Source organism: Gymnogyps californianus, chromosome 1, assembly GCF_018139145.2.
Source record: "Gymnogyps californianus isolate 813 chromosome 1, ASM1813914v2, whole genome shotgun sequence".
Lineage (NCBI taxonomy): Eukaryota > Metazoa > Chordata > Aves > Accipitriformes > Cathartidae > Gymnogyps > Gymnogyps californianus.
In genome coordinates, this window is record NC_059471.1 from 1,622,495 (window position 1) to 2,195,116 (window position 572,622).

A 572,622-nucleotide genomic window follows, 5' to 3' on the forward strand; every position below is an offset into this window, starting at 1 on the left:
AAGCACTGGATTTGCGAGGGGCTGGCTTACAGGTACGGCTTACGGTGGACGAGCAGCTCGGCTGCCTTTAATGGAAGCCGCTTGCGGAGAGCGGCTGCACGTCTGGGAGCACGTTTGTTCAGTGGGCCCGTTCATAACTTGCTCTAAATAAAGGTCTAGAAAGGAGCGTGCCCACGAGCTCTGTGTTCAGCACAGCCCAGTGGTTGCAGGAACAAGGACGAGTCGGCAGTTGTTTGGCACTTATCCCCCAGGAGGAGGGCCCTGAGGTCTGCTCAGGACAGCCAGGTATGTTTAACGTATGTCCTTGCTGATGGTCAGTGCTTAACGTGACTACAGGACTCAATCCTGTCCTAATCCCAGTTTTCCAGAGAAAAGACACTTCCAAAGTGAGCACAGGAGCAACACGGTCTTAATTTTTTTTTTTTAAATTTTTTTTTTAAATTTTTTTTTTGCACCATAATTCCTCGCGCCATCCGTCTATCAGGTTTTAGGTTTTAATTTTATTTTGCTCCATCGACATGGCCAGTAGAACCACGGGAACAGACTTTTTTAATGATGATTTTGTAAACAGTGAAGGTTTCTGCTCTGTTTCTTTTCTCCTCCCCACTCTGGCTTGATTGTTGTACAGTACATTATGCAGCTATTCCATTACTCACTTTTTGTCTTGATACAAGTAGTTGAAGAAATTGTATAAGGGGAAAAAAGGTTCCTTTTCTTCATGTTGGAATGTCACTGGTACCTCAGCTCTGATAATATGAAACAACAACAACAACAACAAAAATCCTTAGCGCTTGAACTAAATAAATACCTGTCTCATTGGAAAGCTCTGGGTCTCTTCTCTAAGTATGTCCATCAGAACGCAGGCTCGGGGGGTGCAGGGCGTCAGGCTGCTGCTGCTTGCTCGCGCTTTTTGGGTTCAAAGTGCCGCAGGAGGCTTTTTTTAAGGGCAAGAGTAAGTTGTTTTGGGTTTGGGGTTGTTTTTTTGTTTTTTTGTTTTTTGGAGGAAAGCTGGTGGAGTTTGTATGCTTACTGTCCCTCCGGTTCTATACGGTGTCTCTGCGATTGTTTCCAGCGATCGACGAGTGATACCCGAGGACGGGTACAGAGAGCACGTCCTCTGCCTGCTGCAACCGTGCCTTTCTGGTCCTTCCTCGCTCTTGAAATCCAGCCGTTTCCTCCGTTCCCTTTCGCAAAGGTGATTCGGGCGCCTTGCGCGGCCTCACCGCTGCCTGCTTCAGCTTCCCTGGGTGCCTGCTCTGCGATAGTCGGTGAGCGCGGGTGGACCAACCCCACCTTCCTTGAGGAGGATCCTCCTTAAGCCTCCATCTTGCTGGAGATGGCAGACGAGGGCTGCGGGGACGGGTAGGTGAGTACCAGTAACAGATGCTCTTCGCCGGAGTTATCCTTGTCTAGTATTCTAGGGAAATTTAACTGGTTTTGGTCTGGTAACACCAGCGGCCTAACCTCGTGTCACTTGTTCAAGCTCTTCTACATTAAAAGGACCGATAATAAATCGGTCGTGAAATTTGACAAGGAAGAAACTTGAACGTAGTCTCGTCGCTGTGGAGATGCGTTGGAGTTAGTGATACAGGAACAGCCGTAGGGTGAGGCTGTACGGGGACAGGTCACTGGAGAAAGCTTTTGTCACTGGGGGGGGGGGGAAATGTCTGTTCCTTGTACCTGGCACCTCCGGGTCCTGCCCTGGGCGGGAGCATCTGAAAACAACACGTTCACCTCTCAAAAGCAGCTTTAGGATCGTTGGAAGGAGCCGAACTTAATATAAGCAGGCGTTGCCTCCCGGGTAGCACTGAACCGTGATGGTCTCGATTCCTCCTCGCTGCTCTCCGTTGCAGTCGCATTACCTTAATGCCGCTGCTGTGTGTAGCCTTGGGGCTGTCGCCTCAACTACTGCTATCCCCGTTTCCCACCTATAAAAGGGGGCCGGATTAAACTGCAGGGAAGGGGCTGCTGCTGCTGAGCAAGGCATGGTCTGGGGGCACCCGTCAGCTCCGGCTGTAGGATCCCCGTCCTGGCTGCTAGCTCGTGGCTGCAGCGGGTCGAGCTCGCTGCTCCCAGCCTTGCTGTGGCACTGGTTTTTGTTAGCTATGAAGTCAGATAGGGAGTGTCTGGCTCGGATTAGAGAGTGCCTCGTGCTGGCGTTTGCTGATGGCTTCTTTGTCTGCTCCGCTGGAAGGGTCAGCTCCGATTTTGCCCGGCTGGAGGAGCCGCAGCATCCTCCTAGCAGCGTCTGCAGAGCTGCTGCAGCAGCCGACGCTGTCCCCTCACTCCACAGCGTCGGTTTTGCTTCCAGCGCCCAAATCCGCAGTAAATTAGATGGTGAGAGGGCTCTACCTGATGCAGCAGCACCTTTTTCCATGCTGGGCATGTACCAGCCCCGAAAGGAAGATAAATGGGGGGTGGGCAGGCTGCTTCTCGCCGTGCTGCCTGCAACGGGGCTGCGGCAGAGGCTGCCGATGCTCCCGCAGTCGGGAAAGCAGCTGCAAACGCCCGGACCTCAAAACAGCCTCTCCCATCTGCGCTGCCGTAGCGCTCGGTGCTCAGCCTCCTCCTCTGCCGCTCCGTCGTTGCCTGAGCTGGGGTTTCCAGGCTTGCTGGGCTTGGTTTTTCATCGATTTGCAAAAGGACCTTTCTTTTCTTTTCTTTGTTTGTTTTTCCCCCCTCTTTAACCACCTTTCCCTTCCCCACCCTGCTCTGAGCGCGCGCCCAAATCCAACACGGCTTTTTATAAAGTATTTGGGATCCTCTTGTAGCGGCTGAACGTAACCGACTGCCCAGACTGACGCCGTAAACGCCTGGCTCAGGCGTGTCGGGCAGTTAAAACGCCAGCTCAATTGCAATGCCCTGAGCAGCTCTGCCGTTTTCCCTGGAGGATGAGGAGTAGGGCAGGGCTGAAGGCAGCTGGGGGTGGAGGCAGCTGGGTGATGCTCCTGCTGCCCGCTGGCTTTGCCCTGCTGGGTTCGGAGGGAGGAGGCTCTCCGCGAGTGCCGTTTCCAAGTCGAATCTTCCAGGCTTGCCACCTGTTTCCGAGGTTTTGGGTATAAATTAAAGCCATTTCGAGCGTTTGCTGTCGGCCGCCCGGAGAGCGCGTCTGGAACGAGGATTGTGTTAAAAGGCTTGATTAAAGTCACCGCTAATTAAAGCACTGAAATCGCTCTGTATCCCCCACTGCACAGCCAATCGGCCCATCCGCGGTGCTGCGTGTCCTCGGATACAGGGGGTTGGAAGGAGAAAATGGTGTTTAGCGATGCTCCCGGGGCTGGCGGTGGACTTGGCACTGACCTTTCCCGCTTCTATCTGAGCTCGGGAAGAGGGGACGGGTGGAAATTCGAGGCTCGATCCTGACATTTGCCGAGGCGTAGCGGCCCGCGATGCAGCTGCTTTATTTCCGGAGAAGTGGTTTTTGGTCGCAGTGAGGGTCAAGCGGCCTCCAGCTGATTTCTTTGCTGGGACATTCGGGGACGAATCTTATAAGGCTGTTGGTGGGCATGCTTGGACGTTAACCTCTTGAGCCTGGTCCTGCCACGTTAATCCTCGTTTGGGAGAGGTTTTTTGAGTTGTTCTGGGCTTCAGCCGGGGTTTGGGGCTTCGGCAGCTCTCGCTCCTGGGAGAAGAGGGGTCGTGCGAGTCTCTATTTGAGTATGAACGGAGTGGGTCAACTCTAATTTCTGTTTTTCGGCACTTCTTGTCCTTCTGGTCCTGCGCAGCCTCGGTCCCAGTCGGCACCAAAGGCCCCCGGGAAAGCCCCTCTCCTGCGGGCAAAGACCTGAGCGGAACGGAAACCAAGCCAGGTGGTTTTGCGGACGATGGTTTCTGTTGTTTGTGCTTCCAAATTTATTTTTAACCTATTTCATTGCTCCTTCGTTTAGCTTCCTAGCGAAGGGTCCGGCTGCCGTCAGCTGCTCCCGCCGACAGCGCGAGGGACCCCAGGAATCGCTGCTGGAGGCACGTGCTGGTCCGCCGCTGCCCTTCTCGGTGGCTTTGCCTGGATCACTTCGGTGTCCCCGGGTCTTCGGGAGACCGGCACAGCCGCGCTCGGTAGGAGAGAAGCAGGATCAGCCCTGGGATGTTCAGGTACCGCAGGGGTGGGGAGCGTGGGATTCTGTCGGAGCTGGGAAAAAAGGAGCTTTTGCAGGTCCGCAGCTCGACGTGGCGCGGAAGGGAGCGTCGATTTCCAGGTTGTTTCGCTCTTGGTGAAGCGTTTCCAGATGTTTCCATCTCCAGGCGTGTCTCACCCTTGGGTTATGCACCTTGTGTGGTAAACGCCTGCTAGCGGCTCCTGGCCCGGCGCTGGAGACGGGCTTGCCCAGGAAAAGCTCCGGCTTTTCCCAGATCTGCCAGCTCCCGGGCCGGCTGAAGTCCCTGAGAAAAGAGGGTTTAGGGGATGTCCCTCCGCTTGGCGAGTCCCTACAACCGCCTCTTCCCTGCCCAGCCCAAACCGTCTTGCACCCCCAGGTTATGCTGCTGAGACTCGGATGCTTTATTCCCACCGGAGCTGGGTTCAACCTCCCAGGGGGGTGCTCCGCATCCCAGGCTGCTTCGTTAGCAGCCGGCTGAGCTGCTCCGCTTCCCGGCGGATGGGACGGCACCGGGGAGTCTCCGTCGGTGCTAATTGGTGGCGGCGCCAGCCTGGGGCTGGTTCAGCCCCGGAGTCGAACCAGACTCGGGCCCTCCGTACCCTGATACCTTGGGACTTGGTGGTGGGGACGGGAGATGGATGCCGTCCCCGGCTGGCAGGGCCGCCCCATCCCTCTGCCCTGCAGCGGGTCCTGCTCCCCGGCTTGTTCCCAGCCACGTGGAGGAGAGAGCTGTTGCTCCCAAAGCCCTGCCTTTGGGGTCAGGGTGGGGGACACCCTGCAAAGGGTCCTCTGGTCCCGCAGGGACAGGTTGAGGTGGAGGTGACGGCGGAAAATAAGTCAGAAAGCGGGACAGCAGCCCTCCCCGCGTTAGACGGGGCCAAGTTGTGGATCCAGGAAGGGAGCGGGGCCAAGCGCTGTTCAGCCTCCGCGCAGCTCGTCTCCCATCTGACGTGCATCCTCCAAGCAGCCGTGGGTTTGTCGTTTCATTTCTCTGTTCCCCCCCTTCCCCGCCCCCGTTGCAGCAGGAATAACCGTGGGGGTCGCCGGGGATTGGCGGCGGAAAAGAGCACGGAGACGTAAAGGTGAGCGTGTGCCGTGTGCGGGACCTGGGCTGGCAACCAGGAGAAGGGAGGAGGGCGCAGAGGGGTGTACGGGGCCGGATCCTTCTCCTCTCCATCCCGTGAAAGCTGGGGTTTGCGTGCTGGGATAAAGGCAGCGATGGAGGGGCCGGGGCGGGGGGGGAAGCCTCAACCCCTGGCTTAGAAAATGCTACATTTTTTTCTAAAAGCAGGGGGCAGGCCAACCTCGGCTTCGATGATGTGCAAACGAAACAGAGCCAGTCACGCTTTTAAGTCATCTCGAGGCTTAAAACGGGGCTGGCAGGGCCCTTCGCTGCACCGGTCCCTTCCCGAACGGAGACGGCTCATCCCGCAGGGTCTGAATTTGGGATGCGAAGGCAGGAGCCGCTCTGCCAGCGCGCGCGATGGCGGTTCTCTGGCACCGCGACGGAGCCGCGGGGAGCGGGATTTCTGGGGCAGCTTCTGCCCTTCTGCGTCTGTTCGGGGCCGTCGTGGCGCGTTCAGAGGCTGCGAGCGGGGACCCCCCCGAGCCTGCGGTGCCGGGGGCCGCGCCTGGCTGCTGCGAGGTTTGCTCGAGCCCCGTTTTTGCGAGCGGCAGAGGGTGGTTTTGAGCTTTCCAGTAGCCCGTCCCTCCCCTCGAGCTGCCCTCGCAGCTCCCGGTTGAAAAAGGGAGCGAGGAAAAGGGGCGCGGGAGGAGACGGGGGAGCCGGTGACATCCACGCGCAGCTCTCGAGGGGAACCCAAACCTTCCCACCCCCTGGAGATCGGTGAGGATGAGCAGCCCCCTCCTCATCCTCACTCACCCGCAGGCTGCGTCTCATTTTTTCGCTGCCTTTATTAGACTGCGGATAGCTTTGCTTCCCCCCCCCTCCTTTTCTTCTCTCTCCAAAAATCGATGCAGCTGACGGGAGCGGGTTTGCAGCAGCAGCGAGGCAAGGGAGGCCGGGGGGAGGATGAGGACGGTGTTTTGGGATATCCCGATCCCCCGTCGGGCGCAGGGACAAACCGATCCGGGGCTTTAACGGCAAGAGCGGGCTGGGGTGCTGGTGTCACTGGGTTTTTTGTTTGTTTTTTTGTTTGGTTTTTTTTGTTTTTTTAAATCTAGCTGTGGTTTTTCTTTGTAATTCTTGAATTTGTTTAATATCGATGGTGTCTCCAGGATAAAATCGTGCCTCTAAGGGCGACGCTCGGCAGCTGCGCCTCTCCCCCTTCCCTCCACGACGTCTGCCTGGTGCTGCCCAAACATGTGAGCTGCTGCTTGTCCCCTGGCCTCAGGGCCACCCAAAGGGACCGTGTGTGTGTGTGTGTGTGTGTGTGTGTGTGTGTCCCAACTCAATCCCAAATCCCTGCTTCGAAGATCCCAGCTTGGCTGCCAGAAAGGGTCCCTGATCCCCAGGGAGAGCTGCTCTTGTCCCCAGGTGATTTCTCCCCCTCCCAAAAATCAGGGTGAAACTCGAGGTGCTGCGCGTCCCTCCCGCAGTGACCGCCGCTTGGCTGGGGAAGCTGTGATATTCCCAGGGCTCTTCCCAGCCCAATTCCCAGGGGTTTAGCCCCAATTCCCAGGGAGTTTCGCACCATTTCTCTAGCTTGGCCAGGCGCGGGGGACCGGTGCGAAGCTGGAAGCGGGGGGAAATCCTGCAAAGGTTTTCAGCCCCCTTAATCTTTAATCTAACCTGTCTCTGGAGCATCCCTGGGGTTGCCTCTCATCTCAGCATGCGCTCCCGCTCCGGTGCTGGAGCCTCCCTCCAAAAAAAAAAAAAACCCAAAACCCCTTAAAAAGCAGCGGTGCTGTGGGCTTCACCTGGCCAAGCCGGGGCTGCAAAAAAAAAAAAATTCAGCCACCTTCCCCCAAATAACTCCCCCTCAGTCCAAAAACCCCTGGGTATTTCTGCAGCCAGCTCCCCGCGGAGATTTGGGGTGGGGAATTGAGGCGGGTTTCGGGGCTGGGACACTGCGCCCTCCCCTCTGCCGACGGCCCCGGCAGCTCCCCAGGCCCTTTGCGGATGGGAATCGGGCGCTGTGGGGTTTTGGGGGGGGGGTCTCTGAAGCACGTGGGGGTTATTTAATGCAAAAGCCGGGGCTGGGAGGAGGTTACGGGATGAGTTTGGGGCTGGATCTCTGTCCCCAGGGTGCAGGGTGCCGAGCAGGATGGTTTTGGGAGACCGAGGGTGGCTCAGGGCGGGTACCAAGCCAGGGGTGAGTTAAACCAGGCTGGGGAGGCAATGGGGGCCGTGTCGGGGGGCTGCGACCCAGCATGGGGAAGGGGGGCCCCCGCATCTTGCGGGAGGAGAGCGCGGGGCTGCTAAAACCAGCACGGCATCCACATGAAGGAGCCCAGGGCAGCGCCGGTGGCGGCCCCCGCCAGCAGCCCCAAGGCCATCTGATCCCCGGAGACCCGGTAGGGATCCTCGCGCACGATGACGTGGGTCACCCCGGGAGCTGCAAGGCAAAAAGGGGGGGGGTGAGCTGGTGGGTGGCGAGGGGACACCGTCCTCCTGGCACCCCCCCCCACCGCGATGCCAACGGAGGGGCACCGCTTCCCCCAAGGGGTGCCGCTGGAGTGGGATGGAGGGGGGGGACACCCCCATTTTTGGCTGTCACCCCTGTCCCCTGCGTAGCCGCGGCTCCTTCCAGCATGCCCAAACAGCCCCCACCTTGAATGTGCCGCTGTGCACTGAGTTTGCCAGGTCTCAGCCCACCGGTTCCCAGAGCCGGGCATCGATCCCCAAACTGCAAAACCATCGCTCGGGGGATCCGTGTGCTGAGGGGGGAGCTGTGACACCCCCGCCCACACACACCCCCCGGCCAAATTAAGCATCCCCCGGCTGGTAATAAGGCGAAGCATCAAACGAACATTGGGGAGGGACGGGGTGAATCAGGATGCGGTCACCGGATGGGGTCACCCACCTCCGGACTGGTGGCCGTAGTGGCCGGAGCTGATGTAGGCGGTCTGGTGGGAGTCGAGGGGCACCGTCTGGTAGTAGTCGTCGTCGTAGGGGTCGTAGACGTGCACCTGGGAGCAGCGGGAGCGCGGCGTCAGGCTGGTTCCCAGACCGGGGCTGCACGGGGCACAGCGGAGCCGCAACCCGGCCGGTGTGGCCGTGCCGGTGCGGTGCCTCAGTTTCCCCCGTGTGTGACGGGGCCTGAATGGCTTGGGTTCCCCTGCACTGCTGCAAGGGGGGCCCAGAGTGTCCCAAATGCCAGGGGCAGCCTTTCCTCAAGCACCCGAATCACCTACCTGTGCTCAGGTCACCTGAACTGTCCCCCCTGTCACCTTAACTCTGCCCCCATCACCTTAACCGTGCCCCCGTCACCTTAAATTCTGTCCCTGTCACCTTAACTGTGTCCGATCACCTCAATTCTGCCTGCATTCCCCTTAACTGTGTCCCTCATCACCTTAACTGTGTCCCCATAACCCTGTGTCCCCCGTCACCTTAACTCTGCCCACCTAATCACCCTGTGTCCCATCACCTTAACTCTGCCCCCATTCCCTTTAACTGTGTCCCCTGTCACCATAACTGTGTCCCCCAGCACCTTAACTGTGTCCCCATCACCTTAACTCTGCCCCTGTCACCCCAGACCACTGAACAGGGTCACCCTCAGCTCCGTCATCTTCCGTCGGTGGCGTCACGAGCAGGCTGCTCTATCGCTGCCACTTCTCCTCGACCTTCTTCCCCGTCTGGCTCCAGGGGTTTTACTCCCTGTGCCCTGAGGCTGCCCGATGGGCGCAGGGTCTCGAGGGGCCACCCCAAGGCTGCCCGATGGGCGCAGGGTCTCGGGGGGGGGGCACCCCGAGCTCAGCATCAGCCCCGGGGGGGGCTGGGGTTGGTGTAACCTCCACCCACACCCTGCCCGAAGGCCGTGCCGGGACGGTGCCCCTCGCTTTGAGGGATGAAGCCTCACCGGCGTGGATTTAGCCTCCAGCACGGCCATCTTCCAAGCGCTGCAAACAAAACAGAGGGACCCGGTTTTGGGGTGTGCTGGGGGGGTGGGAATCGTCCCCCTGGGGCCGCCTGGCGGGACAGCAGCTCCGCTGGGCACACGCGTCCCCCTTCCTTCCCCCCGGTGACCTGGATGCGGCCGCGGGGCTGGCACTAATCTTTAGTTCCCTGTTAGCCAGCGCTGGGCTAATAGGTGGGGATGGGAGGGTGCCGGGAGGTACCCAGCGCCACGGGGATGGGCACAGGGCTTAAACGCTCTCCCTGGGAACGGCCCCGGCTCAAACAAGGGCAGCCAGGAAAATGGCATCTAAATTGGGGGGAAAAGGCGGGTAACGGATGGATTTCCATTCAGCTGGGCTCAAGCTCAGTTGATCAAGCTCAGCTTGGCCATGGCTGAACAGCTCCCTCCATCTAAGTTCAGCTGAAGGTTTCCCACTTTTTATTTTTTATAATTTTTTTGAATTTTTATTAAAAAAATCCAATTTTTATTAAAAAAAATATTTCTTAATTTTTATAGAAATAAATAGAAGGGGAACAGTGCTAACAGTGGGTGTTTCCTCCTGCTGGGCATGGTCTTAAGCCAATAAGGACTTCGCTTTCGCACTATTTATTGCTGAATACCGATGAAAACCCTTCCCCAGTGATCCTCGGTCAGGCCAAGAGGTGATTTCTCATCTGAGAGGGAAACCCGCCCCGCAGGAGACCGACTGCTTAAAAATAGCTGCTTTTGGCTCTGAATTATTCAGCAGGAAACCCAAATCTCCGCCTGCGCCTATCGCCCTGCGAGCGAACGCGGGTGTTTGAGAAAACAGGGGCTCTGTGGGGCGTTAGCCACGGGTGGGACGTAGTGGGAGCGGGACGGGGCTCTTTCTGGGCTCGGATAATTGGGATGAAAAAGCCGCCAAGGGGATTTCGGTGCCGCCGCGGCGGGATTTCGGCTTACACGGCATCGTCTTCGCTCTCGGCGCACAGCGTCGTCTTGGAGCCGTCCCGCAGCACGACAGTCAGCAGGCAGTCGCGGCTCCTTCCCTCAGGCGGCTGCACGTCTGGAAGCGGAAGGGGCAGGATCTGGCCTCAGCGAAAGAGAAGCCCCGGAGACCCTCCCCATCTGCCCACCGACCCTCTCGGGGGTCCAAATTATCCCTGGCACCAGCAGCCCCCCCCGCCGCGTGCCACTAACGGCTGCAACCATTAAAAAACCGCTGGGACGCCATGCTCGCAATTCGGGTTTGATTTCGGCTCCGTCTCCGCTTGCAAGATAGGGTGGGGATCTCAAAGGTTAAAAGGCAACACGAGCGAAGAGCTGGCGAGCAGGACCTTCCGCCCCCACGGCAGAAAGAAAATGGAAGGACGGAAAATTGCCCAAAATCTGATCGAGGGCACGAGGCCGAGGGACTTGAGGGAGGGGTTTGAATTCAATTTGCCAGATGGCAGCAAGCACCCCAATTTTGTCGAAACGTGAGATGCTCACCGCTGGAGTTGGATCGTGAGCTCGAGCAAGAACAAAATCTTAAATCCACGAGGCTTGCGCATCTTCCCCCAGCCTCAAAGCTCGGCGGGACCCTCCGGTGAGCATAAACCTTTGGGTTCGTGCTCCCACCGTGGCATCCCGGCTTCGCCGCCGCCGCCACCGCCGCTCGCAGCCCAAGAAAGGCGCTTTGTGCGGCGGCCGTGGGCTGCCGGGGCCGAGGCGAGCTGCTGTTTTGTTCTCCTTGTTTGTGCGAGACGGCGAGGGATGAGTCAGGGCCGTGGGATCGTGTTTTGAACAAGCACAAACCAGGAGGAGAGTTTCTCCTCCCTTCCTCGTGGAAAAGCAACAGAAGAGAAGATGCACCATGCATCTCGTTGGGGATGGCCTGGCGCTGGCTGGGAGCTGGGAAGGGGGTGAATTCGGCAGCCTGGATTATTTTGGGGGTATCCTAGACGTGCACAAGCAGAGCATCGTTTTAAAAGGGTTACAGCTCCGTGGAGAGCCCCGCACGGGATGGGGTTGGGGACGCGGGGCGTTGCTCACCTCTGCACTCGCGGCCAGTCCTCACATCCCGGCAGCTGTATTTGACGTGGATCCGGCCGTCCATGTCGCGCTGCGTCTCGTCGTGGTAGTAAACCAAGCTGCCGTCCAGGTAGAGGACGAACCAGTTTCTCTTCCAGCGGCGCAGGATGGAGCCTGACGGGATGGGGAGGAGGTGAAGGACCCCAGCGAGCCCGGTGGGATACGGCCAAGCACGCTCACGAGACTCAACGCAGTTCCCTAAATTTGCAGCCGGATCCCAGCACGCCCTGCAAGAGCCGCTGCATCCCGCAGGGCACCCGTGCCTGGCGTGAGCATCTGGGGCAGCGTGACCAGGTGGCTTTAAATTAAAAAGGGCTGCCAAAAAAGCCATCAGGGCATCGTGGTGCTGCCCCGCTGTGCGCGCGGGACCAGATCCAGCCCCGGATGTGGAGCTGCGCGTCTGTTTTCATGGCAGACGGCCCTTCTCTCCTCTTATGTAAATCCGTGAGCGGCTGAGCCATGATTTCCTCGCTGCCATGGATTAACCGCCCGGGTCAGGGCCCGTTCCCGCCCCGTGCCTCCTCCCGGCATCCCGTAGCCAAAACCTCTCTGGGTTTTTTTTGGGGACCTCCCAACCTGGAAAGCTCAAGGGTCGCACTTACTCTGCCGCCAAAGCCAACCGCTCTTCACCAGCGCCATGGCTGCGGGAGGGTTTTCCGGACCTGCTGGCACGGGAAAAGTAATGGGGTTAAAATAGCAGCTCCTGCCTCGCCTGCGGCTTTTCCCTGCGGCTCCGGGAGCGAAGTGGGATGGGGATTCACCCTCGTTGCCCCTTTTTGGGGGGGGGAATGAACCGAGCGCATGGGTTAATCAGGGTTAGACAGACAAGGGATTTCGTCATCTGGGAAACGTCGTGAAGGCAGGGAGGAGAACTCCAGCCACCTTTCCTTCTGCCTTTAATCTCATTGGGATTTAGGGATTATCATCCTGTGGAGGTAAGTGGAGAAATCCGGGCCACGTATGAAAACAGGCAGTAACTCCCCACGGCCCCAGTAACTTTCCACGGCCAACGACAGCCACGCTTGTTTATTTTCCCTGCCTGGATGGAAATTAGTCCTTAACAAGGCCATGAAGTCATCGCTCCCTGGGTCCCCAAGCAGCGCCAACACCCCAGGGCCAGGCAGGAGCGGTTCCCTGGCCGCAGCCCCCCCCCCATCCACCCATCAACCAGGGACCCAAGCGACCCGATGATGGGGACTCAGCACCCCAGGACAGCCTCCAGGACCGCCTGGCTGGGTCCCCTCCTGGTTTGGGGGTACGCCGAGACACAGACCCCCACCCAGTACCTCTGTGCCTTGGTACCTGCGTCACCCAGTGCCCAAATCCCCGGGTATCCACATCGCCCTGGAGTCCGCAGCCCCAGCACCCACATCCCCCTGGTACCTGCATCCCCCGGCACCCGCGTCCCCTGGTACCTGCATCCCCCTGGTACCACAGCCCCTGGGAACCTGCAGCCCCTGGCACCCTTGCCCTCCTGTCCTCGCACCCCGCAGGTACCCCCATCCCCTGGTACCCCCATCCCTCAGTACTCGCATCCCCGTGGCACCCTCGTTCCCCTGCATTTGCAGCCCCCCCCCCCCCCCATCTGGTGCCCTCATCCTCCTGTACCCACATCTCCTGGTACCCGCAGCCCCTGGCATCTTTTTCCCCCTGTACCCACGTTTTGGGGCACCCCCTTTCTGCATCCCTCTGGTACCCACATCCCTCAGTCCTGGCACCCCCTGCTACCCACATCCAGGTACCCCCCATCCCCCGGTACCCCGCATCCCCCGGTAGTCGCACCCCCCCCACCCCCTCCCCGTCTTCCCCCCATCCCGGAGCCCCCCCCCCCCTCCCCAGCCCCCCGGAGCCGCCCCCCGCATCCCTCACCGGGAGGAGGCGGCGCGGCGGGTCCCCGCTGCGGGCAGCGCTGCGCTCCGCTCCCGCTGCCCGGCCCTGCCCGGCCCTGCCCGCCCGCACGGCCCGCCGGGAGCTGTAGTCCGGTACCGGCAGGGGCGGGCAGGAGCGGGAAGGGCCGGGGCGGGGGGGGGCTCGGCTGGGTAGAAGCATCCTAAGGTACCAGGCCGGGGGGAAATGTCGCTTTTTAGCGATTTAGCCCCAAAAAGCAGATGCCTGGTGCCGGCGCGGCCGGGATGCTGTCAGGCTGGTGCCACCGGTGATGCCCATGGTTGATCCAGCCGCGACCCACCGAGGAGTCAGGATCCAGCACCTCTAAGCCCCACTTTCTCTCCAGAGCCCCCCTTTTCCTCCGGAGATGGAGGAGCCGCACGGTTGGGAGAAGCCGGGCAATCGAGGGGGTCCCGAGTCGGGGCTACGGGAGCCGTAAATAATCCACGCACGGGTGGCAGCAGCGTGAGTGCCCTTGGGAGGGCTTGGCCCAAACGGGAGCCCCAAAGCCGTGCCCGGGGCAGCGAGGGGATGCCCGGGGGTCTCCTGCCCCACACAGAGGTGGGACCGGAGCTAGGCACGGGGAGATGAGGTGCTTGGGGGATGCAGGACCCTCCTCTGGTGCTGGGAATGGGTCTGAGGAGGCGTTTAATACCACGACGGGATCTTGCCGGAGCAAGCACCAGGGCCACACCGCTGGCAGGAGCATACATCAGGAACAACCCAAACTTTGAGCAGTCAAGTGCTCGTCTGAATTGAATTTCTGAGTAGAGTGAATTATCCTCTGGGTGAAAATCAAGGTCTAACCTGGCTCCCGCCGGAGGTAAGAGCAAAACTATCGTCGGCTCTAGAGAGAGACGGGCTCGAGTCGCACGTGCTCAAAGGCTGCAGGGTTGGAAAAGCTTTTGGAGTTGTTGCTGCACATTACTGGAACCCTTCGCCCTGCTCGAGACAGCCGAGGCTTTGCAAACCTATTGGGAGCAAAAAAATGTGGAGGTTAGGAGCCGGGGAGAGCCCGGGATGCATCCCTGCGCCCAGCCGGCAGCCGGCGGAGACGTGGTCCCCGGCCCCCAGGCAGATTTGGAAATCACAGACTGGAGAACTGCGGGGAAAACGGGAGGTTGAATTATTCGGGGAGATCAAGAGCCAAGAATCACCCAACCCCTCTTTATCCACTCCTCTTCTTCCACAAAATAAAGGCCAGCAAGGAATAGCTACGTATTTTTTATATATATCTCTCCACACACATATGTGGGGCATGCCCAGGCAAACGTGCAGGCGTTAGCCACAGCAGGCAGGATTTGCGCGTGGGCAGGGATACGTTTCTATCGAGACAAGCCTGCGGTGGCAGCCCAGAGCCTCTCCCAAAGCCTTTTTTGCCGCCCGGGGAAGGAAATAGCACATTTCCTACGGCTCCGCTCGCGCACTGGAAACGGTCGGGCCCGAGACAACTTAGGGAGTGCAGTCCCCGCCGGCTGGCTGGCTTAAAATACACGTCAGGTTATTTATAGTGAAGGCTGGGCTGATAATAAAGATGTTTATTAAGTATATGGCAGCCCTTAATACAAAAACCCCTCATCTATTCCAGTAGGCTTTTTCAATGTAAAGCCCTTTCCCCTCCCCTCCCTCCAGCGCTGGCTTTACTGTGGCGAAGAGCAGAAGGAATTAAATTAATCCAGCAGCATGCAGATTGATTACAAAGGAGTTAAATTGCAATCGCCCCATCGGCCGGGGCACACTCACGCAGCCTTGCGCATCCCTCCACGCCGGTTATCGGGCTGCAAAACATCCTGGTCGCGCTAAATATTTCAGAGACGCGCATTTGGAAATCGGGGGCCAGGCCAGATACTTTGTTCTGTGATGAATTAACAAAAAAGTTCCCTTAGGAAGGGATTTGGGCTGAAATTTGGATTTACTCCGGGCTATCCACCAGTATCGGGCTGCCCCTCTGTAGGTAGACGTATGCCACAGTTTGGTATAAATTGTTCTCAAAGCTTTTCCGCCGCGTTATCATGAGCTCTGCCACAGGACCGGAATAATTTGTCTCCTTGACAGCAAAAGGACACGCCGCCGAGTGAAATAAATAGATGCTCTATTTAAAATGGCAGCAGATTTTCATGGGGTTGAAAATCTATAGTGCTGCACTAATGGGTTCTGCTTGGCTGCAGCCCCCGGTCGGCTGGCAGATAAGACATCAAGTTTATTCCAAGAAGGAGAGGAGGGACACAACAACAACAACAACAACAAAAAAGAGAGCAGAAATAAAACCCCCCAGGGAGCAAACATCAACGCAGCCCACGTATTTGTGATGGACGGGCTGAAATGGCAGGCGTCGGGGATTGCAAACCGAACGTGGTACCATTAAAACGTGCCCAAATTGCTCTGCTTTCCTCTGGGGAAGAAAATGATGCTGGCGCGGGATTTGGGGGGCTTGGTTTATTTATTTTTTGCAAACTGGGTGTGTGTGGGGGTTTTTTTGGTTAGATGGGATAAATTTGGGGCACACTGGGTGGAAACGGTGACCTGAGGAGCCAGGAGGTTATTTCCAGCCGGCAAAGGTGCGCAGGTGGAAGAAGGGAGAGGACGCAACGTGGGAACAGACTCGGCCCCTCGCTCAGGAGAGCCAAATCATGGATTTCCCCCCATTTTCCACAGCAATCGGGTGCTGCTCAGTAAAAGAGACGTATTTTGAAACTACCAGTTTGTTTTTCCTCCAGCTGGGCTCTGTCCGTGTCTCACCCGGGTGGTCGTTACAGCAAGAAGCTGTCACAGAGCGGTGGCTCGGTGCCTGGTGGAGATCTCCCCCGTCCTAGCCAAAGCCTTGGGTTTTGGGTACGAAACAAAGGATTTTTGAAACCCTTCCCACGTCTCACATGACGTAGGAAACCAGCGTCTCCCTCGGTGGGTCTCCCCTGTCTCCTCCTGCTGTGGAGGCAGATGGGCGGAAGCTCTGGGGGTTCGGACCCACTGTCCCCGTGCTTGAACCCAGGGAGAGCCACGGGTGAGGACACCCCAACATTTGCTCTTTCTTTTACTAACACACATCTGCTGTTGGGACAGGTCGGTACCTGGCTCGCAGGGGGGATAAAACCCCCATGGTGGGCTGTTAAAGAGCCCCCAAATCCTGCTGGAGGCTCCTTTTAACCGTACAACATCGGGCATCGCTGTGGCTGAGCACGTCCCATCCGTGCCGCCACCGATGAAGAGAAACGTGCAAGGAGAAATGTTTCCTTTGACACGGTTTTCACAACACCCCCCCCCACGCCAGCACGTCCAAGGGGTGAGAAACCGAAGCGAGCAGCTTGGGTGCGACCCTTGCCACCCCTGGGACACCCCGTCCCAATTCCCTCATTCCCCAGGGCGGTGTTCGACATCCATCGCTCAGGAAACAAAATTGCCAGCGCGAATCGTCACAAAAAGCAAAAGACTTCAACCAGCAATGAGTGTTGTGAGGGATCGAGGAGAGGATGCAGGGACGTACCCCTGTTGGTGTCAGTCCCTGGGAAGACCCATAGGAATTTAATTCTCCACCTCCCAGATACCAGCACTGTCCCAAAATACTCCTTTCCCGCCTTAAAACTGGGGCGCTGAGCTGCAGCGACGCAGTTTGCACCCACCTTGCAGCCGCACGCACCGGCGGGTGCTCCCGGTCCCTCCTAAAAGGTTTCACGTGAATTTTTCATGTCCGTTCCTGCATGAAAAATTAAAGCGCTCGTTTGCGTTCCCAGAGCAGGGCCCTTTCCCCCTCCCCGGGCCATGGCGGGGCCAGCAGCCGCTTTCCCCAAATATTGAGGGGGTGGCTGCCCCAACTCGAACGTGGGGCAAAGGGTTTCGGCAGGGAAGCGGGGAAGGGAGGAGGAGGAGCGGGCTGGGGTCTGCGCCCTGCTGCTGCCAGCGCCGGAGAGGGGGAGCGGGGAGGGTTTTTTTTGGGGGGGGGGGACGCAGCAGAACGGGCTGTTGGCGGGGAAGGCGGCGAGGGGCTGGTTTGGGGTGTGAGGAGAGGGGACGGGGCAAAGCCAGGCCGCGGCAGGAGGAGGAGGAGGAGGAGGCGGGGGGGCAAGGCCGGGCCCCGAAGCTCTCCCCTCTTCTCCCGCCGCGGGCCTGGCTGCTGTAGGCACCGGGGCCCGCACTCGCCGGGCGGCCCGCGGGCCACCTCCCGGAGCCGGGCCAGGCCCCGGGGCCCGCGGAGCCCCGCCTTGCACGGCCCGGTGGGGATCCCCGCCGCGGCCCCTGTCCTCCCCTCAGCCCGCGCGGACTACAACTCCCGTCATGCCCCGCCGAACTACAGCTCCCGGCATACCTTGCTGTTTCCCCCCGGCCCTCGCAGGGCCCCGCCGCACTACAGCTCCCAGCAGGCAGCGCGCCGGCACTACACCTCCCAGCGTGCCCCGCGGCCGCCCGGGCCCTGTCTCCCTCCCCGCCCGCCGCGCGGACTACACTACCAGCGTGCCCCGCGGAAGGCGGCCGGCGCCGAGCCGCGGCGGCGGCGCGCGGGGCATGCCGGGAGCGGTAGTCCTCGCGGCGGCTGTAACGGTCCCGCTGGTGGTACTCCCCCCCCCGCCTCTCTCCCCCCCCCCCCCCCCTCCCGCCCGCCGCCGCCGCCCCCTCCCCCACCGGCTGGCGGCTGCGGGCAGAGGCAGGAGCCGCGGAGCAGGCAGCGGGAGGAGGGGGAGCGTGCTGCCGCCGCCGCCGCCGCCGCCGCACCGGCAGAGGGGACGCCGCCGCCGCCGCCGCCCGAGCAGCCGCAGGTGAGGGGGGGACCCCCGGAGGGCGGCCGGCAGTGGCGGCGCTGGGGGGGGGACACACACACTGCGGACGGGGGGTGTGAGGCGGCGGGTGACAGCGGCGGGGGGGAGCGTGAGGGAACGGCGGGGGGGTGGCTGCGAGCTGCCCCCCCCCCCCCCCCCCCCCCGGAGGGGACAGGGCCGGGGGCGGCGGTGGCGGGGGGAGCATCCTCTCAGCACGGGGCTTTGCGTGTGGCCCCCTCGAGGGTGAGGGTCACGCGTGGCAGAAGGGGAGACCACCGCCCTGGGGAGGGCGAGACCCGGCCCCCAGAGCCTGTTGCCCCCCCACCCCGAGCCTGTTGTGTCGTGTCCCGTCCCCCCCCAAGCCTTGCTGGTGGGGTTTGCCTTCAGCCCCACGGGGAATGAGTGGGCTCGACGCCCCCCCAGGTTTGGGCGTGGGGGGCACGGCGATGGTCGGGGGGGGTCAGGGGGAAGCCTCGGTTCACCTCACCAGCCGCCCTTTGGGGTGCTTGGGGTCCAGGGAGAGCCCGCCGAGGAGCCACCACCGGCGGGTCCAAGCCAAGTTTCACCTTTCTCTTCGTGTGGCAGAAGGGAAATGGAGCGACCAGGCTCACGGGTGATTTTCTTCTGCGTGTCCAGCTCTCAACCCTCAGGAGATGTCGGTGTGGGGCTCGGGGATGTGGGTGCACCCCGGAGATGGGGGATGCCGCCGCTTCACGGCGTACCCACCGAAAATATCGAGAGGGGCACGTGGGGACGACGACGACGACGGTGGCGGGAGCAATATAGGGGAATATTAACGAGCCCGCCAGCAACTTCGTGGGATGGGAAGGGCCGAGTTACGGCCGTCTGCCCCGTCCCGCTCCCCTGTGCCAGGGGTTTAAAAATGGCCCGGGTTTGATGAGAGGGGGGGATGTCAGCGTGCAACATCTGTAGCCTGAAGGCAGAGAGCGCAAGGTTGTGAAATGTAAGGCGGCGTTATTTTTTCGGTCTATATAAAATAGTATATTCTATTCATTTTTATGAAAGGAGTGATTCTTTTCTTTTTTTTTTTTTTTTTTGGTAATAATTGCTTGAATACTTTGTTATTGGCATTGTGGTTTTCAGGGCAATGAAGTCCATCGCTATATCGTGGGTTAATAATGCCAAAAAGGTGCTTAGCTTCAGTCCTTTATAGAGAACAGAGGAGCCCTGAAGTATGGAAATGAAATAAATGTTCATTATCAAAAAAAGGTTTTGTACTGTGTTGGATTTTGGGGGGATTTTTTTTCCTCTTTTTTTTCCCCTTGCACATCATGATGATAAGCTTTCAGGTTACGGCTTGTATTTCCATAGACTGAATTTCATTCAAAAGGCATTCATTTAGTGCTGGATACTGTCAAATGTAGAAAAATGAGCAGGTTGAGGTTTTTTTTTTTTCCCCCTCTCCTGGACAAAGGCATGTTGTACTAACCAGAAAGAAACCCCAAGTGATTCTATTTATGTTTTAATCAAGATATGATTTAAGATGCAGTGGTGTGTTTATTCTTGCTGTTAAATAGCGATGGAGGAAGCTAAAGCTTTTTTTTTTTTTTTTTTTGAGGAATGTGAATGATGGAAACATCTTTAGGGAAACATTTTGCTGGACTTGATTGCATCAACCGCATTATTTCATGAAATGTTAACTGTGAAGTGGTTGTTGATTAGAACTCAAATTGAGGAGCGATGTTGAGCAATGTAAAGAAAAAGGAAATTAGTACTAGGAGGCCAAATGCTTTTTTTTTTTTTTTTTAGTTCTTCTGATTTTGATTTTGAATTTTAACTGTTTCATGGATTCTCTTGACCTTTATGGTTGAGTACATTAAAAAAACCCCAACCAACAACTACGGTCTGAATATTTATTCTTGCTGGATGTATGTAGTCATTAAAAGGACTGATACCAGTTAGCAATGTATTTTTTGGACGAAATATATATTAAATCTGATTAACTTTTGTTCTGGAAGTTACAAATATCAACTTACATAGTTATGCATCTTAACTTTTTTTTTTTTTACCAAAGTAAATGTTTACATTTTTCAGAAGGAATCTCTCTCTCCCAAATGATGTGCTTATAGCGGCCTTTCATTTTAGTGAATGTATGCAAAGTATTTCAGATATTATTGTTCAGATGTATGGAGTTTTTTGTATCCTCTTTAGCTGATTAAAATTCCTGGCTGTTAGTAAAGACACACTTTTTTGGAGAGGTAGATGTATAACCCTTCCCCTTTGGAACAAAGGGATCGGAAGCAAAATGACTGCGTGCCATGAAGGTGTGTTGAGTTTGTTCAGTAATGGGAAATATTGCTTGGAGTCAGAAACCTAAATGATAACACCCATACTGCGTCAAAATTCACGTGAAATAACTACGGGATACGGTCATTTAGGGAGAACATATCGTAGAGATCCTTTCTGATCTTAGGTGATATTCATCTGTCAAATTCAGTGATAAGTCTGCATTGCAGTAGGTGAACTATTTAGGGATTTTTTAAAACCCCCTCTTTGCAGTTAAGTTTTCATGCTCCCCTATATCAGTAACCCACCACACAGATAATGGGGAAAAACAGGAAAGAAAGGTGATACTGCTCTTGGTGCTCCCGAAAACACTTCTCAAGCAAGTGAAAATGCTTCGGAGAAGCATTTCTGCGAAAGGCCTTCAGTACCTCAACTGCAAGCATAATTAAAATGATAATTAAATTGAGTCTAAATTTAATTATCTGAACTGTCTAGAAGAGCTTGTGAGCCTCAGTTTGGACGTGTAGGTGCAAATGCAGCCACTTTAGGCAAGGGAAGGATGCCTTTAATCCAGGTTAGTGTCCGCTTTTGGTAAGTTTTCAAAGGCGACCGCCGTGAGATTGGCATTGATCTCCTTTTCTGGGAAGCGGGACATTCACGGCTGGGATGGAGCTCCTGGGTCACCAAGTCCTTCCCGCCACGAAAGCCAGCAACTGTGGCATAACCATAACTCGATCTTATTTTAAACCCAGGTGTTTTTCTGCTGCTGTCTGTGGCAGAGGAGCGTTTCAGACCTTTATCCTCTGGTAGTTAGAAACCTCCACGTTTCCACCCAGGAACTCTCTGCCGATTTCCAGCTCTCAAGGCGTTGGTAGCAGTTGATGAGGCTGTCAAAAGGCAAACACAACTTTTATATCTTCCTTTTTGAGCTCACTCTTTCCTTCAGTCCGGATTATGATCTTCATTTGTCTTCCAGTCATGCCTTTTGGGCTTGATTGTATCTGCGGAGGCCCCCGATTTCCCTTTCCGTAGCACAAGTGCTCCGTGTACTTTCTGTTTCCTCTGCAATTCATAAAGTCTCTCCTTAAACCGTGGCGTTCTTAACTGTGCATTTCGGTCCCGAATTAGCTCCTCTCGCGCTCGCTGACGTGCGGCTGGACGGTGCTCCGCTCGGCTGGCTTTTCCTCGGGCGGCTGTGGATGGTTGAGCGCCGTCTCCCCGCGCCGTGGAGTTGCTCGGGCTGACCCTTGTCACGAGGCGAGAGACGTGCGATGTCCTGCCAATCTCCTCCTCCCAACGCTGGTACGACAAAGAAGTATTTGAAGCATCCCCTAGAGAACCGTGTTATTAGCCAGCGTGCTAGGGAAGGAGTGACTCTTGCATCGCTTTCAAAGTGCAAATGAGGTGATTTTTGTACAGCGCCGTCTTTGATTTATTTGCGGGTGAGGTCGTGTGTCTGAGAAGAAGCTGGCTGTGAAGGAGAGGTTCGTAACTATTCACATTGGTCTCGTTTCTTAATGTACCGTGATCTTTCTAATCAATTAGACTCAATTTTGCTGCTTAAAATCTGTAAGTTGTCATGTTCAGTCCATAGAAATATTCGATCCAAAATGATTGAATGAGAAAAGTGTTCTCGTATTCTGCAGTATTTTTCCAAACTACCTAAACAGCATTTTTTTGCTGATTTCAAATGCAAATCGATTAGTCCCATCTGATGTTATTGGATTCTTGTATGCCGTCATGCATCTCTTCCATAAATAGATGAAGATTTTTGTTTCAGTGACAATAAATAAAATTCACCTATCCATTTTTTGCCTGTTGACAGTCTTTTAACTCTTTGAATGAAAAAATATTGGCTCTTAGTCTGTCACTTTTTAGAACTGGGAATAAATTTTCAAGAATTATTTCCGTGTGACTTGACTACCTGCCAGTCGAACGGATGCAGTTCCCCAGAGGTGTCTAAATTGTGTTACCTTCTTGTTCCTTCCACTCAACCGAATCATTCTGTTCCTATTTTTGTGTTTAAAACGTTGCTATCACTAAATATGAGAGGAGAATGTCAGTGGCAATGCTATGTTTATTTATGCAAATTCATGTAAACCCGATTTCTTGAGGAGGTAAGGATGATGTGATCGCACTATCTACCTGCCCACCAGTAATTCTGCACTCCCTTTGCACTTTGATCCAGATTTCAAAGGGCCGTAGATATAGAAGACAATCTAGCTTTATTTTTTTTTTAAAAGTTTTGACAAAGTTGACTGCTGGGCAGAGGGGAGAGAATAAAATCAGTGCTTCTACCCAGGGAACAGGGCTCATAACAGTTCCTCTTGTTTTTCTAGGAGACAGCATCTTGTTGGCTGGTTAGGTCATACGCAGCTGGAGCAGGTAGCGGTCCTTTGCCCAACCAAGAGATAGGGGCTGTGGGAGGGAGTTTGGGAGAAGTTTTGAGCAGGTGGGGAAGAGCTTGGAAGTATTATGTGGGTGGTGGTTGATGGCCTTCCCGTAAAAATCAATAGGAAGTAAGTGCTTGTTTCTCTTGCTGATTTTGGAACAACATATATAGGATATCTATTTTGTGGTGTTGTGCTCTTGATATATTGATGCTTCACTTTGTTGGGTGGATAATCTTGACGTGGGGATTTTATGTTTATTTACTTGTTGGCTTGGATCGGTAGCAACAGAAAGAGTTGTGAATTTTTAGGGTTTTCTTTTGTTGAGAGGCAGGTGTGCTTTGCGATGGGTGTCTGAAGCAAGAATCCCAGACCCGTAATTCAGATCGCAGTCAGGGAAGATCCAGCTCTTAAGGTATATCCAGCATTTGCAGATCTTCTGAAATTTGTGGAAGCTCTTGAGCATGAAGCAGCTTTTGAGAACCAGGCCATTTTTTTTTGTCTTGGGCTCCAAACAGGAACATGAATACACAAATATGAGTCATTTCCAGATAGATATTTAATATATAACTTCACTCAAGTATGAGCATTTTGTTATTTATCTTTTTTTCTAAAATCTCTTTCTCGCTGCCTCTCAGTCTGAAAGCAGATGACACGGTTCATCATGCTTGTATTGAAGTAAACCTTATATTTCTTCCCTCTTTCCTGTTGGAACCCTGTAGGGAAGCGATGATGATGATGTTCGTGGCATAATACTTTATTTTTCAAAGAACCGTACAGGGAACAAGGTTCTGTTGAGGATGACGGAGACGCATTGGTTTCTTCACAGTGTGAGTGGGACGTGAACAATTTTTTAAAAGTTCCTCCGAGTTTTGTTTACTATGGATGTGCTGAAAACCCTGAGCACTGCAAAGGAATTTCAAGTGACTGTGTGCTTTCTGGGAGGAAAAAATGCGGGCCTGTTGACACTCTCCAGCAAACCATTTAGGAGGTTATCACCATAGGATTTGTAAAAGCTGAAAAAACACGTTCGTGTCCTCTGTTGGAGATGCTGTTATGTATTTGGCCGTACTTTTCCCTGTCTTTCCTTCCTCTCCTTGAGTGAAACGGTCACGTGGAAAACTGGAAGGTGGGAAAATTAAAAATCAGAGCAGAAAAATGGTGTTTATCATAGCTTTCGTATGATAACTTTCCCAATAGGAAGATTAATGCTGAAGTGTATTTGTAGGCTGAACATTTTTGCCTTCCTTGTCTTAGCAAGGGTTAGAGATTTGGGAGGATTACTGGAGACAAGCTTAGAGTATTTTATGAGAGAAAAAGTACTAAACTGGCAAAAAAAGAATAGATGCCATCATGCCTGCTAGGCATGTCTAATTCTTTGATAAAATGGATAAAGATTGCAGACTGCAGCAAAAGTTAAAATAGACCGTAACATCTCAGTTCTGCAGGGTTTTTTCCTTGCTTCTAATTTGCTGTAGAACTTAATAAAAAAGATCTGCCTCTTTTATGGCATCAGACTCTTTAGTTTATCTGCCACGAATTAAAGCACAGTGTTTGGGCTTTTGCTTTCTTTGGCGTTAGATACCCAACTCTCTAAATTTGATAATGTGTGGGTTTTATCATTTTCATGTTGGAAATACATTTTGAAGACTAGTGAGAAGTTCTGAGCACGATCTGCTTTTTTCCCCATTTTCCTTTCAGTTCTTTATACTTGAATTTGTAGGCGATGACTACTTGCTTTTTTAATAGACAAGGGGCTTTATGTGGTTATTCATAACAAACTCCTAAGACTCGCCACAGTCCCAACAGATAAGTCTGCTCCTGTTCTGTGGGTCATCCTATTCAACACAAGATTTTGAACTTAATGGCATTCTGTGTGAGCAGATGTGTATATACATGTATTTTTTACATATGAGCAGATGTGTATATACATGTATTTTTTACATATGAGACACCTTGTTTTGTATTATTGACAAGACAGAGTTGGAGGTGATGTCTGGAAAACTACTTGTTTAAATGTCCCTAGATGGGTACTACTTGGCTTAACCTGTTTCTAGAGATACTTGGCCCTAACTGAAGGAAGTCTGCAAGCGTGTTTGATCTTCTCCTGCCATTTAGGTGCACAAAGTAAGATCACTCATTACAGTTGCTGATGATTTTTCAACCAAGATGAATGTAGTGTCTATACGGACAGGCAGGCTCTAAGGACTTGTCCCCATTGAAAAGTATTTTGAATTAAGCTTGTGAGCATTTAAAGTGCAATTACTTTGGAAGAGGTCCCCATATGAACATTTATTCTGTAGTAGTTTATTCTGCAAATAATTTTCTTCAGTTTCCTGTGTATGTCATCACTTAATGAGATGTTTAATGGCTTTTGCAAAAACTATGGCATTCCACATATTTTTCAGGTCCAACGTTGTGTGGTATACGCAGCTAGAATAAGGTTTCCAGTTGGCCTTGTGGTTGTTTGGACGAGGAGATCAGACTTGTTTTAAGTCTCCCCTACTCTTGTCCTAGAGTGGCCAGTGCCGTATTCAGAAGGTGGTCACTTGGCCACGAGAACAGGGTCACCTAAACGCTCTCCTGTCGGTCATGCTTGCCTCTTATCGTGGTGCGAGTGAGAGGTGAAACCAATGCAAGGGAAATTGGTTAAAGCTCAAGTTTGCTCTTGATTTGACTTGTATTCACAACAGAGTTTTTGAAATCTAAAATGCAGTGCCATAAATTTGAGAAATGGTTTCTTTTTCTTTACTGTAGCATCTGAATCCCGGCTGCTGAACTGGGCAGCTAGCTGAGTCTTCTGAATATGGACTGATCTCATTTGGAAGCTCTCTTTCCATATGAATTTTTTCATTGTCTGTATGTAACACACCCACACCCCCACACCCCCCAAATCGAAATTGTAGAGAAGATACTTGGTTTGAGTTGGCTACTTCTGTGGTAGTAGACTTATGTTGTGGGCTCAGTAGATAAATGTGGTCTCATATCTGTTCTCATCTGAGTTTCAGCTTTTCTTTCTTACTTCCTGGAGTTTGATTTTACTTATGTGTTTGCTAGCGTTACCATCAAGAAATAATGTCTTAAATTGCTTTAGGCTTTTTAAAATGATGTTGGAGTATTCTACAGCAGATTGGTGTTATCTAGAGTTTTTGCTGGTTTGTGAATCAAAGCCTTCATTTTATGTTACAAACAACTTCTGCAGAAAAGGCATAAAACCCTCAGAGTTCTTGGTTGCTTTTGGATTGCCATTCAGCAAAGTGTCCAGCACGAAGCATGTTGTTCTCTCCCTCTCTTCCACACCACCACTGCGAAGGTGGTCCAAGAGATGACCCCTTTCCTTTCTGATGCTGACTCTACCACAGTGACCTGCAGCTGTATATACCATTAAGGCTGCTTCTGTCCACGATTCTTGGAAGGTCTTTGCAGACCTCCCTGGGTTAAGCCTTGCAAGTTCCTTGTGCGTAGATGTACTATCTCTGTGTTTACCATGGGAAAATGGAGCCTGGAGATTTCTTGCTGACATTGCACAGCAAGGTTGGGTCAGATGCTGTGCTGCTTCTCCCTGTGCGGAGGCTGGGAGATGGATTTGATTTGCTTTGTGTGCTCTTGGGATGTGCTCAGATGCTGTGTTGGTGACTTTCTATATGGACTTAGAAGAGAGTTCCTAGAGTTTAAGGCTTAATTAGACTGACCTCCTTGAAACCTCAGATCCTTAGATTTTCCCTGGAAAAGGAGCCTAATGACTATTTATTTTGGGCTACTGTTTACCTTCTACCAGGACAGTCAGTCTTAGTTTGAAGATCTCAAGTTATGAAGAATCTGCACTTCTTTTGATATATTTTCAGCAATTAATTACCCTCTCTGATTAAAAAAAATTAGGTCTAATTTGAATTAGTTTCCAACTATTGCTTCCAAAAGCCTTTTCTTGGCTAAATTAAAAGGTCCTTTGATACCTGATAACTTTCCCCGTTGGAGGGAACTTATAATTCCATAACCAAATGGTCTTTCAGCTTTTATTTTGGGTGAGTTAAACATGTGGCATTGAGCTGGGGCATGCTGGGCAGTTTCTTGCCTGGCAGTACCTCAGATTGTGTTTCAGGGTCCCTGGCTTTCAGATTTTGTTTTCTGGATGTAGTACCTTGCATTTGGTTGTATTGAAATCTACTTTGAGTGGCCTTTGCAGTCTGAATTGCTGTGTCTGGTTGGCCTGTCCTCTTCGTCTGTCATCCAGAGGACCATTCACAGATCTTGTCTGTGATTATGTTAATTTTCAGATCTATAGTGGACCTCTTGAATCGTATCGGGCTTCGTATCAAGCCCAGCAGAACCCTACTCCAGCTAACTTTGTTGGCGGCGATTTTCCACAGATGACTGCTTTTAGTCATCTGTCAGTTGGCCAACTCAAAATCCGTTTAACATGCTTTGTTGACATAGTAGAGTGGTAATTTTTTAATCAAGATGTCATGCTCAACAAAAGTTTGCCTGTTACATTGCAGCAGTTACCTTTATCAACCTGATTTTGAATCTCATCTAAGAATGAAATCAGCTTTCTTTGACAAGGCCTATTTTCCATAACACTGCGTTGACTGTCATTAATTTTGTTCCTGTCCTTTTTAAGTCTAGATCAAGTCTGATTGAGTTTTCCCTTATTTTGTCCAGAGCTGATGTCTGGCTGATTGATAGTTACTTGAGTCATCTTTTTGCCCTCTCCTGATGTTGTCATGTTAGAGATGTTTGTCTTCCAAATTTTCTCCTGTGTTCCAAAAAATATTGAAAATGAACCCTCGGGGTCTTAGAAATGGTGGAGGACTCTTTGAGGACTCTCTGGTTAAACCACCTGGGCCTCTGAGGCACCTTTCCTTACTGAAATGCAGAGCTGGGAGAGAGCTCGGGAAACTCTCCAGTCCATTCCCCTCCTTGAGGCAAGATAAAGTGTCTCTAGAGCATCCCTGACAAATATGTTTCTAATTTTTCCTTAAAATCTTCCAGTTCAGGAGGTACCCAGCCTCCTTAGGTAGCTGGTAGTGGGTGATTAACCAATTTAGTTAAAAGCTTTTCCCATATCTTATTTCTCTGGCAAATTAAGACACTTCGCTTCACTCCAGAGGAGGTGCAAAATAACCCATCCCTGTTGTCTCCGTTGTCACTGATGGGAGCGTGTTACATTCTCCTTCAGTTTTCTTTCCTCTAGGCTGAACAAGGTCCTTTAATCTGTTCTCATGGATCATATTGTTTCTAAATCTCTTTATTATTTTTGCTGCTTTCCTCTGTACTCTGATGTGTTTACTTCCCTCTGTACACGGACTCGGTACTCTGTGGCCTCGTCAGCATTGTATAAAATGAAGTAATGCTATTTTCCACGTGGCACTCTATTAAAACAATCTGAATTGCCTTCCCCCCCCCCCCCAAATCCATTGTATCGTTGACTTATATTCATTTGTGATCCAATACACCCTCTAGGTTATTTTCTCTCGTCCAGCAGCCTCACTAATTATTCTCCTCCTGTGCAGCGTACGCTGCTCTTGCACTTGTCTTTATTGAGTTTCACCAGGCTATTTTGGTTTGACACAATTTGATCTTGACGCATCCGTGTTGTTTCATTTTTTGCTTTATCCTGTAGTTGCTTTTATATAGGTTGCTTAATAATTTTTCTAGTATCTTCCCATTGATTGCAAGGGGAGTTAAATCTCTAATTTGCTTTAGAAGCTTTTCCAAACTCCACTCTGTAGCTACTTCCTTTTTGATCCAAAAGCACTTTGAAACTTTGTGAGTGAATATAAGTGGATCATCTATATGCAAATTCCTTAATTTTTCCTCTGCTAAGTTATATTTGTGAAAAATCAACATCTTAAGTGAGGCCTATTTTCATTATGTTGATATTTCATTAAGATGATAACTAAAAAGTACAAACGTCATACAAGTTAAAATCAATTATTTAAATCAAGACATTTTGCAATCTTGATTGAATTACTAGACTTAGATATATTTAAATGCGAGTCTGTTCTTTTTCTCCCCTATCAAGATTTCCAGTCCAGTGATTACCGCAGCTTTATTGGTTGTAATGAGGTCCAAAATAGTTACTTTGTGTTATAAATTGTCACCTAGCATTTTGGGAAACTAATCCCCTATAATTACTTGCTGTGTGAGAGTTTCTGTACCCCTCCTATCTCCTCTGTAACCCCACATCTTTTTTTCCCCCCTTTATGTGCCTATGGAGTCACGTACCCTGCTCCCTGTCTTGGTGCTTCCCAGAACCTCCTCCTGGGCTTCACCCATTATAACACACCGAGTTACTGCCGAGTTGCCCTGGAAATTCAGTTCTTCCGTGGTACTGATAACTGTCAAAGAGGTGAGCCTTTTTTCCCCCTCTCTATGTAGGGGTATGTTGCAGCCATCGCTTCCCTTTCATATCTGAACACCGTCGAAATAATGATTTTAAAGTCCAGTCACATGCTCATTGCACCAGGCTTCATTTTTTTTTCTTATTGCCAGTCAGGATTTTATTTGTTCCTGCTTGTTATTCAGACTCCTTGCATCCATATATAGCAACAGAAAATTCATTTTCTTTATGGACGCTCTTGTCTGACTTTGAACCTCATTTCCCCTTCTAAGTGTCCTTCTCTTGTGTTTAGCTTATTCCTTTCCTGGATGCATCAGCAGTTTCATCTGGGAAGTTGTCTTATTAGTTGGAAAGATGCTGGCTCTGCAATTCATGATCTCTCTGTTCCCTGCAATATCGTTCCATCACTCAAATCCAAATATTCTCATCAGTCGTGCAGCCTTGTTCAGTTTGACCTTTTTTTGCCTTCTCTTGCATCTAGTACTGGATGCATGTTTTAGCTCGGGGATCAACAACCTGTGGATGTGCAATCAGACTATGAATGGGGTGCGGGGCTAACAGCATTGGCATTTTGAGGCACTCATTTGCAAAAGGCAGCAGTTTGCAATTTCTGACTCTCCCTGAGCTCTACGCTCAGCAAAAGCCGCTGTCTTGCGTAGAAGCAAGATACCATTGACTAGCAGATTCCTGCCTGTTCGAGAGGCAGCTTCTACCAGATCCTGCTAGGTTTCTCTTAGCACGCTCGAGCCATAGCATGGGGAAGAAAAAGCCTGGCATGGCACCATACAAAGATTGCCAAACCTTGACTTAGACTTTCCTTTTCAGTTCTTTTCCAGGATCCCTGAAATCTTTTCTCATCTGCTTAGTTCCAGCTGATGCCGAGTTGCTGCTCCCGGTATGCACGGTTACTTCTTTTGACCAGAGTGATTAGCCAATATTTGTGATCGTCTGTTGAAAGAGGAAATCGATGACAGCCAGGTATTTCTCAGAGGCAATCGTGCTGATTCACAGAGCATGTTTGCAGAGGTTGGTTTTTCCGAACGCAGTCTGAAGCAAACAGCAGGAGACCATTTTGCTCAGTATTCCAAGGTCGTTTTTTCCTGCCAGCACTAAATACATGTGCGCCCGCACGCACACGTACGCGCAGAGTTTTTCTGTGACTTACACCACGGGTGTTTCTCTGGCTGTCCTTGACTTTCTCGTGCTTTCCTGATGCTCTTCACTGACGTTTCTGGCTCTGTCAGTAGGCTCGACAGTGTGCGTATTCTCTCCTGTTCTCTGCGGTTTACATAGTTTCCCCTTCTACCAAAACAAAGCCTGATGCTCTGTGTTTGTGTTCAGCCCTTGGGAAGCTTTTTTTACTCACATCTGTTTAGGCCAGTTTGTGGCCAGCCTTGCTGGCTTTATCCTTTTAATCGAAAATTCCACGTAACAGAATCGTCTTCAATGGAGATTTTTTGGATGAATTCATAATCTGGTTCAGCCTTGTGCTTTCACTTCAGGGGAGATCTCTCTGCCGGAGAACCCAAATCTCCAACCTTTTTTGTTGTGACAGGTATTTTGCTAGCGATGAATGATGATCTCATGGTCAGATCGTGCGAGATCACCATCTGGTTCTTTCCATGCTCACAATTTCCCTTTAGTTCACAAACTGCGTAAGCGGTGCCTCGGTTTCCCATTTGGAATATGGCAAAAAGGGTTGGTAGTGCCTGTACTTCCCAAGATAGATAAACGAAACATTGGGAGATGCCATAGTGATGACTTCCCCCCTTCTCCAGCACATGAGGGAGTGAAAAGGTTGTTGACCCTGTGCTCGTGGTTGCCTGGTTGGGTTCCTTCATTGTGCCCTATATGGAGTTTTTCTTTTAAGTTTTGTACAGATTTCAAAGCGGCACCAAATTATTCTGCTTACATGGAAACGGCTCTCGTGGAAAGTGCGTAACATCAGTGCTGCAGAGACTATTCTGGTGCCTTACTCGTTTCAGTTTACAATTCAGGCTGGTGCCTTTGATCTGTGAAACTCTTGATTTGAATCTTATCTCCTTGTGAGACCTCTTTCCCCGGGACTGTGCTGGCAGTCAGGATTAGCTGGGCTTTACTTCGTTAACAATCTTGTTTTTAAATCTGAGAGGACTTCAGCAGAGTTTTCTCCTGGGGCAGGGGGGGCATTGATTCTGGAATACGTTTTTCTCGGTGTTAGGATTTTCTGGCTATCGAGATAAGCCGCAGGGCTTACGGATCACGGAGTTTTCTTCCTACAGTGGCAACTGGAGGAAGTCGTATGTGTCTTCAGTGGTTTTAGGTTTTATCTGACCTTCCTATGATTTTACCTTTTTATTACTATTTCATATTTCTTGCTTTGTATGTGTGTTTATATTAACCAAAAGATAGTGGGAAGAACATTGGGGAAAACAATCTCTTACTCTTTGGCTTTTCGTTTCTGTCTGCCCTCCTGAGATGCTGGCAGGGTATCAGAAGCATGGGCTGTCCTGAGGGAGGAGAAAACAAGGCCACACGGACTTGCTCAGTTAAGTTCTAGAAGCAGGAGATCTTTGTCTTCAAAGTTCATAACTTGTTCTGATTTAAAAAGAAAATAAAATTGGAAAATCTTAAGGACCAGCATGGCAACACACGTTTTCTGTATCCTGACAAGTTTCAAAACTGCTTCACTGTCAGAGTTAATAAATGTGAACTTCTGCAGGTGTCAGATCTGTGGGTCTGTATAAGCGTGGGCTGTTCTGGAGTGAGGTCACTCATCTAGACAGTTTGAATTATGCCCATTACTGTTACTTCTGGCTATAGGACATCCATAGGAAGAAAAATGTGAATCAGTAGCACCCAGCGGACATCAGATACTCATTTTCTTACTAGCGGCCATATAACTTCTCAAGCAATAACTGCTACCTGAAGGGCTAACCGTAAATTCTTGTTGACGCTAAAGCAATCTTGTTGATGATAAAAGGTACAACCCCAAACTCCGAGATACTGCAGTGCAAAATAAACTCGAAGACAAAGGGACCCTTGCTGCCACCTGTATCTATGTCTCAGCAGAATAAGAATCGTGATTGTATTTCGTGACTACAAATTCCTGAAGCGCTGGCACCCAAATCCAGAAATCCTGACGCTGTTCTTTGAAGGCAAGAAGTTTTGTGTAGGTGTCTTGCAGTAATTTTAGCTCATTCCCTTGATACAGCACATAGCCTCTCTGAACTAAGGCTTTTGCTTGCCTCCTGATGTAAAATATAGCATGCTCTAAAGGCTCTTCTGATAGCCAAGTATCAGGAGAGAGTATTTTGATGATATAGCATTTAGACTACGTACTAAAATCACCTGAAGTACTTTTATGGCTTTTCCTTCTCAGACCGTCTGAGCCACTTACAAACTGTAGTTAATGTTAACAGTGCTTTTAGAGGTAGTGTCGTTTACCCCAGTTCCCTCTCTGTAAAATGTGCATCAGATGAGCTGAGAGCCTGGTTTTGTCGCTGGTTTAGGCGGGTGCAAGTCCCCGGTGCTGCCAAAGGTGTAGTTCTGCCCTCCCTCCTGCCACACTCTCTAACGTGCCTTGTGCTGAAGGCATTGTTTCCTGAGATACTGATGGGACCAATATACCAATACCTTCTGCTTGGAGCTGCCCAGTTATGTCTCTACCTGGTGTGAACTTGTACTTGGGAACACATGGCCAAGGAGAAGGGAGGAAAGGTGAGGCTGCATCTTCTGGTAACACCATGAGTTTATTGACTTAAATGACCTTAAATTTGGCTTCAGGAACTGAAGCAGCATCCTCAGGGTGTACTTTTACGATGTGTCTGAGGTAAGGGGACTGGCCACCTTGCTACACCGCCTGTGATGCTTGTTTAACTGCATGGTGAGCTGACTCAATGCCCTGAGCTAGCAGGAAAATAACCTACAGGAAAACCTTGCAAAGCAAAAATTGGAAGGGGAAGAATAAGCTCGGGGATAATGTCTGGCATCTTCTGGGACTTCTAGCAGGACAACTCCCTTTTATTTTGTTTTAGAGTTGCAGTAATGCAGTGTTTCTTTTGCTGGCTCAAGAAGGTGGACAGCAGGAGCTGACTCAATCTTGATGTACTCTTAGGGATCTTGCCATTTAGTAAAGAGGGAGCGGAAAAAAACCTGGAGATTAAATTTACTTAAGACGTGTTCTCAAGACGAAATACGGATGCTTTGTTGGAGATCAGTAGTCTCTGCAAATCTTTTTATATTGAAATAATTTAATGGGAGTATCCATTTTGAGATTATTGGGGAGTATCCAGAGTCTATTCCTGGTACTGAGGGCGGAAATCTGTTTTAATTGGAGCAGCTTTCTGGGAGCCATGCTTCCTGCCAGAGTGGTAACAGTAGGAATGATCAGTAGCCTGAGAGATGATAAAAACCCCAGGCATTTTACATCCATGTCAGGTAGCCTGGGTGCAGTAAGAAACAGAACAAAAATTGGGCAGTGCCTGGGACAAGAGACTCTGTGCAGGGGATTCAGAGACTATATACTAAACCTCCCCCAAAAGTACCTGAATCAATGGGGACATAGTTCCCAGGTTCACCTTTTGTGGTTGTTTTATTGAATATCTCATACTTAGAGAGGGAATAAAAATCCACTGCTGCCACAAATAGCACTTGAGATTTCTTTGTTACTTATGTATAATTAACCCTGATGATTTCTTCCTGATTTGGTTCATTTCCGTATTCGTAGGCAACATACAAGAGTGAAGAAACAAAACCAATTAAAACTAGGAAACGAAGACAAAATGTTATCAGATAACCCAGGGAAGTTAGATAGCTGGAAGCCTTTAAAAATAGTTTTTTGAAGATAACTGTATCCCTATAATTTCAGAAGAAAAAAGTGTGCAGATACCTTATTTTTAAAACCAGTTCTGTTTTCCAGAATGCCTGGAAAATCGAGCTTAACCATTAAAAGTGCTGCTCCTTCAACATTTAGTCTTAGAAGTTTTTGTTTACAGGGATAATTTATTCCTGTTTGACAGTGTGCCTGTAATACGTATTAATAACAAAACCTCAGAATTTTGTTCTCACGTACCAAAATGAAGAGGAAAATGAAAAGACTGTATTCAAAAATAAATTTCAGATAATCTGGGACGATGGACATGAACATATCTCTGCTATAAACATACGTCTGTTACCACGGCAGGAAAGACTGTGTGCTGTAATCTTCATTTTCATACCCTAATTATAGTTTGAGTCCTTCTAAAATTTACCTCTAATTCTAAGTTTCCTTAACTTACTCTGTTTGTTTTCAGAATGATTGCACTATCTCTCTCTAATCTATCTGACCAGAAGCAGCTGATTTTTATCTTAACGCTGATTTTCATCTGGGTGACTGTCTTAAAGGCAACGATAGTGCAATATGTTCTTGTTCTCTGAAACTGCAGCTGTTTGAAGTGTCATGTATAGACTCATTAGCGAAGTGATATAGCACAGTCACACATTCTTGGACTAAATGCATATTATGGTTTAGCAAAGGATAAACTGAAATTTGCAGCGAATGCTCTAATTCTCTTTTTCTCTTTGGAAGTCTTGAATGCACTGCGTTTTTACTATATTTTTCATGTTTGATAGGAGAATCAGTGCAGTAAAATAAACCTGTATTAACGCGTGCTGTTATGACACAAGTGGTTAGTACAGGCACATAGCAGTATGTTCTCTTTTTTTTGGGACCCTTTTTGCAGAACACAAAGGGAGCGATAAGATGGAGGTCCGAACTGCAATTTCGTAGCAACTGCTGCTTGAAGGAAGTTATCATCTGGTTTGAACCTTTTTGCAGAAGTTGGATGCAAAATTGGATACAATAAAGCTATTTATCTGATAAGAGTTGTTTAAATAGGATGCTTGTCTTAATAGCGGTGTAATTTGCAGGACTCAAATTGCTGTGATTTTATTCTCATAGAAATAACGATATGTGTTTAGACTTGCAGGACTCCTGTTGTGGTGGATTTAGGTGGCAGGTTGTCTGACGTGTACTCTTCATCCTGGGCGGTGCTGGATCAGCGCCTTCAGTAGCGCTGGGCGATTAGTTTCGAGTTTTGAGCTGGCAGGTCATCACTGGGTAACTGGTTGGTGTTTGCGAAAGTGCACAGAATGGATGAGAACCCATCGTTAAAGGTTAAAGACACTATTGTGTTTTCATGTGGATTTTCACTTTGAGTTCTTTAGTTTCTCAAAACTTAGGTCTCTTAAAAGCGTAGATCAGGCCAGTTGTGAAAATCCATTTTTCAAAGGTTATTGTTTTCAACTTACCTGTTTGGGATTCTGCCTTGTATACATAGGCACGCAATAAACACTTCTTAAAAATGTCTTCATATAAGAACCCTGAGAGACATCCAAACCTCAAATAATAAAGGAGTGCTTAAAGACTTGAACTCAGTCTTGTTAGAACAGATCTACTTTGCAAGTTACTGTCAAGTTCATATTAAGTTAATAATGCCTAAATAGGCTGCCAGTTTATTTCTTCACTAGGCAATTGAGTTGACTGTGCTCAAATGACTGTTTGCAAATTAAGTAGCTCGAAGGAGAGCAGCAGCACCAAGAAGTAACCCTTGTCCTGCGGTGCCTGTGGACCTGGTGCTGTGCTAAAACCTCTGGGCATGTATCGACAAATGAAGCCGTTCTTTAAATTGTGTCCCAGCGAACTGTGACTTCTGAGGCATTTTAGTACCAAGTGATGTTCTGATTAAGAAAATTGGCAGTATATTATCGAATAAAGATGATATTAATCACATTAAGAGCAGCAGTTGGGTTTCAAACAATGGCTGTTGACAGGTTATCGTGGTCAAATGGATGGGGTTTTAGAAGGGTTTCAACGAACTAGCAGTGGACCCAACAGTGTTTTTATTAGTGCTCTTGAAGTAGCATCACCAGTACTGTTTGTGAATGACGTGTCATACAGGGGGGCAAAGCAATAAATCATGACCTGTTAAACATGGGGAGCGGATGGACGCCTTGGTGGAGTCTCCTGCTCCCCGACTGCCCAAGCTGGAGGGACAGTGGAGACCATTCAGCTCTCCCGCTTAGCTGTGCTCATCGAGGGCAGGTATCATCATACCGAGGTGGTTCTGATTGCTTGGTACCTTGGGCTTGGCACCTTTGTGTTTGATTTAAGCTATATTCAAACAGGAGAATAAAATAGACGCAAAGCAATGCTGCTGGAGGTAAGAGTTGCAAGCCATGCTTACAGAATGAGGTGGAAGGAGGAGAGAGTTGTATTACGAGTAGTAATGCTGAAAGGGATTAAAAGGTCAGTGGTGAGCAAAGCAGGTTAGTGTAAACACTAGGGTTGATGCTGTAGCAAAAAAGGGAAATGCGTATTTTTTTTTAGGTTTATGAGCAAGAAAATATTTAGAAGAGAACAAATCTCATTTCTGTATTTGGTACTCGTGACTTTCGTACGGGAAGATTGTATATGGTTTCCATTTCAACATCTTGAAATAGCTCTTGGATAAGTTGTAGGGGAACAGAAGAAATACAAAAATAGTCTGAGGACTAGAAAAAACACACACAGAGAAGCTTAGAACTAAGTCTGTTTAGTTTATCAGAGGGAGCGCTTGACTGCAGTAGCATCACAGAGAGAAAATTCCAGGCACTGAGCGTCCTCCTATGCATCCAAGGAAGTGGTACCTAAAATCAATGTTTTAAAGGGGGAATTGGGCAGTTCAGAGTTGAAGTGAGGCATGGTTTTATTAGGGAGGTGGACCGCCCATTGTAATGAATGATCAAACAAAAAAGAGCACTTTCCGTCTCTAGAAAATCCCTTATTTGATCGCTTTTCTTTTAAAACTGTAGAGGCCAATAAGAGGGTATGTTGTTCTCGAGTATTACGTTCAGTTTGTGGGTGATATTTAGTGGCATGTGGTAGGCAGGAGGGGGATTTCAGTGAAGCTGTGGTCTCTTCTTGGCCTTTAAATTGATGAAACTATGAACACATCTTTTCTTCCTGGGCAGAAAGAATTGCAGAAAGGCACCAGCCGCCGTTAACCTGTGGCTGTGTCACAGAGGTGGTGTTAGGAGGTGAAGGAGTTTGCTAATTGAAACATTAGTTTTTACGTAATGGGCCAACCTTCGCATTAAAATTACTGCCTCGTTCTAGTTAAAAATTTCTGTACAGGATGGCACTCTGGTAAGGGCCGTTTTGGGTTATAGCTCAAATTAACTGCGAGCTGAAGACAAGCCCTAAAAATGTCGTAGAGCACATGGTGACTATGGGAATGGAATTGTATTGCTGAGAGTTAAGGGTAAAAGTCTTATATTTATTTATAATGGGGAATCTCTAAAAGCTGTAAAATACACGTGGAACCCTGGACTGTTTTGAGATTTGATGATGCTGACAGGGCGATGGGTGGTGGCTGGTGATCTCAATTTAGGATCAGTTGAGGGAGGGATTTATGAAATGCAACCTCCTGTATAATTGCTATTTACAAACCATCTGTAAACTTTCTTTCTCCCCAAAGTGATCTCATCCTGAGTGTTTACCTCTGACTGCTGTGCCTTTGGAAAATAATTTAGAAAACTTTATAAAATGGAGTTTGAAGTGCATGTCAGCACCAGCTAAAATGATGCAACAGGAATACTGTAAGGCGCGTGAGCAGCAACACAAAGATTCTATTTAAATCCACTGGCTCCAGACGATGTATTATAGTATCTGGATGTCTCCAGATGATCTGTTGTGGTCATTGAAGCCAGGCTTCACCGAGGTACCGGTCGGACCCTATTCATAGCGGTTTTCAGAAAATATGCCACATGCATTGATCAGTCTTTGTTCTGCATCTAAAACCTATTTCTGCCAGTTCTGCCTCGCAATCAAAACTGCTGGTTTGAGTGATATTTGAAGTGATCTAAGAATACTTTAGATGTATTGTCAAGGGATTCAGTGCTAAATAAATCATAGGAAAGATGAGATCCTAGCAAGCGTTTGGATAACATAAGCAAGACTAATGGTTTTTAGCCTGTTTTCTGAACAGTGGGACATGATTGATCAAAGAAAAAAAATTTGGCTCAGTGGCTTCTTTGTACCAAAACTTTCAAGAGCTGAAAATGAGCAGATGAGGTAAGAGATTTAGGGCTTAGCGAAGAACCTATGTGATGAAAGAAACTGAGGTGGGAGGTTATGAAAGTACAGGTTGACAGCTCTGTCCTCTTTATCAACATTTCCCCATCGGGATCTGCTGTAGAAGACTTTAGACAGGCTAGCGTAGCCTGGATAGTTACTTTTTAAATTTTTTTTTTTTTTTTTAATCAAAGACCTTTATTGTGCTGTAAAGAAGATTTGAGTTTCTAGAAAGCTGGTCTCCTTTGCCATCTGGGGCAAAAAAGAGCTGAAGAGGTGGAAGGCTGATCGCCGAGGGGAGGTGACTGTGCTTGAGGAGCCTGAGAAGAAAGGCAAGTGCAAATTTTCATGTGCCTCCCTCCCTGCCCTTCCCCTGTCTCCTGCAAATAATGTTTCTTCAATTCCTGCCCATGTTTGCCCCTAAAGTAGGAATTTAGGAGTTTGTTTCCATACCTGATTCTCAGTCAGGGGAAGAAATTTAGAATTGCCCAACATTCAGTGTTGCCTGCAGCAGTGGCAACCAGATGTGGTGGTCTGGTGGTGACGATGCTCGCAGGGAGGAGGAAAGATGAGGCTGGAAATGAGCAGAAAGAGCTTGTGGACACAGTGGTGCTCAGAGTTACGCTTCCACAGAGGCACTTTAGCCGTGTCCTTTTTGCATGGCTGAGACACACCTATTTCTTGGTGTGGCATAAACACGCCGAGATGGTGAAGTTTAAATAAAAATAAAAAGGGTCACGTTTTGTTGCGGCAGGGCAAAGGCGGGGTGAGGAGCTGGAAGAATAGATCTGTGGTGCCTGGCACGCTACCCTCAGCTGGGCTTGCAGGTGGAAGCTGATAAAGGCTGTGCTTGGACCAGATTAACTAAACTGTCCATCTGTTTGGAAGCAGATTATTGGGCGGCGTACATGGGTTCTTTTTGCGTAGCTGAGCACGACTACATGCAAAGAGTGGGCCACCAGTGCTGGAAACATATGTGAGAAATCCCTTCTTCATTACGGTAGGTCCAAATTTGAGTGCGGGATCAGGCTGCTTCACAAGCAGGAGTGTGATAAATTAATTATAGGTCCCCATTATGCAGCAAAGGAACTGAGGTCCAAAGAGGGTAGTTAAGCATTTGTCAGAAAAATACACGCTCACGAATGTCACATTTCTTTCTTGAGATGCCTGAGGCATGTGTTTTGAGGGAATCTTTGCATCTTCGTATCACTTCATATATTCAATACAAAGCTCTGTTGACCACAGAGGTGACTGTCATGTCTCAGCATCTAACTTGCAGATTTGGCCTTGACTGTCCAGAAAATGAAGACTACACAATTAGTTAATCAGCTAGAAAGAGTTTTCAGTTGAGCATCATGGAGAATCTCTGTGGCAGAAGCTAGGAAAGAGCAGTTCCTGGGGGCAGTATTTGTCTTAATGCTTGATGGCAAGACCATACCTGCTGTTCTTGCAGTTTCTTGTCATCTATACTATATGCCATCCAACTTCTTCAGCTGAGAGGGCAAGAGTCCTGCAGACAACGGCTTTATTCACTCTTAAGGCTAATTTGGTTCTTGAACGGATCAAGATAGGTGTCCCAGCAAAAAAAAAAAGTGAGTTTGAAATATCAGTTCTAAAATATCATGTGCTATCAGTGCTGGAATTTCTCTTTTTGTTGTGCAGCTTTGCAATCACAAGGGTATATTCATGCCAGGCTTTCATGAACTAGAAATAGGAAAAATATAAATTTATAATATGGAACTATGTTTATCGTTAAGACTTTAAATAGGAAACACAGCTCTAACATAAATAGTCTGTGTGAGGTTGATACTATTTGTGCAAAGTAACTGTTAGAAGGGACTCATGCTATTTGATGTTTCTTACCATTTTATTTTATTTGATGTTGGAGGATGCCGAGATTGGAAAAATCCTGAATCCTGGGTACCAAAGAACGTAATGATGGGGAGTTACAAAGACCCCGTGTGCTGAGCCTGTGGGGATGGAGTAGCCTGCCTGTTGCTGGCGTACGTAAAGGGCCTGAGTGGAGGAGTAGGAAGATGCAATATTCTTTGTTTAATTGTGCAAATTAACCTGTAAAAGCTGCAGTTTTCAGAGATCTATAATTTGGCCAGTTAGGGCTGATTTTTATGAGCATAGTTAAAAACACGTCTTTAATGTCTCTTAACTTTGTCTTACCTTTTGGCCAAGTCCTGTAACCAAATTTTGGATACTAAATACTCAGATAAGGTCTGGACTTCCTTAGTCTCAGAAGAAGCAGACCAGTTCCAGCTTCTCATGTTGAAGTTCTGCAAAATACATTACGAATCAGACGCCAAAGGTAGAAAACTGTGGCTTGAACAATTAAAATTTATTCAGGTTGCTATGTCACTGAAACCAAGCAATGGAAAGTGGGAGATAACCTTTATTAAAGTTATCCATACCAGCTGCACTTTATGGATACACAATTTTACGTACAAAGAATGGTCCTATGCATTTAATGCATTGAAAGACACACGTCCACTTTATTTAGCTGGAGAAATTTGAGTACAAAACTACTGTACTTGATGAAAATGTCATTCTTTGCAGTTAAATTTTGCTGTTCTGCTTACTGAAGCGTGTAAGAGAGAGACCTAGGATGATAGCCTGACTTCTTCTAGTGTAATTTTTTTGCTGTAGCCTCTGTACGACATTGTCCTTGGCAGGCATCACGAAACATTAAAGATGCTGCACTGACTAATCTAACATTGCTAGCTATGATGGGGTTTCATTTAGCTCAACCAAAATAGCATAGCTATGTATAAGAAGAACAGTTTTATGCGAGTGTTTCAGATAGTATCTATAAATCTGTCCTTAACCGGTTTTTGAACTTAACTGTTTCTCTATGCGCAAATACACGCACACACCAACTCTTGGGGATGGCCTTCGCCTTATATAGACACACATATGTATCTATATATACAGCATTAGACCTTAAAAAGATCTTTTTGCTTCTTAGAAAAATAATGTCCATGCCTGTACTTTATAAGGGATGTATATGATTTGGGTAGAAGTTTCACAAATGAAAACTTTGTCCCTGTTTTGAAGAAAACTTTGTATTGAGTAGACAGCGTACAAAGGAAAACAGAAATAAATAGTGGAAAATACCATACCAGGAGGTGAGCATTACTATTGCTTATGTTTCGTGGTTTGGAAATATTCTTTTGTAGTGTGAGGATAGCAATGCGTCTCTGATCCAAGAAGCAAGAAAAATGCGTGGCTGTTGAAAGAAACTGGGCTTAAACCCCTGACGAGGTATCAGTCTCTCGTCTGTCTCCAGATAAGCTTGGATCTGAAAGATGGGCCAACTTCACTTCATCTCTTTACTGTCCATCACATGTTTAGTGATCCTGTAGCTATATAGGTCAGAGACAATGGATATGTAATATGGTCTTATGTTGGTGTTTTTTTAGTTGGTTGAGATAATGTTTTAAAATACACTGAAAAGCATCTGCCTAGAAATAAACACGAACGTGTTCATTCAATACCAATATAGGAGATTGGTTTTGAAAAAACATTGCAAGAAGAAAGATGATTTAAACCAATTTGTGAAAAACCGGGAATAACGATGTGCAAATTGTGATCACTTGCAACCGCTCTTTCACTCCAAATGTCAGTTTTAATTTTAATCTTTTATAAACCACTTGATTGTTGAATATTGCAAAGAAATGTAACCCCCTTGGAAGAAATCACAAAGAATCCTGCTATTGAGTTAATTAGATACAAATTTGAGTGGGTTTTTTTTAATAAAGATTAAACGACCTATGCAACTATTTCAGGCTCTACTTGAGATATACACACCTGTGTCTAGCTTGCAGAGGATCTTCCTCATTAATTAAGAGCACTTTCCTTGTGTTATTACTTAATTGGGTGTCACAGGGAACCTGATGAGACAATGAAACGGTCTTAATTGCGTACAAACTAAATGCATGATACTTCACGTACTGGAGTGTTCTATGACATGACCCCCAGCTAGTTATCATCTACTAATAGCGATAGTAATTGCTCAGTAAGAAAATGTAGCCTACTTGACTTAGTATAGTGTAAATTAAGCACTGTTCTTTCCTATAGTCAACTTTCGCCATTTATCAGACTTATTTAAGAAGTTTTCCAAGTTCAGTAACATACAGTTTGGAAACATCTAAACGATCTTGACTGTTGTTTTAAGCTTCGAAAGGGGTGTATGTATCCCTGCAGTTCCAAACCGATAACTGCAAAGGTAAACTTATTATCTTTAACTTTTAAAAATTACATGCAAGACTTGCTTTTTGTGAGTATGCATATGTGGGGGTGGACAGTTGCCAGCCGGGGGCTTGCACGGAAGACGGCTGCCCTCGTGGGGTGCGGGGAAATGATGCTTTAGTCAAAAAACCCACTTATCACCTCTGCCTTTCAGCTGCTTTGGCCACACATTTCTTGTCACCTCCATCTAAACCATATCAATCCATTTTTATTCCCTTTTGCTGGAAAAAAGCAGTAAGTTTTTCTTACACTTCTGGGATTAATCGCTATTTTGCTTCTTCAGCCTCTTCCATCTTCTCCCCCCTGCTTTGGGAGGGTGGAAACGAGAGTAAAAGAAATCTAAAACTCTTCCCATGTCATGTCTCTCTCCGCTCATCTTTCCCAAGCAGCAGGTAGATGTGTAATAGACATGAATTATGGATGTAACTGCTGTAGCCCACAGAGCGCTGAGTATCTGCAGTGGAGTTAACCAGTTTTATTCAGCACTAGACAGTAGAGCTACCTATGGGATTGGAAAAAACCAAAACCTTCACATTTTCAGTGCTCATTCAGCCACACTAACTAGATTCTTCCTTTTTCCCCACCCGTTTCCTCCCCTTAAACAGCAGGTCTACCTGAAAACCTTGCAGAAACTTTTGGGCTAGCCCCTATGGTTATTTGCTACTTTGCAGTTGTTTACAAGCTCTGCTTGGAAAGTTAGTCCTGAATAATACTGGTTAAAACTTAGCAAGAAGAAGCTGGAGAGCTTTCAAACCCTTTCATTGTGGAAAATTCTCTTGTTCAATAGGGTATTTCAATATAAAAAATCGTTGTTGGAGGCAAAGTTATGTTTTTCTCTCTTGGAATTGAACTCTTCTGCAGTCTGCTAAGGTATTTTTTTAGATTTAGGATGAAGAGAGACATCAAGACAAGGGAAAGACAAAAGCAGGGACCTAGACATGGACTGTGCATGGCACAGGAGCTGACTTCTTGTATGACTTCGAGCAAGACCTGTAGCTTGTCTGGATATTTGTTTTTCACATCCCTGAAATGGAATGATTGATATTCCCCTTGCAAGGCTGTTTTTAGGCTTCTTGGATAAAACTTTGCAGGGATCAATTATATAGAAGAAAAGTCCTGTAGCTCTGGGGTTTGGCATTGGTGCCACTTAAAAGTAATGGTGAGAACTGAAGAAAGAACTGATTTTTATAATGTGCTGAAGTCCTCGAGTGCCTTACGTAGTAAATACTAGCAAAGCTAAGAAGTGGCAGTGAACCTACATCTTATATCTTCTTGATTTTTGTACTTTGGGTTTATGTTAATTCCAACAATCGCCATCAAAGGATTTCGATAGTGGGAGGATCTGAATAGCTGCTTTTTTCATTCTGTTTGTTGTTGTTACACCCTGTTTAATTTTTCCTGTTGTATTTCTGCGTGTAGACACAGTCTGTGTGTGACTGCATTCTTGGTGGGGAAGGGTGGTAGAGTTGGATTTTAGCTTTTACTATCCTATTTCAAATATTTTTTGCCTTCCTTATATTGTTTTCCTTATAGAATAATTTGGATTATGAGACTACTCAGTATCTGACACATCTAGGCCATATATATATGCCCGTTTTACATGCCCAGTCAGTTGTCTTATGTTGAAGTAGGAAGAATTTTAAAGAAGTCGCTAAAGCTGTGTTATTGCCCTACTTATTTCTGGTCAGGATAAATGGGGAAGTGCTGGAAAATAGGAAACTGCCGTCTGCCCTGAGAAGTTATCTATGTTGCTTTAAGTCCACCTCTGGCTGTATTTCGATAATATTCTTAGAAAGTAACAATTGCTGTGGTAGGATCCTTAGGCTGATCTCTCTGCTATCCTTGGGTTTGCCTATGTATGCACAGCTTGATATTTGAAATTTCTGAATGAGGGTGAGGCCGTAAGCCTGAGATACGAGAGGTTGTAATTGTGGGGGACAACAGCAAGAAGTCTCGCCGGAATACCTCCTCTCTTCCATCCCGCGTGGCCCTTTCCGCTATGGCCAGCACAGGCAGGATTTACAAAACTCCTTAAGGTTTGCTGCAGCCGCAGACCTCCCTCTGCATCCCCTCTCCGGGCTGCAGTCGTGAGTGATGCTGCTCTTGCAGGCAGATTAGAAGTTACTCCTCTTCCTAGCGAAATACATCAAAGTTGAAAAATGACTGTGCAAATACTTAAGTAATAACCTTGTCAGGGAAGCTCGACTGCTTCTATTTTTAGGATTATTGTATTTTATATGAGAAAGGGCTGCAGTAGGCATAATGTATTTTAAATATTGAATTTCTCTTAAAATTTCCTATTTATTTGGCAAAGGGGATCTTGGAGTCTTGTCCGCTGGGAGAGGAAGTGATTATTTTTGCCTGTCCTCCTTTACCTACTTTTATAGATATGTTCTGTGTATCAAAGCTTGTTATTTCGTCGTCCTCTTCATCTTTCCTTCAGATTCAGATGCACCTTCATTTGTTTCTGGAGAGAGATTGGTTTTCCTGTTAATTTAAGAAAATGATGGGGGTTTTGCTAAAAAACAGTCTGCACATGTGGGATGGCTGCAGAACATGGGAAGCAAGAATTATGCCTGTCATGATGTACAAACAGCTCGTGTGAGGGTGTAACAGGGGCTGTTAGTGCAGAGCGGAGCTGGAAACGCATGCTGGGGCTTCGGGAGGACCACGGCACCTCTCCCAGCTGAGGAGGTACGGGACAGGACAGCGTGCCGTTTCCATCGCATTGAGGTGCTGACTTTAACATGAACAAGTGTTAGAAAATAAGACCAAGATTCCTATAACTTTTAGGCTTGCTTTGCTGTACCCGTGTGTTTATTTTATGCCTGCAGATTGTATCATTGTTGAGTGTAAACGCAATGCTTATGGCTTAATGAAGCAGGTGGTTTATGATGCGCAGGAATTTCCTTGGGCGAGTGCTGCTGAATCTTCAGTTTGTGTTGAATCTTCTTGGTTTGTATTTAAAGAAAAAATGAAATTTGTTGCGTCCTTGAAAATAACCTGTGCCAGTGTGAGACAACTGATGTCCTGCTGTCTGCCTGAGACCGCAGAGGCACGGCTCCATTTCACCCGTTGCATCCCAGAGCTTTCCTAGGGTGCAAAGGAGTCACGTAGGTACAGCAAAACAGTAAAAGCTTTGCCTGGGAAAGCTGCAATGAGGTGTATTACCTGTGAAGCTGGGAGTGCACCTATTTGCTAATATGATAGATTAATTTGAATCAGGTTGATATTATTGCTGATTTTAATTGTATTTAAGTCAAGGATCCCAGATTGCTGATTTAAAACATTTGATTGTAAACTTGTTTTTTTGATTTGTGCTTCTGTTTTCCTAAAAGAAGTTTGTACTCCCTGCTTGGTACAACCCTTCAAATATTAGTCATAAATTGTTGCCTTTTCATTTAAATTAGAACTCCTTTATTTTGGCCATTGCTTCTGTGCACACTTATTTAAACAATGACATCTAATTAGTAATTTGAGAGGCTTTGTTTAATTTTCTATTATGTAGGAAACAGAGAATGATACATTTCAGTGATGATGTGTGCTAGTAACTAATGTCGAACTTCCCTTGGAAACTGGAATTCAGTTTAATACAGTGTGGGATGCATGAGTGTTTACGTTAATAGAGCTACTTTCCATTTGATGGATTCCTGAGAAAAACAACAGACCTCTCTCAAAACGGACTGCGATGTTAACAGCAGGTATGAATTGACGGGGTGGCTTCTGGTCACTGTAGACTAGATTTTCAAAGTGTTTGTGTGGTCCTGTCCCTTTTCTGCCCTGCCTCATCCCCACTGGCAAGGAAAGATCTCGGCTTCGTCCTCTGACTGTTCAGCCCCTATTGGCATCCCCGTGCTCGCTACTTCGTCCACTGTAATTTTGCACAACGCATACAGGTGGGAGATGGTGGCTACCGGTGAGGAGTGCTGTCCTGGGGCTTGTGTAAGAAGATCCTGTAGGTAAGCAGAACCAGGACCTGGCGCAGGTATCCAACTGTTTGGGATCTTCAGGTCCTGTAGAATAAGCCTTTTCTCCCTCATCATGAGGCAGATGATATCTTCAATGCTTCTGGACTGTTTCAGAAAACTAAAGGGCGCATAAAAGTGTGAACCTGTCTCAGCTTGTTTGGTGTGGAAGATAAACATCAAGCTCACTCGAGTGAAAGATACTTCTTTTTTTCTTTTTCTCCTCAGATGCGTAAGTGCTCTCTTTGCACTTGGATTTTGCAGTAAATATTTTGCGTCCTCAAATATGTATGTACCCACTTTAAGGTTTTTATAACAGGCTGTGTGAGTGGAGAGCTGAGCAGGACAGCAGTAGGACTGAGATCAAGAATACAAGGCTGCATAAAAGCCCCACGCTTTGTCAGAAGGTGAATATTTTTCTTACGCAGCAGCAATAACAGCAACCACGGAAGGCAAAATAGTCGGGTGCTGTTCCGCTTTATTGACACCAGCGATTCCTAGGAGTATAAGCTGTGGAGCAGAAAACAATTTCAGCATCTGTTTGAAATGCAGCGTACAGATCTGTTTGTCATGTGTGATCCATCTAACCATCAAAACCCAGCCGGTGAATTTGTCTAGGCTGATGGCTTGTTTCCTCTGTGGAGAGGCACTTCAAAGGCTGCCGTACAAGTGGTTGACATTCTTCTTCACAGAGACGTGGTTGTTCCAGGAGGTCCATTAATGCAATGCTGCTTACAAGTTCTTTGGAATTTAAGGGTCCGATTCTCTCATTTACACCAGCACGGAACCGGATAGGAATTGTAATGACTCGAGCTTTTGTAGTCTGTGTACACGTCCAAAAGAAGAATTAATTTGATGGGTTTTGTGGAAATTAAGGTCAGAAAGGAATACTAGATCATCTGTGCTAATTATGAGTAAATTAGATGGCGCAAATTCTGAGTAGTAAACTAAATACACACTTTCAGTCCTTATGGGCTAAACTCTGTCACAAGTAAACTATGGGAGAGAAGAGGGTATTAATTGCCGAGCCTGCTTTGATGGGGCATTGCTGAAGGTTCACTTGAGCACAGTTCGTGCAGCAGAGGAAGAGGGAAGGGGATTCCTTCCTTCCTGGACTTAATCTGATACTCGGACTGATCCTGAACATGTCGGGCACGATGCTCTGGGGTGCCTGAGAAGAGGCTACTGCAGAGGTCACCCCCCAACGCTGTTGCTCTGTCATCTTTGTAGCTGTCTTTTAGGTAGCCGCAGGCTGCCGTTAGATTGTTCTTAGCCTCCTCTTGGCCAGATGAAACAAGCCCGCTTCCTCAACTTGTCTTCCTAAATCCTGTGCTGTATGCCCCGATCATCTTGGCAGCTCTCTGTTGGGTTTTTGTTGCTTTAACGTTGTTCTTGGACAAGGGTGTCCACCACCTGCCAGGTGCTGCCTCACCAGTGCCAAGTTGGGGACAATCATGACTTCTCTTGACCTGCTAGCCACATTCCTCCTAATGTGAGCCTGGGGTGTTATTCCAGTAAGCGATGAAGTTTTTGGACAACACTAGCCCAAGTATCAGCCCCACTTTTCTTGTTACTGGCTGCCAACTGGATGTTGAGCCACTGATTGCTGTCCTTTGAGCACAGTGGTCCAGATTGTTTTAAATCCATTTAGACACGTATCTTTGATTGTAATTATTGCCTTAATATGTAGCTGCAAGATTTTTATAGACGTGGTCAGAGTCTCCAGAAAAGAAAGAAAAGTAAAATGGATTTACAGGTTCCAAGATCAGGAAGGACTGACATAATCAGCTGGTTGGATGAAAAACCCTCCCAAAGCTTGGAACAGAGCTTTTTTTTTGTCTTTTGGAAACACTTAATATTCAAGTAAAGACACAAAGCAATGGTGAGCCCATCATTATTCCTAATAAATGTTCACAGTGTTTAATTGCTCTCCCTCTCCTTTTTTAAGGAAGTCCCAGTAAAGGATAGAAAACTACTTCTGGCAGGTTTGAAACAAGTGGAGACTTCGCAGGAGGTGTCTTTCAGGCAGGAGAACTGCAGGAAAGGAGCTTTGGCTTGCACTGACCAGGGTGGAGTGACAGAGCAGAGCCTGATGCTAGATAAAGAGTGGGTGGGAAGCGGGATAAGGTCTGAAGCTGGCAGCTACAGAAGGGTTGAGAAAGAAGGGGAGGAAATGAGAGTGGTTCCGAGATGAGTGAGGAACCGTGTGGGGGGCCTCTTTTTCCAGGGAGAAGGCAGACAGCTGCTGGTGCTTTCCACCAAGCCAAATTTCATGCCCAAAGAGAGGAAGCACAGATGCAGGAGGATGAAGAGGAGAAGGGGAGAAAGGTACGTGCTTTCACCCTTCTCCCTCCTGCATCCTCCTAGGGAGGGTAGCAGAGTCTAAGATTCATTAAATCTTGACAGGTCCTTCTGATGTACGCTTGGAAAGCTTTTCTGTGTTGGCTCGGCCTTTTATCTGCTGAGTCTTCAGATGCTTACATTTTATCTGCTTCTGAACTTTACAGAACTCCGAAAGCCTTTCAGCCCAATTTAATTTGGAATAAAAGAAAAAAGCATGGTTTGATTTCAGACCGAGTTGGTCAGGCAACAGTTAGAAAAGTATAATTAGACTTGTAATTGGAATGTGTCTTAGACAATTAGTTTTTGTAAATGTGTATAATTTAGTACAAAGTAAAGGGTCAGGAGGAACTTGCTGTGAAAGAGGTTAAGGAATAACGTATAATTTCTAGGCCTTTTGATGCTAATGTCTGACACTGCTGGAGAGGAGCATGTCCATCTTTTCAATGACAACAAAAATCCAACCTCCAGAAACCTGTAGGTGAGTCAGGGCTTCTGCTCTGACTGCGTCTCCCAGTATTCGTTCCAAGAACAGCCTTAACAAATCCATGGGGGATACTATAGCAGCAGTGATTTAGCAAATCCCCTGTTAAAAAAAAAAAAAAAAATTAAAAAATGCCTGTCTGTGAGGTAACGGAGACCCGCTCCGTGGGAGTCCATTCAGCTTTTAAGGAAACTTCTGAGAAATGGAGTATTTAAGGAGCTGAGCTGCGCTTACCACAGTTGGATCCGACCTTATCCCTAACACACGATGTACATTCTTTATGCCAAAAGGGACGCAGCGTCTTACCCGCGCGATTACATAGCGGTAGTCGGGATGTTTTTCTTTTTGCAATCCTTTTGTCAGGAAAGGGGCAGCCGTTCAGCCTCAGAGGTCAGCCCAGGAAAAGGGTCTGCTTCACAGACATGTGTTACTCATTTGCTTGGCATTTTTGACACCACTTACTACAATAGCGTGCAGCTGCTAGTTCCCAGTCTCTTGTTTTGGGGTAGGGATTGAATGGTAAGAGAGAAATGTCAAAACCTCTTACTGGAATCTTACAGCACTGCTTGCACATGTAGTGGAGTGTGCAGGGAATGCGTTCCCAAGACTTAACAGATCCTGCATAATTATGGTTGGCCTTTATAGCTTTAGAAAAACAACTTCAGTGTGTTCGAGTCCAAAAGAATTGATCAGTGGTGCTTGTGACCGGCTGCACCTGGGTTTTACCATAATTCTCTGCCCGTTATTTATGGTTCACAGTCTGCACTGTGCGTGACCCAAGTTTTGTCTGCACAGATGTTGGGGCTAGCGATGTTGCATAGAAGAAGTCTGCAAAGGAGACTTGCAGCACAATGTAAGGATAGGTGCGGTATCAGTCAGCTACAACAAATGCAAACCCTGAAAGAGTAGGTTCTTATTTCTTGCATTTTGCTGTAATAACAGTAGCAATCTAACCGTATGATTAACGGCGAGAGTCCAAAAGTAGCAGGCTAATAAAATACTGCGCCTTCAAAGAAAAGCCTCAGCTTCTTGCAATTATGAAGTCTGTGCACCAGATAGACGGATCTTCTGACTCCACTGTTATTTGTGACCTACTTGGAACTGAGATGTTTTAAGAGACTGTTTGTTCAATACTCAATTACTATTTTTTTTTTAAATTATACAGCATTTGGGTTTAATATAATCCTCTGAACATGGACTAACAGATAAACATTCCCTACAGAAAATTTCATCAGTTCCTGTTTTAATTTTTTCTGCTACCAAGTACTCGAGGTGTTCCTTCTTTTTCCATTGCAAAAAACCCCACCCCAAAACCCCATAACCTTTTCTATCATGTATCTAATATTTTATAGAGCAATCACAAAGGATAGTAAATTGAGTAAAACATACTATCCTTGGCAGGATTTCCCTTATGACTAAATTCAATATGAACAAAGAGGACAAGGGCAAATAACTTCACTTATTCAGGTCATTTTTCAAAAGAATCATAAAAGCTAGATAGAAAAGGCCTATTAGATTATCTCGTCTCTCTTCCATCTTGCCAATTCTGGGTTGTTCTCTACAGTAACCTTGTGAAATTTTACTTGTCCAAATGGAAGAAAGATAATTTGCCTGCTGATGATTATTTTTTTTTTTTTTGAGTGGAAAAGGATGGATGGTTTTCTATCTGGGCTAGCAAATACCTCTTACGCTTCTACAAGGCTCATTTTTAGTTTCTACAGCTGTCTCCTCTTCAGTAGTTTTATGTTCGTCTTTTTGAGCACCGTGATCTTATCGCGAGGCATGTTTCCTACTCTTTGGCCTACGTTTTTAATTCCACCCCGTTATTCTCGTTGTTCAAGTATTGGAATAACCCTGAGGCTATCTGTAACAATTTCACCCCATTGTGTTTCTGCCCTTCAAGTGCTTGCCAGGATTAATGTACGAACAACAACAGATTGTTCTTCCTGTATAGTGGGAAATGTTTATAGTGCTCTTCAGATAAAAATAATTTAAAATCCTCTTGAAGATAGGTTTTCCCCCCCTAAGAGAGCTACCAGGGAAGTATATATAAGATGACTTAAAAACCCCCAAAACAATACAAACAAAGCCTCTTAGCAATGGGAAAAGAACAGGAATAATTGGATAGAAGCTCATCAGCGTGGCAGCTATGAAGCTTGTGCTGCGTGGCTTTGTCGCAAACATGTTTAACTCCACACACGTGTTTTAATTGCTGTGCAGCTAACAAGGTTCTCACACACGTGAAGAAAGAAATGGAACATTTTTGACGTTTGTTGCTCTAAATTACAGTTGTATCAGTAGCATTCCTGCGAAATAATACTAAAATTAATATGCGAGTTTGGAAGGAATTAATGTATGAGAAGTGTATCTGCTTATCTGCGAGCTAAAAAGTCACTGAGCCAGTAATTTCTTCGATGATCACAGTGTTACGGTCGTGCGGAGGTGCTGGTGAAATGACAGATCTCGTCTTGTTTCCAAAAAAAGTCTGGGCTGTGAGTCTTGAGCGAATGGGGATGTGTCTCATGTCGTTGGGAAATAGGGAATCTGTACGGTTTGATGTAGTAAAATTGCTTGGCACAATTTTGGAGCATACACTGTGTGAGGTATGATCCTATACCAGCAGGTCCGGGGACCACACACGTGGGTCTTCATCATCTCTTCAGCACCTCAACTGTAAATTGCTAGGGGTTGAATTTTGGAGGGAGAATAAGAGAAAGGAAGGTGGCCAGCTCAGTCTGGGGGGAATTAGGTGCCTTAGTCTGTTAGCATCTTAAAAAAGTCCCAGCATGTATCCTTAGCATCTTAAAAAAGTCTCAGCATCCTGTATTTGGACCTCTCCAGCCTCTGCTGGGTTCCTGCATTACTGTAGACTCTTGGGTAGCGTTAGGAAAATCAGGCAAGTCTATAATTTATGAACATGAGATGTATTGAATGCGACAGGGAAAACAACTGAAAATTAGGATGCACAGAATCAACATTTGTGAAAGCAGCAGAGGATTCTTGGAAGCTGGTTGTGTATCTTAATGGAACTGGTATGCTGGTATAATGAAGGGAAATAAACCTTTAATATACAACAATATGGCTTTTTTGGATAATTGAGTTTTATGATACATGTATTTGGTTATATTTTAGTCTAAAACACGATACATATTGAGCTTGGGTCTCCTGGTCAGACACCTAAGAAAACAATGTTTTATGCTTAACAACACACATAATAGCCCTTCCTCTGTCTCCATGTCTGCATATCATGTCTTGATGCCAATCCTGGGCAGCCTGCATCCCGGTCCCCACGTGGGAGCACAGAGCTGAGGGATGTTGTCCCTGCTCTCCGTGGCTCTGTGTTGGGAAGTTTGTCTTTCAGAATGGAAGAGGGGACTACGGTCCGTGGCAACACACAGTGATTTTTATTTAAAAATACTCCTTTTTTGGGAGAGTGGTTTAACTGTGGGGTGGAATAAAACTATGACATCCTTTCTTTCGGTTCTCCATAAAATACACGTATGTAAGGGTGACCATGTACAGACTTGCAATAAATTAATTTTGTTTGCAAAAGCACTGTAATTATACAGTTCTCCTGCCAATTTGGCACAGGAAGACAAGTAAAATCTCAAGTGGAATGCTTTCCCCATGAAAAGTCTTTCTGTATGTTTTTTTTTCTTTAGCTTGAACATAATAATCTGATTGGCAAACCTTTTTAAAAATGAATTGCATAGCTTATAGCGTGAAATGATTACCGATATAGGAGTTACCGTTTTTGCATGCATGGGAGGGGAAAAAGCAAACTGTGTGCTGCTAAGATCTGCTGGGTTGTCGTCTTTGGGAGACTGACGGGCTGCAGTGACCTGGAAGGCATCCAGCTGGTGTGTCTCCTTTGCTACCAGCACTGCATTTCTTCATCTTTTAACTCAATTCCTACTCTTGGTGGCAGCTGTTTAATTCTTCTGCCAAAGATAGTTTCAGGGGGAAAAAAAAAAAAAAAGAACTGCAAAGGAAGGAATTGTTTAGAATATTGGGTCTAAACATAGATGATGGTGGTGATCGCTGGTTCCATTTTTAGCCTGGCTTCCTAAAGAAATGAAGCTTATGCAGCAGTGACATCTGTTAGGCTGCTGCTTCCTCACAGATTTTGAGCGCACGGGTCAAGTTCAACCAAATTTTGATTAAAAAATAAGTTTTGCTTCAGGTTTTGACGTTTGGTAGCTGGTGACATTTGGGGAAGGGCAGACTTTTGAGCTCAGCGGTGATCTCTTTTTGACCACCTGACTGCAGGCACTGGCAGTGGGGCACGGGAGGGAGAGGGAGTCTTGCAAAGCAGGGAAGCAAGAGAGGTGAAGGAGAACTGGGTGCCTCGCCGGTGAGTGAGCTGTGATACAACTATCAGGGTACAGAATAAAAATGATGGGAAAACCAGGTTGCGGTAGTTCCCTGGCTCAAAGAGTGGCCTGTCCTCTGTCACTAGGTAGGCTTCCACCAAAGAGATGTCTTCTCCTGCTCTGTTCCCACCTCTCCTTGTGCTAGCATGAACATTTGTGGATCACTACTACTTAGGAAATGTTTTTGGCCATGTTATTTGGAGCTTAGATCAGCTTAAAGCAATCGTGAAAGTGAAGCCCGGTGAGGCGGTGATGGGGGAAACCTCTTTGTGGTGCGAGTCATTCCTCCTGTCTCACAAAGCCGCTTTGACTTAATGAGCCTGGCTTTGGGCAGGATTAGTCCCGCTGGCTGTGCAAGTTGAGTGTGATCCAAGTGAGCAAGCAAATGTTATGGGGAGAGGAGTATCACACAACGCCTCAATGTCAACCGCGGTGGTTGAGCAGAGAATAGAAGTCGGTGGAGTCTGGTAGAGCTTCCCAGCTTGAGTCCTCTGCTGCTTTGTTCCACGCTATCCAACTTCTCCTGCTAATCTGTGGCTGGTGAAGACCACGTTCTCCTGCATCCATCCCCAGGCAGGCTTTGTGGGCATTCATTCCTGGTTCCACCGGCTGTGGGAAAGCAGCAAGGTTGTGTCTTTGGAAATCATAACCGACCTGGAGAATAAGAGCTGCGGCACTAGTTTTGGAGAGGACTTTGCCCCTGTTAGGGATCTGGCAGATGTGCAGAAACATTTTAAGGGGCCCTTAAGACTTTTGTAATGGGATGGTAAAATGCTACGACTGCAGAGAGTTCTTTAAGATGCCCTCCAGCAGTCTACGGGGAGCTCCCGGCGGAGGGGAGTAAACTGATGACCTGGAAAAAGAAAATGAAGGAAGCAAGATTAGTCTGCTCGACAGGGAATGCCATCGTGGGATTTATTTTGATTCCTGTTGAAGGTACCAGTCTGAAAGACTTTATACAGTGAAATTCTGTGTTTTATAGTTGGAGATAAAAACACCAACCACAAGTACGTTCTTTTTTTTGGTTGTTGTTTTTTTTTTTGGTTGTGCTTGGGTGGAGAATCTGTGAGTGCTTTGGAGAGGCTACTTTGCATGATATACTTTATTTAGCAACTGTCATGCCAGTTTGTACGATTTCTAATGATAGAGCCTGTCCTGGGAAATGTCTGAAATCCAGAATCATGAAATATTTAGTGGACAGTTCACTGCTAATGGGCTCCAGATTTGCGCCAGTACCACAGGATCAGTAACAAAAGGCTCTGTGTACCAGTGCCAAGTTGCCTGAGACTGCTCTGATTTTTTAAAGTTTTATTTCAGGTTTTATCAAAAGCAAAATCTGAGTTCAGCAAGGCAGGGTTTAGTTGGTTAAAACCAGCTAAAGCTTGTTTTATTTTCCCTGCTTGAAGGAAACCTTGAATATAGTACGCATAACATATGCAGAAGCTAGTTATTTTTTTCAGCAGTAGATAAATTGATGTGAGAAAAAATATACAGTATTGATTTTTCTTTTCCTGTGGCTTTTGAGAGGTTGTTAATGCAGCAAGTACACAAGAGCACTCGTATGTCTGTCTGCACAGTAATCTCTAATAAATTGAGTTTTTTAAAAACCATTTTTAGTCTGTAGTTTCAGTGACTTGATTTGTGGAATAGATGATATCTTCTGGCACATAATTACTCATTTTTGGGTTGTGTAAAAGGTTGGAGGATAAATTTTGATGCACTATCCGTAGCACTAAACATCTCTCCTATTACTCATACAAGTTTTTCCTCTCTGTCTTCTTCCTTATTGTAGCTGAGTAGAGAGGTTTTAGGGATCGGGTTTTTTTCAGTGTTAAAATTTATAGTACAGACACTTTCTAGAGCTAGTTCTTGCACATCATGACATGGCAATGGTCATGATCATGGCAAGGGCAATTATTTCTATTCAGGAGACCAACTATTTCTTTCTCTGAGGGTCACCAACTGTGTAAACAGGTTAGTGACCGTAATGAACTGCGACCTTCTGCTTCTTGTTTTCTTTTGGGAAAGAAATAAAAACCTGCAGCAGGACACATGGCGGTAATCATATTAACGATAAAATGAAAGCAATTTGATAACCTATAACAGAATTTGACATCCAAGGAGCTGTCAGACTGGTGGTGGTAATGATCTGAGGATGCCAAGGAAGGCAACGGGTAGATGCTGACATGCAGAGCTGTATGAGATGTTTGTCCATGGTTGGGTAATCGTGGGTGTTGGATGTCCAACAGAAGCACTTCTGAGACTGATGAACAGGTAGGCAGATGGTGACGCTTACGAATCACCGACGTTCAGGGACGCTTTCTCTGTGTGTGTTGCTCTTTGTTCATGCTGTTCTTGGCTTGCAGTCAAAATTTTGGGGTCATTAATATTTTCTTCCCATTATCCAGTGCAGGACTGCATTGTGTCCAATTTCTTATGGCCTTGCTGCACATATTCAGTGTTGCCTAGGATTTGTTGTCCCAAGCCACTAATGTTTTTCTTCTTTATATATTCTGTTCTCTCCATGTCTAAAGATTTGTAGGTTGCCAGAGTGGTACAGGGACCGTTTTGTCACTGCTATGAAAAGAGATGGATGCTGATTATGTTGCTCTGTGGTGGTTTATTCCAAATAACTCATTGTCTTGACAGTAATTCAGTGATCCCAGTTCTCATTACGGTGATGCTTCTTTACCATCGTTCCTCAGGCCACGAGACTGATAGGATTTTCACTTGGTCTTTGGTGTCCCCCTAACATATCACTTGTTCTTACCCAGTTTTCTAGTTTTTGATCTTGTGGTCTTCCCGTGGTGGTTCTCAAGGTCCTGCAAAATCACCGATCTTCACCTGGAAGCCTTGGTATGGAGGAGACTCCATATAAAGAGAGATTCCATATGGACTTCTGACCCAGAAGATTTTTTTTATCCTGTCCAGATAGGAGAATGGTTACCTTGAGCTTTCAAAGTCGTACAGCTCAACTTGAATTGGTAGAAACAAGAAACATTGCCTATGGTTAGAGCTGAGCTCAGATCAGCTGAAGAAAGACTGGTGTCCTTCTGTTAGCTATGGAAAAAGGATCCCAACAAAAAAGAAGAGGGGTAAATGCAAGTTGTGGAATCTGGCTCCCTCTCCTTCATGACACACACTATCGTGAATGCTGCTTGTGATGCTGTTGAGTTTACATGGTCTTTTCCTTTTGTATCCTTGCATCAAGAAGGAGCCAAAGGCTCGGCCTGGGATGCCGTGGCAACTTCAGATTGCAGGCACCCTTTGGCAGGCAGAAACTAACTGAAGCTCAAGGGACCAAAGGTTTCAAGAGCAGGAGACATTGCTGTTGCAGAGAGAGAAGGAAAAACAGTTGCTATTCCAAACTTGTGCTACTTGAGACTTCAGCTTTCAAGGCCACAAGCAGACCTTTTGCCATGTTAAATTATAGAATCAGAATCATTTAGGTTGGAAAAGACCTTTAAGGTCATCGAGTCCAACCATAAGTGTAACACTGCCAAGTCCACCACTAAACCATGTCCCTGAGGGCCACATCTACACGTCTTTTCAATACCTCCAGGAATGGTGACTCAACCACTTCCCTGGGCAGCCTGGTCCAATGCTTGACAACCTTTTTGGTGAAGAAATTTTTCCTAATATCCAATCTAAACCTCCCCTGGCACAACTTGAGGCTGTTTCCTCTCATCCCATCAATTCTGGTGTCATTACACAGGATCATTTTTCTTCCACTAGCTGAGGGGCAAACAATCTCTGTGAGTACCACTTTGACCTCACGAAGTCAGGAGACTCTGAGTTTCAGGGTCTCAGAATAGCTTGCAATTTATCTTCCCTATGCAGTCAATAAGACACTTAAAATTTTTATAACGTGATGCCCTTTTTTGACCCAGCAATGTTGGCCGTGGGAGCTGCTATGTGAAGAGTTCAGTGAGGATGGAGACTCTGTCACCAATGGTTTGTTCCAGTATTTTCACTCGGTTATGGGGCCCCTCTTTGAATTGTTGCCTGAAGATGATACCAGCCATATTAGGCGGGAATGTTATTTTACAAATGTGTGGATGTGTGTATTTATACATCACCACCCAGTGCAAATGGGACTGTTCTTTTTATACGTTGTAATTCATAATGATCTGAGAAATACATCAGAATTAATACAAAATCTCATTGTCCTTTTATAACTTAAAAATGGAGGGTGCTTGACATCTGGAAAGAGCCGTGCCATATTTGTCCTTTTTCATGAAACAATGACATTAATATTTTTCTGGCTTCTGATATTTTTTTAATATGCTTTTCAGGAGGCCTTTTCTTGCTTTAACAGACAAATGCATGATCCACGTGGCTTCTGTTTTCCTGATGTCTTTACTTTTCCTATACTTTCCTTTATATCTCCATCCAAGTGGTTGTTCTCACTCGACTGTTTATATTCCTCTGTATTAAGGAGCACCACTTTTTGTCTTCTTTCCCAGTTGTTGAACATCTCAAGGCACTGGATGCAATCTTCTGCAACAGTGTAAAAGGCATGAGGGTTTAACTTTTTTTCAGGAATCAGCTTTGGTGGACCAACAGTGGCAGTTTTGTGCATGACTCTCTCCCTCTTAATTTTTTGCTCAGTGTGCTGTAGTAAGATGTACTTTGTGTTTGTCTGAATTAAACCCAAAGACAAACTGCAGAAGATACTACGGTGTCTGAACAGCAAAGGTTGATAGAAAATGCGGAAGCCAAAAAGCCTTTCCCTCTGGTTTGAAGGGACGTTAAGTCTGCTTGGAGCATGTGTTGTGAGATATAAAGTGAAATTAAGGACTTGTAATTCTTGCAAGTTCACGGCACTTCTTTTTTTTTTTTCCCCGGAAACGCTGATCTTTATTTTTCACTTTTTATGTACTGTTTAGAAGGTAATGGCTTCCACGGGAGGGACTTGTACATTTGTATGGCTGGCTTTTTATTGCAGTAGGCTTTTAGTAGGTCAAGGAAGCACACATAGGGGGCCTTTAAAGTGGACTATGAAATGATTTTGCTTAGCTTTGTTTTATCACTTCTTCGACAAATGTCTCTCTCTCTCTTCCCTCAGGTTGCAGCTTTCTAAGGCGTGCCAGCAAAAGCAAAACAGTAATGCTCTGCCAGCACTACTAACTTCAAATAAAGCACGGAGCATATTTAATTTGCATTTGTGCAGAGGCGCTTGTTGCAAACACTTCTCTTCTTGCCACAGTACTCGTAATAGTTCCTTGATTGCCTCTGGTAGGGGGATGACCGGCTCTGCGGATGATGGGAGCGCAGTGGATGCAATTTACTTAGATTTAGCAAGTTTTTTTACATCCCTGTAGCCATACTGGGGAGTGGTGCACTACGAGATGGGTGGAAAACTGGTTGCAAAGGTCAGTGGTGTGATGTAACCAGAGGGCTGGTTATGTGTGGCCTCCCTGAGGACTGGTAGTGGGACCAACACTTTTTAACGTCTTTCTCGACAGCTTGGTAGATGGGGTAGGATGCACCTTTTGTAAATCAATGGATGGAGCTGAATCGGGAGTAATGCTTGTTGTGATTGTGGGCAGGACTTCCCATTCAGAAGGACTTTAACAAGGTGGAGACCAGAACTGATGGAAACCCATGAAGCTCAGCAGAGGAGTCCTTCACCTGGGATGGAATAATCCCGTGCAGGAGGCACCCTGGCAGAAGAAGGGCAGTGAAATGCTGGAGAAGCCTCCAAGGTGGTTGCAAGCTGGAATGCGTGATGTTAGAAGAGGTGATGAGCTAGGTCTGTTTAATCTGGAGAAGGTACAGGGGGAGCCTTATGACTGCCATTCTCTTCGTCTGCCCAAAGGGGAGGTTACAGGGAAGATGGTGTGTGCTTCTCAGAGGTGTGTAGTGAGAAGAGGCAACAGACACAAGTTTGATTTAGGTTACACATGAGGGGGAGGAAAAGCAACCCCAAACTCTGAACTATTGCCTGAGGAAACATTGGAATCTCCATTAGAAAGATTTAGATTAGATAGCACATCTGCCAGGAACAGTTCCAGTGTTGTTCTTGCCTTGAAGCTGGGAGTGAGACCATGACTTTTTCTAGTTCTGCTTTTCCCATAACCAGCCTGTTGGACTTCCATGAAGAAAGTCTCACCTTTTTTTCTTATAAAGATCGAAAGGACCCACCAAAAAAACATCCTGAAAATACGTTGCATGCCTGTATTATTTGTGCTTCTAGAACTGGGCATCTTCTTGCAGTGCATCCATATCTTCTCAGAGATGTGCACCAGTGTGTTTCAAGTCCTAGTTTGTTGGACACGCAAGCCTTGGATTCAACTTGAAAATCCTCAGGGAAGTATTTGCTACACATTTTTGCTGCACAGTGAAATACAAATAGCCCTTTCTCACTCCCTCAAGAAACATTAAAGTCTATTTGGAGGAATAAAAGTGCAGTGCAACATTTAGTCATAAACTGAAGATTTCCAACACCGTGTTGACTTAAAGCATATGTTAGTGAAACATGTCTCTGCTTTGCAGACAATTTTTGTACTTATGCTGTGGCAAGCACATTTAAAACAAGCACAGAGAATGTGCTGCCGTGAACAATCCAGCGGTGATGGTAGGGTCATTTAGATGATGTAATAGGTTTTTTTTTTTTTTTTTTCCTAGCTATCAGTATTAAATCAATGATTCATATAAATTATGCCAAAGGGAGTTAATTGTTATTACATGGTATAAAAAGCTGCCAAACTAAGGGCAAAACTCTCATTGCAGTGCATGAAATAAAATGGAGTTATGTTATGATTGCTGAAAGCATAAAATGGCTGAACCTTTCACCCCTACCAAACGGCATGAACTGAAACTGCCGCGATAACGGCGGGAGCGAAGAAATTTTGGAAGCAAAGGTTTGGAGGTTGTGGCGTGTTTGGAGGCTTTGGCACGTTTGGAGGTTCTCCAGAACATGCAACAAAAATTAAATGTGAAATACCCAGCTCAAGGAGAATACTGTACTTCGTTGCCCAGATCTGCAGAGGAATTTAGGAATTTAACTTCATTGGTTCAGTGGGAGTTGAGCTCCTAAATATCTTTGAGGGATTAGACTGTAGTCTGTGTAATATGGTTTATTTCTTATGTCTACAAGAGGGGCACTGCTACCATTCTCTCTTGCAGAAATGTTATAAAGAAAAATACTTCAGGTTGGGTTTTTTTTTTGTGGTCAGATACTGTGAAGATGAGGCTATGTAGGTATCTTAATTAGACAGCTATGGGCAGGGTAATAGCCTTGGCTCAGAATATGTTCTCCAGGCACATTTTCAGGGCTGTTTGAAGATGAATTGTAGCTTCTCTGAGAGAGGGTACAGCAAGGACGCTTGAGCAGAAGATGATAAGCTTTGGTGTTGGCCATTGCATGCTATTGCTTTGGAATATTTCTCACTGTAGTCAGTGGAGAGGAAAAAAAAATCCGTCACATGTTGCTTAATTTCAATAGGCACTTTGCACAAAATCTGACATGGCCCTTTGCCAGGGAAGTTGCATTTTAAACGGAAGAAGCTAATATAATGAGAAGAAAATGTGAGAGTGGAAACACTGGCTATTGTGTAAAGGAGAATGGGTAAAAGATACATTTTTAGGAATTGTTTAGAGGAAAGTCTGGGGGTTTTTGTGCAAGGAAAAGTAGTCTTCAAAGTAGGAGTCAGCATGGCAAAAAACAGGAGCAGGTGGAAAGCGTAGGGTAGAGAGGGGGTCTAGGGTGGGACAGAGGAGGACAACTGGAGTGGAGATGGCATGGCAGAGCTGCTGAGAGCAGCCTGGAGTAATTTGGAATGAGTACCTGTATTGATTAGAGTTAATGTGGAAGTTCAAGAGTACCATGACGCACTAGAAACTTAGGAAATGGCATTACTGAAAATGGGGAAACTCCACACTCTGTAGTTACTAGATAATTAATAATGGATAATTTCTGGCCTGCTTAGTGACCTGACCTGATTGCAAGAAACGAAATGTGTGGGGTAAGGATTAGAGTGCTATTAGGCATGCTCTTTGGTGTGATCGGCCTGTAGTGGAACAGTAAATGATTAAAGTCCTTTGCAAAAGCTGTTACAGAGCTGGAAGAAAGCTTTTTATTTTTCTCTAATATTATCAAGAATTTTTTTATCCATCCGCAGTATTCAAGAAGGTGAAGTACTGGGGGGAAGGGGATCCCCTATGATCTCTTCAAGAACTGGTGGATATTGCTCTAAATTTTGGCCAGCTTTTTCACTGGCATTGCTACTGTAATATCTGTGTCTCTCTGCATGGCAAAGGGAATCAAGTGAAGAAAAATTAATTCTGTGGTGACAGAAATAGCTAATGATTTCCAAAGGAAGGAGAGATTGGGACTGCTTTAAACAAGTGCTTAATAGGCCCTAGTGAAAGAAATGTTGACTTAACTCATTTTTAATTGCTGTTAAGCTTATTTAAAAGTGAAGTTGTTATTGAAAAGATAAGTAATTAAAGTCCTTGAAAAATGGTGGTGAACTTTGGAAGCGCCTTTATGGAAAAGCAGTTACCCACCTTAAAATTATTTTTATTGCTACCTAATCTATATGAATAGCTCAATTACTTGATTAAGTGTAGTTCAGTGCAGGGATGCTGCTCAGATATGTCAACATGTGTATGCTTTGGGTATAACGGAAGACAAAAGATCTGATACATAGTCAATTGTTGCTTTAGGAAACTTTATGGATAAGTAAACAAAAAATCACTTTTGTGACTCACTTTTTTGACCAGAACTCGTTCTCCCAAGACATACGGGACAGCAGAACGGGTTGTAGTTTCTAGAGGCAAAAGGATTGCTAGCAAAATCATTTGGTCAAGAAAGAGCTTATACTGGTAAACCAATGATTTCATCAATGTAGCTTAGCTGTTTTTTCACATGGAAATAACTACAGCAAGAAGTCTCTTTGTCAATACAACAATCTGCAAATTGATTTTGTTGTCATGTTTTTGTTGTCATGAGGACAGCGGAGAAAAGATCACAGCTCTGCCTTGTGTAGCTACATTAGCAAAACATCATGAAGAGATTCTTAACCTGTAATTTTGTTTTGGAATTTGACTACAAGCCAGTAGTTGGCTTTACAGGACAGGACAAAGGATGGATAAAACCATCAGAAGTGGTGAGAGAAGTGTGTGCAGGTCTTGTGCTATTGTTTTATCTCACTGTCCCTAAATATAGTATTCCACTTGACAAATAAATGTCTTGTTTTGGAAAGCTTGTCTTTTGTTTCTGGAAACATCTGCTTTTCTCCCAAGAGACAAGCCTCCGCTGGGAGATTTCATCCAACATCCTTCGGGCATGTTAAAGAAGCATCAGTGAAAAGCAGATTCTAAAACCCAAACCTCATAGTAAGTGTTTTGGGCACTTTCTTTTAGTAAATTTGTGCCATAGTCCCTTTTACTAAAAAGAGTATGTTCTCCGAAAGACTTTATGAAGCATGGTAGGTGTTAGCCCACCATGGGTTTATGGCTGATGATTCAAATGGGAAGATACTGAATGTGACTGTATTTGTTCCCCTGCTCTCAAAAAGGCCACAGGAGTAAGAATGCAGTTGGAGGTGGCAGTAGGTGAAAACCTAAGCCTAAAGCTTTTTGTGAAAAAATTCAACAGAAGTGCTTCCTGTGGCTTTCTAAAGCCTTCCCAGTGCCTGGCTGAGATAAAGACTTGAGGCGTAATGAGGTGGTTGAGGTTTTAGGTGGGAGAGAGATGTGATGCTGACAGTTTGGGATGACAAATGAAACATCTACTGAGAGTGGTACTTGTACCAGCTCCTGAGCCAAGGGTTTGCCCAGCCTCCCTGCCTAAGGCTGGATGACGCTTAAGGCCAAAAGCTTCCTTTTGCCTTCTAACCAGAAGTTACAGGCCTCTCTCTTGGGGTTTTTTTTCCCAGTTATTCTTGTTTTGGGGAGCCATGACCCGTGGTTTATTAGAATATATTTTGTGTGAGGTTGCCATTGAAGATCATTCAAACACACATTACCTTTTGTCCGTATGTGTTATTTAGTAGCTTCCAGAGGACCTAACTGAGTCTCTGTCCAGCTGCACTCAGACCTTTAAGATCTCAACAACTTCATTGGTTTTTTTAATGCATCAGTCTATAGATGGAGAGCAGTTGTAAGGATATTTGGGTGGCTTGGCTGGAAATATTGCATTTTTCAAGGGTAAATCAAAGGTTAACATTTAACGTTAGGGCCTCCAGTTTTTCATAAACTCTTGGCAATGATCTCTTAATATTTAGAGATTTGATAGATGATGATTTTCCACTTTGGAAGTTGCATGTTTGAAATGATGGTAAACAATGTTTAATGTGCTAGAGGATGAACTCTGCCCTTTGAAATCCTGGAGGATTGTGCAAATAAGAAATAACCTATTTGTTTCACCATCTGCTGCTTTAATACTAATTTAATAAATAAGAAAGTTAAAATCTATGTTCATAGAACCATAGAATAATTTAACTGGGACAGGTGTTCTGGAGAGCATCTAATCCAACCTCTTGCTCAAAGCAAGGGGCTAATTTTTTGATGCTAGCTTGAAAGTTAGGTGAGGTTGCTCAGGGCTTTGAGTTGGGGCGACTTCCAAGGATGGAGATTGCACCTCCTCTCTGGGCACCCCTTCCACTGCTGTTTAACTGCCAATATTGAACTTGTTTCTACTTTACACCCAGCTGGAATTCTCCTTGCTGGCACTTGGTCCTCTTGCCTCACTGTGCATCTCTAAGAGTCTGGCTCCATCTTCTCTGTAGGTACTTGCAGGCATCAAGAAGGACCCGCAAAACCTTACCTTCTCCAAGCTGAACAAACCTACCTCCTGCAGCCTTTCCTTATGTGCTTTGGCCACCTGACCCTCTCGATGGCCCTCCGTTGGACTCTCTCTTGTATTGGAGAGCCCAGTATTGCTGGTTTCCAAGAGCTAGTATTTCAGATGAAACTTCAGAAGTACCAAATCAAGGGGAATAATAACTTCCCATGCCAGTAAAACCCAGGATGTGGCTGGCCTTCACTGTTGCAAGGGCATGCTGACTCACAGGCCAGTTCTTGTCTGCCAGGAGCCCAGGTCCTTTCCTGCAGAGCTGCTCCCCACCGCATGCTCTTGCATGGGATTACTCCATCCCAGGTGCAGGACTCTGCAATTGCCGTTGCTGAACCTCCATGAGTTTCCCATTAGCTTATTTCTCCAGCGTAACAAGATCTCTCCAGACGTTAATGATTCCTCTAGTTTATCAGCCACTCGCCTTAATTTGATATGCTTTGTAAACTTGCTAAAAATATTTTCTATCCTGTCTACAAAGTTGTTGAGAAAGCTGTTAAAAAGTATTGGTCCCATGATCAGCCCTGAGGGATGCCACACGCCACCAGCTGAACTTTGAGCCGTGGACAATCTCCTTTTCAGTCTGACAGGCCAGCAAATCTTACATGCACCTTGTAGCCAAATTGGGGAGCTATGAAGGGAGCGGGTAGATTACAAGGATATAATGGTGGGAGATCACGTGGAAATGGTGGGAGACCATGTGGAAAACCTTGCTATAGTTGAGGTAAGTGCCACCCACTGCACTCTCATCGTACACAGAGCTGGTCATCCCCCTGCCAGAGGCAATCAGGGTGTGATTGCCATCATCCTTCAAATTTGATATCGAAAGGCCTTGCACTGATATTGGCCACCTTCTTCAGCATCCTCGGATGTGTCCTGTCTGGTCCTGGGGACTTCTGTGTCCCCACCTTATATAATTGGTCCTTAATTTAGTCCTCTATCCTCTATTGAGGGTAGCACCTGTCTCCCCAAACTCTGCTACTAGGCAGCGTATTGAGCCTAATATTCTGATAGAGTTTGGAGATTTAAGAAAAACCTTTCTTAAAAGATGGACTGTATAAATTGAAGTAGATTAATAAACTAGACTAGAACATAATGCCATTTGCTGTTGTAAACATAATGAAGTTAAAATCAAGAATGAGTGCATTTGTCTCTGGTGTGTATTTTTCTGGATTACAAAATGCAGCAGATGTGGTATATAGCAACAGTTCTTTGTAAACCGGCATGTTTGAAAGACTGGCCTTATAAGAATTAGTCTTTTAAAAATAGATATAAATATAAAAGCAAAACAGATCTCACTCTGTTTGTTTAAGTCTCTCTTATCTGCTGATGTGAGTTCAGATTAGAGTGGCTGACTTAAATATCTTGAATCCACCCATCCTGCCACCGTGTCGGCTCCCAGCTCTGCACCTGAATCCTCTCTGGCGCTGAAATCCAGAGCTCAACAGCAGCAGGGAGCTGAGCTGGCCAGGCAAAACGCTGCTGATATTTCAGTAGCAGTTGTCCTTTTCCCGATCTTTGGCTCTAAAAGCAACCCCTCCAGTTTTCCAGTGGATTAGACTTTTTTTTTTTTAAATCGGTAGCTGGTAAGTAAAAATGGGGATGGGATTTGCTGCTTTTCCTAATCTCATTCTGCCCTTATAGCCTTGATACGTCATCCTTCAAGCAGGAAAGTAATTCTAACAATATAGTGGAAGAAATGATGTAAAAGGGAGGTGTGGCCAGGGGTGATAGTCAGCAGATGAATACCGACGTTAGTCACTTGTCTGTCTTGCAAGCCGAGACAACAGGATGTTCCTGGAGGAAGGATGGTTCCCAACTTTGCCAGTTTTAATGACTTCCGCACTTTTCTTACATCTCTAGTTCACACTTATATCCTGTATGTATTTAAAAAATAGGTGGCTCTGTGTGATATTTAATACTCTTGACTTTAAAGAACCCTTTAATTTTAGAAACTCGTTGCATGCCTTGAGATGTTGAGTCGTTGTCTATCTTGACGTTGAGTTTTCATGGATGTGCATGACGTTGCTAGTGAAGCACGTGTGCGTGCTCCCGTGCTGGCTGGGGAGTTTGCTGCTTCCAGTCCCTTTTCACCCTCGTCCCCCCAAAACTCTCTCTCCCCTCCAGACTGGCCAAAGTCATCGCTGGTGATCCCCAACCTGCTTCCACCAGCTGAACAGAACAAGTGTCAGGGATGGGTCTTAGCTTGCCCAGCTCTTGGCAGGAGCAAGCTCAGGAGATGCAAGCAGTCCCGGTAGCCTTTCTCTCCTGACCGTCACCAACACACTGCGGCGTTTGGGGAGACCAGGAGTGAATTTCTGCTTGTGCTGTCCTTTTCGCTCGGTGCAAATTCTCTTGGCTGCATCTTGTATTTTCTTCCTTCGGGGTGAAGCATTTTTCTTGGGAGTTTTCACTCCTCCTCTGCTGCCTGTTCCCATTGCTGGGCTCCCTTAACTGTGCTGGTACAACTATCTGAGGGGCCATATGGCGAACCAGATCAGTGAACAGCAAAAAAGGTTATTTTTAACCCAGATCAGTTCACTAATCTGGTTCACTGTACAGCTCCGTAGCAGTCATGTTGGTACAAAGGCAACTGGCAATTTTTGAGGGGAGGAAAGACGGGAAGGCGCTTCCAGCCAGTAATGTCCCTGTGGTTTCCTGCCATGTTTTCTGCCTTCCAGAATTATTTCTTTCCATGCCTTTATTTCCTGCTAGGTATTTTCACAGATGTTTCAGCTTCCAATTCCTCCAGGTGGATCTCATCTGATTTTTTTTTTTTTGCCAATACCTCTGGTTTCTCAGAGTTTGTTTTTGTTTTTTTTTTTTTTTTTAGTGTGCCCTGAGAAGAACTGAACTCGGCTCCGTTCTGGATAATCTGTGTATATTCATTAACATTTTGCCCTATTCTTCTTTAGTTTAGATACTAAATGCGTTAGGGTCTATGACAAATGTCTCTGGTATCCTCTCTGTGGTATCTCCTTGCTCCCAACTCAATACCACACCCTTTATTATTGCCTTTAAGTTATAGTCCTTTAATTATATTCACTGTGGGAGTAAAGGTGTCTGAATTAACTTTCAGAATGAAACACTGTCAGTGCTTTTCCTAATGTCTGAATAGATTGTCTGTCATGTTCTCATTAATCCCTCTTTTGTAATGCTGTGAAGGCTTGTGTTAGAGTGTTTTTCTTAGAGTTTATTTTTTTTCAATAGAGGTAAAGGTCAAACTGAGGCTGCTATCGCTAAAAGGTTTATTTTTATTTTTAAGATGATGGCTGCATATAATTTTTTAGTACTGAAACTTTCCGAAGGTTGAGTATTGTCAGTAGTGCAGTAACTCATTTCCTTCAATTAACACTAATCTTAGATAATTAAATTGTTTTCTTTTGATTACAAAGTCGTCTGTGACTTAGAAACCTCCAAGTGTCTTATAATTTATAAATTGCACAAGGGAGCATAACTAATCCAGAATCAATACTTGAACAATTAGTTTTGAAAAATTGAAGAAAACAGGAGGTGAGTAACTTCAACATCTACTTTTGAAGAATTTTTCCTGCTGGAATTAGAAATGTGTTTGTTTTAAGGACAAGCCTGATGTACAAGGCTACACACGCTCAATGTCAGCCCTCCCTGCTGCCCCAAGGGACGTTTATTCTCTAATCTCAGTCAATTTAATTTTATTTATTGGAGCCCAGAAGATTGCTTTCCATTTTGCTGGGTTTGGATACGCAGAGGGTTAAACACAAAACATTGTGGAACAGGATTTAAAGGAAGGTGCCTGGCTCCAGTCAAGCATCATTAGACCTTGTCCGGTTGGATTTTAGCTGCTAATGTTTTTCTCTTCCTTCAAAAATCCCAGTCTCGGTGAATGTCCTGATGGATGGCTGTGCAATTCAAGGGACTCAAGCGGTACGGAAGGTTTTTGAGACGGAAAATTGGCTCATGAGGAAAGTTTTGCAGTGCTGTCCAACTGAATAAAGTTATTTTCTCAGTGGAGAATGCTGTATTTTTACTCTCCAGCATGTCAGACGCTTAGTGAATGTTTTTATCTTCATTTGATAAGTAGTTGTGGAGTGTATTTTTAAATGAATTATGCTAACACTATTTTATCATAACAATCTGCAATCTACCAAGGCAGGTTTTTTAATCACCACATTCTAATTAATTCTTAATCTATTTTATAATCTGTGTACCCAGCTCCTACCGCTGCAGTCCAGTTTTACAGAAAGAAGAACAAAAGGATAAAAAAGGGGAATTAAAGAAGAATAATTGTATTAAGATCATCATAATGGTGTAGGTACTAAAACAAAAGCAGCAAACTAAGTTTTGGTCATAGGAGGGGAGGATAGAATTAAAATGAAAAATATTGTTTCGCTGCTTGAAATACCACATGTAGTTGATGAAGATATTACAGAACAAGTTTTCGTACTAAAGAGCTGCAGTGATCTTATAAGGAAATGTTACGGGATTTAAACTTTTTCACACCAAGAAGAAAGTGGGAGGGGAGGGAGGACGTCATTATGGAGTAGGCTGGAGGAACCCTGTTAGGTTTCTTTGCTCAACTTGGTAGAGGTAAATTGCTTTAAAGGCTAGAGCATGTAATCTAATAATTAGGAAATTAGAAGTTAATGGGAAACTTGTGCAAAATGTATTCTACGTGAATTAATGAATTTATTCAGCAAGTTGGGGCAACTTTGGCTCTAGAAAAGAAGGAGTTGACAAGGGTTGGTAGTAAGTCAAAAGTAGTAAGCAGGAGCTGGAAGAGTCTTTGACTCTCAACTGAGATGGTTTTCCACTTGCAGTTGCAAAAATCTGGTGTTCAAGCAAAGAAGGCAAAAATCTGTGAGGACTGAAGAGAGAAGGTATAGCAACATTCCGTATCTCTCAAAAAACAAGCACCTCCCAACTTGATAAGGCATCCAAGCACCTTCTTCATACATCTCAGCTGTTTGTGGCTGGCAGTGCCGCTGCTCGTAGAGGGGGATGCCTGGTGGGTGAGTGGATGACGGTTCCAGCATCTCTTCCAGACCCTCTAATATCCAGATCATAACTTTAAAATAAAAAGAGCAATGATACTTGCCAAGCATGAAAGACTTTTCTAGCTAGTGAATATTTCTCCTTTTTTTCTTTCCATATTTAATTTTAGGAAAAACTGTAATTTTTTCAGGCAATCCTACCTATGGTAACGTTGTCAGCTCAATAACCGGGGGAGCTGGTGCTCTACCTTTAGTAAAGAAGGTGGATTCCAGCTTTCCATCGGTGTTTGCCTTGCTTGAGCTTGCCGGTGTGAGATCAGCATTTAGCTTCCCGTGGTACCAAGGGATGATGGCGATACCTCCGTCAGCTCTGCAACTGAGCCTGCAAGAGACCGCCGGGGTGGCAGGAGGGGGAAAAGGCACCCTGCCTCTCGCGGGGAAGGCAGGGTTGTTTTTTCTGTATTCTTGAAGTCTTCGTTCCCCGCTCCCTTTTCTTTCTCGGTTCTTTTAATAGGTGGAGCAATGAACCTGGTTTAGACTTAGAGACAACCAGGAAAAAAAGAATATTAACACTGAAGAGGAGATCCCTCTTCTTCCCTAATGCTCTTCCCCAAGGAAGCAGTAATAATATTTACTTGATAGGGACTCGTGTGCTGGATAACTGTTCCTGTGGACTTCTAGATGCTTCACATGAAAGCTCCAGCTAGCTCTTCAGGGAGTGGCACATAGTTTCTTCAGGTGTGTACTGAAGGACTTTTAACACATTGCCCAGAATTTTTAGGTTGGTTATTAAAAATGCCATGTTACAATTTAGATGTCCACCCTAGATACGTTGTATGCCTGATAGTCTTCAGCACTAAAATGAGTTTATTCCCTTTGCTTGCTTTTTTTTGTTGTTAATCTACCAAGAGGCAAGCTTTTCTCTTCCCTTTCTACCTGCTCCTGTCCTGCATGGAGGTGACTTCTGCAGATTTATTCAGCTTTCCGCAAGAGGCTGAGGTTTTTCCAGCTGCTGCTCCTCTCCCGCTGGTTTCAGAGAAGCAAGGTGTGCTGGTAGAGCTGCACCGGCGTGCTAAATGGCGGGGCTTTGATGGCATTGTGGGGTTAATCCGAGATCACGCTCTTGATGAACGTGGTCATGCCAGCAGAACTTCCCAGTGTTGTGCTATTTCCCTAAATTTTCTAAATTAATACCTCCTCACGTGTCATGTTTTCCCTCTTTAAAATATATTTTGTTTTTCTCATTCTCTAATGAATGTCTTCATACTTTTACTTGAAGGCCTTGATTGGGACTTACTGCATTTCTGCAAATATGTCTAAATTTTGCGTGTGTATGGCATTGCTGTGGTTAGAGAACGTGGCAGTCCAGGACTCCAGCTGAAGAGGGGTAGGAGATGGGGATATGGCACGAAGCAAGAGAGCACAGTGACACAGCTTCCCTTACATTTACGTCTTGCACCTTCTCATGCACTGAAGTTAAGAGAAAGCTCCATGTGAAACTGGATTTCTTTTGTGTTCCTACTCATTTGAATGATTTCTCTTAAATTCTGCCCATTTACGGCTGTTTTTTGAATGGTGACTGAGGGCAGTGATGTGTGTGTGTAGGCAGTTGGATAACCTCCGTCTCCATGCAGCTCATCACAACTTCTCTCTCCAGTAGCAGCATCCAGTTATTATGAACCTAATCGTTTTGACTTCTGGTCAAGAAAAAACAGAAAAGGGGCCAACCCCCCCCCCAAAAGGGTGATTCTACTGAGTGTCTGTGTGGCAGCACAATACAAGAAGGTATTGATGCTGTTGCAGCTAAAGAAAGATCCCACCGACAAGGTTAATGGGAGGCGGGTACAGTACTTCTCTCTGTCTCTTTAGCAGCTAGAGAACGAACAAAAAGGTGAACTTTCTGATAATCCCCCGGCATTAAAGGTTGCTGCGATACTGTCCTCCTGCTAAATTGAGGTGGTGCCTGGAAACCCTCGTGTATTCAGCACACGCAGTGGTGTTGGACACGTACGGGGAACCTTTAGTATTTGCTAAGCAGAGCTTAATGACTTCCTTGGCCGTACAAGTGTAAAGATGTAAAAATGTGCCAAAACTTGGACTTGAAGCAAATTTAGCTATTAAGCCAGCTCTACTAAATGAAATAGTGTCGTGGTTTAACCCCAGCCAGCAACTAAGCACCATGCAGCTGCTTGCTCACTCCTCCCCGCTCCCAGTGGGATGGGGAGGAGAATCGGAAAAAAAAAAGTGAGAAAACTCATGGATTGAGATAAAGACAGTTTGATAAGTAAAGCAAAGGCCGCGCGCGCAAGCAAAGCAAAACAAGGAATCCATTCACTCCTTCCCATCGGCAGGCAGGTGTTCAGCCATCGCCAGGACAGCAGGGCTCCATCACGCGTAACGGTGACTTGGGAAGACAAACGCCATCACTCCCAATGTCCCCCCCCCTTCCTCCTTCTTCCTCCAGCTTTATATGCTGAGCATGACGTCCTATGGTATGGAATATCCCTTGGGTCAGTTGGGGTCAGCTCTCCCGGCTGTGTCCCCTCCCAACTCCTCGTGCACCCCCAGCCTCCTCGCTGGTGGGGTGAGGAGCAGCAAAGGCCTTGACTCTATGTAAGCGCTGCTCAGCAGTAACTAAAACATCCCTGAATTATCGACACTGTTTTCAGCACAAATCCAAAACACAGCCCCATACCAGCTACTATGAAGAAAATTAACTCTATCCCAGACAAAACCAGCACAAATAGTAACGGCAAAGGCATCGAGATTCGAGGTGTAAAAGCAGTGGAAAGAAGGATCGTTGATCCCATGGTTGATGCTGAGCCTGGTGTAGCCGGCAAGGCGTGCTTTTCGTAAAATTGCTAAAGGGTGGAGGAAGACTTGGGGGAGGTGGTTTTCTCCCCCATTTGCTTGGACCCAGATTATTTTCTGCTTCTTTCTTGCCACAAAAGGAGTCATTTGTTTAATTTTACAAAATGTTACTGAAGCTGTTGGAACTGAAACTGCAGCCCACGTCGTCTTGATAAATGACTGTGTGTATTCCTGGAAGGAAGTTAAAACGGGGCTGTGTTATATTTGGTACCTCCCGAAGCACTGAGGCTACTTTGAGTACAGAATGTGCTCAAAGAGAGACTAATTTGCCACTGCAGAGCTTGATGTGATGAGATTTGTCAAGTCGTCGTTTCTGCTGGAATTCACTTACGCTTTCCTCTCTCTCCTCAAGATGTTTGCTTATATATTTTAGAGTTGTTATGTCTTTAAACTGGGGGACCGTAAAGGCAAGTCAAAAAGCCTAAAACAGGATTAAATTCCAAGCAATGAATATGCTTATTATAAGGTGGAAATACAGAAGTCAAGCACCCGTACAACAGGTGGAAATGTTACTGAGCCGTTTCCCTGAATGTGCTCACACTCTCGGTAGCAACAGCGTTGGGATTATCTGGATGTTTGAGCATCAGCAGGGTGGGTTTTGACTTCTCTCTAAGGATGCCATCTTGGATGGTATGGTGGTGGCTTCCTGCAGTAGGCGATTCCGGGAACTTCAGTAAAAATGAAGATTTATCTTTTTTTTTTTTTTCCTGTTCATTTCCGATTTCATGCTGTTTCCTTTGCTGGGCTTGAAGGGCCTCTTCGTGTAACACTGCAGGGAAAGGTGGGATGGATTGGCACTCCCAGAGAAACTCTCAGTTGGTTTACTGGCTTCGACATTTTCTGCGTCCTGTTTTCTCCCTGAGAGTGTTTTTTGAGTGAATGTAAACTAATACCGGATCAGTGGTTAGAAGCAATGAAAAAATATTTAATGTAAACCTTTTGGTACTTGGTTGATTAAAATAAACAGCTGTTATAAGGAGCACTGGTCCTGATTTGTGAACAGTAGGTTTTCTGTTCTTCTCTGTAATGTATAAAGCATGTGGAGCTGCTTGAGCTTTTTTTGTGTGCTGTACTTTATTTTGAGGTATTTTGTTTTCAGTTCTCTGAGCTTTTGTGTCAGCTGGGAAGGGAGGGCGTAGGAGTAACGTGTAAAACTTTGTTTGGCCTTTTTAGTCCCAAATCCTGACAAATAGCTGGTTAACAAGTATTTAAATGAAAACTTGAACTTTGTTTTCTCCCTTCTGAAAGCTGAGAAGATCCTAGTTCTGATTTCATCTGCTCCTGATGCTGTTTGTTTCTAGTTCATATGCAATTCTTGAGCAGAGCGTAGGCAAAGCATAGTTGATGTAGACTTTGTGCAAGACGCGCCATGTGAGTCTTCCACCCAGAGTCATTGAGCTGTAGCGTATAGCTGCAGAAAGATTTTGTGTCTTGATTTGAAGGTGCAGATGTTGAATTTTTGCTGTCTTTCTCCCTATACCTGTGCTGATGGAAAAATGTATCCTTGGTATTTTTAGGGGAAGGCAAATCGAGATATTTATTTGTAGGAGAGGTGCAGTAAATATGCTTATCTATTTGTTTAACGACAGCAGGTAGGAAGCCTGAGGGGCAGACCATTCACAGCACGCTGTCTTTTTTGCAACTGCTGGTCTTGTAGCCGGCTCCCATATCCCTTCCTTCTCCTCCTCTTATCCTGCATCTCCATCGCTCCTCCTTTTTTGACCGCATTTCTTAGATATACCCATTCCTCCTTTTGCTCCAGTGCAGATAAAGACCACTCTTTGCTAGAAAGAGCCGTGTTTTCTGTCCGACAGGTTTGCCCGCGGAGCCTCACGGGTCTCTCTCTTTCTCTCTGTTGGTTGCTGCTGCAGAGCTGTGGAATGCTGTGAAGACTCACTGCCCTGCAGCCGTAGGCAGACTCCTCTCCGGATTGTCTCCATCCGAAGGAAGCTCGTATCCAAGAGGTATCAATTCATGTTTTATGTGTGCCCTTCAGTTGTAGCGCTTGAGTTTAGATAGTCCTCCAAAAACCTTTTTCCCTACTCCCTCCACAGACAGAAAAGCTTTGGATGCCACGGAGGTTGCAAATGTTGATTAACAAGTGTTGGTGTTTGGTATGGGTTGGACCCTTGTTTATATTAAATGAACTTTGGTCCAGAATCACATTACATTTTAAACTAAGCAAGTAATTTCTGGTCAAGAAATGCATGAGCTGAAACTCCAGCAACGCTGTATGTCTGGTGTATTTTATTGTGTTGATTTTTAAAGTTAATAAACCTGAAGTAATCAGCAGACTGGAGTAGAACACACAGTAGGTATGTGCTGCTCCTGTAAAGAATTGTGAGAGTTAGGTTTTTTTTAGTGTTTATTAGTCCTAATATCGTCTTAGTAAATAATTTATTTTTGTTTTATATTAAAAAGAAGGCAAAAAGTACTGCTTGTGTTCACTAGCTGCGTCCAAATCACTGGGTTGGCAAAGGCATGATTCCTGGTGTAAATTTCTGTCATTTGTCTGTAGACAGGCAAAAGATTTTCTAATAGTTTATGTTGCAGCCTTTCATAAAAGAAAGCTAGAAACCATTTTTTAAAATATAAACTTTGCAGTGTAATGTGGTCTGTAATTGGTTGGAGCAGGTTCTATCTTAATTATTTGTTTTTGTATATGGTGCCTAACATTATGAGACCTGAACAGGTCAAGCCCTTTAAGCATTTATGTATAAGAAAATCAAATATGTTATTATAGTGGTGTAACATGATATACAGCTAGCTATTAAATATGGACGTACCACTTCAGGAAATCCCTGTGCTGCACATGGTTATGGGCTGGAAAGTATGCTGGGCAAATGTCGCTGTACGCCTGCCCTGTGCTTAAATTTTCCCCTAGGTATTCACACTTGGTTGTTGCTGCAGCGAAGACACTGGGATAGCTGAAGGGTCAGTCTGACCCCATCCAGCTGCTCTTGTGCAGGAGTACGGAAAAAACAGGGTTGACTTTTTTTTTTTTTTCCCTTCTCTTTTATATGTTTTGCTGCTTGCTTAGTAACATGAACTTTAAATGTCAGCTGCCAGGATACCCACTGAGCGTTCTGCTCCCACTGAAGTCAGATTTGCTAAAAACCAGATGCAGACTGACACCAGCAGTGCCGATGGGTGCTCTCTGCTCTTGGATCCAGGGCACTGCACCGGGATCAAACACTTAGGTATACTGTGACCCTTATCCTTCTAATATTTTAGCACGTAGAAGCGCTCCAGCCCTGCTTTAGGAAAAACCTGCCCTGATTAGATGCCTGCTCTTTGGGTACGGACAAAATCAGGCTGTTGTTTCTTCCTCATCCCACCCTCAGCAACTCAACCTGTCTTAGGTGGGATGGGACGGAAAGTACCAAGCATTTCAGAAAAGCTTTGCTTCCTCCTTGCTTGTGCCAGTCTTGAAGCAACAACGATGGGCCCCTTTCCATCTCCCTCTTCCCCTTTTTGTTGAATATCATGCTAGAAAAAAGGATAAAGAAAAAAAAAAAAGGACCTTTATGCTGCTCCTGTCCTCTTTTTCTGCACACTGCCCCCCATAACTCCAAGTTGAAGCAACAGTAGGAGACACAGTTGGGGCTATGCTGCTTTTTCTGAGCCTGAGAAACAGAGGTCCAGGGCTGCAGAAAGGAGAGAGGCAAAGCCAAGGGTGTGCATTTGATGGGTTGTGAGGTAGGGAGAAACCAGAGGTCGGGGCTGAGTTGCTTAGACTGGAGAAGTGGGACTAGCACTGATGGGAGATCTAGAAGACAAGATGTTTTTTCAAATGAGAATATGTTGTTAAGTGTTGGCTTTGCATGAGAAAGAGAGCTTCTGGTCCAAGGGGCTCCTGGTCCAATTCTTAAGATTGGTCCAATCTTGGAGGAGTCTGTAGGCAGACTCCTCTCTTGGCTCCTGGTCCAATAAACTTAAGATTAAGAACCTTAAGTTTAAGCTTTGTGTGTGCCAGGTGACTGAGCTTCCACCTGGTTCCTGGAGGTCTTGAGAATGGAATTGATGGAGCCTGGGAAGATTTGGCTGACTAGCTACTAGCTGTTGTCTTCAAGTCCATCAGCGTTGCTCTCCAGGCTGTGACTGCTCTGCTTAGGATCTCCATCAGCCACTTCAGCCATTTACTTTTCAGGTGTCTTTATCTTGGATTGAACCTCCCCCTTTTAGACTCGTGGTGGTAAACAGTGTTCAGAAATCAAAAGGCGGAAGAAATTGAGTTAAACTCTTGAATGTGTGTGTGTGCCCAACCTCTTAACTTAGTTTACTTAGGTTAGGTTATTTCCTGCTCGGGAAGTACCCCACTCCCCCAAATCCGAAGTGGAACTCCAGCAATTAAATAGTTAATCCCTGTGTGTGTGTAAAATCCATGTGTATCTAAAAATACCTCTCTTATCTGTGTAATGGTTTGGTGTGATGTAAATATTTTTAAATGTGCTTTTACATTAGGCTGGTTTTTATACAGTGTGTGTGAATGGAATTTGGCATGTGGTTAACTGGGCCTGGACTGTATATATTTGCTCCCTTTACCTCAGCGTTTCTGAACTCATACGGAGAATTTCTGATCTTTAGTCTCCTGACCATTTACGCCAGTTTGGTGGGGTCCATTTGGTGGTCTTCATTGGGCTGGGAATGTGCCAAATCCAGAGATGAAGTGAAGCATCTTCACTCCAGCAGGTGATGGACACTTCTCTGCTGTTGGGGCACGGGTATCTCACTTAGTGAATTTTTTTAGTGCATAAGCAAATCCTTTGTTCACAGATCCTAAGTTTTCTTGAATTGCCAGCTCTGTTTTGGAGAATAAATTTCCTTTCAGGGAACATATGATATGGAAAGTGATTTCTGTCAAGCCAAGTTATGTACTGCATCCAGCTCTGGGGTCTCCAGTACAAGACAGACATGGACCTGTTGGAGCGGGTCCAGAGGAGGCCACCAGAATGGTCAGAGGGCTGGAACACCTCTGCTGTGGAGAAAGGCTGAGAGAGTTGGGGTTGTTCAGCCTGGAGAAGAGAGGGCTCCGGGGAGACCTTATTGTGGCCTTTCACAGAGACTTTTCACCAAGGCCTGTAGTGACAGGACAAGGGGTAATGATTTTAAACTGAAGGAGAGTAGGTTTAGATTGGACATAAGGAAGAAGTGTTTTACGATGAGGGTGGTGAGACACTGGAAGAGGTTGCTCAGAGAAGTTATGGGTGCCCCATCATTGGAAGTGTTCAAAGTCAGGTTGGATGGGGCTTTGAGCAACCTGATCTAGTGGAAGGTGTTCCTGCCCATGGCAGGGGGGTTGGACTAGATGGTCTTTGAAGGTCCCTTCCAACCCAAACCATTCTATGATTCTGTTATTCTATGTAGGTCTCAGGATCCTATGAGACATCATATGATTATTTAAGAGTGAAAGGAGATCCCTGTCCCTTGTTCCTGGTGGAGTCTAATGATGGTGGTACCAAGGACAGTGGTTCATGTTCCCTTCTTTCCTTTGGATCATGTTTAGAGGAGGGAAATACATCATATTAGAACATTAACAAAGTTTTAAAACATAGCCTTCTATCTAGTGCGGACATGTTGTGGGTTTTTAGCCTGTTTATTTCCGTGTGCTCCATGACACAGCTGTGTCTACGAGCACGCCTCTGAGTTAGGAGCGTGCAGCTCATCCACACGACTTGGTGTGACTGTATCTACACTGCAGTAGTGTGTAAGTAGATGGAGCATAAACTGGGGCTTGGGAATGTTGCCTGTTGCTTCAGAGCTCTTTAATTTGGAGATATTTCAGTCTTACATTCTAAGAGCTGAAGCTAGTAGCTGGTGAGAGAATGGCTGACACTCTTAGCTTGAGGTTGCTGGTTTTCTGATTCAGATGGTGGGCTTGAGGGAAGAAAAAGCTTGCTGTTGTCTGTGGGCTGTAATCGGTTTGATTGTGAGGGCAAGTCAGAGGACCGCTGTTTTCCACCATACTGCATCACCAAATCTGTGCTGAGTGTGTGACATGCTTGGGCATTTCCTAAGGATGCTCTTACAGCGAGCGGGAACGGCTGCCTCGAGAGCAGAACCCTCCAACGTGTTTCTTCTGTTCTTGTTCCTTTCGGTTTTGCCCAGCAACCTCTTGCCGTATATTGGAAGAAACAGGAACGTGGACGCTCTTGGTCCATAGTGGAGAATGTAGGTACTCTTCTTTCTCTTAAGCTGTATCTCCTTCATCTTTACACACAGTCTGACAGTCATGGAGCAGCAAGGCTCTCTTAAATGTACCTCAGCTGAGACAGTTCCAAGTCCCACATGGTGTTGGATTTTGGTTAGATTCCCTTTCTTCCCTCTCTCCCATGCCAGTCACAACTATTATAGGGTTTGGAAGGTTTTGGGATCTGTAATTACTTTGCCCATCCTTGCTTCATGGGAATTTTCACTTCCTGAGAAGTTTTTTTATTCCTTTGTGGACACTACTGCAATGCTGGATGTATCAGTGAAAGGAAACCCCCTCCATGATGTACCTAAATATGCTGTAACATATCACATAGGGAAACTTCTTCCTTGCATAAGATGATGAATTTATAAAGATTAATAACCCAGCATTTCATCCTAAGTAGCATTCTTGCAAACACTTCTCTTAGTCAGGTCTACTCCCTTAAAAAAACCCCCTCTTTTAATGTTTTCGCCTCAGTATATCGTGGCGGTCAGAGTCACCAGCTAATCACACACACACACCAACTGTGACTGCGGGTCCCCAGCCTGGGCTGTGTCACTCCCCACCCTACCCACTGCAGCTCTCCCGATGAAACCTGCGGTGTCCTTTGCCTGTCTGTGGTGCGTGATGAATGCTGTGCCACAGGGATTCGTTGTAATCGAGCGTCAGGATAGGAACGTCAGCCTGAACATCTCACGATGATTAGTTTGGGGCGTAGAGGAACTATTTTATTGACAAAGCGGCTTCGTGATTCTTTATGGCTGAATACTGCTGATATACAGTAATTGTTAGAGGAGTGAGACATCGTTAGGGAGATGACATTTCCCATAACAAGGAAAAAAAATCAACTGTCAAAAACTGATTTAAAAACAAAGGAAGGTTTTAATAAGATTTATGGACATAAGCAGCAGACAGGATCTCTGACACCAGACTTTTCAAGATGCTCTGGACTGACTTTCTACTTTTGATCTATAAGCTTATGTGGTATATTAAAGTGTGCTGCAGATATTGCCCTAAGGTATGTGGAGAGTGGACCAAAATACTTTTTGTCTGTCTACTCAGCCAGAAAGATGCAGTTAGGGTCTCTTTTCTTTCTCTGAGTCTAGGATGTGAGTCGTATCTACATCTCTTCTTAAAAAAACAAAGTATGTATCTTGAAAGCTTTGTGGCCTTGACTTCTTTTTGGACTGAGGTTTACCATGTGGGTATCTTTTTGTAGCCCTGTGATAGCTGCTTCTCTTAGAGGCCAGACTGATGTCCAGGAGACTTCCAAAGCGAAAGTCCCAATTGGCTGCTGCACAGAGAGCAAAATGGATTTCAGAAGCAACACAAAAATGGAGATCTGTGTTTCCTGACGAGGGGAAGAAGCAAAAACCTAATGAGAACTCTTCAAATGATGCATCGAAACGAGCGCAGCATGGTACAGAGAAGCTGCTGAAGGGCCTAGCCAAGTGGGCGATGGTAGGAGATCTACTTGAGGACAGATTTTCTATTCCTGCTGAAGAAGTGCAATAGCGTGCTCAGTTCTTGCAGTCTCTGTGGCTGAGAAGAGATTATAGGGAAACATCCAGTATGTTCCCTACACCTTTCTGTAGCGCCTTCCCACAGTGTTTGCTCCACATTTTTGCTCTCTCAAAAGCCGTGCTGGAAGCAGTGGCCTTTCTTTCAGATGTATAATTTACCACCTCTTCCCGGTGTGCCAGCCTTGTTTGTATTGATAAATGAATGTTCTCTGTGTACAGCCTGCAGATAATTCTGCTCGTCGAGTACAATGCTGCTAAATATACCTGTTTCTGATTAAGTGCATTTGAATTTGTGAGTTTGGTTAATAAGCTACACCTTTCACAGATTCTTTTGTTAACTCATAAAAGCTGCGTGTTCTGATTTATAGTGCCAAAAGGGGTAAACTGACATTAAAAGCATTAATTAGTCTTGGTTGACTGCACAAAGAATAGAGTTGGTGGGAGCCAGCTTTTGATTTAGCCCTTTGTGGGCCTTTGATTTTTGCCTAAGCTTGTTAAAGGGTCTCTATCTCTGGCTTTTTCGTGCTAGATTGTATAATTAGAGTTTAGGGTGAAATACAGTGATTGGGCTTGAAGAGCAAGAGCCCTGTACAATTATAAGCAATGAAGTTGTAAAGCAATTGGCCAGAACTTTACATATATTTTAATAGAGAAATGTTCTTTTTAACATGTGGATGTGATAACTTGGTATGGTTAGATTTGCAGTAACGATATCCAGAGGATTTGCTGGAAGCTGTGAGCACCCTTGGTAAACCTCAGACAGGATCTATTCTCAAGAACCTTGGATTTGCCCGTTGTGCGGTACTTCAGCAGCACGTGAACGTAATGGAAGTTTTGTAAACGGCATCGCAGGTGGCACTGATGGTTTTTCTTTTCCCCTACATCTTCACCCATTTCGTACAGGCTAATAGGAAAAAAACACAGACCTTGCAGCATTGCCTGGGTTTTGTACATGGAATCCCTACATTATAACATTTATGAGCGTATTTCAGTATATGGTAGTTTTTAGCCATCTATTCTCCACACAGAAGTTTGAAAAGTGATTGAAACGCAAATCGTAGGCTAAGTTTTTTTTTTAAATAGACCTTTCATAGTTATGCTTGACTGCAAAAAAAGAATACCATTGCTATAATTTTGATAATTGCCTCTGGTTTGTTTGTGAATTAAGATTTCCCTCTGTCCGTATAAAGTTTCCTTCTGTCTTAGATATTATCACATTAACTGCTCTATAAAAAGAATGTTGGACTGGGTTTCCATCCAAACTTGCTAATACTTGTCATTAAAGAGCCAACAGTTGCCCAGTGTGGTACCTCCCATACTGCCTTCGTTTCCTTTGTGTGACAGTGTGTATTATAACAGTTGACTGTGGGACTTGCTAACAATAACCCACTGTAGAAATGTTTTTTAAACATGCAAATATCCAGCTGCATATGAAAATCTCCACATTTCGCACTGTTGAACATCAGAGCTCACAGAAGATTTTGAGTCCTTAGATGAGGGAGAACGGTGGAATAAATCTGAAGCTCCTCAGCTTAACAAAAAGCCTTTTTTGGTTTCCTAAATAGTTATATGTGTATAATGACATACTGATGTCTTCTATTGTAATTTGTATTTTAAAAGATGTTTGTGCCGTGAAGTTGTCTGACGTTCTCTGTAGGCCAGTTCAGGATTTGGCAGCTTTGAAAGCATAATAGCATCTTCTTTTCCCTCCTCTCACCGTTAATTATGTCAGTAGAAACCTAACAGCAACTGGAGACCTTCTCTGCAGGTAGACGTTAATGATGGTTTTATTAGAGGGTATCACGGGTCGCTGCTGGAGAGAGCCTCCTGGCTTCTGCTGGAGTTAGGACACAGTGAGAGCTGTCATCTCTCTCCAGATACCCTCGTGCCCGGCTCCTAAACCTATGGTGTACCATTCAAAATGTGTCCACGTGCTACCTTTGGCCCCATGGCCGAAAGCTGCCGGGCTGTGGACTAGCGCATGCCCACACTTTGCTGTCAAGGTGATGCCTTTTTCCAACCCTATGGAAAATTCCCTTCTGTTTTAAATAACCATGTTTCTATAAGTGAATGTGGAAAGGGACCTCTGATTTTTGGTACCAAAGTTGTAAGGCAATGCTAGGATGGGTTTGGGGATTTTTTAATCATCTTCCTTTTGTTCAGAGTCCTTGCTTGAATCCATTTATGAATGGCAATGGAAATGGAAATAGAGAGCCATTGCAAAGAATTGTGATTATCATTCTGCCTGGTCCAATAAAGGGTTGGGGTTAGAAATAAACCTGTATTATTTGTTAAATGACAAATTAGGATTGTTATTCTTTTTTTTTTTTTTAATTCTTTTGAGAAGTTGTAATTTAAAAATCAGACAGCTGCACAAATAGTTAAAATGCTGAACATTTAACCAAGTGTCAAATTTTGGCTACCCAGTACTTCATCATGGGTTTCCAGGTTCTTTATGGAGATAATATGACAAAACAGACATTGCGTGCGGGTCCCCAGAAGCTCTGCACTGCTGTGTCCTCTGCAGCAGGACAGTGGTTTGCACCTCTCAGTGAGGCTGAGGATGAGAACTGGTACTAAAGCTCGCCACTTGTGCTTGGGTGGGATTTTTGTGTTTGCTCAGAGGTGGATGCAAAAAGAAGCACTTTCAGAAGAGGATGTTGCAATTAAAATAAAAAGCATGGCCTGCCCAAGTACATACCTGTGTTAGTGCTGGCAAGTGCATGTGCTGCTTCACCACCAAATGAGTCTTTGTTCCTGAAGGATTTTTCTGAGCACTTGCCTTGCTGAGTACCATCCTCTCGCTCTTTATCATCATTGTTCCAGTGACGAGTGGTGTTCCTCAGGGGTCGGTATTGGGACCGGTGCTGCTTAACATCTTTGTCGGCGACATGGACAGTGGGATCGAGTGCACCCTCAGCAAGTTTGCCGCCGACACTGAGCTGTGTGGTGCGGTCGACACGCTGGAGGGAAGGGATGCCATCCAGAGGGACCTGGACAGGCTTGGGAGGTGGGCCCGTGCGAACCTCATGAAGTTCAACAAGGCCAAGTGCAAGGTCCTGCACGTGGGTCGGGGCAATCCCAAGCACAAATACAGGCTGGGTGATGAGTGGATTGAGAGCAGCCCTGTGGAGAAGGACTTGGGGGTGTTGGTTGATGAGAAGCTCAACATGACCCGGCAATGTGCGCTTGCAGCCCAGAAAGCCAACCGTATCCTGGGCTGCATCAAGAGAAGTGTGGCCAGCAGGTCGAGGGAGGTGATTCTCCCCTTCTACTCCATTCTGGTGAGACCCCACCTGCAGCACTGCGTTCAGCTCTGGGGCTCCCAACATAAGAAGGACATGGACCTGTTGGAGGAGGTCCAGAGGAGGGCCATGAAGATGATCAGAGGGCTGGCGCACCTCCCCTATGAGGACAGGCTGAGAGAGCTGCGGTTGTTCAGCCTGGAGAAGAGAAGGCTCCAGGGAGACCTTACAGCAGCCTTCCAGTACCTAAAGGGGGCTTACAAGAAGCTGGAGAGGGACTTTTTACAAGGGCATGTAGTGATAGGACAAGGGGTAATGGCTTTAAACTGCAAGAGGGTAGTTTTAGATTAGATGTAAGGAAGAAGTTCTTTACTGTGAGGGTGGTGAGGCACTGGCACAGGTTGCCCAGAGAAGCTGTGGATGCCCCCTCCCTGGAAGTGTTCAAGGCCAGGTTGGACGGGGCTTTGAGCAGCCTGGTCTGGTGGAAGGTGTCCCTGCCCATGACAGGGGGGGCTGGAACTAGATGATCTTTAAGGTCCCTTCCAACCCAAACCATTCTATGATTCTATGATTGTTCCCTCTTGCTCAGGCTTTTTCTTTCATAATGTAAACAATTTCTAATGGTTCCTTCCTTCTCTGCTATCAAATAATGGCAGAAGAGAAAATTAGTAATAGCTGAAGACTTATTTTTCATGAGGCAGGCTGAGTTTTATAATAAAAACGATTGTTCCTTGCCTGCTCAGTTAGACATTAATGATAATTTGTCATCTCTGCAATATTTGCTTTTCGGAAAGAGTTCAAAGCATGTGCTTCTGCTTCAGATATTAAGTTTGCTCATGATTATTAGTGTAAGACAAGGCACGTGATATGCTATGGGGACTGTCCAGGAGAAATTTCCCCTTTCCTGGGAAGCTTGTAATCTAGACTAGAAGAGGTGAACTAGGAATTTGGGCTCATTTATTGGAGTTTGGGGAAAAGCCAGTCTTTAACAGGGATAGGGGAATGCGGTAAGTCAGCAGAGGACTGTGCAGGCAGGGCAGGTAGAGGACGTGGGCAGAAGAACAGCGAGGAGGTCCTAGGATTGAGTCTTGGCAGGAGGATGCTTTTATTTTCATAAGCCTTGTAAACATTGCTAACCTAATTTCTTCAAATAAATTACAGAGCTAGGTGGTAGGGAAAGCAGAGCAATTCTGCAGGGAGTTTAGTTTTAGATTCATTTAGAATCAGGAGTTAGACTTAAAACAATAATTAGGATTTAACCATTTGTTTTAAAACCTCATATCCTAGGGAAATCAGGCTTATGCCTTATGCTCTCTGTGTGAGCGTTTCCATTCTGCAAACTTTGGAAGTCTGATAAGGGAAGGCGAAGTCTCGGAGATGGTTAAATTCTTCTAGGTCTCATGAAAATACTGCGAGTTAAAGGAAGAAGACTTTTTGTAAGTGGGTAAAGTGGCAACGTGTATTCACACACAAGGCGACAGAAAATCTTCAGTGATCTGATAAATGCCCTATCATGGGAGAAGCTTTGTTTTGAGTTTCCACTTGACCAAAGTCAATTGATTTGAGAAACAGCTCCATGGGAAACCAATGTTCAAGGAGCTCCTTGTTTTCCATTTTCTTTGGGGTTTTTTTTTTGCGTGTCATTGAATCAATTCATCATATGTCTCAAGCTTTTTTCTCTAGGGAAAAAGGTAAAAGAATATTTTGAGTGTTAAGGTAAGATTATTAGAGTTAGGAGTGGGGTAGTTGCATGTCATTTCAGAAGTGTTATAGCTATTCAAGATACACTCTCCAAGAAACCTTAAAATAGGTATTTACTCTTTCCTTTCCTGGAAAAACCAAAACTGAGACCTGCTGCTTGGCAATTTGTCCACTTGTCTTCAGGAAAGGGTAGTGGAAACAGAATTTCCAGAATTGTGTTTAATGGGTTTAATTAGACTGGTGAAGGGGTTAGGGAGGACTGGAGGCAGGATTAGGAAGCTGTGGTAACAGGTCCTGGACAACCTAGAGAGAGGGAAGTCTCTCTGCCTTGCTTTTGTTTTTGGTTGGGGTTTATTTACTTACTTATTTGAATTAAAACCATTTGGAAAAATCTGGTAGTGCGTTCATACCCTAGAAGAAATCCTATGCATGTGTTTGAATGGCTAAATACAGAAAATGAGACATCTGGGAATCCAGCTACGCACCTCGAGAGGTGATGGTGGTTGTGGAGGACTTTGGAGTATTGAACTGTAAACGTCCTCTGCATATTCAGAGAAATGGAAACTGCCTTTAAACTGCATTTTTAGCAAAACTTGGTTCCTAACAGCAACACAGACAGATCTAAAATAACAAATATCTTTAGCAGCACGGAGATATTTAAGAGCTGGTTCTTCCCTCACTTATCTGTCAGTTTGTTTAGGCTCCCAAGTTTGTTTCTGCTGCAGTTGATAACATCGTTAGCGCTTGAAGCAGGGTAAAGAATGCAGCTCCTTGATCCAGTGCAGTCGCTGTTGATACTCCTGCCTGGAGAAGCAGCAAAATGCTTCGGGCCCACGCTCAGGTTCTGACAGGTAAAAACATTTCCATTTGCTTGAAAGAGCTGTATGCCCTTCTGTCTTCCCCGAACACATCTGAGTCCTTGGGGCAGTGAGTTGCCGGCATCTGCCTTGTTTGGTGGACAGATTTTTGGGCAAGAATGAAAGCCTTTGAGCTTCTATTTTGTTTTTCACTCTCAGTCAGCACATCCTCAGGGATAAGTCCAGCGTGTTGGGACCACCGGTGCACAGGGCATCGTACCGTCTGCAGGTACAACCAGGAAAGTGTGAGCCCGTCATCTCTTTTAACAGCCGCAGCCTGAGGATGTTTATTCACAGCTACCACAAATGTTTCGGTCTTTGACTTGCCGTCATTTGTTTTCCTTCCCCACTTGAAGGAAGTGGTTCTTTCCAGTTTGAGAAGCATTAAATTGACTCAACTACTTTGTTTTCTGAAGTAGCACTTTGAAGTGAATCTTTGAAGTTTCTTATATGATCTGGGATTCGATTAGACCACTTTTACCCAGCAGTCTCATAGCAGGGATTTTATTTGGGAGAATCTCACTAGCTATGTCAGCTCCAACAAGTATAAGCAGCCCTTCCTTCAATTTTAAGGCTATTACCTGCTCAGACAGTGCAGTAATTGAGGGAGTGGAATCATACCGATGCCTAATAAAAACAAGTTCAAGCTACAGTGGAATCGATTCAAATACAGGAGGAGAGGCCCTCTTTCTTGAAAACATTATATAAAGTCTGCTCTGTCCTTCTTCCAGACATCTGTGCTTAGATTGCTGTTTTCAAGTTGAGATGTTGAATAACCTAATAACGCCAGGTATACAAAATATTTAGCTGTTTTTTTAAAATATATATATATTTTAATATAAGGGGAAGGAAGGAAGGAGAAGGCACCTTTTAGTTGTGCCGTTTTTGATCCTAACTCGCACGGTTTTCAACATTCACTTTTAATACTTGACTTGTGCTTGAGCATGCAGACGTTATGGGGTCATCCGTGGTATCAGCAGAATCTCGCTGGTCAGCTTTTCGAAGCATGTCTCTAGCGTTAAGTCTCAAACTGGAAAGGTAATCCCCTCTGGAGTCTTGACCTACTCTCAAAATTACTTTCTCCTGCTCTTTTGAGCCTTTGGGTTCTATTCCAATGTTTTTTTCCTCTTCATCAAGACAGCTTGCTTAATTGCTGTGACTGCTAGGGAGAAATCTTACTCTCCTGTCTTACAGACCTCCTTTTCTTCAGTTCCTTCATAATAAAGCAGTTTCTGGAACAGGGCCAGGCCTTTAGCCCAAAGTGTCTTCTAGCTTTCATATCAAACGAGGGATCAAATCTTGCACAGCCAGATTTCTGTCCTAATCCCTCTTCCCAAAGACAAAGACGTCGGCACTGTCTAGACATCGGTGTTCGAAAGATTTTATTCGCTTTTTCTCATGTGTTAATTCAAGGCTGAGGGTTCCCTCTTTCTCCTTTTCATCCCACGTAATAGTCCCCAAAGCCTCCCAATCTACCGTTGCTCGATGGATGAAATCCCGTGTACAATTTGGGACAGAAGCGTACAATTTGTGAGTAGGTGGTCTGTGCCCCTTTGGAGCAGAGTCAATGAAACAAGATGTGGTGAGTTCTGGCTGGTGGCCCTCGTGGCGTATGGACTAGGCGTTTGTCATTTAAAATCTCTTTTTTTTTTCATATCAAATGCTGTATTCAATCACAAGATATTACACAGCAGCTGCCAGCTGCTCTTAACCTTTTATACTTCTTTTATGGCTTGCTTAATGCAACAGCCTTTCCTTGGATCCACGTTGTACAGCTTTTCAGGGGGGGAGTGGATCCTTACAAGCTACAGATTTTGAGTAGGAAAAGCTAACAACTTAGCTGGTTTCCCGGTCCTTTGAAATTTTCCTTCTACTGATGGCAGGTTTTGACCTGTTTTTTCTTTGAAAGTGTTCTGCTGGGAAGTTTAGCTAATGAGAGATCATTAGGATCCTATTTACCCTTGGATGTGGTCTAGTTATGGAGGTCAGGTACAAAAACGTTGGGAAAACTGAAGACAAATTGGTAGGGGAGCAAAAGCTGCCTTAAGAATGTAGTCACAAATTCTTTTTGCTCAATGTTCTCCCTCGTTTTGGAGACGGGTTCCTTACGCATATTTTTTTTCCATTTTTTTATGTTAAAATGTGGAAATAATGGTCTCCACTTCAACCAAAACAGCCGATGGATTCTCTTGCAGATGTGAAAGGCTTTTCCCAGTTTGTCAACCTCCGTGAGGAGGTATGCGTTGGATCCGTGAAGGTGCTGGCCATACTGATCCCCGCACCGAGACCCATGGCTGGCATGAATCTGCAAATGAGTGAGATGCTGCTCTGAGAGGAAGAAGTGTAATTAGGTGAATTAGAAGTTTAAAGGCTGCAGTTAGACATAGTAAAAACGTAAATGGGAGAAAACCAAACAAACTTGAGGCCATCTTCCTTGGCGCTTCGGTGTGCGCCTCTTGCCTGTCTGCCAGTCTTTCTGGATGTCACAGCTGGGGACAAGGAGAAACGTTGTGTTTTGTGTCTTGTATACAGCTGAGTGTGTAACTTCTAGTTAAAAATAATAGACAGCTTAATGTCAAGATTGCAAGTTCAAAAAGCATAATGGGACCGTACATCGCTAACTGCACTTTCATTTTGTTCTGTATAGATGTGGGTCTTTATCAGCATTATTTCTGTGCAGGTTTCTCTCTCTTTAAAAACACCATTCGTTTTGTGAAAGGTGCCTTGGTCTGAGGGCTAGGGCAATCTTGGGGGAATTAATTTCTTATAACTTTAGCCACCTAAAAGTGAAACACCTTGTTTCTTGTCTAGGCTCCTCTCATAGTTCATGGGGACACATAGACATCTGCAGCAAATGGTTATCCCACCTACTACAGGCAGTTGTGTTAAAATGGGGTGAATTTGTCTTTGAAGTTTCTTCCAGCTGATGATGGAGGACATCTAGACCAGTAACGTAGCTTAGATACCAAAAATTTAAATGGAGATAGTTAGGGAAGATAGGTGGTACCCTGCGAGTGTTGCCTACCTTGATGGCTACTATTGGATATACACATGTGCTTATATAAGATATTTAATTAAAACTAGTCTTCTTTATAAGAACCTAAACCAAGTATTTTAGATCAAATGATCTATCTAGGAATTGTACACTGGCTTTGAACCTGTTTCGGGTGGCCAGTATCCTATTTCTCTTTTCTTAAAGGGGGCACTGAGAGGACTCTTAGCTCTTGCTCAGGGAAGGAAAGCTGATCATAAAAATAATGCACTATCCTCCAAAAGCTGTACAAGACAGATCTATTACCATAGCGTAAGCTGCAGTCTCGTTTCTGAAGGGACTTCAAAATAGGCATTTTGGAAACGATCGTGGCAGCACTCTACATTTGCAAAGATGCTATTGCCTTGTCTATGGGCAGATCAGGTTTGAAAGGTATTTCTTCAGCAAAAATGCCTGGAAAAGAACTGAACAATTTGCTATTCATCACAAGTTAACAATGAAAAGGTTTGTCGATGGACTGTGAGGGTTGTTTCACAGGTACTGCTTGAGGATTATTTTTGTCAGTTCATTAAAGGTTTTGATGGGGATTTATAAGCTGATAGCTTTGAGTGCTCTGGTGGACTTGGTTTTGGGTTACTAAATATTTTGCATTTAATGTTCAAATAACATGGGATTTCAGAATCGGTAGCCAATTCTCTTGTTGATTTAAAAAGGATTATAGGCAGAAAGCTTACAGACTACGGAAAGTAATTGAGTGTAATGATGTTGTGTAGGAAGACCACTGCAGCTTATTCACCATCACTTGCTTCCTTTGATGCCTTCCCTCCATTTAGCGGTCTCTCCGGTCGGATTGATAATGCTGGCATGTCACCGGAGCATCCTCGGACTCCCTTCCCCCAGCTGCCGGCGTGGAGGAATGGCGAGTTCTTCTTGTCAGCAAGCCTGCTCGTTGCCTTCCAGAGCGTCTCGCTGTAATTCAGTTATGAATCATTGCTTTATTTGTCATGTCAAGCTCCAGCAGGACGGTTTAAAGTGCTTTTAGTCGGCAGTAATTTGAGGCACTCTGCCAAACCGTTCAGTTGTTGTCAGAGCCGGCGGTGGCTGCAGCTGATACGATGATAAAACGCGTCCTGACTGCAGATTATTGCCGCGGTGGCAGGAAGGCTGTTCATTTTTACATGTGGCAGGCAATAAGAGCTAATGAACAAGCGTATGAATTTGTTGGGTTTATCCCTGGGGATTACAGAGTGGGTGTAGGTATTCGAAACTATTAATGTATATATTTTACTGTCTTTTATGTTTTTAAAAATTCATTTTCCTGAGTGTTATTTTATGCTGAAAGTGTATCAGCAGAATATGGGTTTCTGTAGTGCAATCAGAATATTTTCTACAGAAGAGGAAATATGTATTAAATTTTTCTCCTCAAACAGAAATACAGCTTGCTTTAAGGGAAAAAATTCCTTTTGCTACCTTAAAATAATTTGTTGGGGAAAAATTACTTTTTTTGTATGAAGGTTTTGTGTCTGCAGGATCCCAGCTGAATGCCACGTAGGAATCAGCTGCTGCTAATGTTGATTTAAAAGAAAAATCAGAATTGCTTGGGCACAGGAGGTTATCAGTCAAATATTATTTAGAGAAACTGTTCTGACGTGCTGCCTTTAATACCTCACCAAGGGGTATAGATGGGCAATAGTATGAGTAGTGTGGGCAACAGTAAAATCATTACTTTTCTCCTGATCATTTAACTAAATCAATTTAGAGTAGGAATATCCGTGTTGGTAAAATGGGAGGAAAAAATTATCCATACACATATGTTGTTCTTTTTATCATCCCTCAGTTCCAGACCTCGCTGCCGATGCAAGGAGAGCGTTGCAGGATGCCTTGCGGCTCTGCCTTCGACTATATGTATTTTTTAAAGAGTTCCTCCTCCTTTCTGCTGCTTTGATTCTGCTTTTTCCTTTGAAAGCCAGACACGTAGCTGAACCTTCAGTTCTCATTATCGTTGTCATCTTTTGTGTCCATCTTTTTTTATTTTTTTCAACGCCACCTGTGAAATAGGTGCGGTTTTAAAAAAGAAAACCCAAATGCCAGGTTTATGATCTGGTTTTTGTATCACTCTGCCATGGCTCGCAAATGAGTGTCGGCCTCAGAATGGACACAAACGGGTTCACTGGCTCTGAAATGGTTTTGCAGGATGATAAATTTAAAGCAGGGGGAATTAAAATGTAAAGGTAATGCATCTGAGAAAGGGTGTCTCGCATCTGGAAGAATCGGTTGTCTCTTGCTGGCGCGGAGCTACAGGCAATTTTATGAGAACCAAATCGGAGCTTCAGATGCTGCTGTCCTCTCATATTAGCTTTTTGCCAGTAATGCAACCCGATCAAAATAACAACCTGAAGCACCTCACGTTCAGTATTTATGCTTGGGAATATTCAGTATGGGATGATGTTAGACGGTTGGGTTTTTCCGTGTGGCTGTTTTCCTGCCTCCCGAAGTTGAATGTGCTGGGAGCTTGGGGAGTTGTCATCTCATGCTGAAGAATAAGGCACAGCTATGAAAATCTTCAGACTTAGTATTTTCCGGAAAGAAGAATTATAAGGGAAGAAACATGCCTTTTCTTGGTTAGGGTTAGGGTGCTGCCCAGACTAACTGGGCAGTAACATCTGAAGGGGGCAAACGTGCTCTTAGAAGTCCCCTTTCTGTCCTCTGTTCCTCCCCATGTTCTTCAAGGCAATGATGGGTTTAATGGAGAAATGCTGTTAACTTCCAAAAAAATGAAGTGCATTATTTAACGCAGGTTTTTAATCAGTCTTTCATCTGGACACTTGGTTTTTATTGCGTGGATACAAACATTGCAGCATTCAACGAAAGAAGTCAAGAAGCCCCATTGCGAGTGACTTTGGAATAACTTTGGAATAGCCTGCTTCTAGGAGACCCTTTTAATACGTTTGAGTTGATGTTTATAAGTCCTGATACTTCAGATTTTTTACCTTTAAAACATGTGCATGTGTATGTATGTGAATTGATTTTAAACTTCAAATCTCTTCTTGAATCACACTAAGCTTTTGCCTACAGTGTTTAGTAGTGAGTTTGGCAAACTTGGAGTAAATTGCAGTTGAATTTTAATTTGTTCTCTTATCCCTTGTTCCTGTAGTGTATGGTGGGGTAAATAGTGGCATTTAATTTCATTTCTTATATTGTCTTTTTTTTAAGATACTGCTTTCATGCATGGTATTTTTCTCTTGAATTTAAACTGATGCAAACCTTTGTTTCTTTACCTGGGTAAATTTTTCCTAGCATCCAATTCATCTCATCAGCCACTTGAAGTGGAAAAGGAGAAGAGGTAGGGGAGAAGGGAAGGGGGAAATGTGGGTGTGTTGGGGGTCAGTACGTTACGCAGCTTCTCTGGTCCATGACATTTGAGTTCTTTGTGCTGTCTTCCATGTTCCTCATCCAGTTGTTCTTGTCACCATTGCTTAATAACTTCATGTTTTGATAAACCTTTTGTAAAATTATTAAAAAAAATATAATTGAGCCCTTTATATTTGTTGTCAGCTGCCGGTGCAACCCAGTATTATGTAGGATTATTGCCCATGTGTTTGGGAGGCTGCCTGAATACTTGACCTTGAAAGCAGCTTGCACGCAGAGGTGCAAGGGGGTGGAAGGGCAATGAGCTGCAGTGTCGCTCAGCTTTCAGGGGAATTTTCCCTGCCGTGCACATCACTGTCCTGCTCCAATTGCCCGAAAATATCCACCTTTCATGAGCCTCTTGGACATTTGGGTGTCTAGTTGAGCAGCAGTGTTGTGCATACACTAGCATGCTCAGTTTGCAGAGATTTTGGAAGATGCTGCTACCCAAGTCGTTCCTGCGCAGCTGAAGTCCTCATTATATATGAGCGGGATATATTATTTTATTCAGTATACACACATACTACCTTGCATCTCTCAGCAGATGATTCCGCTGGCTGCACTTCTATCAGGGCTCTCTGAATCTCTCAACTTAATTATGACTATTATGAATAATTTCATCTCTGCAAACATCACCTTATCTCTTTCGCTGTCTTTTCCAGTTTTAGCGCCGTGCACGTAATACTGCTGGTCCTTGTAAAGGATCTTGGAGCACCTTGCTGTTACCCTTTCAGGAGCCTGAAAAGCCAATGTTTAATACTAGGCTGCTTCCCATAGCTTAGCTGCTCTCTAATCCATGACAGTCCCTTTTCCTCTTATCCTGTAACTTTAGTTTTTTAATAGTGTCTTGCTAAGGCTTTTGTTAATAGCTTTTTTAGGTCACCCCCCCCAATTATGGACTCTTTAGTCATTACTATATAGCCACAATCGAAAGATTTTGTCTGAGCTATTTTGTTTCCCTTGCTGTGTCTGTTTATCTGAGTGTCGTAGGGCAATGCATCATTACAGCGAGTTTGCTTCATGTGAAATAAGACATTGGGTAGTTCCATGATAATCCTTAATACACTTGTTAGAGATAAGTACAAGTCTTCTGCTGTTATGTAGTGAGCGATTTGAATATGATAGTGTATTTTTGTAAACATTATGGACAGGTCATTCTAAGTTCTTCCTGAATTGTTAAGTGAACAGTCTTTGGTTTTATTGACTTTAGTATATATTTACTTTTTCTTCCATGTTGTATTTCGGTTGTAGCTCTCTGGAGAGGCCTAATCTTTCTATACTTGAAAAATAATACACATGAAGTAGATTTGTAATTGGTATATGCACTTTCTAGGCTGTTTGTGGTATTTGGTCTGTTTATGCTGCTCTTGGTTTGGATCTTGACTCGTTTGCTTCCCATAATCTTGTTTTCTGATGAGCCTTCTCGTCCCTGCTGTCCTCTTCTCCTCCCATTGGAGGTTCTGTTACCTCTCCTCAGGTAGACGACAGGCGGAGTCTATTGTCTGTAATTTTCTCACCTTTTGACTTAAGGCTCTTGCATACTATTATCCTTATTTTAAAATCCCCCTGTAAACAAATGCATCAAATTTCCACATCACCGTGCTCATTTGTAGTTGAAAACATTGGCCTCCATGACATTGTGACTGTTGGTACTTAGTGACCATAACTGTTGGTATTTTCAAATCCAGTCTTGTTATTTATGTTGTTTTGGACATTAGATGAAAGTAGCCTCAATTCTTAAATGCAATAGAAAAAGCTATTTCAAGAAAAAAATGCTTAAGTAACTGAGAAATTGCTTCTCTGAACTCTGCTGTGACAGTTGACGCCATTTACCTCCTCCCGTGTCAACCAGCTGGATATCGCCAGACCTTGAGCAGTTCCTTTTCCCATAACCAGTTGATGGCATTGAAGAAGAAAGACTGTTCTTACGTGCTGCGGGATCTACTTATGTAGAGACACCAGAAAACAGACAAGCTCTCTAACGCTTTGAAGGCCAGTGTGCTGGAGAGCTGATCATGGGGTCTCACCTTGTCGTTGCGTTGTCCATCGTGAAGTCCACGCACTGGTTAGTCTTTCTCCTACCTCACCTCCATGAGACAATGAATACGCAGCCTTTGGAGGCGTGTGGTTGGCAGTATTTTGAAGTCTGCTTGGTCCAGGTAGGCATAGATCAGTGATCAGACCTTTGGGAAGATGAAAAAGAGAGAGCAAAGGCAGAACCAGTATGCTTAGAAATGAAACAGCCCAGGAAATGATCTGTACATGTCAGTGCTGCAGGTTGCCTTTCCCGGCTGTGACGATCGCCTCTGGTGCACCAGATCCCACAGGCAGGGCTCAGCAGATGGAAACTCAGCCAGGTCTCAGGAGTCATGGCTTTCAGAGACACGGAAAGGAAAAAAATAAATAAAAAAGAGATATAAAAACATAATTGAAATGTAGTTTTGAAATGGAGTATCTTAAAATGGAGTCATTTTATACTGCTTCACACCCAAAAAGCCCACGTGCACAAACATCGAATTGTGGAGATCAGAAATCTACTCATAAGATGCTTCTGAAAAGAGGGTAATCGAGCAGATATTTAAGAGATAACAAGACAACATGTAACCATGTCACTCCAAGTAGAAAGTCCTTGGAAACAGCTTCAATTGCAATTTTTTCCTGTCCCAAATAAGCTTTCATTATTGGCAGTGAAGATCTGAAGTGCTGTTTGTTAGCAGAATTCACGGATGACTGACAGCATGCTCAGTCCTCTGAGTCCTCATGTTAAAGACAGTTCTTGCTGTTGAAAAATATATAAGAAATCCAGAAAAAAAACCAGGGAGTGTACAATATTCCCAAGTTAGGAACAGCACACGTGACTTTTAATGGTAGTCTCTTTGATTCTGGGATATAGGAGAAGTGGTATCTTTCAGATGCATTTCAAGGAGAGCCAGAACATTTTTTTTTTCCTGTTTTCCTACTCATCCAGAAATGCTTAGAAATGAGCAATTCCCCCTCTTTGTCTTGTTGATGGCTATTTTCTTCTAGTATAAGGAAATAGTTTCCACTTATATTAGAGCATTATCTCATACGGATGTGAAGCAGATTTCCATTTGCTGCTCTTGGCTAGAGAGGAAATAGTGAAAGAAATCTGGGGGAAGTTGGGGGAAGAAAAGGAAAATTTTAAGTAACTTAAACCACTGAACTGTGTGTTCTGACTTAGCCTGAAAATTCCTCATTTTTGGGGCGACAGTGATGAGAATAACTAAGGAAAACGCTGTGCCAGGTCTCGCTGATGGTGGTAGGTGAGTGCTGCTGTACTAACATTTTTGCTTTAGGCTGGCAAAGTCTCTTACTGCCGATAAAATGTTGAGCTGCGGGATGTTGTAATGCCTTCTCTGACTCTAGCAGTGTTAATTTTTAATTTTTTAATTATTATTAATGGAAGTATATTGGGGAAAGAGGTCTTTGTCAGACTGGTTATACAAAGAGATAATGCTGGTATGAAGCATCAGATATACCAAACCCAGAAATATATCTATCCTTGCTATTATTGAACTTGGAAAAGATTCAGTAATTTGGGTGGCCTACAGCTGTTTGTAAATGCCTGAGTCTTTTTTTTTTTTTTTAAAGTGGTAGAAAATTGCAAAATACGTAGGCAAAACATTATTTTCCCTTAAGTATCATGTTTTCATAAGCCCCACTAAGTGATGGTCCATTGGCAGCATTAAGACTAATCTAATGACTCAAAGCTACCGATGCAATTAGAACACACGAAGGATCAGTTTTTAAAAATCATGCTAGCTAGGTGCCTAGCTATTTAAATAGCACATGTATATAGTAAAAAAACTAAATTAAAAAAATTAGTAGAATGCCTTTGGGGGCTCCCTTTTCCCCAGAACTGTTAAATCCCTCTCCTAGAATAACTTCCAGCTTTTTCACCTGTATTTCAGATAACCTTTGAAAAAGGGAACTGTCAGATCAGATTTTCTGTCTGCTGGATCCTGTTAATAACTAGAAACCCCCTGGAATTTCTTGGTACCGACTTGCAAGACATGCTTCTGGCATAGGGACCCAGCAAGCGCTAGCTTTGGACAACTGGAACAGTGAAAAAGGCATAAGTAAATATGTTATTGAAATTACATTTTAAAATTGGTTTAGGCAGTTTTCATCTTTAACTCATTTTGCAGTTAAAACCTAATTGTGAATAGTTAAATTCAGGTTAAAGAATCCAATTTTCTTCTAGTTCTGCATTGAACAAGTTGCCATAAATTACCTGGTGGTAATGGGTTAGGTAGGAAGCATTCTCTGAGGTGGCATTGCTAAACTGCAGACTTCATTTACACATGTAGCCTATAATAGTATTTTTAAAACATTAATTGCATAGAATGAAGTTACTGTCTTCCAGAAAAAAATAATTACCCCTCCCCCAACTGGACCTATCTATGATTAAACTGAAATGCAAAAGTAGGATTCATGCTTTTTGAAAAAACAGTGTTTGCCAGACTCTCATCTGAATTGTAAATAGCAGCTTTGGGTTTGAAATTAGTCATGGGCTTACAGTCCTGTTCTACAGATGAGTAAATGAAAGATGGATTTGCGTAGTGTTGTCTCTTTTTCCGGTAGTTTGTATGAAATGGGCAACTACTGAACATAAAAATACTAGCTTAAAATTCCTTCATGTGTTTTGTGTTGCTGAAAGTTCAGATTGTACTTGCTGATTTAAAATTGGACATTGAAATCATATGTTGGCAGCGGTTGAAAAGTACGGTGTTTACTTGTCACCAGAACTGGTTTCATCCTGGAGAACATCGACTATTTATTTTGCTCAAACCGCTGTCTAATAATTCTGAAGTAGGGGGGCTCTTGCGGCCTGGGTGGGGGCTGCAGCAGTGCGGGGGTCCCTTTGGAGCTATCCTGAACTGACATCTCAGTGAAGCACAAAGAAACATTATCCTGCCCAAGGTGATGTCTTGGATGTAATGTAGAAATTTTAGGTAATAGGGATCAGGCAGAGTAAATTCCCAACAAAGCCTTGACAACCCCAAGTCCTTTCTCAAATTATAGGTGATTTCTGAAATTGGGAACTTGAGAATGATGCTGTTGGCTGAGTTTGTCTTCAGATTATATTAGCTTAATTTAGTATGTGTTTTGTTCTTGGTTTTCTACTCTGAAGCAAGATCACTATGAAGGGAACGAGAATTAATTGTATAACAATTGTATTAATATTGTACATTAGAGTCTCTGTCCTCAGAGATGCTAAAATTCTGGCTGGATAGCCCATGAGCAACCTAACACAGCTTTGAAGTTGTCCCTGCTTGGAGCTGGAGGTTGGAGAAGGTCCCTGCTGGAGGTCCCTTCCAATGTAAATTATCCTGTGATTGTGTGATCCCAACAGAATTATTCACTAAGCTGCTGTCGATCGCTTCTCAGCAAACCGGTTGGAGATGGAGATAGTGGGGATTCGCCCCCAGAACTTCTATCGACTGTGACGTTGAACGCGTGTGTCATAGAATCACAGAATGGTTTGGGTTGGAAGGGACCTTAAAGATCATCCAGTTCCAACCCCCCTGCCATGGGCAGGGACACCTTCCACCAGACCAGGTTGCTCAAAGCCCCGTCCAACCTGCCCTTGAACACTTCCCATGATGGGGCATCCACAGCTTCTCTGGGCAAGCTGTGACAGTGCCTCACCACCCTCATAGTGAAGGACGTCTGATGGACAGGCACCTTGGCTCTTGGGTTGCAGATCGGACTTATACTAGCAATTAAATTTTTATATGTGAGAACGTGACCCATATCTTTCTTCAGTCCTCCGTTGGGGTTTCTGTGCAGTGCTGCTGTCCAGCAGCATCCCTGTTCAGTCCCAAAGGCATTTAGAAGAGGAGTCTTTCTCCATATGTGGAAAAGCTTTGGGATTTTGAATAAAAAAGGAAAAGGAAATGGACACACTCAGCATATAAATACTTTGTTTGCCAAACGTGCATCTTTTCTGCAATAATTAAATATCTTTAAAGGTCCCTTCCAACCCAAACCACTCTATGATTCTGTGATCCTATTAATGAGGAATAATCGACTCTGCTGTTAATGATAAAATACGATGGTACTTGAATGGGTGCAATCAGTTTGGCAATCTTAGAGATTGCTGCCCGAATAGTTTCATTTCTTTATTACAGGTCGCCTGAAAGCAGTTAATCTGGAGTAATTTAGTTGTGATATGACCTGGCTAGTCTCAAAATGACACTTTTAAAGAAGTTGCCAAATAGAGCCATCTGTTTTCTTATACTCTAATTGCTCATTCAGCCCAAACAGCTCAGCAGATCTAAGGAAACCAGTTAGCAGGGAGGGCCAAGTGTTGATGTGCTGTTCTGAAGCTATCTCGGTATGAATTAAGACTCCTTGTCAGGAGCACAAACCCAGAGCCTTAGAGTCCTTTTCTTTATTTTTTTTTTTATACTTCCGTGCTTATCTCGTTGTGCTTCTGTTCACATCACCTATTCTGCTCTACAGAGGAGGCTGGTGAGTTTTATCGTCTCTCCTGCTTCGTAAGAAGTGACCTTTAAATTGCTTTTCCTGCAGCTTTCCGGGCACTGCGAGCCTCCTCTGAAATGATTTTGTGAAGCCTTGGCTCTTAAGGCTTTCAAATTCTTCCTTAGGATGCACTTCTATTACAGAGGCTGGAAGAAAGGTGCTTCTCAAAGGGCAAAACCTCCATGCTAGGCTGTGTTTTATAATCTTACTGAAGTTTCAGTTGCTGCTTCCTTCAGTGTCCCTCTTTAGATGACGGGTTGCAAGGAGAGGCACCGCCAGAGATAGAAGCTCCGTGCACTCAGTCGTTCCCCAAAGCACGTGTTTTTCCAGCACGTAGGACTACGCAATCCCCAAGCCAACGTGAGCTTGCACTGTCCATGCTCAGAGCTGACCGAAAGCGCGCCGATGCCTTTAGTGCAGTCCTAGGAGCAAACGTCGTGGTTGGAGCAGGCACCGCACCAGCAACCTTCGTGCGGCTTTGAGTGGTTTGAGCATAAGCAGAGCAGCTTTGCGTCTGTCTGCAACATTCTGTCTAGAGATGGGCGCCCTCCCAGCTCTGTTGCTTCCTCCTTCCTTTGAGCAGCTTGCTGTGGAGTCCTTCGCCAGCTATAAACTATTTCGGCTCTCGGCAGGCTCTGCTGTTATTGCAAACAAGGAAGGGGGAATAAAAGCTCTCTGCATTTCATGTGTGTTTGCCTCGAAGCAGGGGAGGGAAGGAGAGGGCGCAGCAGGCGGCTCCAGGGTCAGCTGGCCCTCCCAGTTGCACCCGTTAGAGCCCATCTGCTTTATGGGGCACAAACTAGCCCTAGGGCTGTTGCTCCTTGCTGTGCAATGTTTGTTCTTTCTTTCTTCTGGGAACAAAGTTCATCATTGCTATTTTTATCTGTATTGTGTAGTGTTTAGTGGAGTTTTGGGTCCTGTAAGAAGCAATCAATAATACTTGTTGACTGGCCTCTGAACAAGGCTTCCTATTGCTCACAGAGAAACAAATGTTGTGAGCGACTTGCTAAAAGCAGCTCTAATTCAGCAGAAACCCTTGGGGAGAACTGCAGCAGAAGCTGCTACCAATTCTGAAGGGCGTCTCTCCTTGCTTGGCGAAGAAGAAGATACCAAGTGGAACAAGACTCGGATGTGTCCACAGGGTGGGTTCCTGTTGATAGGCTTCCTAGAATGACATCTCATGCTTTTGGAGTCTTTTTTTTGGTGGAGATGTTGACAGCTGGGGTAGAAATATAACTAGACTACCTAATCCATGCCTTCTTGGGTGAGAGCTCAGTAGCAGGTTGGGGATGAAGTTTAACTTGAGCGAAAGTGGCTGAAGAGAAAAAGATCACTTGGGATATCGTTGTGGCTGTGTTTTAGTGAATGCCCTCCTCTGCTGGCTAAGGAACTTGGGTTGTAAACTGCTCTAAAAGAGATGCAATCTCTTCTTTGGAAATAGGTTGCTCAGGTTTGCAGACATCTAGCCATACTTTGTTCTTAGAATCATAGAATGGTTTGGGTTGGAAGGGACCTTTAAAGGTCACCTAGTCCAACCCCCCTGCCATGGGCAGGGACACCTTCCACTAGATCAGGTTGCTCAGAGCCCCGTCCAACCTGGCCTTGAATGGTTCCAGGGATGGGGCATCTCCCACCTCTCTGGGCAACCTGTGCCAGTGTTTTACCACCCTCATTGTAAAAACTTTCTTCCTTGTATCTAGTCTGAATCTCCCCTCTTTCAGTTTAAAACCATTCCCCCTTGTCCTGTCACTTCAGGCCCTACTAAAAAGTCTGTCCCTAGCTTTCTTTTAAGCCCCCTTTAAGTATTGAAAGGCCGCAGTAAGGTCTCCCTGGAGCCTTCTCTTCTTCAGGCTGAGAAGAGCCACTGCCTTCTGTCTGTTATGACTGGGAAGATGTCTATCCTTGCACTTAAGTGCCGTTGGTATAGACATAGGGATACCATAGTGGCAGGCATGGCAGTATATATACCCTCCTGACATGTTTGAAGGTTGCATGCCTATAAAACCATGAGTAGCACGGGGAAGTTAAGCAATCGGTCCGTACTTGCTGTCTCTTTGGTACAAGAACTAGGGGATGTTGAGTGAAACAGGCAGGCAGCAGGCTTGTTAGAAAAGAGTTGTTCTTTGCATATGTGTGCTTCAGCAGTTGAACTCATAGCCCCACTGTGGTGCGGTGCGGAGGGTAAGAGCTTGTACTGGTTGAGAAGTGACTGGAAGAGTTCATAGAAAAGGTCTTCAAGGGCTGCTGAATCCTTCTTTCTCAGGCAATCTGTGAACAGCAATTTGCTAGAGGTGAGGAGCACTCTGTGAGGGAGCAGCACAGCACGCTTGTCCTTTCCATGTGTCCTTACATGCCTGGCCTCTGTCGGAGGTAGGATGCTGGTTTAAGTTGTCTTTTGGTGTCTCATTTTTTTGGTCTGACCATTAGGTTTTTATGTATTCCTATTCTCCCTGCCCTGGGATTCACCATGAGCAGGCATTGTTCTTCATCAAGCTCTCAGTGCATCATCAAGGATGCTTAACCCCTTTGCTTCAGGTTGGCCTAGTAAGGTGTGTGATCCATGTCCTCCAGAACCTCTGCTTGGCTGGTACTGGATGGGAAGAGCAGCAGGCACTTGGTGCTGCACTCATGGAGATCATCGCAATTACCGTTTCATTCTTAATAAGGAATAACCATGCCCTACTCCCGGATGGGTTTAGCTTAGGATACCATTTTTGAGCAGCCTCAGCCCTTGTTATGAGCTCCTCCAGGTTCCACCAGAGCTTCTGCTGAGTGGCCGTGGACACCTGGTTTGGATGCCTGAAAACAGGCCTTGAGCATGAGATTGAGCTGCGTCCTGCTTCTGTCCCGCAAAGCTGCCTGCCTGCATCCTGCGTAACGTTTCAAAGATCAGACATGGACCAAAATCCAGAGCTTGAGAGTTCAAATTGAAATGGAGTCAGAGCTACCGCTGCTGCCTGGTACAGCCTATTCGCTTGTCCAGGAGAATTAGTGGCATCCTCTGCAGTGATTTTTTGTTTTCTTTTCCAAACCTCATTCCACTGCCATGAAATTGTACCTGTGTTAAACAGAAAACAGTGAAGACACATTATTCGTATCTCCTGCTCTCAGTTTCTGTTTTCTCAACTCATCATCTTTCCTGCAGCTCAGGCTGTAGCTGCTGGGAGCCTAGGTCCATTTTATTTTCTGATGTATCTTTTCTTTCAGCACAATCCAGACTCTAAAACCGAGGATTTCATATTTTCACCTGAACAAAGGGAAAGTGGAGGTGTTACCTGAAAAGTGATGTGAAACACCTCTCCTCCCAAGCTCCCCAAATGCCGGAGTCATCTAGACATTTTCTAATGGGTACAACTTTGGGATGAAGAAGACAGGGACAGCAAGTCAGTGGTCCAGAGTGATTGTGCTGAGAGGGGGTTAGGCAAGGTTCCTGCAGCAGTCTGTATAATCCCTTTTGCAGTCTCTCTTTCTTTCCTGGAGGCAAGTTAAGGAGCTGTGGGTTAGACAAGGCATTCTCTGGTAAAAGGACATAGGGGGTGGGTTGCAGGGGTAAGGTCTGCCCCCTCGTCACCTGCACTAGCTCCCACGAGCTGACAGATGCATCTGAGCCCAGCAGGAACTGCTGATGCCTCCACGGCTGCCCGAGATCTCTGTGTTTGCTGCAGGAGAGAGCTAGCTCGTTGTGTTGAGTCTTCTTCATCACCCCTCTGCTTCTGCTGGGCTCCCACATGTTGCAGGTAAAACAATGACTAATATTGTGCTGCTGTTTCCCTGGCTGTCTGGGTGCAGCCACAGCTGCTAAGACTCCTAAAGCAAGGAATGGAAAATGGGGTTATTTTCTTCCCAGTTTAAAAAGTGAATCATTTTGTCTCCTTGTTGCTTAAGGGTTGCCATTGCCAGTTCACATTCCAGGTATGGTAACGAGAGATTCTGTGTGCGCCCCTCCTGGTGATGCTAATTGTGTCTGTGCAGTGGAAGAAGTCAGAAGTGGCCCACAGGGGTGGCTTCGTTGCTTGATGAGTGATTGACTGCTTTCTGGATCTTGAGATTCTCCAGGAATATGTGGGGTTGGGAGAAATCCTGGCCACCTGGAAAACTCCAGCCCTCCTTGTGTGGCCTCCTTGGCCAGGATAGTTTAGTCATCATTCCCATACTCCTGTTTACCCTCAGGGGAAGTGCATTGTCCTTGAACAGAGGTCACTCTAAAAACTCTTCCATAGTATCCCTTTTTTATTCCCAAACTGCTCATATGCAATTTCAGGAGGTGAGGGAGCTCGTTACAGGATGTTTGCCAGCTACAAGCCTTGAAGGACCCATTAATACCATTGGTACAGAGCCCAGCAGAGCCTTGGCTGGGACTGTGTGGAGCTCCAAGTCTGTTGGCAGCTCAGATGGGTACGTCCGTAAGGAATTGCTGTGGCGCCTTGTGCCATTCCATGTGCTCTTAATGTCTCTTGAAAAAAGCTTCCCTATCTCAGAATCAGAGATACCTCTGGGAACTAAACTCAGATCCCTTAGGACATAATTTGATATTTTAACCATAAATCTTCCTTTTTCTGTATCTTTTCTGATAGAGGTGGAACTTGTATCTCAGAAGGAGATAGATACCTGACTGTAGGTTTTATAGCAAGGCTGTTTGGATGATAATGTGCGTGTTATTACCTTCAGCTTGCCAACTCCTCTGTCAGTAGGACAGTGGCAGGTAATCCCATTTGTCACGTCTGTTAGCTCAAAGCCTGTGCGAGGGAGGTGACAACTTCTCCTTTCAGGTGGACAGGGGTTGCAGGATGTGTTTGTACCCACGGGGAAGAAATTGTAATGGTTGTGTTTGTTTATTCCAAATTACTCAGTTTCAGATCTGCTAGCTAACAGGCTAACGGTGGGGCTCCATCATGGTGATAGGCTGGAAGGGGACTCTGTAAGGTGCTATCTACGCTTTGGACCACAGAAATAATTTCCTTGGCTGTCCTTTGACCAGGTCATCCCTTTGTTTACATCCTTCTACTGTCTCCCCTCCTCAATCTTTTCACACATAAGCCCTTTGCAGCCTATCTTTGCCCTAAGTGTTATTTCTCAGTCTGTAGGAGAGGCTGTTGTCCACCTCCAGTTGTCCTTTAGTGGCTGCTCCCCTCCTCCTTCTCCTCCTTCACCATTTGGTTTCGTCATGCTGCCCTGATGGCCAAGAAGAGCTGCCTGTAGCCACCTGCATGAGTGCTACCTTTGCTCCTTGGATGTATCTCCTCCGCTGTGATACTGCCAGGGTACCAGTGGCCGGTGATGAGCACAGGTCGTGCTCCCCAGAGCTGCCTTGTTTTATACTCGACTGCTGTCTCCCATAAAGCTGGTAGGTGGTTTGGGTGTGACAGCTGTCACAGCGCTCCAGTACTGCGATGGAGAGCACTCTGCTGATGCAAACTCGAATAAGTACGATTTACTTTGCTTTTCATGCCTCATTTAATAATCAGTGCAAATCCACACATTAGCAAGTAAAAAGTTATTGTTCACAACACTGGAACCAAATTAAAAACATTCATAAGCTTATAGCAAAACTCTCCAAAAGAAATTACTGAGATTTGCTTTGAAAATTACAGAAACTTGGCTACTCCTAATGGGGTAGTTTATTTTGGGAGACAGATTAAAAGCCACGCTGGTTATGGGACGCGATGTATTTCAGGGCAGCACTGAGTGAAGAACTAGCGCTTCTTGTTGTCCTCCTCCTGAATCCAAGCCTGTAAATGTCTTTGTAGTATCTGTGGGTGAAATACCTGCTCTTGGCACAGTACTGCTGATCCAGCCAGCCAAAAGATACGGAAGATTGGAGCTGGAAAAATGATCCTTTGTTCTGAAAGTCCATGGATCCATAATGATTCATCTTCAGCTTGTTTGCAACTTAAGGAGCAGAACAAGCCCTGACAGTCGCTGACGGTGAGCATGGGTGAGCTGCCGAGGCGCAGGCAGTGGCATTCCCTTGCTTCCTTTGCGGGGAGGCTTTCCTCGGCCTCCCCGCTGAACAGATTTAATAGGTTTTTAGAGACTCGAAGGGCTCACTCAATGCATCTAGCCTGGCTTTCTCTCAGCCAGACTGTGGGACTTCACGCAGTAATGTTTCCATCAGGCCTGTAGCTTCCAGGTGAACTAGTGCCATGTGCTTGACAGAGATCGATATTCTTGATTTATTGCATATGTTTTCCTCAATAAAGGATTCATGACACAGTTCAGGAATTGGCACTAGTTTAATTATGTGGAGCAGCTTTGGATTAACCTGAAACCTCTGGTAGTTGGTGTCTTTGGATTGATCGGTGATGGGTCTGTCAGGAAATTATACAGACCCATGTGAAGTCGCCACCCTATGTCAGGAATATACGTAGGATATATAGGGCATGGACCAGCAGATCACCTCATTAACCAAATCACCTCAAGATCACCTCAAGTGGTCAGGAGGGAGCTAAACCCACCCTAGCTGCAGCACAACTTCCAGCCCTCTCTTGGGAAGTGGGACGTGGGGGTAGACATCAGGTTAACAAAACTAAAACAGAATAAGATGTATAATTGCTAAGAGTCTGATGTTGAGAAAGAAGCGATGTGTAGCCCTAATTAACAGCCAAATAATTGAGTGATTTGCCAAAGTCGTGCAGGATACGAAGCGTGATGTATGTGGAGAACATGCAGTGAAAGAAGTTTGCAGGAAATTATCTGAGGTCGTGGGCTGTTTCACGGCAGCCTCTGCTTGCTAAAAAGGCCACGCTTGTGGGGCAGAAGCTGCTGAAGCAGCTGTGAGCCCCATCTTTTTCAGAATATTGAGAGTTCCTAAACCTTTCCTGGGCTGCACATACTTTCTCGGTCTCATTACCCCTGGGAAAGTAAAACACCAGAGTTCATGCTGCATTCGTCTGAAGCCTTACTTTGTTTTTTTTGAAAAAACACTGAACAGCCTTAAAAAAAACCCGGGATGCTTTTTCTTTTCTAGTGAAAGCAAGTGTTAAATACTGGATTACAAGATTGGAAATAGAGTCGTATTTTTATGTGGCTCTTTTGTAATTCCAGGATTATGTTTAACAAAGATCCTCTTCAGCTACACCAGTGTTTCATTAGCTTTGGATGCTAGTGACCCCAGAACTTTTCCTACTGCATTAAACCCTCTGAGATGAAGTCTTCCTCTCTATATTCAAGATGGAATTTCCTTTTTCTCCTTCTTAGTATTTTGTTAACCTATTTTAGGAATGATTCTTCTGGATTTATACCAAATATAGCTGCTGTGACTCAGCCTCCTCTGTTCTTGGTTTTGGACTTGGAGAGCTACTTGCTGCTTTTGCATTTCGTAGCACTTCCCACCGCCTCTGTAATTTCCCCCTCTTCGTTTCTAATCCAGTCCTCTTGCATTCCTCAAGTAGCAATCTTCAGTTTAAATGGCTTTCCTGTGGATCCCAGGATTTTTAAGATTGTCACTATTTTTTTATAAATCAGCATCAGAAGAAGAATTCAGCACAGGAGATTCACCGTATCCAGTTGGCCATTAGATTGTCACGAAGCCCTCACCTGACATTTTAATAATACAAATGATAGATATGGAACTTAAGCGTGTTATTTTGGTTGTTCTAGATCTCTAGGGAGACTCCTCCTCCACGTAGCACCTATGGAGGGAAGTTCCTCATGAACTACATGCATGGACTGTCATCTGTTGAAGTCCATCGTGATGCTTGTGAAGGTTGCTGTCTCAACCGTGGTCCACATTGCAGGAAGGAAACTCCATCAGGGTTGAATGTTATTTTGCAATTTGTACGCGCTTCTGTTGAGGGCAGGGTGAATTTAATGGTGAGCAGTGGCTGATCTACAGACCTTGAAGCTACAAAGCACTCTTCATGTCGCAGAGTTGGGGCAGGATCGTGGCAGTTTTCTCCCTGCATGGCGGCTGTGGCTCAGAGTCGGTTGGTCGTTTGATTGTATGTGCACTGTCCCGTTAATGGCCAGTAACGGGGCAATTACTGCCCGTTGTGGATGTGAATGTCCATTTACTATGATGGAGACTGAAATCATTAACTCATTTCACACAGACTATTCAATAGCCATGAGATGGAGACGAGCAGGCTGGACACGACGTGATGCAGAAGGACGGAGAAGCATGGGAAGCTGACTTTGTCAATGATGTCAACTCAGATTTGCAAGATGGTACAGGGGCTGATGAGTATTTTTGCTTGCCCCTTAATTGCCAATAACTGGCAGCACAGACTTAGCGGTTCTCTCTCATGTGCAGTTTTCTATTTCCTCCCTCCCATGTCTGCAGAAGATTTTCAAAATCAGATGGCAACAGTGAATTGCAAATCAGGAGGATTAGCATTTGTATCAAACACACTCCAGCAGAAGGAGATTACAAGTCCTGGGTCAGCCGATAGCAAGAGCTCAGGAGCGTAGCTATGGAGCGGGTGCTGCTGGAAGGGATGAGAAGGAGCAGAGTTCAGTGACATTGGCCACGTGATATTCTGCTCTGGTCCTTCTACAAGGCTGCCTTGACAGATGTTTTGCCTCCGCCAAGATTTTGTGTTCTCCTATGGAAATGCTTGGAGGTTTCACCTCTCTCTGCAGAATAAAATCCTTCAAAAAATGTCATTTCTGTTCTTCAGTATCATACCTTTCCTTCTCTTTCAGCTAATAACAAGTATTTTGCATCAGATAAAAAACCAGTAGAGATGCGGGCACATGCTTCAGCTTTTCACGGATGCTTTCTGTGTAGGCTGATCTGAACAAAGAAGGGATGTGAGACCAGCGAGCATCAATGGCAGCTTCGCCAAGAGGTGAAAAAGGCCCTACCCATCCACGCGGTGCGCAAGTCTAAAATACCTGCGGTTTTGTATGCGCTCAGCGTGGTGTCATGTTAATTTGAAAACTAATAGTGCTAGCTGGGGGAAACCTGGGCTTCCTCTGCAAAGGGCTTAAACGCTGAAGGTACGCAGTCACTTAATTGCTTGCCTGTGGCAAACAGATTGCCTAAGGGTGAAATTAAAGTGCCACTCCTAGAAAGCTTTCTAATTACATTTCCGTAGCCTTCAGCCACATTAGGAGGAAAAGTCTGACACTGTTGTGCAGATATGTAAATCTAGGCACTATTGCTTTATTATTTCTGGAGAAAACGGGGGGGGGGGGGGGGGGGGGGGGGGAGGGGCGCGTGTGAAGTGCATCTTCCTCTCCGTGTGTCGTGCGTCTTCCTCTGTAATTGGAGTAGGAGCGTTTTGCACATTGAGGGATGCTGGTGGGGGAAGCACGACCCCAGTAATGCAGGGACCCCTGCGCCCTGGGAAATTTATATTGAGATACTTTATGGGGTGTCGTTCGCTGTGCTCTGACTTCTCAACACACGCACCATTCTGTTTAAACGCATTCATATAGGTAAGAAATTTAAATATAAAATTTATGTTTCAATAGAATATTTAAATATACATTATGAATTGAAAAGGAATAATCAGATTATTTTATAGTTATTGAAAGAGGTCTCTTTGGGGAAAAAAGAAAGAAAGAAAGAAAGAAAGGGGGGACCTTGGGGAAGCGTCTTGCTGTGTAATGCTCGTTCTTTATGAAGTGTATATTCCCAGGCTCTCCAGATCGCAGAGGTCATGATTACTCTCACAATTTGCCCTCCTCTTCTTTCCATCAAGGACATTTTTTTTCCCCCGTGTTGCCTGGCAATTCATGTGAAGATCGCTTAGGTCCTGCCCTGTGCTCTCCCTCTGTCTTCTGTGCCGGTCACATTGTCGAGTATTTTAGGACTGGTCTTCCAGAGGATGCACATCCAGCCTGGTTTCTGTCTTACTAATGGGGTGTGCTGCCTACTGGGCTGCGGGGGATTTTGCTACGCTTACTATATATTTGATTCTTTCTAGATCCCAGTTCCTTGTTAGCTCTCCAGGCATCATTCTTCCTTGCTGTTGGAATCGTCTCTTAAAACCAAATTAATCTTTGAACTGAAACCAGGAACTCGTTTTCTGTTGTTTTTTAAGAAAAAAACCATGCCACCCAATATTTCACAGAACACTGCCTGGGAATATTGAGTTTATTTTCCAAGCATGTAAAAACAAACCTGTGAATTCATTAAAAACTAGAGTAAATCTTACCAAAATTAGTCCCCTACCAGGCTGTGTTTCTCATCACAGGTAATATCAATTTGGGCATTGTCAGAGCAGAGAAAAATTTGGAGAAAGGAAATCTCTTGAGTAGGTGGTGTGCACCTGTTGTATGATTGATAGAGTTAATTTAAGACGCGAATTGAATTGTTATAAAGAATGATGGCAAAAAGGTTATTATGTACAGAGATGATGCTTATCAGCATGAAAATAAATGTGTCACAAATTGGTTGCAAATCAAAGGCCTGATTTTTTTTCTTTTTCAAAATGCATAAATAAGGGGTGTGCATCTGTAAATCATGTAATCACTGTCTAACGTATGCTAGGATCTTTGCAGAAGATACAAAAGACTGCTCTGTAGAGTTTATAATGTGAAGCTATGAGGCTACAGACATCTCTGTGTGCTTAAACCCAGGTGGGTTTAAGCATGCCTACACCTAAGTGTGTTGTAAAATAGCTGCAGCACTGAATTCTAAGAATAATTAAATTGTCGGTCACAGGTAAAACCTCCCTGACTATCTATCTGGACATGCACAAGCGATTGATTTGGTGTTGGCTTTGGTACAAGGCAGCAGCGAGTGTATGTTTTGGTGTCTTCTGTTACGTTATTTATGGTGCAAAGATGTAGGTAGATGTTAAAGTTTAATTTCAGTGTATTATGGAGAAGGCTGTTACCCAAAGGTTGTACGTTCTGTCTTCAGTTAAACTTTTGCCTTTGTACCTATAATGCTACTGAAATGATATTAAAAATGCAGAAAGCTTAGGCAAGTTGACAATTAAACAGATTTTGTAGAGACAGTCCGAGCCGTGGTGGCATGTGTGTAAAATTTGGGGTAACCTGTTGGCTGTAGGTGATATTTAAAAAACAGAAATTCACTGAATCTGTTAAATTACAACAGTGATTTCTTACAATAGGGATTAACATGAAATTAAACCATTTTGTGGCAAATGGAAACTTTTAGACATTTTTTTCGTCAGCGTGGGAGTCGTGGCATCAACGAGACACTAACTGATAGAAAATAAGATTTTTATCAGTGCTATGTTGAAAGGCATTGTAGCTCTCGGTGTGGAGGTTCTGGCATCCTTCAAGCCAAAGCAAATGTGAATGACAGATTAGTGAATTAAACTAATCATGCAATTGCTGGATGCCCTCTTGAGTGTTAGTGTTGCGTAATGTCCTTCGACAAGTGAACATGTTAATTTTTTGGGTATTGCGTTTATCGAAAATATCGGTAGTTGCGATTGGAAATCCTACTTCACTCTTAGACACCGAGAGCATCGTCTCTTATTGGATTTGCGTGAGTATCGCATCGTTAGTATTTTAAACAAAACACTAGGATTATTTTTTTTTCCTACGCACGGATGCTGAAGCCCTGGTTGTTCAAATGGCTCCACATATCTTTGACCTTACAGGCAGGAGAAATCAATTTGAGGTGAATAGAAATGTTCATGTGTGAAGACCAATATTTGCTTAGCTGCTTCAGCATAAGCTTTTCCTTTTAAACATTTCCGAGAGACCTCAAAGACTTTTTTAGTTGTTTTTTACTGTCAGCATACACTGTTATTTTAAGGAAGAAGTGAATGACTGCTCTGCTTTTAGTTTCTGCCGCGCCTTTCAATCCCCAAAGTGGCCTTATCCCCCCGGATGGAAAACAAGAAAGCAAAGCTGGGTTGTCTGGCCAGCCTGAATCATCGGCTGGGGATTTAGCAATTCTTTTTTGCTGATATAAACTGCAAGCTGTAAGCTCCTTCAAACTTCATTGAATCTCTTCCCACTCTTTAGTTGGGGAAGGAAAGTCCGGAAATCTATGAGAAGTGTTAATTGTTGACTTGCTGTGGCCTTTCAGCCCTTTTCTTTGTGTGTGCTGCAAAAGCATTCCTGGTTTTGGCCTCCTGGGCTGGGTATATTCACTGGAAACCTGAATGAGTGTTTAGGTGAATAAAAGCACTGCAAAATCCTCTGTAATGGCAAGCTGAAAAATTCTTGGCTTTTACCGTGATTATGAAATGAATATGCTAATTGACTGCATATTGCACACATTATAGAGTTGTATCATACATTCACAGATCTTGGTCTCCTGTCTCTTGTATAGTGTTTGCTACTAACCTTTGGTAATTCCTGTATTGAATGTTTAACTTGTGTTTGAGACCTAGAACAGCTTTCTAAACATGTAGCCTTCATTTAAAGATTTCAAGTGATTGATCATGGTCATCTGATGCAAACTTTCTTTCTCTTACGCTCGTTCTACGTTGTTTTACTGTGTATGTTTGCAGCATCTACCCATAGAGGCTTAGGCTCAGAGTCTATGGAAGAAATACTGAGTAGTAAAGAATCTGGTTATGATATAAGTTGGATATGTACTAGAGCAGTAGGGCATATGTGCAGATGGAGGTATGCATTCATGATAGGGAGGGAAGATGCTGAAGGTCGGCTCCTTCACCCACCCGCAGCCACCCAAGAGCACGGCACGGTTTGGTCATGGAGGCAGTTGGGTTTGGGCAGCTGGTGAGACATGTGGGACATCATTGTGATCGGGCAGTGATCCCCACCATCACTGCTTAACCTTCAGCCAAAGCAGTGCAAAGCTTTTGTGGGCAAGGGGAGGGGAGGAAGCTGTAGACCACCTGGTCTCCCACTCCACTTTGATGTTTCAGAGCTGAAGGTGATTAAGTAAGTCTTTAGGATTTAAATCAACTAATTAATTTCATATTTTCAGTTTGAATCATCTTTATTTTGATGGCTTGTAATAATAATTGCAACACCACTGCCTTTGGATGTGCATCCTTTTTTTTTTTTTTAGCCTGGACTGTCCCATATTTCCTTAGGAAGTAAAAACCCTGCCTGAGCTCTGCCTATGATTGTTGTGAATATCTTATTTTCTTAACTTGAGTTCTGTTTGTTCATCACTTGGCAGCTTTCACATGAAAAAGCCAACAGCGTTCTTTTGCTTATTTTTCAAGTGGTGAGGAGTTGCCACATATATTAGCCAGGTATTGGTGGTCCTTAGTAGCACCAGGCACACCAAGATCAGCATAAATCTGGGGTCTGTTGTTGTTCTCCTTCCATGTAGACTGCTTTCCAAACGGAGTGAACGAATGCCAGTGTCTGCCTGTCCTATGGGTAGGAAAGACTTTCAGTCTCCTGGGCTCGTTAATACAGTACCTCTTGCCAACACGAAATTACAAAAAGAGAATGATAAACAGACCTCTTGCCAAAGCTCCCTTTCTGCTAACAGATTTAGCCTGTGCTGTCCTTCGTCTTCCCTGGTACAGCTTTGTTTTAGAACAAAGATTGCAAAATATTTAAGGAAGAAGGGACTATTACGGAGGATTGATCCCCTCCATTTGCACTGTTAATCTTCATTTTTCCCAGTCTCTATACCCTGTCTTTGTCCGTGCATCAGCATGAGCAAAGGAAAAGAGAGAGCAGGGAGTGATTTGCTGTGGTGCCTGCCAGGGGAATGGGGCTGGAGCCGGAGGACGACTCCATTGTCCTCCTGCTCCTGAACCCTGCGTTGGGTTTCCAGTCTTAGAATCAGAATTGGTTAGGTTGGAAAAGACCCTTAAGATCATCGAGTCCAACTGTTAACCTAGCACTGCCAAGTCCACCACTAACCCATGTCCCTAAGGGCCACATCTACACGTCTTTTCAATCCCTCCAGGGATGGTGACTCAGCCACTTCCCCGGGCAGCCTGGTCCAATGCTTGACAACCCTTTCAGTGAAGAAATGTTTCCTAATATCCAATCTAAATCTCCCCTGGCGCAACTTGAGGCCATTTCCTCTTGTCCTATCGCTAGTTACTCAGGAGAAGAGACCGACCCCCACCTCGCTACAGCCTCCTTTCAGGTAGCTGTAGAGAGCGAGAAGGTCTGCCCTCAGCCTCCTTTTCTCCAGGCTGAACAACCCCAGCTCCCTCAGCCGCTCCTCATAAAACTTGTGCTCTAGATCCTTCACCAGCTTCGTTGCCCTTCTTTGGACGTGCTCCAGCACCCCAATGTCTTTCTTGTAGCAAGGGGCCCAAGACTGAACACAGTATTTGAGGTGCGGCCTCACCAGTGCTGAGTACAGGGAGATGATCACTGCCCTAGTCCTGCTGGCCACACTATTTCTGATACAAGCCAGGATGCTAGTGGCCTTCTTGGCTACCTGGGCACCCTGCTGGCTCATCTTCAGCTGGCTGTCGACCAACACCCCCAGGTCCTTTTCCGCCAGGGAGCTTTCCAGCCACTCTTCCCCAAGCCTGTAGCATTGCATGGGGTTGTTGTGACCCAAGTGCAGGACCCAACACTCAGCCTTGTTGAACCTCATACAATTGGCCTCGGCCCATCAATCCAGCTGTAGAGCCTTCCTACCCTCAAGCAGATGAACACTCCCGCCCAACTTGGTGTCATCTGCAAACTTACTGAGGGTGCACTCGATCCCCTCGTCCATATCATTGATAAAGATATTAAACAGACCTGGCCCCAATCCTGGACCCTGGGGAACACCACTTGTCACCAGCCGCCAACTGGATTTAACTCCATTCACCACAGCTCTTTGGGCCTGGCCATCCAGCCAGTTTTTTACCCAGTGAAGAGTACACCCATCCAAACCATGAGCAGCCAGTTTCTCCAGGAGAATGCTGTGGGAAATGGTGTCAAAGGCTTTACTAAAGTCTAAGTAGACAACATCCACAGGCTTTCCCTCATCCACTAAGTGGGTCACCTTGTCACAGAAGGAGATCAGGTTAGTCAAGCAGGACCTGCCTTTCATAAACCTGTGCTGACTGGGCCTGATCACCTGGTTGTCCTGTATGATGTGCTGCGTGATGGTACTCAAGATGATCTGCTCCATAACCTTCCCCGGCACCGAGGTCAGACTGACAGGCCTGCAGTTCCCCAGATCCTCCTTCCGACCCTTCTTGTAGATGGGTGTCACATTTGCTAACCTCCAGTCAACTAGGACCTCCCCGGTGAGCCAGGACTGCTGATAAATGATGGAAAGTGGCTTGGTGAGCACTTCCACCAGCTCCCTCAGTACCCTGGCGTGGATCCCATCTGGCCCCATAGACTTGTGTGTGTCTAAGGGGTGTAGCAGGTCGCTAACCATTTCCCCTTGGATTATGGGGGCTTCATTCTGCTCCCTGTCCCTGTCTGCCAGCTCAGGGGGCTGGGTACCCCGAGAACAACTGGTCTTACTATTAAAGACTGAGACAAAGAAGGTATTAAGTACCTCAGCCTTTTCTTCATCCTTTGTCACTATGTTTCCCCCCGCATCCAATAAAGAATGGAGGTTTTCCTTAGCCCTCCTTTTGTTGCTAATGTATTTATAGATACAGTTTTTTATTGTCTTTTATGGTAGTAGCCAGATTAAGTTCTAGCTGGGCTTTGGCCCTTCTAATTTTCTCCCTGCATAACCCCATGACATCCTTGTAGTCCTCCTGAGTTGCCTGCCCCTTCTTCCAAAGGTCACAAATGCTCCTTTTTTTCCTGAGTTCTGGCCAAAGCTCTCTGTTTAGCCAGGCCGGTCTTCTTCCCTGCCGGCTCGTCTTTTGGCCCATGGGGACGGCCTGCTCCTGCGCCTTTAGGATTTCCTTCTTGAAGATGTCCAGCCCTCCTGGGCTCCTTTGCTCTTCAGGACTGCCTCCCAAGGGACTCTGTCAACCAGTCTCCTAAACAGGCCAAAGTCTGCCCTCCGGAAGGTCAAGGTAGCAGTTCTGCTGACCCCCCTCCTTCTCCGAGAATCAAAAACTCTTATTTTGTGATTGCTATGCCCCAAGACGGCCTCCAACCATCACGTCACCCCCAAGTCCTTCTCTATTCATAAACAACAGGTCCAGTGGGGTGCCTTCCCTAGCTGGCTCCCTCACCAGCTGTGTCAGGAAGGTCTCTTCCACACACTCCAGGAACCTCCTGGACTCTTTCCTCTCTGCTGTATTGTATTTGCAGCAGATACCTGGTAAGTTGAAGTCCCCCACAAGAACAAGGGCTAGCGATTGTGAGACTTCTCCCAGCTGCTTATAGAATATTTCGTCTGCCTCTTCATCTTGGTTGGCTGGTCTATAACAGACTCCCACCATGATATCTGCCTTGTTGGCCTTCCCCCTGATTCTTGCCCATAAACACTCGACCCTATCGTCACCATCATTAAGCTCTAGACAGTCAAAACACTCCCTAACATACAAGGCTACCTCACCGCCTCTCCTTCCTTGCCTGTCCCTTCTGAAGAGTTTATAGCCATCCATTGCAGCACTCCAGTTGTGCGAGTCATCCCACCATGTTTCCGTGATGGCAACTATGTCATAGTCTTCCTGCTGCACAATGGCTTCCAGCTCCTCCTGTTTGGTGCCCATGCTGCATGCATTGGTGTAGATGCACTTCAGTTGGGCTATTGATCCGGCCACCTTTTTGGGGGGAGAAGCCCTAATTCCTACGTGACCATTCTCAGGTGCTTCCGTGGTTTCTAACACATCAATAACCCTTGTGTCTTTGCTGCCACATGGATCTCCATTCCCTACCTCCACTGAGACGGCAGACTGAAGGACCTCGCTAGCACACCGTCCCGCAAACATTGGCCTGCCGTCCCCAGGCTTGTCTCTAGTGAGCCTGGTTTTATCCCTTTCCCCCTTCAAATCTAGTTTAAAGCTCTTTCAATGAGCCCTGCTAACTTCTGTGCAAAGACTTGTGTCTTGACCTGAGAAGAAAGCCTGTGACCAGAAAACAGGACCTGGGAGGAGATCGTTAGAGGGCAACGAGGAACAACCATGGCTGGAAGTCATAAATCACGCAGTCAAAACCTGCAGCACGGTGGATTTGAACGCTGACCAAATAAAGCTGAGAGGATTCTGACCCATCTATTATTAAAAGGACATCTCTGCCCTCATCTGATTTTAATTCCAGGAATATTGTGTTTCTGGTGTGTCAATTTTGTACGGTGTAATCCATTCAGAAACAAATTTAGATCTTTATCCTATTGCAGTGCGTGGAAAGGAGTGATGTTTTCAATATTCACAATATCGTTGGAAAGTGATTCTCCCATACTGAGGGGAGTAATTACAAAAATTAAAGGAAGGTAATTAGTGGTAGCGGTTGGAAATTTTGGGGCAAAACATAAATTAAAGCATGTCTTTGAGGATAACGTGACTTTTTCTGGTATTGAAATTTTTCTGTTAGGAATTGTTTAATACAGTTTAGTTTGACCAAGTGGAAAATAAAAGAAAATGTGATACTGTAGCCTGAAATGAAAACAAGAGTTCATGCAGCTGGCGTGATTTGGATATGCCGTTCGCAAGCAACTGCATCCTTAGCTCGCTGTAATGCTGTCGCCTTCAACTCTTTTTCCAACCTGGTATTTCTCTAGCTGACCACATCCCATTTTTAAATTACGCTTTAAACCCTTTGAGATGGGAGCCTCCATCTCTGAAACATGCTCAAGTTCTTGAGTCTTCTCTATTGAAAACAATATACCGATGGCAGGAAGTTTGATGCTCAGGAGCTGAATCTTGGTCCCGGCACTTTGGTCTTTCTTACCTTGAGCCCATCATCTCACTGCTCTCCTGCAGGCTTCTCGGCATCTGTAAAACAAAGCTGCAGTGGTGATGGATGATTTAATATTTTTAAAGAGCTTGGAAGAGGGGAAGCTTATATTTATTAGTAACATAAATTGTCTTTTTACGAATATTATTTTTGTGTCTGCTACTAAAGCGTAGCTTCTCTTCGGAGAAGGAGCAATGGTTGACTGTGAGAAAGGTCTGAAGCAGCTCGAGAAGTCTCAGATAAGAAAGATAACTAAGAATATTATTTTGCTTTTTTTTATATTGACTAGGTGATGTTATAGGATAGATGTTTATAATCCAGGGAAATTTTCTAACCAAAGCCTCAATAATGTTATGGTAGATCAAATTCTGGACTAAGTTAATAAAAACTGTCAGTTAGACGCTATTTAGTGCTTGCTTAGCATCATAGCTGATGTGGTAAGTAAATTTTCATGGTCCTGTGAGGCATCTTAACATCGTCTGTTTGACTGATGTGCTACAGTATAGATATCCATCAATGGAAAATTGTGAATGCCACTCTCTCCCCCACCACCCCTCCAAGGTGTCTGGTGTCCTACCAAGTGCCAAGGAAACTTCTGACTTGAGGCCATTAGGAAAATCCAAAGTCTTTGGAAGGCGGTTATGGCTGAGACCAAGAAAGTTACAGCCTGAGACTATGGAGGGAAATGGAGGTCTGAGAAATGAGTTACAGCACAAACTATTTCGAGCCGGAGATGAAATGCTGGTTGGAAGGACACCTGGAGCCATCCAGTCCAACCTCACACCTACAGCAGGGCTTTCACCAGCACCAGGTTGGGTCAACCATGGCCTTGCTTAGACCAGTCCTGAAAACCTCCAGCAAATCTGTGTTCAACCTGGTTCAGTAATGCAGTACTCACTTAGTCAAAAGGCTTTTCCTAATGGCCAACCTGACTCTCCCAAGCCATCGTTTGTGGAAAGAAAGGAGCAGAGAGGAGTCTTCAGACTGCATGTCCTGGGAAGTCTTTTCAGCAAAACACAATGAAGTAGGATTGTGAAAATAAAAGAATCGAGGTAATCAGCTGGAGGAGGATGTGGCTCAGTCGGAGAGCAGAACGAGAGCACTACATACAAGAGTACAGCAGGGTTCATTTCAAAAGGAAAAGTCAGCAAGGCCTCAAGTTGAAGAAATTAATAGGAATATGGCAAGGAAGTCGTTTGAGAACTACTGAGAATGATTTTGGACACACAGGGACAGATATGTTAGATATTTTAAAAAATACATTTATTTATTGGTTACCTGCTGGTGAAACCCATCAGTCTTGCAGATATAAAGCCAGGAATTTACAGCGCAGAATTCATCTGCGTACAGACATTTTATTCTCTGGAAACAAGCTAATATAACATCAGCTGTGCTAGCATCATTTTTTTTTCTCATTGTCGAAGTTTCTTGTAGGGAAACTGGTTTCTCATTTAGTGAGGCCCATAAGGGTATTTTTATGAGCTCTGCCTAATTCAAATAATACGATATATAGATATTTTGCCACACCATGTTCAGGCTCACTGAGCAACTGCTTGTTGCGCCAAGCGCAACAAGTGATCCTGTCTTCCTTGTCTGTCTCTCGCTTTCTCAGGTTAGGACAAGGGTTTCCTTTACTATTTTTTAGTACGCTATCTAGCATAATTGAGTCATGAAATTTTTTTGGATCCTCTGGCTTTTAAGTAGATCATAAACTTCAGCAAACGAAAGGTCAAGATTTTTCCTGCCTCAGCATTTATTTTTGGGCAGTCTGAGATCAGCAAATTCCAAAGTCAAGAGCTGCTTTGTGCTTATAAATTACCCATTTAATTTTTCATACAATGAAGACACGAGGGCTTGTTCCTGTTATAGATGTCAAACTTTTCTCAAATGAAAGGCATGTGGGTTTATTTAGTTATTTATCTGAGAGGAGGCAATAGGTGATGGGATTGTGGCTCCTTATGGGCTTGGCTAGGTGACTCCCAGCTAGCCCATGCCACCCTCCTGTGTCTCCTCAGTGAATAGATGGGTGCTACTGCCCTGGTTTGGAGATGGATCTGTATGAAAGATGCTGTAGGACTGTAAATTATCCAGCTCATTTTTGTTTTCCCTTTGCTGGTCTTTGAGATTGGGTAGGTCAAGTGCTGTCTTGAAATGCCTCACTCCGCAGCATTTCCAGCTGGTTTAATTCTTTCCCTCCATCAGGGTCAGCTTCAGCTGAACAGCTCAGGTTTCATCTGGTGGGAACCGTACCATGGTCATTAACATCTTACCGTTCCTGTCTCTGCTCTCCTGTTGATGTAGTCCTAGCTGGTAAGATCCCTGTGGCAGGGGACAGCGGCTCATTGCCGAACCCACAAGACTCCTCAGAGTAGCCGGATACAAACGCCTTCCAGTCGCAGAAGGTGCGTGACACGAAGCATCTATGAAGAAAATACGTCGTCAGTGTAATTAATGAGTAATGCAATTCAGTCACGTTCAGAGCCTCATGAAAGACCATACACAAATGACGTTGTGTTAATCAACAGCTGCATTAGCTGTACTGCTGACTTCAACGCCATCCGTGTTCATACATTGAGCGTCTTAATTGCATCGGGTGATGACTGCGCTTCAAATATTTTCGTATCATGCTTTTTATGTATTCCCTCAAAGTTGCAATCTCTTGAATGGAGAGAATATTATTTAAACTAGCTCTTCTAATTCAAAACTTGGCTGGAGAGTAAAACTGTGCAGCGTATCTTTCCTCTGAAGATGGTCTGTGTGGAGGACACTGATGCTCTCTGCACGCCTTTACCCCCTGAGGGATGCAGACGTGCCATCCCAAATCTGGTTCACATCAGCAAAGGCATGCCTGCATGCAGTAACGTCGACTACTAAAGCGTTCCTGAACCGCTGCTTCACTGCACGTCTTCATTTCCATTGGAAATGCTCCCAGAAGAAAAGGGTCCAGGACATGACTGAGAGCAAGAGAGCAAGCCTGAAATCAAACGTGTGTTTCAAATGTGGAAACACTTTTTGAAATAGCAAACGTTATCTCAGGATAGAAGAAAAGCTTCTTGCCTAGCTTTTGCTGCTAGCTACCACTTCACGGGCGCTTTATAAATAAAGATGGCAATACGAGTATCAATAGATGTATCGGTAGGATGGTTTGAGGTCCAGGATGACCCTTCTGCTCCGGCTGCATGAGTTTATGAAGCAGGGTGCTGCAGGTTTTGGGGAGCTGGAGGCTGTGGTACAGAGTTTACAGTTATTTAGGTAAAGCAAGGCTGGAGCAGAGCTGAAATTTTCTTTGAAAGTGAAAAGTGGGGAGAACTGCAGAAAAAAATATTCATTATTCAGGCTCTGGAATGACGCCCTAGATCGATTTGTATACACATCAAGGTACAGCTGAAGTATAGTGGAAAAGGTAAAAGTGAACATTATATTGTACAAACAAGAGCTACCATTAATAATTTGCTGCTAATTGAAGCCTTAAACTTTTTGTGGAGTCTGGCCTTTCTTTGGTTTCCCTCTTTAAGTTGATTTTTTTAAAAGTGCGTTTTATTTTATTAATAAAAGATTAACTACAATTGTGTCAACTTTGACCTGATTCTTTTATAAGGTCTTTAACAGGTTAAATATTTTGCTTCAGGTGAGATATGTTCAATCAACTTTTAGTTATGGTGTAGCTAAAAAAGGAGTAAATTAAAAGGGAGGTGTTAATTGTGGAAAACCACATTGTGTTATGAATCTCCGAGCTCGTGCATCCTGTCACAGCAGACTTTTTTGGGGGAAAGGTGGGACATAGCCTTGTAGCTTGCCTAAATTAACCTTTAGCAGATGAATTGGAAGTTAATTTAATTATTGTTTGGCAGATCCCAAGTGAGGGTCAAGCTTCAAATGACTTAACTGAAAAATTGTCAGAAAATTATTGGAATTTGAATGCAGTGTAAGGTCAGGAGGTCTTTCCATGTTCAAAGAGGCTTTCGCTGAATACTATTAGCGTGTGATTTGTATAAAATGAATTTAAATAGATGATGTGCAGATCAAGGAAGAAACATATCTTTTTGCTTTGCCTTTTTTCTTTGTTCACACTCTCTCATGTTTGGTTCTGTGCCGTCTTATGTGAAATAAATAATTTTTGGTACATATATTTTCTCTCAGAGGAGAAAATACCACTCTCTTTCTAAAGAAAAGCATAAGGAACGGGTCTCTCAAAAGCACTTACATTCCAGTTTCACAAAAGACCAAGGCAAATCCCAACCTAAGTGGTATGGGAAGTTAGAGGGTAAGTCACCTTGACACAAAGACTGACATGAAACAAGCTGGAGAAGTGTCTGTCATCCAGAAAAGCTCACATCTGCTTTATTTACTCTTTTCTTTACCATTGGACTTAAGTTTAGATCTACTGTTGAATTTTTTGAGAACCTGAAAGGCGCGCCTGTCAGTGTCACTGTTTTAAGAACCCTGCAAAATATACTTATTTCTCAGTAACACTCTGTTTATAAAGATTTTATTCATTTAGTCTGAAAAGAAAATGATAATAACTTCATAAACTTCCTCAATCTTGCATGCCAGCTTTATTCTTTTCTTTTAGGATTTTAAAAATCTCCTTCAACATCATCTTTCTTTTCCTCTGCCTCTGTACGGTAGAAGTGGGAAGTACCTATATTTCTGTATATCAGAGTGGGAGAGGCGTATAAGATGCCAGATCCACCAATGTGTGCATAGAAATACTTGTGTTAAAGTTTGTTTACGTGTTAAAAATTACTGATGCCCACCAGTATTTGAAGACTGAAGGCGTGAATGTCTTTGGGAAGCAGCGAAGCTGGTCACGGCGTTTTCAAAGGCACGAAGCAAACTAACGATAGAGAAAAACAACAGGGTAAGATGTTCCCGTTGTCTTGCGTCTGTAGTAGTTTGAAGGCGGTGGTGATACCTGTGCTGGTTCTTGAGTGCTTTGAGTGCTCCTGTAGGAAGAGGATGAAGTAGGCGACGTCCCGGGGTGTCACTGGGGATGGGGGACAGAGTCCTCTCCCTTGGCGGCAGCGGGAGAGCACGGTGCAGAGCGCGAAGCCCAGCTCTGGTCCAGCGAGGCGAGAGCACCCGAGCGTAGCTCTGCAGCCACTTCACAGCACAGCAAGTTCAAGCTCAGCATTCACGGCACAAGCATTTTCATTTCCCTTCTCGTGCTGCTTGGAAATCCCCCGTGCAAACTCGATTTGACTGGCGCGTTGGCCTGCTGATGGCGTGGTGGCCGCCCGACGACTGACCTCTCTTGTATTTCTGTTTACCCTCCATCTGAAGTAATTTCCTAGTGTGATGGAAGCATGTCGTGCACTTTCACAGGAAAGATAAAATAGATGAAAATGTAACCAGGTTACAGCCAGAAAGTATCCCGAGACTGTTTGCTAGCAGCTTATTCCCATGGCATTCCTGCTGGAGTTACTCCTTCAGCTCCTTGCTGGAGTCTCAGCAGCTTCTAAGCAACTGAGCATCACTGTCGTGGGGATTAGGAAGCAGTGGAAGCTCCGTGCAATAGAGCAATACTTGTGTTTGTCTGTTTATAATTCATTTCTATTAGTCTCTTTGTTGTGTATTCATGGCCACAAGCAAGTGCTGCAAGTTATTGTGGTGAAGGAGGTTTAATTTTGCTAATCCTGTTTTATTGCCATTTCAGTGTAGCTTTTCGAATGCCACAATGCGGTGCCTGTAATGAATTTAAAATGTATTTTTGAATGGTATTGTCTTGCAGAATGTATTGGAAGCTCATCTGAATGTGCTTTATTGCTAGACGCTGAAAAGAAAGAAAATCATCCATCTGAAATGCCGTTCGCATGGACTCTTTCATGCTGGCTGGAAATAACACCCTGCATACCAAGCAGGGAGGAAGCACAAACCTCTTCCTCACAATACACTCAAACCCCTAACGTGATTACAATCTTTTTATCTCGGCTAAAAAGCATTTCCCTCCATCCTTCTCAATAAGAGTGTTTCTTTTTACCGTTCGGTACAACACCTAATGCAAGCCAGACATATGCAGTAATTTTCACCAAATTATGATTTATTTGTACTCTTTACACCCAGAAAAGCGCAAATGAAATGATGACTGCATTGAACAAGGCACTTTATAAATACAGCTGTGACTCCATCCTTGCCCGGGAGCAGGTCCAGCTGTCACTGTGTGGTTCTGCGTGGAGGAACACACATTTCAACTGGAAGGCGGAGGGAAGAGGGACCCTTATAAACTTTATTTCTTGGGCAGGAAGGCTCAGCTGGGTAAGAGGCTGGCTCTGTCTGTGTCAGAAGGAGGATACAGGGCTGGTGTAAGATGGACCCATCACTTCCGTGCTCTGTTGCGGAACATCCTCACCTTACAGATCCTCTGAAATGGCCAACACGAAGAGCCACCTGCCCGCGCTTGACTGATGAATAGGATGTGCCTTTTTGCAGCCATTCGGTATTGCTGCAGGGATCTCCCAGTGGCCCCCCGTGCAAAGAGCATCATTCACCACCGTGGGCACATTTGTTGAGAGCGTAGTCCGATGTCAGGCGTCATGCTGTTAGTTGGGTGGCCAGGCACCTAAAATGGAGCCTGGATATTGAGTTTTCTCCCGGGAACACAAGGATGGCTGGATGGTCAAAGGTCCTCGCTGCCTAAAAGCCTGTCTGGAAGGCTGTCTCGGGAGAGGAGGAATTGCTCTGTCCCTTGGGAGGCTTTCCAAATTCCACCGTCCTGGCAGCGAGGGACGTGCTGAGGCAAGCAAAGCAACCCGCCACCCCCTTTGCTTGTTTTGAACCTACAACACAATTATTTCTTCTAATGCCTCCACTTGCTTGGGTTATGAGAAAGAGTGTGTGAGAAAGAGTGTGTGATTGCTGCCTCTCCACCTTCTCCAGGTCATTTGTGATTTATTTTTTTATAAATGTCTGTCACATTCCCTGTCCCACCGGGCATTTCTTGTCTGGACTTGAAGAGTCCTATTAGTGATTTAACAGTTAATTATGGGCCGGAAATCTCTGCAACTCTATGACACCTCTCTCCTCCTTTTTGTCTCAAGTCCTGTTTGTGGCATCTGTTACTTAAAGCATCAGGTACTAGTAGTAACCCTTAGGCTATGTATCTTACCAGTGTTTTAATTCAGAACAGTACTGCACTTTGAAGGTGACTCCCACCGATTGCGTTGTTGTTTCCGCGTGCAAAGTGGTTTTGGTGCACGTGTACCAGATTTCTTTCAGAAGCTTCACTCCAGTTGCCCATCATGCGTCCTCCAACCTGTCATGGGACATACAGGTCCATACTGGTGATGGACACACCAGTAAAGGACATACTAGTGATGTCCTTTAGACAACTTCAAACCATGCGTCAGGGTGGGGACCAGACTAAAAACCAGACTAAATCTAGTTCAAAGGAAACCCTCAAAGTGCAGAGGGTGTAGCCATAGGAGCCTCAGCACAAAATGCTTTGATTGCCTGATCATGTCTGATTGCACTGAAGTGTTTGTTAATGTAGGCATATCTTTGGATTTTTATGGTGCTTTTCCTTGTCAGAATATTTTACGACCGTTAAAAGTTCGAAACACCTTCTTGCCTTATTCCCACTATTGATGTGGAATCTGCATTGCAGGGTGATGATGGAATCGAATTGCAAAAAAAAAGTCATTGACGGAGGCATTTGGGTGAAAAGGAGTTTTTGGCTTCCGAGCTTGTGTTTACAGCAGCAGTAGATGCTCCTCATGCATTGTGTCGTGCTGGCACTTCTGGGCAGCACATTCCCCCACCTTGTTACTGTCAAACCATCTCCTTTCAGATGCTTTCAACTTACTGAAAAAGTAAGGTGAAACATGTCCTACATGCTTTGGACAGGGAGAGGCATTTCACTTTGGTGCCTTGTCTACGATGATTTGTTTGGAGAAGTAACATGCGATAGAGATGTGGTGGTTGGGCTTAAATCAAGATTCTTTTTCACTAGAGAAAAGAAAATAATTTCCACGAATGTAGATAATTTTTTAATTTCATGTTCATACGAAGAAGTTGTACGTGTTTAAAGCAGTGGTAAGTAGGTATCGCATAGCGTATGCGGACACGTAGTGTGTGTGTTCATGCAGTTTGAGGTATACACATGCGTGCGTCCTGTATCTGCCACATCCTACACTGAAATAGCCTCCTGTGTTGAATGGGATCCATATGGCAGCCCAAAAGCCAGGCTTTTGGATGGACGCTTACAGAAGCTGCTGTTCACCGTCTCAGAGATAGATGACGTTGGGTTTTCTCCTGTAAATGAGAACTCAAGCCAGAAGGCAAACACCCGCTTGCCAGAGGCAGGCTCACCGAGACTCGCAGCACTGCCTCAGGACACGAGGACCAAATGGCCATAAAACCCTTATGCTTGAATGTAAATCCCCAGCCATAATGTCTCACGGATGTAAAGTTTTGCATTGATTTTCCCGTTGATCTTCTTAAGAGCTCCATCGTGCGTTACTGAAGCCGCTGGTGTAAATACGTGTCTCCGTGTGGCTTTCTCTTCCAGCTCGCTTTATAACTGTGATTTCCTTTGCTTTGAGAATTGCTCCTTCTTTGCTAACTTGGGGGTGGAGGGAAGGCTAATTAATTAAGTAGTAATTGTTGTCAAGTCAGTTGGTGCTAACATTTAACATTTGACTTGTTTACTATCCTGAGGTAAGGCGGAAGGAGTTAATGATCTAACAAATTGTGCATCCATCATGAGAGACTTGTTTGGAAAGAACGGTTTTATTTATCAACTGTAAAATAATACATTTTTTAAAACCCCACATTTTGAAGCAAGATCGTTGAGGTTCTTGTGTGAAGTTGTCACTAGATAGCTGTGGAGACAAGTGCGTCGCCTAATAAAGCTTAATGACTGATTTTCCCATTAATCAGAATTGAGAATGTGCTTCATTAAGATAATTAACTGAGCCAGTTGCTTAACTGACAGTTAGTAGACACGAATTCCCAAGTTCCTTGCTTTCCTCTAAATAAAACTCACAAGAAGCTAACCCGGCACCGCTTCATCATCTTTATTGGAGAGAGAAACAGAAGGGCTGTTAAACTCTCATTGCTCACGCTAGGTCCGTGACTGCATCTCCCCATCTGGGACAGCGGTGGGACGCGGTGGGTGGCACTGGGTGCCCTGCGCAGCCTTGCACAGGACCCAAGCCTTAGGCTCGAGGTTATTGTAGTCAGCTCACGCTGAAAGCTCACAAATATTTGCCGCTCTCCATCTCGCCAGCGGCAAATGGTCTTTTATCTGCTAATTTCTGAAAGGTCAGGTCTTCATTGTGGTTGTTTTTGTCACCCAAGAACTATTAGCTCCTCTAAGGGGGAGAATTCCTTGTCTGAATTTGTGGCTTCTCCTCTTTGTTCATCACAAGCTAGAAGTGGAGTCATTAGTCCGGAGCCCCCCTGAAGGCAGGGATGTGTAAGATTAATCTGCTCCGGGTACATTTGTAGGCAGAATATGCAGTGCTGAAGAAGTTAGGGGAATTAACTGAGAGATCCAAAACTTGAATTATTAAATATGCTATCTGGTTGTAACGTCTAGTTGTAAATCCTTTCCTTTGCAGCTCTCTGTGTCTTGAATTACAACATGGTAATACTATCACGTATAGCAGAAGACTCTGCACAGAAAACGACTCTGGAGCTAACGTAAGGCAGTCATCTCAACTCTGCTTTTCTTTTGTCCTCAGAGTTCCCAGTCTTCCACCATGAACCCTGTTTACAGCCCCGTCCAACCTGGGGCTCCCTACGGAAACCCGAAGAACATGGCGTATACAGGTAGGACCAGTGTTCAGTGCCTCTTTCGTGAATGTCCGTATTCGGTGGTGAGAGCAGATGATCATTAATGAGTGGTGAATCCCTTAACGAAGGGAGAAGGAGTTCCCATCAGGGAGCCAGATGGGAACGTGACTTGCAGGAAAAACTCTTCGGCAAAGCCAACGCAGTAAGGTTAGTGAGGAGAAATGGATCTGAATTCATAAGAAGAGGATGCCCTGGAAATCCTAAAGAAAAGGATCAAAAGGAGGTTTCTTTAGACAAACAAAACACGAAAGAAGTTGCTGGGGGAGTCAGCTGGGAGCTGGAGGGCTTGCCTCCGGAGCTGAACTGAGCGACTTGGGTGCACGTGCTGGAATAATTCTGCCATAGGAGTGAGGATCCCACAGGCGAGTGCTCCTTATTTGGAGAACATGCAGTTATTGTTATAGGTGGTGATTTAAACTACAGCATTGACTGATTTTTTTGTTTTCAAGTAATGCTTTGGTTGAGTTAATCTTATGTTGAATAGCAAGTCGGATGTCTGTTTGAAGTCCACCTTTAGAACTGAGTTGTCTAAAAATGTCATCTTTAATACTTGAAAAAGGCACTGAAATATGTTTACCATAATTATGTAACTAGCGGGGAACTAAAGTCTACTGATATGGAAAGAATTTAGCTCAGAGAGAAATAGTGCTTTGGAAAAAGAAAATCCCAGCTTAGGTGTATCTGTGGTTTTCCCCGTGGATTATGTTTACCGTGTGTTCTTCTGATCTTGTAAGCACCTTACAAAATCAGCCTTGGAAGACTCCTTCTTCTAACATTTTGTTGAATGCAATTAGCTGTTAAGTGTCATATTGTGTTAAGACTTCCTTCTTTATATTTGCATTGGCATTTGTATGTGTTGACTTTTACCTAATGTGTAAAATTGCTTGGGAATGTGCTTTTGTGGAGGAGAGTGGTCAACAGCAAATGGAAATGAACATCAAATACTCTTAGCTACTTCATTTACAAAATACTCTCATTGAATTTGGTAGCTCTTTCAGCTGGTAGATCAGTAGGGCTGGCTGCGTTGCTGCGAAGAGACCTGTCTGATACTCTGCGGAGCGGAGAGTTCCTCAAAGGCGTTTTGCCCCAGTTTTAGTCACCCTTTCTTTTTCCCTATCAAATTTATGCATGCTGCTTTGTTGGAGATACTGTAGCTTGGGGGAACTTTGGTCTCACAGTCAAAGCACTAGAGGCTTGGGGAAAAAAAATACCTCTGTGAATAATAGTCTCTTCAAAAATATCACCGTTGTAAGAGGACTGCAGACTCCAGCAGTGCTTGGGTGATAGAATGTGCTCCTAAGTGCACAGTTATTTTCCTGCACTAGAAAGAACAGCGATTTTGTGCTTTCCAGCACAAGGATGGTTTGGACAAGAGTCTGCTTGTCTCCCACTTTTGTTTTTTGGCATCTGTTCAAAGCTCCACCTTAATATCCATTCAATGTTGATTTTCTCTATCTGCTTTCATACAGTCCTGAATGTTTTAGAAGCTGCTTTCTGGCATTTGATAAGACAATTTTATTTAAATATTGAGGTGCAGATTGGATAGAGTTTGTACCTTGACCTTTCTGGAAGGAGAATTTTAGAGGGTGATTTCTGGTTTAGATGAATGAATTCTACATGACTGCATTCTGAATAAGTCAAATGGCAACATTAATGGGATGTTATCTTCTAAAATAATCTGCTGGTTAATCACCATGAAGATTATACCGTGCACTTAAATATATAAAGCTATTGTCTGCCTTGGCCAGCTTGTGCCAGCTCTAGTAGGCATCATGGTGAGGTGGCCCCCATGAGACTGGTTTCACCCAAACCATCGGACTTCAGGCATTCGTCTTCCAGAGTTTGTGTTAAATGAAGAGAAATCAGTGGCATATGTGCAGGATGACCTTGGAGAAAAAAGTTGGAGGCAGACCAATGCAACAAGGTCCTTAGCTATGTCAGTAGAAAAACAAAGAAGGGAAGGTTCAAGTGACTGCTTGAACGTAGGACACCGAAGCAGGAATTGAATCATATTAGTGCTTGGTTTGTCCATTGCACAGGTGTAAGATACGGAGTCAGTGGGCTGAATTCTTACAATGAAGTCCCCAAATAGATAGCAGGTTAAAAAGTGTTTAAATGAAGAGCTATTTTCTTTGCTAGGCAAATAGTATTACAAAACCTTTTAAATATGAATTTGTTTGAATATTTAATGAAAGACCTGAAGTTATTTTGCAAAAGAGGGGAAGAAAATTTAAATTTTATCCTTTGTATAGAAAAGACAGGCGACTCCTGAGGGTGGTCTCAACAGTTATTAAAAGAAGGCTGCCATGTCTCCTGCATTACAAGTGCTGGGCTCTGTCTCTCTAATTCCTGCTTTCTATGCTTAGACTTCATTTACATTGCTTTAACTTGCGTCATTTAGCTACGTATCAGTTTCTAATGTAGCCACAAGCTATTCTGGAGGATATTTAAACTCATAGAGACAAACAAACTAGACTTTTCACAGGAGAAGCATAAAGTTAAGGAGTTTGTAGATACTTCCTTCTCAAATGGCTTTGAAAATAATCACTAGAGCGTATGACATGGTAGGTGCAAACCCCTTCCATGGTCCTGGGAGCTCATTACAGCTTTGGGGCTTAACGAGTGTCTCAGTCCTGATCAGCAGCTGAATGGAAGACTTTGCTCGGAGCCCCTAATTTGAAATAGCATGTCAGCAAACCATTCCCACGATCACTTCATGAGACACTTCATGAGAGTGTACGACATCTGTCCCAAAATTTTGATTTGAGATCTAATTTGGGATACAATATAGGATTTATACAGTATAAGATATATATTTTTTTTTAATCTCATCTTTTTTGCGGTAGTGGAGGACACTGAAAAAAATTAATGCCAAGCTTTATATTAGGCAAGAAAGAGAAATAAAAAAACCTGAAGTGTAATAAAGTTGAGGTAAAGGTTGTTAGCCGTAGGCTATGTTCTCGGTTGGCTTTAGAGTTCAGGGTTTTTTACGCCAAATCAAGTACAGCACGTGTATTACTTAAATTTTTGTCTTTAAAGATCATGCATAACCTTGTGGAATAAAACTCAGGTGGGATATATGCGGAAAGAAAACAAGGATGGTAATCAGGATACTGGCAGGTTGAATTCTACGCTCTTGTGTTTTTTTAGCGCTAAATGTGAATGCTTTATATAGAATAGATTGCTTTTGGTTGAAATAATCAGTTTTAATCTGATTTTCTTGTCATTCTCACTTCTTTGTTGTTTTCCATACCTAGTGGGCTAGGGAGAGAGGTCCATTTCAAGATAAATAAAAACTTTTGTACCAAATTGGCTGCTCATGTGTTGGGGAGAATGGGAAATCCTTGGCACATGCTCAAGTACTTGATGTACCATACGTTTATTCAGATTCTTAATTCTTCCATTTTGAACTTCCTTAAAGGAAGTGTGAAGGACAGTTATTTCCTAAATGATTTTTAAAATGTGGTCTGAATTAGATGAATTTTTATGGGAAATTATAATTAAAGTTTAAAAAAGGAAGTTTTAAAATAGAGTTATTAGGTGAAACAAAGTCAGAAGTGTTAAATTCGTAAGAGAAATGTTTATTGAAACATTCTCCATATTTGAACTAATAGATTTATTAAGCAAAGGTGCTTTCTCACGTAGTTAGTATGTCTCATTTTTCAGGGTCCGTAAGACCTCCAGATCTGTTGAATTGCAACCTCCTTCCCGTTTTCCTTCCTAAATTGAGAGAGTAGAATAAGCCTTGTGCATTTTCTGCTAGCGGTGCTTTCTCGCTGTTGAATGCGCTGGTTGTTGAGCTGAGCTAAGGTGACATGGAGAGAATATTCTTGCTGCAGACGGAGCTACGTCTGTCCAACGCCAGGTTTATGCTCCAGCAAGTCCTGGTTCCTCGTGCTCGGCTGGCGACTGCTTCTACTTCGCTACTTTGATGTATTTTAGAACATCAGCAGCAAACTGTTTGAGTGTTGTTTACTATTTAATTAAAACAGACTGTAATTAACTTGGATCTTCATGTAAGCTGTCGTTCTAATTGAGGTTAACTTTAAAATGTATTTAAGGACTCTCGTTTGCCTTTTTATTATTGGTAGAATTCACTTTACTTGCCTCAAATGTGAGCTGCTGAACTGCCTGGTTTTGCTTTGGCATGTTATCCACCCCATTTTCTTGCATCCACTTTTGCTAAGGCGCCAGTCCTGCAGCAAATAGATTAGCTCGTTGGTGTGGAATCAGGGATGAAGAATCAGTCTTTCCTGTAGCTTGTTTGACTTCAAGCGTGAAACTATAAAAGTGTTTGTTATAGCTCACACTATTATCATTTTCCCTGCCAGAAGCTGATTAATATGCTGATAAGATGCTGTGATTCATGAACCTTCGGTAGACTGACTCTGTATTTGTCGTAGTTATTACTAAATAATAAATGATAATAAAATCCAAGAGCCCAAAGATGTGAAGCTGGTTAGTAAGTCTCCAAGGAGTTTGTGTCACACCGCTCTAGTGCATGACACTTCCCAGGTCCTGCTGCAGCAGCAACCTGCTCAGGAGCTTCCGCGCTCAGAAGAGATGTTCTCCAGCTCAAGTTTTTGCTGATGGAATCCCTTGGTTTGCTTTCGACAAACAGCTCTGTTCGGGCTCTACGTGCCATGAAGCAATATTTCTGTTCCCCTTCACAATTATTGAAGGTAGAGGAAAAATGCTTTAATTCAATAGGTTATTTGAAATTTTAAAAGAAACAGGACAAGTTCTGTTTTTCTAGTTTCTCACTCTTTATCCATTCAGAAAATCACTAAACAGTATGGATATATTCTCTTCTGTTCCTTCTTTGACCACAGATTACTGATGATACTCTTCCAGATGGTTGTCCCCCTCCACCTTTTCCCACATCCAACCCTCCACTTGCTTTCTGACAAAAATTCACCCTTTTATTTCAAACTCCTTGTACTAATTCTAAATCCCTGCTGTGGAAATGCCAGGACTTTTGTATCTGATGCACACACCATTTGATCCTGCCTGGGGTCTCTCCTGGTCACCCAGATTCAGAATTGTTCTGCCCAATTTTAGGTACCTGCCGCGTGGATGTGAGTGATCCCCTGAACTACTTTAATGGTAAGGGGCAAGAAAAGAGCATCTCCCACGTGGTCTGTTTTACTTTATGAGCCATTGGATTGTGTCCTAGAAGTGCTCGTTTCTCTCTGATACTGAAAGGTATATTGATGGCTGACTCGGATGTAGACATCTACACAAAGTGATCTGGTTTTGGTCTTGAGTCCCATCCCTGGGGTTTGTGTCTGAATTATTTACTGCAGGTCTTCTAAAACAGTAAAATCCATTTTAAAGAGATTCTGTCTTGGCCAGGTTACGTGCCTGGGTCTTGAGTGGGAAGGGAAAGGCAAACATATCTTCAGAGGTGTGGGGCAAGGAAGGATGGTAACTCTCTTTCTAGGCTGATACTCCCACCACATGTGAAACGTGGACACTTTGCCCACTGAAGGCCATTTCTCAAACACAAGGTTTTCAGCTCTCATCTATTCCCTGCAGCCCACGCCCATCACTGCAGTCTGTCCACAAGGCCATCAGATCAAGGTTGTTTGAACTAGTGAGGACGCTTGGTCCAAAGCCACGTAGGTCACTGATCTTCCCACCTCTTTGGCCTTGCTCAGGAAAGAGTCAGGGATATTCAGCTTGGTAGCAGCTGAGGACAGCGTGGCAGAAGGCAATGGCAAGGAGTCCTCAAGAAGGAAGGTTCCACCCTCATAAAGGGTATGGAGAAGACAACTGAGTCTTTGGTTTCTTCGGGAACCAGTAGATCACCGAGTACGAATGTGAGCTGCTGTCATCAAGAAGCTTTTGTTGGGTGGCAGTATTAACATGGCCTGATCCTCTGGTTTTGATAAATAAAAACGTGCGTTTCAGAGTTCTGATATCTAATGCACTTGTCCTGTTGATAGTCAGTTAGCCACGAGCAGCCCCACTGCTACAGGTCCATAAGGCATTCGCTTCTCCAGGCGTGCTGCTCAGTGGGTGCTACTGCAGGGTCCTCATCTCCAACCTGCAACTCTCAAGGGATTTCCCCAGAAATGTCTGAGGGTCAGTGTCACCCTGTCTGGGACAGTTTATCCTTATAGGAGGCAGTGCCCAGCGTCCTTAAATCCGACCAGATACAGGCTGGGAACTCCCCGCTCTTCCACCTCCGTTACACATAAGGCTTGGGAATCCCAATGGCAGTATCTGAATGTGATGGATACCCTCATTCCTTCTCCCAGGGCTTTTGCTGGTTTGTCAGGTAGAGCCCCCAGCCTTCCCATGTCTTTGCAGCAGGAATTCCCTTGTCTCTTTTGCTAATCAACCTCATCTCTTTTACTCAAGTCCTTTTTCTCTTTTGCTAATGATTTGTATCCATCATGCAGTCAGGTTTCTGCCATGGATCTTCTGCTTCTTCTTCACTTCTTTTTTGTCTCGGAGAGGGCTGGAAGGTAGCACCCTCCATCACCCCCTTCTCTGGCTTTATTTTTCCTTCTCTCTTGCAGCCTGTCAGCCTGGCCCAGCTGGCAAACACCTGCACACGTCCGGGAGAGCTGGACTCATTTCTCCAGGAGGAACCTGATGCCTTTTAATAAAAGGTCTTTGTGTGATTGGGTTCTGTTTAGCTGCATTTCCAAAGTGGATTAACCTAGACTGCCCAGAGGCGCTTTTAGTGAGCCTCTGCAGCACACGAATGTGAAATAAATATTCAAGGGTAGCTGCTCGGCAAGTTTTATCCTGCACAACATTCACCAAAGTATTTTAGGGAAGCAGAGGAGTAGTCTAAAGCAAGGAAGACTTTGAATCACATTTGCAATTCATCTGTGATGTTGCTGCAAGACCCAGTATATTCTTCCTCAAGTAAAGAGTGTGTTGTCTTCATTTTAAAGCATAACATAGTCTTATTTCTGATGATTTAAGGAGAAGTCCTGGCTAAGAGCTTTATCATTTGTATGTAGAAAAGCGTGGCGTCTCCCTGCGTCACTTGTCAACCTTTTTTATGCTGTCTGCAAAGTCTGGGTTCATTTGCTTTCCAATTTAATTGATTTTCCTGCCTCTTCAAGTGGCAATCTCTCTGTGGGATTTTTGAGAGCATTGAGAAAGATATATGACAGTAATGTAATTTTAATTTACGGTATAATGCACGCGTGAGGTTATAGTTACAAGATGTTGTGATAGAGAATAGGTGTGGCTGGTAGGCAAATATGCGAGTCAACATATTAATTACTATTTTTTTATGTTGGTGGAAAGGCATTGGTTTGATATTCTTCTTGTGTGTCTGAAATCTTGGAGATCTTTTGGAGGGATTCCCGAAAGGGTTAAGGATTTGTGCAAGGTGATGCTTTTACATTTGTGAACCATACTGGCAGGCTGCGTAAGTCTGAAGCAAAAATTGTACAGCCATCAGAGTCTTAATTCTGTCTAAATCTTTGTAGAAAGGTGGAGAACAGAAATGCAGTCAACTTCACAGCCATTGCTCTGGGCTCTAGGTTGACCAGCGCTGCTTGCTGAGGATGGCTTTCCTCTCGGACCCTCCACACCTCTGCTCTTGCACGTGAGCGAGCCCTGCTCCATCCTCTTTGGACATGGAAACCTCCAGTGCTTCCTCCAGCACGTCCAGCTCTCCCAGCTGTGATTTGGGTTCCCTGCATGGGACCTCTGCGTGCTCCAGAAGAGCGAGATGCATTCCTGAGCCGGGCTGTTAGCTGCACTCCCAAATTGCAAACTCCCAAGTTTTGTCATTTTTTTCCCCAAGGTGAAACCACGACATTTGTTTGGACATAATGATTAACAGAGGGAATCGGCATCGTCCGCCCTCCGGTCATTGGTTTTGTTGGCAGGACAGGAGGTGTGGGATTCTCACGTGTGTTTCTATCCTAATCTGTATCATTTGTATTCGTTGTTGAACCTCAGACACAACTGCACGTGAGGACTGACCTGATTTACACTTGACTGTTCATTTAATTTATTGGTGTGTTGAAAGCCGGTAGCCTCCAATTTTGCAGAAGATGGAAGGATGTTCCGATAGGATTTCTAGTCGGCTTTTAATCCTCCTTTGCATACTCTTTGTGGGACAAAGATAATTCTAGGCTTGATTTCAGCCTTTCTTAGTAACTTAAAATCAAAATTTTGCTGTATTATTCTCTGGAAAGGCTGGGCCTTTGATAACAGATTAGTTCTTTGGCCAAGAAAACCAAGTTCTTTCAGAACGACTGTGTGCGAAGAGGATGAACTTGACTTTTTTCCCTTTCTTTTTGGCATTCCTCAGCACATTTGTGGGGAGCGCTGAGGAACGCAAGGCAAATGGCTTTGATGCTGAAGCAGGCAGGGTTGGGGTGCTCTCCTCCTTCCTTTTCCTTCTGCTTGTAAGATGTGCATGCATGTCTTCCCCCGTCCATTGACTGGGAAATGCCACTTCTGGATTTAATTAGGTGATCCATTGCTTACCGGTTCTGTAAAACAGGAATTTTAAACTGTGTTCAGGGTGTTGAATTGATTTCAGGGTGGTTAAAAATGTATGAAGTGGGTAGAGTGAATATTTTTCCTCTGGCGTTTCTTCATGTTTATTAATTGGTGTGTATAGAGCAGACAGGAAAATCATACTTGACTGGGAGGAGAATGAGCTCTGACTTGTGTAGACTCTTGTTATTTTTATGTTTAAATGCATATTTTTTGTACAGGAATACTTCCAAACAACTTGCTGAATTTCTCAGTGTTGGAAGCTGTTTGAGTTTCAGCGCTCCGGTTAGCTGATGAACGATGGCTAATTCACCATCCCTGTAATAAATTAACTCACGGACTTTCTCGAAGTCGTAAAAAACATAAAACCCCTAAGGAAATGAGGGACAAGTTTTCTTATTTGGGGAGCAAGGGAGAAGGAAGCAGAGGGGGTTTGGGTGAGATTTGGGTTATTTATGAGCCTGTGCAATAGCTGTAGGCTGTATTTGGGTGGTTCTCCTGCCCACGGCGGCACCGTTGGACGATGGGCGTGGAGGTCACCCCACTGCACTCACCTACGGATGGACGCAGGTCGCTGTGCAAAATAGGTCTTGGTAGACAGAAGCGTGGGTAGCATATACCCGTGTTTCAAGACAGAAGACTTCTTTCTTTTTAGTGTTAGAAATGGAGGCATAGTAAAGCTCCTTTGAAGAAAATAATTCATAACGTCTCATTACAGATGCTTGTAGGCTCAGCTGGTTTGGAGATTGGTCCAACTGATGTCAACCTAAGAAGTTTCATAGAAACTTCGGGGAACATCCTTCACCCCTTGTTTTGTAACTGTTTGTGTAAGGTTTTACATGCTTTTGAGTTTCCCTGTCTTGTAAATAAACGGAATAGTCTCAGATCTTAAAAGCAAACAAAACTCATGTTATGTTTTCCTGAATGACCCCATTGTGTGCTTTTTAATCCTATGTGCTCAGTTAGTACGTGGAACTGGTTTATGCTCTGCCTCATTTATTGGCTACAATACTGATTTTGTTTTTCCCCATAGTGGAAAAGAAATAAAAAGATTAAATGACTAGGGCTGAAGAGGGCTGGAGAAAACATGTATAAGGCAAAGAAGAAAAAAAAAAAAACACAGGTGGAAAAAAAGAGATGGCCTTGGAAACGTGTTTTGAAGGGGAAAATACTCCTTCATTTAAAGAAAATAAAAGGTGAACGGAGAATTTTCTTGTGTGTTGGTTACTTCTGTAGAGTACTGGCACATAGTCTGAAATTCTTCACTCACTCAGGGAAGAAATAAGCTTTATTTTTAAGCATGGGCCCTACCAAAGCTCTGTCTTACATAGCGTGTAGACAAATTCTAACCAGTGATTTGGGCTTTTAAAATGTATATTCAGTATTAAAATTAGTGAATGAAATTTTTTTCCTTGTCTTATTTCTTAGTCTCTGTATATCATAGAATGAAACTCTTTTTTGGTGGCTTTGTTAATTTATAGCGTGTTTCTACGCCTTCTTCTTTTTCTTTGTTTTAGCCATGGTTGTGTTGTTTTACACCATTTAAAACTTCTTTTCCTATATGTTCCCTTTACTTCCATGTGTTTTCCTATATGTTCCCTTTACTTCGCTACTGAACAACAAGGAGCCTCTGTATAGGCAGTCAAAGATCCCGTTGGCCATCTTGGTATCATCTCTGTGGCACTTTGGTTCTCCATGCCTCTCAGTCACATCGCCAAGTCACGCTTGATTTGCCATACATCAAATCTTGAACATATTTTGGCCTCATTGCTTTCCAAACCTCCATAATTATTTCCTCCCTCCCCGTAACTATCTCTGGATGTCTGGTTTGCTGTTGAGAAAGCTGCTGCTGTGGGTGATGTTCCTACTATGAAGCCTGTCTACTGAGAGGTTATTTTAGGGACCTCTCTCCCCTTGTTTCCAATCTAGCACACCTCCTTTCACGAAGCCATGGTGTCTCTCTTCCAGTGGTAGCAATTGTGGAAAAAATATTAGACCAGGTTTTAAAATCCTTCCTTCTGGAAGTGAAGAGCACCAGCATCGGCTGGCAAAAGTCCGGCAGCAGTCGCTAAATGGGTCAGTGATTCTCCGCAGAGCACTTTGGGAGCCTCTGCCATGGGCACCGTGGAGCTGGAGTGTGACCTTGTCATTGTGGGAATTTGAGATGGGGGTTGTTCCTAAAAGAAAATGAAAATGTCTCCGAGCACTGAAACCCCACGCCTGCTCGGAATCTCTCAGTTGTAAGTTAAAATCTCACCGAGTCTAAAATAAATGGCTTTTTCTGCCTATTTTTTTCTGCCATTTGCAGTTCAAATTCATATCCTCGCTTGTTTTTCTCTGTGCATACTTGCACGCTCCACATTCAATACCTTTTAAATCCCCAGGTGCTTCAATTAAATGATTGAAAATAAGCTCCAATACTGCCTCATGATCCGTTGAAAACCCTTAATATTTGCTGCCTTTCCTCCCCTGCTTCCCCCCTTTTTTTTTGTCTGGCACAGCAAATAAGTGGTTAGATATTTGTTATATTTTTGTAGTCTGAAGGTAATAAATTAAAATTTTGTGGCTTGACTTCTGGAAACATGTTTGTAGATTAAATATTGAATTTTTTTCCTCTCCTGGTGCACAATTATTTTTTACACCGTGTGCAGTCAGTGCGATACAGTGCAGAGGTCTGTACGTACAGAAACATGATCTGGTACGGGGTCGTAAAAGACTTTTATAAGCTTCAGAAATAGTTCCCCGGTTTGTACCAGATCTGTAAATTACCGAGTCTATTTTTCTACTGTGCTTTATACCTAACATCTTAGTTTTAGTTTAATGGGGATCAGCTTTCCCAAAGTGGCGCGGTTGAGCTCTGCCTTGTTAATCTGTTTTGCTATTCTGTTTGCGTTAGATTCAGCCTCGTCTGAAACCGGAATCAGGAGTTGCTTATATGCAAACGCATTCATATACTTGTTTTAAAGTGCGTGTGCCTGCCTTTCCCTCTCCCTGCGCTTGCTGGCATTCGGCCTCATTTCATCTAATGCAGTACTGGGCTAGAATTTTAATGTCTCTGCGGCCAGCAATGATTTATTAGATCCCAAAGCCCTGGCTCAGAGTGCAGGAAGAAAATATTGCATCAGTGAGCTGGCTTGGCACTGCTCAAATAAATGAGTCCTGAAAGACTCTTTAGTGTTACGGCCTTTTTTTCCTTCCCCTCCCCTCGCCCCCACCAGTCCTTCCCCTGTCCCCGACCCCTGAATTTCTGCTGATGTTGAGAAGTGCTCGTTTCCTTGCAGGAATTGCCATCTCCGGGTCTTTTTACGATAAACGCGTTTGTCAACAGCCTCGTCATATAAAGCCCTTTGAATCCCCGCGGTCGCTTCGGATGAGGCCGAGAAGGAGCTGTAATCCTCAAATTGGGAAAAAATGAAGCTTTTGTGGCAGGGCGCAAGGTTGGGCTCCTGGTGATGAACTGGTGGTGCCGTAGCATGGCGGTGCATGGGGAAGATGTCCCTGTGGTCCTTGTTCTGGCCAGCACCACTAGTGCCATCAGCTCTATGCTCAGCACCTCTTTGGGGCAGCACGCTGCCGGAGCAGCCCTGTGGGTCACTGTGGTTTGGAGCTGAGCTCTCCGGGGGGATATTTTGCCTACTATAGGTTTTCAGAGACTTTGGAAAACATGGTTTCTCCATTGAGCTTATAGTATGCAATAAATCTTCGTTTAGCTGGGAGGAAAATTGTGCTACTGCTTGAAACGTCCCCGCAGGACGAGGCACGATGAGTTATGTGTTATCTGTCACTATGGGTTTTTTCTCTTGTATGTGCTGATGGAGAGGTGATTTAATTTTGTAAGTATGTTTTGCCTCCTTCACAGGACAGGAATGAGAACGGTAAACGCTGACGTTGTCATTGCTCTGCCACTGAAGGGACTGGGTTTTGGCCATCTCTGCTGCCAGTATCACTGTGCTCCTGGCTGCCCTACCAACATGCACTGTGGTGGGCTCCTCTGTGGGGCGGCCATCTCTACTTGTGATTTAAAGTAAAGCATAAAGAGCTAATCCCACTGCTTATGGATAAGCTGGCTGTGTTTGCTGCTGGTGTTGGTTCTAATGATGCTCCTCGTGTCACCAGCTGAAGGCGGGTGTTGGGTGGAGATGATCAGTCTCCTGTGGGCAGGGAGGGACGTGAGAGTTGCAATTAGGTGGGCAATTAGGTGGGACCTTTGAAGAACATCTAGTCCAACCCTCCCCACCATGGGCAGGGACACCTTCCACTAGATCAGGTTGCTCAAAGCCCCATCCAACCTGACCTTGAATGCTTCCAGGGATGGGGCATCCACAACGTCTCTGGGCAACCTCTTCCAGTGTCTCACCACCGTCATCATAAAACATTTCTTCCTTATGTCCAATCTAAACCTACCCTCTTTCAGTTGAAAACCGTTGACCCTTGTCCTGTCACTACAGGCCTTGGTAAAAACTCTCTCTCCATCCTTCTTAGAAGCTCCTTTTATATATTGAAAGGCCGCAATAAGGTCTCCCCGGAGCCTTCTCTTCTCCAGGCTGAACAACCCCAACTCTCTCAGCCTTTCTCCACAGCAGAGGTGTTCCAGCCCCCTGTTCATCTTTGTGGCCTCCTCTGGACCCGCTCCAACAGGTCCGTGTCTTTCCTGTGCTGAGGTCTTGTTTTAGCACTGATCTGGGGGAAGAAACCCAGCACTTTAATATTCCAGAGAAGAGCAGCAGCCTGTGACTACCACCCCAGTGCTGGCCATGCTCACCTCCGAAGCTGGTCCCCAACCGGTCCCTTCTAGAGTGCTGTCAGCCCAGCAGCCTTTCCCCTAGGGGCACGTCTAATTTGTTTCACTTCGTAAACAAAATGATTTTGAATCTTTTCATGAAGAAGAAGAATAAAGAAGAAATCAGGCTGAAAAGATAAGCTCTCAGAAGACTTGAGTTGTGGGCAACGGTTATTGGATGTGAGGGCTGGAGGGAGAAGTACAAAAATGAAACCCTGGAGTAATGACAGGTGAAGACCTTTGTAACTCATAGTTAAGAAATTCTTTTTAGTAAGTAACCAAGGGCAGCTTCCACCTTATGCTTGATTTGTTGCCATCCATTTACACTCAAAAATGATGTTGCTGTCTCTTGTTACTAGAAACCTAAGGTATTGCAGAGGAGAGCATCCATCTCTGGGAGAGGAAGTTGTCGATTTTGGTGGCATTCCCAGGAGATGGAAAGCACATGATAACTGTAAATGAAATCAGATAGGGAAAAAAACTGATTTTAACAGCCTAACAATGAGTTGTTTCATTCAGAAAGGTATGAGTGTGTATGCATCTGAACTTCTGTTTGCCTCTAGTTTCTTCTTATTTCTGATTAGTCACTATTTCTTGAGGTGAAGACGACTGTGTGCTGTGTGTTGAAGGTGTGGGTAAAGATATGTGTACTGTTTAGGCATGCTGTTGCCAGAATAGTTTTTCTCTCCCCTCAAAACAGTTAAGGAAACGGTAGTATGATTAACTATCATAGTAATTCCAGGGTGAACAGAGCAATTTTTCATAAGCGAAGAGCCAATAATGATTATGTAGTCTTCAGACAAGGCATGGTTTGCTTTGAGCCTATGAATATAATTCAGGACCCAGGACTGCTGGACTCAGACTTACGGTGCACATCTACAGCATCTCATTGAATGCGTGAGCCACAGGTTGGTGACTCTCAGGTCTCTTATAGCCATCTGAGACAAATTCAGATCTTAGGTGGGGAGATCATTCTTTGCAGTTACTCATCTCTTTCCATTGGCTTCAGAGAGTTTAGGATAACAGCACTTCTCACGCGGGGACCTCAGTTTGGCGCTTGACCTTTGGTACATGCATTTGAACCTGGTATGTTTGTCTCTTCTCCTCCAGCCCCTGGCCCCAAGGTGCAGGGAGTTAAATCTTAAAATTAGTGGTTGATGTCTCCCTGTCTGATGGGAGGGAGAGAGCAGAAATGCATTTCTGCTTCTGTGTCCAAGCGAACACTTGAAGGTCAGTGCTGCTAGCTAGCTGTAAGTGATGGAGGCTACAAGAGGGTCCACATGTGTTACACTCTGTATTTGATATCAATTTCCAAAGGTGGTGGGAGTTGTCCGTGTCACGCAGCTTGTTGCAAAGTCTCTAGCAAAATGCAGGTGAGACATGTAGAAGGGGAAGGTGACTTATTAAAAAAAACCCAACACATGCCTCATCTCCCTCTTGCTTATTCTGTCATACTCGCATGCTCGCAACACCAAGATGAATGTATTTGCAGAGTCTGCCAGGACCACATGCATGCCGGATGGAGAAGGCATGCAGCCGTCAAGTCCTCATCACGTCTCTTGGGTCCCTCTTCATTGGCAAAGGCAAGCTGATTTTTGGATGTGCCATTTGTGCCCTTTAGGAGTTGACGGTGATTGAGATCTTCATCCTGTCTCGCCTCTTGTCAGTCATTAGTCAACACTGCTGATTTACTTACTGCCCCTTTTTCTCTCAATCGGGGGTCTTACGGCTCTAGTCCCTTTTTTCCCCTAATCTGGGTGTCTTGAGAAACTGGGCATACTGTGATTTTTTAACGTGCTGTGATCTTAATGACCTTCTGACGCAGGTGCCACCAACACGTGCTTTTCTCTTAACCGTTCTTCTGCCACTTCTTCCAACAAAGAAGAGCTGCGTTATTCTCTCTGGCAGCCATGGGAATGCCTCCACCGAGAGAAAAGAAAATCTTAAAAATGCTGAAACTAGTGAAAATAAATGATAAGCAGTGTAAAAACGAGTGGCTGATGACAGGTACGTATGAAGGGTAACGCTAGTCGAGTTCCCGCTCCTGTTGCAGGGAGGAGAGTCCATGGGCACGGGGCTGGCATTCGCTTTCCAGCTTTCCCAGTGTTCCCATGCCAAAATCCACTTGCCAAAATGCAGGGACTCCAGGTAAAGAGGGAAAAACTGGCATCAGCATGGCCTCACTAGCTTGGTCTGATGAGTTTGTCTCCATTAAAACAATAAATCATTCACGTTGCTGCTTCTTTGAATGCTAGTGATGCTTCTGCTGGAGCGGTTGGCCCAAGTGACCTGCCTGCTCCCTGCCAACATTTCTGCTACTTGTCTCATAGTAAAGATAACGTTATCTAAGTGCTAAAGGGCAGAGGAGAGCGGCTCCCTCAAAAAGGCATCATGCATCTCCCCGTGCATTTTCATCTCTGGGTTCTTTTCTGTCCTATCGGTGCTTTGGTTTGGCTGTAGAGTTTTTGAATTTCTTTTTTCACCAGACAGTGCGTTATCCCTCCCTTGCTTCTCCCCAGCTGTCTGCTTCCTTAAAGGCAGTAATGTGTAATTCTCCCATCGTGGATGTTAGACCCGTTATGAATAAAGATGAAGTGGAAGTGGAATGCTTTCCCATTAATTTAAAACTTTGGTTATCATGACAACAGGTTACAACTCTCTTCATTGCCATGACAATCTCCTGCAAAATTGTTAAAATGTCGTCTTATAGTTATTTTTAGTTTGTCCTCTATTCCCATGGAGACCAACTTTTACTTGAAGTGTTTGATGCTTTGTGCTTGGAGCCTTTAATGAGCCTCACAGAAGTATGTAAGTCAGTAAAGACAGAGACCTCCGAGGTCAACCGATCCCTCCGTCAGCCCTTGCGAGAAGGGTCTGTACAGTACGCTTTTCTACTGCTTTGTTGTATTATGTGCACTTCTTTCTTTTTATTATCTTCTCTTGTGTGATTTTTAACATTTACATTTGCTGTAGTGCCTGAGCACTTGTATCCTTCTTTGCATGTGACCCTATTTGTTGCATTAAATTCTGTCTGAAAACTTCAGATTGTGCACAGGACACTGGGAAAAAAAAAATCTGCAAGGGAAAAAGAAAAACTATAGAAGACCGTGAACAGGATGCTTAAAGTGGTAATTTGTTTTTAGTTGCTATGTAGTTGTTTTGGGGAAAAAAAGGCACAGAAATGGAGTTTTCTCTCTGTCTTTCTAACAGTTTACAAAGGAAGTTTTACTGGAGTAACATTTGCTCAATCAGCTAAAAATTTACTAGCTTATCATTAAGCAATATTACAAATCATCTCCATTATAAAAGGAAATAAAACTATTTTGTGAGCCTCCCTTTTGCCTGTGCTTTTATTTTCTCCCCAAGTAGCCAGTTCATGTGATCCATGGGAGTCTCCCCCTCATCAGTTGGAATTAGAAATTAAAAATAATAAGAACAAAGAGCAGAAAAACAGGTTGCACCCATCGGACTGTTTCCGAAAAGCTGGGCAAGGCTGACTGTCAACTACTATTTATTTATGAAGTATTTATCTTGCTGCTTCTTCAGTGGGTGAGCCTGGCTACTCCAAAGTAAAAAATGGCAAAATTGAGATGGCATCACCACTTGTGTGGTGCTGGAGAGGGTTAGCAGAGAGGTGACGCTATGGATTAATCTGTATTCCTTTACATTCAGGCACTTGCTGTTAAAATTTAAAAAAAGGACGCCTTCCAGTATCCTGTTGTCTATGCAGTACTGATTCAGATCATTCGAACATCATGTTTCTTTCACAAAGATTGAAAAAAGAGTATTTCTGTAGGCAGCTGACGTTGGCTTGATCCATCCCTTGGTGGTGCTGCCGCGATGGTTGGGTTTTCTCTGCAGGGCTCCACAAACAGCACAGCGGATCAAAGCCTCCTGGCCACGTGTAATTCTGTGCTCTCTTCCACTTTATTGCCTGTGGGTTTATATTTGGGCGGAATATCTAATGCTGTCTGCCTCAGCCTGGAAGTCTTTCTTGAAGGTGGCTGAGACTTCGTAGGCGTTTCTTTTGTATTCATCACACCTTGAGTAAACGGGTTTTCGCTGTACTTGGGAATTTTTTCCATGTCTAATAACTACTACAGTTTTTATGTAGTTTCTTGATAGCCATCTTAAATTGTTGTATCGTTAATACTAGCCTAACTCTTAGCTCTACTTCCTCTGCCTTTGTTGTGCGTATGGCCTTTAAGTACTTGTAGATGCCCATCAGTATCCCATAAAAGACTTTTTACCAAGGCCTGCAGTGACAGGACAAGGGGCAGCGGCTTTAAACTGAAGGAGGGTAGGTTTAGATTGGACATAAGGAAGAAATGTTTTATGATGACGGTGGTGAGACACTGGAAGAGGTTGCCCAGAGAGGTGGTGGATGCCCCATCATTGGAAGTGTTCAAGGCCAGGTTGGATGGGGCTTTGAGTAACCTGGTCTGGTGGAAGGTGTCCCTGCCCATGGCAGGGGGGTGGAACTAGATGATCTTTAAAGTCCCTTCCAACCCAAACCATTCTGTGATTCTATGAAACTGTCACTTAGCCAAACTACCCATGTTTCACTATCTTCATCTTTCCCCCAAAATCAGACCTTCTGGCGCCGTAATCCTTTCAGGTGCCTTTCACTAATTTTCCTGCAGGTTGGCTTTATTGGGATGAGGTTGGATCCCTAACAAACCATGCCTGGAGGTGCTCATGCTGGCAGAAGGCTGGGTCATCAAGAGTTTCTTATGATGATGCTGGTGTTGGTCAGTGCTTCTACTTCTTGAAGTAAAACTGGTAGTTTTAAGAGATGGTGCAAATATATAGATAATATTTCTATCAATAATTTTAGGCCTCTCTAGCTCAGGAGATTATCATTGATTCTGAAAAGCTCTTTTTAAATGGTGTAAAGTCTTTCTCTCTCTGGGATAATTAAATCCTTTTGCTGTTTAAGGTCACTCTGAGTCTTTTTACAGCTGTTAAGAGCAATCAGAATAGTTTTTTAATGTCTCTTGCTTGCAGAATCTCAATATTCATCAGAGTCCTTTTGCTTTCTGGTGTGTCTGATTCCACATTTTCCATGTGGAATCAAAATATAATATGATTTCTGCATAACTCAGCCCTCATCTCTAACATTGTGTCGTTATTTTGGTAGCAGGATTTCCTGGGAAGGTTAATGGTTCAGTTCTGCTTTTCAGTTATGAGCAGTAGTTATGAAATATGGTTGATTTTTGTAGCGCTAACTGTGGCAATCAAGATTTTTATCCTGATGTTGCTCAGCATTCTGCAAGATGCAAAGAAGATATAGGCCTGATGCTGAGAATATAACACCCAAATGAAATAATAATCTATAAATCCCTTTGATAATTTTTTTCGTACCACTACTTGTAGAGGACATTGCAAAATTACGCTGATACTACTCACGTGGTAAATTGTGTTGATTGTAAGGTGTGTGGCTGTATCTTAAGTGTTTCCACAGAATTTTGTACACGTGTTGTACTCAAAATAATTTCTTTGCCTTTTTTGTGTGTGTTTAAGAGGGCATTTAGCTTTCCCCAATAGCAAGTGTTACTATAATGGCTGTTATCATTAGCAATAAAGGATATAGCTAATATAATTTATGCAAGTTATTAATAACACTGCTGATAGTTTTCATATTGAGTGGATTTTGTTGCTTGGGTCTTCTGTTTCTTTTTATATTATTTAGAATAGAATAGACTATTTCAGTTGGAAGGGACCTACAATGATCATCTAGTCCAACTGCCTGGCCAATTCAGGGCTGACTAAGTTAAAGCATGTTATTGAGAGCATTGTTATTTGATTTTTTTATTTGCATTCTGTGACCAGTGAATTAATTTTATGAGACATGTTGGTTAACAAAATACACTATGATCCGTGCTTTCTCTAAGCTTGGGAGCAGCCGCTACAGTGAAGTGCAATGAGAAATCTCCAGGCACAGAAAAATGGGGTTTCCTTCCTCTCGTGCTTAGCAGGTATAGAAAAGGCAAGAGGTAACGTATTATTTTGGAAGGGAGGGGCAATTTTTCAGATTTCCCTATTGGAATTCATCTTATTTAAATCAGAGCAAATACAAATTAAGTCTGTTCAGTTCCTTTAGTAATATGAGGAAGGAGACTTCACTGTATCAAAGGATATTGTCATCGTAAGCCACGGCTGATGAGATGGTAAAAGACCTTGACCCGCAGAGGTTGTTAGAAAAGTCCCAGTTTGGCAAAGTACAGTCGTGCCTGGCTTGCAGCAAGCGTGCAGCTGCTGGCAGCAGAGTTCACTTGCACCAAAAACAGGCTCAGGAGAGGAGTCTGGGTTCAGGCTACCTGAGATGAAGAGCTATGAGGAATCTTCTTGTAGGGTAGATTCAGGCTAGATAGAAGGAAGAAATGTTTTACAATGAGGGTGGTGAGGCACTGGCACAGGTTGCTTAGAGAGGTGGGAGATGCCCCATCCCTGGAAACATTCCAGGCCAGGTTGGACGGGGCTCTGAGCAACCTGATCTAGTGGAAGGTGTCCCTGCCCATGGCAGGGGGGTTGGACTAGGTGACCTTGAAAGGTCCCTTCCAACCCAAACCATTCCGTGATTCTATGATTTCTCCTTAATGTAGATTCCACTCCAATGACTTTTGGAGTAAACAAAGACTTAGAGATAAAAAAAGCTGCGTAAAATCCTTACATCTCCAGGAGATTTTCTCTCTGTGATTACACGCTCACCCCAAAAAGCACTGACAGTTGCTTGGAGAATGGACTTGTAGATTTTGTAGAAATGTAAGATAGCTGCAGCTATTTCCAATATTTCTTGTTAAAAAAAAACAAACCCACAAGTAATGTGCAAGAGCTTCATTCTGTCGGTAAATAAGAATGGCAAACAGCTCCAGGCAGCTGGTGCATTTTTTCCTTGGATACCAAAGAAGTCATCCCGAGCAGGAATCTGTTCTTAAATATTTCTTTTTACTATAGTAAACAAATCTTTGAAGCCTTGAGATCAAGGAGCAAGCAAAAATGTAGAACAATAACTTATGAAAGTATGATGTTGTTTGTGCCCCTCAAAAATATTGCTGGTATTTATTACAGTAATCTTGTGATAACATGGGGATTTTTTCCATGTAACTGTGGCCTACTTCTGTTGCTGGTTGGGTTCCTGGCTTCTTCTCAGCACTGACAGTTTTGGGTCCTGTGTGTGTAAGGGCATTTTATTGTACTCTGGTTTGAAAACATATTGTCAAGATGGGTCTCGAGTCCAGAGCCTTAAATTGCCTCTCCTCAAGCACTGAATGTATTTTCTTGCCGAGTGAATGCCCAGCCCCGAATTATCGGGAGCATTTCTCTCCTGTACCTCCATCTGAGCTCCTTTCTAGTGCAGTGTCTGCTCCTTGTCCAGTGAAGCACCTCAACTGAATTTCCAATGATCTCTTTCTACCTCCAGCTTTGTCCTTCAGGCTCCTTGACGTGTCTTTGAGATTCACCTTCTCCATCAACTTAGGAGGCTTTGTCACCTCTTGTCCTTCAGAGGTTCTGCTTTGTCCCACCTCCAGCTTTCTGTGGGGTCCCCACTGGGGTATGTCCTTGCTCTCTTTTTGCTTCTGTTGCAGAAAATGTAATCAATAGATACAAATTAAGCTGCTATCTCTGAATTGAAAATGTACAGATCTTCCTTTCTGCTTAGACTTGTTTCTTCTTGATCACTACAAAATCCGACCTTTCTCATCTTTCTTTTTGTGTGCCTGGAGCTCAGGATCTTTCTCCCACAACAGTTTTTACATCTCTTGGTCTTCTTTTTGGATTCCCATGGAAAGCACTTAAGTGCTTCATCAGAGCTGGTAAACTTGAGGTCATCTTTAACCCAAGACTTTATCGAGGTTGCCAGCTTACTTCTCTCTTCTTTTGCTTCTCATTTTGTTCTGAAGAGTAGAATAGAATAGAATAGAATAGAATAGAATAGAATAGAACAGGAGTGTTTCAGTTGGAGGGGACCTACAGCGATCATCTAGTCCAACTGCCTGACCGATTCAGGGCTGACCAAAAGTTCAAGCATGTTGTTAAGGGCATTGTCCAAATGCATCTTAAACACTGACAGGCTTGGGACATCGACCACCTCTCTAGGAAGCCTGTTCCAGTGTTTGACCAGCTTAAATAAAAGATCTGTGACTTAGTTTTCTCACCCTTTTGGGATATTTTAGCAAAATTACAATAGGTCAGATTTCCAGCTTGAGGAGACATTTCCTATACTTGGTTTTAACTGAATTTGAGATAAGGTCTCCCTGAGCTTGCTGAAGAGCATTAGAATGGGGGACAAAATTTTCACTTCCTTTTTAGAGGGGGAAGTGTCTTCTTGCAATGGGGAGACACAAGCTGGTCTTAATCGCCATGTGGGTTCTTCCTAGTGTAGTATTTTGATGAGATGAATGAGGGCAGCTTACACAGCCTTGGGGTACCTATTAAAAAAACAGAGCTGGGGAAATAGATGCAAAACTAATGATGGTAGATGAAACTTTTCAGCTCTACATCGTCAGTTCAGCTGCCATCCAGGCAATTGCTGGGACACGAGGATTATCAGACAAGTGGTTGTTGGCCTGTGTGAACTGAGTGGGTGGTGTTTGGAGCTTCTATTTTTTGTACTAAAACAGGAAAGGACCCTGTATTCATGTGAAAAAAGTATTCAGTATCGTAGTCTGGTATAAAAGAGCGAAGGGAACTGGTGTGTGAGACTGGTATGAAGCAAGCAAAGGGAAATTCAGGAGGCATTTGCTGTAAGCTCGGTATCAAATGCTTCCAGCCACTGACTCAGCGAATGCGCTGCGATTGATTATCCACCAACTCGTCCACTTGTTTGCCTTCCAGCTCTTACATTAACCAATAGTTAAATCATCCCTAGAAGTCCCTGGGGCTTCCTTGACTAATTGACTGCTCAAGGTGGTCCAGGTGGTTCTCTGCAGGTCCATCTGGCAGCAACTTGAACCCATCTGGCCCCGCTTTGGCCTTGGAGAAACCTCTGCTGCTTCCTCCGGGAAATTTATCCCAAAATCTTTGCTTTCAGAAGTGTTTAAGAAACAAAGCAAGATGCTGCAACTACCGGTAACTCCTGTCTGTTGGTTGTTGATAGGACAGACTGAATGACTTCTGCTGCAAAGTAGCGCATGACTTCTTTATCATGCACAAGAAAGTGGGAGCAAACATTATCTATTGGGAGAGCCCAACTCATATATATTTAGGAAGAGTAATCCTGTGGTCCTAGGGAACTTGGATGTTAAAGCTTCTGGCATATCCATCCAGAGCAACTCTCCAAAGTAAATGCAAAGCCAGGCATCTTCAAAAGGCAGGGCATGTCATCCTGCATTCCTGTATCCACCCTCGCCAAGCGGGAGGACTTGGCGTTCTCCGGGATGGGGAGATTTGGTGGATGGCATGACTTCTAATGTTGTTGGCAAACGGTACAAGTTGCATAGTGTTTGGCAATCTTAGATTTTTTTTTTTTTTTAAATTTCTTATTTTTAGAGAAATTTTTTGTTTTGCTCTTGCTCCTGATATAAATCAATAGGCTTCATAGGGAGGTGTGTCCAGATCCTTGCATGCATCTACGTTCATACAACCTCTGTGCCGTTGATGTCCTCGCTATACTTATTCAATTACTAAATACAAGCCTTTGCTTTCCTGCACTGTCAGTCCAACACATTTTATCAGCAGAATGAAGGTCGTTTCAATCCTTCAGGTGAACAGAAGACCTGCCTGCCTTTTAAAATCAATACTAGTGGCAAGATTATTTTTAGAAAGGGAAAGTCAAGCCCTGAACCTGAACACCTCGCAACGGCGGCAGAGTTCAGGTTTAGTCCCTGCCTTTGCTGCCTGGGGCTGGGATGATGCTCTCCCGTGTGGTACCCAACGCGAATCCCCCGGCGAGGACCGCTGGATTTCCTTCCAGCATCACCCTCGTTGTGCCCGAGTCCCTATGGCTAATGTGTACAGAAAGCAGATTTATGCAGCTCATTTGCTGCCCCTGTATAATCATTCTTAGCTCTGCATTAATGTGCTGAGCAAGTAAAACTAGTTAATGAGAGGAGGAGAAAGGAATCTTTTTTTGTAGATCTAATGCTCTTGTTCCTGGAAGCGGAGGGGAGTAATTAGCATTCCAGCCGAGGAACCAGTTACTATGGCAGTGCGTATTGATGAAATGCGCTTGATACAGGTGAGCTAATTCAAACCAGCCGAAGGCCATATGTTTAGCTCTGTCTTTGTTATATAACACGTTTTGAGGTCTTTAAAAAAAGAAATTCTGAGTAGAAATGACCTTCAAGGAATGGTTAAAATAAGAAAGCCGCCAGCCTTTTTGTTACCGGCACACAAACTCATTAGTTACATAAACAGGACAAAGGTTTTTAATCTCCTTTTGAAGTTATTTGCATATTTATTGGGACTTACTGTGCCCTTTTATTTGGGATCCCACTGATCTGAAAGTGGAGGACACACATGGCTGCAAAACCCACCACGTTTCCCTAAGGTTCATATCAAGCTAGGTTATTAGTCCTTGAGGTGGGACAAAATGGCAGAATTCAGTTTCGCTGTGAAATCAATAAACGAGGAATTTCTTGGTATTTCTATGCCTTTTTTTTTGTTAAATATTTGATCTTCAGATTATTATTTTTTTCCCTGTATTTCTTGTTACTCTTTAAAAGAAGAAAATCTTCGGGGCATTGAAATTCATTTTACTACAGGGAAGAAAACATGGGATTTCAGCCTTGCTGAGTGGCAAGCGACTATCATAATTAGATTTATCAACAAAAAAGATATCTCAGAGAGCTCTATTAAGGCAAATGTTTCTTCGCACTCAAAGAAGGGGTTTGGAGAAGTGGTACTTCATTTTGCCCGTTGCTTTGTCATTAACACCATTGCTAGACTCCACATCGTAGGATGGTTTCGTGACTGAAGGTGAAGCAGGAGCCAAGATGTCCCCACTCCACTGTGCTCCGGTGGTGCTGGTTCTCCTTGCTCAGCCTGGATGGAGTCAGTGTGTACGTAGTACCGCTTTTGAGTGCTCTGTTTCATATAGCCAACTCCTCTTAGTTATATCACAGCCGTACACATTACCTGTGCAGGAATAAATGGTATCATGCTAACCGTGGCTTCTCAAAGTTGAAGTCATATTAAAAAAAATCCATGAAACCAAAAGCATTACTCCCCAAATATGTTTTAATCAGCCACATATTGCCAGGATGGAAATTCTATAGGCTACAGGTTGAAGAAGGTGCCATGGACAGCAAGGAGTGTAATAATTAAATTGCACAGTGCACCTGAACATGGGCTATTGCGGTGATTAATTTTAAATGCTGTCCTGTAATTATAATCAAACTATATTCTCTGCAGAAACCTTTGTGCGCAAGCAGCAAGGAGCTGTTATGCATTATTGACTTTGGAGTAGCTGGAAGAAATTCAAAACATCTTCATATAAATTACATTTTGGTCATGGTCTGCTCATCCACACTGGCTTTGCAGGCACAACCTCCCCTGCCTTGAATACGGCTCCCAGCTATAATGCAGCCTCTCTGCCCCGTTTTGTCAGCACACCTTTTCTGTTTCCTATCCCCACCGAGGAGGTTTCCTCCAGGACATCAGCAACGCAGTTGGGGTTCCTCACCCCCCGTCCCCGCTTAGATCCCGTCAGAGGCGCATCCATCGTGTGCTCTCCAGGAGCATCTAGCCCCAGGTCCCGAAATTCGGCACGTAGCTGATGGAGATGAAGAGAGACCGCGGTGCTGTGCTGGGAGGCTCTTTCCCTGCCTCCCCCCGAGCCTGCCATGGGCTGAAGCTTTGATGAAACTTGTACTTGGTCTTATTGAGTCACCGCTTCCCCTAGTTTTTTCTCAGGGTTGTTCTGCCACTGGTGCTTTTTGCTGCCTGCTTTCCTTTTGTAGTATTTCTGGTTTACCCCAGTTAAGGCAAAAAGTAATTAGGGGCAAAATTAATGCAGTAACTACACAATGTGTTTATTTTTTTGCTGCGTAGCCCCATCAACAGAAGGGCTGCCAGACGGGAGATGTGGAGGGGGGAAGCAGCAAACTGCACCAAGGATGCGCCTTGGAGATAGTCCTGCTGTAACCTAAGTGTCTTGACTGATACCGTATTTCAAAGCTTTGGCTTCTGGGGATACACTCACTTGTACGCTGCCTTGGCTGCTTTTAAATTTTCATTTTACTCATTCGCTTGGCTGTACCACTCGCTGACGGAAACCTGGAGGGGATTCCTGGAGCATGTTGCCTAGTCCTGAAAAAGTTGGGTACCCTCCAGCCAGCGACGTGAGCATCAGCCTATTCTCACCGAGCCGAAGGGACGTTCACCGCTGTGTTGTGGTTAACTCAGTAACGCAGCACTCTCTCTCCCACGTTCTGTTTTTCAAAGTGAGGGCATCCTCACATCTACATCCCTCTCTCCCCACGTCTTACGCTGGCGCCGGGATCGTCTCAGCATCAAAGTGCCACTTCCAGTTTTCTTACTGAAACATCCCTGCATGTTTATCGAGTACCTTTTGTCATCCTTAAGATTTTTCTTTATTGTTTTCTTAGGTAAGAAAAAGAAACTGGTGCAGGCTCTGTCACGTGTTGATCTGGGCACGTGTTCCTAATAAAACGTTCATAATATTGCACTCTTTTACGAGTAAAATGGTGGCCTGCGCGCTTTTATGGGCTGTGCTGTACTAGTCGTCACAGAAAATATATGCTCATTTAATGCATCGCAATAAAGAGCCCTTTATAGAGTGGGGTTTTTTTATAGTTTATTAATCTCTATTTATGTAGAATCCCCTCGAGAATCCGTGAGACTTTTGCTTATTCAACCTTTCTTGGCTGTTTTGCCACGTCTCTCCCATCAAGGGGATATTACAAGGTACTTAATATTTACTTATTTGATGAGCATTGCCAAGACCTTTGCTGGTATAGTAATATCCTCGACCTTGTTGCAGCAGCTTGTTGATGCCAGTGGATGAATAGCATTGTGGTGGGGTTTTGTAGCTGGGGAAGGGAGACGGGGAGGGTTGCAAAAAGCCCTTTACCGGGCCGGTGTGCCATCAGGTTTAAAACCCACGTCCTGTGGTTAAACCACACTTTTAAGCCTCGTCCTGCTTAGCAGGTCTTGCTTTTTGGTGCTCCAGGACTCTGCTGCGCTGGGCAGAGGATCAGATGAAAGCACTGTCATTAATGTGTGCCCTATACAACACATTTTTGCCGTTTTTGAATAAAACTCCACACTTCTGTTACGGATGAACCATATTAATTTACTTTCAGGAGACGTTTGCCTGACTTTTAAGTGTTTTGCTCTTTTTTTAATCATTGGCCAATTTATTGCAGAAGCTTAAGTAGACGTCGGAACTGTATTTGATTTAAAGCAGGCTTGCAAACAGTGCATATCATAAAAAATGAGATGTTTATAGATCCTCTTCTGTTTGACTGGAATACACCTGGCTTTCTGGGGTAGACACGTGCTATGCCTAAAACCAAGGCTTTAGAGATAAAACATGACACTGGGATGCCTGACTAATCTCACGGAGGGATGCTGCTGTGATAAGATAACAAACTTGTGGTTGTCAGAAATGGTTATTATTGTTATTGTTGTTATTATTACGATTATGATGTTATTATTATTATTGTTAGGAGGGCACAGACTGCCAAAAGCACCCGATAACGTCCCGCAAGCGTGGCATCTGCGGCTCCTGTCCCGCTGGCACATTGGAGGCTTTTCTGCGCATATCGGAGGATAAATTAACGTTTCTAATTGCCATGTGAAAAAACCCCAAAGGTCAGCTATGTTATCCTAGATTTGGTTCCTCCAAAGCCTCGCGTTCCCGGCGGAGTGACTCCCTGCAAGGGCAGGCAGGGTGTTTTCAGGAGGTTTCCTTTGCAAGCAAGTAATGATTTCAGGGAAATCAGTAGGAGCTGTTAGTTAGTGGGACGATATATGTTTCTGTCCCTTCCTATAGCACCTATACAGCAGTTCCAGGGGGCTTAGCATCGCCTGGTAGCCATGCCTTCTGCCTTGCAGGTATTATTCAGGAGCTGTAAGGCTCCGGTGCCATACCCGTGCTACAAGATTGACAGCCTCCTTATCTTTTAATCCTGTAGACTGTGGGTTTTTTTTTTCCTTCTCTGCTTATGTATTTATGTGACCCTTTATAAATACTGTATAAAACACTAAATTTTTTCCATGTGAACAAATAGTCAGGATTCTATTAAAGAACAGGGCACGGCATCGTTTTAAAAATTAAATAGAGCGTTACAAATTGGCTTTCTTCCTTTAAAAACATTTCAGGTGTATTCACCAGGATGTGGAAAAACAAGGAAAATGTATCACAGTGTAAAAAAGAAAGAGAAGTCTTTGCAGTCACGATGATTTTGGGAGGAAAGAAAAGATAATTTTATTGGGGCAAATAAATCTGTTTTTCTTCCAGTTTGAGACTTGGATAGCCAGCTTCTGTAGCTATTCTGCCCAGAGGGTTTAGGAAAATCCCTCTCCACCAGTCCTTAAGCACTGCTTCAGCAGCTTTCCCAGGGCTTCCTTGAGGTCTCGGCTCCGGGCTTGGGTTCCTGCATCCCCCCATTTTGTCCCCATTCTTCACTCCCAGTTCTGCGTAGTTCTTTTCCTGCCTTTTCAGCCCAGGCTGTGACAGTGGTGTTATGTTTAATTTGGCAAACAAACTGAAAACATAACAATAATTCCAGTCAGTTTGAATAATAATTAATATTTATTCTTCTCCAAACACCCCATTTGCCTGCCAGCCAGTCTGGTTGTGTTTAATACAAATTATTTCATTCAACCCAAAATGTTTAATTTCTATCATTTATGAGAAAATGAAAGGAAACAAAGAGCGAAGAGAGGTGCTAATTTTCCCCTCCAGCCCAGTAGTCCCAGGGTTAGGATTTTTTTTCAGGGTATGGAAGAACCAGCTTCAGTTCTGTCTGAGAAGGTTTGAACCTGTACGCTCTCGTTTCAAGAGTGATCGCAAGGTTTAAGGATATTTTGGGATGCTTTTCCTATTTCTTTATAATCCTGCTCCATTTTGCATTAACACTGGAATGGGACCAGAGTCCAAATGAATATCCAGCAGGTTCAGTTCTCAGTATATTTTTCCAGTTGAAATTGTCCCATAAATTTGAAGGAGAGTCACCGAATAATTCAGGTTGGAAAGGACCTCTGGAAGTCATCAGGTCCAGCTTGAGTCAGGTTGCTCAGAGCCTTGTCCAGTTGACAGAAGTTAATGAAATGTTTTTGAATGATTGAAGCCACATGCTTTGGCAGGTTTGCAAGTTTTGCTGAAAAAAGTTCTCCTGACTCTGTTGCCAGGTTTATGAAAGGACAGGACCTTCAGAGGATCCAGGATGTTGTAAAGCACTCGCTCCTGGAGGCTGGAAAGATGACAGAGCTTTGAATGAGCGTAGTTCAAGGGAGAGATGGGGAACGGGAAAGCTCAAGGCTTTAGCTAGGATACATGCACTTTCATATACCTTAGCCGGCAGGTGTGGTATGTATGGCGTGCACGAGATGCCTGGCCAAGGTGAACCTACGCTTCTGGGGTCAAGGCTGGCTGGGGACTCTTGCCATGGAAGTGCATGGCAGGGGCTTTCTCTTAGCTGTTACCTGTGTGGATTATTTTAGATTATTCTTAGCGCTGACTTGATTCCCTGGCAGCTCGAAGACTTTATTAGGACAGAATAGACTATTTCAGTGGGAAGGGACCTACAGCGATCATCTAGTCCAACTGCCTGACCGATTCAGGGCTGACCAAAAGTTCAAGCATGTTGTTAAGGGCATTGTCCAAATGATTCTTAAACACTGACAGGCTTGGGGCATCGACCACCTCTCTAGGAAGCCTGTTCCAGTGTTTGGCCAACCCGTCCCAGTCCTTTTTTATCTTAATGTACTCTTGGGCTTGTCTTACCTCAACTGCACATTAAGCAGTGACTTTCCTCCATCTCTCTTTCTACATGCTGAGGCAGTGTGTACAAAAATGTTCATTTTCGTGCTGCTTGGTTTTTTTCCTCTGATAGTGCTTGAGCCCTGGAGTGCTTTGGCTGGGGCTGACTTCAGAGAGCGGGTAACAGGTTGGGCACAGTGGAAATCAAACAGCAGCACATCAAAACCTGGCCCTATTATCTCCTCACTGGCAGGACCAAAATCTTCCTTTTAGTCCTTACGAGCTTTTATGGAAAATTTTATGGCTTGTATGGAAAGATTCAGCATCCTTTGCTGCACTATCAGTCTCCACGCCAGGTTTCTTGATCTATTTTTTGTGTTGGGTTTTTTTTTTCCCCCCAAAGTTTACAGGATCTGTGGACACAAAGCTTTTGCAGCTGGTGCTGCTTTGTCAATGGATTTCCACATCCTCCCAAATTCAGGATGATGAGTCACCCGGCAGGAACAGGAAAGGAGCAGCAGTGCCGTCTCATCCGAAACACGTCCCTATTCATACCGATGCCTTATGATGTTGCACGTTATGTGTGATGAACATTACATTGTTTTGTTTTCCTCGAATGTGCAGTTAGTGGAGATAAAAAAAGCTGGTGCTGCTCACAGTTTCTTTGACAGCAGGATGAGAGAATAACAGCTAAGAGAAGGCGAGAAAAGCAGGAGGTTCTCCTGGAGACATCTCAGCTCTTCGGAGTTGGGACTCATCTCTGCTTTCCAGCAGAGCGCTCTTCTTATGAGACCATTGCCCAATGTTTTTTCTAACTTAACTCAGTCCAAGGCACGTTTTATGGTTATTAGGGTAAATAAGTATCAGTTAGCAAAAGTTTAGTTCCGTTTTCTTCCTGGAAAGCTGGCTTGGTCTTGCAGTTGAGCTCATCTGTATTTTAATTTCCTAATGAAATGACGTTCTTCATGGGAAGCAAAGTGCGAATCAAAGAAAGCAGATGACGATCATATCATCTCCCTGTATTGTCTCTCCCAAGTAAAAGGCTAAAGCAGTGCAGTGTGATATTCTGTCTTGTATTAAATGTTGCACAAATTGAGAAGAATAATTAGAAAGTGCCGTCTGCTTCTGTTAAAAATGCACATACAGTGAGTAGTGAACATGTCCCTGTCTGGTCATAGTTTTTCCTTCCTTGCCTGTGTATATTCTCTAACTTTATTTTCACAAGGTAAAATGGAAAAGGTAATAAACAAAAAAAAAAGTCTGATTTCACCCTGGAACAAGTGTATGCCAATGCACACTGGTGGGATCTTTCGTTTTCTGACCAGACTTATGCTACGTATTCAATTTATTGCATGCATAAGACTCAACCTTTGGGAAGCAAAGACCTTCTTGAATATTCATTGAATAAGTCCTTCTACCGTCCTGAACTTGCATACCTAATCAAGTGATACATTTACTTTCTTAATCCCTCCTGACCTCCTTCCATATGTAAATTACACAATTTGAAAGCATATATTTCAGCACTGGATAGGAGATCCAGCTGGTTACTCTTACAGGAATTGCAGTGCCTCTTCCCAAAATTTCTTGGAAAAATCCTCCATCTTAAGTCTCACTTGGCTGTGCTATGCCCTTGACCGCTAATAAATTAGTTTTAGCCCATTACTGTTTCCTTTGAAAGGAACCTGCATCTACATTTTCTTTCATCTCCTGAAAGCCTGCATGAATTACACCAAAAGGCTTTTTGGAAAATTGCTTGAAAGCATTATCAAACAGGTAAGATACCAACTCATGATCACGCTAATCTTTTGGAGCTCTTTCCTTTTAATTCTTTTGTGAAACATTGAGGGGCTGTTCCAGTAAGTTTCCGTAGACGTCCCTAATGCCATCATTTATTTCATATGACCAAATGGCATTCCTTATTTTATGTAAAGAAATCTAGTTGACCTGGAGGAAGGGTCTCAAAAGCAAACCAGGCTTTTGAAAGTCGTAGTGATGAGAGCATGAACAATAATAAAAATGAATGATGCCATCACTTCCTTTTCTGAACTTTCAGTTTATTCTATGGCTTTAAAGTCAAAATTACGGTGATATTCTTTAGGGTTGATTTTATTCAAATAGCACTGATTGGGTTTCTCTCCTGTTGTGATTTTAATCCAGCTTGGTTTGTTAATTTGTATCTTGCCCCTTTGGGACTGCTTGGTTTATGGCAGGAGATCTGTCAAGTTCTTCTGTCCTTACAAACGTGCCTGCCAGTGGTCGGGGAGCAGAGCTGGTGTGGGTTTTGGAGAAGACCTGTCATTTAGCCCTGTATCGGTCTTGACTTAGGAAGACACTCAAGCTCAAATGCATCCCTGTTCAGGTAAAAATGCAGCATGGGCTTAAGTGTTTTGCCGTACGAGAACATTTGTTCTTTTTGGACATTAATTACGAGAGCAAACTCTTTCCCTCTGTTCAACTCATGTAAGTATGATACTTTGATTAGGGCTTAATAATCAGAAAACCACCCTAAAACCAGAATGTGTTTCAGAATAAATGGCTAGTACAGGTTATGTATGGCAGCCCTGGAAGCTGTACTGTGTTTGTTAGTGCAGGACATCCCAGGGGCAGGAGCTTCTAGAGATGAGAGGAGAGCCCACAATTGATTTTTATCCCCGTTCTGTTTCCTACCTCCCACTTGTGTCGTGTTTAACGCTGCGTTTTGGAGATGACCCTGACCGGCAACCAGGCTGGTGGATCTTGCCTAGCCCTTCCCAGCACTTACGCTATGGTGGAGCTGAAGAATTTCCAGCTCTTGGGTTTCACCACCCTTTCTGCTGAACGTCATATTCATCAGAAAGTGCTGGGCTCCGTATCGTTCCTCAAATGAAACTTAACAATTAAAATATCTACTCAAAATCATGGTAAATGTATATTCAGCTTAGTGTCCTGTAAATCAATTTTAAAAAAAGGGGCCAAAATGATGTCAGCTAAGGAGCTGGCTTCATCTCATCTGTCTCTAGGGAGTGTCACTGTGGAGGGTCTACACATGAGCCCCTCACCACAGGCTCTTGCTGGAGAGAAACAGGGATTTCTTGAGCGTTACTCATCTCAGCAAATGTAGAACTACTCTGAGTTGCAATGAATCCCTTCCCCCATAATTAATTAATTGTAACTGATTCATTTCTGTACAAATATCTTGGAGATAAAGGTGCGTGAACCTCTGTATAATAACTGATTGTAGACCTCTGTGTGATGATATTTGACTTGGCAATCCTGTTCCTCGGTGCTAATTTTAATAAGCAAAAATAAATCAAAAAAACCCTGCAAAAAGATGCACAGGAGACAAAACAGTTGTGAGATGATGGGTGCATGTTGAGATTTAGACTAAAAATGCCACATCTCAAGCTACTTTAGGCAAGTTTTCGCTGTCATGGAAAATGAATTCAGCACTGACACTGATTTTATTATACACTCCAATAAAACAGGTTATTGAGTTACATAGGTTATATATAGTTATAGAAGACAGATACTATAGGAAGTACAATACTTTCTTCTTTTTCACTGTTACGAGTGAAAATTTTAAGCTAGAATCATTTTTTGATGCCCTTAACCATGAGAATACGGCTGAACCTTTGTAACTACTTGCTCAGCTGAGATGTAATGACGCTGAGATACAGCTTCGTTGCCAGTCGGTACCCTTAACCGCGTTCAGAGCATCTCCTCTTCTGCCAATGGTCGTATAAAATAATCCTGACAATGTGTTGTACCTGCTTCCAAGACATGATTACCAGGCAGTCAGCAGTTGTAATTTTCTACTGAAAAAAGGTGGTGATTCTTTGTGCTAGGAAAGGGTACATGCCATGCAAGAAGCTGGTGTCACTTGCGGGTTGCAAGATGGTTGGTCTAGGTGTAAGCCGTATGTAAATACCTGGTGTAAGCTGCTCCTGAGACACACCAGCTGAAATAAAAGGTTCAGTAAAGAATGGAAATATTTAACTAGCTTGATTTTGCACTATTGAGTGTCATGAATGCAGCAGGGCTGAAGTAGATGAAGAGCGCACAGGCTTTGGGGATGACCATTCTCAGAGAGACGTACCAAGAGAACGCTCATTTTCATGCACCAGAAGCCGAAGATCACACAGAAGTCAGTGAAGTACGTGATAGGTAAAAGAAATGTTTACGGATTTGTCAGCCCTTGTGAAAGTGGGATGAAAATCCTAAGACATATCAACAGGCTGCCGAGTGGGACCCTAGAGGAAGGTGGTACACGTAGTTTGAGGATGAAGAGAGCTAGCTAGGTGTCACATTCAGTACTGTAATGAAGGGGAGAGAGAAAAAAACCAAATTTAGGCAAAAATACGAAGACCAAAACCTCAGTTGTAGTTTTCAGGCTCACGTTTCTAATTCTGCTCAAAAAATCAGTGAAATTGTATGTGTGTGAGGAACATGTATTAAAGCAGACATGAGACAGGAAGGTTCATATATGATGAAGCAGCCAAGTGCTGCACTGTTGGCATCAATATGTTCTCCGGCTCTGCGTAGAAGTGCATTGCAAGGCACATAAGCCATGTCAGGTATAATGTAACGTGGAAGTTTGGAAGGAAGATAAAGCACTAAAGTTTCAAAAAGCTAAATGAGGTATATCTGTGCCGTTTATAAAACTTCTGTGCTGTTGCAGTAGCTTTAGGAGGACTTTTTGATTCTGCTGAAGCTCTTCAGATCTTCACTTTCATGTTCTTTTTCATAATCTCTTTATCTTTTGATATACCAACACCAGAAAGATCCTGCCAAGCTGTCTGAAACCATAAAAAAAGTAGTTGCCCTGTTTATTGACCTCTGCTTGAAAGCTGGAAACCATACTTCATTTTCTTAGATGTTTTCCTATTTTCACCTCCTATATTATTATAATAATCTGTCTTTCAAGTGTGGGACAAACTGAGAACCTAAGAATTGCCAGTCTGGAGCAGGTCCTCATGGTCCACCTGATTCCTTCTCCTCTCCATGGCAGGACCAGCACCAGATGCTGCAGAGAAGCACAAGACCTCCACAACAAGAAGACATGGAAGATTCTTCCTTTCCCCTCTCCAGGTGCATGGATATTAAGTCCCATCAAGAGCTCTGTTATTTTGGTTTAAGCTTTCTGGTATGAAATCTCCTAACTCCTTCTATGATAGATGTATTCTATACTAATTATTGTCCTGGGTGCGTTAGATACATAGTAAACGTTTGGCATCAGTGACATACTCTGATAAGGACTTTCACGAACAAGTATTTCTTATACCTGGTTTGGTATTAATCACCTTTTATTTTCATTAAATGCTGCCTTCTTCATTTGGTGCCAGACTGGGAATGTCCCAGCCAGTCGCTCCCTACTCTTGTCCGTACCTCCTCTCTGTAGGCCATTGCTTAAATTTCATCTTTCTATTATAGCTTTCTTTCTCATCTCCTTTCTAAAGTGAACTGCCCTTCCCTGATGCCCGTTAGTTTTGCAATACTCCTTTCGAGCTGGAGAGCCTGGCACCACGCGGAGCATCCAGAGGAGAGCAAAGCACTGATTAATCGAGGTGAATTCTCCCTGCCTTTCCTTATGCGACGTAATATCTTACTTGCTTTCCTGGACCCCAGTTGCTCATTGAGCAGATGTTTCTCTTCATCCTGGCACTGTTAGCACCAGTCCCTTTTCTGAGTGGATATAGTTCATTTAATACTTTGGATGTTTTTTTTTTTTCCCCCCAATATGTATTATTTTACACTTATCAGTAGTGGATTTTGTTGGTTGTCATTTTGCTTATTCACCAAACTTTGTACAGGTTTTTTTTCCCCTTAAATTCCTTGCCGTCCTCTTTGGTCTGGCTAGTGATGTTAATACATTATACTAGCAGGTTTTCTTTTTTACTACTCACTTTTCATTATTAATACATATATCAAACAATTGTTAATGGCTTTTCGTTTTTCTGCCATAAGTTAATAGAGGAGTGGTGCTGCCATAAATTAATACAAAATAAATTATAGAGCCTCCTCCATGAGCCAAGGGAGCTGGCGGGGGATATTTTTACCTTTCCCAAGTTTCACGAGCCAGCCCTCCCCTGTGCCCACAGGGCAATGTGTCGGTTTTAATGTGCATCATTGCTGGCTTTTATGAAGGGCTGCAACCTTCCCCCATGTCCCTGGCCACTATCGCTGAATCAGGACAACGAGACCAAACGTCCTTTCTTGGCTGTTTAACGCTGACCGTTGTTATCGATGCGTTTATCACAGCAACAGAGCAAATCAGTTCCAGTGGCAGACAGAACGTACACCCTGTCCAGGACATCGAGCCCGGGTCAGTTCAGGCGACGAGCCTTTTTCCCCCTTGTTTAAACTGGCAGTGAGCTGATATCTTTTAACTGAAGTGCCCAGTGATAGCAGCAGCATGTGTGCTGGAACATTTGGTGGCTGAACCCTACGGGAGGGGATGAGGATGCTGCGGAGGGCAGATGCTCGCGCGTGCGCTGAGCATTCATCAGTTTGGAGTCTAACTCTTCTACCCTTGTTTTGCCTGTCTTTCCTTTATCCCCTGCCAAAGGATTAATTTAAATACATTCTCATTTCACTATCTTTTTTTTTTTCTTCCTGCCAGACTGTCCATACTTGATTTGCAGTTAATTTTCCAGAGTACGTGCAGCTTCTTGGACAGAGAGAAAAAGTCTTCTGATGTACGATTCTTGCATTGAATCATAAAGCTCCATTTTGTGTCATTTTCTGGCAAATGTATTTCACTGTGGGAATTATGTTTGTGGTTCGGATCCTTGGGTCTCAGACAGCTCTTTTCTATAAATCATTAGCAAACAATACAGAAGCTCTGTTTCTGATTGACAGCTCAGTCAGTATATGTCATTACTCCACTCTGGTTTATTTACCTTTTTCATTAAGCCTAGGTGTAGAACTGCCCACATAAAAAAAAAAAAAGAGTAAATTAGCTTCAACAAGAATGATTAAAGCTATTACCATATTCTAATTTATCACCTATTACCAGACAAATGAGCGCACGCTGACTTTGTGCTCTCCCTCCACCACGCTCTTCATTGCCAGCGTTGCTTCTAATAACAGAAAGTACTTGACACCACTTAGAGCACGGTGCCCAAAATGAATCCAGCACCTCTTAGCATCCAAATTCAGGTGAAAAATAGGACTGCTATCTCATATATATTTCATATAAAGCCATGCTTGTTGTAATTGCAAGTATGGAACAAAAAGATATCATTTCAGGGGAGAGAAGACAGAAGAAGCAGGAACTGAAGTGCAGGAGAGGAATAGAGAAAGCATAAAATAGCAATTATTAAATAATTCTGTGTCAGAAACTCTCTGGCTAATATATTAAATCCTAGAATAATTTAGTTTGGAAGGGCTCTCTGCAGATCTTTTTTCCTCAGCCCCTGGCTCAAATCAAAGCCAACTTCAAAGTTAGATGTAGAGTCATATCCAATTGAGTTTCACATTTAGCCAAGAAAGGATATTTCCATCCCCTCTCTGGGCCCCAGTTCCACCCTCCCTGTGGATGTGTTTTCTCCCAATATTGAGTTGAATTTTCCTTGCGGCAACTTGTGCTCGTTGCACATCATGCTTTTGTTGTGCACCTCCAAGTAGAGCATGGCTCCGTCTTCCTTCTAACCCCCCAGCAGGTAGCTGCAGATGGCATTTAAGGTCTCCAGCTTGCCTTCTCTTCTGGCTGAGCAAACCCAGCTCCCATCCTCCCCTCACACTTTGTATGCTCCAGGCCTTGAGAGTGCCAGTTTGACTACGAACCACCGACAATTACCCTTCCAGTCTGATGATCCATCCAGTTTTCCACCCATCCACTCATTAATTCCCTGGTCCTGGGGGAGACTGTGCTGAGAGACCTGCTGTGGCCAGGGTAAATGACATCCATGGCTTTCTTGTCAGCCGCTGAGCCAGTCGTCTCATTAATGAAGGCAGTCAGGGTAGCTGGGCAGGATTTGTGCTTCACAAATCCATGGTGGCTGTTCCCAATCACCTTCTTATCCTTCACATGCCTGGTTATGGTTTCCAGAAGGATTTGCTTCATGAACTTCTGGGTAGGGAGGTGAGGCTGACTGGGCTGTCATTCCCCTCTTTGTCCTCTTTGCCCTTTTTGAAGGCGGGTATGATGTTTCCCTTTTTCCAATCATCAGGGACCTTCCCCATCACCATGACCGTTCAGAGATGACAGAGAGTGGCAGTGACATCAGCCAGCTCCCTTGGCACCCTCAGATACATCTTGTCTGGCACTATGGACTTGTGTATGTCCAGGTTGCTTAAGTGGTCCATAACTCATCTGTCCTCTATCAACAGTTGTACTTCGCTCCTTCAGACTCTGCCAAGACAGCCTGCTCTCGGGCACATGGGAGCAGAGCTAGCCGATAAAGACAAAGCAAAGAAGGAGCTGAATTATCTCAGTCTTTTCTGTGTCCTTTGCTGCTAGGTCCCTTGCCTCCTTCTTCAGTGGGCCCATGTTTCCCTTCGTTCTCCTTTTGCTGCCAACGTACCTGCAGAAGTCTTTCTTGTTGCCCTTCTTGACAATGTCAACTCCAGCAAAGCGTTGGCTTTTCTGATGCCAGCCCTGCACAGCCAGCTCTCACAGACCCGCTAAGGACAGCATCCCATGGGATCCCACTGACCACCCCCCTGAACAAGCCAAAGTCCGTTGAAGTGTCAATTCACATATTTCTCATTTTTGTTACTCTGTCTTCTTCCCTACCTTTGTGTTCCTCCTTTTTCCCATAGTCAGTCCTATAGTGTTGCCTACATCATCAAATAACTTCACTCCCCTGGTTCTCCTCTAGGTTCTCCTCCGGGTTCTCCTCCGGGTTCTCCTCCAGGTCCATGGCATCCGTGCAGCCTGCACGTGCCACCACCCTGGGACATTAAAGCGTGATGGGAAGTGCACTCCTGACCCAAGCTAGAGCACTGACGTAGGCGCATCGTTAGTCTGTCTCTGCACTACTTGGGGTCATAGGCTTGTTGGCTTTCCTGCTCCCTGCGGTGTCTGTCTTCTGCCCTTTTGACTCTCGAGGTGTGCGATAACATGGCTGGTGAAGGTGTTCAATGCCATGAGAGGGGAGGTCAGGGAAAGCATCCAAGATAGGCAGGAAGGCAAGAGGGAGAAAGAAAGTGTGCGTGAAACAGCGCGAGGGATAAACAGGCTGAGAATTACACTGAGCCAGACTTGGATGAGGATTTTAGTAGTGTGAAAGATGCAGGTTTGGGTGAAGTTGAGGGAGGATGCGGTGGAGCTTGGCCAGAAAATAGCTATTGACAGAAAAAGCTCATCGGTGCTATTTAAAGTCGCAGGTTGGCTTGTCGTTTTTTCACTATTTTGTGGTGTTTAATTGGTTTTGCCTGACTGATGTCTCGCAACTCCTACTCTAGGAGACTCTAAAATGAATTCCTAGCAGGATTTGTTTAACATAGATGTGCGATATTGGGGTGTACTTTTAATAAATGCCAAGACTGACACATATTGGTCTTGTGCCGTCGAGTAGTATCTGTCCAGACGTGATCTTTTCCTTGATGCTTCTCTAGACGTGCGAAGCTTCAGCTTCTTCGCTGAATTTTTGGGTTGGTTTTTTTTCCTTCTTTCATGAGAAAACTATCCAGCAATAAAGCACAGAAGAATATAGAAGGCAGATTGGCGTTTGCTGTTTTCAGTTCATTTACTGAAAACAGCTGGTAGCCATTTAGGAGAATGGGAGAAATATTGCAACTTTGTCAAGACTGAAAGTAAACACATGATTAAGGCAGAATTGACAACCCCTGTTTCACCACCAATTATTTGTCATCGTGCTTTGGTGAACGATATCAAGATGAAAATATATTGTTACGATGTGGCTAGAGATACTGTTTATCTGTACTGGCATAGAGTGGCTTCATCTGCTTGCTAAGTGCCTTGAAAATACAGCGAGCTGAATCGTGGCTGTCGTTTAACTCTTTCTCAGCTGGGCTCTTCCCAGAGATTATACAATTAAATTGAAAAATTTAATTGTATAGTCTTTCGGGGAGGGGGGGAATAAGCAGAGTTTATTGGTCCTACTTGGGAAAGGCAGGGCAATGTACAGTTAAATGGCTGGCTGTTGGCTTGCCCAGTCCGCTCCCCGTCGTTGCACCGCTGGTCTTATAAAATCCTACCAGTGTTTCCCTTTTATAAAGCGTGAGTTCAAATCAGTGTTTTTGAAAAAGCAGAATTTTAAAACCCCAGAAAAACTCCAAACCTCGCTTGTTTTGTCTTAGCAAGAAGCCTTTTCGTATGAAGCAAGCTGGTGGCTTCTCGTTGAATTGCCTGGCTCTTTGGAGTGGTAAATTAAGACTTAATGTGGCATCTGCTACCTATTAACATTTTTCCCATACCAACAGAAATGCGATCGCGTGTGATAGCATTGAATTAGTCCAAAGATTTTTCTGAGAAATCATGATCTTTTCGAAAACATCCCTGCCGGAGTCTGTAAAATGTAGCGGGCTGCTCCGTGGCTTTGTTTCCAGAAAACCTGCATTTCTGATCTGTATGTATCCTAAACAAGCCATCGGGTGAAGTCTAGCTTGGTTTTTAGCTTTTGACAGAGCAGTCAGGAGGTTCAGCCGTGCTCTTCGCTGCGTGCCAACGTTTATGAGCAGTTAACCTCTCTCGATAGCAAAGGTCACGTGCGTCAAAGATGGAGCTGTAAGACACTGATGTCTTACATGAATGAGAATAATCTCACAGATGGGGGAAGGCTGGAAGTGAGATAAAAATTACAGTATTAGTTTTTTTCTTAATTCTGAAGGACAACGGAACTTCATTATCCAATATGCTTAAAATTGAACGACCTAATGAAATTTCACACCCACTAAATTTAATCATGGATTACTCATGTGGGATTTGAATCAGATAAAAAGGATGCCTCAGATATTTGGTAGCACTTGCATAAGGTAATAAAAAATCTGCAGTGTTCTTTGTCCTTTTCAGCAAATGTGAATTGCTTGACCTACTTTCCTTTTCTTTCCTTTTTTTTCCCCTTTTTTTTCGGCATTCATGGAACTGACCCCGACTTCCTCCTGGGCATCAGTGAACAGTCAGCCCCACACTCACATACAAGCAGATGGATCTCAGGAGTGCTTCCTCCTGGATGTTGTTAGTGCACAGTGGATTATTGCTTTTGCTGCAGTAGTTTGAGGCTGGGAAAAGAAATTAATATTTTAGCTTGTGTATAAAAAGGCCTTGCTGATAAGAGGATGTCATTGGGAGCAGGTTAGAGGTGGATGCTGGACTAAAGCTCTGCTCAGGGCTTTGTTTGCGGCTGCTGAATGATCTTTTGCAGATCGCTTTACCCCTCCAAACCTTCGGTGTATGGACTTAAATGATGCTTGACTCACAGGGCTGTTTTGAGCCCCCGAGAACTGACAGTGCCTTTAGCAACCTTGAGACAACACATGCTTTGTGCTTACAAACCGGGGGTTTCTCTCATTCACTGTGTTTCTGGATGAGCAGCCGTTTGTTGCCGCTGTTGTAAGTCTTAGTTCTGGTAGAAACCAAAGCTTATATTCACCAGCAAAGCAAGACTTGGGGGACAAGAGGAGACAAGCACAAAGACTGCACTTGAGTTACTTGGGGATCTACTTGTTGCTTGCACAGATGACCAAACACACCGTGTGCTGTTTTTACAAGCAAATTTCCAATCAATAGGCATTGGGTTCTCATGATCTAAGTGCAGACTGATGATCTTGGATTCTGTCATTGACAACTTTTAACCAGTTAGTGGATCAAATCTAGTTATCATTGGTGATGGTTACAAGAAGAAGTAAAAGCAGCACATCTTTGGGGTGAATCTCTTCTGCTCTTCCCCCTTCTGACACAGCTACTGCAGCAGCTTCTCCCCCTGCAGGGGCTAACCTAATGGTGAGGATTGTCAGAGGATTCTGGAAATAGCAGTTCTCGTGTATATTAGGTGGGACTTAGGATTTAGGAGATGTTCATCACCATGTCCTTCTTCCAGGCAACACCCAAGCACAGAGCAAAACCATACTCCTCGCCCCCAGAGCCTGAGACAAGCAGGTAAAGGTGGGTGATGGAGCACAGTGGCAGCCTAATTGTTACGACAGTCTTTGGAAGTAGACAGTCAAAGGAGTATTTTAAGGAGACATTGGATATTTAGGAGGAATTCTAGCCTTTCTTAGTGGGACAGCCCGAGGGAGATCAAGCAGACAAAGGTGCTTATTTTGAAATGCCCTGAGTGAGCAGCACAAGCAAGGCTGGCATGCTGGGGGAACCACGGAGGAGGTGGTGCCTCACGACTGAGTATGGATGGCTAAGGGAGGATTGGGTGATGGAGAACCTTGAAATAAGCACAAATTCCTGACTCTTGGTAGAGGAAAGGGAGCCAGTCAAGTTGAGCAAAGGAGAAACGGCAGGGACAAAGCCATGCACTAAGGAAATGATCTTTCTAGCGGTATTCTGAATAGACAGTGGTGGAATAGCAATGCTTTTGTCAAGGTTGGAGGAAAAACTATTGCGATAGTTGGGATGTGAGATGATAAGTGGATGGTTGCCTAGATGGATGGGGAAGGCTATGTTTTAAGGATGTTATGCACAAAGAATCTTGAAGACTTCAACCTAGTTTGATGCAGGAGCACAGACAGGTTGCAATTGAAGACAGTGATGAAGTTATAAGTGCGAGTGACAGGGAAGATGCTGGGCATAGTCGATGCAGAAGTAATAAGAAGAGCTTGTGGGGAAAGCTCATGCACTCTTTGAGAGCTTCAGTTGATGGGTAGGCATCCTTGACATCCATGAAGAGATGTCAAGCTGAAATGTTATTTGGACAGGAGGAGTCAGGTCTACAGTAGACACTGTTTGAGCTTTCTGTATGGGAGTTAAGAGCTTTCAATTCCCTTTCAGGAACAGTTGAAGTTGGAGAAGCCAGCAGCCTTCGCTTTTTGACAGATTAGGAGCCTGGCTGTCCACAGTACAACAGAGTCAGTAGACGGACATCTCAAGATGGAGAGAGAAATAGCCTTTGTTGTCAGATGTTTTCTGCTTTTGGCAGAACAATTATTTCGAAGCTTGCCTGGTCTCTGCCTGGTGTCCACTGGGTGTTCTTCATCTTAAACAAAAAAAAAAGAAAAGGAAGCAGTTTCTGCCTTGCACACAGATATATAAAAGGATCCATCAGCAAACTGAACAGCAGCTTCAAATGTTTCATCAAGGAATATGAAATCTCATCACAGCTGGATTACCCACAAGCTTCAAAGTTCTTTAAGGTCAAAAAGTAGTTAAATTGTATAGAACAGCGTGAAACAAGGGCACTGAGGCTTCCTCTGGAGGCACAGAGGAGCTGCTTGTTTTGAGTGCTGTCTTCAACACTTGGCCTACTACGTTTTTGTTCTTATAATCCCTTCCTACTAGCATTTTCGAGGTTTGTAGGTTTTTTTGCCAGTCTTTTCACACCGCCAGAATTAACGGAAGGGAATTTTCTGTTGAGTAGAAGCAAAGGTGCCCTTCAATTATAAAAGGCATTCTTTAGTATTTGCAAACACTTTGATGTACCTTTATGGTGGTAAGAGCTATTACCGCTATTCTCTGTCACGCTGCAGGATGATGCTGTGTTTTTTTGTAATGGGCAGCTGTAATTTTTATTGACTTCTGTATGTGCATGTCTGGAAATGGTGGCCATGGTAGGCAGGAGGGCTTTCTGGCCATGTTTATCCAGGGATGTGCATCTCCTGCCACAGCAGACTGCTGTTAGGTGACCTCCATCACGCTGCCAAGGATCTGGAGTGACCATGAACCAAAAGCAATGTGTTTGGATCTGTTCACTGCTACCAACGACAACGGATCTCCTCCGTTGCCAGTTTCTTGGGAAAAAAAATCAGTAATTTAAATCAGATTGGTGCCTGCCACAGGTTTCGCAGTCCATATAAAAAAATACTTGTAAGGCCAAAGAGTAAAAGCAATGATGGATCACAGGCAGCTGAGGCTCACTCAAGGAGTTGTTGTTGATGCCAGATACAGGGGAGATTTTTCCTCCTTTTTCAGTCTCCTGCTAACACATACACCTGCTCCACCTGCAAAGGAGTTCATGCCTATTCTTGGGAGACACGATTGCCTGTCTTCGCTTGTAATGCACTGCAGTTTTAAAACCCAAAGTTTATCTTTTAATGTAAAAAAAAAAATCAAAGAGTCTGTGTCTGCCTGGATGGAATGCGAATTATGTGACTATGTGGTGTGCAAAATGTGCTCCTGTGCTAACGCACAGTCGGAGCTGCTGATCTGAGGAGCAGGGAGTTGGGAAACGGCAGAGGCGAGATGGTAGGGTGTCCAGGGCTGTTAGGGACCTATCTTGATAGTCTTCTGTGTTGGTTCCTATCCCTCAACATCATCACTCTACTCAGTTTGCATTTCTCCAAAAATAGTCCTTTAAAAGGAGGTTGAAAACTGTCCTGAGAGCTTGGACCGGCGTGGAAAATGAGATTCAAGTTAGGATACAGGGGAAATGACACAGAGCCTTAAAAGCCGGAGCGACCAGTGGAAGGAGGAACACCAGGAGCTACAGAAGAGGAGAGCGTCTGGTCTGCTGGAGGGGGATGGAGAAACCAGCAGCGACGCTTTGAATGGGTGTTTTGAAATATGCTTTACGTTAATTTTATCCAGAAGCGTTTGACAGTAATTTAGATTTGAAATCTGCGTTTGCTCATTACTGAGCGACTGATGAATGCCAAATCAGTTCATGACTTTTGGAGTGGTTTTTTATCTAGTCCCATTATCTGGGGTTGCTCAGAACTGCTCAGAACCGTTCATTCATGGTTGCCTTTTCTGGATGTAATTGGGTTTAGGCAAGTAAGATACTAAATGAAGTGTTGATAACGAGAAGTATTGTCCATTTTTCCAAAGATAGTTTAAGATTTTTTTTCTTTCTCTCACTCACGGGGTGCTGAAGGCTGTTCGGCAGTAATTGTTCCGAGCGCTGTGCATTCAGATGTATTTCATCACTGTCAGTATACATGTACTGACCGTACCCTCGCTGCTGGAGCACATGATCTGTAGGAATTTGCCTGCGGCGCTGAAGTTTTTTTGTCTCGATTCCTGAAGGCTGATACGACGGCTCAGCGAGTGCTCAGTGGAAGAATAACAAAATGACCTTAATACCTTTGAAAAGTTAACTACCGTGTTTAACTCAATAACACGGAAAGGAAATTGGTTTCCCTTCCTAAAAATGTCTCCTCTCCTCCTGAAGGAATGGATGAGGTCTCCATTTATCATAGCAGCTGAGATCAACAGGAAAATGTTACTGAGTTCCTGCGGCGCTTTTAATAGAATGTGGAGGCAATGCCCTTAAGCTGTTCCTTGCCCAAACAAAATGTGTGGTGAGCCTTGTTAATCTATCCTGGCAGGACCAGAGCAGCAGGAAATGTCACCATAGCCAACTGCTAAAAAAAATGACAATTCTATCATTTGTGTTCCCGTGGGAGAATTCAGGAAGTGAAGCTGTACTGGAAATTAAGAAAACTAATGGAGAATCAAGTGGAGACTATGCTTAGTGTCTTTAAGACGATGAAAATTTTCTCGTGAAAAAGAAAACATGTATTTCCCCTCTCAAAAGTGCACAGTCAATAAGAAGAACGTGCCATGACAAGGATATGTCAATGGAGTTACAAAATGTTTAAAAACCCCCCAAACCTACCGTCCTGCAAAATCTTACATGGAAGGGAATATGGTGAGAAATGGTCAGAAGGAAACAGCAAGAAATGTGTTACACCTTTGTAAAGGGCTCTCTCTGTGAATGATTTTTATGCTGCTCATCACCGTCAGCAGATTTTAGAGCATTGCCCATTGTCTTTTATATGGCAGAAATTCCAGTTTGAACCCGGTACCAGAGGAAATATATATATATATAAAACCATTGTACAACTGGATACCCGCTGAACATGACAATGTCAGCATGTATTTTTTTTCTCCGGCACACACAGCTGAACCTCTGACTTTGCAAGACTTCAGTGTTTTCCCACATCTAAATCCATTTTTACCACCAAGCCTTGTGCTCTGACGTTATGTCTTTATATTAAATAGCCTACTCCCACATCTTGTCATTTTAAAACACAGGAGCTTGGCCCAACCGGTCCTTGAGGGCTCTCTGTCTTTACACAGAGCTATTTGATTCCCGTATCCGTTTGAAAGTGTCTGAGGGCTTTCAAGATAAAACACAGTTGTCTCCTTTTCACTCCTCTATGGTAGTCATAGTAAATGCCTTTGTTTCCAGGTGTAGCTGAAGCACTACAATTCCATTTGAAAATCCCATTAATCTCATGCACCCAATGATAACATAAAAAAAAATAGTACAATATATGGTTCCTCTTCCACAGGCTTCCTATTATTCAGCATAGACCTACGGCACTGCCAGAGCAGGGCTTCATAAGTACTTCAGAGAGAAATCTAGTAAAATTTCCCAGGCTTAAGCTTGCCAGGATGTACCTTTTTTACTCCTAAATCATCTCCTGTCTTCTGCTCTTGCACTCACTCTTGGCAGGAAGATGGAACTGCTGACATGGCTTTTAGTCTTTATGCCCGATCTCCAGGCATAGAGTCACAGAATCACAGAATGGTTTGGGTTGGAAGGGACCTTAAAGACGATCTAGTCCAACCCCCCCGCCATGGGCAGGGACACCTTCCACTAGACCAGGTTGCTCAAAGCCCCATCCAACCTGGCCTTGAACACTTCCAGGGATGGGGCATCCACAGCTTCTCTGGGCAAGACCAGGAGTGCTCACTTGCGTCTCTCTGTTTTCTGTTTTCAGTATTAAGGTGAATTCACCCAGATGCACTGACGGTGGCCACCAAGGAGGTGTTACGAGACCTCAAACTTGAGCCAAAGTTTTAATCCTGTGTGTTGCCACAAATGGGCTCAGATCATACGGGTTAAAAGAAAGAGAGGCTCTTTAGCAGAAATGATTTGGAAATCAACTAAGGTTCTGCATCCAAAGTAGCCTGGTATTTATCTCCAAATTCTTCCCATCGCACAAATAGGGGGAGCTGGATGCCACCATATTCCTCAAGTTTTCACCCGTTAGAAATTCACCTGAATGGTCATGGGGAAAATTTGAACTTCAGCAAGAATAGATTTGAGTTGGGAACAAACTCAACCATTAGATTTTGGAAGCTATCCTTGCACCATATGGTCTCATTACCTTTTTTTTTTCCCAGATAAACTGATGTTCACCATTCTGTGGGGCTTTAACTCTCTTTGTCTTCAGCTTGAGCCCTTTCTTAACAATATTAATCTCACCTTTCCGTCAGAATAGATTTTTAGATATTGTTAAGCATATTTTGCACAGGTTGGAAGACTTAGCGAGCTGCCAGCTCTCTCTTGTTACTCTTTAGATTTGTAATTCCCCAAAGATAAAGTAGTATTAGGAACAGTCCCCAGTTTTCTCTCGAAAGTAATTTCTGATTTCCATATTAATCAAAAATAGCTTTACCTTCATACTGCCCTAATCCTAGTAACAACACAGAAAGAAGATTACATTCTGTAGATGTCAGAAAAGCAATTAAAATTTGCACAGAAGAATTGAGAGGGGGGAGGAATATCACCTCTTTATTTTGTGAGCTGAACAGGGAAATACCCTGACCTCAAATTGTTTGTTTCTTATTGGCTCCTTTCCTTTTGAAGTGTGTGATAGAAAAGTCTTTAATATTCAAAGATTAAAATACTGGCATTTCAGTAGAATGAGAGGGTTATACGTGATGAGAAGAGACATTTTAAGGAGGGTGAGGATTGGCTGCGAAGAGCCTTGAATTTGCAGTTAGAGAGGTAAGTGACTATTAATAGCTCTGTCTGCAGAGGTGGATATTCGTTGATCTTAATGATGAGCTAAGAAAATGAACTTTGCAGCGGCAGACCGAATGCATGCCTGTGCAGTGGGGTGAGACTGTGGTTGTCAGCCTAGAGAAAAAGGGGTTGCAGTGGGGAAGATGGCAGATGTGCCTACGTAGCTGGATGGCAAAGCCTGTGGTTTAGAGGTGCTGAACAGCAAGAATTTGGAAGTTTGGGGTATAGTCTGGAGAAGCGAGATCTGTCCTAGCTGAGGGGGACAGGAGGATCATGGTGATCTGCAGAGCGACTGGAAAAAATGTGGTGGGAATGGCTCTTGTGGAGGTGAGGTGGAGCTACGTTTGACTTCGTGACCTGGTCGTCCATCAGGTGTCAGCCATTTGGGTATGTTCAGTGTATGCTGTGAACAAACCATAGGTTGGGGAGGTAGGTGTGATTGGCACAGAGGTGGTATATACATTTGCACTTCTCGATTAGGTTGGACAAGATAAAGGTTTAGAAGTTGAGGAGAAGAGAAAGCCATGACGGAGTCTGTGGAAGCCCTGTGGAAGCCGTAAACTTGGAAGTGGCAAAGGAGTACATAACTATATGTTGCTGCGGTATGGACTCTGTGCGTATGAGACCTGTCTTCTCAGGATTGTGCTGTCGCCCTTGATCTTTGAGAATAGAGGAGTTTCCTGTAGCTATTCTCATAAACATCTTTTATTCTCCAGTTTTTCAGGTTCCTGGAGAGTATACGCTAAACTCATCCTGTATCTCATGCGGTACGTGACATGGCAAGGCGTTCCAGATATCATTTTATAATTACTGAACCCTTGGAATTGAACCCAATTTGCAGTTGGACTAGATGATCGCTGTAGGTCCCTTCCAACTGAACTATTCTATTCTGATATGAATATATATAAGTAGTCTCTGGAATGTGTAACATCCTATACAGAATAATTCTCTTCCTGATATGCTTCTGCTGTTACATAGACCCATTGTGGAAATTGGGTCTGGCTAATAACCTTGGACCAGTCCAAGGCACCATTATCAAACCTTCGTTTCGGATCCCAGAGGGTTCTTGCCTTTGAAAGATGTATATTTATTTGAATAAATTTCTCCAGCAACTTGCCGTGTGCCCGGTGAGTGCACTCAACACCTTCAGAACCTTGTCTTCCACTTTCCCCATGCACCACAACTGGCAATAACATGTTCAGTGAAGAAAAAGCATCCGATTTCTTCCTGCCCTATCCCAGCAGTGGTATCCAAACGGCATTCCTGGGGCTTGCTCCTCGTTGTCGGAGAGCGGTCCATCGCCTGGTACCACGTATAAAGAGGAACTGATAAACACAATAATTTCAGCGATTCTAAGCAGTTACGTCTCTATGTACACTGCCTTGCAGCCTGCATTGGCATTTTTCTTGCCCTAATCATGCGAAAGGCAGCTTATTCTGGAGGAAAACTGGCTTTTTAAATTAGCTTCATAATTTAGCTTATTTGAAATAAAAATCTTCTTTTGCACAAAACATTCTGCTATAAAGCTTTGCTTCCTATTTTGAATCATTAAAAGCATTTTTAATTGTGACCGATAGCACGTGGCGCCCTTTGGAAATCTATTTTAGATTAAAACTCTTAAGGTGTTACGCATTAGTTTATTTTTGATAGGGAGAAAAATCTCCTGCAAAAAGAGATGATTGTCTTCATGCATTTTTTATTGTACTTTGGCAGGAGGTTGCTTGGGGGAAAAGTTAAAACTTATTCAACCAGAGCTGTGACAGTGACAAACTGGCCTCAGGTCATTTCTTCTCCTTGACATTTGAGTCAGCCAGTTGAGGAGCTTTAGATATCTTTACCAAGCTCCCTTGCCTTGAAACCACGTTGTAGGGGGACTTCAAATTTCACCATTCTGGTGTATCCGTCTTGAAGGTCTGATTTTTCTGGTTCGTTTTGTGTTGTTTCCCCGTTCAAGTACGTTTGCTGTTGCTCAGGAGCGTGTGTGAAATGCACGGGTACACCTGTGAGATGCTCACATTGTCTGCAGTCACTCTGAAGTCTCCCCAGCTCCTTTATAAATTGATTTAACGTATGGGAACCACCTTGGAAGGTGGAGCATGCGATGGGGACACCAGCGCTGCAGGAATCAGCTAAGGCACGCGTACGTCTTTCCCATTTGGATGGTTTGCAGCACGGAAGGTGAAATTTCAACTGGGCAGCGGTGCCCAGCACCATTTAGCTGGTTGATAGAGGCAGCCTGAAGCCGGACAACTTGAATTTTGCCAGATTTTGGAAACCGTGAATGGCATTTGGTTCTCAGGGCTTCATGACTCTCATGGTTTTGTAAAACCTTAATTCTGAACAAGTTTGGTACTGCAACACCTGCTTAGTTTGCACACGCGTGCAGATAAAATAGATGCTCATCTTTCCTTTCCCCAGAATAACTTCAGATCCTCTTCATCCCAGGGTGTGCTGGATGTGCAGGTCCTTCCACTCAAAGGTGAAGGTGTCGTAACAGCGATAAGAACTTGTCTCCAGAAAAGGTGTTGCTGCGACCTTTGGCTGTTTAAAACCCAGTTGGACAATGTAGGAAGTAGTCTGGCACTGCCAAAAATACATAAATACATACAAGCATACATATAAAATTGGCAGATAAATAGCTCTTTGCACATTTTAGGTTCCCTTACTCCATTTCAAGGCCGCAGCCGACTTTAAGGGAAAATTTCAGCAGCAAGTTCAGGAAATCCAGAAGGTAATGGGTTCTGCAGGATGGAGGAGCTGCTTGAAACGGATTCAGCTGCGGCTTTATTCAGCCCAGGTGGCAACGTTCTTGTGCCCAGGACCTCAATTCACACAGCTGGTTCTTGAGCTCCATTTCTATCATCCCGAGAAGCAAATCCAGTGTAATTCTGTTTTTTTAAAGTCTATCTCTGTTTTTTAAGAGAAAAAATGTTAATCTTTATTTTCAATTCTCTTTATTCTCAGATGGAAGATTTTTGATTACAGTTAATACCACTGTTGTAACCCTTTTGCCCATCTGTGATGGATCCATCTTGATATACCAAGAAAATGCCAAGCTGTAGCAGAGCTAAAAAGAAATGTCAGTGGAGCGGGGGTAGAAGGGCTGGTGGGAATTTGTTCAGCCCTTTCCCTCTGCCTTTCTCCTGTGGAGGAACAGTGGAAAAGCTAAAGGAATCGTTAGATCTTGTGGGGGATTTGAGGAAAGGAAGAAATTCTTCCTAAGGCGGGATTGCCAAGGCCTTGGGCTTCTTCACCTTTTCTGTGGTTTCCCTGCTAAAATCGCTTGGTCGTAATTCCTGTCACCTGAGGGGTGGTGGGACCTACTGGGGGTTTCTCCTGCTGCGTAGCTGATACTCATGTGAGAACGAAATATTTGGCAATGAGGATGTCTCCTGAGGTCATGGATGGTCTTTTTGCTCTCAGTTCCTCCTCAGGTCACCTAACCAGGGAACTGCTCCACTCTCCAGGTACCAGGTAGGAAGCTCAGGGCGGGCAGATACCTTCCATCATCTCCGTGAAAGCACCATACCATAAGCACCATGTTTGCTTGAGCCCACTTAAACGCGAGGCAACCTTAAGGTGAACAGAACCAGTTCACAAAGCACAGGTGTGAATTCTAGGTTAAAATATTGGCACATTCTGTCTTCTATTGATGCAAAATTTTCTAAGCGTCCCGTGCTGCAGCCAGTCTTGGGACTGGCACTTCAGAGACTCAGGGAGTTCTTCTGTCTGCCTTTGCTTGACACAGAATCTCCCCTGTTTTCTTGCCTTTATATTTTGAATTTGCCCCTGCATTTGTTTATTCAGTAAGGATGTAGGTTTTGGACTTTCACCAAATATGGTCAGAGGGCTGGAGCACCTCTGCTGTGGAGAAAGGCTGAGAGAGTTAGGGTTGTTCAGCCTGGAGAAGAGAAGGCTCCGGGGAGACCTTATTGTGGCCTTTCAATATATAAAAGCAGCTTCTAAGAAAGATGGAAAGAGACTTTTTACCAAGGCCTGAAGTGACAGGACAAGGGGCAATGGCTTTAAACTGAAAGAGAGTACATTTGGATTGGACATAAGGAGGAAATTCTTTACGATGAGGGTGGTGAGACACTGGAGCAGGTTGCCCAGAGGGGTGGTGGACGCCCCATCATTGGAAGTGTTCAAGGCCAGGCTGGATGGGGCTTTGAGCAACCTGATCTAGTGGAAGGTGTCCCTGCCCATGGCAGGGGGGTTGGAACTGGATGATCTTTGAAGGTCCCTTCCAACCCAAACCATTCTGTGATTCTGTGAACTATGGCTCTGACAACCGTCTTCCTCTCTGTGTCCATTATGAGTGGGCTTTGAGATCCCCTTTGGCCTCTCACATGCGTTAGTGATGCATGTGCTGGACGTGGCATTACTTATCATTTACCTTATCTCCAGCATGCACACACATAAATGCCATAACATCCCTCTTCATGCTTAATTTCCAAGAAAGTAAAACAAAAAGCGAAGTTGAGCATTCAAGTATTCTGCATGAGAAACTGGAGCATGGGTTGTGGAAGGGGCCGTGGAGCCCTGCTCTTCCTTTTTACAAAAGCAAGGTGTTGAAGTGCCCACTGCCAGCGAAACCAGGCAAAACAGTGATCCCCAAAATAAGAGCCTGCAAAGAAGCCAGACCGCTGGTGATCCAGATGCCTCACTGACGTGCTGATATTTCAACTTCCAGATCCTGAGCAGGAAACAAAGAGGATGGAGGATCCTCTCCAGGGAAACAGTCACAAAAGGAAGGTGTAATCCCCAATTTGGGATGAGGCACAAGCCAGGATTCACCTTTCATTTTTGTTGGAGGTCAGAGGGAGATGAGAAGATGGGACTGAATCCCCTTTTTTGTCTCCTTGCAGAGAGATGTCTTACTGTGGTCTGTCTTGAGATGGATGTCCTGGTTGAGCTTTATCTCCTAGTAATGTGGTCAGCATTTGTCCATAATTTCTTCTGTTGCACCTCCTTGCGTTTTATAGCATTTCTGTCGCTTTTCCATGAGGAAAACTGGATTATGAATTTCCTAATTATTCTAGCTGTGATCCTGCTCACCCTGGTGTTTACTTCCATTGGTTTGAGCTTGCACGTAAGACTATAAGGGACTTTGGAGTTCATAAGCAGCTGCTTTGCAAAAAACCAGTGAAGACTCACATGTGCTTGCAGTGAAACGTGGAGCTTCGAGGTGAAATTTCACAACTAAAATACATTTCCTGAAATGCTTCCAACGTAAATTTAGAAACTTCCATACTTCTAATAGAGCTCTCATTAGTTTGTTTTGCTGGAAATTAAATGCTAAAAGTGGGTCTTTCCATTCTTGTTGTATTTCTGAATTTCTTTGCTATTGGTCCTTTCATTTTTGAAAAGTATCCTCAGAGTCCCCAGCATCTTTTACAGTCGTAAAGTTCCTGGATGGGTCATTTGGTTGGCAATTTCATTGTTTGTTAAACTCGATATTTAGAGTATGGAGAAATAACAAACTTTCAGTTTGGAGAATTTTCATTCCACTATTATTTTTACACCTAAAAGATCAGATTTTTCAGCTGGACCCACAGATGTGTTCATGCAGGCCCCAATAACTTCTCATTTCTCTGAGGCGTCAAGAGGCTTCAGTAGAGGGAAGGTGTTGAGTGTCACCAGATTTATTCTCAGTGCGTATTTTGAAGCAGTACTGGATTTGAGGTCGACGCAAACCCTAAGTGCACTTGTGGGGAGTGCCTGGATGGCCACAGCTCCCGGTAGATGCCGGTGGCAAGAACGTGGATATTCGGTAACAGCCTGAGCATTGAAGTGGTGACCAAGTTCACCACTTGGCTTTTGATACGAGGTCAGTTGTACCAGTCTAAGCTCAAGCAGGCTGATGGCTGGGCAGAAAGCCCAGTTATTGATAGCAATGGCAGGGCTCTTCTTAACTTCAGCTATAATTTGGATCTCAGAGCTTCGCTCAGTGTTTTAAGATCTAATTTTATTTTATTCTGGGGCAAAAGCTTAGATTTGACTCATTGGTGACATGGGGAGGCAGGGGATGAGTATTACATGTTAGAGTTTCACCTAGAAAATGAGGCTATTATTCAGTTGTGGTTTTCCCTACAATTGCTTGCTGCAAGGAGATATGCAAGACAATGACTCAGTATAAATTAATTGTAATGCATTGTTTTTATACTTGTAAATCTACAGAAGTTCGTTAGTATTGAACAGGACTGTAGGAGCACCAGCTGACCAGGTGCCTGGTGGTTATGTGACCGAACTTCAGTCTGCTTCTGCCAGCCAGGACACCCAAGATGTCACCGTGCACCGAGAACAAACCTCTGTGTGTGACCCACTTGACATTTGCCAAGTGACCTGGAATTGGCGCTTGCTTGTGTTTAAAAGAAGGAGCAAAATCTCTTAAGAGTGTTTCGTAAGGATGCTCCATCTCGAATCAATCTGATAAAATCAGATTCCTATAGGAAATCTGGTTGCTAATTTCTTTAGGGCATGATGTGCATGGAAACGCTTCCTCAGAGACCTTCTTTGCCATCGCACAAAAGCACACGGGCAGGCCCACGGGCGACGGGTCTTGGGTTTTGTTTCAGCTGATGCCGCTAAAACGGTTCATCATTTCTGGTGAGTTTTAACTTAATGAAGAAATGTCCCTTTGGGTTTGAAGGAACAGCGTCTGCAAACTTGGACTTTTTTGTTGACTTAATTCATTTGGTAACTGGGAGGCTGATTTCAGCTATGCTGATTAAAAGAATGCTAATTCAAAATATCGTTCCTGTAGTCGGTCCCTTGAAAAATCTGCTGAAAAGCTAGCAACTGCTTTGTATAATGATGCTTAAAAAAATATTGCAGGGGAAGTAATTTAGCACGAAGGTATTTTTAATATGCAATTTCCAACCATGTGAAAAAAAATTGCATCCCTTATAAAAGGAATTTCTAGCTTGATGCATATTTATTTTTTTATAGGTGCATATTAAGTGAGTATCTCACATCTTTTAAAGCTGAAGTGAAAATGAAATGATTAACAGGTCCTCACAATGTCCTATATGGAGCACAGATCCCTCAGAGAGACCTCCTGTGTGGCCCCAGCCCTCCAACCTGCTGGCCCCTTTGAGTCTCTGCTGCTGATCCCTCCAAAAATACATCAAGCGAGGAACAGGTCCAAACTGGAGAAAGGTCATCCCACACAACTGGACCCTCCTGCAACTTGTGTTAGTCCCGTTGGGACAATCTTGCTCTTGGAGGACTCTTGAAGCCTTCAGTTCTTCAGGGACTGATCACCATTAACCCATTTCTCTGCTCCCTTGCACCCGCTTGAGGAGATACCAGGAACTTCTTTCCCTGGTATCCATCATCTTTTGATGACTGTTGTACCTTGTCCCATCCCACCATGCTAGTACCCGCACTGCCAAATACCCCAATGACCTGATAACCACATCTCAGCCCTGCTCCTCCGCTGCATCCTTGTCCCTGCAAGCCCTGCAAGCCCTTTTATCGTTCAATCTGGGCCTCTCTATCCACAATCTCGCACCACAGGGACCCCCGCTGAAGCCAGGAGCCAGCCTAGCGCCTTTTTGCAATGTGCGAACCCATAAAGAGGTTAGAGAGATGAGGAAGGATGGCTGAGGCTTTAGAATAATTTAAATGTATACTTTGCATATAGCTTTAAAAATAAACGTATCCAATAAAATATATGCTGTTTATACTTGCCGTGCTTGGAAGTAGACCAGGGCTTTGCGGATGACGGGAGGTCTCCGGTGTGCTGAGATGGAGTGGGAGGCAGAAGTCCAGGCAGAGGAGGATTTCAGGAGATCTAAGGAGAAAGTAGCACCATTGCCTGCTGAACCTTTGGTGAAGGACCATGTGCTGTGCCGGTAATGTTGATATTTAAAAAAACGTGCCAGGATAAATACATACTTGTTGCATTTCAGCTTTTTTTTTTTTTAAATTTAGAGACAACCTCAGCTGATCCTTCATTTCTCAACTGTTCCCATTAACATAAATACACAGTGGACAAAGTAGAAGCCTGCCATGAGTTTTGGCTACCTCATCATGTTGCCTTACACAGCCCCTGTGGAAGGATATACAGAATTTTACAGGTTTACATCAAAAGCAATGTAGACGTGGTAATGCATTTCTTAAATGCATCAACATCACACAAATGTGTGCAGCTCTTGGCATGTCTGCAAGGAGAAGTCAACACAGAGCAAGGGTGACCTTGTCCTTGCGCAGCACCCTCAAGCATGGCGTCATCATGATGTCCTTGGTGCTCCAGAGCAGAAGGATGGTTTTGCAGTGCTCCTCAGCTTGCAGAATCAGCGATGATGGACCACAGTCCATCATCCAAATCCACGGTTTGGGATGGTCCTTGCCAAGACGGAGGTGTGGGCAGGGACATGTGTGAAAGCACTCGTGCTTCAGACATTTTGTAGGAAAGAGACCTTTCCCACATGAAGTAGTGTAGGAAAAATTCATAATTATGCAGATATATTGCTATTTTTTCAGTTTCAAGTGCCTCATTATCTCTTACGAAGTATATTTTGGTGCGATGAATTAATGGCAGTTTTCTACTGTTGGCTTTTTTGGTAACAATTTTTAATACCATCTGAGAGATTCCTCTGCACAGCTCTTTCCTCTCTTTATCTATGCTCCTCATTTAAAACCCTCAGGTTCTGCTGGTAAAACTGAAGCGTGCTGCTATTTTGAATCCCAAACCATAACTAGTCGTCTTCCTTTTTTTAAGCTAATTTATCTCCTCGGCAGCTCACAGTACAGGAGGACGCTGATGCGAACCATCTGATTTTTATTTTGCTCGACATAATGCCTTTCGCTCCTCTAACTTCTGAGGTTTTCTTTTTTCCCCTTCCCTTTTCCATCCCAGTCCATTACTATAATTTGCTATTCCTGGAGGGAACTGGTGACTCTTTTTTCCATTTCCCAGACACGCTGGTGGATGTGTTATTTTTAAGCCAGCCTCGCTACCTGCGGCACGATGACTCATTACGGATTTGCAAAGTCCCCTATGTTTTTGCCGAGAAGTCGACTTCTGGATTTAATTCTTGAGAGGATAGTTAGGAGCACAGCATAAAATCCTCAAATCCTTTAAGGATGTTAAAGTCACAAAATCTTCCCTAAACACAACACAACCATCTGCCCTTCTAAAATTAGGGGGCATAGAGTGACCCAAGGACCTTGTCTTCACGTTGGGAGCCACCTTCTGGGGCAGAGGGAGTGACGGGGGGTTGACTGCAGCAAGCCTTGGCTTTGGAAGGGAAAAGCGATGCCTTAGGCAGGATGATTTAATGGAGGAACACAGCAATGTTCCTTATTACAGTTTTATACCTTTTCTGAAAAAAAAAGTCTGCAGGTTTAAATATTTCATGTGTTCTGGTATTTCTTCTCTGGTAGAGCTCTGTTTGCCCTGCAGTGGGTGGTTGTAGGAAGCCGAGAGGAAAACCAGCTGCGTTGGGACATTGGGATGAAGGTGTTGGGAAGTGCTGTCGGGATGCTTTTCTGATTTTCTCCCATCTGCAGAGAGGTGTCCACGGTGCCTTGTGCTCCTGAGCCATCACAGAATGGTTTGGGTTGGAAGGCACCTTCAAAGATCATCTAGTCCAAGCCCCCTGCCATGGGCAGGGACATCTTCCACTAGATCAGGTTGCTCAAAGCCCCGTCCAATCTCATCTTGAACACTTCCAATGATGGAGCATCCACAACTTCTCTGGGTGACCTGCTCTGTCACTAAGGGGGGACTCTGATCCTGAAGAACTGCGTTTCAGTTTTAAATCATGAAGAAACCCTGTCTGTAAAACCCCGTTCAGAAGTGGGAATGGGATACTTAGCTCTGGTGTGCTGGATCTATACACGCTGCTTTATGAAACGTGAAAATACCGTCTTTCTTCAGTGAGCTTTCAGTGTAACTCAAGACACATGTGATATAGGGGGAAATCAGTTATACCTAATTAAATCTGGACACTGGGGGCTGCTTTTGATCCTTTGAGATTTGGGCTTGCGTGTTGAAGGACTGCAAAAATGTGAACAGCATGTGACAGTGCAGCCACAATACTTCCTTGCTTCATACTTGCTTGCTGTCTTTTTGGTTTGAGCTGTTGGACTTGCGTGCATCATGAATACATATCTACCACCTCCGCAGCGCCCACACGTATATTATGCATTTTAGGAGAGTTTTTGTGTGTCTAATGATATAAATATTTCAAGATGTGTTACTGAAATCCCTCCTGTTCTTCCACGTGGACGGGCAGCACTGTTTTCATGCCATAGCTTTTGGTGGTCTGCAGTCCACCTATGGTCCTACAGCCCCCTGCGTGAATTGGAAAGTGCTGTCGGCACCTTCCTCCTCTGCATCTCCAGCTGATAAATCACATACGAAGCATTTTGTCTTTTATCTTTCCGTGCACCTTTAGTCTTCCATGTCAACCATCCACTCGAGCTTCTTCCAGCTCTTTGTTGGCAGCAGTGAAAGGGAGAAGCACGATAAATGCCCGGCTCCTTTCCGAGCGGTGGGGCCATTGTGGCACGCAGGTACGGGAACTGCCGATCCGGTGTTTAGATCCCAGCAAGTGAGCGCCGGGGGTTTTCCGTGAGCTTTTAGTTTGTCAGATAGCATCTCCCGACCTTGCTGGCCAAGGTCGCGGGTTTGGGGCATGATGCTGGAGGAGGTCCTTCTGTCCTCCTCCACAGCTCTACATCTGCCATCCATCCCGAGAGTCGCAGAGGTCCCCCATTTATCCACATCAAATATTGCACCCGGGTAATATCATGCAAGTCTTGGGATTTTTTTAAACAAGCCTGACTGCTTCCCCGTGTCAAAAACAAGCAAAAGAGGAGCTGCCACGAATTTATCACATCTGCTTCAGCAACCAGGAGAATGCACCCCAACCATAAAATGTAATCTACTTAATTAGCTGTAATTGCTTTGCTGAGTTGGACTATCATAGAAATCATTGTTTTATGGCAAGCAAATGAAAGTTGTGTGGTGCTAAAACATCCCTGGGCTGTCACCCCTCAGCTGTGGTTTTTAATATGTTTGTAGCTTCTTCTGGGCAGAAGTCTGTTTGTAAGGAATAAAATATTTACAAGATGGGGAGGAGGGATTTTTATTTGCTTTTTCGTATTTTTTTTTTCTTCTGAAGCTTTCTGAAGAGAAGCTCTACCAGAACAGCTGGTGCAAAAACATAGCTCTAATTAAAACATTTCCTGAAACGAGGTGGTTTTTTTTTTTTAGGAGAGGGATTATAGGGCAAGAACATGGCTTATATACACTTCTTTCGGATGTAACGGGATTGAAAAATTCAGTTTATGAACCAGAAGTAGTAAACGCTGCATAACCCCCTGATTTCAGTGCTGTTGCTCTTCCTCCCTGGCTTTCGGTGAGTTGGACAGGAGCTGCATCTGCTGGTGGGTTTCTCTGGGGTCTGGTGCAGTGGTCAGGGGATCTCATCCCAGCTCGTGGCTGGAAGATGAATAATAAAGACCTCGGGATAAGGGGTCTTTGTGGGATCCCTGTATTTCTCCTCTCTTTCCGAGAGAACCTTTGCACTCTTGAGATGGTGAAATTAGATTTTTTTTTCGCCAGAGCCTTTTTTTAAACAGTGCTGTGGAGTTTTGCCAGTTCAAATATTATGTATTCTTAGCTTCCCCCAAGCACAATTTGAACCTCATCTCCTGGCCCAAATACATGCGAGAGACCCATTAAGCCTTTTAACACCCAAAAACTGGTTTTGTTAATATTCTGTGTGTGCTCCATCTGGTGTTGTGTTTGTCTAAAGCTAATGTATTTGAGAGCAATTCACTTCGCTGGTCTAAGTCCAAAATGTCCAAAATACCATATGGACATTTTAAAGTTAATTAGCATTTTAAAATTCAGTATCTAAGCTAAGGATGTTGTGATCCCTAAACCCTCGGTCTTCCTGAGTTTAACTCAAGCTTGGCCTATTCTTGCAACCCCAAATATTTTATCATTTTGAATTTTTATCTTTGCTAACCCTCGCAAATGAAAATCGCCGGTTCCATTCTTTAAAACCGGCCCTTTTGGGCAATAATTTGATTCTGTAACATTGCTGTGATCATCCTGGAATTGCCTATTACTAGAATTAGCTGAAATAGGAAATTCGGTGCCCCCAGAGATCTTGTTTAAGGGTGTGAATCGCGACTAGCTCCAGTGAAATCAGGAGGAGGATGCCAATGTCAGAGGAGAATACGGAGTGTAAAAAGCAGAGATAGGAAGCAGGACAGTGCTTGTGCTATAGGAGAGACTTCATTACTGGGCAGTTTTTGTTGCGTTAATCCTTGATCATGCTCTGGGGATGCCCAGGGCATGCTGAACCGGCAGCGCTGGGGACCTTGGCTTTGGCAGCACACCTGGAATACCATTTTTAAGGTAGGTCCAACACCGGCAAATTGAATTCAAGCATCTTCAGTAAGAAAAACTAAAAGTAACGCGTGGCCAGGTAAGGAGCCTTCTGCCATTGCTTCTCTTCCAAGCAAACGCCTTGCTGTTCGTCCTGGAAAATTACAGTCTGAAAAAGCATTTCTGACACCTATTACTCAACGTTTAACTCCTCCAATAGACGTGGCGCCGGTCCCACGAGGTCTGTAGCAACAAACCCTCCTATGCAGAAAACGGCGACTTGTCCCAGAAAACATTCCAACTGCGTCTCTACAACACTTTGAGTGATGACAAATGAAGTGGGAGGATAGTCTTGTGCCAAACAGACAAACCAGGGTCATCTTCTGCTCAGCTCGCAGTTTCTGGGTGACTCGCGGCAAGCTAGCTTGTTCCTCGGCGTGTCGGCATCTCTGGCTGTGAAAGTGGGATTTCCCTTCCTTCTTCCAGCCTTTTCAACCATTTCTTCACATTGCAAAGTTCTTCACATTGCAAAGCTGTGGGGACAGACCGATTTGTGACACATCTGCAGGTATCTAGCACACGGGAAGCCCTTTCCAGATGCTGCTGTCATTGAAACAAGGAATATTTTGGACCTGGTTGTCGTAAACACCAACCGGGCAGAAGAAAGGAATTACGATAGATATGAAACAGGAGCAAATTCCCAATTCCAAAGTCTAAAAAGGCGTCAGAGATGCACACTGAAGCTGGTTCCCTTTCCGTAGCTGGAAGCATGGAGGTCTTGCACGCACACGCACCGCAAGCAGAAATTACATCTGGAGCAAAATGCCACGGTGTGAAATGATTTTTTTTTTTTTTCCTCCTGGCTTGGGAGCAGAGCTGAAAAGGATGAATTGAAAATTAGCCAGATGAACAAGTGCATTTTGGAAATCACAAAGGGCTGTTTTCTGAGCAGTTATTGTAAATACCCTGCCATAATCTATAACCTGAGGGCACGGAGAGCGCGGGCTTGCTCTCATGCCTGCCTGCATTTACATTACAAACTCCTCCAGAAAGAGCCTACCAGAAATCCTCCCTTCAAGACCCATCTAGAGTTGCCATAGAAACTCTGCCAGAGCAGAAGGGGACTGGGAGCGCCTGCTTCTGAAAGCGTGAGGCTCTCCTCGCCCTCCGCAAGATTGCAGGGAGACGGCGAATTCATGACTGAAAAGCATTTGCGCTTCTGTAGCGTCGTGTACGAAACTGGAGCGACTTGCGGGTGTTCGTGGGTTGGACTCCTGGGTTGCTGGAGGAGAAGGGATGTCTCTGGGGCCAGAAGGATGCTCTGTCTCCTCCTTGGTTAGGGAAGGATCTCAAGGAGGATCTGATGCTTCAGATTCACCACGGTGGAGCCTTCTCTGCATCAGTTGCACCAGGCAACCTTCACTTGAAGGTGGAAAAACAGTACCAGAAACACGATGTCCTCGTCTTCCTTCTCTTCACGTACATCTCCCCAAATTTCAGTTTACTGCAGCTTTTTTTCCTTCCAACCTCTGCACTTCAGTGCAGATTTCAGTTCAGACAAAGAAATGCATATTCAGTATTGAGAATATAAGTAAGTATTCCATTAAAGATACATGAATCGAGCAAGGCTCCAGTTCACTTTCCCCGAACCACATCGCATCTATAAGCCGGTGAGAGCAGAAGGTGACTTCTGCTGGTGAAGTAAGCAGATTTGACTCTGAGTACACACGGGAAAGCAGAGTTGTTCAGAATAAAAAGGCAACCCCGTCACTTTTCTGACCGTAAACTCCCTTTAGTTTGTCATTCTGGATCAGTTCAGCTGCCATCTCGGAAGCCCTGCTGTGGCATCTCCTCACCTGCCACGCACCCCTGCTGACCTTCTAAATGTTATAACAGCCCCAGAAAATGCTTTCTACAATATTCAAGAAAAGACAGAGGAAGAAACCTCTGGACAGGATGAAAAATGAGCTATGTATAGTCACTGTGAGCAGGAAGAGGAACAGTTACTCTATTGTCCTTCTTTAAATTTAAGATATTAGCTGAGTTAAGGGCCTGATGAAGTTCTTGTGCTTCATCCTCATTACTCTGCAGAAAAGAAAAACATATTCCATTCTCTTTTGAAGTAAAGATTTTGAAAATAACAAAGATTAAGAAGGAAAGAAGTAGCTTAGTCTTCGGGCAGTATGTGCCGAAGCCTCACAAACCTACTACCATTCTCCAAGGATGTCAACAAGCCCCTGCAGGAAGGAGGTTGAATTTCCAAGGGGTTCAACAAGGTCCCTCAGCAAAGATCTGTAGAGAAACTAAGCATCACGGGAGGAGAGGGAAGGTCCTTTCCAGGATAAGTAACTTATTAAAAGATGAAAAGAGGGGGTTGGAGTAAGTAACAGGCTTTTCTGGTGAAGGGGTTCCTGGCGTTTGGCAGAGGTCGGTGGTGGGAGCGGGGTTTGTTCAGCACTTTCAGAAATGACCTGGGAAAGGGAAGGAGTGCTGAGGAGTGCTAATTTTAAATTATTCAGGCCAATAAAAGATGAGGGCTGAATGGGAGGGTTTGCAGTAGCATCTCGTGAGCCTTGAGTAGAGATGAAATTCAGTATAGGTGAATGTGAAGTGATGCATGTGAGGAAAAGGAGTCTTAATCTCGCATCTAAAATGCTGGGGTCTGAGCTGACCGTTCCTACCCAGGAGGAGGGTCCTGGACCATGACAGCCAGTGCCATGAAAACTTCAGCACCTACCCAAAAAGGCAAATATTATAGTAGGAATTAATCAGGAAAGGAGTTGAAGAGCATGCCAGTACAGCTCTAGGCAACTCTCTGGTTCACCCACCTCTGGAACACTCTGGGTGGTTCTGGCCCCCGTCTCAGAAAGGCTTTAGGAGAGCTGGAAGAGGTTCAGAGAAGGACAATGAGTGCAAATAAAAGTCTGGGAAGGCTTCCATATGGAGAGCAACTGAGTAACCTGGAAAGCTGCAGCCTAAGAAAGACATGACCAAGGGGAATATGAGAGAGGTCAACAGAGCCATGGGTGACATGGTCGCTAAAAATAAGTCACTCCCCATTTCTGTAATACAAAAACTAGGAGCCATCAAATGAAGGAAAGCGAAATGTTTGCAACACACCAAAGATGAATATTCTTCAACAACTATCTGGGCTGTGGAGATCCAAGGCTGAAAGCTTATATAGTTCAAGGGAAGACTTGACAAGACCATGGAAGAGAAATCCACTAAGAGAGAAATAATAAATAATAAATAATAAATAATAAATAATGAATGTGGTGAAAAGAATATCTAGCACAGCAACTCCCCGAACTGTAAATGGCTGGCGGCTGGGAGTGTATTGGGGGGAAATCATAAACAATTTATTTTTCCTACTCTCTTCCCCAGACATCCTAGGCATAGTTTTGGCCGCTGTCAGAGGCAGGGTACTGGACCAGACAGACCTTTAGTTTGATCCAGTACAGCTGCTTGTATGTCTTGTCCCAATCTCTATAGCCCACACCTCATGTCGGTTGAGTAAGAATTTGTTGTGCCTTATCGTGGTTAGAGACTTGGGACGGGACATGCTTTGCCCTGCTTTGGCTTTTCACGGCAGTGTGGCTGAGAGGTTAAGAAGTGCTGGACATCAGGTACACCACCAGTCTGGGAGTTTGGGATCTCAGGTCCTCATCCAAGTTCTGGCGTTGACCCTCCATGCAGAAATTGTCTTCATTTCTGTGAGTTTTAATGTTCTTATCTATAAAAAGATGCTATTTGCCTTTTACACGTCTACAATTTAGCTTTACGCTTCTCACCTTGGCTACTAAACCGTGACACTTCATCAGTAGCATCCTCTTCTACAGCAGAGCATCCCAAGAGAGCTGTTCTGCAGGGAAGGGGCTTGGCATGACCTGGCCGATGGCAGTATTTCTCCCACCTTGGCCGTTCCAGGTGGTTCATCTCTCTGGCTGACCTTTTGGCGGCCTGTGACGCACCCCAGTGCTACCTGCTCTGCTTTAGGAAGGAGTTTTTGCGGAGTCCTTGCCTTTTTCATTCGTGGTCCATGCCCCGTCCCTACAACTAATCTGAGGGCCTGACAGTTGTCTTTTAGGAGTCCTTATGGAAGAATCTGCGAATAACTTCATTTGCCTGAGCAAGAGAAACACTGTTTGCTGAGATAATTTTGCTGGGGAGGAAACAGGCGTTACATTTTAAATTGAACATGTGTACAGCTTCTCAGAGGGGAAGTCAGCTTTGTCCATCACATCACTGCTGTGGGATCTCCACAAGGGCCAGGGATGACCCTACCAAAGCTATTCAGGTCTTGACAACGCACACTCATGCCTTGTGTTATTCCTCTGGTAGGAGATTCAGAAGAGGAAAGGTTTAGAAGCAGGGCTAGGAAGGCGATACCGTCGTCAGCTGCTGGTAGGTTAATGTCCTATGATGTCCTTCATTAAGTAGATAAGGCTCTTCCTGAAGCCCAGCTGTAACCTCAGCAACAGTTGTCCTTTGACCAAATTGCTAGTGTCCAAGCAATATCTCCCAGTGTTTGTGCTCAGCTCAGCTTATTGGTAAATAACAACCTTCTCGATTCAGCTTGCTCTCCAGCTATGGGCCTTGCCTTGGTACGTTTGCCTCTTGCTCTTCCCCAGTACGATCCTGTGCAAGGGTGTGCTTGATTATGGGATGGTACAGTACAGCTCCCGCAGTTCTGGCAGCATGGTCCGTCCTTTTGCTTACGTCCAGAGCCCATCATGGCTAAAGCACTGCAGGGGATATCAACATTTACTTCTGAAACTCACTTTTTCTGCGCTACCTGGTCTTCTGCAGAAGAAACTAAATGGTGACAAGTTCTCCTAAGAGAGAGCTGCAGATGGACTTCTGTGCCTGAAAAAGTTTCCATTTTTTTGCAGTTATGTCAAGTTCTCTAATAAAAGTTCTATCCTCTCCCAGCAACCCTGGCCTCATTAGTCTTTTGTGCTTGGCTCTGGACAGGCATATTAGTGGTTACCCAGCACTGATGTGGATGTCTGGCTTTAGCTGCAGACCGATGGCAAGCTGGTTTTCACCACGACTGGGATTCCTTTGAGGAAGAATGAAAATCATTATCCTTCAGGGCTTATTTTAGGGAGAATAGGAGGAATACCACTTGGTCTGCTTCAAGTTTAGCAGTCTTCTCCTATCATAATTTATTTTAATCCTTCCAGCTAGATATTTCCTTGGGGAACATTATCGGATAAGGTGGAGCCACAGTTCAGTGTTAAAGAAAAACTGTAATGGCTTCTTTATCTAGGGCTTACGCTTTCTTTGGAGCAACAAACAATTTTATTTTACCATTAGAGGCTGTTCATATCTTGCTTTGGATTAGTCAAATACAGAATGAAGTAAATAATTGCAGGGAGCATTAATATTGCGTGACTTAAACAGTTTTCTAGACCTTCTTTCCCATAGAGACTTGTCTCAACGTATAAAAGGATATGACACATGTCTCTTGCCCAGAAGTTACATTGATTGACAGTCTGTCAAGTCCTGTCACTATGGTTTATTTATAGTATGTGCCTTAAATAATCAAACTATCTCACTAATATTTTTGGACAGTTGCTCCTAGTTTTCAAGATGAGTTTTGCTCATACAAATGTGTCCTGAACCCAGACAGCTGCAGTAAGGCCTGGGAGGTTTCTTTTGGACGTAGGTGGGAAGAACAACTGAGATGGAACTGAAATAAGAATGGAAATGGGAATCATCTCTTTTGGCCAAAAGCTTGGAACGATATTGAACCTTAAAAAATGGTCTGAAAGCAAGTTTTCTCTGAGCAAGAGAAAATGAAGGCAACGTGTTCCCCAAACAGTGCTTCTATCATTTTCTTAATCTTTTTGGTCTTGTAAAGTCTCTTAATTCCCTGGCATGATGAAGGCAACAGCTTCAAGCTGACATATTGCACCGTGCAACCACAACCATGGAAGAGCTCAGAGCTCTGTGCAAATCCACTGCTCTTCCTGCCTAATTCCCAAGAAACCGGGATTCTCCAGCTCCGCAGGGCAGGGAGGCCCCAGCAGCCATCCCCTGTCTTTGACGTCCAGCTGGGAAAAGCTTCTCCAGGCAGGCAGGACCCTGTTCTGTCAACGTTGTGACCCTGTGAAATGGAGCCAAATAGACCGTACCGCATGCCCATGCCATCATGCCATCAATTGAAGATTTTCTCTCCACCACCTTTCACACCAAAGGCACCTCTGCCACTCACGTGACTTTCAATAGTGCTTTCTTACAAGTCTGTACAATATAAAGGAAATGCTCATAAAAAGAAAATATTTTTTTGCCAGATTCATGTAGTTTTTCTCAGTTTTTTTAGGGGCATTGGGTTTATACTGAAGGTTGCAGAGGCACGGTTGTGTTATCTGTCATTCCTGTAGAGCTCCTCTCTGGGTAGTCTCCAAGTGTTGTGCTTATCATGTAAGATGTGGATGACCCATAAGAAAAACTCCTTCTTCAAAGAGTGTGTGCTTTCACGCAAATGGAATTCACCACCCTTTGGGTCAAGCTGTGATCCTGGGGAGGGAGAGGAAGGAGAGGGAAGGAGTTACAGAAGTTTTCACACTAGAGGTCCTGCGCTCTTCCTTCCTCATCTTCTACTCTGCAGGTCCAGAGCTGCCTCCCCTCCTCGGGAGCCTGCCTACCCCTGTGTAACGTCTTCATAGTCCTGGAAATGTGGAGCTGGAGTGAAGCCAGAGGGACTCACAAGGCAGTGAGGCTCTGTTATTCCCTTTCTTCATGCAAAAATTGGACATGAGCCGGCAATGTGTGCTTGCAGCCCAGAAAGCCAGTCGTATCCTGGTTGAGGATACAATATCCAGGCTGAGGGAGATGATTCTCCCTTTACTCGCCTCTTGTGAGACCCCACCTAGAGTACTGTGGGGTTCCCAGTACAACAAAGACATGGACCTGTTAGAGCAGGTCCAGAGGAGGCCATGAAAATGGTCAGAGGACTGGAACACCTCTCCTATGGAGAAAGGCTGAGAGAGTTGGGATTGTTCAGCCTGGAGAAGAGAAGGCTCTGGGAGACCTTATTGCAGCCTTTCAATATATAAAAGTTGCTTCTAAGAAAGATGGAAAGAGACTTTTTACCAAGGCCTGTAGTGACAGGACAAGGGGCAACGGTTTTCAACTGGAAGAGGGTAGGTTTAGTTTGGACATAAGGAAGACATGTTTTATGATGACGGTGGTGAGACACTGGCACAGGTTGCCCAGAGAGGTGGGAGATGCCCCGTCCCTGGAAGTGTTCAAGGCCAGGTTGGATGGGGCTCTGAGCAACCTGATCTAGTAGAAGGTGTCCCTGCCCGTGGCAGGGGGGGTTGGACTAGATGATCTTTGAAGGTCCCTTCCAACCCAAACCATTCTGCTCCTCTGCAGGCTGTGGGGGCTTGGCCATCTGTCTGCAGCTCACCACGACATCTCTCATCAGCACGAACGCACAAGGGCAACCCTTGAACAGCAGATACAATAAATTACCTCATTTAATTAAAGCCCTTTAATTTTCATAGGATCAGATGGCAGTGCTGACTTACAGTCTCAACAACAGCGAGTGTGAGATGTGGTTTTCCAGCTCTGTGATAGCGTGTCCAGTACAGAGTCTCAGCCTGAGTACACAGTCAGCAACTGCTGGTCTGTACGGACATCAGAGTTCAAAAATGGACAACAGCAGTACCAGCAATGCTGTGGGTGCCTTTACAGTCCACGTGAAGATTGGTTTTGCATGGCCATGGGTAACGAGCAAGAAATAAGTTGCTGCTTGTATAAAGGAAAAGACCTTTCAGGTGAAAAAAGAACCAACTGTAAAAGGTCTCCAGGAAAGCGAGCAGGTTGTCAAATGCTAGAGCAAATCTTTTTTTAAAACGGCTGCTGTGTCTGCTGAATACATGTTCATTTGACTGCTCTACTCTTGGGCTGATGAGGCTTGAAACAGTAATAAGGGGGTGGCACTTTTTCATGGGAACGAATGTATTTATTATCCTCAGGGACTTCAGAAATGCTGGATTCTCCACCATCCATTAACTTGCTCTTCAGAATGGTTCCACCCTTGCTTTCAGCTTTTCCTCTATTTTTACATCCATTTAGCATGAGTGGGCTGGAATAGTTTCATGGCAAGGCGGCGAGTGAGTGATGGGATACCGGCGGTAACGTGGGATGATCGGTGTAAAATGAAACCTGGCCCAGCCTCTGGGCTCCCTGCAGCATCAAGGTGCATTTGCAGATCTGGATACTGGTCCTTCGTAACGCCTGAGGAGCGGCGCGCGGGAGAGGTTTGGGTAGAGCTTGACGTGGAAACGCGTGCAATCGCTGTGCTCGGTTCAACTGTTAAATGGTTCTGCGCAATTAGGGAAGAAAGAAAAGGTTATGCCATCCTTCCTGCTGTAGTTGCATTTGTGAGCCGGCGAAACAGCATTCACTCAGATTCATATAATTTAAAATATTAAGTGTACAACAAAAGAGAAATCAGTTTAGGAGGATTTCAGCTCTGTCCTCCTGAGTTGCAGACTGCTTCTAGACTTAAATTTGATTTGGAAAACTCTGTGAGTTGGGAAATGCACATTTTAAGCTATAAAAGGAGTTTCAGTACAACAGATTTGCCTTTTAAAATGCACGAGGCCAAATTAAGCTGGGGGTAAGTGAAATCTAAAGGATGAGATGTGTCTTGATGTTTTAGTACTGAGTTTGACCCGAGTTCCAGCTGAAGGACGGTAACATCTTAAAACACACCGACAATCTAACGTACAATCATTTGATCATACCCGTAGCATCCTAAGAGCCCTTCGTCTGTAAGTCACTTGTGACAAAGGGCTCCTGGCTGGTAAATCGAGTGCTTGGTCTTGGAAGCGTTGCTCTCTGTTGACCTTGGTGCAGCCCCGTGCCCGCCAAGGCAGCTGGACCCATAAAACGAGCAGCCTGATAGCGTTAGGTCATGGCTTATGCGAGGGGATGAACAGGATGGCCATGAACATCTGAAGTGATGGGGCAGGACTACCTGCTGTGTATCAAGTAGGCAACTGTGTTGTATCAGGGCAGCTACACACCTAATTTAGGTGGGATAAATCTGGAGCAATTAATCTTTGATTTAAGTAAGTGATGTTTTAAATAGTTCCCATTGAACAGGAAAGGTCTATAAAATGCCCTGTGTAAGGAGCCATTCAGAGGTCACCTCCCTCCCTCCCATGCACCAAGGGATGTTCCCTGGGGGACAACTCCCCAAAAGGCAGGAGGAGATGCATGGCCCAAGCCCTGAGCTCTGCGGCCGTGCGAGGAGCAAGGCGGGCTGGAAAGACATCCTTCTGGATGGGGAAAGGCTCATGCCATGGGAGAGCAAGGTTTGTTTAAATCTCTACTGCAAGTCATTTCCAAAATGCTGTAGCTCTTCTCTGGAGGCTTGGTTTCCAATGCAGAATTAGTTCCCAGATGTCCTTCTCAGCTATTTTCTCTGTGCCCTCCAATCATCACATAATTAGGTGCATTCTTTCTGGTGTCATTGCTACCGGTAATCAACGTTCAAGAGTGTTGCTTTAAGTCTGGCTGGTGGAGGCTTTGGCGGAGCTATGCCAGGAAGCCTACGTGGTGTCTGCTCTCTCATTTCTCAGCTCTGGGGTAATTCCTCAAGTACCGAATTTGCACGTTCGTGTCACAGAATATGACTTTTTGCAAGAATAAATTCCCAGTCAGTCTAAAGGGAACGGATTTACAGCAGCGTGAAGTTGAAGACATGAAGTTTCTCACGTTTCTGTCCTGAGAAGGTGCTCATAAATACTATTTTTGAAGAGTTTCTGAGGTCTAGGCAATAAAGAATGAGAAATGGTGGATGGGCTTAAAATATAACATGAAAGTATTTTGCAGGTGAAAATACTTTGGCTTCATATGGCTGACCTGAAGAGGTGATCGTAAAGGCAAAATGGTCCTGGACCTGTTGCAGCTTCAAAGCTATCGTTCAGCAGAAACGAACTGGCATACGGTGTTTTAGGGGTTTAAAAGGGAGAATTAGTAAAATGGTCCCTTGAATTTATCTGCCTTGGAGCAATGAATGACGCAATATGGACAGTTTTGTGTGGCTGCCCAGCTTTTTAGTCCATTGAATGTCGGTAGTTAATAAGCTCTTGAGATAGTGCAGCAAGTGTCTGAGCAACGGTGAGCTGGAGTCCTTGGTGGCAGTGGTTCAACGGGTTGAAGTGTGGTTTTATAGTGCCTTGTCCTGCACTTAGCTAAGGGACTTTATTATCTGTCCCTGCAAAAATCCTTGTGATACGGCCGCTATTAGGAGTGTATCACTGCTCGAGACTTGCTAGGAAAAGGAATGAAGGAGAATATTTTGTCTTGTACAATAATTTAGGCTGCTTGTAGCAATTTAAGTCCTAATCAGATAATGGCCAACAGAAACTATTCTTGAAAAATCAAATGGCACCTTTTGGAAATCAGTGCTGTAAGTGACAATTCATTCACCCAGTCACTGGTGGAAGGCTGAAACACGGACCTAACCACCTGGGCTCTCTAGCTGAAGAGAAGCAAATTCTTTTTCAAGAGTTTCAAGAGTACCTAAGTCCTGCAGAGACCTAGCACTTGTGGATTTTCAGTGCTGCATTGGCTGGTATGTCATTTAGATGCTCCTGACAATTTTGCTTGCGATCTGAAGCTGGAAGCTCAACCATATGTGGTGTGAAATTGCGGGTGGATGGATTAAGGTAGATGCTGCTGGCAGATGCCAAACCCTGGGTGAACGTGTTGAGTTTGGGCTGTTGAAAACCAGCGATCTCCTTTTGAGAAGGACTTTGGTATGTGATAACCAGATCAGTTCAGCATAACAGGTTCAGATCACCATACTGATTCTTCTTCTAAATATTCTCATGGGCTCTGTCTGCTCCATTTTTTAATGTCTGTGTGCCCCGGGTGTGCAGACAACGGAGTTGTGTCTTTGTTTCAGCAGGGCTGGAGGCAAGAAATGAGTGGCGGAGCCCCAGGGAAGGTCCCCTGAAGTCCACAGTGGTTCCTGAGCACCCCACTGTCTCTTGGATCTGGCTTTTGTGACGTTTGTACACGGAGGAGAGCACAAATCCAGAAACAGGAGGACAAGAGGGCATGAATCTTACGATATATCGAGGTTTATAGTGTGCCTTCAGAAGGCTGTGTTATATGGGTGTAAGAAATATGCACAGTAGGTGACACAGTTAGAAACATTAATGAAATCTGGGGGGACATGTGGCCTAATCCCTGCTTGGTACCACATGTCGGTGTCTCCGAAGCTCCAGGATCAGACCTGAAGTTTGTGGAGGCAGGCTCGCAGCCTGGCTAAGATGCTGGTTAACCTAAGGAGGTTCTTCACTGTCAAAGAGTATTGTAATAATGCATCTGCAGTTTTGTCTTTTTGTAAATTCACCCAGTTTTTTCAAATCTGGATTGGAGTGATATGCTAGAGGGAAGGGATGCCATCCAGAGGGACCTGGACAGGCTTGAGGAGTGTTTCCCTGCAAACCTCATGAAGTTCAACAAGGCCAAGTGCAAGGTCCTGCCCCTGGGTCGGGGTAATCCCCAGTATCAATACAGACTGGGACATAAAGGGTAAAGGAGAAGGACTTGGGGATACTGGTAGATGAAAAACTGGACATGAGCCGGCAATGTGCGCTCGCAGCCCAGAAAGCAACCGTACCCTGGGCTGCATCACCAGCAGCGTGGCCAGCAGGTCGAGGGAGGGGATTCTGCCCCTCTGCTCCGCTCTGGTGAGACCCCACCTGCAGCACTGCGTCCAGCTCTGGGGTCCTCAGCACAGGAAAGACACGGACCTGTTGGAGCGGGGCCAGAGGAGGCCAGGAAAATGATCAGAGGCTGGAACACCTCTGCTGTGAGGAAAGGCTGAGAGAGTTGGGGTTGTTCAGCCTGGAGAACAGAAGGCTCCGGGGAGACCTTATTGTGGCCTTTTAATATATAAAGGTGGCTCTAAGAAAGACGGAAAGAGACTTTTTACCAGAGCCTGCAGTGACAGGACAAAGGACAATGGTTTTAAACTGAAGGAGGGTAGGTTTAGATTGGACATAAGGAAGAAATGTTTTACGATGAGGGTGGTGAGGCACTGGCACAGGTTGCCCAGAGAAGCTGTGGGTGCCCCATCATTGGAAGTGTTCAAGGCCAGGTTGGATGGGGCTTTGAGCAACCTGATCTAGTTGAAGATGTCCTTGCCCACGGCAGAGGGGTTGGACTAGATGACCTTTAAAGGTCCCTTCCAACCCAAACCTTCTGTGATTCTGTGATTCTGTGGATGCAAGTTGCTCATTTACGGCGAGAATGGGCAGTGTATGCTGAGGGCTCCTTCAGAGGAAGCAGACAAATGGGGAGGAGATCTTTGAGTTGGGACTTCCCCTCTAAAACCTGCCCCAGGTGCCTTTGCTGTGGGGTTTTAATGTCACTTTGTCCCTCGTGCATGGTCCTCTGGAGCCTGGCGGTGCTGACCTACAGGGTGTCGCAAGGCTTCTTCTGGTGGCTCGTGGGAAGGAAGAGCCGGAGCTGGTATGCTCCTGGGGCTGGGTATGAGCGCCCTGAATTTCAAATGCCGAAGCGAATGAAAGAGAATAACAAATCTAATCCTTGAACGAGCCCAAATAAACCCTTCCACTCTAATCCTCCTCACCCTGCTGCTAGCCTTTCCTCCGAGGGCAGCCCTTTGCCTGCTGACATCTCTGGTTTTTTTCCTCCTGCCCTCTCATTTCTCACCAGTAATTCAGCATTTTTTGCTGTACTGGCATACAGAACAACCACAGTGGCTGCATAGGAGCTCGGTACCTCGGGACCAGGACTAAGCTATCCAGAAGGCTGCCAGCATGGAAAGTGGTGTCTTAAATGCCCCATCCAACTATTTCTTGTCTCGTGCAGAAGAGGTCTGCGGTGAGCTTGTGTATACAGTTACACACGCATCTGTCTTGCATGTAGGCAGTAAAATATATATAGCTGGAAATATAAGCTAACTGCTTTATTATGGGTGTTCTGAGTATAATCACAAAGGAGCCTGGGCTAAACAAAGCTGGTGGTTAAATGCATTTGAAGGCTCTGTATGCCACTCTTTTTTAATTTATTTCATGAACTCCTTTACTAGTGCATCTCCTGAAGGTGTGCATGTTAAAAAGAGGGGGCGGGTAGTTGGGACTCGTAGCCTAAAAGCCATTAATCAAAAGCAGCATTGCACCAAAGAGGACAGGGGTGAGCAGAGCTGGAAATAATGGTATCGAAACATTTAGAAATCCATGAAAAATTAAAGGCAGCTTTAAAATACCTACTTGATGCAGCCCCGTGTGCTCTTCGCTTTGCACAGCCAGTTATTGCATCGTAATTTTTAAAGCAGTTCAGTTAGTGCTTCTCAGAGCTGGAGTGCTGTATATTTTCCTCGGGGAGAACATTAAATGAACACTGGCTTTCCTACTCCTATTGATTGTGGAGGTGATATTAAATTAAAATAAAGCAAGAAAACAACTTTTGCTTTCTTCTGTGAGGAATCTAATAAATTTTGTTCAATATGTTTTCATCTCATTTTCTTTCCTTCTGCATCATTGCTGTAATAAGGCCCCAAGCCCCAGCAGAGACAGGGTCCCATCATGTGCAGATCTATACAAGTAGAAAGTAAAGGACATTTTCTTTCTGTCCCTGACATTTTCATGTCTCCAGCAGGAAGCCCATGAAGATTAGCAGCGCTCAACGTAAAACAAGTGGGTTCAGCCCACTTGCTGTTATTTTTGATTCAAGGTGAAGAGGCAAGACAGACGTGGCAGGAGGGGAGCAGGGTCAGCAAGGAGGAACAGGGATTTACAGGAGGTCTCTTAGGGTATCCAGGGGAAAAATCAGAGCGGGATGCCAGACGCTTTGGTGCTGCCACCTCTCCTGAGCTCATCCCTGGTCGTTGGATCCGGGCTTTGTCTTATACCCCAGGGGATGTGAGACATGGGGACCATCATGGGGCTTGCAGCTTTTGTTTTCCTGAGGAAGCTTGTTTGTGGTCATGTGGAGGATGAAGAAGAGCCAACAAACATAAATCCTAATGGCTCAAAAACGAACAAGGTATAAAACTGTCTCATGTATTTTTAAACCCAGTGGGTTTTGAGCGCTGGGAATTTTCAAGCACGTTTCCCCTGGCACAAATTGCCCCAGATTCTGCTACTTTCTTATCTTTCAGTATGTCCAAAAAAGGAGCGAACCACATTAATTTTCCTGCACCTTTCCCTTCTCCGTTTCCCCTTGAAATAGAAAGGACAAGTTTTCTTGCTGGAGGTCAGCACTTATCAAAGTTTATGAGATCAGAGTGGAAGATAGAGGAGAGCAGGGCTGGCTGCATCTTTTCGCATCCGAAGCTATTAAAGCTTCCTTGATAGAAACGGTATTTATCTGAAATGAAATTATTCTGAAAATGGCCATAACTTTCTTTCAGAACAACAAAAGATACCACAGTAAGCAAGATGCACTCCTACCAAACAGAAGTTAAACCCCAAAAAAGAGAAGGAAGACCTAAATATACGGTTGTCTCCATCTGCCTGAAATAACCATGAAGTCTTTCAATAATTGGCTGGATGGAGAAGCTTACCCAAAGCCGTGGTTTTCCTGTGGTCTGAAAGTGGTCTGATTTATTTCAGGCTTGTTTTTTTACCTGTAAACCTAATGTTGAAAATTTCGATCTGAGTAAAAGAGAAGGGGTTTTTGCTGAATTTGATAGTGTGTGAGTGCTGGTGATATCTCAGAAGGCCCAGATGAAACATTTGCTGCATGTAGCCACACAGGACTATGTTTGTCACGGTTCTTGACTTAAGAACTATTAGTTAAGGACTATTATTAAGGACTACTGCAGCAGTTCATGGGATTCAGGACTTACTTGGGGGGATTAACCAGCAGCAAAGACCAGAAGAACCTCTTGGTGCCCCAGGAGGCTATCATCTAGATCCCACCCCTAGTTGATGAGCAAGGAACTTCCTAACACCATGGCAGACATGCACAGCCATCGGCTACTAAACTGTGTGCCGAGGAGGTAAAACCCTGTGTAGAAACACAGTTGAGAGAATTATAGGGAAAATACGCTTGGTGTGGTCCAGAAGTGAGGTGGAGTTGGTTTAACACCCCTAGCCAGATTGGTCAGGAGGCAAAATGGGATCATCGAGCTCGAGCAGGCGACGGGAGGACCCTGGAGTGATGAATATAGTGGAAAAGAAATGGTTATCTTCTAATGAAGCAGAGAGTAGGCAGGGATATTTCTGATTTAAGATCTTCATCATTAATGTTCTGCTTGCAATCACTGGATCTGCAAATAACTTTCCAAGGAGCTTCTTGATTGCTAAAAGGCTGTATATATTCCCGAGTACGATGACAACATAGTTTTATGTAGCCTAAAAAAAAAAAAAAAAATCTGTTAAACCGCTGCTTATCCAACATTAACTACAGCAATTTTTAATTAACCTGATTTAGAAGCCAAATATATCACTGATGAAAATGAGAGGGTAGAACATACAGTCATTTATTCCAGTACAGTGGTCATGATTGTTGAATTAGATTTATTCAAATGAACCTCAAAATTTTGCCGCAGTAGTCGGCTGTGTGCCGGGTGCCAGGTTTTAGAAATCTGCATGTAGTCGAAGAGCAGTGAGCTTTGGGGCATGGGAGGGAGAGATTGTGATGTGTTTGTCTTGCTGCTCAGAAAGGGGGAGGAAAGACCTACGCTCGCTTTTATTTAATAAAGCAAAAAAAAAAAAAAGATGGGGTGTGAATCGACTACTAATTACCTCTTTCCAGCCTTTGCTGGCAACCAGCAGACAGCGTCAGTGGAGCTTGGCGTGGAAAGACTCTCCAAGGGTCATTTTGTCTGCTGTTGGGTTGGCTCTGCTCTGGGACGATGGCCAACGAGATGCACAGATAAACCGGGGCAGCGGCCGTGGCGGTGAAGCACAGCAAAGCCAAACTCTCCGCCAGCAAAGGAAGATTAACATGTCCCGTTCAGTCTGTTGGAGGGATTTACGCAGGAGCACGTAAGAAGGGATGGAGTTATTCGAGTGTTACCATTTTCAGTCAGGAAGACTTCCAAGAAATGGAAGTAGGGCAGTAAACAAACGCAAAATGGAGCAGACCGAGGTGTGGAGGTTGTCGTCTGTGGTCTTCATAGAGGACAAGAACTTCTAATGAAGTAAGAGTTTGGTGCAAGACATCTGTGCTGTGTGTGGGTGCACATAGGGACTTCGGTCTGCAGTGTACGGTGATTTCCAAGCCTCCATGTAGCTGACTGCTTAGATGATTTCCCCTGAACTCCCTATGACTGGTCTGAGTGATGATAAAAATTGAAGAAGGTCTGCAACCTTTTCTAAAGTGCCCATTAAAACCTCACGCGGCTTCAAAGGGTGCAAGTTGCCGTGCGTGTTCCTTCCAGGTGGCCTGGCAGGTAATCGGGTCCCTCCCAGGGACGGCAGTTGTGCAGCCATGAGTGAATATAAGGGCTGGCATGTTCTCATGCAATGTCTCTACCTTCCCTTTAACAAGAAGCTCTGGTTAATGGAAGTGCTGAGCACCGAGGACGCGGGCTGGGTGCTGAGCTCTGCTGTTAGAATGCAAAGTGCTATGATGATCAAGCTATGATGGCTGCAAGCAGCCAAGGAAAACCTTTCAAATATAGCTGTGCTGGTGGTTTTTTGTAGCTGAATTCTGCATTCAGTGTGTGTATTTTCTCGGTAGTTTTCTTCAGAGCACATTGAACATTCCTGCGTTCTGCATTCTGGTTATTGTCCTCGTTTTCTAGAGGAATAAAGATGAAATATTGATAATGTCACGTGTAAGTCTGTAGAGCACATTCATAGTCCTTCCTGTACCCTGGCCAACTGAGAATACATCTGTGCTTTACCTCTCAGCTGTGCCGATGGCCTCTTTCCTCACACAGCTTGTTTATTGCTTTCCAAGGATGCTGTCCTCTTCTCTCTCCCTCTTGACAAAAGCGTAATTTCTCTTTTTTTTCTCATTGCAGGTTATCCGACGGGCTATCCCACCGCTGCCCCAGCCTACAACCCAAACATGTATCCAACCAGCAGCCCCGGCTACGCCCCAGGTAAAAATCTCTGTATGGAGACGAGATCGGGCATGTTGAAGCATGCAGGAGGATTTACCTTTTGCTGCTCGGTGTACAAAACCCAGCAGTTTCCGTGCGCTTGTCAGCAAATACTTTGCAGGGAAGGGGCCTGTGTTAAGCTCTTCCCTTCCTAACTCTGCCCTTAACTTCACGCCCTCCATTGGGAATATTTGTCTATGTTGCAAAGTACTTTTGAGCCATGAATGATATCTTAATACTAATCCCAGGAATTTTACAATCCTCATCGCTATGCGCATTGATGGCTTTTAATATTTTCCAAATACCGCATACTGTCTCCCCGAGATTGCCTTCCCCTTCCCCCTGCTTGTTCTTCTCTCCTCCTTCCATGTCACAGATGCAGAAATGTCAGCAACCGTGTCCTGTTTGGTGTCTGGATCTCCCATGCCGTGTCTTTACTGTCCCCTGCTTTCCTGTGGCACTGACGGACTCTGGGTCTGTCCTAGTGTCTTCTTCTGTCCAGCTCCTGCCCTTCACACCGCCCTAAAATGGCTCTTCCAAAGATGCAGCAAGCTCTTCCTGGCCAAACTCAGGAACTCATCTGCCTTAGCCTTGGTGTGCTGGTTATCTTTCACAGCACCAGCTGTACTCTTCTCCATAAAATCTTGTTTTCCCTTGGCTTTCCCAGTTTGGCCAGTTGTTTTCTGCCTCTGCTGCAGCGTGTCCACTGGGATGTATTTGTCATCTGCCTCTTCCAGCTTTCCATGGAAGCTCAGCCAGGCTCTGTCCTTTATTCCCTTCTCCACTACTTCCCATCTATTCTGGGAAACCTTACTTGGAGGTACAAGGTCTCCATTTTTCAGGGAGGTCTTCATTTTTCACACCAGCCACATGCTCTTTTGCATCCTCCTTTGCAGTTCCTCTGAACCATCCTACCAGCCAGGCTGATGGGTAACGCGTTCATCCTCCATAGTTCAGCCCCTACCCTGGAGCTCTGCTCTCTCTGCCGTCTCCAACCTTGGCAAATTCTTCTCCATCCTTCCGGAGAGCTGGTACAAAAATAATTTTCCCAGCCCGTTGCTTTAGCCGTGTCATCCCCCTCTTTGCCTCCCTCTTGCTCATACCTAGCACAGGTTACTTGCCTTTATTTACAGAAACAACGCCCGCTCCGTTCATTCTTGGTGTCCAGAGCCTTACTGCTCCTTCTGCTCAGCCAACGATGTCTGTCCTCTTCACCTCTTACCTTTCCAAGCAAGCGTCTGCCTTGATCCTTCTGCTCCTCTCACTGGAAGGAGACTTCCCCTTATCACCCACAAAGCCATTTCTCGTTTGAATTCCTCCATTAGCCGTGATTTTTTTTGACAAAACCCCGTGAGTAGGCTGCCAAGCTCCTTCCCTTCCCTGCTGTTGAGCACCAGCTCTCCGCACCTCCCTTCTGTCTGGTTTCCGCTGTTGTCGCTTGACCAAACACATACCCAGCCCATGGCTCCGGTTACGCTGCTCTGTGGATGCAGAGAAGGCTCTGGATGGAGGAGGATGCACACATGTCCAGGACCTTCCCGTCTGGCCAGAGAGAGCTGGAGAGGAGAAAGCCATTAAAGCATGTGGGTGGCATGAATACAAACCCGTCATCCCTTGTCCATCACTTTGAGGTTGAACACCTCATCTGCGTGAGGTGGGGAGATGGGGGAATTGCTTGTAGCCAAGGGCTGCCAAGGGTAGAAGATTCATGTAGATTAGGACAGAATGTAAATTAATCATGGGAGCCGCTGTCAAATAACTTCCAGCGAGGACACTTCTTATTCCAGAAGAAGGGAACCTTCCACTGTTTTTAAGTCAGAGAAGTTACGCCAAAGCAGGAGTCATGGAGTAATTCCCACCTGTCCATAAGGAGTTGTCTTCACCACAGCACAGACTAATGAGGTTCTGTGCTTAATGAGGAATATTTGAGTTGCTCTGCTAAATCAATCACTTGCTTTTTTATGCTTTTGACCCCAAACTTGGAAACCTTTATAGAAGTCTTTTTCTTTTTGGAGTTGAAGACTTCTCTTAGGCCCCACTCAGGAAATAATTTAACTGAAGTCAAACCTACATTTAAGTACTTTACTGAAACCAGCCCTTCGGAAGGACCAAGTGACCTTGAATTTTTAAAGCGCGGTTAAGTTCTCTGCTTTCAGCCAAATTACCTGGGGGATGGGAGCCTCTTGGCATGACAAAGGGTGGTAGAAACCCAAGGGCTAAGTAGCAGTTTCAAAATGTAACAACTCTTATCCGGAGTGAATTAAGTGAAAGGTAGTATAAGAAAAGGAAATCTCTGTTTAATAGCAATCTTGAGATCTTGTTGCCCAGAGAAGCTGTGGATGCCCCATCCCTGGAAGCGTTCAAGGCCAGGTTGGATGGGGCTTTGAACAACGTGGTCTAGTGGAAGGTGTCCCTGCCCATGGCAGGGGGGTTGGAACTAGATGGTCTTTAAGGTCCCTTCCAACCCAAACCATTCTGTGATCAGAACATTATTGATTAGCTGTGGGGTTTTTAGGCTGTAGTGTGTTATCAGAGGGTTTTCTTTAAGGGATATGGTCGCATAGATCAAATGCAAGAATTGGCAGTGTCTGAACTGTGATTGGAAAAGCATTTCTGAAATCAGGACTGTGCCTTTTTTCATGGTTTTTATAAAAAAGGCCTGAAAAAATCTCTTGCTTACCCATTTCCAAGCACACATTGGAGATGAAAAATAATACCTCGCCCTTCATTTTGACTTCATGGCTTTTCGGTTCGCTGAGATGTTTATCCTGAATGCTTCGCCTCGAAAGAGCTGCGGGATTTTAAAACTTCTGAATAAAGCCATCTTTTCAGCTAAGTGTTCAGTAGTCATCGGAGTGAAATAGATGCTTGCGTAACGAACACAAAGCCGGACTTTGTGGCAGTCTTGCTAAACCCTTTCTCCTCTGAATTGCCAAGTTTTCAGTCTCCTGGTTGTCGTAAAATCAGTGGATCTCCAGGCTCGGGAGCTTTCCAAGGCTGAGGAAACAGGAATGAGGGTTTTGTTGCTAAAAACTTTCAGTGCTGTCTTCTCCACATCACAGTTTAAATTCATTGTTATTTTGCAAGGTTATTAAATAAAGCCGTTTACTGCGGATGACTCTGTAAGGGATCTGTTGTGTTTTGGTTGGTTTTATGTGCTTCTGGTAGGGTCTTTAGCCGCATTTCTTCCCACTAAAAATCTTAATGCGTAATATGAAACAAGTTTTGTTCCCCTAGATGTGTGCTGGCCACCCTCAAATTCCCCTGAAGGATATAACACTGAAAGCGTAAAGTGAAAAGAGCTCCACAGCATAAAAAAAACCCCACAAATTTATTAGTAGCTTGTCCTGCCAGAGGCTGGCAACGTCCTCCCTGCTCAGCCAAGGATGTAAATACAGCAGCGTTCCTGCGTATTGGCCTGGACATTATAAAATGGCTCTTGTCCCCAGCCGCTGCCTGTGCCTTGCGCAGGCAGGAGCTCCACCACCGAGTGGGGAGATGGCCAAGGGGACACCCAAGTGCGAGGGAGCACCAAATCGCTGCAGGACGAGGAATTTCTGGGGGGGGTCTCTCTTGCTTCTTGTACATCTCAGACACCGTCCTTGGGAGGCTGGAGTTCCTATTAGGAAACAAATTGAAACAACCCCCAGAAATGCTGCGTTGCTGTCCAAACAAAATACTTTTCTTTGCAAAATCTTGATGAAATCCACACGTTCCCCTGGAAAGATTTTGTTTCAGCTCAGTTTAATTTTCCAAATTAAAAAGAAAGAAAAAAACACTAGGAAATTTTCAAGTATTTTAAACAGCTGCAGCAATTGCCATATTTAGGGAAGATTTGGTTCCCTTTAGCTGTGTAGACCTTAGGCCTCTAACCCTTCCAGCCCAGGTCCCTCTGTATTCAGCAGAGAGAAAGCAAGACCTCCCCAGAGAGACATTTAGCCCATCTTTGGGGACAGACTCCCCGTGGGTGCCCGTCTGTCCTACCAGGAGAGCTTGAGATGCATCCTGCCTGGGATGTCCTTCATGCTCATGAGGAACAGGAACCCAAGGGGGGTTTGTAGATGCTCTCTCAAGTAACTCTGACACATAGTCAAGATACCTTCAGAGAAGGAGACCTCTAGGATGATGTTTTATGGGATTGCTTTCTCGGCATAGGTTAGGATAGTAGGAATAGATTGAGAAATGGGACCCACCTTGCATGTAAAAGCGTAGGTCCTGGTGTGGGCTGGGGGACAAGCCTCCTTCTCTCGAGCAAAGAAGTTGCTTGCACCCACAACAAAGACAAGAAACGAGTGGATGTCCCAACCCAGACAGCGAAGGAACAGTCAAGAAGACCAGGAGAGAACAAGGAAACACAGGGATAACTCTGGAAATTAGGGTTTGCCCAGGCGGGCAGCAGTGAGCCCTTGGGCACCCCTTCTCGAGCCCCATCGTTCCTGCAGCCGTGTTTGCAGCCCATGTCCTCCACCCAGCAGCAAGGAGCCCCCACGCTCAGCGAGCGCCGGGTTGTCCATCCGCCCTGGTCTCTCCTCCCTGAAAACAGCCAGATCAGCCTTCAGAAGTTTCCTTGTGATTGTTCGGTATGGAATAATCCGCCCCAAACCTTGTTAGTCAGCGGCTTTTATAAGCACAAAACCACAAAGACTTTGGTTTTTCCCCACCTTTGTCCTGGCAGCTCTGGCTGTGGGTGTCCTCTCTTTCATTAAAGATGCTTAACCTCCCCCGTGCTTTGATTCTTGCTATATTTTATCGCTACAATACTTTGCAACAAGCAGTTCTGCAGAATAATTAAGGCTTGAGTTACTGATTTTTTTTTTTTTTTTAAAGCAATGCAAATAATCGTCTGTTGCTTTAGATTTGCATGATGTGAAAGGGGAAACGAAAGCCCTGGTCAATCTTCTTTGTGCCAGCCAGCCTTTTGTTCACTCCCCCGACGCTCCCTTCTGAAGTGCAATCCTAATCTTTACCGACTTGCTTTCTCTCAAAAAAATCCTCTGATCATTTTTGTCCCCCCCTCGCCAGATCTTTTTGTTACGCAGCTTAACGCTGAAGCAAGAGAGCCTTCGCAGCCGTCTCGACATTTAAATCTCATTTCTCTCTTTATGATTCTTAAAAAATGCTGTTAATAATTTCCATATTAGAAATCTCCTAATGTCCAGAAAGCTAACAGGTCATTTTGCACTGAGAACAAAAATCTTCCAGTGTGTAAGGCAACATAGCTAAGCACTAAATTAGCAAGGAAACGGTGAAGATTAAAACTGGTGCTCCTCAACCCAACTCCTCCTGTGCAGAAACTGCCATCCTCCCCATAAACAATCAGGCAGCTCTTGAAATCAATGCAATTTAATATCACGGCAGGGGTTTTTTCCCCACTCTTTGGAGATTTATCTCGTAGGAGGCATGGTTCAGAGCCCTCAGCTTGTTCGCGTGCAGCCGGGAGGAAAGATGCTTTCGTGGACTCTCCTGTGCTCAGACCAGCGGCTCAGGAGCCGGGGATGCGCGAGTGCCAGTTAGTGGAGAAAAAAAGCCCGTGCGATGCTGGAAGTGAGGACAGCATCTACCAACATTATCTTTAGAGGCAGAGCAAAGGCTACAGAGGCAATCCTGGCTTGGACCTTTCTTAAATTTAGAGGCTTTTTCAAGCTACTTGCAACTCCCTGCCAGTTTTTATTGAATTACGTTTTTTAAGATCCTGATTCTGCCGCAGGCAAGATGCCACATTAATAACTCTGGAAAGCAGGCGCGGGCTCCGCTGCTCAGGACCTCCCAGCATTGCACCCACTGTCGGTGGTCACTTCTCTGTGGAAAACAGACTTAAAGGAGAAAAATTAAGAATTTTTGAGAGGCAACTAATGCAAAATAAGCTCCATAAAATATTCTGGCAGTGGGTACATGCGACAGAGCGGGCAGTGTCCTCAACTGTGTTAAATGGATTTGAGTTAAAGTAATACTGTGGTTCAGTGGCTGAGTTAAAAACCAGTCGTCTGTATCGGTACGGAGAGCATTTACTCAAATTGAATCAGCTGCTGTCATACGGGAGGCTGGAAATAACGCCACTGCGGAGAAGAACGTGCTGCTGGGGTTCATGCCGTCCATCAAACACACTGGCAATCAAAGGGGATCAGCTTTATTTTTAAAATCTTTGATTCTGAAACAGCAGACTAATTCTAAATGTATCTTGAAGGAATTTTAGATGTTGAGCCTTTAGCTGCCTCACTGCAGAAAGAGATGCTGTATGTTCCCAGCAGAATTGCTGCTCTCAAAAGCATCCCACCCACCGATAAAGTTCTTCTGTTCTAAACCTCCTGGGGTGGGACGAGGGTGGTACCTGCTGGCAGAAATCCTTCGGGATCATTAAAAAAGCAATCACAAACCAAAGTTTCGTCTGCTTGGGTATCTGATTCTCCATACGTAGGATAACCAGGAAAATGTGCCGCATAATACAACTTGGAATAGAGGTTGAAAAGGGTGGGAAGAGCATCCTTTGCTTGTGACTTCTGAATTTGTGGGATGTAACTGAAAGCGAGCTGTCAGTCTTGAAAGAAACTGTTCTGTACAAGCTTGATCACGCTCTCTGGTCCACCCTGAAGGTGTTCCTCAGACGAGCTCTCTCTGGTTAGGTGTCTCTTGCCCCAAACCTCATGAGTTTTGCTTGGCTTCCATGCAAAATCTTAGCAAGAGATCAACCACTGAGCAAAGATGAAGACAGCCCTCTGCTTCTGCCCTCGTGTGGTTCACCCCAAGTGAAGTGCATCGGTGGTGGTGAATTTTCAAAGTCTAGTTTTCAAATATCTGCTACTTACGTGCCATCCGCTTTCGTCCTTGGTGTCCTGGAAACATTCATGCTACAGTCCCTGATGCCACGCTGGAAGTCAGCGATGCTCATGCTCTTCTGTTGACCTCATGGTTCCCAAGACCCTGGGATCCACATGGAAAATTAAATGATTTAGCGCCCCAAACTTTGTAATTGCCTCCATCTGAGAAGCGTAAGGAGACATGGAGAGGAGCTTGGAGAAGTCTGGAGTCCCCTTGGTCCATGCAGGTCCAGCAGCAGTGAGGAAAGGAAAATGGTAGCTGGAACCAGTCTTGATTCCTCCCTCTCTCAGTGTCAGGTATCTATCTATCTGGTGAATACTTGCTAATGTTTGAGCACCAAAAGGATGATAAATTCTTCACCAGTTTATTTCAAACCAGCCCTTCCCAAGGCATAGATAACAGCCAGCCACTGCGTTGCTTGCAAAGCTCAGCCAAAGGAGCCTTACGTCAAGCAAGGGAATGCATTTCTTTCCATCCTGATTCATTGAAACAACACAACTTTCTGCCTTGTATGATTTTCCTGTTGTGTTTTTCCATATTTGTTAGAGGGAGAGACACAAGGCAGGCTGCAAGATCACTGCAGAACACCGGCATTGCTAACTGATGCTTGCAATAAGCCTGGTTATTTAGGGCAGCGTTATTAAAAAAAAAATGCCTTTCAAGTATGTAAAAATGAGTGCCTAAAATCATTCTACTGCAGAGACACGAGGCATGTCAATTTAAAAAAAAAAAATAATGTATGTCTTCATTAAGCCTGGTGCATGTTCCCTCCCAGGCATTCTGTCTTCCTGAGATGGTTGTTTTGTTTTAACTTCATTAAAGCGTGCCTTTTTATTTTCCTGAAAGTAGGGCACACACTTTTTGCGTGGAGGCTGGCTTATGCTTTAACTGCATTTATTAATAATGCAGGGGAGGCTAACGCTTTGCCTCCATTACTTCAGGGCCCTTACAGAGCAGAGCAGGTATTTTTAAAATCAGCCTCGGAAATTAGGGGTCTCTGCGGGGATGTTGTGGGATAGGACGGAGGCTCCGATCCCCCATTCCTGCTTCTGGGTCCTCCCCGGAGGAAACATTGCTCTGCAGAGGGAAAGCGTAGCCATCGTCTTTCCCCACATAAGTGCTCTGAACCATCCTCTATAGGTGCCCACCGACTATTTAGGGACATCGGTGGGTCCCCTAAGGTGGGTATCTCGGGGTCTGGCAGGGTGAATATCCTGTAGAGCCTTGCAAGGCTTTCTAAGAACAAAACGCTCCCACCGTTTTGAGGCACTCAGGCACGCAGTAATGGGACTGCCTGGGGAATTAAGCTTATTGCAAACTTTGTACGAGGCTCAAGGCCGTATCCATCGCAAATAAGGTTGGCAGAGAGAAGCGAGAAATATATATACCGTATATACTGTATCATCTGCTTCGTCCTTTTGTTGTGATTCTGTACTCCAGTTAATTCACGGAATTTTCTTCAGGCACATCTGCTTCATATTTTTCTCTTTTCCACTTAAAATATGTCCTGAACATTACCACGTTGGCTAGAGGTCCTCGCAGGGAGACAGACCAGTCCCAGTGCTGCAGAGACCCACGCTCAGTTCACACTGCTTGCCCGGTTCCCACCACCAGATTTGCCAGGGATCCAACAGATAACGAATAAAAGCTCTTTATTTTTCAATGAACAGCGTAGGTGAGAGGCTAAACCATATCCAGAAGACACTGGTAGGAGATAGACCTTAAATGATATTAGATAGTCATGGCTGGATTGTAACCTCTGTGAATCGTAGCTCTTGCAAAGGACCAGGAGATATTAATGTTCCTAGAAGCCTCCTTGGTTCACCTTTTGTGTAGTTTTAAGTGATGGATTCTCTGAGGATCCATGATTTAATGTACAGAACATGCATAGCTATGGCAAGCTCCCAGCCATCTCAGACCCAAATCACCTTGATTTTTTTGGTAAGTCTAATGTGGAGAGGAGAAACCGCAGAGGAAAGATTCATATAACATCTAAATAAATTGTCTCATCAGTCTTGGAGATTAAATCCTTTGTGAAATCCAGAGGCAAAAATGAATCTGATTTTGAATAAAAGTGTAAGTGAAAGAGTGTTTCTGTCTCAGAGCTGGAAGTTCGCTCTCCAGTGTGATGTTCAAGAGTGCAGCGTACCGTGGAAAATAAAGCAAGGCAGTTTGGAAATCCTTAATAACTCGCAAACCTTTGGGAGGGGGCACAGGCTCGGAGCAGAACGTGATCAGTGCTCGAGTGGAGGAGAAATCGCTCTCTGAATCTCTCACTTCCCACAAACCTCCTGGTTTTCTCTTGAAGAAGGTGAGGAGGGAGGAGCGCGTTTCCACGTCTCCAGCAGCGCAACACCAGCCAGCCAGATCTTGCACCCCTAAACATCTCCGCACAGCTGATGATTGCCATGCCGTCCAGTAAAGCATCGCTGCTGGGTGTCCTCCATGCTCCTGTATTTCTATCCCACACTAGGACAGTGGTCTGATGAGTTTTTGGTGGACCAACAGACCTGCAGCGGTGCTTCTCCGCTCTCTCTGGGCAGTGGTGTCCAACCATTAGGACCTGCGTTGCGGCTGGCGTGGGCTGTGGCACCAGCGCTGATCCCTCCTTGGCCTCCTCAGTCACTCGTCCCCAACTTCCAGCCCTGTGGCACTCCAGATTTACAGTTGCATCTTCAGAGACGGATAATTAAGAGTCTGAGCAGACACGGAGGCGTCGGAGGGGTTTGAAACATCATTGCTCTTGCCTTTGGGCTGCAGAAAGGTTTACAAGCCCTGACCAAGTCATGAAGTCCCTTCTGTGGGGCTTAGCGCCAAGCCCCTCGGGGGCAGGAACTTGCTTGGGAGAAGGATTTATGAAGTGCAGCTTTAAAATGTCTTCATGTGTGACTCCCGTGGGGCCAACAGCAGGATAAGGAACCCACCATCTCCTCCTGTGGGCCATGGTGTCCCTCCCAAAGAGCTCCTCTTTCTGCCCCAGACGGCTTTGTCTGAGCTTGGCTGGTTCTGCTATCAGAAACAGTTCCCTGCCTACAAAATCACGCCTCCGTTGTTCCTCTCTTGCCCAAAGGTCCTTATTTTTTTCCTCCAGAAGTCTCTTGAGTTGGCAGATCTGACCCCAAATCCCTTTACTGCGTCTCTGGGGAAATCCTACCTGTCCTTAACGCCACCCGCACGGGGAGAAGGGGACAACAGGGACATACCCTGACCTCCAACCTTCTGGAGATCTTGGGGAATTCAGTAATTTGGTGTACAGAGAGCGTGTCAACAGTCTACCTTCTGCGTTCACAAAAAATACCTTTAAAGAAGCCATAAATTGGTGATTTTCTTTGATTCCAGCAGCTGCATCATTTTACCTCCTTTACCCTCCACAACTTCACAGCAAGGTCTAATCACTAAGCGGCTTGCTGAGGATCGATCAACCCTCGCTTGGTTTTCTTTCCTTAGTAGCTGGGTGCGCGAAATACGTACTGCGGTACGTGGAAAACCCGGAGCTTATTTCTTTTATAATGACAGCTAGAGCAGCTTGTAAAGCTGGTGAGCAGCGAGCTGTAATAACTGGCTGAGGCTTTCAAAAGATGTGGTGGGAGGTGGTGGGACCACTATTTGAGATTAGTCTGGAACAAAAAGTTAGGACGGATCCGTAGTTTCAGGGGAAAAAAAAAAAAAAAGAAAAACAGAAAAAGAGCTGTTAAGCCTTTCCCGGAGGCACCAGCTTTGGGAAGGAGCCTGGTTGTAGGCTTGGGTTGGTGATCTGCCTTCTCCATAGATGTGCTCCAGAAAGCCTTCGGTGTAATGGCAGTCCTTCTTAGATGAGCATTGGCAATGTGTTTGGATATAGGATAAAGGTATAGCCAGTGCTGGTTCCTCATACAGAGGTGCATTATGGCAGTTAGTATAAAACCTTTTCCTCTTTCAGAAAATTTAAGACCCACAAAATGACTGAATTCGGTTGGTCCCTTCTCAAATGCCACAAGATTTGGCTCTTGAGGTTCTTCTGGATTATCTTACTTGGCTTCATAAATACTTTTCCGCAAACTGGGATACAGGGCAACCTGCCCAAAGCCACTGCTTCTGCTGACTGTCCTTTCCAGGGTTTCTAAGGATCACCCAACGCTGTGATGGGATGGTCACAGCAACCAGTACCTTGCCCACTGGTGGTACCTGCCATGCAAGCATCTCAAAGGGTTTTACTGTGAATAAAATGCCTTGCACACCAGGCTCAGCCTGTTTTCCAGCTGGGAAAGAAGGCCACGGACAGCCGTTACTGGTACCTATGCACAGAGGTGATCAGTGGTATCTGGGGAGGGATGGTGGCTCTGCTGGCCACGTCCCCCAGGTGTGGATCTTCATGCAGGTCGCTTAGCTCAGGAAACCAGTTGTTTGGGGTAGGTAACTGGTTTGCTGCAATGCACTGGGCAAACCATCCCTCCATGGGGAGCAGGTGGGGCCAGAGGAACCACGGTGTGAAATTCCAACGGATGGTTGTCCTTAAAAGGTGGGGGGGAAAGGGAGAGAGCAGCAAAGCGGTTCAAATGTGACATAAATGCGGGAAGTTGTATCTTCATTGCTCTGTGTGACACCTCTTCTCTGTCTCCACTCAAGCTACACTTCTGATGAAGCAAGCCTGGCCACAGACCTCCTCCTCCTGTGCCACGGAGGGCACCTTCCACCTCCCGGTGGACACCGGGACCGAGAACAGAACTTATCAGGCTTCTTCTGCAGCATTCAGTAAATAAACCTTTTCTTCTGGGGTTTTACTTGGTTGTTCTGTGCCCAGTTGCCTCCCCTCCTGTGGGTTATTTATTTGGGGATGGGGTTATCTGGGATCAGCCTGTTTGCAACGGATGGGATCATTCGTATCCGTGCAGGTGTCCGTGTGTCCGTGTGTTCTTCCCTGGGTGCTGAGCCCCGACACAGGTGAGGGTGCTACAGGTCCTGGGGGTGCTCGCTGGTACCATGTAGCAGATCCATCACCTTCTGCTGCCAGAGCTGCCCAGTGGGAGCGTTGCGCTGCTGCTGCAATTCCCTTCTGGGATGAAATTTTGCAGAGCTCTTGGGTTTTTTCTTCTGAAAACGAGGTAGCATCCCTGCTCCTTTCTGTTCGCGTGTGTTAAAACCATGAAGGAGCGTGAAAAGGAGAGCACCAACCCTCCTAGCACCCCGTCAGAGGAGGAAGTCAAGTGGAGAAGGGTGAAGGCCTCTCTTTTAGCTGAGCGTTTGGTCCCCAGGAGCAACCTGAGGTTGTTTGCAGGCGTATATCTGCGGTGCTGATGCTCTGGGGTTGAGCAGAACGGTGTGCGTAGAAAAACCAAAGGGAGATTATTTCCTATTCCCTTAAAAGTGAAAGAGAGAATTCCAAAATAAAGCATGGTTTTCAAGGAACCCGGCTGAAATTCCCACCTTTTAACTCAAACTGGCTGAGCAGAGGCAGGGGGGAGGAGATGCTGCTTACGGATCACAGTCAAACAGGCTTTTCCAGGTGGAGCCTGGTAATCTCATCCCCTAAGAGGCCAAATAATGCCTCCAGGAGCGGTGATAAGCTCCCTGATAAGGCCCCCGGTGCTTCCCCTGGTATGTGGGGTGTCCTCCGGCCCCTGCCTGACGGCTCTTGCCTGCTCTTGCCCTCACGTTACCTGCTAAAGCCGGGGCATGGCTAGTGTGGGGCGTGCTGCAAGTGTGAGGTGGGACCACTCCCGGGTTCCAAATGGAAAACTCCCAGTTGTATTTGGAGAAAAAAATATAAGGTATCTTAAAGCGACTCTCCGTGGGCCATGTTTGCAAGGCTGGGACCGCTGCGCCCATGCACACACGTGGGTTGAAGCGATCCTCAGTGTCTGTCTGCTCCAGGCTCCCTTTTTGTGCTCAATTAAATCATTTACAGAATGAGATGAAAGGAAGAAATATTGTTTCTTTTTTTTTGATGAAAAGAATTATTAAAAACAAACCTGTTAAAAGCCTTTGGGAGACTTTCTCTTTGAAAAGGGACGTCCCTACCATTCTTTGGGGTAGGGGCTGTATGCCTGACACAGTGCATCGCACCTAATTTCATGCCAGACCAGATTTGACCGAGTTGTAAGTGTTTGGAAAATCTCAGCTTGTAATTAGTAGAAACCTAGATATTTTTTGGCAAAATCCCCTTGGAGTTCAACCCGTGCCTGGATGTGATTTCTCCTCCCCATTGCACCTCCGGGCTGCTGCAGGTGAGATTCCTCCTGTGAAATCAGAGAGGGCAAGAGCAGGTACCAGGGTAGGAAAGAGTTTGGGCGCAAAAATTGGCTGTGGCCACCCAGTGTGGGTGATAAAGGAGATTAATAATGCAGTCACCGGCCAGACCCATGCAGGCTGGCTTCGTTTCCAGAGAACTGGCTTGGGCACATTTAATTTGGAAATTAAATTTAATAGATAAAGCCTTGAGGTTTGATTTGCAGAGATGCTTCAGGCTGATAGCTGCGGTTGGCTTCGCCAGAGCTCCGCTGGGAGATGCCATCTCAAGCGCAGGCTCTGAAAAACCAGAAGCATTTCAGGTTGGACATCCCAAATTGGTTCTGTCCTTCGGCTCGATCTCACCTAGCCCAGGTTTTGTTCTTGGGAGAACAGCCTTCCCCAGGTGTCCTGTGGCAGGAGACGGGTGAGAGCTTCCTCATGAGCATCAGCAAGGTGTCAGATCTGGATGGAGGAGAGCCAAGGAGAAGCCTGGGAGATGAGTCCTTCTGTTCCCAGGGTGAAGAGTGCCCACCGGTACGGACTGGAGCCGCATGCTGAACAGGGATAAATACGAATAAATATGCAATAGCTGCTCAGTACCTCCCCACATCTGCACCAGTAAGACAGAAAAGGTGCTGAGGGCTCTACTGGGCTGTGAACCTGCAGTGAAAGACCATGGCGAGACATACGTGAACTTAAAGGCTGGGTAAGGGCTGCCCAGGTGCCTTCACCCTGGCCTTGCCTACAGTGTGGGGACATGCCTTTGCCTTTTGGCCTTTTGGCCTTTAATGATGGGCTTTCAAAGCTTGGTTTTGCCTCAGATATTTTGTTTTGTTGCTTAAACGCTCCAGCTGAGATCAGGGGGCTCATAGCCACAAAGCTTTGCGCATGGTAGATGAGCAAGGTTATAGATTTTATGGTCATTTCTGCCCCGGAGCCTCCTGTTTGCTTTTGTCTGGCTGGTGAGGATAGTGGTGGCAGTGACAATGTGCCAGGGAGGACTTCGGCAAAGGCAATGCAAGCCTGCCAGGCAGCTGCCCGTGCTGGTGTCCACACTGTGGCGTCATTCCCTGTGATGTCCCCATGCTCACCACTCCAAAGCTGTTCCTCCAGCCCCCTGGGTGCAGGGAAGGCAGATGGAGAATAAAGTCAGGAAAAAGGCTGGAGGAGGATGAGCCAAGCTGGAGGGCGGTGGCAGAAGCAGGACCAGACACCCAGAACCAGTCAGACTCAACTGGGCCATGCAACCATATAGGACCTCCCAGAGCTGCTCGCGGCTGCTTACTCCTGCCCGCAATCCGCCGTGGCGTGAGCCCCAAGTTCTGCCCTGTGTCTTCCTCAGGGGATCTGCCTTCTGCTCCCAGGGGTGGGAGTGCGTTGAGTGCAGCCTCCTTAGCCACAGCTTGAATCTACTGAAAAAATGCAAGTCTGTTTTTATAGAATCACAGAATCATAGAATCGTAGAATGGTTTGGGTTGGAAGGGACCTTTAAAGATCATCTAGTTCCAAGCCCCCTGCCATGGGCAGGGACATCTTCTGCTAGACCAGGTTGCTCAAAGCCCATCCAACCTGGCCTTGAACACTTCCAGGGAGGGGCATCCACAGCTTCTCCAGGCAACCTGCTCCAGTGCCTCACCACCCTCACAGGGAAGAATTTCTTCCTTATGTCCAATCTATAAGCTTTCTTAAAAGTCCCCTTTATATATAGAAAGGCCACAATAAGGTCTCCCCAGAGCCTTCTCTTCTCCAGGCTGAACAACCCCAACTCTCCCAGCCTTTCTCCATAGCAGAGGTGCTCCAGCCCTCTGACCATTTTCATGGCCTCCGGACCCGCTCCAACAGGTCCGTGTCTTTCCTGTGCTGAGGACCCCAGAGCTGGACGCAGTGCTGCAGGTGGGGTCTCACCAGAGCGGAGCAGAGGGGCAGAATCCCCTCCCTCGACCTGCTGGCCACGCTGCTGGTGATGCAGCCCAGGAGACGGTTGGCTTTCTGGGCTGCGAGCGCACATTGCCGGCTCATGTCCAGTTTTTCATCTGCCAGTACCCCCAAGTCCTTCTCCGCAGGGCTGCTCTCCATCCCTTCATCCCCCAGGGGATTGCCCCGACCCATGGGCAGGACCTTGCACTTGGCCTTGTTGAACTTCATGAGGTTCGCACAGGCCCACTCCTCAAGCCTGTCCAGGTCCCTCTGGATGGCATCCCTTCCCACTGAAGTATCAACTGCACCACTCAGCTTGGTGTCTGCAAACCCGCTGAGGGTGCACTCAATCCCACCATCTACGTCATTGATGAAGATATTAAATGGTATTGGTCCCAGTACCAACCCTTGAGGGACACCACTCATTACTGGTTTCCACTTGGGCATTGAGCTGTTGACTGTAACTCTGGATGTGGCCATCCGGCCAATTCCTTATCCATCTGAGGAATCGTGCTTGTGGTGAACCCTTCATGTGGAAACAAGAGGAGATGGTGATACAAAATTCATCACAGAGTTCCCCCCCACCCCCCCCAGCCTTCGTGCTATTATAGAAAAATTTATCTCTGCAATTCAGGGCACTTCTGTGCTGCAGGATCAATAAGGTTGAGATTTCTAGAGTGGCACGAGGGATTTAATCAGCAATTTTAATAGAAGCTGGAGCTTAAAGGCTCGCTATTGCTTTTAAAATCCCAGCCTGCTGCTGAACCGCGAAGCAGCAGAAGCACGGGCCATGCCAACCTCCTAATCCTAATAAGGTGTTAGATAGTCATAATTAGGCTTTAAAATTAGCTGTCAGACATGCTTTTCCGAGAGGAGCCTCCATCATCTTGTGTCATTAAAACTTGATTGCGCGTCGTTTCTACCCACAAATTCTTCTATTTTTTCCCAATTTATAAACATGGAAGATTACATCTGCCTGGACTACTATGTTTAATACCTTTTTTAATATCATAGCTAAATTGTCCGTGATTCAGCAATCGGGAAACCGCAGCAAGTGTTAGCATTCAAGGTGAAACCACACAGCCTTGAGCTGGCCTGCTTCTCCAGACGCCCATCAGAAATGAAGCGTGATGCCGATAACTGGCAGCCTCCAAGCTCTTTGTTTGGAAAAATGAGTTCAGAATAGAAAAAAAAAATCCGTAAGATGATTGAAAAACAGGAGGTTGGTTGGTCTGTAGGTGAAGTTGTTGGGTTCCGGGAGGACCTCATGATGGAGGAGTCTCCAGTGCTGCTGCTGGGGTGAATACGGCCGTTTCGAACCTGCATTTCCTCTCGCTGCTTCCATCTCTCATTTAAAGATAGTTGCTCTTCTGCTAATGTGAGTCAGAAAAAGGGTCACAGCTATTCCGCTGTTTAATTAACACATTTTTTCCAATCTGCAGTGATCAGGAGGCGGTGAGATGCTGTTTGGGAGTTCCTAGAAAGCTCCACGTTATCTTCATGCTGTTTCAGTGCCGGGCGGATAATATGGGATATTAGCAGACTTGAAATCTTAGCTTTCATTAATTGCTGCCCTGAACACTGGTTGAATAAATTAGTTCATTATATTTGAGTGTTTAGACGTCTTATCGCTGGGCTGAGCCTTGCCTTCTCCTCTCCGTGCTACACAGTCTTCGGGGTCCGTTTGCTCTCAGGATGATTTCTCCCAGCCCTCCTGCAAGAGCTGGCTACCATTTCTCACCAGCCAGCCCAGCCCACGTGCTTTTCCTTCCTTGTGCGAGCAGATTTTTTACCATTTCCATTTTTTTTAACCGTTCATCAAGCTGTGACCAACACCTTGATGCCTTCACGGCACACTTGATGCAGTCCGGGGCATCCCATGACAGCAGCTCAGCTTGTAGTCTACCCTAAAAAAAAAAAACAAACCTTAAAGCACAACTTTAAGTATTCTGGAGGATTTTTCCCCAATTTAGCACTTAAGTAATAATGTTTCAGGGACAACTTCATGGAGCCTTCCCTGGAAAAGCCTCTAAAGGTTGGGAATTCAGGTGCCGCATATCCTTGGTGCAGGGACATCCCACCCTCGGGGCAGGTCGCACCTCCTTTAGACGCTCTACTTGCCATGAGGTCTTACGGTACTTTGCTGCCAGGTAACAAGAATTGGATGACGCAGTGTTATCATGGACCGGCTTAAAGCCACCCCTTTCTTTTTGGAGAGCAAAATTGGTGGAAGGTTTGGGGGTCGACCCCATATTCATCACAAGTCAACAGATAGGAAGGTACCTTGAAAGGAAGCAGAAGAAAAGTGGAGATCCTTTCGGGATGTCCTCGCTCCAGGGAAAGCCTTTAAAAAAAAGACAAATATGATCAGACTTGCATTAGAGGATCTTGAGCTGGTACCGCTGGGTCTTTGTGGAAGGAAAATATAATTTTATAAGCACCAGACAGCTCAGAACTTAATGCAAATAGCAGCAAAACCCCAAAGTGACACCCACAGCCAGCAGGTCAGCTGATATCACGTTATCCTGTAGGTTATTTTTTGTTAGGTTAGGTTTATTTTTGGTGACAAATTTCCATGTTTTGGAAAGGATCCTTCATTTTAGTTTGTTCCCCATTATACTCAGCATCTCCTGAATGCTGCAAGATAAGTTAAGGTTTCTTTAGACCTTCAATAAAGTGTAAATCTGGGACTTGGATGCTCCAGCTAAACAGCCTGATGGGATGAGAGGGAAGGCTGGGGGATGCTGAAGTCCATTTTCTCTTCCTTACATCCGAACAGAAGAAAGACAAAAATTGCAATCTGCCATATCAGGATCACAAATATTGCAAGGGATTTTTCCCCGGCTGCCTGCGCCTGCCTAACCACTGCCCTCCCAAGCCCCCACTGCTCCTCCCGGCTTCCCAGCAGCCTGCCGTGCCTGTTTACCGAGCAGAGCAAATGGCTTTTCTTAATGACAATAAAGCAGATTTGCTGCTTTTGTCGCTAATGCAAGTAGCCTGCGGGGAGCGGGACAGGTATAAAGGTGCTCGAGCATCACTTGGGGTTGCCTTTCCCACCTGCAAGGCGAGCTGATGGTCACAGCCCTCCTTTGCAGGAGAGGAAACTGCTCGGCACTATCCACCTTGATGAAATACTTAAAGGCATCCATCGTTTTCACCTTAATATTAAGGTTTGGACCACCGGTGTTGCTGCTTTTCCAGTCATTGCTTGGGGACATAGGCAGGGGAAAGCAATACCGTGCCATGAAATTAGATCCTCCAGCAATTAAATTCTGGTTTTGCCCATCACGCCCCGAGCAAAAAAGCTGAAAGGACAAAAATCTGGGGAGGAGAGAAGGAAAAATATTATTCTCATCAAGTAGATGTATAGAGACGGGCGAGTAGGTGTGGGGATGCTGCTGTCTTAGGCGATTTAAGTGCTGGTTGAGTCCCATCAAGTCATGCCTTGACCATTGGGAATACTCATCAGCTCTATGGCCCGGTGTAGGCAGTGTGGGAAGAGCCACTGCCGGGCTGGGTGGAGGATGCAGCCCCGGCTGCTGTGATCGAGTAGCCAGGGGCTGGCTGCTGGCCTCGGAGGTCTCAGCTTGGTGGGTTTCATGGGATGTCAGTAGATGCTGGTGCATCTCGGTACGTCTCCTTCCATGCTGAGGGATGCCCAGCGAGCAGCTGGTGCATCATGAACGGCGGCTCGGGTTGCCGGGTGGACCAGCTCTGCAGCCGTAAATCCTCACCCTAACTTGAACTACTCTTTGTCTTCGCCAGGGTACACTGCGGGGACTCCCTACAAGGTCCCACCGACCCAGAGTAACAACGCACCTCCTCCCTACTCGCCGTCTCCGAATCCGTACCAAACCGCTATGTACCCCATCAGAAGTGCCTATCCACAGCAGAACCTGTACACCCAGGTAGGTGCCTCGCCAGCCGCCGCGGCGGCTCACCGCCTCACTCAACGGCGTGCAAATACAGCTCGAGGTTCCTGCAGGGCTTCGTCCTTGGCTGTCAGGGCTGAGCACCCATGTCCTGGCGGGATGGAGGTGCTCATGGTGGGGCTTGGTGGGTCTCCGGGATGCTGAGGTCTCTCTCCTGCCTCCTCCGTTGGATCCTCTGGATGAGACATGGTCTTGCGTGGTTGTGGGTGTGCAGCGGAGTCAACACAGTGGCATCCCTGTGGCTCGGCCAGGTTGGGAATCAGGTCCCTTCCCCACAAATCACACGCCTGACTGCCAGGGCTTGCTGCCTCCAGGGTGGCCCTGCACCCACCTCTCCCCACCCTCCCCAGCTCTCAACGCTGCTCTTCCCCAGGGCCACAGATGAGTCTGGGTCACCACAGGGTCGACGCTGGTGGCCGTTGGCATCTCACTCGACTTGCATCGCCCTCCTGCCACCTCCCATGGAAAAGCCCCTGTGTCACCGTCACCAGCACAAGCTACTTCAGGCATGACCCAGATTCGTGTCCTCATGGAGGAGCTCCTTCCTGAGCACCTGGATGGGTTCCCAGTACCATCTTCTCTGCTCCTGCATTGCCACTGCCTCCAGCTATGTGCTCGGGCCAAGATCCTCCACAGGGATGCAATTTAGGGCAGATGTCCTCCGAAAATCACCTTGATGCCCATTCCCACTGAAGATCATGAGCTCCTCGGAGCAAGCTGGCCCTATGGCTTCCCTTGTTTTCCCCCTCCTCCTTAATGTCATATAACCAACTTCTCCAGCAGCTGCAGCCTCATGGAGTGGTTTCTCCATGCCTTGCTGAGACCAGAGCGTCTCCTCTTGCTCCAATTTTGTCCACCATCACCTCTCCTTCCATTACTGAGCGTTGCATAAACCGCTGGGGACCAAACCCATCCCTACCTCCTGGTTCCTCTCCGATCCTGGCTGCAGTGGGAGGTTGGCATCTGCTAGCAGTGCCCACCAGCAAGCCTGAGATGGAGCAGGGCTTGCAGATGCCGTTTCCTCATCTCTGCTTCCCAGGGACTGGCAAATAAGAGTTTTGACAGCCTGGAAGGGAACAACAGCGAGAAGGAGATGCTTTGGTAGATGCTCTCAGCACGTTGTGCTTGCAGCATTCATCGCCTGGGATGTTCCTTCTCAGCAGCTGATTTCTCAGTCACCTTTTCTTCATGGGCCTAATTTATCTTAGCACATCCTTCTCATTCCCCAAGGAAAGGCCTTTCAGCATCTGCAATTTGTCCTATCAACCTTTGTAGCTCCTGAAAGAAAGAAGTAATTTAATAGTTCACCTGCATCTCCTTCTCCCCTTAATCCATACCTTCAGAGGTTCTCTAACGGCTTTCACTAATGCACGATAAAATCTCCCTTCATTGTTTTAAACCCCCTCATCTTTCTGACCGTCCCTGGTTTGCAGGTACCGGCGGTGTCCCTGCCTGTCCCAGGGACGGCAGTTCTCTCCCTTGCGCCGCTCACGTTTCAGGCCCTTCATTATTTTGGATGTGGAGCTTTTTCTGTTGGCTCCTTCCTTTTATTCCCACCCGTCCTTCCCCTCTTGTTTCAAGACCTCCTGGGTCTCAGCAGCCTGGATTTCAGAGCCCTTCTGTCTCTCTTTGGAAACCCAAGAAGACGACACACTTCCTGGCCCCAAGCAAGCACCTTGGGATCAGCGAGAGCCATGGCTTCTCCGTTTCTTCCATCTCTTGTTCATTTTCTACACCAGCAGCCAAAGTCTTTTGAGTCCAGGCCCCATTTCATCCTACCAGAGCAGCACTGTTTATCCCTGACGAGCTGACTCTCCGACCCGTGATGCTGATCCCCCTCCCAGTCCCGTTGCCTTCATCCATCCCGGGGACCATCCCACGTGTCCCCAGGTTCAGCTTCATCCTTTGCTTGTCCGGGTCTCCAGGCACAGGAGCTTGCTCATGGGAAGGACCAGCCCTTTGGCAGTGCTTGAACGACGTCCCATGGGCAGCTCTTTGTACCAGCAGCTACGCGTGACGCCTGCTTGTCTTAATATTGCTTCTGCAACACATCTGGAGGAGCTGAGGGCTTGAAGTCTCGAAGTGAAGGACTGTCACAGTGGAGCCGCTCCGGGCTCGTGATACAGGCTGGGCTTGGGAACCTCCTGTGTCCCATCTGGTCCAGGGGGTAGGTGTGGGGCTGTGCTGCCGCAGCCGGCAGGACCGGCCCCGACAGCATCACTGCTCACTCCGTAGCGGGATCTACAGTCGCAGCTGATGTAATTCCTCGCTGACAGCACGGTCTGTGTTACCGGGCTGACACCCACTGCACACAGAGCTGGTGATTGCCTCTAAATAAAACACTGGGCTTCAAGTCACTGCTTTGGCTTGTGCTTTCCGTCGAATGAGAAAGACGATGGTGGTTTTTTTTTCCCTTCTCAAACAGGGAGCTTATTATACCCAGCCAGTGTACGCGGCACAGCCTCACGTTATCCATCACACCACCGTGGTTCAGCCCAACAGCATCCCATCGGCCATCTATCCGGCCCCGGTCGCTGCGCCCAGGACCAACGGTGTGGCCATGGGGATGGTCGCTGGGACCACCATGGCAATGTCAGCAGGTAAGAAGGAAAATCTTTCCATGTTCTGAGCCATAGTTTCATCTCTCGGGTGGGACATATCCAAACAACTGGTGCAGGAGACTTGTCCTGGATGAAAAACTCTCTCTGCATCCCACGTGCTGCCTGCAGCCTTGCAGGGTGTATCCGGCAAGTGGCTGCAGAAGCGCCTTGCACACAGCTAATTGCAGCTTCGTCTGCTAGTTTTGCTTGCTGGTTACCGCTCCTTTGCAGGCAAAAATCAATTCATTTGCTCCTGATACTCATCACACTCAGTTTTTAGGTTAGCAGAGGAGACCTTTCGTTTGGCTCACTCTAGAGGGACGCACTCTTGCATCCTTAAATATATTATTCTTTCCTCTGTCTGTTCCATAAGTAGAGGAATAACCAGGTTTGTCCATCTTCAAATACTGTTGTATTTCTATCCTCAAGTTCCTTTTTTAGGATACTTATGGTCTTGCATTCGTTTGACGAAATGAACATTAACCTTGGTTTATGTATCCCAAAACCTCTGCATTTTATGTGCAGGATTGCTTCAAACTGCAATTAATTGATAGCACATTAAGTAAGGATATGGGTTGGTTTTATTTTTTCCAAAGCCTGTATTTCTCTCATTAACAATTCTTCGGATTGTATATTGAACTGTGCCAAGAAACGCATCATTCATCCTTTTGCATCTGCATTAGCTGTGAAATAGGACTCTGTTATGGGACGCAATCCCTGGTGCAAGCAGAGATATTGCAGCCTGGGTATGACAAGAACCACTCTGAGAGATTTACCGTTGCTTATACTGAGAAGTGGATAGATGTAATTAATGCACGTGGGATGTCTTAAAATTTCAGGAGTAGCATTTGTAGAGAGAGACCCAGAAACTGAGAAGTTGTTGCAAGCACCCAGTTACTCCCAGAACAGAGTAGTTTGAGGCTGTATTCTCCCTCGCCACGTCTGCTGAAGGCACCCTGCAAATTCTCACCTAAAATCCCTCTGCGTATCAGCTGCAGACTAAAAGAAAAGAGGCTGCACCGGGCAAGTCCTTCTGCTTCGTTGCTGGGAGAGGATCGCTCCTTCTGCTGCATCCCAAGGCTCTTGGCTCTGTGGGTTTAAATAAAGCAAAAGAGCTCCCCTGCCCTTGGGAGATGAGTGGCAAAGCTCATCTTATTTTTCCCTGGAAGGTCTGGGTTTTTTCTCATCTCCTTTTGCAACCCTCATCCCTTCCAGTTTGGTCCTTAGATGTTTCAGATCGCTGCAGTGATCTGCTGTTGCAATTTAGCCCGGTGCCTTCAGCAGGTGGAAGATGTCAGCAGGTTAGTGGCTAGCTCTGCTGCTGGTCTTTAGGGACAAGGAAAATTGGAAAAAGATGAGTTAAGGGCCAAAAGTAGCATGGAAAATATGCTGGAGTTTCAGGTGGGTTTATTCCGTTCATGGTGCTGGCTGATACCAGCCGCGTGAGTCAAACACCTTCGATTCAGGTCTCATGGGCAGAATAGTATTTGGGAGAAATGAAGAAGAAAAAAAAGGCAGCTGATGCTGTGCCTGCCCCTCGGATGCGGTCTGCAGCACCGTACCCTCGGCGTTCCGCTCCCCTGATGGAGCTCTCCTCCTCGCTAAATATTTCTCCGTGCCGTTGCAGGAACTTTGTTGACCACCCCACAACACACCGCCATCGGAGCACATCCAGTTTCCGTGCCAACGTACAGGGCTCAAGGAACCCCCACCTACAGCTACGTACCTCCACACTGGTAAACCCACTGGCCAATTCATGTAAGTACTGCCTTTGCAGGTCTTGCTCTGCCCTTGTCGATTAATCAGCCACCGAGCACTGCCATTGCTTCTCTCCTTCCTACAAAGCTGCTGAATCCCTTTGTCCGGGCGATGCTTTGACTCCAGAAGAGCCATTTAGCACTGCTCCCCGGCAGGGACAGCGGCACAGCATGCTGTCATGGGGCTACGGAGGGTGTTGTTAGCAAAGCACGGCGCACCTTGACCTTACATCTTGCTGCTCGGTGTGTGCAAGGCTTTACCAGTGACCTCAGTGGCATCCAGCTGCTCCGAGTGCAACTGGGCACTGTGAGGGTGGGAATTTTCATGCTTTAAGGTTTTGGGATGCATCACGCTCTTTCATAGAATCACAGAATGGTTTGGGTTGGAAGGGACCTTAAAGACCATCAAGTTCCACCCCCTGCCATGGGCAGGGACACCTTCCTCTAGATCAGGTTGCTCAAAGCCCCATCCAGCCTGGCCTTGAACACTTCCAGGGATGGGGCATCCGCAGCTTCTCTGGGCAACCTGTGCCAGTGCCTCACCACCCTCATCGTAAAGAATTTCTTCCTAATAGCTAACCTAAATCTACCCTCTTTTGGTTTAAAACCATTACCCCTCATCCTATCGCTACACTCCCTGATAAAGAAACCCTCCCTGTCTTTCATATCACTTGAATATGTGGGTTTTTCCCTGCTAAAACGTGCTGGGAGATCGTCCTGTTCATTAGCACCGGGGTTGCGTGCAGCTGCCTGCACCCTGCCTGTTCATTAGCACCGGGGTTGCGTGCAGCTGCCCGCACCCTGCCTGTTCATTAGCACCGGGGTTGCGTGCAGCTGCCTGCAACCGGCTGCAGGTCCGTGTCCTGCTCAGGATCCCAGAAATCCCAGGTGCTTCTTTAAACGCCTTCTCCGAGTTGCTGGAACCCTTGGTCCATCATGCCCAATTAAGGGGCAACGCAGCTGATGGGAGCACATGATGCTGCGCGGGGAGGCAGCGTAGATCTCATCTGAAATCTCTCCTTGCTGCCTACATTACGCTGGGCTCATCCTGCCCATGACAAATCGTTGTGCAATTAGCAGAGACCATCCCATCCACGTATTTTTAATCCTGTGCATTGGATCCCACCGGTGAGCTGCTGCTTTCTCAGCTCCGGGCCCAAGAAATTGCCCGCAGAGCGGCGCGAGGGATGGTTAAATCCCGTATGCGTCAGCTATACGTGCTGCACGCGGTGCAGGGGTGCAGAGGAGAGGAGAACAGCCCTGTCTGATCCTGCACCGCTTGCTTCTAACTCCTTGTTTTTAATATGTTTGCTCTTTTCCAGATCCGGAGTCAAACATTGTATGCAACTACACAAGTCTTACATCGGTGCTGTGGCCGCTGTACTGCAGCACCTCGTCTGTTTGCAAGAACAAAAGAAAAAAAAAAAAAAGTGCAAGGGTCACTTTATGCATTCTTTAGTGGTTTTTGTAAAAGCTGCTTTTTCTAATCTTCTGCCTCTTTTTTTTTTCCCACCCCCTCTCCCCCTTCCTCCTCCCCAACCCACATAAATTGTGTAACACACATACTGACACTGAGCAATAGTAAAGTTCTCTCTTTGGTCCTATCATTTGAAAGCTCAGAATATTCACTTTTCCAGCATTGCCCAGCTGAGTGGTGCAAAGATCCCCCACTTCTTGTTTGTTTGGGTTCTTTTTTTGTTATTTTTTCTGTTGTCGTTGTTGTTGACGAGAGCCTAGATTTTCTTTGGCTAGTAAGAGTGGTTGGTGTTCAGGGTACTACGTGAAAAGCACAGCGCTGGTAGGCAGGCTTATTCGGATTTGGTTTGGGTATTTTTAGTTGAATAATATAAATTATTTAACCTTCCATAACATATTACAAGAAAATTGGTGTCTTCCAGATAGCTGTCGTGATAGATTATAAATGCATTATCTGCAGTGAAATTCTGAACTCATCCCTTCTTTTGTAGGAGTAAGAGAATATAAATATAATTAGCGACGTAACACACTTGTCTTAGGAAGTAGGAGGACTGGTCACCATCGGGTCTTTGGTCTGCTTTTTCCAACTGGGCAAACGGATCTTGCGTGATGGGAAGAGAGCAGCGGAGAGACGCGTGCCCTGGTAGCATCTTGCACCTCTTGGGAAAACGAGATGCTCCCCATCAGCCATGTCCTGGGGCTGCGTGAGGGAGAAGGCAGCTCCTTCCTTGCATGGCTACCGTTTGCAGGCAGAGATGTGCCGGGCGGCTGTTGAAGGAAGCAAGGAGATGTCCAAGGGTTGGTCTGAAGAGCTTCACCAGGTCCAAGGAATAGTCTGAAGAGCTTCTCCAGGTCCAAGGGTTGGTCTGAAGAGCTTCTCCAGGTCCAGGGGTTGGTCTGAAGAGCTTCTCCAGAGTCTAGTGGTGTGGGAAAAGAGGGCGGCTGGTTGATGGAGAAGAGTCTTCGAGGCAGGGCAAGGGGAAAAACGGGTGGCTTCACCTTGCACCCATGTTGCTGGCAGGGCTGAGACCAAACTGCAACACTTCTGTGGCAATCAAGGTGCCCCCTCATTCTTTGGGTTACAGCTGGGCTCAGAGACTTCCAGGAGAAATGTTCATCCAAGCACAAATCCCAGCACCACAGAGAAAGGCCGGAGAGGGGGATGATGTCCGGCTGCTCTGCTTGGCGAGTGGGGAGAAGTGGGAGGGAAGAGGAAGCAATAGCAATAAACATGTCGCCTTCCTCACGGGAAGGCACCTGAGAAAAGGCAAGAGCAAGGAAGGTGATCCACAGTTGACGTGGACCGGGCTGGGAGACAACAGGCACGCAGAGGCTGTGGGCGTCGGGGTAATTTCTTGGGGTTTTGGCTTACCCCAGGGTGCGAGGACATGAAGCTGACTGCGGCCAGTGACATCCCACCTCGGGGTGTCCAAGTAGAGCAATAAGTTGTCTCGAGGGCAGCAGAGAGAGAGTTCGTATTTGCAGACAATGCTTGCGGCCGGTTTATTTTTAAATCCTTATCACTAAACCCAGCATAGAAACAAGGTTCTTCTTCTTTTTTCTTTTCCTAAGACAAAAACATCGTTGGGTTTTGATTTTTCCCTCAAGCGTGCCAAAAGAATTACGTTCACCCGGCAGCGTGTTTGCAACTCTCACATCTCTTGGCCTCCGAGGGTGTCACAACGGACCAAATCCAGAGCCTTTAAAGCGGTCAGGTTAGGAGACGTGGATGGGAATCCCTCCCACCACTGCCTGGCATGGGTTTCCAAGCCATGTGTGGTGTTGAGTCAGTGCCCAGATGTCTCTGTTGGTTGCTCTGCTTTGGTCATGCCTGGATCACATCTCCAGATGGAGGTGAGGGCAGTGGAGACCAACACTGGAGGGTCACCTTGACCGGGACATGGTGGTGTAGAGGTCAGACTGGAGGGTCTTTCAGAAGAGCACGATGACCAGTTGTTGGCACCTGGGTGAGACCTCCTTGCTCTTGGTGGTGTCTCCCAGCTTGGCTTCTGCTGCCGTGGGGAGGAGCTACTGGGGCTCCTTCCCATGAACATGGTCCAAATGGGGAGAAACAAGCTTAGGGACCCAAGAGGACTTTTCCTACCACTGGTTGGTCCCAGGTGGTTTGTCAGGTCTGGTGTTGGTGCCGGCGCTTCTGTATGGGGGTCATTTGGTTGGTTCTGCTGGTTTTAAAGGAAAGCTAGCAAAGCTCTGGTTGACCTTCCCAACCTCAAGGGGAAACAAAGTGGGTGAAGACTGAACACCAGTGCTGTGGGGTGGGGAAGGTGGATTTCTCCTGTGTAGTACTTTGGGTTGCACTTTGGGTTCGTATAAAAGGAAAAGAGAAGGGAAAAAAAAAAAAAAAAAGAGTGAATAATCAGAGGGTTAGCTTGGTGTTCAGCTTGGCGAAGCCAAGGGTTAGCACGTAAAGAGCAACGGGACATTTGGAAAGAACAATACTACATCGTCCTTCCACTGTTTGTAGCACGCTACAGTTAAACCTGGGCCAAAAAAAAAACCAAACCAATAGATCACAGGAATTGAAGACCTCTCAAATACCCTTTTTTGCTCTCACTGTTGACTTCATGTTATGTATTAGGAGCTGTCCGTCAGCGTTGAAACACGTAGGATAGAGTAAGCTCTAGGCAACGTAACGGCACTACAATTTGCAGGGTCCAATGAGCTTTGTTATCACAGCCCGGGCTCTGCAGAGGAGGACCTTTCCCAGCAGACACTGTCCTGCCACTGCCCTAGGCACCCTTCACCCTTAACTGCTTTAGGAACGACTGCTAAAATTTTGGCCCACGGCTAGGAAGGAGATGCTAGGCTTTCTCCTGAAAGGAAAGAAAACACTGAAGGTGGGGTAGAAAGCTCCAGGAGCTCAGCATGGAGGATCACCCAGTCTTACCGCTAGTGAGATCTGACATGAGGCGGTTTAGTTTTAATTTCTTCGCTTGGATCAACAGCAGCTCTGATGCTCCTCAGCCCGTTATGCCCAGGCAGAAATACTCATTAACTCAACCAGGGTGTGAAGAGGTGAAATATTCGCCGTCTGTTGGGCGAGAGGCTTTGGTGAGCATGTTTGGCAACCGGTGTTGGGTTTAGGCTTGGACCACTGCGTGGCTCCAGGGCCACCACGTGGCTCCGGGGCCACCACATGGCTCCAGGCTTGGGTAGCTCCTTCCCAAGGTGGCTTCATTGGGCTGTGGTGGTGGGGAGATGCTCCCTGCTACCACATGGGGATGTGGGGCTTGATGCCCCCCCCGGCTCATGCCAGCAGTGACCTGCAGCCCTGTCCCCTTCCCCGTGGAGGGACGTGGTTTTTCGGATGGATGGAAGGATGGGAGAAAAGCCCATGATCCCAAGCCCTTTCCTTGGCCAAGTCATGGCTTAAGTGAAGGTCCTGGGGAGGTCGCAGCCTGGTGGAGGACTCCCTTGGGGGGGGAACACTGCTGGGGGCCACCAGCTTCTCAAATATTTCACTCCAGCAAAGCTTTGCCGACGTCGGTTACAGAAAAGGGTTTCCCACGGTGAAGGATCACACTGGGCGTTAGCGGGGAAGAGCAGGAGGGGTTAAACCATCCTTAGAGGCCAGCAAAGTGTCTCGGAGATTAGAATTCCAGCTAAAGAGGAAGGAAAATAACTCTCAAACCGCTGTTATGACCATTAACCCATCCCTGCCGTTATCTTTGCTTTAAAACACGAGCTGCAATGCAAAATTTAGGGAGGGGGGAGGAAAAAGGCGTATTAATAGTGGTGGTGGCCCCCAACCCGAGCGAGCCCCTTGGAGCCTGTACCCATCACGCCTCCAAGCGGCTGAACCCTCCGGGCGAGGATTTGCTCCTGTATTTTATGAATAATAATAACCACCCAGTCCAGCTTTTTTTGCAGTTTCAAGATGTAATTACCGTGAAGTGTTATTTAAGGGGTTTGTTTTAATGATGGATGTTTCAGAGTATCAGGTTTCCCCCCCCCCCCCCCCCAGCCGCCGGCATCTCGCTGAACACGGTCCTTCCCGGAGAGACCCCCCCCTGCCCTTTGCCATCCCCTCCCTTCCCTCCTGCATCCCGGGGGGCGGATGCATCCCCGCAGGGGATTTGGGATGATGCGGTCCCCGGCCGGAGGGTGTGAAATTGGGTCTTGCTTTCTTAGAGGGAGAAAAACCACATTTGGGGCTTTATTTTTGATAGGAAAACCCGACCAGCCGACAATAGCAATAAGAGCCGCTGGATACCCCTAAGTCCAGGTTTTTTGGGGTTTTTTTTTCAATTGTCAATATTTTCAGGCCCTCCATCTATTGTTCCCGAAACGCGACAACCTTCTGCCCATCTTCCCTTCGCTTTGCCACAAGTGCCGGGCTGGCTCCTGAGCCCATCGGGCTGCCGGTAGGATCAGGCTCCAGATATTTTCTCTGTCGTGTGCTAGCATTCCCATAGGGAAAAAAGGAAAATAAAGCCTGTTAAGGAGCTTGGGAGGGAGGAGAGCTTGGAAAAGGCGTTTTTCCGGCGTGTTGCACCGTGGCATTTATAGATTCACCGGTAATTGGGTAAAATAGCCTGTTACGGGGATGTTTGCAAAGCAGGAATAGCAAAATATGGGGTTTAACGGCAGCAATTCCCGGCTGGAAACGCTCAGTCGTGCTGTTTGTAGGGAAAAATCCTGATGCACCTGCAGCCTTGCTGCATCTTCCTGCGAGGGATGGAGCTGGGGGAGCTGGGTTTTTGCCGGGCTGAAGGGGGTTCAGGATCAGGGTGCTGGGCCGGGAGAGGTTTGTAGGGTCGGCAGCCATCGGGAAGCACGGCGAGGAAGGGAAAATGAGACAGCGGGGTGCAGGATCGCACCCAAACCCTCCCATTCCCCTAGCACGGAGCAAAACCCGCGCCGGGCTCCTACCCCTCTGTCTATGTAATTAATTTTTTAATTCATTTCGACCACCAGGCCGGCTCATTTTTAAATCTTATTGGACCTCTTAAGCAAAAATAAATTAAAAAAAACAACCCAAAACAAGAAAATAAAATGTAAACCCAAGAGGAACCATGTCTTCCAAGTCTAAGTCTCAAAGGTGTGTAGGGAACATGGCCTTGAGCTGATGCCCTGGGAAGCCCCACAGCCTCGGTTTGTCCATCTGAAGCGTCAATTTGGGGTTGGTTTTGGTTTTGGTTTTTTTTTCCCCCCATTTGTTTTCTGTTCTGGTTTTGGTTCTGAAGATCAGGTCGTGATCTCCCCGACAGATTTCAGCCAAGAGTTTGTAACTGTACGATATTTACTGTAAGATGTAGAACATTCGATAACTATTAAAATGTTTCCAAAAAAAAAAAATTAAATAAATAAATAAAAGAGCCCGAGCGGGTTTGGTGGTTGGTTTTTTTGGTGCGGTGATGCGGTGGAGAAGTGAACGGGACCAAGCCGTAAACCCGTTTCTAGGTTGAGGGTGGAGCTTGATGGTCTCCAACCCAACCTTGGGTGGGTTGTCCCACTGACCCCAACGTGGCCAAGCCAACGTGATCCTCTAGAAACAGCTCCTTTGGAAAGTGGAGTGTGTGATCTTCACGGTGAGCAGAACATCACCACCACGTTCTCCTGGGCTGATTGAGACTTTGGATAGAGGAGATGTAGATGCAGGAGACCGGCTTTGGCCAGAGCAATCCATGCCTCGGTTGGGTTGTTGGTAAGGTGGGAGTTGTCCCATGATCCAGAGACTGTCATTAGCCTGCGATGTTGAGCGTGGGCACCTGGTGATGCAGGGAAATCAAGAGCTCATGACGTTCCTGGAGAGGCTTCAGTTCAACAGACCCAGAAGGTGACCATGAAATGGCATCCTGGCCACGCGACGTCCTCTGTTGCGTGGTGCCTCCAATGGAGCTGTGCTTCGGCGTCACGGCTCCCGGAGATGCTCTCCATAAGGCCACCACACCACGGCCACCACCACGGGCATCGTGGCTCCTGGAGACGCTCTCCCTCAGGCCACCACGCCGTGGCCACCACTGGACCTCGGGGACAGGGAATCCTCCTCACCAGCTGGGCAAGACGTTGGATTTGCCGTGCTGCCGGTGGACACCTTGGTGACAGGAGCAGAAGCCAAGCTGCCACCTCCAGCACTTCATGGCTCCAAGCGGGACTGGCTTTCACACGGTGCCCAACGTCCTCCGTCCCCCGCCATGGGGTCTTTGTGGGTGTCACCGTCCCCCCGAGGCAGCCCCCAGGTCCGGTGCCAGCTGTGGAGGACAAGGGGTGGACCACGTCTCCGGGTGAGGCTGGATCGGGCCCTTTGCACCACCCAAAGGTGGCAGGAGCCACTCGGCGTCGCTCCCTGGGCCAGCGGCCACGGTGACTGTCACTACCCAGGGACATCCCGTGTTGGGGGGGGGACAACTCCTCCTGCTAAGGGCAGCCACCCAGGTTGTCCCCGCACCCCCGGGGGTCCCCACCCGCAGCAGCTGGTCCAGGCCCCCCCTAAGGATGCTGAGGCCCTGCAGGATTTGGCCACGGGCTCAGCAGGGTCAAGGTGTCCCCAAATGACTGGGGACAGCCCAAGGTGAGGGGACACGGTGTCCAGGATGGCCCCTCAGGGTGCTGGGGGGGGGGGGGCTGCAGTGAACGCTGACCATCGCTGTCACGAGCTGGGCGGGCTCAGCTGGGCAGAGGGGAAGGCAGGGCAGGCAGCTGCCCGACCTCGCGTCCCCATGGGCTGGCAGGCTGTAATCAGCCTGGGCAGGGTGCAGCGCCTGGGGTGGTGGGCACCCATGGGTGCTGCACCCAGCTCTGGGTGTGGGGGGTGTAAACAGGGCCATGGAGGGGTGCCTGGGAGGGAGGGGGGTGCTCGTGTGTGTGTGCACATGCATGTGCGTGCACACTTACAGAGCTCCGTGTGCAAGTGTGCGTGCATTCGCACGCGTGCGTGACTGCACACCTGTGTGTGCATGTACATATATGCGTGTGCACACGTGTATGCATGCAGAGGTGGGTTTGCATGTGCATTTATGCACGTTTGTCCATGTGTATGTGCATGTGCGGCGGTGTGTGAACGGGTGCACGTGTGCACGTGCCTGTGTGTGCACACGCCTGTGTGTGCATGTGCCTGTGTGTGCACACTTACAGAGTTCCATGTGCAAGTGTGGGTGTGTTGGCATGCGTGTGTGACTGCATACGTGTGCGTGCATGCACATATGTGGATGTGCACACATGTATGCATGCAGAGGAGGGTTTGCATGTGCACATGTACGTGTTCATCCATGCATATGTTTGTATGTGCAGCGGTGTGTGAACAGGCGTCATGTGCACATGTCTGTGTGTGTATGCACACAGAGAGCTCCATGTGCATGTTTGCATGCATGTAGGACTGCATACGTGTGTGTGCATGTATATACGTGCATGCATGCAGAGGTGAGTTTGTATGTGCATTTAAGCACGTGTTTGTCCGTACATATGTGGGTACGTGTGCAGTGGTGTGTGAACGGGTGCATGTGTGCACATCTCTGTGTGCGTGTGTGCATGTGTACGCACACTTACAGAGCTCCATATACAAGTGTGCGTCTGTTTGCATATGTGTGTGACTGCATAAATGTGTGTGCATGTACGTAGGTGCATGTGCACACGTGTATGTGTGCAGAGGTGGGTTTGCATGTGCATTTATGCAAATGTGTGTCCATGCATATGTGTATGTGCACGTGCGGCAGTGTGTGAACAGGTGCACGTGTGCACATCTATGTGTGCACACACACATGTATGCACTCTTACAGAGCTCCACGTGCAAGTGTGGGTGTGTTTGCACGTGTGTGCATGTGCAGACATTTATGTATGTGTGCAGAGGTGGGTTTGCACGTGCACGTTTGTGCAGGTTTGTGTGCATGTGCAGCAGCGTGTGAACGGGTGTTGCGTGCACATCTCTGCGTGTGCATGTGCACACATGTATGTGTGCAGAGGTGGGCTTGCATGTGCACATGCACGTGTTCATCCATGCATATGTTTGCATGTGCAGCGGTGTGTGAACAGGTGGTGTGTGCACATCTGTGTGTGTGTATGCACACTTATAGAGCTCCATGTGTGTTTGCAGGCATGTAGGACTGCATACGCATGTTTGCATGGCAGAGGTGGGTTTGCATGTGCATTTATGCACATGTTCATCTGTGCATATGTGTGTGTAGATGTGCAGCAGTATATGAATGGGTGCATGTTTGCACACACGTGTATGCACACTTACAGAGCTCCATGTGCAAGTGTGGGCATGTTTGCATGTGTGCATGACTGCATACATGTGTGTGCATGTACATAGGTGCATGTGTTTATGTATGTGTGCAGAAGTGGGTTTGCATATGCATTTGTGCACGTCATTCCATGCATATGTGTGTGTGCATGTGCAGCAGGGTGTGAACAAGTGCATGTGTATGCATCTGTATGTGTGTATACACTTACAGAGCTCCAAGTGTGTGTTTGCATGCGTGTGTAACTGCATACATGTCTGTGCATGTACATACATGCATGTGCACACGTGTATGTGTGCAGAGGTGGGTGTGCATGTGTTCATCGGTGCACGTGTGTGTGTGTGCATGTGCAGTGATGTGCGCACATCTATATAGGTGCGCGGGCGCACATTTGCATGCACGCACATATACATTTCCACGCACAGGCGCTCGTGGCTGCCAGCGTGGCCACGTGCAGCAGCGCCTGTTGCGGGGGGGGATGGACGCACGCGTGTGCGAGGGCGCGTGTGCCCGTGCAGCTGCCCGTGAGTCACCCCGGCCCCCCCCGGCCGTGTCACCCCGTGCCAGGCCCTGCCGCGAGCCCGCAGCGCCCTGCGGCGTGTGACACCCCCTCCGCGCGTCCCAGTTTATGCATGACTATAGGGGGGTGCGCATAGGTGCATGCACGTATATAAGTGCACGTACACATATGCATAGCCTTTTGTGCATATATGGGTGTATGACTATACATGTAAGTGTATGCAAATGTGTTGTATAGGGGTGTATGGGCATTTGCATACGTGCTTTTAGCCTGCTATAGGGGTGTATATAGGTGTAGCTGTATGTGAGCGTGCAGATACATAGGGGACAGGGGTATATTAAAGCGCTGCCTGCTGCAGAACACCCCAGGGGCCACCAGCGCCGTGCCTCTGCGGCACCCCCTTGCACCAGCACCCACCCTGGCACCCCCATCAGCACCCACTCCACAACCCGCTATAGCCCCTTAAACGCGGGGGTTGGGAGGGAAGGCGGGGGGGGGGGGAAACACCCTCACCCAACCCCTTCAGGCTCAGTTTTTAAAGTATTTTTTTAAGCCTCCCAGCTGCTGGAAGAGGCTTGGGGGTGAGGGCCTGCGCTAGCTCACAAATCACCGGATGCCCTCATTAGGCTTCAGAGTTAACGCTCTATCCTCCAACCTCCTAAAGCCCCATTTTTTCCCGCCAGGAAGGACCACCACCCCCCCCCCCCCAGGGGCTCCCCACCACCCTCCCTCCGCACCCCCTCACCTCGAGGGGGCCATCGGTGCTTTTCAACCACGGGGGCCGCATCCCGCTACCGACGGGGAGGGGACCGCGGGGGGGTTCACCCCCCACCTCGCTCCTCATCTCGGGGATCCGCGACACCCGAAACCTGTTGGAGGGGGCATCCCATCAGCTTGTCCCCACCCTGGGGGGGGTGTAAGGTGGGGGGGGTGGGGGGGTGGAGGGGGCATCCCTGCTTACCTGCCGACGGAGAGGATGGTCACCTCACTGGGACGACCCCCGGGTTTGGGGACCTTGGTGGCGCTGAGCGATGGCAGCACCTCCGGCCACTTCTTCTGGCTGCAGCGGGCGCACGGGGCCGGACCTTGCACCGTGTGGAGGTGCTGCTGGTGCCGGCAGGCGGGGGGAAACTGAGGCAGGAGGTGCAGCCTGGGAAGTCGGGGACGGGGCGGGGGGGGAAAGATGCCATCAGCATGGGGTTGGTCCCACCATGGGGGGGTCCTCGGTGCAGCCTTGGGGGGTGGGGGGTGGGGTGTCTTACTTATTCAGGGGGGTGCAGTCTGGTGGTGGCATCAGCTGTTGGCCGTGATGCTCCTTTAGCAGCTCCTCCAGCGCCGCGGCGTTTTCTATGGGTGGGGGGACACCAAGGTGGTGGTGGGGGTGCCACAGGGGTTCAGCCCATGTCACCACCCCCCCCCCCCCCCCCCCCCAGGGAACCCCCCCTGACCTTTCTTCTCGGTGATCAACCGCACCAGCACCCCGATGGTGTCCTCGTTGGCGTCCTCCAGCTGGTAGATGGAGCTGGGACCTGGAAGCAGAAGTTTGGGGGGGACTCAGTGATGGGGGATAAACCACCCCCCCACCCCCCCCCCGCCAAGGATGAGCAGGATGCCCTGGGACAACGAGGACCAGAAGCCACGGGAACGGGCTGAGCGAGGCGAAATGGATGTTGGATCACCGAAAGGTGCCCGTGGCACAACCGGGGCTCACCGGTGCCGCCGGGCTGGGGCTCCTTGCTGGCGGTGCAGTGGTAACCCTTCTTCTTCAACAGGTTACAGACCAGGATGCCCAACAACCCCATGGCGCAGAAGACCGGGACGATGGTCAGCACGGCCGCCTGCGCCGCCGCCGCCGCCTCCTCCTCCTCCTCTTCCTCACCCATCAGGGTCACTCGTGTCCCGTTGGTCCCCACTGCCCGGCCCGGTGTTTCGGGGCTGCGGGCTCGCCGCCGGCCTGGGGGGAGGCACCGGGTCAGCCTCGGAGAAGGGTTTTGTTGGGATTAAATCCCGTTTTCCCCAGGAGCCCCGGTGCAGGGTTGGCCCCCAGGGAAGCAGAAGCCACTCGTGTCATGAGCGGAGATGTTCTCAGCCGCCCCATCCCAGCAGGACGTCATGCCTCGTCTCAAGGGGGACGCATCCTGCGGCGTCCCCGGGGCGAACGCCGGCACAAGCTCTTTCAGCACCCACGAAACTGGGGTGACACCTCCAGCCCAAGCACCCACCTGGGCACCCCGGGGTGCTGCGGGGAGCAGCGGCGCAGGGCAGGCACCGGCCCCGGGGCTCCCTCTCCCCTTCAGGGCTGTAAAACCTGCGGGGTGGGAGGGGAGGGTCAGGATACGGCCCACGAGCGGCATCGGGGCTGGGGGTTTGCAGCATCCCCCCCCGCCTCCCCAAGCTGGGCTCACCCCGGCAGGCAGGCTCCGCAGCGGCTGTCGGTCACCGCTGTCCCCGGTTCCACCAGGATCCTGTTCCCGGCCCGGCAGCGGGTATGAGCAGAGCAGGATACGTCCCCCGGTGAGAAAGTGCCGGGGGGACAAGCTCGGCACATCCCCACCGGACCCTGCACCGAGCCGCACGCCTGCACGGAGGGAAAGGGAGGCGAGCGATGGCCGGATCCTGCACCTTCCCTCCGGGGTGGATGTGCCGCGGGTGGGCACGGCTTACCCCGGCGGGCTCCTCTCCGGGTGGGCATCCCGGCGTCCCGTGCTCCCGGGGACCACAGCTCCCGGCCCCCGTGCCGGGTCCGCTCAGCACCTGCGGGAGAAGCAGAGAGCAGTGCTCAGCACCGGCTGCTCCGGCTCTCCCGCTGCTCCCAGGCCTGTGCCGGCGGCGATGCGGCTCCGGTGCGGGTGATGTGGCAGAGGTGAAGCCATCACTAGTGATGGGTGACGGATGCAAATCCGCTACACGCACCATGGCAGATGCAAACCCATCGCCAGCAATGGGATGGATGCAAAAGTCATTGCATGCACCGTGGCGGACGTCAACCTGTCACAAGTGACGTGATGGGTGCGACCCCCATCGCATGCACCGTGGCGGGTGCAACCCCATTGCGTGATGGATGCAAACCCATTGCACGCGCCATCGCAGATGCAAACCCATTGTACGCGCAGTGGTGGATGCCAGCGTGTCACAAGTGATGCGATGGGTGCAATCTTATTGCATGCACTGCAGCCAACGTAAACCCACCATCAGTGACACGATGGATGCAAACCCATCACCTGCACCGTGGTGGGTGCAAACTCATTGCATGCACCGTGGCAGGTGCCGACCTGTCACAAGCGATGCGACGGGTGCAATCCCCCTGCATGCACCACGGCAGATGCAAACCCATCACGAGCGACAGGATGGATGCAAACCCACCGCACGCCCCACGGTGGATGCAAACCCATTGCGTGCACCATGGTGGATGTCATCCCGTCACAAGTGATGCAATGGACGCAGACCTGTTGCATGCACCGTGCTGGCTGCAAACCCATCACACAACGGATGCAAACCCATCGCATCTGCCGTGATAGATACAAACCCATCATCAATGGCACGACGGGTGCATACCCGTTGCATGCGCAACAGCAGATGCAAACCCATCACAAGTTACATGATGGATGCAAACCCATCGCATGCACCGTGGCGGATGCAAACCCAGCGCGTGATGGATGCAAACCCATTGCACGTGCCGTGGCGGATGCAAACCCATCACCACTGACATGATGGACAGAAACCCATCACGTGCACCATGGCCAACACAAACCCATCACCAGCAACACGACGGATCCAAACGCGTTGCGTGCACCGTGGCGGATACCAACCTGTCACGAGGGACGTGACGGATGCAATCCCACTGCATGCACCGATGCAAACGCATGGCCAGCGACGTGATGGAGGCAGCCCCATCACACGCACCACGACGGGCGCAAACCCATCGCCAGTGACACGATGGTGGCAAACTCGCCGCGGCCGATGCAAACCCATCGCGACCCTCGCTCAGGCCAAGCCGCCCCGAGGGAGCGGCCCCAGCCCCTGGGGTACCCGCACGGCCCATCCCAAGAGCATCTCCCAGACGTGGGACAACACGGTGGCCCCAGGGGGAGCAGCAAGGGAGAAGCCGCATTCCCTATCAGCCCCTGCCCTGGAAGAAGCTTTGACAAAGGAGAGGAAAGGAGGAAGAAGAATTTTTTTGGGGGAAAAAAAAACCCTTCGACCCAAACTGAGCATCTCCCCGGGGCTAAGCTGCTGCAAGAAACATTTTGGGGTGCCCTATTGCGGCTACGGGGGGGGGCGATGCTGGGATGGGTTTGAGCATCGGAGGAGCCGAAAGTAGAGATGCAGAGGGATGAGATGGGATGGACGAGGCCGTACTCACCCCCAGGACGGTGACGAGCCACCAGCGCATCCCGCTCCTCTTCATCGCCGGGGGAGACCTGCCCGAAGGGGAGCACCGGGGTCACCATCCGGGAAAAATCCCGGTGGAGAAGCGATTTGGGGGCCCTATTCCCTCCATGGGGATGCTCCAAGGCATCTGCCTAAAATATCCCTGCAGCAGTAGTCCTCCACCATCCCCCAAAAAGTTTTATTAGAGGTTTCATGGGATGCCTGGCATCACCCCCTTCCCTTGCAGATCCTGACTCCATCCCAAATCGGAGAGGGACCAACCCTGCAACGGAGTCAGGACCAGCCGTGCAAGGAGCAGGGGAAAGAGCAGATGATGCTAAACACCATTAAATAAAGGGTTTTCCTGCTCCGGAGGAAATCCTTATGCATCTACCACAAGGAAATGAAGTCACTAAGCAAATAAATATATTTAAATAAATAATAATAAAAAAAAAATCAAGGAAAACAAAAGGTGTTTCCCACAGGCTCATCCCCCCTCTTCGGGCTCAGCAATTAATTGTTAAAAGTAAAATAAATGCTGACAGCACAGGCGAAGGGAAGAAAAAATAAACAAAAAATAACCCAAACCCGGATCCAGCCTCCGCCGCCCGCATGGAAATTCCCCCGGTCGTCACGGTCCCGTGAGAGCCACGCCAGAGCTTCGTTACAGCCTTTGCCTGACGAGTTTCTCCTAATTAGCGGCCAGCATCGTGGGTCTGAGACGCAGCTAATTAAACTCGGGAGGGGAGATGCTGGGGGGCGAGCGGGGCAGAGCTGGGTAATTATAGGACGTGGGTTGGGACACGATGGCACGGCCCAAAACGAGCATCCTCCATGCTCCAGTTCCTCCCAGTAGCTCCCAGTAAGGGAGCACCCCATCAGGGTGCTAGCATGAAGCCAACCAGCCCTTCTCCCCTTCTGAGGAGCTGCACCCCCAAACCAAAAGCACCATCCATGCCAAGCTGGGACCCCATGATTTTGGGGGGGGGCTGAGCCAGCTGCCACCATCGCCCTGGCCAGCCTGAGCCCCACCACATCCCACCTCCCCGCTAAGCATCGTCCCAGGGCGATGGCATCCCGCAGGGATACCTCCCGAATCCCCCTGGGACTTGGGATGTGCCCCTCGATCGCAGAGGGAGGGTGAAACCAGTGCAAGCCCTCCACCCTGTAAGCCAGCACTAATAAAACTCGAGTTTAAGCCTAAGGTGAAACATTTTAATCCTTCGGGGCGGTGGTATTTAAGCCTTTGATAGCAGCACCTTAGGGACACCCCCGAGATGTTTGGGGTGCTGCTCTGCTGGGGAAGGAGCGGTGATGGCCTTGGAAGGGGACGGGCAGGTCCCACCGTGGCTGGGGGACCATGAGCGGTGGCCGAGCGATGCCACGGGCCGGCAGAGCCCGCGCATCCCGGGTTCCCGGAGCATCCTGGCTCATCATTCCAAGACAAACAGATTTAAACCCCACCAGGAACAGGGCTGGCCCCAGGTAAAGCAGATCTAAGGCCAAGCTTAATCCAAGGATTAAGGACGTCCCTCAGAGGACCAAGACTCTGCCATGGGGATGCAGGAGGTACAAGGACCAGAAGTTGCCACGTCCTGGTTGTCACCGGAGCTTTGCCTAATCACGGCCACCCCAGGACTCAGCACCCATTTTTGGGGGCAGCTCAGGGACATCCCAGGTGGGGATGGGGGATGCAGGCACGAACCCGCAGCCGGTGATGGTGGGATGCCCGGCTGCCCCGGCATGGCGGAGAAAAGCCCTGAAGCTCCCGGGGGAAACTTAAAAACAACGTAATTTGTCCCCTAAGAACCAGAGGAAACCAAAAAATTTGTCCCCTAAGAACCAGAGGAAACCAAAAAATAACCCCACCGGCTGCTTTTTGGGGACACCCCAACCTCCACCAGCCCCATACCCCACTTGGCCGCTGCATCGATGCAAACACACCGGGGAAGGCAACTTGGTTTTGGTACCCCCCCCCGCCCAAATCCCAACGGATCACACAAGCCGTTTATTCCCAGCCCTCCCTTAATACAGCCCGGAATCCAAGGCTGCCCACCGGGATTCCAGCGAGGGCTTCCCCTCCCTATGGGGGAACAGGGTTTCGGCCGATGGCTCCTGCAGATAAATGGGGGGAAAAAAAAAGGAGGAATTCTTCAGAAACACTTTGGGGAACAGTTCCTGGAGGCAGCTTGGGATAAGGGGGGGACTGTCTGCCAGACGGAGCGAAATTCAGCGTTATCGCATTCCCCCCGCAGCCCCCAATTCCCCGGGCCCCATCAGAGCTGTGGGAACAACCAACCCATGGCAAAAATGCGGTATTAAAGTCAAATGATCCCAGCGGCATCGCTGTCACGCAAAGCCCAGGCAGCGGCACGCTCCAGCCCCGCTTTGGGGTGCAGCCCCTCACCGCAGCATCCCAGCTGATGCGGGTATTTGGCTGGGAGCCCTGTGATTTTCCAGCTCCGGCAAAAAAAAACCAAAACAAACCAAAACCCGAGACAGCTCCTATCTCTTTTTTTCCAGGCAGCTGCTGCCGAGTTTTTCTCTTAACCTACTTTTTCCCCTCTCTCCACCCTTTATTTTAACCTACATTCGCTCTGCAGCAGCCGGAGCCAGCGCCGGCGTCTCCAACCACTGCACCCCACTTCAGGCAGCACCAAGGCAAAGCTCCCCCCCATGTCCTGCTTAGGGATAGGCAATAAAACCCCCCACCCTTTTTTATTGCAAACAGGGGGCCCAGCACCCCAAAAAGCACCAGGGTCCCCCCTCCCTTGCATAGCCCGAACCTCCAGCAACCCCAAACCCAGACCCCCCCCCCCCAGGGGGGAATAACCCTTTAAGGCGACGTAACCCGAGCCCCCCCCAACTCGGAATAAACCCCCTCCCACCGGGCAGAGGGGGGGTAACCCGGCTGGGGGTGCCCCTTACCTGCCCCCCCACACTACGGGGCCGCCGGGCTCCCCTCGGGGCCGCCCCGCCGAGCGCGCCTGCTCCTTATGAATGAACCAGCCGGCGCGCTACTCCCGCACGCCCCGCCCCTTTCGCCAACGTCACGCGGCGGGGCTCCACCCCTTCCCCGCACTTCACCGCCCCCTCCCCCCGTGCGTCAGCTCTGCGCGCTCGGCGGCTCCGCCCCCCTCCCCGTCCCGCGGACAGCGCCGCCTGGCGGTCGCGGCGGGAACTGCGGGCGGCTCCGGGGGTGGGGGGTGGGGTGGGATTTGGGGGTGCTGGGCTTTATCCCAGCCGCGGAGGAGGTTTTGGGGGCGGAAACGGGAAAAACGGGATCGCGGTGGGGTTTTGCCGACCGAGCAGGAAATTTAAAAAAAAAAAAAATAAGGATTTTTTGCGCCACATGGGCTCGCAGCGGGGCGCTCCGCAGGGGCACCCATGGGTGCTGCACCCCGCTTTCCTGCTTCCCCTGCAGCGCACCCCATCTCGGCCTCGCCCCCGCCCCCAGGGGACAGTTTTCCCCCGCTGGGGACACCCCCCGTTGCAGCCAGGCCTGGTGTTCCCTCCGTGCCCTCCCCGGTGCTCCCCCGGGGGGGCTGGCGGGGTGACGTGGGGGTCCCCAGGACGGTGTCCCCCCCCTTTCCAGCTGTTTGTCCGTCTGTCATCCCTGGGGGACACCCAGGGAGTGGGACACATCCCGATGCTCCGTGGCACGAGGGAGGAATTCCCCCCCCCCCCAATATCCTCCTCGGGGTTATCCGGGAGGGATTAACTGCACCCCAGTAGCGGGAAGGGTTTCTTCCTCCCACCGGGGTCTTCATCGCAGCCGGCACCACTGGGTGATGTCCCCGGTGATGCCGATGGGTGCTGGGTCCCCCCCCGCCTGCGCCCGTCCTCGCCACCCCCCCATGAGGCGAAGGAGGAGACCACGCCGGCTTTGTTCTGACACGGGTGACCTTTAATGACAAAGAACCCCCAAAGTGACGGAAATTCCCCCCCTCCCCTTCCCAAAATATCCTCATCTTCCCAATTATAACATAACCCCCCTTCCCCGCCCTGCCCCGGGATGGACGGATGGACAGATGGACGTGGGACGGCAGCATCCGCGTCACTCACCGGGCTGGCGTGGGGATGGAGACGCCCGGGTTCATCCCCGCCACCGCAGTTGTCACCTCTCCCATGGGGACAACTGGGGTGCCAAGGTCTGCGAGCACCGGCCTCGCCTGGACCCTGGGGTGAAAGCAGGAAAATGAGGGGAAAAAAAGGGCAAACGGGGGGGGTTTGGGTCCGGGAAAGTCTCATTTTTAGGGTCCCGACTGCCGTCACCCCAATTTAGGGGTGGGGGGACATCCCTGGTGTCTGGGGATGAAGATGATGCTCGTTCTCATCCAGAAGATGCTTCGAACGTTGGTGGTGGCTTCACCCCGCTCCCCCAGGCTGTGAAATCCCATGGGAATCACGGACATGGAGGGGGACACCCCAATTTCCCGTGTCCCCCCCCCCCACCCATCAGCTCCCCCCTCCACCAGCATCCCTGCGTGGTCCAGCTCCATCAGTAGGGTCCAGCTCTGCCTCGGGGCGAGGAACCGGGAAGTTTTTAATCCCCCAACTCTGGAGCAGAGGGACCGGCAGCGATGTGACGATGCGCCTGACCCCCCCACACCCCCCCACACCCCCCAAAATAAATAAGGATGTTTATATATATATAATATATATATATTTAAAACAGACGAACAAACAAACAGAGCTATCTGGGTGCTGGCGATGGAGCGAGCGGGTTAGCGGGAGGCCCAGGGCGGGGGGGGACACCGCGGGTGTATTGTCCCTGGGGTGGTCCCGCGGCGTGGCCAGGGGTCCCGGGGGAAGAGGGGGGGGGTGACAGCGCCATGACACCCCCCCCCCTCACCCCGAAGCAGGCACACACAAAACCGGAGAGCAAGGCAGGTTCCTGGCTGTACGGCATCCTCCGGCCGGTCCCCAGGGATGCTCGTTAACGCCTTCCTCCTTCGTTAGCGCCTTCCCAAGCAAACGCATCCCCCCTCCCCATCTTCTCCACGCCCCGAAAGCGTTGTGTGTGTGTCCCCCCCCCCTCCGAGTCCGGTGCGGTGGCCGGGGGACAGCGGGGGGGAGGACCGGGGCTCATCCCCCCCCAACCCCGGGCACACAGAGAGCAGCCGGGTTGGAGATGAGAGGCGCTTGGGGTGGGGGGCGGCGGGGAGGGGGGGTCAGAACCTCCCCCCCCCGCCCCACTGCATATAGGGGGGGGCCAGCACCCCTCATTCCTCGCCGGGATGGCCCCGGGGTGGGGGGGCTGGGGCCGTTCATGCTCTCCAGAGGAGGAGGTGGTTGGTGCTGTCGTCTCGGCCCACTGTCTCGCTGCTGCTGGTCAGGCGGAAATCCTCGTAGCCGTCCCCGCCGCTGATCACCAGCATCTTGGGTTTGGAGAGGGTGAGGGCGGGGGCGCGGGGGCGCGATGGGTCTCGTTTCTCTGCCTCGCTCGGCTTCTCGGCCCCTGCCAAGCGCAGAACGCCAGCGGGCTGTCAGATCACCCCCGGGGTTCCCCTGTTCCCCAGCAGCATCCCAGCAGCATCATCCCAGCATCCTCCCACCAGCATCATTCTAGCGTCATCCCACCAGTGTCATCCCAGCATCCTCCCACCAGCATCCTCCCAGCAGCATCCCACCAGCAGCATCCCACCAGCAGCATCCCACTAGCAGCATCCCAGCAGCATCACCCCAGCAGCATCCCACCATTATCCCACCAGCATCCCACCAGCAGCATCCCAGCAGCATCACCCCAGCATCATCCCACCAACATTATCTCAGCATCATCCCACAAGTATCATCCCACCAGCAGCATCCCACCAGCAGCATCCCATCAACATTATCTCAGCATCATCCCACCAGTATCATCCCACCAGTATCATCCCACCAGTATCATCCCACCGGCAGCATCCCACCAGCAGCATCCCACCAGCAGCATCCCAGCATCCTCCCAACATCACCACCACTTTCCCAAGTGCCACATCTTGGCCCCAAAAAACCCCATCCCATCCCCAAATAGCCCCTCCCACCCCAAATTAGCCCTCCCACCCCAAATTAGCCCCGCCTACACAATTAGCTCCTCCCACTCAAATTAGTACCTCCCCCCCCCCCCAAATCACTCCCTCCCCATCCCACCCCAACTTTGGGGACAGTTCGGGTGAGACTCAGCACATGGCTTTCCCTTGGCTTTTCCCCATGGGAATTAGGGTCTCCCAGGGAAATTTGGGGTCACTCGAGTGATCCCCCAAGTCCTGGAGGGGGGGGTAGCACCCAATTTCCCCCCACCCTAATTTTTCTCCCTGGATTTTAACAAGGCAAGGATGGAGCGGGGACTGCGGTGACCACATTTCAAGGCTATTCCCGGTTATCCGCCAGCGGGATGGTGTTCCCAGCCCCGTCAAAAACATCCACTCCTCCCGGAGCAGGTCAGGATTGGGCCCCCCCCCCCCCACCCCCCCAATCATCCCACCTACCCGTCTCCCTCGGCAATGGGAAGAGGACGTCGAAGCCGTCGGGCAGCTCGATGGCGGTGAGGAAGCGGACGTGGCCGGTGTGACCCTGGGAGAGCCCCACCAACGCCGGGGCCGCCTTGGCCGAGACGGCGAGGGTCAGTACCACGCCGGCGCTGGTCCCGATCCACAGCAAGTCCTTGCACGCCAGGAGAGCCGTGATCCGCAGGCAGGCTGCCTTGTGCTGCCGGATAATGGCATCCGAGCCTGTCGAGCATCCCAGCCGTCAGCATTTTACCCTGCCCGCCACGGGGTTGTGAACCTCGCCGATGCCACCGGTCTCTGTTCCCGGGGGTATCTGCGGCATGTGGGACATGGGGGAGGGACCCCGCAACCCCCTTGGCGGGTATAAAGCACCCCGGGGTGCTGTCAGATTGGGCTGCCTGATTTTGGGATTATGCAGATACCCAGGGGTGCCCTATTCCTGCGTGGGATTATGCAGGCACCCAGGGGATTCCCTGTTTCTGCACGGGATTATCCATCTGCCCAAGGGTTTCCCTATTTCCCCGTGGGATTATGCAGGCACCCAGGGGACTCCCTGTTTCTGCACGGGATTATCCATCTGCCCAGGGGTTTCCCTATTTCCCCGCGGGATTATGCAGCTGCATAACACCGAGGACGAACCCCACGAGCATGACAAGTCTGGTTTCCTTCCCCAAAACTGGTCGGGATGCAGGAGAGATTCAATTTCCCAGCACTGGATGCCACGGGGCATCGCATTTTCAAGGTAGACGATGGGCACGGGTACCCACTGGAGACAGCGATAGGTACCCACCGGAGACCTGCCACCGGTGGGACTTACCGGCGAGCATCTTGTGTACCGGGGGGGTGATATCCGCTTCGGCCAACTGCTCGTAGCTGGTGGCGTGGTAAAGCCGGACCTGGGCGCTGCTCTGCAGCGCGACCCACACGCCGGTCCCCGCGCTCACCATGCAGGTGACGCTGCGCCCGCCGTCCTGTCCCACCTGGAGCGTGTGCTGCGGGTGACAGAGAGGCGGCGACGCCACCGATGATGCCACCGATGCCCATCACCGCCCCCCCCCGACCTCCCACCATCGCCCGCCGTACCTCTTGCGCCAACGTGGCGGTGTTGAGGACGATGACCCGGTTTTGGCAGCCGCACCAGAGCTTCCCTGCCACCGCCACCATCTTGGTGATGGGGCTCCCCGGCGAGCCCAGGGACAGGGACTTGGAGTTTTGGGGGTCCCAGAAGCGGCCTGTGAGGGTGGTGGGAGTGGGGTGGGTAGTTAAAGCATCCCCAAAAAACCCCGTCTTGACCCGGCCGATGGGATGTGGTGGCTGGAAATGCCCGTCTTCAGGTCCCCCATCAGAAGGGACATGAGCTGATGTCCCCAGGGGATGCCAGCGGCAGGCAGAGGGTGCACGCCTCCACCTGGCGCTGATTTTGGGGTCTTCAGCATCCCTTGAGGAATGTCCCTTCCCTTCCTGCGGTGGCAGGGAAGCCGCCAGCACCCCGAGCATCCCTCCCCAGGGGGCTGCCCAAGCCACCCACTCAACAGCCACCACTTTGGGGCTGCATTTAACCCCGCCAGTGCCTCTCGATGTCCCCGATCCGGCCTCACCTGCCTCCCGCTGGTAGGCAACGAGCTCCCCGTTGGCCAACGACACGAAAACCTGGTTATCCAGGTACCTGCCGGGAGAAAAACCCTTTGACAACCAGCTGCAGAGCCCTGCTCAGCCACCCCAAACCACCCTGCTATGGACATCCCGGAGCTGAAAATCCCCTTTCCCCACTTACAAGATGCACATGACGGCAGCGGCGTGTTGCATCTTCATGCTGTTCTTCCTGTTCCGGATGTTGTCCGAGGACTGGTACACATGGATGCTGCAGGAGAAGAGCAAAGCTTGAGGCTCACCCGGGATCGGGGTCCACCCCACGTATGTGTCCCCCTGTCCTGAGGACATACCAGCCGTCCTCGGTGCCCAACCACATGGAGCTTTGGTGGGCTTCAGGGTCAAGGCTGAGGAGGTCCTCGAGGCTGCCCCGGGTGAAGGAGCCGCGGCTGGAGCGGCGCAGGGCTCGCCCATCCGTGGGGCTCTCGCCGCGCCGGTTTTGGCCGTAGGTGCCAGTGATGGGCATGAAGCCGGGTTCTTGCTCTTCCTCCGAGCTCGTCGTCTCTGCCGTTGCCTCCTTGCAGCTCGGGATCTCTTCATCTGCGGAGGAGGAGGAGGAGGAGAAGGAGGAGGAAGGAATGGGTCAGACCAGGACCACCCGACACCCACCAAAGTGACGGGGAAGAGACCATGGGTCCCCTTGAGATGTCAAGCCCGGGGAGGACGTAGGGATGCTGAGCCCCAAAACCCACCAGGTTTTACCCGAAGCTGCCAGCCCCATCCCAGCACCATGGTGTTGGGTTGATGCCCCCCAACATCTCTTTTCCCAGGATTTCCTTGGCTCAAAAGCCTCCACCTGCAGATTTCCCCAAGGAATGCAAAGCAGAGTGGCCAAAACGATGGAGCTGCCCACCATTTTGGGGCAAAAAAGTGGTTTTTTTCGCTAAGCAGGGGCCGAGGAGGACTCACTGCCGAAGCTGGAGGAGATGGTGGAGTGGCTGGCTTGGCTCTGCAGCGTCCCTGAGGGACTGGGCGAGGACTCGTCATCCGTGTCATCACTATCAAAGGGCACCAGCTCCCTGTTGCCGCCGTCGACCGGCTCCGAGAGCTCCAGCGACGAACCCGAGATGGAGATGTGCAGGCACGGCTGCGGCCCCGCATCCTCCGGCTGCGCCGGCATCGGCTCCGAGGAGGGGCTGCCCACCGGCTCAGCACGCTCCCTGCCGCGACGAAGGGAGGGGGGAAAGAAGCAGCTCCAGCATCGCCCCGTGCCCGCCGGCTCCGCGGTGCCGGTGGGAATGTCCTACCTATACACCCGCTTGAGACCGGGCACGGAGGCGATGCAGAGGATCCTGGCGGAGCAGACGGCGATGCACGCCTCCACCGTGGGCTCCTTACGGATGCTGAGCAAACAAACCTGCCCCACGTAACCATCGCTGTTGCAAACCCAAACCTCGTGGGAACTTTCCGGGCTGCCGTGGCTGGGAGAAGCACAAGAAAACTGCAAGGGAGCAAAAGATGGGATGAGTTGGGTCATTCGGGAATGACGCAGGAGCTCTCAGCATCCGGCGGCAAGCCCACCGGGATGGAGAGGACCGCAGCTCCTGTGGGATGCTTGAATCCAGCCTCAAAGTACCTGCATCCCGCTCCGCGTCTTCATGATGGGGATGGCCTTGAGGAACTCCGGGTCCAGGCAGTTTTTGCTGGAAGCTGGGAAAATCAAATTGGAGGATGAAGAAGTGAGGGAGGAAAAGGGTCTACCAAAGCAGGGGTGTGATGCCGAGCCCACTACCCGCGTCCACCTCCCCGGTCCCTGGTGTTACCCAGCTTTTTCTTGGCGTCCTCGAAGGCTTGCTCAAAGCCGAGCCGGGCGTCGGGGTTGGGGAACTCAAAGATGAAGGACTCGGTGCCGTCGGCTTTGGTAGTGCTGAGCTCTACCTTGTTGGGGGGGAAAGCCATGCTGAAGGACAGGGATTGCTTCTCCGCCAGCTCCCGGTGGATGGAGGCCATCAGGTCCTTAATCACGTCATCCAGGCTCTGGGGACGGGGACAACGCTTCAGCTCTCAGGGACAGGCCACCACCAGCCATGTGCATGATGATGTCCCCGTCCATCCCCAAGCATCCTTCAGAGGCTGCCCCAACCCCATTGTGGCATTGAGGCTGGTGGCACCTGGGCCCTTTGAGGACACTCATGGCCACCAGCGCTTCCACGGGTTCTCCCTCCTGCCAAGGACATCCCAGTCGGTCCCACAGGGAAGGTGTCCAGCCAAGGGACAGCACTAGGGCCACCACGTGATGCTGACCCCGTCCATCCCCAAGCATCCTTCAGAGGCTGCCCCACCCTCCCTGTGGCTTTGGGGCTGGTGGCATCTGGGCTTTTTGAGGACATTCATGGCCACCAGCCCTTTCACAGGTTCTCCCCACAGAGGACATCCCAGTTGGTCCCATGGGGAATGTGTCTGGCCAGGGGACAGCACCAGAGCCACCACGTGATGCTGCCTCCATCCATCCCTGAGCATCCTTTGGAGGCTGCCCCAACCCGATTGTGGCTTTGGGGTTGGAGGTACCTGTGCCCTCTGAGGACACTCATGACCACCAGCCCTTCCACAGGTTCTCCCACCCACTGAGGACATCCTGGTCAGTCCTCCAGGGAACGTGTCCAGCCAGGGGAAAGCATCAGGGCCATCATCCCCATACCTGGTGGGGGAAGCTGAGGGTCTCCGACAGCTTGCTAACTTGCCCCAACGTGCTGAGGTCTTCATCCAGGCGGCAGATGCTTTTCTGGATGCTTTCCCGGTTGGTGGCTTGCGAGGCACCTGTGTGGGGACATGCGCGTGGCGTTAACCCCTTTCTCCCCGGCACTGCGCAGGGAAACCTTCTCCCCGCCAGCCAAGGATGAGCGATGGCTTTTGGGGTGGGGTGGGATGGGACACTCCAGCAGGCAGTGACAGACCTTTGACGATGTCCACGTCCTCCAGCGGCAGCTTCCAGAGCAGTTTGTACTTGCTGGCGGTGTCGATCACGCTGGCCGCCGTGTACCTGTGAGGTTGGGGGGGGATGGCTGAGCTGCACCCATGTTCCCAGCACCCTAAAGCCAGGCCAGCCGGTGGGGACAACCCTAACGACGTGGGTTAATCCCGGTGGGAGCCCCCAAGCCTGGTGGTACTCACAGGCTCATGGAGCTGCGGCGGAGGGAGCCCGACTTGCGCTTCAACGTGGTGCACACCAGCAGGTCCGTGAAGAGGAAGAAGGAGCGGTCCTTCTTCCCACCTACTGCCTTCTGTGGAGTGGTGGGAGACACCAAGGGGTTAACGTCCGGCCTCTTCACTGCCGGCGCTGGGAGTGGGGTCCCTGCCTCAGTTTCCCCATGCGCGGCCTTGGCATAGGGAGGCTGCGGGGTGGGATGAGTCCTCGCGAGGGCGGAAAGGGACATGAGTGCCATGGCCGTGCAGGCAAAGCCACAGGGTCCCACGGACAGGGAAGCGCCAGGGCCATGGGAACACCAGGCATGGGCTCACCAGGACCCCTGCAGTCTCCACCTCCAGCCTCTCTATCCACCCCTGGCCCAGGGCTGCTGTGGGCTCCCCCTGCCTCCTGCCGGCTCCCAAACCCATCTTATCCTCCCCCACACTTGGGGAATTTTATATTGTCCCCATTGATCTGTCATCGATCCATCTGTCCATCCTTCCATCCATCCATCCATCCATCCATCCATCCATCCATCCACCCATCCATCCGTTCTTCCATCCTTCCGTCCATCCCTTCATCCATCCTTCCGTCCTTCCATCCACCTTCCATCTGTCTGTTCTTTCCATCTGTCCATCCATCCATCCACCCGTCCTTCTGTCCACCCATCCATCCTTCCATCCATCTGTCCATCCTTATAGAACCATAGAATATCTCAAGTTGGAAGGGACCCATAAGGATCATCGAGTCCAACTCCCTGCTCCTTGCAGGACTACCTAACACTAAACTATACGAATAAGAGTGTTGTCCAGACACTCCTTGAACTCTGACAGGCTTGGTGCCGTGACCACTTCCCTGGGGAGCCTGTTCCAGTGACCAACCACCCTCTCAGTGAAGAACCTTTTCCTAATGTCCAATCTGAACTTCCCCTGATACAGCTTCCATCCATCCATCCATCCATCCATCCATCCACCCACCCGTAGCCTTCCATGGGCACACAGGCATCCCATGACCCGCAATCATAGCCTCCCACTGCCCCATCCGATGGTGACAAGGGACCATCCCGCTCTTACCACTTCCACGACCATCTCCTGGCGCAGGAACCTGCGGAGTGGGGCCTGGAGCTGTGGGGACAAGTTGGCTCGTGAGTGGGGAGCCCCGAGGGGGGACCCTCGTGGGCTTTGTCCCTGCCCCTGCGGCCCCCTGGCTCAGAACTGGCACCCCAGCCCCTTCCCAAACCCCCAGGAGCCCAACAAGGCCAAGTGATGATGGGGAGAGCAGGACCCGGAGAAGAAAACAAGTGGCTCAGACTGGATGACCCAGAAAGAGCAGAAATGGTTGCATTTTGGGGAGAAGGAAAGACCGACCCCATCTAAGACCCTCGTACATACGTCCTCCATCCCTTCGATGTGGGACTCAATCTCCTGCACGATCCGGGCGTTCCTCTCCACCTCCTCCGCGCTCTTCATGCCCTTGTTGATCCTCTCGGCCACTTGCTTGATGTTGCGCTGGGCATCGATGAGGAAAGGGTGGTCGGGATGGTCCTCTGGTGTGTGCTTCAGCAGGTCCTACCATGGGGACACAGCCGGGACGTCACCACGGGCAAAGCCTGGGCATCGGTGATGCCATGACACCTCCAAGCAAAAGCCCCTACCATGCTGGTGTGGCTGCTGGGGATGGAAACCAGCCCCATGCAGGAAAGGTTTTGCAAAGAAATGAAGCCTTGAGCTTTGGCCACCACCGGCCTGGTCTTTGCCACCCCTAAAGAGGCCACCAGCTCCTGAGAGCGCATCATCACCTTGCACGGACGCCCGAAATTCATCACTGGAAGTGTTCAAGGTGAGGTTGGATGGGGCTTTGAGCAACCTGATCTAGTGGAAGGTGTCCCTGCCCATGGCAGGGGGTTGGACTAGATGGTTTTTGAAGGTCCCTTCCAACCCAAACCATTCTGTGATTCTATGAAAGCGCATCCCCACCAGCCTCAGCGCCAGGGAGAGTGACCCTGGCACGGGGAAACTGAGGCACAGAGGGGGTGGCAGTGTGACCGGTCCCGAAATGGCACTGCAGTGTCCAACCTCCCAGCAGAAAGGTAGAGGGGAAGGGGACTGCACACCTGTAGGGACATGCTGGGGGGGGACAGCGGGGTGGCAGTCCTCAGAGTGACCATCCCCAGGAGGGCAGAGCTGTGCGCATGCCTGAGGACACCAACTTCGTGTCAAGGGATGGGAAAAGGGGCCGGGAGAGATGTGAGACCCCTAAAAGCTCCCCTTACATGGTAGGTGAGGAGGTGCCATGGTCTCACCCACTGCTGGCACGGCACAGATGGCCTCCTGCCTGCACCCGGCTGCCCGCACCCGGCTGCCCGCACCCACCTTCACCAGCAACTCGTATCGCGGGATCCTCTGCACCGGCTTGATCATCAGGTCGGACAGAGCCTGCTTCTCCTTGTTCTCCCGCATGCTTTGCTGCAAAACACCGGTGGGGGACAAGGATGGCCCCGTTAGGTGGGACCTAGCAGGGAGCCAGCGTCCCACCAGCCCAGGACCTGGAGCAACACCCGTTTGGGGTCAGGGTGACTCCTTTTTACACCATCCCGAGTAACTCTGGTTCATCCCAACCTAGCCTCTTTGCAATAAAACCAAGAAGAAGGTGGGGAGAAAAATCCCAGTCTGACCATAGGTTACCAGTTTACTCCCATTAACCCCACCCTGCCCCACCAGCAGCGTTGCAGGTGGCTCTGGACCTTGGCCAGCATCGATGGGGAGAGGAACCAGGACCCACCTCCAGGAACTTCATGAACGCCGGCCGGGCTTCCTTGGCGATCCTGACGGCATCCTTGGCGTTGAGGAAGTTATCGATGTAGGCAGAGTAGATGTTCACCAGCACATCCTTGGAGAACTGGGAGGGGAAAAGAGCCGGGAAAAAAGGGGATAGGTCCAGCATGGACCTCCCGGGCACGCCTGGGAGAAGCTGCCCCAAGGGTTAATCCTGGCTCTGGGCTGGCGCGGGGAGGGCTCCCCCTTGATTTTTCAGCCCTGACATTTCTGCTCCCGAGGCAGAAACGCCGAGCTGCAGACCCAGCTGGTCGCCGCAACACCCCGCCGTTACGCTAAGCAGACCGCGGGCCTGGAGATCGTCTCCTGTTCTCCATCTCAGGCGTGTTTGGCCTGTCCTTTAATCACTCCCTTGCCTCCTGCTCCGAAACTTCTCCTGCTGGGGCCGTGCCCGAGAGCGGGCACGCTTGGGTTCCCCGGGGGAAATCCACCCCGCGAGGACCTACCGACTGCACGAGGAGGTCGCCCACTTTCTGCTTCTCGTGCCAGTTCTGCACGCAGTCGTGGATCTGCTCCAGGAACTGCTCGTGGTGCTCCAGCAGCTCGGGGATCTGGTCGAAGATCTCGTCCACCAGCGATGGGTCGCACAGCAGCGAGTTCTCCGGCTGCTTCAGAGGCTTCATGTAACCCTGTGGGGAAGCAAAGGCATCGGGGTCCCCATAGATTTCTTTTCCCACCTCCCCCAGGATGAATTTTTCAACCCATGTAAACATGGGGATCAGTGGCATCCCGCAGCAGGGGGTTCCCCAGTGAACGCTGGGTTGTGGGACCCACCAGAAGGACCAGACAGCACCAGGTCCCAGCAGGTTTTGCACCCCAGCCTCCTTGGGTCCCGTCCCACCCGGTGCATCCCCACGGCACTGTGGGGAGTGGGACAGGTCTGCACGAGGAACCCCCAAAGCACAGCGTCCTCCGTCCCCCAGCCACGGCCTTGAGAGGCTCCAAATCTTTGCTGTCATGAGCCTTGGTCACCTCCATCTGCTACCTCCAGAACCTGACCTAGCTGGGAAATCATGGCAGCACCACCCTGGGATCCAAAAGCTGGTGCATTCCCGGTGGGATTTACAGTGCTTGGGACCAGGAGGGGCTGGAGCCAGCAGGGTGGATGCACTGGATCAAGCCCTGGACCACTTCTCCCAGAAGTCTCTCTTGGGCAATGGCCAACGAGCAATGCTCAGGGCCAGCAGAAAAAGCAGGTCCTCTGCAAGGCTGGGTGGGCGGCTCTGCTACGAAACCCCTTTCCTCCCCCCGTGGGGCAGAGCTGCGGAGAGGAGCAGTACCCCCAGGAACGGGAGAGCTGGATTTGCAAGGGATGCAGGATAAGAAAGGTCTTCTCAAGCCTTGCCACCTCCTCAGCCTGACCGGTATGGGGTGCTGGTGTCCTTCAGGATGTTGGGAGGACCATGGAGCTGAGCAGTGAGGACAGGACCCACCTCGAGCAGCTTCAGACATCTCCATCCAAGCTGGCGAAGCAGGAATCATTCCCCAAGGATGAGGTTCCTCAAGCTGATGGTGGGTATCTCCTGGAGACCCAGGTTGGAAGGGCCAAATCCTTCCTGAGGCTCTTAACCCACTTCACCTGCCCTACTGTGGCCAACACCTCCAGTGGGAGCTGGGCTGGGCTGTGCCATGCCTCCCACCCGCCATGAAATTGGGGGAGCGAGGACCAGATGGGGAAGAAGAGCATGGAGACAGCCCCCGCCTCGGCACACAATGAAAGCAGGCAGGGCTTGCCCACACACTATCTGGCTTGGCTGGAAGATGATGCTCCAGGGTGGTCCTTGTCCGTGCTAGCCACCATGTTACGTGCCACCGGGCCACGTCATGGATCCAAGCACCTTTTCCCTGCTGAGACGGGGAGCTGGGGGCATCCGGAGCCCTGTGACCTGCCCGCTAGAAAGCCACGTCCCCCTGGTTGCACTGTGCCAGGACGTGTCCCATGGGCAAGAGCTCCGGCATTAACGCCCCGTGGCTCCCACCCATGTCCAACCAGTCCCTCCAGTGGGGAACCGGTGAGCCCCAGCACGGCTGTCCTCTCCAACCAGCCTCTTGTCCCACCTCAAAGGAGGGCACAGCCCACGGAACAGCCTCCGTCCATGCCGAGACCAGCAGGGACACACCCCGTACGGCTTCCCCCAAAATAAGTGCCAGAGCCAGGGTCCTCTCACCCCTCCAAGCCAACATCTGCACTAGGAGCAGCCTCAAAGGGTCCTGCAGCAACATCTGGCAGAGCACATCTGGGTCCACCATGGGGGCATCCTCGTAGGGGGTTTATGGGAAAAGCCTGGCTGGGTGTTGGGATGATGGGTGCCCCATGCCCTCGTGGACTTGCCAGGCAGATGTCCTACAGGCACCGCTTCGTATCGAGCAGAGCAAGAGCTCTGATTTTTTTGGTGTTTCCACCTGCAGCGATGTGGTTGGACAACCCACACCTACACCAACGTGACCTAGTCTCCAGGGCGTTGACCACCATTAACCTTCTGAAACACCTTCATTAACATCTGAAACGTGGGGTGGACCCTCCGGCCAGGCTGCTCCAGGGGGGTTGGAACCAGCTCAGTAAAAAAAAAGGACCGAGAAAAACCCTTGGCCCATGGCTGCAGGTGATGCCGCTGAGCAGAAGATGGGGGGACATGGGAATGGGGGGGTGTAAGGGGTCCCCCATCATGGGATGGCCATCAGCAACGGCCCAGGAGATGGGGTGCAACATGAGGAACAGCTTTTGGGGGGCAAACATGGGAAGGGGCTTGGGGACACACTACCTGCCAGGTGACAACCCACCAGGAATGTTACGGGCTTGATTTGGGGGACAGAGGTGACCCCCACACCCCGTTCTTGACACTATTGCCATGCTGCTCCCAGCTCCGGTCCCGCTGTCCCCAACATCCCCACTGCCACCCGTCCCCAATCCACCCCCGTGCCGCATCGGTGCTGGTAGAGCACCCACAGCTGGGGGATCCGACTTGGGGTCCCCGGGGACGGTGACAAGCAAGAGACGATTACGCCGTGACATGGTTTGGGGTGTCACGTCCCTGGCCGTGCCACGTTACCTGCATCAAGGTGCGCAAGGACTCCACGTAGGACTGCTCCGTGTCCAGCAGCGTCATGATGACGTGTTTCCTCATGTCCTGCTCGGGTGGAAAAGACAGACAAGATGAGTTTTGGGGTGACACGATGGAGGGGAGCTACGTGGCGGGTGTCAGTGCCGGCGCGGGGGCTCGGCGGGGAGGCTGAACGCCGGAGAAGCCCGGCTGGCGTTCAGCTCCCCTCCGCTCCCTCTCCACCCCGATGGAGGAATCCGGGAGGATTAGGAAGTACATGACACCGAGCGCACAGAGACGCCTGGTTTCTTCCGCGGCCGCGTCAGGAGCCCGCCCTGGATCTCACAGCCCTACATGGGTCGGTCCCGGCGCCCTCCGTCTCTCCGGCGGCTCCACTCGGAGCGGTCCCGTAGGAATTTGCCTCCCGCCTGGCACCCCAGGCACCCCGGCGCTGGGCTGTGGCCCTGCAAGAGGGAGATTAATGGGGTGGTGGGGGGCACGGGGAGGTGGTGGTGTGGGATGGTCCGCCAGCCTTGGGAAGCAGATGGGTTGGGATCTTCTCGGTTGCGGGGCTCGGAGATCCCCCTCACACGCAGCACGTGGGGGGACGCCCCGGCAGCTCAGCCTGGGGGCGAGATGATCCAGAGTCCAGGGTGCAGAGACGCCCCGAAAGTTTTGGGTGCAGAGATGCTCCAAAGGCTCTGAGTGGAGAGACACCCCACAAGTTTTGGGGGCGAGATGCTGCAAGGGTCCTGGGTGCTGAGACACCCCAAAAGTTTTAGGTGCAGAGATGCTCCAAAGGCTCTGAGTGCAGAGACACCCCAAAAGTTTTGGGTGCAGAGATGCTCCAAAGGCTCTGAGTGCAGAGACACCCCAAAAGTTTTGGGTGCGAGATGCTCCAAAGGCTCTGGGTGCTGAGACACCCCAAAAGTTTTAGGTGCAGAGATGCTCCAAAGGCTCTGAGTGCAGAGACACCCCAAAAGTTTTGGGTGCGAGATGCTCCAAAGGCTCTGAGTGCAGAGACACCCCAAAAGTTTTGGGTGCGAGATGCTCCAAAGGCTCTGAGTGCAGAGACACCCCAAAAGTTTTGGGTGCGAGATGCTGCAAGGGCCCTGGGTGCAGTGGTTCCCCAAAAGTTTGGGGTGTGGAAGTACTACAAAGGTGCTGGGTACAGTGATACCCCAAATGTCTTGGGTGCAGAGATGCTCCAAAGGTGCAGAGATACCCCAAAAGTTTTGTGTGTGGATATGCTCCAGAGACTCTGGGTGTGAGATACCCCAAAAATTTTTGGTGCAGAAATGCTCCAAGGGCCCTGGGTTCAGCGATACCCCAAAAGTTTTTGGTGCAGAGATGCTCCAAGTGCCCTGGGTGCACAGATATCCCAAAAGTTTTGCATGCGTAGACTCTCCAGAGACCCTGGATGTGAGACACCCCCAAATGTTTTGGGTGCGGAGACCCTCCGCTGGCCCTAGGAAAGGAGATGCTCCAAGGTGCTGGGTATGGAGATTGCAATGGTCCTGTTCATGGAGACCGTCCAAAGGCCCTTGGTGCAGAGACACCCCAAGCTTTGAGTGCAGGGACACCCCAAAGGCCCTGGGTGCAGAGACACCCCAAGCTGTGGGTGCAGGCACATCCCGAAGGCCCTGGGTGCTTGGACACCCCAAAGCCCTTGAGTGCAGAGACACCCCAAGCTGTGGGTGCAGAGACATCCCAAAGGCCCTGGGTGCTTGGACACCCCAAAGCCCTTGGGTGCAGAGACACCCCAAGCTGTGGGTGCAGGGACATCCCAAAGGCCCCTGGGTGCTTGGACACCCCAAGCTGTGGGTGCAGGGACATCCCAAAGGCCCTGGGTGCTTGGACACCCCAAGCTGTGGGTGCAGAGACATCCCAAAGGCCCCTGGGTGCTTGGACACCCCAAGCTGTGGGTGCAGGGACATCCCAAAGGCCCCTGGGTGCTTGGACACCCCAAGCTGTGGGTGCAGAGACATCCCAAAGGCCCTGGGTGCTTGGACACCCCAAAGCCCTTGGGTGCAGAGACACCCAAGCTGTGGGTGCAGGGACATCCCAAAGGCCCCTGGGTGCTTGGACACCCCAAGCTGTGGGTGCAGAGACATCCCAAAGGCCCTGGGTGCTTGGACACCCCAAAGCCCTTGGGTGCAGAGACACCCCAAGCTTTGAGTGCAGGGACACCCCAAAGGCCCTGGGTGCAGAGACACCCCAAGCTGTGGGTGCAGGGACACCCCAAAGGTCCTGGATGCCCGGACACCCCTAAGGCACATTTGGACATCCCAAATGTTGTGGGTGCAGGGATGCCCCAAAGGCCCCGAGGAAAAGGATCCTCCAAAGGTCCTGGGTGCTCAGACACCCCAACAGCCCTGGGTGCAGGGATGCCACCAACAGTCCTGGGTGCAGATGTGTCCCCCATCTCCTTGTGGGATGAACCCATGTCCCCCAGCCACGTGGGGCTGTGTCCCCCCCACTGCTCCCAGCGGCGATCTGTGCTGCGAAGCTGCTCTGCAGCCACGGGAGGAAGGTTTAGCCCAACCATCCTCATCACGGATGGAGGCCATCATCTCCCCGGCGGTCCCCAGGGAGTACTGGGGAGGGATCCTGGCCAGATCCTGCTCGGTGCTGGAGAACAGAGCTGTGCCTCAGTTTCCCCACTCACCCACCAAGCTGATATCAGCCTTTTCAGCCAAGCAAGGAGGAAACTGCTGTCTAGAGCCAAATATTATGGTGACGGGTCCAAGTCCCCCCCCCCAGGAAATCTGCCCCCCCAAAACACGGTGATGCTGGAGTCCTTGGGGACACCGCCTGAGACCTCCCCACTTCGTTACAGCCTGAAAGTTTATTAACACTCTCACCGCCGGACTAATTTGTTGTAATTATGGGCTGAAGGGCCCCCACCGGAGGATGGGCTTTAGGGATACAGAGCACCTGACCCACCCCCACCCTGCCTCAGTTTCCCCAACCCTCGCACAGCCTGTAGTTCCCCGCCTCGATATGATGCTCCCAGCATTTTCGGGAGCTGTCCCAGCTCAGGATGAAAGCAAAGGGCCAGATCGGTGAGCTGAACAGGCTCAGCACCGCACACCGCACCGGTGGCGGGGGACTTGCAGCAGTGGGGAGAGGCAGGATGAGGCCCAACTGTTGGCAACGGGATTTTTTCCACCATTAAGGCAGTGGTATTATCCTGGTGGGGGGAAAATCCCGCTGGGATGAGCAGGAGCTGGGGGTAACGCACCATCCTGGCAGGGTGAAGCAGTACCCAGGCGTGGGCAGGATGCGCCCCACTGCATCCCTTACCCCAGCAAAGCCTCTCCCCGGTGGGGCTGATGTTGCTTCGGTCTCCATCAGCAGATGGGGACGCCCCCGCTGCACCCCGGCCTCATCCTGCCTCCCCCGAGATGCTCAGCACCCTCAGGATCAGCCCCCGCTGCGACGGGAATTGGGGGCATTTCCCCACCAGCCGACGCCTCCGCGGTGTAAATCAGCATTGCGGGGTTGGGGGGGGGGGTGGCAGCGATGGCTCCAGCCCCCCATCACCCTCTCCGGGTGGGAACATCCCCCTCCCCCCGCAATCTGGAGAACCCCAGGGGTAGCAGGCTGAGGATGAGGATGGAGGCGCCGTTGCCACGGCAATCGCGGTCCAGACCCCGCAGGTGCCAGGTTCTGCTGGGCGCACACGTGTCCAAACATGACGCATCCATGCACCCCCCCCATATAACCCCCCCATCTCACCAGACACCCCCCCACCACCACCATTCCATCCCCAGGACCTCCCCCCCCCCAATCCCTTTTCGCATCACCTCGGTACCACCGCGACTGCCGCAACCCTTCTCCGGCAGCTCCTCGGCCGCCCCGCCGAGCCCGGAGGCGGCGAAGGCCGCGTCGATGCCGTCCCCGATGTCTCGCATGTCCTCCAGCGCGATGGTGAACTGCGCCAGAGTCCTCACCATCTGCAGCATGCGGGTCCCGGGGGTCGGTCCGTCCCACGCGGCCCAAGGAATAAAAAAAATTATATATATATATATATACACACACACACACACACACACACACCAGGTCTCCCCTTTAAAATAGCTGGAACGCTGCGCTGGGATGCAGCAAGGAGGGAAATAAAATAGAGGAGCTATTTATATTGATAGGGTTCTCTGTGTGTGTGTGTGTGTATATATATATATATATAAAAAAAAAGCCCTCCCGCAGAGTGGCTGCAGGATGCGTGAGGCGGGCGTGCGCCTGCGTCCGTGGCGGCACGCGGGTCCCCGGCCCCGGGTGCTACCGAGGCACGGGCAGGCGAGAGCAATCGGAGACGGAGGCAGAGCCGTGCCCACACACAGACGCGCGCGGATGCAGGCAGGGCCGGATCCTGCTGGGGGGGTGCTGTTGGAGAGGCTTTGCCCGAGGACGATGCTGTATTGGGGGGACGGGGGACGGACGGGATGACAGCTTCTTGGGGCATGTGATTTTGTGGGGGGTGCACAGATGATGCTGGGTTGGGGTGCTCAGCATCCTTGGGGTCTCCATCCCCATCAATGGGGAGTCCCCGGCTACCGTGTCCCCCTCCTTGACCTTGCAGACAGGGAAACTGAGGCACGGAGCAAGCCTGCTCCTCCCCCTCCCCCCCCCCCATCATCACCTCAGCACCCACATCCCTGCTTGCCGGGTGATGCACCCTGCCCGGATCCGTTTGCAACACTCCCCTCCTGCTTCGTTAATTAAATCTAATTAGCCGCTCACCCCGTTTCCACAGCAACAGCGTGCAGCAGGGCTGTGTCCTCCCATTGCAGCCAGTAAATTTCCTCTTGGTAATGAGGATGATGAGCACCCTCCCCAGGGTGCATGGCAGAGAACGGCCAACTCGGTGCATATAATGAGAGGGGAGCTGCAGCAGCCTTAAATACACCCCAGCACTGGGATCAGGGAGGAGGGACCCACAGCACCCGACGTGGGCACGATGGGTGCCTGCGCTGCACCCGATACAGCTAATTGCATTGGGGATAATGAGGCTGTTTGCAACGCAGTCGCTCCTGCAACTCCTCCGGCAGCACCGCGGTCATCCCAGACCCGTTTCTGTTGTGACCCCAGACCCATTTAGGTCGCAATCCCAGACCCACAGGGGCTGCAACCTTGGGCCCACCTGCATCGCAATCCCAGACCTATCTGGGTTGCAATCCCGGGCCATTCTGGGTTGCAATCCCAGACCCATTTGGGCTGCGATCCCAAACCCATCTCAGTTGCAGTCCCGGGCCCATCTGTGTTGCAGCCCTGGACCCATCTGGGATCCAATCCCAGACCCATTTCTGTTCTAATCCCTGTTTTATTTGGGTTGCAATCCCAGACTCATTTCTGTTGCAATCCCAGACCCATCAGGGTTGCAATCCCAGACCCATTTGGGCTGCAACCCCAGGCCCATCTGTGTTGCAATCCCCAGACCCGTTTCTGTTGCAGTCCTGGGCCCATCTGGGTTGCAAGCCCGACCCATTTGGGTTGCAATCCTGGGCCCATTTGGGCTGCAACCCCTGGCCCATCTGCATTGCAATTCTAGATCCATCTGGGTTGCAATCCCAGACCCATTTCTGTTGCAATCCCAGACCCAGCTGGGTTGCACATCTGGGCCCATGTGCGTTGCAATCACAGGTCCATCCGGGCTGCAATCCTGGGCCCGTCTGGGTTGCAATCCCAGACCCACTCGGTTTGCGATCCTCGGTCCATCTGTGTTGCAGTCCTGGGCTCGTTTGGGTTCCAATCCCAGACCCATTTGGGTTGCAATCCCAAACCCATTCCTGTTGCAATCCCAGACCCATCAGGGCTGCAACGCTGGGCCCATCTGCATTGCAATTCCGGACTCATTCGGGTTGCAATCCTGGGTCTGTCTTGCATTGCAATCCCAGACCCATCTGGTTGCAATCCCGGACCCACCTGGGTTGCAGTTCTGGACCCATTTGGGCTGTAACCCCAGAACCATCTGGGTTGCAATCCCAGACCCGCTTGGTTTGCAATCCTGGGTCCATCTGTGTTGCAGTCCCGGACTCATTTGGGTTGCAATCCCCGATCCACCTGCCTTGCAATCCCAAACCCATTCCTCTTGCAATCCCAGACCCATCAGGCTTGCAAACCTCGGTCCATCTGCATGGCAATCCCCGATCCATCTGGACTGCAATCCCAAACCCATTCCTCTTGCAATCCCAGACCCATCAGGCTTGCAAACCTGGGTCCACCTGCATGGCAATCCCCGATCCATCTGGTTTGCAATCCCAAACCCATTCCTCTTGCAATCCCTGCCTCGTTTAAACTGCAACCCCAGCCCCAGCTGGCCTGCGACGCCGTGACGCTGCGACGCCGTGACGCTGCGATGGTGACCTGGCCGCTCCGCCTGCAGCAACGCCCTCGAGCCCTCCCACGGGATCGCCTGGCCCGGGGGCGAGCAGGAGGATCCCTCCATCCGCAGAGGGTCCTTCCCGCTCCCCAAACACCACCCTTGAATCGATCCCTTCATCTTCCCGCAGTAGCTTTGCAAGTAGATTCTCCGGTGTCTACTATTAAGGTTGAGCTTTCTGCTGACGGGTTTAAAAACCTCTCTCAAACCCACCCAACCTCTTCGGATGTTATCAGGGAGGAAGGATGGATGGATGGAGAAGGGTTAAGCCCGTCGCTGCCGGGATCAGGGAAGGAGCCAGCCTGGATCCTGCTATATGCAATTCAGGGGCCCAACGGAGGTCATCTCGTCGTCACCCAGGAAAGAAAAAGCCGGAGCGATGCCGGCCGGCCCCGTCGGCCGCTGAGCCCGGACCCCCCTGCGCGCGGCCCGCAGCCCACAGGAAATTCCTGGGAGTGTTTGGCCACTCCAACAGCGCTGCCTATTTTTAGGGCCGTCTAAAATATGAGCCGGTTATTTTTAGCAGCGCGGCTCTTTGTAAACACCTTTAGATTTCCTTTCGGATCAGCCTTTTTTTTTTTTTTTTTTTGCAACCTGGGTGTTTCCTCCCCCCAAAACCCCCAAACCCTCCTGGGAAAAGCATCCCGATCCCTTGGGATGGAGCCAAGGGGTTCAGCCCCCATCCCAAAGGCTTGTGCCAGCGTCACGAGGATGCTCCCAAAACCCCAAAGATGGAGCGGATCTGGCACTGAGGATTTGGGGGACGATTCAGCGGCACCCCAAACGCGGGATGGGGGACTCGGAGAGGGGGTTTTCCCCCAGTTTTTCCCTCCAGCATTGGAAATACAACCCCGCTTGGCCTCCTGAAGAAGGATGGGAGCTCTCCTAGCTTGCTCTATTTTATTTTTTAATAAAAAATCCGGATGCAAATCCATTATTTTGCTTTTCCCCACCCGAGTGTAGCAATGCAGGAGGAGCCTGAGCATCCCCGGGGATTTTAAAACATCTTAAAATATTAAAAAAAGGACCTGGCAAATCGTGTCCTGCCTCCACCCCCTGCAAACAAAGAGGCATCGATGGAGGAAAATCCTAAAAACTTCATTTTTTAAAGAAAAATGGGGGTTTAGGGGAAAGGGAGAGCAGGGATGTACTTCCATGAGGAATCCCACCCATCGCGGCAACCTCTGGCCTTTGAGCCCAGCCCGAGACCGCGCACACATCGGTGCATGTAATGACGCCGCTTGCAGCCCCTCCGAGGAACTCCTCCCCACCCCCCCAAACCCCGCTGCTGGCAGGAACCGGGTCGCCGAAGCTGGGGACGCGCGGGAGGGTGTCACACGGGCTGTCACCACCCGGCTGGGATGCTAAAATCACATCCCACGGGAGGGGGGATCTCCGTCTCCCCGGAGAAGCCGTTTCACTTCAAAATTCCCTTCCTGGACCCGCAACACGCAGCGTTTCTCTGAGGTCAGCGGTGTAATGAGTTGTGCCAGGGCTCAGCCATACCCAGGATGAGCTGTAGTGGGGAATTTTGACCCCGAGACCTCGCTTTGGGGCAAAAAAAATCCAGGTTTAGGAAAAATCTGGAGCGTTTCGGACTATTTTGGGAGTGGGATTTGCCGCTCGGGGCCTTCCCAGCTCATCCTTCCCGCAGCTGCCAAAGGAGGAGCTAGCCCTGCTTCGAGCAAAATTATTCCCACCCCTCCAAAATGTGCCAAAATTTTAAGAATAAATAAATACAAGTTGTTTTTCCCCCCGTTATGGCTTGTCCCCGCTGCCAGCTCCCGATGCTCCGCACTGCTGGGTTTGGAATTCTCTAGGGTCTTGTAGTAGAGTTGTGCTAGGAGTAGCCTGAATCTCGGCACCTCCTTGAGACCTCCACTCCCAGTTTGGAAGAAACTGGGGGGAACTGGGATTTCTGCACCTTTTCTTTCCCTGGATGCTTCTTCCCGGAGCAGATCCCACTAGAGGGAGCTGGGACATAGTGGGAGCCACTGGCCCATGGGGACAGTCCCCTGCCCCAGGGAGCCTGCAGTGTATGGCGAACGCCCAAGCTTAACAATTTTAACGCACCCTTGGCTTTATTTCTACCAAAACCCTGGGGAAAAAAGGCTCGGAAACAAAACCGGACCCGCTTCCATCCATCCCAACGTGACGAGCAAACACCTCCGCAGCAAACGGCATCATCCCGACACGTAAAACTTGCTCGCGCAGCCGGAAAAACCCCTGGCTGGCACCATCATCCAAAACAGGATGATGCTATTACATCCAATTCCGTATTTCCTCAGTTTCTGGCAGGAAAATCGCTTGGAAAAATCGCATTATCTCCTCTCGGGATGTTTGTAAGCAGGAGGTTTGATTGCTTTTTGTAGGGCTTTCAAGGCAAACCCATCCAACCTTCACCTTGGGATCAACGATGCTCAGCCATGTGTCCCACACAGCTCTGTGCCACAGGGGTGGAGGGACGGCAGCCACCAGCCAGGGGAAGACCTTGCTTTGCTGGGTACCAGTCCCCGGCATCCCTGGGTACCAGTCCCTGGCATCCCTGGGTACCAGTCCCTGGCATCCCTGGGCACCCACCACCTCCATCCCTGGACATCAGTAACTCCCATCCCTGGTACCAGTACTCCCCATCCCTGAGTACCAGTCGCCGCATCCCTGGGCATGTCACTCTATCCCTGGGTACCAGTCACCCCATCCATAGCATCAACCACCACCACCCCCGGGTACCAGTCACCTCCATCCCTCGTACCAGTCAATTCCATCCCTGGGCACCAGTCTCCTCTATCGCTGGGCACCAGTCACCACATCCCTGGGTACCAGCCACCACCATCCCTGGGTACCAGTTTCCCCATCCATGGTACCAGTCCCCCCAATCCCTGGGCACCAGTCACCTCCATTCCTGGCTACCAGCCACATCCATCCCTGGTACCAGTCACTGCCATCCCTGGGTACCAGTCACCGCCATCCCCGAATACCAGTCATCTCCACCCCTGGGACCAGCCACCTCCATCCCTGGGTACCAGTCCCTGGCATCCCTGGGTACCAACCCCTGGCATCCCTGGGTACCCACCACCTCCATCCCTGGACATCAGTAACTCCCATCCCTGGTACCAGTACTCCCCATCCCTGAGTACCAGTCGCCGCATCCCTGGGCATGTCACTCTATCCCTGGGTACCAGTCACCTCCATCCCTCGTACCAGTCAATTCCATCCCTGGGCACCAGTCTCCTCTATCGCTGGGCACCAGTCACCACATCCCTGGGTACCAGCCACCACATCCTGGGTACCAGCCACCACCATCCCTGGGTACCAGTTTCCCCATCCATGGTACCAGTCCCCCCAATCCCTGGCACCAGTCACCTCCATTCCTGGCTACCAGCCACATCCATCCCTGGTACCAGTCACTGCCATCCCTGGGTACCAGTCACCGCCATCCCCGAATACCAGTCATCTCCACCCCTGGGACCAGCCACCTCCATCCCTGGGTACCAGTCAACCCATCCCTGAGTACCAGTCATCTCCACCGCTGATACCAGCCACCGCCATCCCTGGGTACCAGTCCCCTCCATCCCTGGGACCAGCCTCCTCATCCCTGAATACCAGTCACCCCATCCCTGGGTACCAGCCCCCTCCATCCCTGGGACCACCAGGCCCCGTGTCCTGGAGAAACCACCCACCACATCCCGGGGGAAGACAAGGACCTGTGCCGCAGAAGAGGGCCCGGCTGACGCCGTACAGCATCACGTCCGGGGCTGCATCCCCTCCCCGCCCAGCCGCTCGCTCTTCTCCCACGGGTAAGAAAAGTCCGAGCCGCTTTCTGAAGCATAACTTCTTGAAAGGAAATAAGAGCATAAATCAGCAGCTCTGATTCAGCTCCGCTTCGGTTACTAAAAATACTCCCGTGTTTATTCGCAGTCCTGGGGCTGGAGATGTTTGCTTTTCCCTCGGTCGTGGTTTTTCCCAGGCTCCTAGCTCGCAGAGGAGCCTTGATTTGTTCAGGGATGCTCCCATGGAGAAACCCGGCGGCACAACCGCCTCCGGGATGGGGAGGAAGAGGAGGAGGAGGAGGAGGAGGAGGAGGAGGAGGAGGAGAAGGGTGGCTTCAGCCCCAAATGGATGCGCCGAGAATTCGGTTGTTTTCCCTTCTTTGACTTCTCGGCTGCAGTGATTCATCCTGGGAGGACACGGCCTGGCTGTAATTCTGCTTTTTAAGTGTGAGAAAAAAACCAGGAATAAAAATAAAGGAGTCGGAGCAATTTTTTCAGGGCCGAGTGGAAGGATGCTGGGCATCCCCGCGCTGTCCCGGTGAGCGGCAGTGCCGGGAGCGGCGCCGGTGGGATGGGGAGTGGGGAGACGGCGGGAGGCTCATTTCCCGAAGCAACAAAAATTCATCCTCTAAATGCGTCGCGGGGCTTTTCCCATGGGATTTTCACTTGAAATCAGGGTTTGCATCACCGGTGCCGGGGTCTGAGGGGTTCCCTGCCCCCACCCCCCACCAAAATATGAGGCTCAGGGTCACGCTGGCACATCTCAGGGCATCCTTCCTCCACCGCCAGCAGCACCCCACGGGTCCCCCCCTCCTCATGCTCCCCTCCCACCCGATCCACGATGCTCACCCCAATTTATTCCCCCCCCCCCGCCGCCCCCGGCTACCATCCATCCCCCGGCGCATTTGCAGAGCCCTTGCAAAACTCGTGTCGCCACGGGCCAGGGCGCAGCGGGGGGCTTGCCGGCCCCCCGTTTGCAGCCAGCCTTTGCCGAGCCCTAGAGCAGCTTTCACCAAATATGGAAGGTTTTTTTTGCCTCCGGTTTTCGGCACGCAGGCCGCGGCCCAAGAGCGCAGCTTTCCAGATGCTGAGGTCAGCCGTGCTCTTCTCCTCCCTCTCCTTCTCCGCCGCCTCCCGGCGTGCTTGGCCCCGCACCCGCCGGGCGAGGGGTAACGCCACCCCCCGACTCGCCAGCAGCCCGGGATCCCCCACCAGCATCCTCCGCTGCTGGCACAAGCCGCACCCCGCATCCCGCAGCACCTCAAAAGCAATAGTTATCGGGATTTTGCGGGGAGAGGGAAGCCAGGGAGGAGAAAGGTGCCCGATACCAGCACCCTTTGGCATCGCCGCTGGGTGCCAGCCTGGCACATGTGGGTAGGACGTGCCCCGGGTGCCTGGTGGCATGGGGCATGGATCCAGGTGAGGGGGGTGCAAGCAAACTTGGGGTACCCAGGAGGGCGTTGGCCTGGCACCCAGGGGGTGATGGGCACCAGGAGCCATTGGGCACCGGGAGCTGATGGGCACCCAGGAGCCAAAGGGCACCCAGGAGTTGATTGGTACCCAGGAGCCGATGGGCACCCAGGAGCCAAAGGGCACCCAGGATTTGATTGGTACCCAGGAGCCGATGGGCACCCAGGAGCCAAAGGGCACCCAGGATTTGATTGGTACCCAGGAGCCGATGGGCACCCAGGAGCCAAAGGGCACCCAGGAGTTGATTGGTACCCAGGAGCCGATGGGCACCCAGGAGCCAAAGGGCACCCAGGAGCTGATTGGTACCCAGGAAATGACGGGCACCAGGAGCTGATGGGCACCCAAGAGCCAAGAGGCATGCAGGAGGCACTGGGCACCCAGGAGCTGATGGGCACCAGGAGCAGATGGGCACCAGGAGCCGATGGGCATCCAGGCCTCCATGTGGACCCAGAATTCCGGAGGCACCAGAAGCCGAGAGGTATCCAGGAGGCAAAGGGTACCCAAGAGTTGATGGATGCTCAGAGGCTGATGGATGCCCAGGAGCTACCCTGGAGTCCATGGGCACTCAGGAACTGATGGGCACCAGGACCTGGCAACACCAAGGAGCTTATGGGCACCCAGGAGTCCATGGGCACTCAGGAGCCAACAGACACCCAGCAGTCCATGGGCACCCAGAAGCCAATGAGCATCCTATGGGCACCCAGGAGCTGACGGATGCCCAGGATCCAGTAGGTACCAGGAGTCCATAGGCACCCATGAATCAACAAGCACAAAGGAGCTGGTGGATACCCAGGAGCCAACAGACACCCAGGAGCTTATGGGCATCCAGAGCCCACGGGCACCCAAGAACTGATGGATGGCTAGCATCCAACAGGTACCCAGGAGTCCATGGGCACCCACGAATCCACACACAACCGGGAGCTGACAGACACCCAGGAGCTGACAGGCACCCAGCAGCCAACAGGTACCCAGGAGTCCATGGGCACCCAGAAGCCCATAGGCACCCAGAAGCCAATGGGAACCCAGAATGCATGGGGATGCAGGAGCTGATGGATTCCCAGGATCCAGCAGGTACCAGGAGTCCATGGACACCCACAAATCCCCAAGCAACCACAAGATGACAAGCACCCACGAGCTGATGGGCACCCAGAAGCCAATGGGCACCCAGAATGCATGGGGATGCAGGAGCTGATGGATTCCCAGGATCCAGCAGGTACCAGGAGTCCATGGACACCCACAAATCCACAAGCAACCACAAGATGACAAGAACCCACGAGCTGATGGGCACCCAGGAGACAACAGGTACCAGGAGGCCATGGGCACCCACAAATCCACAAGCATCCAGGAGCTGACGGATACCCAGGAGCTGATGGACAGCCAGGAGCTGATGGGCACCCAGGAGCTGATGGGCACCCAGGAGCCAACAGGTACCCAGGAGCCCATGGGCACCCAGGAGCTGATGGACATACAGGAGCCAGGAGCCCCGAACAGCCCATTCCATGCCCCTGCCCCAGCCCTTCTCATTCCCCCCCCCGGCCTGGATCCATGCCCTTGGCAGCAGCCTGGGTGCAACCACCAGGAGAAGACCCACTTTGTGCCCACGCCAGCCTCCATCCCCAGCGTCACCCGTGCCCCACGGACACCCAGCCCTGCAGCACCCCATGCTCGGCGGGTCCCCTCGTCCAGCACGGCTGCAACCGGGGTGGCAGGGAGCTGGGGGGGGGGGGGGGTGACCATGGACCTCGCCAGGAACGCCCACATCCCACGTCACATCACGGCGAGGCGAGAGGTGACGCCTTCCCTGCCATGTCATTGTCACAGCGGCACCCCAGGGCGGCGGGGGGGGGGGAGCGAAAAAAGGGTGTTTCAGCATCTACTGACCTGCACCGGGTTCGGACGACCAAGGGACGAGTCCCCTCTCCGCTTACTGAGGCTCTGAGCCATCTACATCCCATCTCACCGGGGTTTTGGGCAACCAAACAAAAAAATAAAGGACCAAAACTGATCCCCTACTGCTAGCGACGGCGTTTCTGCCGAGGGGTCAAGATGAAACCCTTCCAAAAAAAAAAAAAGCAAAAAAGAAGGATGCCAAATCAGGGCAGGCCGACGAGTCTGCTGCTACTCCGGCTAAAAAAAGCAGGAAACCATATCCCGGGCTTGGAGATGCCAATCTTCCCATGCAAACAACTCCCTTCTTGTTTTTTTTGGAGAGTACCGGAGGGCTCGGGAACAGGCGGTCACAAATAGCAACTCCACGGCACCGCCAACGAAACGTTCTCCAGCCCCAGGAACCAGGCAGGGATGCTGGTGTCTCCATGTTGGGATGGTGGTTCCTCTGGAGGGGACCTGGTGGCAGCTGTCCCCATGTCAGGATGGTGGCTTCTCTGGAGGGGACCCGGTGGTGGCCGTCCCCATGTCAGAATGGTGGCTTCTCTGGAGGGGACCCAGTGGTGGCCATCCTCATGTCGGGATAGTGATTCCTCCAGGGGGACCTGGTGGTGGCTGTCCCCTCATTGGGATGGTGACTCCTCCAGGGGGGACCTGGTGGTGGCTGTCCCCCCACTGGGATGGTGGTTCCTCTGGAGGGGACCTGGTGGCAGCTGTCCCCATGTCAGGATGGTGGCTTCTCTGGAGGGGACCCGGTGGCGGCTGTCCCCATGTCAGGATGGTGGCTTCTCTGGAGGGGACCCGGTGGTGGCCATCCCCATGTCGGGATAGTGATTCCTCCAGGGGGACCTGGTGGTGGCTGTCCCCTCATTGGGATGGTGACTCCTCCAGGGGGACCTGGTGGTGGCTGTCCCTCCACTGGGATGGTGGTTTTTCCGGAGGGGACCTGGTGGTGGCCCTTCCCACGCTGGGATGGTGGGTCCTCCAGAAGAAACCTGGTGGTGGACACTACCACAGATGTCCTTTTCTCAGCACATCCATGCAGAGATGTCCTAGTTGGGTTCGTTGGTGTCTTGGATGTCACCGGTGGGGTGGAAGGTGGTGGTGGTGGCCATCCCCTGGTTCCCAAAAAGGGACATGCCCAGGGGCTCCGGGATATTGCAGGACCTGGGGGTCACACAAGCCCAACACGTTCCTGCCATCAACCCTTCTAGGCCTCAAATTAAAGGGATTCAACTTAAAATAATCTATACAAGGCACAGGGGTACACGCAGCTTGGGGACAACCCCCACCTGCAACCAGGAACGGTGGTCATGGAGCAACTGGGTAGGAACTGGGCAGACTGGGACCAGCCCCCCAGCCCCCGGAAGCTGAGCAGCTCCAACGGGAGTTTGCACGAAGAGCGAGTTACTGGAATATTTTTACCCAGATGCTGATTTTCGTTCTCCCTCCCATTGGCCGGGCCGCAGTTCCCAAAGACCCAAAAGCAAACACGCTATTTTTAGAGAAGAGTTCATTTACTGGAGCCATTCCCTTTGAAATTCCTCACCCATCCTCTCCATGGAAACCGAGGGAGCCCGGAGAAACAGCCCCACCGGGACCAACCATCAGAGCTTTAAAAAGAGCCACGTTGAGGGAGAGAGGGTGGAAGTGGCTGATTTTTCTTCTCCGGACACATCCTGGCCTGGAAACACCACGGTGGAAATCGCAACGTTCGCTTTAGTGGGTTCTGTCTGTGCAAGCTGGCCTTGATGCCTTCAGGAGGAGATGTCCTGGAAGATGGACCATGCCCACTCTGAAAATCATGCCTGTTATGGGCATGGGGCCTTTTGTCTTGGATGGGTGGTGGGGATGGGTGGTGGAGATAGGTGGAGGGGGATGGGTGGAGGGGGATGGCTGGATGGGTGGATGGAGATGGCTGGATGGGTGGATGGAGATGGATGGAGATGGGAGGAGATGGATGGAGATGGGAGGAGATGGATGGATGGATGGATAGATGGATGGATGGATGGAGATGGATGAGTGGAGACAGATGGAGATGGGTGGCTGGAGATGGATGGGTGGGTGTAGATGGGTAGACAGAGATGTCTATATGGATGGAGATGGGGGGATGGAGATGGATAAATGAATGGAGCTAGATGGATGGAGATGGATGGATGCAGATGGGTGGCTAGAGATGGATGGATGGATGGATGGATGGATGGAAGGAAGGAAGGAAGGAAGAAAGGAAGGGAGGGAGGGAGGGAGTCTCTTCCCCTGCTTTCCAGGGGAAAGCCCTGGGAGAACGGGAAGAAACTCTGTACAGACCAAACCCCAGTGCTGCCCCGCTGCATCTTCCCTTCGTGTGACGGCACCGCCTTCTCCATCCTGAATTTAGGAGAAGTCCCTGCTGCAGCTCCGGAGCTGCAGGAACTGCCCCATGGGGACCTGCCTGCGCTGCACGAGTGATGGAGCTCAGCAACAGAGTCACAGCAAGGGGAGACCTCAGCACGTCACCTGTCTGGTCCCTCCCCTCACACAGGGATCAGCATCCGCGGGAAACCTCCCACTTCGGACACATCCCTGGGAAAGGCTCCAAATCCCATAACCCTTGCAATGATGGACTAACGCCGCAGCAATGAGACCCGGGAAGCTTTGAGCCCCCATCCCAGCTGAGTTTGGCAGGACGGTACCGACAACGCACGTGCACATCTCAGAGATGCCGACCTGCTGCTTCGCCTGCAAGAGCAGATCGGAGATTGAGGCCACCTCCTCCAAGCAGAAGCTTCGGAGGCGTGCGATTTTGCACGGAAAAGCCCAGGCACGAAGCCCTGCGCATGCATGCAGGCAGGGTACAGGCAGGCTGCCCAGAAATGCAGAGCGGCCCGTGCAATGCACACACAGTGATGGTGCAGCCCTGCACCGTCCTCGTGCATCGCTGGGTGTGTGCACCAGGAGCACCGATGTCTCTGTGCACCCCTGCACACAGAGCACCCCGGATCTATCCCTGCACCCCTGCACGTGCACCCCAGCACCTAGGATCTCCCCGTGCAGGATTGCAGGTGCACAGTGGCAGTACTGATCTCCCTGTGCACCCCTGCACATGCAAACAGCACCGGGGATCTCCCTGTGCATCCTTGAGTGCGTGCAGACCAGCACCATGAATCTCCCTATGCCCCCTTGCACATGCAAACTGGTACAACTGATCTCTTTATGCATCCTTGCGCCTTATGCACCCTTGCACCAGCACCAGGGACCTCCTCGTGCACCCCTGCAACAAGGACCTCCCCACGCACACCTGCACGTACACCCCAGCACCAGGGATCTCCCTGTGCACCCCTGTGCGTGCAGACCAGCACCATGAATCTCCTTACGCACCCTTGCACATGCAAACTGGTACAACCGATCTCTTTATGCATCCTTGCACCCTTATGCACCCTTGCACCAGCACCAGGGACCTCCTCGTGCACACCTGCACGTACGCCCCAGCACCAGGGATCTCCCTGTACACGCCTGTGCGTGCAGACCCGCGCCACGAATCTCCTTACGCACCCTTGCACGTGCACACCAGCACCAGAATCTCCCCGTGCAACTCTGCATGTGCACGCCAGCATCAGAGATCTCCCTGTGGACCCCTGCACGTGCACCCCAGCACCAGGGATCTCCCCGTGCACCCCTGCACCAGGGACCTCTCCGTGCATCTCTGCACGTGCACCCCTGCATCAGTGTCCTCCCCATGCACCCCTGCATGGAACCCCGCAGCACCAGGGACCTCCTTGTGCACCCCTGCATGTGCACCTCTGCAACCAGGGACCTGCACGTGCAGCCCTGCACCGAGGACCTCTCCGTTCACCCTTGCACGTACACCCCTGCGCCAGGGACCACCCCTGCATGGACCCCGCAGCACCAGGGACCTCCTCGTGCACCCCTGCATGTGCACCTCTGCAACCAGGGACCTCCTGCACGTGCAGCCCTGCACCGAGGACCTCTCCGTTCACCCTTGCACGTACACCCCTGCGCCAGGGACCTCCCCATGCACCCCTGCATGGACCCCACAGCACCAGGGACCTTCTCGTGCACCCCTGCATGTGCACCTCTGCAACCAGGGACCTGCATGTGCAGCCCTGCACCGAGGACCCCTCCGTTCACCCTTGCACGTGCACCCCTGCATCAGTGTCCTCCCCGTGCACCCCTGCATGGACCCCGCAGCACCAGGGACCTCCTCGTGCACCCCTGCACGTGCACCTCTGCAACCAGGGACCTCCTGCACGTGCAGCCCGGCACCGAGGACCTCTCCGTTCACCCTTGCACGTGCACCCCTGCATCAGTGTCCTCCCCGTGCACCCCTGCATGGACCCCGCAGCACCAGGGACCTCCTCGTGCACCCCTGCACGTGCACCTCTGCAACCAGGGACCTCCTGCACGTGCAGCCCGGCACCGAGGACCTCTCCGTTCACCCTTGCACGTGCACCCCTGCATCAGTGTCCTCCCCGTGCACCCCTGCATGGACCCCGCAGCACCAGGGACCTCCTCGTGCACCCCTGCACGTGCACCTCTGCAACCAGGGACCTCCTGCACGTGCAGCCCTGCACCGAGGACCCCTCCGTTCACCCTTGCACGTGCACCCCTGCATCAGTGTCCTCCCCGTGCACCCCTGCATGGACCCCGCAGCACCAGGGACCTCCTCGTGCACCCCTGCACGTGCACCTCTGCAACCAGGGACCTCCTGCACGCGCAGCCCTGCACCGAGGACCTCTCCGTTCACCCTTGCACGTACACCCCTGCGCCAGGGACCTCTCCATACGCCCCTGCATGGACCCCACAGCACCAGGGACCTTCTCGTGCACCCCTGCATGTGCACCTCTGCAACCAGGGACCTGCATGTGCAGCCCTGCACCGAGGACCCCTCCGTTCACCCTTGCACGTGCACCCCTGCATCAGTGTCCTCCCCGTGCACCCCTGCATGGACCCTGCAGCACCAGGGACCTCCTCGTGCACCCCTGCACGTGCACCTCTGCAACCAGGGACCTCCTGCACGTGCAGCCCGGCACCGAGGACCTCTCCGTTCACCCTTGCACGTGCACCCCTGCATCAGTGTCCTCCCCGTGCACCCCTGCATGGACCCCGCAGCACCAGGGACCTCCTCGTGCACCCCTGCACGTGCACCTCTGCAACCAGGGACCTCCTGCACGCGCAGCCCTGCACCGAGGACCTCTCCGTTCACCCTTGCACGTACACCCCTGCACCAGGGACCTCTCCATACACCCCTGCATGTGCACCCCTGGACCAGGGACCTCCCCGTGCAACCCTCCTGCACGTGCAACCCAGCACCTGCGCGGGGCCACGGGTCTCTCCGCAGGCTGGAAGCGGAGCTCACGCCGAGCCCGTCCCAGCCTCCCACCCTCGCTGCAGCCCCGGCACCCTGCCAAGAGCCTGACCTTTGGGCCAGGCGGCCGCGGGCCAAGGCCAGCCCCCGGCACTGAGCTCAGCCCGACGCTAACCCTCTCGCTCCGGGGTCGGATCCTGCCCCACCGCCACCATCACAGGGCACCCCCTGCCCATGGGGTGCTACCCTGGGGTGTCTGGGTTCCAAGGATGTGTATCCCGGCTGGTCCATCCCCTCTGTTGGAGTTCGCCGCTTAATTAATTAGAGACTTTTAATGAAAGTGGGGGCAGGCACCGGGGATAAGGGACAAAGAGCAAGGGGGGGGTGGTTCTGGGTGACACCAGACATGTCCTCTGCGTCACCCAAGGGCGTTGAAAACCCTGGCAGCAGAGAAAGGAAGGGGCAAAAATGGGCAGGGATAAGGGCATTTGGGCTGGTTCACCCCCCTGGCCCTGTTGCTTGGCCCCGTGCCGGTGGTCCCAGCGTCGCTCCGTGCTGGGAGAGCTGACAGTCCGTGCTGATAGGTAGCATCATCATCTGTGGGTCCCCCTGATGCCAGCCAACTTCTCCTCGCTCCATCCCACCTCCAACTTCCCTCCGAAGGGTGGTGGGGGCTGCCTGCGTGCCTCAGTTTCCCCCCACCCCAGCGTTTTGCTGAGCACGGCAGAGCCAGGGGTGCAAAAACCCGGCAAACCATCGTCGCAGGCACTGGGAGAGGAAAGCCAAGATTTACCCGTCCCCCCCATCTTCCCCCCGCAACGGCTTTAATTATAGATTTCCAGTAACGCCGAAAAATGAGAAAACTTCCAGCCATGGCCCAAAACCTGGTTTCTATGGAGATTTACGGAAAGGGGACAGAGGGATAAATAGGTCCAAAGATGCCAAACTCTAGCCAAGGAATGTATGGCCGGTGCACGGATCCGGCCCTCGAGCTGTCCCCAAAGCGAGGATGAGCTTCCGGACGATGAGCCACGCCGGGGCGAGCTCGGAGGGAGGATATTCGGGAGGGATGGGGGGGGTTTAGGCAAGCGTCCCTGGGAACGTGACCCCGATGTTTCCCTCTGGGGATCCCCCTCCATCCCTGATGACTTTTTCGGGGTGCAGCCACCCCACTCGGGGAGCAGCAGGTGGGGAAGGCAGCAGCCGGGGCGCTGGGGGCCGCGTTCCCACGACTCCTCCGCTCCCGCGAGGTGCTATATTTAAATCAATATTTTCCTGTTTAATCCGACTGCTGCTAAGTCAACAAACAGAGCATGGCAGCAAACATACCTAATTTTCCATCCTGTGCCGGATTCGGCCATGGGGGAAACAAAGATCCAAGGGGTTGCCAGCCTGGCATCCCGCTTATACCTTCACCGAGCGGCAAATGGCCCCCAAATGCACCCCAAATGCACCCCAAATGCACCCTTGCTCGATGCCAGGCTGCTGCACACGCGTGTGCATGGGTGTGCACACGTGTGCTGCCAATGCCAGCAGCTTATGTGATGCCGGAGGCAGAAAAACTTCTCTATCTTGAGTTTTTGGGTTTTTTTTTTTTTCTTGCTTGCTTGAAAGCATCCTTTCTTCCCGCAGCACCCGCGCTGTGCGCCGGAGCAGGACGTGCTGCTAACGGCTCCCAGGGAATTAAAAGCCTCGTGCCCGGTATCAGACACAGGGTGAAGGAGCTCTTCTGCACCCAGGACAGCTTGGCCGGCTCCAGCCCCACGGAGGATCGCTGGAAAGCACCCAGGACAAACAGTCCTGCCGCCGAGGGAGAACAGCACGTTACCTCTCCTAGCTGGGACACGCCAGGCGGCCAAACCCGGCAAACAGCCGGCACAGCAGTGCTCACCTCCGCCAAAGCCACCACCAAACCATGGGGGCCAGGAAAATATCCTGGGGGAATGATGCTGCAGGGATGCCGGTCCCCAGGAGAATATCCTGGGGGGAAAATGCTGCAGGGATGCTGGATCCCAGGAGAATATCTTGGGGGAATGATGCTGCAGGGATGCCAGACCCTAGGAGAAAATCTTCGGGGAATGATGTCACAGGGATGCTGGTCCCCAGGAGAATATCTTGGGAGGATAATGCCGAAGGGATGCTGGACCCCAGGAGAATATCCTGGGGGAATGATGCTGCAGGGATGCCAGGCCCCAGGAGAATATCCTGGGGGAATGATGCTGCAGGGATACCCAACTCCAAGAGAATATTTTGGGGGAGCAAGACATATCTTGAGAGAGAATATTTTGGGGGAGCATCGCCACACACTTGCCAGACCCCATTATTAATCCCTTCCCAATTGTCTGCTGGAGACGGACACCAGGACGGACGGACCATCACCATGACACGGGATGGATGCTCCAACACCCCAAAATCCCCAAGCAGCGATGAGCATTTCCCCAAGCAGACGACCGACCTCGCGACGCCGGCCCTCTCCATTGAGTTAGGGAGGGGGGGGAAAAAAAATGAAAATAAACCCCAAAGCTTATTTCTTCACCATTGGTCAGGGAGCACGTAAATCTCTGCTCCCAGCCAGCCGTCCCGGTGCCAAGTTATATCCGGTCCTCGATGCTCTCGCCTATAATTAAAGCAACTCCCTTGCAGGGCTCAGTCCCCCTCCGCACCCCCCCAGCCAAGGCTGGTGCCATCTGAAATAAAACATCCCAGCTCCACTATATAATAAATCAAAAAGAGAAATAAAAATCCTGGTTTCAGTTATGTTATGGCTCCAGCACAAAGAAATTCAAAGGCAGGAGAGAGATTTGAAGATACAGCTGCGGCGTTGCCCTTAAAAGGGAAAATTCGCACCCTCTTCGCTGAGGCCAGCGGGTTCAAGTAAGGTGAGGAGCACCATCCCCGGGGGTCCAGCCCCATGGGGGTGACCCATGTCCCCGAGGTGATGCTAGGCCAAACTGGGCTCCCAGTTGCCAAAGCCCAGTGCTGGAGTTGGTAAAAATCCACCCGAAATGATCCCAAAGTGTCCAGGGTTGGGGGGTGTATCAGGGTGCGGGGTCGGTAGAGCATCCCTGATACCAGGGCCATCACGGGGTGGGCACCGTCCCTGGGGCACTGCAGGGAGCTGCCTGAATAAGAAATGTCTCTTTATAAATTATTAATATAAACCATATATTATATAAACTCAACATATTAATAATTTAGTAAGAGATATTTCTTTATAAAGAAATGCTGCCGGGTGCACTGCCTCACCTTGGGGACCTGCCGATGTCCCCAAAGTGCTGCCAGCCGCCGTCCCGGGAGATTCCTCGTTACCTCGCTTAATTATGCCGCTTGATGCTTCAATAGCACTTTTCACCTCGAGATCGGAGAGGACAAGCACCTCGCTCTAAACTGGTACGTTGGGCAAAAATGCTGCAAAATTCACCCGAAATTATTTCCAAGGATGTTTTACCCAGGAGCCAAGAGCTTCCCGTTCCCGGCCACTAACGGCTGTTGTCCGGCAATGGGGACAACAGCTGGAGAAGGAGCTGGATGGGGGGCAGAACCCCCCAGGAGAATATTCTGGGGGAATAATGCTGCAGGGGTGCTGGACCCCAAGAGAATATCTTGGGGGAATGATGCGGCAGGGATACCTGACCCCAAGAGAACATCTTGCGGGGAGGATGCTGCAGGGATGCTGGATCCCACAAGAATATCTTGGAGTAATGATGCTGAGGGGATGCTGGACCCCAAGATAATATCTTCACGGAATAACGCCGTGGGGATGCTGGACCCCAGGAGAATTATCTTGGGGGAATGATGCCGCAGGGATCTGGATTTTGGGAGCGTGCAAAGAAAAACACCCCTGGTCCGCGCAGCTCTGCCCCGGCCAGCAAGGGTTACACTGCTGGGCTCAGCCCTGGGGACTTCACGCTTGGCTGCCGGCGGCTGTTGGAAGGGAACGGTCCAGCTCGTCCTCTTAAATCGGCATTGAAGCAGGGCGAGAAAGCCTTGCCAGCCCCATTCCCGCGAGCTCTCGGCTCATCCCCCGCGGGAAAGGGTATTTCTGGGCTTCGCCCGGAGCTATTAAAAGCCCCGTGGGTGCCGGCGCTGCTGTGCCGCAGGAGGAGGTGGCGCTTCCAAGTGCTTCCCGGCACAAACACCCGGAGTGATGGGAACCCAAGTTCATCTTCAAACAAGAGCTGAGGGGCCGGCAATGCCGAAAACCCACCCCAGGAAAAAGACCCCAAAGCACACGGCCGCGCTTCGGGGCGAGCGAACCGCCTTTGCATCCCCCAAGCAGCATTAATTCGTCCGCCGACAGGATAAAACTTTACCCATCAATAAAATATTCAGTGCATGCACAAGAATATTTTTCCCCCTTTTTCCCACGCCACCGGCACAGCAAAGCCCACGGTCCCGGGAGGAGGGATGGGTATTTTTTCCGGGGGGGAAACGCCAATTTGCTGAATAAGGGGTATGACATGGGGAATCCCAAGCAGAAGGACCATTTAAGCCCTCCCCGCCAAAGAAAAGGCAATTTTTGGTTCAGCATCTCAGGGCGAGCCAAGAGCACACCCGTTTACCAGGACCTTATATAGCATCGCTGGGAGATGCTATACATAAATACAGCATATAATATATATACTTATAAAACCACCTTCCACCAAAATCCCATGCTATTTAACCTCAAAACTGCTTCTTCCCACACAAAAATTGCCTTTTTATTGGGGGGATCGCTCCTACAAACAAGAGCTCATCCCCTTGGGACCGCCAGAAAGGGCTGGGAAGGCTCTTGGCCATCCGGCAGCGCATCCGCGGATGGGAATTTGTCCCTGACGAGGGACACGCAAGGGACCCCCAAAGCCACCAACACTTTGGAGGGGTCCTGTACCCCGTGAAACGAAGGTGTTTTTAGGATGGATGGGCACTTACCACCTGCGGCTTGGTCCTGGGGCCGTGTTCGTCGGGTGGCCGTGGGCACCGGGGCAGCCGGGGCGGTGGGGCAGCAGGCGGAGAGCGTGGTCCATCCCCGGGACCGGGGGACGCATCACCTGAGTTGAGGGCCAGCATGTACCGCTTGGTGACATCCTCCAGCGAAGGAGGTTGGAGGGTCGGGAAGGATTTGCCAGGTGAGCGGCCAGCAGCCGGCACGGGGAGGTGGCTGTGGTGGCCGGAGGGGACAAGCGGCTCAGGGACGGTGATGGGGACAAAGGTGGCGGGCTCGCTGGTGTGACGGACGTGCTTGGTGGCCGGGCGGCTCTTGGCGAGGACGGCAGGCACCGGCGGCGGTTGGTTTTCCTGGTGAGCCGCGCGGTTGGAGCGCTTCTTGGAGCTGCGCCGGGCAATGCGAGGGGACAACACATCAGCCAACTTGGGGTCAAAGCCATAGCCGCGGCCGGTGCCTGGCGCTGCTGGTTGTGCCGAGAGGATGGGCTCGCTGCTGGACGGTGGGATGCTGGGCTCCAGCTCGCTGATGGCCTCACCGGGACCTTCGAAGGCGCCGGCCGGCAGCTCACCGCGGCGGCTGGGGTCACTCAACGACTTCTTCTTGATGGTCTTGCCGTTGCCCTTCTCGTCGATGAGCTTAGCCATAGCGCCAGGCTGGCTGACGATGGTTCGGATGAGGCTGCTGTAGTCCCGTGGCCCATCGCTGCCGAGCGACAGGTCGCTGCCTGCGCTGCCTGCGCTGCCTGCAATGGCGGCGGGTTGGGGGATGCCCGCCTTGGTGCTCAGCGAGCCCAGGAGGTTGCTGTCGACGGAGAAATTCTTCACCTCCTCCGCCACCGAGCATCTCCGGTGGGGCATGGGGTCGCTCAGGGAGCGGTAGGGCTCGGTGCCACCCTCGCTGCCACCTTCCATCCCATTGGCACCTGCCGAGGGGAACTTACGGCGGCGGCGCAAGCTGCCAGGGGTGCTCGGTGTCTCGGATTTGCCAGCTGGAAGGTCTTCAACCACCGCTGCCGGGTGAGCAGGCAGTGGCATTTCAGTGTCACCGGCTGCCGGCCCGGCGTTGGGCAGCGTCCAGGCGTCCACGACTTCATGCAGGTCTTGGAAGGGCATCCCTGCGGGCTCCGGCTCTGTGACGATGCCCTCATCCGTCACGCTTGACTCGTGACCTGACAGCTCCTCCACGGATTTCCTGCGAGCGAGGTTCTCCTCCGACTCCGCTTCCTTCAAACACCGCGTGCTCTCCACCCGTCCCCGAAGGGTCACGTCCGTCGTCCCTGTCGGTGCCACCACCTCGGCGCCCTCCACACCTCCGCTGTCCTTCTGCTCAGCTGTGAAGCCATAGTCCTGCTGGGAACCCATCCTGCTGATCTTCTCAAAGACCTGCCTCGCCTCCTGGATGTACTGGTCCTGGATGACCATGGGGAGAGCATCCTCATCCCCCCGCTGTCCCCCATCCGAAGCCACCCGCTCTTGGCTGTCGGCGGTGGCCAGGAGGAGCTCGGAGGAGCTCTGCTTCATGGTGCTCTGTAGGAAAAGCCGCCGCGTCCCCGATTTTTCGGAGCAAGTGAAGGACTTGGCGCGACGCAAAGTGGCCGTCAGGTCCTTGAGCGTTGGCCGCTCGCCCGGCGCCCAGCGGTTGGGGGGCTGAGCGGTGCCGCGGCTGCCCGGGGAGGTGTTGGCAATGCCGGAGCAGCCATCGGAGCCCGCATCAAGGCCGATCCTCACCCCTTTCTTCTTCACCTTCAGCTCCGAGAGGTCTGATTTGAGGAAGCTGAGGAGCGTCAGGGTCTCGGTGGCAATGTCGGGGTTGGACAAGGACTTGCGGTGCTTGGCCCGCTCCCCTTCCAGCCCTGACTGGTGCAGGCTCTCGCTCCCAAAGTCCGGTTTTGCCTTGGCCGTGCCCTGCGGCAGCTTGGGACGGATGCGGACCGCTGGCTGTCCCCACGCCAGGCCATCGCTCGCCCCGAAACTGGGTGATCGATAGACGCCGTAACCCGCCTGGAGAGTCCGCCCTTGGTTGGGCCAACAGAGCCCAAACTGCTCCTCTTCCTTCAGTGTCTCCGTGCTGGAATAACGACTGCTGCTCCGCGACCCGCCGGGGCTGCTAAAGGGCAGGATGTTCACCTTGGAGATGCGGGCCACCACAGGCAACGGATGACGGGGGACCACTCTCCCGCAGCCTTCGGCCTCGGCTTCGCCGCCATCCGCCGGGCTCTCCCAACCACCGCTCTCCTTCTTCTTCTTCCGGGCGGCGCGGTGACGGTGGGCACCGGTTTGCCCTTCGCCTTCGCTGCCCGACGAAGCGCGGGGAGAACGGGATGCCGTCGCTTCATCCTCCCCGTTGGAGCGGGGTGATGGGGAGGAGGAGGGTGGTTGCGGTCGAGTCGAGTTATGCCAGGAATGCGGGCCGGGCTCCGGCGGAGCTCCGCGGGGAGAACGGAGAGCCGGGTGCGGGACGCGGCTGCGGGGTGGAGGCGGCGGGGGAGCTCCCCGACCGCTCCCGGTCCCACTCCCGGTCTTACTCCCGGTCCCAGCCCCGCTCCCGTTCCCCATCCCGCTCCCATTCCCGTTCCCATTCCCGGTTCCCCCCGTAGGTTGCCGGCAGCTTTCCCCGAAGAGTTTCCGCATCGCCGGGACGCTGGGCCAACGCGGCGGCTCCGCGTTTAACCCCGGGCCCGGCGGCGACGACGACGACGGCGGCGGTGGCGGCGGCGGTGGAGCCGGGGACGGTGGTTGAGCCCCGGCATGAACCGGGCCCGTTGGCTCCGGCTCGGTAAAACGAAGCGAAAGCTGCCGTACCGAAGGGGCCAGGCTGCCAAAAGCCCGGCCCGGTTGTTGCTCCGCGATCGACGCTGAAACTTTCCTACCCGGGAAGAAGAAGGAGGAGGAGGAGGAGGAGGAGGAGGAGGAGGAGGAGGAGGAGGAGGAAGGCGGGGAGGAGGCGGGCAGGAGCCACCGACCCGCCGCTGCCCCCCGACCGCTGCCCCCCTCCGCCATTGTCTGCCCCCCCCCCCCCCGCCGCCGCCGCCGCCGCCTCCGCCCGCCCCCCGGCCCGCCGCCGCCGCCGCCGCCGCGCCCCGGCCCCGGCCCCGGCCCCGCCGCAGGCACCGCCCGGCCCCGCTCCTCCTCCGGGCTGCCAGCGGGCTTCATCCCTCCCGCTTTGTTTTCTCTCTCCCCCCTTTTTTTTTTTTTTTTTTTTTTTGGCTTTTCCTCCTCCCTCACCCCCTGCTTTTTTATTTGTTGCATTCAAATAAACTTTCCTCCCCGGAGGCGTGGTTTCCTCCCGCAGAGGGGATGGTTGGAGATTTTGCCCTTTTTTTTTTTTTTTAATTTAATTTTTCATTTTTTAGGCCGCCCTCCTGCTCCCAGGCCAAGCAGGAACACCTCGCATCCCCCCTGCATCCTTCACCCCCTCCTCCCCACCCTTCACCCCGCACCCCTTGCATCCTTCACCCCCCTTCCCCCGCATCCTTCATCCCCTTCCCTCCATCTCTTCCCAGCTTTTTTTTTTTTTTTTTTAAGGGGAAAACAGGATAAGTAAGCAAAAATTTAGGTGCCAGCGAGTGATCCTTCCCTTTGCTGTGGATTTCTCCGGCCCCTGCTTTGCAACTCGTCGCGGGGATGGCAGAACACCTTGTTCCCAACTTGCAAAGAGCTCCGGCGATGCACTGCCCTGCAAACAGACTTTCTCGTGGTTTTTTAGCATCGCTTGTCAGCGCTTTGCTATTTGCAGCCCATAACCCCTTTTCCCCCAAGACAGCAGATTTCTCGCTGGGGAAGAAAGTGGGTGGGACGGCTGATGGGTGAGCTGGGGCCTTGGCAGCCTGGATGGGGCTGGAGAGGTGTCCTGGCTGCGTCAAGGACGTTGCTGGCTCTGTCCCAGGGGCACAAAACCCTGGTGGTGATTACAAAATAAAAAAATTCCAGCACCCCCCCATAAATGCATTTTTCAGGACCTAAAAAGCACCTCCGGCGATGCCGTGAGATGCACCACCCCAGCAGGTATTCCTTCCCCGGCTCTCCCTTCCCTCCCTCCACCCTCCTGCCCTGGTTCCCCCAGGGCTGGGTGTCTCCTGGCCGTAAGGACAATGTCCCCTTGCTGTCCCTGTGGTCACCTGGCATTCAGGATGGGATTTTGGGAAGAGCCACGCATTTCAGCCCCTCTCGGAGCTGTAGGAGCTAGTCCTCAGGCTGCAGCATCTCGCAAGCGAAGGAGATGTTTTGAAGCACCCACCCCATCTCTAAGGCACCCTGTTGTGCCCATCACCTTGGCCTGGTGGTACCAAGGAAACTCCTGACAGGACCCCAAGGCTGGGCAGACTCAAAGGGAGCTCCGTGTGCCTCCTACCTTTACAAACATCCAAAATTGACGATTCCACCATCCGGGACCTCATCGGGGTGTCCTGGGGCCGCTGGATGTCACCGCCCAAGCCCACGCTGTCCCTGCAGCCATCACCTGCCTTTCTGGGAGCTGCTTATTTTTTTCCCCTCAGAGCTTTATTGTGGTTAAATTTTGGCCAGCCACCTCGTCCCAGGGGTACTATCCAGTCACGGGGCGGTGTGACGGAGCAGGGCTCCTCCATCCCTCCCTGGAGCTGGGTGGGCACCCACAGACCCAGCTGGATTTCTCCAAATCTAAATATTTTGCGCCCTCTCCTGGGTCCAGACGGCGTGGCCCGGTGTCTCCCTCCCCGTCACCTTCCTTTTGTCTGGGAAGAGATGGGGACACCAGGCTGGGATTGTCCCACCCACCACCAGTCTCGCAGCCCCCCAGCATTTAGCAGGACACCAAAAATACATCAGAGGAGATTTTGGTGTGGATGAGCTCCGGCCGAGGGAAAGCCCGGGGCTGGCTTTGCCTCCTCCATCACATTCTGTGCCCCAACCCAAAGCTGTTGTCACCATGCATGGTCCTCCCCCCAGGACACGGCCACCGCTCCTGCAAAACCAGGCGGTTTGAGCTAACGCCGTCGCAGGATCCCTCTCCGTTCCAGCCCACCGCGATGCTGAGATTTTTAAGCAGCCTCCAAGAGCCGAGGACCATCCTGGGCACCCTCCTCATCCTCGCGACGGCAAGGAGCCACACTGGGATCACCAGCCCTGGATGCTGGTGAGGTCCTTGGGTGGCCGGGTACCTGAGGAAGATGCCGTGTGCTTGCGGGGAGCAAGTCGGGATGAAGTCGCGCGCTTGGCTGCGTGCAGGCAGCCAAGCCGGAGGGATGCTCATCCCAGGAGATTTGAAGCAAATTGCTTAAATCAACTTAAATGTGATTATTATGCACAGACAACCTGCGAGACACGCAGCAAAACAGTTATCCCTATATATATATATGTATGTACATTACATATACATACATACACTGTATAGATACATATAGTGTATTCAGGGCGGAGAATATCTGCACTGCGTAGCCTGTGCTGGGCTACAAACCTTCCCCTGCTTAGATGTGTTCTCTGTATGTATATATAGTGGGTGTATATATGTGTACATATCCATCTGAAAAAGGGGGGGAGGTTTATTCTGTACATCCTATATGTTAAAGAAGACTCACAGAGCGATTAGTGGTACGTCGACCCCGCGCCGTGTAAGCGAATCCCTCCTTGCCGGGAGGGAGCAGCATCCTGACGGAGGCTGCGCGGAGCAAAGCTGAAACCCCAACCCAGCATGGGGGCAGAGGAGAGGCCAAGCCAGCGGTGGGACACGCAGTGACATGGCCGAGGACACCGAGTAGCTCGGTGGCATGGGTTTCCCAACTCCGGGCATTGTGTCCGGGTGTGCCGGCTCTGATTTTGGTGGATCCTGGTTAGGAGGTGACAGCAGGGCGCCAAGGATGCCAGGATGGGCCAGATTTGGGGTGCTGGGCTAAACAGGGAGCTGGACCCAGATGATGCTGAAGGTCCCCAGGCAGGTGACAACACTGCTGGCTTGTGTCTAACCCAGCCCATGGTCACTGCTTGGGTGGGAAATCCAGCATGGGTGTCCCAGTTGCCCTTATGTCCCCCTTTCCGGCTCCCAGTCTGGCCAGGGATGCTCTCCCACCATTTTGCAGCACCAGTGGTACCAGTGGGCCCACGTCTCTTGCTGGTCTGGCCCCATTCTCGGGACCGGGGGATAGGAATGTTCCAGTATTACCCCCAAAAATGTCTGTGACACTGGTCTTGAGCTGGAGAAACACACGGCCCCATGTTCCCCAGACAGGTACGAGCCGAGCCAAACCCTCCCCAGCCTTCGCATGGCCCCATCAGGAAGCTTTAAACGAGAAGGGGGACAAATCGCCTCCCAGCAGCTCGCCCTGAGCCAGCGACCATGTCCTCCACGGTCCCACTGTGTTCTCCATGGTCCCACCAGTGGTTTTTGTTGCATCGGTGGCTTGGCCACCAAAGAAACACCGTGCTAAGCTGCTCAAACTGAGCAACCAAGCCAGAGAGAGGACACTGGATCTGTGCTGTGATGGGGTTAATACTGCACAGCTGCAGGCTGGAGATGGGATGAAAGTGCTGAAAGCTTGGGAGATGCCATCCTCCTGTCCTCCAACACGTCCCCAGCTGAAGCCATCTCTGCTCCATGGAGCTTAAAGCCGAAATTGCTCCGTGCCCGGTCCCAGTGACACTGGGGTGGCCCTTGTCCTCATCTAGGAGCCATAGGTAATGCAATGGTCATGCCGCCACTTGGAGCTCATCTTGTCGAGGAGGTAACGGGTGCTCTCACGAAACTTGCGTTGGGTAAAGTAGAAGAGGATGGGGTCGAGGACGCTGTTCATGCTGGCGAAGGGACGCGTGCACTTGTAGGCGATGGCAAACGCCTGTAGAGTTGGGCAGGGCAGGCTGGGCGAGGAACGGACGATCAGGTAGATGGTCTTGGTGAGGTGGAAGGGGAAGAAACTGATGGAGAAGACGATGACCACGATGATGATCATACGCACGGCTTTGTCCTTCCTCTTGTGCACCGCCAAGCCGATCAGCTCATCCTTCTGGCACAGGATCCGGGCCATGCTGCAGTAGCAGGCGAGGATCGCCACGAAGGGCAGCAGGAAGCCGGTGACAGTGAGGGTGATGCCGTAGGGGAAGTAGGCAGCGGAGCCATCCGGTGGGCTCAGGTCGTAGCAGACGGTACGGTTTCTCTGGGTGCCAGTGGAAGCGAAGACGAAGGTGGGCAGGCACTGGGCGATGACGATAAACCACACCGCGGCGCACACAAGCCACGTCAGCTTCTTCCCCTTCTTCTTGTGCCATGAGGCCAAGGGGTGGCAGATGCCCAGGTACCGCTGGATGCTGATGCAGGTGAGGAAGAGGATGCTGCCGTGTAGGTTGGTGTAGAACTGGAAGCGGACGAATTTGCAGGTGAAGTCCCCAAAAGGCCAATAATCCTTCTGGGTGTAGTTGTAGATGAGGAGCGGGAGGGAGCAGACGTAGAGCAGGTCAGCCGTGGCCAGGTTCAGCATGTAGATCATGGTGCGGCTGAGTGCCTTACGGGCCACCCAGATCTGCCCGATGACCACAGCGTTCAAGGGCAACCCCACCATGAACACCACCGAGTAGACCAGGGGCAGCAGGACCTGCTTGAACTCCTCATGGAAGGTGCACGAGTTCCTCCCGGTGCCCACGAGGGCCGTCAAGTTGGCCATAGCAGTGGTCCCCCCCGTCGACGTCCTCTCTGCTGGTGTGGCCCCTCAGCAGAGCCTGCGAATGACAAAGGGGACGGTTGGTGACTCAGCCATGTAATGTCACATCCACCCTAGCAGGTTGAACCTGGACCGGTGTGTGCGACCCCATAGTCCCATCCTTCTGGGTCAGGGCAACTCCCGGTATCCATACAGGCTGGGGGATGAAGGGATGGAGAGCAGCCCTGAGGAGAAGGACTTGGGGGTACTGGTGGATGACAAGCTGGATGTGACCCGGCAATGTGCGCTCGCAGCCCGGAAAGCCAACCGCACCTTGGGCTGCATCACCAGCAGCGTGGCCAGCAGGTTGAGGAAGGGGATTCTCCCCCTCTGCTCCGCTCTGGTGAGACCCCACCTGCAGCACTGCGTTCAGCTCTGGGGTCCTCAGCACAGGAAAGACACGGACCTGTTGGAGCGGGGCCAGAGGAGGCCATGAAAATGGTCAGAGGGCTGGAGCACCTCTGCTGTGAGGACAGGCTGGGAGAGTTGGGGTTGTTCAGCCTGGAGAAGAGAAGGCTCTGGGGAGACCTTGTAGCAGCCTCTCAATACTTAAAGGGGGCTTGTAAGAAAGCTGGGGACAGAGTTTTTAGTAGGGCCTGCTGTGATGGACAAGGGGGAATGGTTTTAAACTAAAAGAGGGGAGATTCAGACGAGATAGAAGGGAGAAATGTTTTATGATGAAGGTGGTGAGGCACTGGCACAGGTTGCCCAGAGAGGTGGGAGATGCCCCATCCCTGGAACCATTCCAGGCCAGGTTGGACGGGGCTCCGAGCAACCTGATCTAGTTGAAGATGTCCCTGCTCATGGCAGGGGGGTTGGACTAGGTGACCTTTAAAGGTCCCTTCCAACCCAAACCATTCTATGATTCTATGATTCAAAACCACGATGATGGATTTAGGGGTCCATCAGGAAGGTGAAGGTGGAGAGAGTGGGACCACGCAGGGTGGTGGCACACGGGACAGTGTGGTGGCCATGACCACCACCATCTCAGCTCCACTTTCCCCCGACACTTACACCCTGTAGAAAGGTTTACACGAGGCCAAACCGCCCTCATCCCAGTGCAGGAGAGGAAATTGCGGCACGGCGTGCTGTTAGCTGCCAGCACGGCTTCTTGCTCCTCTGCAGGGGGTGCCAAAACCCTACGGCCAGTCACCGGAGCAGGCGGCGTCCCCTGAGTTTCGGGAGATGCCACCTGCACGGAGCCCAGCACGACCCACAGATGTTTCGTGGTTACTTTCACCCGGGAATCGAGACTGGTGACGCTCTGGTACCCGGAGGTTTTCAGTTTTGTGGGCTGAAGGAGCCCATCCACGTGGCCTCTGAGCTGGGGAAAAGGCCATCTGCTTTTCTTCAAGGCTGAGACTAGCACGAAAGACGTGGTCCTACAGCACGAAGAGACCCCCGGCCCCAGCCGTGCCACTTGGACGAATCCCTTGCCATGCCACCCACGGGTGCTACACGCTCCCAGGTTGCAGCAGCTCAGAGGCGCGGGCAGAGCCACTTCTCCTTCCTCCTCTCCCTTCCGCCGTTGCCAGCAGACCTGTCTGCAACCCTGGCCGGCGGCGTGGGGCCAGCACCCACTTCCCCCTGCAGCAGCCCCAATTTCTGGCAGGGACGAGCTTTCCTGGAAATGGGGTGGCCAGTGTCCCCATGCCGGTTGGGAAGGGAAACTGAGGCAGGCAGGGGGGTGGTTGAGCTCTGGCCAGGTACATGGGGCAGAGGGGACCAGGAGGGGACACACAAGTCCAGGGGCCACCCTGTTAGCTCGTACCACTGTGGTGGCCCCATTTCGGGTCTTTGGGGATTTAGCAGCCCCAGAGCACAGCCTGGCCGTGGGGTCAGGCTTGGGCAGAGTGTTGGGGGCACACACAAGTCTCCCCCATTTTTGAGGGTGCTCTGGGCTTGTAGATCAGTTCCCCCTGCTCTCCCTGCTGCCGCATATCCCTTCTACTCCCCTGGCACCCCACTGAGTCCCCCTGGCACCCCACTGAGTCCCCCTGCACCCCTGCACCCTGTTGAGCCTCCCCTGCACCCTGCTGAGACCCTTTGGCACCCCACTGTACCCCATTGTCACCCCAGCTCCAGGTGGCCCCAGCACCCACCTCTGCCACTTCCAAGCCAACAAGTGCCCCAAGGTTGTGAACTGCCCTATCCCCTGGGACCCCCAAACCTCCCCCGGGACCCAAGGCTGGGGCAGCACCCACCCAGTCCCTACCCTGGGCACCCACAGGAGCCCCTGCCATCCCACATGTGCTCACAGGAACACTGCAGTGACATTGGGGACAAGGTGGCTAGCAAGAGGCAAGAGGGGTCGTGGGGGATCTGTGAGCATGTCTTACCTGCTGGGGTGCCACGGGGTGCCAGGGGGGGCTGGGACCCGCCGCTCTGCCCAGCACCCAGGCACATCTGCAGCCCCGGGGTGCTGCGCTTACCCCGTTGAGCAACACTTCCCCTTTCCACCCAACAGCAGCACCCCGGGGTGATGGGGAACAGAAACCTGGGTGGCTGGGTGGGCACCGCGTGGCACGGCACGGCAGGGTGGGCACCGCGCTGCATGGCATGGCACCGTGGGCACCGCGTGGCACGGCACGGCATGGCAGGGTGAGCACTGCACCGTGCTGAACGGCACAGCACTGCCTGATGATGCATGGCACTGCATGGCAGGGCGGACACTGCACTGCATGGCATGGCTCTGCATGGCACTGCATGGCAGGGCAGACACTGCACTGCATGGCATGGCACTACACGGCACTGCATGGCAGGGCAGACACTGCATGGTATGGCATGGCACTACACGGCACTGCATGGCAGGGCGGACACTGCACTGCATGGCATGGCTCTGCACGGCACTGCATGGCAGGGCAGACACTGCACTGCATGGCATGGCTCTGCATGGCACTGCATGGCAGGGCGGACACTGCACTGCATGGCATGGCTCTGCATGGCTCTGCATGGCACTGCACGGCACTGCATGGCAGGGCGGGCACTGCGTGGTATGGCATGGCTCGGCATGGCACTGCATGGCACTGCATGGCAGGGCGGGCACTGCATGTCACGGCACCATGGGCACCGCGTGGCACTGCAGGGCAGGGTGGCCACTGCACCGCATGGCACTGCACGGCACTGCATGGCCGCACGGGTATGGCATGGCATAGCATGGCACAGCACAGCCTGCGCCAGCACCTCCATCACGGCTCCACACTATATGCATACATCCCACACACATACACAGGCCTCCTATAGACACATATGCAACCTCCCTACACACACACACAGACATGTATGTGCACACCCCCCTTGACATGCCCTACACGTGTGCACAGACATGCACCCCCCTTGCACCCACAGCGCACCCCCAAAAGAGCCGTACCCGGACACCAAGGGACATCCAGAGCTGGCAAATGCCACCGGGCAGGGGACGCACCCCAGACCTGCCTCAGGGATGCCAGGATGCAGCCGGCTGAGGCCACCAGCTGTGTCACCAAACCCATGAATTTTTGGGTCTTTTCCCCCATTTTCTGGTCTTTTCCCCCATTTTTGGGTCTTTTCCCCCATTTTTGTGTCTTTTCCCCCATTTTTGGCTCCTTCCAAGGCTGGGCTTCTGGGGCAGATGCTGGGGACAGGGAGTTCACCTGGTATGGTGGCACCAAGAGGAGGAAGATGCTCCAGTTGCCTTGTCCCCTCTTGCCGCAGCCACACAAGGGAAACTGAGGCACGGGCACCGGGTTTGAAGTGAACCAGTGTGGCTCACGCCCCATTTTCACAGATTTTCTCCCCAAAACACCCTTTGGAGGGGTGTTTGGGGGGGGTTGCTAAGGGACATGCCCAAGGCTACACAGGCCATCGGTGGTGGAGGGCATCCGCAGCCAGACCTGGGCCAAAACTACAATGAGCAGCTGAAAAACAAAGCATCCCCTCCAAAAAATGGCAAACGAGCAAAAAAAACTTCTTTGTAAGAGGGAAACGGGGCACTGAACCCCAGTGCTGCCAGGCTAGGAGGGATAGGAAAGCCGGAGGAGAGGAGGAAAAATCCCTCCCGATCCCAGGAAAAACCCAGCTGCGGGATGCGCCGAGCACAACCTTTCTAATTAGACACTGGAGAATCCCCGCCTCAACTGTACCCACTGCCTGCAACCGCCCGTGACCCCGCAATCGCAGCCTGCCGGCGCCCATAAATTGCCGCTATTTCCAATTAATGAAGCCACATCAAGACACTCGGCCTCACCCCGCTGCCGTGCCCGTGGCACGTCCCCGCGTCATGACCTGGCCTAGGCGGATTATCCAAGAAGTCCCTTTTTTCACCCCAAAAAACCATCGCAGGAATCCCTGCCAGCCCTCGGGTGATGGCACCCTCCGCGCTCAGCATCCCCTAAAAGCAGACGTCCATGGGATTATGGAGACCCCGTCCCGGTGCCCTGACACCACGGTGATGGGCCCCAGGCGAAACCCGTCGCGAATTGAGGCTTGCAGGGGGGGGAAAGGGATGCCCTGACGCCACGGTGACGGGCACCAGGCGAAATCCATTGTGAAATGAGACTTGCAGGGGGGGAAAAAGGGGTGCCCATGGTGTTGGGGTGCTCTGTAGGATGGGGTCACCCTTATCCCAGGGGTTTAAGGAAGGAGGAACGAGGTTAAGAAAGAGAAGTGCTTTTAAGTCACCTCATGCAAGCCCTTCTCCTGTGTAATTAGCTTTAATTAACACCCTGATATTAATATGAAGAGGGTTTCCGCAAGCTGCAGAAAAAAAAGGAAAATATTTTGGCTGCTGCTGCCCTCAAATAGGATATGGGGGCTGGCTTCCTCCCTTGGAAACCTTCCTCCTCGGTTTGTCCCGCCCTGGGAGGAGACCATGGTGGGGACATCTTGGTGGCTCGATGGCAGGACTGGGATGGTGGAGACAGAAGCGAAAGCTCCAGCTCAGCAGATTTCAAAGAGGATGAAGGGGGGATGCTCCCGCCCCGCACGTCCCTTGGCCGAAGCCACAAAGACCTCCTGGCTGGTCCCAAAACATCTTCAGGTGCCCATGGACAGGTCCCACCTGCCCCAGGGTGATCGGGGACCAAGACTTGGGTGTTTTAAGGGAAATTTCCATTTCTCGAAGCCCGAAGGTGTAATGATGTGGTCGAATTGGGCCAGAGCGGCATTTTCGGATGCTTAATGTGGACCTGTGGGGACAGGGTGCAGGGACGGTCCCCCCGGTGATGCTGGGTGGCTCTGCCACCGATGTACTCTGTCCTCGGGTGACTCCCTTCACCTCCCCATGCTTTGGTGCCCCATCTCTAAAATAAATCAGCGTCTCAGGGATGCTCTGAGCAAGCCGGGCAGTGTTTTCCTGCTGGAAAGGGGAAATGCTGGGGACAGGGAAGGTGCAATGAGTTGGCATGGTCTCAGCTGGCAGCGCTGAGGCTCTGGCTGGGCTTGTATAAACCCATACATATATACACAGAAATGTATGGGCACATATACAGCCACGTGTTCACCCACATGTACACACATATGCATAAACGTATATACAAGCATATACACCTCCCCATATAAATATACCTCTATACATAAATATACCTCTGTACATACATACCTCTCTCTATATCTGTATCTCTATACATAAATATATATCTATACATATATATACAAACTTATATATGACTCTACACACACATGTACACACACATACATTTCTCTATACATATGAGTCTCCACACACTCATATATATAAACTTCTATACCTATATACACAAATATATGTCTCCGAGCACATGGACTCACACACATGTATATACATAACTCTATCCATATATATACAAATATATTTATGCTTCTATACACATGTCTATGCACATATGCTCATATATACAAATATATTTCGACCTCTGTATGTATATATGTACAAATATATAGAGATATATATAAAGGTGGAGGCCAGGCTCCTGGCACCCACAGCGGAGACACCAGGGAAGACCAGGTCCCTCGAGCAGATTTGAGGACACTCCGCGTGCGACACCACCTCTGGCACGGGGCTGATCCCTATGGATGCCCTGGGAGATACAGGTGCATCCCAGGAGCACCCCAGGCCGTGGGAGCAGAGGGACCGGGGCGAACCCACCCCGCTGAGCTTTGCACCAGCCCTGCTGTGGGGATCAGGCTGTGATTTTAAGCCCTGCTCCGCGGTAAAAGCTGCTAAACCTCCCTAAAAGCAAAGTCCGGCAGCTACCAGCAGCTTTTGGGACCACCCCAAAACCCAACCGAAGCACCGATGCTCTCCGGATCTGACCCAAGGCTCTCCGGATCTGACCCAAGGCTCTCCGGATCTCACCCCATCTTCTCCAGTTCTGCCTCATCCTGCCCAGTTCGATCGGATCTGCTCGGGTCCAATCCTGCCTGATTCAGTCTCACCCACTTGGGTCCAATCCTGCCCAGTCTGGCCCCATCCTGCCCACTGCGGTCTGACCCGCTCAGGTCTGATCCTGCACGGTTTGATCGGACCTACTCGGGTCCCATCCTGCCCAGTTCGGTCTGACCCTGTCAGGTCCCAATCCTGCCTGGTTCAGTCTTACCCCCTGGGGTCTGATCCTGCCCGGTTCGGTCTGACCCTGCCGGGTCCAATCCTGCCCGGTTTGCTCTGACCCTCGGGTCTCATCCTGACCCGGTTTTGTCTGACAAGGTCGGGCCCGATCCTGCTCGGTCTGGCCCCATCCGATCTGACCCTTTTGGGTCTGATCCTGCCTGATTCAGTCTGACCCACTCAGGTCCCATCCTGCCCGGTGCCGTCCGACCCTTTCGGGTCCCATCCTGCCCGGTTCGGTCTGACCCTTTCGGGTCCCATCCTGCCCGGTTCGGTCTGACCCTTTCGGGTCTCATCCTGCCCGGTTCAGCCCCATTCTGCCTGATTCACTCCGACCCTCTCGGCTCCCATCCTACCCCGGTTCGGTTGGTCCCTTCCCTCCCGTACGCGGCACTTACCGACAGCGGGATGCACCGGGGGCGGCAGCGGTGCTCAGCGCCCGGGGCCGCCCCGCTGCCGCCCGCCGCCGGTCCCGCTCCGCCCCGGGGCCGCCCCGCTCCGCCCCGCTCCGGCCCCGGTACCTGCGGGGGGGCTGGAGGGGGGGGAGAAGGATGCGGGGGGGGGGGGGGCCCGGAGGGGACTAAGGAAGGGTCACAGCTGGATTGGGGCGAGGGGGAACAGCTGGGCTGGGGGGCCGAGAGCTCCATGTTCATGCAAACATCTGGCTTGGCATCATGGGCGAACATCTGTATTGAATAGGGTGTTGGGGGGGCTTCCAACAACCCCAAAAAGCAGGATTTACAGGGTGGGATGCTCATGCAGTGGCCAACAGCTGGATTGTCCTGGCCTGGAGGCTGGGAGCTGTCGGAGCTCTCGGTGAGCGGCTGGGTATTTGGGGACAGGGTCTCCCCGTGGCACTGGGTCTCAACCGAAGGGGTCGGTGGCTTCGGTACTCATTAACCAGGCGGTTAAGCCTCCGCGCTTCCTGAGCAGGGCTATTAAAGAGCAATAAGGAAAAGAACCCCGGGGGGACGTGTTGGGTATGAAAGGGCTGATGCATAAACAGCCCAGGGATGCCAGGATTACGCGGGATGACAGGCTTGGCCCTTCCTTTCCCTGGAAGCCCAGTTTGCCCTCCAAAATTATTCCCCTCCTTCCTTTTTAAGGGCTTGTGATGGGTCTTGGTAGAAGCGGAGGGCAAGGAGGTGCCAACCAGCATCGCGGGGATGACGGAGCACCATGCCGGGGGGGCTCCCCAGCGTCACCTCGTTGAGCGATGCACCCCCGGAGCTGGCACCCAAACATGCGGCGAGGAGTTTTGGGCAGGGGCTCGGCTGCACGGTGCGGGATGGGGAGGTAGAATGAGGTGCCGCAGCCCGTCTGGATCCTGCCGGCGCCTGCGCTACGGCGGACAACGCGGGCTTTCATCGATCCTGGCGCGAGCCCGCGGCCAAGCCGGGTAGCGGGGCCACGGGGGAGATGGGCCCTGGCAGGAGTAACCGTGAGTATTTGCAACCACAGCCAGGCTGGAGCCATCACCCTCATCCCGGGGCTGCCCGGGCTTGTGGGGTTGGGTTGGTGATGGCTCGGTGCCCTTGTGAAATTCCTCGCTCCCTTAGCCGCCACGGGGAGACGGAAACTGGGGGGAAAAGTGTCTTTCCCCAGAGTAGAGCAGAAAACACGCCTTGTGCAAACAAGCCCAGCAGCCTGCGATGGGGAGCCCAGGGCTTTCCGCAAGCTTCCGGGGAACGCAGCTGAGAACGGACACAACTCACTCCTCCGATGAGCCACTAGCGAGAGCACTTATCCCACCTCCCAGTGCTGCCTCCGGCTTCGGGGCAAGCTCCGAGCTGGTGAAAAAGAGCTGGTGTCCTCCTTCCTCCTGGCATGGCGGGTGTCCTTGCAGGTCCCCAAGGTGAACGCCTCGTAGCCAGCTGTCCTGCTGAGGGGACACTGTAAACAGTGGAGGGAGTGTTAAAAAAAGAAAATAAAATAGCGGCTCCTGGCTGCCTGCCAGCCCAAACTGCCTCCACTGAGCCCGGCAGCCCGACCCGTAGCCTCAAGCCCAGCCCTCCAGCACCTGGAATAAATGGGCAACCCCCCCAAAAAATGACATTTTGGGGGTTGAGCGGGGATGGGAAAGGCAAATTCGGAGGCAACGGTGAGGCTAAAAAAGAGATTTCAAGCAAGGCATCGTTTTTAAGCCTTTTTTTATCCATGCCAAAGGGAGACGAAGCTCGTTGGGAAAAATAGTCGGGGAAAGTGAATGACCCGGGTTCCTCTTGGAGTCTCACCGATCGAATTAATCCTTGGCAAAAAGGCCTGGCACGGTGGCTGGATTTGCCCTCATGAGACTCTTTGGCTGCCTGGTTTCTGCTCCTCCGGCTGGATGTTGCCAGTAATCGCATTAGCGGCTGATTGCAGGCGACCTTTGCCGCTGCTGCCCAGGGTAATTGCACCTTCCCACCGGGCTCCAGGTTTCCAGCCGCCGGCGGGTTGCAGGATGGTGCGGATGGAGAGAGGAGCATCTGTGGTAGCCAGGAGCTGGGACCGTGCTCCTCCAACCGACGCAAAACTCTTGTGGGAGGCGAAAAGCAGCATTTTTCAAACGCTGGACCTTTGCGAAAGCCTCAGGGCTGGGATGTCCCCACCACCAGACGCTGGATGTCCCCATGGGGAGGGTCCTACAGGGCTTTCAGGTTCTCCCCCAACACAGACGTACCAGGGATGCAGGCTGGGTCCCTTCTGCCTCGGGCTCCGCCGTGGCTCACCAGACCGGAGATGTCTTGCATGAAAAATTTCATTACATCTAAAAGCTATTTATAACGGAAATGGAGTTAATTTCTTGTGTCCTTCTGACAACACCAGCCTGCCAGGGTGGTGGACCTGGTTGAGCTTGCTCATGAGGAGGTGACATGCGATGGCAACTTTCTCTTTTTTAACCAGCTCAGAGGAGGTGGTCACCACGGGCTCGCCCGCAGACACCTGCTACCCCAGCACTTGCCTTGAGTCCCCCAATTTTTGGCAGAGAAGGGGTTTGGTGGAGAACGTCTCATCTCCTGAGGTCCGCTCTGATGGTGCCCTCCATCCTTTTGCTGCAATCAACGTTCCCTGCAGTCAACCCAGTGCAGCTACCTGGGGTGAAAGCCCCAACAGAAGACGACAAGTCTTCTCGCCGCTGGACCTCTGTGTTGGAGAAACTGGTCAACCTCCACTGCCGTAATGGGTCCCAGGCCTATGTTTCTGACCATCCAGCCCAAATTTCCTTCTGGAGGCGACGAGGTCCCAGCGGCAGCCTACAAGCCCAATGCACACGTTCTGCTGGGGCTCCGCGGGAGCACCGGGAAACGTGGCTTTGATGGGAATTCAGACAAAAAAGCCTTGGCCTTGCTCCAAGTGGGAGCTGGCCGGCTGTTCCTATGCCTCCGTGTTTCTGAAGAAGTATGTTTCAGCTCTTTTTCCTCTCCAACTTGCTTTCCTAAAGCCCTGCAGATATCAGCAGGGGAGGAAGGGGTTGCTGAGCCTCTCCTCCCCCAGCATGTAGATGATTCATGCCCTGATCTTCACAGGCTTCCTTTCCTCTTGCCAGCACACCCTGACATGCCTCGGGGACTCAAGGTCGCTTCCGCCCATGACTCTTCTTTGCTCGAGAATCCTCAAGAAGCAGTGCGGAGCATGAGGATCCAGGCATGGGTGGTGTCTTAGGCTCCAGTTTCATCCACGACTTCAGCAGAAGGAAAGTGGTGGGTGTTTGGGAGGTGGCCTTGGGCGCAGGAGACCTTGTCCGTCTGCTGGTGAAGCAGGTTGGGAAGGGAGATTTGGGGACTCACCTCTGTGGGTCTTTGCAGGCAGGAAATCCCAGGGCTTGGGGCATGCGAGAGTCTCGTGAGAGAGGTTTCCGAGGTGGGCCTTCACACTTTGTGGCCATCTTTGAGAGGTCTTCTCCACCCCCACTGCTAGGAGGCTCTGCAAAGAGGGAGGTCATCGGCTCTCACTGCCTCATCCTCACGAATAATTGTACTTTCTCCCTTCGAGGACAGAGCTGGGGTCTTGGATTGGGACATCTCTGAACTTTGCATGGTTGAGTGGAAATCAAATGCCCCCAGGCTGGCCATAAGCCCTCCTTCGGCTCCTTCCCCTCCATCCCATGCCAGCAGATCACCCAGGCCTTTTGGGTTTTCACCTCTCTGTGGCTCTTCCCATCCTGGGGAAGCCTTGAGCTCCTGAGGCTCAGCACAGCGATGGCCATCTCGGTCTTCTCACCAACACACCTCTTCATAAACACTCATCGTCCCCAACCCTCAAGATGGGAGACCATGGTATGGAGCAAAGGTGCAAGCCAGCATGGAGCTCCACCGTCCCTGTACTGGGAGAACTGGGCTCTGCAAGCAGCCCCAGGGATGGGTCTAGGTATTAGGTGATAATAAAAGGGTGTCCAAAAGCAGGCTCAGATCCCCATGGGGACCTGCAGGATCTGGCCATGCTGCCAGCTGCCCAGGGGGTGATGGAGGAGCACACCGTGTCCCTTTGGCTCACCACTTCCAGGCTCCTCCGCTTACCGGACTGCTTCCGCAGGGAGGAATAAGGAGGTCAAAGCACAGGAGACCTGCAGGTACCTTTGGTATTTCCCATCCAGGAAAAGATTTAAAATAATTTCCTTCGCCTCATTGCTGTTTCCTCGATAGCTTGTTTGCTTTGGCTGTTGGACCACAGGCAGTTCTCCAGCCAGAGAGTTTTCTCTGGAAAACAATTGCCCCCCAGTTACAACCAGGGATGAAGGGTGGAACCGTTGATGGAGATGCTGCTTCTGGGGTACCACAATCCCAGCAGGACTACACACCCGGCCACATTCGTAGGGGGAAAATAACTATTTTAAGGTTGAAAACCAGCATCTCAGGTACGAGTCAACCCAAGGGGCTCCATGATCATGGTCCATCACCGTAAACCAGGGCCAAACACAAGTGTCCCAACTTGCCACCGTGTGCTGCTGCAGGAGCACAGATTGTCACCTCTCTGGTGGCCACCCAACACTTGGGTCTTATGGATGGGTTGAGGCAGCATGAGGGCGAGATGGGCAAATTTCTCACCTGACTGGGTGTGAGTCACCAGGAACCCAGCAATTTTGTGCGCTGCAAATTTCATGCTTTGCATTAAAAACGACTTGTTGGTGCAACTTCTCGTTGCTTCCCCAGGAACCCCATGTTGGATTCTGCTGCTCCTGCAGCAGGCGATAAGGGATTTTGCATGTGATGAGTTCACTTGGGACTTCCAAGCCACGGGTCAAATCTCCCATCTGGACGGACGTGCAATTTTTAGTCCGTGCAATTACTCTGTGCTTTCTGTAATGGGAATTTTAAGTCCTTCGCTGCTCCTTTTGCTCATTAACACCATTAAACGCAATGCAGTTGACTCAGGATGTCCATCCCTGATAGGACAAGGGGTAACGGCTTTAAACTGCAAGAGGGCAGATCTAGATTAGATGTAAGGAAGAAGTTCTTTACTGTGAGGGTGGTGAGGCACCAGCACAGGTTGCCCAGAGAAGCTGTGGATGCCCCATCCCTGGAAATGTTCAGGGCCAGGTTGGACGGGGCTTTGAGCAACCTGGTCTAGTGGAAGGTGTCCCTGCCCATGGCAGGGGGGTTGGAACTCGATGGTCTTTAAGGTCCCTTCCAACCCAAACCATTCTATGATTGTATGATTCTATCCCCTCGCCAAGGGCTGTGAGGATGCGGTGGGGACCCTGGGGACTCTCGAGCAGCTGAAATAACACCCAGGCATGGTGGCATCTCCCATAGGGACCAAAACCTTCCAGGAATTAAAACTCAGAGCATGGACTATTTGCTTCCCAGGAGCACACAGGGACCCGCTCAACTCTTGGGCTGGTTCTCCTTTGCCTGCAGGTGGGTCCATCACACCCAGCCACTGTGGCAAATATTTAAGCCACAGTGTCCTGTTCCTGCCATTGCGAACATGACCAAACTGGACATTTATTTTGGGAAAAAACCATCTGTTTCATGTCCGGCTTCATGGACAAAGTTTTCTGTGTGGAGCAACTCATGTGTCCTCGCTTCTGCCTTTCGGTTCTGCTTCTCAGAAGATCACGCCGTGCCTTTGAAGAGGGCGAAAGGGGAAGCCATGTCCCAAGTGGGTTTTTTTTTAATTCCAAGAATTTGTCTCTTTCTTATATGAAAGCAACTGCTTTTTTTCTGGAAAAGAGCAGAATTACAGAAACAAGGTGAAATTTAGACACAAATTTTCTCTTCCGCCACTTACAGGTGGGCAAAAAAAGCCCACCAGTGCTTGAGGTTTCTACTCAGCTAAACCAAATGTGATAGTCACATTTTATAGGAAGGTTTTGGAGATATCCCTGATATAAATACTCCTTGATTTCTGGATAACAGATTATTCTGTGCTGCTTGCTGGGAGATGACTGAACCATGACTTGCTGGAGGCTTTACCGGGAGCATCCCCGCAGAGGGACCGTTTCATGTCCTCCATCCTCAAATGGGGATGATTCCCATCTTTTTGTCCCCACCTAATCCATCGGAAAACCCCTTGCATCCCCTTTTCTGCAAGCAGAGAAGGGCTGGAAGCTCCAGCAAACCCACTCAGGCCTTGCTATAGGGTTTGCTTTGGGTTATGGGCAACATTACTCCTATAGGAGCAAGAATTCGGGGTCCAGGGCCAGCTCGGTGCCCAGGATAAGGAGGGGGACAGGAATAGCTTCCTAGGATGGACTCAATTTTTGCAGGGACATGGTCCTCATGCAACAGCGCTGGGAGCAGCGCTACTCTTGGCAGCATCTTCTAAACAAACCTCAGAGCAGAGCCGGTGCCCAGACATTTTGTACAAACACCGGGGTGAAACTATAACAAGGAAAATATAATCCTGGGAGGTCCTGGCCATCAATTGTCTGGGTTTGGGCAAAACCAGGCATGGTTGCTGCACCTTCTCTTTTGATGTGGTGGCTTGCACGTGTTTGGGGTTTTGGGTGCTGCAGGGAGGGAAGGTGATATTTGGGTGCCTGTCCGGCACAGGAGCGTGGCCAGGAGATGCTCACGGATGCTCAGGAGATGCTGATGTGGAGGTCAGGTGCATTCTTGGGGGGTCGTAAGACCATCCTGAGCAAGGAGGTCTGCACCCATCACTGCTGGGAGCAGGAGGGTGGGCCAGGCAGCTCCTCGGGCAATGCTGTGATGACCCCAATCTGTGCCTCAGTTTCCCCAGTTGCACAAAAAAATCAATGCCCAGCTTCCAGCTAACACCTAGAAAACACTCCAGGACCCTCAAATGGAGGGTTGTACCCCATGTCTGCTATGGGTGAAGCCTCCTGGATCAGCAGGCAGGGTCCTCCTGCCCTCAACCTGCCCGTCCTGTGCTGCCCGAGACGCCCGAGACCTGCCCAAGCCAAAAATGTTCAAGCAGGTCCGTCCCGTTGGGGATGTGTTGCAAAACCAAGGCGGCAGCGAAGTTCTGCACATCAGCGGGGAGGGAGGAGGGGAATCCGATGGCAAACAAGATCAGCTCGTTCCTTTTGCGCTTGCGTGTGCTGGCAGGCAGCGCGGGCAGCGCTGTGCTCGGGCAACGCAGGCAGCAGCGGGTGACTTAACTCACACCACTGCTCCAGCGTGCTGTGCGTTACCCTTTTTGCAGGGTATCAGCCTCTGTAATGTGTATATTTTTTTATCCTTCTTCCTGCAAATAAGGTTTGGTTTTATTTTACTGTATTTTATTCAATTTTATTTCATTTCATTTCATCATTTCATTTCATTTCATTTCATTTCATTTCATTTCGTTTCGTTTCGTTTCATGTCATTTCATTTCATTTCATTTCATTTCATTTCATTTTATTTTGTTCTATTCTATTCTATTCTATTCTATTCTATTCTATTCTATTCTATTCCAATTTATTCTTTTTTTTTTTTGCCATGTGGACACTGCCAGACAGCTTAGACCCAGCTCCAGGCTCAGGGAATGACAGACATACAGCATTTTAAACCCCTTTATTCAGGCTGGGAGCTGCCAGTGGCTGGGTGCCTCTCTTTCCATGCACATCAAACCGAGAGCCCTGATCTCAGCAGGGTGGCAGCTACTCTAACATAAACTTTAGGGATAAAGGCCCAGACAAATCTTTAGCATAAACAGAAAAACCTTGTGAAATAGGTTTAATTTAATATATCCAGTAATCCTAGGCATTCTCGCTTCCTTCCTGTTATTATCTGACATGATGTTCTATTCTTGGATACTCAGATAAATTTATTCAAAAGGAAACTGAACAATAACAAACATGAGATGAAAATAAAACCAGAAAAATTACAGGAATGATGCACAAGAAGCTGGTTGGGCTTCCAGGAAGGTTTGAGGAGAATCTCCAGCATGACTGTGCCGTACTCCAAATCTCTGTCGGAGGGGGAGATGAAGGTGCTACGTTGCTTTCAAGACCAACCGCAATTGCAGCAGCTGGTGGGCTTGGACCTGTTTGGTCCAAACTGGTTCATCTCAGCAGGGTAGTGGGATCTTCTCTAAAATGTTTTGTGGTGGACTCTGTCCCTGAAACTCATGGCTCTGAGCACAAAGTCTTAGCGGTCAACAGGACCTTGTCGTCCAGAGGCCAAAGGGACAGGCTGCGACCAGGCAGCTGCAATTAAGCACGTCATTAAATGTCTTTTTTCCGGGTACCTTGACATCTGGTTTTTAACACAGACATAAGAGGAAACGCTGGTTTTCTCCACCGGGATAAGAGCAGGTGCAAACAACTCTTGGCTAACCAAGACCTTCGGGCATGACACACCTTGCAGTCTCATCTCACCTTGGCACGCCTGAACATGCCTCTCTGCTCGGTCCCATTGTAAGGGCTGAGCTGCATCCCATGTGGTTGATCTCCTCCTGGGTGAGTGTCCAAATGCCCTGATCTCCGGCATTTTAAAGGTACCATGCGGCCCATGAGTCAACACAGCAATGATCCGTTTCGGCCATTCCCAGGTTGGTAGTTCAGAACCTCCAGAGACAGCACTTACCTCCACAGTGTTTACGTGTGCACAAGGTTTTTACATCTGCAAACAACCAGGACAGCTCAAGGGCTTGGCTCCCACCCTGCCAGCTCCTGGACGTGTTCCTCCGTTGGCTCTTCTCCCTCTTCCTTGCTCTGCATTTCAGCAGACCGGCCCCGCTCCTCCCTCCTCTGCATGCCCATTGCTTGCCAGGCATTAACATAGGAGAGCTCTCAGGTATCAGAGACGTCACCAACTCGCTCTTCAGGGTGTTGGGACCTGTGTGCAGACAGGCTGATTTCTTTGGGCATCTTCCAAGCAGATGTCTCCAGTGGGTTGCGTTCCTCCCTTACGTCCCCAGAAAGTCTTTGTAGGTATCACGCAGGGCCTGGAGAGGACAACTATGTCCATGTAGGTCCTAGGACTATCACACATAGGTCCTAGGACTGTCACATCGTCCTAGGACCGTTGAGTGAGGAAGACGAGTTCACACCGGCAGGCAACGTGAAACGGCTCACTGGTGTGGTGGTAACGCCGAACTGGCTGTTTTCTCCTTCTCTTCCTCCTCCTCCTGAGGCAGTTAATATTGATTGGGCTTATGAATTAACTTCCCTCTTAGAGATTCGATAGAGCCGGAATTGGTACATTAAACAAACAGCAAGCGGTTTATGACTCATGCGATGGCCCTGCGCCAAGGCAAGCACAAAAGCAGAGGCCTCAGCCGAGCGTTGGGAATTGTTCGGTGTTAAAATCCACATGGTCCCAGAGAAGACATCGGATGGGTCTCCTCTCTAAATTCAGCTGGAGCAGGTGAAAAACTTCTCCCCTCCCCAGCTCTGGTGCCCAGGACCTCTGCTCCTCAAGCAGAGCGGAGTCAGCAGGACATCCCTGCTATGGAGGGATGCCACCGAGAAGAAAAATCTTGTCCCTGAGAAGCACACGGGTACCACAGGGACACAGACCCCATCCTGGATTTGGGAAGGGCCCTCTTCCACATGCCACACGTCCCACCTGCTCTGGCACAGGATGGTGCAGCCCTGTCCTGCAGACTCCCAAAGGTCTCTATTTTCAAGTAAAATGAGTAAGAGTTGATTGTTCTTTTGGGTAGGAATGATTCAGGAAGCTTTAAATAGTAAAACTGTCCTTTTCTATAGTTATTTCCCTCTTTATTCCCGCTCTTGGCTGCTGGGCGGTTTGTATACAGTTATTAAAATCTGCTTTGACATCTCTCGCAGCGTATTTCCTTTTGGCTAGCTTCTTACACATTTGTTTCCATCCAAATTCCCATACAAGGACAACGGGGAACCAAACCGCTTTCATTCCTCATAGCCTGCCCAGAGCCCTCCCGAGTGTCATGGCTGGAGATCAGACAGGGTGAAACTGCCCCCATGTCCTGGCTGAGACAGGTCCTTTGCTCTGATGGTGCCGACCACGTGCTAAGGAGGGGAAGTGTCTCCTGTGCCTGTTTTGCAAGACAAAGATCTAAAGACAATGGAAAATCCCTAGCAGAAATGAGACCTCCATCTCCTTGGGCCATGGTGTCTCTTTGCATGTAGCCACTCTCATCTCAGCTGGAGCTGGTGCTGCAGGAGGAGAGAAACTGAGCCAAAGCCTCTGTGAAACTTTCCGTGGCCCAAACCAGGAGCGAAAATCTCTTCTTGACCCCCCCAACCTCACAGCTATTATGATCTTAAGCAGACAACCAACGCTCACTAGCCACGTCTTCAAGAGACCCGCACCATGTCCATGTCCATCCTGCACCATCTATCCTGTCTGCTCCCTCCTTCTTGTGATCAGTCCTGGCCACTTAGGAGAGAAGAGACGAGTGTTGGGGCCTTGAGGACACTAATTCACTTTAAATGCCCTGCCCAGCCTCCCCTGGGGCCTCCCCCCATCCTGCCCGTGGGCCCAGGACCCCCATTTCAGCTCAGCCTGGGTCCATCAGTCCCTGCCCCAGCAATGCCATAGGTGTCTCCAGCCCCACCACGGCCCAGCCCTGCCTGGCCATGGGCTCCCATGGATTGACGCTCTGGCTTGGCCTCAGACCTGCCTCATCACCACGAACTTGCCTGGTGCTCGGAGTTTCCCCTGGCTGTCCCCTCTCCAGGTCTGCCCTACTCTTGGGGATGGCGGGATGGGTCCTGGCTGGCTAGTCCCCTGCCCTGCCAGCCCAGGGATGCCCCGTAGTTCCCTGTCCTTTAGGAAGCCCTGACAAAGGGAAAAGTGATACGAAACTGGAAGGACTGGCTGATACACCTAATGGATGTGCTGCCATCCAGAGGGACCTGGCCAAGCTGGAGAAAGGGGCAGAGAGGAACCTCATGGAGTTCAATCAATGGAAATGGAAAGTCCTGCCCCTGGGGAGGACTAACCCCAAGCACCAGCACAGGCTGGGTGCTTCTAAAGAAGTTCTGCAGAGCAGGACTTGGGTGTCCTGGTGGGCTTCTGGGGCTCCCCAGCACCAGGAAATGAACATAGTGGATTGAGTCCAGTAAAGGGCCATGAAGAAGGGACTGGAGCATCTTTTGTATGAGGAAAGGCTGAGAGACTTGGGACCATTCAGCTTGGAGACGAGAAGACTTGGGGGGATCTTATCAAATACCTGATGGGGTGGGAATAAAGAAAATGGAGCCAGGGTCTTCCGAGTGGTGCCCTGTGACAGGACAGGAGGTAATGGGCACAAACTGAAACACAAGAAATCCTGTTTAAACATAAGAAAGTGATTTTGCTACTGTGAGGGTGGTCAAGCACTGGCACAGGTTGCCACCTGAGGTTGTGGAGTCTCCATCCTTGCAGATGCTCAAGACCCATCTTGACATGGCCCTGGGCAACCCGCTCCCGGTCACTCTGATGGAGCACATGGTTGGATAAGATGGTCTCCAGAGGTCCCTGCCAGCCTCACCCACGCTGTGGAAGGGAAGGGAGGAGAGGACACCCTTAGGAAATAAACCTTAGGAAATAAACCTACTTGTGTGGGAAGGTGGGAGTCTCTCCTGTGCCCAGGACGTGACCAGGAAAGTCCTTGAAGCCACAGTTTGGTGTAACGAGGATGTGCCTGTCCCGGGCTCTGTCTACTCCTTTGCAAGGTAGAGGGGCTGCTAATGCCAGCCCTTTCCAAGCCCTTACACGAGGCTTTCTGTCACCCACCATAGTGCACATCGGGAGTGCAGGCAGGGCTGCTTTGCCTCACGCAGTGGCCTTGCAAGGACATGGTGAGCTCCTCATCCTCCTCCTCCCTCCTCTGTAAATCCCAGCCAGCCTCCAGATGCACTGCGGAGGATGAGCGCCAAGGGTTTGTCGTTAGAACAGAGATAAAAGCTCTGGCTGAAGCAGATGAACTTCTGTCCTCTGAAGCGGGTGCTCCTGCAGGATAGCAAAGTCCAGATGTTAGCACAGCTGGGAGAGATGTCAGCGCTCTCGTGAGGCGAGGGAGGGGGCTGCTCCTGGAGAAACATCTGGGCATAGCGGCTGCTTGACCTGCTCTGCTTGGAGATGGGCCCTTTTCCAACTGGTTTGGAGAGGCAGCACAGGTACAGCCGGAGATGAACAACACTGGGAAGCACCTACATCCCTCCTGACAGAGAGTCTGGGTAGCTACACGGGGTGGACATCCATCCCAAATGCCTACTTTTGGTCTGATGAGTCCAGATGTGCTTTAAAAGGTCCACGTCTGAGTCTCGAGCCTGCTTCTATAGACCACGGGGAGAACCAGCTACCTCCAGAGGACAATTCACCTTCCATCTCTGGAGATGACATCAGCTGTCTTTTGGAAGTATCCTTCTCACTGATGCTGGAGACACAGCTCACACTCCCATGGTTGACATTTACCTGCTGAAACCAGGACAGATGAACCCCGCTTCCCCCAGGAGAGGGATCCATACATATCCAGGTGCTCTGCCAAGCCACGTTCACCATCCCAGTCACCTTAACCATGTTCTCCAGGCTGTGGAAAACATCAACCTTGAGGCTTTTGAGAGAATTAGGTCCCAATTCCCATAAATGCTGTTCTGGAGAACATTCACTTGGAACATCTCACAATCATAGAAAGTAAGATGAGGATGAGGATGGAGCTGGAGCTGGAAGGATGGGTGTGATACACAGATCTGTACACAGCATAGAAATGCCTTTCACGCCTGCTTCGCTTCAGATGTTTCCTCCCCAGGCTGTGGCACCTCTGTGTTTGCTGCCATTGATGGCAATTATTCTCCTCGGTTGGACCAAGGTAACCTCTGAGTTTGGAGGCCGGTGGCTTAAGTGAAAGGCTGAGCACAAAGAGCCAAGGTCACATATAATTTGAGAAAAAAGCAAGTAAAATACCGGGCTGGTGAGAAATTACTCAGTTAAGTGAAGGCTGGAGAAGGATTTGTAGCATGAAGAGGCACCTACTTTCTGCCCCACTTTCTACTTTCTGCCACTCTTTTGTGTCCAAAACAGGCATCTCACACCTCACCAACACCATGGACGTGGAGAGAAGAAGGGAGAGGGCAGGGAAGGTTGCTCCGGATGCTTCAGTCAAAGGGCTGAAGCTCGATGCTTTCCCAGGAGGTGTTCAGAGGAGGTGTGATGGTCGTGAGCCATGTGGCTCTGGGCACAAAGTGCCACCGGTGCTCGAGCAGTGGTGCTTTGGGTGGCCCCCAGCAGTTTTGGGGGATGCAGAGGCCCACCAGTCACCTGGTTCCCAAAAAGCATTGCTGACCAAGGCCTGGAGCGGGTCTCAGGCAACCACAAATGCCCTAAAATCACTACGTCTCCAGAAATCACAGCTCAAATGGATGCTGGGCTGCTCGACCTCAGCAATCGGGGCAGAGCGGGTCCCATGTGCTGTGGGATGTTCTAGCCAGGCCTTCTGCTCCAGCTCCTCACCCTCGCTGCTGCAGCGAGGTCGGCTGCCTTGAGGGCCTTGAGCAGCTCTAATCAGCCTCTCCCTTAGCCCAAACAGTCCCGTTCCCGCTGGTCGCTGGCTCCAGCCTGTGCTTGCCCTCCAGGGCTGCTTGCCTCAGCGCCTTTGGGGGCATCTCGCACCTTTCACCCACCGCAGATAAGGGGAGAGAGCCACCGAGCCCTGCATCGCTCCATGCATGGCGGGCTGGAGGTCCCTCTCCTCCAGCAATACCTCCTGGCACGCCTCTCCCATCCCTCCCAGTGCATCCAGGCTGGGGCAAACTGGCTCCCAGTCTAACTGAAGTTACAAGTTGAAGAGAAAAGGTGAACAAATAGAGGAAAAATGGATGCAACCACATATTTACTGCACAAAATCGCCCCTTCATGCCACCGCGCTCACCCAGCCTGCAAAAACGGCTGGCAGGGAAGGGATGTGCTCCCAGTTTAAAAGTGCTCCCAGTTTATAAGCACGGAGAGCGTGTTTGGGAGGAGATAAGGGCTGGTACAGATGCAGGGAGCTGGGCTGAGATAACGTGCAGGAGAACAGCCATCAGCAAACCCCTGCCAGGCTGCAAAGCATGGAAATGTTTCAGCTTCGCGGAGCCGCATCCAGCGCTGAGCGACCCTGGACTGTGCCAGAGATAGGAGAGGGACACACGCTGCCAGCCTTGGGGGCATGGACACATCCTGCCCCACTGGGACTAGGTCCAAAATCACGTTCCTTCAAACCAGATTGCTTTACTGTGCTGCCCTTTGCATCCCTGGGGTTAAAAATCACCGCTATAAATAACTATAACTGAGCATCCGCTGGCACCTTGATCCAGGCAGGACTCAGGAGCTGATGGGAATTGGGATCAAGTGGTGTAAAGATGTTAGAAAGGGTAAAAATGACCCTTCAGCAGGGCTGGATGCTTTTCCAAGCAGGTCAGCAGCACATGTGGGACCTGCCATGCCCTGCACGTTGGCACTGACCACCCAGCCATGGGGACCGCAGCTCTCATATGGGTCCTACTGATTTTGTGGTGCTTGGAGCAAAGTGCATTGCAGGAGGGAAGGGGTCTCCTCGGAGGAACTCACGAGGCTATCCCAGCAGCACAGCTGGCCAAAAATCCATCCATGGACCAGAAATAGCTCCCCTGTCCTCATCTAGAGAGAGATGCAAGTGGTCACTGCTCCAAACAGTGGAAGCAGAAGGTCTCCATGACCTGCTTGGATGTGTTTCAATTTCTCCCTGTGTTTGAACACACACACGTGGGCAGGAGAGACCAATACAGCTCTGCCCTTCCCCCTGTGCGATCCAGGTTTTGGCCCCTTCTCCGGTTCTCCATGGCACTGTGGTCAGATGCAAAATCAAGCTCAGGGTTGTTTCCCTTGGGAAATCACCTTGGCACTGGCTGTTTCCCTTCCCTTGGCCTTTCCTTTGATGTTTGGTGGTCAGCTGCTCCAGGTCCTTCTGCTTGGTCCAACGTGCTGCAAACATTTCTCTCCTCCCTCCCTCCCCATCTCTTTTGATTTCAGCATTGCTCTTTGCATCCTCGTCGACGTGCGCTGAGCAGGTCTAAGCATCCCTGAGGATTTGCCTGGTTCCCTTTCCCTTCGGCTGAGGAAGGATCTTGCTTGGTTTACCCATTCACCCAACGCTGAGGCTTGTTTTCAAAGGACAACGCAAGTACTTAATGCCACAAAGGGCATCAGCTAGCGATTTCTGAATATTTGGGGACAAGGCTTGGGATTATGCAGAGCTCTTTGCTGCCTACCGCTGAATTACAGTGACCTCCCACGATCGGCGACGGTGGGAGCACTGGGGAAATACCAGTGCCTTAGAAACAGTGCACACAAGCACGCAAACAACACATGCAAAGCCAAGTATTTGTCCTTTCGCGCTCCCCCGAGGAGGGTTTCTTCTGCAGAAAGCGGAGCTATCTTGGCCCTAAACCGGGATGAAGGGAAGGGGAGGGGAAAACACGGAGGGGAAGAGAGGCTGGAGGGCAGCACGTTGGCTGGGAAATAATAACAGGGGCAAACAACCAGCATTTTAGCCAGATCCTGAACAGTGAACGCAGCTCCTCTTCGTGATGTTTCCTAGGACACCGAGTCTTCTTCCTTGTCGGTTTTAACGGGTTATTTTAACGAAGCATTAATGTGCATGGCTGATACCTGCCACGTTTCTCACTGCAGCCAGCGGCAATTTAGTTGGGACATTTCAGTGTGTTTGCGCTTGGAACACGATGCCAGAGAAGAGCAAGAAATGGCGATGAAATATGGATCAGAAATCCCTGCTGTGCCCACCAAGGAGCTTGGAAAGCAAGCAGAACTGGTGCTTCACCGGCATCTCTAACAACGGGTATCCATCCACTGGGTGGAGAGGAGCTGCTGGCTTCGGTGGGCTTGTCCCAGTTTGCAGACTGGGAAGTGCTGGTTCCTGAAGTTTCAGCTTTCTGGCCCCTGTGAGGAAAAGGGATGCCTAAAAAATACTGGAAAAACTCTGGGATGAGAAGATAAATAGAGAGAACCCAATAACAGAATATGTATTAAAAGCTCTTGTGTTCTTGAAGGCAGCTGTGTTTGATTTTGGAGGGGCCTGACAGTGGCTTTTCTAAGAAAATGCGTGCTCATCAGCACACTGGAGCGTGTTTCTGTGCGACAAATTACTTCTGAGCCTGTCAGTCCATTTGATCACACCTGGAGGAAGGTGGAAAGCTCAGAGCTGGTGATGTTCCCACCAGCACGTGGAAGAGGAAGGAGACAGACCCTGAATGATCCCTCCATGGGGGACAAGGCAAGGAGAAACCCCTATTAGACCTCAGAAAATCCACTTGTGATAATGCATCCAGCTTCTCCAGTTCCACAGGGAGCACGTGAACTGGGCATTGCTGTAAGGCCCGTGGCTACCTGTCCCCCTGTCAGCACAGCCAGAGATCCCACAGTCCTTGTTCTCCTTCTTCTGGTTGCCCACGGTCTTGACCGTAAGATGCTGGATCAGGGACCCAGGGTCTCATCCTGACTTTGCCACTCTATGACTTGAGGAGCAAAACCTGGTAAGATGTGACCCGCCAGGTCAGCCTGCCCTGGGCTTCGTGTCCCGGTGGTCCCTGTGGCTTCCCAGCCGGCACAGCCCGGGCTGCCTGGTCCACAGCCAGGGGGAAGAAGCCACCTCGCAGCTGCCACGAGATCAGAAACCGTTCCCTCTCCATTCTCCTTCCCTCTGTGCCCTGGGGAATTTCCATTTTTCCTTTCTCTCTGGATTACATTCAAAACCTCAGGCCACACAGAACAACAGCAAAGAGGCAGGCTGGTGGCAGGGAATGGTATTTAGGGGAGAACGGAGACGTCCCCATCCTCTGTTCTCCGTGAAGTCAGAAAGTCGAGTGGTTAGGAAAGGGGCTCATCCCTGAGGACCCCCAAGATATCCACATGGGATTTTTATCTCTTGATGTGTGCTCAGCCAGGCAAGGAGTTATACGCCATTCTGCCTGGAAAAAGGGGGCTGGCTGCATATCAGGGGCATCTGCCGTTCCCCATAACATTTTTGCACCAAGCAGAGGGTCTTTGGTGTAGCTGCATGAGACAGTGCTTTTACACTCTTGTGTAAATTCGCAGATTTCGAGCTTTCCTGGAAAAAAGGGCTATAGCTTTGCTTAGGAGTGCAGATATACTGTCAAGCCAAGTCATTTTGTAGGTCCTGCACCACTAGAAGTTGAGGATGCTTCTCCTTCGCTTTTCCTCTTCTTCTGTAGCAGCCACGCACAAGCTCCTGGTGCTGCTGCCAAGCTCTGAGCAGCCAAGCTGTGATGGACAGAGTCAGGGCAAGCTATTTGTTCTGCTGCAACAGTTTGACCAGCGACTCTCCAGGGCTCAGGTTGGGAAGTTAAAATGTCCTGGCCCACGGCCAGCTGCTCTGGGCAAAGCCAGAACAAATATTCCTCTTAGACTAATTAGACTGAGGCTACGCGTCAGGAAAGTCACTGCCTGCCCAGAGTCTGCTGGCTGGAGCAGAGGTCTGGAGAGCTTGTTCCTGGAGGAGCGTGGTCAGAGGGCACCGTCATCCCTAAGCAGGGTGACCACACTGTCTCTACTGGGCAAAAACCCAAGCCCCAGACTAGAAATGTCCATGGAAATGTGCTCCTGTCTGAAGCACCCTTTGGTTCCCACCAGCTCTGGTTGTCCCAGAACCTTGTATGTGTCAGGGAGGGTCCCCCAGGATGACCAGTTCATCCAGGCTCACACTATCTCCACCAGCCTTGCCCTGAGAAGATGTCGATGGTGGTGAGATCCCCTGGGCCCTGGCCTAGACCATGATGTATCTGAAAAAGGCATTTTTTGCAACAATATTTGCTTTCGAGACAATATAATTTCCTCTCTCTTATTGAGACAGTCACAAGTAGAGCTGGTCCACTGGATGTGTCTGCTGCAAGATGCTCTGGGCTTTTCTTTGCAGAGGTCCACAACAGTTCAACCTCTGTAAAAGCCTTTAAAGCTCTCAGGTCCTGAAAGCCCTCCTGATCTAGCCCCGAGTGTGTGGTCCATCCTTGGAGAGGACAGCTCCATGGCCAACCTATAGGGTGGACCGTACTTGGGCATTATCTTCATGGGTTTGAGTTGGCACAGGCTAAACCCCTGCCTGGCCATGGTTAGCAAGTAGTATGGATTTAGCAGAGGTTCAGTGACTGTGAGGTATTTGCAGTGAAAAAAAAGCTACTACTGCAGTGTTTAACTACAAAAAGGGAAATTACAGAGAAATGAGGAAGCTCCTCAGAATTAGGCAGCTGAACACAAGGATGAAATGTTTGCAGACGGAGTGGAAGCGGACCGAGCATGCAAATGCAAAGCACTGATTCAAAAAGGTCATACAAGGTTCCCCAGGGCAGCCAGAGCTAAACAGCAAGGTGAAAAATGTCATTAGAAGACAGAAAATCTCCTGCAGAAGGTCCATGCCATGTCCAAAGGGGGAGGCGTGGAAGAGGTCATGAACACGGCAAGCTGAATGCAAAAACCCGCTCAAGTGTGCATGGAATATTTTGGGGAACAACTTGCTAAAAGCTGAAAACTGAGTTAACAGGAACCGAAGCCCACAGTGAAGAGCTGCAGAGCTTCATGGTGTTGAATAAAATGCATTGTGCTGAATTGCATGGTGGCGAGGAGGTGCCAGCATCTCCTGTGTGCTGCCCCTGTCCTGCTGTCCCACAGGGAGATGGGCTGGAGCTGTAACGAGCCCCAAGGCGGGGATGAAGATCTCCCCCAGTAATTATTCAGCTCCTCACGGTTGTAAAAGACCTGTCCAAGACCCAGATTACCATCACCAAGAGATGGAGCAGAGGGGCGACAGCCGCTGCGGCTCCTCCTCCATCACCCACCCAGGTGTCCCACCTGGAGGAGGCAGGGCGACGTGTGGAGGTTATAAAAGTGGGAAAGTTTCCTCGGCAGGGAAAGTTTCCGGAGGTTATCGAGCACACTAACCCCACCTCCGTCTCACAAAATCCTGCAGCCGCAAAAGCAGGGCGTGATTCAGAGCAGGTATCGCATTGCTCATTCCTTACCCGTGTCCCTTTCCCAGTGGCCTCTGCCAGCGACGGGGCACTGGGGTTTATGTAAATATATGTATAAAAAAATGCACAACACATTTAAAAAAAAAAAAAAGAAGTATTTCTATATAACATATGTTTCACAACATGTTTAAAAAGTCACTGCTGGTCACTGCTGTTACCAGGATATCTTCAGATACCCGTAGGAAATCCCCCGGTGGGTAGGACATCTCTGGATGACAGCCTGAGAAATACAAAAGAGGCCCTTTTAGGTGGTATTAAACCATGTCGTTAAACCTGAGATTACCCGGGGTCAGTTTGCATCGTGCAGGGTAAACATTTGCTTTAACTAGAAAAGGATTGCTTTATCTTTCCCTGCTTTTGTGAATGCTTTATCTGCAGGGTAATGAAGCAACAAAGTCTTTCTCTTGCTCTTTTCCTACTAAATCGGGTTTCTTACAGTCTTCTAACTGATTCCTCCTCCCACACAGGGTCGACGTCAAGCATGCATCCACCAGTTTCACAATAATCCCATTAACTCACAACTGGACAAAACCCACAAAGCCGGCCCGAGCGGCGAGGCTGGGGCAGAAGGCATTTTTTGACTGGGTGGTTGAACCAAAATTTGGGAGGAAAACTTGGTCCCGGTCAAAGGGAGGTCAAAGCGAATAGTTTCTGTTGGGTTTTTTAACCCTTGCCTATTTTGGTTTGCTTGCTTAAAAAAAGATGAGTGGGGTTTTTTTGTTGAAAAAGTGTCTTTTTGAAGTGAAAAGTCAAGTGCTTTGTATCAGAAAAGGGGGAAGGGGAATACTTCTGCCCCCCCCCGAACAAACAACTCCATTTTGGAAGAAAAGAATAAGAATCTCCAAAAATTACGACACGTTCTGGGAGTTGAGTTATTCCTCCCAAAATATCTCCATCCTCAACTAACGTCAGTCTCTGAGCAGCAGAACAACTCTTTGGGGGAAAATCTTTCTCTCCATCAAACCCTGGTTCTCTGTGGTTCTCACCTGGCATCACTCAGCCTCCTTGGACATCGTTGGCCGGATTCATGCCCCTGGGCTGCAAATGTCCAGATTAATCACTGCACCATCGCTGGCATGGTTTGGACCTGGACTCCTCCAAAGCAGCTCTTTTTCGGGATGCCCACCAGTGGGTTGGATGTGGCCACCCAGGTCAGGGTGGTGAGGGAGTAACTTCGTGGGATGTGACCCAGAAGATGGGTCCTGGATTGCCTCATGGATCAGCACAGCCATAGCCAGGAGGAGCTGCGTTTGCTTATCCTGGCACCATTGCTTATCCTGGGGCCACGTTTCATGCGGCATCTGGAGTGTCTCAAGAGGGTACATGGGCTCCTGGAGGGACCATCTCTTCCTTGTGGGTTCGCATGGCATTGAGTAGCAGGGTCTTGTGCAGGTCATGGCCAAGGTCTTTCCCAGGACAGGCATTAAATCACCCAAACCAAGCATCTGATGGCCCAAAGTAGGGAGGAGGGGAGCCCCAAAACACCACACAACCTCATCAACCAGATCTCTGAAGGAGGAAACCCAAAGGGGTGAAGCTCTCTTCCTCCATCTATGGGCAACCAAGAGGAAGAACAGCTGCTACAAATAAATTTTTACATCACGTTTCAACCCAGCTGCCTTCTGGAGATGCTTGAGGAGTTACCATAACCCGGGAGTCCTTTGCTAATTGGGACAAAAAATGGAAATATTTTGGAGATGAGTGGGATTTCGATGTTACAAGGGGTTGTCATAAAGTCCTGCTCTTCCTCCAGGCTTCATGCTGTGGAGAGGAGAGCCTCGCATCACCAGCCAGATGCCAAAACACAGAGATCGGTTGCAACATCTGGGAAGTATTGCCTGGGAAGGGATGATGAATTTCTAGGAAATGATCCCAGAAAGTCTGGATGAGGCTCAGGACAGTGAGGTATTAATCACCAGCTGGAACCGGGGCCGTGGGACACGGGCAGTCACCACTGCCCACAGCCCTGGCTGGAGGCATCATCCATATGGATGCTGCTCGATCCAGGCCCACAATACCAAGAATTCCTCCCCCCAGCACTGTCGTTGCTCCCTGCTCCTGGTGCATCACCCCAGGAGCCGACCACAGAGGGGTCCCTGAGCCCAGACCACCCAGCCAGGAGCCCACAGCTCATTTGCCTAACAAAGAGCAGATGGGGAGGCATCAGCGGGGAGGCTGCTCCAGGGCTTTTGATACCTCCTTGGCAAACCTCCGCGGTTTCTCAGATGCCTTCACGCAGCCGCAGCGTGCCGGATGGGGTTCGTGGCCGGCATCGGCGTGCAGATGGGTTTGGGAAAGCTGACGTTAGTGACAGTGCAGTGACAGTGATGCCCACCCACCCGCTGCCCCCGTTGGGTTATTTTTAAGTCTCAGCCCTGCGAGCTAATCCTAGGAGGATGCCGGAGGGGTGAGACATGGGAGTATCGACATCTTGCTAAGCCCAGGGCCCCGGCGATGCTGCAGGGGCTCTTTAGGGGCATTTTGTGTCATTTAACAACTCCCAGCTGGCCAGCTAGGCTTTCTTGATAGCCAGTGGAGAGGAAAAAGCATTTCTGGGTCATGCACCCATGGATCCCCTTGAGATGCAGCTCTGGGGTGTGTTGAGTCATGTCCAGGATGCTCTGATTTTGGAGCCAACCCTGTTCTGAGCCAGGGGTTGGACCTAAGACCTCCATGGATCCCTCTCCTAGCTCCTGTCTGATCCTATCCTGATGGACTCCAGGCAGCTACCTCAGTGGAGGTGCCACCAACGCAGGTGGCTCTGCCAGAGTAGGTCCCCTGGTTTCCCATAGGGCTGGCAGAGGGGCAGCTGGTCTCCTGTGCCCTCCACCGATGCTTGGAGATCTGCTCAGGTGGGGTACATACCCCTGGGGACCTGGACCATAGGAAATGCATCCTCTCCTTGTGATCGTGGGTCCTGCACAGGGGGACAAGGACATGTAGCAGGCTCTGGGGTGTCCAGCTGCTCCCTGAAAGCCACAGCAACATCCCTTTCTCCTAGCGTGAAGGCTAAGGTCGTCGAATCCTTTGCCCAAGGAGGTCAAGAAGCTCTGCTAACCAAAAGTGGTCATCCCCTGAGCACCTTCCCCTTCTTGCAGCCTTTCTACTTGGCCCTGCAAATTGCAGTGTGCAGTGACAGGACCATACTGAAGAGCTGGCCGCCCCTCAGGAGTTACCGACCTGCTTTGCAATCCCATCCCAAGGTGCTCAGGCCCATTTGCTCATTTGGGACTAGATGGACTCGTTCAACAGGCCATGAGGAACAGCCGCTGTGCACCCACACCCTCTTTGCAAATAGGCTGTGCTGGCACCCACATGGCATCACGTCCTGCTGCCAGGCTGCAAAATGCACTCAGCCATGAAGCAGGAGCCAAAGAATTGCATCTGGCTGGGGGTGGTGGAGCTGCTTCACCTAAAAAAGGTCTTAAGAAAGGCATTGCATCCTCTTGCATCCTAGCAGAGGAGGTTTGCAGGCACCTGCCAGCGCGTGGCTTGCACCCCACATCCCGGTGCTGGGCTCACAGCTTCACTAATGGCATTGCAGGAGTGCTCAGGGGGACCAGGACTGCTGCTCCAGCAGTCTGGCCATGGATGAGGCTGTGCGGAGAGGTTCATAGCCCAGGTGAATGGCTGATCAGGGACATCATTCCAAAATAAACCCGTTTCCAATTGCAGAGATGGTGGCAAATCCCCATCGTGAAGGACCACGTACCAAGGTCCTTCCCAACGTGGGTCCTAAATAGCCTCCACCTCCATCCATGCACTTGGGCTTGCACTTGGGCTCCTTTCCCAATGGCAGCCAGCCGGTTTCCAACCCACTTGCCCCAGTTTTGATGAGAAAAGGATGAAAGGATGTTAAATGAGCATTGAGCCCTTATGTGTGGGCAGGGATGGAGCTGGAGCGGCGGGTGGGTGGCTGGTTGAAAGGCAGATGGTGACCAGGGTCTTTCCTTGCCCTTAAAACCACAGGTCACAGGAAGAGAGGCTGATTGCCCGGCCATGTCGCACGCTGCGGCTCAGCTCACGCAAGGGGAACTTCAAAGCGAATGGAAAACATCTCCTTCCCCTGGAAAGTCCCATGGATGAAAACCAGGACCCTGCCTTGAGTGGCCGTGTGTGCCTGGGTGGAAATCCCGGCATGGAGACAGCCAGCCACCGCTGGCACCCCGATGCTCCCGCCGCTAGCCTGGGACTCTGCTCCCATCCCTTGGTGTGGTCCCGGGGTGTTCCTAGGGCCTTGTTAGTGCTCCCATGGGGGATCCCATTTTCCCCTGGAGTGGATGTGGGGACCCCTTGCTCCTTGCTGCCACATCCCCTTAGCACCAGCAGAGGACTCTGCTGCAGCAGGGTTCAGCCTAGTCAGCTAAAGGGTTTCCCTGTTAAAAATCAGCGCCGGATCCTGGCCTGGTTTTTGCACTACGGGGACCGCAGTCTTCCATGCATCTACCACCAGCAGCGTCAAATGGGGCTGCAACGCCCACCCAGTCAAGGTGGGGGTTTTTGGGGGGGCCTGCTTTGGCACATCCTTTGCTGCAAAGGCGGGAGCCTCCAGCGCCAAGCTGAGACCTTGCAGCTCATCTCATGGGTGATGAGCCACAGCCAGACAGCTTTTAGCTCGCTGGGAGGATTTGAAGAGTTACTGTTCTTGTATAAATTAGGAGGTTTTGGGGTACAGAGGGCTGTTTTGCATGCTTTCCCATGCCCATGGGAGGGCAGGCACCGGGCAGAGCTCAGGTACGAGGGCTCAAACCCTTCTCCTCTCCTGGAGCGTGGGAAGGATGCTTTGTGGGCATATATGTGCTTATATATGTGTGCATGTGTATGTATACATGCATACATGTATGCATTCGCAGTGTGACAGTCCAGCTGCTCCCCAAAACACGCACCAAGATGTTGGTGTTTAGCCAGTGCTCAAAACTGCAGGTATTTGGGAAGAAAGAGAAGAAGAAAAGGATATTGTAAACTTTCAGGCTTTCCTGAGTGTTTATTTGCCAAGGAGCCTGCAAATATTGGTATTAAACCCCTGAAAGCCTTAAAATAAACTCCTCACACAGCTGGGTGATTGGCATGTTTTTTCAAACACCCACTGGTTTGGTTTCTTCCAAAGAGAATGCTGCCTTGGCCCATCCATTTTTGGGAATTTCTGCAATGATATGATTAGTTTGCGGGATTTGGGAATCTCCTCCCTTTGCTTGAACCCAATGTTGGTCCCCTGGATGGCTTTGGGGCACCATCTGTCACCTTTCCTCGCTCATCATTGATGATGTGATGGACGCCTTCCCAAGGCACCGCAGGCTGTAGCGTGGGGGAAGCGGGTGTGGATTCTCTGGTGTCTAATATAAAGGTTGAGCTGTTGGGTGAGGGCTCCTTTGGTTCTTTCTCCTTCACGTGGCAAGCTGTTTTCTATGAAACTTGTAGGAGCTCAATAGCACAGCGACTTTGTCCCTCTATTGAATTGGCCAACTAGATCAGCAATGACTTGGAGGGGCAGACAGACTTGTTCCTTAGAAAATCAAGCCCCAAGGAGGAAAACCAGAAGAAAAACGAAGCCAGGACTCACTACTCAAATAAGAAGTGGACGTACCAAGTGGCTTACAGTAACAACATGACCCGCTGCCTGCCTCTGCCAGATTAAGGATCTGCTTCCTAGAAAGGCATGATCGGGAAGGAAAAGCCCTGGATGCTGGGAAGGTCTAGCAGAAGTGTGCATCCCTCCAGCCCACGTGGTAGATTTGTTTGCTTGGCAGGAAACCATCAATGTTCTTAACTTTCTCTTCCTGCTCCCAGTGCTAAGAGATATTTAGAAAAAGCGGTTTTGGGGTTTTTTTTTGTTTGTTTCTCTGAAGTAACTGCGGAACCTCTGTGTTCCCCATTAATGGATATCACTCTTGTTTAATTCTCATTCTTGGGTTTGAGTGACTCACACGAGTCAGCGCTGGCATGATCTGCAGAGAAGTCATCGCAGGAAAAACTTGGGTGTGATGCTGTAAAACCCACGAGCTAAAGCTATTCACGTGCAAGCCCTTTGTCCGCATCGCATTCAGCCCCGGGTGGGACTCCAAAACCTGGGCTGAAAATCAAGAGGTATTTTTCAGAGAGTGTATTTTGGGATGTCTAATTTAGCAATTTGGGGGCTTGCAGCTATTTCTTTGGCTTTATGCTTTTGAGTCTTCGTCTTTTGGCAACTATAAGCGCTAGAAAGTTCTTTAAAAGAGAAACCAAAGCAGAGCTTTCTCCCATGGTGCGGGGGACCATGAAGTGCTTCGGTCCCGCACTGCAGGGTGACGGGCAGTTAGTGTGTCCGCATCTTAAAGACTTTGCTGGGAGATCAGGTGTAAACTAATTTGAAGGCTGGAGGAATCGGCTCTGGGATGAGAGCGAAGGAATTCGAGCTGCTCAGATTATGCCGAGCAGATTTCAAGGTGACTTGATCACAGTTTGTAATAAATTCATCAACGGAGGTGAGTGTGTCCCAAGAGCCTCGTTTCATCGGCAGAGAAAGGCACAGCAAAAGCCAGGCTGAGGAGCAAGCGGCAGATAAATTGCAATGGAAAACAAAATGTATTTTTTCATGGGGACTGTGGTTAGGCTCAGGAAACCTTCTCCTGGTGTCTGTAGGGGAAGGTGAGAAGCCTTTGAGAACAAGAGGTTTCAGCACGTGGACTGAAACCTCTTGGTTTGGTGGCTCCATGAGCTGCTGGGTGAACCAGAAAAAAATGTGGTCTGTGGGATGGGAGATTAATTACTTAGAGATACATTAATTAATTACTTAAAGAGTCATTAATTACTTAATCTAGCAATTTCTTCTGGTCTTCAACAGGAGCGCCCTAGGAGAAACTACCCACCAAGTCCATGGAGATACAACCAAAAAGACTGGCTATTGAATTCGTCATGCTACCAGGGTTTTGGGCCGCTGTAAAGCTCTGCCGTGACATATAGCTGCCTCTGCACCTGGATTTTGCCAGAACTGGTGCTATCAACCCCCTGTAAGCATTGAATTCAAGAGACGTTAGGTGGAGGTCAGATTCACAGAGGAGGTTTTGCTTGGCAGATGGACTCCAGGAGCAATGCTCTCTTCTGGGACGTTTTCTACCCTGCCTGAATCTTTGCCAGACCTTTAAGGGGTAAATCAGAGGTTTCGGGTCAGCCCGTTGCAGTTACGGGGCAGAGCTGTAAGGGTCTGCAGTGCAATGCCCACGGGCACGCTGCAAGGAGATGCACGACCCCACTGGGGATGGGTTAGAGAGAGGACTGAAGACCAGCTCGGTGGCTTTTGAGGTCCAGAGGTTCGCTCTGACCAGCTATAAGGAGCCATCCTGGGGTGTACTAGGATGCTCCAATCCGTCTCCGCAGCAAATTCTCATCTGAGACAGTTGAGTTGCTCCTCTGCGTTTTTCTGTCTCTGAGAAACAAGGATGCGGGACCAGCACCGGTGTTACTGGGCTTTCTGGAAAAGGGGAGACAGCAGCAAGATAAAGTGAAACCCTCCCCAATGAGCTGCTGGGTTTGGGGGTGCTCCAGCAGCCCTCTCCATCTCAGCTCCTTCTCACCTTGAGCAAGGATGAGAAGACCTGTCTCTTGGGGCGACCACCTCCTCCATGGACTCCAACAGGAGTTCAGATGCTGGAGGTATCTCCTGCGGAGCCCATGTGTGGACAGCTGTATCTGGAGCTTGAAATGTGTCTGTGACATTCAACAACACAGTTTCTATCCCCAGTATCCCCTCTTCTTTGTACATATCAGAGAGATGGCAGAAGAGCGCTCATAGTAGAAATAAATTTATTTACTATATGAAATCTGAGGTGTTTGCATGTTACAAAAATAAAAATGTACAGTCATTGTCACAAAACTCACTTTTTTTTTTAGTATAAGTTAGTGTTTTTACAAACAACAAAAAAATTCTATATAGAAATTTCCAGTTGGTACCTCTCCAACCCCCTCTGCATCTGAACAGTGCTGCTAGCTTGTGCGGGATCAGGATCAGAGAGGGACCCCTCCTGACGGGACTGGCAGTGTTGCCCAAGGTGGTGGTTTGAAGCCGGCTGATGCCAGCTTGGAGAAAGGCGGCATCACCGAGCAGGACTGCGGGAGTGAACTTTGAGCACATTTTTGTTGAATTATTCAGAGCACGTAACTTGGTGTTCATGCTGCTTTTTGGCAAGTGTGGGAGACCAGACAAGACTTGGCCTGGAGTAACGTTTGTACCAGTTCAGCTCTTCGGCTGAATTAATTTCTCCCAATTATTTGTCTCGCCCTGGTGACTACGCCGTGACCCTCCCCATAAAGCCAAGCTCCCTTCACAAGCACAAGGAAAAAAAGGCGCTGCCGCGGTGCAAGTCCTTTCTTAACCCAACCCTGTCCTAAAAGTTCACTCAAGGATGAGATGAACCACCCTACAAATGTCCTGTTTTTCTTTGCCGACGGTGCTCAGAGCTGAGACAGTCGCCTCCTTTGCCTCCTGTGGTTGTGACATTGTTGTTTGGGACAAGAACCCTCCATGGGACCACGGCTCCACCGAGCCGGGACCACAGGAACCTCCCAGTTAACCCTGAATGGTCCCAGCGACCCTTGACTGAACTCTGCTGGTTACGTCGCGGTGTGTCTTTATCTCCACCAAGCCACTTCATAAGAAGGAGGGATGGGAGAAACTAAGAAGAGGTCTGAGGAATTGGTCTAAACCAGAATCAAATGTGTTTGCCTAATCCTAAAATAGAGCCAGGGCTGCTTTTACAAAATATGACTCGTCCAGTGCTGCAGCACAAGCAATTTTCATTTTTGGGGCGAGGAATCAGCATCCTCGTGGCAAGGCTGGGCAAGGAAACCATGGACCTGGGCTCTTGGCTCTCTAACCCAACAATTACAGAGAGAAAGACCAAGTGGACCTTCTGGTGAAGTGTTTTGTGGATATTTTCTCCAGTTTACTTTGAACTGTTTTGGCTGATGGGGGATGCAAGGCCAAATCCAGACAGGACTGGGGTTAAGCTTAGCACCATGTTTACTGGTATGGCTCCTAATCCCAGGGTTTAGCGCTGCCAAATCTCCCGGGGAAGGTCTACACTGTCAGTAAGGGATATGCTGACTGGCTCCAGTGGAGCACTGGGATTACTGGGATTAGGGGGAGACCAGACAGCAGCATCCGGGCAGCATTTTGGGTCACACCAAGCTGCTAAAGGTCGCAGAGGGCTGTCACCTCTGAGCAGCAATGAGGACGTGACAGCACTCAGCCAAGGGGATGAGCAAGGGTCTTTGCTTCTTTGCTGGAAACATGAGGAGTCACTAGTAAGGGGGTTAAAAACAAGACATGGAGAGCTCACCCTACATTTTAATGAGCTGGAGATGATTATTAAAGTCAGCAGCTGAAAGAAAGCTACGGGTTCCTAAAAGCTTTTCAAGGGTGAACGTTGCTGTTGGGAAGCGCTAATGCGTCTTTTGGAAGATGTTGACCCCACTGGAGAAACTTACAGGGAACCTGCTTCATGGTATCAGTAAACTCCAGTGGGATGGTACCAGTATACTTCAGTGGGATGGAAGGTCCACCAGCACCCTTTTTAATGGGAAGCCAGTCCTTGGACAGGAGCTAGGAGTCCCCTCCCGGCTCTGCCAGCAGATGCCAGGGCTTGAAGCTGGGAGAGCATTTCTTCAGGGATGCAAAGCTGTGGGAGACCTTTCCCGCTGCGGGTGGTATTTGCGCTTGACATTTTCATCGACCTGTTCAGCAGAACTGCAGCTGACTCTCCTCATCGACCAAAAGCCTTTCCTCCCTTGCCAAGGCACAGAGAAACTCTTGCTACCTCTCTGCCAGGGAATCTGGAGAAAGGCAGATGGATTTCTTTAGGGGGACCTTTTGCACGCAACGTTTCTGCTTTAGAAAATGATCTAAGACATTCAGGGCATGATAATTTTTTAGCAGATTTGGCCACCATGATAGAGGTCACCCAGCCTCACTGGTGGAGAGATGCCATTCAGCGTTGAACAGAGAGGCAGGCTTGGACGAAGAGGCAGAGATACAGGGTTTGCGTGTATAACCACAGCAGCATCTTCCTGAAAAAAAAAGTTTGAAACAGCGACAAGCAGAGGAGCGCGTTTAACACGGACCATGCTGAAGTGGGTGCAAGCCAAGGCACCACAAACACCAAAAGCCTCGGGTCCCGAAGCATCCTGACCTCCCTTCACAGGTGGGATAAACCCTTCTGTCGCGGAGACGGTGCTGGCCGTGCCGGAGCAGAGCTAGGATTTCGCATCCTTGGATAACGTGTCTGTGTCACTGCTGGTTCCCAGCTGACTGTTGGGCACGATGCCCAGCGCCATTTCATTTTGAGGCTTCCCTGGCATTTTGTTGCCCGCAAACTTCATAAATCGTTGTCCTGCTAAGAAATACAAAATGGGATCCAAGCAGCTGTTGGTGCTAGCTAGGGGACGAGTCACCTTATAGACTAAATTGATAGCATTGAGGGTCTGACAGCTCAAGTCCCAGCTCCGGAAGGAGTAGTACAAGGTACGAGTGACATGGAAAGGAAGAAAACAAACAATGAAGACCACCAAGACGATGATTATCATCTTGACTGACTTCTTTTTGGATCGGGACAGCCGGGAGATCCCCCGTGTAGGCTGCAGCAGCCTCCGGGCCATTAGGCAGTAGCAGACGATGATGATGAGGAAAGGGATGCAGAAGAGCAGCACCAGCATCACCGAACTGTAAATGACAAACTGGCCAAAGAGGTCCTTGCTGGATGTGTCGTGGCAGGTGATGGTGTCACGCTTCACGCTGGTGGTGACAAAGAAGAGCACGGGCGACTGGCACACGACAGTCACGACCCAGACGATGACCGACACCCTCCGGGCGTAGCGAACATGTCCCCACTGCAGCGACTTCAGTGGGAAGCAGATGCCCAGGAATCGATGGATGCTGATGCAGAGGAGGAAAAGGATGCTGCAGTAGAGGTTGGTGTAAAACAAGAAGCGGACTATCTTACACAAGCCCACGCTGAAGGGCCAGTTGTCCCCCATGGCATAATAATAGACCAGGAGGGGAAGGGAGACCACGTAGAGCGTGTCGGACACGGCCAGGTTGAACATGTACGTGGTGGAGGCATTCCAGGTCTTGATCCTGAAGATGAAGACGTAGAGGGCCAGCAGGTTGAGAAAGAGTCCCACCACGCACACGATGCCATAGGAGATGGGCAGCAGGACATACTTGAAGTCCTCATCAAATATGCACTTGTAGGCGTTGTCTCCTGCACCACTTGGGTCCAAGGAGCTGTTGATGACTCTGGTCCAGGCTGGAGTTGTTGTTAGGTTCGCCATCACCCTGGGGGGAAAGCAAAGAGGCTGTAAGGACACAGAGGTAAGGAGCCCCTGGGAGAGGTGGGTTAGATGAGAAAACCCCAGTGCCACAATGCTGTGACACGTTGCGTGGTCCATGCTGTCATTATTACTACATACTATTACTATGCCCTTCCCGTCCCCTCCCATCGAAGTTGCTTGGCTGTGTCTATCCAAAAGCTGCCTGCGAGCACGGCTCGCTGTCTGGCAGGCAGTGCCATCTCAGTGCAGGTCACAATGACTCGAGAGGTGGCAGTGCGTGCCTCCTGCCAGCACATCGCATACCCACGAAGACCATGGCCTCATTGCGTTGGGTGTTGACACAACCGAGGGTAGTATGGAGGACTTAGGGTCAAGCAGATAAAGGGAGTTTTATTTGTCCTCATTTTGCATCTGGAGCCCAGAGGAGGAACTAAACTGCTCTGAAGTCACCAACAAATACCAGGCCACACCTGGGAGTCCAACTCAGATCTCCTGCAGCCCAGTTCAATGTCCCAACCCACCCTTCCCACCAGGTTCACGCAGAAATTTGGTCTCCTGCGCTACAGAACAGGAAAGATGCTCCCTTCTGTGTTTAACCATCCACGAGAAGTGACTCAGCTGAGCACCGAGAAAGGTGGGTCCTACTAAACCCCAGGCAGAAAGGGCAAGAAAAGGGAACCGTGCTCTTCAGCAAGCAATCCCTGTGACTGGCAGGGCCCTGATTGCAGAGGTCCTCAGCTCCTTCTGGTAGAGCAAACATCATCACAACATCTGGAGGCCCCCTGTAATCAAACCTTGCCAAAGGGAGTGTGTTCACCACCACAGGGGCTCTGCCTGGGTTGGTTGTTTATGATGATGATGGGGTTTTAATGGGTTTAGTGTTGGGCCTGATGGTGGCCATCTCGCTGGTCCTGCTTCCCGGCCTTGAGACCTGCTCCTTCAGCATCATCACCACCAGAAAGTCTGCCCATGCTTGTGCAAAGCTCATTTATGCATGGGAATGACCAGTTGAGACAAAAAAAAATGGACTCGAAAGAGTCTCTGCAGACACACAGAGTCTGGCACTGTCTGTGTCAGGAGGGACAAGGGCCCTTTTGTTCATCGGGGACAGCCCACGACCCAGCCGACACATGATCGCTCAGCAGGCCCATCAGCCAGGAATTAAATTAAAATGCATTTGCCTCCCTTCCCGTAAAACAAGCCGGTTTGATGTCACTGCTGTACCCTGTTACGGGAAGCCCGTAGAAACGGGGTTATAGGGAGATGAATCCAGCGCAGGAGCTCAGAGACTGGGAGCTACTGCAGGAGAAAAGGTTTGAGTAAAGGTGCCCTTTGAATGAGTATGTACGTGGGATGTGCCCTGACCCAAATCTCACCATGATTTTAGGTGGAAAAGAGCAATACCAGCCTTCTCAGCTAAATGGTTCAGCTCTAACCTGGTGCCACCACGCTGCGGGATGGCATGGGCATGTCCTCTCTTCCAAACAAGCACCATTTTGACCCAGAGCTATCCTGCACCTACCTCCAATTCAGATCCTGCAGGGAAGGAGGCAATGAGGGTCTCCTAGAAGCTGCCAACTTGGATGACCTCTCACCGAGGCGAAGCGCTATGGCATTAAACAGCACCTTGACAACTCATAGCTGATGGAGAAGGGGTGAAGTGATGCCTCCAGCCCATCACATGGGGATAACTCCAGTCCTTGCTCCAGGGACTGGATCAAACAACCTGTCCAGATGTGGCACAGACATGATTCCTGATGATGTTTCCCCCATTTCGCTGCTTTTCCCCTTGGAGCAGACCACAAGCAGCGCTGGCCGAGGCTCACGCTTCCCAAGGACGCGGGCAGAAACCACACACATGCTCACGCCCTGACTAATCTGCAACATCTGCAAAAACCCAAATATAACTTTGGGAACCACTCTGCTATGAACACGAGGATCCAGGACCGATCTTGCTCTGTCCTGGCCCCAGGGTTTTGCTTTTCCTGTGCCCGGTTCAGCTTTGGTCCCATCACCCTTCATCCTGCTTCCCTCAAGTCCTCGGCAATGGGGTTGTCCCTGCGGATGGAGAGGGTTGACAGTGCTCGGGCAGATGGGAAAACACTTCCCAGCTGCTCTTCTCCCCAGCTTCTTCCTTCCCTCTGAGCTTTGCAGATCTGCGGCCAACGAGACAGAGGTTGCCCGCAGACCTGGCAGCCGATTAAACGGGTCGGACAGGTCACCGTGACCAAGAGAAGCCACACAAGATGCCCTAAAAAGCGCAGGGAAGGGTTACAGAGCCCAGAGACTTCAGCCTTGCATGTGGTTTCTCCATGCCTTTACATCTGCATCCTCTCTGTCCCCTGCAGGCAACCCATCACCCAGCTCTGAAGCACCGATGGGGGCAAGATCACCCCATCTTCCAGCCCACCTCCCCGCAGGCTCCTGCGACCTCAGCTAGAAAGCCCAAGGCGTTTGAAACGCATCCGTAAGCCAAGGTGGGGAATCTCCTCCAGCGTGCAGGGCAGCACGGGCTGCCCCAGGCCATGCCGTGGCCATGGATGTGCCAAGATGCACATCTCCATCTTCAGGACAAGGAGCAAACAAGGCTCTCTGGTTGGCCTGAACGGGGTAATCACGGAGACAAAAACCCCGCTCACAAGGCAGCCTTGTCCTTGCCGTCGTGCTCTCCCTCCCTTTCCTTCTGGAAATGCAAAAGCCTTTCTTTTTTCTTTTTTTCCCTACTTTTGCCCAGAATCCCCAGGACAAAACCTGCTGTGTCTGTCGGGGCTGTGGCTGCAGTCCACCTCCTCGCCCCCGGCCCCGTTGCATCCGCCGCGAGCAAGCCGGAGAGGACGTGGCCAGCCAAGGCATGTGAAGGCACAAAAGCTGGCAGCTGCCCTTTCCTCTGCCTACGGGCCAGACGGCACGAACGCCAGCTCTTACAGTGATGCATCGAGCCCCCGGCAGGGACAAGGGGAGGGAGAAAGCAACAGCGATCCCTGAGGATGCCAAGCAGGATAAATACTTCTATGACTACCAAAAGCAAACCCACCACGATGCTTCAGTGAAGACCACCTGCATCTGCTTCATCGGCTCTCCCGGCCCTTCCCAGGGTCATGGCAGGAGGTTTTTTCTCTGGCGTTGAATGCAGGTGACCACGCACAGCTTTTTAGGTGCCCTCCGGCCACCCGTGCACAGCAAGGGTATCGCCCCGGCCAGCTTCCTCCGTGCTGGACCACGTGTTGGGTCTGAATGAACCCGGTTGCAACGGCTGGACCATCTCTCTCTTTGCAGCACGCCCTTGGACCTGTTTATTCCTTGGGACGTGGTTGTTTTTTCTTTTTTCCCCCGAAAACAGGTACCATCAGCTGTAGTGGATGAAGACAGCATGGGAGAGGAGCCCTGTGATGAGAGGAGCCCAGGCAGATCGGTGTTGCAATCCCGGCAGCCACGTGCCCTCAAATATATACACCCACAGGCATGCGCATGTGATGCCAGCATCCCAAAATGCTCCCGTAACAGTATCTACCATGGCCGGGCAGGGGATATTTAGATGAGTCAATACAGGGAAGGAGGGGGCTGTCATCGGAGAAGGTCATGGGCAGCCGAGGGATGGGCAGGACCCAGGGCCAGCACAGGGGGACCACGGGTTGGACACTGAATCACCGAGTAAAGGGCTTTAATCCTGGTTTCTGCCCCATTTTTCAGCATTCCCGGTGCCATCTCAGCAGTCACCATCCATCCTGTGGTGTTTTGTGCTTGGGAATCTGCCAGAAGAAGCAAACTCACAAACGCAAACAAAGCGCAACCAAATCACGGCTGCGATGAATGCGTTTTCACTGGGGGGGGGGGGGGGGGGGGGGGGTTGATGAGGTTTAATTGACCTTCTCAAATAATTCATGTGGATTAATTTACTGGCAGGACCTTACAGACACAGCCCTTCATTCTGCCGGTGCGAAGCCCTGGGAAATCAAACCCGCGCGGTGCAGACACACCGACTGCGACCGCAGCTCCCACCGTTTTACGCCGGAGGTCAAAATCACGATCCATTTACTGCACCTTCCCCGCTGACTCCTTTGCGACAGACACAAGGAGAGCGTGGGTGTTTTCCCTGCCCTAATTTATAGGCATTTAGTAGACTCATCAAAATCCTCGCTCCGGATCAGGAACTACTCTTGATGCTGGGAAGCAAACAACCTGGCATCGTTTTTCTCTCCTTTGGGACCGTGGTTGAAACCAAAAGCAAACAGACGGCGCGTTCGGATGCTACTGACCCTGTCTGTCTGGGAGACGTGAGATGGGACCAGGCTGAAATTTGAGCCTGGCCAAACTGCCTGGTTTTCATCTGCCCTTTCCATTTGGCTCCTTTCTGCTGCGGTGACCTTCAGCGCCTTTCTCCTCCGGGCTGGCTCCGGCCACCAGCGTGGGCTAAGGACATCTCCAGCTGTCCCGGTCCCACCACCCGCATCGCTCCCCGGCACTTCTCTCCAGCGATCCCAAGGCAAGATACCTCCAAGATACATTTCCAAGATACCCAAAAGCAAGCTTCAAGCAGCTTAAGGGGCTTTATCCATCTCCCTGCCCGGAGCCCCAGGCAATGTCCCTCTCTTATCCCCCATGGGTCTGACCTACCCCTTCCCCCATCCCCAAAACAGCCAGAAACCCTCATTCCTCCCAAAATAAGCTTGCAAAGAATCCGTGTTTATCTTCTTTTCCCCCCAAAAGCACCTTGGAGGGCACTGGGCAGCTCCGCTCCAGCTGGCAGAAATGAAGCTGCTCCACTGAAGCGGCCCGTGCCTCAGTTTCCCCTCCTGCCCCCAGGCTGAGAAACAGCAGAGCTGAATTTGTTTTCTCCATGAAAAGTATTTTTCTGAGGGAGTTTCGGTTTCCTAGAGGGTTTTTCAGTAACTTGACCCAAGCTAAAAAGGGGAGAGGGAGTTTAGATAAGATATAACGACCTAAAAAGAACTTTATGACTTTGTTTGTAGGTCAAATAAAATGTTTTGCTTTGAACCAAATGACTTTTTCTGGGAATTTCTGGTTTCCCCCAAGAAACTCCCTGAATTCCTCCCTGAATCAATCCCCCTGTGAGCCTCTGCTTCCCAGGCGGTACCAAAACCTCCCGCCTTCGTCCACACCACGGGAAGTCAATCCAGATTAATCAAAGCTGTGGCTTTAGAGGGAATTAGATAAAATCATTAAACCTATCAGTGCCGGCGCTCATGCATAATTAAAGCTGCCTTCGTTCGGTTGAACCTGACTCGATTCCCAGCACGGCAGGTCTCCGGGACGGATCCTGCTGGAAGCAAATATCACCCTGGCCAATATTTAATCCCTTCATCAACATTTCCCTTCCTGCTACAGCAAAGGTGATGTTCCCTGCGTGTTTTTCCCCTCCATCCCTACATCACCTGCCCTCGGGAAACCCTGCAGCATCCCATGGGGTTGGGGGCAGATCCTATTTGAGCCCCCAAACCTTGATTTTTATTTATCGCAGGGGAAAAACGAGGCGCTCGCATCCTTTAGGCTTCCTGGAGACAGAAAGGAGCCCTGTGCTGGTTTTTATACCAGGAATTTGCCTTTGGTTTTGCCCTCCACTATTTTCTGGTGCTCATCGGAGGAAGCAATGGTCGGACCGGGAGAAGAGTTTCTGCTCGATCACCTGCTTTTGGTAACTGTTTTACCCTGCAAGCCCCGCATCTGGGAGAAACGACATTTCCACAGAGACCTAACAGCCTCCTGCCCAAACCGAGGGAGTCACCCATCAACACCACAACCCCCCCGGCAACACCAAATGCACTCTGCCCATCTGGGAGATAACCAGCATCTGACACCGGGGATAACGCAATTATCAGGCTGGACCACGGCACCGGCGGTGACTGCGAAGCCAAAGCAGCACCAAACCCCAGAAAACCCCAGGCGGGGCGGCCTTTGGGTGATAATTTGCTCCTCCATAAGGAGCATCCCGCGGGAGCAAAAGGGTCTTTGCTTCATGGACTTGTTCCCGTTAAGGCTTTAACGGGGGACGTTCAGCATTAAGGAGGGACGACGGTGCGGCCGGCAGCACGCTCCGCTGCCAGCGAACTATTCCTGGCTTTGGCTTTATGTCAACAACCGGAGATAAAAATCACATCGGGCAGAGACGGAGTAAAGCCACTCAGAGCCGGGACAGTCAAAAATACTTCTCAGGGTTTTATAAACCCACTAAGTCCCGGGATACGGCCGCGCTCCAGGGCTCAGCAGCATATTTAGGGGTCTCCCCCTTTGCACTGGAGCTCCTTAGCCCATCAGCCACCGAGGCCGAAGGTCAAAGTTCCCTTTGCTCAGGTATAAATGAGGAAGAGGAACTGAGGGCACATGCCCAGCAGTAATGAAACGGCCCAATTTCGGCAGCGGCGAGCCTTGCGCCGGGGGCACCATCCCCCAGCGCCAACGGCCCCCCAGGAGCGGGGTTTGCCGCTCCCCGCCTCGTGCACAGGAAGGCAGTGGCTTGCCAAATGGCTTTTGCAATAAGCCGATAAGAAAACCAGAGCAGAAAGAGAAATAAGATGTTTCGCCCTTAAAGCTGCTCCTGCAGTGATGCCACCCAACACCCAGCTCCAGGGAAGGAGGCGCTTTTGGGGTTAGGAGCTATTAAAAGGAGTCAAAGGGTTTGAAACCAGAGTCTCACCGATCCCGGTGCAAACTAAAACACCCCCAAATAAATTACACAGAGAGGCCAGCATGCAAAGAGATGGAAAAACACAAGCTGGAGTAAAGCAGGGAGTCAGCTCCATGGCTTTTACCAGAGGTGTGTACAGGAAACTCCCGATAAACAGCCAGTGAATTCCCCCGGGCAGGGAGAAACCGAGCGGCAAAAGAGATTATTGGGAATTAATGCATAAACAATCAAATAATTCAGGCAAAGAGGAGCAAAGGGAGCCCAGGAGGCTTCCTCGAGTGCCCGGCTTGAACCGTTCATGCCAGCACCAGCCCATGCCAGCGGCTCGCTGCCTGCCGCTGCTCCGACCACCCCGTCTTTGGGGCAGTTTGGGGGTTTGGGGCAGTTTTAGCGGCAGTACGTGCAGTATGTGGGGTGTGAGCTGCCCCCCACACCGAGGAGGAGAACTGGGGTTCGGCTCTGCCCTTGCAGTGCCCTGCTCCCTGCTCTGGGTGCATGGGGACCCCGCGTCACCCACGTCACCCACCCAGCAGCAAGTGCCACCCCCCGTGTGTGTGCATGTGTGCGCGCACAGGGGTGCGTGCGTGTCCCCTCCACCGTGTGCATGTGTGTGCGTGAGCACAGGGGTGCGTGTGTGTGTGTGTCCCCCGCTCCCCCCCCCGTGCACGCGTTGCACACCCGCACCCCGGGGGTCGCACCCCCCTGTCCCGCACTCTCACACACCTTCCTGCGTGGGTGACACCCCCCCCCTCCCCGCACACCCCCCCCCCCCCCCATCCCCGCGGTCCCCCCCCGGCCGGCTGCGGCCCCGCTCACCGGGCGATGCCGAGCTGGTGGCTCCGTGCCGGGGGGCTCCGTGCCGATCGCCCCCGTTCCCTTCAGGCAGGCGGCGGAGGCAGCTCCATACCCGGGGCTCGGTCCTTCCCCCCTCCCCGTACCCGGTCCCGCGTGTGAACCGGGCAGCGGGACGGGGGCCGGGCGTGGGGCAGCACCGCCCTTCCCGGGGCTGGGAGCGGAGCTGGGAGCGGGGCTGGACCGCCCTTCCCGAGGTTGGGAGCGGGCCTGGGACCGCCCCCCCCCCCCCCCCCCCCCCCTCCGGGGATGGGACCGGACAGGAGCCCGACCGCTTCCCCCCTTCCTCCCCGGGAATGGGAACCGGAGCTGGGGCTAGGACAGGAGCCCCCCCCCCTCCGGGGATGGGACCATGGATGGGATTGGGGCTGGGACTGGGGCTGGGACTGGGACCGGAGTCCTCCTCCCCATCGGCGCTGGGACAGGCGCTGATGCTAGGACAGGAGCCCCCCCCTCCCCGCTCCAAGGATGGGAGCACGGGTGGGATCGGGGCAGAAGCACCCCCTCCGGGGATGGGATCAGGGCTGGGACCAGGGCTGGATCCCACCCGCCTGGGGCTGGGACCAGTCACCCCCATTGCATCCAACCTCCCCCCATCCGTAGCAGACCCCGGGTCCCCGGAGAGCTGCCTCCCCCGGGGAGTGCCCTGGTGACCCCCCCACCCCTGCATCCCGGGGTGCCCTGGTACTGGAGCTTGCCCCAGTGGCAGAGCCCACAGTCCCTTACCCGGGGCATGGAGCAGCCACGGGGGGATAAGGGGGTCCCAGGAGCAGCCCTGGAGGCGAAGAAATGCCTCCGAACTGGGTGGACGAGCCCGGCTTGGGGCTCCTCCCATGGCCACCCTGACGTGGGACACCATCCCACCGTGGGTGACACCAAGCTGTGCCCCATGGAGCCCAGGGAGGGTACCAATGCACCTCAGGTGATGCTCCACAGCACATCCCTCGCTGCAAGTGGGCTTCGTTTCCAAGGGAAGCAGAGGGATGGGGGACATGAGATGGTAAAGGGACTCTGAGACCAACTTTGACTCTAATTTTAGCTCTCAGGAGCAGTTCCCACCAACCAGTCAGCAAGCTGTCAAAACCAGCTGCCTTGCCATGAATTCCCCGGGTTGGGGGAATTTCTTTTAGAGAAGAGTAAATTTGGGGGGCTGATTCATTGCAGCTTCTCCTGCTCCACTCTCATTTTCCTGGGAGCCACGTGTCGGCACAATGCTTCTTCCTTGGGGATACAGGTAAACCCTTGGGAAAGGGGATGCTGTGCCTCTTGCATCCCAACGCTGGGACTTTTCAGCCAGGGAAGAGATTGCTGCAGCCAGGAGGACGTGGCAGAAGGTTTGCCCGAGGTTTGCTCCTTGCTGTGTCTTCTCCTGCGAACTGCTGGGGGCTGGGTTCAACCACAAATGGGGGCCCAGCTCCTGCAGAGGGTAGCAGACCTGTCAAAATCCCTCTGCCGGGATGCAAAACATCTACAGAAACGTGAGGGCAAACTGGACCATACTGTGGAAGAGAAGTCCTTCAAGGGTCCTTCATTTCGAGGAAATACATTGAGTTTGGGTGCTGTGGGTGTGAGCTGGGGAATTGTATCCCCCATGTCCCCCAAACACCCTACAGAGATGCTCTGGGGTCTGTCCCCACTGAGTCCTGGCACAACACGGCCTCCCAAGAAGCTGCAGGAAGCTATGGAGGGCCACCACTGTCTTCATAGCCTGCCCTCTCCCTGCAGATGATTGATGCCCAAGTGAAGCAGCGGCCAGGTTCAACCCTACCTCCCCAGTGGGGCTCACTCACCTGGGCTGAAAAACCTTCAAATTTGGGGGGGGCTGGAGGGTTTCTGGACAGGATGAGGCCGGAGAACAAGCCCCACTGAATCACGTGCAGGTGGCCCAGTTGTTTTCCACCGCCGCGAGCGCAGAGCGAGCCCCAGCGCTCCCCCGTGTATTCCCCATCTGCGTCCGTGGACGTAAGCCAGATCCTCCTTCTGCAGCTGGATCCGATTTCACACGGGACCTCCTTAGGCCTCCTGGATACGGCCAGGGGGGACCATAAAGCCCCCGAGGGAGGAGGGAGAGGGCACCGCTGCCATCTATTATTCAAAAGCAGAAAGTGGCAGCCAGCTAAGCAGGCATTAGCCAGTGCAAAGAAGGTATGCAAGTCTGGCACGGAAACGGTGCTGCAGAGATCTTGCTGATGGACCTCCATGCCAGAAAACAACAACAAAAAAATGCCTGTTTCCTTCTTCTGATGTCATTTGTTTGAGGAGGGAAAACAATACATCACGTCGCAGCTATTTGGGGCTGATAAGGGAGGAAGCACAAGCGTCTTGCTTGCACAGAGGGAGGGAGATGCCTGGGCAGAGCTGCTGAGTGAGGCTCAGACCGGTGAAGCTGCCTAGCAGTGCCCTGCTGGGATGCCAGCGTGGTGCCGAGTTAAGCTCATCTCTCTGGGATTTGGAAACGCTTCTTGGGCAAGGGTTGGGTTAACCGGACCATAGCACTCCGGTTTCATCCTCCAAATCCTTCACCTTGGCTCCCTCCGAAGGAGGGATGATGTCCAGAGATGATGGATGGAGATGTGGATCATGTCCAGAGATTTGTTGTCTGTCCTTGCATGAGCTTTGGCCCACGGAGTGATCACGGCTGCTCAGCAGCCCTCGCCCGGCGCCATTTCCCCCAGCCTGATCCTCCGAGTTCTGAACACCCGCAACTCTTCCACCGCCAGATAAAGCCAAACAACTCAAGACAAGAGGCAGGCGGCTTTTTCATGTCAAGGGGTGATTAATTATGGCCACGACTGGCTGAGAGGTTTGGTTGGCAGCTTGTTGCTGGATGCTTCAACAAGCAAGAGGAGATGTTTTTTCTAAAAGCTTGTTCGGAGCAGTGAAGTGGTCCCCTGGAGAGTCCTCTTCCCATCAGACCTTTTCCAAGCCTGCCTGAAGTCCCAGCAGCTTCCAGCAAGCACCTTCACTGCCCACTGCAAGGAAAACCCTTTCCTTCCCCTTCTTTTGCATTTTCTCACCTTTCTCCACTCATTTGGGTGTGAGGGAGATGGGAGAAGGATTGTTACCCTCTGATGTCCACCCTAACCCACCTTACTCATTTCCATCCTTCATGCAGGTGACGGTCACCCATTGCCCATGGGAGACCAAGAGTCTCCCTCCCCAAAAATCTCCATTTTCCAGCTCCAAAGCAGCTCAAACAAGCCAAAGACAGAGGCAGATGTTTTAAATCCAGTTGAGAAGCGAATGATTTGTGCAGCTGCAGCACGGAAGGCGGAGGCAAGCGGCGATACCCATTCAAGCCGAGCTGGAAAGCAGCCCCGCATTTCCCTTCACGGCTTCATTTTTCAACCGTTTTGGCAGCGATGCAGGTTTCTAAGACGCTTTCAAAACATTTCCATGTTGTCTAGCAGGGAGGAATGCGATATAGGAACGGGAGGACTGGGAAGGTCAGGGTGGCCACAGCAGAGCCCTGGGCTGCACCCACGGGTGCAGCTTAAACCTGCGGCACAGGCAGGGGAACACCGGCAGAAGTGCTTGAGACAAGCTGGGATATATCAGATCTCTTCTTGCTTTTTTTTAAAGCCTTAGTGGAAGCAAGGAGGAAAGTTTTCAGACACGTCTTGGGTTGAGCCTGCAGACCTGCCTCGCGTTTGTTGGTGGCAGAGGAAAGGGTCATGAACGCTCATCTAAATCAATGTAAGTGCAAACTGATGCCCTGATCCAACCTGGCCATGGGCATTTGATCACTTCTTGTGGTCTCTTGGCTGGTAAGATGTTCAGCCGCCTAATGGGAGGCAGAAATATGCCCTGTGTGACGGGATGCAGGAGGGACATCCTATGGGAGCAGGGGGGACATCCCACCGGAGCAGGTCTGATTTTGCAGCTTCCCAAGGTGGCTGCAATTTCCCTCCAGGATGCTCTAATTCAGGACCATCAGCAACTTTTAAGAGGCAGCAAAAACCAATCCAGCTGGAGGATGAAGCATCCGCTCATGGTGGTGAACGCCAACGGGGTGTGCAGGGGATGAGGTCAGGTGTGGTGGGTACCCACTGGGTGCTTTGGAGACATGGGAGGACCTTCCCAGCCACCAACTGAGCTCCAAAGCAGGGTTGATTAGAGAAAAAGGTGTTGGAGGTGGGAGCTGGGGCTGGAAAAACACCATGAGCCAGTCCCTCTGTCCATCCATCATACGCACGCGCTCCTGTATGAATCTCCTCCTGCCGTCCCTGAGGCTGATGGCATTTGGGGGAGCAGCACCCAAAAGCCACAAGCACGGTGGCGGGTGGGTGGGTGCTGAGCACAGAAAGGCACCCTCCACCCTTTTTCCACTCATCCCTGCAACGAGAACCGACAAGCGGGTGCAGATGGGGCCCAGGGGACCTTTGCTGTCCGGGGCTGCACCCAGTGGGTACGGCCTGGGGAAGGGGGCACTTGGAGGAGACCTGATGCACATGATGCTCGCTGGAGCAAGCAGCTGGAAGCAGCAAGACTTGATCTTTTCCACATTGCTTCAGTGCAGAGAGGGCTTTGCTCTGCGGCTTTAGCCATCTGGCTGTCTATTTTTTATTCTTCAGCAGCGGTTGGGGGTTTTTTTTAGCCCGGCTTTCGTTTCCTCCCCACCGAGCGCATGTGATGCTCCAGGCCTCCTCCTCCACCGACCGCGGGGCTTCAGAGCAGGAGGGTGATGGAGGTGGCAGGCTTCGAGCCGCTCACTTTTCTTCCAAGCTCCTACATAACCCAGCTTTTCTGGAGGCGTTTGCAAACTCCAAGCGCATCCCCCTCCCTCAGGAGGATGCTTGCAGAGAGCGATTCAGGTGCTGCCACGACCTCCCAGGCGGCAGGAGCCTGCTGCTGGGCCCTGAAGCACAAGGATCCCGTTGTGGCTGACAGTGTTGCTTCTATAAAGACCTTAAATAAACACAACGCACCGGGGCAGGCATGTTAAAATTAACCCATCGGCTTGGGCTACGTGTGCTGTGGGCAGTGCAAGCTGGTTCGAGCAGGCGTGCAGCGGCAGCGGACGTGGTTCTGCACCGCAGCCGGAGGAGGGAGGGAGGGGTGTCACAACGATGCCACAAAACCCCGCGGGCTGGTGGGATCAGCCTTCCTCCCCGGTGGGTGTCATCCTCAGCTCTGCTGCTGCTGACCCCACCGACGGCTTTCTTAGAAGCGGAGATGCTGAGTTCTCTGCCAAATTTTGCGACGCTCTTTGCCGCTTCCTCTTCTGCATCTTCCTCTGGGAGTGCCCAGAAAATAGCAAATAAGGCTGAGATTTGAAAAAAAAAGAACCAAGGTCTTATTCAAGAGCTGGGGTTTTGGGGGCTTTGAGTGAGTTGCAACAACAAGAGGTGCTGGAAGAGGCGGCCAGGAGGAGAGATGTTGCCCTGAGCATGGCTGGTGCTGCTGGAAGGGGTTGCGCACTGATCTTGGTGTCCAAGAGAGCAGGTAAGCACATGTCCTGAAACCAAGTCTTCCTAAAAACAGCAGCAGTGGCCCATCCACGTAATGTTCCAAGCCTAAAATAGCGCTCGGGGAGAGGCTTCCCTAAAAAAGGCTCATTTCTCTATTTGCAGAGCTGGTGAAGAGCTGGGCAGGCGTGGGTCCAACCATGCATGGACCCCTTGTAGCAGCGTGGTGGGACGCAGCGGGCATGGGCAGTTGGATCGTGGGGTCCAGTTGCCCCCCAAATTTTGTGGGGTCACTGCTTGACTGACCCGCCAGCAGCTCAGCCTGAAGGTGGAAGCCACAGCCTGGCACCACAGCGGATTTTGCTCTGGCTCCTCCAGTCAGAGGTTGGTTTATTGGATGGGATGGCAGGACGCCCATAGCATCCTGTGTCTCCCATTTTTTACCTATTCCTCATGAAGGACCCAGCAGACAAGACCCGCAGAGACACTCAGGAGCAAGTTCCCATCAGTGGTGGGGGAAAAGCCATTTTACAGTAGTTTTCTGGGTCATTATTCTTGCTCTTGGCTCCCAGCAGTGAGACCATGGAGACCAGTGCAGGGTCCCACCCTGGAATCCCTTTGTTTCCAAAAAAATACTTGTTCTCAATATGGAGCTTTTGAATTCACTTCCTTCCCCTCCTGCTTCAAAATAACCTTTGCATCCTCAGGGAGACTCGTGCTGAGACAACCCAGGGTATGGCGCTGGGAGGGCAGACAGGCGTGTGGACCCCAGAAAGCCACTGCTCCCTGCGGATGCCACGCGGTGAGGGATGCTCCTTATCCAGCTCAGCCCAGAAAACAAGAGATTTGCTCAGCCCCAGACTGCCCAGGCAGGGCTGGGAGAGCACGCACACAAGCGATGCCAGGATGAGTCCAGCCCCTGCATGGCCCCTTGGAGATGTCCATCTAAATTAACATTTCAAATGGGTGAAAGAACCACACCGAGTTCCTCTTTAGACCCCGAACCGAACGCACTCCTATTTGATGAGCGGGTGAGGATGGGAGTGTAGCGTTACACCTTCACAATACTCCAACCACCCTCCTCAGGGACCCATCCTGCTTCCTGCCCGTTGGAAGAAGGTTGGTGGCATCCTCCTGCACACAAGTCATCCCTTAGCAGCTTCCCCATGGATACAAACCCCGTTTGAAGCGGACCTACATTAGGTCCACTTCAATTCTCAATAAAAACCTCCCTGCAGAGGATGGATGCAATTCAGCTACTCCATTTTAAAACCCTTCCTATCATCAAGATTGATTTTCTGGCATTTTTCAGTATTTTCTCATTGAAAACACCAATTAAACCCAAACTGGGCTCACAAAGCCTACCCTGCGGAGCGCAGAGCTCTGCGGCCCGCACGTATTTCCCTGGCCATGGCTGGAGTGGGGTCAGAGCAACTGGGGAGGTGGGAAATTGGGTCCACATGGATTTCTCCTGGGGAAATGCAGGCCGATGGTTGGGTGCTGCATCATGGATGTGCAGTTTTTTTAACCTCCAACCGAGCGAGATAGGAGGCACTTGCTTTTCCGTGTCCACCCTGTGATAACCCACCCCTCGGGAGGGAGACCAGCCTAAAGGCTCGCTCCCAACTGGTGTCCTTGTCAGGAGTCCAATATTGTTATCTAGGGCCTGGCTGGTGTTTCTTATTTGGATCTTTGCCATCGCAGTTAAAATAACTCTCCCACCACTCCCAGCATTTAAAGGTCACGTTCCAGGGATTAATCTGGAGTCTTTTGGGCTGGCTCCTTGGCTGGCTCCTTGGCTTGGCATCACTAATGGGACTGATGTGGAGCAAGAGCATCATGGTGCTGGGTGTGCACTCCCAGTGCTGGAGATCTCCTGGCTGGGAGCGGGCTTGTCACCAGCACCAGGTTCAACATCTTTGGCGAGCTGGGGATGTAGCTATCAGCAAGACTTTGCTAAACAGAAGCCAATTCCTCCAGGTCAAATGACTATTTCCTTGTAAATCTGCTTCTAGCCCTTGGCCGAGCAGTCCTGGGAAGTCCAGATTTGCAAAACAAGCTTTGGAGGCAATAGTGTTTATCTGACCAACTCAGACAGTTGGTCCTGTGCTTGGGTTTTGCCCAGACAAGTCCTGGAATCAAAGGAATGGGTTTCCAAGCTAAATATAAGCAGAGAGCAACTGAGTGCTTGATGAAGTGGGTATCGGTTAGGCCATCTCTAAATGAAAAGATAAATTGTGCCTAAGGAGCAAAGGACGTGTAGGCAAGCAGAGAGAGAAGGGGAAGAGAAATGATGATGCTGTTATCGCCAAGGAAAGAGAGAGATAGTTGATAGTCTGTGACGCAGAAGACGGAGGAGGAAGGATAACAGGACCTGTAGTGTGTCCTCTGCAGAGAGACGTAAACCTTTACAACAACGTCATTTTTTCAGCTGGATGAACCAAACCTGTGGCATCCGAATTTGCAAGAAGCAGCCTGGGAGACGCTTTAACTAGAAGGGCTCCTCCCCCGTGTCCCCCAGGGCTGCTCCTGGGGCCAATGGGGCTTTCCCAGGAGAGGTGATGGTGGTGTTCCTTGGGATTGCTGCCTTCGTTCTCTTCCCATGATGAGGGCCGAAGAGACCTGCTCGAGTGAGTCTTGATTATCATGGCAACACCACCGACATCGCCACCACTGATATTTCAGGGTGAGTATGAGGGAAAACTGCTCCGCCATGAGCAGGTTGTGCAACCTCTGTCCTTGGAGGTTTTCAAGACCCAACTGAATAAAGCCCTGCACAACCTCGTCTCACCCCAGAGCTGCGCCTGCCATGACCAGGAGGTTGGACCGGAGACTTCCTGAGGTCCCTTCCGACCTGAGTTATCCTGTCATCCCCTGATCAGGAGATCCCAGCAGAGTGGGGTCAGGCTGAACGTGCTGACACACACCAGTGATGGAGCAGCACTGTGGTCTGGTCCGTCGTGGCTCCATTGTGCTGAGCCCTAAGTCTCTGTCTCAAACTGGGTGAGTGCCAGGAAGTTTTGCTGAGACCGGTAGATAACCAGGTCCATTTTTTTTAGCTGCCACATGAATTTCACCCTGCAGCCTCTCACGAAAGCCAGTAACTAGTGCTTGACTTGATCTCTGTTAGAAAGGCATCGCGTCTTGTGCTAGAGACATCCATGGGGAGACCCCACTGCCTCTTGCCAAGATGGTCTTTTCATTTAACGCTGCTTCTTTCCCACAGTCTCTGCCCTATGCATTAACCTTTGGCGTCTTATTTCATATAAGCATGTGTCTGGCTTGGACATCTAGTGACCAAAGGGCCCTTTGACACATGACATAGGGCCTCGTGTCATGCAAGCCAGGTCTTGATCTTCCTTTTAGCAATTCGAGCAGGTCTTTTTGGAAAGGAGAAGCTGAGCTGGCCTTTTCTGGGCTGCAAACTGAACGGGTGGAGGGTGGTCACCAGCAGACACTTCCCAGCCTGTTTCAAGTCAAGGGGAAAGCCCTGGGTTTACAGTGAGAGATGGACCACGCACAAGGTACCCGTGGAAAATAGACGATGGCTTTGCTCCCTTTCAAGATCTGTCCCACCCATCGTGGTGTAGCCTGGAGAGGGACCGGGGCACAGTGCACGGTTCGCACATTAGCACGTTGAAGGACACCCTGGACATGATCTGGACCATGAATCCACCCTTACCCTCAAGCTGGTAGCTGTCATTAAAACTGAACCACAGACTCACGTGGAAACAACAGACCGTCTCATCGTCACCAGGATCTACCTCTTCCTGGTTAGAAAACACCACGAGGAAGACCCTTCCCTTAGCTAAGTGTTTGCAGGTGTTTCCTGGGGTTTCCAGGCGTGGGGACTGGCCAGGTTCTCCCTTTCAATGCGTCATTCATGGGGTGGCCATGGGAAAGCCTTGGGATGTGCTTGGAGCCAACAGCAAGGACCCTCGGGGCTCTGTGATTTTCAGAATAAATAGCCCATCTGATAAGAAAAACCCAGGAATAGATATTTTCAGGAGCAGGTATTTGCAAGGGAAGTGGATGGAGATTTATCTCCAGATAGACAGCCACCAGGGAGAGGGATTGCCTCTCCCCCATCCCTCCAGTTTCCATAGGAGTGAGTCACTCACCTTCCTGTGGCAGGAGGAAACCCTACAGATTGGCTCTCCACCGACTTTTCCTTTGTGACGAGGCAGCTATTTTGGGATACAATGCCCTGCTTCTTCCCATGTCCCCCAGGGTCAACAGCGTGGGCTGGGGAATCCCTGACGCAGTGGTGATCCTCCGTACCACTCCGCCTCCATGCTCCCTGTCCCACCATGGCTATGGGGTGATGTTAACAGCTTGGACCAGTGGGAAAAGCTGATGGGCAACTCCAGGCAAGGCTCACTCCGTGTGCTAACCAGCTCGGCAGAGCCCTGGAGCCCAGGGCAACCTCTGCATGTCCCCACAAAGACCGGGGTGAGAGATCTGTGGTCATCTTCCATGGGCCATGAGGAGGTGGGACATGGTCATCTCACACCGACACGGTTTTAGGGCATCTGAGGGACCTTCTGCCAGGCTGATGGGTGTCCTCTGCTCCGAAATTCAGCTCCCAAAGTAACCCTAAAACCCAGCTGGGCAGTGTGACAGGGGTGAAAGGGCAGGGGTGTGGGACCAGCCTCCCCAGCAACCAGGGCACGAGCCCAGCACCAAGCTTTCACCCTCCTCCAAGATGCCCATGAGCTCTCTAATGGATGGAGAGCAGCACCACGGGTGGAAGGATTGCTCAGGAGGAGGCTGTCTTTGCTCTGGGACTCAGAGCTGGGGCAGCCAGTGATATCCTTGGTCCTGTCATCATGTCTGTGCATTCTCACTGGCCACACTGGTTACTCACCACCAGGGAAAGCCTGTGCCTCGGTTTCCCCATCTGTTAAAGGTGAGTATGGAGCAAGTGTTACACCTCCACACCTCCTCAAGAGCCTAAACCAAAACCACGCCAGTGGAATGAAGCGGAACAATTTAATTGCGTTAGCTAATTACATTTCCACACTATTTTCCCATTGTTTACAACAGCCAGGGAATAATTTTGCATGTTACCACATTTTGCTGTCTCGGTTTCAGCGCTGGGGGCTCCTCCCCACTTTCGAGGACCAACCTAAGATATGGGGTGACAGCAGCAGGACCAAAGCTCTGGTCTGGTCTGAGTACCACCATCATTTCCTCTGTGAGCCCCAGGAGATGATCTATAGGGAGGATGGAGCTGCTGGTGACCGCCTCTCCCTGTCCCGCTCCACCAAAAGCCAGTGAGGCCACAAGGGATGGTGGGCACCTCGGAGCAGGTGGAGGGGGTTTCCCAATGGAGGTGGGTGCAGGTCTCCAAAGGACCCCTGAGGGATATGTCAAATGAGACATTCGTTGGCTTCAGAGCCCGTTGGCTATGGAGGAAGCCAACTTGTTGCCAGGTGGAGGAAATGAGACATCACTTGGCTTTTGGTGGAGAAAACAAAAAGCCCAGTGAATGCTGGGGAGCCACGGCATGGATGGACCAGGGGGCCCCTTGGTGCTCAGGGTGGGGGCATGCCTGTGTCCTCCAGCCCTGCTCCCCTGTTAGCAGGTCTTGGGTGGCTTTCTGCCTCACTCTTGGGGACTTAGTGCCAGGAGAGCTTGTCCATGCGAGACCAAGCTTCAGCACAGCGTGGGGGACTCGCAGAATAACTGAGGCTGGGGGGGCAACTGGGGTCTCTGCTCCAAGTCTGACCTTCTGGACCTCTGCTCCAAGTCTGCTCCAAGCCTGACCTTCAACAAGGTCAGGCTGTGTCAAGGACCGGCTTGACTGTCTCCAACGATGGAGATTTTCCTGCTCGCTGGGCCATCTTCCAAGGTTTGAATACCCTTATGGGATTTTTTCCTAGTATCTAATGGAAGGTTCCCTTTTTGCAGCTTGTAACACTGCTTCTTGTCCCATCACAGGGCACCTCCATCTCCTCCGCACCATCCCAGCAGGGAGCTGCAGGCAGCAATAAAATCCCCCTTGGCCTTTTCCTTTCCTGCTGCACACCCATCTCTCAGCCTCTCCTTCCATGTTCCGAGCTCCAGCTTGATGGCCCCTCTGGGACCATCTGTCACCCTCTGCTTGCTACTGGGGAGCCCCAAACTGGACCCACTGCCCAGACATGGTCTCACCAGTGCCAAAGAGAGAGCAGGAATCACTGCTGCACTCTTGCAAATGCCACCCAGGGCATGGTTGACCTTCGCTGCTGCAAATGCACACTTCTGATTTGGAGGCAACTTATGGCCACCAGCTGCTTCCAGCTGGCCACCCCAGCCTGGCCTGTTGCAAAAGACCAGCATGTCCCAGAGGCAGGACCCTGCGCTTGTCCTTGTTGAACCTCTTCAGGTCCCTCCAGCAGCCCTGCCTCCAGCAAGTCAACCATGCTCCCCAACCTGGTGCTGTTCCCAAACTTGCTGAGCATTCTCCGTTCCATCATGCAGGCAGTTACAAGAGTGATGGAGGTTGTTAAAAGAGCGCTTGAGCGTGCCCTGGTCCTCCAGCCCTCCCTGGAGCGTGCACGAGAGGGTATCAGAAATGCAGCTGCAGTGGGACATTGCGTCTGCAGGATCGACAGCCCGCAGCCAGAAATTGGGTTAACTCTTCACATTCCTTCTCCTCCTGTCTGTCTGATTCACTTCCTGAAGAGTTCATGGTGTTTCATCATCAGGCAAGAGAGAGGAAAAGTCTTTGGGAGCTTAAGCTTGGATTTAAGAGGAGTTTCATGCTCCTCATGGATGAGTGCCAAGGTCTTATGGGGTCAGCTTGGCACTGCCAAGCACTTGGGGCTGCCTCACTGCTGCCAACTCCTTATCTAAAAGGCCCTCTTCACAGGGTGGTGGCCCTGAGCCCTGTCCCACCAGCATGGAAACACTCCCTGCCTCCTGCCCCTTTAAGCACTGGGCATTCCCTGCCCGCACCCGTCCCAGGCACCCCCCGATCGCCCTTTCAGTTGAGGTGATACCTGGTCCTGCTCCTTTGGTTCAGTGCCCATGAAAATGCTGATGGATTGTCCTGGTTTTGGCTAGGACAGAGTTAATTTTCTTCCTAGTAGCTGGTATAGTGCTGTGTTTTGGATTTAGTAGGAAAAGAATGTTGATAACACACTGATGTTTTTAGTTGTTGCTAAGTAGTGTTTATACTAAGTCAAGGATTTTTCAGCTTCTCGTGCCCAGCCAGCAAGAAGGCTGGAGGGGCACAAGAAATCGGGAGGGGACACAGCCAGGACAGCTGACCCAAACTGGCCAAAAGGATATTCCATACCATATGACGTCATGCCCAGTATATAAACTGGGGGGAGTTGGCTGGGAGGGGGGATCGCGGCTCGGGAACTAACTGGGCATCGGTCAACGAGTGGTGAGCAATTGCATTGTGCACCACTTGCTTTGTATAGTTTAATTCTTTTAGTATTACTATTGTCATATTATTATTATCATTATCATTGTTTTTCATTCCTTTCTGTCCTATTAAACTGTCTTTATCTCAACTCACGAGGTTTTTTTCCTGATTCTCTCCCCCATCCCAGGGGTGGGGGGGCAGTGAGCGAGCGGCTGCGTGGTGCTTAGCTGCCGGCTGGGGTTAAACCACGACATGGATGCTCCTTGGTTGGAAACAGCTCCTCTCTGACACTCGTAAGGGTTTGGGAGGCACGGATTCACCCGCAGACCCTCCCCAGGGCTGGGGTTAGAGTAAGGGCTGGGATGAGGGTTAGGGTTGGGTTTAGGCGATGTTCCCTGTCCCCTGCTTTTCCAGCGTTTCATGGAGATCCCACATAGATGCATTACTTGGGTAGGGGATGGCCACTGCCCCTCGACACCCACACCACTTTTGCAGTTGCCCTGTCCTGATTTCCCCAGCCTTGACCATCCCTATAAACACACACAGGGGCCTTCCAGCTCAAATTCAGCTCTTACGGGCGTCATCTCAAGACATGGCAGCATCTGCATGGCCAGATTTAGTCCTGCTCTTAGAGGACAGCATCTAGGCCATGTCCCTGTGCCACCCAATGACCCCTTCATTTGGAGTCCCCATGCATGGGCTGTAGCCGGGTGTCCCCAACAAGACAGTGATGAATGAGCGGACCTTTGGGGAGGAGTGGGACAAGGGGAGGCCACGGAAGGCTGACAACAACATGGGCAAGGCAAAGGGCCGCACTTAGGGCTCAGCAAGATCAGAAGCAGGTTGGTCCAAGGGACTGCCCAGCCCTGGGCAATGCCTTTTGCAACTGGAAAAGGGAGAGGAGAGGAAAAATGCTCCCACGTGCTGGCAAGGGCAACCTTCACCCCCAGGCAGTGTTTCCTTCCCGACCTTGGCTGGTGAATCCATCTCACCCAGGGCACGGGGACGCTCTATGCCTACAAAGTTCATCTCGGCTTGTGCAACCGTAGAGGCTACTCATGTCCTATAACCACTACTATATATCCCAGATGCTATCCCGGAGCCAGGAGCTGGGGGCCTTAATGGCACAGGGCTGCTCAGGGCGTTCCTGCGTTGCAGGGCTCCCCGTCGTGTCCCAGCCTGAGTTGGGACCTGCCGCGATCAGCAACTAAGCGGGGCACAGCGAATGAGTCAGACATTCTCCGCAACGCAAACAGCCCTGCATGATATTTTTTGGGAGTCTGGGCATGTAGAAAAGGAAACACCAGCAGCAAAACGTGCCTGTGAAGGTAGCAGCAGCAGCAGCAAGCATGGAAAACCTTAGGTTGCATGTTTTAGGTGCATGCATGCCATGAGCACACCTGTGAGATCTTGGGCTTCATGGCACAATTTTGCTCATGCAAACGTTGGCCAGATCCGGCCCTTCTTCTGAGCTTTGTTAAGCCATGCATTTCCAGATGTGCATCTTCTCTCTCTGTGCTGAAGGGCCAGGATAAGGCTTAGCTAAGCTCATGTTTATGCCTCTCAATGCTGGGACTTTCCGGATGCACGATCCGCATTTGTGAATGGGCAAAGTAAATGGATTAAATATTTCACGGAGTTAAAAAACAAAATAAATTCTTGTTTCATTTCCCCTATGACTCAGAGATGAAAAGTCACTCTCCGGAGTGGCTATTGTGTAAGAGTGGGCTTGGTAAGTGGATTTTACTGTTTGCCACTGTAACCTATCAACCGTTCCTGTAGAAGAAAAACCTTTCACACAGCATGAGCAACGCGCTCGAAGCAGCAAAAGAAATTTGCTCTGGAAAATGGCAGGTCTTTCTAGCGTGGAGGGGCTGGTTTTATGCAGGTGATGTATAAACCCAGCAGCCTTTCAGCCAGCACACCTGAGCCCAGGTTTATTTAGTGCTGCCGGGAAGTTGTTGATAATCTACTAAGGTTGAACAAACTCAGCTTTGGGAGAGCAACTTGAGGCTGTTCTGCCTTTTGTACCGATGAGAAATCAGCACTGAAATTAGTATTTGTACGGGTTTTACTGCTGCTTCCTGATGCTCCGGCTAAAAGCAGCAAGATGAGCGTGCTCATAGAAAACTCAAAACACTCAATATAGCTGTATTTTTACGTTTGGAAGTTAAATTAGGGGATTACTTATTGTTAAAATGCTTTGATTAGATCTGATAATTAGAGCCACAATCTCTTTTCTCAGTGCATGCTCTGCTCCAGGAGAATAAAAATCTCTGGGGCCATTTGGGTTATTTTCTTTCACATATTGGGGTTTTCATCTCTCCGCATGTCTCAAAGCCTCGTCCTCCAAATAAGTTCGTTTCACTGGCAAAAACAAGTGGCAGAAGAGAAAAGAAGGCAGGAGTGGGGCTGATCTCTGCGCCTCTGCTCATTTACAGCAGGGATAAATCACTTTTGCTCTCAGGCCGGTGCTTTGTGGTGACTTTGCTCTAGCAAGCACGATGCTCGACCACGGAGCATCATCTCTGTAAAAGAGATGCAGGTCTTCGTAGAGAAGAGTTTAATAGGAATTAAATCAAAGCAGCTAGAGACACATCAGCACGTTGCTCCCACCGTTTCTTCTTTGCAGGGGAAGTTTTGGTTCCCCTCCTGTGTGCCAAGGCCCAGCTCTAAGCCCATGTCTCCCCCGCACCCACCCTCTTGAAGGGGCGTGCCAGGCCCTTCCACAAAACGGGGAAAAAGAAGTTGAACTTGGCTCACGCCACGCTTTCAGCTTCAAACCTAGTTTCGCTTCCTTCCTAGCCTTGGCAGAGGATGGGTAACTCCAAGATCTCCACCCATCCATGGATGGGACCTCCAAGGCCACCCATCCATCTCCTGATGCCCTCTCCCCCTGTCTCCTTCCATGTGCTCCCTCTGGAGCGGAGTCCAGTCAACGACCACAAAGGTCACAGTTCCCCATGGGGTTTTCTTAGGAGCTTCATCACTGTTTTCTTTCCCTGACTGGCATGCAGGGACATGCCCTTCCTTGGAAGAACCAACAGTGATGAAATCCCTCCCTGAAAGGATGCTCTTGGCTCCTACAGCCTCTTGCCCAAGCCAGCGAAACCTCAGCGTGGCTTCATTTGTGTGCCACTGGATGTCATATTCGGTGTTGGGGTCTCACCCACTTCATGGCAAAGATTGAAATAGAGGAAAAGGAATCAGACAGTGACATTGCCAAGAAATGAAAGAGGAAGGGATGTGAATGTTGCTGCATTACACTACGGAAGTGCTGTGGTCAGAAGCAGTAGAAAAATTTATAAGGAAGAAATTCTCCTGGTACAACCATTGCTTCAGTGGTCGAGATATTGTAACATCGTGCAAAGCCTGAAGCATAAGAGAAGGTAGGATTGGGCTCATGGCCACAATGTTGGGAGGAGACTTGCCAGAGTCATCTTTTGTTTGGAGAAGGTGCTGGGAAAAGGTCCTTGCAGGATCTGAGGCTGCATCCAGACCCTAAGGCATGCAATTCCCCTTGGCTGAACAACAGCCATTCTCCTGGGCTTCAAAGGTGGGAGTTTATGGGGTTGGAAGGGGTTTATCTCCTAGCAGGACACTGCTTCTTCCTCCCTTCAGTTGCCCCTGGCTGTAGGAAGAGAGGCAGAGAGGTGAAACAGAAATATTAAGGCTGGTCAGGGTGAATGGAGATGTCTGCATGCAAAAGCACCAGGAGAAACATCAGTGCCAGGGTGGTGGGGATGGCCGGTGTTGATAACCAGGGCTGCAACGGGACGTGACCAAGTGAGGAACGCTGGAAATGGGCCATCTCCGTCCAGCCCAGGCAGCCGCAGGCTGATACGGTCCCCGTGTAGCCGAGCCCTCGGCGCAGAGCAGTGCTCTGATAACGAGAGGGTGCAGCGAGGTGCCAGCATCTCCACCACCTCCCCGCTCCGTGAGTCAACCAGCTCTACCCACACCACTCCTGATGAACGTGTGTCTGCTCTAAAAACCATCCAGTGCTGCAAGCGCCATGTACTTCCCGAACATCCATCATGGACATCATAGAAAGCAATCCAACAGTTTTTTTCCCTCTGCAGCTGGCAAATAAGGAGGAGAAGGGCTTCCCACCTCTTCTCCCAGCCACACAACAGCCTTGACCCCTGTTGAGCTCCTGGTCCCCAAAACTGCTCTCACATATATTTTTTGTAAAACCTCTCTCCAGGTGGTTATTCACTCTCTGTCCAAGAAGGACTTTTCCTCGGCTGCCCTGAAGGGATCTAGGAAACCTTTCCAGCATGCTTAGCTCTCCCCATCCACTGTCCTTCACACGATACCATCTACCCACAGGTAAAAATACCCATGGTCCAAGCAGGCAGGGATGCGCCCAGCCGGGAACAGATAACGTTGCGATCACAGAAATGTGCCCCAGCGAGTTTCAAGTTACACATTAACAAGAAACGGGGGAAAGCGGCGGTAACGCACGAATGGGCAGGGGAATTTATAGCAGGAATGCACATGTTGCTCAGCTCACGCAGAGGGGACGACGGCGGGGACAGCCCCATCCCGACCTGCTCCTGCACAAGCCAAGGCTGGCAGCAGCAGGTCTCTGTGAGCTGGAAACGCCGAGAGCGTGCCCAGGAAAGCAGGGCAAACGCTGCTTTTGGGATCGGATCCATGTCCATCAGGCCAGAGTCAGTTTAGAGTAGGAGTTTGTCAGTCTGACAACAGCTTGCATTTCCAAGGAAGGCGTGGGAAAACTCCAAACCTGGAGAAGTTCTCATAAAGCTGAGAAGATGCTCTTACAGCTCTGACCTTGCACCTCAACACAGGCACCGGTTGCTAAAGATATAAAAGCCAGCTGGAGATCTGCCATCCGTGAGCAGCACCTCCATTTTTGGAGCCTGCTGAGGCCCTCAGCTCAGCCTCATCTCAGAGCAGGGTCTCATGGCCACCCTCTGAGCAGCTTCAGGGGTCCAGTCTCACCATTGCTGAGCACGCCTGCAAGTCTGCCTTATTACATTGCAACCACTCTCATCCTTTCCTGTCTTTTCTCACAACAAAGCCAGGCAAACTGGGAGCAATCCACACCTCCTCGACTTGTGAACACACCATCTGGAGACAGCCAGACACATGAGCTTGGCTCTGGGCTCCACCATGGGGAAGGGGTCTCTCACGTGTCCATCAGACTTCTTCTCTCCATGACCATTGTGCATGCAACCATCCTTCTCCCCAAATCACCCTCTGTTAAAAAGGGGATACCTCTTGGAGGATGTTCAGGCACAGACATGGTAACCTCTGCAGAATGGAGACGGTGTGCTGCCTCCTCCACCGTCGAAGGCATATTTCCTGCTACGGACCATGCGGTGGGGCAGCACAGAGGAGGTCTGCACTGCTGAGCACACAGGGCTCAAAGGTAATGTTTTAATTCAGAGCAACAAGGGGTTTTGAGGTGACTGACCTGATTGTCCCACCTACTGCACGTTGGTTTGCTCTGGAAACGTAGCCCCGGAGCACACAACCTTGGTTCTTCCCAGATGAAACCAAACTGGGACACCAGTTCTGGGAGGACCCTCAACACACAGCAACACCTTTTGGGGATTCGTAGGTCTGACCCAGTAAGTGTCCCCTCAACCTTGTACCAAGCAAGCATGGAAGCCTCTTGCAATGCGGAAAGCATCCACAACACCCCGGGGCCCTTCTGGTGCTTTATAAAGCGCCAAGTAGCATTGTCATCTTCATATTTGCTGTCACACGCCTCAACACTTTGCAACTCCAGTGTTCCTCCCTTGTCTTTACAACATGTCTCCTGCCTCCATGTCCTTTCTCTTCTTCCCTGGTCCAAGCCTCCTCTTGCTGTCTCCTCTTGTCTCTTATCCCCTCAGAGCTTTTGTCTTTTCTAGCATCCCTTTTTTCTTACTGTCCCACCCTTCCGTACTGCCATAATTTCCTGATGGTTATGTCAACCCCTTCGAGGTCGCCTTCAGGAAGATGAAGGCCACCTTCCTGAAGACAAATTCAACAACTGCCTCTCAGGAGCAGTTCAGCAGGTGTGTCCCAACCTTCAGGACCCTGAACAGGTCTTCATGTAATCTTGCTGCTCACTGGGATGTCCATGTCCATGTCCATGTCCATGTCATGTGAAAGAATTTGGAGGAAAGAGGCTGGTGGAGGCTTCCTGATGCCCCAGTCCCTGGACCTTGTAGATGACCCTCAGGAGGAAGGCTGGTGGCAGGAACACCTCAGATCCCATCCCAGCTCCACAGAAGTGATGGTCACAACTCCTGGTTGAACACAGATGTGGGTTCCTGGAGTTACACCCAGAGATGGTGAACGTGTGGGGCTGGCTCTTGGCAGAAGGCCCTGCACCCATCTCTGGGTGTCCACATCCCAGGGGTAATGTGATCCACAACGTGAGCCCACGAAGCTGTGCCTGCTGTCAAAATACTCCCAAACCTCAGGAGCATTGTTGGATGCCTCTTGGAGACCCTTCTCATGTTTCCTCTACTCCAGAAGTATTGGTGACCTCCTGCCTCCTGCTCCTGAGGTGCCGCTGGTGTAGGGCAGCTCCGCATCAGAAAAGCAACCGATGAGTGTTTGATGTGACCCCGTGGGGCTGTGCTTTGTGGGTCCCACTCCTACACCAGACCATAGCAGCCCCACGGATTCACTCCCATCGAAGGGCTAAAAACCATCACTGGACATAACCCTCATCGCTTCTCTTCGCCTCCCCCATCTCCTCCCAGCTCGCAGGATGGGAGATAACACCGGTGTAAAGAGGAGGCTGCGCTAGGACTTACCTGATTTACACCAGCAGAGAGGTCACCTCCATTCGAAAGCACGGAGAAGTACCTCCTGGATAGACTCGGAAACAGTTATGGTCCCACACCGGGATGGGACAAAGGGCAGAGACTGAGTCCTGCTCCAGATAGGCAGATGCCTCCTGCCTCCACGGACCCTAATGCTCACGTCTGGTCACGAGCAACCAGAAAAAGAGCAGGAAAGCTGCCAATTCTTGGAGGAAAACAAACCTCATAAACCTGCCAAGCGTCCCTGCTTGGAGATATTTACTCTTTCGACGTGTTCTCATGGAAATTAATCCCAGTCTCACCCCTGCAGGTATGGTAAACATTATAAGCGAGGAATGGGGAGAGGCCAGGACAGCAGAACATGGGGAACAAAGCTGTTTGGGTGTACCAGCCTTCACCGAAATGTGGTAGAACAGGTCCAAGCAGGACGTGGCAGGGCCGTATGGGTTCTCTTCCAGCTCGGCCGGACCTCTATCCCCCCGCGGCCATCTCGGCTGCAGGACGAGTCGTTCCGCCCCAGTTTAACCTGGAAGAGGCTGATTCATCCCCTGGGCTCCTGAAGAGCCACTTCAAGGTTTCTTCAATTCGCACCAGGTTACAGCAAGCTCCAAAGAAGGATTTTTTCCCTCCGCTGGGGAACGCGAAAGCATGCAAAAGGCAAGGAATTATACGGATGGGGAAAAATAAGATTCACAGAGCGTGCTTTAAGCACGCTCTGTGAATCTTATTTTTCCCCATCCGTATAATTCCTTGCCTTTTGCATGCTTTGTGAATCTTATTTTTCCCAATCCATGTATTTTCTTTTTTATGGCAAAAAAAAGGAGCCGTCTCCGTTGCTTAGGTGTCACCTTTTGCCTTGCCATGGCTGTAGGACATGCGCACCAGTCCGATTCGCATCCGCATGGCACCCCCACGTGGGGAAAGCCCGGAGGCTCCGTCACCAGCCTGATGTTTTCCTTCCGATGGATGTGCACAGCTTTCTGGGTGAAAGAATGAAGAGGTGGAAATAAAGATCAAATAATTAATTAGGGGGAAAGCCGGGGAAAACAGCGGTTGTGCTGGGAAAGCTCTGCCAGGGCAGTGCAAGGTGCGTGACTGCATCATTGCTCGAGCACATGGCTTGCTTTGAGCAACCAAGGTGGGACCAGAACCCATCGTCCCTCGTGTTTCACCATATCCCGGGAAGCGGAGGGGGGTGAGGAGCCCCCAGAACAGATGCTGGAATACCCCCAGCCTGAGATGTGCACGTGGCAAGGCATCTCCGTGGCCTCCAAAAACCTGTCCCCATCTTATCGGAGCAGCGGCAAGGGCTGGAGGAGCAAGGAGGAGCTGGAAACATCTGGAGGCACAACATCTGGAGGCTGGAAACATCTGGTTTGGTGCCACCATGACCTTTGAAGCCCTGGGAGAAACAGAACAAAACCACGGCCGTCAGATAATCCCCAAACTCAATTTCTGGCTTCACCTGCTCCTTGGAGCGGTTGGCTCCCGCACAGGCAAAGATGCAGGCGGGGAAGGGAACGGCTGTGCCATCCCCCAGGATATCACGGTTAATTATTACAGATAATTTTGTTCTTTCATTCTGTTTTTTATACTTTCATTCATTTTTTCCTTTTCACTTTTTCATTCTTACCTATTTATGTTCTTATCTATCTATCTACCTATCTATTTATTTGTCTATCCATCTATCTATCCATCTATCTATCTATCTATCTATCTATCATATCCATTAAGCTTTTTATTTCTTATATATTCACATTTAATATAAAAATATATATCCCTATATATCCCTATTTAATATAAAAAGCTGACTTCCCCGGAGGAAGCCGTTCCCGTATCGTCTCCCCGGGACAGGGAGGACCTCGCAGACCAGCAACTGCTGCGTTGGCAGCCCCCTCCCGCTGCGGTTTCCGTTGGCGAGCAAATCCTTCTGCCAGGAAAACTCCTGCCAGTTCAGCAGGCAAAATCTGCTTTCTCAGCAACGGCTTGGATTTGCTGGTGGAAATGCTTCTCCGCCGAGGCTTTCGCAGCCAGAGCTGCCTCATCCATTAATCACCCTGCCCGTAGCGCGGGTTAAAACATGCCGGTTTTTGCTCCGAAGCTCATCCTTGCAGCCAAGAGTCCTTAAATGCAAAGTGTTTTCCTCACTCACCGCGAGCTTTTTGTACTTAAAAAGGTTTAAACCCCTTCAGGGATTAAATTCGGATGCGAAGAATAAAGAGGCACACGGGTAAGCGGCCGCTCGGGACCCTGACTCCAAAGCGACGCCTTTTACACCGAGGGAGCTGCGTGAGGATGGGAATCAAGGGAGCTGCCATTCCTTGGGGTTCGTCTCCATATTTTGCTTTCATGGCCAGATCCTTTTTTTTTTTCAGATGAGGGAATACGCCGCTATTTTCAGCTGTGGGTTGTCACCATCAGCTGGTATTTGGCTCTTGGGGTTTCCAGCCTTTATGTCTCGTCTCTGTTGGGGGTCCTTGGGTGTTATGTATCTCTTTGGGACCGTACTCTGTACCCTCTTTCATATAAAATTAAATCAAATGAAATGAAATGTAATGAAATGAAATGAAATAAAATAAAATAAAATAAAATGAAAATGAATAAAGTAAAATAAAATTTAAAATAAAATAAAATAAAAAAGAGGAGAGGAGAGAGGAGAGGAGAGGAGAGGAGAGGAGAGGAGAGGAGAGGAGAGGAAAGGAAGGGAAAGGAAAGGAAAGGAAAGGAAAGGAAAGGAAAGGAAAGGAAAGGAAAGGAAAGGAAAGGAAAGGAAAGGAAAGGAAAGGAAAGGAAAGGAAAGGAAAGGAAAGGAAAGGAAAGGAAAGGAAAGGAAAGGAAAGGAAAGGAAAGGAAAGGAAAGGAAAGGAAAGGAAAGGAAAGGAAAGGAAGGGAAAGGAAAGGAAGGGAAAGGAAAGGAAAGGAAGGGAAAGGAAAGGAAAGGAAAGGAAAGGAAAGGAAAGGAAAAAGGAAAGAAAAGAAAAGAAAAGAAAAGAAAAGAAAAGAAAAGAAAAGAAATGAAAAGAAAAGAAAAGAAAAGAAAAGAAAAGAAAAGAAAAGAAAAGAAAAGAAAAGAAAAGAAAAAAGAAAGTTTGAAAATAATAAAATAAAATGAAATAATAATAAAATAAAATAATAACACACACACCCCCCATTTATTCTGCCTGGCTTAGTGATGCTGTGTCGAGCTCCTGCCTTTCTCAGCTAACTCGATGCTACTCTCCCCCAAAATCTCATCCCCCTCCTCGCTCCGGTGTGGACCCCGGGAAAGCAGCTCCCCATTCCCACCAGCATATCCAAGGGGAACCAGGTTATTAATGCCCTGAGCATCCTCACGAGGACTCGGTCCCTCCTGGAGAGGCTGCAGGGAGGGGATAAACCTTTGCAAACAGCCAGATTTACAAAAAACATTCCGGAAGATTAAAATCAACAGGGCTGACAAATTATTTTCTTAACCGCTCAGGGCACGGCTGTGTTTTATTTATCGCCCTCCATGGGATGTGCCGGCCAGGAAACCCTGGGTGGCTCCTGGGGCTCTTTCCACATTGTCCCCTTGGCGAGGTGACATGGAGCAAGGCCAGACTTGGGGTGAAGATCTCAGGGAGCATCCACAGCTTGGTCTCCTCGGGGTTTCCCGCCGTTGTGTCGTGTCCCCCACTATTATAGAATCACAGAATGGTTTGGGTTGGAAGGGACCTCTAAAGGTCACCCAGTCCAACCCCCCTGCCATGAGCAGGGACATCTTCCACTAGATCAGGTTGCTCAGAGCCCCGTCCAACCTGGCCTTGAACGTTTCCAGGGATGGGGCATCTCCCACCTCTCTGGGCAACAGAGCTATTGCCAGAGCCAGCCCAGGTGCTGGACCTTGCACCTTCGCTGGGGACCCAAAGCAGGTTGGGGAGGGATTTATCACCCTATTTATTTGAGACGAAGGACTGTCGTGCATGTAAGGACATTACATGACACGACGTGACAAACAACGGAGCCCCTACAAGAAAGACATTGAGGTGCTGGAGCGCATCCAAAGAAGGGCAAGGAAGCTGGTGAAGGGTCTAGAGCACAAGTCCTATGAGGAGCGGCTGAGGGAACTGGGGTTGTTTAGTCTGGAGAAAAGGAGGCTCAAGGGGAGACCTTCTCACTCTCTACAACTACCTGAAAGGAGGTTGTAGCGAGGTGGGGGTTGGCCTCTTCTCCCAAGTAACAAGCGATAGGACAAGAGGAAATGGCCTCAGGTTGCGCCAGGGGAGGTTTAGATTGGATATTAGGAAACATTTCTTCCCCAAAGGGTTATTAAGCATTGGACCAGGCTGCCCAGGGAAGTGGTTGAGTCACCATCCCTGGAGGTATTGAAAAGACGTGTAGATGTGGCGCTTAGGGACATGGTTTAGAGGTGGACTGGGCAGTGCTAGGTTAACGGTTGGACTCGATGATCTTAAGGATCTTTTCCAACCTAAATGATCTATGATTCTATGATTCTATAAGCAGGAGGGTTGCACGGCCAAGAGACGTGCAGATGGGGAAGCACACAGCCTCTCCTTGGCTTATGCAGAAGAGGGGTCCCCAAACGGAGCACAGGTGCCCCGAAACACTCGTTCCTTCATTCCTTAAGTCTTCCCCACCTCCCTGCCGCTGACACACACAACACCTTTTTGCTCACCGCATGGGATTGCATCTTGGATCCCGCCTTGTTGACGGACTTTCTTCGTTAAAGCAGACAAGGTGTGCTCAGGGGTGCACAGGCAGAGCTGCCTGCACAGGCTTGACCTGGCAGCATTTGCAGATCCCTGAGGGAAGACAGATCCTTCGGGATCTCATTTCCGTTGCAAGATTTGATGGGAAAGCCACCGGCCAGCTCAGCTGCAGCCGCTCCATCACCACCCAGGACAACCCCTGACCTGGGAAAGCTCTTCCCCACCAGCACAGATGCTCGTACCCCAGGACTTGCTTATATCAATGAGGACCACGATTTATTTTTCCTATTTTTTAGCCAAAACAGCTATTATTTACTTTTACCAGCCCATAACTCGGGTCATTTCCTTGCTTATTTGCTTGCTGCACTGTGCATCGCTCAGGGAATTAGGATGCATGACTGCTCTGAGGAATGCTGGGGGAGTATTTGCTCATGCCCGTCGCTGCGAGGTGTTTGTCTCAATACCCAATTAATAAATTTCCCTCTTCTTGCCAATACGCAACCGGTTCCTGGCACATCCAGCTCTCAGTTTCCCAGCGATGGAGATGAACTGGGTCCCAGTTAGTGGGGGAGCACTTCTAAGCTGGGGACCGGGAGCCAGTTCCAGGCTGCGGGGCCAGGCTCAGTCCCAGGCTGTGTTTCTCTCCTGGATGGAGGAGGAATTGCTCATGTCTCGTTTGGGATACCTCTAGCGCATTAGCTGGCAGGGCAGATTAACCCATGAGGAGCCAGACAGCTGCGGTGGGTGCCACCAGCTGATCAAAATCCTCCATTTCCCCATGGAAAAGCTTTTTAAGAGACCTCAGCACGCAGAACGATGTCTGAAGGATACCGGTTCATCATGCCATGAACATCCTGAGTCGCGCTTTGAGCATCCCCGACCGAGGGAGAAGCAAAACCCACCCGAAATGGCCCTGTTTGCCGGCTGCAACTCAATGCCAGCGCTTTCCTGGAGCCGTAAATCTCTGCTTAAAGCTTGGCCCGGCTTCATGGAAACGTCAGGTTTGATTAGAAATCTTTCATGTGCTTCTTGTTTGGAGAAAAAGTAAGACAAATGACTATTTAGAAAACTGTAAAAGTCCTTTGGCTGCATCTCCCTTTTTAAATGATGCTGCACCTCCCTCCTTAATGATTATTTAACTAATCCAGCCCACCCCCTGCCATTAATAACTCTATTTCTGTAGCAGTGGATCCATTTATTTTATTGTTTGGGTTTTTATTGTGAATACGCTTGTTGCTTGTGGAGACCCTGGAGAACGAAACCCTCAATAAACCTCCGGCACTGATTATTCTGCTTATCTTGGTGAATATTAGGGGCTGAACCGCCTCGAGCTATACGGCCTTAACTAACTCCTACCAATGCAAAGCAAAGAAATACCACCAAAATTAAAATTTAGCTCAGACTTTAGACACAGCACATCGATGCAACGGCTTCTAAATATGCCCCGCATTACTATTAACCCCACAATTGCGCCAACCTCTAAAAACCCATCGGTGGGTCTGTCTTTTTGGAGGGCAGAGAAGCACCGAGCTCCCGTTAGCGTGGTGCAAACCTTCGCGTGATGCCCCAAACGGGCAGCAGAAATTCCTTTTTTGCTCTTACGGGTCGGTTGTCGGTTGAGCTGCTGCAACCCAGAGGTTGTTTTCCAGCAGCGAGGGAGGTTGGAGCATGTGTGAGCAACATCTGGTGCAGCTGTATTAGCGGGTGGAGGTAGCAGATGGGGGCTGATCGGGATGCGGGCCACCAAGCCAGCTTGGTAGAGGATTAATTATTCTATTTCCAACATCTGGCCAGGAACTTTCTTGCCATAGATAACTTAAGGAAGAAAAAACCAAACCACATCAGCTTCAGTTGCGATGTTCAGATTCAGCTGGGCTTGTCTGGAATCATTTGGGTTTGCAGGATACTCAGCCGCCTTCAAGTCCTGCTTATGTTTGTGTGACCAAGAAGGAGAAATCAAGGGGCGAAGGCTCAGAATATGCAGCTTGAACCCAAGTTATGCCACGAAAACAAGTATTTTTGATAAAATATACAGCACTTAGGCACTTATACTATTTACTTTTTGATCATTTTCTTTATTTTGTATCTTTTTTCCCCCCAATCGTGATTATTATCAGTATTATAAAGATGTGGCAGTGCTATGGGCAGCTACAAGAGGCAGCTCCGTCACGATTTATCACCAAAGATGCAAACTCCCCTGGGACCCACACTGAACCTGCAGCGTCCTGTGGGTCAGACTTCAGGGAATCTGTGGTCAAATATATAAAATGAAATTATTCGTGGAAGAATACAAGCAAATGGTGGAAAAACTACTGCTGTGCATGGTAGGGGAGGATGATGCAACCATTTGCAGGCATGGTACCTAAAATGCTTCTCAGTCCTGCATGCAAAAGCCTGTGGATGATTTATGCCTGCGTGTGCAAAAGGTTGCATGCACAGATGCTACTTCGAGATATTTTAGGAGGAAACTCCTTCAGGCCGGCTGGAGGAACGAAGCGTGAGACGCAGAGCTTTTGCAGGATGACTCAGTTTTGGGGCAATGAGTTAAAACACCAGGAGCTCAGCAGAGGTTGCATTTCACACCGGTTCAGCGCGATGATTTTATTGCTGGGGAAGCAGATTGTTGCACGTTGCACCACTGACTTAGGAGTTTATCTGCAAAAACCTGCTTCCCTTGCAAGCCCTGGCTTCTAGAGCACCAACTAATGTTTCCTAGCCCAGCAAAATGCTTTTTTTCCAACCCATTTTTCCATCCTCTTGCTTGAATGAAGCATCCTCTGCATTCCCCCCCCCGAGTGCATTTCCTCATCCTGGCTTTCAGCACCATGCTGCATGCAAGGAGCTGCAATACATACATTAAGTAACGATCGCACTCAATGCTTCTGTCTTCCCCAAGCGCTTTCCCAGCTATATGTGGGTGTGTAGGAAATGCTTTCGATGAAGTTAAACTTGCTACTGGGCAGGGGGCATGGTCTTGCACAAACATCTTCGGGGTCTGCAGGTCGTGAAGCTCAAATAGAGAAATGCAATATATTTTCACAGCATCCATTGATGCACCACATCTCACTAATCATTCAGAGAAAGTTTCCTGGGGAGAATGAGTTAGACTAATTAGCAGCACTAAATAAACTAATAGCTGGAGGAGAAAGGAGAATTCAAGTTGCATTTTGGTTTTTTAAAGTGTTAAAGATGGTTAAAGCATCTTTAAAGGCGAGGGGTCATTTTTCTGGGAGCTGGAGTAAAGCAGCTCATCAATAATAAAGGAGCCGGCAATGGAGCAGCAGCAACGCTGGAGCACTTGGGAAAATGCAATTATGAGAATTGCCTTACGCTTTGCAAACTGCCCTGGTAATTTGCTTAAAGGAAACATCCGAATGCACTTTAATATTTCCAAGATTTCATTGCAGCAGATCCAATAAGCTAAGCCAAGCAACGTAAGTACTGGGGGGGGAAACTCCAACATATCTGATCAGGGGTTTTTAATTCACACCCAGCGAAACATGACATTGCATGGCGGGGAACATCATTTCTGTCTCCTGGGCTCTCCTGCATCTCACCAAGGTCTGCAACGCTCAAGGTTTCAGCTTCATTTCATTTTGCTTTGATTAAAAGCAACCTCCTGCCAAAAGGTTGTTGGCCGTTGCGTGTTCGGGTGCTCTGTTCCCGGTGCGATGGCCTTGGGATGCACCGGGACCTGGGTGCCAGCCTCAAGGGAGAGCTCCAGCCGCTGTCCCCAGGGTCTGAGGGTGACAGTCCCTTAGATACTCGAACTCCAGCTCAAGTCCAGCTCTTGCTGCCCCACTTTGCTTGGGCAGCCTGAAAAGTGCTGGAGGGAAGGTGATGACTGCTCTTCCTCCGGTGCAGAGCGCACTGAGCACCCTGTCTTGCACAGTGCTGAGGAGCAACTCCTGGGTGGCATGGGCTGTGTCCTGCACCCCAATCTGTGCGGCTGGATCCTGCAGTGGACTTGTGCCTTGGAGGCTGGGCCAACATACAGCATGCCGGTGGTGGCTGTGGGCAGCAGTGTTCTGCACCCTGTGCACCCTCCTGTGCACGCCCTGCACCCCTCTATGCAGCCCCCTGTACCCCCATATGCACACCCCTGTATCCCCCCATGCACACCCGTGCACCCCCTATGCACATCCCTGTAACCCCTGTGCACACTCTGCACCCCCCCGTGCATACTCTGCATCCCCCATGCACAGCCCCACACCCCTCTGCACATCCTGCACCCTCCCTGTGCACAGCCTACACCCCCCGTGAACCCCCTTCACCTCCCCATGCACACCCTGCACCCTCCTGTGCACGTCCTCACACTCCCATGTGCACCCCCCCAGCATCCCCCTGTACAAACCCCTGCACCCGCGCACATTCCCACACCCCCATGTGCACACCCTGCGCACCCCCCCACTCCCCTGTACACAGCCTACACCCTCTGTGCAGACCCCTGCACCCCCCTGTGCACCCCCTCCTGTGCACACCCTGTGCATATCCCTGCACCCCTCTGTGCACAGCCCCTGCACCCCCTTGTGCACACCCCGTGCCTTCCTGTGCACACCCCGTGCACAACCCTGTGCACCCCCCTGCACCCCCCGGTGCACCCCCCTGCACCCTCCTGTGCACACGCTGTGCACATCCCTGCACCCTCTGTGCAAACCCCTGCACCCCTCTGTACACACCCCGTGCCTTCCTGTGCACACCCCGTGCACAGCCCTGCACCCCCCTGTGCACCCCCTGCACCCTCCTGTGCACACTCCGTCCGCACCCCTGCACCCCCCCCTGTGCACCCCCTGTGCAAACCCCCGCACCCCTGCCTGTGCACCTCCTTTGGACACCCCTGCACCCCCCTTGTGCACACTCCGTGCGCATCTCCCTGCACCCCCTGTGCACTCCCTGCGCACCCTCTGCACCTCCCCGCACCCTCCCTGTGCACACCCCTGCACCCCATCTGCACCCCGTGCACCCTCCTGTGCACGCCCTGCTCACCCCCTGCGCACCCCCGTGCACGCCCTGCACGCTCCTCTGCACCCCCTGCGCACCCCGTGCACCCTCCTGTGCACCCCCCCTGTGCACGCCCTGCACCCTCCCTGTGCACACCCCTGCACCCCCTGCACACCCCGTGCACCCTCCTGTGCACGCCCTGCACCCCCTGCACCCTCCCTGTGCACACCCCTGCACCCCCTCTGCACCCCCTGCGCACCCCGAGCACCCTCCTGTGCACGCCCTGCACCCCCTCTGCACCCCCTGCGCACCCCGTGCACTCCCTCTGCACCCCCTGCACCCTCCCTGTGCACACCCCTGCACCCCCTCTGCATCCCCTACGCACCCCGTGCACACTCCTGTGCACCCCCTGCACCCCCCTGTGCACGCCCTGCACCCCCTGCACCCTCCCTGTGCACACCCCTGCACCCCCCGCACCCCCTCTGCATCCCCTACGCACCCCGTGCACCCTCCTGTGCACCCCCTGCACCCTCCCTGTGCACACCCCTGCACCCCCTCTGCACCCCCTGCGCACCCCGAGCACCCTCCTGTGCACCCCCTGCACCCTCCCTGTGCACACCCCTGCACCCCCTCTGCACCCCCTGCGCACCCCGTGCACCCTCCTGTGCACCCCGTGCACTCCCTCTGCACCCCCTGCACCCTCCCTGTGCACACCCCTACACCCCCTCTGCATCCCCTCCGCACCCCCTGCACCCTCCTGTGCACCCCCTGCACCCTCCCTGTGCACACCCCTGCACCCCCTCTGCACCCCCTGCGCACCCCCTGCCCCCCCGTGCCCTCCCCGCCCCCCGCCGCCTCCCGCTCTGCCCACGGCGCCCCCCAGCGGCCGCAGCGGGAGCCGGCGCTCCGGGGGGGCGGTGCGGGGCGGGGGGGGGCGTGTCCACCCCGTCTCTCTCTCCTCGCCCGCCACTCTATGGTTGCCGCTCTAGGCGGCTGGGAGGCCTCCGCCGCCGGCGGGGCGGGCTGTTGGCGGGGCGCGCGTCCCCTCAGCGGGGCGCTCCCGAGCCGCGCTCCGCCGCCTCCTTTTTTTTTTCCCCCTCTTTTTCCTTTTTTATTTTTTTTTTCCCCCCGAAGTCGCTCCCCTCTCAGCCCCGTCTCCGCCTTCCCTCCGCCGCCTCCTTTCCCTCCCCGCTCCCTAGGGCCGGGACTCGGGACGCTGCTCGGCGCCCGCCCCGCCGCTGCCCGTGAGGAAGAGGCGGCCTCTCTTCCCCGCTCCCCCGCCCTATCGCCGCTCCTCCCGCCGACCGGGACTCGCCCCAAACCGGGAGGGAGACGGTCGCTGCCCGCTCCTCCTCCTCCTCCTCCTTCTCCTCCTCCTCCTGCAGCGGGGGCCGCATCCTGCTGCCGGGGGGAGGGAATTGATGTGGAGACCCAGCGCAGCACCATGCAGCCCCCGCCGAGGAAGGTGAGGGGCCCCCCGGGGGAGGCGAGGGGGGCTGGGGCTGGGGGTGGGGGGCGGCGGCCGTGTGGGGCTGAGGGCTGTTGCGGGGGGGGGCTGACTGGGATGGGGTTTGGGGCAGGGTGGTGGGGCCTGGGGGTAGGGTATGGGGGGGGGGGGGAGTGGATGAGGGGGTCTGAGGGCACGGGGGGGGGGGGTAGTGGGGAGGGGGGGACAGCAGGTTGGGCTCCGGGTGGGCTGTGTGGTGATGGAGCTTGGAGGCAGGTTAGGAGAGGGAGAGTAAGTGTTAAGAGGGAAGAGGGGTAGGGGAGCGAATTGGGGGTGGTGGGGTCTTGGTGAGAGTGGCCATACAAGGTGGGTAAGGGGGAAATGTCTGGGGAGGGGGGTTGGAAACTGGACATCGGGGGCCATGGGTGGTGGTGGGGTGGGATGGGTCAGGTGTGGGAGATGAGCTCTGGAGGCAGGACAGGGCACGGGGAAAGGCTGGCGAGGGAAGAGGTGCAGGGGGGGGACACAGTGTTTGGTGAGTCGGTATTGGGGTGGCCATGGCTGGACCACCCCCATACCCGATGGAGGTCCTTCAAATGAAGGAGAGCAGTGGCTGGGTAGGGCTGGAAGGGGGTCAATGACTGCAGAGGGCTTGGCTGTGCGGAGGTGTTGAAACAGTCTGTACCGGTTGCGGGGTGCTAGCAGCTGTATTTTGGGGGCTCAGCTGCGTTCGGGTAATATGGTGGGTTGATGCCAACAGCGATGGGTTGGTTGTCTTGGAGCAGAAGGTCACGTCTGGAGTTGATGCAAGGATGCAGGCTATCCCGGCATGTATCAGGAGCGCGGGCGGACAGGGACAGCCAAAAATGTGCAACATATGTGTGATGGGAACGATCTGCAAATGCAGCGGGGAGGCTTTTTTGTGTCCATGCAGTCCATGGGAATATGGGGTGCTTTGCATTAGGGGGGGCTGGTGTGGGTAGAGGCGTAAGAAGGAATGTCGATTTGGAAAAAAGGCTGTTCCTAGTGTGCCTTGTCTGCGTAGGCAGGTGGTTATCTAGGAGACTTGAGCTGTAGTGGGGTCTTGAGCTATGTGTAAGTACTGATACATGGAGATTTATTGGTTAGTTATTTTGAGGGTTGTATGCGATGGTCGGTGTGTGGGGAGAAAGGGGGAGCTAGAGACGGTGAAGCGGGTCTCAGGATGGAGAAGCTGCTCCTTTACAGGCACCGTGGAAGGGAATTTTGTGGTTTTGAGATTTGTGTGTGCTGTGTATTCTTTGTGATGCTGCCCGATTAAGGTGGTTTGGGCTGTAATCAGGTACAGTCCGATTGTCATAGCTCGCCGTAGATGTCTGAGATTTCATGTGTGATGTTGAGATTTCTCGGTGAGGAGAGGAGATTGCAGGGGTTTGCCGGGTGGAGAACTGTATAATAGTGACTAGGAGAGATTGGGAGGGGAGGAAGACTTGAGAGGGAGCGTAAACAGAAATCTCTTGTCATCCCCTGAGCTCCCCAGTAGCCCTGGCAGGCAGCTGCAGTGAAGATCTCTCCTTGGCTTATTCCTGCCTCTCGACCTCTTGTTTTGCGGGTGGACTCTGCTTTTGTTAAACAGTTCTTATTTGTATTTTAGTTTGCATTTGGTGGCTTATTTATATTACATGTGTGTCATTCTTTGCCTATATTATTTCATTTGAGATTATTTCCATTACATGGGTCATCTTGTGTGGGTTTGTTTATTTTGAGTAGGGTTTTTTTCATATACAGATAAAACTGAAAATGCTGAAAGTTCATGTTAAAAATAGACACTTTTTCTGCTTAAAGTCAGGAGCATACATGTGATTTTTTTTTTTTTTTTTGGTATCATGTGAAAAACTTGTCTATATATAATATTGTGATTAAAGAGTGCTTGTTGCTGGGGGATTGTTTTCAGTATTAAAATCAAGGAGGCTTTTGCTAGCTGATGAGATCTAGGGTTTTTTTTTCCTGACTAGCGAAGAAGAGGGAGATTTGTGTCATCTTCCTCTGAATTTTTCATCTCTCTTCCCCCATTACAATAACTGTTTGTCATTTCTGTCCTCATGAATGCATAATGTCTTCAGATACGCTGGTGATCATTTTTTAGGCCGATATGTGGATTCCCGGTGATCACTAGAGGGCTTAAATGCCAAGACCTCTTGTTTTATAAAAACAAGAACAAAATGACCCCAAGGTTCCCTTCCAAAATCAAATCTTTCCTGATACCTGTGCCAATGGTGTTATCTGCCAGTTATCAAGTAGGTTCCCAAAGTATTGAAATCTTAGCTTCATGATCACAAGGTTCAAAGGAAAATTACACCAAAATACTAAAAACGTAAGGCCAACCTTCTGAAGCCTTTTATAGAGGGTTCTCTTCATCTGATGCACAATCAAAAAACAACTTGATGTTTAAGCTGTCTTTAAATGATAGCAATTGTAGGACAGTTTAATAAATTTCAAAATTGTGTGACTTGCGCTGAAGTGCTAAATGTATACACTATAATTTAATATTTTTCCCCTGTGGCCTGCTTTTTCTTTTTTGGTGGGCAAAACGCTTTTGTTGCACACAAGCTACCCTCCCAGGTTTTGGAATAAAATTGCACTTTCGTTAATGGTTAGGCATAAGCATGAGATTCTTGCCATGTGCAGTGTAAGCCTGCTAGGGTGACAGCACTTACTGAAATCAGCCTTTATGAATGTTGCGTAGGGTTAAACTGCACTCTTAACTCTGTGTTCGAATTTTCCACTGAAACGTGCAATTTCAAAATAGATGAAGGACATGAATTGTTTTTTTTCTTGTTGAAATTTGACTTAAACTCTACAGAAAATATATGTGGTCTGTGGTTTTTTTGTAGGTGAAAGTTACACAAGAGCTAAAAAACATTCAGGTTGAGCAGATGACAAAACTTCAGGCCAAGCATCAGGCAGAATGTGAGCTACTTGAAGATATCAGGTAAGGTTACAGAAAATGCTACCAAAATTCCTTTAAGATCCAGTTTTTGGAAGAACATTTGAGTTACAAAACTTCAGGAACTGACGATGGAATTTCCTCTTTGGATTTCCTGCTTTTAGGCTGTTAAAGTTTTGACACAGCTGGAAATTATAACTGGAGCTAACACAATGCAAACCATTTTTTCTTCTCTTCAATGGGGGAAATGTTAAAAAAAAGTCACAAACAACATACAAAAAGCATTGCTCTTTTCAGCAGTATTTCTCTATATAATAGACTAAGACTTTGATTTACCGGTTGTAAGTGGCTGCTAAAATTATTAAAATCTTTTAAAACCACTGATGATTTATGTCTCACTAGAGATAGCTTTGAACAACACTTTTAAATAGATTGTATTTTTTACCAGAAACTTATAAGAAGATATTTGCATTTATAGTTTAAAACTCTGCACAGGTTAATATCAATAGGGAAAATCTACATTACATCAACTGTGGGGGTTTTATTATTCATTTTACCTAATGTGATTGCTTCTCTTGAAGTTAAAAGTTTGCTTTTAACAAAATACGCTGGTAGTGGGTACCTGGCATTATATGGAGAATTAATCATTCCATTTGGAGAGGATCAATTTCTAGGATGGTTCTTCTGTAAAGTATTCAGCAGCAAGTCCAATGCTGTCCTGCACTCTTTGGCAGTGTATAGTCCACCTATTAATTATTTAAATGAGATCTCTTGCTTTATATTGGTATATAAAATGCAAATGTGTTAACTTTGACATACTGTTTGTCTCACTCTCACAGTGTCCTCTTCATAAATCAGAATGTTGAGGCTTGAGCCTTCTCTCCCCTGTTTTTCTTCTGTGGGTGTTGAAACACTTTTTTATATGGGAAAGATCACAGCGTTCATTTCCTTAGATTAAAATTAGTGGCTGTGCAGTGTTTAACCAGCAAATGCTGAGTAATAGGTAACAGACTGATCTAGGGAATTTTTTCCCCCTAGATAGAAACTTATTTTTAGAACATCTAGGCCAGGTACTGCTGCTCTAGTCCAGGTTTTGTTAGCATTTCCTATTTTTCAGGAGCTTATAATCACTTCAGTCTGTATTCTGCTGAAAGACGTCATAAGCATTATTAGCCTGTGGATACAAAAACAGGAAAACACGTGAAAATGCCGGCCTAAAATATTTTTCTGTAATGTAATTTGATTTCTACAGTTAATTTAATTTGTAAATTTTAATGTTATGGATTAAGAAATGGGGTTAACATATTTAATTCACTAACACGGTCACTAAATGTACATAATCTCTGTTCAGCATTTCTGTTGCAAGCAATCTGCATTTGGAGAATCACTGCGTGGATTTACAGATTAGACGTTCTTTAAACATGGAATGATGTGATAGGATATGACAGCTCCATCGTGTCAATGATTTGTTCAAATAGCAGATAACAGAATAAGAGAGAACAAGAGAATTTTTGCTTAAAAACATATGCTGAAACCCCCTCCTATCTTGGTTTGTGATGCAGAGGCCTTTTAATTGCATCTTGCTGTGAAGGAGGAACCGGGCTTTGAAGACTTGGTAGTCTTGATACTGCGGTGGTCAGCGTGTGTCACTCGTGTGGGAAGTTGGGTGTCAACCTCGTCATCCCATTACTTGTGTATTTATGACTGTATTCAGGATATGCAGCCACCGTGATTCCGGAGTGTTCCAGAAAGCAATGCTCACTGGAACCACACACAGGATCTTTTTGTCTCTGGAACGAAGAATTATTTTTATAGAAAGCACCCTGCTGTTATCCAAAAGTATTAAATTTTAACTGAATGCTGTTTGTTTATCAAGACTTGAGAGAGTTCAGGTCCTTCTGTAGCGCTGTTGGAACTTTCAGGCACTGCAAGAGTACAACTTTGTGCTCTTGTTTTAATGCTGCTCTGAATTCTGCAAACTTAACAAAAACTTGTTGCTGCAGTGGCAACAAGAAACTCTGAATACATGGCTTGCACGTTAGTGATTAAGAATGCATATTTTAAAATGTTAAATTATTACAAATAATTACTGTATTTGTTAGCATATAAATGCAAGCATTCAAATAACCTATGCAATACTTATAAGCCATAGTATTTGTATAGGATTTAAAACTCTTAATTACATTTTTTTTTCTATCATTTCAGTTCAGTTTTGTGTACAACTAAAAAGAAGTGATACAAGGAAAAGATCAGAAAGTTCTCTTATGAGTTCTAGCAGAATACATCTATTGTCTAGTATATAGCAGATGATTTTTGGCAGCCTACCAGATCATAAGCATACTTGCCATTCCAATAGCTTTGATATCTTTATGCCAAACTGAGCACTGCTTTAAATGTTTGTAGTTTGAAGGCTTAAACTATGTCATTTGGAGAGGACAAAGACTGAACTACTGTTTATTCCAAACGGGATTCTTCTTGGTCAGGGTTGAGGCATATAGGTGTAACTACCTTTTCTCCAGCCCCTCTGCAGATACTTAATCTCCTTGAGAGCTGTACATAAACAAAACCACCATGTTTATTTAAATCTAAAATATGTCTTCTTTTTGAGCGATAATACAGTGTTTTGTATGCAAGGATGTAGGTTCAGGTCCTGGAGGCTGGGAAGAAAAGGCAACATGTTTTGCTCGTGGAAAGCATAGCTGGGACTTGACAGAACTATGTGCTGGTAGTTGAGTGGAAAGCTTTCCTGGGAGTTGGACAACTTTTGACGCAACATAAAATTCTAATATCTATTAAAACAAACAAAAAAATCAAATCTCCATTGCAGTGTTACAAACTGTGTTATGTTTCTCTTCTCTGTGGAAGCTTAGTAGCAGTAGAGCTGAGGTATCTTTTCATGACTTGACAAGACTATAATAAAAAATGTGTTTTGAAATGTGTTAGCAAATAGGTTTAAAAATACATTTCTGTGTTTAGAATCCCTGTTTGGCTCTTTGTGTTACATTTCTTCATACTTAGTGACTGGGGAATTTGTGGAACAAGTGATTCAGGATGCTTTTAGGATCATTGGCTCAGTTTTAGGCATGACATATGTTTATCTTCTGTAGCTCACTAAAGCTACCATATCCTTTCATGTGGTAGATCTGTGCTGGCATTAGTATAAAAAGACTGTCTTTCTGCAAGTGTGATGGAGAAAGAGGTTTTTCTCCCTGAAAGGTAAATGTAGGCTTTGTTGCTGTGAACCAGAAATCCTTCAGAGTTTCTCTATGGCTAGAAGTACTTCTTCACTCTATCCACACCTGGCTGCTTTTAGGCAGCAAGTTAAATCCCCCCCCCCCCCCCCCCCCCCCCCCCCCCCCCCCCCCCCCCCCCGGGACCAACTGGGTTATGAATGGCTGAATTTATCAGAGGTGTTGGCAATTTTCGTATATTTTATTTTGGTTTTAAAGATGGCCTTATTTGATTGGTGGTAGTAAATGAGTCACACGTAGCGGTCTGAAATTGCCCTGAGTTTGCTGGGACATAGGCGTACTTTCCTTTTGTGTGTGTGCACGTGTCTGCAAAATTGTAAAGAACTCTGTATGATCCACATTTTAATTCAGCTTGGTATTTCTGTAATGTATTTATATGCTATAGACTTTATATACTTGTTAGGTGATAGTTGCTTTACCTTGAACGTTATCTCAAGGCCTGCTTTTCAAAAGAACTTTATATGCCTTTACAGTTTTTGCTAATGTATTCTAAAATGTCTTTCTTCAAACTTCTTTGCTTTCATGTTTTGCCAGCGAGAATGAGGTTGTGGTTACATGGCTGTTTTAATCTGTTCTAAAGTCTGGACTGCTGCTGAAGGGCCAGCTCCACTTGCCAACTATTTCTACTGTCTCCCTGTAGGAGCACAAGGATGGGTGAACCATGTGGATTAGGGAATTTACCGACTTGAAATCAAACCTTCCCCAACTCTTGTCCCAAAAAGGTCTAATTTTTGGATAAATCCATTCCCTGATCCAGCTTGCTGCACGGCTGCACTAGTGCCGCTGCTAGCATGCGAGGTAGGGATGAGTACCTGAGGAAGGAGAGGGAAAGCAAGACTGTGCAGCAGCAGCCCAGGTTCACGGGGGATTAAAGTCACTGAGTAACTGCAGCCTAATGCTCCTGTAGAAGGCACAGCTGCTGCTTTGTGAATTACAGAGCTGGAAAGGCCACCTTATTCAAGTCTTAGCTAAATTTTTGCTGCCTGGATGTGTTGATCCTATGTTTCTTCATCATTTTAAGTCAGTTGACTGTACAGTGTGTTGAAAATAGATGTAAAGATTGCATGAGTTCTGGCTGAGATGGAATAGCAATACAGTCCTTTCATTTGTTGGGCCCCAAATTTAGTTTTTCATCACTTTCAACTAAATTCATAGTGTAAAAGGAATTGCCAAAATCATAGGCTCATAGTCTTCATGTGCTCCTGATATGGATGCAAATAAATGTAGAGATACCTCCTTCTGTTTCTTTCCCTCCTTGTGGTTTTTCCCTCCTTACTTTTTCTCAGTTAAAATATCTTCTCATTGTTCAGTCTAGCATATGTCACAGTGTAATGTATCCTATAAATTCATTCAACTTTTTTTTTGTAAAGCTACATTCTCCTCTCACTCTATTCCTGTGTCATTCGCCTTTCTCCTGCTGCTGCTTTGCCTTTGTGCCCTGTTCTGTCTTCCATCCTCTCCTCCAAAGCTCTGCCCTCTGAAGATTGCTTCTTCCTTCCAATTTGTCAACTTACTTTTTTGTTTTTCCTCCCAGATACTTCATCTCTTCCCCAGTCCTTTCTTTATCCAATTCTGAGCTTGTGAATTTTAATAAGTTCTTGGGCATCACCTCTATTTCTGAGATGCTTTTGTATTTTATGTTCAGCAGTACCACTTACACCTGCTAGGTTTGTTAAGCCTCTGTGTTTACTTGCTAAGTGGGGAGATCTTCTTGTACGTCTTCCTTAACAATCCGAGCCCTTTCTGGTCTCAGATGCTGTTGCCCTGTCAGCTGGGCTGTCGCTTGCTTCTGCTCCGCTGAGACTGTGGAGTATGTGAGTGAGGGAAGAAGGAACTTGCTGGGGATTTGTGTTTATGTGCCCAGTACGAGGACAGAGTACTTCTTCGACGTCTCTAACTTGGTGTCTCATTCCTGTCATAACAAGCCTGAGTGAACAGTACAGATATTTAAAAAAAAAAAAAAGTAAGTAGAAGTATGAATGAATATGTATCTGTAGATAGCTAGTTGCTGCTAGTTTTAACATGTCGTTTTATGTATTGAATTATGCTCCACTTAATAAAGTTGCATGTAACCTTTTGCTATTAATATACTTTGTACTCTCTGGTGGAATTTGACTACACTGCTGTAATCTCACTGATTATGTTGGTAGGTTCATGATAAGGTTTATGGCAACTTTGGCTGTCAGTCAAGCTACTGAAGCAGAAACTAACTGCAGTTCCAATTTTAAATACAGCAGATCTAATATAGCAGCTACAACGCAGATCATTTAACAGATACTGTGTTAGGGAAAAGTCTTGTCACAGTATGGATAACACTGCAGAAGGATAGGTAACTGGAAAAGAAAACTGTAAAAGAGTATGTATTTATATGTGTATATAGCCATATGTATTAGGATGCCATAAGAGATTCTGAAAAATTATGAGAAAGCTTTAGTTTTTGCTGTCCTGAGGCAAAGCGATAGCGAGGAGTTTGCCCTTCTTCCTGTTCTTTCTGGTCTCCAGCTGCAGGGAATGCAATTTGTTTGGATAGTCTTGAACCCTGTATTGGGCTCCAGAGCATGTTTGCCTCTGGCCAATGGGTATCTGATAAGGCCTTCTTTTTAAATTCCTCTCTCTTCATGAGGAGGTCATCTTTTTTCCTTTATACTGCTCAGAAATGTGTCCTTAATTGCCACCTTTCCTTTTTCCTTCAAGGTCATTCAATCCATTCAGCAGATGTAATGCTTGCCTCTGGTGTTTGCGGCTTTATTTAAGTAGGAGCAGAGTGATTTTCTGTGCTTACAGGTTCTGAAATCTGCGACCTGCCAAAGTGGAAAACAGCAGAAGAATTAGAAAAACTCATGAAAACTGTATGCACAATATTGTTTTAGTCTGGGTTTGACTCACACTTGAAAAGGCTTTCCTTGTGTGACTAGTGGATCTAGAGGCTTAATTTTTTTTTCTTTAAAGCTTGCAATTTTCTTACGAGTTGCTGACATTTCTTTCCTCTTGGGTTGATCTTTCTCGCCACTACTGAGTATTGTGAGTTCTTCCCCCCCCCCCCCCCCAAGCTCTGTTAATTAGTTGAGGACACACAGCATAATTCTTTGCTATAACGCTAAGTATGCAGAAATGTCAGAAATTTTGAGAAAAGTTGGTGGTGTTACTTCTGGATAATATTCCATATAAAGATACCACAGAATCTGTGGTCTGGGCACGTTACCTATAATTAGGCAGTCCTTTAATGAGATGCTCGCATTCTTGATGGAATTAAAATCTGGTGATGTTTTGACTGGAACTGTTTGAGGGAAGCTTGGAATGTACTTAAAAAAACTGTTGCCTACTGGGTGTGGAAGTCCAAGTTTTGAGCGAAAAAAAAATAAGTTTCAGTATAAACATAGCCACAGTGTAATGATTCAGGCCCATCTTGGCACAGTGAAATTGAGAAATGGACCACACTCCTTCATTTTTTTTATCCCTGACATACAAAAAGTAATGGATCTCCTGTTTCAGTATTTCTAAGTAGCTTCACAGTTTTTGGTTAACTGATGAAGGTTAAATTGTCAAAAGATAATTCTTTGGGTTTTTTTTTTTGTAGCAGAAGTAATAGTATAAAAAACCAAGAAACCATTTCTCACATCAGAAAGAAAATTAATTTTTTTTTTCTCTGCTTTAGCTTTAAGGTTTGCATTTGAATGAGCTTTTGTTTATTAAAGCAATTCCAACACATGCTCTGGAAGTCTGATTTTGAAGGGCTTGTGTTTCCTTCGAAGCTTTCAGGAGAATTCAGGCTTGTTACATTAGCTGGTGAGCACTGTGCCTTTAGTGTGCATCTGTCTTGGAAGACAGTAAAAAGATGATTCTGGTACTAAGTACATCACATGCATTCTTTGCCAAAGGTTGCATTTTCAGTTTTGACTCAGTGCCCCCTTGTTAAGAATGAATTCTTTAGCTTGCAGAAAGTTGTGTGGGTTTTCTTTTTTTCTGAATTTTATCCGAGTATGGCCTTTCCTGGAGCTATCGTTTTTCACCACAGTGTTGCTTGGCAGAGCTCTAGAAAACCAGCAGTTGCGATGCAGTCCTGTAAAGTTGCCTTTGTTACAGATTTATGGCGACGATCGCAAGGCATAGCTGCAAATTGACCAAGTTAGGTATGTATATTAGAATATATGGTACAGGATAATTTTAAAGGAACAAAATGCTCTTCCTCTGATCCACTCGATCAAACCCAAGCCTGATTCTGTGAGGAAGGCTTTCCCTTTGAGGCTCTAAGTATTTTTAATCCCAACTCTTACTTCCAAAACCCTGTATGTAAGAGGAATTGAAGATGTTCAAGACATACCACAAATGTCATGATATGCTGTATTGGAAAGAGGAAGAGCATTCTTATCATTCCAGACACAATTAGTGTAGCCTGGCTTAATTTCCTATGGTGTTTTGTTGTATTTGTTTCATCTTGTTTGGTGGGAAAGGGTTTATTTTGCAGGTTTTGCATCCTTTGCCAATAGTGCTTTTAGCGTCTTTTGCAGACAGTGCTTTCAGTCTTTTTAGCATAACCTACACAAAGACTTTTGTAAACAGTACCTGCTGTGGCTTGGGACATTGAGGCTGTTAATAGAGGGCACTCCACCCTTTTCATCTAGCTTTGTGGCTGAAGATGTTATTTTTCTTCCCCTCCCTTCCGTGCCAGCCTTGCCTTTCCTCTGGAAGTTATTTTAGACATTCACAGGTGAACATGGAGGTGTGTGTCAGCTAGTGAAGCTGATTTCGTGTTAGTCCGGTTCATGGTCTGCTATATTATCTGTCTTGCGGGCACAGATTCTTGTCTCTTGCCTCTGCGAGAAGGGTGTGGTGAATAGCAGGAGACAGTATTACACCACCAGAACTGGCTTCACTGAAGTGTTTTTGACCATGTGTCAAGCTGGCTCAGAACAAGTTCAATTTTTGTCATGCTGAAAATACCCACTAGCACGTTGTGAACACTGATTCTTGGCAATGCCGATGTTTGTGCCACAGAACTGGAGTTAATCAGAAAGTAAAACCTTGTCCACGGTTCCTAATGCAAACAGCGTCGCAGGCTGGTGTTTCTGAAAAGTGATAATAATAAAAAAGATACCGCTTTTCATAGAAGCTGATATGACTCGGAGAATGTGATAGTTGTTGCTGTATCTGAAGTGGTTTTTATGTTTTTACTAAAAGTTATAATTGGAACCTGTGTGTATTTTGTGTCTCATAAAGGCTAGTTGAACTTTATGTAAAGGACGCTGAAGAACCTCTTAAGAAATTTACAGAATTTATGTTACAGACCTGTTCAGCCAGTCTCCTGATGGTGCATTGTGTGCATTTCCTTTTAATATTTGAGTTTCTGGATTCAGGTCAAGTCCGACTTCGGAATCAAAAGAGAATGGCTGGTCTCCTCTCCCGTCAGGAGACCTTGAAAACCTTGTGCTTTTTCAATGCTAGTGAGCGGGAAGCTTGTCCTGACAAATGAGGGACACAATATTATCAGATCATACCTCATGTAAATACTCTTCATAGGGGAGGCAGAGGTAAAAAGAGAGATTTTTCTTTTTTTTTTTTTTTTCCAGGTAGGGGCCAATGTAGTGTGGTTATCTTGACTGCAGAGAACTTAGTACTGTGTTACTTTGCTTGCCAGCCCTAGCTGGTCATTGAGATCAGCTTTTCCTACTCCTAGTGGACTTTTAACCTGGCTGTCATGTCGTATTACAGTTGGTGATTTGAGTTTTCTGATGAATATGCATCTGACTTTTTTTTTTTTGTCTTAGTAAAGTCAATGAGCTTGTTTAATCTTCTTAGTCGCTTACGGCAGTATGAAAGCACACAAAAAAGGTGTTCTGCATTCATATTTTTAAAAATGGGCTGTAAAAAAAGGGCAAAACCTAATCAAACCAAAGTTATTCCAGTCAAGTATTTGCAGTAAACGAAACTGGTTTATAATAGCTCAAAGTAGTGTTTTTCTGTTTTTTACAGGAGGTTTTAAAATTTTAATAGCATTTTTCCAAAATGCCTAGTAGGAATACATTAAGTTAGAGGCTTTTTATTGAATTAATGTTTGTAAGTGTTCGGTTGTGTTTATTTCTGAAATAAACACAACGTTTCCAATTAATACTTGAGGAAAGAGAGTAAAAGTAACTAAAAAAAAAAAAAATCTGTTGAAATCTAGGTTTTTTTCCTGTGCGCTATTGTAAGCATGTAGATTCTATTCTTAGATTTTTAAAGTTGTTCTTAATGTTTGGAGATGTTCCTTGTAGCAGTCTTTTGAGATACTTTGCGTATTGCTTTCTTTGTGCCTGTGAGAATGCGGTTAGGTCCAATCTCCAGTGGCTCCAAGAAGGTTGTTCACACACATCTCTATCCTCCTGCGCTTTCTCCAGCAAGCATCCTTTTAATGAGAAAGACAAAACGCGTTGGTGTCTAATTTTATGAGAAGAGCCCAGCCATGCAGAAGACTTTCGAAGATTTATGGTGGTAAAGCCACTAAGTATAGTTATTTCTAGCTTGTGTGCCAGATGCGAGCCAGTGTTAGGGAAGAAAATTTTGGCACTTGTGACCATGTTTAAATACATACAATACCGAGCGTAAGTAAGTTACTTTTTTGGCTCTGCTATATTCTGTATGCATATTTGGAGGGGAGAAAAAAAGAAAGGAGGCAAAAAACCCAAACAAGCCACAATTTTTCTTGAGGGTGTGATACTCTAAGATGATCTCAGATCAAAAGTGCTTTTAAAGATGTTTGAATATAAGAGTAAATGAATTTGTATATTTTGTGACACATTCTTGGCAATATTTGGAAAGGCTGGAAATTTGAGAAATTACTTAAAATTATTTTCTAAGGGTATAAAAGGCGGAAGTACTTTGGTTTTAATTCAGAGTTTGAGAATGACAGAGGTGAGGGCCTGAATTTTTTTAAAAATGAAATAAAATTGACCCAAACACTTTTCAGACTTTCAGCAGCATAGTAAAATAGTTGTATCTCTTGACATAACTGTGAATTTCTATCTTGAAACATTACCACGTGTTAGGCTGCTGAATTGCTGTTAATGTTTGATCTAAAAATCAATGTCTGTCCATTCGAAAACCAGGCAGAGATAGAGGAGGGAAGCTAGAATGACTTGTGAATTAAAAAAAAAAAAAAAAAAATCAGAAAAGCAATAATAGGCAGCATTACAGTGTCTTGATTTCTAGCAGCTGCTTTTCATACTGTTGGTGTCTACCCAGCCTGGTTTTAGCCTGTCTTATCTCTAAATGTACTTGCTCATTTTCAGCTGTGTTGCCACTAGTGAAAAAGGGTGTAGATGGCAGCGGCTTTACATGTTATTTTAATATGCTTGTTGTTTATGAAGTTTTCTTTCATGTTAATTGATTTTGTGTGATTGTTTCTAATTATCTCTGTGTGATCTAAGCTGACCAAATAAGAGGACAAGTAAATATAGCTGCCAAGTAACACCTAATTAGAAGTAGGTCCTGCTTTTGAATTTCCTCTTTATCTTCTCATTCTGCCACTCTTCTTCTCAACGCTGTTAGCCTGCGTAGTTGTGTGAGAGACATACTACACAGGTAAAGTGTTCACATTTCCTGTACAAGATCTGCTACAGTATTTATGTGCTTATATAGTTGGGGGAAACCAAGCCATTTCTGGGAATGCTAGTATTACTGTCAGGATTCAGTTCCATCCAAATTACAAGAAGGAGAAGCAGCAAATTAAGGAGAAGCAGCAAATTAAGAGAGGACCATAACAAGGTTTTTTATAACATGAATCATAACAAAGCCCAGAGCTTTGAATTTTAATAAATGTATTTTACCAGCTCCTGGAGTATTGGTGTAAGGTGATAAATTTAAGTTAATTCACTATACCGGCAATACCAGAATACATAGGTGCTCTTTAAAAATAGATGTGCCTCCAAGGTGTCTCCCCTGGGGTGTCTAACCAGTAAGAATTTCAGACTCTGCCCCACCTTTGTTCTGCACTGCAACTCTTGCCTTGACAGAAGCAGCTGTTTTCTGCTTAGGTGAGGAAATGAAATTGCATGCAGCAGTTAGTCTTGCTGCCTCCATTTGATGTTCTACCACTCTCTGCTTGTGTGTAGCACTGCTTTACAATTTGGCGTATGGGGAGCAACAGTTGTAATTTGTCCTTCCTGATACTGGATTGGAGGAGATAGTTCGGTGACTGGAATGATCTCTCCCCCCTGCCGAGTTCTGCAATAAAAGCTATTGAGGTGACTTGTGTTTCTTTAATGTGTGTCAGTCTGTATCTGGAAATACCTTCAGACAGAATACTGGGGAGCAGGTCTTGCTGGCTTTGCTCTCCAAATTGATAAAATGCAAGCTAACTGTGATCCACAAGTTCATAGAATCATAGAACAGCCCAGGTTGGAAGGAACCTCGAAAGACCATCTGGTCCAACCTTTTGTGGAAAAGGGAGCCTAGATGAGATTACCTAGCACCCTGTCCAGTCGCATCTGGAAAACCTCCAGCAATGGGGACTCTACCACATCCCTGGGGAGGTTGTTCCAGCAATTGATTGTTCTCCCTGTGAAAAATTTCATTCTTCTATCGAGATGAAACCTCTCCCAGTGCAACCTGTACCATTGCCCCTTGTTTTCTCCATGTGGCTCCTTGTGAAGAGAAGTTGTATGACCATACTAGACAACAAGGAATCAGAGAGGTGGGACCTTCTAGTTTAGGCTCAGTGGTAACATGGCCAGTAGTATTTATGTGTTTTCAAGTAGAGGACGACAAAACTCTACTTTTTTTTTCCTTGCCTCCCTTCAGTGCTGGAAATGACAAGAGTGTTGAATGGGACTATGTGTCTGGAGCAGTAGCAGTGTTGAAATAGCATATCTATATAGCAAGGTAATGTGGTGTAGGAATGTGGGTTGTAAAAGCTGAATGTTGTGCATTTCAATACCTCATAATAAGAGAGAATGTAATTCTGTTTACTGAAATAATCCTTAGGTTGTTTAAAAACCTTTTGCTACTAGACAATGTTTTTTTTCTCTTTCTCTGTATAAAAGCAGCTGGTAAAACTACTACAGTTGATCTCTTTGAAACTTTGATAATCCAGACAGGGAAGAAAATGCCTGTAGTGTGGTTTTTTTGGTTGTTTGGTGGGGGGGGAGTTATCCTACTTAGGCATACCTGGAAAAAAGATAATAGAAAGATGTGTGAATTATGAGCAAAAAGATTGAAGGCTCATGATTTGATTTCCCCTCTAGATGTTTGAGCAATCTCATCTTTTCTTTGCAGTTAAAAGAACACTCAGATCTCTGTATAGCAAACATGAATATTTTTGGAGTACTGAAGTATTTTGTATAACTAATATCTTTGGGTCTGTTAGCGGGAGTTACAGCTATTCCTTGTATTCCACATTTTCTACCCAATAGTAGAAAAGAGATGAAAGAAAAGTAATTTCTGCAGTTTCTTTGAGCAGTTGCAGTAAGACTAGTTTGTATCTGCTGCTTAGCTATTTTCTGTGTGTTTCAAATATAAGTGAAGAGCTCAAAAGTGTAATGATCTGGGAGGTGTTGAGTCTTTTGAATCACTGTATATGTAATGGCAGACTTGGGAAGTGCACTAGTTCTCTTTGGGCATCTGAATTTTTTCCCTGTGCTTGCTGTGTGAAAGGTGCAGAAGCATTTGATACGATGCAGTGACCAATGTGCAGGCTTTCAGGGTAGCATCTGCTTAAAAACTTCTGATGTATCAAAATGTATGCAGAGCTTAAATGATATGCGCTATGTTCAAATAGGTTAAAAAACCCCCAACCAACAAAACCCCCAAACTTTAAAAAATGTAAATCTGTATTTCTATTAATCTATGTAAAAGCAGATTTTGGTTAGTTACTATGAGCTAATCAGTTGCATAGAAAACAAAGCAAGCCATATACTGTATTTTTTCTAAGCATTTGAAGCTTAGGCTTTTCTGCTGAGGTGGTGAACATGATCTTTGTTATTACATGACTCTTTCATTTGTAAATCTGCATAATTTTGATGCCAGTATCCAAACGCTAGTTGAAGTTGGTATTCCAGTCTGTCTGTCGCTGGGGGAGAAGTGACTGTACTATCTCTAATGCCAGGGGAGTTAAATCCTCTGTTTCTACTGCTTCTGTAGCAGCTACTGGGCATTAGGTACTCAAGAAATAGTATAAAAATCTACATAAAGAGTTTGAGCATCATCTAGTGTGTTGCTGAAACCTGATAAAAATGTTCTTTAATTCTTTCTTCTGCATGTGCTTCCCGTTTGTGCTCCCTTTTCTTTTGGTAAGAGGTTGCTCTCTTCCTTTTCATCTTTATAAATGTGCATGAGTGCAAGTAGGAGTGAAGGTATGTTTCTTTTACTCGAAATCAAGGATGGTGATGTTGTTATTCCTGATTTCCTGGGGAGACTTGGACTTCGGACCAGTTGCATTTTGTGTCCTGCAGCCAAGGTTTACCATTACTGCAGAGCTCTGCTGTGCCAGAGGAATGTGACTGTTGACAGTGGTCTTTGTTCTGGAGTTTGGGGTAGTCTTTTAAACACCTCGGGCCTAGATTGTGGAGCACGTTGAGTTTTGGTCTTCCCTGAAAAGTTCGTTTTACTTAGCAGGGGTGCTTTGATGTTCTCTGCTTGCTGGAGCTGATTAATGCCAAGTCCTTCGCATGGAGGTGCACTGCAATGCTGCTGTCCAGTTAATAACTGAGACCAGATCTTTTCAGCCAAAGAGATATTATTGTGAATCCAGATGCAGCCAAACACATTTCTATGCTCAAGTGAGCAAACGGATCTCCCTGCTTTAGAAGTCTTTCTGTTGAAGTTTTGATTTTTTTTTTTTCTTTCTAAATTTAGCAGGTTCGTTCAATATTATGCTAGATGAGGGCTGGGCCCTATTTTGTTGACATAGCTAGCTAGATGTTTGAGACACGTTCTGCCGTATCTTCACGTAGCTGTGCTGGAGAACTCCCAGCGCAGAGGCAACCTGTATTAACAACGGTGTTCTGGTTTTACTGTAGCGTTTCGTTCAGGAAAAATAGTCTAACTATATGATGCTCCCCCCTGCCCTGCCCCCAAAAGTGCTGTTTTCATAAATGAATTTCCAATAGAGTTATATTAAAAACTGATTCTTAATTCCCAGTTAAGCACCTGAGCTGTGTTTGCCCTTGGGGAAGATTATCCTCTGTTGGTCTTCCTGTTCTGAGGTGTTTGTAGCAGCTGATGCTACTGCACATAGTGATCAAGATCAAGGAAAGCCAGTGGCAAGAAGAAAAGGCTTCTCGTACTCTTTCAAATATCTTTTTCCAGGAGACTCTTTGGCAGTAGACTTGAGTTAAGTTTCTGCTTTTTGGAAAAAGGATGGGCTGGGACTCTGGCTTCTCTTCACTGGATAGGGAATGATCAAAGCACAATTGGAAACAACTGGTTGTACTCAGAACCTGCCCAGGTAAAATGGGTAGAGGTAAGGAATGCTAACATTCCAGAAAATGAGATGAGCTGAACTGGAAAAGAAACAGTTCAAGGATAGGCAGTGCCCTGCCAGGCCTGGTGGCCAGTGGCATTAGTAAGAAAATACTAGCATTTTTCCCCCCCAGCAGATGCTCTACTGACAGAAATTTAGCAGCCTCCATGCCTTTTCTCATTATTTCAACAACGACACTGAATTCAGAAAGCAGAATTCTGTTTCAGTGTCTCTCCTGTTGCTTCCTGAGTCGCATCTGGCCCAGCGATAATGTACACGAGTTGAATAGCGGGGAACTGAGCAACCTTTCCATTGCTTATTTAGAACAGGAATTCACGGTGGTAGGGATAGTTGTTTTTCCATAGTATGTGGACCACAACCTGTAATAGCGATGTAGCATTGAATTATTCTGGCAGGGAAATGAGATGATGGTGGTGGGAGGAAGCATGCAGTTTGCAGTTCTCGGTGACTGACGGATCCGATTCCTGCATCCAAGGTACGGGCAGGCTTAAATATCCTTTAAAGGAAAACTGTGAACAGTGTTCTTTACAGAAAGCTATATGGTGAGCAGGAATGTGCTTTCTTGTTACGACATCTGTGTACAGAGTAGTGTATCCAGCTGTGGGTAAGCAGTTAGGTTGGTTCACCTGGCTTGTGGAGTGTCAACCATCCTTAAACGTCTTAAACTCACTTTCTTTGGCAAAGTTATGAGACTTTGCACTGAAGTGGCTGAGGTGTGGGCACATTCCCCGCCGACTGTTGTACGTGCGGTAGTGTCTAGGAGAAATGTGCAACAAGTAGCAGCTGTTTCTTAAACAGCAACAGCTTTTTGTGAAGGTACAAATGAGTTAGCACACAGTAGTATGATTGGGGTGTAAATAGCACGTGAATATTGCCTTCACACAGAGAGACCTCATGAACAGTATTTTAATGGTGAATGTGCTGAAGGTCTGCACATTGTGTCAAAAGTAGAGATAAATTGTTTTGCAGTTGCAGCTTGTTTTCTTGCTCTAAAACTTTGTAAGGAATGCTCTGAGATATACCTACAGATATATTTTAGAAATTGGACCATGTATTTTCAGTGAACTATTAAATTTTATTGACTTAAAAAATAACAGTACATGTACCATATAAGAGAGGGGAATTGTGCTTTGAGGAAAAAAAACATTATGGTAATTATCATTACTTGTCGAATGCATTAAAATACAGAATTTGACTTATGTCAATGTTAATGACAATGAAACCTTGTGAAGGGCATCATTTAAAAATGAAGTGCCTGTATTAAAAATATAGGTAAAGAAAGGAGAAAAGTCTTTGTCATAAACCTGGGCGGCACTGTTAAGATTCCTAAAATGTGACAGATGAGGAAGGTAAAAACTCTAAGGCTGTTGTTGCCTACTAGAAAACATTTTGCAGATCCAGGATGAAATAAGCTGCGTGAATGATGAAATGTGTCTTGGCTTCTTCAGAGAGCTGTTAAGCAAATGGGGATCAAAGAAACTCCTCATACTCCTGTTTTCTAAAAAATCCTGGTAGACTGTCTGAATTATAATATGCTAGTGTTTTTCTAAATAGGAAATATCTTGAATATGATCAATCAGGTTTGGGTAAGCTATAGAAAAGTACCTTTGTATTTGTCTAAACTGTATCTCTCCCTAATGTTTACTTAGTTTCCCACTTTAAAACAAAACCTCATCATTTTAAATACACTTCAGCTCTAAAACCAGTCTTCATATTTGTTGTAAATGCTAATGCTATAAAGATGGCGCGCTTTTATTTTGAAAAGGGTGAATGAAATGTTCACGCTCACCAGCAGCTTTCTGGTTGTTCTTTTTGCTTTCTTTTTTATTCTACTAAAGGGAAAACTCTATTGTTTTAGCAATGTTTTGTGTCTGGATGTCATGTTTCTCTGATCACATGCTGGACTGCTAACACTTTTCTGAGACAAATTGCTGAAAACATTGACTACGTTTGAGGTTACAAGAATTCTCTATATATAGTGACAGAATTGATTTTTTTTGGCTCTGTTGCTAGTGGCAACTCATCCTAATCCCAAACTGTACAGTAATGTGATTTATGGTGAGTACATTGCTCACTGTTTAATGTTGTCTGGAAATTTTTTCTGTGTGCATTGCTAGAGGGTCATTGTTCAGGCACAAGGTAAAGATATTTCATGGTTTATGAAAGAGTCATTTATTGTAGGTTGTGTGGATTAGAACATTTTAAATGATGAATAAAATCTTAGTTCAAAAGCATACTTAAAACTGAAACTTGGGAGAAAATTGCTTCATCATTTTTGATAGGTTTCTGATTAATTGGAAGCTTGTGCTGATAAAAATCACAAGTATCTCCTGTTTAAGCTCCAATTTGCTTGTGGGTTTGTACTATCACACTAAATATTTTGCATATATGTTAATATTTTTGTTTAAATCAGGTAACTTTTACTGAGTTATGCCAGATGTTTTACATACGGCATTAAAAAGCTTGCGTTATAACTGTTACCAAGATGTATGTTATGCATGTTATAAAGAGCACCTAAACTTGCACCCACTGACCTGTGCCAGTTGTGATTGACCTCTAAATGTCCTGGTAAAAATGGTGACTTCATAATACGTTGTATGGGGAAGTTGTAGATCTTAAGTACATCAGTTAAACTATTGTGAGTAAGTAATATAGTCTTTAAAATGTAAATGGGCTTTTTAGGGAGCGATATTTTTTAAACAGCAGGAAATCATTCATGTGCGAGAACTTCTGAAGTCAAGAAATCCCAAGTTAGACTGTCTGGATTTTGTGTTTCAAAGCAAGATCTTGTTTACCTGCTCTCTGTCTGTGGGCATGGAAGGCAAATTAGCTTTTTACTCCTTTGAGTTGAGTGGTGTTAGAAAAAAACAGTAGTTCCTAGATTGCCAAAAATACAACAGTTGATCATTTTTTAAACCTGTGTGCCAATTCAATGACTGAAAGGTAATAACAGAGCTGAGAGTCTGGAATTTTGTGATGGTGTGGGTGGCAGTACCCAACTGCTAAGAGCCTAGGGTCAATTGGAGGGTTTCCATCTACAGAAGATAGAGAAAACCAAATAACTTCCATTATTTACTAAGACCTGTTTCATAGTGAAAATGTTGAGAGAAATTCAGGCTTGGAACCATGCTGCCACTTGTTTCTTGTATAGGAGGTTAATCCTTCTCTGGTTTAGTTACCTCTGGGTCCAAATTAGAATAAGCTTCTCCTGTGTCCAGAAGAATGATGATGAAGACCTGTAGCTGTGTTTAGAAACAGCTATGCTTTATGTCAAGGATGGGGCTTGGTGATAACCAAGCAGAGGCAGATCATTTCTAGCTTTGCCTCCCTTCTACGTTCTTCTAATTCCTCTGGAATCAATGCATAAAAAATCTTTTTTCCGTTTCAGAGAGTTGCTTGAGAGGAGGGCAAGAGGATGATCGAGATACTGAAAATTGTGTGTGAACACTGTAGTAAAACAATTGTAGATGAATGCCACCAGGAAGGCAGAAGATTGCTTTTGACACAAAGATACCACGCACAACTTTGATTCCTTGATTTAGGAGGATCTTTGTTATATAGTTTGCTCTATGCTGATTTAAGTTACAAGTAGACTTTCTGCAAATTGGTTGAAATGTTTTCTGCTTTAATACCTCTGTTTACATTCAAGAGAATTTTCCTTTAGTGTAGTTTATCTTAGTTGAGAGTAAGTGGATATTTAAAGAGTAAACATTCCAAAGGACAAATTGTAGCTGCCTGAGATGATGAGTTTTAGTGGCAGGAAGAGTGTACTTCTAATTGCAGCATCGAGATGCTGAATCGGACACAGTTGGTGAGTTACTGTAAATCCTCTGTGTAGCAGAATAGGGGTAGAAGGATGTAGCAGGACTCCTCAGGGTGGTAAAATGTTCCGTAGTAGCTGAATCAACAAGGGATTACTGTGGACTTGGCTATAAAAGGGATGGGGCGGGTATTGTAGCTTTTATTTACTTGGGGGAAACTAGTGATACGTATTATAGTAAGGAATTTATAGAGGAGAGAAGAGCTCTGATATATTACAGGATGTTTGAATTGTCAGTTAATACCTTTCTGCAGGAACTTATGAAGCTGTAGTCAGAAGAGCTGACTATTTTCAGATTAAGACTAAAGAGGAGATGGTACAAAGAGTATGTATATTAAAATCAAGTTTCAAAAAAGTCCACTTTTTTTTCTTTTATACTTACCAGAGAACTGGACAAGTACACTGAGGTAAGTAGAAAAAGTGAGGGATGACTTGCCAACGAGCTGCAAGAACAGTGTCCTACAGGGAGGATAGCTGAATTTCTTGACTCAGCAAGCAAAGAGTTTCTTCATGTTACAAATATTTGTGCTTTAAGAGTTGTAAAGACATCCTTCACACGTCTGCTGAGATCAGGCAGGCCTCAAGTTGATTCACAAGCAGGAAATGTCACTGGCTTCTCGTGGTGGGTCATAGAGCTTCATTGTGGGCAAAAGTTTAGGCTGTGGGTGACCTCACGAGGGTGGTTTTGAGTTTGTTCTTCTGGCTTGCGTGCTTTCACAGCTGACGGGAACTTGGCCTACCCAGCAATGATCGTATTAGTATGCTCTTGTTAAAAGTCTTGGCCTGGAGGCCACATTCACACTGCGTTGAGATGCTTGTGGTATAAGAACTGCAAATTGTCCATACTTGTCGTGGGAGGAAGGCTGGTATTCGTAACTTGCTGTTAGGAGTCCTGTCCAGACTAGTGGCAGCTTGGGCTTCTGTGACCACAAATTGACTTCAGGAGCTGGAGACACGCTGTCATGAGAGCAGAATTCAGCTTGTTCATGCAGTTGGTGGGCAGAATCTCCTGGGGAGCAGCCAGGAAGGGGAAATATGCCTGGATTGATGGTTTTAGCTTAGTTTTTCTAAGGAAGACTTCCAGAAAGCTAAGGAGCAAACCATCCCGTTGTGTGCGAAGATCAGGAATTTCAGCAGAAGCCCCTCAAGGCTGAGCAAGGAGCTAAAGGACAGCATACAACAAGTGAAAACGGTGGGCAGTAAAGGAGGAGTATTAAAGCTTTGCTTGGCTGCTGAAGGACAATATCATTACATCTGCAGCTGGTCAGGGACATGAAGAGGAATAAAAGGGGTGCCAGGAGAATGGTAACAGCAAGACATTTTCAGAGGCAACAGGGGAGACAGCCTAGTGATGGCCTGTAGGGAAGAGACTGCAGTACTCATCATTTTTAACTTTTTTCCCCTTAGTCTTTATAGGCGAAATCTTCACCTAGACTTATGTGCTTAACACATCATTTGGAAAGAAGAGCCAAGATAATGCTCTGGTATGAATGTTGATGAACATCTTTCTACAAGATCTGGGGAAAAAATTGTACATATTTATCTCCGTGCAGAAGGGCGTGGATGATGATCTTGTGCTAATGTATGTGACAGCAAGTTTAGCTGGAGACCAGACAAATAAAGCCAACCCAAAATCTAAGCAGCAGAACTGGGTTTGAACAGTGCTATTAAATGCTCAACACAGTACAGTAACTTATTCTAGAGTTTATTTACTAGGTGGTACAAAGTCTTCAGCAGGAAAGGCAATAGTAGTAGTGCTGATATTAGTCAAACCTGACATGGAATAGGAAATGTATGCACTGAGGCATCCAGACTTTTGCTCCTTGATAAAAATGCTGATGAATTGCTTATGCTTTATCAGATAAATCTGGAAGGTAACAGTGTGCATATAAAATAGTCACCTTTCTAGGAAGAGATCTGTTGCATTCAGATGATAGAAAATCATTGAACAAAAGTGAGTTTGTTATTTTTAAAACCAAACATAAAGGCTATTATTTGCTGTAACATAGCATCTGGTGTTTTTTTTTCTTGGAGTGGCTGAAGAGGAAGCTAAAGTACTCTGGCAGTGGAGAGTACAGTCTTAAATGAAACGGAAGTGAGTTTCTACTTGCTTAGAACTTCTTAATTTCTTCAGTTGCCTTTTTGCGAGAGCAAGGGCGTGAGGTCTAGTCTTAGAGAGGCAACGCTGGTTTGACTGAAATACAGGGATGTTTAAATTGAATCCAGCTAGCCAGAAAGCGATTGGAGGCAGTGCCCTCCCTGGTGAGATATCTTTGGTTGCCAATGACTTTCAGATGGCCTAACAGTAGAAAGAGTTGTAATAAAGGAGTTAATCACAACATGTAAAAGCATTAAGGTGAAACTCCACCTTGCCTGTGGGTGCTGAAAGGGGAACTTTATGCCTTATTTTGCCTGAAGAGCCTTGGAACTGCTCCCTTGTGGGGATCTCTGTACCTCTGCCCTTTCCCAGGTTGATTCAGGGAGGAAATGTCCCATTAGCCTGCTTGGATAAGAAAACTTTTCCACTAACTAGCAGAGAAAGTTTGCATGCTTTGTCCTAGGTGAATTTTTTGATGCGTAAGTAAAATGTCATTAGTGGTGTTCAATGATCAACGTAGGCATGGTGGGCAAGTAGAATTTGTGCCAGGAGACGTGCTATGGCTAGAAAAGATTAAAATAAACTGTACATGGTCACTAATGGTCCTTTCTCAAACTTCTGTATGTAGGCATGTTGAATACATTTCTTCTTTTGATATTCATCACTGGATCAATCTTGTGATTTTTGTATAAGTTATAAATAAAAGGAGCACCCTAAAACTGAAGAAAAATCGCAAAAAACAACCAGTGCTGTATGGATTTTCAAGTTACAATTCTTTGTTTGAAAAGCAGGTAGCCTCATGACTTTGCAGCTGCGTAACTATTAGGGCTAGCTCAAGGGGCCGGGAAATACACTGTTGAGGAGAAGGAAGAGCACTGCACTACCATTTTCACTGGTAGCACAAAGCCTTATCCAAAAATTAATGCTGGTATAATTTCAGTCATTGAAGATTCCAGAATTCACTCTGTAAGGCCACTTAACCCGCTCCTGCCGTACTTGTTTTGGTTTTCTATTTTGCAGTAGATGTAACTTTGAAAGTACAACAGCTGTGAACTTGCTTCAGCTTACCTTTAGCTGCGTGGTAAGGGAAAGAAGGTTCATTATCCTCTGATACTACTTCTTTTTCCCTGCTCATGCCGTGTTTGAACTTTATATGAAACTGAAGAAGCTTAGAGAGCTTTCCAGTTGTCTGTCAGATACTTGTGTCGAATCACAAAGCTGACGGTGATTTTTTAGGTGCTATAGGCAGTGAAATGGTTCTGTTACTGTATTCCAGGCAAGGTTATTGCATTGCCTTAAGACGATAGCATTTTCTGTATTCAGAGGAGTTTTGCTTGGAAAAGGGAAAGCCGGTCTTTTGTGTAATTATGTGAACTCCCCAGCCTACAAAAGTGTCTGAATTTGAAGCCATGGGTACTTTGTGATGAAAATCGCTTCTGATCATTCTGCCTCCGTTGTGTGTAGTGTTTTAAATTGCCTCTTTGAAGTGGCGCGTTGCTCGCTCTTTTCTTTGAAGAACCACATGTGTGCTCACCTGGTGGAAAGGAGCTAACAGGAGACCCCTTCTTATTAGAAGTATGTTTCTAATTTTAATAACCTGGGTTGTTGTGCTCCGGCTGCTGCTACGGCTTCTGAAGTCTGCATATAGATAACTTTAGAAACCAGTGCTTTTCTGTAAAGTAATTTATCCTTCAGACACTCAGAATTTTATGCATATCTTTTAAAACACTTCTGTAGTGGTAATTCTGTTTAGTGTAAACAGAAAAACACGAAGAGGAGCCTATTACATACAGCATTTGAGAATCTTGTCATGATGAATAATTTCTGTAGATTAATTATTGCTCCAGGTATGTCATCTTTGTCTCTGCTGGACATGGAAAGGGAATATTAATGCAGTCTGTCCCTGCGTATACGGATGTTCCTGAAGTACCTAATTAGGCATGCAGCTGCTAGTGTGCTGTGTTATCTCAGCATTTATTGCCAACCACTGGCCTAAACTGAGCTACGGTGATGATTTATGTTAGCTGAAGTACTTTTGAATTCAGTTGTGCCTTTGTTAGTGACACACCTGTCCTTAAATTAAAAACCAGGTAAAAGCACTTGTTCAGTTGTAAGATATTGATTCATTATGGTGCATTTTTCATGTTACTGGGGAAAGTGGGATGAGGCATCCAGATAAAAGCAGTGAATTAAACCTCCAAACAAGAATGTCAGCATTCCTAAAGAAATCCTGTTTTCTTACAAGAAGGGAAAATGTTTTGGCCCCATCCCTCCCCCCAAGTATTTCAGGATTGCTCCCCTTTTGATTTTGTAGTGGCAGCTGGAATTACAAAGAATGTTTTAATTCCGCTATGACCATATCAGATGTAACTATCTGTCTATTAAACATTAGCTGTTGTACCTTTGAAGTGTTAAGATGTTTCTTGGGGTATGCTGTGCCTTTTGCTTACACATGCATGTGCTTCCAGTGAGCTTTCCCTTAGCATTGGCAAGACAGCGCAGCTGAGTTCGCTACTTGACATAGCAGTTGATGCAGCATGTTTCAGGCTGCTTCTTCAGCGATTACCTTCTGGGCACTGCTGTTGGCTTGCTGCTGCTGGCTCTAGCAGGCAGCTTCTCTTGGCTGTTCCCTGACAGAGGAGTACTTAAACCTTTTGTCTTCGACAGACTGACCAGGGATTGTCAAACAACACTCCAAAGGAAGAAGTTCTTTACTATGAGGGTGGTGAAGCACTGGCACAGGTTGCCCAGAGAGGCTGTGGATGCCCCCTCCCTGGAAGTGTTCAAGGCCAGGTTGGATGGGGCTTTGAGCAACCTGGTCTAGTGGAAGGTGTCACTGCCCATGGCAGGGGGGTTGGAACTAGATGGTCTTTAAGGTCCCTTCCAACCCAAACCGTTCTATGATTCTTCAACAGATGTTTAGAGAGTGGCTATATAGCTGCTAGCCTGGAATACAGCTAACAGGTAGCAGATGGCACAGCAGGAACACAAGGTGGGCCAAAGCCTCTCCTCAAAATATGGAATTGCTTGAAATTGAGCAATGATGGTGTTGGGAACATCAGTGGGAGCAACTACCCCTGGCACAACAGAGATCTCAACCCAGACAGAGGACACTGCTGTCCAGGTCTTGGGCTGCAGGATGTGCGTGGTGCCTCTCCCCGGGGCTGGGGCCAACAGTGGCCTCCCCTGTGGGAGATGCGCTCTGATAAAGCACCGAGTTGCCACCAAGTAAAGGAGCTGTGGAAGGAAGTGAACAGACTGCATACCATCAGAGGCAGGTGATGGTCACTGGACGCTCCCTCTTAAAGGAAACAGAAGCATCCATGTGCTGAGCTGACTTGATATCTTGGGAGGTTTGTTGTTTGCTGGGGAGTTAGATCCAGGATGCTGCAGAACAACTATAAAGGCTCATCCAATATGGGGACTGTTACCCAATCTGGGCACCTAGGATGCTACCAGAGGTGACCTTGAATGTCTAAAGAGTGATGGCAGAACTCTGGGGACAAGTGTGAAGGGCAGGGGGGCCTTGGGGGTGTTCTTAGTCCTTCCTGTGAAGGTGAAGGGCTTGGGCAAGAGTGGACACATCCAGCAGATCAGCACGTGGCTGTGCAGCTGACGTTGCAGACAGGGCTTTGGATCTTATAAATGTGAGAGCCTCGTTGAAACAAGGACTGCTGAGGAGGGATGGGATCCATCTGACAAGGTGGGGCACGAGCGCCTTTGCCAACAGCCAGACCTAGTGAGGAAGGCTGTAAACTAAGTCTGCTAAGGGAGAGTTACCGTAACGTGAAAGAAAGGCATTGGGTCTAAGGAAGAAGTGTCTGGGAGACAGTGTCCTGGAGGAGGCTCTCCCCAGTATGACTGGGGATCTGTCACAGATGCCTATACACGAGCCTGTGTAGGTGGGAAAGAAACAGGAGGAATTAAAAATGTGTGTGCAGTTGCAGAGCTGTGAGCTTATTGGGACTACAGAGGTGTGGTAAGATAGTTTACTCTTTGTCGTCTTTGAAAGGTCATGGCAATCAGGAGAGGTTCCTGATGGCTGGAAGAAGGCAAATGCCATACCCATTTTCAAAGACAGCTGAAAGGAGGATCTGGGGAACAGCAGGCTGGTCAGCTTTACCTTAGTTCCTGGGAAGGTTATGGAGCAAAACCTCCTAGAAGCCATTTCCAAGGCTTCTTTTCCAAGAAGCCATTTCTTGAAGGGGCAAGGTGGTGATTGGGAGCATCCAGCGTGGACTTACCAAGGCGAAATTGTGCCTGATTGCCTTCTGGGAGAGCTGGCAAAGTGGGCAAGGTGACAGCAGTGTATATTGTATGTGTTGACTTTAGTGAGGCCTTTGACACAGTCTCCTGTAGTACCTTTATAGCCACATCAGGGACATATGGACTGATAAGCGAGTGGAAAATTGGCTGGACTTCCCAACCGTAAGTGGTGGAGAGCACTGCAAAGTCCAGCTAGCAGCTGGGTATCCCTCAGAGGTCAATACTGGATCAATACTGTGTAATGACTTTAATAACAACCTGGATGATGGGATGGAGCATGCTTTCAGCAAGTTGAAGGGTATGAAATTGGGGGAGAATGGTTAATAGTTAGGCTGGAGGCAGGGCCGTGTTCAGAGCAACCTTGACAGATGGGTGACATGGGCTGGCAGGAACCTCATGAAGGTCAGCAAAGGCAAATGCCAAGTCCTGCCCCTGGGACACGCCGGCCTTGAGCAACAGGTCAGGCTGGGGCGGCTAACTGGAAATTTCAATGCCGTCTTGTACATAAATATTTCAAGTGTGTGTAGTTCACCATCGGGGTTCCTCCCCTGTTGCTCATGTATTAGGATCTGTTTCCCTTGCTTAGAATAAATACATCTCATCACTGTAAAAGGCATTCTACAGCTGTTTGTCAGTTAAGGGAGGTAGGGAATTGATATGTAACACTTTATATTAACTTGCTGCGTGCAGGTTTTTGTTTGCTTTTGTTTCAAAGGTAGACTGCGGTATTTTGGGGGGGGCTAAGACTGTGTCTGTGCATGTATTCACTGTTAGATAGGTGGTTTTTAGATTGTTCAGTAGTGATTTTTGTCTCTGAATGTGACAAAAAGAATGAACAAAGCCAGCTGTGTAATTCTACCTTGATACATAATACTGGCTTCTGAGTTTTCTGGGGTTGCCCCCCTTTTTTTCTTTTATTTTTTTTAAATGAGATGTTTTAATGTTTTTAATGGAAAGTTTTGGAGTGAGTGTATACTTTCATCTTTAAAAAAGAAAACCAGTATAGTATTAGTTTGGACATCATTGCACACTGAGTGTGTGTGCTACCAGTGTACATTATAAGTAGAAGTTGCAAAGTCATAATTTTCCACTGGCATATGTTCTAGATGTCATGAATTATTCTTGATCTAATTTTTGGGAAGCTGGAAATTTTTGGGTATTTCATAATTCACTGATTCATCTCCTTGAGTGTTGGTGGATTGAGTCAGTTTAAAATCAGTTGCAATGTGGTCTGCAATTCCTAAGCAGATTTACTTCAAGAATTTTTGATGGGGTGAATTCATTTTTAAACTGAATTTCGAAATTGTCTTAATACCCCATAAAATCGAAACCGTGGAAAATCTTTTATTCCTCCACCTTTTTTTCCATTCCTTTTCTCATTGTATTAGGGCTTTACAGATCTACTCTATTGATCTGCGTCTGCATCACTTAATGTGGGTTTCACTTTTTGTTGACTTGGGGAGATCCACAGTTGGTAAAGCAAAGAGAAAATGATACTGACTGTTGTTTTGATTCTGTTGGGAATACAGTAGGCTGTATTAAAAGGATTAAAAAAAGGTTTTGGAGAGTTACCATCACCATGCGGTGTGTGCATGTGTAATTCCCGCCCCCCCTTTCATCATCTTTCAGATAGATGGCACTGAAAGTGTCAATTCTGTTGCTCTGTGTTCTGCTGATCTGGGAAATCCAGTCTCTGTAGAGCTGAGCATGTTATTTTCTCATTTGCTGCTCCTTGCTTTTGTTAGCATAGCAGTTGGGGACTGTCTTAGGTCAAGGTCAGTTAAAACAGGTGCATTTCTTTAGTCTAACATTTTTGGATGTTTCGGATGTGATACTGATATGTATGTTTTCTGGTGCTTTGCATAGTTGTATAAATTGTAAGGGTTTTTGGTTTTGTTTTTTTTTTTATTAAAATTTCTAAACAATTTATCTGAATGTCCATAGCCAAAAAATTGTATTAACACAAACTGCTAGTGCTAGGTGGGTTGTACCAATTTGCCAGTTAATACATCTGTTTTTTGACCATTATCGTGATCTTGCATGGGGACTCGTTCCAAATGGGATTCAGGCCCCTGCTTGGCTCGTTGCTGAATTTCTCAGCCTTTAAATGGAATTACATTGACCTATGCAAGTTTAGCCCCTTCTTTTATTCAAGAGACCTGTACATGAAGTGTCTTTACATTTTTGCATAGCTCTCTAGACATAGTTAAATTAGCTTTTTAATATAGAGAGTAATTCGCTTTCTGATTTTCAGGGTGTCACTGTGTTGAACTTTTTACTGTGCAAGCTGTGACTTTCATCCTTAGATTTGTATGACTGGATAACCTTGGCAGATATAACATTGTTTTATATAACATTAATGTATATTTTAATGTTAATATACTGATTTTTCATGAAAGTGGGAGCTTTAGACATTTCCAGCCCAAGTGGACATCCACGTACCAGGTTGAGCCCATCTGTTTCTCCTGTTTCTCTATAGGAAGATTTCTTGCAGCATCATTCTCTACTGACCTGACTCCTTACTTCACATTGTTACACTTATTTACAATGAAAATTTAAAAATATACCTGAATATTTCATAGCATCTGTTATCTTAAATTGATATGAGTAATTTAAATACCTGGCAGTTGCTGGAATTCGTGTTTGGGAATTTGCAGTGACAGTGAGGGTTCGTCACTAGTAAAAGTAGTATTGGCAAAGCGGGGATGACAGTAAGTGTAGTTTTCTTTCCCCTGCTCCTGTACAGTTCCACTGTTTCACAGAGCCCAAGGGAAAGTTAAATGGCGTAATCTAATTTCTTTAATACCACAGATCATTACGTTTCATCCAGATATTTTTCGTCACATAAAGTCCTATGAATTAAGACCAAAGAATTTCCTTCCTCAGGAAACAAAGCGACCAGCTTGGCCTCGTGGCGCACCTTGGAGCGTGTTATCCCAGGTCAGAAGCCTGGTGAGGAATGTAAGGAGAAGATGTAGGTGTGCAAAGTCCTGCTACGCAGCAGAAAAATCTCCACCCTCCTCCTCGTCAGATGTTAGTTTTTAGTCTGAAAGAGAAGTCCTTTCCAACCCCACATTTAGTCCTTATTGTCCTAATGACAATAGGAGCGACTGTTCTCTAGCCCCACTGCTCTGTTTTTGACCAGACTTGGCCAATTGCTGACATTTCAAGGGAAGACAACCCTTCTCTGCAGAGCTTTTCTAGCTGTTTGTGCTGCGGGAAGAAAATTCCTTCATAATCCCTCCAGGATTAGATTCATTCTAGTCACACAGAGCCGTAAGCCATGGAAGGGGCTGTAGGCAGCAGCGTGTGAGGAAATGCTGTGGGTGGCTGGCATTGCCTCCTGATGTTAAATCATGGATGTTGAAACCATTGAAATAACTTTCCTGAGTGTGACTTTTCCTTTGGGCTTGCAGCAGTCTTCCCTAGCAGCAGGCTCTTTTAAAGACAGGCGCCTGGTCACACTCTGGACGTGTAATAAAATAGTGTTCCTTTTAAATGGCGGCTTCTTGTCCTGATGGTGAGCTTAATATATTTTTTTTTATTGGTTTTCTTTTTTTGGAGGCTAAGTCAGGATTTTCCTGCAATGTGAGGATTGTGACAAGTATCATAATTCAAATGGAAAATGGTTATAGCTTGATTATATACACCAAATATTGTTGGATTTCTTTTTATTTATTCTTTCTCACCCTCTTTTTAAACTGTCAAAGACTTTAAATGCTTTTGAATGATTTTTATTGGAGCAAAGGGAATAAGCGTATTGCATCAATTAATGTTTGCGAGATAGAGATGATATTTAGAAATTACTGTCCAGAAACAAAACCTAAGATACTTTTTTGGGCATGCAATTTGGGTGTTTCTTGCACTTAATTAATGGTTAATTTGAGAAAAAGATGTAATAGCAGATATTAGTACTTCCTAGTTTAAAGAAACCCTAAATAATGTTCCTGCTTTCTTGCAGATCCACTAATTCATTTCTTAAAAACTTTTCAGTAGCAGTTAGAGAACGTTTTATTAGCTTATGGAAGCAAATGTTTCCGTATATGAATGAACTTGAAATTCCATCTTGAATGACAGTAAGGTTAAGAATATCCCAGCTTTGCACATAAAATCAAGATACACACATGAAAGTTTTCGGGTTTCCCAAGTTAAGAAACTATGATGCATTTATTAGTCAGACTTCCCCCCCCCCCCGCTCAAAATAATTTTCTCCTGGGAAATTTGTCTACTTCAGTCTCATAGTTTGTCATGTTTTGTAATATATTTATGGTTGTCATAAAAGGATTGCTGTATAAACTGTCCTGAGGTTAAAAACAGCTTTGTGTTTGACTAACCGAGGGAAATGCAGTCACAAGGCAGCAGAGAACACCAGCTTCAAGGAATGCAGATGTCTGATCCTGCCGGTCTTTCAGTACTTACCGTTTTCTTCATTCACCAAAACATAGATCAAACACAAATTTAAGTATTGTATAAATTGAATTACATGCTGTCTTGCCAACTTTTTTGTAAGACCCCATTTAAAATACAGAACAAAATCTAAAACTACTCTAAAATGTTTCTAATTTATGGAGGTGCTACTATACAATACATTTTCTTCATGCTGGAGCTTGCAGTCGTTCCAAGTCCAAGATTTCTGTCGGTTGTGCGAGTAAATTTGATTTGCATGGTATTTTTTAATTCTGCACTAGGGCCAGTTGAATGCTTTTGTTTTTCTTCTCTGGTGTAAACCTTTTAATGTAGAAGGTTTTTAGGGGATATCTTAGGCTTCCAGCTTGTCACAGTTGTTGTTATGCAATTAGTTGAAGTGGAATTTGTTTTGTATGGGGGGAGGAAAACCTGGTGGTGAAATATACAGCTCCATATTCAGGTTTTGTGTAAACTGAGTATCCTTAACGTTTAGCTCTGTTTATATGTTTTCAAATAAGATTAGCTGAGAATTGGAAAATAACTGCCTTTGCCTAAAGTCTTCCCAGATTTATGTTTCAAAGACAGCTGCTTGTTTTCTTTTACCTTTTCAGTATTGATAACACATTTCAGTTATTCCTAGTAGTTATTTCTGCAGTTATTTATACTTTTTTTAAAAAAGTAAGTTCTTTCAGAAGTTTATTCTGTTTTTTAGATGTTTGCTAAACTGACTGGGATATTGGACTTTGGAACAGGAGAGCCTAAAAGAAACCGTTTTGTAATACTAGATGAAATATCTGGAATGCTTTACAAAGTAGATTCATTTACAAACATCTCAGACAACTTTACCTATTCATATAGACGTGTTTCGTATGGCACAGTCATGCAGCCCTTTGTACCCACCTGAGCTACACGAGGGGGATTTAGGAAGATGGGATGTAATTATTGGAGTTGGAATATGGCCAGATCGTCGGAGCTATCATTAATCTGGAAAGAATTTGAAGCAACCACGATGCGTTTAGACTTTTGTTTTACATCCTGTTGGGGAGACTGAGCCCATAACGCCTTATCAGTATGTGGATGCTCTTCACGGGTGAAATGGAGTAGACAGGAGTAGAAAGAGCCTGTTCAGAGCTCCTTTTGTTTGTGTTTATTGAGTTAACCTTATTATAGGATGTTCCTGAGGATTTTTTTATTAACGTGTCACCGTAATTACTGTGTAACTAATTTAACTAGAATTAGATTTTCTTTTGCTGATGGCATAGCCTTAAGCTTAGTAGTTTATAGTATAGCTTGAAGAAAATTACTCTGCTTTGACTGTTCAAGGGCTAAAGAGGGAACAGCTTAAGCTATTGAAGAAAGAGCCTTGATGCATCTAGGTATTTGAACCTTCTTCCTGTTACAATGTTGAAACCCTCTATTTTAAAATACGTTGCGATGGTACATCTTGAGCCCCTATGTGAGAGTACAGCACTGATGTTAATGTGGAATGACATGCTATGATTGGCACCGAGTTAAGTGGGTCTAATGTGATATAGCTACATTAATGGGTAAATCAGGATATTGCTGTGGGACAGCATGAGTTTAAAGAGAGGCTGTTAGTCTTGTGACTACAACTGTGAATCTAGTATGTTCAGTTGCTGTTAGGGAAACATGACTTTCCTTTTTCTTAAAAAAAAGAAATAGTAAGTAAGTCAGTCGAGATGCATAAAGCCAAATTGTCTTCTATGCTACCAAGTTCCTCCCTAGGCTATACCAGTGGAAAGCTGATGAGCCTTTAATGAAGTAAACGGTATTTACACCGGTAGTCCTGGGAACTGAATTTGTCCAATAAAACTTGGAAATTTGAACATTACGTATGTGAAGTCCACATGCGCTAGTTGCTAGGCTACTGATATACAGTTGTCAAACAATTTTGCTTTTTTTATTGCTCATTTAACTATAAAGACTGTCTAGCAGAAAATCCTTTTAAGTAAATGATTGAATTTATTGTGTTTTGCTGTGTGTATTAATGGTTCTTTTTTTCTTTCCTCTTTTAGAGCATTCAGTCAGAAAAGAGCTGCAATTGAGAAAGAATATGCACAGGTAGGTTCTGGAATAACTTTAATGTCTATGACATTGTTCTCTTGAGGTAACTTATTCATTAGCAAATTTTCCACAGCGTTTGTTTTTTTCGTTTATCCTTTCTGTAAGTTACTTTCTGTGAAAGTATCTGTTAAAGTTCTGAATCAGACAGTTTGGCCTATGCAGGCCTTAGGCCCATTCTGTGTTTTCATGGACATTTTGACTTGAGGAATTTCTTGGGTACAGAAGACATTTTTAACATTTTGTTTTCAAATTGTTATAAAGTCAATCAACTCTTTGAGGTTTTCTCAGAAATTAGTGTGAAACTTGAGTAAAAAGTAAAATCAGGTCAATTAGAGGGAGAGGAAATGTGTTCTGGCATAGTCAGTCCAAAATAAATTTACATTCACATTCTTCAGTAAGAGCAGCTTCCCATTCATCTGAAATAAAAGCAGCCAGATTTGGCCTTATGCTTGTGATAGGGAGTGGAATGAATTTTGATTTGTTTGTGACAAAGGAGGGAGGATTGATTTCTCTCCCTTGTTCCAAAATTAGAAAGCGTCTAATAAGGGGCAGCTGCCTGCTTAATTTACAGTAAAGGCTCTTGGAGCTTAAGTCCAAGTACAACAGATTAAAAATACATTATTTTATTTTAAAATAGATTAAAGGTAGAATAAAACATAAGTGAGGGAGCTTGTGGAGCTCAATATACAATAAATACAACTGGAGATGTGCCTGACATTACAACTGTTGATGTTTGTGGTGGGTTGACCCTGGCTGGATGCCAGGTGCCCCCCAAAGCCGCTCTATCTCTCCCCCTCCTCAGCTGGACAGGGGAGAGAAAACAAAATGAAAGGCTCGTGGGTCGAGATAAGGACAGGGAGATCACTCAGCCATTACCGTCATGGGCAAAACAGACTCGACTTGGGGAAAAAAATTAATTTAATTTATTACCAGTCAAATCAGAGTAGGATAATGAGAAATAAAACCAAAGCTTAAAACACCTTCCCCCCACCCCTCCCTTCTTCCAGGGCTTAACTTTACTCCCGAATTCTCTGCCTCCTCCCCTCCAGGGGGACAGGGCATGGGGGTTTGGGTCAGTTCATCACACGTTGTTTCTGCCGCTCCTTCCTCCTCAGGGGGAGGACTCCTCACACTCTTCCCCTGCTCCAGCGTGGGGTCCCTCCCACGGGAGACAGTCCTCCACGAACTTCTCCAACGCAAGTCCTTCGCATGGGCTGCAGTTCTTCACAAACTGCTCTGGCGTGGGTCCCTTCCACGGGGTGCGATCCCTCAGGACAGACACCTCCAGCATGGGTCCCCCGCGGGGTCACAAGCCCTGCCAGCAAACCTGCTCCAGCCTGGGCTTCTCTCTCCATGGGGTCCCAAGTCCTGCCAGGAGCCTGCTCCAGCGCAGGCTTCCCACGGGGCCACAGCCTCCTTCGGGCATCCCCCTGCTCCGGCGTGGGGTCCTCCACGGGCTGCAGGTGGATATCTGCTCCGCCGTGGACCTCCATGGGCTGCCGGGGGACAGCCTGCCTCACCATGGTCTTCCCCACGGGCTGCAGGGGAATCTCTGCTCCGGCGCCTGGAGCACCTCCTCCCCCTCCTTCTTCACTTTTTGTGGGCGACACCAAGGTCTGCAGAGCTGGTTCTCTCACATCTTCTCGCTCCTCTGACTGCAATTGCTGCTGCGCAGTAACTTTTTCCCCTTGAATCTGTTATCCTAGAGGCGCTGCCACTGTTGCTGATGGGCTCGGCCTTGGCCAGCGGCGGGTCTGTCTTGGAGCCGGCTGGCATTGGCTCTGTCGGACATGGGGGAAGCTTCTAGCAGCTTGTGACAGAAGCCACCCCTGTAGCCCCCCCCCCCCTTCCCCCCCCCCCCCCCCCCAAAACCTTGCCACGCAAACCCAGTACAATGTTGGGACAGTGATAGAAGTGAAATGTGAAAACGCAAGCTGTCGCTAGGATGTTTACGAATGTAGTTTGTAGGCTGTTGTGTTAAGCATCCTTTTAGTCATCAGTGCCGCATCACCCGCAAGTATATACAGAACAAACGTTTTCTGTGGGCCAGACTTTACTGTCAGTTTATGAAAGGATTTCTGTATCTGCGATGTACACGTTTTCTAGCCCTAGATTTTCTGCATGTGGTCTCAGCCCAAAACTCAGCTGAAAACACTTTGTAAGTCAAATGAAACTTGTACTGAATTTAATCCAAATGCTCACAATAGTGCTATAAGGGTCTGCAGTTATTGGTGCTCCAATTCTTTCATTGTACGTGAATTTACATTAGCGTACATTGATTACATTGGCAGTTGCACTTAATTTGATTAAATATAGCAATTTTTCAATGACAGAATCGATATATGCCTCATGAAACTTTGATTAAAAGTATGTATTCTTTAGTGATTTTTGTAATGACATTGTAGAGAATTTAAGATCAATTCTTAATACGTTTATCCGTTCTACACTGAGAGTGTTTTTTATATGCAGAGGCACTTAACAGCAGTCGCTGCATTTAGGGAATAGTCTTGCTAAGTTGGAAAAATAATTACATTCTCAGATTCGGAAGGCTCAGTCTTAACAACTGAGGCTTTCAGATACTTGCATTTAAAAAACCCCAACTTTCCAGCAATACAGCTGCATCATCTGAGATTCACTGAATGGCTGCTTGTATGAATGAAGTCTTGTGGGATCGCTTCCTTGGTTTGCTGATAAGTATACAGTTCAAGAACAATGTTGGATGTTTCTTCTTGGGCCTGTAAAAGGATTTCTGTTTTTGAGATGGTAATAAAATTTCACATAAAGCCTTTTGGTGAGAGAAGTTGTAATCAAAATAAATGTGAAGTCGTATTCATCAACAGTGGGATATTCCTTTTAAACCAGTTATAAAGGGAACTGGAAATTCTCAGTAGTTAGTTTCTGAGGGAAGATTTCTTATTCTTTTCACAGATTCTGTCCAAATGCCTTTTGTCACCTTAGGGAACTAGGAATATTCTGACTTAGGACTTTTTTGGCAAGCAAAAAAAAAAAAGTGGAAAGGTGGACAGTGAAAATAAGTTTCCTAGAACTGAATGCTTTGTTGGTTTAAAAAACTTGTACGCTGATGCACTGCACTTAGGTGCCAAGTTTCTATACAGAGTGCTTTTGTTTGGAGAAGGAGAACCTGTACAAATGCTAGTGAAACACCATGGTTCATTGTTTATAATTTATCCCTAATTACATGGTAAGTGGCTTGAATGTATGTGATGAATTACAGGATCTGTATGTAAATTGCCCTATGTCTTATTTTATTAAGGGAGTTGTTTTACTGAGTCTTTTCACTGCATTATACCTGTTGCCATTGAAGTTTTTCGAGCTGTTTTTCTGCTTATTGTCTGCCTCCAGTGGGTCCTTCACTGGCTTTTCTAGGCTGTGCCGCGGTAGAAATGGGAAAAGTATCTGATGTATCAGCCCTAGTACCGCAATTCTGCAGTCCTTTCTATGTCTGTTGTGAACGTGCACTAAGCTATTCCACTTGTCTTTTCAGTACTGCATTATTTAATACACGTTTAAAGGCTTACCTTAATATTCAGAATTGAGAGTATAGAAAGGCTCTCATTTCCCATTAACAGTATTCCTAGTAATAGCATTTAAATTGCAGTTTTGTATTATTATTATTAGCTGTTCTCCTTGATTAATAAGCTAGCTGAAATCACTGGCTAAGAATACTCTTTTGTTAGGTGAAAGTAGAACTTGGTGAACATGTGCTTTCACTGCTACCTAGTAAAAAACTGTTTTACCTAGCATGTTAAATAGGTAAAATGTTTTTGGTTTTTTTTTTGAGATCATAGTTACATCTGTGCTGTACTTTTTATTATTATTTAACACTTTTAACTCAACAGCAATCTTTCATGGTCTGTGTCGCGTGCTAGGAACACATAGATGACCTTCCTTGTCATGTTTTGTCATGCTCTGTTTTTGCTCGATGTTTAGCTATCATTGTTTCAGAGTAAAATGTCACTCTAGGCAATCAACGTGGTGTATCTCTTTGGGTCTGCAAGTGACCTCAAAGAGCTGGAGCTGTGAAACGTGCTATTCGTTTCAGTGCATGCTAATTAGTTGCTAACTGTAGTACCTCAACAGAAGGCATTGATAATGTAGAAAAAAGGTAGGAAAGTCCATTCTGTGAGCTACACGAGAGCTTTAAATTTGAACTGAGGTGCGAGTAGAAGTTTCTGTTCAGATTCAAAAAAAGGCACTAATTGTTATGATTTTTTTTCCTGTCTGTTTTTTCTGGGGGTCAAATTAACATTGAAGAGATGTGTGTGCTCAGTAAAAACAGCTATCTTATCTGTGATCTGGAGAGAGTGGACAGGTCACTTGGTGTCGATTGCTGTGTCTGTTGCAATGAGAAACTTGATACATTTAAAACACTTTAAAATATGGAGAAAATAAAAGGTAGTATAGTTTACATCCACACATTCCTATTGGCAGCTATGAGTGAAGTGCAAGTGCATCCTTTGGTGTTGTTTATATCAATGACAATCATCAGGAGAGGAGCCTTAAAATAAGATGAAATGAATGTCAAAGAAGAAAGCAGCCTGTCAGAGCAGCAGATGGAGCGAGAGGAGGTGGAGGGGAGAGAGGAACAGTAAAGGCAAGAGGAAGGGTGGATGTAGGCAGATAGTATGATTACCTTTACCAGCTTTCCTCACCCCATGGGTGTCTCACCAGACTTGAAAAAACACTTCTTTCAAGACATCAGAATAAGTGAATACCTGTTTTCTAGAAAACTGCAATATTCCGATAGCAATTTTTGTGTATATATAATGTGTGCGTGTATATACTTTATATATAAAGCACATATATAATAAATAAATATAATGTATAATTTATTTTATATATCTAAATAATATTTATGGGCTGCAGTGCCCAAATAGTTGCTTGAGTTTTTTCCCTTACTGTATTGGTTTTCCATTGTTTAAAATCAGAAGATAGAAGCTGACTGTTTCTTTTACCATCTTCTGACAAGGACACTAGGCTGCTTTACTTAAGATATAGGGGCCTTTTTAATGATTTTTCAGTGGATTAAAATTCTAAGGGTTAAAATCAGAGATTTCTCCCCATGCCTTACTAACTTGTGCTGTGGCTAATTTCTTTCCTTTGCTATTCTTTACCATGTAGTCCGACACTTTGCAAATGTTAACTGATTTATCCGTGTACTGTGAAGACTAAAAAGGTGACAGTATTTCCCTAATAAGGAATTAGAGAAATTGAGTGAATTTTAGCCACCATAATACGGGTCTTTCTGATAGAATGGGAACTAGATCCCTGGTCTTTTGAATATTTTTTTTTTAAACAAAATTTTTTTTTTTAAACAGAAGCCTTTGGCAATTAATGCAATATTTGCTTCAGCAACAGAATTCCAATAATTTTCTTCTTCCTTTGCCTTGTAAAATGCTTTGAGCTTTATAGAGGAGGAGCTCTGTACAAGTATTTATTCGTAACATACCTGTGCTGGCGTATTAGAAAGAGGGAAGGTGTGCTTTAGTAGATCGCAGAGCACTTTCTTGAAAATCAAATTGCTCCACTTGTAGTAAAAGTAGAATCTTTCAAGAAGGAAAGGTAAGGTGCTAAGTAAAGTACTTCTCTTTTGAAAATATATTGCTTTATTGCAATGTTGCGGTATTAACTGTAAGAGCGGGAGGATGGCAGGCACTACACAGGAAGAGCAATGTCTGTGAGGTTTGGGGAAGGTGCTAGAGAGTTCTGTAACTGCAGCCATTTCAGCACTGAACGCAAGTCACCTGCATTGATTCAGAAATCCCACATGGCGAAACAACTGCAGCTTGGCAAACACAACCTTACAACAGGTTTGGAATAAAAAAAATTTCAGGGTGAAACGAAGGCTTCGCTCTGACTCAGCAGCTAGCTAACCCCTGGGGTGTCAGTAAAATAAACTTGAGGTACCTCCCTTGAAAATCCGACAAGCAACTTTCTATTAGTTCATTCCCTGTAGTCTGGACAGAATGTGGGGTTTTTTTCATCCCGAAGGATACAGAAGGTTACTGTGGCCTTAGGGAGAGCAGGAAGAGATTGTAGACTTTAAGGGTGGGTCCCCCCGACTTGGGGACAAACGAAGCAGCCGTAGGTTCACTGGTCAGTAGCCTGTCTTGTTCACTGATGAACTTAAATTATTTGCTTCTTCCTTTGAGAACGACATTAGATTTACTGCTGCGGTAAATCTCCCTCTAGAGTATTTCTGTAATATTTAAGACATTTGTCTTGTTTTTGCTTTATGGCTGAAATATGACTTTTGTAATCAAGCAGTAGTTTAAAAAATACCTGTGAAATTAGCTTTCGGGGAGGTGGGGAGATGTATTCTTAAGACTTAGGCATACTTTATCTTTTAGGGAATTAAGAGCTTTGACTTCTGTACTCCAGATCATGTGAGGAAGGGTTTAGTTGGTAATTAGCACACATACAGAAACTAGTTTTTTCTCAGCCTTATCTTTTGAAGAAACTTGGCTATCGTTCTGCAGTTTCTCTGCAGAGAAACTTCCGCTTGTAGTAAATGAGTAGACTATGTAGAAATTTCCGTACTGGGCAGTGAGATGAATGGTTGCTATATCTGGATGTACTTGATAGCAGTTAATTTGGAAGACAGCAAATTGCTTTGAAATCTGTCTGTGTATTTATTGTATTTTCAAACTTTCTGTAGGAAACATAGGAAAAATTCAGAGTGAAATCTTTTTCCATAAATGAGCTCACTGCGTGTCTGCAGGTGTTAGCTTTATCATTGCTGTCTATTTTAAAAGACAGGCAAAAAATTCTAAACCAAAAAACCCTTTAAATTTCAGAATTTTCTCCATATAATTCTTCTCTTGAGATTTTCAGTATCTTTACCGTACTGTTTTAGACCTCTTTAGAAAGCCACATCCAGCCTGGCTCACGCTGGCTGCATGAAGTGATCCCAGAGGCTCGAGATGGTCCACATGCATTACTCAAAAGTATGTCAGTAGATCTGAGGTGGCTTCATTCTATTTTATCAGTAGTATTGCATAGCATTTTAATAATCTTTCAATGGTGTTTGTTTTTTTTTTTTTTTAACCAAATATGAAAACCACATTTTTGTCTGCCAGCGCTGGGGAATGTTCTCCCAAGCCAGAGCTGTGGCCTCACCATCACAGCCTGGAGGGAGACTTTCTGCATGGCCTTTATCCAGCTTCAGTTGTTTCCCGTAGTGGCTGTGTGAATATGGCACCTGTTTGACTTAGGAGAGTTCATTTCTTACCTGTACAGAGATAACAGCTACTGAAATCTTACAATCCAAGGTCTGAATTGAATTTTCTGCCTTCCCTGTTGTAGGAATTTCTATAGGAAAAGTCAGCAGACCCACTGAAGCTTCGTGTGTGACTTTATTTTGGATGTTACTCCCTTAAACCTTGTTGGCACAGCTACTTGGGGGAGGGGGAAAAGCTGTATCCAAGAAACCTCCGGATCCAAATGCAAAAATGCTGGAGCCATTCAGGCCTATTCCTGCACTGAGTGATATTCCCTCATGTGTACTTAGGGGCTGTGAGGCTCCTCTGTTTCTCCTGCTTTGGAATCCTGCTCTGGTTGATCCCATCTGTCAGAGAAAACAGTGTCAGGCATGCTTGCTTGCATGTCAGGCAAGCTTCTTTCTGTAGACTTCTTCCTGCTTCATGAATAAAAATATAAAAAACTGAGCAGCTTTCTGGGAGGAAAAAAAAAGTGGAAAAAAGTATGCTCTTTTATTAAGCCTAGAAACTAAGGAGGATGTAGAGCCTTCAGAAGTAGCTGATGCTTTCTGGGAGATGATGTCTTTGGTTGATATCCATGTCACCACTGGCACTTCAGGCACAGGACAATCTGTGAGAGTTCTCATTCTCTACCTTCCAGCTCCAGCGGTCCTGCCTGTGGGCATCTGTTACTCCTGCAGCGCTTCACTACATGCATGCTTGATGTACTGAAGAACTGTATGAGAACGCATTTGGTTTGAATTTTCCTAGTTTACTTAGCAGCTCAAATTCTTCTTTGTGACTGTTCTGTCCTCTTGGTTAGTTACTCCTTTGCTGATTTTTGTTGTCTTTAGTTGATGAAAGCACAGAATACTAAGAGGGCCTTGTGCAGGTGCTTGGAACACTCAACTGAACATGGCTTAGATCAATGATTCTTTTGACAATTGTGTTTTGAAGTCTTAGTTACTGGTATCTAATGTTGTTTTTAAATTAAAATTTCATTAGGTACTAAGACAAATGCTTCGTGAAAATGTGTTGCGTCTACCGCATTAATGCATAATTGATTGGCAGTCTTCACATACTGACCTATGACTCCATTTGCTATGACACACTGACATACGAATCAAGTGGAAAAAATGATGGGAAATGTTCAAGAGTGGTTCTCATTAAAATATTACCCGTTTTATTTTTGCAAGAAGCAGAATCCCGTTGGTCCAAATGCTTATTAAATAGTGTTTTCTTAAATGAGGAAGAGCATCTCCATGTACGTTTATCTTGTCTTCTGATATTCCAGCATTTATAAAAATAAACATCAGTGGGTCAACCCTTTTATCTTTTAAGATGTGAGGTTTATGGGTGTGTTGATTAGAAAGTTTTTTTTCCTCCTTAATGTTGCACATTCTCCATGGTACTAATATGCTCATTTGTGTTAGAAACATAGGCAGACTGCTGCTTTCCAAATACGGAATACGGATCGTGTTTGCTTTTTCAAAGTCCATTTATAAATTTAATCTCCACACCTGATAGTGGGCCTGTATTCCTGCTAATTCCAACTCATTGTCCATCATTCCATCAGCCAACAGAATTTCCCCCTCCCCAGTTTGAATTTCTCAGTAGCCTCTATCTCCTCTTTTTCCATGTTGTGTGTATTTTTTCCTTAAAGCCTTCTACATGAATTGTGACTTCTGTTTAGTTATCTGACAAATTTATTTGTCCCAGTCTGTCTGAATTTTTGCTGCTTGTTAGTTTTACTCATTTTTCTTATTTTGAAGTAATTAATTTCTTTTAAAGAGCTAGAGAGAATTGTTGCATATCTTTGAGACTTCCTCTGCTTACACAACTTAATCAGGTTAAAATCAGTGATCTATAAGGCATCCCCTCCTTCCAGTCCAAGAATTTAATAATCTTTGTCTAAATGAAAGTCTAAATAGTTGCCTTACTGTATACTTTCATTTTCTGTTTTAAAAATAACTTTATAATTGAAGAACCTTCTCAGGTTTTACTTTCTAGAGGTGTCCTGCAATTAGTAATAGCTCCCAAAACGTATTTCTGGAAGAAAATTTTCTACTAGGAAAAAAGTTTCTTGCAAGTATCTCCTTGGCAAAATAAGTTTTCTTTATTCTATGCCATTATTTAGTTTATGATATTTCTTCTGCATAACCCCTGGTGATCTCTAAAAGAGCTTTGGATTCATTCAGTTAAGTTACAAAACTAAGAGGAAAACCTGTTTTTCAACCTGGGTTATGAGAAATATGTATTTATTAATACACTCAAAATAAGTGTCTTCATTCCTTGCCATTTTCCTGAAAAATCTCATATTTGCTGTGGAATGTGTGTACGCACATGATTTCAGATACACCTGGAGCCTGGACTGTTCTGTTGGTTTGTCTTAAATCTCAGCTTGACAGATTTTCCATTTTTCGGGAGAGGATCCGTACCGTTTCCTGGTCACTGCCCGATGTGGAGATCATGCATATTGATGACCTGGTTTGGTCCGTTAAGCCATGATGCTGCATAATACATCAGCAGAACTTACTGGTTCCAGAAAGAAAACACCTGCTTGATACTACCTTTGTATTATATTCTGCTATAGTCGAACACCATTCAAACACCAGGATATCAATAAGAGGTTGAAGAAAATGAAGTATAAGACTCAGTAGCTATTCATGCCATTCTTTCCAACAAAGCATGGAGAATCAGTGGCTGTGAATGCTACAAAGACGTGATCTGCTCCATTTCATAAATGGTTAGGAACACTATTGTGAATTTTAGAATAACTTGTAGAGACAAGTTTGACAAATCAGGTGTTATAATGGGATTATTGATACTATTCTGCACTTGTCACAGTTCAACCTCTTAGTGCACGTTTCCCTTGTTACCTCAAAACAAGAAGCTCTTTAGAATTCTCTATATTAAATGTCCGTTTAACATTTAATATAATATACTTTGCATGGAACAAAGACTGTGGGTCTACGTGTGACATTCCGAACAATATTATTGGTGACCTTCTCTTTTTATGTAGATGTTGCATTCAGTCATTCATGTACTTTTTCTTCTCCAAGAAACACATGTCAGCATTTAAAGCGGGGGGGAAGTCAGGTGTCTGATTTCGGTTTTGTCTCACTGACTGTTCTGTTAGTTGAGAAATTAAAATGCCTTATACGGAAATATTTGTCCATTTAAAAAGAATTTTAAAAGGCAGCCTTTAAAAAATGCTAGGCTATCTGCTACAGTTTTTATGGAATTCTTTAGGTTAAAATAATATTTCTGTAAGAACAGAGGCGGACTGTCCGCTTCTATTTTCAGTGAAAACATCTAGTTCCTTATAAAGGGGTTGCTAAGCTTAGAATTATGCTATTTCTACAAAGAAAGCCCTTCATAAAGAAACTACATTTTTTTGCTGAACTGATGCAAGCAAATTTCTCTTAGCCTGCTTTTAGCCGTTATTTTTCTTTCCAATTACTGCGCTCATAAGCATCCACTGCCTGGAATTTTGATGCATGTTAAGTGCTCTACTTTCAGATGAAAAACTTTACTCTTAAAAGCTATTCATTTTTACTTGGTCTTTTGGTTTTAGTGAACCAGGCAGTGTATCTTTCAGTCTGTGGAGTTATCTGTGAGCTGCTTCTGTGTGCATCACTGTTTTCTCTACTGTAGGTTGTATGTGTTTGGTTTTTTTTTCCCTAACTGCATCAGCGTTTCAGCTTTTTTCAGATTCCACAAGAAGTGTGATTTCTTTTTTCTAATGCATTCAATCCAGACAGTCATCCTTCCCAATATCTGCTTTTCTCTTTTCTGTGATTTAAGAGGGCAGGCTAGTCACAACTCAATGCTTCAAAAATAAACAAAGTGGAAACTTTGGGCCTCCAAGGTAGTAGCAATACCAGCACTGAGTCATAAGTCAGCAATACGCTACCTAGTCTTTTCCACCTCTATTTGGATTCCTTTTTCACGTGTGTCTTTTCACATATCTTGTCCTGGGTATACAAGAGATAGGCTCTTTTTTTTATTTCCTAGCTTTCCATACCAGTATGCCTCGTACGCATCACGTATTCATCTCAGAGTCATTTAAGTCTGGGTTTATATCACCCCCCCTAATACAAATACTTTGTCCCGATTTCTTTTAAACCTTAGGAACAACTTGGGAGAAGGGAGTGGGATACGCCTACGCTATATTTTGGAACATGTGAAAAATTACCACTAAGGCAAGGCAAACAGTTTACAGTAAAAGAGCCCACATCCTATTCATATTTTTGGGTTTTTTTTTTTTTTTTTTTGAAAAAAAGAAAAAGGTTATTCCAACCGTATTTTAATGGCCATTTGTTTTATCCTAATTCTCGTGCCCTTCCTTCCCTTGATCAAAAACTGGTTCTTACGTCCAAGGGGATGGGTGGCAGGATTATCCCTGCAGTGTTTCTGGAGCTGCAGTAAGAAAGGAGATGGCTGAAGTGGGGAAAGACAAGGGAAAGTGCACCAGACAGTGGATTGGAACAAGGTGTCTGAGTCAGGTATGTAGTGAGAACACTTCTGAGAAAAATTGGAATGGACAGCAGGCAGTGGTGGTGGGTTAGGCAGTTCATAGGTCAGGAATGAAGGTGGTGCCATTGCCAAAAGTTGTCCCTCTTTCAGTCACAGTCATGACTGCCTCTTCCTTTCCTGGGACCTCTGCTGAGTAATGGAGCTCTATTTCCACTCTTGATTTTAGAATCAGGATAATTTTGGTTAGAAGAGATTCCTGGAAGTCATCTGGTCCAACCTCCTGGTCAAAGCTGGGCTGACTTTAAAGTTCAGTGAAGTTGGTGAGGCCCTCATCCCTTTCAAGTTTGGAAAATCTTGAAGCATGGAGATTCCCAGACCTCTGTGGGGCTGTTCCAGCAGCCAACAGCCCTCGTGAAAAACGTGTCTTCATTCTCACGGCTGTTTGATGGCCCAGGCCCTACCCGAGCCACCTCTTTGGCCATTTACCCCCCCCTCCTTTTTCACAGGCCCCTGATAACGGCTGTGCCTTCCTTTCCGCGCTTTGTTCTCTTCCTGCCCTTGTTTTCGGCTTTTGGGCTGGTATCATTTCCTCAGGGGTGGGAAATGCATCCTGGTTTGCAAACTACTGCTGGAGATTTCTGTGCAGAGATCTACAAGCTGTCAATATGCCTATGAATGCTCTGGATATGTGTTGTGGGTTTTTTTGGTTTGTGTTTTTTTGGTTTTTGGGGTTTTTTTTAAATTCCCAAAGCTTCTAGGTAAGAAGGCAAATATTTGGTGGATAAGCATCACCTATCGTCCCTTCCTCATATTTTCTAGCACACCATAAACAAGTCAAAAGCCATTTGTCTATTGACTTTCTTTTGTCTTCTGTTTGCATTTATGCACCTTCTCAGTTAGCCCTGCATTTGTTCTGGAGCCATCAATTTAAAAAAAAAAAAAAAAAAAAATCCTTTGTATTCCAACATAACACTGCTTCTTTACCTAATGAGCACATTCTCTGTTACAATCAAAAGGCCATAATTTAGGGAAAAACGGCAATTACTGAATTGCCTCAGAATGGTACTCTGGAGAGTATAATTAAAAAGAAAATGTTTGTTTAAAAAAAATAATCCATGCAGAAATAAAGGTATGTAAAGTTTCATTCTTTGTTTTATCCTGAAGTTCAGCTAGTTAATTCAGCTGATTAATTTTTCTGCAATTCAACTAGTTCAGCTGGTTTTCAAATATTAGGCAGACAAAGGTAATTCATGAAAGTTGTTACTCCTTTCTTCTGTGGGACTTTAAAGAAATGTTTGATTGCGCCTTCTGCACAGTAACTAGAGTGGTTTTGGACTATGTATGACTCCATGTATTTTAGGTAGTGGTATTTCTGAGAAGTTATTCTTACTTTTCATATTTCTCAGATCATGTTACCTTAATTTTACTGAGCATAAGGTCTCCATTGGTTAAAAAAAAAAAAAAGGAAAAGAAAAGCTCATTTAACCCACTGTGCAATAATTAAAATACATAAACTTGTATGTACTCTGTAAAAATGCCTGAACATACTTTTACAGGAGTGGCCTGTCATCCTTTCAGTTCTAGAGCAGTCCTTGACCCTAGTGATCCAGATTTTACGCTTGACACTTAGCAGTTTATTAGATGGATGTAAGGTAAACTGGGCAGACCTTCTTGGCTACTAAAGCTGTTTGTCTTAGACCAAGGATTACTTTAAAGGGTACAGTAGACATGTTCTTAACTATTTTTAAAAACTATACTCCCTTCTTCCCCTTTGCAACCTTGGAAGTTATGCTTTCAGACCTGTACAAACCAGAACGTGTTGACAGCTAAAAAAAAAAAAAAAAAAAAACAGAGAGAGAATGTTTAAGTCAAATCTACCGTAAATGATTATTCAGTATAAGACCCTATGTACACAGTAGGTGACTTGTTCAGTTTCATACAGATAAAAGGCCTTTTATCAGCCAGTCCTGCCTACTCTCCCAAGAAAGAGGAGGGAGAAGGGAAACGTAAGGTTACTCAGGCCAGTGCAAGAGAGGAGTCCAAATGGCAGCTGCAAAGTAAAAAAAGATGTGCTGCTAATCTGACAAGTATGTGCTAGCAGCAAAGACGTCTGTCTGTGTGATCTAGGCAAGTGAGTGTGTGCTGCTGTTTGTATGGCTTACTCCTTCGGTAAATATCTAAGTAAATGGCTAGGATATTTCTCGCACGTGTTATGGAAATAAGTCTTATTCTTAATGTCCACTGCAGGCTCTGGAGCTACAACTGTGCAACTCTGTCATTGACTTGCATGCTTTGTGATAAAGACATGATATATTTATAAACTGTACATGAGAAACTTTTACTTCTTATTCTTTACCAGTACTATGTAAGCTTTCATTTAAAAATGAATTGATTTGCCCATATTTAAAGGAACTGTTGCAAAACATGAACTAAAAGTAGGTATCACATCTGCTTTTAGATCCTAGGGGATTATTTCTGATAGTTCACCAACAAATGGCTGTTGCCTCTGTCGTGGTTTAACCCCAGCCGGCAACTAAGCACCACGCAGCCGCTCGCTCACTCCCCCCAGCCAGTGGGATGGGGGAGAGAATCGGGAAAAATAAAACCTCATAGGCTGAGATAAAGACAGTTTAATAGGACAGAAAGGAAGGAAAATAATGATGATAATAATAATAATATGACAATAATACTACTAGTAGAATTAGTATATACAAAACAAGTGATGCACAAAGCAGTTGCTCACCACTCGCTGACTGATGCCCAGTTAGTTCCCAGGTAGCGATCCTCCCCTCCCAGCCAACTCCCCCCAGTTTATACACTGGGCATGATGTCATATGGTATGGAATAGCTCTTTGGCCAGTTTGGGTCAGCTCTCCTGGCTGTGTCCCCTCCCAGCTTCTTGTGCCCCTCCAGCCTTCTTGCTGGCTGGGCATGAGAAGCTGAAAAATCCTTGACTTAGTAGAAACACTACTGTCCAGCCGGATTCTGGAAAAAATACGTGGCCTGCTATACAGTCCGTATAGATGATGTGCTCCACTTGTTTACTGGGTTGGCACTATCACTGAAATAGTAATAAGTAAACAAAAAACCCTGAAGTGTTGTCTGGAGCACTCAGTGAAATTTCAATATAAGTCAACAGTTTGCTACTTAGGTGAAAGGTTTTAACCAAATCATGAAATTTTGGGCAAATTCAACAAAACTGTTGTTTGCCTTAGCTGTAAAAAATTGGGATAGATGTAAGCATGTTCTTGAAGTACAATACTGAATTGAAGCCAAAATGGGGAAGAAATTTGTGTTATGGCATCCATTCTAATTGCATAAAATTCCTGTATGCAAATGAATCTCCTAATTACAAGTATGAAATAGTGAAAACATACTGTGGGTTAGTCTCTTGCAATTTCAATGAAAGTGGCATGGTGGTTATTTTCTTAATCTCTGAAACTGTTGCGACTTATCTTCGTTTAGTAGTGTTCATTGGTTTGTATCCTATTAGTTGCAGCAGTATACTTGAGAAACTGGCTAATCATTTTTCAGTATATTTCATGAAAAATAAAATTAGTCTGTGCGATAAGCTTTATATTGGGAGTTTTCCATGTATATTAAAATAAATTAACTCTACTTCTGTTATGTTGAGCAAACATTTTAAAATACAGTTTGACTGGTAAGTTAGTGACATCATCATCATCAGTAAACATGAATGTCACACATGAAGTGGAAATCTAGTATAAGTGTAGTGCAGGAACAAATCCTTAACATTGATTTGCATTTTAATTTATATATGTAAAACATTCCTTTCAGTCACCAAAACTGGTTTGATGATTGCGTAGATTTATTCCTCCTATCCCTTTTTTACTTTTTTAATATTATTCTGTATTTTCTGCTTGACAGATATTCTTACTGCTGTTCATTTCACTAGCAGTATGCTTAATACACTGCTTTTTGGAGTTTAAAGGGTAGTTTGTCATATTTTCAACAAGAATAAAAGCATATTTCATACTGGTTGCAAACAGAAACTAATTGAGTAGGAGGAAGCCTGCAGATTTATGAAAAAAAAAAAATCTCAGCACTGGTTTTCTTAGCTCTGATTGTGTACAAATGTGGCTCAAAGCTTTTTTTACCTTCACAAACCATAAAGAGGTAATTTAAAATAAAAAAAAAATAGTAAGGGCTGGTCACATTTTTTTGAGATGTGAAATTGTGAGCTACTAGGTTTCCTGGATTTATTTCTGTTCAGGATGCCAGGTACATCTGTGTTTGCTTTTTGATTGTCTATCCAAATAGGCCAGCGAGAAATTTGCATTTTTCCTATCAAATTATTTTTCTTCCGTTTATAGTAGTGTCTTGAAAGACATTTTCTGTCTGGTGTTGGTTTTCTGGTTTTGTTTTTCCTGATAATTGCTGTTCACTTAAGGTAGGGCAAAGCATCTGTATGAATGCCCTCCAGTAAATGTGGCTGGGGGTGGGGTTTGGGAGTAGGATTACTTTTTCTATGTGTTCATAAAGGTGTTGTCTTCTGGATAAGAAGGATAATACACTATCTACCTTTTTAAAAAGAGCTTTCAAGTATACAACTATTACCAGGTGAAACGATGATACAATTTTTTACTTAACTTTTATAAGACTATCTGATGAAAATTGAGGGGGGAAAAGCAAACTTTTGGGTTGATGTGCCCATTTTTAGGCCTTTGGTTTTGAAAACATGCTGTAAATTTGCACATGCTGCTGTTAGATGGATAGAAAAAACATAAAGAAGAAAGCTGAACAAATTCATCCAGGTTGTGGAGGCTATGACAGAACATGAATGAAACCGGAACGGTGTATACTCCTGTAAAACTAAGCTAAATCTTCCATAGAAAGGTTCGTATATGTAAAAGAAAAGAGTAAATAAACATCCCTTTTTTGAAAGATCATCATTCACGTCAGTTTTCTTTGCCACCAAGCTTGCCACCGTGACCGACTTGTCAGTTGTTCCTCATAGTTGGGAACAAAAGGTTTCGTCCGAATTGATGGCCAAGGGAAGGTTCTCAAAGGGACATGAGGATCAAAGATCAAAAGTTCCTTTAAACACGGCTTTCCATTTTATTCCATCATGTTGTGTGCTTTTAAATAAAAGACGTGGCATCAGCATGAAGATCTCTGTTCATCAGCTGCTTAACCCTTGCTCTCTCTTAAAAGGGGTTGTGTAGAGACAGAAGCAGCTGAAATCCATCAAAACGCTTATTTCTGATCATTCTTGTAGCCTATAGGTCGCATGTTAGATCTTGTGTCTCCTCCATTTAGAAAGCAAAATCCCCCTCACGTAACAACCCCAACACCAACAACAAAACACTCAGGAAATTTGAATCTAGGTGCACATGACTTCTGGAAAGTCTCATGCAGAAGGCTTTTGGATGAGGACTCCACCATGAGCTCTTAGAGATATCTTTGAGAAATACTAAGACGTTGCTAAAACGATGCCCTGTGGCTCCCCCCCCCCCCCCCCCCCCCCCCCCCCCCCCCAACAAAGTACCTCTTACCCTGGGGCTATTTCAGGGAATTCGATGCTGTGTGAGGTCTGCTCTGTTACCTTTTTCAATTTACAAAACCAAACTGGTGTTTCTTGATAGGAACCAGAAGGGCTCATCCAGGACATTAGTGTGATGGCTCAACCACCTTGCCTTGGGAAGATGGATTTAGGAATTACTTTACAGCCGTACCTAGTAACAGTTGCACCAAACAGACAGAATCATGCTTTGCAAAAACTGGTTTTTACTGATGTTGATAGCGCACTCCTATAGAGGTAGGTTTTTCCATAGAAAAAGAACAAAAAATATACGGCATATTGATTATCTTTTCCTCTAAATAACAAAGAAACAAGCGTTCTTGACTTCAAAGCTGATTTCCTTTCCTCTGTAGCAATAATTACACACCAACAAAAGATAAAAATTGTGGGGTTTGGGGGAGTGGATGTTGTTTATTTTTTTAATAATAGGGCTTTTTAATGGTGGAAGTCTTGTGCTACCGCCTCTCCCATCCCCTTCTTTCACTCTAAGCTGTCCATCCTCAAGAGTCGTTTGTTCGATGGCCACTTTATAGAAGTTATTTCTAGGAATATGAAAGTACATTTTTAGTGCTTTACAGATTACTGTTAGGACCAGGGTTGGACCAGATGATCTCCAAAGGTCCCTTCCAACCTGAACTATTCTGTCATTCTGTGATTTTATTTCTAAACAATTAACATATTAGGAATTTAATAGTCAAATAAATGAGTTGTGTAATATTCTTTCAGTAACTCTTTCAAGTAGCTCAGGATATTTTAAGGTTTGAATAAAGGTTCTGCCTCACAGGGTTTGTGCAAATGTGTCTAACTGGCTATTTTGGTACATACACAGCCTCAAGAAATGAGGAAATATGTTTTTTCATGTCTTGAAACTTGCTTTCTAGAATTAGGAGGCTGACCAGTTGAGATTGCACAGATGATCTACAGAAGTTTGGTGAAACACTGGCACAGGTTGCCCAGAGAGGTGGGAGATGCCCCATCCCTGGAAACATTCAAGGCCAGGTTGGACGGGGCTCCGAGCAACCTGATCTAGTTGAAGATGTCCGTGCTTGTTACATGGAGGTTGGATTAGATGACCTTTAAAGGTCCCTTCCAACCCAAACCATTCTATGATTCTAAATTGGCATGTACTGTGTGCTTTGTTGTTCTATTAAAGAGTAGATTTAAATACATCTGTTGAAGATTGTGAAGATTTGGGGAGTTCAGCTGCGCTCTTATTTTTCCTGGAAATTCTTGAAAATAATATAAAAGAGAAATATTAAATGGAATTGTGTAGATCCTACCTGTTTAACTTACTGTACAACAATGAAATGTGTTTTCATGTAGCTTGCAGAGTTTTAAAAATTTGGCCCCTTTTTTTAATTTTATTTTTTTTTAATAAATGAATCCTTCTGGTACTGTGATATCTCTAGATAAGCATTTTTGCTCTGCACCGGCAGTGCAAGACTTCATAAAACAACAAAGGTATTTTTGCAGGTATAAAAATTGGGGAGGGGCAAGGGAGGACAGAGATCTTTAAATTATTTTTTGAAGGCAAAACTTACAGCTGCTAGCAAGTCGGAGGTCTTCACTAATACTGCAGATTTCATTTTTGGCATTAACACCCTTACTTTTGACTTGGTCCCTATTCATTGCATCACCTTGCATTCATGCAGTGTACTCTTAAGTGAAGTCTTCAATCGCAGAAGAGTGTCGTGCAATTCTGTTCTTGCAGTAGGCTCCAGAGAGAAATAAAAAGGTTTGATTGCAAGAAGAAATCATGGTACTTAACTAGCTGTTTTGATATGTGGAGACTGCTTTGTAAAACCTAGAGTAAAGATGAGCATTTCAGTTCCTTCTCTTCCAGCCTTTTGTTTCTCTTGAGCTGTTTTTTTGCTATGACTGATGGCAGTGGAAAAACTGACAAAGCGAAACCCTTTTTGATTGCCCATTTGAACATCTGTGAAGGAAGGGACAATAATGGCATCGGTCATCATGATAGATAAAGCATAAATTTTATGAGCATATTTTTTTCTAAAAATCAGTAAAAACACAAATTATATCTTCTTGTTCCGCTCTCTAATACCCCAAATGATGAAAAACGTTTGGACCAGTTGCTATTATCCTTCTGTGCTTGATCTCCTTTCTATTTACGCTTTTCTCCATTAATGTCTGCTCCAGGTCGTGGTTGAAAATACATCTATTCTACAGTTGTACTGATGTATTTGGCTACCTGCCTTTTCAGAAATCCTCCCCGTGTGATCTGCATTGACCGCTCAATTTTCATAGCTCTCCATTTTGGGGTTGTCACTGATGATCACTGGAACCAAGCTATGTGAAAACGAGCGAGTAATTCTGTGGGGTGAAGTGAGTCATTGGGTCTGCTGGGGCTGACGTTTGAGGACTGCATCAGGGTGCGTAGCATGGCAAGACCTTCCTAACTCACCATTTCCATGGGAAGTAGCTGGTGTCCTCTGCCTATGAGCCAGATCATATGTTCTCAGTATGAGGCACAACCTATGTGTTGTGGCTGTTGGACAGATCGTGTGTTACGAAGGCCATGCAACATAGGGGACAGAGAACCCTGTAGGGCCTCGGAGGGTCCTTCTGCTGTGGTCAAGATGTTCCAGATTACAAGAAAGCTGATGCAGTCAAAATACCAGAAGCAAGATGTGTTGATTGTTTAATCAGTAGAAGTATTGCCTAGGTACAAGGCAGTATTTCTGCCTCCTGGCAAGTTGTTCTTCTAGGTGCTTTACTATAGATGTTACAGCTCCCAGCCCTCCACTACTGGTATTATTGCAGGACATTGAAAATTGGCCACCTGCCAGTTGTGGCAGCCGTATGCTGCCTCTCTCTGCTCTAAATGACCTGCTCATCATGCCTATTTCCCCTGGTACTGTTTCACCAACCTTCCAAAGCAACTTAATATGAAATCCCTGATATCCTTCGTGTTCTGGAGCAGCACAGATGTCACCTCTGTTTCTTTCAAAAGATGGAAGACATTAGGACAAGTCTTGAAGAAAATCCCTATGAGATAATATGGAGAACCTGTAGCCATGTCAGCGAACCTGGCAGGGAGGCAGTGGGCTTTAGACTTGTTTGCTTTAGATTTCTGCCTGTGTTCCCACTCTTACTGTGATTTTTATTTTAGGTCATTCTTTAGGGATGTACGTCATAGTCCATGTGTCAGCTTTCGTCTGGTCTTGATATCCAGCCAGTGTAAGATATTTCAGGTTGCCATTTTTTCACCTTGAAATTTTAAGTGGATTTCTTTCTTATGATACTACTTCTGGATTAAAAGATGTTTGTTGTTTGGCTGGAACTCATGAGATTACAGCACCTTCTTGTTGTTGATGCAACCTGGCTAATGTGTTCTTTGAACCTTACTTCTGCTAGTTTCATCTGGTGCCCTCAATGTATTGGAGAAAGAGAAAACAGTTAATTTCCATCTGTTGTCACCACGTTGGTCATGATTTCATAAACCACCATCATATTCTCTTGTCTCTTCAGTTGTCTGGTTTCCTAGGAGAACTGGGGAGGTCCAAGCTCTCTGAGTCGTTCCTGATGTGGCCACTGATCTATACATTTTTACCATCCTTGTTCTTCTCCGCCTCTTCTCTGTTTCTTGGAGATGGAGCAGAGGGAAAGATCACAACAGCACACAGACTACTGAGATGGTGCTCCATCTATTCCTGCAGTCATAGCAATAATCTGTGTTATGTTCTTCCTTCTCGTCTTAACTCCTATCACTGTTCCTTTTTTTTTATTTTGGGTTGGGTTTTTTTTTTTTTTTGACTGCTAATAGACATTGATGTTTTTCATGCACCTCTCTGTTATGACCCCAAGATCTTGACCCTGCATGGAAATGGTCCACCTAGCATACTGGTTTTTTTCCTTGTTTGCATCTCTTTACATTTATTTATATTGAACTTCATTTCCATTTTGTTATCCTGTGACTCAGTCTCATTAAAATCCTTTTCCTGGTCTTGATATCAGCCCTTAACTTTACCACTCTGAATAACTGTCGTCAGCAGATGTCAACTCGTTGCTCCTCACCTTCTGCAGGCCATTCATAAACATACTGAACAGCTGAGTCCCAGCGCAAAGTCCTGTCCACCGCTGGAGTTTATGCCATCCCTCTGCTTTGGATCTTGTAACCGGTTATCTGTTTTACAGCAACCTTCATGCTTTTGCTGTGCCTGCTTAGTTTCTTTCAAAGTCTCTGGTGAGAAGTCTGTGAGAAGAAGGGTTGTTGCTGCGTGTTAGTAAATTGAGCTCTTGAATCTAAAAAAAAAGCTGTACCTTCCTACTTGCTTTGCAAGGTTGTACAGCTTATCGAAGTTTTTCGTTTTTTCCCCTATGTGTCTCGGGCATTAAGAAGTTAGGCAAAGAGCTTGTAAGGTAGAAATGTTGAAAACAACCTTCTGAAATATTTTTCAGTTCCTAGTATTTGTGCTCTTTTTGGTAAGCCACAGAGCTGAAGTGAGGCTTAATTTCCAAATTAAGATGTTTAATGTAGCTAAATTTGAGTCATAGACTATAGTTAAAAATAAAATACTCTCTGGTTTGCAAAAATTTCTTTTCACTAAACGGTGATGACATTTTCTTCACTAAAACCATTTACACTAAGCAAGCTGTAAAATTCCACGAACTCCAAGCCTCACAGGATTGTACGTAACAGGAATAAAAGGAGATTTACTCTTTTAACCAATTTGTAATGTCGTGTTTGACAAAGTTTCTCCCTGATTATTCTTACAGTTTATCCAGGTTCAGGACCATGAAATGCTTGATGATTCATGGCAGGATTAGGACATGCTGAGGAAGCATTGCTGGAATTTAGACTTGGTGTGAGCACGAGTGTAGCCTGGCTGGCTGATGGTATCAGCATGTGTGTTCAGCACTGTGGGATGCAGGAATAGGTCCTACATTAATTCTATTGTCTAGATATAGTCAATGTTTTTTTCTGATATTTTATGATTTTTCTGATATTATCTGCAGTTTTAAGTATAAGTGTTCAGCATGTTTAAAAAGAAAAGTATCTCCCAGTAAAGACGGGAGAACATGTGAGGCTGTTCTACTGTGCATGCGTGTCCAACCCTGCTCACGTCGTATTGTCTGGTTTTCCTTTATGTGGAGTTAGGATTGAAAATACAGTGCCAGCTCTTCTGAAGGTATCACCTGTATCGGTTCTTTTTGTTTTGCTCAGGCTTCTGATGTTGAAATTCACTTTGCCTCACCAGTTTTGGGAAAAGTCATCCGTTTTCTTTCGTTACTTGTGTGGCTGCTGCACTGAGAAATGTCTGGAGTGAGTTTTTCTGCAGATGGTTATGTGGACTGAGTTGTAAATGCCACTGTACTCAGGTTATCAGAAGGGCCAGTAATTGGTTTGCTGAGGCTAAGAGATGATTTCAGGTGTTTAAAACTGTGACCAGAGGCTACTGATAGGATCAGAGATATTTTTCTACCATTTAAAAAAGACACAGTAAACCCAACCTCAAAATAAAAAGAACTAGTGCGTTCTTCACCCAGCCACTTTTATCCCTTTATTATCCAAGAAATGTTTATGCACTCCATTGGTGTGTGTCTCTGTACTAGATGGGTTTAATCAGGCCTCTCTGAGTGCAGGAGATGTAGTTTAAATCAAAGATCCTTTTTTCCCTTCTTTCTGATATCAGGCTTCAATACAGGAATTGATAGCTTTGGCATTATTGAGGTACTCTGGGAGAACTGCCTCTCTGCCGAAGAAAACAGGGGTTCATTGGTTTGCCAAATGATAACTAAAATAAATAGCATTTGTACAGCATTAATGTACTTAATACTTCATTGGTTTGGGGCTTTTTCTGTCTCAACTTTTTCTGTATTTTACCCCTCTGAGTTTTTAAAGCAAACTGCACTGCCAGCTGTCTCTACACTCAAAATTATACTGTCACCGGTTCTGTAACCACAATAGAAAACCAGTTTTTTATTAAATTCCTTTCACTGCATAAATGGTCAGTGGAGCTGGTAACCAAGTTACTAAAGAATCAAAAGCAGAGTAGCTTTTAATTAAATATCATTTGGCAAGGTGCCCAGAAATTTCACTGTTGTGGGAGTGGAGAATGAAAAACAAAATGAAGAACTGCCACTGCTGCCTTTCAGGGTGTCTGGAAGATGTATTTGCTTGTACGTGCAGATACACTACCTAATACTAATAAAAATACAAATACGTTAGCCAAATACACAGAGCAGCTACCACGTGAAGAGGACCTCGTGGACATGTTTTTCATAGTCTCGATACTGGTTGTGATCAAATTTTGCACAATGTCATATTGGCAAAAGAATGGGATACAGAACTAAATGAAGAAAAATCATGCATGGTTTTGGGATATTGTTTAAAGGTGAGAAGCAATTTAGTCCCATTAATTGCCCCTCATTTACATCGATATCACATGATACCAGAACATTTTTTTAATCATCCCTGCTTGCATGCGGACTCATTAAATCGTTCATATGCTGCTGCTAAGGTTGTTTTATGTATGCATGTATTTAGATGGTGACAGTGGTTGTTACAGTCTTTGTTTTTATGATGCTTGATTTATCTGAAAGCTTTTCCATAGCTCATTCAGGTTTTGGTCCTCCCTGGGTTTTCTTGGCCACACATTGAATATCTCAGTGAGTGAGCAGATGGTTTCAGTGAATCCTCTTTTGCTATATTCAAGTGTACAGTGTTGTGATTTCAGTCCCATTTAAGGTAGATCTTCCCTGCCTTTAACCAGCACTATGTTTGCTTTTGATTTCCAAATCTGCCCTTTCGTCTTTCTTTCTCAAACAGATTAGATTCTAATTTGGAAAACAGTGAGATATCATCTTTCTCAGTGATCATTTTTTCATATTTCACATATGTTTTGATTCATTTTTGTCTCTCTATTATTGCCAGAATATCTTTCTCAGTTGTCAAAGTACTAACATCTCTTATATAGCAACTGAAATGACTTGAACAAAAACTTTCTTTCAATATTCATGGAAATATTTGATAGAAATTCCTGTGCTTTTCTTCTACGCACAAGTGTTTTTCTGTCCTTTACTGTATTACAGTTAAGCTCCTTGTTTCTGGAGGTCTAAAGCGTCGTGCCCTTGTGTATTAGCTTGCTTCTGGTTTTAGTTCACTTCTCTCAATTTCTTGACTATTTTGCCTTCAGTGATATTATTCTGTGCCCCTAAAACACTGCCTAATTTCTGCATCTGCCTGTTTACAACTTACTCCGGTTACCCTGGTTATTGGTGGTTTTACTTGTGTTGTAAGTGCTTCCAGGTAGGAAATCTGTTTCCTTCTGTGTTTGTACAGCACTATGTAAATTTGCAACAATATATAAATGTTTTCTAATGACCTACCCCTGGAGAAGTTAATTAAGTCACATCAGAGCTGAGTTTGATGTCTTGTGTTCAGAAACACACCGTTTATTTAAAGGAGTCAAAATGAAAAACGTGATAAAGAAAGGTTTGAGTGGAGAGATGAGACCAGACTGCAAATTTGAAGCTTGCCCTAGGCTAAATAAAAGTTGTTCTTTTAAAATCTATTATCCAGCAATGCTGATTTCAATATGAATGAAGTTCACTTTGGTTCTGATTCAATTTCAGATCTTTTAAAAACAGATTTTGTTGGCTTTTCTTAGCAGAAATTTGTTCTTGATGCATTTGCTTAAAACAAGACTTAAGAGAGCCCATCTGCATTCTCCAGTCTCTATATACAGTACTCTCTTCTTTTTGGCTTCAAGCATTCATGTGAAGAGCATTTTCCTTTGCAGAAACTTTGAATTTTAGGCACACATTGGCCAGTGTGTAAAATACAGTACTGAATGAAGTTAGTTTTATTTCTCTAAGTGATCTATTTAATTTCCCTGCTTTATCTCAGTTTTAAAGCTTTATTCACATCTTTGTGTCTGGGATTAATTTGACTTGGCACACTGCAATGTCTCTGTCTCCCAGGAGCAGCTGATTATTTACAATGAATTTCTTTTTCCTCTTCTCCCTATGGCTTCTAGCAAAGATTTTTCTCTGCACAACTCTGAATAATACGCAAAGAGCAAAAGTGTTTTAAGAATGAATAGCTGAGTTACCTGTAACGACTGGAAACTCAAACATGACTCACCTTGTAACGAGTCCAAAACTGTTATTTACCAGGACATCTTTGGGTTGCAGCAGAAACCTTTGAATAATGAATGGTGGCACTATCTATATAGCTGTACAGAAAATATTGGGCTAGAGGCCTACAGTGAAACAAGGAGTTGACAAACATATGTTAATTATATGTTAAATTAATCATAAGCTGTTTGTATGCCAAAAAAGGGGGAAAATGTGTTTTCTCTCCTCTTGGGTGTGTGTATAATGATGATGTGAATAAGAAAAAGTGGCTATTTAGATCTCATTTTCAAAAGAGAATTTGTTATAATTTTTTATTAGCACTACCTTTTCTATTTTTTTAAAGTGCACTCATCTATTGATTTGGGGAAAAAAGTGGAGTTGTTGAGAGGGCCTGTAGGAGCCTGTGTGTCACTGGGCTGGGTGGACATTAGCTGGAGCAGGGGCATGTCTTGCACCATGTCCTGTGCCCGTCCCTGGCTGTGTAGCTCAGCAAGTGTCTCTTCAGTCAAATGGATTTGTCAAGTAATTGCAAAGGAGGAGAGAGGGGAGCGTCTACGTGCGGGTCCCGTTAGGGATGTATGCCTGGTGACGTGCCAGTGTGGTGGTGGAAGAAACACGATCCTGAGAGGGAGAGCATATGCAGCACTGCAACAGCTCATGTGACGTGATTTCTGGTCATGGTTGTGGGAATTTTGGGTGGAAAAAAGGTGATGGGGAGAAGACCGTGGATTGGATTCTGTTACAGCAGGCTGGATTTGTTCCCCCTTTAGTAAATGGTATTGTCTCTGTCAACCTATTTTTATATTCTAAATGCTTTTTGTCCCTCTGTCAACGTATTTTCTGTATACCTAGGAAACAGACCAATAATAATTAATATATAAAATCCACTAAATGAAAGATAGAGCAGAACTTTTAGTAAAATCCAGTTATGTTCGGTCATATAATTACAGCTGGTAGTGGTATTCTCATATGCAAAAATTTTTCTAATATGCAGAAATAACCCCCAAAGCAATACGAATGCTGCCATGACCTGCAGGCATGCTTTAATTAAAATAGGAAACGTGTATATTTTTTTAGCCATGCTTGTGCTTACCTTTTTAAGTCTTTCTGAAATTCCTGATTATTTACATGAGCAAGTATATAATTCAGTCTCAGAATAATCCCTGTCCTCTCAAGATTCAGTGAATTGCACATGACAGTGAACAAAAATTGATAACTCCGGAGGGAGTTTGCAGTAAATCAGGTTATGTTCCTAAGGCCGTTGAAGGCTTCCTCTCTCACAGAATTACCTCCAGAGCTGAAGTTAGTGCTGGCATCAGCGAAGCTAAGAGCAACCAAAAAAGTGTCAAGAATGAAGATCTACGATAAGCACAGATGGAAAGAGCCAGATACAGGAAAGAAAACAAAGGAGTTGGGGGGTGGAATTTTGTCTCTGGTGAAAGAAGAAATGAATGGTGAAGAGCTGTGGAACAGCATAAAAAATGAGATTATAGGAATGGCTGATTAAGTTTTGTGTTACCAGGCCAAGACAAAGAAATAGAGGTGGGTAAAGAACGAGGAGCTGCTGAGCTGGAAAGCGTTAGAAGTTGCGGGGGGGAAGAAAAAAAAGAGATTCAAGAGATTGACCAGCTAGTTGGTGTTGAAAATGGAAATAGAGAAATGCCTGGGTAGGGGAAGAATGTTCAGAAGAGAGTGTGGAGAGAAACCTGAAATTAGTTGTATCGCAAGATAAGAGAACTCTGAAGTGGAACATTTGAATCGAAGATGTCGGTGCTGAAAGACAAGTAGTAATTGAGAACAAGCAAGCACACAAAAAGAAAAAGTTGAAAGATATTTGGAAGATCTACAGAGCGCCCAGATGCCAGTAGGTAGGCTGATCCTGGAGGAGCTTCCTACAAGAAAGAGGGAGAGAGAACAGTGGAGTTAATGGAAGTGCAAAGCACTTGATAGCTTGGGAAAAAAGTAAGACTAGAAATTCTAAGGCAGTGTCAAAATAACCATGGCGTAATTATAGACAGGCAGGAGACATGATAAAGGCAGTGTACATACGATGAACATAGAGAAGCAAGAGTCTTCACTCAACACTTTTATTTGTAAATTCTGTTGAATGAGAAAAAGTAGCAATAATATCAGTGATGTAAGGAGAATTTTATTAATTGCTTTAAAGCAATGGCAGAAACTGCCAAGAAATTCTTTTGAATTGAAGATCAGCGTGAAGTCTTTCAGTTGTCAGGATCTGAATGGAGAAGAGGTAGCGATCAGAAATGGAAACAAACTGCCAGCAACTGGGAAAGCAAATACACGCTTTGGAAATCTGGCTCAAGGATTAGGTGGTGTTGAGGTGAAGCAAAAAGAAGCATAAAAAACTAAGTTCTGAAAAGCTATACTTTTAAAAGTAAAGAAAATCTTTTTAGAGGAGGCAGCTTTTATCTTTACTAATTCAAATTACAGGGCTGGAATAGGGTGAAAACCTGTGTCGCTTTACTTGAAGCGGAGGTGGTATTGGTCTTTAAATCGCCAAATACAGATTATCCTTAACACTGCTCCTGTAAGTTATACTCCACAAAGTTTGAGGCTCGCTGTAACTCTCATTGCCATGTCTTTTTTTGGGGAACGAGGGAAGATTTTTATTTTTTTTCATTTGAGCAAGGTTAACCAGATGATTATTTCTTATTTTAGTCTCTTGATACCAGCTGTAGAAACCTGGTTCCTTTAGAATAGTAAGAGTAAAGAATAATAGCTAAGTGAAGAAAAAATAATGATTATTGAATCAAGTATCACAACTTGTAGTGGTTGTCCAGCTCGCATGAAACCAATTACTGGAATAAATCTCAATGGGATGCGGCTGGCTTGGCCTTGGTGGTTGTGGTGGATGGAGAATCTACCCCTGACTAATGCGGCCGGTCCTGTACCTGTTTATGGCTGGAAGGGTTCGGCTGTGGAGCTGAATCACCAACCTGTGTAAAAGTTAATGCTAATGGGACAGGTTGTTTATCTGTTACAACTTCTAGCCCATTAAGGCTGCTCTGGATCCGTTTAATACCTGGTACTTTGTGGGAGGAGAGGGACAATCATGCCATTATAATTAGTCATGCCTAACTTATGATCAATAAAGTTGCAGGCTGCTGGTTAGTTGCATCACGTTCGTTTGCCTGCAGTCTTTTTTGTCCTGCTGAATCCTATAAGACACAGTTACCACATAAGCTGAAGGACAGCTGAATTATTTAGATGGGTACTTAGGTGGAATATTGGTATTTGGGAGAGGTGAAAAGCGTTTTATGTAGAAATGGATGATTTAAGCCATGGGTTTTGAAGAGCTGTGTTTGAAATACAAGAACCATTGTAGTACTTCTTAAGAATAAATTTTTCGTACCTTTAAACTCGTCTATATTGTGGTACAAGGTGTTGTATTTTAGTAAAACATATTTAAATTAATAATCACTGGGGGACTGAAGCAAATGCATTGACTTAGATTTCACATTTGTTTTTTAATTACTCTGTGATCAAGATGTGGAATTAGAAAAAAATCCTTCAATAGCATGAAATCCGGACAAAATTCAGGCTTCCAGATAACTGGGTGATCTGCTGCCCATCTTTTACAAACTTTCTGCTTGTTCTAGTAAAGCATCCCGCAGCCCCACCATTCACATTTCAGTGATGTATTACAACTGAAGGAGAGTTACCATCTTTAAACTGCTTTGTCCCTCGGTAGAATACAAGGGAAAATATAGAATAGCTGCGTCTGAAGAATACATTTCCTGGGCTCTGAACTCTGTGTCTGACCCCTGCTATCCGCACTCCAGTATGGAAATCACGTTACCGTTATGATCGTTTCAAGCATTTCTCAGCGAGAGAGAGCAGAAGACCGGCCTGGTAAGGGTATATGTTGCTATCTCCCGTTCACATTCCCTCCCTTCTTTCTCTTGGTTTGTTTTCCACATGACTGGGAAACAATTGCTTCTTCCACATGGAGCCCTTTTCCCATTCCTGGGAAAATAGCAGGGAATAGGGAACATTTGCATAATCGTCTTTAGTGCTATTGTGGGCGGGCTTTGGATGCCGGCATGGAGTTGCAGACTGGCCACCTGTCCAGAACAAATGAACTTAGCTTTTGTATAACGTTATCCGGTTTTCCACAGTGTTATTTTTGTGTAATGAATAACTCGACTAAAATATTATAAAACCCCATCATTCAGTAAATGTTTGCGTTGGGTTTAAATCCCCCCCTTCAGGGATGGGGGGGGGGGAGAGAATTTCCTCTTTCTGTGTTAGCACAACTATATTTTCAAGCTGCCTCTGACATAGTTTTATAACTGCCTTTGTGAAATTATCCTCATGAATATTAATTAGGGGTGTGGGAAGAAAAAAGCCCAAACCTCAAAATGATTTGCATTCATCCTTGTATAAATGATAAATTAAGTGTTGTCTAATGTTTTCTAATGGTCCATTTCACCTATGTAAAACAATTAATTAAACAATTGAGTTCTTAGCGAAGGAAGAAGAGGAGGGTAGGAAAGGGTGCTGAGGACACTACCCCTGCCAGTGCTTCATCACAAGAATTAAGCTTGTTCCCTATACACATTTTTTTGACTTTTGCATGTACGGATGTTGTTCCTTGATCTTTTGTACCCCTATGACTAAAGACGCAGTAACAAACTAATTTCCGCTTTTAAGGAGAAAAATATAAAGTGCATTCTTTCATGTGGGGTTGGTGCTTTTGATAGCCAAGGTGTAGGAAGGACAAACTCTTGGTGCCACGTTTTATTGCACACCAACCTTTGCACTGCGAGTATACAAAGATTGAGTTTTGATTGCTGCATTATGATAAAGGACACAAACCCTTCCATACTTTTTTTGGCCATAAACTGCATGTAAGATAAACCTGATAGTAAGATTCCCATATTGCTATTTTTCACTTGTATCTTTTACTGCTGGGGTCTTTTGTCCATATTGAAAAACGATTTGCCAAAGTTTGGCTAAGTAATGGTTAGTAAAGAATAAAGCCAGACTTTTTTTTTTTTTTCTTCCCTTGCCTTTTTTTTTCCCAGTAGCAGTTAAAGGTAAGAGATGCATTGAGCCAATAGAACATCATTATTTTAACTCTCTTTTTGAGCCCTTATTCAATGCTCTGCAGTGTCTGTGGCGTTTATGATTGCTGTTTGATGGCAGTGGATAAGTGGATGGGAGATTTCTGTCAATCATCAACTGCTCTTGCAATTACGTTCTTGAGACAAGACATACACCACGTACATTTTACTACCTTGTTTTGCTTCTGTCTTCTTCCTGATACACGTGTACCACCGTTTTAATGAGTACAGAGCTGCTCCTGCTCTTGTATTTCCCTTACTTAGCAATCATTTGGTAACACTTCTAATGAACGTTGCGTATTACTATTTACAGGTGACTTACACGTTGGTAATATCAGCTGTGCAGGTATTTGAATTATTGTGGACTTTGGTATGAAAACTGCGTGGAAAGACTGGCTGATCTGTCCCTTAAGTAGCTGATGGTCAGTAGTGCTGGTTTAAAGAAAGCTAAGTATGTCTGCCAGATTACATGTTTCTTTTTCCGCGGGAGAATGCTAAAATCAATCAATTGCATTTTGCTGTAATGAAAAATAATTTCATTACAGTGAAAAATGGTAGGCAGGAAAGAAAAATATTTAACATCTGTAAATTAAGATGACAAGAAGTTTCAAGCCAAGACTTATTACTTCAGCAGTTAACATTTTCACATATCTTTTCATTTTGTGTGAATGGATGATTTATATATATGTATTTTATGAAATTATGAATGCTGTTACTTACTATTACGCAGTAAAAAAAGAGCTATTTTGTTTGATTTGCAAACCATGCTATAGTTTGCAAACCCTGAGTCATTAAATATGTGTTTTCTCTGCCTGAAATGTATTGTTTAAAAAGCAACAAACTAGTGAATTGGAAAATCTGTGCATATTGATGAATTGGACATTTTTTTTATCTTGTGCGGTTTTTTCCTGCTTTGCCTATCTCTTCCATAATAACTGGAAATTGAGTTTACTTTTTATATTCTTGTCCTCTGACTGAAGACCTGAAAGTTCCCTAATTCTTAGTTTAAGTTTCCGATTTACAGCCGTGGTTCAGAGCAGTGTTTAGAGGAGCACTTCTTCATATATGACTTAATTTGGAGGATTTAAAATCTGACTGTTCAGTGTAATCCGATTCCTTTCTCCATTACGTATTGATGAGGTTTCCTAGGTTTTCCAGTTGTCAGCTTGCTGATGTAGCTTCGAGATTTAGGATGTTATGTGGGTATGGGAATCTTACTCTTTGTTTTCTTATTAGGAGCCTGACCTCTGGTACCTCATTTTAACATTAGAGTGGACTCTTGTGAATAATGGTCTGTGTTGAAAGTGCATCCAGCTGGAATTGCGTCTTGGGATGTGGGGGTAGGGGGAGACTGGAATCTTTGGATGCCATCATGAAGCAATTAGACAAGCTACTTAATAATTTATAGCTTGCTGTCTTAAGAGTTGTAAGCATTTTGACTGAAGAGGTTTTTATTTAACCTTTTGGTGCTTTCTATGAAGCCTATATTTAGGTTAGAAATGATTTCCCTTTGAAGAACAGTGGAGAATACAGAGCCAGATGACTTTGTCATCTATTAATTAATGCTTTGTGTTGCTACCTAAATATAACAATTTGCTCAGATCTCTCAGAGCTACGGTGTATTGTGAATACATAAAAACCTTTGTGAAGCAGAAAATGAACAACAGTGTTTTTTTGCAAATCTTGTCAGATACATTTGTTAAATTCCTTTCAGTTGAATTTGCTTGTAACTTGGTGACTTCTTTCGTGTTCTGTAACCTTAAATATTATATTAAACTGGGAAAAAAACCAGTAATGCTGAGGAAGGGAGGAAAGCAATTGCATATCTGCTAGATCGTAATTTCAGTATACTTGGTGTTTATATGAGTGACTTCTTAGAAACTATATGGACACCTTATAGTGAAATAATTTCTAGTAGTTTAATATTTAACAAAATACTGAGATTCCCAACCTTTGCTACATCAAAGAAAGAAAAGTGCACCCGGGTTTTCAGGTGCAGGAGAATGAAGCGCTGTTAGACCGAGTTGCCTGAAGGTGCACAAAGGCAAAGAGAACCAGAAATACAGTCCAGAGCGCCTTGTACAAAATACTGTCTGTAAACGCTATCTCCGTTTTCATAAGTAAAAGAGTTTTCCTGTAAGCGTTTTCCACTTCTATAAATGTTATAAAATTAGAAAGTTATGAGCCGTTTCTAATGATAGTATCTTAAGCATTTGTCTAGAGAAGAAATATTTATAAAATGTATTGCTGACGTTCTTGATGTGACTGTTCCATCTCCAGTCGATGAGCAGCTGCTTTGCTCAGTTTTAGTTCTGCTGTTATTCTAACACTGAAATTATACAGACATTAGGAGACATTTTGATGACCATATTCAATAGTTGTTTCTTTGGGTTATTCCAGTTGTTGAAAGGATATTATTCAAGATGTAGACCTGTATTTTCTTTCGTATTGCTTTGAATTCAATTCTGAACAGCCGCACGGTTTCCAGAATTATGGCGTGGATTCACTTTTCCTTACTTTATTCTGTCTGTTCCCTTTTTGCAGTCAAACTCATCTCTTTTTTCCAAGGACTCTCCACTTTGGGGGAGCTGGTCTTCATTGCACAGTGTCTCTTGCAATATCAATGTTAAATTTTGTTGGTTTTTTCCTAAAAACTTTCAACCTTCACACCTTAATTCTACCAGAGCTCCCCACTCCCCCTTTGAGTATGCTTAATAGTACTCTTCGGATAATATTATTTCTACTTCAAGGACTGGAATATTTGCATTTGAGCTGTGATGTTTTTTTCTGAAGGTACTGAAATGCAAATATACATAGAAGAAATACTACCTTTGATGTATTGGTAGTTGTAGAACGACTTTGCTAGATGTAATGCTGATGTTCATCGTTGTATGTACGAATAACTTCAAAGTCAACTCTAGGTAAAGAAGTAGGTGGAGCTCATGATCACGCTATCGTGCCGTAACCTGATTTTGTGTATTGGCTAACCCTGGCTCACTCTTGGTGTGCTTTTGGCTGGCACCATTGGCTGCCGTGAGGGTTCGGCACACCGTTGTTTTCGAAGAAGGCAGAGGGGTTGAAGCAGTTAGCATTAACATCAAGCGGTCAAGCCATTAGAAGAATCAAATGCTCAACCGTGCTGCTTAGCGTAGGAAAGCTACAGTTTCCACAGAGCTCAGCTCCAGCTGCCGATCGCAGTATAGCTACATTTGCCCTCAAGCAATTACTTTTTTAACACGTCTGCTGGATCAACAGTAATGTTTGACTCTGCGCTGAATGAATCCGGTCTTGTATTTGTCACTGGTAAGACCATGCACGCAGCTACTCCTTTTTATTTGATGCATAGTAATCTTAATTTTATGGCTGTTTCATCATGATTACATCCTGAAAGTCTACTGAATATTTTTTTTTTTTAGCAATAAAGGCACAGCACCTGAAGGGGTCAGCCAGTTCTGTTGGCCACATCTCTGCAAACGCAGTTTTCCCTCTCCTTCCAGCTCACCTGCATCGGTTTTGATAGGAACAATTTGTGGTTTTCTAAGCAGACTTGTGCAAGGCTATTCCTGTTGGAATAAACTTGTAGTAGCTGCTAATACTTAATCGTGGAAGTTGCAGATTTTTTTTTTATCCTTGTATCTTTTTAGATACAAAGATAAAAATAGTACCTACTAATCTTTGCAAAGTGAAAGTTGCTGCTAGGTATGAAAAAGTAATGCTAAATACTCATCAAGACTTTACTTTGAGTACATAATAGCTGAACATATTGCAATATGAAATAGCGCAACTTTACATAACTGCTGTGTAATCTCAAATTAAGTTAAGGTGCTGATGTGCTGAGATCAGTGTTGTGTGGACTAATGTTGTCTCACTCTCTCCTGTGCTCAATTCATTTACATGAGATTAATATTTGTATGTAGTTTTAGTCTTAAACTTGAGGAGTTGTTACTGTATTTGATTTTTGGCGGTTTTAGTCTCTGTCTTTCCGCTCTGATGTTATAGAGTGCTGACCCATACAGAGGGTGCTGGTGCTCCCAGACACCACGGTAGTCTAGTCTATGTAGAAAAATCTACACCAATATGCATTTATCTCATTTAAATTGCTGATCTGAAAATATAATTGAGAACTTCCATTTATCATTGAAGCAAAACCTTATGATAAACTGGATGGACAAAAAACCTGAGATGCTGTCTCTAGTACTAGTGTGAGTGTCTGTGAAAGATGAATCTGTTTCCAAGTAACTCATTTCAGTCCTGTACTCAGCTAATTTTACATTAAAATACAGTATATTTGCTACCAGCATAGACTTTTAAATCTTCCATTTGTGGTAGTTTCAGACTTCTCCAATTTGTTTTATCGATACATGAGCAAACTTGGTGCTCGAGAGCTTGTCTTGTAACCGTTAGTAAATACACAAATAAAAAGATTAACTTTGCTTTTTTAAGAATAAATTTACTCTGAGCCCAAATAAGTTTGGTCCAAATAATCTTAGTATGCTTTCACTGCAGTATTTCAGTCTTGCCTTTTTTTTTCTTTTTTTTCTTGACCTGACCTGGAAGCAGACTAGGGAATTTGCCATATCTAATTTTGAAAATAGTATAGGAAGACATTGCATGTCTCTGGTGAAAAATTAGCACACAACCCATTCAGAAAGCAAAAAAATACCAACACAACAATCTCAAAAGATTACAGAGATTTTTGTACTTCTTTTTCCTACTTACCCTGCTTCAGAATTACCCAAAGCGAAGAACTCTGAGGCTCTCTACGGTTTAATTTTCAGTATGGTAAAGCTTAATACAAACTACGCAAAGTCTGTTAAGGTTCTGACACAAACTAAGAAAAGCCAGAAAATGCCCAGTTAAGAGGAAACGTACCATATGCTTTCCAGTCCTTAGCTGCCAAACTCAACTCCTTCCCTATTGTGTTAGCGTGTTAGAGACCAGATGGTCCGCTTCCCCCGTCGCTGGGCATTTTCTTGCTTTTCTCAGTTGTTCTGTTTGTCTGATAATATCAAGCCCATGAGTTTCACGTGTGAAATTATATATATATATATATGTAAAAGTTCCTGTGGGCGGACCTGTACTTTGCAAACGTTGAGACTGAATAAATTTGTGTTGTAAATACCCAAAGACAAGCTTTCCTTCTTTTCTGGCTGGTTTTCACCAGTTTGTTTTCTGTGCGGAGATTAGCTTGATGATTTTTCCCCCTCTCCCCCCCCTGAATTGTTCCTGTTAAATTCTTTCTTAATGAGCAGGAAGGAAATTTTTTTTTATATAAATGAAGTCAAACTGAGTTGGACTTGGATGCTCTTGGCAGCTCTTATAAGAGTTGGCTTGCCTTATAACTTCAGAGAAAAACTATTTTCTAATAGACTGTTTTTCCCCTTAGTGAGTGCTTTGGCACCTGTATCCTGGTCTGTGGAGGGCTTTTTTGCTACAGATGTTTGAACATGAACGCAACCTCTAACATCTCTGCAGTAGTTGCAACTGCCTGCTCTTCTGTCCTGTTGAAAATAGAGATTTCTTTTTTAAAAAAAGATATCCTTGATTTAAGGTACCAAGATACCTTGAGATACCAAATTTACCCTTGGTAAACTTAAAATGCTAGTAAAGACAGTTTAAGGTTGCTCAAGCCTTACTTACAATTTTGCATAGTCTGAATATCCATGTTCAAAGATGTGTCTCTGCTACTGTTTGATTTAAAAAGGACAAAATAAAACACAATAAAAACCCTGAATATATACTAGTACTTTCTAAGGCCAGATTAAGGAATGTGGATGTCATCTCACAAGTTTCTTGCATGACCTGTAGGATGTATGAGGGCAGGCGTTCTAGGAAAGTTCCTTTCACTGAACAATATTACTGTTAAATTATATTCTACTTCCACTCAGAATTAATGTGGAGTCTTAGGAAGATGGGGAATTTTATATGGTAAGGGCCCTTGATAAGGGAAATACAAAGACTGCGAACCCTGAAAATCACTGCTGCTTTTTAAAAGCTGGACGTGAGCTTTGGAGCCACCTTGCTTGGGGAACACTGGTTTCAGGGATCTCCTTTAGACCTTGTTTAATTATTTGCAGTAGTGTTGGTGTGGTACATTCACCTGGGATCTTCTCACAGGAAACTTTTTGCGGCTTCACAGGTAATATGGGCATTGCTTACTTTTACTGCTCTACAGAATAAAGTGCCCAAAGATTTTTAGTAAGCAGGGCATATGATTTTCATGGACTTCAAGTGGATTTGTTTTAATTGCTTCTTTCAAAAAAAAAAAAAAAAACCAAACCAATTCTGCCAATCTATTTGCAGGGATAGAATGAGAGACGTTGCAAAATACAGTGCAACCTGTGCGTTCAGAGCTTTGCGCAGTTGAACATACATGTCCTTAGGGCCGAAAAAGGAAGTAGTTGCCTAAAGCTGCAGATAGCTGGGACTGCAGGTAGCTGGCAGTGTGCCCAGGTGGCCAAGAAGGCCACTAGCATCCTGGCTTGTATCAGAAATAGTGTGGCCAGCAGGACTAGGGCAGTGATAGTCCCCCTGTACTCGGCACTGGTGAGGCCGCACCTCGAATACTGTGTTCAGTTTTGGGCCCCTCACCCCAAGACAGACATTGAGGTGCTGGAGCGCGTCCAAAGAAGGGCAAGGAAGCTGGTGAAGGATCTAGAGCACAAGTCCTTTGAGGAGCGGCTGAGGGAGCTGGGGTTGTTTAGTCTGGAGAAAAGGCGGCTCAGGGGAGACCTTCTTGCTCTCTACAACCAGCTGAAAGGAGGCTGTAGCGAGGTGGGTGTCAGTCTCTTCTCCCAAGTAACAGGCGATAGGACAAGAGGAAACAGCCTCAAGTTGCGCCAGGGGAGGTTTAGATTGGCTATTAGGAAAAATTTCTTCCCCCAGAGGGTTATTAAGCATTGGACCAGGCTGCCCAGGGAAGTGGTTGAGTCACCATCCCTGGAGGGATTGAAAAGACGTGTAGATGTGGCGCTTAGGGACATGGTTTAGTGGTGGACTTGGCAGGGCTAGGTTAACGGTTGGACTTGATGATCTTAAAGGTCTTTTCCAACCTAAATGTTTCTATGATTCTATGACTGCACCACAGCGCTGGGCAAGGGCCAAGTGCAGCCCCACTGCCTCTCCAGGACAGCTGGACCTGCTGCTGCTGCCATGCCAAGAAGACTCAGGACGTGCAGAGAAGCCACTGTCCTTTCTTATCACCATCAGCATGCAAGAAGCAGCAAGCTTGGCTTTTTAAGGTTGATTTTTATATTCATCCCAGGAGTGTAAAAATCAATTTTGCGTTTAGTGTTGGGAAATCTTGGCTCAACTCTGTCATCTTGGGCTATGAACGTTGACAATTTCAGGCAAACAGTTAATTTCTCATCATTAGAACTTGAATGTTGCATTGGCACCTAGCATTTCATGCACTGCAGTGTCAAGTACGTGATGTAGCAATCTACTGGTAGTGGCTCAGACATTAACTGGAGTAGTAGACCATGGGTTAAAGGTTCTTGAGAACGTCATTTTTCATCTCAGCTCAGCTGAAAGATCAAAGAAACTTCAGTTGGTGTTGAAAAATAGAAATTGCAAAAATTTGAGGTGTCCCAAGTCATCAGTGGTGTGTTGTGCTCTGGCTGATGCATAACAAACGCTGAAGTTTGAAGTTACGGGAAGGAAACAATACTTGTACTTTATTCATGTTGGGAATATCTTCCAAAATCTCTTGCCTGTGGAAGTGGAAGGTGAGATTTTGTCATTCGTAAAGGCCCATTAATTCAGTTATCAGCTTGCATCAGCTTGCAGATCAGCTGTCATGAGCACGCCAGTCAGAGACCGGAAAAAACTATCCTTGGCCACATTTTTCCTGAAATTATGTTTCTCAAGCTTCTTAGTTTCGTCTGTGTTTCCCTGTGGGGCACCATCACATCAGTTTTTATGTCCTTACATGAATGCAGATTCTCCCAAAAAACCACTTAGATGGCATTTCCCTTGCCCAGAATGTATTTATTCTTCCTTTTCTCCACCACAACACACCATCTCCACTGAAATTATTGTGAAATAGTTCATCAGTGCCTTTTTGTGGGTCAATTGTCAAACTTCACTAAACAGCAGAAGAAAGCAGCTTCAGTGTCTGCTGACCTCGAATGTTGAAAATAGTGTTAGATACGACTGGACTCATACTTACCTCCTCCTCAAGCAGGCTGATTAATCCAGCTGTTTTACTTAGGAATTCTAAACCTTTGTTTTCCATTAACTGGGTCATGATGCCAAAACTTATTTGCAGATGTAAGCATGCATGCTTTTCTTTCTAATTTCCAGAGAGCAACTGGGTTGTTTGTTCAGCTGAAAGGGTTGACCAACCGAGGTGAATCATCTTCATTTGTTTTTAAAAATTTGCAGATCTTTGTGTCTCTTTGTCTTCTACATTTGAAATTCATAACAGTACTTTTAGTACATACATACTTGTTCAAAACAGACCAAAACTATCAGTCTGGAGAGCCTGTTGTAGTGTTTACAGTACAATTAATTATTTTACTGATCTGTGCATAACTAGACAAGCAGTGGCAAACCTTTCCTCCTCTTTGGCTTTTGTATTAGAAGAAAATAAGCTGGAGGGGTGAAGGAAGGGAAGATGGTACTGAGCAAGACTTGGAAATGACTGCCATTTGGCTGCTGAATTGGATAGGTTTGGCCTTGTGCCGCCTCACATGATCAAATTGGGTCAGGGCAAGCCCCAGTATCCATACAGGCTGGGGGATGAAGGGATGGAGAGCAGCCCTGAGGAGAAGGACTTGGGGGTACGGGTGGATGACAAGCTGGACGTGAGCCGGCAATGTGCGCTCACAGCCCAGAAAGCCAACCGCACCTTGGGCTGCATCACCAGCAGCGTGGCCAGCAGGTTGAGGGAGGGGATTCTGCCCCTCTGCTCCGCTCTGGTGAGACCCCACCTGCAGCACTGCGTCCAGCTCTGGGGTCCTCAGCACAGGAAAGACACGGACCTGTTGGAGCGGGGCCAGAGGGGACCACCAAAATGATCAGAGGGCTGGAGCACCTCTGCTGTGAGGACAGGCTGAGAGAGTTGGGGTTGTTCAGCCTGGAGAAGAGAAGGCTCCGGGGAGACCTTATTATGCCCTTTTAGTACTTAACATGGGCTTGTAAGAAAGCTGGGGACAGAGTTTTTAGCAGGGCCTGTAGCGATAGGACAAGGGGGAATGGTTTTAAACTAAAAGCGGGGAGATTCAGACTAGATAGAAGGAAGAAATGTTTTACGCTGAGGGTGGTGAGGCACTGGCACAGGTTGCCCAGAGAGGTGGGAGATGCCCCATCCCTGGAAACATTCCAGGTCAGGTTGGATGGGGCTCTGAGCAACCTGATCTAGTGGAAGATGTCCCTGCTCATTGCAGGGGGGTTGGACTAGATGATCTTTAAGGTCCCTTCCAACCCAAACTATTCTATGATTCTATGGTTCTATGTACGCGTTCGTATTTAATGTCTGTATTTCATAGTAAACATTGTAATTTGTCCTTATCAGGACACTCCTTTTCCAATGAGAACATGTAAAATACTCCCCAAACCTAAAAGAGGTCTGGCATCAAGGACACTGTTACAGAAAATAAAAGTTTCTTGGAGAAAACTGCATTAATCGGTTAGACCGTTTGTGATGGTTGTGGGGCAGGTTGAGGCAATGTGGTGCTGTAGCGGGATGGGGGTACCAGTAACGCTTGCAACGTGTGAATGTAGAAGTAGGTGATTTATTTTCCATGCGAGTATGTGTCTTCTGAGATACTTGAGGAAAAGGTGCGTTGCTCAATTAGCCCCAAACTACCTAAGTTTATATAGCTGTAGAAACAGACTGGCTGTGCACAGTCTTTATTATCATCATCGTCTTGCATTAGAGGGTGTAAGATTTCAGCAGTGCTAAAAGTAGACTTTCAGGGTTTACTGTTTAAAAAGAAAACTTGAAAGAGAATGGACAATATTAGTAAAAAAACCCACCAAGAAAACTGTGAAGTCTGAATAGTGATGATAATGATTTCCAAGGCGAAATTTGTTCATGTAAACTTTGCCAGACATACCAAATAGCAAAATGTACCAAATACCAAAACATACCAAATTCATTAAAAATATGGCATTGTGTTTTCAGGCAGATTTTTGTGTTTTCCCCCACAATATGATGTACACATTTAAACTAATGCCAAAAACTGACATAAACTTTGAATATAAAAGATTACCTAATTGCAGGTTCCATATTCTGAAGATATAACAAGCTCAGAAGCTAATTACCAAATGCAAAATTAATTTTGACACTGTAGTGTGATAAACTTCAGAATAGTAAAATTTCGGTTGTTATAGACTGATCAATAAATATTATCTGAAGCCCAACAAATTTAATAGTTATTTGTCAGGTGGTTTAGGATGGAAAAAAAATAAGGTTTGTGCTACATAAAACATGGAGCTGTGTCAATGCTTTGTAATGATGTGAACCTTTAATTAAGTTCCCACAGAACAGAAAATGCCGACCTGCTCTAGTTGTGAAGACACTTAAAATGAATAACACCAGGCAACTTCAGAAACGGCTGGTAATGGCACTTCAGAGAATAAAACAAATTGAGAAATGTTTTTTACTACATGGAAGAAGGTGAATGTGGGATGTATTCCTCTGCAGATGGAGAATGGAAAGAAGTGAAGTTTTGCAGTCGGTTTCTAGTGCAATAAAATATGGAATCTTTTAAGAAATGCTTATTATAGATGAGCATTCAAATTCACCAATTAAGAGCTCTAATAACTTGGAAGGAATAGCGGCCAGAAATGTTTTGCAGTTCCTTACCTTCTAAGATTCCTTACAAAGCTAATATATCCATGACATTAAATGCTAGTATTTCCAGTTGTTACGCTTTTTCAAAATATTTAATATTCAAAAATTGAATTCTCATTAATGACAGTATTTAAAAACCCCCTACATATATTTATCGTTTATTTATACGTATAAATGCAAAGTCAGACGAGGATGAGAGAACCGTAATTTTGCAATCCCAGGCTCTGTGGCTGACTTGCTGGTCTTAAATACAATTTTCAGTAGCAGTCTGTCTCTGAAACAAGATAGAGAGGTCACTAACCAGTCTTTGTTTTAGTCCAACATTCCTATATGCTGTCTTCTTAGCTCTTCTAATGTTTCACTGCTTTTTGAACTAGTTCAAAGTAACTTTAAAGCAAACAAGTATGTTAAGTTTAAACAGTGTGCTGGTTTGTGTGTACACGAGATATTTTAGTGAATTTGTTACCTTAAACTAGACTAACCTGAGTTAGGTTAAGAGATGCCAAGTCTATATTCGTGCATCCCAACTGCTGATAAATAACTCCAACTTGTGTATTCCTCTGTACTCCTGATTTCTTCGAAATGTCACCTTTTGCCAAAGCATCTGAAATTCAGCTGTACCGCGTGTTACTGAGGGACAGTTATGCAAGCGAATTGATCTGTAGTGAGCGGTGCTTGCCTGGGGCCAAAAAGTAGCTTTAGCATGGAAACTGAATCTGTGGGGCTGGTATGGTGTCCTGGTTTCGGCTGGGACAGAGTTAAATCTCTTCTTAGTAGCTGGTACAGTGCTGGGTTTTGGATATAGTGTGAGAATGATGTTGATAACACTCTGATGTTTTAGTTGTTGCTAAGTAGCGCTTATCTTCAGCCAAGGACTTTTCAGTTTCCCATGCTCTGCCAGCAAGCAGGTGTGCAAGGAGCTGGGAGGGAGCAGAGCCGGGGCAGCTGACCCCAACTAGCCAAAGGGATATTCCATACCGTGGAACATCATGCCCAGTATCTAAACTGGGGGGAGTTGGCCGGGAGGCGCGGATCGCGGCTCTGGCATCAGTCAGTGGGTGGTGAGCAATTGCATCATGCATCACTGGGGTTCCCCCCCCCCCCTTTTTTTTTTGTTATATTCCTTTTCATTACTATTATTATTATATTTCATTATTACTATTGTTAGTGTTATATTTTACTTTAGTTATTAAACTGTTCTTATCTCAACCCACGAGTTTTACTTTTTTTCCTTTGCTTTCCTCCTCCTCACCCCACTGGGAGGGGAAGGGGGAAGCGGCTGCGTGGTGCTGAGTTGCTGACTGGGGTTAAACCACGACATATGGGTTTACTTGTCTGCAGTTTTTTAAAAAATACAATAACCTTTCAGATTCAAGAGATGAGTTGTGTAGCTTTATAAGCCAGTTTGGTGGCTGAAATGCTGTTGCCACCATTGATAAAGACAGAGAACTCCTCTTGGCATAGTTACGCTCCTGAATTTATAGAAATATCTCCATACAATCTTCATTGAGCTTATCTACGTTTTTTATCCTCCTTGTTGATCTTAGTAAATGCTCTGTTTTGTCTTTACCCCAATATACATTTTTGTAACTTCTTCTGGCACTGTACTAAATATTTTCTAGCTGACCATTAATATTAATTTATATCAATGGCAGCTACTGAATTAGAAGTGTTTTCAAGAACTATTCTTAGTATGTTTTGGCTTACACTGAAACACACTATCAAGCTTAACTTGTGTCTACCATGCTCTTATATGTTAGTATCTGTGAGGGTTTTTTTTAATAAGTATATCAGATAACTTAACTTGCCTATTGCTGTACATTTACTTTCTTTAATTTGTAGCTGCTGATTCTTTGGTGGGTTTCAGCTGTATTTGATAATATAAATACTTAGTTTTAACAGATATTATCACCCTCTCTGTCTCCTGTCTAGAGTCTCTTAAACTATTGTTCTTAATCATATGCTCTTTCCATATACATGTGTTTTCTTTAAAGAAACTGAAGATTAACACGTTTAATTTAGGTAAGGTTCTTATGCTGCTTAGTTCATAATTCTGCATTTTATTAATAGTCTCAAACAGTGACTGCAGTTATTAGAATATTTCCATCTTTCTGTGATACTGCGCTTGCAGGCTTTTAAAGCTTGTTTTAATTTGAACTTCCCATTTGTTTGATTCTTTCCTGAAACTCTCTATCTCACCACATCAAAGTTCAGCTACGTGTGTTTTATAACCTTGTGATCAAGTGGAAGTAAAATTGGACTGTGGAATTTTCCTTAACTGAACTTCCTCAATTAACATACTACTTTTGATGTCATATGTGTTTTTCAAGTTTTCTTAAAATCCCCGTTCCTACAGTCTCTGTAAATCTCTAATTTTGAAGAGTCTGTTTTTATTGTTGCTTAATCTGTCTTTGTGGATGACTGATTTAGTATCTAATTTTATCATCATATTTTCAGACAATTTCCAGCCTGTGTTTTCAATTTACACTTTCTTTTCATATCTTTCTACACTTTAATGTAATTATGTAAGAAAATATATACATTCTGTAATGTTATATCCTACTATGGCTTACTTGCTATGTTTTCAGTGTCTCATCCAGTGTCCCAGTGTTTTTATTCTTGTACAGTCCTCCTTTTGCTTAATTTTTCTGCGCATCTGCACGAATTGGGTATCTTTTCATCTCCCAGAAAATCGCTACAGAATTGACTCAACCATTAATTCGCTTCAAAAAACACATTTGAACTTGCAGTGTGAGAATGTGCTTATCCTGCTTTCACCCACTTCTGCCATCAAGCACCAAGCACTATTTTGAAAGCAGAAGTTTTGATTTTCAGGTTCCTTTACAAACCAGGCCTAAGAGTCAGGATCAACTGCTTGACTAGTCTCCTCCAAAAAGGGTTTGGTTAGATTATAAATAGGTCTTTTTTTTCTTTTTTCTTTTTTTGGGGGGGGTAAAGAAAGCGTTTCCCTTTTCAGAAGGAAAAAATTACCAGTGTTGACCATGGCAGATTGAAGTTATTGAGAGTAGGAGAGCTGTGTGAAAGGGTTATCAAATTTGAGAGTGTGCAAAGCTATATTAATCTTTTTGCTACTTTCTTTAACAAATGTCTTGAATTAGAAACTGGTTCCAGTGGTGGTGTTGAAAGCGCTCACGTGGGGCTGTTCACTGGTGTGGGTCGATGCTGTTAGAGCTGGTTTCACTGAAAGGATGATAAAGGTTTTTCTCTCTCAAATTCTTCCATCAGGCAGGTGAACTAGTTAATGTCAGTTTTTAATCCCTAGTTCTGTCTTTGCCTATGAGATCCTGTCGTGATTCTTCTGTTTTGTAGAGGAGTGGTTGTCACATTATTCTCCAGCCAAAAATACTGTAGAAGTTGAAATTGTTGCTGTACTTCATCAGCCACCCAAGATCTGAATTACAGGAAATGTGGAATTTAACACTACACTAAATCCTCACACATTACAAAACTGGGAAGTGCCAGGTTATGGTCTCAGTCAGCAAAACAGAACTTGTAGAGATAATTATGGGGAAGGTGAGAATTTGAGAAGCTGTTGCCTTTTTTTTTTCTTTTTTTTTTTTTTTGGTCCTAATTGGTGCCTTGCTTTTTCCCACAGCACCAGATCATGACCCTTGTCTGTCATTCTCTCCACCAACATGGAACTCCCACTTGGGTGGGGGGAAGGAGGCGATCAGCATTTCGGGAGTCTATAGAGTCAGTTTTGTACTTGTTGCAAGTGATATTTCTCAGCAGTTCGAACAGAAGGTTGTGCAGAGAGGAAAAATACCTCTACCTGACAGCAGCGCTAGTTCAAACCCCACATCAAGTGCCTTCAAAGTCATATTAAAGAGGTGCTTTTGGCTTGTATCCCTTAAAACAGCAGAAAATGATGGTGAGGAAGTGATACAGATCTCTCCCATCTCCTTGTTCACAGGCAGTGCTTGCTCAGATAAGGTTTGTGCAAACGGCTTGTTTGAGACAGAGGAAGGATGTGGCATTTGTTTTGCAGAGAGCAGGGGAGACTGGTGAGTCCAGTAAGTGTGAAAGTGGTTCCTCTTTTGAGTGAATGATACTACTGCTTTTTTACTATCACTTTCACACGTGATATTTGGATTATATTTTGTATAGGTGAAGATGCTGTGTGCTGAGAAACTTTGAATTAACGCTGCCAATCAGACCTGTAAATGGAGAAAACCAGATGTTTAGCCATGACTTCATTCTCTTCAGTCTTTTAATACCAGTTTTATACGGTCTGCGCCTCAAAACTTAGAGCGAGGGAATCTTTACAAATGGTGTTTTGTGTCCTCTTGATTCCCAACTATTCTGGAGCCTTGAGAAGATCTTGAATAATTTAAACAGTTTTGAGTGGCTGCAGGAGTTGCAGCAGGCTGCCCAGGCTGGCTGTGAGCAGCAGAGCTGGTAGCGCTTCCCTGCTGGCATCTCAGCACGTTCCTTCCGAACGCTGGTTGAGAAGGGGGGGTTTGGGAGAAACTGCACTCTTCCTCTCTGTCAGAGGTTGGTTAAATTATGGTGCTGGCACTTCTTACCTCTGCTTTGTGCGGTCTGAATGTAAAATACCTTCCATATACAGATACAAGGTTCTGCAGAATCTTTCTGTTGCAGTGTGGTACCTGACACTTTCTAACATTTGCTGATAGAAAGCACGTTCATCTAACAAAAACTCCTCAGTCATACTGTATGCTGAATGTTCATGGAATACTAAATGGATTTCAGAGGCTTTGTCCTTAATGTCTAGATGTGCTAATCAAGGTCCAAAGTTGCTAAAAGTTTACCTAAAAGTATAAAATGAACTCAACCAAAAATTGTATTGTCTAGTGCAGTATGAGGGAAAAGAGATCTACTTTATAAGAAACGAAGTAAAGCAATGGTACCCCATTCAGTAATACAATATAGGACTTTGGTTTATCTGTTAGGAGTGGGGGTTTGCTCCAGAAGCACAGGCTTTTGAACGAAGAGGCAAACAAATTTCTTCTCCAGAGCTGCTAATCTGCCTTCAGCTACACAGAAAAGTGATGTGGTGGGAGCCTTCTGAAGTCTTTTAATATGATCTAAGGCTCTGCCCTTTCCTGAGGTTTTCTAACAGTTTCATAGGGACTTTAAGAAAGCTAGCTATGAAAAAGGACTCTGTATTTAGGTTTATGAAGAACAGCTTCACAATCTAGAAAAAGTTATTGCAAATATAGGGAAGAGTAATTGTATATGGTCTAAACACAAGCTACTTATATTTTGAAGACTAAAAAAAAATTTTAGCAGTTTCTGACATTTCAAACTCAAAGACTGGGGGGTAATTTTGCTCAGCCTGCTTCTGTTTCTGTTGCTGTCTCGGAGAGATGGGAGATGTCTCTGAGATGGGGGATTTCTGTTTGCTTGGCACGTTGTACCTCTTCATAGGTTGTGGAGCTAAACATTGCTGTGTCCGCAAGAAGAGAGTCCCTGAACTTGAAGCTGGCTCTCAATACCAGTCAGGCAAGCCTACAGTGGATTCAGAAGAGAAAACATGTTGAAATACTCACTGGACCGTGCAATAAGACAGTTTTGCATCAAAGTAGTCATTTTTTTTAGGAGTAATTTAGCAAAAGACCTTAAAAATAACCTGGAATGTTCCTAAATGGGAACATATCTCTAGTTTAGCAGTTTAAAATATATAATTTGGAAAGTGAAAATATTTTATCCAGATGAATACTTAGCTTGGTCATTGTAACTGGTTTTATCCTAGTTTGTAACTTGCTCAGAGTTGGAAGGATCTGCAATTTAGTTATGGACATGGTGCCACATCATGAAAATGACAATTATTTTTTTGAGTGCCTAAAATCCTAAAATTTGGAAGTCAAAGACAGGAGAACTTGGAGAAAAAGCAAACAGTTTGAAGCTTAGTAAAGTATGGGTTTATTACTTAGAATTTGTTGAACTAATCTGTGAGGATACTCTTAATAACGGAGATATGCAGATAAAGAAACTTCCAACATTTATTTTTTGCCAAGTGAAGTAGAGCACTGTGGGTAGCTTGGCTCATATTAATCCCTAGGTTATATATCTATCTTGGCCCGATGAAAGATCAGGAATACAATAGGTTAGAGGATATTTTGATGAATAAATCTGAGTTGGCTCTAGGTCTAGTCAGCTTGGTTGCAGAGGATTTAGCCTCCGATAATTTCCTGTCTTAAAGCTGTGAGTGTTGTCTTTGAAAACTTTGAAACCTTTGAAAAAAGGGGCAAACTTAATGCCAGTTGTTTTTTTTTAAAAGGAGTGCTGAGGGAGGAAGAGTTAAGTTATATATCATTCAGGTTAGTTTAAATTCCTAGAAAAGCATTGCAGCAACAAATAGAAGTGTTAAGAAAAACTGCTTAGCACCAGTTTGGTATAATTTTTTGTCGTCTTTTTTGCTGTTACAGGGTAACAGGTCTGTAAATAGAGAAGGTGCTGGGTGTCTTGTCTTCAGGGAGGTTATTGATTCTTTCATGTAGTGGTCTAAAACGCATACTAGGGAAGTGTGGTCTGGATAAAATGACAAAACTGATGAAAAACATTTGGAAATCATGTAGATATCAAATAGTTCTTTGTTAAAATGAATGAGGTTTCTTAGGGCCTGTCCTTAATCTGGTCGTAGTCAGCGTTATCATTAATAGCCTGGAGGAGGAAGTAGGATGTATGCTTATTAAATTTACTGGTATTGACTCAGGATGGGCGGCAGGTGAGTCTGCCAACAGTATTGAAGTTCAAAATCAGCTTGAAAAATCAGCGTACTGTCTTTCAAGTGTTGGCTGCTACGTTTCAAGGAAGATTTGGACCACCTGGAGAGAGATCAGAGGACAGCAGTGAAATCAAGGGCAAAGAAAATAAATGGGTTACAAATTAAGACTGAAAAAATTAGGTTTGACTGAAGAGGCACATGTTTACTCTAAAGCATTAAGGAAGTCTTGAAACACTAAAAAGACTGTTGTAATTTTTTGGTTTATCTGCTCTATAGCATGCGGCAAATTGCAGTAAGTGATATTAGGCACATTAGAGTAAAAATAGTTAGGCATTGGGATAAGACTGCACGATCTTTCCCGAATGGTCTTCACTGGTGTAGGATCATTCCTCCTTGAACCTGAGGGACTGTCATGTAGATGGCTTTTTGCCTTTCCTTTCTGTAGGATGTCACAGATACTCCTACCAGTGGAATAAGCAATTCTTGGGGATTTGTTTTATTTTTTTTTTTTTTTAATCCCTTTTAAGGATTGAATATAGAAAGTAATGCTAAACTCCAGGGGCAAGATGTTTTGGAAAGAATTAACACGCTTCCAGTGAAGTAACAGTTTAAACTCTTAACTTAACAAATGAACAAAACCCATGAAGGATAAGAGATTTGACATTTCCTTTGCTAAACCTGATTGCAAGAGTGCCGTAGGTGATATTTAACTGCTGTAAATTAATTTTTCAGCTTTCCCCTTTGTTTTCCTTTGCCTTCTTGTAATGCTTCAAATATCAAAAAAAAAAGAAATGAAGCAGCTTGGAAAGAAATCGCAAATGAAAGAATGAAACTCTGTATTTTCTGGAACTGGAATCATCTAATGGTAGGAAGGAATACCGCGTCTCCAGGAAGGAGAAGCAACTTGATTAGAGATGCAGCTTTACATTAGATAACCAGCCTTTCATAATGTTTCTGTGGAGTTTTACAATTGATGCTGCAGGCACAGGGAAACCTTTTATCAATCGTTTAACTGTATTAAAGGCGATGCAGATACACAGTCCCGGCATAGTTTTGATCTGTGCCTTTTAGAAAGTAGTAGGATGTGCTGTAGAAGTCCATGTGCTGCCTGTTATGTGGTTTGTTTTCATTTTTATTTGTGCTGCAGCGGCGTTTTAGGCATGGTCTCGTTGCCTAAGGCCCTGTGTAAGCTCCGAGCAAAATAATTGTGTCTGACAGTGTTTTTGTCGTCAGCTTATGATGTAAAGTGGACCAAGTCATATCCTGCATGGAATCCCTGAATTGAGTTCGTGCTGAACGGAGTTCATTCTCATTAAACTATTAAAAGTTTTGTTGAATCTAGCTGTAGTAAATAAAATACCACTTTAAATAATTGCTGTGAACACTTAATAGCTATCTTGGAATTTAATATTGAGACTAAATTGTTCTTCTGTATTCAGGAGCTGGAGTCCTCTTCTCACCACGCAGACTGCATTGCGTTTTCCGCTCCCACACGTTCCCTTCTCCCTGTCCAAATGTTTTGAAGAGATTGGCAACAGCGTAAAATATGTTTCAAGTTACTCTTCAAGCTTGTGAAAAAAACATCTGTATGATTGATAAAGCTGTCGACGACATTTTTGGCACTAAGTGTCTCGCTGTTTCAGTGAGTCAGACTCATTGAGCTAGCTAAAGTCATGTAAAGTCTTACTGATTTAAGAAAAGAATCTGAGAGCATTGGGGAAGCACGAGCATCTGAAATGTCTTTTTTGGATGCATCTAATTTTTTTCATTTTTGTAGTAGAAGCATTCTTCAAAATGTGGACATTTCACGTAGCTCAGTTATGGGTTTTTTTTTTTCTCTTTTTGAAGGATTCTGTGTATATGGCAGTTTCTCTTCATTCTCAGCCAGTCTTACTTTCCTACAACTAAAAATGTGATTTTAGAAATATCTGATATCAGTCAAACTGCTGTTTTTACAACAGCAAGAAAGTCTTAATGTAACTCTCAATTTTATTTTTGAAGAACCAGAAGTACTGAAATAAAATAAAATTTTCCAGCTTACATGCAACTCACAATAATAATGGTCCAACATTACTGAACATTTTTTTCATTTAAAAACAGAACAGAACAAAGCTCTCTTGTGCACAAGCAATGGATGGGTCTGATAATAAGAATTTATACATAATGAAACTATTACTTTTTCTTGCTGCTATTGGAGAGCCTTAAGTTGCAGGTGTTGAATAGTACAACTGGCTTCCAAACTTCTGTGAAGTCAGTTGAATTGGGAGTAACCTCACTCGTCCCAGAGAAGTCGTCAAGTAGACAGAGATGCTGAAAACCTCTCCCTTGTGGAGTGTTTCCCTGCCAGAAGAGTGCTTAGCAAACAAAATAATGTCACTTAGTAAACAAAATAAAGTCAGAAAGCTGCTGCTGCGGCACATAATACTTAGGCAGCGATCTCGAGGACCAGTCAAGCAAATTGCCATGCATGCATCTGTGGGGGGGAAAAAAGACATTATTTTTTGTCGCTTGTCAGTGATCAGTGCTTGGAAAAGTTGCTCTTCAAACTAGAAAAACAGCGTATTAACATCATGTAGTAGCTGATGAATATTAAACATACAGGACATGCTCTTCCCAGCTCGAACTTGGCTTCAGGTAGGAACTGTCCCCTTTTCTCCTTCTTTAATTCTCCTTTGCTTCTCCTCCGTCACTGGCTGTTTCAGGGTCCCACCACCTCTGCAAACTGCGTGGCTGGAGGAAACTTTTCAATCCTAGACTTGTTACAGCAGCTGCTGTCCATATGCCCTTCTCGTCTGCCAGCCTCAGATTTAGCATGTTGCCTAAGGCCTTACCTTCTGGCTGGGCTTTTTCTACCATCCATTTCCTTTTTCCCACTCGGAGAGATTATTTGGGCTGTTTGCGTACAGCCTATGTTGGAGTTCCTTGGATCGCTGAATATTAGAGATTACTCAGAGGACAGTATTTCTCTGTCCTTCTCAATTCAAGGTTCCTTTTTAATGCAACAATAATAGCAGAGTGTAGATTTATTTGTAGAAATGAAAGTTATAAGGCGTTGGTTGATGGATTCTGCTCTGATGCAGAGAAGTGATCAAAACGATGCAAGATACTGAAACCACCTAAATGAAAAAAGGCACTAAATTTGTCTGGTTGATAGATATTTTCCAAAACTCAGTGTTACATCAGCTAGTGTCTACCATGCTTTCTGCAATCAATAATAGGTTTTAGGGGACCTGGCTGTCATCAGCACTTCTCAATTATTACAGATAAAGACCTTAGGACTGCTTTGAAAAGCATCGTTAATATGTCTTTTTAAAAGCCGCATACTTTTCTATCAGTGATCTTTTAATTTGGGACATCTTTCTCTTTCTTTTTCTGTTGGCAATTACTTTCTGTTAGTATTATAGCAAATATTTTTTAATTTTTTTTTTTCCTCCCCCAATGTCTGTCACAACTGGCCTTATTAGAAAATACCGATTATTAGACTTGAGGTAAGGTCTGGTAATAGGGAACATCAAATAAGAACTGCAGCACTGGGAAATATGGATTTGAGCATACATGAAACTGTGCTGATTTTTGGATGGTCTTTCCGTTCAGCAGAATTTCATTTCTAGGTGTTGATTCCTTGGATGATCGATTGTCACAATTTTATGTCCCATCCATCCGTCTGTTAGGCAGATTTGCAAACAGTTGAAGTACCCATCAGTGTGTAATATTAATGTGTTTGTAGCATAGCAATACAGTATGCGTTTTGATGGGGGGGGAGGAAGAGAAAACCAAGACATGGAGGAAGGATATGCATCTTCTTCAGATGAGTTAAAATTGGGTTTATGTGACAGCCGGTCTGTTTGCACTATTTTATATTTGCTCTTTCTAAATCCTGCTTAATGTGTTAATAACACACACAAGCAGAGTCACGAAGTACATTTCTTTGACAAAGGGTAAGCAGAGGTTGCACAGTGCTTGCAGGGGATTTCAGACGTTTTTGGCCTTTCATGTCAATAATTATTGATTAAAAATAGTGTGCTTTAAAATAAATCAATTGTTATTACCATTCAAAAATAATTAACTGACCTTTTTTTCAAATTCAATGATATATACTTTAGAATGAAGTGGAAAAATTAAATCAAAAAACCTTCTGGTTTGACAGCTATCAGAGAGCAGACTGTTTTTGTAGTTTTGGTGAACTGGTTTTACATATTTATACTAAAAATTGTTTTAGTGTTTCTTCAGATATCAAAGGTCTTGAAGGCAGGCCCGTGCCTTTGTACGGTACATGGAGGTGCCCAGCACAGTGGGACACAGGGCTCATGAGCCACGCGGCGGCTGGGGATGCAGATACACCGACCTCTCAATATTGCTTCTCCTGAACAGGATTTTAAGTTGTGATGCTCCGACTGTCTGTAGCCCAGCAAAACTGAGAGGAAGGAGAGGTTTTATGGATTTCACTCAACTTTGGATGGGGATTTACATTGTAATTTTTGATAGCGCCTTTACTCAGTGAAGCTCTACCCCATTCTCTAAAGTTACTTTTAAATAAATATTAAGGAAATGTGCCATCAAACAATATTGAAATCAGGAGAGCATTCTGCACAAACTGTTCTTGCCTCTCTACAAATTTATTCTTGCATTTACATATCATTATCTCAAGCCCGTTAAATGTGATCGATGTGCACCTTTGAGGAAGAAACGAGCACGCTCCTAGGCTGTGGGTGAAGTCAGGCGATGCCAAAGGTTAAACAACCAGTTGACTTCCCCGCTTGAGCCCAACAGTGGTATTCTTTGTTTCAGTACAGCAAAACAAGTGTTACTGAGAACAGAACAAGGAGGATCTCCTACAAAAAAGTTATATTCAGCATAAATTTTAAGAAAGCAAACCTACTGTACTGGCCTAATTAAAAACTATATGTTCACCTACAGCAGTTTTGTATGAAATGCCAACACTTGGTTTATCAGTTTTCATGAATGAATACTAAATGATCAGACACCTTCGACATGCAGCTGGAGCCCTCTCTTCGATGTTTCATTGACTTCGGTGGCGAGCTTGTTCGGTTTGGAAATAAATGGTTAAGCTCATTTAATCACGCTAGTTTTATAGTTGATTTGCTGACATCAGTAATAAGGTTTCTGTGTGCAAAAATGACTTTATCCCCGTTGTGACTTTTTTGCGTCTTTCATTTTGGCATAGCTTGTCCTCAACTTCCAGAGAGCTTTTTTTGTGGTTAGTTTTGTGTTTGCGAATGTTTGTTCAGCATCTTGGGGCAGATCTCGTAGGTGGAGTCTGATGCAGAAGGGATGAAAACATGAAAATAGCACCAGGTGGGGATACCTAATAAAGCTCCAAATCTCATCACAAATTGCTCTGCCAGAGTTAAAGGAAATGTTATTTTTCCTTTTATCTGGGGTTTTTAACAGCTACTTAATGCAATTTGTGCATTTTTTTAAAAATGGAAGAAACTGCAATGGATGTGCAAGAATTTATGGTTACAGGCATAACTTTACCTGTGGAAAGTATTGCTGACTGTGTACGTGAACATGTCAGAATGAAATACTGACGTGGAATTTGAAAATGATCCTTAACTGAGCAAAAAGTGCGATGGAAATCAGGGACGGTAATTTGGGAGGATATAGAAGCTCAGAATGGGAAATAACAGCACAGTGGGACACACATTAATGAGTTTCGTGTTAAGAAATTGGCTTCACAAGGACTATTAGCGTAAACCTGTCTGTAGGCATCGTTAACACCGAAAACTGGTACCCAGCTCAGCAGATCGGTTCAGAGCAGTTGGAGTTGGCCTGTAAGGTGAAATGGATATATTTAATATGAGGGAGCATAAGTTTTCTGCTAATGATAAATTAGTAACAACTAACATTTTTCTATGTGAAAGCATCAGTCAGATTGTGAGCTCGGTAATAAATTTTAGCATCAAATGGGCTGGTAAGACAAGAATGAAATCTGGTTGTGCTTTTTGAGATACTTCTGATATTTTTCTCTAAGAGAACTTAAAGGCTGTCCTAGCAGGTAATAGCATCTTAAATATAGTATGGAAAACATAAATAAATGATACGGCGCCGTGCCTCTTATTGAGTGGGTGGATGCGAAGAAGTCTCACCCCAGGCTTTTCCCCAGGATGAGCTCTTCTGGAAAGCGTCTGTGGGTTTGATTTTTCTTGGCTGGAAAGGGAATTTCAATCCAGGTCTCCCACTTCTTTGCTAAATAGACTTTTGTACAAAAGCTGGAGAGTGCTTCTCCAGTGACGGCTCTTTTGAAGAAGCAGGAACGCTGTTCAGTGTTCATAAACCCATTATCCAACGCCGTGAGTTGGGTAATATACAGCCTCTTTTCCATTTGATGGTACTCAATTCATAAGCAATATATACTGTTAAATGAGATTACAAGCCGAAGGAGGGACTCCCGCCACAGCGACTCCCCCTCCCTTGGGTTGTTTACAAATTACATTTTGCTGCTTTCTGAGCTTGAATATGAAAATGTTGTTATTGATTTTCTGCGACACTGCAAAGTGAAGTGTAGAGACTAAAGAGCGTAATTAACATTAATAATTAAAAATGAACTGCATTTTTCAGTCTCTAGTCTATTATAATCCTCTGAGCAAAGGCCTGGTCCTGTGAACAACAGAGCTGCTTCGGTTCACTGATGATGGTGCATCAAAGTTGTGCATTTCAGTCTGGGCACATAAATGACCAGATACTTCATTGCTTCTCAGAACCCCATGTCCTCATTCAGTTAAATAAGAATTTTGATTCTTATAGCTGTGACAAATTGAGACATTCTACTTGCAATATTCCTGCCTCTGATTCTGCTACCCACTGCTCAAACATCTTCTGTATTATTGGTCTTGCTGAGGTTAGTCACATGCAGAAATATTTTCAGAGCTGAGGTGTGCATGTGTAGATCTCAGCTAGAGTCCCTCTGATTTAAAATATTAACATGAAACTCATTAATTGTTCTCAGCAGAAACTAAAGTCAAACAAAAATATAAAAAGGGGTAAAAATAACAGTTTTACACTGTAGTAGTTTGCTAATACTATAGATTGATTGCTTCTTTGTACGTCAGATTATCATTTGTCTGATATAGGAGCAGAAATGTTATTTTAGGTACCTCTTATTTTTAATTTTTTTTTTCCTTCTTTTAACAGAGCATTCAGAAGCTGGCTAGCCAATACTTAAAGAAGGACTGGCTTGGAATAAAAGCTGATGAACGAAGTGATTATAGGTAATTTAACAGTTGGATGTCTCGAAATAGCTGTCTTTATAATTTCAATTTGTATAATTATTTTACTCAACAATGAAACACTGCTCTTCTGTAGTTAAAGTTATTTTTTTCTTTGTTGTAGAGCATTGCTAGTTAAAAATGAAGCTTTGTTTTCCCCTGAAATTCTGAGTTTAGTCTTAAATAGATGTTTATTACTTGAATCATTTAGGAAGATTGGAAAAACAAAATGGCAAGACAGGACAACAACTGTAATTGTGCACCCTGTTTGGGTATTAATGCTTGTATCTGCATACATGTTTTAGTAAATAGCTTTAAGGTTAGAGTAATAAGCGTGTGGATTTCTTCATAGGAAAAGAGAGCAATAAATTTCTTTTTAGGAGGCCGTTCTTCACGAAGATCATGTCTGACAGCAAGGACAAGGCAAAGCAAGAAACAGTTGTTTACAAAACTTAAGTTTCATTAGCATGAAAGGTGGTTCATAACATGAAAACAGAAATGGCTCAGTTGCTGAAAGCCTCCCACCTTTGAATGGTACCTCCTAAATATTTTGAAAAAGCTTTAAGATACTTTATTTTAATACGTTCTTTGTATTCTGACAAGTTTTATTCCAAACAGGAAGAAATTGTTGATAGATTTGTGTTTTGGACTTTCAGTACCTTCACACCACTTGCGTGTCTAAGAAGGAATAAACTGAATTACCAGTCTTAAGTGTATATAAAATGCTGCCATAACACACAGACCCCTCCTGCCTGCAGTTTGCTCCCCACTCAGCAAGCCTTTTGTGCCATCAGATCTTCAGGTCTTCTCCAAATACCTGCCGCCCCCTCCCTCCCTATCGCCAAGTGCTTGGGCTCTGCCAGCTCCAGCAATCTTTCCTTTCTGCCAGCCGCGGGGGAGATCTTGTCCCCTTCTTCCCCCGCTCTCCCTGCTCCACCTTCTCCTTCTGACTTGGGCACTTGTGAGCTTTTGTGGTAAATTATTGGGGCCCTGCAAAGCTCACTACACAGCTAGCGTTGTTGTCTTTGGTCTGTTACGCGTGATGAAGAAACTACAGGTATCTGAGGCAAAACTGATGAGCAGTCTGTAATTATTTGCTTGATTGCAAGTTGCCCAAAATCACAAAATCCATGATCTTATCAAAAATTGTCAACATCTGATCTGGCTTTGGCTGCTGGGTTCTGTAGCGTCTGTTCCATTGGAGCAACAGGTTCAACCGAAAACGTTTGCCAAAAAATTGAATCACAGAACAGGGACAGGAGGGAAAATTTTTACTTTTGGTAAACATTCAGTTAAAATTTTTGTTAAAAGCACAGATATTTGCTAGATCAGCATGAAGGATTGTGCTTTAGGTTTACTTTTAAAAGCGATCCTTGGAAAAACGTATGCTACTGTTATGTAAACCAACCCGTATTTTCAGTGTAACGCCTGGCCTCCCTTTCTTTCTTCCCATAACCTTTCTGTGTTTCATTATTTTAGGAGCATGTACTCAGTTTGGAAATCACTTTTAGAAGGCACGATGCAAGTGGCCCAATCCCGACTCAATATCTGTGAGAACTATAAAAACTTAATTTCTGAACCAGCCAGGACTGTGCGGTGCTTTAAGGAACAGCAATTGAAGAAGGTATTTGCGCTTTACTAAGTTCTTTAAACTTTTGTCATTTTTATTTAGAAAAAATGGTTATTAGAAATCGTTTAGTATGGCACTTCTAAAATATGTATGTACTTTTCAGTTGCTTCCTGTGCATGTTGTTACAGAAGTAAATAGCCAGCTTGTTGAAGAAGGATCAAAATTCTGAGCTATGTTATCTGAAATTAAAATTGCTTGGAAATGAGTCTTTTAAAATGAGATACACAGTTGGTCAAAACTATCTCTGCAAATCTAACATCATGCTGTGGCAATTACAGTGAATTGGTTTTGCAGTGACAATTGCAAGTGGGTTTTGTTAGGATAGGTTCCGATTTTAAGCAAAGGTGTATCTTAAACCTGAAGGAATGACTTGTGCAGTCTTCAAGATGTAGAATGCAGGTTACAGCCACCTCCTGTAAAGGTATCACAAGTAAGTATTCCAAAAGCTGCTATAATTGATCTGTTAATCCATGCAAAGAAAATAGTGTAGTTCCAGGAAAAAAGTAAGCTTGACTTTCATTTAATTGATTGTTGCATTTGAAAGTCATTTATGTCTTAAGAGGTCTCTACCATACCTCTTAATACAGAATGCATTTCAAATAAAATGCCATGTTCCATCTGTTTCCATAAGGCAGTAAGACGCATTTTAAAAATACAGTGATGTGTATTTATGTAAAGCTAAGTACTCTTCATATTTTAATTATTTTTTGTTTGTGTTCTGTGGATTTCGCTGCAGCGAGGAGAAAGCCTCCTGTTTTAAAGAGTGAGCATAGTTTACGAAAGGTCACTACTGCACCAAACATACGTTTTTGGAAGCTTTCAAGAATGATCTTTTGAAATGCTCACTGTGTGGCTTGGACGAAACGTAACATAAGGAGGGGAATAGAAATGCTGGTGGAATACACTTTGTCAGGCATTAGTTGGTAGTTGTAAATATTCCTTCCGTACATTATTATCAAGCATTTATTAACATCGCCTCTGGGTTTAATTTGAGGTAGGCTGAACCATCCATTCAAGGTAAAAGACGAAAAAAAACCCCAAACAACACACCATTTCAGTTTTGTTTGCTGAAAAGTGACAACAACTAACTGTAACTTACCTAGTTATATGTTCTAGAGTAGTATTTTGTAAAATATTTGGCTACAAACTTTTAAATAGATGTTAGTGTAACATGAGCCCTCAGTTTCTGAACAAATTATTATACAGCTCTTAGAAGCATGTGCAATATCTGTTTTTCTGGAGGGAAAATTAACTTTATTAGTGTGGTTTTATTGTCCTGTGGAATTTTATTTTTCTGTGAAGCTTTCCAAACAATGCTGTAGCAATTTTATAGTATCCTCACTGGGTAAATAATCTCCAGTTTTATTCTTCTGCAAGTGCTGATAGTTTAGTGTTTATGAGTCAGCAGTAAAAGTGGGGACCACTTCTTTAAATTTATAAAAGATAGAGGTTCCTTTTTTCCTGCACTTTTGAATTAGCAGAACAAGTTATTACAATTATCAGGGCAGTACTTCTGGTTCAAAGTATTCTAACAGCGATACGCTTTTTCTGCAACGTGGAGTAACCATCTGCTTGGTGGTATTAATTTTCCTCCACAACAAATTTTTTGTTTTATACGGTACAGTCTCTCACCCTTACCTTTGGATTTCCAAACAGATGAATAATATGTTATGCTGACCTCCATCCAGACAAAAGTTTATCAAAATCGAAATTCAGAGTCAGTAAAATACTTGTAACGTTACACTGGAATGCCCATCTAAAATTGAGTTTCTAGTAGAAGCAGCGTCTCCTTCCAAGATTGCAGTAGGTATTGAGTTGCTCTTGATGAGATGTCATCTTTATTTTCCAGATGTTTCTGTAAACGTTTACTTCCTCGACTTGGTAGCATATAGAAACTTCATTTTTATGACCCGTTTTAATACTAAACTGGAACAATTTCAGAAAACCTCATCATAATTTGCTGAAAAATATTGCTAAATTGCAAGGTGACTCTGGAGCGGGGGTAATAAATGTGTCTCCTGTAGACCACATCTGACCTCTTAAGAAAACTGCTCCCCTGCCCTCACTCAGCAACTCTTGGACACAGACGAGAAGGCTGTTTTGAGGCCAGCAGCCCACCCTCTGCCGTTATCTCTCCCCAGAGACCTTGTAAGCTTATCCCATAAGTGATGTGTGGTTTCATATGTTGGCCTTGGAAGACAAGGCAGAGAGCTGCGGTGTACGTTCATCAGGTATCTTCAGGAAAGGTGATGTGGCCAGCACTGCGGACATTTGCTCGGATCTGTATCAGAAGACTGAAAGGCAAATAGAATAAAATCGCTCTGCATGGAGGCAATGCAACAAGAAACCACCTCTGTCGGCTCTCTGAAACAGCTTTTCACATACAACCAGTGTCTACCCAGCCCAAAACCCCTAAATGGCATCCAGTCTCTTGACAATTTTTTATTCTTCAGAGATGCAAAAGCACGATTATTTTATGCTTTTAAAATGATTGTGTTAACAACTGGGGTTATTTGATATTTTAATTTTTTGATGCTGGCAGGAGACTTCAGGGATCAAAATACCAATTGATGTAGCAAAACCCCAGTCCTTTTGAAATGATTTTAGGTCTCTGTCAGCTGTCCAATATATACAGATTTTTCTACCTTCATTTTTCTATCATACGCTCACAGGTCTTCAGAAAACCCACTCCTGCCCTCTGCCACTCCACAAACCACCTACCTCCACAAAGCTTACCTTATGGAGCCCATTGCTTTATTGGTCTGCACACATCAAATACTGGTTTTAGTGTGAACTTTTATGAATTTTTATGTACTTTATAGCCAGAAAGGAATTTGACATTTTTAGTGAGAGCAGAATTGTGTGATGAGAAGGTGAGCAATTTCTATTGACTGAAACAATAAGTTTCTTTTTTACTGGTGGCTGGATATTATTTTTAAAAATTGTCGAATACTGTGAAATTAATGTTATGTTGTTGGATTATGCCACCTTATTAGTCTTGCAACGCTTGTAAAGAAGGTTACGTGCATTAATAATTAGTGTAATGAAAAACCTTAGCTATTTAGGAGGGGTGTTCGGTAAGAGGACAGTGTGTGGCACCTTGAATGGCAGAAGTTGGGTATGTGATAATGATGTGAAAAGAGGTGGGACCTTGGGTCTGGTCTTTGAAGGACAGAAAGGCAAATTGAAAGGCAAATTGGTTTCCTTAAGCTGGCTTGAGGCTCTGCCTCTGAGTATTGGCTGGAGCCTTCATTCACCACACCTAGTCTGTAACAGCTATAATTAAATACAAATGCATTAAACTATCACTTATGTACTTAAGCTAGTTTGGGTAAAAGACAATCTTTACAAATCTCTTTGAAAGATAGTATAATTCTAGACATTGATAATTCACATTTGTTTTGTTAAGTAGATCCTTTCTGCTTAACATAGATCCTCTCCCACATTTTTTTTTTTTTAAGCTGATAGAATGTTTGGAGAATTGCTGAGCATTTTAGTAATTTTTGTGGCTTAACCATGGTCAGCAGCTCAGCCCCACGCAGCCGCTCGCTCGCTCCCCTCCGACGGAATGGGGGAGAGAATCGGAAGCGTAGAAGTGCGAAAACTTGTGGGTTGAGATAAAGACAGTTTATTAGGTAAAGCAAAGTAAGGAATCCATTCACTGCTTCCCATCGTCAGGCAGGTGTTCAGCCGTCTCCAGGAAAGCAGGGCTCCATCACGCGTAACGGTGACTTGAGAAGACAAACGGCATCACGCTGAACGTCCCCCCTTCCTTCTTCTTCCCCCAGCTTTATATGCTGAGCATGACGTCCCATGGTATGGAATATCCCTTGGGTCAGTTGGGGTCGGCTCTCCCGGCTGTGTCCCCTCCCAACTCCTCGTGCACCCCCAGCCTCCTCGCTGGCAGGGCAGCGTCAGAAACAGAAAAGACCTTGCCACTGTGTAAGCGCTGCTCAGCAAATAGCTAAAACATCCCTGTGTTATTAACACAGTTTTGGTCACAGATCCAAAACATAGCCCCATACCAGCTACCATGCAGAAAATTAATGCTCTCCCAGCCAAAACCGGTATGGTAATTTTTCTGCTATTCCTTTGAATATTATTTTTTGACATTAAAATGTATGTCGTAACGCTGGTTGAGTCGTGTGGAAAACGGATGGAATTATTTTCACTCCTTGACTAGCTCGCTGTGCATTTTAAGCCTCTAAGTTTTCTTTGTGAATGACAAAATGAGTTCTTAAAATAATGTTTATCAAATTGTTCTTGTTGCTGTTGTGTTGTTGTGTTTTACATGGTAGCTTTTGTCTTATGTTTTAAATTTTAGAGAAGGAAAGATTAATCATTTTTTGTATCACCTCCAGTAGATTGCCTTTGGGTTTTTCCCAATTGTATTCCAATTATTTCAACTTTATTTCCTCATCCAAAGCTTTCAGAACTTTTATGTTTAATTTGCAAGTTATCGTTGAATTTGAATAGTTAAACAGCAGCAGAAAGAAAGAAAGAAATACGGTTTTATGTTCTGATCAGTTTTAAAAGAAAGGCATGAATAATTGACCAGGAGTGACTAGGAGACCGCATTCTTCCATATAAAATGTAATAAAGAGTAGTAAAATGATTATGATAGTATTATTTAGAAACAGAAAAAATTAATGTTTCATTTCCTGAATGCCTTTTTTTTCAGTGCGTGGACCAGTTGACAAGGATCCAAGCTGAATTACAAGAGACAGTAAAAGACTTAGCTAAAGGCAAAAAGAAATATTTTGAGACTGAACAGATGGCTCAAGCAGTGCGGGAGAAAGCTGATATTGAGGCCAAGTATGTTTTGATAATAGCATATGTATAAATAATTGCATGCGTATAAAGCAGATTTGTACTTGTATTAGTTTTTACACTTGATATTATTGATAAGAAAGATAATTGCTTTCAATGAGCTTGTGCCAATTTTCTTTTTGCTTATGTACATTTTTGTAACCATTTCAAGCATGCTACTACCCTGATAGTAAAGTATAACTTATTTAGACTGCTTTCTTTAGGAAGGAAGTTAAACTAATTGCTTTAATTTGTCATTTTCAAAGGACAGTGTGTGAGCTTACTTCAAGGCTGCTTACTTCCTTTTCTCTCCACAGATCTCAAATTTGGTATCAGTCCATTTGGAGGGGGAGAGGGGATGGGATATTCTTTTCCATTTTTGAAGATAAATTTTTGAGGCTTGAGGTTTTTATGCTCTTTGACATCCTAAAGAGGTTGATTTCCTTCCTTCCAGGAAAGCAAGTGACTCACATGTTTTCTGTTTGGAGTTTGGCCTGTCTTGTGGGAGTTTGCCTCACCCTTTTTTGCAAATTTATTTACTTTTTGTTATTTTTAGAAATTACTCAGAATTGTTCTCAGGGAATGAAAAGAAATCATGGTTTCATTCGAGAATTTTTCTGTCTTTCACTTTGAGGGCTGGATGATGAAAAGAACAACTTCAATAAGATTGCCTATAATACCTGCAGAAAGTAAAAAAAACCCAAACAAACAAAAAAACCAACCAAAAACTTGAGCTTGGGAATTTTGGGCTAGATTCATAGTGCGGTATTGTCCAGATTAAAATAGCTATTTACTTGATTTTGTTTTCTTATTTGCTTTTTAAACCACCATCTTTCAAATAGCTAATAAAGTAGTTCTCTAATTTCTCTTTCATTAATCTGAATGCGAAAATCACACCAATTCTGCTTTTAAAAATATGTATGCATACATGAGTACTCTTCATAGAATCATAGAATGGTTTGGGTTGGAAGGGACCTTAAAGATCATCTAGTTCCAACCCCCCTGCCATGGGCAGGGACACCTTCCACTAGACCAGGTTGCTCAAAGCCCCATCCAGCCTGGCCTTGAACACTTCCAGGGATGGGGCATCCACAGCTTCTCTGGGCAACCTGTGCCAGTGCCTCACCACCCTCACAGTAAAGAATTTCTTCCTAATATCTAATCTAAATCTACCCTCTTTCGGTTTATAACCGTTACCCCTCATCCTATCACCACATGCCCTTGTAGAAAGTCCCTCTTGGGCTTTCTTGTAGCCCCCTTTAGGTACTGGAAGGCTGCTGTAAGGTCTCCCCAGAGCCTTCTCTTCTCCAGGCTGAACAACCCCAACTCTCTCAGCCTGTCCTCCTAGGAGAGGTGCTCCAGCCCTCTGATCATCTTCGTGGCCTCCTCTGGACCTGCTCCAACAGCTCCATGCCCTTCTTATGTTGGAGGCCCCAGAGCTGAACGCAGCACTCTAGGTGGGGTCTCAGGAGAGCGGAGTAGAGGGGGAGAATCCCCTCCCTCGACCTGCTGGCCTCGCTTCTTTTGATGCAGCCCAGGATACAGTTGGCTTTCTGGTCTGCAAACGCACATTGCTGGCTCATATTTGGTTTTTCCTTCACTAATACCCCCAAGTCCTTCTCCTCAGGGCTGCTCTCAATCCATTCTCTGCCCAGTCTTCATTTGTGCTTGGGATTGCCCCGACCCACGTGCAGGACCTTGCACTTGGCCTTGTTGAGCTTCATGAGGTTCGCATGGGCCCACTTCTCAAGCCTGTCCAGGTCCCTCTGGATGGCAGCCCTTCCCTCCAGTCATCGGCAAACTTGCTGAGGGTGCGCTCAATCCCACTGTCCGTCGCCGACAAAGATGTTAAACAGTGCCGGTCCCAATACTGACCCCTGAGGAACGCCACTCATCACCACTTGTTCCAGCTTGCTGGAACATATTTACTAATGATTTTGCATTAATATTCCTTCAGATGACCAGTTGTTCAAATTTACAGCACTTTGTGTCTGGAGGGCTAACTCAAAAATCCATCAAACACCAAAATAACTTGAGTTGGAGCCACCACCCAATTTCCCTTTCATGATGTATTTAAATTTTGTTCAAAAATCAGGATAAGCTGTGTGAAAGATTTCAGAACTTGCAATGAAGATGCTGTTCATGTAACTCAGCATATTTTGTGATATTTTCCTTGATCCTTAAGCTTTTCTTAAAACTATACAAATAAAAATACAAGCATAAAAAGTTATTTAAATTAAAATTTTGCGGAAGTGAAGTGCAGTGGCCTCTTTATCCTGTACTTTGTAGAAAGGTAATCTCTTCCTTTTAATTTTTTTTTCAGGTCCAAACTTAGTCTTTTTCAGTCAAGAATAAGCTTGCAGAAGGCAAGTGTAAAGGTGAGTATAAAAAACCCATTTTTTATAATCATGCTTTGCAGCTGATTTCATGAGGCATATGACCAGAGTTGTCTGGAATCTAGAGATGACTGACATTTTGGAAGATAAATTGTTAGAAGAAGTGATGAGGTAAGAGCACTCTTTCAGCAGTCAGAGTGCAGAGTTACATGTGACCAAATTTACAAGGAAATTTTTTCTAGTGGGAGTTATAACTGTTCTTTGAAGACTGTATGTGAAATTACAACTGCATGAGAGAAAAATACGTTAGAAATCCCCTTACCATTAACAAAACTGTTAAGCTATTAAGCCCTTAAAGTTTTGACTATATTAATACATACATATGCATGTTAATTTACTATTAATACATGTTTGGTCATTTAACTTCCCATTAGTACCTATCTTTTAATTTCCATTTCTTGTAGTTAAAAGCACGACGATCCGAGTGTAATTCCAAGGCTATCCATGCAAGGAATGATTATCTTCTCACTTTAGCAGCTGCTAATGCACACCAAGATCGCTATTATCAAACAGACTTAGTAAACATTATGAAGGTAAGGAAGCTAATTTATGTATGGGAGTTGGGAAGTCTGAAAATCTGGAAAGTAAAATGAGTGAAGTACAAAACCGTGGGTTGCTTTGCGATAGCAATGTTGTCTTTTCCAATATGCTGCAATAGATGAGAGTGCAGTGCAGTAGATAGATCCTGCAATAGTGTGCAGGATACTTGGTACCAATTATCAAGCCCCAAAGCTAAGCAGTCACCTTTATTTTTTAATGTGCTTTTTTCTGAAAAACTCACTGGCATAAAGGAATCAAGTTTGTAAAACTAAGACCTGTGTTTTCCTGTTGCAGTCGACCTTAAATAAGCTGGAGATTTTTTAGTTCTTCAGTAGCATATCCCATAATCCTCTTTTTGTGTCCAGTTACCTGATCAGAACATTTCTTTATGATATGATTAATGAAAATATAATCATTAAATAACTTGGTTTCAAGCTATGAATTTTAGAGAATAGCAAATCAGCATTGCTGTTCTCGCACGTGGCAGCTTGCCAGGTCAAGCCAAGAGCAGATACTTGAACTCATCGGAAATGACATACTTAAAAAGTTCAAATATGATTGCTCAGAGGTTTTTTTAATATCGTCCTGGAATTACTTAAATGTATACTATTCCTGTATCTTAGAATTAGGTAGTTACAGATAAATTGTAAAATCTGTAAAATCGGCTATTTAAAGCCAATTCACACGTTATGTAGTTGCATTTCATATATTGACAATTTGGAATTTTATTTAAATTTTCTATCTACAAACTATTTCCAGGTGATGCAATCAGGCATGGCAACTTAGAAGTCTGTAATTTGCAATTGAAATTGCTTTATTGAAGAACTATCACTGTATTGTAACAAATCACTGTGTTATCAGCGTGCTTTTGCATACTGGGGGAAAAAAAATACTGATATGAAAAGCAGGTAACCGAAGTAGAAAATGAGAGCACCAAAGGAGGCCTCCAAGGGATTTTTATATGTAATTCCATTATATCTTGACTAAGTTAACCACTCCTCTGGCAATACGTGCGTGCCTCTTCGAGTACATCACAGCCTGTGTTATAAATTCATTGCTATGCCTAGTATCTGACTTCCTGGAAGGCTAAATCAGATCTGGGTATCTCAGAGGCAACGCAGGGCTGATAGTCCTTGAGGCAGCAGCCCTGTCTTTGCTCTGTGTGTATGTGTGGTTGTGCTTTTCTATTAGTAAAACATGAATATTTGTGCTGACTAAATGTTTAGTACATGGAAATGGTTATAAAGTATTCCCTTATAATACTGGAGATAAAATTATTAATTAATGCTTACATAAGATGTTTCCATACTTACATGCATGGTTGGCTGTCATCAGTCAATACTCTTACTTGGAAGTAATGCCAGAAGTGAATTTAATACGTTCACAACAAAACAAACAAAAAGGACATTTGGAATAATAAAAAAATGAGCAGATAGCCCAGGTAAAATTATGACTGGCTCTGGTGGGTTATGGCTGCTCTCGTCTCAGGGCATTGTAACATAATCCCTGCAAAGGGATTCTCGTTTCCTCTGTGTGTCCGGCTACATTTTGTGTGTGTTACAAACTGAGCACATAGTGAGCTAGACAGGACCTTCATCTCTTTGAGTTTCCTTAAACATTTATGTCTTTTGGATGGTGTGGGCTTTCTGTGCTGTGACATTAGAAACCTGCAGGTACCCCAGGAATGTGGGTTTTTTTACAAGTTGGAATAAAACATCAAACTAAAAACCATTTAATCATTTTTGAAAGACTGAAAAATACAATAATGGGAAAACAAGTCATGCTGGCGCCGTTCCTCTGCATGTGTGCTGTTGTCCATAGATGTTCTACGTGCACGGGGTCCAGTTGCTAAAGTCGCTGCTGATCTATGGTGGTTTCTTTACTCAGTTACTGGGCTCCCTCTTATCCAGTCCTTTCTTTTGTAGAATTTGCTTTGAAGCTTTTTTCAAAGTGAACCTTTTTTTGATATGAAAACCTCTCTGTGCAACCTGTTCTTCTATGTAAATAATTGTGGTTTACTGAAAACCTAAGTTGCAAGTACTTTCATCGAGCCAAATTACTTTGGAAGGAAAGGACAACATTCAGGGTTCTTTTTCTGCATCTCTCTCAGATATTTATAGTAGTTAAATCTCCTCATCTGGTAAACAACTGTGTTCTTAATGAAGAACTGTAAATTCGGGTTTTTTGCACTGCATGAGAAAAAATACGTGGGAGCACGCCCACATGTCCTTGCAACAGGGTCATTCTTTGGAGCAAAGGAGAGAGTAAGTCAAAGGCAAGATCTCTAATTGAAATGGCTACTGAATGCATTTTAGAAGAGAGGGGAAAAATCCTCAGGAAAATCAAGTGTAATGTATCACTGGGCTCCAACTGCATTCATCCAAGAGCTCTAATGTAAATTCAAACGTGAAACTGCTTAAATATAAATAACAGTGTGTAATCTGGTGCTAAAACCCGCCTCAGTGCCAAGAGAAAGCAGCAAGTCTGTCCCAGCCTTTGAAAAGGGCTCCAGGAGGGGCCCTGTGAATTATAGATGAAGAAATCAGACTTCCCTACCAGGCAGGCTGATAAAACAAGTGCAGTGATGAATGGAGTCAGTTCACACGAGGCCAGATATGATACGGTGGGAACAATCAACATGTTTTTTTGAAGGGGGAAAGTGTCCTTCAGAAAGAGATCTTGAAGGAGTCAGTAAGCCTGAGGATAAGGGTGATTCATCTGATTTAATGTCTCGAATTTGCCGGGAGCTCTCAACAAACTTCCCACTCAGTCTCTGCTTACGTAAAAGAACGATGTTGTTACAGGTAGGGCGATGGGGGTTTTCTCATAGATTAATAACTGATGAAGAGATACAGAAGATGTGGGATTAAAGTAAATACTTGGGGTTTATAAGGGAAGGAGATGGGCTGGCAAGGTCCTGGTCTCTCTCTTACCTGTCTTCTCCTTCTGAAATGCATGTGGGAACCATGCTGTTTAGAGTACTGAGAAAATGATTGCTTTATTTAGCATAATGATTTAACATAAACAATATGGAGAAGGAACTGAAGAGAGAGGTGATGATTTGAAGGTGAAGAATCATTCAGTATAAGCAAATATAAAGCTTATGACCAAGGGATGTAGTCAGACCTTGACAATTTTAGTTGACCAGGCAAGAAAATAGCACATGAAATTCATGTTAAAAAGAGAAAAGCAGTCAGTTGGGGAGAAAATTGCTGCCTACAGAATATAGAACTCTGAATAGCCATTACCATTTATGAAAGAGATACTAGAACTGGAAAATTGAGTGAAGGATAAAGAAATGGAGACTTTGTCTATTAAATGTTTCTAATCCTTCCTCTAGGTAACATGACGAGGAAGGGAGGTATTTTGAAAGGGTATTAAAACCCTTTCTAGGCAGCACAGTTCTTGTTTTAATAGGTTGAGTGACTGTGTGACCTAGTATATGTTACATGCTATAATACAGTTGTAGTGTCTAAACTAAACATGTTCATTTATGTGTTGAGATTAACACTGTAAAAATGCATCTTTTATCTTAATATTAGTAAGTCCTTAGGTATTCCTGTAGTGGTGGCCACCTTGCTATCTGTAAGTATTTCTCCATTTAGCTGCCATTGAGCAGATACGCCTTCTTCTGTTTGAACTCTGCAGGGCTGTCCACGTTTCTAAATCACATCAAGTTTCTCCTTAAACCGCTCAGATTTTATCTGTCTTGCAGCACCTTTGGAGTTACTGCCTTCATGCAGATACTCAGCTTCTTTTCTTGGTTCTCTCTTGACCAAGACTCTCAAAGACAGAAATAAGCATTCCTGAAAAATACACTTCTCATACCAGCTGCCTCATTTGCAAGCAAACTGGAAGACTGACTTCTGTAAGGAGCGAGTTGGAGTGTTGAGTGGAATCAGTAGCATCTCAAACATCATAGGACTTACTCAGTTATTTAGTGTCAACTCTTTCAGGATGAGTTGTGCAAATTGGTGATTATAGCTGCTCTGTAGACCGGGTGAGATTCCTGTAACCCACACCATCTATACAGGGAGATACGACTGTAACACCAGTTTCATTAGTTTGTTTGAAATCAAATTTATTACCTCAGCTTTTCATCGGGGCAACTATTTTTGTATGTGGCAGAGATGCACATTTTAAATTATTTTCAGGCTGGTTTTCAGAGTTATGCAGTAACCTGTAGATAAATCCTTTTTCTAAATAATACTTCAGAGTGTTACTTGTTTAATATAGTAACCTTCAGACTTGAAAAACAAACTACCCCACCTCCCCTGCCTTCAAAATCTTCCTACTCCTCAGCTGCAGTATCAGTTTTACAGTAGACCCGTTAGAAATCATGTGGAAAGTGGGGGGAAAAAGTAATTTTGTTCTGTTTTTAAAGGCAGATCTTATATATCCTTTGTCTAGAACAATTGTTTTAAATGGCATTTAGGTATAAAATGATGGCTGCTTGGTACTGCTCCTTTGGAGTGCATGAGTATGGATTTCACTAAAGAGTCGAAGCTTTCTGTGTTTTTCTAGTTATGTTACCCAAAGATGATAAAAACTTTAGAAATAGAAAAAGCTGTGAAGAAATTTCAGCTGATACTTGGCTATATTACTGTGTAAGAAAGTAAAACTTGTGCTTATTTACAAATGTTTCAGAGACTGTTTCTGTTTGCATCCATCACAAACAATTTCTTTGTAGGTTTTAGTTTTAATGGGGTTATTGTTTCCAGAATGAGAATTGTACTGTGTGGGTTTTGTTGGTGAGAGAGTCGTCGGCCTCTGGCTCGTTTGAAGCTGGGGTTGGCTTGGCTGGAACGCCACCAGTCTCTGGCCATGAAATGCTGCCTGCTGCTGGCTTTGGATTTGGGTTGTAGCGTAGCGCTCTCTGAAACCATCGCTGTGGACCATCTGCGCGTGCAGACAGCGCTCGCTTTCCTAGAAAACTTGAAACTTTACTAACTTTGACCTCAACTTGTATACATTGATAAATAGTGGATTAAAATAAATAAGCTGATTTGGCTGTCTGTTGCTATCTGTTTTCTTCTTGTATTAAATGACCTTTGATTTTAATTTGCTAAAACCTAGGTCTTATTTAGCGACATTTGATCCAAAGGTGGCAATTTGTCTGACTTTTCTTAAAGGCTTTTATGCACATTTAACCAAGTTGTAATTTTATAATTACGCCTTCAGTTTTATAGTACCCAGCTGTCAAGAACTCTTTTGCTACACGCGTCCCTTGACTCTTACTTAGTGAAGAGAGCAAAACACTGAAGTTTGTTATAGGATGTGTACATCAAAGGTTGGTCGTTGCATCCTGTGCAAGTTGAACTGAACGCAGACGGGTAACGTTAATGCATACCTTGGCTTGCCAACAGCCTAGACGATAGCAGGTTCATCAGTGGTTTATAAGCAATAAAATCCAATAAAAGTTCATACCATTGTTAAGAGAAAGGAGGGGTGGTAATATTTTTGCAGTAACAGTGTTGGTTTATGCTGGCACAAGGTATTTGCGAAACTATTGTTGGGAAAGCATTAACGTGTGTTGGGCTGGAGACACCTTGGGTTACTCTGTTCACAAGCAGCCAGCGTTGGTTTTGTTCCTTGTATCTGACTCAGATATGCTGCTGTTGTACTGTCCTGTGACAGATGAACCACAAATATACGTCGTGGCCTTATTTAGTTTTCTGTAACAGGCAACAAACCGACATTTTCATTAGCAGGATTCCTGGTGACATACAGCTTCTGATGATTTTCAGTAGTTTAGAATATGTTACTTCAGTTTGCAACATTTTTATGCAAAGAAGAAAAAATTACTCACTCCGCTGTGTTTGTAACTGTGAAAGCCATCACAAACAAAACAGAGATGCTCAGAAAGAAAATACAAAATGCTTCCAGCATTTTTAAACTAGGATGGCACTGTAGAAGTGATTCTCAATTCTTTTGTCAGTTACACCAGTAAATGAGAAGCAAAACCATTTTAGATCTCCGTCTAGAAAAAATATGAATCCTGTTGCCCTTTTCTGTATCTGTCCTTTTTGTCCAGAGTTTACATCTGAATATAACAAAGTTGTGCCACAGACCTGAGCTCTGCATTTCAATCTCTGTAGTCAAATTAAAAAAAAAAAAACCAGCGTAGACGAAAACATCGTAATGTTTTATTCTTTGCCCGTTTCCTGACAAGCTGCTTAGGAGCAGTTGCCATCACCTGATCGCTCAGATAGAGTCTGCAAACCCTTTTAAGCGGAAGCTGTCTGCTTGGTGCTCAGGCTTCTGGGGAAGTTTAAACGGAGGTCAGAAGGAAGTGTAAGATGATGGTTGAAGTAAATTCAGGGCTGTTTTGATACCTGTCTTCTTAGAAACTTCATTATTACTGCATTTCATTTTTTACTGCTCTACTCTTAACTCCTCTGTAAGTTCCTCTCATGAACCACCTCTGAATATGACTTTATAAAGCAGCTTATAATGAGGAAATGTTGATCTAAAAAAAAGGAGGCGTCACGAACATTTTAAGTAATTCTTGGATTATTTTTAGTAGGAAGAGAGAACTAAACCTTAAATTGATTTCAAAGTCTAGACTTTTGTAGGTGACATGAGCGTCGGGTCAGCAGTTTATTCCATTACAGCCTGTGGCAGGTGGATGCACGTGTGTGCATGCGAGTCATGGGGCTCAGGACTGTCTTGTTTGAGCTGCACGTGAACCAAGGTCTTTGACACAACGTAAAATATTTTAATAAGGTGTTTTATTTTGTTTCTCTGGTATGTTTTCAAAATCTGTTGCTCTCAAGGGTTTCCCTTTTAATGCTTGTATTTCAAAGTTGAAATCTTTAAAGAAAATCTGCCTTAAGATTTCAAAGGTATTTTGTAGAACTAGGTCATCAGCGGGGCTTCATGGTTGATGCCCAACATACAGTCACCTTTGTAGCTAAACACTCTTTAAGGATCCTGAATGATATCATAGGGTATAATAAAAAAAAAACCAAAAAAACCCAAAAAACCAACAAAAAAACCCCAATCAAAAAGAAACCCCACCAAACAATTGGCAATCAAGTGTGATCTTAATGTTGGGGAACTGTTTACAGATAGTGATGCGGTTTTTATGAACAATGAAAAGTTCTCGATAAGGTAGCAAACAGTAGCAGCTGGTATTTCTAAATAAAGCTCTCTACATTTTTAAGAATTTTATTTCATATCATACCTAGTGTGGTCTTTGGTGTTTGAGGACTGCATTGGAGCAATAGTGTCAAAACCTAGTGTGCTTTGCTATTTTTTTCTCTTTGTAGTTTCAGTAAGGTTTTTTATGTTGTTGTAAGTATCCGTCATCTTTTCTGGGGGTTTTTTTCTGTACTTTCCAGTTTGCTTGACATGAGGAAGTGCAGTTGTATAATTTGGCTCTTGTCCTTGATCAGAGTTCTCGTGGTGATATGGCAGGTTGAAATAGAAACTTCATGTTACGTAATTTCCCTGGAACAGATCTTTATGTATGCACGGGTGATGATACCGAGACGTGTTACAGCATTGCTTTTTTAATTTGAGAGATCAGTTTTTAAAATTACAGGTCATGTGTACCGTTTTCACATCCTTGCCTGTTTTTAAGCACTGTCTTAAAGGGTTCTGATAGAGGAAGAGATCTGTCCGAGGACTGAGCTGGCAGTCATGAGGGTTAACGTGAGCAGTGACTGAGCCATTGCAAGGGAACACCGAGAGTGAGTATAGTACCTGGAGCCCATGACAAAGGAGGAGACGCTGAGAAAACTGAGTTTGCTCAGCCTCAGAAAAGAAAGGGAGATACTAACAGTCTTAATGATATACAACTACCTAGTGAGGAGCGTATAGAGAAGACTGAGCCAGGCTTTTTTTTTGAAGGTGATGGCATGGTGGGAGGCGGACAAATTGAAACCCAGGAAATTCTGATTAAATACGAGGAAAAAGTTTTGCCATGAAGGTGGTCAAACAGAAACAGGGGCTTGGGGAGGGGAGGAATGTCATACCTTGGAGACATTCAGAACTTGACTGGACACAGCCTTGAGCAACCTGATCTATTTGGCCCTGCTTTGAGCAGAGGTTGAACCGATATCTCCCTTTCAACTGAATTATACTATGATTCCATGAAATAACATTTTCTGTTAAGAAGATTCTGCTTGGGAACCCCTAACTTCTAGTTTCTGGATTTTTTCTGCCATTAACTGGAGTAACTGCATGAGCCAACAGTGCTAGAATATTCATGTTTTGATGAACCCTGTTTTTTCTTCATTAGCATTGTTGGGAGTTTTTGTGAAGCTGAGTTGACATCTGTGTTTTCAGTAGTCATCCACCGCTTTTACCGAGCACTTTTAATGATCATTTAAAACAAATGTAAATACAGACTCCAAACATTACTTGCACAAATGAGATTCAGCTGAAGCTGGCAGTGTTTATAAAAATGACCCAAGATTGAGGACTTGGTGGTTTTCAGTTAATAGTTTGATTTATGCCCAGAAATTAATAGGACATGTATAGCAAATGGTTCTTTCCTCTGGTGACTCTATTTGACTTGAAAAGTAAGTTGACATGTTAGCTGAAGGTCTTAAATTGTCTCAGGAATGTTATCCTAGCAATGGTTGGCCACTGTGTGTCCTGTATAAATAAAAAGTTATACATTTGCATGAGTGCATATTTCTGTAGACTCCAGAACAAGCAGAACCAATATTATCGCTGTAAGAAATCATTTTACGTACACGTTATTGTTTTATGCTTTTTAGAATGATTTAGAAACACCCAGGGAATTACTTTTCTAAAATGGAGATTCTGTCCTAAATGAAAAAATAGCATTAAGATAAAATAATTTTGAAGTCACTAGAGGTTTCCATTTTCTTCTATAAATCTCTTTTATTAATTCAATACTAGCTATTCTTTTAAGATCCTGTAATACTCCCTTTAAAATGTGGAGGGAATTTATGTAAGTGAAAGAACTATTGTTTCACTTCCCGTTCTTGTCAGCTGCAAGCCACAAATATTTTGTAGTTACAATTAAGCCAGCCATAGATTGCATTATCTACAGTATCAGATGGGCACAGTAACTTCCCTTTACGGACGGTTGATGAGTGTGCATTGCTTTCTCATGTTCATTCCGATGAATGGAGGATGAGTGAAGGGAGGTAGTTGCCCAACACACGATACGAGTGTTCCAGAAGATGCTCATTGTAGGCTTCACAATAGTTGGTACCACGCTGTTTTCCCTTCCAGGGACATCAGTCTGTGTGCATACATGCACATAAAACCTTGGGGAAATTAATTCCTTTAATAAGGCCCTGTTTGTAGGGTGATTATGCATCCACGTAAACTGTTGAATAATTAATACAAAATTGTGCTGTCTTGTTCAGGCTTTCTCTTAAATGCTCATATATCACACTTCCCAGTTGATACCGAAGTGCTGCTTTGGAGACCTTTGGCTCCTTCATAGTCTATTGAATATGTGCTAACTACACTTCTGAGCATTTATATTCCGGCTGACTGTTAGTAAACATTTACAGGGAAGTTAAAAGACGCTTCCTACCGGAAAGACAACCACTTCTGGTGGTAATTTTGGCAAAATCACAAGCAAGGGAAGTTTAGATGGCCTTAACAGTAAGTGGTACTGCCACCACTAGCTATGGTAGCATCTAATATTTTCAATTTCAAATCCACCGCTCGCACCCTGAAAGATCACGTTACTCATCACACAGCCTTTCCAAGCTAACTCGAGACAAAAGAGTGGGTCTGAATCACAACGATTTCTGTTGCACAGATGAAAAACTGAGCCATGGTCACATTTGCCTGATGACAGTCAGCTCTGTCTCACCTCATGTTTTAACCACAAGTCAATTCCTTGTTTAAGCGTTTGGTCCAAAAAGGCTGTTTATTTCCAGGGGGGCTAAGTATTTATTCCTCCATGGGTGGGGAGTGTATAGTGTAAAGACAGAGCATAGCAAAGCCTGATATATAAATCAGGGCAACTTGATTATCTTAAAACAATAATCATTTTTCATGGTATAATGAAACTATTTCTTGATAATGCTTCTGACTTGTCAGCAAGTTTTCCTTTGGCATTTTGACAGAAATAACTTTAGAAAAGAGTTGATTGCGAAAAAATGTAGTGTGATTTTACAGATGCTCGTGAAAGGTATTTCCTGTATAGGAGGTTACATAGAAGTCGTCATGGATGTATTTATATGAGAAAGTTAACAGGAGGCTGGTATCGTTGGTGCAGTGAGTGGGAGCGACTTGGGAAGGAATACAGAGAAATAATCAGTGATGAAGGCTGAATGCAATGCAGTAGAACAAAGAAAATGACTGGGAAGCCAGAAAAATTCAACATCACTGCTAGGAAGAGGGCACAAGGAAAGCTCTGTAAGGGTTAAGATTGGGAAGGAGGTACTTAACAGGAATCCCAGCTGTCTTGTTGAGAAATCTAGTTTAAGGAGTTAACAGAAAACTTTAAAACTTTTTTTTTTTTTGACTTTTAAAGAAACTGTTTAGGATTTGGATCGAGCTTCAAGATTTTTCTGTCAAATGTCATAAAACTACCCATTTTGAACAGGAAATGAAACTTTGCCATCTTGTTTCAAAGCCGCGCTGTAATACAATAAGAACGGTTCCCAAAATACTTTGCTTTGCCAGAAAGCAGCCTGCGTGCCTTCGAGTCGCTCTGTAGCTAGCGCGGAGAAATAACCAAACTCAGGAAGCACCTGGTGTGCTCCGGTTGGGAGGCAGGTGGGGCTACGTCGAAAAGTTTTAACTAGAAACATGCGACATTCCTATTTTAAAAGTCATGGAGTCAGACATCCCGAACAGATCATTCACGGGGTTTTGTTTGGTTGGGGTTTTTGCTTTTAGCAACTCTGGATTCACTTGAAGAATTGAAGATGCAAGGGAAGAAATACCTTTTTTTTTTTTTTTTTTTTTAAAGCATTTTTGTCTGCTGTTACTTATAACCACACAGTGTTTCAGTGAGTTACCTGGAATTTACACATATTTACATTGAAACTATGTGAAAAGCTCATGTACTGTTTTTAAAATTAAATGTGTGTGCACAGGTTTTGTCCTGTTAAATGAGATGCTAAGTATAAACATTATTGAAACAGTGGACTAATAATGTGCATAACTTGAATGGCAGTCTTGTAGCACTTAACGTCTGTAGGAGAAACGAGCTGTCCTGTGCCCCCAGAGTGGTTATTTAGGACTGAAGTGATCATGGAGTTGGTACTGAAAACATTCAGATGCTCTGTTGGATGATTGGAAGTGAAATCCAGAGGTTTCTGTGAATAACTGCTGCTTCATCAAAAATGAAATATCTAATTGTCTAGCTGTCTTGCTAGATATTTCCTTTTTGATGAAACTTAGCCAATATAGGTTGCAAATTGAAAGTGGTCACCTGGATGCGTTGGAGCTAGTGGCAAAGATGAGCTGGTTTTATTCCTCTACCAAAGCCTCTAGGAGTGGTAGAAAAATTTTAAAAAGTGTTTGATGCACACTCTTGCTATAGATTTTGTTGTCTTCAAGGAACACAGAAAGCCATTTAGAAGAAGGCAAAACGTGTTATAATGACCGTCTTTTGATGGAGACTGTGAGGACTGATGTAGTGTCTTGTACATCAACGGCAGGAGAAAACATTTCCGAGTGACTTAACTTATGAAAGTGGTAGAGGAATTATAAGAAAGAGGTAATACCCAAAATAGCACAAGCCCAATAAGTGTAAGAAAGATGGAAAATGTCACACTGAATTTGAAGCATAATTAAATCCTAAAAAAAGTTATTGGAAAAATGGCTTCTCATCTATTATTTTTTGCATGTCGATGTCACCCTGGAGGGAGGCAAACCTGGTAAGAGTTTTTACAGAATTGAGAAGGTTTACATAGGGTACGGCTGTCAAAATTGTGAGATGCTTTTTATTCTTTCAGCTTCAAAAGCTTTGCTTTTCTGTGTCAACGTAAGTCCATTTGGTGACAGTGGAGATGTTTGCTGGTATGGATGGGTGGAGGTGAGGAGCCAGGCGTCAGTTGTCATAGCCTGCATGGACAATGGCTGTTTGAGCTGTATTTTTGGCACAGTCTTTAGAAAACTTTCTTGCCTTGGGATCCCTTCCTGCAGCTGAATTCTGGGCTCGTGCTTGTGAGCATTTACGGGTGCTGTGGCTTGCAGCGGGCGCTCAAAAGGCAACACACAACGTCGGGTTTCGGCTCCTTTTGAGAGGTCAGTAAACAGCTCAGGGCTTCATCAGCAATGAATGGGGTGTGCAACTGGTATTAGAAGAGAGAAATGTTCCTTCGCTGTGAGCTGCTCTGAAAGGAAATGAACGGAGCTGATCCATGCGCCATTGGAATTAGGCCACAGAAGGGCATTAGGAGGCAAGAAATTCCTATTTAGCATTTACAAATTGCTAGGGAGATAATTGATTGGAAAGCTGGCCGAAAAGCTCGGTCAAGGGAGGAGGAGGAGGAGGAGGGGGAATCCTGCAATATGATTTGTCTGTCTACCTGCTAGTTTTCATACAGGGGGAAAAAAAAAAAATCCCATCTGTTCAAGTTGTCATCTCTGCTAAAAAGGCTTTATAGCTAGGATAAACCCCCTCGTCGTGGAAGGGAAGCAAATATTCCCTACCAATAGATTCATTAGATCCGTAATGCCAGACGACTGACTAGCTGGAACAGTGTAGTCCAACTGAAGAAGGATATTATTTTGTAATATTTTACAAAGTATTGAAGCACTAAGGTAACTGCTCATAGGATTTGAATGCTAATTAAAAGAAATAATGTCTCTGGTACACCCAGTGTTGCTCGTCATTAATGGGAAGAACCTGTTCAGTGCAGCTGGTTCATCAGAACCCTGTCTGCTGTGTGTGCACTCGCTTCCCCCTTGGCAGCAGCAGCAGCATCGAGCAGCACCCTTCAATTAGTATCTTTTAAAAATCTTAATGGATTTCAAAAACTTCAGGGAAGTTTAAATGCTTAGGTTCAAGGGCTTTAATCTCGCATAACTCAGAGTTATGGGAGCTGAAAATGATCTAAAGATACTGGAAGAAAATTTGTTTGAAAGAATCATGACAATACCCTGATTTTTGGGTGCCTAAATTTATTTGGAGAAGCTACTTTTGACTGAAGTATAAACCGGGTATGTGGAAAAAGGTAGAAATCAGGTGTGTAGTTCAAGCTAAAGAATATTAGAAATAAAATTTTTAAACTGCTCCTATTAATCAAATTGTTCAGTGGTTTATATTAGACCTTAGATATAATGATTTAATTTAATAGGTGAGAATTCAATTTAATAAAAGAGAAATTAAAAAAGATACGGAGTCCTAAGAAAAAGGTGGATAAAAAGAAGACAGCAAATCTGAGTGAGAAGCATCTTTTTTCTAAGTAAAATCTTTACAAATATTTGTGACTATGTGTATACCCAGATAGTTTAACAAGTTTTTATAGTTGACCCACTTCTGTCATGCTTTGCTCCTCTCAGTGGGCATTCATTCGGTTGGATTATTATAGTGTATTTTTATGGTATGCGTATGTGATTTCAGGTATGAATGTCTCTATTTAAATTCTGTGTATTGACATTCACGTTTAGCACAGACCCTGCTATCTGGTTGGGTCTAGAAGCCCCAAAGGGCTTAAAAGGAAATATCAGAGACAGTATTCATCGAATTAACTTTGATGAAAGTCTCAATTTATTTAATACCAAAGACTAGGTATTAAAGATAGCCTTGTATCAAAGGAATCCCAAGCCTACCAGATTCTTGGGACATCTCTTCCTATGTGATTTAAACGTGTGCTTCTGACCATATAGTGTCGTTAGGACACCTGAGCAGTATTATTGTGAAATTAAGTAGTGTTTAAAAAGGTTTGAGCATTAATCATAGAGTGTGCAACACTGTTGAAATAAGTTTGAAAAGGAGCTTACTTTAATGCAATTATGTTCATCAGATGATGTTGTGAGAGTAAAATATATTTAGATGTTTCCAATCAGGCCACACTTAAGAAGTTATTTAATTAAAAGATAGTTTAACACCACCAGATCCCATTTTGTTCACTTCTCTGTTGATTTTTGTTACTCATCACTGTCGTGTGTCAAGTAGTAGAAGCTTATAAAACACTGTCAGCTTCTGGAGAAAATGGTACAACCAATGAACCCATCAATACTTGTTTAGGAATGTGGCTTGTAATGGGTTTTTCTTCTGCCAGGCTTTTTTGTTGGGGGCGGGGGGAATCTGTGTAAAAGGGAGAAACCTTTCACAATATTTTTCCTTACAGACTTCAGACTAAAATTATCTTTCTCCTCACCCACCGGTGCTTATAAGGAGTGCATGCATAAATTGTTAGCATGATTCCCCTGGGAATGAATGAGAATGGACTACTAAAAGTAATAAAGCATAATTGACACGTGGAATTCCCAAGCGATATTTGGGAAACACAGATTAATCTTCTGTGCTGCAATGCAGCTGCTATACCTTTGGCATACCCCTGTGATGTTTTTTCCTTTATTGTTCGAGATAATTCCTTTCATTGTTCTATGATTCTATAATTATTACAGTAATCACAGTACTGTGACTCTGAGCCATTTTCCTTTTAAGAACATGTTGCTCATTTGTGTAGATTACAAAAATTCCTAAAAATAGTTTCACTTGCTTTGGTCCTTAAATTCTAGTATGACTGATGAGGAGTATTTAGTAATCCTTTAGTAGAGTGCCTTTTCAGGAACGTGGGGTTTGCTATATGAAATATGCCGTGCCCTTTTCATACTGTTTAATTAACTGACATTTTAATATAAAATTTAAAAAAATGCATTTTGAGTTGGAAAATGTCTTCATTATCCTGAAAAGACCCTTTGTGTTATGGATTAGGCAGTGTAATGTTACATATGTAGGACCACATCGAACTACAGGTTATGTCTGTTTGGCGTGACAAGAATCTGAAGTGCTCAGTAATAGATTAAATTTATTGAAGTTTTTAATATTGCAATATTGCCATTATTAAACTTATTCTTTGAGCATCTTTTGAAAAGCCTGTTCACTGAATAGTTTGCTGGAAGTGACAGGTAACTTTAAACCCATGTACAGAAAAAAAAAACCCCATATGGAAGTGATAAATCCAAATAGCAATTGGGAACAGCAGCCTGTGTTGAACAAAACCTTTTCTGCTCCAACAGATTTATTTGAAGAAGTAAATGAAAAGCACACTGGACAAAAAATTAACTGCTGTTAAAATGATAATATAGAGATGGAATCAACTGAACAAAACCTAAAAACAGCAATGGCAAAATAGATGGTTAAAAAAATGGAAGGATGCAAAAGAGAAAATAAAAGCTCATCAGGAATACATATGATCAGTATCTGATTTTTTTTTTAACATTTTTTAATGCATTTTATCTGCCAAGGGAGTATTTTTAACTATTAAGAAACATGGGATTTGGTATGAAATGCATTTTCACATGCACGTTTGTGTCAATTTAAGGTTTCTGTTCCTTAGCCTATACTCTTGTAGAACACAGAAGGTTTTGAGACTTATGCAGAAGAGCTAGTGTGTCTGAGTCAAGGATGTTTCTTCTATAGCATGAAGGCTTATATGGAGACTTGCTGGTAAATCCACACCTTTGACACAGTAGAAGGCTGTAATAAAGGGGGAATTTCAAGAGCTTTCTTGGAGATGGGTCTGTGTTTGTGTGTGATTAAATCCTGTAGGAGCTAAGAATCACCATGGTTCTAGCCCATTCTTGAGCAAAGTACATTTCTTTAACCTACCTTCCAAATGAGGTAAAAATATATATATTTTTAAAACTGAGCAACAAAATAATTAATTACATTTTAGGTACATTTTCCTACTGAATTAAAAATAAGAAACCCAGCTGCAAATGTTAGACATACCACATACTCCGCTGCTGTTCAGCAGCCATTATGACGATAACAAAGTTGTGGATGCCCCCTCCCTGGAAGTGTTCAAGGCCAGGCTGGATGGGGCTTTGAGCAACCTGGTCTAGTGGAAGGTGTCCCTGCCCATGGCGGGGGGGTTGGAACTAGATGGTCTTTAAGGTCCCTTCCAACCCAAACCATTCTGTGATTCTATGATGATGTGGTCAGCATAAGAATCCTTGAATAGCAGATATTAGTGGCAAAATGCTGAACGATTTAAATATACATTTTTCCGTGTGAAGGAAGCCAGATATTATTGGCAGGAACAGTATAGAGTATTCTTCAGATATGAAGGTAACGTGACGGTGACAGTCTGGCACAAAGCGTTCTTCTGAGTGTTGGATTCGAGCCAGAATTTTTTTTTTCAAGAACAAGGAAGTACAATAGCAAAGACGATTGCACCAGTGCAATTTATTGAAAATTAGTCATGTCAGAAGAAGGATCCCCTTGGGATTTATTCCAGTGCTATGAAAGAAAAAGCAAAGTAGGTCCAAGAAGTCTTGGGAGATGGTACTTAACAACTTTTGGGAAAAGTAGGTGTATTTCTGGATTATAAAGAATCTGTTTTCATCTTCCAGGTTTTTTTAAGCCTTGTGCGGTAGAATTTGAAGATCTGATTTTTCCATTCTTATGCAATCTTGCATCAGGGTATTCCCACTGATTTAAGCAGAATTATTCTTGAACCCTGAAGTGTTTATTTAATGCTGTCTTCATCAGGTAACTCTCATGGCTGTCTGCCTGATGGGGCAAAGAATTATAAAGGAGATTTCCTTCTGTGCCTGTGTTCACCTACCAGACCCTCATCATTAAATGTGACAACTACAGGGCACTACCATGAGATCTGTGGAGGCAAATCTAGGAGGAGTACTTAATATTATCATTAATTTTGCTTATACTTGGTTTAAAGGGTTTATCTCTGGATTGGGGGAGGGAGATGGGCATCTGTTGGTGGCCATTCCATGTTTTTCTGTGCTCAGAGTAGACTTCAGCACACCAGCAACAAAGGTTTTGTCATTAAAAACAATGACCCTGCCTAAATTGTAAAGGAACAAAATGATGTGCAGAACAATCATCAAGTGACTAATTGAGACCAAACAAAGAACTTGCAAACAGGCCCAAAACTATTGACACGAGAAAATACAAAGCTCTGGGGTAAGGGAAAGTGCAAAGTGTGTTTATGAGCACCGAGCTGAAAGGCAAGCAAACAGAAGTCGGGGCACTTGTTGTCTTCTAGTGTTTATTGTTCCCATGTTCGCCATGATGAAAGCTCCTTCTCTAGGTTGCGGGAAAAGAGGAGGAAACTCAGATAGGTTTTGCAACCTTTGTTGATTTAAATAGGCAGTTTATACGTTTTTCAGCCTTTTTCATCATATTCCCTTCCTGCCTTTTGGTGTGCTTTTTTAAATTTCCACTCGTTCCCAGCTTTTTTTATCATTTCTCCGCTCCTGAGCGGTATGGATATGTCCCTGGAATATCTTTCACTTCCTTGTTCACAGCTGGCTGCTTAAGAATGTACTTCTGAAGAACATGCAGTCATGCAGGATGTTGATTTAAGAAAAAGAAAATAAAAAGAAACAGGAGAAGCTAATTAGCTTGACAGCAACAGTACAGCGAGACAGTTATAAAAATTCCTTAAAATTATTTTCTATGAAACTGCAAGAAGGAGCAGAAGCCAGAGAGGTGGCAGAGGATCTTTCTGTAGGGACTCTGGAGGTTTTGGGCCAAAACCTTCTTCATTTCAAGGAGATAAGAACAGATTGGTGGCTGGAGAGGTAGAAGAGCTTGCTGTAAGTGCAGTGAGGGCTAACAGAGTAAAAATGTCTGCAAGTTACTACCCTTTCTGTTTGTTTTGGCTGATACTTTGTGTCTGACGATGCTCGACATTCAAAGAAACTACGTGCTGCAGGAGTTGAGGACAACTGAGGTGCCCAGGACACTTGGCTGTCCACCTGTACTTCAGGGTTGGTATCTACTGAAATACTTCCAGAGTAGAGCTGAAGATGCCATGTTGCAGAGGAAACAATCAAAAGCAGTTTTAATTGGGAAATTCAAGTAAAAGTAGAGTGGTTTTGCCGCAGTATTTCATTTTTACAAAGTGTTGAAGGGACCAGCATGAGCAGATGAACAGTATTCTGCACAGGAATGCACACCCTGGGTAAGGAACAAATGCTGGTGTAACTCAGTCATGATTTAGAAAACTTTTTTCCCTGTTCACATCCCAGGTAGCTGCATAGCAGCAGTCGTCTAAGAAAAACCAAGAGTTTCAGTCCCATCCTCCTTTTTACACTTGCCGCTTTGGGACTGGTCCCAGCTCTCATGGCTCTGCATTTTGAGTAGCAGCTGCCTGCCCTAAATTAAATAGAGGCTTTCCTCGCTCTGTCCAGATGTATCTTCTTTAGGGTAGTTGTGTTTCCCTTTTGTGGGACCCCGCTAGATTCCAGATGTTCACAGGCGCAACTAACTAGTTTCACTTCACTGAGAGAGGGTCGGACCTGGACCTCACGATGAAGGAGGCTTATCACTACAGCAGCTTTGGATGTGCAAGATTATCCTGGGATACGGAGAATTTTATGGCCTTAGCTTAGCACTGTTTTGCATTGGGTGCAAACTGCGTGGCTGTACTACCGCTAACTTGAAATTCTGATTTTTACAGAGCTAAGCTTAGATGATCCTTTCTCCTCGTAGGCTGGGGAAATCCAGCACTAACTTTTTGATCCAGAGAAGAGGGTAGGTTTTTTGTCATCAGCTTTTCTTAGCAGCTTTCTCTACTTGCACACATGGTTTAGCAGAAAAATAGGATTTTTATCAAATGCTGAGCCTGTAAAGGGCAGGCTGGGCAGCAGGCTTCCAGTCATTTTTAAGTCAGACTTCAGACTTCAATATCGTGATCGGTGCAGACACTGTGCAGTTGTTCCTACAGGATTGCAATGACTGAGAAATGCAGAAGCTCATGCTAGTTTTATGGCAGCCGATACACACTTGCTGCAGGCATGCTGTTCAGGGACACTTCTATTGCTTTGATCTTGGGTTTGTTGGTAATTTATATATAGAAGTCGCTTTTTGTTGACAAATACTCACAGACCTGATTTACTTTTATGTTAGGATGTCTTGATGGAGAAGAAGGGTATCTCAGCAGTGATGGAAGAATTTAAAAAGAAAAAGACTTAAAGCAAGCTTCTCTTCTGTATTAGGAGAAATTGATGCCTAGAATAAATTACTACCAGGAATCAGCATTTTTAAGGGAAAATCACTGTGGGATGTAACTGTTAACTGAAAAGCATGGGTTTTCCTGACCTTCCTTCCTTTCTCTCCCAATGTCCTTGGGAAAGGCTGTTACGTATCACTGATCCAAATACTGCTGAGTTCGGCAAAGCCAGCTGATTCAAGTTGTTGACTTTATTACTTCTGAGTTTTAGACGAGTTTTTAAAATAGTCTGTCCTTCACTGTCAAATAATACGAGACCTGTTGCTACGCTTGGGGTAAAATACATACAAACTACTTTTGTTCTTAACCTCTCATAGACCCAGAAGGGTCCTTAAGCTAATGTCTTAATAGTAATAATTCCTTTTAACAATTTAGCTATTATTGTATGTAACCCAATCTTTCCTTTTTAGATTCCTTTTTATATTCGGAGGTGTTTGCATATAAAAATTAAAACACTTGGAGTCTCATTTACCAAAATCATTCAACTGAAAATTCCCAGACTGTACCATCCATGAGATCGCACTGTTTGTTTAATGGATTATAGGCATAAGTTTTAAACACTCAAAAAGCTTCACTCAGCATGCTTGTTATGTAATTTATATTGGGGGTTTTTTTTAATGTTAAGTAAGAAAAAGTTTAGAGTAGTGTTACAGAAAATACGAGATGAAAAATAGAGTCCCTGTTCTTAACGGGTTACAGGTTATTTTCAAAACAAAGCAGATCAGGGATAGAAAAAACAGGGTTTCTAATGCAAATGAGAATAGGGTGGTATAAGAATTTAATTTTCATTTTTAATAGGCTACCCAAAATAGATAGAAGGCGGCATCTATGATATGGATCTCCCTTTTTATTTGGGGGGTTTGCTTTGATTACTAAACAGGAAAATATGTCACATTACCATGATGCAATACCATTGACTTTATAGAAAAGTTATCACTCCGCAAACACAATGATTTTTGTTCAGTTCACTTAAAACTTTTCCTTATCTTTTCATTTTCAGACTGTAGTCCGGGTGGGGTAGGGTCAGGTCTAATTTTGTTATGTTACCTCCACCCTTGTAAGGAAATTCTTTGCCTTCAACATCAGCTGTATTGTTTCCGGCAAAGCGGTGGCAGCTTACGAAGCATTTGTCAAGGTTTTTAATGCTTGGTGTAGGCAAAATTAGCACAGGTAAACTGTTGAGTTGCATCAACTCACGAAAGGATGGATGTTTGCAAATGAAAACTTAATTTGATCCACGATGGTCATCTTATTGAAAGAGTGGGGTTCCAGTGAGGGTTAGGGAGTTCAAAAAGACATAGAAGTATAAATGCCCATGTTTGAAAATATGAAATTATTTCTAGACAGTGAAGATTCAGATGAGACTAGTGTAAATTAGTCAGTGAAAACCCATGTGGCTTTACAAGTGTGGTTTTAATTGTGGTTTTTTAACTTAGTACTGTAAGGTCCAGGTTTTGGTGCCTGGTGGATTCAGATCGCTAAATGAGAAGTTTAATTTGAACGCCTGAGTTTAAACTGTAAAAATATTATGCAGAGCTTCAGCACAGCTTAGCAGTTTCTGTGCAAGACAAACATGAATAGAATAACAGGAATATTTCAGAAATAAATGAGATAAAATGGAAGACTCGCCTTGGTGGCTTTGCACGACTCTGGTCTGCATTATGCATGGGTCAAATAGTTTCCATTTTTTCTTTGGGATTTGAGAAGGAATGAGTCTTTTAAAATAAAAAATACATAGTAATTTAGCTTGTTCTCCGTCTTCTCCAGGAAGTTGAAATGGTAATTTGTAAACAGAGTGTGACTGAGACCTGTAAATGTTCTAGTGAAGAGACTTCGAAGTAAGTTACAGGAATGAACATGATACGTGCAACACAGTGTCTTTTCTACATCGTGCATTATCATCTTAGATTAAGATGTCCCAAAGGCAACCAAATTTACTAACAATATCTAAAATAGTTTTACTTACATCTTTGCTTTTGAGGAAATCTTTATAGAATGTAGACTGATTAAAACCAATGCATCCAAGTTCCCAAAATGTTTAATGGAATCTCTTGAATTAAAAAGAAAAACCTTCTCAAAATAATGATCTGAACTGGGACTGAAATTTTGTTCCTAGGAAAGCTATGTTATGTGATACTTGAAACTGTATGTTGAAATCAGAAAAACGTTCTTGGCCTGTCGTGTCCCCCCCATTTTACCGATTTGAATTAATGTATAGGATTTCTTATAAAAACACACCTTAATTTCATTATGTATCCATTGGCTTTGTTAACAGTTTCAGTTCTCAGTCCTAATTTCAGCCATTATCTTTTAAAGCTCGGGCTCAGGTGGGGAAGTAGTTTTGCACCTTTAGCATGACAATTCCTCTGTAAAGAAATTATTTCTTAAAAAACATTGACTTTTTTCTGTCCTTGGAAATTGTAATTCCGTGGTACTTAACTTCATATTATCTTAGTTCTGATGCTGGATTTGTTTTTAAAAAAATCATAAATCCTTTTGAGGTTGAAAAAAAGGCAGTTTTTTCAGTCTGATTGTAATACAGTAAGTGATTTCGTAATCTTTTGAGATTCAGAAAGAGAACAAAAGCCATTGTAGTGGAATAATGTGTGTTGGGCTTTTTGAAAAAAATTTTTCTTTTCAGTTTCCCCTTCAAGTTGTGTGATCAGAAATTTTGAAAAGACTTTCTATTTCAAACCTAAATTGTGATGTTCAGTGGTTTGGGTCAGAGTGTTTGTAAGTAAATGAGATTCAGATTATAAAATCCCACATGAATGTTAATTTATATCATGTAGTTCAGCAAGTCAAATCTTTTGTTTTAATATTAACATATCCAGCTTGATATAATAATTACCATTTTATAGAATTAATAGATACATTATCATTGAAAGCAATTTGTAACCAACCAGCTCTCCAATCCTGTAACTGCTGGGATGTCACGTTTTCTGTGCAACAAGGAGTTTTTTAGCATGTGTTGGAGCTGCACGCTTAGCCGTGGGTTTACTTGGCTGACAAATATGCCTGTGTTGTATTGCGCTGACTTTAATAACTTCAGTTCTGGCAGCTCTCATCAGTATTTAAGAACTTCATCATATTGAAACCGCTTTTAATTAATGAAAGGAGAAAGGCTGTAATGCAGTTTTCACATGCTGACAGATTTGTATGCTTCCTAATGTTTCGCCACACTTTTCTTTGATGTTCTTTCTTATATATCTTTCTTACATATCTCCGTATCACACTGGGGGGGTATTCTAGCATCTCAGCACAAAACTTCAGAGCTGTGGTCGTTGCAGGAGGAGTGGGGAAATAATGAAGTTAATATTTAAATATCTTTTTATATTCCTAGAACCACAGAATGCAACTGTAGATGAATCAATTCCTAATGCTCGGTAGATAATAGTTGCAGAGAATAAACACGTGTTGAGATGGGCTTCATCTCACCCAGCTTTTATGACCACCATGTAGACGTGTATATCTAAGCTAATTGTCTGGGCGCTATTTACGGTCAGTGAAGAGGAATAGGCACTTAGCATGCTGCCTTTCATCTGACCTATTTTAGCCATCTATCTTAGAGGGAGATGAATCACACCACAGAAGTACCAACTTCTCTCCATTGACTCTAAAAAGGACCTAGAGTGACAAACTCCAACGTAGATGGCTGCACTGTAGAAGTCTTAAGTTAAATGACATGAACCCCTCCTGCTGGGTTTAACATAAAAAGAACATATGGGCTTGATATGAAGGCAGGGGGAACGAGCTCTGAAATACTCGTTTATAGCATACTGCAATGAAAAAATCACAGCTGCTTTGCAAACTGAGCATTTATAATTGCTTTGCCAAGTTTAAACTATTTATTTACATTTATTAGCAGAGTTGCACTCCAGCCGGGTGTTTGATCTGAAAAGCTTTAGGAAGAGATATGCTCGATCATAAAAGTCTGCAGGTTCTGTTTTGGGGGAGTTTCAGGATTGCCATCGTCATGCAGCGGCTCTCCCGAGAGCACAACCGATCTTGGCAATTTTATACATCATTTGTATTCTCTGAAAGTGCAAGACACACCTGCTTTTGGGACTGCATGTATTTGATGTGAAAATAAATGCCCTTGAAATGGGATGGTAACTTTGGCGCTCATATAACTGTGATACTGAGGGCTTATCCCTTTAGCGTTATAAAAGCACACAAAGTGTTAAAATCCTCGTGCTAACCTAGGGCTATGCCTTATGAACTAAATGTGCATTGCAGGATGAATTCCAGTAAAGCTCTGCCTATATCAAGATAGACAAGAACTGAAGCTGCGTATGGGTATTGCTGTAGGGTTTTTATGGATTCGCGGTTGGGAATTTCCTGACTTTTTATCAATTGGACATCCCAGCCGTAAGCTCATATTACAGAATTCTTTTAATAAGAATTATTTTTTTTTTTTAAGTGATGCTTAACAGAGTATTTGGTAGAGCTGACATCACTTGTAAGAGCCTGGAGAAGTTAACCTATAGCTCTTTCCCAGCCATACGTCTTCCTTCGCTTAACAGAGCCTTCCCGTGGCTGGGGGCCTCAAGTAGCTGCCCTGGCTGCTGACCCCTCGAGACCGGCCTTTGATACGGGTAGCTGGCAGCATGGCTGAGTGAGCCGGCTACATTGTGGGGGCTTGAAAGAAATTCCCATGTTTGCTGCTGGTTTGGCATGGCAGCCTATCTGTTTGTTTTCTGATGGCCATAGTTTTTGCGCTAGCAAGTTTGAGGCACGTTTAATGTCTGAGGTTGAAGGAAGAAATCAGCCTGTGCTAGGAAATACTTTACACTTGGTAGGTGGAGGATGAAGAAAATAGTGTAGTATAAAGTGGATTTTGCATATAAAATTTTGGACGCAAGAATTCCAGTCGCACAATTTTATTATTTTCCTCAAAGCATCCTTCACTGAGGATGTCTGTATGTTAAGTTTTAACTTCATCTGGTGGTTGCTGTAGTAGCTGTGTGCTGATGGTAGGCATAACTTTTTTGCAGAAAGAAAATCTCTTCTGTTCGTCCTAAGTTCTGAATGATTTGTGTCTGATTTGCATGGGTCTGTTAGCCTCATCTTAAATATTGAGCTTGATTTTGCTGGGGCAGAAACTATTTCTTAAGGCTTGCACGATTTCACCTTTTTTTTTTCCCCTGACTTTTCAAAATGATTTAAATAATCAAATTCAATTTTGTATAGAAATGCATTCTTGAATCTGTTGAAATCTGATATACACTATTTCAAGGAATATTTAATGGATATCTGTGAAATTTAGTATATTTAAATATATATATAATATATTTAATATAATATATGTATAATATAATATATAATATGTATTTAAATATATCCAGAGTTGAATATTTAAATGAAATTGTCAGTCACTTGCAAAGTCGTACATGTTTAATACAGAACTTGCGTTAAACCTATGTGTAACCTAGGCCATGCGATGTGTTTTTACGGCTCTGGTTACAACAGTGCTTTTGAGTTTGAACTTTGATGTTGCCCTCTGGTAACTGCTAAGTTTATGATAAATTTTTGTTATGTATGTGGTATTTCTGTGCACGAAAGAGATATGTTGAGCTTATGTGAAATGGCAGGTATTGATCAGCAGTTTTTAATAAGCAAATAGCTGTGTATCTGAAGCAGACAGATGTTGAGTGTCTTGGTAATGTCACTTGGAGCACGGCACAGTGACTTGAGGAGTGCTCTGGCTGGTAGAAACTCCACATCCTTGCAGTTCCTCGGTCCCTTTCTTGACATAAGTGACATCTCCCTGAGCGTATTCGCTTATCCAAACCTGACCTCACTGTTCTGCTATGGCCGTATTACACAACTGGATGGAAATCATTGACTATAACGTGATATTGTTACAGTGCTCTGTGGTGCCATCTAATGGAAATAAAGCACTGCCAGTCCTCCTTGTCAAAAATGAAAGATGTCCACCTGTCGCTGCCCAGGCTAATAATGACAGGTGAATATGTGTTAAAAAAAAAAATTGTATGAGCATCTGACAAGTCTAAACAGGAATGCTAATAAATATATACAAACGTACATACTGCTTTTCTTAATTTTCTTAAACTCTTTCCCTCATACAGGCTCTTGATGGAAATGTATATGATCACCTTAAGGATTATTTAATGGCATTCAGCAGGACTGAACTAGAGACGTGCCAAGCTGTACAAAACACGTTCCAGTTTTTACTGGAGACTTCCAGCAGGGTAAGTTTTAACTGAATGATCCTTTGTAACTGAATACTTACAGCATATATAAGTTCCCAGGCTTAGGATTTGCTTCCAAAATAATGACAAAACTGAAGGGTTATTATTTTTGGTTACTCCGGAGTGGTATTAAGTTAAAAGAAACTAGACAGTTTTCTTGGGGAGAATTTTTCCTATTGCCACCCAGATTGCATTCTCATGAGTGCATTTACACAGTACAAGATCTTTAGAGAACAGCGATCAAGAGATGTTCAGTTATACTCACTCTGCATGTTTGGAAAGAGAAACTGCAGCTGAGAGTTCTCCACTGTGTAATCGGGAACCGCATTAAGTCATCCATCACAGTAAAGCCCTGTGAAACTGTTTGGATCATTTCTTAATAATTGTCAACTTAAAACCCAAAATATTATGGTGTTTTCTGCCTTGAATTAAGAATGGCAAATACAGAGAACAGATTAGAGTCTTGTCATAGACGTGGTTTGTTTGCTTTGTCGAGCAGCCAGAATCAGAAATACATGATCGCTTCCAGGATAATTTTGATACTTAAATAATTCATCTGCCTGGCTAAAAAAAAAAAAATAATTGCCATTGAGCTCCAACGAGCTGCTTTGGTGCAGTCATAATATTCCTTTATACATTTACCTTAACCACCCGCACAGAAACAGAGCTCATTTATACAGGGACTTATGCAGAAAAAACGTATTTAACACGTTCCTTATTCACCTGCAAGCATGCTAACTCACACCTTATTAGATATAAAGTGAGTGGATTGAAAATTGGCTTCACACTAGCTTGTCTTTGATTTTACTTGGCAGCAACTGTAAAGACAATGAAAATACCATTTTATCTTCTGTTGGAAAAGGTCTATCAATAATTTACCTTGGTGTATATCATTCAGGTCAGCTTAAAATACCTTCCCCCAAAATACTGGTTTTGAATCTTTTAACTAAATATGCTTATCTGTAATGTCTACGTATTCGTAATTAATTTCTCAGTATTGTACTAAATCCTTTGTGTTCAGAATACTTGGAGTGCTGCCTGGCTGGGACTTTCAGCTAACTAAACTGTCGTTTCCAAACAGCTCATTTGCGTAGGAATACCTTCGTCGTATATTTGTGTGCGCCGAGCTTGTGATAGCTTGTGTTAGCAAGCCTCTGTGTGGCCGGAAGCCTGCGGGTCTGGCTTATTTTACACAGTAACAACATCATGCTGTATGTTTCAGGAAAATAGTTCTGTTTCTGCTTTACTAAGTTAGTACAATGCCTGGAGAACGAACAAAAACGTAAATACAGCTGTCAGGTCTGAACAGGATTTTTACAACTGGTTTATAGCTCATCGGCACCAATCTTCTCTCCTTGCAGTTCAAGAATGCAGAGAAGAAAAATTTGTATTACATTACTACTGAAAATGTGTGTCTTGCTCTGAAATACTAAACACATTAATCAGTGGATTATTCCACGGACATAGGCTTTGCTCATCCTTTCTTTTGAATTTTCAACATTTCCTGTAGGCCCACGTTGCAGGAATCAGTCAGCTCAAAAAGGAGAGGTGAATCCAGAGTAGAAACTCTGTATCAAAAGCTATGCATGTGTTTCAAAAGTAGCTTGAGTGTTAAACATGTAACAAATTTGTTAGCAGTTTAGTAATTTGGAATAAAATTACTGTGATCAAAGCAAAGATTTTAAATAGTTATTGTTTTTTTTTAATACTTTACCTGTTCTTTGTTAGTTTTAAGTACAAGATCACAAGTTTGCCAAGCTACGTTTAGAAAAGACACTTTAGATCATTGGTAGAAATGCTTTTGGTTTTCCATCTGAACTATATTTCTGTTTACAGGATGGAATTAAATTATATTTGCTTTAGAATGAGGCAGGTTGCTTCCCAGAAGTGCCTGCTTGCCTCTTGAATGTCAGAGAGCCAGAGGTGGCTGCTTCGGATGGGCAGGGCTGTGTTGTATTCAGCTGCTTAGGAGATTGTCAGTCACCTGATGCTAATGCAGATTGAGGGAAACATCTCAAAACCAAGTTTTCTATATAAAATGAAGGTTTTTCACAGTTTATCGTAGCATCGTTTGTGGCAGCTTTGGAGGTTTTATTACTGCTAGGTTGGGGTGACCCATGTCATTCCTCTGGCATGTCCAGGACATATTACCCTCTGACACTGAGCATATGAAAAGGCAATTTAACTTCCTTTGCACTTGAACAATCTTATTCAAGACTTGTACTTCTTGCACTTCTCTTTCGGAAAAAATCTGATTTTCTTTGGGACATTTTCTGAAATGCTGTTTACTGTTTTGAATAACATTTCTGGATGTTTCTGATAAGAAGCTTCACCAACCTAGGGCAAATAATGTCATTTATGCACGTCTCTGACTATGCCTTCTTTCTGTATATGGTATATATTTAACATTTGATTTCAAACCTATTTTAACATGTCAATTGACATTGACTTCATAAAGAAACTGTGTGAGAACGTTGACTTAATTTCTGAATAACAGGAAATCCATTTGGAAAAGTTGCTGCTTAATCCTGAGAATACTGTGTTGCTTTGGAGTCTTTTTCTTTTCTTTCTAACAATTGTCAAATATAGTTTGCAGAATGCTCCGGGATATTAATTTGCTGGACTTGCACGCTCTCCCAAGTCTCACCTTATGATAACAGTTGTTCTCATTTATAACTAAGTATTGTTGCTTTGAGGGAAAATTTCTTATGAGTGCTGTTGTAAAGATGGTTTTTCGTCTTTGAAGAACTGAGTTGCTTTCGAGTTAGAGGTCTATAGTGAAAGGTTATTGCATTAAAATAACTGTATAGGTTTTCACGTCCTCAGTAACTACACTTTGGGGTTTTTTTCTAATTGAAGTTGGTTTAAAATAGTTACATATATTTGACATGGCACAGAGTTGTGTGCTACGGTCAGTGTTCACATATATCTAAAGGACTATGTGAAGACCGGAGCTGTTTAACGTAAATGATCTCGATGCCATGGTCAGCGCTGAGCATCATCTGAAGCTGCAGGTGATTCCTCCCTTAGTATTTTCTGAATTTCTGTTTACGGGAATTCCTAATACAGACTCCCTGTATGCCTTCTCTGTATGTTTTCTACGCATTTGAATGTGTTTATGTTCAACTGCTCAAATTGGTGCAGTAATTATGTACTGTACTGTTCTAAATGAGTGCATTATTGGCCCTGGAGGACTATTTACTTTCTTTAACTGAAGATTAGCTTTTTACAGTTCAGTATTTCGGTAACACAAGCATCAACATTTTGATGCATCAGAGAACATGTTGTACTTACCATTGTACATACAGTGTAATCAGAATTCTTGGTCATATACAATGCTGCTGCTATTTGTGGATAAATACCATCTTTATTATACACTTCCGTACATTTAAACCCTCAGTTTGGTAGTAGATTTTTATAATTTCATGCTGCTATTTACACATTTTCATCAATTGAAGCAATGAATACTCTGTAGAGTTCTTCAACCAGTGATACTATTTTTTCATATTGCAATCACTGAGTTTTTCTTTGTAAATATGTGTAAACTGTGACATAAGAGATTTGTTTAGGGATATGTGTCATGGTATCTGAAATGTATCATTAAACAAATTTAGTAGCTGAAGTAGTTTTGGTTTAGCAAAATGCAAGCTTTGAGAGTTTTCTCTGAAAGCAATTTAATAAAAAGAGATGAATTTTGTAACTGATTTTGTATGCGTTATTCCAAATAGTCTTTTCAGCTTCTGCAACTAATAATTTGTGCAAAAATAAGACATTTCAGCTTAAGAAAGAACTGTGTACAAGAAATTATCCACAAGAGAAGAGAAAAATATTTATGGTAGTGACACCAAATACTCTGTACTCGATAGCTGGGTTTTTTCCGCATTTTGCCTTTGTGGTATTTTTCATAGGTTAATGGCAGATATATTTTAGGTCTTTGTCATCCAGTGTGTGTCCTGCCAGTCAGTTCTGAATAGCTGTGGGTAGTACTGCCCAGAATCAGGTCCTGTATTTCCTTTTGTTGCACTCAAGGTTCTGCTGCAGATTTGATCTCTGTTTGAAACACTGTACTGATTTTTACTATATAGCATGTTTTTAAGTTTACAAAATAATGAATCTAAATGGCATTTTTTATTTTCTCAGGTGGTGCGGGATTACAATCTACAGCTGTTTTTACAGGAGAACTCTGTGTTTCACAAACCGCAGCCTTTCCAGTTCCAACCAAGTGACAGTGACACTGTAAGAACCCTGCTGAATTCCTTGATTTATTTGTTCTTGCTCTATTTTTAAGAATGTTGTTATAAATGGGTAAGAGAATAGTGCTCACTGGTATCTCAGTCTGGTTTAACCTCATGCTGTATTTTTGGAAAAGAAAGGGAAAGTGGTCTGACTCCACCAGCTCTGCTTGCGGTAGGTGGCTAACCGTAACAAAAGCATCAAACGGGCTCAACGTCATCCACAGAAGAGCAGAATCTTTTTTTGCTTCCAGATTGTGACTAGCAGTCCTGTGTTTCTCTGCTTTCAGCGTAATTCTTACTACATTTTGTTAGCTTTTTATCATGCTGGTGAGGTTCTCGTAATATTCAATAATACTGGGTTACAAGATGTGTGATGCTATGACAAATAAAGTGTCCATGTACCTCTGAATTACTCAAGGAATACCTATAAATACATGTAAGAAGTTACTGATTTAGAAGGAATAGTGTTAAAACGTTGCATTCCAAAATAATCTCAGAAAATATTATTTTGGTGCATGTGTTGCTTCCAAAGCAATCGTTAATGACATTAAAATTGAGTAAATCATAGTATGTAAATACATTCCCAAACAGCAGTTCTATTAAAGTGGGTTGTTGATGTCCCACCGACATTACTAACGTTACTTTAAGAAATAACAGTTTAAAATAAGTCTAGATCTTTAAAATGTTAAACTTGTGCAGCTTTTTATTACTTGAATTCATTAGTAAACTGACTTGGACAGAAATGTCTTGATCTCCCGTCAGGTGGTTAAATTCAAGAACCCTGTTAATAGATACGTAAGAGTGATTTTTGCAGGCATACTAACAGCTATAACACAGTTTCCGTTGTCTTTCCATTTTAACAAACTGTGATTTTGATTTTTCTTCCTGCTTTTTTGGCTAGAGTCAGTTATTTCCGTAAAGTTTTAGGTTGTTCTTAATACAGTGAGCAGAATCTTTCTAACTGTCTTTGCCCTGCCTTTCTAACCTTTGCTGCCGTGTGTTTTCATCCTTGTGCAATCTCTGCATCTAGAGTTTTCATGCAGTTCAGCTGGTGGATATTGAGCCCTCACCTGTGAGTGCTATGAGAATGACTATAGCAGAGGTAGTATTTACGATCAGCCTTTGGCGTTTGTGTCCTTATCGGTATGCATGTGGCTCGGGATGCTGAATTTACACTCATGTAGAGGTGGCAACAGAATGCGTAATATATATGTATATAAAATGAAAAAAAGAAAGCTTTTTCCGCAACGAGACTTAAGTTAAAGAAGGAAAAAGCAATTTAACTGTGTTATTTGTGGGGATCAGCTTCACGCTTATCTTTTGCACTTGCACAGCATTTGTAATTGATATTCTAATCTTTTGGGGGCATGAATTAAAATTTCACAGCTCAAGATAGTAATGTGTATAATTGGTTACTTCTCTAATATGAATGGGGAAGCTTGTATAACAACTGGAGGCTATTAGTATGCACTGATGAAATGCAGTCCTATTACTAATTTAATTTTGTTCTTTTTCCAGAGGCCTATCCCCATGTAAAATAGAACTGTAATTCACTCTTATTAAACTCTTCAACATTAAAAATTACATGATGCTTTGACATGGCATTTGTGTGGTCTGACAGTGTACTCGTACGCTGCTCGTACTGCTTAACTTCAGGAGCTTTTTAGAAGGCAATGAGTGGGTTGTTCATGTCTAAAGCTGTCTCAGTACCTCAGATGCAGTGACTTCTTTACTTGGCTAACCCACTGGGGCTGTAGAATTACTGCATTTCTTCATTGCACTGCATTTTTTGAGCTTCTAGCTGCTTACGCTGTAACCAGTTTTCACAAAAATAAATAAATTATGCAGGCTTCTTTATGATCCATACAATTATGCTTAGCTAACAGGGTCCTACCTGGGCAATTGCAGGTTACACGTTCACCATTTTTAATCAGTAAGTACAAGAGAATGAGGGCTTTTGCTCAGGCTTTTGAATTTGTCAGAAATTTTATGTTTTCTAATTAATCGAACAACATTTAATTGAAGAACAGTTATGAAGCATTCTTTTGCCACATACTCTCTTTGTAGATGATCTGCAGAGATTATCAGTTGGCTTTTAGTTTTTGTGGGTTATGCATGATAATTTTCACACCAAAGACTAACACTGAAAGAAATGTAAGTGGAGCGATTAATACATCCAATCAAATGTTTAATATGAACCTTTTCCAAGAACAGATTATGGCCTCTCATCAAACTAAATACCTGATCCACTGTGACCACTGTGGGGTCAAAGTTTGGAGCATTTAAGTATTACTGGAATGAAATTTTGAGTATTGTAGGCAAGAGGAATGTTATAAAAAACAGGGATGTGGAGCTCACCTACATGGAAAACTCTGAATGCTTTTGTAAATTCTCGTTTTACACGGTCCATCTCAAAATTTTGTTTTATGAGGGGAGAGCTGTTGCCAAAGAGTAACGCAGAATGGATTGCCATGAAATCCTTGAGTCAGGTACAAAACCCACAGCTCAGTTTACTTTCAAAATACTCTTAACGTGCACAGTCAGAGCCTCCAAAAGAGACTATTCCTAAGAAAGGTAGGTGTGAAATGGTTTTCCGTCAGTTTTCAGAATTTTTGTTTCCCCAGCATCACACTAACACTGGCTGAAATGTAGACTGTTAAATGTCCACAAAGAGAAGCCCACTACAAAATATTCTACATCAATCAGCTATTTTCCATTATCTAAAAAATTGTTTTGAACTTAACTTTATACATTTGTTCATGTTACTGAATTATTTAGATTGTTTCAGTGTCTCGGTTAATTTCGACTGACATAAATTGATACTTTTAAAAAAGGAAGTTTTTCGAATTTTTTAAAACAAACCATTTTCCCTTAAGGCAATGGTTTGTTTTAAAAGTATTCAGTAAGAAATCATTGATAAATTCCCAACCAGCTTTAATCCTTTCAGTAAATGAATTCGCAGAATGGATTGGGCCTTTACGAACAGCAAGATGGAAAAAATAAGAGAGTCTTTTGAAATACCTTTCGCCTCACAAGAAAAACTAGTCAGCACATGCTGACCTTACACGGAGCCTGCTGCTGTATTCAGTGTAGTGACAGTTTAATCATCAAACATCCTCCCACGAGGCAAGTGATATTTATTAAGTCTGCAGAAATCTATTGCGTTGAAAATATACTGTCCCCATGCTTCACAGATAAGCCCTAGCCATAAGAACAGGGCAAAATATAACGGAAATTAGCCAGCTTTTCTCTGTTTCCTGTTTGGAAAAGATTCTTTTTCCTTGAACCGCATGTTATCATGTGAGAAAATGAGCCAGACGACAAAAAGCATGTCCATGGTGCGGGAGGATAAGGGCAACAAAAAGCTGACACTAAACTTTTGAGGCCTTTTTTCCTGTTTTTTATCTATGTGTCGCCTGTGACTGTAGTTTCCCCTGTACATTACTGATGCTGTTGTTTTCTTTGAGCGTGCAAGTAAAAACTGTAGCCAAATCTGATTTGTATGACAGCTTATTGACATGAAAAAAATCTATTTTTCTCACTGTAATTTGCAGAAAAACAACATCTCAGATCGGTGGAAAGTTTCGCAGTTTCACCCCTCGTTACTTGGATATACAAGTTTTATGCATAGATTGTGAGAATACGGATGAATTTCACTTCACTATCATACGCAGAAGAATATCTTGAATTTCTGAGCGGCTTATATTAAGCTATATTATATAAGTTATATAAGCTATACTTACAAAAGGATATCATTCTTGCTTGTGGCCAGGCATGTTTTCTCAGCTCTGCAAGTGCTCAGGGGTTTAAAAGTAAATAGAAATTACTGTATAAATGGGAATCAGGACTCAGTCGAGAGCTCTCCTTTGTCAGACTTTAGTTTTAACAGGTATTGTGCATGCATCCGGAGGCAGAGGTATTGATGCATTTCAGCATGTATTATTGAATTTATTTAAATATTTAAAATATATTTTAAAAACTTATTTAGTATTAAATATGTTTAAATATTTTAAATTCCTTTGTTTTCCAAATAATGTTATATTCTATGTTTATAATTATTAAATATAAATATTTTGTTTGATATAAATATTTAAATACAAAAAAGTTCATTAAATATAAACTGCTACTAAAAAATAATCCCTCATGTAAGTAAGCCCAAACTGACAAGTTCAGAGAATGCAGTACTTTTTCAGTACTGAGAGTAGTCTGTGCTTTTAATACCAGAACAGAGTAAGGTGACTGTTTTTAACTATAAATTTTGAAGCTAAATATAAAAAAAAAAAAAGTTATGATTTCATTTTATCAATGTATAAACTATTAGGAATTATTGCTGAGGAGAAATATAGCCATTCAGGTAAAGAAATGTTCAGTAGATGCAAGTGGGAGCCTGGCAAAGCTCTACATTCCCTGTATGACTTGACATGTGTTGTGCATGGCCGACATGACTAAAACTGATTTTACTTAATTCCTCCCACCCCTGTCATGGTTAAAATAAGGTCTGAGATATAATACTCATATTTGAGGTTGATATTGAAAGTTTAGTTTGAAGAAAAGGGAAAGTCCACACCCTAGAGTTACTGGCTCTCTTATCTTGGGTTGAATGTTAACATCATTTCTGATTTACTTTAAGTATAATGAGCTGAAATTGGCTCACCACCTAATTGATTTTATTTTAATTTAGAGAGCACGCTGTTAGTATTCTTTTTTTTACAGTTGGGAAACACTGTTTAAGCAAAGCTCTCAATAATTTCTAACAGTGAGACTAGAGAGCAGAAGTAATACTTGAAAGAAGTGGCCACTTAAGAAATAGATCTTTGTTTATATTGCGTTGCAAATATCTATGAAATCAATTTCTCTGTGTCAGAGTTGATTCAAAAGGCACTCTTTTTTTCCTTTGGTTACCTAATGAGAGCATTTTTACTATATTTCTAGTTATAATAGAATGCACTATAGATTTTTGGAAAACTTGGATGTGAATGTGATAGCTGAGGCAAGTGAGAGTAATTATGAGGGTGAGAATGGAAGTACACTAACAAAAATATACTCTAATTTCAAAATTAATTTCAGTGAGAAGATTAAAAACTTTAAAAAATAAGATTAAAATTAAAAATATTTGTGGCTTTTAATCTCTGCTATATAAAAAAAGTGCTTAACACAAAACCATCAGGCACTAGGAACAACAAAGCTGTATTAATCACTGACATCTAACAAAAACTTTTAAGATTCAAGTCTTCCCCCAAAAAAACCCCTAAAACCAGAGATGGGAAAAAACAGAGCTACAACCTTTACAGTAACCTTATCCTAACACGTTTGGCATCAGCTACTGCAACAATCTGTGTGCATAGTATGTTTCAGAGGAGATTTCTAGCTAATGGTCAGTGATCCCCCCAAATAATTATTGAACCAGAATTAAACAGCCCCCTAAAAACCAACTAGATAAATTATTTCATACATACGGCTGTACAACTGTTCCTTTCATGAGTACTTTTCAGTGAGGAGAGTTTCAGTTACACCAGAGGTCAGACGATAGCTTCAGTATTTGTTGGGATTTAAATATTTTGCTATAGAAAATGTCTTTAGTAAAAAACATGGTGGGACTCTTTTTCAGCCCAGATGATGTCAAAAAGGCCCAAGGTCCCCTTTCTCTGTTCAGATATCCCAGAACCATCTTTCTTCTGATGAGTTTAAATGTAGTTATTTTCTTTATTCCCTGCCTGACAGGATGTGCCTTATCCTTCTGCAGCTCTCAGCACTCACCACTGTGAGATGTTAATTTATTAGATTAAAAAGCAGAATGTGGTTATATAAAGCAGCAATAGTAGGTTGGTTTGTTTTTAGCTTTATCATAACATATGTACAGAGGTTTACGTAACCTGTTAATAGTGGATGTAGGTCCTTTTTTATTCTTCTGAGTGGAAAAAAAAAAACCCTGTATGCAAATAATCTTTATTTTTAAAGACGGGGGGTGTCCTGTCTGTAACATTGAAAATTTATGGAAATGCAAGTCAGTCCTAGCTCACTCTTGGCTGAACTAAAATTAAATTAATTCTACAATAATAGACTGAAATGAGCACCAAACTTGACTCACGATTTTCTTATAACTGCTGTGTTTAGCTGAGAGTTGTGTGAAAAGTGTCATGCATATGCCTTCCTCCTCCGTAGAAGTGTTGATCATAAGGTTGAGCTTGCTTTTCAACATTGGCATGGTAACCTCTTATTTTCACCTCTTTAGAAGAAATGGCTATGATTTTTAGGTGTGTTTTGTGTTGGTGATTTGCATGCAATAAATGTTTACTACTTTTTTTCCTTTGTTGAAGTGAACTTTAGTCTTCAGCTACAAAAATAAGGAGCTTTTAGGCTCAAGAGCCAACTTCTTTTTTGCTCTTAAAAGTGTACATGTGCCATCCGCATCCAGATATAACTGCATAAATAAGAGAATGCAAGCTGTGTGCTTGTCCCTGTCATAAGGCAACTTCTGCACCTGCAACAACATTTCAGACAAAAATGGAGAAGCGACATGTGTCTACAGACTAAATGCATTTGTTAATTTAAGAAACAGCATTGCTAGCCTCTAAGCTCTTTAGCTGGTTGGAGTCGTCTAGTACTTTCTGTTGGTTTACTGATTGAATTTTTAGCACTAAACACTGCTTTCACTGTAATCCAAACCCCTAGAGAAGAGCAGAAAGTCCATCTATGTTTAGCTCAAGTTTTTTTGCTCTTCCTTCATTCCTTGGCCATGGTAAGTGGTTTTGGTTTCCCTCTTTTTTGGAAGAGGTTAAATTGAGTCATTGGACATCTTGCCACCACCAAGTTCCAGTCCTGAAAACACTTAAGCAAGTGCTTAATTTAGTAAATCAGGTTAGGACCAGACACTTCGGTTCCCCCACCTTCTTCCCTACAATTTTGATTTTTATGTCTATAGCCGATAAATCTCTGTTTTAGCTCCTTTCTTCATACCTATTTAAATGGCAGTTGGTTTTTCATTTCTTGCTTGATGTACCCCTCTAGCCTATCTTTACCTGAGGATACAGACTTCTCAGGTCATCCTTGAAGTCCTCCTGAAGCACGTTCTCTTCTGTACCAGTCAGCTTGCTACTGCTCCTCTGCTTGTAAGTTCCTTCACAGCCTTCTTAAGTGCCAGCAGCTTGGTCTTTTACAGGTCAGGTGAAGTCCCTTCGTGCCATACCAGCTCCATTTATTCAGGAAGCATTCCAGGTCCTGATGGGTTTGAAACCTTTCTCCTTGCACTGTCTTCTCAGCCAAGTGTTCAGACTGTGCATTTCCACCGCTCTCTCTGGTCGTGTCCAGCTTAGGAGTCCCTGTTTTCAGCTTCTTCCTCAGGAGACTAAATTTTGCCTCCAGATCTTGTCTCCTGCTTTTGCCTATATTTTTGGTATCCACACAGACCACAGCTCTAGGTTTCTCCCCAACTCTTTTTATTACCCCATTTTTATGTTGCTTATTTTTAGACCTTTAAGCAAGGGTGAGGTCTGCTTGGATGCAATACTACTTTATGAATAACTAATATAACCACTCTGATCCAATAACAATTCATTTCTTTTTTAGTATGCCCTTAGGAGTAGCCACAAAGTTTGCATTCATTTTTCTGGTCAAGTGCTTTTGATAAATAGATTAAAACCCGAAAACACACTTGGGATAATGCAGAAGGTTATCAAGCGACTGAAAAGAAGTCTGTATTCTTTCTTAATGAAAATAAGATGCTGAGTAGGAGCAAGACCAATGGGAACATTGAAAATTCGTTATGAGATGTTTTATAGGGGAGAGGCAATGTCAAACGATTCTGCTCAGATTTGCAGCTGTTAAGACTCAGCTGGAAGCTGTGGAAGAAGCTGTACAAAAATGCTTACTCCAATAAGCTGGGAAAAAACTGAGGTCAAATGTTATCTTAAGGATTGGATGTGCCTAAATAAATCCGTGTGCTTGTCCTCTTTACGTTTTGCAGTGACCTAGTGGAGTAGCTTAACGCAGATAATTAAAGAGGTCAAACAGTAATGAGGAAACATGATTGTATAAAGCCACCTCAATAAAAGCAGGCAAAAGCCAACTTAATATTTAAGCTGAGGGGATGGGTGAAGAGAGCTGCACCTGTCTGTTCTTTGCTTGGTAAGCAGCTTTGCCTTCCTACCTGTTCATGCCAGAGCTAACCACGTGCTTGTAACTTACCTCCTCCTCTTCTGGGCTGCTCTGTGTCTTGTCTAACAATTCCTTTTACTTTGAAAATACCGTTAACATGGGCTTTGTGGCTCTGTCCCACTCCAGTGGGTGAACTTCATGGAAACGTTTGTTTCTGGCTTTGAGCTAAAATATCTTGACATCTTATACTGGATTGTAAAAGCCTCTTGGGGTTTTTTTGTGGTCACTGTGAGCAACACAGGGATGCTACCTCCCCTCCGCCCTTCTTTTGATGTCTATTAATGTATGCCTTAAGGCATTCTGTAGGGACAAGTTGAAGCACTGCAAGCTTCTTGGCCGAGTTACAGCTTCTTGAAATAGAGGCAGAAAGTGGCCCAGGAGCTGCCTGATGCATTAGATACATTTCAGAGCCCTATGGTGGGAGTGGGTGTGTGTGTGTGTGCAGGGGTTGTCTTCCTTTCCCTTGCTTGCCTCTACCATTGGAAATCACCTCTTTCACAACCCCTTGAATCCGCTACCCCCAGTTCTCTTGTAATAAGAGGATGAATAAGAATAAAGGCCAGATTCAATTTTGATGAAAAGGAGCTTAGCTGAACAAAATAACAAGCTGAACCAATTTTTGCCTCATTTTCAATGACATGCTCTGGTAGGATGTTAGCATAAGTTAGTATTATTGCCTCTCCCATGAGGGCAGTGTAATCTAAAGGCATAAAAATCTTGCTTTCAGTATCACTTTGGTTTGCTTCCTGGTATCTCTTGATTTTACTCCAGTCTATACCAAATGCTGGTATTAAAATTGTCTTCCTTCCATCACACAAATCATACTACTTCGCCTGCTAAAATACCTGATAACACTATCTCTTCTGCATCAGCTGGAGGCTTCTCACCTAGCCTGAAAGGAATTCCTTGTCTTTCTGCTCTCTTACCCTTTTCCTGCTGGCTAACCTTGAATTTCTCCTTCCTAAACAACTTTGTCATACTTATGGAATCTTCTGTAGTTTCAAACTACACCTGATGAAGAAAAATCCTGTCTCTTGAACCATAGAGAGTGAGAGCGAGAAATTCGTGAAACGGTCGTTTCTTTCACACGTGCATACGCAACCTCTGTTTGTTTTGAACAGCACTAAGCATTCTCTCTCTTCTTGAGTGATAATTTATAAAGGGATTTTTTCAGTTGATCTCAAAGGTTGTGCAAGATGATATCAGCCTGAAGAGGACTTGTGATAAAAGGGAATGCAGGGTGGCTCTGGACTGCAGTGACTGTCTCGGTAGGAAGATATGCATTAGTCAGCAAGTCCTCCAGGAAAAGGAGTTGTTCTTGAGGATCCCCTTCGGAGTATTGATTAACTTAAATTGGAGAAACCAGTGAAAAGCGTGTTGTAAGAATCTGTTCTGTTGTGCCAGGAGCACACCCTGGGAAGGTGGGGTGGATACAATGTCTTCTCACAGCTAATTTTACTGATGGGAAGAGTATGAGACTGGCTCAGGAAAAAAAAAAAAAAAAAATCATAGAATCACAGACTGATTGAGGTTGGAAGGGACCTCTGGAGGTCATCTGGTCCAGAGCCGGTTGCCCAGGGCTGTGTCCAGGTGGCTTTTGAGTGTCTCCAAGGATGGAGATTCCACAACCTCTCTGGGCAACCTGTGCCAGGGCTCAGTCACCCTCACAGTGAAAAAGTGTTTCTTGATGTTCAGAGGGAACCTCCTGTGTTCCAGTTTGTGCCCATGGCCTCTGGTCCTGGCACTGGGCACTGCTGAGAAGAGCCTCGCTCTGTCCTCTTGGCACCCTCCCTTCGGATATTGATACACATTGATGAGATCCCCCGGAGCCTTCTCTTCTCCAGGCTGCACAGTTCCATCTCTCTCAGCATCTCCTCATGGGAGAGATGCGCCAGTCTTCATGGCCCTTTGTTGGACTCTCTCCAGAAACATTATTAATAGTTATCCTTATGCAGTATAGGTGCAGTAAATGTGTACAGAATACCCACAAATATAGAAGGAATATCAGGAAACCTACTTTAGTGGAAAGATGGAGACTGATTTACATCCTAAACCCTGAGATGTATATGTAAATGCACTGGGTAGTGCACTAATGGAAATTATAGAAAGATTGGGAATGATTTCAGTAATTAAATGCTGGGAGGTCTGTCTTCAGAGTTTCAGATGGGTTCTGTTCAATCTGTTGACAGTAGAGAACTACTTCGTCTTGCTTTAGTTGGCATTTCTTGAGGCGAAGAATTTTTTTTTTTCGTTATTGTCACAATAAAAGCAAGCATAAGATGAAACAATATCAAAAAATGTGATTTGAAATTTGAGTTGCTGTTTTGCAGACAAAATTTTTTTTGGACAGAAATTGCTGTGCTGTTCTAAAATATTCGATGGCATTATGATTTGATCACAGATTACAAAGAATGAGCCTAAATGGCCTATTGGATCACACTTAACCTTTCGTCTTTGCTTCCTATAATGCATGTTCACTTTAGGAATGAGGTGACTTCCTTGGCTAGTTATTCTTAATCTCTTTGATATAGTGTATGGGTGAAACAGTATTTCAGTTTTATTCATCATGAGTGTCTTTCATTGCAGTAGAACTGTGTTTGGTATTCAGTGTCACGCTGATTTTCCTGGGACAGTTGAATTGTGAATCCTTGTGAACTTTGATTTGCTTTCGTAGTTGGCTTTCCACAACATGGTGCCATCCTAAAGTTCATAAGGAAGAGAGTTGTTTTTGTTGAATCTTTCTTGTTTTGTATGAAACAAGATCCCAGGCTGATAAATGTAATATAAAGTTATCCTATGACTAAATATCATCATATCTACAGAGGTAGCCCCGGGTCTATGTCATGACTCATTCTCTTGTTGTTTTCTGTTCCAGAGTCGACAACTGGAATCGGAAACTGGAACGACTGAAGAGCACAGCCTCAACAAGGAGGCTCGGAAATGGGCTACCCGGGTAGCCCGTGAGCACAAAAACATCATTCACAGTCAGCGGGTAGGTTAGGAAAACATCCGTTTGCAGATTTTATTTGTTGGAACTCCCCACTGCGTGAAAGAGGAGCTCCTGCAAGCACTGAGGAATTATTTTTGTCCTGTTATCTCTCCGGGCAACGTGCCATTTTTGTCTTAGCCTTTCTTGATATGATACACTCAAACTGCCAGGTTGGCAGCTCCTCAGACTTTTTGGTTCGTCAATATGTTTTGTTATTCCCACATAAATCTGAAGTTACAGCTTCTGCTTTACTGCAAATAACTTACAGACCTACCTCTATTCTACACAGCATCCTTCTGTTCGAACTAAAGTTTCGGGATTCTCTTATCTCCACTATATCACATATATATTACCCATAGAAAAAAATGTATTCATTTGGATATCAGAAGTCTTCTCAACACTAGGAAAATCCACGAGTAATGCGCACTGAAATCTAATGTGAAGACACAAAATTAAGTGTGTATTGATACATTTATTTCTACATATGTGGCTCAACATAGAAGAACCTAGGGCTGTATTTGGACATCCTAGCTGGGGTTTCAGGTAGCTGTATTTTGGAATACATCTAAGACTGCCTAGGAGTGAGAATAAAGTCAGCCAGTAGAAATGCATCCCTTGGGTCACTGAGTTCCTTAAATATCTATAGCAAGGCTCTCATGCTCTCATCTAGAGAGAGTGTTGAGATCCAAGCTAACTTCTTGTGCTAACTTCTGCCTAAAAACATCTGTTTCACATGCTCAGGTCAAGCCTAACTTGCATAGACTAAATTCAGTTAGAGAGGACGTGTCTATACTACAATATCTATAATATTGTGTAATATTCAATGAGCTGCTGCCCAGGAAGTGGGGGACCTGGCTTCTAGTTCCACTTTAGTCTTTAGAGATTTGAGCCATTCCTGAAACTCCTGAGGAGAATGCACCAAGCCAGAAGCAAGACCAAAGTAGGTGTTTACCATCTTACTTGTCTTCTGCTGAGCCTGGGTCACTCTACAGCAAAAACCCAGAAGCTGTAGCACCAGGCAGAGGGTATTAACAGAGTCTGTAACCAAAACGTGACAGGAAAAAACTCTCCTCAGAGGAAGGAGGCACCATCCTGGATTCTGGTCCTAGCGCCTGATGCTCCTTCTGCTCTTTCTCCAAAGACTATTTAACACAAGATGCGTAAACAGTCACTGAACCAGGCACAGATTTGCAGATAACTGGTGACGGTTTGTGCTGTCACATGCTTTGTTGTTTTTCATTTGGATCTGTACAGCCAACATATGTGTACGTGAACCTAAGAAACTCCAGCGTGTCTTCCATGATTCAGCAAATTCTCCTCTGGACACAACATTCCTGCAAATGCAGGAAACCTGTCTTGGCTTCCCCTAACAGCAGGGCTACCATTAGCAACTTCTCTCTCCATGTTTAAGATGCTCTTTCTCATCCTGACATAAATGTGGAGCAACATATCCATTTTAAATATGTAATTATCAACATATAGATGAGTTGATTCATACCACAATACCGTGTTTTTGTGAAGGTGTTGAAGCGTTCCCCTAAGTGGAATTTCCATGTGAAATACTGTGCTTTTAAATGGTGTTTTGCCTTGGTCATCGTCTTTTTTCCTGGAATGGACTATTGTTGGTCAACCCGGCATCTAACCAAACAATAATTTCCCTGACTTGTCATAAATAGTTATCATGTAAATGGCTTGCTAGCAGTTACTACATCTGTGGTGTATTTTCCTATTTCTGACAGACACTTGAAGAGCTAGAATGCCATGGGCCTGTGATGTCTGAGCAAACCCGAGCAGAACTGGAGCAGAAAATAGATGAAGCCAGAGAGAGTATTCGCAAGGCTGAGGTAAGAAGGAAATTGTTTTGGCATGTTCAGCTTCTTACAACAGAAGGATTTATGTTACAGCTATTTAATTTTGTCTGTGGAAATGTAAGCTTTTAGCATCAAAACTCAGGGAATTTTAAGATGTTGGTTTTTTTCCTTGATTTCATACTTCTCAAATCGCTGAATCAACTTAATGAAAGACTCGAGATTAGAAGAGTAATATTAAAAACACCTCCTGATGAAGAGCTTGCTGCATTTTCCGCTATTGTGCAAAGGTCAGGAATCTCTATATTTAGGCGCTTTATCTTAAATAGAGAAAACCCAATCCCAAGTTCACTAGTTTCCTTCTGCTTGAATGAATTAATACCAGCAAATGGTGATCATATCTCTGTCTTCATGCTTTTTGGCTTCTGGAAGGAACTGCCACGTGCTGATGTGCCTTCTGTTCCAGTATTCTTTGATATACATATTAATTTGTGATGTCGATGGGAAAACATTTGAAATAATCTTTGAGGTACTTTTGAAAAGGTTACAGAGCTTTATGAGACCTGTTCTGGGTTAAGAAAGACTCATTAAAAGATAAACTAGCTTCATACTTGACTGCCAGTGTTGGGTTGGTAAAAGTTAACTGTTTTCATGGCCAGTGATTCAAAAACCCCATTGCAAGCAACAGGAACTAATCTATTAGTTTTCGGCTGAGTGGGTTGCTTAATTAAAACTGTAGAGCAAATGTAATTGTTTCAGTTAAGTGCCTCTCATACCGCTAGATATTCAGAGTACCTGATGTAATTAGGAATGTGATTTACAGTTCAAGAGGTTAGAAAATATAGAGTAAAAATATTCCTCCTACTGATGTGATAAATGTTAGGCTCTCTTTTTAGAACAAATCCAGAATATGCTCTCTTAACAGAAAGTGTTTTAAAATGCAGTAGCCTTTTATTTTGAGTAAACGATTTCAAATAGACTATATTCCAAAGTACTTCAGTGTATATGTAGTTAATGATTAAATATGCAAGGACAGAGAGCATGAGAATGAAAGATAAAAGCAGCAGCAGAAAGAAATAAAATCAGGATAAGAAGTTGCAGAGGACAAGATTCTCACATAAAAATATTATAAAAGCTACAAATGAAATCAGTCTGGAACTTAAGTGTTTGCAAGTCTTAAGAATGCATAACTAACAGAACCCAATAAATCAGTGGAAACTGAGCAAAGAGATAACATGTTTCCTTGGGAGAGGTGGTGGAGAGAAAAATTGACAGGAATATTTTTTTATTTGTTAAATTCTGGAAAGTTAGAACTTTGAAAGTGCGTGCTGCAATAGTAATGGCTAAGAAAGATCTCTGCAGTAGAAATTAGGCCATGGTCCTGTATGAATGATACACAGAATGCAAGGCAGGGATAGCACGCCGGTTATTATCTATGCAGATGCAGCAAAGAAGAAATGTAAGAGCACACGAGGACTTTTGCCCAGCAGAAGGTTGGCGTTTCTGAGAGAATTAGCTAAAAGAGCTTGAGACAAAATTGCAAGTTTCCTTGGCCACAGCCACAGAATATAACTGAGGATAGAAGGAAAGTGCCACAAGTGGAAGGTTTATATAGATTAAAAAAAGAGATGTGAGATCTGAAATAAACCCTGTAGTGTGCTGTAGAAGGCAGTGGTCTTTCCCAAAAGCAGAGGCAGGGATAGAGCTGCACTGGGAAACATGCTGGGCAAGAAGTGCACGGCCAGGAAGGTGATTCATAAAAGCAATGAAGGAGGAAAAAAATAGCATGCAATTCTCAGATCTAATGAGGAGCAAATGCAGTGTCATATATGCGCACTCTTACAAACACCAGACAGTACTCCAAAGAGGTAGAGAGCATGAATATTCTTCTCCAAGAGATGTGTTTTACGGTATTTGGTAGAAAGCATTTAATGTAGACAAACAATATATTTCTGTGGTTTTCCAGTGCTAGCCGGTGTGTCGTAGTTAAAATGTCCCTTACCTTTCTAATATTTAACACGTGTTCTGTTTTACAGCAGAAAATGGTGAAAATGCCAAGTACTTGAGTCTCGGAGGACTCAGTGGCTGGGTGATTTTCACTGATTTTCACTGATTTTCTTTTGATACAAGTTTTCTACTGTGTGTTTCAAAGACATGAAGTAGTCTCTGAGTTTTTTGAATGGTGGGTGTGTAAACCACTTTGTGTTTGTGACTTTTATATATTGCCACATAAGTTATTTATAGTATAGAAATTTTTTTAAGAGAAGGTACTAGGTGAATTCAGTAAGCTTTTTTACTTAGGGATGGCCTTTTGTTTTAGCGTCAACCCGTATTAGTCCCTACTCCTCTAAGTGGCACTATTAAGTAATTTCAGGACCATTAATTAGACAAGAGATTTTTGCATGCATATGATCCATAGAAGAATAAACTATGTAAGCTTTGAGTAAAAATGTTTTCTTTTGTAATGCAATTATAATTCTTTTCAATATGTGAAAACCAAACATTTGCAGCATTCCTGCATATTTAAGTGCAGCTGATTAAGTTGGAATTACTGCTGGTTGGGTAGGGGAATGGTATTTGTGCAAGAAGTTACAGTCACGTATTTAGGCTGTAGGGGAGCTGTGGAACTGCCCTTTCCCTGTCCCGCTGCACTGCGTCTGGGTCAAGGAGCTGCAGCTGGTGAGTAAAGCAAAGCAAAGCGACCCCTGATTTAGCTCAGTGCTTCAAAGAGGTCCTTCTCAGGATAGCAAGTGGGGGAAGAAGGACGTCTGGAGAGTTGGCAGGAGTCAACGGTCAATTATTGGAAGGACCTGGCTTAGGGAGGAGAAAGATTTTTCCGCATCTCCATGTTATTCAGAAAAAGAGGACTTGGAAAGTGGAAAAAGAAAGATTACACAGGCTTTGTTTCTTTTTTGTGAAAGTCAGTTTGATGTGTGTAATTTATAAAATAAAACAGGAAAAAAAAAAGTCCCCAAAACATGCAAAGACCTGTTTATTGGATTTACATTTGCGGCTGTAACTGAAGGCATGGTATTTTACGGTTGCCTGACACCATACATGGTTGCACCCTGTGTGAACAGCCCAAAGTAATTTGCCCTTTAACACTAGTTAGCTCATTTTCACCTGGTCACATTAGATCTTACTTTCTGCAAAACTTTGTGAACACTGCTGTGATTGTAACTGGAAGAGTAATACGTTCTGGTGCCGTGTCTGAAAGTGTTTGATGATAACATGTAGATCTGATTTTGTTAAAAAAACCCAAACTGTTTTATTGGGAAGGTATCAATGCAACTTTGCTTGCAACCGCAACAAGTATTGGTTAATGTACTGTTGTTTGTTGCCATGATGGTCAAGTCTCAGATGTGGAAAGCTCCCATTTATTCTAATTGAGTAAAGCAGCTAGAGGATAGCACAACTAGAAGATGACGAGGGTTGCAGGATATGAATTACGTAACCTTGAGATAATTTCCTCAAGTCAATGGTTATATCAACCTGCAATACCTATAGAGCAGCATGTGTAGGACTCACAGTTTCTAAATGATCGTGTGTGTACTGCTAGCACTTGGAAGACGGACATTTTCCTGAAGGTTATTTGTAGGTCACATGCGTGTGCATGTGTACGTGCACACGCTTTCTCTCCTCTTGTGGTGTGCTAGATAGTGTGTACCGTCATTCCAGAGGTGTTCTCCCTTGTTCTTTTTGGGGGTTTTGGTGTTTTTCCTCTTGAAATGCTTTTTATTTTTATTTCCTTTCTGGAGTAGTGTGCCTGTTGTTCTATCCCATTTTGCCTTCTTGATCCACTCTTTGGTGCTTTTTCCTTTGCAAATCTACTCTCTTCCTCCTTCGCTTTCTTCATCATTTCTGAAGGGGAAGATAACTTCACAAGCACATTGGTATTAAATTTTGCCTTTCTTCTGGCAAAGCTATTCTGGTTGTCGCTAGACACTTCCACTTGCGTGTTTCTCCCTGGGGAATTTTACGTTCTTGACACATTGCTCCAGTGCCAGCCTGCTTAACTATCAGAAGACGGACCGATCTCTATGTGCCATCTAATACAACATGAGCTGAGTCAGAACCTTTTAGAGACGATATATATTGGTAATGTGGTTTCTCGAGGGTGTATTGTGCATAGATGTGTTCATCTCATTGCCCTCTTCCTCAGAGACCCTGAATCCTTTGAAATCTAACAACGGAGAGGAACGGTACCATACATATAACTTCTTTATTTTCTGATAAGCATGACGGGTGTGGAAGCAGGTGTAATTTGAAGGTATAGCAAGGAAATACAGTAAGGGTGTGGAAGCAGGCGTAATTTGAAGGTACAGCAAGGAAATACAGTAAAAGTGTGCATAGGATCAAGACATATTGGAGAAACCGAATTTTTTCTCTTCTGCAAGATGCAGTGCCTGAACATAAAACCTTAGGTTGGCACATTCACAGCTCAGTGGGTTATTTTTGATCTTTTTCTCCCTGGGATAGGAGGCGTTTTTCCTTGTGATGTTTCAGGGAGCAGACTCCTTGATTAAAGTTTGGGGAAAAATACGGCTTACACCAGAGTGCTCCTGTACAATCGATACATGGCGGATGATATACAGTGACTGTAACTGATAACCAGAACACATATTTTCTTCTTAAAAATGGAACGTTTCTATTTTGTCAAAGGTGTTTTGTTTGTTTTGCTCGCTTGTTTTTAAAGGAGATGTTAGAATATGTCTGATAATACCTCTGGCACTGGCTGAGTGCTAAAATTGACTGTGGTTAGTGCTACACCGTAGAGTTTAGATCCAGAGGAACTCCATCGTTGTCAAAACAGCATTTAACCACTGCTGCGTCAGGGAAGGATTTTGATAAAGACAAGGACTGAGAGCAGAGGGTGCTCGTTTAAATTGAAGGTGGCACGATTCAAGCATCATCTGTAAAGGAGATCAACACCTTTGAAATTCAATAATTTGAGAAAATAAACTATTCTTGTAGCTCCTTTGCACTTACTCAGCCAACTCAGGTGACTGACCTAGAACTTCTGTATTTTAAGCTTTCATTTTTGTGACAACAGTAAGGAAGGTTGCTGGGCATTTTACAGCTCTTAGTTCAGCCAATTGGATAGATCTGCTTTGCCTTAAAATAGCTTTCCATTTCTCCACTGCCTGTATGCCTTTATCTTTAAACTATTGGAGACAAAAATTTACTGTCTCCACTGATGTGTGTTGCAGAAATAAGGGAAAACAGAAGTTGAAGCTATTTCCTTGGTTTCTATGATCCTTCTTTCAGCCTGCATCCTGGACCCTGAGGCTGGGTTGCTTGAATTCTTCCTCTCATTTTATTTTGTCTCTATCAGCCTAAAGATTCTGATACTTTGGTAGTCCGGGGTGAGCCTCACCAAGCAGTATAGTTGGTCCCAGGGCTGACATGATTTTTCTCGATGATGGGAGATTTCCCATTTGTGCTCAGGTCTGTGCTCAAGGAAGGTCTTGGGGCCTCCACAGCAATTAATCCTATTTCCACTTAATTATAGGGGGATGCATTTTGTCTCATCATTAGGATATCTACAGCTCTCAAGAGAGTATTTGTACCAGATAAGATTTGATTAAGACTCATTATGGTGCTGTTTACTTTGTTTGATCAGTTCAGAAGCTTAGGTCCATTTTTAATGTAAATGGAGGGCTGTTTTCTCCCTCCCCTTATATTTGGCTATGAATATTTATTACTGTGCTGTGATAACAGTTGTGTCTGCTGGCTGGGCTCCTGTTCTATCTTAGGATCTAATCTATTAATCGTATGCTGCATGTGGTCCTACTGCATCTCAAGTAGGCGTAGCTACGTTTCAGCCTGTTGTTATTTGTGTGTTCTTGCAGTTGAGCCTTTCAACTGCAAGAGTGGTGTCATTCTCTGCTCATAAGAAATGTGAGAAAAGCTAATTCCTAAAATAAATGAAATGGAATAAAGCTACCAACCCCAAAAAAGTTGGATCTGTAAAATGTCACTTGCTACCATCTATGGCTTTGCTCAGGAAACATATGCTTGGGAGAGCTGTGCTAAGTAAACAGATTGCCTTCCCGGTATGAGATTTGTAGGAGCTGATAGTCTTTCCGGCTAGGCAGAATGAGGAGTAGCCTGGAAATATGCCGCCGACATCCACAGATCAGGAATTTTAAACTCTTTTGGTGAAAAGCAGTTTAGTGAGGACATCTGCAGAGATGAGAATGTCGTCATTGAGAAGAACATCATCAGAGCCCCGAAGCTGTATTATGGTATTATGAAGATGTACAAGTCTTAATACTTTATCAGCTGTATCCAAACATTTAATCATTCTGACTGCAGTGTTGCAAAAATTATACTACCATATTTGAGGATTTTTATCTTGAATTAATACTTTCTGATAATTATTTTTCAGGGACTTGCTGTAAGTGAGAAATTTGGATAGCAGGCAGTGTGCTCAGATCCTGCTTCAATATTTCACAGTACATTTTTTTACAAACTTGCCTGTTATGGTATGAACAACGAGGAAGGAAGTCTTTAGAAGGCTGGGTTGTATGTATTCACGATAATAATAAAGGCTATTTTTTTCATTAGTGGACATTTAACAGAGGAAGGTATTTTGTGGGATGAAGGGGCAGGAACAAACACAGAGATGTTTTGAAGCTAACGATGAAATACAGTCGTAAAGATTCCTGGAAGATATAGTCAACTGAAGAGCCATATTTGCTGTCTCTATATCTTATAGATCCCTATGTGTACTGTAAAGGCTGGATATCCTTATATATGGAAACAAATGAATAAGTAATTTTGAAAACATCCTACAAATAATAGTCATCATGACTTTAAATATTGCTGAGATGAAGAATAATTGCTGTAGGACTTCAGGCGGTAGACTATCTCTCAGATCTTTTTGGTAAAGGGATCAGGGGTTAGTCTGGGCTACGAGAATATTAATGTTGCTTGTGTAGATTTTTGTTTTGTCTTTTTTTTAAATTCGGTTCTCTTGAAAGGCGGGTCACACTGAAAATCCAACTCAGTTCCTTAAACCTGTGGTCTGAAAGTGGTGCCATTTCATGGAGTCGTTCAGGTTAGGGGCTTTGGGGATGTCTCTAGTCCAGCCTCTGCGTAAATCTTACTGAATCTTTTGACTATGAAATGTATACAACGTCTTTCACTATATTAAGAACCAGTATTTGTTACCAGGACTGCAGAGAAATGTGTTAATAAAGGTTTGCACCCATACATCTTACATACATTTCATTTTCTACTTACAGAATTTGGGTAATTTCCATTCAGTCTCATTACCAGTAGCCTGGGAACAACTTCTTAAACCCTACAAAATGCTTTGATACTGCTCTCATCTACTCTCCATCTCCTTCCCCACCAACTGCTTCCTCTGTTTACGGATCTGTAATGTTTTTATATGCTTGAGCTTGGGAAAAATCAGCCTGCCAGTTGGGCTGGAGCTGCGCCGGTGGGCTCCTCTCCATTAATAGCTTCACCTCTGTTTTCTTAACCTTGGCGTTCACTCTTGAGACATGTTATCTGTGTCAGTGTTTCATTTCCTGTTTGCTTCACCCTAACAGTATCGTTTGATTTAACTCCATGCAGAATATTTAGCATATAAATTAACTAACTCTGCTGTAATATCTGGAGAAACTTCCCGCCCATCCTCCCACTTCAAAAAAAAAAACAAACCCAAAACCAAAACCCACTCAGGGTTGTGTTGAAAAATGTCATTTATTAGCTAGTTGCCTAGCTGGTGCAGAAAAAGTATTGGGTTTGGGGTTTTCGGTCCTGGCCAGGTGAATTCGTAGGGACGGGTGGTTCCAGGTTGCTGCAGGACTCGCTGCAGTCGCTCTGTTGCAAGCAGTGGCTGAGCTTCGCCTGGAGCCAGGTAGCAAGTGGATTTTTTTTGGCTGCGGAAAAGACAAAGGAAACACAGGTTAGAGCAGAAAGCGTATCTTTCTTGCCTGTTTGTTAGAAATCTCTGGCATCGTATGGTCTTGAATTACAGTACTGCAGACGAACACTGTACAGCTAAAATCACTGATAGACTCCCCTTTCAAGGCTGAGCTCAAGTTTGTGCCCCAGGGATCAAAATTTTAGGTGAGTCATGTTGGCTAGGATTTTTTTTTTGATTGGGGTGTTTTTGGCATAGCTATCTTTCCACCCCAGACATCAAGAAGGCAGGGAAAGTTGAGCTTCATGGATTATTTGCTCATGCATCCCTGCTTTAATAGCACTGGACTACGATTTAAAACTGATTTGCAGGGGAGGGCTTACGTTGACTTTTGAGAAATTTGTGGCGTTCCAATGCTTGTTTTTACTGTACTCACAGATACTTCTACCTCTCACTGTGCAAATAATGCTGGTGGCCCAAAATTTAAATGATACAGTATTTCTCATTAAAAGAATGGTTTCATTTTCGTACTTTTTTAATTTAAAAAGCCTAGAATTTAAACAAAAATCACTCTAAATGGGAAAAACAAAGATAATATCTTTCCAACCTTTCCATGTTGTTTTCTTCTTAGCTAAAACAATTTGCTAAATGAGACTATCGAACCCGCTAATGGTTTTGTTCCTGCCACTAGAAAAAGATTGCAGTGGAATAAAATATTTCTCACAAAAGATGGTTTAGGTCTACTTGTAATCCTAATTTAATCCGATTTTAATATCTGAACATGCTCGTAAGTATAACCTTTGTCTAAAATAAATAATTCTGAATTCTTTCAGAGAAAAAATATGGGCAGCAGGGTTCAGGTGGCTTTAGTACAGATCAAAAAGCACCGGGTGTGTACAGCAGGGAGAGAAGCACTCTGATGGGCAGGGGTCGCGGTCTTGTTCTGCGCCCTGAAAAATCGTGGAAAATAAAGCAACTCTGCTTTCAAGAAACTCCATTCAAAACTGATCTCACAATCATAAACCAAAATATTTAAGGGGCTACATTAAATCAGCTTTGCCGGATTTCTGTGTTTGCTTTTTACCCCAACGCTTTTATAAATTACTTTAAAAGACTTGTAACCGAGGTGTTTGTGGGATGTAAATGAACAGTTGGTTTCTTATAGGCCCTTTTCTTTCTGGGAACAGAGAACAGCTATGTAATGTATTCTTGCCGGTTTTAATTTCCGTGACTTCCAAAGCAGTTGTTTATCTTCATCTTGTGCAAGCTGTAGGTCTAAAGCCTTTGCTTAATTAAGACTGGAACAGTAAATAAACAAAACCGTGCCTTCTTCCGTGTAGAGCAACGATAGGTATGTGAGAAAGAGATAACAATATTTATATTTTTTAGAACGTTGGAGTTTTTTCCTTTCATCTTCTTATAACGTACCATCAGCTAAGGCAAAAGAACAGCTCAGAGAAGCAGGAACCACCCAGAACACTGTTTGTAAACTTTGTGGGTGGCTGATGGCTTTTAAATCAGTGTAAAGATACCCCAGTCCTTAGCTATTAAATAGTAATTGGTAAATAGTAATTGTAAATAGCAATTTCACTACTAAATAGGAAAATATTTGTCCTACACTGAGACTTAATAACAATGAAATTTGGGCAGCGCCCAGATTTCAGAGCGAGCGCTGGATTCCAGCATTCCTGTGCTTTCGAAACTCAGCTGCCTTCCTGGAGATACTTAGTATTGCTGGGAATATAAGCGGTTACTTGATTTAAAATATTTTCAAGTCTATGAGCTTCTGTCAGCGGAGGTCACTCAGTCGGGGAGTATGGCATGTGTGCCTGCTAGAGTCCTTTTTGTCGCAAGGGAAAATCACTGATGAAAGCCTTGTTTAGTTTTTAATTTGAAATATATGATGTTTTGGAGGGAACCAGGCTTTGAGAGCTAGTGCATCCTTTTTTAAGGGTATGGTAGTCTTGTGTGGTTTTGCAATGTAATGCAAATCTGTGATTTGTCAGAAAGTACACCATCTCTCTTCCTATTTCAACGCATCGCTTTCTGGCTACCTTCCCACATCAGCAACTGCAAGAGAAGACTGGGCAAGCTGAAGTTGCACCCTTTGTGCAAAGTGGGTCCCTCCTTGATGAAGTGAGGACTCCAGCTTGCAGAAACCTCCCCTTCCGAAGGGAAGAGCCTACCTTGTGCCTGGGTACACATACAGAAAAGCTTGTTGCATGACTTGATGCTGGTGAAAACGCCAGTATTTCCTCCGGGTGATCCCTTGTTTCCCTCTTACTTAACATTTTATTCTGGCATAATGAAAGCATCAAACCCCAGCTAATTTAGACATAGGGATATTTGAATGAAGTGCTTGTATTTTTAAATATCTAGCTGTTCCTGTGTGAGAAGCAGAATAAAGTTATACTACTGTCTGGTATTTTTTTTTTTTTTCCATATAGGTAGGAAGCTGTTAACCCTGGTCTACCAGTATAATTATTTAGGTAAAAATATATATGTATGCTTGTAAATAGCGTTATACATCTTTCAAGTGCAGGCCTGACCTAATACTGTAAGTACTTTCATGGCTTGTCTGCAGTGGAATGAAACTCAAAACATTTGTGGTTTGGAACAAACATTTGTTGAATATTAAGACTACTATGTGTAAATAGAGTGGGGGAACTCGATTGGATTTGCTGGGTACCTTGAATTAAAAACTCTTGTCTGACCCTTAGCAAGTACAGTCAAGGATCTTGGAGCAGCTTGTTTATTTTAGCTAACAAGTTTGTACAAACAACATGGTTTACAGCAGACTGAATACTAATATGAACTACAAATGTTTATAGCATGCCTAGACTAATGTTTATTGCTGTTGCATAACTCAAGCTAATTGGAAATTGCATAACGAGGTAAAACAGCAAAACAACTAGGCTGATCATTTCCTAGGCAACTTTTGCTGAAGGCATACGGAAAGTCCTCATAATATAATGTCAGAATATAAAGACAAATTAGGGGATAGCTACTTTGCTCCACAAGTATATATATACACGGAGGCACCTCAGCTCAGTCACGTGATAAAATGGGGAGTTTCTCATTAACAAGGTAAAGCAAATGACTTGCATTGACCTGCATTAAGTCAATCTGTCAGAGTTTCAAAAAAAACCAATAAAAGGATGATGTGTCCACCGAAGCCGCTAACCCAGCCATGCCCTACCGCAGTCGCAAATCAACCCCGTGTGAATCAACTGCCTTTGACTAGGTTGCTCTCACACTGCAGATGTCTGATCTGCCTGCTAATATGCAGCTGCCAAGGTTGGAGCTGACCATGCTCCAATGTCACGCTCGCAGGGAGTTCATCTTGAGTGTAGGAGCATCCAAATAAGAGGCAGGAACAGCGCTCGTCTTCACTGGGTGCTGTAGAGCCACTCATCTCCCCTTCTTTCAAAGCAGGTGTGGTTAGAAAGTGGGTTTTTTCAAAGTCTGAATACTTATTAACAGGAGAGAGATGTGTTCACGTGCAGAAATTGGCATCCCTGGATTCAGCTTTTTTGGTGCAAGCCTTCTGTGCTAAGATCTTTGGTTTAAAAGTGTTCTCTGTTTAGCTTGATATAGTGAGAAATCCACTTCTCAGTTTGGTAAGTGCTCCGAAATCAGATTCTTCCAAAGAAAAGGTTGATGATTAATTAAAATTATTATTGTTTCTATGTTCGTACAGCTTTAAAATATACAAACTACTCTAAGTAGGGGCAAAAGGAAAAAAACTAAGCGAGAGGTATTGCCTTTCTAAGACCAATAAAGGGATACAATGCCTGCTCCATTCACCCCTGGAACTCAAAACTCTAACACCATCTAACACTTCTGATTTCAGACCTTCTCTTAGGTATTGCTTTCATAAATATTTACAAATTTCGGTTTGGGTCTTGGGCCGTACTAACTTACAAGGTTTTCAGAAGATGCTTGATGCCGCCATTGAATTGACAGGATCTGCCTTTCAAATGGAAATGCTGATGTGTGGCTCGATCTTTGGACTTTTTGTTCTTTTTAAATCGGTATTTTCTGAATCTTGACTGAAGTAGTGTGATGTATATTAATGTATTTTACTTTTTTCCTCATTTTCTCGGCTATATGAACAGTATTTACAGTACATGTTAATCATTCACCTGAAGACTGCTTGCACGGAGAAGTGGAAACTTCACTTGGCTCAGTGGCTTTGGCTTTTCCCGTGGGAAATACTTCTCAAACTTGTCCGATCCTTCGGTCTCCATACCTAATTATGTGGGAGAGCGTGTGCATGCAGCTGTACCCATCTGAAGATACATTTCACATAATAAATTTTACTCTAACAACTTACCTGCTTTTTAAAAATCACATTTCTTCTAAACGGAATTAAAACTAATATCTCTCAAAAATAGTTTCATTGTTTGAAACAAGTTTAAAGTCACCTTCGCAAATAATTTTAAAATGAAAATGGATCCATGTTTGGGGGTTCAGCTGAATGAAAGTTACAGTCATTCATTTTCCAACATCTTCTTAATAGAAGACAATAGTAAAGTGCAGCAGCATGTCAAAACCAAGAAAAATACCAGTAACATTTCAGCTCAACACAAAATTTTGTGTATAGTAAGGATATGCGTAAGAGAGAGAAAAATCTATGTAGCACCAATTGGCATTTTAATTCACTGTACATATATTCTTACATAGTCTACTGTGCTTCAGCCACTACAGAAAAAGTAATTTCCCTCTAATTTTTGCTTAGACCCATCTATTTTTTGCTGGTTTTGCTCGGTTTCCCAGTGCCGCTGACAACTTGATGTGTCAATACAGGCAGTGATGCTGAAGTGAGGTGCTTCTGATCCCCGTGGAAGGGGCTGGAAGGGCGAGAAAGGAGATGAAACTTTGCTCCTTGCACAGTAACTTGCCAAGAATGAACAGTGCTGTGAAAGGAAAATGCAGGAAACACTGCAGGGTGGTTCAGGGCGTTTCTGTTGTTGCCTCCATCAGTGACTCACGGAAGGACCTTTGGTAAATCACTTGATTTTTGTTCCTCCGATGAGCAAGTGCAACAGGATGATGATGATAGGGCTGGACTGGACATAAATATATCCTCAATTTTATTCCTAGGTTTGCCCCCAATTCTTGATGCAATCTTTGAAATTCTGCTTTGCTTTTCTTGAAATTCTGCTTTGCTTTTCTTGAAATTCTGCTTTGCTTTTCTTGAAATTCTGCTTTGCTTTTCTTGAAATTCTGCTTTGCTTTTCTTGAAATTCTGCTTTTTGTTTCTTGAAATTCTGAATTTTGCATTTCTTGAAATTCTGAATTTCTTCATGCTACTCTTTCCATTCCTTCTGTTTAGATTGTTAAATAATTTGGATCAGGGTGGTGTTTTGCCATGAATTTGTTAAAGCCTTGGCTCCGTTGGCCAGAAAGCATGCCAGGATGCTGAAGTGAACCCAGCTGTCAGAAAACCTAAATTTTCATTCTGTTCTGAAGACGAAAATCATGAAACTCTTTGTTGAAGTGTGATACTTATTTAATTTTGGAATTATTAAGATATTCTGTTTCCATAACAAAAAAGCTTCCTGTGATCTCTGGCAAGTGCTGATGGAGAATAACCTCATTTGGGGGGTTGGTGGGTTTGTGCGTGTGTATCGCGTTGGATTTATTTGTGTATCACATCCAGTTTAGTCACCAGCCGAAAGGGCATCCAGGGTCTGCAGCCCAGGAGTATTCCTAATTTAAAAATACTGCGAAGCCCTGGGTTTTGTCTGGGTTTTTGCACTTTGAAAATAAGCTAAACTAACCCATCACTAGAATATATGAATAGAAAGTTAGCATAAACTAATAGATGTTATTTTAAAAACACCAACTTGTGAAATTGGCTGTGCCTGTAGTTTTACGTCTCTAGAACAGCATTCCCTGTCTCTTGGCTCACACCACATTCCTGCAGGCAAGGAAATGAAGGACTGGACCCGTTTCCGCATGGAGCAGCTTTCGGAGCCACCTGAGTAATTTGCGGATCGGGAAATAACGCATTTGAATCGTGGCAAGGAGTGAAATGTAATCTTGAAAGAGTTCTGACTTGTGTGTGTTTATTTCCTCAGATAATTAAGCTGAAAGCAGAAGCCCGTCTCGATCTGCTGAAGCAGATCGGTGTGTCCGTGGATACGTGGCTAAAAAGCGCAATGAACCAAGTGATGGAAGAACTGGAAAACGAACGCTGGGCCAGCCTGCCTTCGGTCACCAACAACGGCTCTTCACACCTGGTACGGTTTCCAACGTGTAAACCTCACCTCGTCTCCACGTGGCTCTTGCCTAGTAGCAACTCCTAACTTAATATGGAATATAAAACAAAATTGATAATATTTGCTCGGCTGGTAGCTAACTGGAAAAATCTTGTAGCTTTACGTGGCTGAAGCCCGTGTCTGAGTTTCATGCAAAAAACAAACAAACAAAAAAAGGATTTCTGGGTTCTGTTGCTGAGTTTACTTTAGATTGATTTTTCTGACCTTGGATAAGTGCCATAACATTTATTTGCCATCTCCTGAAAAGAAAAATGTCTGCGTGTTTCTTTGAACTTTCGTTAATAGTTTACGATGTTATCTGAGATACTTGGATGAAAGGCTTTATTCTTCCAAATTGCCCCCCCCAAAGAATGATACGTTTCAAAATAAATACTGATGGCTGAATTGAACAGCTGCCTGAACCAAGAAACCCTGCTCAGAAAGAGGAACTGCTAAAAGAGCTCGTAATACCTTTTTTTTTTTTTTAAATTCCCCTACACAGCATGCGATGCTGAGCTGTCACCTTTGGCAGTAAAACTAACCAATCTGTTGCTCTTCACCAGTAACCAACTAAAATAAAATTCCTGAAGGTTTGGTCAGTTTGCCTCAAACAAATTTTAAATTTTCTGTGCATGTTTATATATTTAATATTTAACAAAATTCAGAGGCTTTTATAAAGTCTCGGTTTGCATGTGGATAGTTTCCTAACTAGAGTCTTCATACACTATTAACATTACTTAATTCACACTTTCTTTTTAATCTTAAATGCTTTGGACAGCCAGAATATATCTTTTGTATAACAAAACTTTCAGGGGGAATGGGGATGTGGTTTTTCATTGCATTGCAAATGATTTGGAGAATGGCTTGCTTTCGCTGACCGCCTAAGAGAAACAAAATCTCCATTTCAGCAAGTATGTGCTATCTACACACAAGAAATCCTGCTCGTTCCCATGTTTCTTCATGCTTTTCTGCCTCTTTAGTGTTTTCTTGGTAATGGTGGCACACCCTTAGAGGGAAAGGTTTTTTTGGATGTACAGCTATTTTCATCTATGTCAACTTCAGTTCAAAAAAGCGAGCGAGCACCGAATGGAGTCTCAGCAGATCCTGAGACTCCTGAATCCACTCTTTGCTTTCTTCAGGGTGTTGGGATGTTTCTTCTAGGACGTTACACACAGAGCTCAAACACAGTGACGGTGATTTGCAGTAAAGGTTGTTACAATCGCTGTTCTGCGTAGTCTGTCTCTGCAGGCTTTATTCCCATGGTTAGTAGTATAATTAGAGATTAAAGTTGTCGTCTGCAGATCCAAGCTTCATCCTTCCCGAATCCCAAAGGAGTTCTTGTGCCGAGTTTCATTTCAGATCCTTTCTAGCCAGGAGAGATGAGGATATGTTACATAGCTGTGTTTAACAGCGTTTTTTTCCCTTTGTTCTTGTACTCCACCTCCTTGAACTTCCCATTGTGCGTGTTGGATTGCGCCCAATCCCTTGTTCTCTGTCTCATCAGACGTGCCAACGGTTGGCCCTGGAGCCAAACCCCGTGCTAGTCCCTGGTGAGCCAGCAGATGCCACAGCGTGGGAGGTTAAACTCTGATGCTTATTTTCCCCTTTTACACTTACGTACACTCCCGTATAAAAAAAGATGCTGTTGACCTTGGCAGGCCAGATGGGGACAGCCCGTAGATGGAATTCTTAGAACCGTTACCGAAATTATGCTGCTTGCAATTATTAGAAGAATTACTGCAGCATATAACAAGCAGCACTTTTCTCTTCATCCTTGAAGAGCGGGCAGTGTTTAATGTTCAGAAACCAGCTATCTGCCATCCTCACGTCATGCACTGCTTTGCTACCAGTACTTGTCGTGACATAATTTGTTCAGCAAAGCTCTCGATATGTTTTCTTTTCAAGAGCTAAAAAGAAGAAAGCGGCATCGATGCCTTGATATCGCTGTATTTATTTAACCTACTACAGTAATGTAACAAGCTGAAGGAGTTAATATCCCATCACCTATCCAGTCGGCTGACTTTCTGATATAATGATGACATGCATAATCTTGGCAGGGAATACTTTTTTTTCCCCCCAGCGTGCATGCCCAAAACCAGTTAATTGTCATTTTGAATTTTAATGTCATCTGGAAAACGTATGCAGTGCCTACAACAAATGTATTGTAAACACTACGTAATTTATTCAGAAAAGGAAGAGAGAGTAACGTCTTTATGGGTTTTGTGTTTTGTTTTGTATTCGCTGGGACTTGAAGCAGTACAGTTATAAGAAACATTTGTACAGTAGAAGTACGGTATTGCAGAGTTAGAAGTGAGGTTTGCGCTTGGTACGTTCACTGTGAACGTGACAATGGATGCTTTTAACTGTAAAGGGATCTAGCATCTTTTAACTGTAAAAGGTTATAGAATCTTTCAACTATTAGGTTGCTGGTTCATATTCAAGCTTGATTGTCATCTGATACCAGCAACCCGTGCAGAACAAACTGTGGTTTCAGTCTCTAAATACATGTCTTGCACACTGCCTCTGACTGATCCATACCTTCGGGTGCTCCGGCGGACTGCTCTGTTAGTGAATTGGCAGGAAATTTCAGCCTTTTTTAGCTCCTACAGGTCATACATCCAAATGAGACTGGAGGTGCTTCGGTATAAATGTGTTCTCTGTTGTTGCCAGGGTCTCTGCATTTCCGAGGATAGGTAAAAAAGGGCTTTTGATCAATTTTTTTGGTATCGAATCTCTTTTTGTGTAGCATATGCAACAAAACAAGACAGATACTTGCATACCTTTTTTCATATGTATGATCAAGGTATCCTGTCACCTTCTTACCTGCATTTACTCTTATGTTCGTTCTCTGTTACATACCTTCGGTACAATTGTGGCTGATGTATTTATTCTTTGCCTGTGCTGTCTTTCATTACCAGACTCCGTAGAAAGATGAGCTTTATGAAACAAACTGCTAAAGTTTTCTGTATCATCCATGCTGTTTTCCCTCTGTGTGCCTACTTCGCAAATGATTCTATTCAAGGAGTTTGAGCAGCCCACACACTGAAAATTAAAATGTATTTTTCCGCCTCGTGTTAGAAAACCAGGACCAGATGTTTTACAAACGAGTCTTTCTAGACATGATACACTAATTTCCATGATGTTTCATATGGCTGTCAGCTGAATGTCAGCTTTGGCTGCTGGGACATAGACCATGCACAGCAAAAGGCAGTTAGAAACTGGAGGGGGAAACCTGAAATTTGCTGTAGTTTATAGTTGGTTGGTAATATATCAAGGCATTAGGTAGGTGGGACAGTGATTTTTTTTTGTTGTTGTTACCGCAACATCCATGAGTGTATTTGAGTAGCAATGGATGCAAACTGCACTTGAATGAAAATGAGTGGGGGAAAAAAGCATATGAATTACAAGGATGTAGTCTAGAAATCGTACCGTAAAAATTCATCTAAGTCAGAAAATGATGAAGCTTTGTGCTCTTCTACTCCAGGCCTAGAAGAGCACAGATGTTACAGAGCAGAGGTCCGAAGGCAGCTGGTTTAGGGAGCCTGGCCAGTGCCTTTTCGGTCTCAGCCTAACTTTATGTTGATTTATCATGAAAACTTTTAGTTTAGTTTTCTATAGTTTTCATGAGGAATACCAAATTCACTTCTAAATTAAAAGGAGTAAATAAAGGGAAGATGGCAAATACGTAACAGTGTTGCCTTTGATTCGAAGGACTTGCCTATTTTCACATGAGATAAAGTGTTTATGCAAAATTTAATCCAGGCACAAGGCCAAAGCACAGCTCATGTCAATGTTGCCCAAACTGCATTTATAGAAACTTGTATTTTTCCAGTGTATTGACTTCAGTCTGTATTTAAACTTTTATAGCTAGTTTTTAATCATCATTCCTTCTCTAAGCTTTTTTTTTTTTTTTTAATAAACTGCAGCAAATCTATTGTGCAGAATACACCAGCTGGAAGGCTGATTTTTTTTTTTTTTTAATTTTTTTTTTCAAGTTTAAGTATTTCCACTGCCGTTTCATTTTATAACTCGTGGTCACAGGTATCTTAATCTTTTAGTAGCATAAATTCTCAGTAAGTGACTCTTTTTTCCATTAAACTATTTGCTACGCCTCTGAAATGGCATCTCCAAAGTACATTAGTCACTGTTTCACAGCTTATGCAAAAAATAGATAACTGTCCAGCAGCTGAGTTCCAAAATCTTCTGCAGTTCTTTTTAAAGTCCACGAGCCTGTGCTTGAATGAAGAAATACAGCTGAGTTAAGCGAAGATGTAATTTGGTGAGAGCTCTTCTTCGTTTGCTTCCCTGTATTTGCTTTGTTTGATGGCTGCTTTCCTCGTGTTATTTGAGAATCGTATGTTGAATATTATTTAGTCGTTGGTTTTTTGTCCACTCTCAATAATCATAAGTAGTAAAAAAACCACACTGAAGAATATTGATCCATTCATTTTTATTGTTTTTTCTTCACACTTATTTTTATTTGATGGTATAATGCCAAATTTAATTTGTTTTAATAGATTAATGCTGATGCAGAAAAGGAAGAAGGTGAAGAGTTTGAAGACAGCATGGACGTTTTTGATGACAGTAGTTCTAGTCCTTCTGGTACTCTAAGAAATTACCCTCTCACCTGCAAAGTTGTTTATTCATATAAGGTTTGTGATTTTTTATTTCTTTTTTAAATTTGATTAGAAAAATGAATGATGCAACAAACAAATAATAGATGTAACTGTTCTGTGGGGGTTTGAGGTAGAATGTCAGCGTTTGGCTCAATAATGGTGCACGTTAAATATATCTAACATCTAGTTCGGAAAAACTGCAGCAGTGTACATCCATACCGTGGTGAAACACATTGAAACCACAGTTCAGCAGAGTACTGAAGTCTGCGCATGAATTGCAGCCTGTGGAGATGTCCCTGTCTGGCTTCAAGGAGACCAGTTGTGTGCCTGCCATTAGAAGATGTTCTAATTTTTGTTGCTGAGCCAGTGTGGCTATATTCGAAATGCCTTCTCAGTGTTAGGCGTGCTTGTATGCTGCACGACAAAGCTCCTCTTTGTGCTGTAATAGTGAAACCACCATTCATGAGTTAAAGCTTTGCTGACAAACTGCATTCATGCTATTTACTTCTGCTAGCACTGCTAGGTCAGCTGTAAATCACACCGCTGCGGTAGCCGAAGCCAGTGGCAGGCTTAGTCTTAGAGTACGGAGTAATTAGGGTTTCAAAAGTAAATAGGGTTCGAAGCGCTGGGTGGTATTCAGGGCGCTTCCATCCATCCTCTTGAGTGAAAAAGGGTCTTGTGAACGTCAGCAGGTATACAGAAGAACCCTTATTAATACGTTTTAAAGTATGCTACATCATAAAATTTTGAAAAAACATAAGTTTGAGTAAAAGTCGGGATGAGAATGTTCTTTACGCTGCCTGTCCCGTGCACCTGAAAACACTTTGATTTTCTAATCTTCCTGTTACATACTTCAGGCTTCTCAGCCAGATGAACTGACCATAGAGGAACATGAGGTATTGGAGGTTATTGAAGACGGAGATATGGAAGACTGGGTAAAGGTATCATTTTTCTGAGATTGTTTTCTTTTCACTATTACTTTTAGAAATAGAACTTGGGACGGGAGAAAGTATTTGGATTATTTTCCGAGTAGTATGCAAAAACAGAGCATCTTTTATGTCGTTTATTTACAGGCACGGAATAAAGCGGGTCAAGTGGGTTATGTGCCAGAGAAGTACCTGCAGTTCCCGACATCCAGCAGTCTGCTGAGTATGCTACAGTCCCTTGCGGCACTGGATAGTCGATCACACACCTCAAATAACTCCACTGAGGTCGACTTAGTCTCAGGCAGCCTGAATGGAGACTCCAGTGGTAAATACCAATAAAAAAATAAATAGTATATTAAGCTTGTTCTCGAAAGCATTCCGCATATCGAGTTGGGATGTCGCGTGTGAGAATGTCTCACATTTGACCTGTATCTGAGTACAACTGGTCTCAGTAATTATCTGTCTCATATCAAATCTGCGTAATTTACCTGGCTATCTCATAGAGTTGAGATTAACATTAACTAAAATTAAGGAAAACTAAAATAATTTGACTCAGCAATTATAGAATCATAGAGTCATTTTGGTTGGAAAAGACCTTTAAGATCATTGAGTCCAACCGTAAAAGTATGTATAGTACTTACTATTATTTTTTTTTAAGCTCATGCCAATTACACTTCTTTTTTCCCTCTTCCATTCTTCAGTCTGTTTTGTAAAAGCACTTTATGATTACGAGGGCCAGACAGATGATGAGCTGTCCTTCCCAGAAGGAGCGATCATCCGCATCTTGAACAAGGAAAATCAAGACGATGACGGCTTTTGGGAAGGAGAATTCAACGGACGCGTTGGGGTGTTCCCGTCAGTATTAGTTGAAGAGCTTACGGCCTCAGAAAATGGAGAGACCCAGTGGATTGGAGATATTCAGGTATGTAAAGAGTTGAGGTGCTAGCTTGCACGTATCCTGTTAGTTTGTTAGGGTGATTTCGCAAGGCTGCAAAGATCTGCCGCTTCTTTGGGGGGGGGGAAATCAGAACTAATTTAAGGAAAAAAAAAACTTTGACTGCTTACCTTTTAGTTTCTTACCCAGCCTAATAATTATCAACTGATCTATTTTGGCAAATGTAACAAATTTGTGAATAAAGGCAAGTATTTGGGTAGAAAGGAAATGAACCAAAGGAGAAAATTCACAGTCTACTTCCTGTAATTAATTTATGGCATAGACTGAGACATCAAACAGAACCTGGCAACAAAAAGAGAATTACAGGCTCTCTCAGCCCTAATTTAATGTTTTCATACTTAAATCTGTTCTGTATCCTCTCAATTTTTGAAGGGCAGAATACTGCCCAATATTGTACTACGGTAATTTTTGCAAAAATGGCCTCATTCCAGTATAGTTCTGTAATCCTTATATCATATTAGAAAATCAGACACATTCTCATGTGTAATTGTGGTGCTAGAAAGTGGACTTCCATGTTCCCTACAAGGTAATTTCTCCGGTATTTTTATTCTTTGATTTGAGAAGACCATGAAAATTTAACATTTAAATGATATATATGCAATTGAGTTGGGATAAAACTTACGATCTTAACGCTTTTGTGCGAATATATGTGGAGAGGCACACTTGGCCAAATGGCTTTTTTTCAAATAACCTTCAAAAAGTGTGTCTCAGTTCTGGGAGGGGATGAAAATTTCTGCTCAGTGGCAACCTATGATTGAAAAAAAAAAATACAGTCACTGTTGGATATCTTGGTTTTCCTTCCCAGAAGTACCTGACGGCGCTTTTGACAGATTGTTTTTCTCCAGATGAAAGCTCCTAGCATACTGATGTGTCAGAGGACTTACTGCACCGCGGTGTGTACATAAAAACTGTTGAGGAGTAAGGCTTTCTGCAGCCCCTCTCTCTTTTTAACACAGGTATCCCCGACTCCGAAGCCTAATAATGCCCTTCCACCGCTGCCGCTGTATGACCAGCCTCCCGCTAGTCCCTACCACAGTCCGGATAAAAGAGGTTCTCAGTACTTCCCCAGATCACCGTCAACCAACGGTAAGAAATTTTGTGACAGCAAAAGAAACATTTCAGCTAAATGCTTAATTTAGAATGTTCACATTTCAGAGGCGGGGGGAAAAAAAAAAAAAAGCTTGGTTTGCGACATAAAGTTAATTCAGCAATACCGAGTGGCTTGTTGGTGATGGGTTGTTGCTTACTCTTTCAGAAAACAGCTTCAGTTCAGAGTCCCCGGGATTCTCGCAGCCTCCGCGAATTCCTCCTGAAACTTCTTACGGCAAACTGCGACCTGTAAGTTAAAAACAAATACTGGTTTTTTCTTGATGCTACAAAGTTATAAGGCCAAGTCTAGGTAAAACGGGATAGGTACGTTCAAAGCGGGGTGGTGATACAGCCCCTGATGATTTGGCGCTCTGTGTTCTGCAAATCCAATTACTGTGTATAAAAAAAAATGCAGTATGTCAGATGAATAGCGCGAGGAAAGGTCTGTTCACTCCCCTTTGATAATACCATAGATGGGTCAGAAAGCTATGGAACATGAGAGTTATTTGAATAAGTGAACACTAGAACAAAACAAAGCTGCGCTTGTTTAAACAGTAAGTCACTGTGTTTAAAGATGACCTTGAATCGTATCCGTCCCCTACTCTTCATCTAACCTGCCCTTCTGTATCTGCCTTCATAGATGAAATACCTGCATGTCTCTGTGTGAGGCACATGAATCATGAAATCTAACCTGGGAGGAAATTAGATCTATAATGATAGTCAAATAGATGTTAGTCGATAAACTTACACTGCCTTTTCAGGCATTGGGAGGTTATTTCTGTTCTTGCCACGTTTAATAACCCCTAAACAGAACTAAAAAAGAGGTGGCGAATAAATGCCAGACCAGTTTAATCGTATGATTTGTACAGTTGCTTCTTCTCCAATGTGCTGGCAGACAAATGTGCTTGCCAGCAGTTTGACGTAATTTGCGGTCCTTGGGACTCCACTGCATTTAGGGTCAAGTTTATTTCCAAACCCCTTGATTTGAGGGCTTTGGATTAAAAATTCTGAACGATAAGATCTATATATTTTGTGATGTCTTTGCTGCCTAGAAAGGGAGATTTTGCCAGAAAAGGAAAGGAAGAATTTAATCACTTAGAACTTGCAAAATCCATCTCCTTGGGTTAACTTTGAAATCAAGTTTTGGGGGTTTCAAAGTCCTAAACCGAATCATATTAAGACGTAACATTTGCATTTTCCTGGCATTCTCAATGAATGAGGTTGCAGAAAAAGAGCACTTTTGGATATTCAAAAATTATATTCTGAATATTCCAGTAGGCAGTGAGTTAACCTTATTCATTGACATACGCAAGGCAGAGGTAGTACTGCATCGTTACGTTATTGAACAGAGAAGTTTCACGTTACCTTATTCCCTTGAAAAAAGACACTGATTCGCCTTTTCCATTTTGTAGATCTGTGATTTCTTCACGAGTTTCTTGCAATTTACTGTCTTTTCAAGACATTACTACAGTGTCATGCCTTAATTGAAAGGATTTCTGTTAGTATTGCATTTTAAATATGGGTGGTTTGAAAATATTGTGACGTTTGTTATGGTATTGCTCCACAATTCATGTTTTCCATAGCAAGTCACTCTGGTGTATTCTGAAATCATGTGATAAAAACCCTGTATGAAATGCTGTTAGCGCTTAACATAATCTCCATCAGGAGCAATAATAACTTTATTGATGTGGCAGAGTGTAAAAATAGCGTCAGATTTCAGCTGTATATCGGTCAGGTCAGTGATTGATTAAATATGAGTAAGCCACTTAGATGCCACAAGGCATTCTTGTCGTTCCCAGTCCGTATAAGTTCCAGGCAAGGGCGTCATCAGATTTCAGCGGTCGATGTAAAGTCCGAAGTCCGTCCCAGGTTTACGTACCCGATTATCCACGGGTACAGGCAGAATAGATCGGTTATTTCACTCGGTGCGTTTGCCCCGTCGTGACTGCTAGTCATCCTGGAGAAAAATCACTTGAGAGTGGCGACAGGTTATAACGAAGAGCCTTGATGGCTTAATTGGAGATAACTGGACCTGAATTCAGCTGGTTACGCACTGTAGTTCTGTTGATCTTAATGTACAGTCTGTATATTTGCATCATCTTGAGATATGAGCCCAAAGTTGCAGTTTTAGTCTATACAAGTTCTGAAATTTTGACAGTTTTCTGATAGTTACAGGCTGGTTCTGGCTGTTTCAGGTGCGAGCAGCTCCACCACCCCCTACGCAGCATCATCGCCGGACAACAGAGAAGATAGAGGACGTGGAAATTACTCTGGTGTAATGATTGGACTAGTTAAGTAGTAGTGCTACAATCAAGACCAAACGCGGTATTTGGTCAATCTCGTTTTTAGGCACCTTTGCATGATGAAGACTTTTAATAGAGCAAGAGATAGGGAGGATTTTATGTGGCAGTGACATGGTGGATTCCTTCCCGCAGTCATGAATATTTTGTGCCTTTTTTTGTTTCGTTTTGTTTCGATTTATATACATCATTCTTCCTCTCTTAGCACAAACCAAGACGGGCCAAACAGCGAGCAGAGGATTGCCTTGGAGCAGGTTTCTCTCTTGGCTGAAGACGGTCAATTTTTCTACGGAGGCCGAGGAAAGAGCCTCGTTCATGCAACTTAGTCATAGCATACTTCGCTCACGTGCATTAGTACAGTATATTACTGTTGCCATAGGAATGTGTTAAAGATTGTCAATTCTTCAAGTAGCGTTACTTGTCTGATTAGGTATTAATCAGATCTTGCGGAATGAAAAAGGGAACTGAAAAATAAGTATAAGGAGAGGCTGGCTCCTCTTTAATCCCCTTGCAGAAAGGAAGAAACAGGAAAATAATCTTATAGATAAGGAAAACTGATGCAGATCATATGGCGTTAATTACATTAATGCACACCTCTTCAATAATTAACAGTTAAACTGTTATGTTCTTTGTATTAATATTTATGCAGTACATTTAGTAATAGAGTATCTAATATGGAGGTGCTGAATTAGTAGCAACATCTTGTTCCATAGCATAAACCAACTGGTAGGAAAGTAAGTGAGATTTTGTCTAGATCTGGAAATTGAGCTTCATTTTTTTTCTTAGCAGATTTTGGGGGTTTGGGGTTTTTTTTGTTGTTTTTTTTTTTTTTTTAAAGTATTTGGGTCACTCTTATCCCAGTTATTGCCATGTACTTTATTATCCAACGTTAGCAGTATATCTTTGTCATCAAAACATCTGGCTAGAGTTAGAAGTTACATTTAGAGTATTTACATGCATTATTTAGTTCTTGCATTGGATGGTCCTGTAGCATTTTCCCATGCGAAGCCCGTTAACTAGCCAAAGCCAGAGAGCCGGGAAAGCTCTGGTTTCTGCGAAGCCTTCAGCCCGCCTTTGTGGCCAAGACTATCGTCTCAAATTACTCTTAGGCAAGAAAGAGAGAGTCAAAGGATCTCAGAACTAATTTTCAGTCGGATATCTCTGAAAAGGAAGCTGCTGCTTCTTGTTGTTTGAAAGAAAAGGGCAGAGGATATTCGAGGTGTAACATGGAGAGAAATGGTCAGGAGGAGAGGGAAAAACTGGATGAAAACAGGTTTTTCTTTGTGTACTTACTAAGTTATTTTCAGCAATCTCCATCAGATCAAAGCTTCAGTTAAAAGGCAGCACAAGGTTGGGTTTTTTTGAGCTGTTATATGGGTTCTATCGAATGCGCTCTTATGTCTTCATTTTTTTTTTTTTCTAAGCCAGTAAGTTTTCTACCTTTAGTTTACTAACAAGGGCTATTTTTTGAGGCTGCATTTACAAAAAAAAAAAAAAAAAAAAAAAGAAAAAAAAGAAGAAAAAAAAGTCATCTACCAAGATCTTATCATAAACTTTGCACGTACTTGTAAATCCCAACCCAAGCTGGGTCTCTGAGACGTTCGTGTTTGCCAATCTCCTTTCCCAGTGGGATCTTTAACCAAGAGTGGGGCTGTTTGAAGAAAACAATTCATGGATCGGTTATGACATCGGTGACTGTCCAATGAAGTCTTTTCCATATTTTTCATTCTTTTGCACCTCTTGTCCTGTTGATCTGTTTGAGGTCTTTTTATGTGTTTATCAAACTTATTCTTAAGTTTAAAAAAAAAAAAAAAAGTTTTTAAAAAAGATTTAACTGTTTGCAAAAATTTTGAAAGCTTCACAATGCAGAAGAAAAGAAAGTATTGCCATAATGTTCATGTTCAATTTCTTTGGCCAGTTTTTCTGTGTCCTTCATACCTGGACTTTCAAAATTGAGAAAGTGTTATTTAAAGTCTCTTTAGTTGTATTTTAAAATATTTTCTGTAAGAGCTGCTAATTTTATTTAAAAAAAAAAACAAAAAAAAAAGAAGAAAAGTTGTAAAAATATGCCTCCTTTTTAACTATGATTTCTTCATACAGGGCATGTATTCGACGTATCATCGTGTACAGCGTCAGTACACTGAAAGCATAGGTGCAAATGCTTTCTTTATATTGGCTGTAAAAAGTTTGTATTTATTATGTATAAAAAGTTGAATAATAAAAAAAGTGGAAGTAAATCCATGCCGTTGCCTTGATACAGACGCTGCCGTGCCTGCGGCAAAATGTCCTGAGCAGATTTGGGCATAGATCTGGGACTGAGGGAGAACCTGGCATTTGGGGGTAAAAACGTACGCTTTCTTGGGTATCATTTTTATGGTTTATGCTTTTTACACAGAAATTTGAATCTCCTGCTCAGGAAAACCCTTACGCACATACTTAGGGCGGTCTGTAAACATCGCTTTAAGGCGGTATTTATATGAGGAACCAAAATTATGCCCAAAATGGAGAGCCAGTAACAAAGCTCCAGTTATCAAAATAATTGCTTAATAGCCTTTATGCAATTAGGATAATTGCATAAAGAAAGCGAGGGAGAGTGATTGATGATAACTCGTCAGTGTGATTGTCCTTTAACAGGGTTGATTTGCCTGATTGCGCGAGGACTGTTTCCCCCGCATCCCAAACCTCTCTGGCTTTAGGATCCCTTTTTGCTCTGGGTTCCCGTGTTTTCTTTTTTTACCGGCGCTTGGAAGCCGCCCTCCGGCGACCAGCTCCTTGCTCGGCGAATTTCAGCTTCTCAAAGGTGAGTGCTTTTTTGCGTTAGGTGCTGAGCGATACGTGAGCTCTGCGTGCCGATTTCCTCCCGAGTTTTTGCTTTCAGCTGTTTGGAGTCGAGACTGTTCTACCCCGTTTGAACACAGCTCGCTGCGCGGTCGGCCGCCGGGCGCTGCCGCGGTGTTGGGTTAGATCTTTAATCTTTCATTTCCCCTGTTCACACAGAACTGTTACACGGGCTTTCATCATTTTTTCCCTGAGCTCCTGCAGCCTCTTCCTTTGAGAAATCCCATCTTCCCCTGCATTTTATGTGCATTCACAGCGCTCCTCCAGAAATTATTGTCCTGGCTTGCTGCTTTGACCGCTTTGTCCTTTTCTTTTAGCTTCTTGCTCGTTGCATCTCTCCTTTTCTTGCTGCATCACCCACCAACCTCTTTGCCTGTGATTCTTTTCCCTGTCAGTATCGCTTATAAATGATGTTAATCCTCAAATCCAGTGACGCCACTTTTCATTTCGTCCATTTTTTAACAGGCCCCCTTCATGCCTCTACTTTTCCTCCTTCCCCCTTCCTTAAAAGCTGTGCTGTGACAAAACCAACCCAGCAGATAATGCCCGTTCAGCAAGTGTGCTGTGATTGCATCATTCTTGCCATTCACACGAGCATAACTTATTTCCATGAAAATCTCTTCACCCCGAAGTGCTTTCCCGACTGAGGGGCAAACCCCCCGTTGCTGCCGTTTGCCTGCAAGTGGGAGATGGCTCCGGTTTTAACAGCGCCCAGCGGCCGTTTAGAGGCAAAAGAAAAAAAAAAAGGTGCTGAGAGAAAACAGAAGCTCCGTGGTTATATATTCTGCTTGGGATATTTAGAGAAGCGGTATGGGGAACTTGCCCAGCGCAAAGGTTGAAATTGTTGGTCTCTGGAAGTCGGCAGCAGGACCGTCGCTGTCTCCGTTAGAGCCGGGGTTTCCCCTGATGGCTCCGGTTCTCAGATTTTCGGAAAGGATAACGAGACTGAGAGTGGAGAGAAGCGATGGGGGTAAATGACGCAACGTACCTTCCGACAAATTAATCGTGCCGGGCTTTCTTTTTGTTTGTTTCATGGAAATATTAAAAGAAACCCAGGCACGTGGGTGAGTCCTCTTTCCCGTATAGCACAAGTCTCTCTCACTGTTAATGGGGATTAAAAAGGAGAACAAACCCCCCAGCCTCTTCTCCAAATAAAGGGTCTTTTCCTTCTCTGCGCAGAACGTGAAGGACTGTCTGCTCTGCAACTTGCACTTTTTTCCTGCTTGCTCTTCCAGCGAGGTCCCTATAATTAATAACCTGCAAATCTCAGCACGGCAGAGGCGGGAGGAGCGGGGAATCTACCTGAATCGGCCTTCCCTTCCATGGAGCCTCCCAGGAAGCTTGGGAGGGGAGACGCCGCTGCCATGGAAGGAGTCCCGTCTCCCCACGTCTTCCCCGTTTGCGGCTCTGCCGCCCTACGTAAAAACGATGGGAGGGCGTACGCTGCCCCTTCCATCCTGCATCTGCCGGCTCTCCTCAAGAGGTGAGCTCGGGGATATTGAGACCTCAGTTGAAGGCACAGGGGGAGGATGGAGAAAGCGAGGGATAAAAGGGAAGAAAACTTAAGTGAAGTCAGGGATGCAGCAAATGAGCCAATAAAAAATGCAGCTAGGAAAACGCTGACGTGCTCACTATACCAAGTAGTTTCCTACTCCAAGCATTACCCTGGGGGACTGAGGATTACAGATCTGGTAGAAGGATCACTGTAGCAAGCGAGCCTCTGCATTGCAGGTCATTTCATCCAGAAAATAAAAGCACTGCAGTGATAGCGGGGCTGGACTGGAGAAGGTAAGAAATCTCTGTGGTTAGTGGAATTGAACACCAGACGTGCGGTGAATAACCACCTCTGTTGGCAGCAAGGAGAGGAGGAGGATAACGGGTTTGCTTAAGTACCAGTGCGGTCGCTCACCGTGTCAACGCAGCAGCGTTTGTGTGCTGGGTCTGGGTACAATCGTATTACAGCTGTACGTTCCTATGCAAACTGAAGAAAAACTGCAGGCAGGGGAGGCAGCAGGTCGCCAGGCTGTGTTTTCACATGCTGGAATGCGCTCTGCATCCCAAGGGAAAACTCAGCCCTCCCCCCTTCAAAAATACGCCCTGGAATTATTTTTATCTGTAGCAGACCACGATTTAGTTTATATCACGTACGGCAGACCCAGCGGGGGATAAAATTGAGACGGGCCGAGTGAAAAAAAGAATCTCCTAGTAAATTATTAAAACTATTTCTCGTATACAGCCATCACTGAGTTTTCTGTCTGAGTATACGGCGCTGCTTTCTTTGAAAGCTGATGAGATTGTCGTCTGGAAAAGGATCACAGAATCACAGACCAGTTGAGGTGGGAAGGGAGCTCTGGATGTCGTCTGGTCCAGCCCCCTGCTCAAGCAGGGCCACTCAGAGCCGCTTGCCCGGGGCTGTGCCCAGACGGCTTTTGAATGTCTCCAAGGATGGAGACTCCACAACCTCTCTGGGCAACCTGTGCCAGGGCTCGGTCACCCTCACAGTGAAAAAGTGTTTCCTGATGTTCAGAGGGAACCTCCTGTGTTCCAGTTTGTGCCCATGGCCTCTGCTCCTGGCACTGGGCACCACTGGGAAGAGCCTGGCTCTGTCCTCTTGGCGCCCTCCCTGCAGGTATTTCTATACATTGATGAGATCCCCCCAGAGCCGCCTCTTCTTCAGGCTGAAAACATCTTTCTCTGTACTCCCCTGCGCGCACTCCCTGCGAAGAAGAGCTTTTAAATCGGGCAGAAGCCTTTCAGAAAGCAAGCGCTGGCGACTTTGTGTTGTCTGCGGATCCCAGGTTGCCGCTTCAGCTGGTCTGCAGTCTCGTAGGTCCCACACAGAGAAGCTCTGTGCTGAACAGTGCGTTAGGCTGGGCACTGTGCAATCGCCACGGAGACTCAGAAATCGGATTACAGGATCGAGGCTTCAAATTGTACCCCCTTAACGGTCCACAAAACCCGATATTCTGACATGGCCTTGTTTCTGTTCCCAAAAACGGTTTGGAAAAAACCACGTACTACAGAGACTGGCAGCTTTGTACGTTGGAAATGGTTTGTGGAGGCTTTTGAATCCTGAGTCCAGACCACATCACCAGTGAGTGAGGCGTGTTGCGGCGTCTGCCAGATCAGTTTGCAGCCCGATCGCGTTCCTCCTCCTCTTCCCATTTCAAGTTTGCTCCCTACGATCAGTTTTCCAGCCTCTTGGCCTGTCTCGAATGTGTTAAGCAGCAGTTCTTCCGCCACTTTGTTTCAAACCCTCTTTTGCTGTCTTCTGAATTTCACAGCTGGTATCTGAAGGGGGCACGGTGGAGGAAACGGGCCCGGCGATCTCCGTCCAGCTGAACTGAGCAGGTGTTGCCTCTCACGAAAACCGTCCCTGCTGCTTGACAGCCTGGGCAGTGGCCAAGGATTAAATGGACTTTAGAGAAGGTTTGGGATTCTCTCCCATCCTTTCACCCAGCCAAACCGTAACCACGTGAATATCTCTTAAATATACTCCTGAGTCACCCAGTATTTGCTGTGAAGAACAGGCGACGTGGTTAAGCTTGCCTTTTTAGTGCTTCATCTTCGCTACGAAAGTAGAAGCTACTCAACCTCGAATCTGCAAGCTGAGCTCCGCAGCTGGTTTCCCCAGCTACTCCCGTTCTCCTTGCACCTAAATACGTCAAGACCAAAAATGCGCTTGGATGCAGAACGGGCAGTGCAGGTACCCACAGCTGGAGAAGGCGCTGGGTCTTCTTCGGAGCGCTTACTGGGAGAGAGCGTGCTGCTGAGGCTGGTGGTCAGGCCTGGATCCCTCATACGCCCGTGTGTCGTCCCACGGCTGAGAACGGCTCGGGGAAACGCACGGTTACAGTTCGACCCGCGGGATTTCGCTGCGTGAGGATATACCATTTTACGTTGCGTTCTGGATTTGCAGTGAGGACGGAAATAAAATTAACCGGATGCTTTAAAGGAAGAGGTCGGGCGGAGCGAGCGGTGTTACCGATCAACGCAGCAGTCGTCGTGGCCGTGGCACGAGCGAGACGAACATGAAACGGGCCCGACTGGGGGAGAGAGGGTTACGTTAAAACATCGGATTGAGGAGCTGGGAGCTGGTTTCTGCTCCCTGCTCCGACGTTAGCCTACCTGGACAAATCCTCTGTGCCCCTGCGTCCTGTTTGCCAGCATCACCTGAAGATTTATCTTTACAAAGATAAACCTGTGCAGTATCGGGCTGCGTGATGACGTACCCTTCTGTTTTGAAATTGTTTTTATTCCGCTCCGAAATTTTTACCTTTCTTTGATGGAGTGGGTTTTGGTTTAGATTTTTCTTTTTTAATGCAGATTCAAGAGCAGTTGCTGTGAGGTATGCTTTGGTGTAATTAGTTTTGTCTACTGTAATTGCTTCTCCTTTTTCCATTGTTTATTGAAAGACGAATGAATTTCCAGGTCTAGTTGCATTGGGAATACTGACAGCAGCTTTTTTAAATCCCATAGCACAGCTATTTGTCTTTTTTACTCAGCTGAATCCTGCAGAGTGGGCCACATTCTGCTTCACCTCTGTGTCCTGGGCAAATGACTGCACTAATTAATTTCTCGAAGACGGGGGCCTCCTTCCTGCTTAACATAGGGGAATCGTGAAGTGAGGGCACTCGCTCTGCAGGTGTCAAGCGCGGATAGAAAACGGCAACAACCTCGGATTAACTTGCTGAGTAAACTTGCATGAAGAGACATGAGAGGCTGATCATTTACAAGTCAGGTTACAGGATTTAAAAAAAAAAATCTGCTCCATTATTAATTTCACGTCCTCCTAAATAAGAATATCTTGGTTTCTGAGAAGTGAGGTATGATCCATTGCATTGTGTGTTTTTCTGTTTATGCTCCCATGGTTTATTGCTGCAGGCATTGCTGTGGAGTGAGCAGAGTTGATTTTAAAACGTTGGAATTGGCATTTTTCTCAGGAAGGAGATGACAAATTATTGCCGCTCCTTAAAAAGGAGAAAGGGGTGCTCCGTATGGCAGCAAGAGAAGAGACAGAGAGGGGACTGTGGCTGAAGAACGTGCGTGGTTACCGAGAACATCGGTAACGGTGAGAGACGACAAACCGTGGGGCAGAGAAGGGCTGCTCGGCAGCGCTCGACCGGCCGGCACGTTCGGATGCCAGAAGAGAAAGACTCTGCAGAGGGAAGCTCCTTTTGGCAGAGCTTTGGAAGAAAGACAGAGGGAAGCAGGGGAGTGCTTGGACTTCCCAGGAACGTCAGTGAAAGGATCTGAGCACTTCTCTTGGGGTGCTTGAGCCAGCAGAGCTGAGACTAAGCCAGATAATAATCACTTGTTAAGGCGTGAAAGTGGCAGGAGGCTTTCTGAGACCATGGTTCGGTGACAGAGTAAATCCAGCTTTAGGGCACCTTGTGCTAATCCAAGAATGCCATGGCCCTGTAAGATGGAGCGCTGATCCAGATAAACTCCCTCTGCCAGCTCAGATGCGTCCAAAACGCTTCGACGGGTTCAGTTCTGTACCAGCAGGCCGGGTTTCAGCCGTCTGTGTCGCTCTAATACGTCAAATCAGGTTTTGCACGTCCCCTCGCAGGCAGCGCGGCGAGGGAAAGCTGGCCCGAGTTCTGTGCTGTAGGTTGTAGCCGGTTCAGCAGAAACAAACCGGTGCCGGGGCTGGTTCAGCTTTGTCTTGGTAGACACTGGACTGGGTTTTGTTTCTGAAACGAAAAAGCAAACTGGGAAAACCGTGAAAATTTTTTCTGATGAAGCAGATTTCCATTAGGAAATGCTGGTTTGGCAAAAGCTTTTCAAGATTTGTAGCAGCGGATAAAGCAGAACACTTCACTGCTTTAATCAGTTGCGTGGAAACTTGGGAGAGGACTACCCCAAACCCTGGTGAGCGTTGCTGGAAAGCTTTGTCTCCCTGCGGATCTGAGGCTCACGAAGCCCCGAGTTGCCCGCACACGCTGCTGTCCCCTTGGGGACTCCCGGGTTTCCGATGAAGACAGGCCTTCCTACCAGGGCGAAGGAACGTCGCAGCTGCAGACTGCCTGTGTGGAGCTGGAAGCCCACGGACAACACGCAGAGACGACGACCAGCCGTGTGCAGAGCCAAGAAGCCCTCGATGCCTCGTTGGGCTTCGCTGCCGGGAATGGGGACCCTCTTTTGGGTCATGGCATCTGGGACTCATGGCATCTGCCTCCAGTTTTTCCAAAACAGGTGGGGTTTTTTGCCAGAGTTTTAACAGAAATTTAATTCCAAATATTAAACTTTATAAATATGGGGGTTTTGATGTGTTAGACTTCTGAGCAGAACAGAAATGCCACGTTTTGAGCATCCCCCTGGCGAAAAGCCTGCAGAGATCTGAAGCGGAAGCCCACTGCAATGCAGGGGACAGCCCCAGGAGCTGCATGGTTGTGAGATTGAAAGAGGGAGCACTGAAGACTTGTCTCAGAGTGACATTTGAGGGATTGCAGCGGAGGAGAGAGGTGGCTGGACCGAGAGGTGCATCGGTAAATCCGCTGTTGTGATCTCCTTTAACCCAGCTCTCCTCTCTTGAATGTCTCATACTAGTTGACTTATGATTGCCGTTGGCTTCGCAAGGCCAGGTCTCCCTGCACCGTAAATCAGCGCTGCTTCCCTCAACGGATGTTACCGCATCCCGGCTCTTGCAGTAGAGAGCCCCGCTGGGTGTGAGAAGACTACACGCCAGGCAATTAATGTTCCTGGAAAAGAAACCCGCATCACACCCGATTCTCAGACTACCGCAAATTGTTGTCGAGGTCAGTGCAAATTATTACCCAAGGACACTGGCAGAGCGTGATTGTTCTCGGATAACAAGAGGGATCTCATGTTAATTCAGCTGGCAGAGCTGTTGCGACTAATAGCGGGGAACTGCTGCCGCTGCTTTTGAAATTATCTGACTGAGCTAATCCGAGGATGAGGAGACGATTTATTGATTTGAAGTCCTAGCCAGACGTAGATGGAGATAATTCTAGGATGGCAGGGGTGTTATTCCTACAGAAAAGCAGGCTTGGTAAATACTTTTCATTTATTTATTAGCCCCTGCAAAACAGTTGTGTTACATTGCAGCTTGAATGTTTTATTTAGAGATGTGAATAGCTGAGATACTGAAAATTAAGAGCTTTCTGGATGGCAGTCATTTGATATTTTTGCTGAAACTGCTTGTTTTCTAAAGCAAATAGCCACTCAAAGTGCTAACACTGGTTTGAGCTCACCCTTTCTTTAGAGCTACGTTTAAAAGATTTAAAAAAAAAAAAGGTGTTAAGTTTGCGGCTCTGCTTTTGCATTCTGGTCAGGTGTCTTCTCGCTCTTCATGGGTCTCTTGCAAGCCGGCTTCTGAGGACTCTGGTTAATGTCCTAGAAAATAACCTTGTGCTGAGACTAACGGCCATTTTATCACTGCTGCTCTCTTGCTGTTTCTTGGGGGTGGAGAACTGCCTGCGGGAGCAGGGCAAAGCAAGAACCGGGTTATTGCCAGGCTGCTTGCTCATGAACAGCTCCCGCTCTGCTGCCGCACCGCCGGTCCCGAGCCTGAAGTATTCCTGCCCACCTCGGCTGGCTGACCCGGGGTTTTCAACTGAGCCGGCAGCCTGGCAAACCATGAGTTACAAAGATCATATTGTGAAGGACGGGCTCAAACCCCGAGACTCAGCTGGCGATGGGACCTCAGAGAGCGTTTTGCCCCATTAGTACTCAGTCTGTCCTCTTGCCAACGGCCGTTAGAAGGAACCGCAGGATGGAGGTCAGCCAGCGCTGGATCAGAAAGCCTCCCCGAGGAGCCCTGGTGTGGGATTACAAGTAAGGACGCTGCCTCTTTGATGCCTTCGTCTTCGTTCTCTGCATTGCAAAGTAGTTTTGCTTCCCCTAGCCCAAACAGGGAGGCGACACAGCTGAAATCTTTTGAGGCACAGCTCTGGGACTACGGGTCTGGGCGTCGAGACGTGCCCTTCCACTGACTCCTGCTGCAGCCTTATCAACTCACTTCACCGGTACTTGCCTCCAGGTCTCTTAAAATGTTTTGAAGGTGTCACCCTGCCAGATGGATGGCTCCACGGAGAAGTGCAGCGTCTCGGAGGCAGAGCAAACGTTGCTGATTTCTGGCCCTTTCAGGCCTTGCGTGTTATTGCTCCCCACCTGGAATCTTTCACCATCGGTTTTGCTTTCCTTCACCGTATCGCAATCAGGCTGGGATGAGCACTGCTCCTCTCTCGTTCCCCCGAGTAGGGAAAAATCCTCCATCCTCCAAATCCCCAGACTCCCATAAAAACCCCCAAAACGTTTATCACTCTGCAACATAACAGATTTCACGTTCTTAAGCAGCACGTCCTCTGGAAGGTGGCTGCGTGCCTGCTCCAGAGATGAGGGCAGCATTGAGCGTAGGTGTTGCGTGTTTATAGAGACTGAACTGGCAGTTAAATTGTTTGAGTGTGGCCAACTTAATGTCACCCAGCCTCAGTGTCTGGTGTGTGATGGCTCGGTTACACACAGGCTGTTGATACGGCTGTAGTTTTATTCGGGGTTTTGTCACTCGGCCGTCATAGTGTGAAAATAAGGAATGTTTTCCTGAGTCTGTGGCCAGCGAGGACTTCACCGATGTGAGTGCGGTGTGGTCTGCAGCCCTGGCCCGGCGGCTGCCGTAGAAGCTGCTGGCAGCGTTTGGCTGCCCGTGGAGGGCTGCAGCCTGCACCGCAGCAGGTAAAGGAGGGAATGATTGGAACAGGCCCTATAGCACCTATAGCAGCGCTGCCGGGTCCACAGCGGCTGTTCGATCGTGGCCACAGCCGGGGCTGCGTGAGCGTCACCAAGGGCAGCTACGCAGGAGGAAGCCAAGTGGGGAAACCCTATGGATCCTGGGCTCCTCGGAGAAGCAGCTCTGCAGAGCTGTGCCAACTGCTTTGCTTTGCCCTAAGAAGAGAAAAGAAGAGGGCAGTTAAACGGCTCAAAACCTGGTATTCGCGCTCCCATCTGATGCCTGCGATAGCAATGGGATTCAGGGCTCGGTGTGCACGTTGGCACGGACGGCCCTGAGCCGCCTGCCAAGGCTCTGCTCGCCGGTGCCACGTGCTGAGCCCAGAACCGGGGCGGGCTCGTGATCGTCCCCAAATGACGCGGCGCCAGCGTGGGATGTCAGCGGGCGTCCTGCCTTTCTGCCGTTGGAGCTGGGGCCAGTGCTGGCATTTTCCTTTACCAGAAGCACGGGCGGGGGAAGGTATTTTAAAAGCGTATTTACAAACCTGCGCTCTTACGCGCTGTTTGCCAAACTTTGGGTGAAGAACAGCAGAGAGAGGGATTTGTGCTAGGCCGTGTGGCTGCTGGTGGTTAGGAACAACAGGAGCACGACTCCTGTGTGGGGAAAAAAGGGGAATAATACGGGCTGAGCTGGTTGCAGTTGGTGACAGGGTGCATGTGGGGAGGCGTGGGGAACAAAACACCGGTGCAGTGGATAAGGCACCTGCATCCTCCCCTCCACTGAACCACTGCGGCTCCGTGTGTGCTCTTCTCTTGCCTGTCCCCTTTCACAACAGTCAAATAAGTGACATTTCCATCGTGGGGGGGGGTACACGTGCACCAGGTAGGTGTGGAAAACACATGGCACTGCTCCGAGCCCAGGGGAGAGACACCTGCGTGCCCACAAGCGCATCACAGCCTGGCATTCTCCTCCACCCCTGTGCAAGAGGGAAGGCACTTGTGTGCAACACCCAGAGATCCCACCACGATGTTTGGGCCTCTGGACCGTTAGGAAATGTTTGCTGGCAGGAGGAAAAGCTCCTTTGCAGTTAGTTTCCAATGCGGCGCGACGTCTTTGTGAAAAATATAAAAGGGGTGTAATTTTCTAGCGCTGTATTTCTCCTGCTGTAATTATTGCTTTTAATCACCTCATTACCTAGCAGAGAAAGGAGCGTAAGGCTGTAGGTAGCAGCACAGTGGGGAGAAGGCACATCAAGGTTTCAGGCTGCGTTTGTTCACTCCGTGCTTCGGGGCATTAGTATTATTTCCCTCGAGGACCAGCTTCCCAGCAGAAAATCAAAAGCCGCATGAAGAGGTAGCGGAGAAACACAGCAGCAGCAGGGAAAGCCCTCATCGTCCGGACACTGCTGCGGCTGAGATCGCCATCAGCTCGGGAGGCTTTGTCCAGACGAGCTAATGAGGCATGAACGTCCGTCGTTACAGCAGCCCGAGCGCTCCAGAAGACACTGCCGAGAGCAGGCACCGCGTGCTGCCGTGGGTTAGGGCAAAAAGCAGCGGCAGGAACCGAGAAGTCTGAAACTTGGCCCCACGGCGCTTTCCCACTCTGCACTTTTTTCAATATAAAGCAGGGAAAAATGCCTCCTGCGGGATCCGTGCTGGCCTGGGGTGTGGAGCACCTGCGCTGTTCCTCGCTTGCCGGCCAGAGGAGCAAAAGCAAATCCCTTTTCCCTGCTTGCTCCCCATACTGAGTGCATGCTCCGTGTATGCACCCCCACATCCATCTCGACCGAGTCCTGAGCTCTCCTGGGTTTCTCCACATCCTCCTGTGTCACGTAACTGCAGCAAGCGGTTAAACCGTGAGCTGCCATTTCGGGGAGTGCATGGAAGAGCAGGTAATGGCCTTTGCGACCAGCGTCTGATACAGATGCACCCGTAAATCATCGTTAAATGCGGTATGCAGGGGAAAACAGCCACCTCCTGCCCTCTGCTTATTTCCTGGAGCTTGAAAGCTGATTAAGAATCACTTACTTAAGCTGATGGGTTTCAAGTGATACTACCAGGGCAAACTGCTCTCTTCGAAGTGCCCATTAAAGTTTCAATTTACGTACCTCGCACAGAGCCGTAGGGCCAGGGCGTGAGCTGCTGGAATGACCTCTGTTAGCAGCCAGTCGGTTCATTAAATAGTAAAGAGCCGAACAATTTCCAGCTAAATAGCACACGGAGCGTCCTTATTTCATTTCCTGTTTTTAAAGGAAGTATAAATTATTTACTAATGTGCTTAAAGTCCTTTAAGTGAATCCAGGCAGTAAAGCAAAACCTTGTTTACCAGGGCAGATGCCCAAAGGAAAGTGTCAAGAGTGATGGACCCATTTGGGAACAGCCACTAAAATGCTGCCAACAATTTATCAGATTTAATGGAGGTAATGGGCCAGGATTACCGTCGAGTCAGGCTGGTGGGTCGGACTTCCGAGCTTTGGTAACGGTTTGGTGATCGCTGCAGTTCATGGATTAAGTCCAGAGAATTTCTGGTGCAGCACTTCTAAGTTTGCCCATTTGTAAGTTTAGGGGTGTTGATTTTCAAGCCTCGTCACTCGAAAGCTTTAACCACGTTCTCACACGTGTGAAGTCTCCTCCTGGAGATTCACGCACACGTTCCCAGAGCCGCATTTCACTAGACCACAGTTATTCGTCCTTAGCGTAGACCTGAGCTGTTTCTGCCCCAGTTTCAATCCTGCTCTTGGATTCCTTTAGCCAGCTGCAGGGAGGGAGACAGGACTGGGGTGGCTGAATGCTGTCTCTGCCTGAAAACACAGCGCCCTTTCCCCTCCCTGTCCTGCAGGATCACGCCACCTTCCACTGCTGCCGGAAGGTTTGCTGGACTTAGTCTTCCATGTTCTTGCTAAGCCAAGAAACAGTAAATCCTCCTGTGTGTGAAATGTTTACAAAAGGCCTGTAAACGTGGCCCTGAGTCCCGCTCCTCCCGGCCGTGTTTCCACTCCATCTCACCCCCCACTCTGATGGCTTCCTCGGGCTGTTCCGCTGTGGGAAGGGGCTCGACGGAGCAGGGCTTGGGCTCCCTGTAAGGCAGCCTGCGCCACGGGGGCAGGACGTGTTTCTCAGGAACCCTTCCAGAGCTGCTAGAGAGTTGTGAGTAACTCGGTGAGGGGATTTATAACAGACATGGCAATTCAACTTGAACGGTAGCAGCTGCTCCAACTGCAGCAATAAACTATAATACTCCAGCTCTTGCAATAAAACTCCCATCTGAGTCAGACTTTACAAATGCTTTACAACTGGTGCTTGCAATTCATCATATCTCTACTTGCATTACTTTCCAGGACCGGTCTCCATTCATTTAATGCAAACTATCTCATCTTGTCCATCTCTACTCTGGGTTTCATTTTCTACAGCTACTTGCTGGGAAAATTCATTAACTCTGTGGTGCATCTGATGAAATTGCTGGTTGTAGCGATGGTGAGTTGGATATTTTTCTTTCCTAGGCCTCCGGCTCCTGTACAAAAAGGTGGCGGGACGCCGGCTTAACTTGGAGCATTGACCTTGGTCTTGTTTCTTGGTGTCACAGCAGGGCCTGGGAGCTTTGGATGGAGGTTAGGCTCCTCAGGAGCGTGGGAAAGGCAGCCTGTCCCTCTGAGGATGGTGATGGCCTAGTTTTGGGACCCCTCAGAGGCCATGTGGGCACAGCAGCATCCTACGGACACAAGGTTGGGTAGGTGCGTCAAGCTGTCGGGTTTTGTGCCCTGTCCTGGCATCCAGCCCTCGTCCCCAGCTGGGCAGAACTGATGGAAACGAGTCTGGATGATGTGTCTGAAAAGATAGTCATCCAAGTAGGTATTTCAGATTGGTTGTGCTCAATTTACTCTGCTTCGGGGAACGGCTCTTTTTGCAACGAAACGCTCCCCGAGGAGGTTGCTCAGCGCCCTCCGTTAGGGATGTGAAGAGAGCTTCTGCCCTTGGCTTCTTGTATGTGTGATCCTGGTCCCCTCCTCTGGTCCTGGCAGCACTGGGCTGCCGTGATGCAGCTCCCAGCCCGCGGCGGGGCCTCGGCTTGGGCCTCGGTTTCTGCTCCGTGCTGCATTTCCCATAACAGACATTCTCCCCTGGGACCACCCCGTTACGGGAGAGCTTCCTTGCCGCTGAGGAATCTGGTTGGGAGCTGACTGGCGTAAGTGCATTTTTTTTTTTTTCCCCCTCCTTTATATGATTTGGTTATTCCTGTAATAGTGATCATCAGATTTCTTGCTGCTGGGGGCAGCTCTTTCCTTGCAGAGGCCATCTCCGTCCTCCACAGCTCCTCCTTGCCGTTCCTCAGGCCTGCAGGTGACTGGGCTCTGGTAAGCCCCGTACTGGCCCTCGGTCCAGTGTCACAGGTCCAGGAGTCTCTGCCCCGACAGCACGGGGTTGTAGTACACCATCCTGCTGGGGAACAGCCGGTCCTGGGGAGCCCGTCTGTTAGAGATCATCTGTCGGCCTCAGTCAGTAGATTTATATCCAGACAGATCCCTCCGAGCAGCCACCCTTTCCTTTAGCACCAGCTCCATCTCCTGCTGCCCACAGCTGCAAGGAGAAAAGCTCATCCGCTGTGAAAGGGGTGATGTTAGAGGCAGGAGCGACATCCCTCTAACACCCCAAAAAGCTTTTTGGGGAAGGAGGTGCATCCTCAGAGCCAGAGCTCAGAAGAGAGTCCAGAGTGAGGACTCGCTCTCGAGGGGCTCCTTCAGGGTCTGCCGTGGATGGAGATAAGGTCTCTGCTGAGGCTGTCGAAATCCCCCCGTAGCATGGCCCCGAGGACTGCGCCACGGCTTGTTTTCACAGGGAGAGAAATCAGAAGAAACGGGCTCCTGCAAGGGAGGTTTCTGAACTCCTCAGGCATATCCAGAGAGGTGACGGGGCCTGTCCTGTCCTGGGCGGGGACCCAGCTTGTAACCCGAAATCCCACAGATGTCTGAGCTCGAGGGAGCACAGGGCTGAGGTTTTACTTCACCTCCCTCCCTCTCGCAAAACTCAGTTTGCATCTTGCTCTGTGCATGCAGGTGGAAGAGGCCGGATCGGGCCGCAGCTGCCCGGTGTCACTGGGCAATGGCTGTCTTGGCGCAGTGGGAAGGGGCAGGCCCTGTGCTTCTGCCCGTCCCGATTTTTCCGGGTGCGGTTTTGATGAACCCCGAGGCTGTTCCCTGATGCTTTCTTCCTTTGCAGAGCCAGCACGGTCCTTGGGTGCCTGCAGGATCTCCCTGCAGTGCTGGCATTATTTTGCCACATGAAAGCAGCGGCGGCAGCAGCAATGGCAGTCAGGGACTTTCCCAGGCAGGACATTTGCTCCCAATGCCACCTTTCGCTGTCACCCAGGGAAAGCATGGGGTATCCCAAAATCCAGCATGCCTGCAAGCTGGGAAAGCCGCTGGCTGTCCTGGCCCCTTCACTGCGAAAGGCTGCCAGCCCCTCCTGGACGCTCTGAACAGGAGCCAGGTTCCCGGGGAGAAAACGCGAGGATGCCGGCTTAATTGAGCCTGTTCAATGGCCTTCAGCTGCCATAAAGCATGTTGCTGTCTGGGCAATGAAAGGAGCTGGGGGGAGGCAGGACAGCTCCCGATTCCCAAACCTGCTCCAAGCCAGCATCTCCCGCAGTGAGGAAACCTGCTGCTAACCCCCCGGCACCTGCAAGGGGCCCTCAACAGGGGCACAGGGGGGGTCCCTGGTGCCACCAAATGCCACATCCGGGGGGTGACATCCCTCCCGTGCATCCCCTGCTTTTGTTCCTGCCCCCGGCTGCGGAAGGGAACCTGTTTTGCAAGTGCAAGCGGAGATCCAAGTGCTGCGTGGCAGAGCGGGGGCTGCAGCGGGGTTTTTAATGCCCCTTGGGGGTAGGTGGGATGTCAAGGGTGCCCATCCTGTGCCTGGGAGCCAGGCAGAGGGTCATGACCAGAGCCAGAGCCGGAGCTGGTGGCTGCGTCATTGTGGCAGCCCACGGGAGACTAACCCTAGGTCCTCAGCAGTGGAGCGAGGCCAGGCTCTGCCGCAGAGCTGGGATCGCTGGTGCCTTCCTGACCACCTCCCGTTTATCCCACTCCCGGAGTATGGGGGAGCCCCGAGGCTGGCCATGGGCAATGCTCTGGGGATGCAGCCGGGGACCTGTTCCTTTTGCTGCCACAACCCCAAGGATTTTTGCACCCACCCCAGGGCCTTGGGGACAAAGGGAGCTCCTTTCCCTGCTCTCTCGTGGCTGGCTCCACGCAACAGTGGTGGGGAAATGGGGGACAGCGGGGCTGCAGTCCCTGAGGGCGGCCACCCCTTCCCTTGCTCCCTCCGGCCCCAGAAACCTGAGTGACGGCCACTCCCGGCGTGGGGTTTACACATAGTCCTGGACCTGCTGCAGATCCAAGCCACCGACCGGCCTCGCTGGGGCTGGGAAGCCACTGGGGCCCTTTGATTTGCTAGACCAGATTTGAGCTCTCCGAGGTGAGAGGTGTGGGCACGTCACAGCTTTTTCGGGATGCTGCCAGCCTCCATTTCGGCAAGGATGGAGCGGAGGTGAATCCACTCCCGTTTGGCTGCAAACAGCATCTCGGAGCATCACCGTGTATCTCTGGGAGCCGCGCTGGCTGGCTTGGGCTGCAGATGGGGACGGCCGGAGCTGAGGGAGGAATCCCACATTGCTATTTGTGGAAGGGACTGAAATGTTCCTGGCTGTGAAGGCCACAGCTCGGAGCCCGCTGGCTCAGCCAGGCCACGTCTGAGGGGAGAGGGGACATTCCCTTGCTGCCTAACACCACCGAGGCCCCTGCTTTGTACCAGGGTGCAGCTTGACCCCGGCTCCGGTTGTCGATGCTGACCCTGAAATGCTGACACAACACATAGTTTCTCCTTAATAGGGCATGGAAAAGGCGATGCACGTCAGGGCCAGGCTTTTTGCTCATGTTGTGCCTTTCTCTGCCTTTATATGATCCAGAAATACATTGGTTGAGCCCCTCCTGGGTAAACTCAGCCTAAAAAAAGAGATGATCTTGGGCAGATACTTCCTGCTCTGGAAGTATCATGGTCCCAAGCTGGAAACCAGCAAACAGAGCGGGTTTTGTGCAGGTTAGAAGGGTCTTTCTTTAAAAATTATTTGAGACCCTGGTTAAAAGGGTCTTGGGCTCGGATCCCTGCACAGAGACATCCTCAGCTCCTGGCCACTTCTCCAAAGCCAGCATCTGATGGTCTGGCATTAGCCTGGGGTGAGGACATCAAACACAGATGTCCCCTCAACTTGGCATGGTGCTGGGACCGTGGGTTCCCCAAGTGCCACCCCAAACCTGACCACCTTCGTGGTCTTTTGAGCAAGATGTTGCTGCCTGGCCCCATCCCCATCCCCCTGCTGCAATTTACTGCCCTCTCCTTGGTGCTCACAGGCTGCTGTGGAGCTGGGCTGGAGCAGGGAAACGAGCAGGGCTTTAAATAACCTCCTCCAAAATATATGTGTGTTTGTGTTGGATCGTTTCTGGGAGCTGGTTGACAGCCGGGTTCCAGAAACAGCAGGATGGGCCAGGGAGGGGGGGAGCAAGGGGCAAGGGTGAGGGAGGAAAGAGGGGAGCTCCTCTAAGCCTCTTTGCTGCCAGGGAAAATGCGATACTGCACCATGCTGGAAGAAAAAAAGGAAAGCTTTCCTCGGAGCTGAGATTTCTCCTGCTCATCTCGTGTCTCAGTGATGGGCTGGGGAAAGGTGACGTGCACTCACGCTTGTTTGCGTCCAGCGCAGAAACGCTGTGTCGGTCAGTCCTATGGTACATCCAGATGGATTAGGGATGTTCGAGGTATGTCCCTGGCCTGTTGGCTTTAGTGTCTCCTCATAAGGTGGCTACCCCATCCCCTTTTCCTACCTGATTTAAATCCTGGGTGTCCTCCTGAACTCCCCTGCAGCTCTGCCACAGCTCCATGCAGCGCAATGGCCCCAGCTCCTCTGGAGGATGAGGCTCCGTGGGTCCCTCTGAGGGATCAGTTCAGAAAGCACGGCGAGGAGCAACCTGCAGGCTTAGATGGGAGGACAGAAGTTAGGGTGCCTGACACCCAGGCCAATCTGTTGCAGGTACAGGCTTGGATGAAGTGTCAGTAGCGATTTATACAGCGCTAGGAAGGGACCAGCACCTCTTCTGCCATCTGGACGTGAGCTGGCTTTGTCTCATTGTGTCCAGGGATGCAGATGGAGAAGAGCACCAGGAGCTCACAGAGTGCCTAAGCAGGTATTTCTGTCCACACTATGTCAGCCCAGTCTGAGCCCTGGGCCCTCAAATCCACCCGTGGTCAACCTGGCTCCAGCCTGGCCACAGCCTCAGTCCCTGAGGGAGAGATCCGGAAGAGATCAATGGAGCTGTGGCTCCTAGTTTTGACCAAAAGGAAGTCCCTGTTGGGAACAGCACTGCTGGAGTCCATGGACAGTAACTGGCACTTGAGGAGCGCGGAGATGAAAGGAGGGAGGAGGATGGGGCTGCCAGAGAGACCACTGAGGTCAGCGTGTTTTGGCAGCCCGAGAGCGAGAGAAGAGAGTGGAAGCAGAGGACAGTGGGCACAACCGGAGCAGGAAAGGGGGACGGGGGTGAGGGACAGCGTGTCCTGCTGTGTCCCTTCTCTCTGGATAGATCGTAGCTCTCTGCAGAGGGTGGGGAGAGAGGTCGAAGGGTGGAGGATGAGGGACAGCTAAGCTTGGACGGGCCCAGAGAGAGGGGAAGGAGTTGGCTGAGGGCAGGGCGTGATGGTTGGACACACCAGGAGTGAGAGAAAAAGGTGTTTGGTGACAAGAAGAGGGGACACAAGTCCCTCACCGGCAGCTGTCCTTGCAAAGTGGACCGTGGGCTGCTCTGGACAGGCTCTGTCTCACCGATGTCTCCGTCATCCCTCAAATCCTGGACAAATGAATCCCTAGGGAAGAGGGGAAGAGGGAGGAGAGGAGAGACACGAAGCTTTTCCCACCCTGGAAACCGTCTTCACTGACATCTAGTGGCAAAACAGGCCTTTCCCTGGTAAAGAGGAGAGCTGGCTCCTCCAGGCGCTGCTGCCTCCCCGCTGCTCCCCACAGGCGATGCTGGGGTGGGTGTTTGAAGGAGAGGTGTTTTACCAGCGCTGCACTGGTCATACTGGTATTCCCTGCATGGTTTGCCTGGCTACATCTCAATGAGGCAGCAAAGCGGTGCCGAAAAACACGGGCCCCAAAACACCATCGTTGGTGCAGTGATGCTGTTAAGGGGGCCCTGGTGGGGTTTGGCCCAGGAGTTAGCACGGGCCAAACCTCAACAGGGGTCTGGATGTGGCCACCCTGTTTGGGAGAGAGCTTAAAAAGCTGGACGAGGCCTGGGCCATGTCAGACACCCTCACCCACACTCCCAGGTGGATTCAGAGCGGGTGGCAGAGGTCCCACTCCACTCTCTGTCCTCCCTTCAAGGGTTGGTACCAGCTCCAGAGCAGAGGTGCTTTCTCCACCTCGCTGTTCCCAGAGCGACGCTGATTGCTGCCCGGCATGTTTATGGGGACCTGCTCTTTGCTCATCAACTTTGCATGACCTGAGCACTCCAGCCCAAAAATGGAGGCAGTGTGGGAGGTGGCTGCCAGGCAGACCAGCCTGTGGCAATGCCTCTTGGTGAGGACACGGGGGCCATCAACTGTCTAATTTCCAACCACCGCTGGCCCTAACCTGCAATCCGCTGCTGTGAGCTACCTACAAACAAGAGAGCAGCCATGCTGGCACAGAAGAAATCTAGTCCAGAGTTTCTTTCGGTAGCCAAAAGCCCAAAGAAAACTGAAAATACGACAAACCTGTTTGCAGCAAACACCCAGCTCCCACTGCCTTCATCTGCTCTTCGTGGGAGGACTGCGAATAGTCAGACCCTGCCCATCCTCTCGAAGCTTGTGTGGGTTGGTAGATCTCGACTACATTTTATCTTTCCCAGGTCAAGTCCCAACCTGCACAGCTTCACGCAGAGGTGCTCCCAGACCTGTAAGCATCCCTGCTGCCCTGCTGTGACTCTCTCCCAGGTCTCCTCTACCCTTTTGGAGACACAGGATCAGATGTACCCAGTGGGCACACCACGGAATTATTTAGAGAGCCATGAAATGATGGTGTCCCATTTCTTCTTTCTTTTTTGATAACTCTAACATTTAATTTCTTCTTTTGTTGCACAGACCCCTGCAGCATCCATGCAAGGAGCAGAGCTGTGCAATGCCCCTGCCTTCGCCACGGCCGCTCAGTTTCTGTAAAGCCTCTGGCAAGGCTTTCCCAGAGAAGCCTTACAGAAAGCCAAGCAGCTCATTTCAACCTTTTTGCCTTTATCCCCCTATCTTCTGGCTCCCTTCTGGGAGGTTTGCAAGGCAGGACTTCCCTTTGCTGACTCTTCCCAAACAGACCACATTTATCCACTAGTGTGCGGGTATTTTCATATATCAGTTCTACCCATTATTTCTAATTGAAATGGCACAACCAAACCCCTGTAATCCCTTACAATCCCTAAACTGTTTAAAAAAAAAAGCCACTTTCCCCATCTCTGGCCACCACAGAAGTTTCAAGCAAGAAATCCCATCCTGCTGTTACTGATTTAACCCAGTGCCCAGACTGCAGTGGTGATGATACCGTCATAGGAGTCAAAAACCCCCACAGATCTGCCCTGGAGCCACAACTGTCCTATTTACTGAATCATTCGTCTTGCCAGCGAGGCACAGGGACCACAGCCCTGTTGCTCGAGATGCTGCACACATACAGTAGGAAAGACCTGCAATAGCTTTAAGTTTACAGTTAGCGATCATCCATATTTACAGTTAACTATAAATAGTTAATATCTATTGTTAAAATTTACACAAAGCAGCACATTACTGGATAACAGTACAGCATCCTCTGGCAGCAAAAACTCCTTATGTTTCCCTGGAAATAACCAAATAGCCTGTCTGTGATTTTCACACTGTTTTCCTGACAGGTGTTTTCGTCATCTGTGACTGCCTCAGAAAAAAGGTTAAAACGACAGAAGCAGCCTGTTAGGAGAGGGGCTCTACGGCTCCCCTCACCTCCCACAGGCCCTCAAGCTGTGCTCCCCTCACGCCTGGGGTGGCTGGCTGCAGTGCCGTGAGGGGAGGGCCTCTTTACCACCAGAGCGGGCCTCCAGGAAGGAAATCGGGGTGAATGATCATGCTGCTAACTCCTGTGCCCGTTTATACCGGTTTTATAGCCGTTTTAATGCCGACTGTGGGCGTTCACAGCAGCCTGGCAGAGCGGAAAAACCCACTGACAGCGCTAGGGTTAAGCATCCCCAACATGGCGGCGCGCCAGCGCACCGGGAAGACTACGTTTCCCATCGGCCCCCGCCCGCCGCCACACGTGACCCCGCCGGCCCAATGGAGAGCGGCGGAAGGCAGATATAGCCCTCCCTCCAGGGCCCGCTCCCTCCTTTCCGCCGGGCGGCGCGGTTCAAGATGGCGGTGCAGATATCCAAGAAGCGCAAGGTGAGGGCGGCGGCCCGGCTCGCCGCGGCCGCGGGGCGCTTCCATATCGGTGGGGTCGCGCTGGAGGCGGCCCCGGGCTTCGCCGGGGCGGGGCGGCGGCGAGGGGATGGCGGCGGATGCGGGAGGATGGCGGCGGATGCGGCTCGGTGGCCCGGCGGGGAACATGGCGGCGGGAGGCCGGGGTGAGGGAGCGCGGGGGGGGCCCTGCGTGGGCCCCGGGGCGGGGGAGGGAGCCATGATTCCCCCCCCCAAGCCCTGCGTGGGGCTTGCACAGGGCTCTGGGTTTGTGTGCACAGGGGAGGCAGGCTGGGGTTGTGCTGAGGGGCGCGGAGCGGTGCTGGAAGCTGATGAACTTGCTTGGTTTTTCCTTTTTTTTTTAGTGGGAAGGGTTTGGGTTTAGTGAGTCCCTGCTGCTGTGGGTCAGAGGGGCCGGGAGGGTGCAGGGCTCTGTGTGTCTTGGAGAGGGAGAGAGGCTTGGGGCCTGTGTACTGTCGGGGTGGAAGTGGGAGCCCTAGTAGTAGCACTCTGTGGGGCTGGTAAAGGGATGTGACCCCTCTAATTATTTTACGTAAATTTATAGTGAATCCAAGTACCACCGCAAAGACATAGTGAGCTGTGATTTCAGCCTTCAGCATGAAGCGGGACTGTAGCGAGGTGTGAATCAGGCAGTGGGGTAGGCTCCTGCTAGAAGTGAATTGTCTCTGGGAACTTCAGGGGAGGTGCTTTTATTTCTCCCCGCTGCTGCTTCCTTTCTGTGAGCGGAGAGACTGCCAGTCTGCAGGATGGTCCCAGGGATGAATTGCACCCGAACTCAGAACGTGAAAATCTTGTGTTCATGCTGAGCACTTGAACAGAGCTTGACTTGGTCCGTTTGTTTTTTAGTTTGTCGCTGATGGTATCTTCAAAGCTGAGCTGAATGAGTTTCTGACTCGTGAACTGGCTGAAGATGGGTACTCCGGAGTAGAAGTCCGGGTCACTCCAACCAGGACTGAGATTATCATACTTGCCACCAGGTAACTGAGATGCTGCTGTTGACTCACAGGTGCTGTGCAAGGCTCTGCGGGATGCTGCTGCAGGCTGAAGCTTAAAGTGGTAAATATTATTACGGGAAGCTACTTGGGAAAGAGATCCTGAAGTGAACTTTAGTGATCCAGCAGTGTTACAATCCCTGAACTAAGTTACATGCTCAGCGTGGAAGCTCTTTGGGATGGTTACAGGCTCAGACCTGGAAACACTTTTCTCAATCGTACTGTACTTTTTTTTTCCAGAACTCAAAATGTCCTGGGCGAGAAGGGGCGCCGCATCCGGGAGCTGACGGCTGTCGTGCAGAAGAGGTTTGGATTCCCTGAGGGAAGCGTTGAGGTAAAACTGCCTCTGTTAAACCAGTAGTAAGTGGGTTGTGCAGTTAGCTTTGTGCACTGTCTGGATGGTGTCAGCTGAAAGGCGGTTTGACTTGAAGATAACTTGGGGCGTGTTTTACCTGTTATCACAAAACACTCTTGCACTGAAATACAAAATGCTTTGCTGTTTGTGGTATTTTGAGTGCCATCACTTCAGCTGGTTTTCTCTGATTTCCCAACAAGGAGGATGCAGATAAAACTTTTTAAACTTATCTGTAAATATTTTATAGAGAATGTTGCTGTCCCAATATTGAGGTGAGAAGCTAGTCTAACAGCATAATGTTTAGTATTTCTGCATTGCTGTTAACCCTTATTGAATTCATAATGCTTCTGTCCCTACAAAGAAACCATTTTGGTGCAGAAAGGTCTTGCAGATTTTTGAGTATGATACTGTAATGAAATAGAGAGTAAAGTGACACACCAGTAATTTCTGCTCTTTTAATGTTTGAAATCTGGTGCCCTTACTAGTACTTTCGTCTAAAACAAATTAGGGGCCGGGGGGAATGTGTGGTCTGGGGTGGTGCTCGCATTTATTCCTGCTTGGCCAGTGTTGCTGGATCACATTATACAGCGAAGGTCGCTGATTATCTCCAGCAAATGCTTAAACATACTGAATGGCACGAACCCTCACAGAGCACATCATGATTTGTCAGCTCTAGGAATATTGTGTGCATGATTTTGAATGTCTGCTTCTCCTGAAGTATCAGACATTGTTCTCTTGGAGATGTTAGATTTAATACGCCTCACTCTCCCAGCTTTCAAAAATCAAACCTTTTCTTAGGTTTGATTTTAATACTTAAGCAGACTTAATGTAACTGATGTGTTGTAAAAACTGGGTTCAAGTGAAATTCTTGTGATGGTCTGGGTACCTCTCTCCAGTGATACCTAATGTTTTGGGGCTGTTTGAAGCAGCAGATCTTTGAGACTTGCACCATGGATATTTTAATAGTCTCCTGACTTTCAGTGGCATGTCATCAATGTGTCTCAGCTCTGCCAGGAGTAGGAGACAGGCACCAAAAGGAGTTAAGGGAGGGTAGTGTTTGAGGATAAAGCTTCTGCATGTAAATGTGGAAGGACTAACTGAACTGGGTGTAGAGGATGGAGCACAGAGTAGTATGAAGCTCCTGTGTTCTGTTAAATTAAAAGTGTCGTGAAATACAGCCCTGTTTCTGAGTTTACTTCGTTTCCTTTGTAGCTCTATGCCGAGAAGGTGGCCACGAGAGGTCTGTGTGCAATTGCTCAGGCAGAGTCCCTGCGGTACAAGCTTCTGGGAGGTTTAGCAGTGCGTCGGTGAGTAGAGCAAGTTGAACGTGATGGCACGGTGAGGAAGTGTGAGATTCAAATACCATTTCAAAAAAGCTCCTTTCCAACTTGTCTTTAGTTTGAAAATTTAGCCTAGTACTGTACTTGGAGAGGGCAGTTCATATTTTTGATAATTCTACCATATAGAAGCTTTTTGTTTAGTATACAGTTATTTTTGATAGCAATTGCTAGACAATGTATTTCAGACAAAATTTGAAGCCTTAGAGTAGATCAGATTACAAGTTGTCTGACTGGTGTGCATAAAGTTTGCATTTATTTCTTTCTGAATAAATGGGTGGAGGAGTGAAACACAATTTCAAGCCTTCTGGCTGAATGGTAGTTCAGGTGACAGTGGCCTTGCGTCTCAGATCCCTTCGGTGATGATAAGATGACGAGTCAGAAGTGGGCGGCTCTTGTTGTGGTACCTCTGCAGTGTCATGTTCTGTGATGCTGCGTGTGGTTCTTCAGCAGGAGCATCCTGTCATCATTGAATGATTTAGAGGCATTTGTCTGAGAAGGGATGGGGAGCTGCACTCCTGACGTGGGTCTGTTGGCCACCTTCAGCTTTGGAGCTGCTTTTGTGTCGCAAAGAATGTGTGCTTGTCACTGTTCCCACAACCTTACAAGGACCATAAGTCATAAGAGTTTTCGTAGGCTGGGTTTGACAGTGCTAAAACGGTGTGAAGATTTTTGCTGCTTTGCGTAGCATTGACAGAGCTTTGGTTGCATGGGTGTGCGTTCGGAAGGGTTTTTACAAACAGAAGTTGAAGTGTGATTTGTGTGTGCTTGAAATTGGTGTAAAATGCCTCCATGGAGCCATGTGGATTTGACAGAGTGGGAGTAACGCTGTGGCTGTTGCTGCTTTCTCCCTGCAGAGCCTGCTATGGTGTCCTCCGCTTCATCATGGAGAGCGGTGCCAAGGGTTGTGAGGTGGTTGTGTCCGGCAAACTCAGAGGTCAGCGTGCCAAGTCCATGAAGTTCGTGGATGGCTTGATGATCCACAGTGGAGACCCGGTGAATTACTACGTCGACACAGCCGTGCGTCACGTCCTTCTCCGGCAGGGTGAGTGGCTGGGATGCAGATCCCTTTGCAGCTCTGTTCGTTCCGTCTATCAGTGCTTCAGAGCCAGAAGCTCTCAACTCCTGGTGTCCTGTGCCTGGAGGTTGGAGGTTTCCATCTGTCACCTCTGGGGTGGTAACTCACATGGTTTTGATGCACCGCTGATCTTGCAGAGTGGTTCAATTGTGCTACCGCTAGTTCTGACTCTGAAAATCTGTTGTTTTCTTGGGCTTTTGCAACTAAGCTCTCACTGTGGAGTTTGCACGTTACATCTGAACTTTAGTTGCATTTGCGTTATGTGAATGGGAAGTGGAGAAGGGGCCTTCAGCAGACAACCGGATTTTGTGTAGTCATCCCAGGTCATCCACTTTTCTAGTGGTGGGGATTGAATGTTTCCAGTTGAGAATGTGGCTTTGGATTTTCCAGATACTCTTACTTGTGTCCTGTGGCCTCTGAGGTTGGTAGCAAAACAACTTACAAATGAAATGCGTATTGGTGGAGTTTAAGAGCTGTTGGCAGTTTGGATTCTGGCTTTCTTGGCTCCTAGGGGTAGGCAGACAGAAAACGGGTGCTACAAGACCCACGAAAAAGCAAGTGTCAGACAGTTTTCCCCCATAGCTGTGCCCTGGCAAGTCTGCCCAGCTGAACCAGCCAAGCCTGCTTACACTTGTCCTTCCCCCTGACAAAACACAAATGACTTCTGCATCTCAATTGGCTTTGGGTTACTTAATTGCAGAACAGCTGATGGAGGGATACGATGTAGGGATACTAGCATAGACAAAGCTATTCTCCACCTTCCCTTCGGTGATGATACGATGACGAGTCAGAAGGGATGTCCTTGTGTCATTGCAGCCTGTTCAGCGCCATGTTCTGTGGTGCTGTGCTAAGGCTGCCTTGGGCAGGATGTCCTACTCATTGGATGATTTAGAGGCATTTGTCTGAGAAGGGATGCAAAAAAACCCAGTGCAATTTTCTAGGAAAGTGAGCTGAGTTATCCCAGGAAGGACAGGATTTAAAACCAGGGTTAGCATGAGTTAAAGATATAGCACGTTTTCATCATAGTCCCAGGCTGCAGTTAGCAAAGGCAATGAATTGGATAAAGGTAAACATGCTGATGTAAATTCACGGTAATTAGATTTTTAAGCCATAGCACATTTGTGTTAATCAGCTTGCATCTTCAGTGTTGTCAGGAGGTGTTTTTGGTGCAGATAGCATATTTTGTACCCTTGGGGCTTGTCCCTGCTGAACGTGTGCTTGATATTTTGTGTTGAATGAGCATGTCTGTGTTGTCCTGTCACTCTTTGCAGGAGTACTGGGGATCAAAGTAAAGATTATGTTGCCCTGGGACCCGAGTGGAAAGATTGGCCCCAAAAAGCCTCTGCCAGACCACGTCAGCATTGTGGAACCCAAAGAAGAGATCTTGCCCACCACCCCCATTTCAGAGCAGAAAGGTGGCAAACCAGAACAGCCAGCCATGCCTCAGCCGGTTCCCACCGCCTGAGGGGTAAGTGCCTGCGAGCGGTGGGAGGATCCATGCGGAAAAGGTGTCATGTCACCAAAAAAGCTGTAAGGTAGCTGGGATACTGAGAAGAAAAGCTGCTGCATTGTACCAGGTGCAGCGATCAGCTGGGTTGGGTTTAGAGTATTGCCCTGGATGAAAGGGGGCATGGTTTAAGGCACGCTGCAAACCAGCTAAGCACACCCTTCAGTGAAGGTGAGATAACAAGTCTGAAAGGGAATATCCTTGTCCAAGTGCCCTGTTTCTGTGTTGCGTTCCACAGCATGGATTTGGGGACCTTGGGTCACAATTTGAGTGACTTAGAGGCATTTCTCTGAGAAGGATTCAGTGCCTTGGATATCCGTTTTCACATTGTACCCCTGCTACCGGTGTGCAGTTGACAGCACAGGGTATATATTCCTCATATACCCCCCGCCCCCATGGGATCCAGTTTGGGATAGACTTCGAAGCCAGTAATGTCGAGCACAATGTGTAGGCTCGTTTCATAAGTAAATAATCAAGGTTTGAAATCCCCTCTCCCTGAATGAGTAGTTTCTAAGACAGAAATTGATAGCTTGAAATTGTCTTGAGACTTGCTCTGGGTTGTTCCCAGTGAAAATGTGCAACTTCCTGCTTTTAAAAGTTCTGCTCACTTTCTCGGATTAGAGCAGCAGGAGGCACAGGGCCTAAGGCCTCTTCCAGAAGACTTCCTTAGCTGCTAGTGAAAGCCAGGCTGTGGTGTTCTCTGACTGAAGCTGGTCTTGTGTGAACAGGGAGAGTTAGGGAGTTTGCAGGGCCACAGTGAAACAAAGGAATCTGACTAGCAAGATCTGCTCCAGTGGGGAAAAGGGGGATCATTGGCTAAAATGCAAGCAGTGAGAGAAGCCATTTAAGTTGAAAACTTGGAGCCTGTTTGTTTGTTCCATGTTTTGGGTAGGAGAATGGTTACAGGAAATGGTTTGCCACCATCTCACTCAGTATTTTGTTTTTCGTTGTAGGGTTTGTAACATCTGCAACCAGAAGCTTGAGTATCCTGAAAACATCTCTTAATAAAATCACAAAAGACAGTGTTTGTGGAGGTGCTTTTTTTTTTTTTTTTGCAAGATGTATTCCAGGAAAGCCTTGCTCCCACCTTTGGTATGGAAGGAATTCTGTTGCATTTCTTCCAGCTTGCGTTACCCTTTTGGAGTGAACTTACCAGATTCTGACCTAAACAAAGTGGGGACAAAATGCTGATTTCTAGGTAGAGCTGGAGCAGCAGTCCGGTGTTTAGAGGGTCCCTATGAACTGGAATAGTACTGGTAACTCTTCAGTTGCATACCAGTCCCTTTCTCCAAGGTTTCCAGAAGGGGGAGCTTTTTTAGCAATATTCGAAGCAGTTGCAGTAGTCGATACCTTTCTGGCTTCAACTGAAGTATTACTATATTCTACGAAATGCTTTTTTCACCTCTGTACATCCATTTCCCTTGTCACTGAAGAGATGTTCACTATGTGACTTTCAGGGCTATGGACCGTATAGGAACATTATAGCTCCTGTTAGGGTCAGGTAACCTTAGCTGGTGGAGATATGGGGTGAGACAAACTTCTGAGTAGATATTTACACATTAGTTGGGGGAGAAAAAAAGTGTACGCTCTGGATTTCAAACCTTCTGTCCTAAGCTTTGAGATGGAAATACCTTTAAGCGATTGGGGAAGAAACTTGTCTTCCTCTGAGGCTTGAGGAGACAGTCTATTAATTTGTCACTGTATTAATAACTGGCTTTAATGAGCTGTAGGATAACGTAGGTAGATCCTGAAGTTGATAATAGATGACAAGGCTACTTGTGCTATTGAAATGCATAATCTGTAGGCAGGGATGTGTTTTCACTTCTGTTCCGTTGCTGTATGAATTACTTTTGGTGCTGTTCTTGTCTGCTGCAGTCAAGCTAAAGCCCTGTAGCTGAAGCAGTGAGACTGAGCATTTGGTTAAGTTTCAGGCAGAGATTCTAGTTCTGTCAGCTCCTTTGCCAGTATGTTTTTCAAAGTGCAGTAATGGGAAGAGACTGTTATGCACATCATAAGAGATAATGTTGTGCGTAGGATCAAGGCTTTGTTTTGTTCAGATTTCAAGAAATTCAGAACCTGTTTGTTGCATTAACAAAAATTGTACAAACCTGCAAAATTTGTTGCTTAGGAATAGCTTTTACATCCAGATTTCCATTTTCAGGAGGCTCCTCTGCAGGAGTTAGGCAGGCAACTTATGAACTGGAATTTCAAACTGATGGTGTCAGGAACTGGTCTGTCTGGCAGCGTGTGTGGATGTGTGAGCCTCAGCCTTCCTGTTCCCAGCTTCTCTGGCAGGCCTCCTGGAAACCCGGCCTGGCAGGGTGCTGGCTGGGAAGCTGGTTAAGTCTGTCAGAAACGGATGTGCCTTCTCAGGGTGTCAGAGAATGAGTCTGATTGCAGGTTTCTGTGCGCATCTTTCAGTGGAAAGCTTTAAAAAAAAGTTATTACATGTTAAAGTGTTAGAGTAAGTAATACCAACTTTAATTTTTGATTTTAAATACGAATTTGAATTTGGAAAATCTGAAAGAAAAAAAAGTGACAGAACAGCTTTGTCACTTTATAGGAGCAGGAAGGCCTGTGTGAAAGCTGGAAGGCCTGAAGCAATAGAAGAGTGACACGCAGTGCAAGGCCTTGCATGTTGTGTCTAAATTCTTAAAACGTCCCCGTATGCTAGATGATGATGAGCTAGAAATTTCTCCTGCAGTCCTCCAGTGAGGGCTGGCTTTCCTGGAGATCGCTCTGCTTGCTTCTGGTTTAAAGCCCTCCAACCCAGTCCCTCAGCCTATTAATCTCACAGTGCTGATCACTGGTGGAATCAAGAGATGTTTAGTTGGTTGTGTGTAAGATCAGGAGATGTGCCAGTAGTGTCTTTAGGAGTGGTATTGCTGTACCTCTCTTCTTGAGAGATCCGTCATGTGAGAAGTTGAGGACAACATCAAGGATTACCGCTCTGGTGAGACCCCACCTGCAGCACTGCGTCCAGCTCTGGAGTCCTCAGCACAGGAAAGACATGGACCTGCTTGAGCGGGTCCAGAGGAGGCCACAAAAATGATGAGAGGGTGGAACACCTCTCCTGTGAGAACAGGCTGAGAGAGTTGGGGTTGTTCAACTTGGAGAAGAGAAGGCTCTGGCCTTTCAATACTTAAAGGGGGCTTATAAGAAAGCTGGGGACAGACTTTTTAGCAGGGCCTGTAGTGATAGGACAAGGGGGAATGGTTTTAAACTAAAAGAGGGGAGATTCAGACTAGATAGAAGGAAGAAATTTTTTATGATGAGGGTGGTAAAACATTGGCACAGGTTGCCCAGAGCGGTGGGAGATGCCCCATCCCTGGAAACATTCCAGACCAGGTTGGACGGGGCTCTGAGCAACCTGATCTAGCTGAAGATGTCCCTGCTTATTGCAGGGGGGTTGGACTAGGTGACCTTGAAAGGTCCCTTCCAACCCAAACCATTCTATGATTATCCCGTAACGGTCGAGGTTTGCACGTGTGAACTGAATACCTTTCTAGCATGCGTTGGTTGGAGTATCCCACTGCCATGAGCTGTTTGAAGAAGCTGCTAAAGGAGAGGTAGGGAGCTCATTCAGTTCCCTGTGTCTTCAGGGTGCTGTCTTCCCTACGATGAAAAACATGAGCATTTAAAGCTACTTGCAAGACAAGCTGGGGGTAGGATGAGCTCAGGAGCTCTGGAAAACTTTTACCTTGCAATATTGCTATTCTAGGTTGATGGTGTTCCTGGGCTGCTATGGTTAGTGCTGGAGATGGCTTCTGTAATTTTGTGCAGTGAAAGACTGATCTGGCAAGCACCCGGTGCTTTTTCAGTCTGTGAGGAGCTCCACACGGATGTGTGTGCCTGCCCACCCCAGACGTGTGCTATTTTAGCACAGGAAACATGGTAGATGTCTGTGGCTTTAGTTTTGCTTGTGACTTGAGTGGCAGAAGGTTGCATGCTTGAACGGACAGCAGGTTAATCCCTCTCCAGCAGTGGAAGGACATGGGCCAGCAGGGTCTGACGCTGCTGGATTCTCCAACTGTGGAAGGCATATTTAGCTGTATGGCTGCAGCAATGGTGCAGGTTCTTGCAGTTCTTTTTCCTCTTCTATTTCCCTCGATTGGATCCCAGCTAGAGAAGCTTTGGGTTGTAGGGTCAGGAAGGCTGGTCCCTGTGGCTAACAGCTCACTTTTTATTCCTAACGCTGCTGTATTCTAACAGCCATTTGCTGCTCTTGTTAAATTGCGGGGCAGGGCAGTAGGTCCTTTACCTGTGACGCATTGAAGATGCTGGATACTTGCAGTTTCAGGAGAAAAATTTAAAAGTGAAAAGCCGACTTGCTAATAGCATTCCTTTTCCATGATGGACATGTTATAGGAATTCATCTGTTGTGTATTAAGTGTAACTTTTGTCCATAATTACCAGATTAAGAAAGGTGTATTGGATTTAAGGATGGCAAGGAACCTCTCTAAGCTCTGTTAAGAGTATTTTGTCTCCACCCAAACCCTGCAAGTGACTGTGGCTGCCAGAGGTTCATTGAAAAAATTTTATTGCAAAATTATACAACTGTCATTGTGTGGTACAAGAACAGACAATAAAAGCCATCAGACGCCTGCATCCACATGATGCAAATTATTCACAATATCCCACAGTGTGTTCTTGCCTTGCCCACCCCTTTTACCCCCCCCCCCATCCTCCGTAACGCATTACAGCGTGTGGGTTTCAGTGCGCTGATTCACCGGGTAGCGTCTAGCATACACACCGGGCTTTAGGCTTCCTGTGCATTTGGGTACATCCTTGTGGATTGCCTCCTACCTCCCAACACAGTGGGGAAAGCACCTGGGAATGTGATCTGGGAGGAGGTTTAAGGACAAGAATCTCCCATTCTGGCTGGCTTGGATAGGAATTAGGGCAGACGAGCTTTTCTGCAATTGTGTAACCTTGCAAACCTGGAGAAGGCATGGTCGGGTCAAACTTGGGGGCCCAAGCTGCTGTATTTTTGCCTGTAGGAAACACCTAATAAAGAGACTTAGTTGTAACTTAATAAATAAGTGGAAATAGTCCGGTGTGTGGTCTGAGAAAATGCAGTATTGGGCTTCTGTGTAGCAACCTGACAGCAAGCACATTGACAGGGAAATAAAAACAAGGAATGAAGTCACTGTCCTTGCTGGTTTCAAATAACAGGCACTTAAGTTTGTGATGCACAGATTTCTCTCCTTTCAATAATCTTGTCATTACTTGCTTTGTGATGTCTCTCAGTGCGTAGCAAGGCTTACCTGACACATGCTTCAATGCTCATGGGATCGTATCAGTTACTTCTTTAAATAGTATTAACCTGATGATATCCCTTAAAGAGAAGATGACAGGAATAGCCTCCAAGTCTAGGCTGGAGCAGGCTGTGAAACTTGCTAATTATCAGACATAAATACGAGTATAACTATAAATACATTTGTTTTTCAGCGTGCCCTTATCCAGGTCAGCCAACAGGGAGCTAAAGTATCGTGGAGGAGAGGAGCTTGAGAAAAGGGTCATTAGGAAGTCGGGTAACGGCAGCTCTAAAGCTTTGTATTTAAACAAGAAAGTGGAAGTGAACCTGATCCACCTCCCTGCGCGAAGCCAGCAGGAGTCCTTTGGCCTGCTACGGGAGCTGACAGGTACCAGCCCTGGTCATAATTGGGAGAACCTTCACAGTGGTAACTGTCTCTTTCCCAGCCCTATGTGCCGATGCAGAAGCACCAAGAGAAGTGGAGTTCCTCTGTTTGCCTGGGACAAGGTGTTTAATTCCAGATGTTGGCCCAACAGCTCCCTTCATGATCGCCAGAGGGGTGGAGCACAGCTATTTCTGTCAAGCAAGAGTGTCAAAGCGACCTCAGGTTTATCTTTCTAGAAGCCCATCTGCTCTTTGGCCTCTCTGCTGACACCACTAAGCCACTTACTTCTCCGTGAAGTATTGAGTAAAGCTGCGCTTGGCTTTGCAGCGAATGTTCTACCTAAGGAGCTGATGCCCTGTTGCGATTGAAGCACCTAAGAGTCATCCAGAGCAGGGTTAGGCAGGACAGAAGGGCCCAACTCCATACAATGTCTGTTCTTACATGCTGTCATGGTCCTGCTCTGCTCCCAGGACCATAGAGGGGGCTCGATTGCAGAATTGGGCCTTCGTCCTCCATTATATATCGCTGAAGATAGAAGAGAGAAGCAAAGAACAACTGCAAAGCGACCAGAGCAGCTCTGGTGTGGTGCTGCGTAGCATCAAAGGGAGAGAAAAGTGAGTGGCAGAGCTAAATGTGCAGCAATATTTGAGATGGAAGGGTGGAGGGCTTGTGCCCTTGCAGGGCTGATGGTAGCAGCAAGGTACTTAGCGGGAGGCTTAACCCTAGTGCAGGGAGGAGCTAGGATTCAGCCTGAACATCTCAGCTGAGGATGCCAGTAGCTGAGACAGTGCATGCCAGTTCCCTTCCACTCCTAGTGACCCTCTTGTGCCAGGCTCCCCTGTTCCTCTCTGGAGGTGGGTTTGTGCAATAAGTATTTTGGGGTGAGGTAAAGTGTATGCTGGTTTCTCATCACAATGCACCCTGGTCTGAATAGCACCCATAGTTCGAGAAGGATACAAAATAGTGTTTCCCCTTTTTTGAAATCCCCCACTAAAACACACAAACCAAAGCTCTGGGGAAAAAAACCCACCTAACTACAACTCATCACGCATCTTGTCCCCTTTGGGCTTCACGAGCCTGCCGATGAAGAGAATGGAGTTGGTTTTACTGTCCTTGATCATGAAGATAAAGGGGTGGTCAGCATAGAAGAGCTTGGGGTTCCTCATCTCCTCTCGGCCGTAGATGTCAGCATCATAGGGGTTCCCTTCCGTGTCCCATTCAAGAGCAGCAGCGTGGAAGACGTTGGACAGGTAAAGGTCTTTCTTGCCAGAGATCTTTGACAAGTCAGCCTTGGTTTTGTCAATGGCTTCTGTCAGGCCCAGATCAGCCAAGTGTTTCTAGGAGGAAAAAAAAAAGAGGTCAGCAACCCTCCCAGAGATGACACAGTGCAATCCTTTCCAGCCATGGTTAGACTAGCCGCTGGAAAAAGGATGACGGGCACAGATAACCCATCATCCCACTATCTTCTCTCCCACCCCAAAGAACTGTAAGACCCAACTGTTTTCTTTAAGGACCTCCTTTACCTGAAGGTCGTGACTGACTTCCAGGATGACTTTAGGCAGCGAGATGGCCACTGATCTCTTCTTCATCTTGCCAGCCCAGGCCTTTAGCTGCTCCCTGTTCAGCAGTTTCTCAACCCTCTCCAGAGGCTCCACATGGTTTGGCATGATAAAAAGCATGCTGGAGAGCTTGTGAGCAAGTGGCATCTCTACCACCTGGAGCTTCTCTGTCTCATCGTCATAGTAATTGTAGAGACCTTGAAATCAGAAGCAGGGAATGGTGAGATGTGGAGCAGAGGCAAAGCTACCCACAACCTTGTTGTGAATGCACCCTGGACTTCCCCTGACCAGCAAGGGAAGTGAGTCTGAACGCTGTTTTGGGAACTGGCCCAGTGTTACTGGAGTTCGCAACAACTCAAAACTGTGTCTCTCATTGGCGTGCTGAGCTAGGATTTATTCCTAACAGCCAAGCACCCAATAGTAAACATGGATTCTCTCTGCTCACAGAGAGATTGAATCAGCAGAACAAGCACGCCCTGCTTTCTTCTCTCTCACTTATTGCCCGTGAGGCAAAACAATCTTGGAAACAGTTGGTGGAAAACTGGGTAACGGAGCAGCAGAGAGCGTAACTCCGGTGGGTCTTGACATGGGGCAGGAGGTTTGCAACTTACCTGTGCGATGCATCATGGGAACTCCCACAGTGTAGGAACGGCTCACCATGAAGCCACGGTTGTCCACCATCTTATGATGGAACTTCTCATCCCAGTGAGCTACAGGAGAGAGAAATTCAGCTTGTAAGAAAAGGGAATGGGTGGTTATTTCATGCACAGTTCCTAACTAGTCGCTCTCAAAAAGAGCGTGCCTCCAGTGGACCTAGGATTTGTTCACCTTCCCATCTGGGCTGCTACGTATTGGCTCAGGCTAGGTTTTGGGTCACTTGTATCAAGAATTGAAGGTAGAACTTACGCTTGAAGAACATGGCATTGACAATGAGGGCCCCATCAGTTTTCTCAACATCTTTCGTGACCTCTGGGAGTTTCCCATCCGTGGTCTGGGCTGCCCACTCGTTAATGGATTTCAGGGCACTCCTCTTGTCTCGGAAGTTGATCTTGGAGTGCTCGTAGTTGTAGTGTTTCTTGCTGTTCTTCACAAAGTCATCGGCAAAGTTGATGGAGGCAGGGCCGTACAAGCGGTTGCCCATCTTCCAGGTGACGTTGCGGGCTGTGCTGTTGCTGACCTCGTTCAGGAGCTCGGACAACCCGCTGTGCACGTAGTCATCGTTCAGTTTGTCCGCGCTGAGCACTGCCTTGGCTTGGGAGGCAGTTGTGGCCTTGCCCCCGAGGGACACGAGGCCGAGGGAAGAGGCCACGACCACGGGGGACAGCAGGATGTTCTCCATGTTCTTGTCTTTCGCCATGGCATGGTAGAGGTTGAAGGCCAGCGTTGTGCTGCGGTCAGCCAGCGTTGTTGCCTTGTCGCTCAGCTTCCTGTCCTCCGAGGGCACGGCTGCGGCGAGGCCGCAGAGAGCAAGCACTGGAATAATCCACATGGCTTCAGCAGCACCCAACACCTCTGAGGACCTGCTGGGCAAGAAGAGCTCACCGTCAGCATGATTCAAGCCCTTCCTGGAGCATTCAGAGACCCCAGGGGCTCTTCCAGTGAAACCCACTCCTAGGCTCCAGTGACAGCCAGAGCATCTGCATCAAGGCATCACTTGGGGTGCAACGATCCCAAGTCCACACTGGGCTTTCCCCGGAGCAACGATTAATCTTCAAGTGTCCAGGCTGCACTCTGGCATGCAGAGCCTGTGCTTTTTGAATGAAAGCGTCCTTTTTAAGCAATTTTACTATATTACTATATGTTCATGTACAGTAAATGATTTAAGGAGGGGCCAGGGAATGGAAGCAACAGATATTTCTGTCCCCAGAGCCTCTGCCCTGGTCAGGAAAAGCTAAAAGCAGGATGTTTCTGCTGCCCAGGGGCCACGTAGCATAGTGCTGCCCGTCGATCCAGGGGCTGTCCCCGGTCAGTGTACGGCAGGGATCGTCCTCTCTGGGGACGCCAGCTCGGTACCCAAATGCTCAGCTTTTTAGACACTAGATGGAGCACATGAGCTTCCACCAAGCTAAGTCAGAGGGGCCCCTTGAGAAGATCCAACGCTGTCTGGTCAGCTCTGTCTGACTTTATTTTGCCTGTACAGCCCTGCCAGGGAGGTACCGGGGCAGAGGAAGGGGGTGGACCCCTCCTTTGCCCCAGCAGAGCCCCTTCCCAATACATTCATGCATTAGGTAGATGCATCTCATCACAACGTAGGTGCACCCGTCCCCAGTGAGGGCTCTGAGCTCCTAGCTTCTATAAATCTGCAGACTGACCAGTCCTAAATGCCATGCCTGAAAGCTCTTTGGAGCTCACCCCTCCTGCCTCCGAGGCTATAACCTGTCCCCAGACCTTCCCTCCCTCCTGACTTCATGCTGCTCGCAGCAAACCTTCCTGACAGCAGATCCTCAGGGCTTAAATTCCACCTTCGTGCCCAAAGCGAGCTTTTGGGTGAGCGTCATGCTCAAGGCTACAGTGAAGTTTCGTTCCTTGGTCCTCTCCTCCCACCCTGCTCCTGGCCAGCCTCAGAGGCTGCTCCTTGCATGCGGAGACAAGAAAGGGCTGCAACAGGGCAGCTTCAGGGTTAAAGCAAACAAACAGAGCAGGAAGCAGAAGGGCCCGCTGGGATTGCATATGGAAGGAAACACGCACATAGCCCGAAGCAAAGAGAGCTCGCAGTTGCACCAGGGACCCTTTGCCAGAGTGGGAATTACATTACGTAGCCTCAGAGAGGGAGGCAATTTGTATCCGAAAATCTTTTTGGGAGCAAGCCTTCCGTTGAAGGGAAGAGCCATCCCGGCTACCTAAGAGCAAAGACTTGTGCAACAGGCTCAAAACTGCCCTTGATGCACTTCTATGGTGCAGACAGCATCGGGTGCGGCAAGCATTTAAAATCTGAGGGTTTTTCTTTTGTTTTTTTCGTTCCCTTTTATTTCTAAAGATACCTTGAAACTGTTTCATAGTGAGGTCAACGTTTGCCTTTTTCATTCTGAAAGAAAACAGATACATGGAGTAGTTCTCTTGCGAGCAACGGGGGGCCCACGCCGCTTACATCCTCAGCTTAAAAAAGATTCATTACTTCAGAGACTGGTGAGAAATTTGGCCGGGCGCGCTGGGCTGCCATGAGTGACCCAGCCCGCGGCGGCGAGACAGAGAGCAATTTTGTCCATCCTTGGATTATGGCTGAGATTATTGGTGAATTCATAACCCAGGGCTGAAAATAGAGGGAATGTGGGGGAATGCGCAGCCGATAACATCCTCTCTTGCGTTTGTACGGCCCAGCCCTGCAAGGGGACGCCCCGTGCCAACGTGGCATGCCGCAGACCTCCTCGGGGCTGTCGGGGACCCGCTCTCCCGGCAGGATTTGGAGGTGCCATCGCCCACGACAGCCAGCCAGAGGCACGCACCCCTTCGAGGGCTGTATCTCTCCCATAAGCAAGACAAAGCCGCAGGACGGAGGCATGCAAGCAAAAGGCCATCTCCATGTCAGCAGAGGGACGTGACGCTTTGTTAAGGCAGACAGAAGGACAGGGTTAGTCAGTCTTGTCGCAGGGAGGCTGGAGCGAGAGCTCTCCCTCCTGCGCTGGGCTAGTGCCCAAGGTCCCGGAGGCTCCCAGGCTGGGCAGGAGCAGGGGCTGGAGGCTTTCTCCAGCCAGGACTGCTCCGGGACCACTTGGACCAAGTTGGTGCTTCCCTTATCCCCCTCTTCTCTTTCTTCACCCCCTGAAAGCTTCTCCTGGGTGTAAAACCAGGGTGGAGCTTCGCTGCAACCCATCTCTAGCAAACTGGAGGGGGGGGGGGGAATCTTTTAGTGTCTTTTCTCGAAAAAACAGAGCCAGCTTGTGGGGCAGTCTTGGACCCTACCCATATCCCCCACTTCAACCCACCCCAATGCAACGCAACCCCCTTCCCCCATGCAGCCCCTTTTCCCCCATGCAATACACCCCCCCCCCCGCGCCTTCCCTGCCCTATGGGGCCAGCCAGGAGCATGCAGGACCCCAAAATAACACCCGGCCTAGCTGCAATCTCAGCTTGGCCGCATCCCTGCCTGGCAGCGGTCCATGCGAGCCCGGGCTACCCCGGCCCCCCCCCCACCCCCCGATCCCCCCCCTCCCCTCCCCGTTACCTGCGGCGGGGCGGGCGCGGTGCGGGGTTGGGACGCTGCTTTGCTCGGCTCCCCTGTGCACCTCGCGGTCCCGCGGAGGGGGTATATAAGGGGCCGGGGAGAAACTTCTGGAAAGTTGGGAAAAACCTCTCAAAAACGCCTAGGGAGGGAGAGGAAGGGGAGGATCCGATAAAGCTCTCCCGGCCTCCCGCCAATGGCAGGGAGCGCCCGGCCCTGCTGCTGCTGCTGCAAGGGGGGGGGGGGGGGGGGTCCGGCGGGGCTGGGGGGGACGCGTGGTCCCTCCTTCTGCCGGCACGGCCGGAGCTGCCTCTCTGCCTGCCCCCAGCCAGGCCTTACAGCAGGGCTATGGGAGGCTCTCCCAAGCCAAAAGGGTGCTTTTGCATTTTTACGGGGCTCTGGCCCATCTTATTTCCTCCCCGCCCCCCCCCCCCCGGCACTTCTTGAGGCTGGTTGTTGGCACATGAGGCGGGTGGTTTATTTATTTTTTCCGGGGTGTCATCCTCCATCAAGTCAAGGGTTGTTGCAAAGGGCTTCAGCCATGACCGGGGCAGTCACAGGCAGCAATGTTTAACATCTGCACCCGGTTCAAGCCACATCTTGCCATCTGAAATGCCCCCACCCGTTCGGTGATACCCAAGGGGACCTGCATTCGCAGGTCCTGATGCCAGGGGATTTGCAGGGACCTCATGGCCAAGTTACAGACAGCTGGAGAGCTTCCTCATATTGCTGTATCCCACAGAGACTGGTTTTCCATCCATCTCCCCACCTGTACTAACACCCCCTCTTTTTCCCCGGCAGCTGGGCTGTTGGAGTGGTGAACTTCTTACCCCTCACATCTTCCATACTTCCAAATCTCCCCCTGCACCATAGGTATGAGAGCAGCAGGGCGGTTGGGGTCTGTTCTTCATTGTAGCGTAACACCATGGCAAAATCCTCATGTCTGGCAAACTTACGCAGTTTAGAAAGGCATTATGGCAGCAAATATCCGCAGCCCCAAAGTAATGTTGAAGGAGTTAAATGCTCATGCCGCCCAGTGCCAGACTGCCTGGCTGAGAGCGCTTGCAGCAAAGTATGTGCCATAGAGAAGTTTCTGCGCTGAGTCACGAGTATTCAACGCTGCTCAGTTTCAACCCTGTCACATTTTAAGCCGGCATGGGATTTTTTTAATGGCAATCTGGGATATAGTGATATGTTAGGTACCACCCAGTAATTAAGCACCATCCTCATTGATAGTTACCCCATCAGCAGAAGGATGCTGCATCATTGTGGTGTTTAACTGATGTCTGTGTCTTCCCTTGCATCTAATCACCATGTAATTTCATTCCCCGCCCCCCCGCCCCTGGTTTTGGCTCTGCAAGTTTCTCCGCTTCCCTCGGAAGACAGGGGTCTCAGCAGGTTGCTACCTCTTGTTGCTGTGGTAGAAAACAGCATCTGAGTTTGTCTTCTGGCTTTGAATATTCTGCCCTCAGACCTGGGTTGTTGTCTTGCAAGCATCTTGCATTGGGATCATCTCACCTTTGCACTGTCCGTTCCCCTGCACAACGTCAGTCCACCGATTCTAGAAGATGCCATCAAAAAATGACATTTTTCTTCTGTCTAAACCGTTCAGGTGATGCCATGTGAGTAGATACTCCACACCTCAAACAAGGGGAGGTCTTTGAGCCCTCCCTGTACAAAATTTTCCACCGGCTGCAATAAACCAGCTCCCCGGAACACTAATAGCAAAACAAAATGTGTGTTTCTACGATGATTTCGCTCACAGCACGGTTTGCAGCAACAAGACCTTGATAACAGCGGTAGCAGATAACGGGAGGTTTGTTCTGGTCACTGGGTGTTTGCTTCTGGCTGTGAGAGAGATTGTCCCATTCATCCATTCCCAAGAGCCTTTATTCTGGCTGAATTGATCCACGCGGTGTCATTTGCACAAAAGCTGTTACAGGGGAAAAGTGCCAAGGGGTCTCACTCACTGGGCGACTTTTTGGGTGCCAAGCATGAAGTCATTTCAGATGCCCGAAGGCTCCTGGCTTTGTGTGATTTATTTAAATTTTTTTTTTTTTTTCTTTTTCAGTGGTGTGCGTGGAGAAAGAAATACCTGAACAAAATATGTTTCCAGCTGACATCTTCCTTGGGCATTTTGCATCCTAGCAGGTACCTTATGCTGCAGTCTTTAATGACAACGTGCCTAAATGGTCCTAATGGCTTCACAACGGGATATTCAGAGGTCAGCTTCCTTCTGGGAGGGATTCAGTGGGAGAGCGAATTTTGAACTACCTTGAGCGTCCTATTTTTTTGTACCCTCGTGTATATTTGGAGCAGTTTTCTTGGCTTTGTGTCTGCATAAATGATCAGAATGCGGCCCCAGGGTTTTTCTAGCACAATCTTTGCTTTATTACTACGTTGCCATAGTAAAAAATGAATTTGCTGATAGCAAACAATCAATACACAGGTGAAATGTTACCGGTCTGTACCAGCAGCGTGTACCAGCTGAGAAATGAGAAAAGCTCCTTTAAACTTCCAGTGTCAGCTGGTTTTCTCTGCCAGGCTCTGAATTGCTCCACCTTCAAACCCTTCTGTGTAATTACTTCCCATGTAAGATTTTTTCTTTTTCTTCCTAGTGAAATTTAAAATAAACTCTAAAACTTTTAATCTTGATCTCTTTCAATGCCTCCCAGCACCAAACTGCTTTGACACAAGTGCAGGGCTCTGTGCGTCAGTCCTTTTAAATGGCTTTGCCTCAATAACAGGAATTTGGAGTTGAATAAAAGTAGTTCTTTGTGTTTGAGGACAGGCAGCCCAGCATAAAGATATTTCAAATTTTTGCCTCATTTTTGAGTGTATATTCCAACCTATTCCTGCTGTCGCTAACTGCCCCACACTACTAATTCATTCCCCCAGACAACAGAATCCTGAGTACATTGCTGTAAGACAGCCACAATAAATCTGCAGGACTTTAGGATGTGAATGTGCAGAAAATGAGTAAATTCTACCAAAATGTCAGCAAACAGCTTAATCTTGACCGTGAACGTTTTGTCCAGAGCAAAAGAGCTAGGAATCAGGCTGATGTGCATTGCAGGGGGAGATTTCTGTTGCCATCGAGCGATTTCCAAGCGCAATCGGACTTTGCAGGCGCGCTGGCCAGCGCTCCCTGCCCCCACAGTGCCACGTAGGAGATCCGACAGCAGTGGGATGGGGGGAGAGGACCGGGAAGGGGGAGCGATACTGGGAGTTGCCTTCTTCCGTCTTCTCTGCTCCTTTAATGAGAGGGCCCAGCTGCCAAAAGACACATCCACTTCTCCAGCACAACTCCTCCCCTCCAGCCGCCCGGCTTTAAAACACACTTGCGCATCGGGCAAAACTTGCATTTCTTTTGTCGCGAGTTATTTCAAGTGCGGTTTTGCTCCCTGGGGAGCCTTTGGATTTTAGGGGGCTGCAGATCTACTGAGCTCTAACATACTTTAATTAAAAAAAAACCCTCAAACAGTTTGTGATATGGGTCTGATCCTACACACCCCGACAAACCAGACGGAGATTTGCAGCCTGTTGTCGCAGCGCCTGGGCCGGGTGTGGGGGAGCTGCTGGGGTGGGGGACAGCGAAATCCGACTGGTACTGGGAATCCTACACCCAGCTCTGCGGCAAACAACCCATGCCCAGCCGTAAAACATCTGGACTGATGCTATCGTGGTCGTTTGGCTTGTCTTAGTTAA

The 572,622-nt window shown here is 46.5% G+C and overlaps 9 protein-coding genes and 2 non-coding genes across 15 annotated transcripts; 5 read left to right on the forward strand and 6 right to left on the reverse strand.

The window, feature by feature from the left end:
- Positions 1-6,046: 6,046 nt before the first annotated feature.
- Positions 6,047-18,344, reverse strand: PLEKHB1 (pleckstrin homology domain containing B1). 4 transcript variants are annotated; one of them, XM_050915404.1, is made up of 9 exons: positions 18,293-18,344; positions 16,675-16,748; positions 13,865-14,028; positions 11,773-11,832; positions 11,132-11,284; positions 10,061-10,163; positions 9,080-9,119; positions 8,084-8,189; positions 6,047-7,615 (listed from the first exon to the last, which is right to left on the reverse strand). In XM_050915404.1, the coding sequence occupies exons 4-9, from the start codon at positions 11,807-11,809 to the stop codon at positions 7,479-7,481; spliced, it is 576 nt and encodes a 191-aa protein (XP_050771361.1). In that variant the 5' UTR covers positions 11,810-11,832; positions 13,865-14,028; positions 16,675-16,748; positions 18,293-18,344; the 3' UTR covers positions 6,047-7,478. The 4 variants fall into 4 exon arrangements, with proteins under 4 accessions (XP_050771361.1, XP_050771360.1, XP_050771362.1 ...); XM_050915403.1 differs by lacking the exon at positions 18,293-18,344 and having other exon boundaries at positions 16,675-16,948; XM_050915405.1 differs by lacking the exon at positions 18,293-18,344 and having other exon boundaries at positions 11,773-11,835; positions 16,675-16,948.
- Positions 17,753-232,206, forward strand: FAM168A (family with sequence similarity 168 member A). The gene is made up of 9 exons (XM_050915401.1): positions 17,753-17,805; positions 73,737-73,886; positions 125,663-125,750; positions 202,077-202,157; positions 213,579-213,704; positions 220,863-221,005; positions 223,455-223,629; positions 225,257-225,387; positions 226,709-232,206. The coding sequence occupies exons 3-8, from the start codon at positions 125,681-125,683 to the stop codon at positions 225,367-225,369; spliced, it is 708 nt and encodes a 235-aa protein (XP_050771358.1). The 5' UTR covers positions 17,753-17,805; positions 73,737-73,886; positions 125,663-125,680; the 3' UTR covers positions 225,370-225,387; positions 226,709-232,206.
- A 731-nt stretch (positions 232,207-232,937) lies between these two features.
- Positions 232,938-244,054, reverse strand: RELT (RELT TNF receptor). Its single transcript, XM_050912201.1, has 11 exons — positions 244,020-244,054; positions 239,947-240,004; positions 238,248-238,337; positions 237,989-238,143; positions 237,806-237,891; positions 237,295-237,537; positions 237,032-237,112; positions 236,846-236,930; positions 236,545-236,733; positions 236,329-236,452; positions 232,938-233,077 (listed from the first exon to the last, which is right to left on the reverse strand). The coding sequence occupies exons 1-11, from the start codon at positions 244,052-244,054 to the stop codon at positions 233,039-233,041; spliced, it is 1,185 nt and encodes a 394-aa protein (XP_050768158.1). The 3' UTR covers positions 232,938-233,038.
- A 758-nt stretch (positions 244,055-244,812) lies between these two features.
- Positions 244,813-283,834, reverse strand: ARHGEF17 (Rho guanine nucleotide exchange factor 17). The gene is made up of 21 exons (XM_050890942.1): positions 280,820-283,834; positions 257,104-257,181; positions 254,500-254,682; positions 254,001-254,117; positions 253,592-253,684; positions 252,611-252,787; positions 252,293-252,343; positions 251,204-251,313; positions 250,987-251,072; positions 250,731-250,849; positions 249,856-250,069; positions 249,669-249,742; positions 249,340-249,533; positions 249,002-249,252; positions 248,386-248,632; positions 248,217-248,303; positions 248,041-248,108; positions 247,526-247,674; positions 247,260-247,434; positions 246,422-246,664; positions 244,813-245,415 (listed from the first exon to the last, which is right to left on the reverse strand). Exons 1-21 carry the CDS (start codon positions 283,832-283,834, stop codon positions 245,225-245,227), a joined length of 5,922 nt encoding a protein of 1,973 aa, XP_050746899.1. The 3' UTR covers positions 244,813-245,224.
- A 3,635-nt stretch (positions 283,835-287,469) lies between these two features.
- Positions 287,470-291,196, reverse strand: P2RY6 (pyrimidinergic receptor P2Y6). Its single transcript, XM_050890953.1, is given in 4 exon segments — positions 287,470-288,517; positions 290,838-290,908; positions 290,910-291,015; positions 291,180-291,196. Coding segments are annotated over 4 exon segments (1,242 nt in total).
- A 30,986-nt stretch (positions 291,197-322,182) lies between these two features.
- Positions 322,183-333,237, reverse strand: P2RY2 (purinergic receptor P2Y2). Of its 2 annotated transcripts, none has more exons than XM_050890974.1 (2): positions 333,181-333,237; positions 322,183-325,725 (listed from the first exon to the last, which is right to left on the reverse strand). In XM_050890974.1, the coding sequence occupies exon 2, from the start codon at positions 325,719-325,721 to the stop codon at positions 324,645-324,647; it is 1,077 nt and encodes a 358-aa protein (XP_050746931.1). In that variant the 5' UTR covers positions 325,722-325,725; positions 333,181-333,237; the 3' UTR covers positions 322,183-324,644. The 2 variants fall into 2 exon arrangements, with proteins under 2 accessions (XP_050746931.1, XP_050746921.1); XM_050890964.1 differs by lacking the exon at positions 333,181-333,237 and adding an exon at positions 328,756-329,190.
- Positions 333,238-363,770: 30,533 nt separating this feature from the next.
- Positions 363,771-530,728, forward strand: FCHSD2 (FCH and double SH3 domains 2). The gene is made up of 20 exons (XM_050913717.1): positions 363,771-363,869; positions 366,725-366,822; positions 398,111-398,156; positions 453,256-453,332; positions 454,809-454,953; positions 459,641-459,774; positions 462,092-462,146; positions 462,569-462,697; positions 487,906-488,028; positions 492,169-492,264; positions 503,293-503,409; positions 505,146-505,250; positions 519,180-519,341; positions 523,877-524,011; positions 524,833-524,916; positions 525,049-525,226; positions 525,603-525,823; positions 526,813-526,942; positions 527,112-527,194; positions 529,141-530,728. Exons 1-20 carry the CDS (start codon positions 363,849-363,851, stop codon positions 529,222-529,224), a joined length of 2,223 nt encoding a protein of 740 aa, XP_050769674.1. The 5' UTR covers positions 363,771-363,848; the 3' UTR covers positions 529,225-530,728.
- Positions 530,729-552,209: 21,481 nt separating this feature from the next.
- Positions 552,210-558,576, forward strand: RPS3 (ribosomal protein S3). The gene is made up of 7 exons (XM_050893702.1): positions 552,210-552,249; positions 553,132-553,262; positions 553,518-553,611; positions 554,845-554,939; positions 555,827-556,014; positions 557,319-557,515; positions 558,508-558,576. Exons 1-6 carry the CDS (start codon positions 552,220-552,222, stop codon positions 557,510-557,512), a joined length of 732 nt encoding a protein of 243 aa, XP_050749659.1. The 5' UTR covers positions 552,210-552,219; the 3' UTR covers positions 557,513-557,515; positions 558,508-558,576.
- On the forward strand, positions 555,324-555,470 carry LOC127029802 (small nucleolar RNA SNORD15). The gene has a single exon (XR_007768233.1). It is a non-coding gene; the product is annotated as a small nucleolar RNA SNORD15 (small nucleolar RNA).
- On the forward strand, positions 556,811-556,958 carry LOC127029801 (small nucleolar RNA SNORD15). The gene has a single exon (XR_007768232.1). It is a non-coding gene; the product is annotated as a small nucleolar RNA SNORD15 (small nucleolar RNA).
- A 3,656-nt stretch (positions 558,577-562,232) lies between the features above and the next one.
- SERPINH1 (serpin family H member 1) lies at positions 562,233-568,994 on the reverse strand. The gene is made up of 5 exons (XM_050901541.1): positions 568,918-568,994; positions 565,662-566,275; positions 565,367-565,465; positions 564,720-564,952; positions 562,233-564,533 (listed from the first exon to the last, which is right to left on the reverse strand). Exons 2-5 carry the CDS (start codon positions 566,242-566,244, stop codon positions 564,231-564,233), a joined length of 1,218 nt encoding a protein of 405 aa, XP_050757498.1. The 5' UTR covers positions 566,245-566,275; positions 568,918-568,994; the 3' UTR covers positions 562,233-564,230.
- Between the last annotated feature and the right edge of the window lie 3,628 nt (positions 568,995-572,622).

Excerpts from the sequence above, each read along its gene's own strand:
- RPS3 (XM_050893702.1), top strand. The coding sequence starts at position 552,220 with ATGGCGGTGCAGATATCCAAGAAGCGCAAG. Across the intron at positions 553,263-553,517 it reads ATTATCATACTTGCCACCAG|AACTCAAAATGTCCTGGGCG; the intron begins GTAACTGAGATG and ends TTTTTTTTCCAG. Across the intron at positions 556,015-557,318 it reads TCACGTCCTTCTCCGGCAGG|GAGTACTGGGGATCAAAGTA; the intron begins GTGAGTGGCTGG and ends CACTCTTTGCAG.
- FCHSD2 (XM_050913717.1), top strand. The coding sequence starts at position 363,849 with ATGCAGCCCCCGCCGAGGAAG. Across the intron at positions 524,917-525,048 it reads ATATGGAAGACTGGGTAAAG|GCACGGAATAAAGCGGGTCA; the intron begins GTATCATTTTTC and ends GTTTATTTACAG. Across the intron at positions 525,227-525,602 it reads CCTGAATGGAGACTCCAGTG|TCTGTTTTGTAAAAGCACTT; the intron begins GTAAATACCAAT and ends TCCATTCTTCAG.
- FAM168A (XM_050915401.1), top strand. The coding sequence starts at position 125,681 with ATGAACCCTGTTTACAGCCCCGTCCAACCTGGGGCTCCCTACGGAAAC. Across the intron at positions 125,751-202,076 it reads GAAGAACATGGCGTATACAG|GTTATCCGACGGGCTATCCC; the intron begins GTAGGACCAGTG and ends TTCTCATTGCAG. Across the intron at positions 202,158-213,578 it reads CAGCCCCGGCTACGCCCCAG|CTACACTTCTGATGAAGCAA; the intron begins GTAAAAATCTCT and ends TCTCCACTCAAG.
- RELT (XM_050912201.1), bottom strand. The coding sequence starts at position 244,054 with ATGAACCCGGGCGTCTCCATCCCCACGCCAGCCCG. Across the intron at positions 238,144-238,247 it reads CCGGAGAGGAGCCCGCCGGG|GGTCCGGTGGGGATGTGCCG; the intron begins GTAAGCCGTGCC and ends GGCTCGGTGCAG. Across the intron at positions 237,113-237,294 it reads GCCCCAGCCCGGCGGCACCG|GTCCCAGCTCCATCTACCAG; the intron begins GTGAGCCCCGGT and ends TTCTGCTTCCAG.
- ARHGEF17 (XM_050890942.1), bottom strand. The coding sequence starts at position 283,834 with ATGGCGGAGGGGGGCAGCGGTCGGGGGGCAGCGGCGGGTCGGTGGCTC. Across the intron at positions 253,685-254,000 it reads CGTTCATGAAGTTCCTGGAG|CAAAGCATGCGGGAGAACAA; the intron begins GTGGGTCCTGGT and ends GGTGTTTTGCAG. Across the intron at positions 250,070-250,730 it reads CCCTCAGCTTCCCCCACCAG|AGCCTGGATGACGTGATTAA; the intron begins GTATGGGGATGA and ends CCCCGTCCCCAG.
- PLEKHB1 (XM_050915404.1), bottom strand. The coding sequence starts at position 11,809 with ATGGCGCTGGTGAAGAGCGGTTGGCTTTGGCGGCAGA. Across the intron at positions 10,164-11,131 it reads GACTGGCCGCGAGTGCAGAG|ACGTGCAGCCGCCTGAGGGA; the intron begins GTGAGCAACGCC and ends TTCCGCTTCCAG. Across the intron at positions 8,190-9,079 it reads TGGAGGCTAAATCCACGCCG|GTGCACGTCTACGACCCCTA; the intron begins GTGAGGCTTCAT and ends CGCTGCTCCCAG.
- P2RY2 (XM_050890964.1), bottom strand. The coding sequence starts at position 328,793 with ATGAAGCAGATGCAGGTGGTCTTCACTGAAGCATCGTG. Across the intron at positions 325,726-328,755 it reads GTCTTCACTGAAGCATCGTG|GGTGATGGCGAACCTAACAA; the intron begins GTGGGTTTGCTT and ends CTTTCCCCCCAG.
- SERPINH1 (XM_050901541.1), bottom strand. The coding sequence starts at position 566,244 with ATGTGGATTATTCCAGTGCTTGCTCTCTGCGGCCTCGCCGCAGCCGTG. Across the intron at positions 565,466-565,661 it reads CAATGCCATGTTCTTCAAGC|CTCACTGGGATGAGAAGTTC; the intron begins GTAAGTTCTACC and ends TCTCTCCTGTAG. Across the intron at positions 564,534-564,719 it reads AAGTCAGTCACGACCTTCAG|AAACACTTGGCTGATCTGGG; the intron begins GTAAAGGAGGTC and ends TTTTCCTCCTAG.